At 39.8% G+C, this 576,716-nt stretch overlaps 2 protein-coding genes, 1 non-coding gene and 2 pseudogenes across 3 annotated transcripts; 3 read left to right on the forward strand and 2 right to left on the reverse strand.

Annotated features, from left to right (window-relative positions):
* The first annotated feature begins 680 nt into the window (after positions 1–680).
* Positions 681–1,940, forward strand: LOC133252141 (heterogeneous nuclear ribonucleoproteins A2/B1-like; annotated as a pseudogene).
* A 52,171-nt stretch (positions 1,941–54,111) lies between these two features.
* YIPF5 (Yip1 domain family member 5) lies at positions 54,112–70,020 on the reverse strand. Its single transcript, XM_061423852.1, has 6 exons — positions 69,887–70,020; positions 69,227–69,346; positions 59,660–59,832; positions 58,681–58,826; positions 56,399–56,580; positions 54,112–55,094 (listed from the first exon to the last, which is right to left on the reverse strand). The coding sequence occupies exons 2-6, from the start codon at positions 69,334–69,336 to the stop codon at positions 54,932–54,934; spliced, it is 774 nt and encodes a 257-aa protein (XP_061279836.1). The 5' UTR covers positions 69,337–69,346; positions 69,887–70,020; the 3' UTR covers positions 54,112–54,931.
* Positions 70,021–89,226: 19,206 nt separating this feature from the next.
* On the reverse strand, positions 89,227–96,030 carry LOC133252142 (large ribosomal subunit protein mL37-like; annotated as a pseudogene).
* A 9,368-nt stretch (positions 96,031–105,398) lies between these two features.
* KCTD16 (potassium channel tetramerization domain containing 16) lies at positions 105,399–426,856 on the forward strand. Its single transcript, XM_061423854.1, has 3 exons — positions 105,399–106,306; positions 106,671–107,826; positions 414,094–426,856. The coding sequence occupies exons 2-3, from the start codon at positions 106,995–106,997 to the stop codon at positions 414,546–414,548; spliced, it is 1,287 nt and encodes a 428-aa protein (XP_061279838.1). The 5' UTR covers positions 105,399–106,306; positions 106,671–106,994; the 3' UTR covers positions 414,549–426,856.
* On the forward strand, positions 157,938–158,044 carry LOC133252277 (U6 spliceosomal RNA). Its single transcript, XR_009737889.1, has one exon. It is a non-coding gene; the product is annotated as a U6 spliceosomal RNA (small nuclear RNA).
* Positions 426,857–576,716: the final 149,860 nt, after the last annotated feature.

The raw sequence follows: 576,716 nt of genomic DNA on the forward strand, positions 1-576,716 counted from the left end.
ACCCACAATCAGGAGTGAACAGAAAACCCAGAGCTTCTCCCTGAGGAGCAGAGTTTGATCCCCACACACGGTACCCTAACTTTCAAAACCTGTACCTGAGAGTCGGTTCCTCAAAACATCTAGTTTTGAAAACCAGCAGGGCTTGTGTCCATAGACCACAGGCTACACTAACCTTGGAGACGCCTCTTAAAGGGCTCACAGTTGAACTCACCCAGATAAAGTTTAGTGAGGCGGTAGCCTCTGGAAAGAAGCCCAGACTGTACGTGGTGGTGGTTTAATTGCTAAGTCGTGTCTGACTCTAGGGGCCTCATGGACTGTAGCCTGCCAGGCTCCTCTTTCCATGGGATTCTCCAGGCAAGAATACTGGAGTAGGTTGCCATTTGTTCACCTGAAAGGTGTATGTCTGACAGGAATCTAATTTGGCACACAACCAGGGGCCTACTGGTTGACAGGCACCATCTCCAAGCTCCAGCCAGTGGAGGCATCTTTTCTTTTTAAAAAAATGTTATACTGAGTAGCAACAGCGCCAGACCCCACTTGAGGTGCTCCTAGCGGTTTTGTCAGTGTTGTTTCTCCAGTGGCCGCAGCTCTTGCCCGGGAATCAGAATGAGTCCGGTTAGTGTTCCTCCGCGGAATTCTCTCTCCGGCGGCGAATGCAGCCTAAATCGTCTGAGTCCGCGATGAACAGAGAAATGGAAGTAGTCCATAAACTCTATCGGTGGCTTGCGCTTTGAAACTATAGAAGAAAGTTTGAGGAACAAGCAATGAGGAAAACTTACAGATGTAGTAATGAGGAATCCTGCAAGTAAAAGATAAGAAAGGTTTGTTTTGTAACTTTTTCATCCATGGCTGAGGTTAAGGCTGCCATGGCCACAGAACCTCATTCAGTTGATGGGACAGTGGTTGAGCCAAAATGTGCTATTGCAAGAAGGGAATCTAGAAAGCCAGGGGCTCATGTAACTATGGGGCTTCCCACGTGGTGCTCATGGTATAGAACCCCCCTGCCAAAGCAGGGGACATGAGAGACCCAAGTTCGATCCCTGGGTCGGGAAGATCCTCTGAAGGAGAGCATGGCAACCCACTACAGTATTCTTGGTTGAAGAATCCAATGGACAGAGGAGCCTGGCGGGCTACAGTCCATGGGGTCACAAAGACTTGAACACTGACTAAAGCAACTTAGTATACACACCCACGCATATGTAACTGTGAAGAAGCTGTTTGTTGGTGGAATAAAGAAGATGCTGAGGAACATCATCTTAGAGCTTACTTTGAGGAACATGGAAAAATTGATACCATTGAGATAATTACTGATAGGCAGTCTGGAAAGAAAAGAGGGTTTGAATTTGTTACTTTTGATAACCATGATCCTGTGGATAAGATTGTGTTGCAGAAATAACATGCTATCTTGGTCATAATGCAGTAGTTAGAAAGGTTTTGTCTAGACAAGAAATGTAGGAAGTACAAAGGTCTAGAAATGGGAAAGAAGGTGACTTTGGTTTCAGAGATTCTCATGGTGGTGGTGGAGGGGGTGTGAAAATTTTGGACTAGAGCCTAGAAGTAACTTTAGAGGAGGGTCTGGTGGATATGGAAGTCGTGGTGAATTTGGGGATGGATAATGGGTATGGAGGAGGACCTGGAGGTGGCAGTTTTGGAGATAGCCCTGGTTATGGAGGAAAAGGAGGATATGGTGGTGAAAGTCCTGGATATGGCAACCAGGGTGAGGGCTACAGAGGTGGTGATGACAACTGTGGAGGAGGAAATTATGGAAGTTATGAAAATTATGATTTTGGAAATTATAACCAGTAGCCTTCTAACTATGATCCAGTGAAGAGTGGAAACTTTGGTGGTAGCAGGAACATGGGGAACCATACGATGGAAGAGACTCTGGTCCAGAAGTCTTCAGAAGAAGTGGGAGTTATGGAAGTAGAAGCCAATATTGAGCTTCTTCCTGTTTGCCACAGGAAGAGGTCTCACTGCAGGTAACTAATAAAGAAATGGCCAACCAGAATCCTCAAGAAATAAGAAATTCTGTACCATCTGAAAGTAGTTCTTGTTGGTGCCTTGATTTTAAAAAGCACTCTAAGAATAAAGGGACATGCTTTCTGATAAAAATAATAGACTTCATTTAGGACATATTCTTAATATAAAACAATTACAAAGTGAGGATAATCACTCACCTAGAGCCAGACATCCTGGAATGTGAAGTCAAGTGGGCCTTAGAAAGCATCACTACGAACAAAGCTAGTGGAGGTGATAGAATTTTGGTTGAGCTGTTTCAAATCCTGAATGATGATGCTGTGAAAATGCTGCACTCAATATGCCAGCAAATTTGGAATACTCAGCAGTGGCCACAGGACTGGAAATGTCAGCCTGGCATGCTGCAATTCATGGGGTTGCAAAGAGTTGGACACGACTGAGCAATTGAACTGAACTGAACATCAAATCAGCTAGAAAGATAAGTGTATCATGTTTTGAATTAGGTTTTGTGAGTAGACAGATTAAAAATCTATTTTAAATATAAACTTTATTAAAATAAATAGTCATATTCAAATACTTGGTGTAATGTTTACACATAGAATGTGAATCTTGTTATATGAATATTAAGTTGTCTAAAAGATTGTCATCCCCTCGATTTATAAAGCAATTTCACAAAGCAATGCATATTCCCATTTCCCTTTCAGTTCAGTTATTCAGTCATGTCTGACTCTTTGTAACCCCATGGATTGCAGCACACCAGTCTTCCCTGTCCATTACCAACTCCCGGAGCTTACTTAAACTCATGTCCATTGAGTCCATGATGCCATCCAACCATCTCATCTTCTGTCATTCCCTTCTCCTCCTGCCTTCAAACTTTCCCAGCTTCAGGGTTTTTTCCAATGAGTCAGTTCTTCACATCAGGTACCCAAAGTATTGGAGTTTCCACTTCAGCGTCAGTCCTTCCAGTGAATATTCAGGACTGATTTCCTGTAAGATGAACTGGTTGGATATCCTTGCAGTCCAAGGGACTCTCAAGACTGCAAGGATATCCAAGGGACTCTAAAGAGTCTTCTCCAACACCACAGTTCAAAAGCATCAATTCTTCAGCGCTCAGCTTTCCTTATAGTCCAACTCTCGTATCCATACTAGATGGACTTTTGTTGGCAAAGTAATGCCTCTGCTTTTTAATATGCTGTGTAGGTTGGTCATAGCTTTTCTTCCAAGGAGCAAGCGTCTTTTAATTTCATGGCTGCAATCACAATCTGCAGTGATTTTGGGACCCCCCAAAATGAAGTCTCTCACTGTTTCCATTGTTTCCCCATCTATATGCCATGAAGTGATGGGACCAGATGCCATGATCTTAGTTTTCTGAATGTTGAGCTTTAAGCCAGCTTTTTCACTCTCCTCTTTCACTTTCATCAAGAGGCTCTTTAGTTCTTCACTTTCTGCCATAAGGGTGATGTCATCTGCATATCTGAGGTTCCTTTCAATAGTGATAGATAAATGAGAAAAGCATTGTGGACATTATTGCCTCTCCCTAATAAAATGCCATTCTTTATACACTGTAAAAAAAAAAAAAAGCTTTATTATCTTTTTTATTTCCCCTGCCCCTGTGGGTACTATCTATATGCTTTCCTTCTGCTCATTCCAGTTGACAGTTGAGGAATTTTTTAGCTCTAGCTGATGGGATCCATTTTTTCTTTCTTTTTTGTTTTCTTTTTCTTCTCTATGTGTGCCTTTTCTTCTGTATATGTGAATGTTCTGAATATATGAAGCAAAATTTGTTTGCCTTCCCCATATTCATTCCTACTTCTTCTGAATATAGCCCCTAATTTAAACTAGGAATTTCCCTTGCCCCTACCTCATGGGACATGCACTTCTCCTTCAACTCAGTGGCTCTTATTTCCATGATAATTGTAATTGATTCAGGAATGAATACATGAATCTAATAGACCAATGAGATGCCATAAAATTTTGACTGGCAATCCTTGAGTAGAAACAGTCTCCTTTTTTCACTGTGAACTTGAAAATAAGCAGGAGCTGAAGCAAATGCAGCCATTTTGCTACTATGAGAAGCATGGGAATTGAATCACTACAATGAAGAAAGCCTATGGACATTGCTCAAACTCAGGATGAAGCCGTAACTGAAGCTAGCCTTACCCTTTGTATTATTTATATCTATGAAATAATAATTGCCCTTTTGCTTAAGTCCTTGGATATATGGGATACCACTTACAAGGAGATCCAACCAGTCCATTCTAAAAATCAGCCCTGGGTGTTCTTTGGAAGGAATGATGCTAAAGCTGAAACTCCAGTACTTTGGCCACCTCATGCAAAGAGTTGACTCACTGGAAAAGACTCTGATGCTGGGAGGGATTGGGGGCAGGAGGAGAAGGGGATGACAGAGGATGAGATGGATGGATGGCATCACCAACTCAATGGATGTGAGTTTGAGTGAACTCCAGGAGTTGGTGATGGACAGGGAGGCCTGGAGTGCTGCGATTCATGGGGTCACAAAGAGTTGGACATGACTGAGCGACTGAACTGACTGACTGAACTGACTTACAACAAAAAAATGTCCTCATCTCGACACCATCCTGTTCTACTTTCTGTTTTCAGCTCTAAAATGTTGAAAGATTGAATTTAAATTCTCAGAATTCAAAACTCAAAAGAAAAGATAATATGATCTAATAAATTTAATAATGTACTTACATTTGATTTCAAATATGATAAAAATTAATCTATATCTTCAAATATGCCTGAATTAGAATTTTAAATAAAAACATCCTTTATTACAAGGGATGTATGATAAGGTAATTAAGAATGATTGGGATGATTTCCTTTCTCTTTTAAGCTACTTTGATTAACCCTATTGTTAGTTTTCTCTTATTTACCTAATCTGACACTACAGATCTGGAGAGAAAATGTGTGAAGGGTAACAGAAGAGAAAAAAGTCAGCAATTATTCTGACACTTAAACATCTGTCAGAGACCTCTGATCTGATGGAGGAACTTTGATTTTAGATATAAATTTCCTTTTTTGCATTCTCGCCAGTTTTTTCCTTCAATAACACACTGGAACATATCATGTCATATACTCAACATCTGGAATGAAGAAAGATTTCCTAAAGGACCCTTGGCTGCCTTTTGCTCCCCTGGAGGAAATTCCCAAAGAGTTAGGTTGACAGCATGTTAAACAGGCATCATTCATCTGTGTGACAGTTCAGCATCTCACCACATTTAAGAGTAAAAGAATGAGAGCCCCTGATTTCTTCAGGCTAACTTTGGGGTTACATTACTAGATGCCAAAATGTCCACATTAAGATGAAAAATATTTAGTCAGCCATCTAGATATTCTCAAGTATACAGATGTTTGACATAAGCATAGCCTTTGGTGACACTATTTGGATATTCCCATTCCTTTTGATCATTAAGCATTTATCATCACTTAAGTGCCAGCCACATAGGAAGGATTGACACATGCCATTGTTCCTGCCCCTCATGAAGTTCACTGTCTTAGTGGCACACAAGTTACATAGTAAACCACAAGAAAGTATGAATGATTAATGTATCCAATTTGGATACTTTAATTGCACAGAGTATTAACATTTGACTCAAAGCAAGACTTCTAGTTTATTCTGTGTTTTTGTGCAAATGAGAACAAGATGCCTCATTCTCTAGGCAAACTCAATCTACATCAGAACACATAGCATGGGGAGCAGAGAGCAGGGTAACATCTGCACATCTATACACAGACTCATGTGGCATAAATAACATTTTATAGAATGAGAAGCCCAATGGTAGGAACATCTAGGGTTAATTAATTCTGTGCCTTGACAGCTCTGTCAAGGACCTAATGGGTGTTTTCCATTTTTCTGCACTGGCATCATTAGCATGCTATCTCTTATCTGCAGGCTTATCCCTTCAGGGCTTCAAAAGAGCTTTAAGCGTAACTTTTTCATGCAACTCCATCCAAAGTCAAGAAGGCATCTGTTTTAATCAAGGTGGCAAAACCTGTCCCAAAAGCACTTCAGAAAACGTCCCTTTGTTTTTCATGAGCCTTAACTGGGTCATCAGCTTATTTCTTAAGTCAATCTTTAATACTGTTACATAGGTGGAATGGGGGAAAGGAGTCCAAAATGGCGGTGGCTAAAAGACAAGGAAGGTCAAAGGAAGGTCCGAGGACCATAGTGAAGACTTCAGGCAGAACAAAGAGCACTCCTGGCTAAGCCCAATTTGCATAGGGCAGGCGCAGGTGGAGGAAAAAACATATTAGAGGAAGAGCCAAAGCACTTTCTTACAGACTCTTTCTCTCCCGCATGCGTGCACTCTCTCTCTCTCTCTCTCACTCTCTCTCTCTCCCTCTCTGTGCACTCCTCTACTCTCTTCTCTTTGAGTCTTTGGGTTGGCATGCCCTCACACTTCGAGAATGGATTCTCCTGCTATCTTCTAAATAAAATAGAGCTGTAACATTGATTTGCCTAAGAGCTATAACACGGTTTGTCCAAGACCTGAGAGCTGTGACGCGCCAAGGGCTTTAATGTCCGTCACTCCAAATCTTTGTTGTGATGAGACAAAGAACCAAGGAACATACATTCGCATGACAATACCAAGGGATGAAGTACCAAGTTTGGTTGGGGCCAGTCAAGATTTCCCACCTGGTGATAGGGACAGAAAATTCCCCAACCTCACAGAGTTATCCAAAGCTTTAACAGAAGTGGAGTTTTGTTAAGAAAAAGAATAATGGAATGGCTTGTGGGTTGACAATAAGTAGTGCTTGCCACAAATTCATAAAAGAGATAATCAAAGTGCCACAAAGAACAGGAAAAAAAAGACAATTTGACTTTTCCAATTTCCCAGAGATACTGATTTTGGAATTGTCACTTGATCAGTTCAGTTCAATCACTCAGTGGTGCCCAGCTCCTTGACAAGACCCCACAGACTGCAGCACGCCAGGCTTCCCTGTCCATTGCCAACTCCCAGAGTTTACTCAAACTCATGTCCATTGAGTTGGTGATGCAATCCAACCATCTCATCTTCTGCCATCCCATTCTCCTCCTGCATTCAATCTTGCCCAGCATCAGGGTCTTTTCAAATGAGTCAGTTCTTTGCATCAGGTGGCCAAAATATTGGAGTTTCAGCTTTAGCATCAGTCCTTCCAATGAATATTCAGGACTGATTTCCTTTAGGATGGACTAGTTGGATCTCCGTGCAGTCCAAGGGACTTTCAAGAGTCTACTCCAACACCACAGTTCAAAAGCATCAATTATTCGGTGCTCAGCTTTCTTTAGAGTCCAACTCTCACATCCATACATGACTACTGAAAAAACCATAGCCTTGACTAGATGGACCTTTGTTGGCAAAGTAATGTCTCTGGTTTTTAATATGCTATCTAGATTGGTCATAGCTTTTCTTCCAAGGAGCAAGCACCTTTTAATTTCATGGCTGCAATCGCCATCTGCAGTGATTTTGGAGCCCCAAAATATGAAGTCTTTCATGGTTTCCACTGTTTCCCCATCTATTTGCCATGAAGTGATGGGACCAGATGCCATGATCTTTGTTTTCTGAATGTTGAGCTTTAAGTCAACTTTTTCACTCTCCTCTTTCACTTTCATCAAGAAGCTCTTTAGTTCTTCTTCACTTTCTGCCATAAGGTGTCATTTGCATATATGAGGTTATTGCTATTTCTCCTGGCAATCTTGATTCCAGCTTGTGCTTCATCCAGCTCAGCATTTCTCATGATATACTCCACATGTAAGTTAAATATGCAGGGTATAATAAACATTATACAGCTTTGATGTACTCCTTTGCCTATTTGGAACCAGTCTGTTGTTCCATGTCCAGTTCTAACTGTTGCTTCCTGGCCTGCATACATATTTCTCAAGAGGCAGGTCAGATGGTCTGCTATTCCCATCTCTTTCAGAATTTTCCACAGTTTGTGTGGTCCACACAGTCAAAGGCTTTTTTTTTTTCTGGAACTCTCTTGCTTTTTTGATGATCCAGCGGATGTTGGCAATTTGATCTCTGGTTCCTCTGCCTTTTCTAAATCCAGCTTGAACATCTAGAAGTTCACAGTTCACGTCGTGTTGAAGCCTGGCTTGGGGAATTTTGAGCATTACTTCACTAGCGTGTGAAATGAGTGCAATTGTACGGTAGTTTGAGCATTCTTTGTCATTGCCTTTCTTTGGGATTGGAATGAAAACTGACCTTTTCCAGTCCTGTGGCCACTGCTGAGTTTTCCCAATTTGCTGGCATATTGAGTGCAGCACTTTCACAGTATCATCTTTCAACATCATCACATGTCACTTGTTACATGAGAATTATTCTCAGATGAAGAAGTGATGGAAATAAATTTCACAACAAAGAGTATGAAAAATTATGAATATGAAGTTTATGATAACATGATGAGACAAATTCTTTGTACATTTATACAGGTACCCCAGAGAGACACTGTATGAAAACACTAAAAGAGAACTTTTTTTTTTCAGAAGTAATATATATTTTTCATTAAAACACACACAAGCATGTTTTTTTTTAATCTACAAAAAATATATAACTAAATAAAAGGGGAAATTATTGTTTCTCATAGTTGGAAGTTCAGACCTAGAGGCTTAAACTATGCTGTGCCCCTCAGTTGTAGCTTGTATTGTTTTCTGTGCCAACAGGCTTCATCTACACAGTAGGGACAATGGTTTTCAACAACTGTAAATCCAGATCTGCAGGCTTAACACTCCCAAAGTCAAGTGCAGGTTTCTCTCCCTTTGGTGCATTTTAGATATAGAGAAAGACCCGGAATATTACCTGGATCAGTTACTCTTCAACCAGTCAGAGTTACCAGGAGGGTGGGAATTCCCATGTAGGTCACTGGTCCTCTTCTATAGCTACTATGGTGGGTAGCACCCTTTCTCCTAAAACACCCCAATGAAACAAACTCAGGAGGCCACATTTTACATGATACCATGTATGTGAATCCTTCAGTATAGGCAAATACAAAGGGATAGAAAGTAAAGTAGTAGTTGCCAGAGTCTGCTGCTGCTCCTGCTGCTAAGTCGCGTCAGTCGTGTCCAATTCTGTGCGACCCCATAGACGGCAACCCACCAGGCTCCCCCGTCCCTAGGATTCTCCAGGCAAGAACACTGGAGTGGGTTGCCATTTCCTTCTCCAATGCATCAAAGTGAAAAGTTAAAGTGAAGTTGCTCAGTCGTGTCCAACTCTTAGCGACTCCATGGACCGTAGCCTACCAGGCTCCTCCGTCCATGGGATTCTCCAGGCAAGAGAACTGGAGTGTGGTGCCATTGCCAGAGTCTAGGTTGGGTATATGGAGTCAAGAAAGAGGAATGACTACTAATAGAGATGGGGTTTTATTTTGGGTTGGTGAAAATTTTCTATAAGCAGACCATGGTGAGGCTTGCACAACTCTGAATATATTAAAGACCGCTGAAGTGAATACTTAAAGTAGATAAATTTTATGATATGTGAACTATATTTCAATAAATTAAAAAAAAAAGACCAGCTCTATATGTGTGACTTGTAATATTACCATCTAGAGATAATCATGTTAATATTTTTGTGTATATCCTGTAGACTCTTCTCGAGTCATGATACATAATATGTACTTTAATGTTAGTATTATTCTATCATACACACACAACATAATTGATTTAACTATTCTTTCCTTAAAGGAGAAAACTTTTCAAAGTGTGCTGACTCTGTTTCTGTTTGTTTTTATATTTTAAAGTTAGGATGACAGTCTGATTCATGCCCAAGACTTTATAAAACTCATTATAGGGAAAAAAGAAGAAAAACACAAACATTAATCTATTTATTTTTAAAACTACAGTTGTCATAACAATTTCATGTTGCCTTGTAAATGGAACTCTTTTGCGCGTCTTGCTATATTTAGAGCATTCGTTACCATAACAACAAGATGTAGTTCACCATATAGAAACTCAGCCCAGGGGGCATTCTCTATCAGAAGTCTTTCCATTATGTTACAACTATGAAAGACAGTTCTATAGATGATTAAGTCCAATCTTCTGCTCTGAGAAAGAGTGCTCTAACACTTCCAAGAAGATGGACTATAAGCTTACTTTATAAAAATGAAAAACAAGGTTTGGGGAATCATTTCAAAATTTGGTTCATGATTCTACAAGCAAGGTGGAAATGGCCTAACCTGCAGGCATTCTTTGTGTAATACCATAGTAAATAATTCCCTCTTTGATTTTATCTTTCCCTTGGTATGCCAAAAAATGGGACCCAAAAAGCCTTTCTCAACTCCAGCCCTTATTAAACATGGCTGGGCTTGATTCCTTAATCCCAAAACATACTAACAATATGCCTCTTTGGTCACAAAAAAAGATAATTTCCTTCTACAAATTAGCTTTGCCTCTTATAATTAATACCAGTGATATTTAACCTTCAAGCTCAACCCTATCTTTGAGACTCTGATGGAACTCAGACCCTCTTTCCAGAAAAATGCACATTAATACATGAATTTGTATTCAAAGTTCAGGGTTTCATGGGTTCTCTGAAGCCCATCTATATTCTTCTAAGGTTAAGATTCCTGATATTCCAAGATATTTTTTCTTTCCACTTCATTCATTCATGGATACATTCATTCATTCACTCACTCATTCATTCACCCAGCCAAATATGTGACTTGTGGCATACCATGCACAGCTCTCAGTCCATTACAGTCATGGTATCTTCTGTTGCACCCAGGCTGTGGGTACCTGCAGGCTCTAGAGGAGTGTTATTCTCTGTGCTGTGTCACAATGCCATTCTGTGACCTGGGAGAGAGATTCTTCTTGCTCTGCAGAAGAGTGAGTTACCTTGTTTAACACACTCCTGCAGCATCATTTCCCTCAGGATGGATAGCCCCTTGTAGCTCTGTGAAAGCCTTTTCCCTAGTAACACAAGGTTTTGGAGAAAACACCTGATTCTGGATCAGAAGGCTTGCACTTAGCCCCAGCAGTACCACTTTTCAACCACACATACCTTGGCAAGTCATGTAATGTCTCTAACTCAATTTCCTCCTCCATGAGATACAGCTAATAACTACTGCCTCACATCACCTTCCTCTTGGAGTGTGAGTAGAAAGTAACAAGACAATGTACATGAAAGCATTTTGTAAGCCACATAACACATGATTATTTGTATCACTGTTGTTGTTATGCAGCTGGTGTTGAAAATAAGAACTGCATCTTCACTTTGAATCTAAAGAGTTACAGAGAGGGTCAAGAGATCACTCCTAATCAGAGTTCTAGTTTTCTATTCTGAATTCAAACAGAGTTATTCAAATCAAGTTATTGAAACAGATCAAGTAGCACATTTCTAAAACTATGGGACCTCTCGAGGCGATTCTCAACCTCTTATTTGTAGTGCACTGCATTGGAGTGAATTACATGCACACACCAACATTCTCCCCACAGAAACTTAGATATATTGTAGGTGTTTTCACAATGAAAGTACACTTTATAATTGTTTTTCTTGAGAGTATCTTGAAAGACTTTTGCCAGTAGAATTAGGATTCTTTTGGTGGCAAGTAATAGAAACCAACTCTGTTTAACTTCCAGATGAGGAATTTATTTTCCAGATGCAACAGGGTCCTGTAGCTCGCTTGAGTTGGCCCGAGTGGTCAGGAGGGGCTGGGGCTGAGATCCAGAACCCTCAGAACTTCACCTGTCTGTGTGGTGTGCTCACATGGCTCCTGGCTCTTTCTCATCAGATCAGCTTCCTTGGAATCTCTGGTCCCATGGCAGGCAGATGTGAGTGTATGCAACTCTTCACTTGACATGTCTGCACCCAGCTCCTTAGACAGACCTAAGCTAGCTCTCTGTCTCAATTCCACATCCTCAGAAAAGGGGTTCTGATTGTATCCTCTAAACAGGAATTAGATGACAGTGATCTTACAAGCCTATAGCTTCACTTACCTCCAGGAGAAAATAACTTTATTACCTAGAACTGAAGCCCAAAATATCCAAGACTCTTCTGACTGGCCAGTGTAGGTTACATGTCTCCCCTGGACCAATCAAGTGTGAGAGGTGGAATAGTTTGAACAATATATAAGGATACAGTGTGGAAATGAGGGGCAGACAAAACAATGTACCTAGCCAATGTATACATGTACCCACCTCTTTCTACAGGTTTCTGCCATAGTACTTATCACCCTCACCCTTACTGACAAAGTAAAATGAGGAAAGTTAGACCCTACATATCTGCCAGAAGGTGTATCAAAGGTACGTCTGTGTGAAGCACCTAAATTCTGAGTTTCTTTCCCTGTGTGATTAAAGTTTTTTCATTGTATCAGATTTACAAAATTTGGAAAGCTCCAGCTGGTTCTTTCTTCTCCTCTCTCTTCTCTAAATCTCTGGAGGAAAAGATATTGCTAACTGTAAGGAAATGAGAAAAAGCCAAGTCTCTGCTGGAATCATGGACAGAGAAGAGCTGTATTTAAACAACTGCTGTTTTAGTTCTCACAAACATTTTCTTTGAGGGTATTTTCCATTAAAACAAACAAACAAACAAATAAAAACCTCAGAGAAAAAGTAAGGGCCTTAGGAAATCAGTCTCAAATGGTAGGATTTCAGGCATTATCAACAGGCAGGGTGGTGATGATCTGGATGAGCAAAAGGCAGAATCCTCCAGCAAAAGGCAGAACTTCTAAAATCATGGCAGGATGGGGGAAAGCAAAGGGATATTGTATCAGTACAGGAAGACAACAGACTATTTCACAGTAACTTTTTTCTTTTGACTTACCTGGTGTCTCAGATGGTAAAGATCTGCCTACAGTGCAGAAGACCCCAGTTTGATCCCTGGGTTGGGAAGATCTCCTGGAGAAGGAAATGGCAATCCACTCCAGTATTCTTGCCTGGAGAATTCCATGGACAGAGGAGCATGGCAAGCTACAGTTCATACAGTCCATGGTGTCGCAGAGACGGACACGACTGAGCAACTAACACTTTTGCTTTTCTTTTGATTTTTATCTCTTAAGTTTTTAAATTGAGGTAACATTGGTTTACAACATCATATAAGTTTTATGTGGACAACTTTGTACAGTTGACCCTTGAACGATACAGGTTTGAACTGTGCAGGTCCACTTATATGTGAGTATTTTTCAGAAAATAGGTAATATGATACTACATGATCCATGGTGGGTTGGCATCCCTAAGCCTCATGTTATTCAAGGGTGAACTGGAAGTAGACTTCTGCATACACCACAGTGTCAGTTCAGTTCAGTCGCTCAGTCGTGTCTGACTCTTTGCAACCCCATGAATCGCAGCACGCCAGGCTTCCCTGTCCATCACCATCTCCCGGAGTTCACTCAGACTCACGTCCATCGAGTCAGTGATGCCATCCAGCCATCTCATCCTCTGTCTTCCCCTTCTCCTCCTGCCCCCAATCCCTCCCAGCATCAGAGTCTTTTCCAATGAGTCAATTCTTTGCATGAGGTGGCCAAAGTACTGGAGTTTCAGCTTCAGCATCAGTCCTTCCAATGAACTCACCAACAAAAGTTTAGTTTCCATCTGTTACCATACTGAGAGAGTCGATTCCTAGGTAGGTTGATAAGATGTCTGGGGTACCCCAGGAGGAGATAGGGGTGTGGAATTCTCAAGGAGGAGGAAAGGACAAACACCTTTTTTTCTCTACATTCCTTAGTCTTAGTCACATAAAACGTTTTTTTCTTTAAACCCTGAACTGATGATTACCCAACAAAAAATTCAGTTTAAAGTCTGTACTAAGGATTATATAACAACAATGTGTCTTGCTTGAGGACAGTTTCTCCTTCTTGAAAACCTCTGGACTAATCCTATTATCTTAGAATGTATATTATGGGAGTGGGTCTGGTAAAATCTTTCTATTGCTAGCTCTAATCCTGTTATCGTATATTGTGGGAGTGGGTCTGGTAAGACCCTTTACTGTAATAAGGTATATAACTCCCTTGCTAAAACTAACGAGGGGGGCACTCTCTGCCCCACTTCTGATATCTGTATCAGAAGCTTTCTCATTAATTTTTCACATTAATAAAACTCTGCCACACAAAAGCTCTTGAGTATTCAAGCCTGGTCCCTGGTCCCGAAGCTAAATCTTCTTTGGAGATCACAAATCTGACACCATTCACTGTGAGCTATCAGTACAGTTGGGCCCAGTTACCCTTCTTGCCTTCCCCACATAGTAACTTTTTCAGAGGGCAGTGCAAGAATTGTTACTCCATTTCCTAGTGCTAAAATATGACATCACATACAAACTGTGGCTTGCATTTTATACCCGAGTATACGTAGGTACTTTAGATATTCAGGATCAGGGAAATCAATCAGGCTGATGTTCATTTTGCAGATGCAGTTAAGGGGTTCACAATGAGCTTTTACTTGAATCAATTTTTTTTTTTTTTTTAGTTTCTATTTACCATTAAGAACCAGACATTTTACAACTCTGTTAAGTTAGAAGCTAAATTACAGAAAAAAATTATCAAGTACAATGATTTTCTCTTCCATCTGGTAGGAAAAGATAATCCAGAAATTTATAGCTTTCTTATCCTAAAGGATGTTCACCAGTTGTGTAACCAATTGAGCATTCTTATTCTCAGCCTTAGTTTCCTTTTTCCATTCATTCCCTGTAAAATCCCGGTTTTTCATATCATCTGTGGAATTTGCTCTGTCATTCTTGTAGTGCTCTCATTAAATGTATTCTTGTATTCTTGCATGAATACATAAAACATTGACAAATGTTCACTGTTTGCATTAAAATAATGTTTTAATATGTTGACAATAATAACTTGGGTTTCCTTGTGGGCTCTAATTTCCTATTTCTTACTTCCTTTCCAAATCCCTTGCCAGCTTTTTCAAAAGGTAGATTCTGGGTCTCTTCCCAGAAATTCTGATTCAGTGAGATCTTGGGGATAAGTATTTAAAATGTTTTCCTTGTGATTCTAATATATTACTAAATTTAACTCAATACTTTGATTAATATTAACAGTAATAATACTAAAACTATTATTTATTGCATTAAATTATACTAACATCAACTATTGCACATTTACTGATTATATAGCCCCTGTGCTATTTGCACTTCATTCTCATTCTGCCATTTAATTTTACCTAATCTCTATCCAATCCCTGGAGATAAAGAACTCCTTTGGAAAGCTACATTTGATCATTTAGGCTACAAGGCTAGGGGGGTGTGTGTGTGTGTGTGTATGTGTGCTCAGTCATGTCTAACTCTTTGCAACCCCATGGACTGTAGCCCACCAAGTTCCTCCATCCATAGAATTTTCCAGGCAAGAAATACTGGAGTGGGTGGCCATTTCCTACTCCAGGGAATCTTCCCCACTCAGGGCTTAAACCCACGTCTCTTGTGTCTCCTGCACTGGCAGGCAGATTATTTATTGGGAAGCCGAGAGGCTAGATACTTGGTCTTATACAAAAAGAAAGCCTTATAAAGTAAAAATAATAGTATCTGACCTTAATCAACCCTTTCTCTTTGCCAAGGTCCCTACTAAGGAATCAACATTTGGGTGCCTATCTCTTTGTCGCTGATGGAAATGCAACGTTTTTGCATGATCCATCAGTTAATTAATTCATCCAAACAGCATTTGTCAACCATCAGCCATTTTCTAGTTACTGCCCTAGGGACGTCAAGGAAAAAGTATCTTACATTTAAGACACTTATCTGGCTTACAAGGTCAGGGAATTACCTTTTATCTAAAAATCAGCCCTTGGCCAATTGTGGTATTTTTGTCTATACTCCCAACACCTGCCTAGGATTGGGAGCTCCTAAATTTATGATCTTGGATGATAATGAATGTAGAGGGATCTGTCGAGACCTGACTACTTCTAAATCTCCTGGGCACTTGTTAAGAGGAAATTATTTTATCTAATATTATCTCTACCTCCACCCCCTAACCCTTGCAACCTTTTTCTCTCAAATAGAGTCTGGTGGAAGGTTCAAATTAAATCTTTGGTCAATAGTTAGATGGTACATAGGACTGAAAATCCCAAGAGTTAATGAGTAGAATTCAGGAGATCTTTGAACTTGGATGGGAAAAAGTATATCTTTATTTTCATTAACCTCTAACTAAAATGAATCTTTAATTATGCATGTTGATAATGTCGACTAAAAAAGATATACAACTTAAGAGTTGTGAGTTAAGTTTTATTTGGGGCAAAATGAGGACTGCAGCCCAGGAGGCAGCAACACAGATAGCTCTGAGAGACTGCTCCAAAGCAGCAGTGGGGGAAAGTCAATATATACGTTTTTGGTGAAGGGGGAGTTCAATACCATGAAGTACTCATTTTACAAAAGGGTTTTTGTTAGTCATGAGGATCTGATGTGACCATGAAGGGATTTAGTGCTTCTCTAGATATGGGGAGATGTAAGGATTGAGCATCTGGTCCCATCACATCATGGGAAATAGATGGGAAACAGTGGAAACACTGTCAGAATTTATTTTTTTGGGCTCCAAAATCACTGCAGATGGTGACTGCAGCCATGAAATTAAAAGATGCTTACTCCTTGGAAGAAAAGTTATGACCAATTTAGATAGCATATTCAAAAGCAGAGACATTACTTTGCCAACAAAGGTCCGTCTAGGCAAGGCTATGGTTTTTCCAGTGGTCATGTATGGATGTGAGAGCTGGACTGTGAAGAAAGCTGAGTGTCCAAGAATTGATGCTATTGAACTGTAGTGTTGGAGAAGACTCTTGAGAGTCCCTTGGACTGCAAGGAGATCCAACCAGTCCATTCTGAAGGAGATCAGCCCTGGGATTTCTTTGGAAGGAATGATGCTAAAGCTGAAACTCCAGTACTTTGGCCACCTCATGCGAAGAGTTGACTCATTGGAAAAGACTCTGATGCTGGGAGGGATTGGGGGCAGGAGGAGAAGGGGACGACAGAGGATGAGATGGCTGGATGGCATCACTGATTCGATGGACGTGAGTCTGAGTGAACTCCGGGAGTTGGTGATGGACAGGGATGCCTGGCATGCTGCGATTCATGGGGTCGCAAAGAGTTGGACACAACTGAGCGACTGAACTGAACTGAAAGATTGAGATCATAAAATCTGTTCCTAAAAACATCCAACTATCTAAATACCTGTCCCACCAGACTCCCTGGAGCACAGAGTGCCTCACTCCACCCTGAATTCCCTCAGGGGTTGTTGAAGGTCAATAGTTATAGGAGCATGGGGACAATCTCCAAAGAGGCAGATGGCAAATGCCTTTGTTGTTCAGTTGTTGGCAATGCTCTTGGTAAGCGCCAGTTTGCAGTTGACAATAGCAAGCCACAGTACTGTAAACAAGCCATGGCTTTGTCATCATTACAAAGTCATTTTTTTCATATTACTTGTAGGCATCTGTTAATACTGTTCATCACTTTGGTATTATATTTATTAGACTAGCTGTTAAGTAAGTAAGTAAATTCAGTCACTCAGTCGTGTCTGACTCTTTGTAACTCTACGGACTGCAACACGTCAGGCTTCCCTGTCCATCACCAGCTCCCGGAGCTTGCTGAAACTCCTGTCCGTTGAGTCAGTGATGCTATCCAACCATCTCATCCTCTGTTGTTCCCTTCTCCTCTTGCCTTCAATCTTTCCCAGCATCAAGGTCTTTTCCAATGAGTCGATTCTTCGTATCGGGTGGTCAAGATTAGCTGTTAGATCTTATTATTTAGTGCAAGAGTAAAGAATCACATAATTACTAAATTACATCAGAGATTTAAAAAATATATATTTTGCAAACTTTATTTCCATATAATCAGTTTTCTTTTTAAACCTGCATTTTACACATTAAAAAACATTATTCTAGGGCCTCCCTGATGGCTCAGTGGTAAAGAGTCTGCTTGCCAATGCAAGAGACATGGGTTTGATCCCTGATGCAGGAAGATCTCACATAGCTAGGAGCAACTAAGCCCACACACCACAACTACTGAGGCCCGCATGCCCTAGAGCCCATGCTCCACAACGAGAGAAGCCACTGCAATGAGGGCGGGCACACCACAACTAGAGACTAGCTCCTGCTCACCGCAACTAGAGAAAAGCCCACGTGCAGCAACTGAGACCCATCATGTGCCTGCATGCTAAGTCACGACAGTCGTGTCCGACTCTGTGCGACCCCATGGACTGTAGCCCACTAGGCTCCTCTGTCCATGGGATTCTCTAGGCAAGAATACTGGAGTGGGTTGCCGTGCCGTCCTCCAGGGGATCTTCCTGATCCAGGGATTGAACCAGCATATCTTATGTCTCCTACATTGGCAGGTGGATTCTCTACCACTAGCACCACCTGGGAAGCCCCAGGATACATCACAGCCAAAAATAAATAAATAAATAAGTTTAAAAAATCATTCTGAGAATCCAAGGCTGTACTCCCTCCAACAGCACACATTAAGAATCTTTACCTATCCCTTTCTCTGTGCTCAGTTCCATGATACTGCACATGCTATGTAATATAGAGAAATATCAGATACGTGACATGCACAGAAGATATCCCAAAGCTATCATCATTATCTAACTTCATAAATGTCACTGAGTACAGCAGGTAGGAATCTCCATACAAAAAGTTCAGTGTGCAAGCAGTTTAACTAACTTTTTCACAAGAGGCTGTGATGGAAACCAGCCTCAGTCAATTCAGTGTGCACCTCTCCTTTTGAGGTTGGCTATCTGTTTTCCTGGTGGAGGGGTAGTGTAGCTCCCACAGGGCTTTGTGGGACAGGTTTACCTGCTGGTGGTCTCCTCTGCTTTGATACCCTCATCCCCACCTGATCTCAGTACCCCAGGTGCCAGGGGGCTGCTGGATGGTGCTTGCTCCTAGTCTCAGTTCTGTCCAGTTCAGTCACTCAGTCGTGTCCAACTCTGTGACCCCATGGACTGCAGCAAGCCAGGCCTCCCTGTCCATCACCAACTCCCGGAATTTACTCAAACTTATGTCCATTGAGTCAGTGATGCCATCCAACCATCTCATCCTCTGTCATCCCCTTCTCTTCCTGCCTTCAATCTTTCCCAGCATCAGGGTCTTTTCAAATGAGTCAGTTCTTTGCATCAGGTGGCCAAAGTATTGGACTTTCAGCTTCAGCAGCAGTCCTTCCAATGAACAGTCAGGACTGATCTCCTTTAGGATGGACTGGTTTGGATCTCCTTGCAGTCCAAGGGATTCTCAAGAGTCTTCTCCAACACCACAGTCCAAAAGCATCAATTCTTCGGTGCTCAACTTTCTTTATAGTCCACTCTCACATCCATACATAACTACTGGATAAACCATAGCCTTGACTAGATGGACCTTTGTTGGCAAAGTAATGTCTCTGGTTTTTGATATGCTGTCTAGGTTGGTCATAACTTTTCTTCCAAGGAGTAAGTCTTTTAATTTCATGGCTGCAGTCACCATCTGCAGTGATTTTGGAGCCCCCCCAAAAGAAAGCCTATCATGTTTTCACTGTTTCTCCATCTATTTGCCATGAAGTGATGGGACCAGATGCCATGATCTTAGTTTTATGAATGTTGAGCTTTAAGCCAACTTTTTCACTTTCCTCTTCAACTTTCATCAAGAGGCTCTTTAGTTTTTCTTCACTTTCTGTCATAAGGATGGTGACATCTGCATATCTGAGGTTATTGATATTTCTCCCGCAATCTTGATTCCAGCTTGTGCTTCCTCCAGCCCAGCGTTTCTCATGATGTACTGTGCATATAAGTTAAATAAGCAGGGTAACAATATACAGCCTTGACATACTCCTTTTCCTATTTGGAACCAGTCTGTTGCTCCATGTCCAGTTCTAACTGTTGCTTCCTGACCTGCATACAGATTTCTCAAGAGGCAGATCAGGTGGTCTGCTGTTCCCATCTCTTTCAGAATTTTCCATAGTTTATTGTGATCCACACAGTCAAAAGCTTTGGCATAGTCAATAAAGCAGAAATAGATGTTTTTCTGGAACTCTCTTGCTTTTACAGTGATCCAGTGGATGTTGGCAATTTGATCTCTGGTTCCTCTGCCTTTTCTGAAACCAGCTTGAACATCTGGAAGTTCAAGGTTCACATCCTGCTGAAGCCTGGCTTGGAGAATTTTGAGCATTAGTTTGCTAGAGTGTGAGATGAGTGCAATTGTGAGGTAGTTTGATCATTCTTTGGCATTGCTTTTCTTGTTCCTGATTTAGGGTTGCTTTAATGCTGTCTCTGTCTGATTGCTGAGCCTAGACATGTGTGTGGGGAACATCCTGTTCTTCTCAAGCCATGCCTAGAAACTCTTCCATTTTTGTCCTGGGTCCATCTTCCCACAAGCACCACAGAGCTATTTCTTCTCAGGAGTCTCATCCTTTCCCAAAGCAAAACCAGAAGCAGGGCACAGCTCCTGTCTCCTCTCAATCTCCCTAAATCACAGGATTTTTGTCAGTCACTCCTAGAACTTCATCCAGCTGAGCATAGGTCAGCAGCATGGAAGTAAAAGAAAGAGTAAAGGGCCATTTTTTCCCAGATACACCCTTGAGTGTAAGCTTCCTTACTCTTTCCTCACCTACTCTTAATTAGAGAAACTTTCCAGTCTGGAAGTCTAGGAAGCTTTGCTCGTACCTTCTCTGTGCCCAGTTTCCTTCATCCTACAATCTGAGATGCAAAAGCAGTTTTAAAAACTCAAACCTTTACTCTGTCTCCTCCCCCCTGAGGCAGTCTCTCAGCTTGGTGGCCAAATTTAGGGAAGAGTCAAGGGGTTCACAGGAAATACCAGTGAAAACACAGCAGGAGGCTCCAAATGTTTTCCCACCACAAAAACATACAAATCACCTCTTAAAAGCATGAACTCCAGCTGACAAAATTAACCTATGCCTTCTCACCATCAATGCGAAATTCTATTAGTGAGCAGAAACTAACAACGATGTGATGAGACGTGGGTGCTGGCTGCTTGGAGAGGCTCACTCATTAACTGAAAGACTTACTTCTGTGCAATGTGCTGTCAAGTTATAGGAAGAGTCAAAATGGGTACTCTGTAAGATTAACCTTGTGCCCCATCATCTGGTACAAGAGGCTCTGTAAGCCCCAGCTTGCATAAGTTTGCCTCCCCTATACTCTGCGTAAACATCCATCTTAGCTCAAGGAAAATTACAGAGATGGAGCAGTGAGTAGGAAGATTTCCCTGCCTAGTCTAGGCTCTGAAGGGATGAGGTCTGAAGGAGGAAATAGGAGTGGGTCTTCTTCACAAAAAGACAACAAACCTTTGTCGGAGGCAGGAAAGCAGAGTCCCTGTGGTGCTGACTGGCTGCTTCTACCTGAGCTGTGGGCTGGTCCACACGGGGCTGGCTGCAGGTGGGGCAGTGTCTGTCTGAGGACCAGTGTCTGGCTGCCCCTCTGCAGACCTGCGGGGCCCGGTTGGGTTTATGGCTCCTGGTCAGGTCTGCATTTCCCTTGGTTAAGTGGCCAGGTCAAGATGTCACCACTTACCACATTACTATCTGGTAACCTTTTCACCTCATGTGGATGAGCTTTTGGAAGCCAGAAACCATGTGTTATTCATCCATGGCCCTTCACCCTGCACAGGCACTAGCCCACAGGACACACGCCACAGTACTCACTTCCCAAGGTTTGCTCAGCCCTCCCATTGTGTGAGGTTCTGGGCTTACACTTGAAATGCACTATTCTATTTCATCCTCATGAAGAGCCTCTGAGGTACAGACAGCACCTCAGAGAAAAGCAGCTCGTCACCTCGGGTCACACACCTGGTAAAGAACAAGGCCAAGATTTGAATCGGGAGTGGCTGACTTCCAAGGCCTGGCTCCAAAATACCTACAACGCTAAAGAGAAAGCCTGAGAAGCATTCCATGATTTCTCTGTGCATCTGGAGATGCTGTAAACTCAGAACCCTTGGGGACCTTCCCGGGACAGACCCCTCCTCGATGTCCTCTGCTTTAGCTCCTCTGAAGTACCTAGGTAACAGAATCTGATACACATTTCCTGAGTTGTAACCTGCAAGTACTGTTGGTGGGAGTATGGACCACGGCAACTTTTTGGGGAGGAATTTGGCTTAATTTAATTAACTTAGTTTTGCACAAACCACAAACCCAGTGACTCAGAAAAGCTGTTCTAGTGTATATGTGCCAGTGGGATTCTCTCTCAAAAGGACTTATTTTGGGTTTTCATAGAAATATTGTCTGCCATGGCAGAAAGTTGGAGGTACCCATTACCAGGAGAAGGAGGAAGGAAAAGGTGATCGGTCCACACCATAGGTTATTATGTAGCAGTCAGGGAAAGGTGGGGCTTTCCTGGAGGCTTAGCGGTAAAGAATCCACCTGCAATTCAGGAGCTGCAGGAGACGTGGGTTTGATCCCTGGTGGGGAAGATTCCCTGGAGGAGGGCATGGCAACCCCCTCTAGTATTCTTGCCTGGAGAATCCCATGGACAGAGGATCAGGGTAGGCTACAGTCCATAGGGTTGCAAAGAGTCAGACACAACTGAAGCAACTTAGCATGCATGGACACAGAGAAAGGTGGACAAGAGATATATCTAGCAAGCAAAGTGAGAAAAGGAAAAACAGTAAGAGCTATAATCAAGTACTATTTGCCTAAAATGCATGCACACCAAACAATACAGTTAAGTAAAAGTATATCTATGACACATATTAAGATGGGTGCTCAAAGAAGATCCCTGCTCCTATGGATGTTAAACAAAAGGGCAAACAAAAGAACACTGGATAATTTTGACCAGTGAAATAAAGGGAAAGTCAACAAACAAACTCAAATCCCTGAGAAGGAAGAATAACAAGAGGGATCTACTCTGCATGAGGTGGGCCAGGGAAGGTTCTGAGGCAGTGATAATTCATTTCTGCTGCCACGTGACCTAGGAATGGCATTTGGGAGAGCAGCCGCAGAGAAGAAAAGCTGTAGGAAAAGCCCTGAGGTGGGAAGGAGTTGAATGTTCCAGTAACTGAAAAAAGCCAAGAAGACCAAACCCCTTGTCTTGAGAGCTTCCACGCTGGGCATAGGGCACATGAAGGATGGGGAAAAAATCATAATAACCAGAGCACAGGTTAGGAGCCTTGCCTGCTGAGCAGGCAGGCAGCAGACTATTCCCTTAGCAGCACTGCCTTAATGCCAGGTAATTAGCTCAAGCTGTAAAAATCCATTCTTTTTAGTTCTCACAGTCGTTATGAGCAGAAAGGAAAACACTTTCCACGAAAACCTCCTTTCAGCTTTGCAATAACCAGAGTGCGTTTGGAAGAAAAGGGCTGCAATTTTAATGTGAGGCTCCACGTGGAATTTATACTGTAAACTGTTCCTGGGGTACAGCTTTAAGTGCTTCACAAATTAGTCTGAACAGATGGAGGCTCAGTGGGCAAATGGTGAGAGATCAAACCTAGGGATTCCATAAGTCTTGTCTTATTTACAAGCTTCCCTGATAGCTCAGTTGGTAAAGAATCTGCCTGCAGTGCAGGAGACCCTGGTTCGACTCCTGGTCAGGAAGATCCATTGCAGAAAGGATAGGCTACCCACTCCAGTATTCCTGGACTTCCCTTGTGGCTCAGCTGGTAAAGAATCCACCCGCAACGCGGGAGAACTGGGTTCAATCCCTGGGTTGGAAGATCCCCTGGAGAAGGGAAAGACTACCCACTCCAGTATTCTGGCCTAGAGAATTCCATGGACTCTGTAGTCCATGGGGTCGAAAAGAGTCGGACACAACTGAGTGACTTTCACTCACTCAGTCTGGTGCCTGTTGCCCAATAGGTACTCAACTGTAACGGTGGGACAGATAAATGAATAGGACATTTCCTTTAAAAACAGAGTTTTGAATGAAATGGGGCTGGTTATACCTCTGCTGTCTCTCCTTCACACAGATACATACACACACACACACACACACACACACACACACAAGCCAAAGCCACAGAGAAAAGTCAAATCTGGAAGTAAGCAGAGGAAATATACTAAAAGATTGAGGGTGATTATATATATTATGTGGTGGCTCTATGGGTAAATTTAAATTACTTTTCTAATTTTCCATATTTTCTAATATATATTTCTCTCATTTCTAATCCTCTATTTTTTCATGTCATTTTCTTTAATATAAACTTTTTTAAAATTGGAAGAAGTCATTCTTGAAGGGAAGAAAGAATGCTATTTAAAAAATGCCCTGACACCTCCTTTTAGGGAATGAATCACATTCATTCACTTTTGATGGCATACAAATATCCCCATACTCCTCAAAAGATCTTCTTCATTAAACAATGCAGGTCAGCTTCCTAAAAGGTGTTATCACACATTTGCATGGTATAAAGTGGTACAAAATTAACCAGGTTTTTCTGTGTTCCAAATCCATGCTCACACTACGTAATGCACTTTTGGAAAGCAAGAAAAGGGGCCTATTTCTAAAAGGGAAGCATGAATAGTAACATTGGTCATTCATAAATAGTTGTTGCTAAGTGGGAAATGATTCTAACATATTTTATTATTCAAAAGTAATCAGGATTAAATAGCTGGTGAGATGAAGCTTCAGCTGTTCAAATGAGAGCCATTCCAAATACTGCCTTGGACTCTACTGTGTGACTGCAAAAAAGGCTTTTGGTGGACCTGATGTGTTTGCAGATGCATTTCCCTTGCCACCATCCACCCTGCTTCTGAATGAGTCCCTAAACTCGGTGAGTTAAACCTGATGGAAGTTTTCTGCTTATCCTCTGCTGCTAGCGAGAAGGTATTCTTAGAGACCTCATTCCCTGAAGCCTCAAGTTTCCTTCTCCTTCATGCCTCTCCTCTCGCCCTTCCTTATCCCTTCCCTTTGAACATTCACAGCTCTTCAATGACTTGAATTAGATTATACCAAGGTGGCTATATGCTTTCAATTAAAATATTTTCTTGGATCTTTGCAATGATTCATTTGTATTGTCTCTTACAGCATCACAAATTATATTGAAACAGAGTGACTTGAAACAAATACTTATTACCTCACAGTGTCTTTGGCCTTGGGTCAGGAATTTAGGGGTGGCTTGCTTGAAAGGTCCCAGCTCAGGGTCTTTCATGAGGTCATGATGCTTGCAGGAGCTGCAGTCATCTGAAGGCTTAACTGTGCCTGAAGGATCCATATGCCTCATGACTCACTCCCGAGGCTGTTGGATAAAAGCCTCAGTTCCTCACTGACTGACAGGAGAGTTCAGTTCTTCATCACAGGGGCCTCTCCATAGGGCTGCTTGAGTGTCCCCAAGAGAACGTAGGGTAGAAGCTACGACGTCTTTTAGTGCCTAGCCTCAGAAGTCATATAGCATCATTTCCACAATATCTTAGTGGTCACACAATTCAGCCCTTTTCAACATGGGAGGGACTACCAAAGGGTTGTAGAATCATGGAGAGTATCTTGAAGGCCAACAACCACACCAGGGAAGAGGATGTTCTTAGAATCTGACTTAATGATAAGGAAGTATAGAGAAACCCAACTGTTCTACCTGAAATGAAAAGGAGATAGCACACTCATTTCTATATAATGGTATAATTCACTCACTCTTATTTACTTGCAGATTTTGAAAATCATCAAAGTGATTATCAAGATTATCAGGATTATTATAGGTAATAGTGTTTTTATTTATAATGGCATCTATTGTATTTTTACCATGTTTCAGACTTTGAGCTAGGACTTTACCTACATTTAATCCTCACAATAATCCTATGAAGTTGGTATTATTAGCCCTACTTTACAGATAAAGAAATAGACCTAGAAAGAGTCTCCAGCTTACAAATGATCTTAGAGATCATGGACTGTAAACATTTCACAGAAGGAAGCTGCAGCCTGGAGAGTTTAATAGACTCTTCTGAAGTCCACAGTGAACCACAGTGGCTGTGTTGGGACCAAAGACCCAGACTCCAGAGTCTGGATGAAGCTCTCTTTAAAGTACATAGAGAAGCTTTTTTGTGATCTCTTCTCCTAAACTACAGGTCAGAACTCCCACAAGACATTTAGCCTCTGAGAGACTATTAAAATAGGCATAACCATCAAACTTATCTCGCAGAGGGTTGCAAGGATTACATAAGCAAAGAATGTAAAGTACCAAATGCAATGCTTGACACACACAAGGACTGATCCTATGGTAGCTGCTACTATTGTTGTTGCTTGTCTTAGTCTATTTTCAGTTCAGTTCAGTTGCTCAGGCGTGTCTGACTTTTGCGACCCCATGGATGGTAGCACACCAGGCCTCTCTGTCCATCACCAACTCCCAGAATTTACTCAAACTTATGTCCATGGAGTCGATAATGCCATCCAACCATCTCATCCTCTGTTGCCCCCTTCTCCCACCTTCAATCTTCCCCAGCATCAGGGTCTTTTCAAATGAGTCAGTTCTTTGCATCAGGTGGCCAAAGTATTGCAGTTTCAGCTTCAGCATCAGTCCTTCCAATGAATATTCAGGACTGATTTCCTTTAGGATGGACTGGTTGGATCTCTTGGCAATCCAAGGGACTTTCAAAAGTCTTCTCCAACACCACAGTTCAAAAGCATCAATTCTTCGGTGCTCAGCTTTCTTTATAGTCCAACTCTCACATCCATTCATGACCACTGGAAAAACCATAGCTTTGATTAGATGGACCTTTGTTGGCAAAGTAATGTCTCTGTTTTTTAATGCTGTCTAGTTGGGTTACTTTTCTTCCAAGGAGCAAGCATCTTTTAATTTCATGGCTGCATTCACCATCTGCACTGATTTTGGAGCCTCCCAAAATAAAGTGTCTCACTGTTTCCATTGCTTCCCCATCTATTTGTCATGAAGTGATGCCAGATGCTATGATCTTAGTTTTCTGAATGTTGAGTTTCAAGCCAACATTTTCACTCTCCTCTTTCACTTTCATCAAGAGGCTCTTTAGTTCTTCTTCACTTTCTGCCATAAGGGTGGTATCATTTGCATATCTGAGGTTACTGATATTTCTCCCGGCAATCTTAATTCCAGCTTGTGCTTCTTCCAGTCTGGAATTTCTCATGTACTCTGCATATAAGTTAAATAAGCAGGGTGACAATATACAGCCTTGATGTACTCCTTTTCCTATTTGGAACCAGTCTGTTGTTCCCTGTCCAGTCCTAACTGTTGCTTCTTGACCTGGATACAGATTTCTCAGGAGGCAGGTCAGGTGGTCTGGTATTCGCATCTCTTTAAGAATTTTCCACAGTTTGTTATGATCCACACAGTCAAAGGTTTTGGCATAGTCAATAAAGCAGAAGTAGTCTATTTGGGCTGCTATAACAAAACACCACAGACTGGGTGGCTTAAAAACAACATTCATTTCTCATAGTCCTGAAGGCTGGAAGTCTGAGATCAGGGTGCCAGCATGGTTGGGTTTAGGCCCTCTTCTGGTTGCAGACTTCTTACTGTGTCCTCATATGGTAGAAGGTGCTAGTGAGCTCTTTTATGAAGTCACTAATCCCTTTCATGAGGGCTCCACCCTCATGTCCTAAGAAGCTCCCAAAGGCCCCATATCCTAATAACATTGCAATGGGCATTAGGATTTCAACATGTGAATTCTGAGGGAACACAAACATTCAGACCATGGTAATATAATTAGTTTATGAGCAGGAAAACTAAACCGAGCCGTCACTGAGCACCTGGATGGTAGGAATCATGTCTTAAATTTAGTATTGCGCTGAACTCCCTATTACTTCCCTAATCAAGTCAGTTCAGTGAGGGACTTCCCTGGTGGTCCACTGGCTAAGACTCCACACTCCCAATGCAGGGGGCCTGGGTTCGATTCCTTGTAAGGGAACTAGATCCCACGTGCTGCAATGAAGATTGAAGATCCCATATACCGCATAGGATGTGGCACAGACAAATAAATAATAATTTACAAAAATCCAATGAACTGGACTCATGGACTCTTCTTTAGTCCAGTTCCAATGTTTTAACCAAAGTGGGTGTGTGCCCCTGGTTGTATTTAAGATGATTCCAGAAGGCATACGTTTTACATTTTAATAGTTATATACTTCCCTTGTGGCTCAGCTGGTAAAGAATCTGCCTGCAATGCAGGAGTTCGATCCCTGGGTTGGGAAGATCCCATGGAGAAGGGAAAGGATACCCACTCCAGTATTCTGGCCTGGAGAATTTCATGGACTGGATAATCCATGGGGTCGCAAAGAGTCAGACATGACTAAGCAACTTTAACTTCATTCACTTATTTTAGTAAGTATTAGAAATATATAACTAAGATAAAATTACTGATTTAATGGACAGTCTTGCTTGGATGAAGCTACAATAGGTTGATTTTTAAAAGAATATTAAGTAAATAATAGCCATGGCAGCATGTAGTCAATTATAAGGAGAATTGTGAAGATGGGATACAAATCAATTTGTGGGTGGGGGGAGTGCAGCTCTAATTTAACAGACTGTGAAGATTACAGTGGCTTGACAGGAATAGCTTTGCTTATTATTGTTAGTTATTATTAGCTTCTTTATTCTACCAGTGTCTTCTCCTCTGAGACAGATCAGCCTGACTCCTTTACACACACCACTCCATGCTGCTCTTCTTGTTCTAACTCTGGCTTAGCAGTCCTTTTCCACCCTCTGCTCTGATTCAAGCACGAGTTACACATGGTCTCGTTTGAGATAAAGGAACCTCCGTTACCTTTCCTCCAGCCTCGGAAAGCAACCTTATTACACCTCTATTCCTGTACTTGGTACTTTGTGGGGATTAAGGATTGTGTGCCTCTCTCCCCTTCTTTTCAAGGGCTCCTCAAGGGCAGGAACCATGCCTTATTCATCTTTGCATCCCCAGCACTGACCACAGTGGTTGGCATAAGGAAGGCACTCAATTGTTTAAGCAATCAGCTCTTACTACAGGCTGCAAAATCAAACCAATTTTTCTTCTTATTGACCCATAACTGGCTACCCGTCTGATGCACAGGGGCAGTCATGAAGAACTTTGTAGCTATTGTAGCTATTCTGTTTTACTGAAGAAAGCCATGACTATTAACTATTTCTTAGACTGTCAAATGTGGGAAAGGAAAAAGGGACCATATTGAAGAAAGAGTAGCATGTCTTTAGGCTCTAGAATGTGGGGAAGCTTCTTTTTGTTGGAACTGGTTACCTGGTTTGAACTTGTAATTTTAATTGGGACAAAACCCTGGAAAAAAATATCTCCTGTATGCAAATGACTCCATCTGTGATCCTGTTAAACATTCGTTAGTTCAGCAGAGCCTTTGCCAAACTGCCACATTATCTCTTCTTCATGACAATTAACATTTGATCCAGCAACTGAGGAATGGGGACATAAACATAGACCATGGACTCGTTTTAAATGAACTGAATATTAAATAAAGCACAAACCCACAAGTTCATTAAGGTCCTGAAGCACTTGCCAGGAACTGCTATTCCCTTCAGTGTGATGAATCACTAGACTATGAGCTTCCCATCAGGACAGCGGGAAAAAAGTGCAGAGAAATTGAAGAGATGTGAGTTCTAGCTCTAATTTTGCTTTTGGGTCCAGCTTTGGGCTAGGCAGCAAATTTACTTAGATTTTAGTATCTTCTTCTGTAAATTAGAGTTTTGACTAGGCTCTCCAAAAGTCCTTCTAATAAACTGCCTTTAATTTATTCATCCACTTGATAAATAGTTATTGAGTGTCTATTGTGTGCTAGGCACTGTTTTGGGTCTTTGTGGACTTTTGAAGTGGCTCTTTGGTAAAGAATCCACCTGCAATGCATGAGATGAGGGTAGCCTCGGGTTCAGTCTCTAGGTTGGGAAGATCTCCTGGAAGAGGAAATGGCAGCCCACTTCAGTATTCTTGCCTGGGAAATCCCGTGGACAGAGGAGCCTTGCAAGTTAAAGTCCATGGGATCTCAAGAGTCAGACACGACTTAGTGACTAAACAACAACAGGTACTAGTTAACAAGATTCTTTGTTCCATTGAAACTTTTAGTCTGGCAATGGAGGTAAGCATTATACAACTGATTATGTATATAAGAATTCAAATGTGCTTATATTAAGTGTGATGAGGAAGGGCTGGGTAGTGTGAGTATATATACTTGGATCAGAGCAGGCTTCTCTGAGGAAGTGATATTTGATAACTGATATCTGAAGGATAAGTAGGGTGGCTCAGGGGAAGAACTGGAGGGAGACTGGTCCAAGTACAGGAAAGAAGCCGAATGCTGGAGGAAGTAAGAGTAACCATTGAGAGGCTGGGCAGTCATGTGAGCTGAGGCTGCAGAGGCTGGTTGTGGTCAGTTCACGTAGAGCATCACAGGCCATGGAAATGTTGGCCTCCTTCAGTGGTAATGGGAAGTCGTCCAGGAGGGCCATCTAAATAGAGGTAAAAGAGTCACAGTAATTCTGATTAAGGGAATTTTCTCTTCTTTGTCCTTACCCCCAAATTACAACAGGCCCTAGCTGGCAAGGTCTTAACTTGGATTCTTCTGGATTAACAATTACAAAAGCAATACTTCTACCTGAGGCTTCTCTAGGGTTCTTGACTACATGAGCTCCACATGGGCTCATGAACCTCTCACACTTACAAATGCTTTTTAGCACATTATTGTGATATTTCAGCAAAGAACATACTACAGGAAACTTTTGCAAACCCTCACTAATGGGGTTACCACTCCAGTGCTCTCAGGCAATATCATTTTTTATGAGAACAGCAGCAGACAATGTTTTGAAGGAAGTCAGCACCTAGCCTGTTATTTGGACTCCATAAAGCCCACCTTCCCTATTTCTCCTTTTTTCTTGAAAAGGATCTAATAGCTTCCATTTAAAAGCAGAGGTGAATTTAAATCATGTGCCCCTTTGCAGAAGCAAAGCATTCTAGATTTAACTCCTATTGTAGACCTAAAGGCTGTGTACTCTATTTTAAGACTCAAAAATCAGTCAGTAGATGGGGAAGAAACTGTGGATGTTTGCAGAGATGGGAGGCTGGGTTGGGTTGAAAATCTTTTCAAGTTGTGCTTATGTACACTTTGACCATGTGTCATGCTAACCATGAAGGATGTAGCAGCCACTTAGAACACGGCTATGGCTATGCTTCCCTAGCAATATTCCAGGAGTTTTTTTTTTTTTTTTATTCTACCCTTAACAAAAATATTATGTTATTTTTTTCTGTGTTAAGAAAAATGCAATCCTTTCACAGAGTATTGAACAATGCTGTGCATTGTTGGTATTCTTGATGACTGGTCATAATAAGCCAAAGCAATTTTGGGACCAGAACTTCTCTCTAGGAGAGATTCAGGATTCACAGTCAACATGATCTACCACTACACTGTTACCTTAACATCTGATTTATAGCCAACCAAACAGCTCACATAAAAGAGAACAGAAGAAAAATAGGTAATATGAAGTCTAGGCCCTTTATTTCAGAGAAGAGCTATCGAGCTACAGAACTGGGTTACTAACTGATACTGGAGCAAAAAGTCCAGTGTGTCTGATGATCTGATTTACTGTGGAGGTCACTGGATTAGGGATCAGGCAGGAAGGTATACTGAAGATGATGGTACCAAAAAGCTGCATATTCAGATACTGCAGTAAGTGGAGGTAACAGAATTACCAAATTCTGCTGTCTGGGGCCTTACTGAAATAGTCTAGTTCTTGGTATAAGGAAAAAATGGTGTAGTACAGTGTTAGTACAGAGATTTTTGGATTCTGACTTGACCACTTCATTGCTGCCTGGCCCTGTATTACCTGTCTACGCTTAAGTTCCCTTACCTATAAAGTACAGATAGTAACACTTATCTAGGGCCGTGGTGAGCAGTGCCAGGACTTGAGTGAGGTGAATGAGACACCTCCCTTGGGCAAAATGGAAGGGGAGGCCCCAGAAAACCCAGTAAGAGAGATAAATGATGTTTTAAATTGATATTTTCTTAAAAATTCAAATTTAATACAAAAAATGCACAATGAACAAAATAGCAAAAGGGCTATTTTTGTGACTGAATACTCTGACCTTTTTGTCTTTCTGCAGCTTTAATGAAAAGTACAGTCAAACATTCAGCCTTTCTTCTCTACACAATGGTTTGGGCAGTCGTTTCTGACTTTTAACATCTTTTGCCATTTAGAGCATCTGAGAATTTTCTAAATCATCCAGTCTTGATACTGACATACAATTTACTTATTGTATTTTACTTCTCCCACTAGATTTTAATGTCTGTGAGGGCATATATTTTTCTAAAAACTTTTATGTTGAAATAATTTTATATTTACAGAAAAACTGCTAAGCTAGTACAGAGAATTCACATATACCGTTCATTTAGCTTCTGCTAAACTTAACATCTTGCACAAAGCTGTGGTACATTTATCAAAACTAGGAAGTTAACATCAGCACCATACTATTAACTAAATTACAGGCATAGACATATTTATGTCATACAAAGTTTTTCTAAAGAAGATATTTGTGATGGTGATAGCTTACGGTGTCAGATTTGAAAGCTCTGGAGAAGATTTAGCTTCAGGACCAGGGATCAGGCTTGGTCACTCAAGAGCTTTCGTGTAGCAGAGTTTTACTAAAGTAAGTAAAGGGGCAGAGAAAGCTTCTGACATGGACATCAGAAGGGGCACAGAGAGTGACCCCCTCGCGAGTCTCAGCAAAGCCTTATATACTTTTACCAGACCCATCCCCACAACATACATCTTAAATTAACAGGATTAGAACTAACAATAGAATGATATTACAGACCCACTCCCACAATATAAGACAGCAAGATTAATTCTTGTGAAGGAGAAACATGTCTTTGAGCAAGATACATTGTTATATTGACCAAGACAAAGCAATGTAGAAAAAAAAGTTGGTCCTTTTCTCCTCCTTGAGAGCCTTGGACCCCTTTCTCCTTCTCGAGGGCCCAGGACCCCTTCCTCCTCAAGGGCCCTGGAACCCTTATCAACCTACCTAGGATGAGCTCTCCCAATGGCTTCTAAAGAAAATTAGCTTCCCTGTGAAACCCACTCAAGGCAAGGCAGAAAGCCCTGTTTTTAATTAATTCTATATCACTGACTGGCAGAAAACAGACAACCCCAAAATGTAAGAAAGCCAGCTTTAAGTGAAAGGCACAATATTTGTAAAATATTCACTAGCTTTCTCCCCCCACCCACCCCGCCCCAAATCATACAATGACTTACTCTTAACCAAGAATTTGTAGAAAGGAAGCAGTTGGGTCCTGTTTTTGCTCTGTTATCACTAGCATTCGGCATCTTACTCATTGAGTGAGTGCTTTATAAACATTTCCTTAAGCCCAGTCTACACAATCAACATACTGTACAAGGAGATGCATACTGGCCCTTGGCAGCTGCTCCCCCAAATGACATGGCAATAATTTCAGAAGTTAATTCTGACTCAGACAAATACGCTTTCAAATTCTGGCTCTACTATGGCAAATCTCTGGAGTTCTCTGAGTTCTGTTTTCTTCATGTAGAAGAATGGAAAGAGCCTTCTCACCTTTATTGTCAAGTCCTGAACAAAGTAACTATTTTTTCCCCAAAGCCTAACAGGAGTTCTGACACATAAGAGTCCTTCTTATCTTTTTCCTCCTGTATCTTATCAGCATGCCACCTACTCTCCTGGTGGTGACCAGAGGTTTCTATCACAATAGATCACTGCTCCCCAAAAGGCAGACATTGATGATGATAGAGCAGTAAAATATTCTTGTTAATGTGTCATTGAGAAGCTGCATCACCTTGGATAGGTTATTAACCAAACTGTGCCTTAGTCTTTTATTGTATGATTAAGATACCTCAAAGAGTTAGGGTGAGGATTAAGCAGGAACAGATACATAAAGTACTTAGGACTCTGCCTGAAGTATACAACTTGTAATAATTGTTATAATTGTTGTTGAATTTGGTGCACAGGACAGGTGATCATAAGTCAGACATGTGAGAGAGAGAAGAGGGAAAATAAAACCTGATTTATTATAAAGAAAATAAAATGCAATGAACAAATATATCAGCAGAGAAATTTTGCCTGGCTCAATAACTATTTTAGAGCTAACCCTAAAGCATCCATGATGTTACCTAAATATTTAGTTAAGCAATAAAGGGAGGGAAGAGGGCGCAATTATTAGAGCACATCCAAAAGTTTAGAACACGCTTGTTGGTCACACCTTTTCTGTACAAACTTATCAAGTAACTATTTTAGGTATTACAGAATTCATGCAGACTCTGTCCATGTTCTTTTGCTTTTGTTTTTTATAATTCTTTAAAAATGTGAAAACCATTCCTTGGCCCAATGGCCAATATTTGCTGACCCATGGTAAAATCAATACTATATTTTAGAAAGATTTGAAGAAAGATGTGATGAATATAGGGGCTTCCCAGGTGGTGTTAGTGGTAAAGAACTAGCCTGCCAATGCAGGAGACATAAGAGATGTGGATTCGATTCTTGGGTTGGGGAGATCTCCAAAAGAAGGACATGGCAACCCACTCCAGTATTCTTGCCTAGAGAGCCTCATGGACAGAGGAGCCTGGTGGGCTAGAGTTCAGGGGGTTGCACAGACTCAGACACAGCTTAGCGACTTAGCATGCATGCATGCATGTGATGAATATAATGGAAAGGCAGCTGCCAACAGATTCAGGCTTACATACTACCAGTTTCAAGACCAAGATAAAAGGAGATAAAGCTTGTTTCTCAGTAGCCCCAGCAAAACTCCCCAGGTTGCCTCCTCTCTTTGGATTAGGCAACTTGCTCATCCCTGAACCAATCAGTGTCAGCGCGGATGCAGTGCTCAGGTCAGGATGGAGTCATGTACCCTACCAGGAAGTAAGAGGTGAAGTCAGACACCCAAGACCATGGACTGAGAGAGGAAGGGAGGTGTTCCCCAGGGGAAAACTGAGATCCAAGAGAAGGGAAGATGGGTGCTGGGCAAGAAACTTCTTTTTGCTCCTATATGACTATTAAACTTGGAAGGACTATATACTCAGTATCTATCTTATGGACCCAGCAAGGTCCCCTGTATACAACAGACACCAGTAAGTTTGTATTAAATAAATGAATGCAGTAGATGTGGAGCCATCATGTAAAGGAAATTTCCATTCCTGCTGCAACTAGAACAGAGTGCTGGGGCGTCCCACACATCCTCAGTGTTAGAGCCAGAGGCTGGCCTGGTGGGGAAACAGTCTTCTTTCCTTCCCCAGCAGGGAACACAGAGTGGCCTCAGTGAGATTGTGCATACTGCACAATCTGATCCTTTGTGATCAGATTCTATCTGTATACAAAGGAGTGGGTGAAAATGAAGATGAAAACAAATGGGGAATGTGTGGGGACAGGATTCTGCCCTAACATTTTCTTTCACTTTGGCCAGCAAGTGGGAAATGCATCAGATAGGTTACAGAACCACCTAGTGGTCAGAGAGCAGCAGCATCAGCAGTGGAGACCTCAGATGCTGTATGGGGATCATAAGCACCGTCAACTGGGCCTGGTGGAGCAGGAACCCTGGTCACTGAAGGGTCCCCTGAGGTGCCCTTCCTGGCTTCCACCTTTCTCCAACTTTTAAGGATGCTGCTGAGAGCAGAAATTTGGAATATAATGAGTCAGTTATATTGGCTTTTCATTTCTATTTTTGTCTGGAGGTATTGGGAAAGGAGAGGTGTTGAAATGAGCAAGAAGACTGCAAAGTTGAGTGAAAATGCCAGTGCCGCAAGCTCTCCTCACTCCCGGTAATCTGTGGGGGTGGAGGTCACACGAGGAATTTTTCATGTCTACCTTATACACTTCTGTACTGTTCTAACTGATTTATAGTGTGTATTTGGGCTTCCTGGTGGCTCAGATGGTAAAGAATCTGCCTGCCAATGCAAGAGACACAGGTTCGATCCCTCAGTTGGGAAGATCCCCGGGAGTAGGAAATGGCAACCCACCACAGTATTCTTGCTTGAAAAATCCAATGGACAGAGGAGCCTGGTGGGTTACAGTGCATACTGTTGCAGAGTCAGACATGAGTGATAGACTGAGCACGTCAGTTCTTCAGGGAGGTTTTCCCTCGTGTTCTAAGAACAGAGTGTGGTCGACCTGCACTGATCTATTTATGAATCTCCATACGTGGCTTTTTTTTTTTTTTTTTTCCAGAAATACAGCTGTCATTACGGGCATTCACAGTGGCTTCGGCACTAACTGGAGCTAACTTATTCAACTGGGAAGTTAATGCTTGGGTGTCCTTAACCCGGGCACGCCAGTCTCCCCAGAGAGTCTTGCTTCTGGCAGTGTGAGGCTCTAAGCTCCTACTTCCTGTCCACTGAGGTGTCTGGACAAAGTAAGGCTGGCAGTTAAAGGGGAGATGATCTTGTATATTGCAGTCAAAATTAAAAATGCAGTTGGGTGAATTATGATGCTCCATCTGAAGAGTTCTCAAGGTTTAGGTCATAATGTATATAGAATTAGGGTTACTGATAGTTAAATCTATGATATTTAGGAAAATATCATCAAAGTAGTATTTGGGAAGGTTAACTTGAGGACACTGAAACATGTCGGTAGGTGTCCAACGTGCTACTGGAGATCAGTGGAGAAATAACTCCAGAAAGAATGAAGAGATGGAGCCAAAACAAAAACAACACCTAGTTGTGGATGTGACTGGTGATAGAAGTAAAGCCCGATGCTATAAAGAGCAATACTGCATAGGAACCTGGAATGTTAGGTCCATGAATCAAGGCAAACTGGAAATGGTCAAACAGGAGATAGCAAGAGTAAACATCGAATTTTAGGGATCAATGAACTAAAATGGACTGGAATGGGTGAATTTAACTCAGATGACCATTATATCTACTACTGTGGGCAGGGATCCCTTAGAAGAAACGGAGTAGCCATCATAGTCAACAAAAGAGTCCGAAATGCAGTACTTGGATGCAGTCTCAAAAATGACAGAATGATCTCTGTTTGTTTCCAAGGCAAACCATTCAATATCACAGTAATCCAAGTCTATGCCCAGACCGTAATGCTGAAGAAGCTGAAGTTGAAAGGTTCTGTGAAGATCTACAAGACTTTCTAGAACTAACACTCCAGAAAGATGTCCTTTTCATTATAGGGGACTGGAATGCAAAAGTAGGAAGTCAAGAGATACCTCGAGTAGCAGGCAAATTTGGCCTTGGAGTACAAAATAAAGCAGGTCAAAGGTTAACAGAGTTTTGCCAAGAGAATGCACTGGCCATAGCAAACACCCTCTTACAGCAACATAAGAGACAACTCTACAAAAGGACATCACTAGATGGTCAATATCGAAATCAGATTGATTATATTCTTTGCAGTCAAATATGGAGAAGCTCTATACAGTCAGCAAAGACAACACTGGGAAGTGACTGGCTCAGCTCATGAACTCCTTATTGCCAAATTCAGATTTAAAATGAAAACAGTAGGGAAACCACTAGACCATTCAGGTATGACCTAAATTAAATTCCTTATGATTATACAGTGGAAGTGACAAATAGATTCAAGGGATTAGATCTGATAGACAGAGTACCTGAAGAACTATAGATGGAGTTTCATGACATTGTACAGGAGGCAGTGATCAAGACCATCCCCAAGAAAAAGAAATGCGAAAAAGCAAAATGGTTGTTTGACAAGGCCTTACAAATAGCTGAGAAAAGTAGAGAAGCTAAAGACAAAGGAGAAAAGAAAAGATAAACCCATTTGAATGCAGAGTTCCAAAGAATAGCAAGGAGAGATAAGAAAGCCTGCCTCAGTGATCAGTGCAAAGCAATAGAGGAAAACAATAGAATGAGAAAGACAAGAGATTTATTTAAGAAAATTAGAGATACCAAGGGAACATTTCATGCAAAGATGGGCAAAATAAAGGACAAAAATGGTATGGACCTAACAGAAGCAGAAGATATTAAGAAGAGGTGGCAAGAATACACAGAACTATTCAAAAAAGATCTTGATGACCCAGATAACCATGATGGTGTGATCACTCACCCAGAGCCAGACACCTTGGAATGCGAAGTCAAGTGTGCCTTAGGAAGCATCACTATGAACAAAGCTAGTGGAGGTGATGGAATTCCAGTTGAGATATTTCAAACCCTAAAAGATGATGCTGTGAAAGTGCTGCACTCAATATGCCAGCAAATTTGGAAAACTCAGCAGTGGCCACAGGACTGGAAAAGGTCAGTTTCCATTTCAATGCCAAAGAAAGGCAATGCCAAGGAATGCTCAAACTACCGCACAATTGCACTCATCTCACATGCTAGTAAAGTAATGGTCAAAATTCTCCAAGCCAAACTTCAACAGTAAGTGAACTGTGAACTTCCAGATGTTCAACTGGATTTAGAATAGGCAGAGGAACCAGAGATCAAATTGCCAACATCTGTTGGATCATTGAAAAAGCAAGAGAGTTCCAGAAAAACATTTACTTCTGCTTTATTGACTATGCCAAAGCCTTTGACTGTGTGGATCACAACAAACTGTGGAGAATTCTTAAAGAAATGGGAATACCAGATCACCTGACCTGCCTCTTGAGAAATGTGTATGCAGGCCAAGAAGCAGCAGTTAGAACTGGACGTGAAACAACAGACTGGTTCCAAATAGGAAAAGGAGCACGTCAAGGCTGTATATTGTCATCCTGCTTATTTAACTTATATGCAGAGTACATCATGAGAAACACTGGGCTGGATGAAGCAGAAGCTGGAATCAAGATTGCCAGGAGAAATATCAATCACCTCAGATATGCAGATGACACCACCCTTATGGCAGAAAGCGAAGAAGAACTAAGGAGCCTCTTGATGAAAGTGAAAGAGGAGAGTGAAAAAGGTGCCTTAAAACTCAACATTCAGAAAACTAAGATTATGGCATCTGGTGCCATCACTTCATGGGAAATAGATGGGGAAACAATGGAAACAGTGAAAGACTTTATTTTGGGGAGCTCCAAAATCACTGCAGATGGTGACTGCAGCCATGAAATTAAAAGACGCTTTCTCCTTGGAAGAAAAGCTATGACTAACCTAGACAGCATATTAAAAAGCAGAGACGTTACTTTGCCAACAAAAGTCTGTCTAGTCAAAGCTATAGTACTCGTATGTGACCAGTAGTCATGGATGAGAGCTGGACTATAAAGAAAGCTGAGTGCCGAAGAATTGATACTTTTGAACTGTGGTGTTGGAGACTATACTTTAGAGTCCCCTGGAGAGCAAGGAGATCCAACCAGTTCATCCTAAAGGAAATCAGTCCTGAATATTCATTGGAAGGACTGATACTGAAGCTGAAACTTCAACACTTAGGCCACCTGATGCGAAGAACTGAAAAGGGTCATTTGAAAAGACCCTGATGCTGGGAAAAATTGAAGGCAGGAGGAGAAGGGAATGACAGAGGATGAGATGTTGGATGGCATCACCGACTTGATGGACATGAGTCTGAGTAAGCTCAGGAGTTGGTGATGGACAGGGAAGTCTGTCATACTGCCCCCCATGAGGTCACAAAGAGTTAGACACGACTGAGTGACTGAACTGAACTCAATTTAGGACAAGTGGATTGGAAAGGAAGAGACACTGTCTTCTAAGATGCCAACTAGGAAAATGCTGTAGTAATCTGGGAATAATTGCTCTGCTTATTGCCATGGCAGTTTCTTTCCTAACATCAAGTTCTCAGTGTGCTTGTTACAGTGCCTGGCAAGGCAGAGATGACTAATAAACCCTGGCTGAGTAAATGCCTGTGTAAACCTGGAAGATTAATTATAGTATTGTAAAGAAAGGGAACACAGAAGAGGCAAAAAAGAATGCAGAAGCCTTACCTAGTAGAGATGTGTAAGAAGCTGGGGAGAAAGGAGAGCAAATGATGACCGCAGTCTTGATCTTTACTGGTGTGACTGTGAGAGACAGAGAGAGAAAGAAGGAAGAGACCAACTGAGAGAGAGAGAACAAAAACTGTGGACTGTGGAGAGGTAGCCTGTCAAAGTAGAGGGAGGGAGAAGAGGAGTACTATTCAATGCATGTATGCTGAGTTTGCGTCGACAACGGGACATCTTAAAGAGATGTGGAGAAGAATGTGAGCATGGGTAAGAGGTTAGCATCTGGAATAAAGATCTGGGTTATCATGGAGGCAAGAGTTGAATCTATAAAAGCAAGTGAACTGCCGTGGAGGGCAGGATACAAAGAGAGAAAATTGAGTTCTGAGAATTAAGTTCTGAGGAATGTCCCTTCTTTCAGAAAGTGCTGGCAACGCTGGAGAAACTTGCAGATAAGCTTCTCCAACTGCCAATTGAATCCTTATTTACTAAAGGCCTGCTGAAATTACTTGACATTTTAAATGCAGACTACAGAGAGTGTCATTCAGAATCAGATATGCCGTGGAAAAATCCTCCTGAGATATATACGGAGGGAAAAAAAAAGATTCCCATTTCTCAGTTGTTCTCTGTTTTAAAATTGTCAAAAGCCACAAAAATCAAGGTGCTTCAGTTCAGCAGTTAGAGCTGAGGTTTGCTCTCATTCTAGCTCCTGGAGTGTACTTCCCCCCTTCTATTTTTGCTTTGTCTCTACTTTGTAAAGAGGTTGTTTAAGCCTGTGCATCAAACTCTCAGAGCAACCCAGCCACTGAGGGAAAATCAAAAAGGAAGTATAGTGCATTTATACCAGCTTTGCTGGGAGCCAGTGGGAGGAGAAACCAAAGGATGCTGTCCAGATCAGTGACCCCTGCGCACTGGAAAAGTTAACTGGCAAACAGCGCAGGAACATAATGGGAGGACCATGAGTGGCTCAGGCAGCTTTTTTAGGATGAAAGGAGCACACCTTTGGCAGTGACCATTTTTCACTTTCTTGCTTCCCAGAGGCCCTCTTCTTATACCTGAACAAAAACAGTTCCTTTCCAGATGTAATCAAACATGTAGCGACAAGCGGGAGACGGGCTGGGGAGCAACGGTGCAGTCTCTGCCTTGGGTAATGCTGAGGCACCAGATAGCTTGTTGGAGGACATGTTGAAATAAATATATGTAGCTTTTATTGAGGTAACCATTTTTCTATCAAGGACACGTGTTTGTGTGTGTGCAGGCAAGTGGGCATATATGTGTTGCTAGCATCAATTTGGGTAGGTAAATGGAAACACGTGATTATTCCACAGTACTGCAAGGATGATGGAAACAATATGCTTTTTAAATAAGCAGATATCGCATGGAAGCAGGACCCAGGTGCTTCCTTTCTGAAGGAAACTCCCAACAACACACCGAGATCCACTATTAACAATGAACACATATCGACAGAAAAGCCCAGAGATTCTCAAATCAAATTCTTTAAGGCTTATAATACTGTAGATTCAGCTTTAAGGGGGAGAAATTAAAAAGCAATCATTTTAATTATTATGTTTATGTCAAGTTAAGCTAACTGCTACAGTAATATCACTTGGCTTAGTCTACTGTAATTAATTCAGTGAATGTACAAAGAAAACAAATTAGAACTATTTATAGCACTGAAGCTGAGTGGAAATGAGATATTGCCCAAGTGCTATTACAATAAATATAGGTTGTTGACACTCCTTCAAACTATGCTTTAGGACTTTCAGCCATTTATGTTATTCTTCAATGGTATAAACCTCCATGAAATAAAGAAAATTCCAATAGTGGATCTCGTCAATCTTATTTTCAGATGTGCATGTCACGTTGAGTAACCAGGCACTTGTTTTATTTGAGCCAAATTAAATAAATCTCATTAAGGAAATGTTACTAGTATGCAAACACTGAATGCATTAAAAAAAAAAAAAAGCTGTCTCTGCAATTAGATACAAATATTACATGACTTTATGAGTTAGTCCCACAGAGTGAAAATCATGGTCAAGATTCCTCTCATTTAACTGGCATAGATTCTCCCCAGGTTTAGTTAATAGTGAATTATATGTAAATGAAAAGAAATACAGGCCTGGAACAAAAGGAGAACATATGTATTAGAGATGATTGTTTCTTCTTTTTGGACTGCAAGGAGATCAAACCTGTTAATCCTAAAGGAAATCAGTCCTGAATATTCATTGGAAGGACTGATGCTGAAGCTGAAACTCCAATACTTTGGCCACCTGATGCGAAGAACTGACTCATCTGAAAAGACCCTGTTGGTAGCAAAGATTGAAGGCAGGAGGAGAAGGGGACAACAGAGGATAAGATGGTGGGATGGCATCACTGACTCAGTGGACATGAGTTTGAGCAAGCTCCGGGAGTTGGTGATGAACAGGGAAGCCTGGTGTGCTGTAGTCCATGGGGTTGCAGACTCGGACATGACTGAGTGAACTGAACTGATGGATCCTTTTCAAATGTTACCATGTTTTCAAGTTCTCATAACTGCTTTTTAAGTCAAATCACAAATACAGCTATATTCAGCTGTATAAGAATTGGGCAAATACTTTGAATTTTTTAAATAATCTAAAATGATGATAGCGACACCTATCTCACTGGATTGTTGTAATCTTTAAATGAGATACGCATGTGACACATCTGTTGTGGCACTTGGCCAAGTACATTTTAGCTTATTTCACTATGCAAAGCATTTTAAAATTCATCTTTGAAGCCAAATACACAAACAGTGGCTATGCTTTTGTCAACTTGTTTTATCTTGAAGTTAATCAGATTTATCACCTAATAAAATGCATCATTTAACTGAGAATTCATATAATTAACGTGCATGTTTTTCTTAATAAAGTACATGAGGTGCCAGAGCTGTGATGCCAAGTCTCTCCCTTGCATGAGTTTACTTCCACTTTATCTTCTCAAGTTTGCCTTGACTTAGAATTTCACTAGCTTGTGAGCTCCCTGAAAGCAGAAGCAGATGCTTCCATCTGTATTCTCTCACAGAATCCACCATGTGGTAGCCACTCAATGAACACTGACTGAACACTTGACTTGTTGCCAGGAAACTAGAAGATTCATCAATTAAAATAATTTACGTTGGCTGTGAGATCCCCACTATGTTTGGTCAATAAAAGTACTCTGAGTTCTCTGGGATGTTAATTCTTTTTTCTTAATACTACTCTTGAGCATCTCTTAATTCCACTCTTGAGCATCTCTTAAACAAAAATGGGAAGGGAGATAAAAAGAGAAAAATAGAGAAAAATTAAAGGGAAACAAGGAGATAGCAAATAGGAGGAGAGGAGAAAAATGAATCAATGAACTTCACTTTTTACCTTTCACCAAATACCTTTCAGTACTACATGCTTTTTTTAAGTCAATTTATCTTTTTAGAATTGAAGTATAGTTTACTTACAGTGGTACATTGTCAATTTATCTTTTACAATTAGAAAGAAAAATGGATAGTTTTTTATCTCTATTTTAAACTATTTCAGTTAAAATGGTAACGTTAGGTAGTTAGAACAGGAAAAAGGAGTACAAAATGGTGGTACTAAAAGACAAAGGGAAAAGCCCACAAAAAGGGAACAAAGGAAAAATCCACAGATGGGAGTGAGAACCTCAGATGAAACAAACACGCCCCCTTCCTGGCTAGCCCTAATTTCAATAGGGCAGGCTGGGGGGAGGAGACAAAACATAAAAAGAGGGAGCCAAACAGTTGAGGCCTCTTTCGAAGGTTGGCCCGCCCTCATGCCTCAAGGGTGTACTATCCTTTGTTTGCCGAATGAATAAAAGTCTGAGCTGAAACACTAGTCCACAGTTTCAAATCTTTGTTGTGGTGAGACAGAATCGAGGAAATTACACACTCTCCCGACAGAAACATAAATTGAGACCTGATTTGCGAATTATAGCTATTATCCACGTTTTGGAGGTTCCTGGAAGTTTTGAAGTTGCAGAGTAGAAAGGAAGGAACATGTGTTTTAAATTAGACATATTTGGCCCTACATGTACCTTGTCTGACTTAATCCCTTTGAGCTTCCATTTTATCTTCTTTAAAGTAAGACTTCCCTCTCAAAATTATATCAGGGTCAAGAGTACAAATTCTGGAGTTAGGCTCAAATGATAACGCCAGCATCTGCTAACAAGGTAAACTTGTGTGAACGTCATTTTCCTCATAAATATAATATAGGTATGAATAATATCTACCTCATCAGGCTATGAGGAGGAATAAATGAGATAATCAGGAAGAATTTCACTCTGCATTATTAGTCGACTTGCATGATCAAAAATTATACTCAACATTATTATAATTTTGTCAATACAAATTTGGTAGAAATTTGTTTTCCCTGTTGGTATTTATACAGCTATACACACACACGCACACACACACACACACACATATATGTATATATGGGTGTGTGTATATATATATATATAAAATATCCTTGCTTTTTGACCCACAAAGCATATGTACGTGTATATACATATATATACACATATATGTAATATCCTTGCCTCGACCCATAAAACCTCAATATTTATTATCCAGTCCTTTACAGAATAAGTAGTTTACTGACCTCTGCTTAGAAGATAGGAAATCATACCATCCCAAGGTACTGCTTCTGCTAAGTCACATGTTTTCTATTAATGAAATCAATTTCATGTAGTTAAGAGCAGAGAGACATAAGGCTAGAGGAAATAGTGAAAGGTAGACAAATTTTAAAGAGTTTTTTTCCCTTAATGGGAAAAAAAGAGGTGCTTTCCCCACTTCTATTCTTTTTAGGTCTAAGTTAGAAGAATGCTTTACCGGTACCTTTCCTGGACACCTAGTAAATAAATGCTGATGGAACAACTGATGATACGTACGGGAAAAAACAAAGTCAGATCCCGACTTCATATACCAGGTGGATAAAAAACACTTTTATGTGAAAAGCAAAATGTAAAAATCCTTAACAGAAAATACTGAAGGTGCTTTCTGGCTTTGGGATAAGACAGACACAAACCATCAAGAAGATGGAGCACTTAAACCTTACGTAGTCCTAGGAAAACACTTGCACACATGTACGCAAGGAGACACACGAGATTGTTCACAGACCATTATAAAAGCAGGCAATTGGACACAAACTTAATGTCATAAGTAGTAAAGGTATCAATACATAGTGATATATTAATGGACTATTATATGCAAGTAAATAGAGCTTCACAAAGTATTCACATAACTGAAATCTCACAAACTTGCACGTGAAAAAAGCAAATTCTAGAAGAGTAACACAGCATGACGTCATTTATATAAGTCAAAAACACACAAAATAATACCATTATTTAAGAATAGATACACATGTAGTAAAAATATAAAGGAACGCTGAGAATAAGCTGAAAATACAGCATATCAGTAACTTCTGGAAAGACATAGGCTACAATTTAGAATATTCATAGAGCATTTTAACTATACTTCATGTTTTTACATTTCAATCTAGAGGCAGAATACAAAGCTATTTATTATATTTTTAAAATCTTACTGCATATATTATGGATCTTATATCTTACTGCATTACAGTAAGTATAAAAATCAAATTAAGAGAACCCCCAAAACCTCTTTTCCTTTATAGGCATTACCTTATTTGAGAGCCATGCTGGTTTTCCCTGTACTTCTCATGTTGCTTTCCTGAAGAGTAGCATAGCTTTTAGTTTGTCCAAGACATTTTAGTTATTGAACTAAGGAAATGGTTATAGGACTCTTTGAGAAGAGTCATGTAATACCCCGGAGACCACTGGTAGTACAGATGAAAGTCCTTGGTACCTTGGAGTGAATTAGGTTATTTTTGTAAGATTGAAAGGTGCACTGATGAACAAAGAAAAAAAAAAAAAAAGGAATAACTGTACTGATAAAATATCAAACTCTAGCCTACGGATGATGTGTCTGCTTAATATTTTTGATTGCAACTAAATTAGAAAGACAATATTTAACAGCCAAGGTTACATTAGTTATTGAGGCAAAATCGTATTTTCTTTTTAAGGTATAGTTAAAACTTTCAAGCAATTCAAGAGGTCTGGAAAAGAACAACTAGTCATCAATTCTATCACTTAGTGAAACATTTGTGCCAGGTGACAAATGTGTGTCTGAGGGGGTGTGTGTGTGTGTGCACACTGTATTTTTTTACAAAGAAGATATCATCCCATATATACTTTCACAAAGCCTGAGGAAATTAGAACATCGATAGGGAATACTTTCATATATATACATACATACATATGTAAATATATTCTTATGGAATATGATTGAAATTTTATTACTTCAAAATTATATGTACATTTATTGTTATATATAACATATATACAATACATATTACATGCTGTATATAAGTTAAATATCCAGAATTGAAATGTGTTAAAGAATCTAATAAAACTTTAAAGAGAGAAAACTAAAGTTCAAAAATGACTTAATCAAGGTCTAGTTATTAGCAAGGCTAGTGCTAATAAGATATATATTTTTCATTCTTAGTTCTCAGTTCAAAATTGTGCAAGAAACATGTCCTTCTTAGCTACAGGAAAAGAAGCAAATATGGGTCACTGTTATTTACTTGTCATCAGATATATGAAATATGAAGTGTCCCTATCTGGGCTACTCAATGAAAGAAAGATGTGAAGAATTTGGAAGGGACTTAGAGAAGAGTTGGAAGGGCAATCAGAAACTCAGTTGTGAGGAAAAGCATTAAGGCAGAGAATATTCAGCTTGTAAGGAGGAAGCCAAAGGATTTTGTTCATAATAGCAACTTGATATCTTGGAACTACACTCCACGGGATAAGCTCACTGAATAAGGGTGGGAAACATTCCCCAGTCATTGAACCAAGACTTCAAAGTAAGGGCCTATTCCTTTCCACAACCCTTGCAAAAATATATCCAAAATATTTTCCCCATCACTTCGAGATGAAATAATTGGTTCACTTACGTTTTGTTGTTGTTGTTAAAGAATTGAGAAAAGGCAACATAAAAATTCAATAAGCACAAAATGCTACAGATACATCTTATTTCTATATTAGAGTCAATTAAAGTTTGAACAGACATAAACTGAAGACTGGAAGGGATACCAACATAGAGACAGAATGGCAAGCATAGAAGCCATACCCTGGCATTAACTGTAATGTTCCTCTGTAAAATGCTGATACAATTGCCTACTTTCTATGGCTTTTTAACTGTTTAGATTCATAGGTTCTACTCTGAATCATAATATTATAATTGCCAATGCGGAAGAAAGGGTTTTTCAAGCAGGACTAGCAGCCAGAGCATGCTCAGTTTGGGGAGCAGGTAAGAAATTAAGCCAATTAGAGTGGTCTCTCTTCCACGGATACTCTTTCAGATCTTGACCAGGGACCACAGCTCCCCTGCTCTAGTCCTAGAGGGTGGTGGTATGGCAGGGCATGTGTGCTCATTCGTGTCCAACTCTTTGCAACCCCATAGACTGCAGCCCACCAGGCTCCTCTGTCCATGGGATTTCCTAGGCAAGAACACTGACCCAGGGATCAAACCCGCGTCTCTTGTGTTTCCTGCACTGGCAGATGGATTCTTTACCACTGGTGCCACCTTAAAGGGTGGTGACCTGATCCCATCTCCAATGAAGAAAGAAGACCCAAGCTCTAATTGCAGCATGAAAAGTTAAAGTGAAAGTCACGTCCACGGACTGTATCATCCACGGAATTCTCCAGGCCAGAATACTGGAGTGGGAAGCTTTTCACTTCTCCAGAGGGATCTTCCCAAATCAGGGATCAAACCCAGGCCTCCTGCATTGCAGGGGGATTCTTTACCAGCTGAGCCACAAATGAAGCCCAAGAATACTGGAGTCGGTGGCCTATCCGTTCTCCAGCAGATCTTCCTGACCCAGGAATGGAACTGGGGTCTCCTGCATTGCAGGTGGATTCTTTACCAACTGAGCTATGAGGGAAGCCCATAAATTTAAGTATGAAGTATGAGCAATTTAAATTAGTGGCTAGAAAAATTTCCCAGTCCTAGGGCTGAAACAGGTTTCCAAGAGGTTCTGTAAACAAGTTTGTATCAGTAGGGAATTACCTTGTATTATGTGAATATTTAAAAACTGCTTTAGTATTGAGTTTCATTATAAAACTGATTTAAAGAATTAACATACCTGTCCATTGTTTGTTTATCCTTTTTTGGTACTACTTCTTACATCATGTAAACAGGTTTTATTTTTATATACTAAAAATTCTTATCAATGTCTATAAATACTAAAATAAATTCTTTTGCATATCTTAGCACAAACTCTCCAATCTTTCCACTGCTGAGTCTCTTAAGGTTCCAGACTCCTCTCTATCACCTTCAATTCAATCCTGACTTTCTCAACTCCCATTCTGCCTTTAATTGGGTCTGGTTAAGACCCATGCTTTGTTCATAAATGATTCTGTTATTTTTATTATAAAATAAAAGCAGAAAATCAATGTGAATTTTATGTCAAATATTAAATTCTAATTTTGGTTCAAAGTAATAGATGATCAAAGATAGCCATGTGTAAATACCATTTACATCACTGGAGATGTAATTTAATCTTTTATTAAACTGTAGCAATGATTGAACCTTTTATAGAAAAAGCCAGAACCATGTTATCCCACTAGGAAGATTGTGACCTAGACCAGAGTCAGAATAGAATATGGTCTGAAGTGAAGAGATGGTAAAAATTGAACCTGGTTAAACATGACCTTGGAGAAGGCAATGGCAACCCACTCCAGTACTCTTGCCTGGAAAAATCCCATGGGCAGAGGAGCCTGGTAGGCTGCGATCCATGGGGTTGCAAAGAGTCGGACACGACTGAGCGACTTCACTTTCACTTTTCACTTTCCTGCATTGGAGAAGGAAGTGGCAACCCACTCCAGTGTTCTTCCCTGGAGAATCCCAGGGACGGACGGGGGAGCCTGGTGAGCTGCCGTCTATGGGGTCGCACAGAGTTGGACATGACTGAAGTGACTTAGTAGCAGCAAACATGACCTTGTGTCAGCCATAGACATCCAAGTAGTATCTGAATGGGCATTTAGGCTAGGAGATGTTGATCAATGAATGCTCATGTAGTGATTAAAATGCACCACATTTAAACAGTACAGAAATAGTGTTTTTTTAAAAGTACATTAAGAAAGTAAGCCTATTTATAGGTCTTATAACATAATAAATAGAATGCCAAAGCAAACAAATACCCTCAAAACAAATCCCATCCAAACACAAAGCAAGAAAATATAAGGCAGAAGGAAAGCATTTTAAATTACTTTATCAAAATTAAGAAACTTAACACTTAAAGTTCAATAAAAATTTATATAACTGATTTCAGTAGATGTCTGAATTGGAAATGTTGATTTTAGGCTTCTTTTTAGTTGCTACTATGGTAAAATTTAACTCTTGGGAATTTAAACAGAAGGACATTGGGTAACAAGGCCTAATTTGAGCCACTGTCAGATCATACTATATATCCTATCTCAAAGGATAAATACTGATGTTCGGGAATGTCCTAAAACAACCGAATTCTAAAGGCATACAGAACCACTCAAGGTGAAATTTTAAATGGGCACATTTCAAACTTTTTTAAAAAAATGACATTCTTGGAATGACTTTTCTAAATAAGTAAAAATTTAAAAAAGCTCACTTTAAATGAAGTCTTCCATTTTAATGTGGGAATAATTTGAGCTGTGGGTGTGACATCATATCATTAGCAGTATTTACATTCCACTGCTTAAGAGTAGAAAAAAAAGTTGATATAACTGTCAACCAAAGAGTAACGCTTTGTACAAACATGGATGTAGACATATGTTTCAACAAATCACAGGAAACAATATTCACACTAAACAAAACTATCAAGGAATAAAATTATTGAAATTCTCAGAATTTAAACTCTTTGAGTTTAAATAATAATCAACCTCAGCACTGTTAAAAGCAAACGTTACATTCCAATAATGAAAGATGCTAATACCAATGTAGCATTATTTGTAATTTTTAAAGGAAGGTACAAAGATCCCAGTTGTTCAACAGCAGGGAACTGGTGAAGTAAAAAATAAATTTCAGTGTTCAACATACATAATGATGCCCATAATAGACTGCTTGGTTAAAATATAAAAAGATGACTGAAAACAATATGCAAAGTGAAAGATGCCAGAAGCAAAAGGCCACATTTCATGCTCCTATTTATATGAAATGTCCAGAATAAGCAAAACCAGACACAGAAAATAAACAGTGGTTGAAAGGGCATGGGAGGTGGGAATTGAGAGGTAAAGGGTTTCTTTTTTGGGGTGATGGAAATATTCTGAAATTACATAGTGATGACAGTTGTAAAACACTTTGAATATACTAAAATGACTAAACTGGACACTTCAAATTCGTTAAAATAAATTTTATGTTAATAGGAATTTTAATTTAAAAAAAGGCGTGTGTGTGTATTCATGTGTATAGAAGTCACGGGTACAAAGTGGGAGAGGAAGAAGGTCCCTGTGTATGGCCTGATAACAAATACCAATCTATCTGAAGGGATCTATGTGGGGAGTGGAATCTGAGGGGAGGGCAAAATCACTTCAATTTGTTTTCTCTGGGCAAAAGTACTATGTTATTTTTTCCTCTATTAAAATCCTTCCTAATAGTCCTCATTTCAGACTCTAAAAATACAGATGTTCCAGCAGTTTGTTTTTCCTCCCATAGTCCCCCCATGCTTTAAAACAGAATTTCCTGACATAATTTACATATCATAAAATCTGATTTTAAGTGTACATCCTACTGATTTTAGTAAACATACAGTTGCACAACCATTATCACTCAAAAAGTTCCGTTCTGCTCATTCAGTCAATGCCCACTTCCACGCAACTATTAACTTCTCTAGTCTAGAGACTGCTCTTTCTCAGAAATTCATATAAATGAAATCATATGTGATCTTTCAGTTTTTCTTTTACTTAGCATATTTTCAACAGTCATTCATGTTGAAACACCTTATAAAGAATTATTTCTATTTATTGCTGTATAGAGCTATTACTTTTTATTATAATGATGCTGTGTAATCAGAAAAAGAAATAAAAAGACATTTTGCATTTTGCATATTAACTCATATAAAACATTAGGTCTTTGGGGATCACTGATGGTCAAGAGAAAAAAAGTCCTGCAATATTATAAAAAACTACAAAACTGAAACTGCAAGTAAATGTCATTAAATTTTATAAAGACATTTAAAATATATTTACCTAGGAAAAAATGAAATAACCATACTATTTTCTCTACTTTTATGAGAATCAGAGTAGGCTAGGTAGGTATAAATTTACAAGTATCTCAAATGTTTCTACTGAGTACTTCCTTTGTTTTCTCATATTTAAAATTTCTTTCGTGCTGTACATGTTGCAAAGCTATTTAAAAAACCTTAATATGTAATTAATTGATCTACAAGCAATCAGCAGACTTAGTAGCAGTTACGGAAGAACAAATTATATATGCAAAGTAAGCCTAAATAATTAATAATTAAACTCACACAAAAATGTAACATCCGAACCTAATAGAACCTAATGTGCTCAAGAAAGTAATTGTGCTTTTAAATTAGGAGAACAGCTTTGTGTTTAATTAGTTTTCATTTGAGTATGTAATCATTCAAATTTATTTGCATAAACATGGGACACTGTGCTCCATCAGCAGGTAATGTTCTTTATTAACTAGACTAGGAACTTAATGGACAAGAAGAAATATTCCTATCTGTGATGCAAAAATGAGAACTACATATTGTCTTGATTTCATTCTTCAGGTTTGAAGGTCCCTACTCTGAGATAATTATACAATAATAATATAAAGCACTTGGCAAGGTAATCTGTCAATCTCTAGAAATCAATAATTTAATATCTAATGCTTTATTTTTTACCTATTTCCCAGTAACAAAAAGAGTATTCATGAACAAAGTACCTTATTGAAATTCAAGTAATAATAATGTATTGAAATTCAGACTTCAATAATTTGGATGGTGGCCGAAGTTGATTAAAAGTCAATTATTTCTTCATTGGTGGTGTAAAGTAATAAGAGCCTTCATTGTGGAAAAAGTGGTGAGGACAGGCTTTATTTAAGATGTTAGAAAGGAAACACTATATGCTTGACAAGTGAATGACAGATCATATTTATCTATTCATTAAAGTATAGGAACCAATTTTTCCTTATGGTATTTCCAATCAACCTTGATATCTTGTTATTGCCATTCTTTTTCCCAAACCCTAAATACATCCTAAAAAGAAAAAAAGAAACTCATTATTAATTACTGTATTTGAAAAGGTACTTATGTTTTTACCTTGATACTAAATGTTTCATTCTGAAAGTTATTTTGAAATAAGCATATTATTAGATACAAATTGCTTGAGAAATAACTTTAAGCTTTTTTCCCAAATAAATTAAGATTTTTAATAAACGAGTTCATTTGGTGACCAGTAATTGGAATCTGACACTACCAAATGAATTAGCGGATACTTGGGAGGATAAATTTCACTTGGGGCCATGATTTGGGGAGGAAGCTTGCTCTAGCTAAAGTTTTGAAGGAAGGCCCAGTGCTATTCTATTCATGCTATGATCTGTGTACCAAGCTGTGTTTTTTGGAAAACCTTTGGCCCCACTTTATGAAAGGCCAAGCACTGTGTCACTTATATATTTTTCCTCCCACAGGGCAAGTTAAGCAAACTGTCTGAGTCATTACATTAGACCTGCTCTATATGAAAACAGCAGATCTCAAAATGTTATCGTGATGCCCATAATTCTCCATGATTACATAAGAGTACCCTGTAAGATAACATTATAGAGATAATTGTCCTTAGTTTTGATAATATTTAGTATATTTTATAAGTATATTTTGAGCAATGCCTATTAGAGTTGTGAAATGTCATATGCATAGTACTTAGATCCTATCCAATATCAGGTCATTAGATATATTTTAAACAATTCTCTTTGATTGGATGGGTAGCATCTGAGGATAGTTAGTATTTAAAGATTTACAGAATTTTTATTATCTGCATGACTATATCTGGTGAAAGAATGCCTATTTCTATAAGCTTTGTTATACAGCTCTTGAAACATCCATTGGTAAATGCAGTATTACAGCAAAGTTGTAAAATACACATTTACACTATATGTAAAATCAACTGCATGTCCTTGGCATACACGTGCTTGCATAAACGACACACTAGCTTGAGTGAGTGAACCTGCAAACTCCACTCCCAGACCGTTTTACTCAGAGACAGTGAACAGGCAAGCTTTTAGTAATGCTGTGAGCATCTCCAGTATTTAAAGGTACAAGCATGTTTTGGCATAAAATGGGTGTAAAAGCAAACCATATGCTCTTCCTGATACTTAACTGAACCAGTAGAAAAAAGTTACCACATAGCATTCTTGAGACACAGTATATCTGTTTTTTAAGTATGCACAAATATGGCTATATATACTGTATTTTTGATTTGAGTTTTACAAAGGGGAAATTTTGGCTACATATGACTCTTCATGAGCTCAACTCTTACTTACATCAAAGGCAACTCTACTGTATAGCTGTTTTGACAAAATAGCTAATAATAAAATAGTTTTGCAACTGATTATTTGGGGGTTAAATAAAAGACAGCTAACAACAAAAATCTCTACATCACTGATTTAAGGTAAAAGTTATTTTGTTGGAGGTGGTGGCAAAAAATAAGAAAACAATTTGATTCATTTGGGGAATCTGGCTGAAGATTAATGGTCTTAAGTTTAACCAACAGTGGAAGATTTTAACACCCAGCACATCATCTACCCTCTTCATTAGGAATAACTGGATACTAACAGAAGGCACCCATGACATTTATCTTAGGAAGAATTGTTTACATTTATAAAATGAATTGAAAAAGGCAAAAAAAAAAAAAATACTATCCAAGGACTGTAATAAAAATATTCTAAAACAATTTGATAAGCTTAAAAACCGAGCCAAAACCCACCCCTCCAGAAGATTAAATATTAATGAAAAACAAACTCATGTAATTGCAGAGATCAGAAATCATGATCTTCTTATAAGTAGTATGTTTTTATTATTTTAATCTTTTATGGTTGAAAACTAGCTCTAAAAAAGAACTGAGAACCTGTCAACTTGGCATTTCTTTTTAGTCTGAAAGTCTCCCCTTAAAAAAAAAAAAAAAAGGCAATACTTCCTCCCAATAGGGCACCTTTCTCATAACTGATCTTTGTCCAAAATCAGAAGCAGTTTCTCCAGAAAAAGCCAATCAGTACACAAGATATAGTATTTCCTTACAGATTTTTTAAACAAGAGCATGACAACATTAATGAAATAAGTTTAATACAAGAAAATAATGTTGTAACTCAAAACAAACTGCTTTTTGTTTAATCTCACTTTTTTTTTTTGATTCTACACTAGATGACCACTATTCTTAAAGCTTAGAATAAATTGGGAATACAAGTCAAAACCAGAGCCTAATTAAATAAAATGGTACACCGAAAATCTTGGTTTGACAAAAGTAAACTCAACAACACCATTTAAATTAATTGGGAAAATTTTAATCAATAAGCATCAAACGCACTTTACACTGGGAACTGCAATACTGAAATCGTGACATTTTAAATATTTTCCTCAAAAAAGGTTAGTGATTATCTTTTTCCTGGGAAACATGGAAATCCAACTATAACATTAAAGTGGCCGGTCTAGGTCACTGTGTTTTAGTTAATGCTAATATTTAAACAGATATTCACATTCCATGCCTACAATAAGGTAGACTGTGAACTACCTGTATTGCTGAATTTTAGCCAAAATTCCATGAGATAATTTAGAGGAACGTCAAATTTCTGAAGTGCAAACTCATAAAACTTTACATTAGGATTGCTTTTTTGCTTCAATTGCATCTGACTTGACAATACAGGCAAGTTTTCTTTCCTAATTCCTTGGAAAAATATTTCTCCAATAAGTCCTATGTCTTCTCTACTATGGATTGTTTTTAAGATATCAGCTCTGTGGTTAGTTTCCCACAGTTGATAAAAATCTATCAAAAACACCATAATATACAATTAGCAAGGGAAATAGTTGTTTTTCTAAGGCTGCAGGAACAGGAAAGAAATAGCACTTCTTATTTGCATAAGCACAAACACCTTTTAAATCTAGTCATACTGCATAAATCCAATATAGTATTCAAAAGTTCTATAAAAATGAACAAAAGATACTTCTTTACTTCCACTGCTCCAAGAGTCAAACATTAGGTCTGCATGAGAGTTGCACTGTAGCCATCTGCTGGTCCGGTTGAAGAGTTCAAAGTCCTTTTTGTTATTTGGCCCAATGACGTCCACATCCCAGATAAATTCAGTTCAAAAAACGGAAATTAGGGCGAAGACTCCATATAACAAAGCACAGGGATATGCTACTAGAAGTTGCTGTCCTTCCATGGCCAATGCAGAAATAAAAATTTTGGAAGCAGAAAAACTACACCATCCAATAATTCCAGCAGTAAGAATGATTCCTACCATTCCTCTGTAACAGACAAAGAAAAATGGAGAGTGGAGAGAAAAAGCAGAAAATGAGATTAGTTATGTAAGAGTACTACCATAACCAATTCTTAAGTACTTAAAAATTAAATCACATGTAGATGTCTACAGAAATAACCAAGATCTTTCTTGAAATGCTGATGTATCTCAGTTAATTCAGTTATTTCACGTGATAGAAAGCTTATCTGTAACATATTTTGCTTCTTAATATAGCACAATTTCTCAAACTTGGCAGCACTGACATTTGGCCTGTGTGTGCTGCTGCTGTGAGGGCTGTTCTGTTCATCATTAGGACATTTAGCAGCATCCCTGGCCTCTAGCCATAAAATACCCATTGTACCCCTGCTCCTCCAGAGTTCTGACAACTGAAAGTATCTCCAGACATTGCAAAGTATCCCCCTGTAGCAAAACTGCCCCTGGCTGGAAAACACTGTTTTAGTAGAAACACTGTCTTTAAAATTCAAATATAAACATATCAATTTTAACAAATGAGAAGAGTGAAGCAGTTTCTACACTGAAAATCTGAAGCATTTGCATCCAAAACAGGGACACTGTGAGGCCATCACCCTTCCAAATCTCTAGTATCAGTTGATACATACTCTTCTCCTATGCCTTCTTTTCCACTCTAGGTATAACAGCTCAATCTTTCCTCCAGCACTAGCCCGAAGGAGGGGACTGAACTACTGAGAGAGCATCTGTGCACTGGCCATGAGAAGCAACTTTATGAGCAGTAATATATACCTCTCTCTTTAATCCTTACTTAAAGTATTATTTTAAAATAACACAACTTTAAAGTTGTGTACAAGGATATTTGAGAACACAGTAGGCTAGAAACAGTCTCTTGACATAAAAAGTTCCAGTTTTAGTTAAGAAGCTTCTAAATAGAGAATATGCATTTATTATTCATTCACTTAGTATATGCCTGATATAGTTAAGAAACGAGATATTAAAAAAAAAATCAAAGAGAAGGTAAGTATAATTTTAACAACCTGATCTCTTCCATGCAATATTTAAGCTAACAATCACCTGTGTTCAGTTTGTTTATGGACACTGGTAAGTTTACCTAAAACTACTGAAATTCCTTATGATATGGAAAGCAGAGATGGTATAAATGATTTTTAAATTTATTCTCACTTCCATTTTCATCACTGAAAAGTATGTAACACAGTCTTCATTTATAACAGCCACTATTTGTTTACTGAATCAGTGATTTACCTCAAACTGATAGTGAACTAAATTCTATTACACAGAATTGGTCAATCAACTCCCAAAATAAAGATCAGTACTTACTGCAAAGAAAATATCACTGCGAAGCTGGAAAGCAGGATCATAGGAAGAAGACAATATCCAAGGACACTTGCCACACAACCAAATGAAACACCAGTCATACTCATTAAGTTCAATAAACAAAACATTCCTAGGCATCCAATTGCACTGATCCCATATACGTAGCCAAACTGGATTTTCCCAGCCTATGGGTAACAAAAAGATGACATGTTAGAGGGCAAAGAAAGTTACTTTGGGCTTCTTTCACCTAAAATGGTACTTGTAGAAGATATTTAATTTGTGAGGATTAAAATCCACAGAGGTGTCTATTCTTTATATAGGGAAGTAAAACAGTGAGCAGACTGCCTTTTCTCTTTCTTAAGAAATTTAAAGTACCCACCTCTCAACACACAGATACTCAGGATTTCATTTTCTAGCTACCATTTGACTTTGGCATAGAATTCAACAAATAAAGATATAAAACCATTGTAGAATCACCGCAAGTCATAGATTTCTAAAAAGAAATCTGGCTGATTTTAAGCAAATAAACTACCCAAACAAGATGGAAAGTCATTAAAATATTTGGATAGTAGCTAATATCACTTGAACACACCCAACTCCACCAAAATTGCCCTGAAACAACTTATTTTCATTGGCAGATATGGTCATAATCGTTTTAACAGCAGAAATAATTTCATCATTGACTTTGCTGCTGCTGCTGCTAAGTCGCTTCAGTCGTGTCCGATTTTGTGCGATCCCAGAAACAGCAGCCCACCAGGTTCCCCTGTCCCTGGGATTCTCCAGGCAAAAACAATGGAGTGGGTTGCCATTTCCTTCTCCAATGCGTGAAAGTGAAAAGCAAAAGTGAAGTCGCTCAGTTGTGTCCGACTCTTAACGACCCCATGGACTGCAGCCTATCGGGGTTTTTTCAGGCAAGAGTCCGTGGGATTTTTCAGGCAAGAGTACTGGAGTGGGTTGCCACTGCCTTCTCCTATCATTGACTTTATATGGGTGTTAAAGGAATTAGTAGAAAGGAAGCCAGGATAAGCAGGGAGCCAGGGTTCTGTGGGGAGGGGAGGAGAAAAGTAAAGTGATTAACTACTGGGCAAGAGGAATATAATGGAAGATATTTCTTCTTTCATTTTTTTCCAAATTGTTGGTTGCTTTATACAGTTCTCTGACAAACAAGCAAAAACTTTAAAAATTTTCTGCTCTTACAAAAGACATCACTAAACAATCTTAGGACAATAAACATGAGCTTAATTGGAGTTAGTACTCTTAGTCACACTAAGTGAACAAACACTGCATTTAGGTCATGCTATCACTAAAATCAGTCTGTGGAAAAGCCTTTAAAAAGTTCTGATTTGTCACACATCTGACATGAAACTCAATTATGAAAATACCTCTACAGATTACATTAATGGAAAACTCCCTGGGATTTTTATTAGAATCAATACTTGTTTGTAAATATTTGATTAAGAGTGTAAAAGTTTAAAAAGGTTTATTAATAATAATAAAATCTGACACCGGGTACAATGCATTAAAACTTTGAATCAGATCAGTCGCTCAGTCGTGTCCGACTCTTTGCGACCCCATGAATCACAGCACGCCAGGCCTCCCTGTCCATCACCAACTCCCGGTACTTTGAAAAGTATTCTCATATAACCTGTCTTAATCTCCAAAACAACCTTGTTAGGTGGGAGGCACATGATTATTTATCAGAGGGAAGTGAAGGGTGAAATCAAGGGCAGATTAGAAGCACTGAGTTCATGCCTAGCTTTTCTGACTAAAAGTTCCATCTTTAATTCATTATATTGTTTCTCTCTTCTAATTCAGAAGAGGACATAAGATAAAATAAAACAAACATTAACAATTATATTTACAATTTCTCATTTTCAATATGCTTCAATATTCTTAGAGAGATGAGAGACAGAGATTAAAGCTTCTTGTCTTTTATTTATTCATTAAATATTAAAATAATATATAGGAAAGACCAGCACTTATGCAACAAAACACTACTCAAGGACAACTTAAAAAAAAAAGGAATTCTGATGAGTGACTAAAGCTACATGTTATTTATTAACAATTCTCCCTGATAATTGGACCACTTATTAGAACAAGAAATGATTTCTAAATATACCATATTATCAATGGTGAAGTGACAAATATGTATAAACTTAAAAACTCAATACCTTTTAAGACACATCAAAACTTGATGTAAAAGAAGAGTCTTAATAAAGGCTCTTGGTGGAATATTTAAATTCCATTCTTTAATCTCACACTGAGAGTTCCAACTAGAATCTTACCAGTAACAATGTAGCTCCAAAAGCAAGGCAAAAAACCATTGGTCCTGCCAAATCAGTCTCATTCATGATGCTGCCATCTGCTACCTTCAAGGGGTGTAAAACTGTGAGTGTTTTTTGCCAGATGTGGTCAAAATTGATACCCAATTCTAAAGAAAAAGAAAATAAGAAAGTCAATTAGGATTTGTGATATACTTTCAGTTTACCAGAATTTATGTTGTAACAGGGTGAAAAAAGAAAATGAAATAACCAGTATCAAAACAGTGATCTAGCAACATCAGATGATATTATTTTAGTGAGTCCTCAATCCATCTTTACTGATTACAGTGCTTATTCCACAAATATCAAATCTCTGGTTTGGTGTTAGAAGAAGGTAAGGACATAATGAATCAGACACTCTGAGCTATGACTTTATAGCAAAGAATACACAGACAACATTCATAGTAAAGGGCTCTATATCCGGGGCTTCAGAAACACAGGAGGCCCTGCGAAAACGTATACAAAACTATGTCTTCTATGTATATATGTGCATTTTTCTGAGAAGAGTATGCATAGCTTTCACTGGACTTCCAAAGGTTATCTGATGTCCCCCAAAATTTTAGAACTATTGCTTTTTGGGTTTGCAGATACAATTTGAAAAACACCATACACTGATGTTACTGGCTCTATCAGTTTGTTTTCATTCAGAACAGTCAACACCACGCTATTTCCTCTCATTTCTTCCAATGACAGAATTTCATCAATAATCTAAAGTAAAAGTTACTTTGCTCACATATTGACATACTTTATTATCACTAATATAAAGATCTATTAAAAAAACCTGGTTCTTTCTGGCTCAGTGTTGTTTGAAATGAGTCACTTAGTAGAAACCTTTTTCCTACAACCTTATTCTTTTAAAGACAAGAGGAATTCCTCCAAACAAAGATTTACTTTCACCATCTGGATATTATAGAGTACTATCAAGAGTTGCAACCAACTGTACCTTCTAATAAAGGTGGTTCATCCTCAAAGTTGTTTCCATAGAATGGCTGAGGTGTAGTTGGAGTATATGCCTGAGTTGGCTGGAAAATCTGCCCGGTGTATGGCTGTTGTGGCTGCATCATGTCTGCGGGGACAAACCGGCCTTGGTGCGAGTAGTCATAGCCAGCATACTGTCTAAAAAGCCAAGTAAAGTAAACATGCCTCAGAATTATGTCAACACCCAAATTTGACATCCCTGACAGGCAGGAAATGTCATGCAATTTCCAGAATATCTACTTTGCCAGTTTTTATAAATGGTGGTTGAAATTAACTACTAAGATCAAGCTAATTATCTACAACAAGACAGATGGGTCATGGTAGAGAGTTCTGACAAAATGTGGTCCACTGGAGAAGGGAATGGCAAACCACTTCAGTACTCTTGCCTTGAGAATCCCATGAACAGTATGAAAAGGCAAAAAGATAGAACACTGAAAGATGAACTCCCCAGGCTGGTAGGTGCCCAACATGCTACTGGAGATCGGTGGAGAAATAACTCCAGAAAGAATGAAGAGACGGAGCCAAAGCAAAAACAATACCCAGCTGTGGATGTGACTGGTGATAGAAGCAAGGTCCGATGCTGTAAAGAGCAATATTGCATAGGAACCTGGAATGTCAGGTCCATGAATCAAGGCAAATTGGAAGTGGTCAAACAAGAGATGGCAAGAGTGAATGTCGACATTCTAGGAATCAGCGAACTGAAATGGACTGGAATGGGTGAATTTAACTCAGATGACCATTGTATCTACTACTGCAGGCAGGAATCCCTCAGAAGAAATGGAGTGGCCATCATGGTCAATAAAAGAGTCCAAAATGCAGTACTTGGATGCAGTCTCAAAAACGACAGAATGATCTCTGTTCGTTTCCAAGGCAAACCATTCAATATCAGGGTAATCCAAGTCTATGCCCCGACCAGTAACGCTGAAGAAGCTGAAGTTGAACGGTTCTATGAAGACCTACAAGACCTTTTAGAACTAACACCCAAAAAAGATGTCCTTTTCATTATAGGGGACTGGAATGCAAAAGTAGGAAGTCAAGAAACACCTGGAGGCAAATTTGGCCTTGGAGTACAGAATGAAGCAGGGAAAAGGCTCATACAGTTCTGCTAAGAGAATGCAATGATCATAGCAAACACCCTCTTCCAACACCACAAGAGAATGCTCTACACATGGACGTCACCAGATGGTCAACACCAAAATCAGATTGATGAGATTCTTTGTAGCCAAAGATGGAGAAGCTCTATACAGTTAACAAAAACAAGACTGGGAGCTGACTGTGGCTCAGACCATGAACTCCTTAATGCCAAATTCAGACTGAAATTGAAGAAAGTAGGGAAAACCACTAGACCATTCAGGTATGACCTAAATCAAATCCCTTATGATTATACAGTGGAAGTGGGAAATAGATTTAAAGGACTAGATCTGATAGAGTGCCTGATGAACTATGGATGGAGGTTCATGACATTGTACAGGATACAGGGACCAAGACCATCCCCAAGAAAAAGAAATGCAGAAAAGCAAAATGGCTCTCTGGGGAGGCCTTACAAATAGCTGAGAAAAGAAGCGAAGTGAAAAGCAAAGGAGAAAAGGAAAGATATACCCATTTGAAGGCAGAGCTCCAAAGAATAGCAAGGAGAGGTAAGAAAGCCTTCCTCAGCAGTCAATGCAAAGAAATAGAGAAAACAATAGAATAGGAAAGACTACAGATCTCTTCAAGAAAATTAGAGATATCAAGGGAACATTTCATGCAAAGATGGGCTCAATAAAGGACAGAAATGGTATGGACCTAACAGAAGCAGAAGATATTAAGGAGAGGTGGCAAGAATACACAGAAGAACTGTACAGAAAAGATCTTCATGACCCAGATGATCACAATGGTGTGATCACTGACCTAGAGCCAGACATCCTGGAATGTGAAGTCAAGTGTGCCTTCAGAAGCATCACTATGAACAAAGCTAGTGGAGGTGATGGAATTCCAGTTGAGCTATTTCAAATCCTACAAAGATGATGCTGTGAAAGTGCTGCACTCAATATGCCAGCAAATGGGGAAAACTCAGCAGTGGCCATAGGACTGGAAAAGGTCAGTTTTCATTCCAATGCCAAAGAAAGGCAATGCTAAAGAATATTCAAACTACCGCATAATTGCAGTAATCTCACATGCTAGTAAAGTAATGGTCAAAATTCTCCAAGCCAGGCTTCAACAGGATGTGAACTGTGAAATTCCAGATATTCAAGCTGGTTTTAGAAAAGGCAGAGGAACCAGAGATCAAGTTACCTACATCTGCTGGATCATCAAAAAAGCAAGAGAGTTCCAGAAAAACATCTACTTTTGCTTTATTGACTATGCCGAAGCCTTTGACTGTGTGGATTACAACCAACTGTGGAAAATTTGAGAGATGGGACTACCTGACCACCTAACCTGCCTCTTGAGAAATATGTATGCAAGTCAAGAAGCAACAGTTAGAACTGGACATGGAACAACAGACTGGTTCCAAATAGGGAAAGGAGTATGTCAAGGCTGTATATTATCACCCTGCTTATTTAACTTCTATGCAGAGTACATCATGAGAAACGCTGGGCGGGAAGAAGCACAAACTGGAATCAAGATTGCCAGGAGAAATATCAATCACCTCAGATATGCAGATGACACCACCTTTATGGCAGAAAGCAAAGAACTAAAGAGCCTCTTGATAAAAGTGAAAGAGGAGAGTGAAAAATGTGGCTTAAAACTCAACATTCAGAAAACTAAGATCATGGCATCCAGTCCCATCACTTCATGGCAAATAGATGGGGAAACAGCGGAAATAGTGGCAGATTTTATTTTTTTGGCTCCAAAATCACTGCAGATGGTGACTGCAGCCATAATATAAAAAGATGCTTACTCCCTGGAAGGAAAGTTATGACCAACCTAGAGGGCATATTAAAAAGCAGAGACATTACTTTGTCAACAAATGTCAAGGCTATGGTTTTTCCAGTAGTCATGTATGGGTGTGACTGTTGGACTATAAAGAAAGCTGAGTTCTGAAGAAGGAATGCTTTTGAGTATGTTATTTTTTGCAAGTGCATAAACGTCTTTAAGAAAAATCATCGATTTCAAACAGTGAAAAATAAGCATCTTTCTTGTGAAAGCTTTCTGAATATAACAGAACATAATTAACATAATTATGTTAATTAATTTAGTTCTTTTAATTTTTTAAAGTAAATGTACACTTATTATATCTGTTGCTATGTACTGTAATAAATCTTACACTTTAGAAGCAGACCTTGCTATGGCTTTTTTAGTGATGAAAACAACTGAAGAATATTGAAGTGGAACAGAAGAATATTGAAGCAATAGCTTTTAATGATCTGTTTCACCACGTTTGGAAAAATATGACCTATCTATCAGTGGGACTAATTCAATTACACAGTAAGAAATAAAGAAGGAATTATTTTAAAGGTAAGACATTTTAAAAATGAGAGCTGAGATGCCTTAGAGATCTTTTAGTCTCTAATTCTCTTTAAAAATTTATAGTCGCTTTTTCAAAAATATAAAAACCTAATGACCTCATTATTACTTGAGATTTTAAAGTTAAATCTAATTTTTAAATTAACTGAACATCTTGATTAAAATCAAATCAAAGGTGGAATTCCTTGGTGATACAGAGGATGGGAGGTTCACCTGCTGATGCAGGGGATACTGGGCTCGATCCCTGGTCTGGGAAGACTGAATGTGCTGAAGAGCAACTAGGCCCACAGGCCTCAACTACTGAGCCCAAGTGTGCCCAGAGCCTGTGTTCTGCAACCAGAGAAGCCACCGCAGTACGAAGTTCGTGCACTGCAACAAAGAGTAACTCCTGCTCGCTGCAACTAGTGAAAGCCTACCTGCAACAACGAAGATCCACTGCAACCAAAAATTGATTAATTTAAAAAACCAAGAATAAATTAAAATTTCAACTACACATAGCTCATATTCTGTCTTATCATGCTAGTCCAATACATGCTTAAAAATACGATTATTTTTCTGGCTATAAAATATACTGATAGAATGCACTGCAGCAATATTTTAATGGCAAAAAACAGAAACCAAAACAATATAAATATATATCTGTAACTACACTGTGACATGGGCATAGATTACTATGCATCTGTTAAACAGAATGAGGCAGTTTTGTAGGTACTCGAAAGAAATGATAATCAAAAACATTTAGTGGAGGAGAAAAAACACTAATATTCAGGAACTTCTCTGGTGGTCCAGGGGTTAAGACTCCAGTGCAGGTTCAAATCTCTCGTCCTCGTCAGAGAACTAAGAGCCTGCATGCCATTCAGTGTGGCCAAAAAACGCATAAATAAATAAATTAAAATTTTAAAACAGAAAAAAAACTAATAAGCAGAATAGTACACATTATATGCACCCACTGTGACTATGCTTTTTAGAATATATATGCACATCTAAGTATACGTGTGTTTTATATACATATACATTATATACATAATTATATAGGTAAAGGGACCCAAAAACAGGTGAAGTAAGACACTTAATTTTCAGACAAAAATCCTATATAGTTATTATTTGTTGAAATTCATTAACTCTAAAATGTTATATGTAATATATAGCTATGGAAATTTCCCAAAACATACATCATAACTTTTTGAATAGTACTGTGTAAAGTGTTTAATGTGAATTGCCTCACATTATTCTCACTAGTCTAGAAGGTTAATTTTATCATCCTCTTCATTACCAAAATGTGTAAACTGATATTTGGGTTATCCACAGTGGTGCAAGGATTCAAAACCAGACTTTATAATTCCAGTAGCTAACTCTTATAACAATTGTAATAAAAATCACCTTCAAATCCTGACATCAAAATGTTATTTTTTTTTCTGTATATGCATTTCCCCAGTCATTTTGGTATGCAAATACTTTGATTACTATTTATTTACTTACTTACTTATACACACACATATACACACACAACCCCCACTGGGCTAGCTGGCTGAATTAGGATAAGAGCACACATCTTCTAATTTAGTAGAATATGCTATAGTGCCATCTCTCTAAGGATGTATCATAAATTCACCTTAGAGTTCATGGAACAAGTAGAAAAGCTCCATATGGAGGTTTGTACAATCTGCATAAACAGATTGTATTTTATTCTTTTTCTTCAGGGAGAGAAAGAAAGAGAATATAAATGTGTATGCAAGAGAAAAAACAAAAAGAATGACATAAACCCATGGTTCTCAAACTCCTTGATCTTAGAACCCATTATACTCTTAAAATTTGTTATTGAGAACTCCTAAAATTTTTTATGTGGGTAACATCTATCAATATTTTTTCATTTTAGAAATTAAAACAGAAATGTTTAAAATACTTATTAACATGTTAAAGTAAGATTAAATCTATTATATGTTACCATAAACTTTTTTAAATGAAAAAGCTTTTTCAAGGCAGCTGAAAATTCTTATATTTGCCTCTGTAATCATTCTGTTGTGTGATGTACCATTTACTTGAAGTATCTGAAGAAAATCTATTGTTGCAGACATGTGGTTGGAAAATAGAGTGAAATCTTTTCAGATTATCATTAATATTCTTTCTGATACATCAAAGCACAGAGCAAAGTCATAGTTTTTTAAACTTAACTTGCAATGTGGCAACTGGAAAGAATGTTAATGAACTGTCTTGTACTTTGACTGGATCCTTTCTTTACTCATGTATATAATTTTGTAACATCATGCCTTGGCCATTTAGAAAATATTAATATGAGTTATGCAGATGTTCCAAATATAGACTCACTTAATATGAAATATATGTATATAAATTATATTTGTTAATATTATCACTGATCTCATCAGAAAATAATTACTGGGAAGCTGACAAGTTCACAGTGATGGATACAAGTTTTTCAAAATGCTTATTTTTGCCTGAAAATGTGAATCTTATCATTGGCCCCACATACTGTCAACTGCTTTCCTTGAAGTAACAGGTCACTTCATTCATTTTTGAGAAATTATTCAAGTCTGAATAACCATAGTTTGTCTGTCAGCTGTTCTTTCCAAAAAAAGGTTTCCATGAAAAAGTGGCTGATTCAGCTTGTGACTCAAAACTGCATAGGTGCTTTTCCTAGAGATAATTATTATACTTTAGTATGAAGTAGAAGTGCTTTAGAACTGTTTCCCATTTTGTCACATAGAACATTTTAAAAATGTATATGGGTCAGGGTCAAGGGTCAGGATTTAAAACAATAATTCTTACAGCTTCACCAAGGATATCTTTACATGAAATGGCTTCACTCACCCCCAACAAGTATGTGATAAAGAATACAATGATTACTAGAATAATTTGATGCCACTGTCTTGATTCACATTTAGGTACCAGCAGTTTTACCAATCATTGCTTTTGCAACATCAGTGCAAATGCCAACACACCTAAAAAGGTATAAAATGTCTCACTGTGTGTGTGTTAACCACTCAGTCATGTCCCACTTTGCGACCCCATGGACTGTAGTCCTCCAGACTCCTGTGTCCATGGGGATTCTCCAGGCAAGAGTACTAGAGTGGGTAGCCATGTCCTTCTCCAGAGGACCTTGCCGACCCAGGGATCGAACCTGGGTCTCTGGCGTTGCAGGCAGATTCTTCACCATCTGAGCCACCACGGAAGATCAAAATGTCTCACTACTATTACAAAAACAGTTTTGATCTTTCAAAACCTCCTGGAAGGATCTCAAGGACACTCTGGGATCTGTAGACAACACTTCAGAACCACTGATACAGACCCATAAATTTCATGTAAGGAAGAGAAATAATGCAAGCAAATAAGAGCTTTAAATGTGGCACTATTATTCCTTCATCAAATGAAAGACAATACCATGGAATTTTATACTTTCCCTTTTCCGGCAGGATCTGCTCAGGAAAATTCCTGACTCACTCCTACTCATTTTAAACTAAAACATAATATGGTAGACATGACCTTTACAGACTAAATCAACACTTCTACAGCAGGAAAAGTAGCAGATGAAACCAATGCTCTCATAAGCACTCAGTATCAACAACAAAGACAAAGCCTCTTAACATACTGGGTTGACAACTTAAGCTGATCAAAACCCATAGGTAGTCCATAAGGGTATTATCAGTTAAAGATGAAAAAATACTAGCTTTCAGTGCTTTAAAAAATACATAGCTGGTATTTCTATATATTTCATATACATATATATAATACAATGTCTAATAAGATGTTCATAAAACTCAGCAAATTGAGATCAAAGGTCCTTTTATTTTTGGGGTTTATTTTTTGTTACATGAATGTAAAGTACCCATAGTGGAAACTACGCAAAATGTTAAAATTGACTTCATAGGGCAAATGTAGAACTATGAACTAATAATAACCCAAGTCAAACTTGAAGACAATTCAAGTCAGATTATACCTGAACCTGCATTTTCATCCACAGAGAGAGAGAAAAGTTAGCTGACCTTTGTTACCTAGTTGACGTAACAAAGTATTATTTGATAAACTGAGATAAACATAAAAATGTCATTAAGGGGCAGATCCAATTGAAGGCTCAATAAAGAAGAGCTCAATTACTCTTAAAGTTCAGAAACTCAGTTATTACTGCTAACACACTGGTCTTATTTTTCTCAGCAATATCTATAAATTCGTATTTATTAATTGGCAGTAACATTTATATAAGCACCTGGAATAAAACTTCTTTACAAGCACTGAAGCAATGCTTACCAGTACATGATTTTTGTTGAGATGGAACTGTAAGGATAGTTAGCAACAGCATATCTAAAACAACTGCTCTATGGAGAACTGAAGTGAGATGCTAAGTGTACAGAGATGATAAGTTACACCTTTGAGAGATGCTAACAAGGACAGAAAGAAAGAAACATAAGAAAGGCAGAGATACATTTTCACTTGAAATCTAAGTGGAATAATTCTGTTGAGTTTAAACAATATCAATGGTTAAAAATACACCCAGGTCCACATACAGAGACAGGTTTTCCAAAGCCCTATTGCAGCACTCCAGCCATTCTTACATTAATCTGCCCTGTCATACACTGAACAATCACAAAAAAATACATATTTAGGTAAATGAATGGAGATTTCTCAACAGATTTTCTCCAATCCTGACCAATTAACTGATAAAAAGAGATAAACCGTCAATGGTATTATGTAATTTAGAATTAACAGAAAGAAGAAAAAGTGATTCAGAGATAGAGATTATTATTCACATGCTCACTTCCACTGTTTACTGTGTTAAGTTTTAGCGGAAAAAAGCTTTACAATGTACCAAAATAAGCAGATTCCAGGTTTCTTTTGTTTTTGCTTTTGTAAAAAGTATAGCCTATACAAGACAAACCACACTGTGTTAATTTCAAGACGACCTAATACTAATGCTTCTTTCAGACTAGATACACACCCTTTACATGCCCTCATCCTGGGACAGTCTTCATGGTTTTTAATTCAGGGTCCATATGCACATTAGTTAACACATGAACCGTCTGGACGTTATACACACATTAATACAGATGTCTGACTGCAAACGTGGATTTCTCAGAAACAGGCCCCTAGTTTGGTTCAGATTCTCTAAGGGATCCTGGACCATCTAAAAATGGTTAAGTAACCCTGGTATAAGAAACTCCTTCACTAAAAGGGAGGCTGAGAAGGTTAATCTTAATGACCGAAGAAACTAGGATGGAAATGGTAACTCACTTCAGTGTCCTTGCCGGGGAGGTCCCATGGACAGAAGTGCCTGGTGGGCTACAGTCCATGGGGCTGTAAAGAGTTGGACATGACTGAAAGAATGAACACACAAGAAACTAAGAATATGATGTCCTAGAAGAGACTGGTAAAAACCCTTCCTTTCCCCTCCCCCTCCACAAACACCAGAAACTATGGAAAAAATACATTTTTTGTTGTTGTTTTTGTTTTTTCAACAGTTCAGGACTGGAAGGTTTTGAGTCTCTGACCCTGCGCCTCCCTCCTTCAATCTGCAACTGGAAAGTTGCGAGTACTGACTGACCAAAAGTTTTGGTGTGAGAAGTAATAAAAGTGATTATCAGTTGCTATATGAAAACTACCTGATGAATCATAGTAGGGAGCTTACACTGTTCAACAGTGTCACTGGGTGCTTTCAGTTAACAATCGATACACTCTGAAAACTGGACTGATTTAACTACTAACGAAGCTGTCAAAAGATTTTAATTTTTAACTACTCTTGTGGTCTAAACAGCCTATCTCTAGCTACTTTACACTCCTACCCGTACCCTAAATGATGTTCAAATACTGTACTAGAAAAAGGTTCTTCAAACAATCTATTTTGCCACTCATGGCACATGTGAGTATTTTGCAGAAAACACCAAATTCTAAAGAGGACAATGTCGTCCGACCCAAACAAGTGTCAAGATCTCTCCGGAGGCAGGAGGATTATGTATGAAACGTCACATTCCTGATAAGCAACTTGTTCCCACATTCAGTATTAGGCAGAACCAAACATTCAGGGTACGTGCTTTCACTGCAATCTCGACAAAACAAATGGTCAAAGTTGAAATGTTACTTGCTATAGGGTCCTCCACTTCCTCCATAATCGTAGGACTGCTGTGACTGGTCATCGATGCTGTAACTTGTCTGGTAGAAATCCGTGTTTAAATTATCAAAGCCTGACATTGCAAATGACCTGCAACAGAAAAGAAATGGCAAAGACACTTTATGCCCAAGGACCTCCTGAATTCGATCCAGACACTTTACTTAAGCGAATACCCTCAGAAGGCGGCAAATAATTCTTCTAGAATTTAGGGTTGCAGCATTTGGAAGGTGGGTCGCGGGGTGGGGTGTGCTAAAGAAATGTCTCTAAGTCAAGGTCCAGGAAGACACCTCCACTTCGAGAGGCTGATTAAGCCCTGGATAGGGGTGGCGATGCGGGAGGCGGGGGGCGGGGGGGGGCGGTTCTGTGGGGTCTAAAATACCACCACCAACAAAGATGATTCGTCACCTCGGGATAGGGCTTTACAGCTTAAAACACGACAGCCTCTTTGCAAAATAAGGCCTGGGCCGGCCGGGAATGCACACAGTCTCGCAGGATCCGCGTCAGCAAGGCCCGAAAGGGAGGGAGGGTCGGAGAGAAAGGACCCGGGCGCGGCGCCAAGCGGCGGCCAGGAGCCGCCCTTCCCAGGTGCGGGGAGAAATCGAACATCATGCCACAGAACTGGGCACTCACCAAACGGGGAGGCAGCGGCGGCGGCGGTAGCTCTGGTAGCCCCCCAAACCCCCCAAACTCAGCTAAGGACCCTGTACCGGACCGGTTGCTACGTGTCAGAAGGGCAAAGAACTGCTTCCGGGGCACGCCCGCTCGCGCAGGCGTGTTGGCAGACTTTGGGCTCGGGTTGGAGGGCGGAGGGCGGAGGGCGGAGGGCGGGGGGCGGGGGGTGGGGGTTAGCGGGGCGGTAAATGCGCTGTGGAGCATGCGCAGTATCGGCCAACTAATTCCGTGGCGGACTTACGGAAAGAGGGGAAAACTTCTGGCAAGCTTGTTAGCGGTGGAGGCAGAAAGGCGCAGGCACAGCAATTGTTGCTTACTACTTCATTGGAAGGACTGATGTTGAAGCTGAAACTCCAACACTTTGGCCACCTGATGCGAAGAGCTGACTCATTTGAAAAGACCCTGATGCTGGGAAAGATTGAGGGCAGGAGGAGAAGGGGACAACAGAGGATGAGATGGTTGGATGGCATCACAGACTCAGTGGACATGGGTTTGGGTGGACTCCGGGAGTTTGTGATGTACAGGGGGCGCTGGCGTGCTGCAGTCCATGGGGTCGCAAAGAGTCGGACACGACTGAGCGACTGAACTGAACTTCAGAATGAGAATTGCTTTGTAGACCGTGGAAACACAGATACACACACTAACCCCAAATGAGACAAACAAAAATAAAGAAATAAAAAGAAACATATTTCCTGCAAACAAAATAACAAAAAGACATAAACTATTAAAAAAAAAAAAAAAGGAGTATACTTTAGAAAGAGAAGAGAAGCTACCCTTTGAGATTTTATGCTCCATAAAGAATTTCTGAAATTGCTCATGCAATTATGTAATTTATCACCTTCTACAAATAATTTGATAATTGATTGATGTATGTACCATCTGCTCAGTGGTAAAGAATCTGCCTGCCAATACAGGAGACATAGGAGACTTGGGGTTCCATCCCTGGGTTGGGAAGATCCCCTGGAGGAGGAAAAGGCAACTCGATCCAGTAATCTTGCCTGGAAATTTCCATGGACAGAGAACCCTGGTGGGCCTTAGTCCTGACTGAGTGAGCACACACACACACACATACACACACACCCCATCTGCAGAATTCTAGGTAGAATTACTATATCCCGATTTGCTAGAGACAACCTCAGTTGTCCCATTCTAACCCTGCTTTTTCCAGTATAATTATTAATTTTGTTCCCTTTTCATTTTCAAAAATATTAGTGTGGCTGATCAATTATATGTTGTACTCTCTTTAAGTTTCACTACCTAGGAAGCAGTTTCTAGTTACCAACAATGTGCATTAATGTATTACTTCATTTACTTAGTGATCTTACTGAAAAAAATTCTGGTCTGTTTATTCTGATGTTTCCACTTTTTTCCTGTCCAAAAGAGATATTACTCTCAAACTTGAACAAAATACAAGAATATGAGAGTTAAAAATTACTTGCTTATGAATGAATTGTTAGATAAAGATGTTACTCAACTTCTGCTTCTGTCCATGAGAGTAATTACTATATTTACTGATTTTCTTTCTGCTTCAATCCTGGCCCCAAATGAGAAGCCAAGCAAGAAAATTGTTATATGATTAAATTTTCCTTATTGTTTGTTCAGTAGCCTGCAGAAGCCCCTTGGGGATTCTGAGAATATCAATCAATTTCATAGCTAGTAATGAGGTCAGGGGCAGCGGCCCAGAGTACCGGACTGCGACGGCCCAGGAGCGGCCTAGAGGAGCTACCCCGCGTCCGAGGTCGGGGGGCCGGCGACGAGAGGAGTTACCCCGCATCCGTGGTCAGGGGCGGTGGCCGGGAGGAGATACCCCACGCCCCTAAGCCCAAGGCCAGGGGCGACGGGTGGGAGGAGCTACCCCACGCCCCCATGCCCGAGGCCAGGGCCGGCGGCCAGGAGGAGCAACCCCACGCTGGAGGCCAGGGGCGGTGGCCGGGAGGACCAACCCCACGTCCAAGGAGCTGTGGCTATGCGGGCGCAGAAGGGCCTAGAGGAGCTATCCCACGTTGAAGGTCAGGAAGGGCGGCGGTGAGGAGATACCCCTCGTCCAAGGTAAGGAGCAATGGCTGCGCTTTGCTGGAGCAGCTGTGCAGAGATACCCCACGGCCAAGGTAAGAGAAACCCAAGTAAGACGGTAGGTGTTGCAAGAGGGCATCAGAGGGCAACCACACTGAAATCATACTCACAGAAAACTAGTCAATCTAATCACACTAGGACCACAGCCTTGTCTAACTCAATGAAACTAAGCCATGCCCGTGGGGCAACCCAAGATGGGCGGGTCATGGTGGAGAGATCTGACAGAATGTGGTCCACTGGAGAAGGGAATGGCAAACCACTTTAGTATTCTTGCCTTGAGAACCCCATGAACAGTATTAAAAGGCAAAATGATAGGATACTGAAAGAGAAACTCCCCAGGTCAGTAGGTGCCCAATATGCTACTGGAGATCAGTGGAGAAATAACTCCAGAAAGAATGGAGGGATGGAGCCAAAGCAAAAACAATACCCAGCTGTGGATGTGACTGGTGATAGAAGCAAGGTCCGATGCTGTGAAGAGCAATATTGCATAGGAACCTGGAATGTCAGGTCCATGAATCAAGGCAAATTGGAAGTGGTCAAACAAGAGATGGCAAGAGTGAATGTCGACATTCTAGGAATCAGCGAACTGAAATGGACTGGAATGGGTGAATTTAACTCAGATGACCATTGTATCTACTACTGCAGGCAGGAATCCCTCAGAAGAAATGGAGTGGCCATCATGGTCAATAAAAGAGTCCAAAATGCAGTACTTGGATGCAGTCTCAAAAATGACAGAATGATCTCTGTTCGTTTCCAAGGCAAACCATTCAATATCACAGTAATCCAAGTCTATGCCCTGACCAGTAACGCTGAAGAAGCTGAAGTTGAACGGTTCTATGAAGACCTACAAGACCTTTTAGAACTAACACCCAAAAAAGATGTCCTTTTCATTATAGGGGACTGGAATGCAAAAGCAGGAAGTCAAGAAACACCTGGAGTAACAGGCAAATTTGGCCTTGGAATATGGAATGAAGCAGGGCAAAGACTGATAGAGTTTTGCCAAGAAAATGCACTGGTCATAACAAACACCCTCTTCCAACAACACAAGAGAAGACTCTATACATGGACATCACCAGATGGTCAACACCGAAATCAGATTGATTATATTCTTTGCAGCCAAAGATGGAGAAGCTCTATACAGTCAGCAAAAACAAGACCAGGAGCTGACTGTGGCTCAGACCATGAATTCCTTATTGCCAAATTCAGACTTAAATTGAAGAAAGTAGGGAAAACCACTAGACCATTCAGGTATGACCTAAATCAAATCCCTTATGATTATACAGTGGAAGTGAGATATAGATTTAAGGGCTTAGATCTGATAGATAGAGTGCCTGATGAACTATGGACTGAGGTTCATGACATTGTACAGGAGACAGGGATCAAGACCATTCCCATAGAAAAGAAATGCAAAAAAGCAAAATGGCTGTCTGAGGAGGCCTTACAAAATAGCTGTGAAAAGAAGAGAAGCGAAAAGCAAAGGAGAAAAGGAAAGATATAAACATCTGAATGCAGAGTTCCAAAGAATAGCAAGAACAGATAAGAAAGCCTTCTTCAGCGATCAATGCAAAGAAATAGAGGAAAACAACAGAATGGGAAAGACTAGGGATCTCTTCAAGAAAATCAGAGATACCAAAGGAACATTTCATGCAAAGATGAGCTCAATAAAGGACAGAAATGGTATGGACCTAACAGAAGCATAAGATATTAAGAAGAGATGGCAAGAATACACAGAAGAACTGTACAAAAAAAGATCTTCATGACCCAGATAATCAGGATGATGTGATCACTGACCTAGAGCCAGACATCCTGGAATGTGAAGTCAAATGGGCCTTAGAAAGCTTCACTACAAACAAAGCTAGTGGAGGTGATGGAATTCCAGTTGAGCTATTCCAAATCTTGAAAGATGATGCTGTGAAAGTGCTGCACTCAATATGTCAGCAAATTTGGAAAACTCAGCAGTGGCCACAGGACTGGAAAAGGTCAGTTTCCATTCCAATCCCAAAGAAAGGCAATGCCAAAGAATGCTCAAACTACCACACAATTGCACTCATCTCACATGCTAGTAAAGTAATGCTCAAAATTCTCCAAGCCAGGCTTCGGCAATATGTGAACTGTGAACTTCTTGATGTTCAAGCTGGTTTAGAAAAAGCAGAGGAACCAGAGATCAAATTGCCAACATCTGCTGGATCATCAAAAAAGCGAGATTTCCAGAAAAACATCTATTTTTGCTTTATTGATTATGCCAAAGCCTTTGACTGTGTGGATCACAATAAACTGTGGGGAATTCTGAAAGAGATGAGAATACCAGACCACCTGACCTGCCTCCTGAGAAATCTGTATGCAAGTCAAGAAGCAACAGTTAGAACTGGACATGGAAAAACAGACTGGTTCCAAATAGGAAAAGGAGTACGTCAAGGCTGTATATTGTCACCCTGCTTATTTAACTTCTATGCAGAGTACATCATGAGAAACGCTGGGCTGGAGGAAGCACAAGCTGGAATCAAGATTGCCAGGAGAAATATCAATAACCTCAGATCTGCAGATGACACCACTCTTATGGCAGAAAGTGAAGGAGAACTAAAGAGCCTCTTGATGAAAGTGAAAGTGGAGAGTGGAGAAGTTGGCTTAAAGCTCAACATTCAGAAAACTAAGATGATAGCATCTGGTTCCATCACTTCATGGCAAATAGATGGGGAAACAGTGGAAACAATGGCTGACTTTATTTTTCTGGGCTCTAAAGTCACTGCATGATTTGGGAGGATGGCACTGAAATATGTATAATATCATATAAGAAACGAATCTCCAGTCCAGGTTCGATGCAGGATACAGGATGCTTGGGGCTGGTGCACTGGGATGACTCAGAGGGAAGGTACGGGAGGGAGGTCGGAGGGGGTTCCAGGATGGGGAGCACGTGTACACCCGTGGCGGATTCATGTTGATGTATGGCAAAACCAATACAATATTGTAAAGTAATCAGCCTCCAATTAAAATAAATAAATTTAAATTAAAAAAAAAGAAAAAAAAATCACTGCAGATGGTGATTGCTGCAATGAAATTAAAAGACACTCCTTGGAAGGAAAGTTAGGACCAACCTAGATAGCATATTCAAAAGCAGAGACATTACTTTGCCAACAAAGGTCCGTCTAGTCAAGGCTATGGTTTTTCTAGTGGTCATGTATGAATGTGAGAGTTGGACTATAAAGAAAGCTGAGTGCTGAAGAACTGATGCTTTTGAACTGTGGTGTTGGAGAAGACTCTTGAGAGTCCTTTGGACTGCAAGGAGATCCAACCAGTCCATCCTAAGGAATATCAGTCCTGGGTGTTCATTGGAAGGACTGATGTTGAAGCTGCAACTCCAATACTTTGGTCACCTGATGGAAAGAGCTGACTCATTTGTAAAGACTCTGATGCTGGGAAAGATTGAGGGCAGGAGGAGAAGGGGACGACAGAGGATGAGACAGTTGGATGGCATCACCGACTTGATGGACATGGGTTTGGGTGGACTCCAGGAGTTGGTGATGGACAGGGAGGCCTGGCATGCTGCGGTTCATGGGGTCACAAAGAGTCAGATACGACTGACCGACTCAATTGAATATCATTTAAAAGAGTAGTTGATTTTAGGTTCATAAATATCTTTTCTCTCCTGGACTCTCCAAAAGTTTTTCCTGTCAATTCCAAAATTGGAATGTAATAATAGACCCCTCTTCCCATTCCCTGGTAATTAAATTTCTCAGTTTCACATGAAGTTTTTGAGAGGGCTGTAAGAGATTACCCTGAATTCACTGAGATATCTCTAAAGTTAAAAAAAAAAAAAAAATAGACTGGTCTTCAAAGACAATCAGGACAGCAAGTGTCTCAGAAAATGACCAAAACACTTCTCATTTGACTGGTTTCCCATATTGAAAATTAGTAGCTCATATGGTAAAGAATCTTCCTGTAATGCAGGAGACCCAGGTTTGATCCCAAGGTTGGGAAGATCCTCTGGAGAAGGGAATGACAACCCACTCCAGTATTCTTGCCTGGAGAATCTCATGGACAGAGGAGCCTGGTGGGCTACAGTCTGTGGGGTTGCAAAGAATTGGGCATCCCTGAGCGACTAACACTACTACTACTACTAAAACTGACAGGAACCTTGACATTATTCATTTCCTACCTTCTGACTTTACAAGTAAGAATCTGAGGCCAAGAAATGTATTGGAAGACCTAAACTTAAACTGCTGCCTTGACATTTCTGACCCTGATGGGCTCTAAAAGCCTAGTTTGTAAATTGTTGTCTCAATAATTTCATCAACTAGGGGGCATAACTGGCAAGGCCCTACCCAGCAGGGAAGGCTGCACACTCGGCTAGTTCTTCCACCAGCCACACCAGCTATACCCCGCCTGGTTGTCAACCTAATTGGTCTTACCTTCCTACAAGTTGGTAAAATTATTCAAAGAGACCAAGCGTGTCCCCCCACCATGGGAACCAGGGATCACCTCACTCTCCAAACACTGCAAAGTCTGTCTCCCACAGCCCCTGTGGGTTCATTCTATTCTGAATGCAATATCCACCATCCATGTGAACCTGAATGACTTGCAGTGTCCCCACAGGGACTGAGTATATGTGATTAATAAGCTGATGCCAATCTCATCTGTCTAGTGTTGAGTGTTGTATATTCAGCTAATCCCTCCTTCACCAACAAGGTGAATAGATGATCAGAACAAGGGATTTGATCAGGTATGTTAACATGACTTGTGTCAGATTCATCATTGTATCCTTATTGTGACTTGCAGATGGTAGTTAACAAATAAAGATGAGATGGTAAATGAGTAATTGCAACCATCTAATTACATCAGAAGCTTTGTTAGGTTAAAGGTCATATTAGATTGACTTTGTGTCCCAACTCTAGGGCATAAAGTAATGTCATCTTCTTGTTATGTTTGTATTTTATTTAACAACTATTTGTTGAGAATCTACCATGTGCCCGTTACTATATGCAACAAACAGACTCTGTGTCTGCGTCTTTGTGTATTAAGCTCGAAAGAGTCCTGTTCTTCCACCTCCCCTGCAGGGTGGCTGCACGCTAGCCCTCTTGAGTAGCCTGCTTAGAGAAACACTCCTGTTCCCCAGTATTTCCAACTTGATGAAGTCATCCTGAGATTCCATCAAGCCAAACTTGCCATTCCTTGTTTGTGATCTGGAATGTCCAGGCCAGGAAAAGTCTCTCATTTGCAGACCTGCTGCTTGGGAGAAAGTTTATAGTAACCTGCCAGTGAATGGCAGTGATAACTCCCTGCCTTAACTGAGAGGTCCTTATTGCTAAGACTGGCTAGTCCTGAGCTTCGTGCACATGAGGTCAGACACTGGGGTATCGCATATCTTGAGAACACTTTTCGTTTGTTTGTTTGTTTTCAAGTCAAGTGTGAGTGGATCCATGCCAATGGGAATCCACAAAAGCACTAATCTAATGCCTTGGCAATAACTTTTCTTAAATTCTCCTGTCATATTCCCAAAGACAATTGTTCTTGTTCTAGTTATCTATTGCTTTGTTTTTAAAAGACCTCAAAATTTGGTCACTTAAAACAAAAATACTAACATTAATTTCCCCCCCAAATCTGTAAATTTGGGCAGGGCATGGCAGGGATACCTCGTCTGTGTTTCTTATGGCTTCAGCTGGGGAGGTGGGGGAAGTGGTGCTCAAAGGCTGCTTACTGCAGTCATCTAAAAGTTCTCTTGTATTTATATATGTCTGATTATTGCTGGCTGCACGACAGGGCCTTAGCTGGAGCTCTCATCCAGAACATCTACATGAGGCCTCTCCATGTGGCACAGGCTTCCTCAAAATACGGTGACTGGACTAAAGAAGAGCATCCTGAGAAGGAGCACCAGTCAGAATCTGTATCAACCACCATTTCTACACGATCATCAGAAGTCACACAGCATCACTTCTGATGCATTCTTTTGGCTAGAAACAAGTCATGAAAGCTGATCCATATTCAAAGAAAAGGGAATTAGACTCCAACTTGTGGTAGAAAGCTATCAAAGATTTTTTTTACATGTTTTAAAACTACTGCTTCCAATGGCATACAAGTGGTAAAAAGAAAAACATGGTTTCTTTTGTAATCAGACAGATTGGTACATACTAGTAGCAATGAAGAAATGAAGTGAAAGAGAACAAAAGAATTCAGAATATGTATTAGATCCTGACATGTGTGTAAAGGGCTGCTTCAAGACTGGGTATGTTAGTTGATATTTTGTGGTTCTGTAGAGATGGTCTGATCATGTGCATTTGGCAGTGCTATTCAGTTACTATTCAAGTATTCTGTTTACTTATTATTATTACTTAGTTATTATTCCTCAGAAAAACATGGTCTCTAAACCAAACACTGTACTCATAGAATAAAGCAAGTTTGGATAACTGTTCTTTGGAACACTTTCTCTACCTACAATACACAGCATTTGCTGTTTAGTTTTCTCATGATGCAAAAAAGGATGACTCTTTTGTTTCTAGAATTTCATATCCGTAGTGTTTATGCTGTACTCATTTTGCCCCCTTGTGGCTTCTTATGTCCTCGTTCCGTATTTACATTTAATGTTCACATTTTTTGGAATGTAAGAAGGGAAAGTACCACTCTGTCCCTTCTGCCACATGCCTCATTTTGCATGAGAAGATTAAGACCCAGACAACTTGCGGGACTTGTCTGACGTCACACAACCAGATAGATTTAGAATTCAATATTGCTGTCTCATCCAAGTACAAAGAAGACCCACAAGAGTACAGCACTATTGTTCACTGATGAACAGGAAACAGTGTCAGGCAAGTGGGACGTCCTCCGTAAAAATAAAAATAATTAATCAATCAAGATTAGGATCAATATCTTTACATTCCATGCTTTAGGCTGTTTACTACGTGGTCTGTCTTTTTATCTTTATCATGTCTTTCTCATAGCACTTGACACTTGATTTATTTTACTTCACAACTATTTCAAATCCTTGAACTACTTTACCCATCACTCGTTTTGTCATTAGGATTATTACATTATTATTCACTTGTTCATTCAATTTCAGTGAGTACCAGCTGCCTTGGGCACTGTGCTACCTATAGGGCTACAACAAATTACTTACATTTTTTTTATTAAAAATTTTAAATTATAGTAAAATATATTACCATAAAATTTACTACCTCAACTATTTTTAAGTATACAGTTCAATAGTGTTAAATATATTCACATCGCTGTGCAACCGATCTCCAGAACTTTTTTACCTTGCAAAAATGAAACTCTGTATCCACTAAACAGCTTCCCATCGCCCCTTCCCCCAGCCACAGCTTCCACCCTTCTACTTTCTATTTCTATACATTTAACTACTTTAGATGCTTCATGTAAGTGGAATCATGCATTATCTTCGTGTGACTAGATTATTTCAGTTGGTCTAACGTCATCTACGAACAAAGCTAGTGGAGGTGATGGAATTCTAGTTGAGCTATTTCAAATCCTGAAAGATGATGCTGTGAAAGTGCTGCACTCAATATGCCAGCAAATTTGGAAAACTCAGCAGTGGCCACAGGACTGGAAAAGGTCAGTTTTCATTCCAATCCCAAAGAAAGGCAATGCCAAAGAATGCTCAACTGCTACTGCTGCTAAGTCGCTTTAGTGGTGTCCGACTCTGTGCGACCCCATAGACGGCAGCCCACCAGGCTCCCCCGTCCCTGGGATTCTCCAGGCAAGAACACTGGAGTGGGTTGCCATTTCCTTCTCCAAGTAATCTCAGCAAACATCCTCAAACATATCTTTTGTTTTGATTGAGCACCATGCTTGTCACTGAAATACTGGTGGTGGCAGGGAGTACAAAATGCTCTGATTGATCTGCCCAAGTGAGTCACATGCCCACACTTGAAACAAAGGTGGCATCAATCCCACTGAAACCACAGAAACTCGGAGTTGGGGTGGGGGTTGGGCTCGAGGCATCCGTTCATATTTTATTATTACTATTTTTTTTTTAAGGGAGATGGGAGGCTGTGTTTCTCCCTCTAAGAACAAATTTGTAAGAGAAATTATTTGTTAGATAGTCCAGGTGCAAGGTGCAGGTTGGAAAAGAATTTCCAGACACAGAATATTTCAGAAGGGAGTGAGTTTATTAGGAGCAAAAGGAAGAGATAATGTGGGCACTACAAGCATAGTAGATCCACCTCTTAACAGATCAAGAAGAGTCAACAGTTACCTGGGTTAGTAGCCAATTTTTATATCCTCAAGACAAAGAAAATTGCTGCTGGAAGGTTGGCATTAGATGATTGGTTAGGGCACTGTAAGGTGACTACTGGGGTGGGCATTTTTGCCCAATTTTGGGGCAGGAAGCTTGCTGGTGATGATCAGGGGGGCCTTTGGCAACAGTTACAAAGGGGTTCGGTCAGTTTCAGACGTGCTCTGGGTTCTCAGCTCCACTTCTTTAGCTGTGGTAGAAGGCCTCACACCTGGGGCCTCGGGGCAGGACTCAATATTATTATTTTTTAAAAGCTTTTGCTTATATGGTTTGAATAATTTAAAAAGCTAACATAATTTTTTTTTTATGTTAGAAAAGTCAGAGGAACCAGAGATCAAATTGCCAACATCCGCTGGATCATCAAAAAAGCAAGAGAGTTCCAGAAAAACATCTATTTCTGCTTTATTGACTATGCCAAAGCCTTTGACTGTGTGGATTACAATAAACTGTGGAAAATTCTGAAAGAGATGGGAATACCGGACCACCTGACCTGCCTCCTGAGAAAGCTATATGCAGGTCAGGAAACAACAGTTAGAACTGGTCATGGAACAACAGACAGGTTCCAAATAGGAAAAGGAGTATGTCAAGGCTGTATATTGTCACCCTGTTTATTTAACTTCTATGCAGGGTACATCATGAGAAATGCTGGGGCTGGAAGAAGCACAAGCTGGAATCAAGATTGCCAGGAGAAATATCAATCACCTCAGATATGCAGATGACACCACCCTTATGGCAGAAAGTGAAGAGGAACTAAAAAGTCTCTTGATGAAAGTCAAAGAGGAGAGTGAAAAAGTTGGCTTAAAGCTCAACATTCAGAAAATGAAGATCATGGCATCCGGTCCCATCACTTCATGGGAAATAGATGGGGAAACAGTGGAAACAGTGTCAGAGTTTATTTTTCTGGGCTCCAAAATCACTGCAGATGGTGACTGCAGCCATGAAATTAAAAGACGCTTACTCCTTGGAAGGAAAGTTATGACCAACCTAGATAGCATATTCAAAAGCAGAGACATTACTTTGCCAACAAAGGTCCATCCAGTCAAGGCTATGGCTTTTCCAGTAGTCATGTATGGATGTGAGAGTTGGACTGTGAAGAAAGCTGAGCGCTGAAGAATTGATGCTTTTGAAGTGTGGTGTTGGAGAAGACTCTTGAGAGTCCCTTGGACTGCAAGGAGATCCAACCAGTCCGTTCTGAAGGAGATCAGCCCTGGGATTTCTTTGGAGGGAATGATGTTGAAGCTGAAACTCCAGTACTTTGGGCACCTCATGTGAAGAGTTGACTCATTGGAAAAGACTCTGATGCTGGGAGGGATTGGGGGCAGGAGGAGAAGGGGACAACAGAGGATGAGATGGCTGGATGGCATCACTGATTCGATGGATGTGAGTCTGAATGAACTCCGGGAGTTGGTGATGGACAGGGAGGCCTGGTGTGCTGCGATTTATGGGGTCGCAAAGAGTCGGACATGACTGAGCGAGTGAACTGAACTGAACTGAACATAAATTTAATGATTGTACCAGACACTATGGTATGTATTACACATATGCACAATTAACCCTTAAAAGAGCACTGTGGTACAGATGATGTTATCACTTTTTTGATGAGAAAACTCAGGTGTACGTGGAACAGGAAGCAATAACTGGTCTTCAGTGACCCAGTTTATAAGTGGTGAAGGCAAGATTCTCACCCAGCCAGGCTGGCTTCAGAACCTCTTCTCCAACTCTATTGTAAAGGAGGGTGCTTGTCACATACAGACACTGAAGCTCAGGAAAGAAACAGAAGAATTTGTCACTTATGTCAATGCCTGGTGTTCACCATTAGGGAAGACATCAGGGACCCTCATCTGGCCAATTCAGCTTACATTTAACACTTAAGTCTTAACATTAGCAATTAAAGTTTATAGATAAATAGGGAAAATATAAATATGTAGTTTACTGTATCAAGTTATGTGATACACTGATTTAAAAATAAAAAAGAATGGTCAATGGTCCCTGTTCAGAGTCTAAGAGAGTATGATTAGCAGTTAAAAAATTTATACATGCTATTAGATCTATTCATTATCAAAAACATTGAATATTTTATTTGTAAAAACTTTAGTAACATTTCAATTTTGCAGTGAAAAAAAACATAACTGCTAAATCTCTCTGAAAATATTTTATCTTAAAAAAAAAAAAAAGAAAATTTTAACCAGTTGCTTAAGCAAGTGCCAAGATCTCTTCCATGTGCCCACATTTTCGTTTCAAGGCACACTGAATAAACAGCCAGAGCATCAAAGGTAAAATACCAAAGTTACATTAAATGTTTAGTATCTTGAAAGAGTGATTAAGGTAAGAGATTTTTCACATTTTCTTTTAGAATCACCATTCTTTAATGTAGTATTGGAAAAAAAAATGCACAAACATGGAGGAAGAATCATTCCAGAGTCAATTTTTTCACTAGATTTGTGATATTTGGGCTTCCCTTGTAGTTAAACTAGTAAAGAATCCGCCTGCAATGCAGGAGACCTGGGTTGGGAAGATCCCCTGGAGAAGGGAATGGCTACCCATTTCCAGTATTCTGACCTGGAGAATTCCATGGACAGAGGAGCCTGGCAGGCCACAGCCCATGGGGTCTCAAAGAGTTGGACACGACTGAGCAACTTTCACTCACTCATTCACTGTGATATTTAGTGGGTTCTTTTTTTTGGCTTCAATTGCATCAACTGAAAAATGCTGGAAGAAAAACTGGATGCATCGATTCATCCATTCATTCTATAAGTCTTTATTGACACCTCTCATGTGCTAGGCACGGTGCCAATGCTGTGGATACACTCTAGTGCTGAGCAAAGGCAGGTGTGAGTCCTGCCCTGACAGAGCATACAGTGTCAAACCTGGTTCAAATAATCACTTATCAAATAGTCACAGGACTCCTTAGGGCATTTCAGTGCCTAAGTTCCATGTACACATAAACACGAAGGAATAAAGCACAAATTATCATATGTGTTTATTGGAGAGATCTGATGAATCTTCCTTTGTTTCTTAGACTCATTTCCACCCCTCTCCCAGACTGTCAGCTAAGGATACTGCAAATCACTCATGGCAATTTTCTACCTGTCAATGACATAATGAATTGACCTCGCTTATTATTGTAAATAGTATTTACTGTGCATATTCAATGCTTAATTTCAGATAATATTCCACTCTTCATTTTCATCTCATTCTTGGAACTGCATTTTTTTCCAACAAGGAGAGGTTGAAAAATAATAGCTCTTAATCCTGAAGTTGGCTTCCCAGCTGGTGCTAGTGGGAAAGAACCAGCTTGCCATTGCAGGAGATATAAGAGACATGGTTTCTATCCCTGGGTTGGAAAGATCCTCTGGAGAAGGGAATGGAAACCCACTCCAGTATTCTTGCTTGGAGAATCCCATGGACAGAGGAACCTGGCAGGCTACAGTCCATAGGGTGGCAAAGAGTCAGACATGACTGAAGTGACTTAGCATACTCGCACACTCCTGAAGTCTGTTGTGATGTCATTTTGTTTCTTCAAAGAGTTTCAAAGGTAAGAACTAAAGAAAGAGACAGGTGGGTTTGTGCTTATAGCTGTAATAAAATATACCTAGGGTTCCTCCTTTCTTTCAGATCTCAGTTTTGTTGATACAACATGGATAAAAATGTGAAGTGAAGTGTCTTTACTGAATAATTAATGACCTGAGGCTAGCGAGAGGTAGACTTCTTAATTGCTTATTTATTACAATTCCTCTTTGGCAGTTCTTCTCTGAATTGCTTCATATACCTTAGGACAGGTTGTTAATTAAATCTTTTGTAAAGGTTTGGTTTTACCTGTAAAAACTACAGGTCCCTGATATCTCTAAGTTGGGCTGAACGTGTGAGAGGAAGAGGCTATTTGTTGAGTGCCAACCAATGGCTTTGTTTAGAATATTTTTGCCAGCAGCTCTTCCACCTCAGGCTGTTATTTCATGAAATGATACATGCACAAGTCACTGCTTCTGCAACCACCCCTCCAGCTCCACCGGAAGTGGATGTGGTTGGCTTAGTAGAGGGCACTCTTCCCTCTGAATCTAGCTTATGTGTACTGCTGGGAAGAAAGCTGGTATCTCTGGAGTTGTTTTTCTCTAGGGTAGGCAAGAGGCTCTGATAAACTGCAGTCATTATAAGTTTCTGGCTCTGTCACAACAGCAAGGCTGCTTTGATGTAGAAGAAGTTAGGCAAAAATTTTGATTGATAATGAACATATCCAAATCTTAAAATTTCACCCAGGTTTTACTGTTGATATGATCCTTCTTTGCAAACATTTGTACTTCCAGAAAAAAAGCTAATAAATATTTGCCTTGTGTCGCTTGTAGATTTACTGTTATCTACTGTTAGCTGTAGGGAATCATTGAGGCCAAATTCTCATGTTAGGTTTTCTTTTTTCTTGTGCCTCTGCACAGAAGGTCCATGAAAATATAAAGCTAGTTTTAATGATTCATTCTCTGGTAGAGTAATACATCTGGAGATGGGCTCTTTAACCTGAAACTTTCTTAACCCTTAAAGGATACTTAACTACAAGTGGCTTGGCTGATGGTGAAAAGTGAGACATTTCAACGTCTAGCAATTTTGCCACTGGGCAGCATCAATAAAGGACTGAATAAGGGTAGGGGTTGGAGAAGGGGCAGGTGGGAGAGTGTGTAGCTTGAGAAGACCAGATGGGTGATATCCTACTGTTCTTTTCAATCAAATACTCTTCTCTCCTTCTCCACTCCAACCCCTGTTACACACACAAAGGTTGAGAATCAATACTGAATTAAAACCTTGAAGAGCTAATCCTCCAACCCAGCAATGCCAAAAGGAAGATAAATGGTTAATTATTCATAACATCATCAAAGACAAGCCCTGAGGTCTTGTTAAGGCCTTGTACTCATGTATGATAACCTGATGGCACCACACACTTGTAACCATTTTTATAAACATGATGAATACTAATGGCATCAAAGAATTCACTTAGACTTTTTGGAATTTTCAGTGATGCCAGACACTGTTTTATACTTTATGTGAATAACAGTTCTGTAAGTATTTAATGAATAATTTTTAACCTACTTGGGGAATGCACACTGTTTGGAAATTTGCCTGAACTCTCTGGAATCCTAGAAAATGCACAACAGGTATATGGGGTTTCACACACAAATTTCATGGGATTTGTGAAGTCTCCTTATGGACCTGGGCTTCCCTAGTGGCTCAGACAATAAAGAATCCACTTGCAATGCAGGAGACCTGGGTTGGATCCCAGCGTTGGGACGATCCCCTGGAGAAGGAAATGGCAACCCACTCCAGTGTACTTGCCTGGGAAACCCCATGGGCAGAGATAATCCCATGGGAAATCCCATGGAAGAACTCAATATTTGAAAGCAAATTGGGCTAGGTAATGAGGACTTCACGGAATAGTTTTCCTGTCTGAATGACGATGCTGTCAGCCACCTGCACAATGCACAGTGATCTTGGGGGTTTTCTTATGATTACCAGCATTCCCTCCCCTTTTTCTTCCATTAGAACATGGCACTGGCTTATTCATTCACCTGCTTGTCACATTCCTTACTCTTTTTTGAGAGTAAATAGATTGCTATCTTATTTTTCTTCCTTCTCTAGAATGGTTCTAAAGACTTTACATGGCCCCATGTAAAGGTACTTATTGCATGCAGGATGAGGCTGACAAACCACAACCTGTTAAGAGAGAGAGGGGAAATCCACCGGAAAGTGGCTTTGGAAGGAACTTCAGGTTCGTTGTGGGTAACCAGGCCCACAGAGAGCAATGAATTACATAAACACAAATGAATATGTCTGTATTTTGTGACCCCCCTCCCACTCACCCAAAGTCAGGCACTTAGTCACTTCTTCCTCCGTGTCTCCTTTTCTCTGTTATACCTCGATTATAGCTGCTATCACTGCACTGGAATTATTTGTTTATGAGTCTGTCTCTCTTACTAGACTATGAGCAATTCCAAGACAGAGTCCCTGGCTTATTTATCTCTGTACCCCATCCAGTGTCTGGGTTAAGAGTGCAGGCTTTGGAGTCAGACTGTCTGCATTCAAATCCACGCTCTGTACATGGGAGGAGGGCCATTAGGGCAAGCTACTTGTCTGAGACTTGGTTCTCTTCCTTTCCTCCTTCCTTCCTCCCTCCTTCCCTCTTTCTTCTATCTTTTCTTCCTTTCATCCCTCAATTTCCTTTGCACCTAAAAATATCACATTAATAAGTTGTATCAGTTTATTGTGAAGAGTAAATGAAATGCTGTTTATCACAGTGACAGTCACTATAGACAATAATAATGGTATCTCAATTCCGTGTCCGACTCTGTGATCCCATGGACTGTAGTACGCCAGGCTTCCTTATCCATCACCAACTCCAGGAGCTTGCTCAAACTCAAGTCCATTGAGTCGGTGATGCCATCCAACCATTTCATCCTCTCTCATCCCCTCCTCCTTCTGCCTTATATCTTTCCCAGCATCAGGGTCTTTTCCAATGAGTCATTTCTTCACATCAGGTAGCCAAAGTATTGGAGCTTCTGTTTCAGCATCAGTCCTTCTGATGAATATTCAGGACTGATTTCCTTTAGGATTGACTAGTTTGATCTCCTTGATGTCCAAGGGACTCTCAAGAGTCTTCTCCAACACCCAAGTTCAAAAGTATCAATTTTTCAGCATTCAGCTTTTGTTATGGTCCAACTCTCACATCCATACATGACTACTGGAAAAACCATAGCTTTGACTAGGGACCTTTGTTAGCAAAATAATGTTTCCACTTTTTAATATGCTGTCTAGGTTTGTCAGAGCTTTTCTTCCAAGGAGCAGTATCTATTATTATATCTATTATTATATAAATTAGTATTACTATTGATTCAATAATCAACTGATTATTGAATTAATAATCATTTCCATGCAAAGAGCTATCTCTCAACTTGTCTGTTAAATTGTCTCAAGGGTTGGAACGCTTTCCTTTTTGGTTTTCTACGTGTACCAGGCATCCAGTGAAAGTTTTTGACTAAACCTCTGGATATGTAGCTGCATACACCTATTTTCTTTGGAGCCCATAGATGCTAACATGTTAAGTGTAGAGGGTTTTTCTCCTGAGGCCAATGCAGAAATGCAGATGAAGTTCTTTTAGCATCCATCCTGCAAAAGACAAAATCATTCATAAGCACTGTAAACATGAAGCTGGGCTTGTACTTCTTGATATCACAGACAAAAGGGGTCTTTTTATGCTAAGAAAGCTTGGCAGGAGGTAGTAGAGTGGTAGATCAAAGTGGAGGCCTCATTGCCGACTTGGTTTGAGAGTTTGAGACTTAGCAAGTGGAAAGAAACAAGCAATTGAAACTGCGACTCTTTGAGATTCTGGATATGAACAGGGTGACTCAGAGAAACTTGCATTTTCTCTTCAAAGCCTGGCATTGATGCAGGAGTCTGTGGTAACACTGCCCTCTTCTGTTTTTCTGTATTGTTAATATTAATAACGTACTTGCATGTGTGCTAAGTAGCTTCAGTCATATCCCACTCCCTGTGACCCTATGGACTGTATGTAGCCCACCAGGCTTCTCTGTCCATGGGGATCCTCCAGGCAATAACACTGGAATGGGTTGCCATGCCCTCTTCCAGGGAATATTAATACCACGACTTCTCAAATCTGGTTTGAAGATCCTGACATGAATTTTCATTTTCCAAGAAATGCTTACTTAAGGCAGAGAGGAAAATGAATCATATGTTTAATGTAAAGCATGATGACTTGACCATTAAAAAGCAGGTTTTGTTATGAGGTGTTCATTCAATTCCATCATAGCTGGGTATTATATTTCAGGGGAATGGATGAAGTAAAGGATCATAATCAAATCAATCAATTCATTTATTGATTTGTGATCTGAGGAGCTACTACATTACTCCTAGTTCTTAAAACTTCCATATTCTTCCCTTGGAAGTTAAAACATGACCACTGGTTGCCGCCCTGTGACTCTTGCGTTTCCCACATATCCTCTCAGAGTAAGAACAGTTAGAGAGTTGTGAATGCCAATTCTTCACACACCAACAGCCAGCACCACCTTCTGTCAATAGTATTGTGTGAACTGCTTTGTAACTGTTTTATCCTTTCCTTCTAAGTCCCTCTGTGTATCTCTCTAAAGTAGTTAAAGCATAAGACTTTGAATCTGTACCAAGGAATTTGGACTTTATGAACAGCAGGGAACCAATTGACATATTCAGGCAAAGGATGACATCTTTAGAAGGATGACACTGTCAGCTTTGTGTTGAATGAATTGAGATGAAAAACCTTGGAAGGAGGGAGAACATTAGCAGATCTGTGTAAAGTACCATCTCTAGTACCTCCATGATGCATCCAAAATCCTCACGTTTTCCCTCATTGTTGCTTCCTTAACCCTAGTCAAGTCACTGTCATCTATGGCCTGGATCCCTGCAACACTCTTTACTCTGCGCTATAGTCAATCTTGCTTCCCTACAATTCATTATCCCCAAGGCAGTCAATGTCAACGTTAAAAAACAAGTAGACGAGAACACGGAGCTTCCCAGGTGGCACAGTGCTAAAGATTCTGTCTGCCAGTGCAGGAGGCACAAGAGAGTGTGGGTCTGATTCCTTGGTCAGGAAGATCCCCTGTGTAAGGAAATGGAACCCCACTCCAGGATTCTTTTTTTGAAACTCAGAGAGATGAAGATTCTTATGTAAAGTCACAAGATGGGTCACAGATAAAGTTGGGACAGGTGAGGCTCTAGGGCTGGCCCTTGCACAGAGGCAAGCTCAGGGCAAGGGCTTGTGTGCAACTGTGGGTGTCCCACCTGACAGCACCCTCACAACAAACACGGGCTCCAGAGCACCCGAAGGGCTCTTTATTGTGGGCGAGACCCCCAGCCAAAGGAGTGCTGCAGCTCCGGACCAGCCCCAGGCACTGCCCAGACTCCAGGATCTTCAGGAAGAGAGGGGTCTGGGGCTCCAGGCCTCAAGACAGTCCTTGGGTCACACAACACCATGAAAATACAGAGCTAATAACTTCCTGAATGTCTCTGGCTGGGAACAAATTGGTCCAACAGGGTCCACAACCACCTTCTTTTTGATCACTGGAACACAACAAAAATGCCAATGCAGGAGTTGATTGGAGTTCACCCAGGCTAGATTCTTGAGGTCCTCCTCGGAGGCCAGATCTGTGGTGTTCAGCTGTAGCACCAGGAAGACACGCCCATGGGTGTTCACACTCTGCATGACTACTGGCTGCTCCAAAACCTTAGGGTCATTCCCATACAGGAACCAAGCCTGAGCCAGCACATTGCCAAAGGCAGACAGGATCATCTTGGCTCACAACCGATCTGGCTGAAAGCTGTGTAGTTATAAGTTGGCTGACTCCAGAAAATACTGGGTGTGAGGATAGGGGTAAAAATAGCCCTCCAGAAATCCTGTGTCATCATTCACATCATAAACATTGCACTCCTAAAGACTGATGGTGGGAGATATGGGATAGAAGGTCTCAAGACCATGATTCTCAGTAGCTTCTGCCTCCTCTTGGTGGGCAATGGGAGGCAGAAGATCCTTGGCATTCACTTGGGCTCTACCGGAACTGTGGACCTGAATCAGGGTAGACTCTTATTTCCGGGTGGTGGATCACATGTTGTTTTGGGCATAGATCTGCCTGGTCAGAGAAGGATGCTTGAGAATTTGGGATTTACACAGCTGTATCAGGCTGTCCACAATGACTGGGCAATAGGTCTCTCTTTTAGGGACGTCTTCAGTAGAGTGCCAGAAATGAGCATGAGAGATTGTATTCAGAACAGGTTCATCTTGATCTTCTGTGTGGTTTCTTGGATCTCCAGTAAGGCTAGGCACTTTCTCAGGAAGGCCTTCTATTAACTTGGTTTTGTTAAGCCAGAGAGCCTGCTTTACACCCTCGAGGAGGTGGCAACACTGGTGGAAGATGTAGCAGACCTGGTCCTTGTACAGCAGGTGCTCATGCAGCAGGGGCAAGAGGTGCATCCAGTCAGGGTCCCAGGATGGGAAGACTGGCTGTGCCAGCCTGGGCATAGAGTGCATCTTCCCTGTGAAGATGAAGGACTCTAGTCCAGGAACTCATATACCCTGTCTGGGGGAGGAGGCTCTGGCTTCCGCATGAATCACATGCCCCACTCATATGCCCGGCATCTCGGGGCCCTGCAGCACAGAAGGCCAAGCCACCTGGGGCGAACCTTTGTGGGCCTCCACACCAACACCTTGCAGATCTTATCTCAAGACCTCCATCTGGATGCTGCCATCTTCCCTCACACAAGGCCCACTCCAGTATTCTTGCCTGGTAAATCCCATGGACAGAGGAGCTGGCAGGCTGCAGTCCAGGAGTTTGCAAAGAGTCTGACATGACTGAGCATGCAAGCATACATACACACACACACACACACACACACAGATACACACACACACAGACTAGGCCATGCCTCTTCTAACTTTAAACCCATCAATGACTTCCTATAATACTTATTATGAAATCTACACTCTTACCCTGGTCCATGATCCTCTGCATGGCTTGACCTGCCCCTGTGTGTTTCTCAGACCTAAACTCTCACTTCTGCTCCAACTCTCTGGCTTTCTTGGTTTTTTGAACATGCCAAGCATAGTATGACTTCAGACATCTGAGCCTTTGTTCTTATCGTTTCATCTACCTAGAATATGCTATTTCCAGAATTTCACACGATTGGCTTCTTGCCCTAGCTCACATATCACTTACTCAGAGTCCCAACCTCTGCTCTTTGTCTCCCCAACCTCTGCCTAAGACATTTTTTCATATTACCAAGTTCTAATTTATCCATAACATGTCACTACTTGAAATGATTTTGCTTATTTAATTACCAGTTTAAAATCTGCATTGCTTGCCTAGAATGACAGTTCCATGAGGAAAAGAACCATGTCTACCTGTTCATCTCTAGGTCCCCAACACACAGAGCTTACAACAGAATGCTGTACCTAGTCAACGGTAGATCTCAGTAATTATTTGTGGAACAAACTGATTTGGGTAAAAGGTAAAGAAAAGGATAGGACAAATGGAGATGGAAAAGAAGAGATACCTGGAAGATTTATTGTAAAGTGGATAGACAAGACAACTGGGTTTAGAGAAAGGCCATGGATGCCATTAACTTAGAGAATACGATAAAATACAATGAATGAGAGTAGCAAACAGATATTTGGCTTTGGACTTGAATGTGACGTTCTGGCAGGTCTATGTTAAGATGCCCAGCAGGTATATATAAGTTGGAAACCAAACCTGAAGTCATTTGCATAGTGGTGACAGTCCACTGAGACTGAGTCAGGTCAACAGGGGGAGGGTATGGGGGGAAAACAGAACTTAAAAGATGTGCAGATTTTTGTCCAAACATCCTGTATGCAGGAAACCATGCTGGGACAAGTGACATGTGATAAACAAGGAGCAAGGCCTAGAGCTTCATGCGGCCAGGGATGGGGACTCTGACAACTCAGCCAGTGGACAGCGTGTTAGTCAGACAAATAGCATTATTACCTGCCATACGGTGCCCTTTGACCCCCCAAACAACTATCAGTAGGAGACTCTACACTCTCAAAGGGGATCTGTGTGACTGCCTTGATTTCTGCCTCCCAATCTGTAAGGGGACAAAGAACGAGGACTGGCCAACATTAATGATATTAACGATGTGCCTCTACTCTAGGGAGATGATAATCCAAAACCATTATGGAAAAAATACATAAAAAAACTCCAAAGCTACATTTGTTGAGTACTAACTATGAGAGGGTGATGCACTAAATATTTGATATGTATTCTCTTATTTGAGCCTATAAGGAACTACAATTATTACCTGTTTTATAGATGTGAGCATTGTGACTAGAAGAGTAATTCAACTTTCTCAACTGGTGAATGATGGAGCTGGGATTTGGTCCCAGAACTGCCTGATCCTAAAGCCGCCACTTTTCACCATGGTGCACGAACACTTCCCAGCATAGGAAGTCTTCATTTTTAGCTTAAGTGGTAGATTGCTTTGTAGGTTTCTTTCCCTTTCCATCCCCAAATTGTGAATGTTAGGTTAATAAACCATGCAAATTTTATTTGCAATAATGCAGGGTGACCAAAATGATAAGATTGTCCTTTTGCACCGAACAGAAGTTCCTCATGTTCTTTTATTCAGTCTCCTCTGTGTTATACAATTGCCTTGAAGAACTGCTATTGCTCGTTGTTGTTCAGTTGTCAAGTCATGTCTGACTCTTCATGACCCCATGGGCTGCAGTATGTCAGGTTTCCCTGTCCCTCACCATCTCCATCTCCAACACATCTCCAAGCGTTCTTGCCTGGAGAATCCCAGGGACCGGGGAGCCTGGTGGGCTGCCATCTATGGGGTTGCACAGAGTCGGACACAACTGAAGTGACTTAGCAGCAGCAGCACCATCTCCTGGAATTTGCCCAAATTCTTGTCCATTGAATCCGTGATCTCATCCATCTCATCCAACCATCTCATCCTCTGTAAGTCATTGCTTACAGAAAGTGAATCTCCCTCAGGATATCCTTAATTACAGGGTTCTTGGGGTATCTGAAATAGAAATAGTGTTTTATATCACCCTCTGCCTCCACTCCCCAACCTGAAATTATTGTGGGGATCTGTTCCTGGAAATAATCACAATATCTAAATGGGTGGTCTATGTGATTATTGAACATCCTTGGGGACGTGCTACTGATATACTTTGGCAATTGCTCTTCTTTCTCCTGAAGTCGCCTAAAGTTGTGATATGTCTCTGGCCATAGATTTCCTCTATTTATCCTTCATATTGTTGTTGGACAATCTTTCTCTGCTGCAATGAGGCTTATGCTGCCCTTCAAAATGTCAAAGGATTTCCACCAGACAATTGTTGATCTGGATTTCTTAGACTGTCTCCTTGAAGGCACTTGGAGCTGTTGTAGTGAAGCCTCCTTTCTGCCATCCAGTATCTTCCTTGATCTTTGGTAGAATCTTAACACCATTGCTTGCATTCCTTTTTTCAGCTGTCTTGAATGCACGTGTTCAGTGGCACACAAGTAATGGCAGAAAGAGGGATCTGGTGGAGTCAGTAAATGCCTGGGGAGGACCACTCAAATGGCTCTTAGTCCTCATTGGCTGAGAATCAAATACAAATTAGCTATGTGGACTAGAGCTGTAATGGGCTTACAGAAATATTTCTGAGAGCATCAAGACTAATGAATCAGCCTGGTTTGTGGCAGTTCTAAATGAATTCTAAATGGATGTCTCTGACTTCATGCCCAGTAAATATGTAGTGATGCAAGGAGGCACTTTCTTTAGCCCATCAATAATTTATTAATGGGTATTTTGTGCTAGACAAGATGTTCCTTAGAGTTTCAAAATGACTTCTTTTGGTTAGCTCTGTGACTTTCTCATAGAACTTTCTCCACTTCTCTTAAAAGCAGCCATCACTCTCCTTGGTGCACAAGTTACCTATCTCCAATTCAGACACAGAGTAAGCTGTGTTGCCCTACTGGATCATCAGCTTGTTGAGGGCAACTCTAGTCCCATTATCGTTGCAGCTTCTATAGTGTCTGACATAGTTCTTTGTACAAACAGACATGTAAATATTTGATTAAATATTTGATTAAATAAATGATTATAAGAGACATGGAACAGAACTACGATTTCAAAAGCTTTTTTTGTTGAACTCCAACAACCTTAGTTGTCATTAACTCATTGGGCTTCTGGGAAAGGACTCTCTCTGGACTCTGATTAGCTAGTGACAAAGCACTGATGTTCTCAAACTGGGCTCCAACCCCTTGGTCACTTTCATTGGAGTTACTTTCTCTTTCTTTCTTTAGACCTATATGTACAAATGTCCTTGGGCAAAATGGCAATAAGAGAAATGCATTTTCTTACTGTCTTTGGTGCAAATTAGAATTCCATCTCTGTTCCATCCATAGTTCTTTCTCTAATTTTCCATTTAAATTTATAATTTTATTTAATATCCTATCTAGGGGTAATCTTAGCCTCTGTGTTCAATAGGATGGTACTACAACAGAGTAGCAGTATGTAACAGCTCTCAAGATCTCATTTACATATATGAAAAATTCAAGGGGTTGGTCAAGAGGCATCAGGTTGAATCCAGTTTCTGTCAGATACATAAATCTTTTTCTTTTTTAATGTCATAGACATTGTTTTTCCTGATGGAATGGAAACCAGATTTATCATGAAGATACATGACACTGGTTGCATTTTCAAACAATTGCCTGATGTCCTCTGGCAGTCTTTGGAACCACATATTGCAAACCAGCCTGTCGTTTGGAGAGACCCTAGGGTAATTGGGAGATGTGCTTGAGGCTCAGATCATTGTCTATAAAGGTAACATGAGACTTCCTTGGCAGCAGCTAAGCACATCTGCATTATACAGCTTAAGAATGATGTCTCCCAACTCACGTTTGAATTGTGTGCTTTGGCTCCTTAAATCTCGTGCCCCATGTGTGTGTTTGTATAGGTCAATCATTACCAGGCTTTCCAACGCCACACACATTTTTGGAAAAGATGCAGAGTGACTGATGCATAAAATGACTGGACTAGAATTGCCTGGTACCTTGTCAAGATTTTTTTAAAGTGAATCATATATATATTTTTTACCATCTATGTACCTAAAAAACAACAACAACAAAAAAACCCCCCAAACTGGGATTTTTAGCTTTATCCCCAAAGCAGTTTATTTCTAAAAACTTTAAAAATCTAGAACATAAGCATATAAATCTACATTACTTAACCTTGTGGCTTCATGAAGGGCCAATTCTCTGATATTGTTATGGAAACCTTTTTATTTTACCTCTTTAGAACCCCTTTTCATCATTGGAATCAGTCTTCCATTGGGAACCAACATTTCAGGAGTAAAGAAAATTAGAGACACCACAGGAGATCAGATTCTTCTGTATCCAGCTAAAATCTCTGGATACCACTGTCCCAGGTGGTAGTTTCTAATAAACCTTTGACATCTACTTACTTACAGAGTGCTTTCCCTGTGCCCAGTACAGAACCAGGATTGGGGATATGGTGGTGATCTCTGCTAGGGATGTGTTGTTGCTCTGAGTGAGCAAATATCAGATAGAGGTTGAGGATATTTAACCAAAGGAACTATGTGTAAATAAGTTTGGTGTAATTAATAGGGCACTTTGGGATCAGACAAGCTTGGTGTGACCTCTTGGTGATTATTTAAACTCTCAGAGTTTCTTTTATTCTCCCCACAAGGCCAACAATTCTGGATTGTTGTAGGAATTAAATGTAAGTGAATATGTTTGGGAGTCATCGTTAGTTTTGTTAGTTTGGCTACAGACATCGACATGAATATTTAAGGAAACTGGTGTCAGTACAATTTTGAAACTAAAAACTTTGTGATCTCTTCCTCTTCCAGGGGTGTTCCTTCTAATAGTTTTTCTTTTTTTCACTCCATTTTGACTTGGCATTGGGTGCTTGAATGACCTCTTTGCAGTGATGAGTTAAGAAAGGCTATTTTTTGCAGTGAGTTGATTTCTCTGGGACTTGACCAAATGCAAAGGTCCCTAATAGCATTGTGAATGAAAAATGTTGCCTGGCAAATCAGTAAACAGAGGATGTTACAGCCATCAGGCACTACAGCTACCCCAGACTGTGAGCCCTTAAGGAACTCAGGATGGAGACAGGCTGGCAAGCCCTCAGCCACTGCAGCCACCCCCACACATGCACCATGAGGGGATTCAGGATTCTGGCCCCAGATAACTGAGGTACATATCAAAGGAGTGATTTCAATAAGCTGAGACTCTCGCATCTTCTCATACATAGAAAAGTGCTAAATTCATGAACTCGAGGTGTCTGGCTTTCTTTAATTATCAGTGATCTTTCCTTAAAAAATATATATATATATATATTTATTTACTTATTTATTTTTGGCTGTGCTGGGTATTTTTTGTTGCTGCCTAGGCTTCTCTCTCGGAGAAGGCAATGGCACCCCCTCCAGTACTCTTGCCTGGAAAATCCCATGGATGGAGGAGCCTGGTAGGCTGCAGTCCATGGGGTTGCTAGGAGTCGGACATGACTGAGCGACTTCACTTTCACTTTTCACTTTCATGCATTGGAGAAGGAAATGGCAACCCACTCAAGCGTTCTTGCCTGGAGAATCTCAGGGACGGGGAGCCTGGTGGGCTGCCGTCTCTGGGGTCGCACAGAGTTGGACACGACTGAAGCGACTTAGCAGCAGTAGCAGCAGCAGGCTTTTCTCTAGTTGCGACGAGCGGGGGCTACTCTTCATTGCAGTGCTTCGGCTTCTTATTGTGGTGACTTCTCTTGTTGCAGAGCACAGGCTCTAGGTGTGTGGGCTTCAGTAGTTGCAGAGCATGGGCTCAATAGTTGGGTTTCCCAGGCTCTAGAGCACAGGCTTAATAGTTGTGGTGCAGGGGCTTAGTTGCTCCGAGGCATGTAGAATCTTCCCCAGACCAGGGATTGAACCCTTGTCTCTGGCATTGGTAGGGGAATTCTTTACTACTGAGCTGCCAGGGATGCTCCAACAGTAATCTTATGAAGTTCCACTACCTAGTCTTTGTAGACTTCCCAGATGGTTCTTGTGGTAAAGAACCTGCCTGCTAATGCAAGAGACACAAGAGACACAAGTTCGATCCTTGGGTCGAGAAGATCCCCTGGAGGAAGGCATGGCAACCCACTCCAGTATTCTTGCCCAGAGAACCCACAGACAGAGGAGGCTGGTGTGCTACAGTTCAACTCTTTGGGCACAAAGAGTTGGACACAACTGAGCACTCACATACCTGGTCTTTGTAGCAAAAACTCCTCATATCATGGCTCTTCCATTACTTCATCAGAGCAGTCCCTCAGAGTTATCTGAGAAGCTGCATCCCAGGCTTAAGTTCTCAGTTTTGTCTGCCAAGCAAAACACAAGTCTCAACATTTAAGTTGTGCATTTTTTATTTTTTAGTTGACAGTATGGATAACTCAATGTTTTGAGAACTAAACTGAAATCAACCACCTTATATTTCCAACTAACACTCATTCTGACATAACTTTGTCAGTTTCTTTTTTGTAGTAATGTATGATTCCATTTGTATAAAATGTCCAGAATGGACAAATCATTTAAAAACTTTTTATGGGGTTATAGTGGAGTACAACTGATTTACAATGTTGTATTAGTTTCTGCTATACCACAAAGTGAATCAGTTTTACGTATACACACATAAAACTCTCTTGTTTTAGATTCTTTTCCCACATAGGCCATTACAGAGTATTGAGCAGGTGCCATAGAGAAGGTTCTTATTTGTTAATCTATTTTTTATATAGTAGTGTGTATATGGCAATCCCAATCTCCCAATTTCTCTCCTCCCCCTTTCTCCCCTGGTAATCATAAGTTTAACACGCCAATTTTGTGCCATTCTAAGCAAACACTCTCATTCTTGCAATTAAATTTAACAAACATTTATTGAGCACCCTCCAAATGCCATAGCCTGTGCTAGCTACTGAGGGTTACCAGGATGAATGAAAAATGATTCCCTCCTCCATGAATATCTTGCAGATAACTCAAAAGGCAAGGGGAAAAGTGCACTGGCAATGAAAGTGATATTTCAGAGCATTCCTGAATTTCCCGGCTTTGACGTGTCAAATCCTTGAGATAAACCTTTCCATTTGTTATTTGGTTTTTGCCCTTCTCTCTTCGTGCTTTCCCCACCTGCAGATGCCATCGGTAGAATTCATTTCAGTCTATGAGTATGACATGTTTGGATTTAGTTGTGAAAAATGCCTTCTACAAACAATGGCTACACCAAAGTGACTGCTGAATCACTGTAAAATGGTATGAGATGTTCTGAATGAGCTTTCCTCTATCATTCTTTGAAAACCACAGCCATTTCTAAGGCAGGTGAGTCTGTTTTTAAATGAACTAATTATCCATCTCCAAGGATAATTGTGCTTAGAAATCCCAGTATCCCTTGCCTTTATTCTATCCCCCTCCTCCCAGGAAGAAACAGACTTTTAAAAAAGGGTTCACTCACATCACCAGCATGAATAAGTAATGTGGTACCCTCCCATTCACTCATTCACACAGACCCATGGGGTACAGGCAGAAAGTGGTGGAAGAGGGACAGAGGAGGTGATGGAGCCAAGCATAACTATAACCACATTGCCACTTACCTATTGAATATTTGCTATGTGCCAGGCACTTTCAGAATTTTATCTCTAATCCTTACAACAATCCTGAAAGTGGATTTTTCTATCTCTAATATATATATGAAGTGAATATCCTCAGAGAACTAAAGTGATTATCTCATGAGCATGCAGCTGGTAGGCACCTCTTTCACACCTTGCTCTGCCTGATTCTAAAACCTGTTCCTTTTTATTATAACTAGGCTTTTCAAACTTTCCCCACAAGTTGCTTCAGGGAGTTCAATAAATTCCATGTATGCATATAGAAAACTATTTAGAAAAACATTAAAATGCACTCTAGAGACCACTGACATGTTAGAAATCTCTGACTGATTGCTTTTTAAATAATAAGTGTTTTTGAACTTAACACCTAAGTGTTTTTGGATTTGATATTGCTTGTATCTGTTGCATATTTTAGAAAGGCAACGGAGACATCGTTTGAAAAATGGGTTTCCTAGGTGGAAGATAAAAGGTTGACAATTACGGGCTTAGAAATTACACTATTCCTTTGCCAACAGATCTGTTGCATAATGCATAGCAAACATAGTAAGGATGGTGCCAGTATGCATAATACAACATACGCAATGAGCATCACACTGTGAATGATACAACATAGTTAAGCAGGTTGCTCGAAGTAGGACTGTAGGGGTAGGCAAGGGGAGACCTCTTTTGTTTTTTATGGCTATGCCTAAAATATTGCCTGTGTATTTGCTGGAACCAGTTGTTTCAAAGTCAGGCAGTTAGATTCTTTTCTCTCCCCTTATTCTCCAATCTGTTTTAAGGAAGAGTGTATTTCTGTTGGTTAGGTTTCATGCTGATGAGATCACAGTTTCAAAACACATATGTGGACTTGGCTTCACTCAACAATCATGATCAAATTATGCACTCCTAACTTGGACCATTTGTTCCAGAAAATTGTCATTATTTTGAAGAAAACCTGAAAAGGTGTTAACTTCGTATGTGAAGAGCAGCCGATACTTGCTTTTCAGATCAGCATAACATTAAAAAAACAAAAACACTTCAGATCTCAAAATGAGTTCACTTAGAATTTTATTCTGCAGACTTCCCTTCAGAGACTGTATGGTGGTACAAACAACTTTAGCTATTATTTGTATTTTGGGAGTCAAGTTCAACGGTATTTTCAGGAAGAAACTGAGAGAAGTGACTAAACTGAACATTTCCTATTACCTAAACGTTTAGGTGGAGCTGAGGCTGCAAAGAATGATCTCAAAGGGTCTCCCATTCCAACTTTAAAATTATACAAGTCGAATCCCAATTCTTTCTTGTGGAGGCTTTATTTTAACAAGACAGACTGCTGTCTGCTGCCTTCTTCCTCTGTTGCATCCTACTTTGCTTCTGAAGATTGGGCGGCAATATTTTATCTTTTGCCATCAGTTACGGTATCTTTATAACAGGAGACAGCTTCATTTTACAGATATGGAAGCAGAGGCCACCTGAGGTTAAGTGATTTGTCCAAACCATATGTGAACTATGTAGGATCCAAAGCTGAATACAGCACTAGACATTTTTCTGCAAATAAGAGGTAGTGATCAATAATCTAGAACCTTAATCTTTGCCTTCTTTTGTTATGACTTTGATTATGAGTGTGTGTTTGTATGTGAATGTTTGAGTTCAGAGATTGTATTGAATTCATCTTTGTATCTTAAATACCTAACAGCTATGATGGATACAGCATCAGTTCAGTTCAGTTCAGTCTCTCAGTCGTGTCTGACTCTTTGTGACCCCATGAATCCCAGAACGCCAGGCCTCCCTGTCCATCACCAACTCCCGGAGTTCACTCAGACTCACGTCCATCAAGTCGGTGATGCCATCCAGCTATCTCACCCTCTGTCGTCCCCTTCTCCTCTTGCCCCCAATCCCTCCCAGCATCAGAGTCTTTTCCAATGAGTCAACTCTTCACATGAGGTGGCCAAAGTACTGGAGTTTCAGCTTCAGCATCATTCCTTCCAAAGAAATCCCAGGGCTGATCTCCTTCAGAATGGACTGGTTGGATCTCCTTGCAGTCCAAGGGACTCTCAAGAGTCTTCTCCAACACCACAGTTCAAAAGCATCAATTCTTCAGCGCTCAGCTTTCCTCACAGTCCAACTCTCACATCCATACATGACCACAGGAAAAATCATAGCCTTGACTAGATGGACCTTTGTTGGCAAAGTAATGTCTCTGCTTTTGAATATGCTATCTAGATTGGTCATAACTTTCCTTCCAAGGAATAAGCGTCTTTTAATTTCATGGCTGCAATCACCATCTGCAGTGATTTTGGAGCCCCCCAAAATAAATTCTGACAGTGTTTCCATTGTTTCCTCATCTATTTCCCATGAAGTGATGGGACCAGATGCCATGATCTTAGTTTTCTGAATGTTGAGCTTGAAGCCAACTTTTTCACTCTCTTTCACTTTCATCAAGAGGCTTTTTCGTTCCTCTTCTCTTTGTGCCATAAGCATAGTACTTAGTAAATCTGTTTGGAATGGATGAAAGGGTACCAGGAATGCAACCCCATCTGGCAGAAGATAATGGCACTTCTATTTTTAACCATTGTGGTATCGATTATTCTCAGTTCCCTATTCTGCCACCCATCTCCCCCACCAAAGCCTGATTCCCCCATTACTGAGAAATATTTTTATACCAAGTAATAATCTTTACCTAAAACTACATAGTGGGAAGAGCAACAGATTTGCAAACAGAACTGAATTTCAATCTTTGGGCATCTTTGGTAACTTCCTTATGCCTCAACTTGAGCTGAACAACAACAAATATGGCTGCTTCTACCTCTTTAATGGATACTACTGACATTCACGGAGAAGGCGATGGCACCCCACTCCAGTACTCTTGCCTGGAAAATCCCACGGATGGAGGAGCCTGGTAGGCTGCAGTCCATAGGGTCGCAAAGAGTCGGACACGACCGAGCGACTTCACTTTCACTTTTCACTTTCATGCATTGGAGAAGGAAATGGCAACCCACTCCAGTGTTCTTGCCTGGGGAATCCCAGGGACGGGGGGGGCCTGATGGGCTGCCGTCTACAGGGTCGCACAGAGTCGGACACGACTGAAGCGACTTAGCAGCAGCAGCAGCAACTGACATTCATTAAGCACTCGCCTAGAGCTGGGGAATGTGCTAGGGGTTCAACATGCAGATCATTGTATTTTATCTGCACAGCACACCTGAGAGGCAGTCTTCTTATTATCTCTGTTTTACCCTGGCTCAGAGACATTCAGTCTTCTGTCCGATGTTACACCACCAGTCGGGGAGAGCTGAGACAGAGGTAATGGCTCTGACAGGCCCTCCATCAACAGTAGCTATTAAGATGAGGCTGATAATTCAGGAGTCCTTGGGGCATGTAACACAATGAATGCACAGCATCTTAGCATGAGTAAGTTGATGAGATCAATTCCCTCCCTGATAACACAGTCAGCATAAAAGCTATCTCCCTTTAAGGGAGAGGAAACTTAAGGATGTGTTAGGGGGCGAGGATGTGGGAGGTGATCACATTATTCCAAAATTAAAATTGTCCTTTTGAGAACACACTCTTCAACATTCAGCTCTGGGGGTGTGTGAAAGTGGGGAACAGGAAATAGAAGCTAAGACACGTTCCATCAACTCCACAAGTTACCCATGGTGTGTCTTCATGAGCTGTGGGCTTGAATATTACAAGGAACGGAATGCAACATTCTTCCTCACTCTTTGCTTAAGAGAAATCTGTTGCTGGATGTTCGGCCTTTGCACAGAGTGTGGCATCCCACGGTGCTTCAATGGAGAGCTGCCAGAAGAGAATAATAACACTAGCAGTGTTATCTGCTGACATGAAGGACAGGAATACACTTACAGCCTAGACTTGGCTTCTTGCCTCCTGTTCAGGCACCAAACAGCTGGGATTACTGACAACCTCCCTGAGACACCCTGGGACACACTCGCTTACTTTAGCACTACTTAAATCTCTCTAGATAGTGTATTGCTTTGTTTCCTCCAAGCCAATTATTGCTTTAATCTCACTTCTTATCCTTTGCCTCCCTGAGACTAAAGGAACAAGAAAGAGTACAGATCAGAGGCTATTAACCTGGGTTCTACAAACCCCAATGTGAATAGACTTAGGGCCAACCTCGAACAAAATCCCTGACCTCTCAAAGGGTAAGAGGTCCAGACCCTCTTAATTTCTTGAGGATCCAGGTAGATTAAAAAGCAAATATACCTCAAGAGGGCTGTAAAAACAGTTGTTTATTTTTAACTGTTTATTATACTAAATAAATTTTTTTAGCACAAAACAATATACAGCAATATATGTGTGCAAAGTCTGGGGTACTTAACAGTGTTTATTACAAAATATGAATTCAGAGTGCATTCAGGTGGTATGGTTATAAGGTTAAGGTTGTGTGGTGAATGTTTTATTTATTTATTTTTTTTCAGTCCTCAGAATGTGTCTCTGTGAGTGTGTGTGTAATCTCATTTTACAAAGAAGGTTCAGGGACTTCCCTGGCAGTCCAGTGGTTAAGACTTTGCCTTCCAGTGCTGGCGGTGCAGCTTGGATCAGGGAGCTAAGATTTCCTATGCCCCCTGGCCAAAACCCAAAACATAAGACAGAAACAATATTGCAACAATTTCAGTAAAGACTTTTAAATTGTCCACATTAAAAAAAAAAAGAAAAAAAAGAAAGAAGGTTCATAGTCCAAATGTGAGTATGGCTGGGAATGTGCGTCCCTGGCCACGTGATCTCCCTGCTGCCTTTTTATTCAGCTCTTCCTCAGAGGCTTTGTCCCTGACATTGAATGTGAACTTTTATGTTCATGTATTCATTGCCTGGATTTTCTCCAAGCAGTCCATTCTCCCCCAAATTAAGAACTACTTGTCTCAGAAATAGCCTAACCTGCAAAGAGTCGGACACGACTGAGTAACTGAACTGAACTGAACTGAACTGATGAAGCCCAGACCAATGAAAAGAGCTTCTCATTTCTGAGATACAGAATACTCTTCTTTTAAATTGTGAAAATATTTTAGCCTTGCAATTTAATTTCAAATTAAAAGCGCTTTTAAATGACTTGCTGCGTTTTCAAATGTGTAATAATCTTAAAATTCTTCTTGTTTTCTTTATTTGCCACCTCTCCATTCCTATTCCAGAATCCATAAGGTTAAAAACAGGACACTGACTGTTCTGAATAGGCAGGGGTCTAACCCTCACCTTGCTGTGTGACCCCGTGGAAGTGCTTTCCCTCTTGATACTCAGTTTCTACGTCCAAAGATGAGATGGTGATTCCATTTCACAAGCTCCTTTTAGTTTTAAAAACTATGATTTCTCTTCCCAAATACTTTAAGATCCAATCTCCAAAGCCACTGTCATGGTGTGCTGGCCGACTTGGTTAGACATAAAATAATTTGCTCTTTACTACAACCAAAGGCAGTACTCACTAGCTATGGATTCAGACTTACTTTTCCCCTTAACCCGATGGCAACTAGATGTTTACTTTGTCATCTTGGTGAACAGAGCATTTCTGATAATACTCAAGAACTTTAAAACAAAGATGAAAAAAATCCTGACCTTTGGCCCAAATGGTGCCGTGGTAGAGTCCGCCTGCCAATGCAGGAGACACGAGAGACGCGGTTCGATCCCTGGGTCCGGAAGATTCCCTGGAGTAGTAGGAAATGGCAACCCATTCCAGTATTTTTGCCTGGAAAATTCCATGGACAGAGGAGCCTGGCGGTCTTACAGTCCATGAGTTCCCAGAGAATCGGACACGACTGAACACGCACACGCGTGCGCACACACACACACACACTTACACACAAGTTGCTGGATATAGTCCTGCACTGATAGTTTGAGGACACTAGATGGCGATATGAGTGCATCAAATAACAAGCACATCCAGCATTAAAATCCCAAAGATTGAGGCCAGAGTAGGTTAATACATTAGTTAAAGAAACAAAGTTAAATATAATCAGGTGTTGGAGTGTTAGCTAATACTCTGAATGTGTTCAGTAACCTGATTCTTAGCGAAAGAAAAGAGTGTTAGATTAGAAATTATTTTATGCTACTGCTGAGTCTATCTTCACGCTAATTCTTGGGGCAAGAGCTGGCAATAAACCCATGTATCCCATAAAATGTATCTAATTCACACTTTTCTCTCCATTTTTGGTTTTCATCTTTTAAAAATAGCAGTTGTTTGGAATGGAGTGTGCCCTGTATATATTATTCATAGATGAAGTACTACATTCTCATTAGGAATGTGAGTCCTAAGACATTGGTGTTTGAAAGGGGAAATGGCTGACTTACTGTAAGCTGTTGCCTGGGCCATTATTGACTGGCAGGATCAACTGGAAGCACTTTGTTAGTGGATTAGGTTGCCCTGGAAATGCCTTCCTGAAACTCTAATGATGCACTTAAGGGAACCCTCTGGGACAGGAGTAAAATGTCTCTTTGCAGGCGTGTCTTCCACCAGAGTCCTCTTGGGATGAGATGGGAGGGGGCGGGGGCACATCCAGAGAGAAGCTTCGTAAGGAAACAGACCCAGAAAAAAGTTGCAGGTAACGATGTCTTACGTGGAAGCCAAGATAATGACTTACTGATAGAAACCCTGTTTTTTTCCGAGGGTACCAGTTCTTCCTATAGTCTTGGGAAGGAGCATCAGAAATTCCAGAGAGACTGAAGGTATGGATGTATATATTCATTATTTATTTATTTGCTGGGGTGAGGGTGGCAGAGGAATGGAGAAAAAGGAAAAACAAAAAAACAAAAACAGGAAAGGGCATCTGAGAGAACATGGCTTAGTCCTCTTTGAGGAGAGAAAAACCCACTTTATAGCTTGAACATTGGGGTCATTGAGTATGCTTTTTTTTCTTTTAAGCAAGCTTTAGAGGGGGCAATTTGCCCTTTAGCAGAAATTTAGTGCACATGCAAAGGAATCGTTTGTTGATTTTTAAAAATGAAAAACCGCCGTGTTCATCTGGGTTGAGGGGTTGTTTCTGGGGCATGGTGGTGGCTGTGGAGGTCTAGAGACAGCACGAAAGGGCAAAGCAAAGGCCCTTGGAAACTCCAGACTCCCGGACAGGACCGGGAGGGAAGCGGCTGCGCCGCGCTGCGTCCCCGCCCCGAGCCCGGAGCGCCCGGGGGACTCGCGTGCCCACGGCCGGAGCGCGGCGAACCCCGTGCAGTCCCGGCGACCTGTCACCGAGGCGGACGTGACTCGGAGCTGCCTCCGCTCTCTCCAAGCCATATTCCTTTAAGATGATGTAATAGTCATTTCCCTGGATGGTTTCTTGCCTGCACTGCTGAAACAACAGCATCCGAACTGCACTGGGAACTGTGGAACCACCCAGCTCCTCCACCGGAGAAGCCCGAGCCTGAGCCCCGCGCCGGCATCTCTGCGCCGCGGCGGCCGCCCGCTCCCACCTGGCTGGGAACATGGGAGCCCGCTTGTCCTTGCCGGCAGGTGGGGTGGCTACCTGGGACCCCAGCAGGGAGCATCTGTCTTGCTTCTGGGCTTTCTGAAAAGCTTCTAAGTCCCGGTACCTCTTGCAACTCTCTTTTGTTTTAAGGATTCTTTCCAAAGGTTTGATTTTTTTTTTTTCTTCCTGGAGAAGCTTTGAATATTTTTCTCTGCTTTGCTTCTTCAATCCAACCACCTCTAGTCACAGTTTAACTTTTTTGTGACTTGTTTTAACTTGAGATTGGGAGTGAATATATACATACATATACACAAATATACATTTATATAAATATTTATCTATATAATTATTATTTTCTAAGAGCACATCTCTCTGGCACTTTTCACTGATACCTCTGTATTTTACCTGTTTGGGATTTTGACAAGCTCCAGACTGTGTGTGTGGCTGGGGATTTGGACTGCTTTGCAAATGGGTATTTCTTCACAAGAACTGTTTCCAGCACTCACTGAGGTAAGTTCTAGGGCTTATTGCTTTTCCTCTCCAGCTGGGGAAAGAAAATAAATCTCTTTTTAGAAGTTGAAAATTGCATATTCATTTTTAATGCAGAAATCAAATAGAAATGTTTTTAATACTAAATGCTGGAGACAGAGGGATATAGATAAATATGTAGACACGAAATACCTTGAAAGAAGCTACGATTTAGTTGAAGAATGGCTGAAATCAGTAATTCCAGGGCTGCTTATGTAAAATAATCTCTCCCTCCCTCCCTTTCGGTTTCCCTCCCTCCTTCTACCTCCCTCTCCTCTCTCCAGCAGTCTCTTTTTTTCTGACTCATGCTGTGTTTGAGGAAATAATTTTCTCTCTTTTCCTGCAGACAGACCTCTCAGTAACTGGAGACCTGACCGGCCTTGCCTACTGAGCTTGGGGGAAAACTGGATGCAGATGAGTTGATTATATTCCATGAAGTCATAGCTCACCACCTGCCAGGGTTTAAACTACTTCTGTAGCATCACTTCACCTGTGGACTCTTTCAAATTTTGCTTTGTTGGGGGGAAAAAAAAACTGGGGTAAGAAGAGGTTGTTTTTAACAAGTTATCATCCTCTCCCTCCCTTATAAGTTGCTGCAAAGGATCAGGCTGTGACTCCATTGGGTCGCTCCTTCACATCAAAATAGGAGAAGAAAAAGAAGAAAGGGACCATGGCTCTGAGTGGCAACTGTAGTCGTTATTATTCTCGAGAACAAGGGGCTGCAGTTCCCAACTCCTTCCCCGAGGTCGTGGAGCTGAATGTTGGGGGTCAAGTTTATTTCACTCGCCATTCCACATTAATAAGCATCCCTCATTCCCTCCTGTGGAAAATGTTTTCCCCAAAGAGAGACACAGCTAACGACCTAGCCAAGGACTCCAAAGGAAGGTTTTTCATTGACAGAGATGGATTCTTGTTCCGTTATATTCTGGACTATCTCAGGGACAGGCAGGTGGTCCTGCCTGATCACTTTCCAGAAAGGGGAAGACTGAAAAGAGAAGCTGAGTACTTCCAGCTCCCAGACTTGGTCAAACTCCTGACCCCTGATGAAATCAAGCAAAGCCCAGATGAATTCTGCCACAGTGACTTTGAAGATGCCTCCCAAGGAAGTGACACGAGAATCTGCCCCCCTTCCTCGCTGCTCCCTGCTGACCGCAAGTGGGGCTTTATTACTGTGGGTTACAGGGGGTCCTGCACCATGGGCAGAGAGGGGCAGGCAGATGCCAAGTTTCGGAGAGTTCCCCGGATTTTGGTTTGTGGAAGGATTTCCTTGGCGAAGGAGGTCTTTGGAGAGACTTTGAATGAGAGCAGAGACCCTGACCGAGCCCCAGAAAGATACACATCCAGATTTTATCTCAAATTCAGGCATCTGGAAAGGGCTTTTGATATGTTGTCAGAATGTGGATTCCACATGGTGGCCTGTAACTCCTCAGTAACAGCATCTTTCGTCAACCAGTATACAGATGACAAGATCTGGTCAAGCTACACTGAGTACGTCTTCTACCGTAAGTACAGAGCGTTCTTGTTGTTTTTCATGTGTATGGATTTGTTTAACAGATATATATGTATATATGGTCTGCACGTTCAGTCTACGTCTAAGGAACGTGTTGTTGTTTAAATGCTGTTTGGGGATTTTTATTTTATTTTTTTAACTCTTGAGGTATAGCTAGGGGTTATAATCAGCTTTCATGTTTTACCTAAGGTAACTTTTGTTTTCCCAATCAACTCACAGAATATTTAAAGGCCTCAAAAATCACAGTATACAAATGATATTGGTATAGGTAATATGTGGAATGAAAATAGACATGTGTGTCTGTCGGATATTGAACTGTGAAGATAAGGCAATGATGAGAACTTGGCTGTTGGGTCATGGGAGTTCAGTAGACTCAGAGTGGCTGAAGTGCTGCTGACTGTTGTCTTATCTGAACTTTGGGGTCTATTAAGCTGGTTTCTGAAGACAGCTTTCATCAGGAATGTTGAAAGCAAAATGGATGTTGCACTGAATGACGTGATCTTGGCTAGATGGCAGTACAGACTGATGAAAGACCCCTTCCCCCCGACCCCAAGTCTGAAATTTGCCTGCCTAGGCTTTCACGAATTTGTGATTTGATTCCTTAGCAATTTGTACTGAGATTTGAGTTGCACTGCAGACTTAATTAAGCCGAGCTGCATTTAGGATTCACCCAAAAGGAATGAATCCTTGAGAATTGTCAATCACACACAGTCAGCTTCAGACAACTGAGGTGGTATAATCACTGGCATAAAAGGAAACCAGAAGAGAAAAAAAGAAAGGAAACAATTGCACTGAAGTCTTTATAGTAAGAGTTTCTTAGAGTCAGTCCAGTTGTTTAAATGACAATTTACTGTACAGAATGCCTTCTTTTAAGAATTACTCTAAATTAACCATAAGCCATTGATCTCTGGGAGGAAAGCAATTAGTCTGTAAAGTTCAGTGCTTGATGAACTGCTGATTTTCAACAGGTCTGGGAGCTGGGTGAAGTGAATTCCATGAGAAATATGTTTCCAGTTTTTCTCTATTCTTATTTTAAGGCAAATCCATAAATTTTGAGGATTAAAATATCTAAATGTCTCTGTACATTCAGGTGTGACTGAATCTGTTGGACTGAGTTTTGCCTACAGTTGTCTTTATTCCTTTGGAGATGATGTTGGGAGCCTTGGTGACAAGGCCTGTGGGAAGCCAAGTTGCTCTGTACTGGGTTATCACAGATTTGGTTTTTAGAAGTGAAAACACATAGATTGTATAGAAAGAACAGCCTGCGGAGAAAAGAATCAGCTAGCAGTTCAGTTGCATTCTGATGTTCTGTAACAAGCATTATTTGGTTCAATACCCCTATCTATGGCTTTTATCTATAATCTATACCTTCCTCTGTGTTGGGGCTTAGTGGCCAGATTCTGCTTTCTTTCTTCTGGTGAGTTTTCCATTAGCGTAGAGATAAAGCTTTAGCTTTTTAGCTTTCTATAAAGGAATATGACATTATCTGTGATTCTGTAGAACAGACATCTTCTAACTTGGAAAAAAAAATGCATCGTTGAATTTAAATCTGGTTTGTGATATTTACCTTGTTCCCCAATTTCTAATATTTGAAAATGGCCTCTTAGGAAACTTTAGTCAAACAGAAGAAAACATATCAGTCATACCCCCTCAAAAAGACCACACTTGATTCCAATCACTTGCTCATCTAAATGAGACTTAGAGCCTGAGTTGTCTGCTAGCTCAGTGACATTTCTGTGTTTATCAAGGCCTCATCTGTATAATAGTAAGCCCTCTGTAGATTGCTCCAGACAGACTCTGTTCTCTAATCATATGATCACTTCTTTTTTTTGTTGGATTGCTGAGAGGATGCCAAGGAGCAGGTGGCTCAGACTAGCACAAATATGCAACACCTTCATATTGCACAGCACATATACTGCATATGATATACTTGCTCTTTGTACCCAACAACCAGAGCTAAGTGTTAACTCTTCCTCAGTCTCAGGATCAATAAAGCTGACAGCTGGCTTTCTAGGGTGCATGACAGCTTCCGTGCAGCTGCTTAGCCATAATTATTTAATTAGAAGCTGCCAACTGTGCCTCTATAAGCATTAATTCATCAAGCTGTTGTGCTTGGGTTAATGGGCCAAAACTCTGGGAGGTGCTCTAAAGCAGGGAATTGCCTGTATGCAAAGATGCCCCAAGCCCTGCCAATTGACCAATCGCCAACCCTGAGCCACTGCATGCATTGCAGAGGGCATGGAGCCCAGAAACCACCACCTGCCTGCCATCCAGGTTTTGAAGGGCAGTGGTCTGAAGAGCAGTATGTGTCTCAGGGAGCACTTCCCCCATTTTTTAAAAAAAACAGCCAACCAACAGCAAAGTTGTTCCTTATAGGGGATCCCAACTTCCTCCTAGGTTATAAAAATATCTGTAGATAAAGATATAGACATGTGGTGACAAACTTCCTAGTTCCAAGGAATGAACTCCAAGAAATCAGACTCTTCTAATAACCAAGGGATAATGCAGAATCACTTTGCTTGGATCCATATCACAGTAAAAATGAACAGCAAGAAATTAATACATTGTATATGGTGGTTGACAGTCATGGGGAGAGACCCCTTCTTCCTCTGTGTGCTTAATTTTCTTCTAGATTTTCCAGGGAGATCTGTCAGTTATTAACAGGTTAGATTCTTGCCTCATTCAGTCTTCATGTAGACCTAGAATTGATGATCAATATCAAGTAGTTTTGACTGTTTAATATAAAACTAGAAAAAAAGTCAACAGGTGTTTGTGTGTGTTCAACAGGGTGGCAAGAAATGTGTTTGTTTACACTGCTTATACACCAAAATACAATATGTGAGATACTATGGATTGTGATTCACTTAGCAGCAAGCAAGAAAATGTGAGTGGTATAAGAACATAGAAATGTCTGTCCTAGGATTGCCTCACAAAGTATTTTAGTTGTTTTAATTTAAAACAACAAGAAGGTATTTTCCCCTCTTTCTCATCCAACTAGGTAAACAATTACCTCTGTTTTCTTTCCAAGTATTGTATGGAAGGCAATATCATAAACATCAGAGGATGACGTCTTGACTCACCTCCAGATGGAATGAGTTAAGTAATTTGGAAGACAAGTCCTGATATTGAATCAATAGCCATTCACACCACTTAGGAACAAAATCACAGGTGTATGGAAGTAAATGAACCTCTTATTTAGAGCCCTCTTCCAATGCCCTAGTGAGAGGGAAAGTTGTTCTTCATTGGAGAAGATTATGTACATTTCCTTAATCTTATTCCTATGAGTGAGTTACTTTAGACAAATTCCTGAAAGCATTCAGATTCAAAGGCATTTGCCTCTAATAGAATTGCATCCAAAAACATAAACCGAGTTCTGTGAATCATAGATAGAGACATCGATTCATTGCCTTTTCAATAGATTACTACTTGGAAGTGCATTTTAATCTTTTTTCTCTTTACTTGGTTTCCTTACATTCAAAAACTTGTTTCTACCAAAGTTTCTAAATTGCTTTGTATACATAGTATATATCTTCAGGGTGGTTGATTGAGATGGGGGTGTTTGAGAAAAGTAGATTAGGAAATGATTTCTTACTTAGAATTCTGCATGACCTTGTATTAGGAAGAAATGGTGGTTCTAGCCATTGTGAGTAACTTACCCAGTGTTGATTTTAAAACTTGTAAAAGGGTGAGTTTTTAAAGGAAAACAGGCAGTAAAGCATCTATCTTGAAATAATTCTAGCTTTCTTTTTCCTTGTTCCTTGAAAGTTACCAGTGATAGCTTCAATTTTTATTGTCCATAGAAATATGATGTTGGCACATTCAAAATGAAGACACAGAACAGCAAAGTCCAAACCATGAAGGTCTGGTGTTTACCTACCTGTCCTCTTTCTGTGATGTTTTTCTGTCTTTTCCATCTTAGATGCTCCTCTTTCCTCATTCTTTAGTCATTCCTGCTTTCAAGTTCTTTCTCTTTATGCCACAATCAAGATGTCAGTAAAGTTCTGTCCTGTCATGATATTTACAATATTTTCAAGGCATGGTGTACTTTTTTCAGAGGTTTTTGTCCATAAGAAACCTTTTAACAGCTGTTGATCAGGTGACTTTGTATCCCAAAGGGAGTGTTCTTAAGGCCTGTGCCTTCTTATTTTACAATTTATAATTTAAATATATAACATAATCTAAGTATAAGGCTTCATCATGAAGTCAGCCTAGACCTTGCTTGGGGAGATATTGGCTGGTGATGATAAAGGACAGGGGCAGTGGGTATCGTTTTTTTCTTGTCTCTTTAAGATGCTGTTCTCTGACTATTGGGCTCAATGTAATAGTACTGTAAACATGTTAGTTGTTGTTCAGTCACTAAGTCATGTCTGATTCTTTGAGACTCCATGGACTTCCCTGTCCTTCACTATCTCCTGAAGTTTTCTCAGACTCATGTCCGTTGAGTTGGTGATGCCATCCAATCATCTCATTCTCTGTCGACCCCTTCTTCTGCATAGTAAAATATGTCATTTGTCTTCACTTTCATGCTAAACGGGATATATTACCTGAGCCTGATTCCTTGTAAGAGATGATTTGAGTAGTTTCTTCCTAAGTCTCTGGCCTCCCTGAATGAATTTGGCAGCAAGAGAAATGTCAGTATGTGAGAAAAAAGGGGGAGAACTCTGTGATTGCCCCCAAGTCCCTTGATATGTTAAAACATATATATGTGTGTGTGTGTGTGTATGGTTAGAAAGAGAAGACCAAATGATTCTGACAGCCTGAAGAGATTTGGATCTTATCAGAGGAATTATAAACAGAGAAAATGCCACTGAGCTCCATTTGGAACACCTCCAAGCACAAACCATGGAGAGGGGTGACTGGACAGAGGAGAGAGTGCCGGTTCCATGCCGAGAAACAGTTCTTCTGAAAGCAGAGGTGATGTTCAATCTCTGCATCACAGCTGACTGTTGCTCTTTTCTTTGGTCTTTGCTCTAGCTTTCCTCAAATCCTGCATTTCTTGGCAAGTCAGCTAAAACATTTCAGTATGGAAATTTTCAAACACCCAAATGTAGAAACACCCAGCTCCAAAACTTACAGTGATTATTACCAGACTAATCTTGTTTCATATATATCCCTACCTACTTTCTCTTCTGTTTGCACTGGATTATTTTGAAACAAATTTCAGGTATTAATCATTTCACTCATCCATTAAAAACTATATGTTTCTAAACTAAAATTAATTTTAAAATGCATCACAGTAACATTATCACATACAAAACAAATAGTACTTTGATATCTTCTGATATCTAGTTGGTATACAAACTTTGATTCTCTCACAGTATTTTTTTTAAAGTTGTCTTGCTTGAATCAAGAGTCAAATGAGGTACGTCCATTATCTTTTAAAAATTTATTTATTCTTGGATATGCTGGGTCTCTGTGTCTGTGCATGGGCTTCTCTCTAGTTGTGGTGTTTGGGCTTCTCATTGCAATGGCTTCTCTTGTTGCAGAGCACGACTCTAGGCATGGGGACTTCAGTAATTGTGGCTCATGGGCTTAGTTGTTTCGAGGCATGTAGAGTCTTCCGAGAAGAGGGGATCGAACCTGTGTCCCCTGCACTGGCAGCTGGATTCTTATCCTCCATATTATCTTTTATTGCTATCTATAAAAGAAAAAGAATATTGCATATGACATTACCACAAAGTGGCAAAAATCTTAAATCTTTTTATTTCTCCCTTCCTTCCTCCTATCCCCCTTCACACTTTTTCTCTCTCTCCTTTCTTTCTTTCTTTTTTTCTTCCAGTTTATTTGTTTGAAGAAACCAAGCTATTTGTCATGTCAAATGTCTGGCACTCTGGGTTTTGCTCATCCATCTCTATGATCTCTGTGATGTCAGTAACACATTTTTTCTTACCCCTGCATTTTCTGTAATTTGTTAGAGCTAAACACCAGATTCTAAGGCGTGGCCAGATTCAAGTTCAGAATTTCTTGCAAGAAATCTTCACAAGTGTTGGAAAGCCCATTTTTATTTATTTAGGATCTTGATTTCTTTTTTAATTTATTTTTTAAAAATTAATTTATTTATTTCAATTGGAAGCTAATTACTTTACAACCTTTCGGTGGTTTTTGCCATACATTGACATGAATCAGCCATGTGTGCACATGTGTCCCCCTATTCTGAAACCCCTTGCCACCTCCCTCCCCACCCCATCTCTCTGGGTTGTCCCAGAGCACTGGCTTTGTGTGCCCTGCTTCATGCATCGAACTTGCACTGGTCTTCTTGTTTACATATGGTAATATATATGTTTCAGTGCTATTCTCTCAAATCATCCCACCCTCGCTGCTCCTACACAGTCCAAAATTCTGTTCTTTACATCTGTGTCTTTTTACTGTCTTGCATATAGGATCACTGCTACCATTTTTCTGAATTCCATGTATATGTGTCAATATGCTATATTGGTGTTTCTCTTTCTGACTTATTTCACTTTGTATAATAGCATCCATCTCATTAGAACTGACTCAAATGTGTTCTTTTTTATAGCTGAGTAATATTCTATTCTGTATATGTACCACAACTTCCTTATCCATTCGTCTGCCAACTGACGTCTAGGTTGCTTCCATGTCTTAGCTGTTGTAAACAGTGCTGCAGTGAACATCGGGGTACATGTGTCTCTTTCAATTCTGGTTTCCTTGGTGTGTATGCCCAGCAGTGGTTTGCTGAGTTGTATGGCAGTTCTGTTTCCAGTTTTTAAAGGAATCTCCACCCTGTACTAGTTTGCATTCCCACCAACAGTGTACAAGAGTTCCTTTTTCTCCAAAACCTCTCCAGCATTTATTGTTTGTAGACTTTTTGATGGCAGCCATTCTGACCGGCGTGAGATGGTACCTCATTGTGGTTTTGATTTCATTTTCTCTGATAATGAGTGATGTTGAGCATCTTTTCATGTGTTTTTTTAGCCATCTGTATATATTCTTTGGAGAAATGTCTGTTTAGTTCTTTGGCCCACTTTTTGATTGGATCGTTTGTTTTTCTGGTATTGAGCTGCATGAGCTGCTTGTATATTTTGGAGATTAATTCTTTGTTGGTTGTTTCGTTTGTTGGCAAGTCCATTTTTAATTTGCTTTGGCAGATTGAAATGCTATATGTTTTGGATGCAAGGAAAGGACACCTTCTTATTGTTAGTTTTTTCATAATTGTCATATAGGCAAATAACAATTGGAACCTATTCTCTCCATTGTTCAAGTTGATTCTGATGATATAGCAGGCCTGTGTTTTCCTTTCTAGTCATCCAAGAACTGCCTGTGCTGTGCTTAGTCGCTCAGTCACGTCAGACTCTTTGCAACCCCATAGACTGTAACCCACCAGGCTCCTCCATCCCTGGGGATTCTCAAGGCAAGAATACTGGAGTGGGTTGACATGACCTCTTCCAGGGGATCTTCCCAACCCAGGGATCAAACCCAGGTGTCTTGTATTACAGGTAGATTCTTTACCATCTGAGCCACTAGGGAAGCCCTAGAACTGCTTAGTATTCCATTGCTGTTCTTGTCACTAGGCTGAGTTACCATCAGGGATGCAGTGAACCTACCAAGAAGGCTCCTGTTGACTGGGAAAGAGAATCATTTTTAGAATAGCCAGGGAAAGTTTGCCTACTGGCTATTCTAATTTTGCATTCTTGGATTTGCTCAACTGTGTGGAAACTCCACTGAACTTATATACGTTTCCCAAACCTCTCCGTGTGTTCCTTATCTCAGTAAATTGTTTCATCAGTTGCCCAGTTCCCCAGGGAAGAATAAAGCCTGAGTGGCTCTTCTTTCTCCCTTACCAGTTCTCCAAACTCCAATTTCTATTGGTTCTTTTCTGTCATCCACCTCAAATCCATCCATTTCTACCCATTTCCACTGATGCTACGCTGGCCCAGGCCACCGGTACATGCCACTGCTTTTCTAGACTATTACAAAGAAAATGCAATTGTCCTTCCCATCCACGTCTGGTGTGATCCCCTTTGGGTCTCTTCTTCCTGCTGCAGATATGGTGAGATGTCTAACGTGTGAGTCTGACCATGTCACTCCCTAATATGAATCACAGCTGTTCGTGACATGACTTCTGCTTCTGTCCCTTGCCTTTTCTGTTGCCCTCCCATCCCTTGCATTTTTAACCTCAGATCCTGAATGCTGTTATACACTTGCTTCTTCAGTTTTGTACGTAATGTTCCCTTTGCCTGGAACTATGCCTCCACCTGCTTTGATTAAATACTTCAGGTCCCAAATCTATAGGTTCCTTTTATGGGAAGCTTTTCAAGCCCACCACATTTAGATTAGGTACCTCTTATATTTGCTCCAAAGGACCCTATTTTCTTTTACCATGACACAAATAATGCTGCATTATACCTGCTTATTTAACTGTTTCTGTAACATTGGATAGTAAGTTCTGTGAAGGTAGGAACTGTCAGTCACATTCCTTGTGATACATCTGGCCAAAAACCTCAAAAACTGTAGGCCCTTCATAAATATTTCTCAAAGAAGGAAACCAAACGCCCATTGCACATCCCTTGGAGGAGGGCACAGCAACCTACTCCAGTATTCATGCCTGGAGAATCCCATGGACAGAGGAGCCTGGTAGGCTACAGTCCACTTGGTCGCCAATTCAGATACTACTGAAGTGACTGAGCACACACTTATATATATATATATATATATATATATATATATATACAAATATAAATAGATTAGGTATGTATCTATTACGTAATAGATACATATAAATATAAATATATATATAATATGTATATTTTATTGCCTTTACAATGTTGTGTTAGTTTCTGCTGTACAACAGCATGAATCAGCCGTAAGTATACATATATCCCCTCCCTCTTGAGCCTCCCTCCCACCCACCCCTCCCTCATCCCACCCCTTCCCCAGCCCACCCCTTTAGGTCATCACAGAGCAGACTTTTATGGTCATACATGCCACTGTCTTGAATCTACCATTACATCATCTCTTAAAGAAGAACTGGAGAGCAGTGATGGTGTGCTTGTTCTGGTGTGATTAGTAGTAATGATGGCATTTCCTGACTTGCCCTGAGTCCTAAGGGCAGGGCATCTTGCAGGGAGAATTCCATTTTGTATGTAAAGTGCTTAGCCTAGCTCTTAGCACCTGCACAGACATTCTAGCTCCAGGAAACTGAGAAAAACACTTACCAGCAGCGAAGTCTCCTGTGGTTTCCTTTTAGTTGATGCACCCAAGCAGGAGCAAATTGAAGCTGGGGTGGAGCCAGGGTTTAAGGAACAACCCAAGGAGAGACTTGGGATTCAGAAAAGTGCTGCAAAATTGAGAGGCATCTGCTAGAATGCAAAGTGTGCTGTGAGGATGACTAGCTGGCCTTCTTAATCTTCTTACTGCCAAGGGATTCTACTTCCTCCCTTCCTCCATTCTTAGCTCCTTAGTGATCAGAGGCAGAGGCAACGTGAAATGGTGGTTGAGAGCCTTGGTGTGGGAGCCCAGACTGAGTTTGAATCCCTACTTGTTTGATCGCTGGCAAATCACTTGACTTTGTGCTTTCGTTTCCTCACCTGGAAAATGGAGATGGTAACAGTGGTACTTGCCTCAGTGTGGTTACAAGAATTGAATGGGTTGCTATATAGAAAGTGCTGATGACAGCTCCTGTCACCCAGGCAATGCTAAGGAAATGTTAGTAAGTAATTTCAAGGACCTCTGAGAATGACAAAATACAGGTCCTTCCTGTAAATAACTCACCTGATTCTTTTTAATAGTCTTCCTGGATACTCTGTCCAGTCTGTTGATTCTATGCATGTTAAAAAAAAAAAAGAAAGAAAAAACAAACAAAAGCATCTAGAAGTGACTTTTAAAGAGGAAATTCAAGCTACTGATTTTAATTGAACCTGAATAAACATAAAAATAAACTCTTCAAAAAGCTTCCAATTCCAGTAACTCTTTTCTTCCCTTTGCTATTCCATAATGCAAGTCATTAATAATGGCTTTTCTCCCCACCTTATTTTCAATGTGTGGTTTTTCAGAATCTAGGAGAATATATAGAATTTAAAATTAAGAATATAATTTAAATTATATATTCAATCATTGAAGGATTAGAATAACCTTTTAGGAATCTCAGCCTAGAGAGAATTTTCCTTCACGGTGATAGAAAATGGTTACTGAGTAATGTCCCTGACAATAAGATCATTTAAATTGCTCCAGAAGTGGAAACAAGACATTTGCTTCACACCGAGTAGCTGTGCTGTGTGACTTTGAAAGGAAATAAAGAGTGGGAGATCATGAAGGACAGAGGAACCTGGCGTGCTGCAGTCCACGGGTTGCAGAGTCAGACACGACTTAGGTACTGAACAATAACAAGAGTACTCTGGAGTCTGCTAGTGTGACCCATTCAAAAACTGCCCCATGTGAAGAAACTCATACTTTTCTGCTTGTATTCACCAATTCCATTCTGAAGCAGAAAGTTCTGATAATTTCCACACCCCCATTTGTGTGTGTGTGCCAAGCCACTTCAGTTGTGTCCGACTCTTTGAGACCCCATGGACTGTGGCCCTCCAGGCTCCTCTGTCCATGGGATTCTCCAGGCAAGAATACTGTAGTAGGTTGCCATTTCCTTCTCCAGGGGATCTTCCTGCCCCAGGAATTGAACCTGCATCTCTTACATCTCCTGCATTGGCAGATGGGTTCTTTTACCACTAGTGCCACCTAGGAAGCCCCAGTTACCCATCCCCATTTACAGCAACTTTTTATTCTGAGTGTATCTGATATAATGTGATTGTGAACTACTTACATGGGTGAAAATAGGAGGCAACCCATTCTTTATATATAACCTGGTGCACGTCTGGTAGCTCAGATCTGCCTGAGATGCAGGAGACCTGGGCTCATTCCCTGGGTTGGGAATATCCCCTGGAGAAGGGAATGGCAACCCACTCCAGTATTCTTGCCTGGAGAATTCCACGGACAAAGGAGCCTGGCAGGCTAGTTTTTTGTTCATGGGGTCACGAAAAGTTTTATACGACTGAGCGACTAACACTTTCACACTTACGAGACTTTTGGGCTGCTGAATATTGTGTTTTAGACAATATTGTGAACTGTGGATTGACACTGCTAGGCTGTTACATAGAGAAAAGGAGAGCCAGGTTCCAGTAATGGTGATTTTTCTGTAAAGGGAGCCATGGAACAGCAGATAAATTCTAGTGATGGGGATTGGGGAAATGGGGCATATGACTGTTAGAGTGTGGCAGAGGCATAAAATCAAAGCCAAGGGAATACTCTAGACTTGAGGAAATATTGCAGAGCCCTTGACGGAAAAAGAGCTGACCAACAATGAGAAGCACATCGAGCACTGGTCAGGCATTATGGCTCAATTTCTTACAGGGTTAAGCATTCAGTAATGTCAGGTGGAGAAATTTTCCTATGGGCCCGTACTTGCAAATGTACAGTGAAGTGCAAATGGAAAATAGGATTCCCTTTGCACTAGTTTGTTTTTTAGCCAACTAGGTGAAATATCTTTTTCTTTAAACAGAGGGATGCCTGTGTGAAGGTGTACATCTTGTCAAGCTGCAATGAAATGGCATGATGTTCATCCCTATTTGCATAAAAAAGCACTCCTTAGAAAACCACCAGTGTTGTTTGGCTTTTCTAAATACTTTTGTGGCCTGCAGTTCTAACGACTCTGTTCTAACGTGTGATACGTTCAGCATTTTAAAGGCCATTTTCAGGTCTTTGGATGCTCAGTAATGTAAAATATTTATTTGTTTGGAAAGATCTGATTGCTTCACACTTACTGAAGACCTGTCTCATATAAAGTACCTTTTTGTTTTTTGCAGGGCTGTCCAGATGAGAGGGGTAGCATATATCATATCTGTATGCAAAGAATTGAAATCCTGATTCACAAATTCCTCATGCTCACGATTTTCTAGTACTTCTCCACAATCTGCCAGGGAAGTGATTCACATTGTGCACAGGCTTCATGGATTGGAAACTGCAGGCCCTTGAAATCTTCCATCATCTGCACAAAGAACAAAGCATCATGTGAAGTACAATTTAGTTTTATACCAAGATCGTGTCATCCCTTCCTTAGAATGACCTCCTTTGTTTATTTTTTAAAATCTTTTTATTTTGTGTTGGGGTGTAGCCGATAAACGAACAATGTTGTGATAGTTTCAGGTGAGCAGCAAAGGGACTCAACCATACCTATGCATTCTCTCCCAAACTCCTCTCCCATCCAGGCTGCTACATAACATTAAGCGGTGTTCCCTATGCTACACAGTAGTCCTTGGTTATCCATTTTAAATACAGCAGTGTGTACATGTCCATCCAAACTCTCTAACTATCCCTTCCCCCCATCCTTCCCTCACCCCACAACCATAAGCTTACTCTCTAAATCTGTGTCTTTTTCTGTCTTTTAAGTAAGTTCATTTGTATCATTTCTTTTTAGATTCCACATATAAGGGATGTCATATGATATTTCTCCTTCTCAGTCTGACTTACTTCACTCAATATGACAGTCTCTAGGTCCATTCATGTTGCTGCAAATGGCATTTTAGAATGACCTCCTTTAATTGGTAGATTCTATATCTAGCCTCTGTTGCTTGTACAGAATTCTGTTTGCTACCTTCTGGTTGTGTGAGTATATGCCAGTCCCTGGGACCTTGCTGAGCCTTTGCTTTTGCGTGTGCTAGGTTCCTAAACGTCTTATGGTTGGCTTATACATTCCTTCTAGAATATATTTCAAACACCCACTATGCACATGAGGATGCACGCAGTTCCAGAGATTCACCTGTAAATGAGATGCATTTGGTCATCAGTGTTCTCATGGAGCATGTAGTTTAAGAAGAGATTGAACTAGTTAATGGGCAATTTCAATCTCATGCAATAAAGAAGTGTAAATTGATAAAAGGGTAGAGAGGAAACTTCTAATTTGAACTTGGGGTGTCAGGAAATTTAACCACATTTTATATTAATGCTTAGAGGAGAAAATGCTAAAATCCTAATGCATCTGTTGACTTTAAGATACTAGCTGACTGATAGAGTCATAGAAATTCTATCCTAGGATGACTTAGGAGTATCTGAAAATCATTAGCCATTGCTCCATTTCTCATTTAGTTAATTCCATCATTTCCAGTATGAATAATTTTGATTAGGAGCCAATATCTTCGTTTTTAAACTCTTCATTTCTCCCTTCCATCAAACCTTTGTCTTGTGAAAGTATATGTGCAAAATTAGAAGCCAAATGGTAGCCTTAGATGAACAGTAATCAATTCTAAACATACTTTATAATTATACCTATAGTCTCCTTTTATAATGATTTTATAATGATGTCATGATTATTATTTTAACTTTAAGGATTACTGATTTGCCTTGTCAGTCTCACACATAACTTTTCCAGTAACTACCCCAGTGCTGAACACACAGGAGGAGCTCAGTAAGAATTTGTGGGATCAATAAATTCATAACACCGCATTTTAATTTTTAATTTTTATTTTTGCAGGACTACACTGTTTGCGGGATCTGAGTTCCCCAAACAGAAATTGAACTTGGGCCTTGGTAATGCAACTGTGGGGTCCTAACCACTGGACCACCAGGGAATTCCCTAAAATACCACATTTTAAAGAAATAAAGTGTTGCTGCTAAGTCACTTCAGTCGTGTCTGACTCTGTGCGACCCCATGGACAGAAGCCCACCAGGCTCCCCCGTCCCTGGGATTCTCCAGGCAAGAACGCTGGAGTGGGTTGCCATTTCCTTCTCCAATGCATGAAAGTGAAAAGTGAAAGGGAAGTCGCTCAGTCGTGTCCAACTCTTAGCGACCCCATGGACTGCAGCCTATTAGGCTTCTCCGTCTATGGGATTTTCCAGGCAAGAGTACTGGAGTGGGGTGCCATCGCCTTCTCCAAATAAAGTGTTAATTTAAAGAAATTAAATGTAAAGTTTAAAAGAAAATTTCATGATATAAAATATGAAATATAAAATGAATGAAATGTGAGATGAATGATAATACCAGTTTTACTTGATACTTACTTTTAACCATGGATGTGCACCCTGTGAATGACAGTGAAAACATGATTTAGCACAGTAACGGCATCAGATGTATCTGGATGAAAATCTTAGTTTTGTTTCTTCCTACCAGGGCACCCTTGGGAGAGTATCTTAACCTCTTGACCCTTCAGAACATTCGTCTCATCTCTAAAAGGGGAACACAGAAGCCTCTCTCATGGTGGTGCTGTGAGGATTAAGCCAAGGTCATGCCATCTTGTTTGCTTGTCTCAGTTTGTTTCTAGGCTCTTTTGGTTCGTCTTATGAATAGGTATGCTTGGATTCAAAATAAACTGAGAAAATATGGATTTGATGGAGCTGATCTTGCGTGTTCTCAAATAAAAATCAGGCTGCTTCTCACTGGTTTCCCTCTGGACTAATGCTATCCATTTTCTTAACAAAGGGAAAAACACACCCATAACACATTCCTGAAGTTCCCTTGGTGTGCTCACCTCTCCTGCTGCTTCTGCAGGCCCTGGTCCACATACAGCACAGTCACGTGGCCTTTTGACAGCTTTTATAATAGGCAGGTCAGTCTCCCACCTTGAGACATTGCACTTGTGAACTCTTCCTTCTGCCTTTTGCCTTTCTGGGTCAGGCTTTAATAATTTTTCCTTGGAAAGGCCTTCTGTCACCATCCCAGCTGGAGGAGCCAGGGCTTCCTCTTCATTCTCTATTCAGCTCTGTGTTTCTGTCATAGCACCGTTCACATGAGTAAATATTTGCTTGCTTTACTTGTTAATTTTTTTCTCAGTAGACTGTAAACTTCATGGGGGCAGGAGCTAGGAACTCTATTTGTCCTGTTCTTGTGTATCCATAGCCCCTAGCACGGTGTCTGGTGTGTAGGAGGCATTAACTTATTTTTTCTCTGTCCTTCCTGCCCTATCATGTGAAATTATAATAGTAGGATTATCTCTCATGGTGAAAGCAACTGACGAGATAAGTCTAGGTATAGGTATGGGGCTTCCCTGGTAGCTCAGATTGTAAAGAATCCACTTGCAATGTGGGAAACCTGGGTTCGATCCCTGGGTTGGGAAGATTCCCCTGGAGGAGGACATGGCAACCTACTCCATTATTCTTTCCCAGAGAATCCCATGGACAGAGGAGCCTGGCGGGCTACAGTCCATGGGGCCACAAAGAGTCAAACATGACTGAGTGACTGAGCACAGCATCAAGGGGTCAGTGTAGCTGTTTGAAAACTCTAACTTGGACATTCTAAACATATGGTGAATTTTTATCTATTGAAAAATTAGCTTTTTACCTTTTTGGTCAGGTTTATTAGTTGTGTATTCTTTTCTGCTTTTTATTTGTTTTTTCCAAAAGTTTACTTATTTAATTTTGGCTGAGCCGGATCTTTGTTGCTGCACACGGGCTTTCTCTAGTTGTGGTGAGTGGGCTTTTCTTGTTGCGGAGCATGGGCTCTAAGGCTGCGTGGGCTTCAGTACTTGTGGTGCATGGGCTTAGTTGCCCCAAGGCATGTGGGATCTTAGTACCCCAACCAGGGATTGAACCTGCATCCCCTGCACTGGAAGGTGGATTGTCAATCACTGGGCCACGAGGGAAGTTCCTCCTTTCTACTTTTTAAATTTTCATTGACATGTTTAGTTCTCAGGGCAAGTCTAAATGAAGGATGGATTGGAGAAAGGCAGTTATTAAAAAAGGTAAAGAACAAAAGTAAATTAATTTTACCTCTTAATTTGTTACAGTACAGAGAAGGTTACCTTAATTATCCATTTTATTTTTTTGTACAACATAAGCAGTGGGAGTTATTACTATTGAAAGCATGGAAAATGGTCATTACAACTGGCTTTATATGCTTTCACCTAGTAGTCTGGAATTGTTTTATATATTGTGAATAAAACCTGAGGTTAGTATGTTATTTTATTAATGTATATATCCTCCAAAGAACTTAAGGGACCATGGTAAAATCTCTGGCTGAGATAGTGCTTTCCATCCTAACTTGAAAAATTAATTGTAAACAAAAAAAATCTATTTTGGGAGTGTTTGCAAACAATCCCTCATACCAGCGATATTCTTCCATATAAAAACAGCAGGAACACTTTCTTTTTATCATAGCTGTATTTTCATATTGTTTATGTAGTCTGTGATTTGCCTTGGTAATTTGCTTCCTTTTATGGGAAAACAAGTTTTCTTCCAAACAACCAGATGCAATGTAATCAAATAATTGCTGTCTTAATTTGCTGCTGAAGTCCTCCTGAGCAGAAAGAAATAAAATATAGGTATGCAGTGGCATATATTTAAATTCTGAGTTGCTAAGCATAATCATAGCTATCTTTTATACCTGAACTTGATGTCAGGTATCTTGTCAAGTGTTCCTCATGTGATCCTCATGAAACCTCTACAATAAAAAATTGAGGCTTAGAGAGGTTTGACTTGCTCCAGGTCACTGCTAGTGGCTGCTTCAAAATTTCTGTATGGGAAAAGCCTAGTAGTATGAATTCATTCATTCATATCAAGAATGAAGGTGAAGGTGGACCGATGGAGATCAAGGGTGGGTGATGGGACTTAACAATAATTCTCCCTACCCCACAGACCCAAATCACAGTGATCTCATAATTGCTGCGAGCAAGATTTCAAATCCCAGCTGCCCTGACCCCAATTCCTGCACTCTTAACTGTCATGCAATGCCACTGAAATACCAGATGGCAGTCCTATCTTTTTTGAACTGTCAAAAGCAACTCTTCAAGGGAACCGAATCTCAAGATTAAGTGAGAAGCCCACATACAGCCTCCACCAGAGGGTGGGGTGGCAGAAGGTGCTGGACAGGACTGATTTCCCTTCTTCTCTCTCCTTTAAATTTCAAGCCTTATGAACACGATTTTCCTATGATACAGCTTAAAAAAAATTAAACCAGATTGAGCTGAAATCTGCAAATCTGTCCTCAGTTACCCACACAAAACTCCTGGGATACGATCTCTTCTCCCAAGGACTCCTACACAGCATTATTTTTAAGATTTTGATTTCTTAGGTACCACAGATATGAAAAGGCACAAGATTTCATAGTACTAAAAAGAAGTCAAAAAACATTTGAAATGGAATAGGAGAGGTTTATCCTTGTCTTCCTCCATGCCACCAAATACCTAAGCTAAATAAATAAATAAGCATGTGTCTTTAAAAATTAAAGAAAATACAAAGACATATTGGCAAGTTCTGGTTCTTGAATCTGTAGCAAATCGAGATGAGTGAGTTAGTCCAATAGAAGGTGAATCCAGATGCTCTGACAGGCATTCTTCATCTCCAGATAAAAGGTAAATTTAAGCATGAACCTCTGACTAACCTGAAACTCTGTTTAAATCATGAAGTATACTGAAATTGAGCTCTTCTTTTACCAGCTCTACTAGTTTTGAATTTGAGGAGAGTTCTTTAAGACTATAATATTGGTATAGCCACTTTATGTTACTAGCAGTTTTCTATTACCTTAGAGGTCTAGACATATATAACAACAAAGTTAGAAACAAAAAGTAAAAAGAAAAACTGATTCTTGATGTTAAAACCAGTCGACCTCACAACCCCTTTTCCTTCTGAATCTTGGTGAAAATCCTGAAACCTTAGATATAGTGAAGTATAGCCTCTCGCTATCCTCCATTTCTTTTGGTTTTTGCTTTTCTTCATTTAACTGAGCTCTAAAATTATAGATGTCCCTGACTGAGCACAAATCATATGGCGGACACTATGATAAGTGCTTTAGAGATGTGACAGTGCTCTCTCTTTGGAATAACCGTAGGAGCTGAGGATTATTTTTTCTTACAGATAAGAAAACTGAGACCTTGGGAGCTCCTTACCCAAGTTCACAGCTAGTAAATAATAAAATTAAGATTCAGACTCTGGTCAAGTCTGTTTGACTCCTAAGATTGTAAATCCTTCTTAATTGCTAATATATACTGGTTTGTTGCTAGAGTAACAGATCTCTTCTATAAGATGAAATACAGAAATTAGATGGTAGAACAGAAAATGAGATAATTTTTTTTTTTAATATGGTAGAAGAAGAAGTATATTTGTATTGGGACTTCCCTGGTGGCTCAGGGGTAAAGAATCTGCCTGCAATGCAGGAGAAGCAGGAGATACGGGTTTGATTTCTGGATTGGGAAGATCTCCTGGAGGAGGGCATGGCTACCCACTCCAGTGTTCTTGCCTGGAGAATCCCATGGACAGGAGACAGTCCATAGGGTTGCAAAGAGTTGGACACAACTGAAGGGACTGAGCACACACACAGGAAGAATTCAGGGCTTCCCAGTGGTACTAGTGGTAAAGAACCACCTGCCAATGCAGAATATGTAAGAGACATGGGTTCGATCCCTGGGTTGGGAAGACCCCCTGGGGGAAGGCGTGGCTAACCCACTCCAGTATTCTTGCCTCTAGAATCACATGGACAGAGGAGCCTGGCGGGTTGTAGTCGATGGGGTTCAAAAAGTTGGACACTACTGAAGCAGCTTAGCATTCATGTAGGAAGGATTCAGGAGTTAGGGAAAATAAAACAATACAGGAGAGAGAGGAGAAACAGTTGGAGTGATATCCTTGGAAAAGTGAGACAGAATAAAATTGAGAGCATATAGAGTTTATTCTTTGTTTTGAGCTTGCAAGTGAAGTTGCTCAGTCATGTCCAACTCTTTGCAACCCCATGGACTGTAACCTACCAGGCTCCTCCATCCATGGAATTTTCCAGGCAAGAATACTGGAGTAGGTTGCCATTTCTAGTAACAAGATGTATGAATACAGACTAGATATATAATAGATATCAAAATAGTATAGGTACATACAATCACATTTATGTATGTGTGTATATATGTATATGTATATATGTATGTGTGTGTGTGAAAATATATATATATATATATAAAGCAAATAGTACTGGAGCATTTGGGTACAGACACAGTTGGAGTGCTTTGGTGGGAGCTTGTTGATTTCTCTCTGTATTGCTTCTGTCTGCTCAATAAAATAAACTGAATACTGATGATGGTGAAGGAAGTAAGTGAGGTTTAAAGAGTGAGGAGATGTTTTAAATAGTTCTTTAGTGCTGTGGTAAAGTGAATGAACTAGGGGGGAAGTATTGACTGGCAGCATTAAAGACTCACTTGAAGCAAGTGGCTGTGAATTCAAAGTGATATCATTCAGCATAGCTGTGCATTTTTCTCCAGCCACATCTACCTGTATAGGAGCAGGTGAAGAGCAGACCCAGATTTGATCCTAACCAGCAAGTGTGAGGTTTTGCAAGGTGCAGGCAAAAAGAGTTGAAAATGTAAGCAAGAAAGTTATTAAAATGATTGGCTATTGAATTTAAGTTGCTAAGAAGTGCAGCAAGGACATGAGAGAGATGAAGGACAATAAAAAGATGTAAGATCAATGCACCGATGGTCCCTGTGGAGTCAAAGTTGTTAGAATCTTGTATTGGAGAAAACGAGCTGGAAAGCTAGGAGAAGATGATAAGATGTTTGAAACTGAACAATTAATAATGACGTAATTCAGGGTTTGGCCCTGGAAGAGACTGGCTGAGGGAGGGTGGAAAATGTGACTATTGGAAGAGAGGACTTGAGAGAATTCAAAGATCATCTGTATTGGTACTGAAAGCAAGTTATTTCAACTTCGCAGCAACTCTGTGTCCTTCATTTTAGAAAGAAAAATTGAGGCCAAGAATTAGTAAATAAGTCAAAGATTCCAAACCTAGGAGGCATCAGTACTGTAATTTTAATCTGGCTTGCAAGACTCATCTCTCTTACCCACATCATATACATAATGGCTTATGTGTGATATGTTGCCCGACCTCTATCCCATGGTTAATTAAAAGGGGCTGAGGCATGTCAGATGCTTTGTGTCATTTGCCTATCAAATCATTCATTCACCAGCATAGATTTATTAAGCACCAACTTACTCCTTGGAAGGAAAGTTATGACCAACCTAGATAGCATATTCAAAAGCAGAGATATTACTTTGCAAACAAAGGTCCATCTAGTCAAGGCTGTGGTTTTTCCAGTGGTCATGTATGGGTGTGAGAATTGGATTGTGAAGAAAGCTGAGCACCGAAGAATTGATGCTTTTGAACTGTGGTGTTGGAGAAGACTCTTGAGAGTCCCTTGGACTGCAAGGAGATCCAACCAGTCCATTCTAAAGGAGATCAGTCCTGGGTGTTCATTGGAAGGAATGATGCTGAAGCTGAAACTCCAATACTTTGGCCACCTCATGTGAAGAGTTGACTCATTGGAAAAGACTCTGATGCTGGGAGGGATTGAGGGCAGGAGGAGAAGGGGACGACAGAGGATGAGATGGCTGGATGGCATCACTGACTCAATGGACATGAGTTTGAGTGAATTCCGGGCATTGGCGATGGACAGGGAGGCTTGCTGTGCTGTGATTCATGGGGTCACAAAGAGTCGTACACGACTGAGTGACTGAACTGAACTGAACTGAAACACCAGTATACTGCACTCTTCCATGTTTTGGGGCTGCAGGGGTGAAAGGTGTTGCAAGGAATTGCAGGATACAGTTTCAGCTGCATTATCATCTTTGTCAGTATGAAAGAGTTTGAATAACTGTTTGAATATGTTCTTGCATCTTGCCCTTATTATCTTATGAAGATGAGTAGAAAATAGCAAATGGGTGTGCTAATATAGGTGATAAGCATATACCTCATAATCTTAATATAGTTGAGAAAAAGATGGACATCTTTAGGCATGCTGACTGAGGCAAATCTTTACTCTCAAATGGATATCACTGGACTTAAGCCAGTTGAGTGAATTTTCAATTAATAAGGAAAAAATATCAAAGTTTAAAAAAAGGTATTAAATGTAGGAACTGTATTTCAAAGTTACTATCTTAAATTAGGAATTAGGAATGTGTTTTTTTTTTTTTTCTTATTTTGGAATGACTGTCATGTATAAATCTATGGCTTGATTTATGCCACCAGATCTTTATACATGACTTAAGTGGTGTGTTGTGTATGAATGTATGGACTGCTTTTATAATATAGAGGTGATACAAGTATTCAGAAAAATAGAAGAGGAGAGTTTAATTCTGTATGGAATATTGAGTGATCAGGGATGTTTTCCCCAGGGTGGAAGTTCTTAAGCAAAGACATAAAGAATGAGGAATTTATGAAGCAGACAATACAAGGAATAGCATTATAGGAAAAGCAGGTGCTGAGGCATGGAAATGAGATGGATCATGGCTTGTTCCCCTAACCTCATGGTCAGAATATAAGGGCAGAGGGCAGACAAAACCTCTGTATGGAGAGCTAAGTAGAAGTCAGATGTGAATGGCCTTATATGACATGCTAAGCTGCTGGATTTCATCCTATGTGGTGAGAAGACTTGTAAGCATCTTACAATAAATAATCACCATTTATTCTTACCAGTGTCTTCCTTCTGCTTTCGTTGCTAGTTTAGTGTTACCTAAATTCACTATTGTTTAATGCTTATGTGACACTTCATGATATCTGACTGTATTATGAATATTTGGGGTATATTTTAGTGGCCCATTCTCATATATTTCTTCTTTTTAGCTATACTCTTATTTATTAAGTCTTCGTTAGTTTATTTGATAAATATTTATTGAATGCCTATTATCTACCAGATATGTTCTAAGTTTAGAGATTCAGAGTGAACACAATTTCTGCTCTCATGAAGCTTATATTTAAGTGGAGGACATAGACTGATAAGCAAATTTGTATATAAATCACTTTCCATGAATGCTGCCTGTAAGGTGAGCATGAGGCTGAATTATGAGTTTGACAAAGTCCCTCCCATCCTCTGCTATACCTTTGCTCTTTACTGCTGTCAAGAATGTTCCAGAAATGAAAGTATCACAAAAAGAAAAGACAAAGGTTTTCAACCATGTCATTAAATCCTCATTAAGAAGAGTAAACTATTCTCAGATCTTGAATGTTCTTGATACCTGGTGGTCTCAAAAGAATGGATTATTATTCCATCCTTTGGCAAATTATTTTTTTGTGTATATTTGGCAAATATATTATTGTGTATGGTCCATGAGATCACAGTTTCTCTTAAATTCTTGTTTGGATTTCAGATAATCTCCTAATAATGTTCAAATAACAAAGCTTCTGCTAATAACAACAATAGTAATAGCTATATGTTTTGAGCACTTACTTGCTAAATATATTACATTCACTGTCTGAACACTCAAAGTGATGGGCAAAGTCATGTTGAGATGGGATCAAAGTGACTAAGCAAGTTGCCCAAGTCTCCTAGTAAGAAGGAGAGCTGGAGTTCAGACCTGAGTCATGGGTTTCTAGAACCTGGACTCTCATCCTTCATATGACACGTGACCATGCTGTCAGAAGACCAAGCTACCAGTCTTTCTCCTTCTGGCAAGTTAGCACCTTTTGATTGAATTTAAAGTATTGAGTTGACCAAAATGTTCTTTCGGTTTTAAGTAAAAATAAAATACATATTTTTCATTTTCAGCAAGAACTTTGTTGAACAGTGTATTCACTAACCAAACGAACTTTTTGGCCAACCCAAGAGATTCCGCCATTAGATCTATGGTGGATTCTATCCCTAAAGTAGATTCTTCAGTCTTCAGAGCAATGTATATCAATAGAAACATTATAGGAGCCATATATGTAATTTAAAATTTTCTAGTAGTCACATGACAAAAAGCAAAAAGAGTAAAATGAATTTGAATAAAATGTTTTAATGTAACCCAATATATCAAATATATCTTTTCAATATATTTCTGAATATTTTTTAGGACTTCAGTTTTTAAAATTTTTAAATCACTAAAACTAAATAAAATGTAAAAATTTAGTTCTTCAACTTTCTAACACCATACACAAAGATAAACTCAAAATGGATTAAAGATCTAAATGTAAGACCAGAAACTATAAAACTCCTAGAGGAAAACATAGGCAAAACACTCTCTGATATAAATCACAGCAGGATCCTCTATGACCCACCTCCCAGAATATTGGAAATAAAAGCAAAAATAAACAGACAGTACCTAAAAACTTAAAACCTTTTGCACAATGAAGGAAACTATCAGCAAGGTGAAAAGATAGCCTTCAGAATGGGAGAAAATAATAGCAAACAGAGCAACTGACAAAGAATTAATCTCCAAAATATACAAGCAGCTAATATAGCTCAATACCATAAAAACAAATGACCTAATCAAAAAATAAGCCAAAGAACTAAACAAACATTTCTCCAAAGAAGACATACAGATGGCTAACAAACACATGAAAAGATGCTCAACATCATTCATTATCAGATAAATGCAAATAATAACCACAATGAGGTACCTACCATCTCACGCCAGTCAGAATGGCTGCTATCAGAAAGTCTACAAACAATAAGTGCTGAAGAGTGTGTGGAGAAAAGAGAATCCTTTTACACTGTTGGTGGGAATGCAAACTAGCACAGCCGCTATGGAGAATAGTGTGGAGATTCCTTAAAAAATTGGAAATAGAACTGCCATCAGTTCAGTTCAGTTCAGTTGCTCAGTCATGTCCGATTCTTTGCAACCCCATGAACCTCAGCACGCCAGGCCTCCCTGTCCATCACCATCTCCTGGAGTTCACTCAAACTCATGTCCATTGAGTCAGTGATGCCATCCAGCCATCTCATCCTCTGTCGTCCCCTTTTCCTCCTACCTCCAATCCCTCCCAGCATCAGAGTCTTTTCCAGTGAGTCAACTCTTCGCATGACGTGGCCAAAGTACTGGAGTTTCAGTTTTAGCATCATTCCTTCCAAAGGACACCTACCTACCTGGCAATCCCACTGCTGGGCATTTATACCAAGGAAACCAGAATTGAAAGAGACAGATGTACCCCAATGTTCATTACAGCACTGTTTACAATAGTTAGGACATGGAAGCAACCTAGATGTCCATTGGCGGATGAATGGATAAGAAAGTTGTGGTACATATACACAATGAAATATTACTCAGCTATTAAAAAGAACACATTTGAGTCAGTTCTAACGAGATGCATGTAATTGGAGCCTATTATACAGAGTGAAATAAGCCAGAAAGAAAAACACCAATACAGTATATTAATGCATATATATGGAATTTAGAAAGATGGTAACAACAACCCTATATGTGAGACAGCAAAAGAGACACAGATATAAAGAACAGACTTTTGGACTCTTTGAGAGAAGGTGAGGATGGAATGATTTGAGAGAATAGTATTGAAACATGTATATTCAGTTCAGTTCAGTTGTTCAGTTGTGTCCGACTCTTTGTGACCCCATGAATCGCAGCATGCCAGGCCTCCCTGTCTATCACCAACTCCCGGAGTTTACCCAAACTCATGTTCATCGAGTCAGTGATACCATCCAGCCATCTCATCCTCTGTCGTCCCCTTCTCCTCCTGCCCCCAATCCCTCCCAGCATCAGAATCTTTTCCAGTGAGTCAACTCTTCACCTGAGGTGGCCAAAGTATTGGAGTTTCAGCTTCAGCATCAGTCCTTCCAATGAACACCCAGGACTGATCTCCTTTAGAATGGAGTGGTTGGATCTCCCTGCAGTCCAAGGGACTCTCAAGAGTCTTCTCCAACACCACAGTTCAAAAGCATCTGGTCCCATCACTTCATGGGTAATAGATGGGGAAACAGTGGAAACAGTGTCAGACTTTATTTTTTGGGGGCTCCAAAATCACTGCAAATGGTGACTGCAGCCATGAAATTAAAAGACACTTACTTCAAAGGAAAGTTATGACCAACCTAGATAGCATATTCAAAAGCAGAGACATTACTTTGCCAACAAAGGTCCATCTAGTCAAGGCTATGGTTTTTCCAGTGGTCATGTATGGATGTGAGAGTTGGACTGTGAAGAAGGCTGAGCACCAAAGAATTGATGCTTTTGAACATGTATATTACCATATGTGAAATAGATGACCAGTCCTAGTTCGATGAATGAAACAGCACTCAAAGCCAGTATACTGGGACAACTCAGAGGGATGGGATGAGGAGGGAGGTGGGAGGAAGGTTCAGGACAGGAGGACACATGTACACCCATGGCTGCTTCATGTCAGTGTATGGCAAAAACCACCACAATATTGTAAAGTAATTAGCCTCCAATTAAAATAAATAAATTAATTTTTAAAATTGAGTTCTTCAGTTTCACTTGCCATATTCACATGCTCAATAGTTGCAAATGACAAGTGGCTACTATCTTGGAAAGTGAAGCTTTAGCAGCCTCTGTTTAAAGGAACCGTGTGGACCCTGAGATTCTGTATCTTTTCATGCCCGACTGGAAGCGTGGAACCTTTGTTTCTGGCAGAACATTGTTTTTTAATCATTGTAGAGTAGTGTCTTCCTGATTTGGATACTTTGCAGGTACCCACTTGAATGGGTCTCCAGTTTCATAAAAAGCCATATCAACCATTAAATAAAAATAGTGATGTCAATTGTGAAAGTTAACTTTGCTGGTGTTGTTCTTGTAGGCACAAGTGGAGATGAAGATTGTGACCTTTGCCACTTTTCTTCAGTCCCAGGAGAAATACTGCCTCTTATTTTAAATTCATTATCTTAAGATATTGAAGTCTACATTGTGAGGGCGTGATTCCATCAAGGTCAACTCTGTTTTCCAGCCGAGTTTTATAGGAGTCTTATCTATCAGAGCTTTCTCCCTAAGCCTGGAAAAGCGAGAAAGATGAAAGCAAAGAGATGTGTGAAGCTTGCATGTCAGTCCTCCTCACAATTCTTTATTCTTTTCCCCATCCACCTCTCTTAATTTTTATTATAAAAATCCAAGAGTTTAGTGATAATGGCTTTAGGTTCTATCTTAGTCCCATCCCCAAAGGACTGCTGCATTATTTTCACTTTAAATGGAATCCATTGTTCCAGTTGGGGTTTTTTTTTGTTTGTTTGTTTTACACCTTTTTGATCTTCCATAAACAGGACAGATAATGAACATAAAAGAAACCCAGCTTACCTAGGAAGATAAGGCAAAATTGCCCAGGTGTTTGAATTGTGCTGACTGGTTTTATCTGGTTGTGATAAATCATTTCCTGTCCAGGCAGTCAATCCTAGGGAAGGGGAGGGAGACAAGGGAGTATTAAAAAAAAACCCTAATTAGTACTCATCATTTAATCTCTGCAGTATCTGCTTTGCATCCAGGAAGCTATAGTATTTGTTAGACAAAAGTCTTCAAGGATTAAAACAGAAGTGTAATATTTTCTGCTTAGGCAAAAACAAATTTAAATAAATGAGCAGGAGGAGATGATCTGTTGTAAAGAATATAATCTTCAATTAGTGTAGGTTGCTTTTGTACAGAAGCATTTGCACTCCTGGTTACCTGATGCAAAACAGGTGCCGTATTATAGCCACATCTCAGTAATGGGGAGGAAATGAATCATTTTTGCTTTTGATGTTTCCCTTGGATGTTCCAAATTCAAAAGTCAAGATGAATTGTTCAAACCTCTCTTTTTGGTAGAGACTGTGGCCATCTATCTCTTAAGCTGTTGCTCCTGAACCTCACTCCATTAGAAACAGTTCAGGATTTCACTCTGGAGAAGTGTGATATATAAAAGCCTCACACATTTTTTCCCCACTCAGTCTGTCTTGCTTGAATAATTACTATTTACATGAATACCTTCTCCATCCCAGGGATCACAAACTGTTTAGGTAACATGAGAGATGCTGAACCAATGAGGTAGTTTGTAAGAAGTTTCACTCAAATCACAAAGACAAATGACTGTTTCATGGAATCAGAAGGATCAGACTGAGTCTTATACCCTATTTGTGCTACTTATCAGCTTTGTGAGCCAAGGTGTACAGCTGAGTCAGGCTTTCCTGTGAAAAATGGGAACAAACTCACCTACCTTAGTAGGTTGTTGTATGGCTCAAATAAGATGATGACTACAGGAGAACATTTAGTAAACTATAAAGTATTGTATAAAGAAGTTGATACATATATAAACTGTATACCTCAGAATCCCTCTCTTTTCCAAAGATAAAAGTTATTGTGATAAAAAAAAAAAAAATGAGTTACTGAGATGGGCAAGAAATCAATCTCTCCCTAAAGGGACCTCAGTCTTTTCCTCTCTCTCCAAATGAAAATAGAAGTACATCACTAACTCTGTCTCTTCTGATGAAAGAATAAAGCTGTCCAATAAGCAATAAATAAATGATTGCCAGGAAATATACACACTAGCCTCACTAAAGTCCAGCTCAATTTCTATCCCATGAAAGTACACAAGCACACCCAGATGATGGAAAAAATGTTCTCAGTGTATGCTAGGAGGGATCATTTTGTGTGGATGATAATCTTGTTTTTATGCATAAAGCTTAGTCTACTGATTGAGTGATTTTAATAACAATCCATTCAATGTAACAATCCATTATTCCTCTGGGTTGATAGCAGTCTTATGATTCCTATTTCTTTGAAGGTTCTAGTGCCTCTCTCAAGTGAAGGGAGGAAAAATAATTTTCCTTTTATCTTTCTAGATTTTTGGCTCAGAACCCTCTGTAATAAAAGATAGATTAACTTGAGGAAAACAAACAAAACTGTAATAATATGTATGCCTTCTGTATACATGGGAGATACCCAGGAAGACTGAGTAACTCCTGAAATGGCCCAACCCATCATCTATAATACCATCTTCAGCTAAAGATAAAAGAAGATGAGGGTAGGGAGTGTGGGAAACCAATTAAAGGCAAAACCTGAATATTCATTGGGAGCACCGATGCTGAAGCTGAAGTCCCAATACATTGGCCACCTGATGCAAAGAGCCAACTTGATGAAAAAGACCGTGATGCTGGGAAGGATTGAGGGCAGGAGGAGAAGGGAGTGACTGAGGATGTGATGGTTGGATGGCATCACTGACTCAGTAGAGATGAGTTTGAGCAGACTCCAGGAAATAGTGAAGGACGGGGAAGCCTGGCGTGCTGCAGTCCATGGGGTTGCAAAGAGTTGGACACAATTGAGCAACTGAATAGCAACAACAACAATCGGGCAAAGCATAACATACAGTGGTAAGATTTCATGCAGATTTAAGTCCTTGCTTTCTCCATCGATAAGAATTTCAAGAGATTTGATAATCCTCTTCCTGATAAAGAGAGAGAGAGACACTCTTATAAACAGAGATTTCCTTTATAAATGTAAATGTATCTTTGAAAATGTTAACTTCTAAGTTTTTAGAGCTTTTCCTGTACCTGTTGTTTTTTGAAGATAATCAGCCTAAAATAATCATTTCACCAAACAGATATATTTGGGAGGAGGGCAAATTCTGCTCCCCTTCCTAAGGGTGTGGCTTCTCTGTCATAGCTAATGGAGGATAAAGTCCTCTGTCTCCTCATTAGCCCACGGATCTTCAGTAAATTTGCTGAGTTCTTTGTTTCCATGGTTATATTTAGAGCAGGAGCTGTAGAGTCAGTCAACTGGGTCAAACCCTCACTCTGTCACTTATTTCTTATTTGACATTGTGCACACAGTTCCTTAAACCCTTGATATCTCAGTTTCCTCATCTATAAAATGGAAATGATGATAGTATGTACCTTATAGAGTTGCTAAGAACGTTAAATGAAATTACAAATATAAAGTGCTTAGCAAAATACCTGGCTTATGGTAAGCCCTCAGTAAATATTAGCTTTATTATTGTTATTGTTGTTACAGAAGTGAGAGATTATTATTATTTAGTTTTTACATCGAGAATTATAGCATAATAGTCTCTCTTTCTTATCAAATTACAGACAGGTATTTTGAGATTCTCTTTTGAAATTATGCCTAAGGAAATGGCTTTCATGCTCTTCAAAAACACTTAAATGTCTGATTCTTATTTTAAAGGGCACAAAACCCACCATAAGAGTTTAAATAACTTGTTATTTTGAACATCCTTATTCTTTCTTTGTATCCCCAGTTTTATCACAGACCTGAAACTTACCATAGTAATTTTATATCAAAAGGTCATTGTCAGGGATTTCTCGGGGGCCCAATGTATAAGACTCTGCTCTTCCAATGCAGGGAGCCTGGGTTTGATCCTTGATTGGGGATTTAAGGTCCCACATACTACAACTAAGCCCATGCACTGCACCTACAGGCCCACTTGCTCTAGAGCCTACATATCACAACTGGAGAGCCTGTGTGCCACAGGGAGGACCCAGTACAGCAGAAATTAAAAAAAAAAAAAAGTCATTTTCAATGTATAGATTCTAGAAAAAGGAAAATGGCATAGATCTTGGCAATGACTCTGTTACAGGATTGACAGCATTAGACAACAAAACTTTTACCTAGGTCCTCCTGCATGCCAGGCACTGTTAGATGCTGAAGATACATAAAACCCTGAAACATGAAATGCTGATTAGTGAAGACACAAATACAGATACAACTAATTACCAGATGATGAATAAATACTGTATCTGAGGCACAAAAAAAATGCAAGGGAGAAATCAATTCTGCCTTTTGGATGAAATCAAGGATAGCTCCAAAGAAGAGGGGACATTTGAGTTGGGTCTTTTGAAATGAACAGGATTTGGGTTGGTGGATGGGGCTTCTGGAATGGGGGAGAAAGCTATTCAGGCAGAAGGAACAGCATGTGCAAAGTCATGAAACTTTGAAGGGAATTATATGAAATTGGAAGGTAGTCTGGTATGTCTAGAATAAAGCACAGTAGAGATCATGTAATTAATTATACTTAGCTAAAAATCATGGACATAGCTCTCTCATAGTGGTGTAGGGGTAATATAAAATATGAACAACTCATATTTCATGAAACAGAGCTAAAGAGTATGAAAGACACTATCTTAGAAAAGTTTGTTTATAAGATAGTACTATAGTAGGGAAATTTAGAAAAGCCATTAGGATGAATAGCTTGAAAAGCACATGACTTTTTTGGTATGTGTGTGAGGAAGGAAGGGAAGGTAAATACAGATGCTGTTAACTGCTGGAAGGCGTCACAGGATAAGCAATGATTTGGGAGGAAGGAGATTTGTTCTGCTACTAACTGGGTGTTGACCTGGGAAAGTTGCTTAACCCTGTGGGCCTCAGTTTCCTCATTTGTAAGGTAAGGACTTTAGGTGATCTTAAAAGTCTCAAAATTTAAGGATTTATCATATTGACAATGGCTATCTCACTACTTCACTATGTTTTAATGGCTTGCCTGTTCCCCACTGAAAAATGCCCCATGATTAGTAGATCAGGTGGCTAGATATCAATGACTAGCCCTAGATAGATGGAAATACTGTTGAATCTCTGCTTTGATTTTCCACTTTCAGTGTTCCTTCTCATCAATCCAAGGTCCTTGGGTGTTTTGGGCCCCTGCCCCAGATATTTCTTCTGCTATGGAAGTCTGCCTGCTTGACTTTGTCAGTCACATGCCTCTAATGGGTCTTAATTGGGGTGAACATAAAACACTAAAATAAGGTCTAACCAAGTTGGTGTGGCTCTGGTTTCTCATCCCATTCAAGAAGGTCATTATTTAGATCCTACTCCACGAGGCTGCTTTCCTTGCTGTCGTCATTGTGATGTGGCTTATTGACAGAGTACAAAATTTCAGTTGAGCAGATGGTGCCAGGATTTAGACGTATGCTTATCGGATACAGATGGTCCAAACAGTGAACTTATCTGTTGGTTATTTTTATTTAGAGCAGGTTAAACATAAATGACTTCATAGAATTTTTCTTTTGTGACTTTTGTTTTACTAGTGATTACAAATGTTTTCTCTTATTCTTTATCCTTTTCTAGACAAAGTCTTTGATTTTGATTGATACATATTTTCCCTCAATGTTGACCCAGGTTGTCTCCCCTAATCCTGTTCTATTTGTTTCCTAGTTTTTCTGGAACAGGAGAAAACAACAACAACAAACAAGCCATGCTGTTAATTAGTCTGGAAGAGAAAGCTCTGTGGTTGTCAAGAGTTCTTAATCATGAGCCTTCATCCCCCTCCACCCCCAGGGACAGTTGTAAGTAGCAGAGAAGAACTTAGCATATAGGGTCTGGAAGAGCCCATGCTTGCTTTAGAGGTGAAAAACAAGACAGAGCATCAGAGAACTGAGTGATTTATCTGAGGTCACATTGAAGTGTTTGAAAGCATCAGGCCATAAATGTGTCTTCAAATTCTTGTTTGGTGTTCTTTTCAGACACCAAAGTGCCTCTTGGAACCAGTCTCGTTGCTTAGCATCAGATACTGTTACTAGCAACTGGCATTTTTCCCACATGGGGAAATTGATACCATCACTATGGAGAACACATTCTCTGCCAACTTTCTGAAAAACCACAAGTTCTGCACATGTTTTGTGGTTCTGATTCTGAAGGTGGAGACTGTGCAACCAGATGGCTATGGACTGAAAAAAGATGTTGCAAGGAAGGAGGCAGGAGCAATAATATTGGTTAAGAGTATAGGGTAATGAGAGAAGTAGGTAGTAAGATGCTACAGCTGAGAAGAACTCAGGAGGGCAAATATTTAACATGGATTTCCATGGTCTTCTTGAAAATTTTCAGGGGGTGACTTCTCAATGTCCCTTGGGAGTCTGTTTCAGTAATTCTCCACCCCAGAGTCAATGAACTTCTCTTCTTTTCATTTAGGAGCTTTGGTTCCCTTTAGTTTGGTAACTTTAAGTCAGAGATTGTCACTTCTGTCCTTTTCTTTGGAGGAAGTTAGACTTGCCTAAGGAATGTGACATAGTCAGAATGGAAACTTGTGCAGGTGAACAGCTTTATTTGGAAAGTGGAACAATAAGCAGACTTTGTTTCATGCTTCTTCACAATCATCTAGTCCTGTTGACTGATCTCAGTGATAGGCTTTGCTCCTTTCTCAGGAGAGTAGTGTTTTAATCTCCCAACAGCCTTGCTGTCTGCTGAGAAGAATTGTGTTATAAGATGCTAAGATCTGGAAAAAGATGATATAATTTGCATTCACCCAAAACAATTAATTTGTCCCTTTTACCCATTCTTCCTCACCATTTTTTTATTTTGTCCCCATTCATCTATTCCATAAGTGTTTATTGAGTGCCTTTTTAAAAAATTTTATTTTATTTTTAAACTTTACAATATTGTGTTAGTTTTGCCAAATATCGAAATGGATCTGCCACAGGTATACATGTGTTCCCCATCCTGAACCCTCCTCCCTCCCCATACCATCCCTCTGGGTCGTCCCAGTGCACCAGCTCCAAGCATCCAGTATCGTGCATCGAATCTGGACTGGCAACTCGTTTCATACATGATATTATACATGTTTCAATGCCATTCTCCCAAATCTTTCCACCCTCTCCCTCTCCAACAGAGTCCATAAGACTGTTCTATACATCAGTGTCTCTTTTGCTGTCTCATACACAGGGTTATTGTTACCATCTTTCTAAATTCCATATATATGCGTTAGTATACTGTATTGGTGTTTTTCTTTCTGGCTTACTTCACTCTGTATAATAGGCTCCAGTTTCATCCACCTACTCAGCCATTAAAAAGAATACATTTGAATCAGTTCTATTGAGTGCCATTTGGTGGGGGGGCCTAGGTACTAGGCATATAACTAGGGCAGGGCAAATGCTTGCCTGCAAGGAGATTATGGTCCAGAGGTGGATTCAGATAAGCAGGTAGACTTCCCTGGTGGCACAGAGGGTAAAGTGTCTGCCTGCAATGCGGGAGACCCGGGTTCAATCCCTGGGTCGGGAAGATCCCCTGGAGAAGGAAATGGCAACCCACTCCAGTATTCTTGCCTGGAGAATCCCATGGACAGAGGAGCCTGGTGGGCTACAGTCCATGGGGTGGCAAAGAGTCGGACATGACTGAGCGACTTCACTTTCTTTCACTTTCTTTATGATAAGAGCAAGCATGTGTGGCTGAGGAGGAGTACACAGGGCAGAGAGAACCTATGGGGGATACTCAATAAGTGCTTGTTGAATGAAACAAGAGTCTTAAATTGTGGCTTACTGATTGTGTAATTTTTGGCTGAGCCTCAGTTGCCTTATCTGCAAACTGGGTATGATAACACTTTCTAGAAGGCCTCTAAGAGTTTTTATGAGAATCAATTAAAAGAATGCACTTAGAAGCACTTAGAAACCATGATGCTGTATAAGGGAACTGTTAAAAGCAATGACAGTGCTCTTTCTGATCTTGTGTTTGGTCATGGTATCCGAATGTGGAAGTTATTAAGAATTTTGGGTGAATTTCCTAAGAAAGAAGATTTCTGCCAAAGGAATGTATCTCTGGAAGCCCCTGAGAGATTTTAAAGTGTCTTCTTTACAAGACAAAAATGCATGACAGACCCCAGAGACAGTAATGAAAAATCTAATTTAGTTTGCATTTAGAGTAAAGAGAATTCTGAAAGACATTTATTTCTTCTTAGAAGAGGTTTTAAGGATATGTTTACTTTGGAAGGAAAGTTATGACCAACCTAGATAGCATATTCAAAAGCAGAGACATTACTTTGCCAACAAAGGTCTGTCTAGTCAAGGCTATGGTTTTTCCAGTGCTCATGTATGGATGTGAGAGTTGGACTGTGAAGAAAGCTGAGCACGGAAGAATTGATGCTTTTGAACTGTGGTGTTGGAGAAGACTCTTGAGAGTCCCCTGGACTGCAAGGAGATCCAATCAGTCCATTCTGAAGGAAATCAGCCCTGGGATTTCTTTGGAAGGAATGATGCTAAAGCTGAAACTCCAGTACTTTGGCCACCTCATGCGAAGAGTTGACTCATTGGAAAAGACTCGGATGCTGGGAGGGATTGAGGGCAGGAGGAGAAGGGGACGACAGAGGATGAGATGGCTGGATGGCATCACTGACTTGATGGACGTGAGTCTGAGTGAACTCTGGGAGTTGGTGATGGACAGGGAGGCCTGGCGTGCTGCGATTCATTGGGTCGCAAAGAGTCAGACACAACTGAGTGACTGGACTGAACTGAACTGAAGAACTTTAAGTTGGGGTCCTTGACCCCTGGGTCATGGACTGCTGCCAGTCCCTGGCCTCTTAGGAAACAGACCTCACAGCAGTGGGTAAGTAGCCATGAGCTAATGAAGTCTCATCTGCCGCTCCACAAAGTTCTCACTACCACATGAACCATCCTGCCCCATCCATGGAAAAATTGTCTTCCATAAAACCAGTCTTGGGTGCCAAAAATGTTGGGGACCACTGCTTTATGTATAGTAACCTTCACAACAATCCTGTGAAGTTGGTACTATTTATACCCCACTATTACATGTGAGAAAATTGAGTTTCAGAGACATTAGGTAATGTGACATAGCTAATCAGTGGTCAAATGAAGTTTTAAACTAAGATATAGCTGATCTTAAAGTCCATGTTATTAACCATCATATTATGCCATCTTCTGACTCTGTGCATCAGAATTATTCAAATGAATAATTCATATATACCAAGGAACTAGTCAGCAGTTTTGAAACTTCCCAAGTATCTCTTGAGATTAAAATCTCTTTCCTTCATCACAATGTATGATTTAAAAAATTTTTTTTAAACATCACAGTATATGATTTTTTTCTTTTTCTTTTTAATAGTTACTTTTAAAATTTTTGGGATAATTTAAGTCTGAAAGAAAAGTTGAAAAATAATACCATACCCTGTCTCCCTTCATTCAGCCTCTCCTTATGTTAGCATTTTATACAACTTTAAAACATTTACCCAAACTAAGACATTAACCTTAGTATAATATTATTAGCAGAACTGCAGACCTTATTTGGATTTAACCATTCTTTCCCCAAAATATCCTTTTTCTTTCAGAGGATCCCATCCAGAGTCCTATGCTGCATTTAGTAGTCATGTCTCTATGGTATCTTCCAATCTGTAATAGTACCTTGCTACTGCTGCTGCTAAGTCGCTTCAGTCGTGTCCAACTGTGTGCGACCCCATAGATGGCAGCCCACCAGGCTCCCTTGTCCCTGGGATTCTCCAGGCAAGAACACTGGAGTGGGTTGCCATTCCTTCTCCAATGCATGAAACTGAAAAATGAAAGTAAAGTCACTCAATTGTGTCCGACTCTTAGCGACCCCATGGAACTGCAGCCCACGAGGCTCCTCTATCCATGGGAGTTTCCAGGCAAGAGTACTGGAGTGGGTTGCCAGTGCCTTCTCCAGTGATAGTAACTTAGTCTTTCCTTAACTTTTAGGACCTTGACACTTTTGAGAGTATTGGTCAGTTACTTTGATTCATGCCTCTCAATGTCTGATGATAATTTGACTGAGATTACATATTATTGAGAAGGATTCCAGAGAGTTTAAGTGTCCTTCTCAGAGCCATTCATATCCAGGGATAGTGCTGCTGCTTAGTCACTTCAGCCATGTCTGACTCTGTGCAACCCTATGGACTGCAGCCTGCCAGGCTCCTCTGTCCACAGCATGCTCTAGGCAAGAGTACTAGAATCGGTCGTCATGCTCTCCTCCAGGGGATCTTCCCAACCCAGGGGTTGAACCTGGGTGTTCTGCATTACAGGCAGATTCTTTACAGATGAGCCACCAGGGAAGCCCGTATCAAAAGGTACTTGATAACAATACATGGGTTAAAAATGTCCCTCAGTGCTATTAGATTGTTTAGGTTATTGAGGAGATAAAGGAAGAAATATATCTTTGAGGATCAAGATTGTAGAGAGAAATATCAATAACCTCAGATATGCAGATGACACCACCCTTATGATAGAAAGTGAAGAGGAACTAAAGAGCCTCTTGATGAAAGTGAAAGAGGAGAGTGAAAAAGCTGGCTAAAAACTCAGCATTCAAAAGAACGAAGATCATGGCCTCTGGTCTCATCACTCATGGCAAATAGATGGGGAAACAATGGAAACAGTGACAGACTTTATTTTCTTGGACTCCAGAATCACTGAATATGGTGACTACAGCCATGAAATTAAAAGGTGCTTGCTCCTTGGAAGAAAAACTATGACCAACCTAGACAGCATATTAAAAAGCAAAGACATTATTTTGTCAACAATCTAGTCAAAGCTATGGTTTTTCCAGTAGTCATGTATGGCTGTGAGAGTTGAACCATAAAGAAAGCTGAGTGCTGAAGAATGGATATTTTTGAACTGTGGTGTTAGAGAAGATTCTTGAGAGTCCCTTGGACTACAAGGAAATCAAACCAGTCAATCCTAAAGGAAATCAGTCCTGAATACTCATTGGACAGACTGATGATGAAGCTGAAGCTCCAACTTTTGCCACCTGATGCAAAGAACTGACTCACTGAAAAGATCCTGATGCTGAGAATGATTAAAGGCAGGAGGAGAAGGAGATGACAGAGGCTGAGATAGTTGGACGGCATCACCAACCCAATGGACATGACCACCGACTCTGGACGTTGGTGAAGGACTGGGAGGCCTGGTGTGCTGCAGTCCATGGGTCGTAAAGAGTCGGATTCGTCTGAGGGACTGAACTGAATTGACTGATATCTCTGAGGAGAACTGCTGGGTTGGTGTGCACAGAGGCTGGCAGTGGGAGGGGATGAGCTCTCATCCTTGTATCTTACTCTTCACACTTTGAAATTACTACAGTGTAGAATGGGACAGATTCTTCCCTCAAGTTATGTATGGTGCCTACGTCCTCTTTTTAACTCTGAAATTCACTGTGAGAGGTCTTAAATTTTTGTCTGAACCTAATTTCCTGCTTTGATAGCCTGGGGGTAGTCAGAGTAGAAAGAAGGGAAATAAATGAGTAAAAAACATTCCAAATAATGTAATTCCTCTCTAACCTTACTCATGCTCTCTAAATGCTCTTCAGGAGCATTAAAGGGTGAGGTTGAAAACTCAGTGTATGATTTTCATTATGGTTGATTTGGTGACTTTATATTGAAGGACTCATGTCTGAGAATAACAGGCTATTACAGCAAACTCACTCTTCTTACAAGGGACTTTGAATTATTTTATATAATGTAGACTGGAAATTGCAATTACAGCAATTAAATGCATAGTATATTTTTATACTAATCCGTTCCTTAATCAATAACTTTGGTAGGTATTTTAATTTTTTTTGAGGAGGCAGATGAGGCTCATGTGTGAATAAAAATGAAAGGATTGTGAGTATAAAGAGTTTATTGCTAGTGCTCCCCTGCTGAATACAGTGATTTTCTGGTTACCTGATCTGAAATGAATCATAAGTCAGTGGCATAAGAGAGTACAATACAATAATTCAGGGCACCACGTTTTGCCTACGAAGCATAAATATTTGAACATTTGCATTACCGTCTCTGAATGAGTGGATTAAGTAGCTATGAAATATTAACTCATGTTCTTTTGGGTATGATTGAAATATTACATTCAATCTTTACCCCCTCCAGGGGGGGAAAACACACAATCCCTGTGTTCTATGAAATGTGAAAGGAATTTCATTTCAGTGTCTTGCTTCATTTAACTGTATCATGTCGATGATGCAACCTGGTAACCAAGTTGCAGTTGAGAATTTAAGGTTCCCATTCTGTTCTTTAGAGGAATAGTACATGAGTACACCACGCTTTAGGGGCTTCCCAGGTGGTGCTAGTGGTAAAGGATCTACCTGCCAATGCAGGAGACCTGAGAGATGCAGGTTTGATCCCTGGGTCGGGAAGATTCCCTGGAAGAGGGCATTGCAACCCACTCCAGTATTCTTGCCTGGAGAATCCCATGGACAGAGGAGCCTGATGGGCTACAATTCATGGGGTCACAAAGAGTCAGACATGACTGAAGTGATTGAGCACATATGCACAGCATACTTTACCCACTTTTTCTAAAACTTGTTTGTAAGTTGAAATTTATAAATTCAGAAGCAGAGCTGGCAATCAAAAGAACTTGTGGGTTTTTTGTTTTTTTTTTTTTTTTTGGAAAGGAAGGTGGCTTTTGAAATATGTTAGACTACTTATGAATATTAATAGATATTAAAGCAAGATCCCTTACTTCGACTTCCAAAACCAGGAAATCCTTATTTATCTAAAGACCATGTACTGGTATTCTAGTTTATAGATAGGAGTTTATGATACTATAATAAATATACAGTTCCTCGGTTCAGTTCAGTTCAGTTGCTCAGTCGTGTCCTACTCTTTGCGACCCCATGAACTGCAGCATGCCAGGCCTCCCTGTCTATCACCAACTGCCGGAGTCTACCCAAACCCATGTCCATTGAGTCCGTGATGCCATCCAACCGTCTCATCCTCTGTTGTCCCCTTTTCCTCCTGCCCTAAATCTTTCCCAGCATCAGGGCCTTTTCAAATGAGTCAGCTCTTCTCATCAGGTGGCCAAAGTATTGGAGTTTCAGCTTCAACATCAGTCCTTCCAATGAACACCCAGGACTGAGCTCCTTTAGGATGGACTGGTTGGATCTCCTTGCAGTCCAAGGGACTCTCAAGAGTCTTCTCCAACACCACAGTTCAAAAGATCCATTCTTTGGCCTCAGCTTTCTTCACAGTCCAACTCTCACATCCATACATGACCACTGGAAAAACCATAGCCTTGACTAGATGGACCTTTGTTGGCAAAGTAATGTCTCTGCTTTTTAATAGGCTGTCTAGGTTTGTCATAACTTTCCTTCCAAGGAGTAAGCATCTTTAAATTTCATGGCTGCAATCACCATCTGCAGTGATTTTGGAGCCCAGAAAAATAAAGTCTGACACTGTTTCCCCATTTATTTCCCATGAAGTGATGGGACTGGATGCCATGATCTTCGTTTTCTGAATGTTGAGCTTGAAGCCAACTTTTTCACTCTCCTCTTTCACTTTCATCAAGAGGCTCTTTAGTTCTTTTTCACTTTCTGCCATAAGGGTGGCGTCATCTGCATATCTGAGGTTATTGATATTTCTCCCAGTAATCTTGATTCCAGCTTGTGCTTCCTCCAGCCCAGCATTTCTCATGATGTACCCTGCATATAAGTTAAAAAACCAGGGTGACAATATACAGCCTTGATGTATTACTCCCTTTCCTATTTGCCACCAGTCTGTTGTTCCATGTCCAGTTCTAACTGTTGCTTCCTGACCTGCATACAGGTTTCTCAAGAGACAGGTCAGGTGGTCTGGTATTCCCATCTCTTTCAGAATTTTCCACAGTTTATTGTGATCCATACAGTCAAAGGCTATGGAATAGTCAATAAAGCAGAAATAGATGTTTTTCTGGAACTCTTGCTTTTTTGATGCAATGTTTCGATGTTGGCAATTTGATCTCTGGTTCCTCTGCCTTTTCTAAAACCAGCTTGAACATCTGGAAGTTCATGGTTCACTTATTGCTGAAGCCTGGCTTGGAGAATTTTGAGCATTGCTTTATTAGCATGTGAGATGAGTGCTATTGTGCAAAAGCTTGAGCTTTCTTTGGCATTGCCTTTCTTTGGGATTGGAATGAAAACTGACCTTTTCCAGTCCTGTGGCCACTGCTGAGTTTTCCAAATTTGCTGGCATATTGAGTGCAGCACTTTCACAGCATCATCTTTTTAAGATTTGAGATAGCTCAACTGGAATTCCATCACCTCCACTAGCTTTGTTTTTAGTGATACTTCCTAAGGCAGACTTGACTTCATATTCCAGGATGTCTGGCTCTAGGTGAGTGTGATTGATCACACCATCGTGATTATCTGGGTCATGAAGACCTTTTTTGTACAGTTCTTCTGTGTATTCTTGCCACCTCTTCTTAATATCTTTTGCTTCTGTTAGGTCCATACCATTTCTGTCCTTTATTGAGCTCATCTTTGCATGAAATGTTCCCTTGGTATCTCTAATTTTCTTGAAGAGATCTCTAGTCTTTCCCATTCTATTGTTTTCCTCTATTTCTTTGCATTGATCACTGAGGAAGGCTTTCTTATCTCTCCTTGCTATTCTTTGGAACTCTGCATTCAAATTGGTATATCTTTCTTTTTCTTCTTTGCTTTTCACTTCTCTTCTTTTCTCAGCTATTTGTAAGGCCTCCTCAGACAGCCATTTTACTTTTTTGGATTTCTTTTTCTTGGGGATGGTCTTGATTCCTATATTCTGTCACGGACCTCCATCTGTAGTTCATCAGGCACTCTGTATATCAGATCTTAAATCTATTTTTCACTTCCACTCTATAGTCATAAGGGATTTGATTTAGGTCATACCTGAATGGTCTAGTGTTTTTCCCCACTTTCTTCAATTTAAGTCTGAATTTGGCAATAAGGAGTTCATGATCTGAGCCACAGGTTGTTCCCAGTCTTGTTTTTGCTGACTGTATAAAGCTTCTCCATCTTTGGCTGCAAAGAATATAATCAATCTGATTTTGGTGTTGACCATCTGGTGATGTCCATGTGTAGAGTCTTCCCTTGTGTTGTTGGAAGAGAGCGTTTACTATGACCAGTGCGTTCTCTTGGCAGAAGTCTATTAGCCTTTGCCCTGCTTCATTCTGTACTCCAAGGCCAAATTTGCCTGTTACTCCAGGTGTTTCTTGACGTCTTACTTTTGCATTCCAGTCCCCTATAATGAAAAGGACAACTTTTTCAGGTGTTAGTTCTAGAAGGTCCTGTAGGTCTTCATAGAACCGTTCAACTTCAGCTTCTTCAGCTTTACTCGTCGAGGCATACACTTGGATTATAGTTCTTAGCAGGTGTCTTGTGTAGAAAGTAATGAGCATTTAACCACAATACAATTTTATTATAATTATCATTATTATTATTGAATAAATACAAACCATAGGCAATTATATCGTTCCCACATCTCAAAACACACTTGCCAACTTCCCAACTCATGTGCCACTCTTGTCACATCTTTTTAATTCTACATGGATCTTAAATCTCACCAGACATTATAGTAATTTTATACAGTCAATATTTATTAATAAACCAATGGTGGTAGTGGTGTAGTTGCTAAGTCATGTCCGACTCTTTGCGAGCTCAGGGACTGTAGCCAGCCAGGGTCCTCTGTCTGTAGGATTCTCCGGGCAAGAACACTGGAGTGGTTAGCCATTCCCCTCTCCAGGGGTCATCCTGACCCAGAGATCAAGCCTAGGTCTCCTGCACTGCAGACAGATTCTTTACCAACTTAGCTACCAGGGAAGCCCTAATAAACCAATATTGACACATTATCATTAACTGAAGTTCATAATTTATTCAGATTCCTTTAGTTTTTACCTAATGTCTTTTTTCTGTTCTAGGATTCCATCCAAGATACCATGTTATATATAGTTTTCTTATTTCCTGAGATTCGTCTTGGCTGATGTTTTTGTAATAATTAGACTGGGGTTGGGGGCTTTTGGGAGGAAAACCACAGAGGTAAAATGCTATTTTTATCATGTCATATCACAGGTTCATACTATCTTGTTGACATCACTTTTACTGTTGACCTTAATCCTTTGAATTAGTGGTTGTCAAGTTTCTTTACCATAAGTTTACTCTCTACTCTCTCTTTTTTAATCTTTCTACACTATAGTCCTTGGAGAGAAGTCCTATGTCCACTCACACTTAAGGAGTGGAGTTATATTCCTCCTCAAGGGAACAATATATACTTAAATTATTTGGAATTCTTCCGCATGGGGGCTTTTTCTCTTTTTTCCCATTTATTTCTTTATTCAGTTATTTATTTATGTTGTGGACATCTATTTTGAGTTATAATGCAACTTTGTATTAAAACGTTAAGTTGTTTTGGCTTTGGTCCGTTGGAACTCTTTCAGTGACTCCCATATTCCTTTGATATAAGTCCGTCTTTGTCAGTATTTTGTTTTTGTGGGGTTTTTTTTGGAGCACTTCATTATTTCTGTTACTATAAGATCCTCCAAGTTTATTTTGTTTTTTTGTTTTTTTTAATTTTTTTTAAATTTTATTTCTTTTTTAAACTTTACGTAATTGTATTAGTTTTGCCAAACATCAAAATGAATCCATCACAAGTATACATGTGCTCCCCCTCCTGAACCCTCCTCCCTCCTCCCTCCCCATACCATCCCTCCAGGTTGTCCCAGTGCACCAGCCCCAAGCATCCAGTATCGTGCATTGAACCTGGACTGGCATCTCGTTTCATACGTGATATTTTACATGTTTCAATGCCATTCTCCCAAATCTTCCCACCCTCTCCCTCTCCCACAGAGTCCATAAGACTGTTCCATACATCAGCAAGTTTATTTTGAATATTTCCTACCCTAGTCCTGGGATCAACCATTTCCCTGAGAAACCCTGGTTTCTTTTATTGAATAATGGTATTAGAAATCAAATTCAGGTTGCTGGTGAACTCATTGCTTCTGAAGTGACATTGCTTCTAGTTTCTCTTATCTGACATAGCAAGGGCATAAATGTATGTTTACCAATCATGTAAATGTGTGTGTGTATTCAGTTTCTCAATCATGTCTGATTCTTTGCGACCCAATGGACTGTAGCCTGTCAGGCTCCTCTGTCCATGGAATTTTCCAAGCAAGAATACTGCGGTGGGTTGCCATTTCCTCTTCCAGGGGATCTTCCCAACCCAGGGATGGAACACACATCTGCTTCTCCTGCATTGCGGGCAGATTCTTTACCACTGAGCCACACCAGGGAAGCCCAGCCATGTATATATACATAGGTATATCTATCTACCTACCTATCTACCTACCTGTCTATCTACCTATTATACAAGGAGATCCAACCAGTCCATTCTAAAGGAGATCAGTCCTGGGATTTCTTTGGAAGGAATGATGCTAAAGCTGAAACTCCAGTACTTTGGCCACCTCATGCAAAGAGTTGACTCATTAGAAAAGACTCTGATGCTGGGAGGGATTGGGGGCAGGAGGAGAAGGAGACGACAGAGGATGAGATGGCTGGATGGCATCACCGACTTGAAGAACGTGAGTTTGAGTGAACTCTGGGAGTTGGTGATGGACAGGGAGGCCTGGCGTGCTGCAGTTCGTGGGGTCACAAAGAGTCGGACACGACTGAGTGACTGAACCAAACCTATTATACAGATAGTACAACTATCTGCATCTGTATTAAGCTATATAGGAGTTCTCGCTTCCTCCCCTTGTTTTTCTGTGAACACCCCCACCCCGCAACAGGAAGAAACTTGTTCCTGCTTTTTGCTATCCATTTACCTAGTTGTTCAATTCCAATGTGCATGCATAGCAATTTCAGAGTTGGTAGCCTGTACCCTGTGGGGCACAACTTTACCAACCAGAAGACAGTGCTTATGTACAATTTCTTTCACATTTAGTTTTATGGACTCCATATATTTCCAGCATTACTTAGGTCAGCAACTTTTCCCTGCATCCTCTTCAGCGAGATTATTTCATACATTTGCAATGTCATCAGATTGATTTGGTTTCCACCTCTCCTTTAATGCATTTATTTTTCACATGTTTATTCTGGATGTTTTCTTTTGACCTATGTTCTAGTTTACTAACTTGCTCTTCAACTGAATTTATTGTACTATTAAAAACCTTCATTGGGTTCTTAATTTTGATTATTATAATTTTCAATTACATGTTTTTCCATTGATTCTTTTTAATAGTTTCCAGTCCCCTGTCAAAATTCCTAATTATGTCTATCAATTCTTTGAACATATAGTCTGTATCTCATAACTTTATTACTTGGATCTCATGTGAGTTTCTTTATATTGTCTGTTTTTTTCCTCTTGGTTTGTTATCATTTTTTCTTATTTCTTCTTCTGCCTGGTTGATTTTTTTTTTTTTTATTAATTCCTGCTTAATTTCAGTACTGTGCTGAATACTGGGAATTTCAGAGCAAATATGCATATTAATACAATCTTTGTCCCTGAGGCACTTACAACCTCATAAGGGAGATACAAATTAATTAAAGAATCAAACCAATCAGTGTGAAGTCATAACTGTGATAGATACTTTCACGGAGAGGACTGTGTTTCTATAGGAATGTAAAATAAGAGGATAGAAGATTTGATCTCATCATAGAGGTTAGGGAAAACATCCTCAAGAAGTGACAGTTGCTATGAGACTTAAGTATAGGAGTTGGCGAGATACATGAGGAAATAAGAGTATTCCAGGCCAAAGGACTACCATCTGCAAAAGTTCTGAGGTGACAGGGAGAATCACATGTTCAAAGACCTTAAAGAAATCCAGACGGTCTAGAAGGCAGAGGCAAGGAGGAAGTGGACCATCATATGGGGTTGAGAGATATGCAAGGTTCAGACCTTGCAGTGCTTTGTGGCAATGTTGAGGATTCTGGTCTTCATGCCAAGGACAGTGAGGGGGCCATTGAAGTGTTCAGAGAAATGATGTGATGATGAGGATGGTGTATCCCAGAGATCAAACGATGTTTGGGCAGACAGATGGCCCTCATTGGGCTTCATATCAGCTAGTTGGGATTTCCCAGGTGGCGCTAGTGGTAAAGAACTTGCCTGCCAAAGCAGGAGACATAAAAGACACAAGTTCAGTTCCTGGGTAAGGAAGATCCCCTGGAGGAGGGCATGGACACCCATTCCTGTATTCTTGCCTGGAGAATCCCATGGACAGAGGAGACTGGTGGGCTACAGTCCATGGGGTCACAAAGAGTTGGACACGACTGAAGCTACTTAACATGTTAATTGGTCTTATCAAACATTCTGACCATGCAAATCAGATTAAGTTGCTCTCCTAATTAAAACTATCCAATGGCTTCTCACTGCCTTTAGACTAAAATCTAAATTGCTTTTTTAAAACTGAATCTCCAAGACGCATCCTATATGTATTGCTTGACCAACCTACCTCATGATACCCTCCTCTTCACTCATTATGTTCCTTCTGTAGGGGACTTATTTCTATCTCTTGAATTTGCCAAAATTACTTCATTTTTAGGGACTTGCATTTGCTATTCTCTTTTTTCTGGAGTTTTCTTTCCACTTTTTCTTTTATACTACAGACTCAGTGATTTTTCCAGTTGTTGACCATGTGTTATTGCCTCAGGAAGTTCTTTTGTAATCATTATCATTTTATTTATAATACTTCTCATCCTCTGAAAGTATTCATGTATTTATTTACACATTCACTATTGTCATCCCACCCCCTACCCTACAAGGTATCTTATCTGACTAGTTTGTCACTATATTCCCAGCACCTAATACAACATCTGGCACATATTATGCAGTCAAGTGAGAAGAAAAGGAGGAGGTAGGGAGAAAAAAAAACCAATCCTCTCTTTTAATCAAATAAAAAACGTTTATTACATATTATCTTCACAGTGTGGCTACAGTTTTTCCCCCGTTGATTAATATATATCATGTAATAGACCTTACAAATGGTAAAGTATTTTTTGTGGGTTTTTGTACTAAGAATACAAATTCAATAAGTCAGGCCATATCTATTGTACATATGAAAATAAGGCTCGTAGGGACTAGATAACTTCCTGGAGTTCACTCTGCTTTAAATGACAGTCTGACCTGACCTTGAATCCTTGTCTCTTGACTTTGAGTCTGCTGTTCTTCCCATGCTAGTTCTCTATAATACCGTAGGGACTGATATTGTCACAAGAAGGAGAATATAACTGAATGGGTCAGATAAAATTAGAAGTGGTTTTAAATTTTGCTGACTCGAGTCTTTGCCCATTTTTAGAATCACACTCAAATTTATTAATATCTTCTGGCTCTGGTATGTTTAAATAACTTTCTTTAATTTACATACCTATTTCTTAGACTGACCACTGGCAGTGTAACTGAGGATGTACCCAATCTCACTTAAAACCTACTCCTTAAAAAATTTTAAACTGATTATACAGTCTCTGGGGCTTTAGAATCTCTGAGAAGCCTGAATTAACAATGGGTTCCAATATGTTTACAAACTACAGTGCTTTTCACAGCATTCAGAGAAAGTGAGGGAGTTGTGAGCCATTTCCACCTGGGGATGTTTCCGGCACAGCCTTCTTTCTACTGAACTGTTTACTTCTTGGAACTAAGGTTAGATTTACATCTAGGGGATAGTTCTGGCACAGCTGTACAGAAGAGGAGTGCACGGGCTCTTTCTGCAATAATCTACTGCCATGTCAGCCTAGCCATGACAAGAGTGATGCACATTTAGCAGAGGCGGTGCTTCAAAGGGCAGGGAAAGTGCACTCCTCTCAGGGATTCTGTATCACTGAAGTCACACAATTGACATTTTGCTCTGAAATTCTCTGCCTTTACTCCCTTCACTTTTTTACTTTGCCTCTCGTTTGCTTTTCTTACTTCATTGTACTTGGAACTGTGTGTGTATTGGAGGGTAGGGCAGAAATGCAAAATCTTGCTTTAGTTCTAAGAAGTATATGGTTTAGTAGGAAGATATAGAGGGCCTCCCAGGTGGCTCGGTGGTGAAGAATCTGTCTGCCAGTGTAGGAGACTCAGGAGATGTGGGTTCGATCCCTGGATCAGGAAGATCCCCTGGAGAAGGAAATGGCAACCCACTTCAGTATTCTTGCCTAAGAAATCTCATGGGCAGAGGAGCCTGGCAAGCTACAGTCCATAGGGTCACAAAGAGTCAGATACAAATGAGTGACTGAGCATGCATGCAGAAAGATATAGAACTTAGTTTTAAACAACTATAATGGAAATTAAAATTTGGGATAGATGTAACCTAGAATGTATGGTTAAAAACTTGCTTCCTAGAGTTAGGCTGACTTGGAGTTCAGTTTGAGACTGTATTATTGGGTTGTCCAAAAAGTTTGTTCAGGTTTTTCTGTACCATCTTAGGAAAAAAAAAATAACTTCTTGGCCAATACAATACTTATAAGTTAGGTTGTTTTAGACAAAATACTTAGCCTTCCTAAGATTTGATTTTCTCATCTGGAAAATTGGGGTAACAATAACTATATGTGTCATTTCACACAATTTCATTCATGATACTTTTATGTAAATGGACTAATACAGTTCTTGGCATGTAGTAACTGCTTGATAAATGTTACCCTTTATCATTATTATATATCTGTATATAAATTTTAAATTGGTTTCAATTCCTTCTGCTCTTAGTGCATGACTGCATTTTGCATTAAGGAAATATCATTAGTACCGTTGGAAAAGGAAAAAGTACAGGGTGTGTGGGGAAGTGGCCAGTCTCAGTTTGGTCAGATTCTGTGATCTGTATAGTGAAGTCTTGAGATATAAGTGATGAATCAATGAGGGTCACTTAAGGTGAAGCTTGAAGAGTGTTGAGTGACAAATCTATATTTAAATCAACGTGTATGGGTAGGTAGTGAAGGACAGCATACTGTTTAAAAGGGAGTTCTGGAGTCAAAGTACTCAGGTTCACCCCCCTCCACTGTTCACTGCTGCATGATGTTGGGCTAATTAATATATAATTTCTATCTGCCTCAGTTTCCTCATGTTTAAAAATATTACTAATATCAAAGGCTTCTTGTGAACATGGTGAGATATTGCAAGTTCATTATTAGCTGAGAGCCTGGCAAAACACTAAATAAATAGTAGCTATTATTATTAGTGTTATTTTGACTGAACTGAGTAGTTGATTTGCAAGTAGCAGAAACAAAAGCCAGCCCTTTTAGTGTTATGTTCTAACTAAAATGGGCATGGTGATAAATTTTGAGTAAGACAGCCATTAAAAGTGGCATTTTAAAACCTCTTTTCCAATCCCCAAAGTTTTGGGTTTTCTCCAATAGTTTCCTGACCATTTATGCAGTCAATTTCTATGCATATGTGCATAGAAAAATTGCATATGTGCATATGCAATTTACATATACCAACATGTCATTGGCAGCTTATAATGTGTGAACTATCAATATAGTGTAGGTAGTAAATCTATTTCTGAAAGTTGTGTGTATATTAGCTTTTGTAAGTTGAAAATTTTAAGGAAAAAGAAGTCTTTATTCAGAAAAATGCTGTCATTAATCTATTTTTAAAATGTAAGAGACCAGTGCCCACCCCACTTATCATCTTTCTAAATCCAAGTATCCATATGCCGATTTATTTGGGTGGGCAAAGGCTGCATAAATACTTTCTAGTAAATAGCATTATGGAGAGAGCTACCTAAAGCCAAATCAGAGTTAATCTTGATTTTTTTCTTTTCTGTTTTCAGAAAATCTGCAAGTATTGCAACCTGCTATTATTAATTTTCAGTGTGTCAGTTTTCCTTAGGTGTCAACATTGGACAGGTGGCCTAATGCTTTCTGTGAAAACTTAAAGTAGATGAATAATAAATGGGAATGTCACTTCCTTAGAAAAACTAAAAGAGCCAAGAATTTTCACCTTTGATTAGTACAGGCTAGGGTGATAATTGGCACCTGCAGTCTCACAGGTGAATTTTTTTCACAGTGGGGTTCAACCTGATCACAAAGAATCATTCTACTGAGTTTCTTGGATTTCGGTGTGATTATGAGGCTCATGTCAGAAACCTTAATGGAACATTTTGCTGGAAAAGACATGCAAATAGATCATATTACAGTAGGCAAGTTTCAGGGCAAAGACTGAGTGTCAGAGAAGTTTCATCCATCTGGAACTGTCTCTGCTGCTGCTGCTGCTAAGTTGCTTCAGTCATGTCCGACTCTGTGCGACCCCATAGACGGCAGCCCACCAGGCTCCCCTATCCCTGGGATTTTCCAGGCAAGAATACTGGAGTGGGTTGCCATTTCCTTCTCCAATGCATCAAAGTGAAAATTGAAAGTGTAGTCGCTCAGTCGTGTCTGACTCTTCGCGATCCCATGGACTGCAGCCTACCAGGCTCCTCCATCCATGGGGTTTTCCAGGCAAGAGTACTGGAGTGGGGTGCCATTGCCTTCTCCCCGGAACTGTCTCTAACTCAGTGATTACAGCATGGAGACTGCAACCGAAGGCAGGTTCTTTTTTCTCGTCTCCTTCTATCTTGTTTTTCTCCTCCCCCTTGCTCTTCCTCTTTTCCATCCTCACTAGGAGTTGATATCTCTACTATCAGGAATTCATTTGGTCAATGACACAGGGAACTCAGTAGGTAATTTCTATGACCTGTTGTTTAAAGCCAGCCATGTCCAGAGCTATATCTAAGTCTCTTAATAGAGTAGATTTAATAGTATTGTAATTTAGATGTATCAATTTGGGAAGGGATCCCAGTTTCATCCAGGATACTGTACGCTTGAAGATTCATGGTCATCTTGCTGTGTCTCGCACCAAACCCCCTTTCATTGTCATCCTTATCCCCAAGCCAGCATATTTTCTTCTCCTACCTTGCCATTTACAATTATTACATATTTACATACTATGTGATTATATATTACAGAAAGATATCCTATACATCACTTCTAGTTATGGAATATTGGAAGCTGGATATCAGTAAACATTTTTTATTATGATAATCCTCAAATAGCTATAAAAATCGCGAGAGTAGTGTAATGCTCCCATTTCAGGGACTAGGATACTTTATGTGTTTGTGTATCCTCAGGAGCACCAGAATTGTGACTGGCACAGAGCACGTACTGTATACAAGTTTCCTCATCAAGGTGATTGTATATTCATCAAATTTATTTCTTTTTTAAAAAATAGGGAAGAAGTATATAATTTCAGTACTTGGAACCCTTCTTCCCTTTTTGAGGTGTTCAAAAATGAACTTCTTGCCTCCATGTGGCTATAGAAAATAACAGAATCTTTGTGTGTGTGTGTTTTTTTTAAGAGGATCATGTGGTCATATTTTTGTAGTTTTCTCAAGACCTTATAGTTGATTGGAGAGAAACTTATAACAGGCTTTCTACTATCCTAAAAAAGTTTCCCTTATTACAAGTTGAGATGGTGGCTCTTTGAAGGTACTTAACCTTGAGAGAGTAAATGCTTTTAAAAGAGAAGAAAATATACATCTACTGATACCAAATTAAATGCAAATGGAATCTGGAAGCTTGTTTTATACTTAGACCTTTAAAAACAGTTGTTTCATATAACAGTCCCTGTTTTAGTTTATCAGGGATTTAAAAAAGGATTGTTGTCAGATATGTTTTTTACTAAATCACCATTGATCCCACCTGGGACTTTGGAAAGAAGCAGGCAGTTGATTGTGGGCATCTCTAGGGTAACACCTGTTGTCTATGGATCTGTGTATCTAAGGCCTGGGTAGGTCTCTGGACAAAACCAATCTGGTTTGTAAATGCACATGCTAGCACTCAAAACATTATCTGGAGAGTGCTTTCCTTAAGATAAAGTGGGCAACTCAACCAGAACTCCTTCTTCCTTTTTGAATGTGTTGCTTCTTGCTCCAACTAATTTCTGACGTTGAAGGAAGAAACCAAATCACCTTTGACTCTGGAAAAAATGTAGTTCCTGGAGCTCAGAGTGAGTTCATTTCTCGAAGCATTTCATCTTGCTTCAGACAATCGAGGGACATATAAAATTATCAACATTTAGCAAAGAGGACAGCCTCAATCAATTAAGTGCTCTCTTTGGCAACACATACACTCAAACTTGAACTATATAGAGAAGGTTATCATGGCCCCTGCACAAGGATGACATGCAAATTTGTGAAGTGTTCCATATTTTGGGGGCTTCCATGGTGGCTCAGATGGTAAAAAAAAATCTCTGCAATATAGGAGACCCAGGTTTGATCCCTAGGTTGGGAAAGACCCCTTGAGAAGGGAATGGCTGTCCACCACAGTATTCTTGCCTGGAGAATTTCATGGACAGAGAAGCCTAGCAGGCTACAGTCCATGGGGTCACAAAGAGTCAGATATAACTGAGGACTAACGCTTTCACTTTTCAAACCAATCATAGAATTTTGAGCAAATAAAAACCTTTGAGAATGTCTGACTCTCTTACAAATGGTAAAGTGGAGATTTGGAGAAATTAAGTGATTTAACTGAAGTCATACAGATAATTACTGGCAGAAGTATATTTCTAGAAGTAGGTTCCTGGCTCATTTATAATCACCCAGGGAGATAATAATACTGTATATTCCAGGCCTGTACTTCTTCCATCGTTTGCTTCCACAAATTGTACTGGGATGGTTTCAAACCTCCACTGGATAAAATGAGATTATGTTGCTATTGTCTGGGCTTGAATCCAGGCATATCACATCTAGATGCCCCCTTTCTCAAACTGTGTTCTTCACTGACCAAGAGTTACCTGTGAGGATAGGTACAGCATCATATGTACAGAAGAAAAAAGTGCAGTGGTGATTCTTTGAAAGGATACAAACATCATATTTTCCATTCTCTTCCTACTGTTTGGAATCTAAAGACAAATAAAGTCTTTGATTACTCTAAGTGCTGTAGTCTTGATCAAAACAGTTGACTTCTATGGACCTCTTTTATCTCATTAAAAAAAAGTGATCAGGGAGATTGCAAAGTATTGTGCTAAGAGACAGATTGTCAGATTATCTGTTCGAGGTCAGTCTCCCTGGGGTTCTGCAAACAGGATCATCTATAAGTTAGTTTTTAGGAACAGAATGTAAATTTACATCCATATGTTCATTATTACTTGTGTTGCATTAGGAAGGACAGTATCAGGGAAGACAAGCAACTGTGATCTCCAAAAATTTCCCAAGAGACCTTTTACTAGTGACACTCTGTCTACCTGACTTTCCCTTGGGATAGACAAAAAGTAACACCTTCTTAGCAACACTGCAAAAGCAACAAGAAGTCCTAAGAGGTTTAGTGGCCAAACTGGAAAGTTTTTGGTCTAAAGGAAAATCATAGTTTACTAGAATTTTAGGACTTTAAAACTACTGTCTGTGAAGAATATGAACCATTAATGGGATTATATATATTAGGTGAAACAGAAGCTCAGATAGTGTGATCAACCTTGTCCATAAAGAACTTGAGAAAGTGTTTATTGATAACTTAAAATCTCTAAGCAATTAACAATCTTTCTGAGTGGGGAGTAGTGAAAGATCAGAATATACAAGGTGAACACTGTGGCAAAAATTTTGCCTTTTTAAGCATTATGTGCATTATGCGAAATGCTGGGCTTGATGAAGCCCAAGCTGGAATCAAGATGGCCAGGAGAAATATCAATAACCTCAGATATGCAGATGACACCACCCTTTTGGCAGAAAGTGAAGAAGAACTAAAGAGCCTCTTGATGAAATTGAAAGAGGAGAGTGAAAAAGTTGGCTTAAAGCTCAACATTCAGAAAACTAAGATCATGGCATCTGGTCCCATCACTTCATGGCAAATAGATGGGGAAACAATGGAAACAGTAAGACTTTATTTTCTTGGTCTCCAAAATCACTGCAGATGGTGACTGCAACCATGAAATTAAAAGATGCTTGCTCCTTGGAAGAAGCAAGCAATATGTAGACCATAATCACTAAGATTTTTTATATTATTTAATTCTACTTTATATTTCAGATATATATATATATATATATCTGCATCCCTCCCAAATATGTTTTAGAGGGCAGAGGTGTCTGCATTACTTACCCCAATGTCCTCCAAAGCGCGCTATTGAAATACTGAATTCAAGGAATTGTTTTTATTCTAAAACACGCCTGCCACCACCACCACAGTAGAGTAGCCTCGGTTTCAGATAATTGTAGGAGAAAGTTTTTATAAATGTTTACGAATCATAAAACTAATCATTTTTAATCTGCAAACTAGGACCCGTTCAACTGAAGGCTTCCATGGTTAGTGAATCACTAAGACAAAATATTTGTTTCAAGTTTGAAAATCCTAAAATTGTTTCAAGCAACCATTTCCCTTTTCTTCATCTCTTGGAGTAATTAACAGAAGTTTAGGCATAGCTTCTTGTTAGACTCTTGGAGGTCAGATTATCATGGTGCAGTATTTGAGACCACCAACTTCACCTAGGATGCCCCAATATCGTGTTACCAGCCCCAGAAAGCTGGAAGACCTAGATAGCTAGGAGGTATTTAGATCATCTGTAACCACATTTTCCCTTGGACTCTGTGTACATCTCTCTTAATTCATTGGGCTATACTCCAGTGCTTCAATTTCACCAACATTTATGCTATTTGAGACTATTTATTTTTTTATGTATCAAACATAGGATATTTGCTGTGTGTCAGAAGACTCAATCTTATTTCCTAGATATAATAAAATATGTTAAATCAAGACACAGTGGCCAATGACATGGGAAGAACAGCTGTATGAATACAGTGTTCTAAGTATTTACACTTGCTAAGTCACTTCAGTCGTGTCCGACTCTGTGCGACCCCATAGACGGCAGCCCACCAGGCTCCCCCGTCCCTGGGATTCTCCAGGCAAGAACACTGGAGTGGGTTGCCATTTCCTTCTCCAATGCATGAAAGTGAAAAGTGAAAGTGAAGTCGCTCAGTCGAGTCCGACCCTCAGTGACCCCATGGACTGCAGCCTACCAGGCTCCTCTGTCCATGGGATTTTCTAGGCAAGAGTACTGGAGTGGGGTGCCATTGCCTTCTCCGTATTTATACTTAGACCTTTATAAAGTACCTACATACTGTAGTTCCTGCCCTCCCCCCCAAAAAAACTTATAAATGAGTAGATAGGTGTTGTGATGGTTTGATCATAGGTATTTATCATGTTATTCAAGTGTTTGATGTATTTTTAAATAACTAACTTGAATAACATGATAAATACCTATGATCAAACCATGACAACATTTAAATGTACCATAAAAATTCATTTTATGGCAGAAAGTGAAGAACTAAAGAGCCTCTTGATGAAAGTGAAAGAGGAGAGTGAAAAAGTTGGCTTAAAGCTCAAAATTCAGAAAACTAAGATCATGGCATCCGGTCCCATCATTTCATGGCAAATAGATGGAGAAACAGTGGAAACAGTGGCTGACTTTATTTTTCTGGGCTCCAAAATCACTGTAGTTGGTGACTGTAGCCATGAAATTAAAAGACATTCCTCGGAAGGAAATTTATGACAAAGCTAGACAGCCTATTAAAAGCAGAGACATTACTTTGCCAACAAGGGTCTGTCTAGTCAAAGCTATGGTTTTTCCAGTGGTCATGTATAGATGTGAGAGTTGGACTGTTAAGAAACTGAGCACTGAAGAATTGATGCTTTTGAACTATGGTGTTGGAGAAGACTCTTGAGAGTCCCTTGGACTGTAAAGAGATCCCACCAGTCCATCGTAAAGGAGATCAGTCCTGGGTGCTCCTTGGAAGGACTGATGTTGAAGCTGAAACTCCAGTACTTTGGCCACCTCATGCAAAGAGCTGACTCATTGGAAAAGACCCTGATGCTGGGAAAGATTAAAGGCGGGAGGAGAAGGGGATGACAGAGGATGAGATGGCTGGATGGCATCACTGACTCAATGGACATGAGTTTGAGTAAACTCTGGGAGTTGGTGATGGACAGGGAGGCCTGGCGTGCTGCAGTTCATGGGGTCTCAAAGAGTCAGACACGACTGAGCGACTGAACTGAACTGAACTGAAAAGTGCATTTGTGAACAGAGGCTAACAGCCCTTGTACTCAAGAACCTTTCATTCAGCTGGGAGCTTACAATATCTAGTGTGTTTAAAAGTATAACCAATGTATGCTGTGATTGAAATATTAGATAACACAAGAGATAATGCATAATTGTATACAGTTGCCATACAATTAAAATAGATCTTAAGTGCATTTGCACAAGTTCATAGGGGAAATAAATCACAATTATTAAAAGTCCTAGTGTCCTTCAGTCACTGACATATATTTTTCTTTTAGCTGTGCCATGCTGCATGCAGGATCTTAGTTCCCCAACCAGGCACTGAACCCATGACCCTGAAGTTGAAACATGGACACTTATCCACTGTACTGCCAGGGAAGTCCCCTGACACAATTAAGTCCCCTTTAATTCAAAGTGAGGGAAATAAGGAAACTACTCCTGTTTCTTGGATACTTATTATTTCCCAACTTTCTACTACTATACTGTACTTTTTTATACTTGGTCTCATTTCCTCTGTACAGCTCTATGAATTCAATGCTATTTTACCTATTTTAGAGATGAAGGAGTAGAAGCAAGATTAGTCACTTAACTACAGAGAGAGATGACTCTAAGTAAGCAGGGAAGCTGGACTCAAATCCAAGGCTGTCTCAAAGTTCCACTCTTTACCACCCCACACTTCTAACTGAAGACTTTTGGTGAGCTGTAGCAGGAGAAGGCAATGGCACCCCACTCCAGTACTCTTGCCTGGAAAATCCCATGGACAGAGGAACCTGGTAGGCTGCAGTCCATGGGGTCACTAGGAGTTGAACACGACTGAGCGACTTCACTTTCACTTTTCACTTTCCTGCCTTGGAGAAGGAAATGGCAACCCACTCCAGTATCCTTGCCTAGAGAATCCCAGGGACGGGGGAGCCTGGTGGGCTGCCGTCTATGGGGTTGCACAGAGTCGGACATGACTGAAGCAACTTAGCAGCAGGTTCTATGTATATCCTTTTGGGAACCGTCAATGGGTTAGTAGGCTAGACATGAACACAGATGCTGCCTGATCAATCTCAAATTGAGATGATCTTCTAAACAAATGGTATGTCATTTCCTTTCTTATAGTCACTGCAGGATTTTGATGCTGTTTCTAAATGTAGGGGATTCTGAGACAATTTACAGAACCAATAGCTGGAGGCAAAAATTCACCCATTTGCAGGCTGCTCTATATACCCTAAACCTGGCTGTTGGCATTGTGCTCAGTTAAGTGACTGAAAAATGGGTGTTTTAATGTCTTTGAATTCATCCTCTAAAGATTGCCTTCTTTTACAAAGAGAGAAAATATGTTTTCTTAGCATGTATGTTATAACATGCTTTGTACTCAGTGGCTGCTCTTTGATGTTGTCTGAGTAGATGATGATGATGACACCCTGAGTTCCTTTCTTTCAGGTCAAGATGATCAGGCTCTTTGCCAACCAAACAGGACAAATAGGTGTCCTACCAAAAGCTAGAGAAAAACCTGCAGTCATTACTTATTTTGAAATAACATTCACTTATAATATCTTACTCTTTGGGCTTTCCTGGTTGCTCAGTGGTAAAGAATCTGCCTGTCAATGCAGGAGACATACATTTGATCCCTGGCTCAGGAAATTCCCCTGGAGAAGGAAATGACAACCCACTCCAGTATTCTTGCCTAGGATATCCCAAGGACAGAGAAACCTGGGGGGCTACAGTCCATGGGGTCACAAAGAGTCAGACATGACTGAGCAACTAAACAAGATCTTATTGTTTGTTTAGGATGCCTTGACCACAGGAATTTAGTGGTTCAACCATTTTCTGTCATGTCAACATATTCAATACTCTCTTGTCAAGGTGATGAATCTTAAGGTGGAGCAGGAGTTTACAATTCAGTCCCTGGGGACTTTGCACTCCATCTTTCCAGTCCATATGAAGTGATTGGCATCTATTCAGATAAATAGTTCAAAGGCTAAGTAAACTTTGGTACACAAGGGGAAATATCAGCGCCTAGTGGCCAGGAAGTATATTTGGCTCCATTCCATATACATAATTCATGTATCAGGAGATAAGAAATCCTGACTACTAAGGTTGGATGGGGGCAACCCCTGTGGCTCCACGTACAATATTCACACAACTGGAATCATAGATATGGTCCAGGATGCACCAGTGATCAGCTGGAGTGTGCTCTTGGATAGCATGCAGGGTTTGACCTGGAAAAATCTCATCTGTGCATTGCCTCTGAGCGTTTAGAAGGTAAGTTAAAAAAAAAAAAAATCTCAGAGATATGACATGTAGAGAAGGAACATCATTATCTGTAGCCTTATGAGGGAAGAGTTTCCCCAGGACAAGTACCTAGATCCATTAAAAGGGGCAAGGAACTCAGTCCTCTTCCAGGGAGGGCAAGGTATAGAAGGCAGATAAGCCCTTCCTATTCCTGAGAGCAAGTAATACAATTGCTTATTGCCCACCTCCCACCCAAAGAAAACAAAGCTGTGAGATAAAAAAAAAAATGTAAGAAAGCTATATACTTTCATGGGCTCAACACAAGTATGTATTTGGTGTGGCATGTTGAAAAAGTGGTTGCCCTATTTTTTTTTTTTTTAAGGCTTAGCTTTTGCCTTGACAGTTTCACAATTAAAGCCTTATCTTTGAGTCTGTATTTACCTTGCTGAAAGAGATCATTATCCTCAGAAAATGTTCTATCCTATTAGTATTATTTCTTAAGTAACTATTAATACCATTTTTATGAACGGATATAATTAACTCAGAGATTGACAACTTTCTTTGAAATTCTCTTTTCTATTTCCTAAGCGTACTCTCATCTCTGACTGTACCTTGTAAACATCTGTCAGGAACTGATGAAATGACCTCATTTGGGTCCCAATCAGCTCAGCCACAAAGACTGTCACACTTGAGACCTGATATCACTGATGTAGGGTAAAAATGAACAAACTAAAAAAGCATTGTAAAGGTTAAACCTCCCAGGCAAATCAGCCCCCACCCAAAGATTCCCTTTACACAAAGCTGGGATTTTAGGAGAGAAATGTTGAAGGAAAATAATTATTAGAATAATAACTTATACGTGTGGTTGAAACACTTGATGTCTTGAAAGCAGGGAGTTTTCTTAGAAGAAGATTAACTTGAAAAATGAATGTGCCAGAGGCTCCCTTTAAGTGTCCTCAAGCCTGCTTTCTCCCTCTCTGCTTCTGAGAAAGGGTCAAATTTGACCCAACATATTACCTTATTCTTTGTACCTCTTTGCAGAAATTCTTTCATCCAGAGGTTTCAAAGTGTTTTACAAATGTAAATTAACAAGCCTCATCACTTCTCTCTATAGAGATGGTTCATTTTAAGTAACACAGAAACTTACCTAAATGACTTACTCAAGGTCACCTGAGAAGTCCTTCGTGTAATCTGAAAATGGATATTCAAAGTGTAAAAAATACCTCCCAGCCTCGCTGCAGATATAGATGCATTGCATCCCTTGGCAAGTACCATTGAAGGGATGAATAACCTTCTTCTTTAATCTTTACAGGGAGGCTTCTTCTAGTCGGCCTTTTCTCAGCCTCACAAAGAACCCACATACCTGGAAACGCAGACTTTAGCTCTCTTCTTTCCTAGCTCACTCAAAGCTGAGTGAGGACAGAACATGACTATTCTTTACAATCTTAATGAATTATTTTGATTCAGTAATTGACCATGTTTTCTTTCATGCCCCCAAACTTGTGTTAATCCAGACAACAAATATTTATTAGTTATTTTTTTTGCCACTCACTGTGCCAGACCCAAAAACACACTACAGTCATGCTCCTCCCTTCATGAGAAAGATAGTAAACAGGAAACAGATACACCGAGTCAGTCCTGTAGATCAGGGAAGACTTCTGTAAGTGAATGACATGTGACCTGAGGCCTGGAGCATGAGAATGAGTTAGATTTTCAAAGAACAGGAGGAAGAGCACTCCAGGCAGAGGGAACAGCCAAAGTAAAGCCCAGAGCTCAAGTGGGAAAAAAATTGGCATATGGTAAGATGGCCAAAGCTTAGTGAGCTAGATTGAGACTAGCAGGAAATGTGGTTGTAGAGGAAGGGCAGAGCTTGTGGGTCCTGGGGAGCAGTGTGGATTTTATTCTGAGAACCATGATCAAACCATGAAAGGTTTTAAGCATGGTGTTAACATGATCTGATTCATGTTTTAGAACTAGTGAATTTTGGAGAATATCCTTCCTCAGCAAACATTTTTATCTGTCTTTACATAAGATTCACCAGGCAGGACAGGTTTTTCTCATGCCTTACACCCACTGAAAGAATATGAGTAGGAAATTGTGTGTGTTCTTCTTTAATTCTTACCACACCAGTTCCGTAAATACTCAGGAATTCAATGTAAAACATTGTTTTATAAAGCAAAGACCTACCTCCTACTGTGGAGCTGATTCATCCAGTTTTTTCATCCCTGATTAGCTAGTCTTCTTGCCCTTCACACGGAGGAAACTGCAGTGTTCCTTTGATTTATCTGTCATCCTTCCCTGTGACCCCTAACAGCACATGGCACAGACCACATCACTTTGTATCGACATTAAGTGGTCCTTTGCTCGGATTTTCTGTTTGTGAGCTCTTTGAGGGCTGTGAACTATCTTACTCACATTTATATCCTCAGTTGTTATCACAGAGGAAGGTCCAGAGTAGGTGCTCAGAAAATGATGAGCAGATGAATAAGCACCCATGGATTGTCACAAATCCGGACACCGGAGTATAAAAGGCAATGTGATTGATGACTATGCTGGGGCAACAGTGGACTGGACCCCCACGGAACTGGAATGTGTGGCCATCTTGATGATCATTGTAATGAATTATGAGAAAAATTGTAAATTCTCTGATTCTGGAGGTCTTTTAGAAGGTACTATTCATTTGCCCAAGCTGGTTTAGACCAGTGGTTCTTAAAGCATAGAGGACATAATAGTGCAGGAAATGCCTATAGGTGGCAAGGGAATCAAGATTAATAATATTGATTCACACTGTCATAATTCCATTTTCAAATCAAATTAATTTCAATTTCATGGGTTTTGTTAAAATTCATGTATGACCTTTAGCATATATGCTACTGCTGCTAAGTCACTTCAGTCGTGTCCGACTCTGTGCGACCCCATAGACGGCAGCCCACCAGGCTCCCCCGTCCCTGGGATTCTCCAGGCAAGAACACTGGAGTGGGTTGCCATTTCCTTCTCCAATGCATGAAAGTGAAAAGTGAAAGCGAAGTCGCTCAGTCGTGTCCGACTCTTAGCGACCCCATGGACTTCAGCCTACCGGGCTCCTCCATCCATGGGATTTTCCAGGCAAGAGTACTGGAGTGGGGTGCCATTGCCTTCCCTGGTAGCTCAGGTGGTAAAGCGTCTGCCTACAATGCAGGAGACCCAGTTCAATCCCTGGGTCGGGCAGATCCCCTGGAGAAGGAAATGGCAACCCAGTGCAGTATTCTTGCCTGGAGAATTCTATGGACTGAGGAGCCTGGTGGGCTATAGTCCATGGAGTCACAAAGAGTTGGACACGGCTGAGCAACTTCACCCACTCACTCACTCATATATATATATGTGTGTATATATATATGTGTATATATATATATATATATATATAATTAAATCTTATATATTTTACTTCAAAAGATTTGTTAAAAAAGTTTTATATCCCAATCCTACCTGGTGAATGATCATAATTTGTGATGAAGGAAGGCATAGAAATAAATATAACTAACATAATATTAAATTCCAGCCAAATATTTTCTTTTCAAAGGTTCTGATCCTGAGATTTGTTCACTTTTCATTAAAAAGACAAAAACAAAAAGAAAGATCAGCAGAGGTTTGAAGGAACCAAAGCTAAGCTAATGCTTAATGGAGAATTTCTCTTTTAAATAATTAGAAATGGTAAAGTTCCTATATATTCTATTACTATTTGTTATGCAGACATTCTAAAGTAAAATTGAAAGGTCATACATATATACATAAATGAAAGCAATTTAAAAATTAATAAGTATTAATATAAATATTAATTATTAAATATTAATATTAATAAATATGTACATATACTATTTATTTTTATACTCTTCTTCTCATTATAAGAATTGTGCATGCTTATTGTTGGAATATGATTCTGGAAAATACTTATAGCATAAAGCTGAAAATTAAAAACAGATGATCGCCATTTAAGAACAAATGCATTTAATACATGAGTTTTTTTTCTTTTATAAATATGGTGATTTTGACTCTCAAAATGTTCATACATGTGTAAATCTAAATTTACATATGAAAAAAGGGTTATGGTTTCATTTATTAAAAACAATTAACAATAGAATGACTTTAAATATGACACCTTTCCTTTTAATTTGCTCAGGAATTCTCTAGCAGTCCAGGAGTTAGGCGCTTTCACTGCTGTGAACCTGGGTTCAATTGCTGTGGCCCGAGAACCAAGATCCCATAAGCCATGAGGCATGGCCAAAAAAAAGTTTAATTTGCTCAAAATTTATATACATTTAATATTGAGGACCATACTTATGAAGTAACTTTAGACACATTTTTACTAAATACAATTTCATAGTATTTTGGTCAGTTACAATGAGATGAATGAAGTTTCCTTTTGGAAATCGTGTATTTAAAACCCCACTTTTCTTACTTGTCAGAGATGTACAATTTCTGGCTCTTTACAGACTTACCTTCCTACTGTGGAGGAATAAAAGCATAGCAGATTGAATTGTGCTCTAATTTTCAGTGAGAGGATACAACTTTAAATCTATTGCCATAGCAAACCAAGAGGTGTAGAGAGATAATAATCTACTTGTAAGAATGATATAGGTGTGGGAAATGTCTGTTTATATTTTTTTCCAAAGCAGAATATCAGCACTGTGCAATGTTATTACCTTAACCGCAGGCAGGCTAGATGGTTTAAAAAAACAGCAACAACAGCAAGTAGAACAATAACCATCCACACCGATGTGATAACCTGCTGTTCCACTGATAACAGCTACTGTTCCCCTCCCTCCCTAAAGAGTTCTCTATTCAGACAGAGAATGGCTCTGCCACCATTTGATTTCAGTGTTATGGTGTGAAATTGGGATTACATGATCTTGTTATGGCCCTTGGTCAGGAGATAATGCAATTAAGAAGATAACCCTTGGTCTTGGAACAACTCCTGTCCATTCCCACCAGCTCCACTCAACTTTAGTATAAATACTAATACATTTTAAGGACTGTAGTCTCCATGAAGACTAGGAATCCATGAAGTTGTCTTCCTGTGCTGAAAACACTTGTTGGTTCCTAGAAGGCGCTTGTTGGTTCCTAGAAGGCTCTTCAACAGTGTTGAATGAGCTATCATCATAATAGCTGCTGCTGCTGCTGCTGCTACTGCTGCTGCTGCTAAATTGCTTCAGTTGTGTCCGACTCTGTGCGACCGCACAGACGGCAGCCCACTAGGCTCCCCGTCCCTGGGATTCTCCAGGCAAGAACACTGGAGTGGGTTGCCATTTCCTTCTCCAGTGCATAAAAGTGAAAAGTGAAAGTGAAGTTGCTCAGTCATGTCCGACTCTTTGTGACTCCATGGACTGAAGCTTCCCTGTCTTTCATTATCTCCCAGAGTTTGCTCAAACTCTTGTCCATTGAGGCAGTGATGCTAGCCAACTAACTATCTCATCCTCTGTTGCCTCCTTCTCTTCCTTCCCTCGATCTTTCCCAACATCAGGTTCTTTTCCAATGAATTGGCTCTTTGCATCAGGTAGCCAAGATGTATCAGGTGCTGTGATTTATTGTAATAATTCCAGTTCTCACAGACTCTAAATTGTAGTTGTTATTATCTGTATCGTCACATTGAAGAAACAAGTTCAGGAGTGTTAAGTTCATACAGGGATGGGAGTAGAAATTAAAGTTATCATAGATTTGTCTGATGCCAATATTTCAAGTGCTTCTCTGACAGAATGAAGAAGAGTTATATGGCCTCAAGAAGGACTTCATATATGAAAAAGAAAACTCCAGTGGTACAGATTCAGACTTTTTTGTATGGCCTGATAATAGTGACATAAAAAAATCCATATATTAATATGTTTCTGAGACTGTGAAACAGATTTTTTTAATGAGTTGTCTCTAAAGGGTTGGGAGGAACTTTGGTGACTCATAGACATTATTAACACATTTAGGCTCTATTTATAAAACAACTATATATGTATATGCGTCCATTGTCTTAATCTTCTTTTTCCCACTGTCTAATGATGCTTCAGGCTTCTCTGGTGGCTCAGCTGGTAAAGAATCTGCCTGCCAATGCACGAGACTTTGGTTCAGTCCCTAGGTCAGGAAGATCCCGTGGACAAGGAAATGGCAACTCATTCCAATATTCTTGACTGGAAATTTTCATGGACAGAAGAGCCTGGTGGGTTACAGTTCATGGGGTCACAAAAGAGTTGGACATGACTTAGCAACTAAATAACAACAGCAATCTCTCTTCAGCAGTCTCTCAGACTGAGTGAGGTGGCAGAAGGGACACGGGCTCAGAGGGACACCCTGACTGGATGCCTTTTTCCTATCTTTTGCTTTTCTTTGGTGGCTGGGCTGCCTTTTGAGGCAAATGGGCAGCCATAGCCAAAGAATATCTGCAGAAGGGGACAGAGGGTGGCACCAAAACAGGCCTGCAGGAGATGAGGACATCAAAAAGATTTGTTCACCAGAGTTTGCAGTTTCCTGCAGCTTTATAAATAATTCACTTGGGTAATGTTTTATCAAAAACTGTACAATCGCCTCAAAACCCTGAGACTCTAATGGGGCTTTAAAAAAATCTTAATAAAAGAACATCAAGGCTTTGACCTGACACCCTTCCCCATCTCAGTATTTTTTTTTCTTCTTGGGGAAAAAAATCTGTAACACAAAAATGAATTTATTATAATTGCCCACCTAATGTGTAAAATTTCAGCTTCAGTGTCATGCTTAATAGGCATTGTGCACAAAGCTCAAGCCCAGCTGAGCACTCAAGATTTCTAGTTGCCATGTCTTTTAATAGCCAGCAGTTGGATGCTCTGCTCATCTTTGGGAAGAAGTCATTGAATCAACTCTTTATTTAACCTCTTTGCTGACTTATATTCCCTGTCCTACAACAAAGATATTTTAGTCCATCTGCTCCTTATTAAGTATGAATTTCCCCCCTTGCATTTTCACCCACTGATTTATGTTTCTTGGCATACATGCTTTGTGTATACTCATTGTAAAATCTATTTTTCTGGTCACAAGGTGAGCCACGCAAGAAAATAAGGATGATTCATGAAACTCCTCATCACTCCCAAGGAGAGATTCTAAGCATTTGCCAAAGATGGTGGGTTCTCCAAGAAGGATAAGGTTGACTTAGTGGTAAAAGTTGTGAGCTCTGGTCAGATGGCCTGGTTTGAATTTAAGCTACAGCACGTATGGGCTGTGTGACACTGAATACCTTCTTTAGGTCTTCTGTATCCCAATGTCCTTGCTTTTTAGTTGTAGATAATTGTTCCTGCCTAAGAAGGCAGGTGGTGGTTTTAGTCACTAAGTCATATCTGATTCTTGCAACCTGAGGAGTATAGTCCTCCAGGCTCCTCTGTCCATGGGATTTCCCAGGCAAGAATACTGGAGTGGGTTGCCATTTCCTTCTCCAGGGAATCTTCCTGATAGGAATTGAACCCAGGACTCCTGCACTTCCGGCAGATTCTCTACTGACTGAGCTAAGACAGCAGAGAGGTAAGAAACTGTGGATTGTTTGTTGCAATAGAATTCTGTGGATTGGCAAATTTATAAACACATTTTATAATTTCTGGAAGTACATTCTTCTTCATATTAAGTTTTCCAATATTTCACAAGTCATGTTTAATAATATACCCAAAGTCCTTCTGTAAAGGGAAGATAAAGGAGGTTAAATCATGTTCAATAGTTAATATTTCAGGATTTTATCTTAAAATGATCTAGATACTCAGTGAATATCAATGATTTTATTTATCTCAACATAACTTTAAGTTTTTAAATTATCAAAAAGACTTTGGAAACTACTTAGACACACCATAAAGCATAATCATTATTGAAAAGTTTATAAACTTTCATTTATATCTGTTTAGTTCATTTGTTCTTAACAGTTATGTTTAGATTAGTCATGAAAATCTCACAAGACATTAAACAGCTAATTATCATCTTAAGTTATCTTTCTTGATGACAAATTCTCTATCAGAAGTAGCATGAGATTTTTTTTACTTTTAGTAAACTTAGGTATAATAAAAACATTATATTTAATGCTGGTAACTCTAAAGATAAGCCTGTTTTAATTAAAACAATAAATAGCCTTTTATTTACCAAAGATTATCCTAGATCATATGAACTTGGAAAAAACTTCTATATTTCTGTGGGTAAACTTGATTTATACGATGCTTGTTTGTCTTTAAGCCAATTAAATAGAACTCTTTGCAAACTAATTTTGGTAATAGCATGTGAAGGTAGTAAAACATCAGATGTCTAGAACATATATACTTAGATATACATAAACAGATATATAGACAAAAAAAGATATATAGACACAAACAGAGGTTATTATCACTCTCATTTTAAGATTTTAGCCATGAGATGAGTATGATAGTGCAAAGTTCACTAGTTTTTAATAGAACAGTTGAACAAGAATTTTAAGATGTTTTATGGGCCTAGTTTTCAAAATAGCCTTTCCTTTTTTTTACCCTGGATAAAAATAACCTTGGTTCCTAGAGAAGACCAGGTAGAACACTTACATCTCAAAAGACCAGAGAAAGAATATAAGTTTCACCAAGAATAATTTTGTTTCATAATTCTAGATTTTTACAATTTCTACAAGCCTTCAGACATCCTGGAATGTGAAGTCAAGTGGGCCTTAGAAAGCATCACTACAAACAAAGCTAGTGGAGGTGATGGAATTCCAGTTGAGCTATTCCAAATCCTGAAAGATGATGCTGTGAAAGTGCTGCACTCAATATGTCAGCAAATTTGGAAAACTCAGCAGTGGCCACAGGACTGGAAAAGGTCAGTTTTCATTCCAATCCCAAAGAAAGGCAATGCCAAAGAGTGCTCAAACTACCACACAATTGCACTCATCTCACATGCTAGTAAAGTAATGCTCAAAATTCTCCAAGCCAGGCTTCAGCAATATGTGAACCGTGAACTTCCTGATGTTCAAGCTGGTTTTAGAAAAGGCAGAGGAACCAGAGATCAAATTGCCAACATCCGCTGGATCATGGAAAAAGCAAGAGAGTTCCAGAAAAGCATCTATTTCTGCTTTCTTGACTATGCCAAAGCCTTTGACTGTGTGGATCACAAGAAACTGTGGAAAATTCTGAAAGAGATGGGAATACCAGACCACCTGATCTGCCTCTTGAGAAATTTGTATGCAGGTCAGGAAGCAAGAGTTAGAACTGACATGGAACAACAGACTGGTTCCAAATAGGAAAAGGAGTTCGTCAAGGCTGTATATTGTCACCCTGCTTATTTAACTTTTATGCAGAGGACATCATGAGAAACGCTGGACTGGAAAAAGCACAAGCTGGAATCAAGATTGCCGGGAGAAATATCAATAACCTCAGATATGCAGATGACACCACCCTTATGGCAGAAAGTGAAGAGGAACTCAAAAGCCTCTTGATGAAAGTGAAACAGGAGAGTGAAAAAGTTGGCTTAAAGCTCAACATTCAGAAAACGAATATCATGGCATCCGGTCCCACCACTTCATGGGAAATAGATGGGGAAACAGTGTCAGACTTTATTTTTCTGGGCTCCAAAATCACTGCAGATGGTGACTGCAGCCAGGAAATTAAAAGATGCTTACTCCTTGGAAGCAAAGTTATGACCAACCTAGATGGCATATTCAAAAGCAGAGACATTACTTTGCCAACAAAGGTTCGTCTAGTCAAGGCTATGGTTTTTCCAGTGGTCATGTATGGATGTGAGAGTTGGACTGTGAAGAAAGCTGAGCACCGAAGAATTGATGCTTTTGAACTGTGGTGTTGGAGAAGACTCTTGAGAGTCCCTTGGACTACAAGGAGATCCAACCAGTCCATTCTGAAGGAGATCAGCCCTGGGATTTCTTTGGAAGGAATGATGCTGAAGCTGAAACTGCAGTACTTTGGCCACCTCATGCGAAGAGTTGACTCATTAGAAAAGACTCTGATGCTTGGAGGTATTGGGGGCAGGAGGAGAAGGGGACGACAGAGGAGGAGATGGCTGGATGGCATCACTGACTCGAAGGACATGAGTCTCAGTGAACTCTGGGAGTGGTGATGGACAGGGAGGCCTGGCGTGCTGCGATTCATGGGGTCGCAAAGAGTCGGACACGACTGAGGACTGATCTGATCTGATCTTTGAGATGAATGGGAGGTGTGAGTGCATACCTGCTAAAGTCACGTCAGTCCTGTCCAGCTCTTTGTTCCCCCATGGACTGTAGCCCACCAGGCTCCTCTGTCTATGAGATTCTCCAGGCAAGAATACTGCAATGGGTTGCCATGCCCTTTTCCAGGGGATCTTCCCAACCCAGGGGTTGAACCCATGTCTCTTACATATCCTGCAGTGGCAGGTGGGTTCTTTGCTGGTAGCACAAAATGATAGGTGGGTCTTGGATTGTTTCTAGAGCCACAGTTCTGGTGTTGTAAAAACTCAATTTGTAGGAAAAGTTCAGTTGCTTTAAATTTTTCAAAGAACAGGGTTACAGCCTGAATGCTGTGGACACTGACCCACCCATCCCACTACATGGTCCTCAATTTGGTTTTTAGTATCAGAAAGAAGAGCTTTAAAAGATGGACATTAAGAAATACCTAGAGTCTAGATTTAGAGTTCTTTGTCTTTAGAATGTTTTAGTAAATGTTTTCTGAATGTCTTCCAACCATTTTTTCTTTCTCTGGATACAGCGTTTCATTTTAGGAGCATCAGATCAGTTCAGTTCAGTTCAGTCACTCAGTCATGTCCGACTCTTTGCGACCCCATGAATCACAGCACACCAGGCCTCCCTGTCCAACACCAGCTCCCGGAGTTCACCCAAACTCATGTCCATCAAGTCGGTAATGCCATCCAGCCATCTCCTCCTCTGTCGTCCCCTTCTCCTCCTGCCCCCAATCCCTCCCAGCATCAGAGTCTTTTCCAATGAGTCAACTCTTCACATGGGACAGCCAAAGTATTGGAGTTTCAGCTTTAGCATCATTCCTTCCAATGAACACCCAGGACTGATCTCCTTTAGAATGGACTGGTTGGATCTCCTTGCAGTCCAAGGGACTCTCAAGAGTCTTCTCCAACACCACAGTTCAAAAGCATCAATTCTTCGGTGCTCAGCTTTCTTCACAGTCCAACTCTCACATCCATACATGACCACTGGAAAAACCACAGCCTTGACTAGACGAACCTTTGTTGGCAAAGTAATGTCTCTGCTTTTGAATATGCCATCTAGGTTGGTCATAACTTTGCTTCCAAGGAGTAAGCATCTTTTAATTTCCTGGCTGCAGTCACCATCTGTAGTGATTTTGGAGCCCAGAAAAATAAAGTCTGACACTGTTTCCACTGTTTCCCCATCTATTTCCCATGAAGTGGTGGGACCGGATGCCATGATATTCGTTTTCTGAATGTTGAGCTTTAAGCCAACTTTTTCACTCTCCTCTTTCACTTTCATCAAGAGGCTTTTGAGTTCCTCTTCACTTTCTGCCGTAAGGGTGGTGTCATCTGCATATCTGAGGTTATTGATATTTCTCCCGGCAATCTTGATTCCAGCTTGTGCTTCTTCCAGTCCAGCGTTTCTCATGATGTCCTCTGCATAAAAGTTAAATAAGCAGGGTGACAATATACAGCCTTGACGAACTCCTTTTCCTATTTGGAACCAGTCTGTTGTTCCATGTCAGTTCTAACTCTTGCTTCCTGACCTGCATACAGGTTTCTCAAGAGGCAGGTCAGGTGGTCTGCTGTTATCATCTCTTTCAGAATTTTCCACAGTTTACTGTGATCCACACAGAGGCTTTGGCATATTCAGTAAAGCAGAAATAGATGGTTTTCTGGAACTCTCTTGCTTTTTCAATGATCTAGTGGATGTTGGCAATTTGATCTCTGGTTCCTCTGCCTTTTCTAAAACCAGCTTGAACATGTGGAAGTTCACAGTTCACATATTGCTGAAGCCTGACTTGGAGAATTTTGAGCATTACTTTACTAGCGTGTGAGATGAGTACAATTGTGTGGTAGTTTGAGCATTCTTTGGCATTGCCTTTCTTTGGGATTGGAATGAAAACTGACCTTTTCCAGTCCTGTGGCCACTGCTGAGTTTTCCAAATTTGCTGACATATTGAGTGCACACTTTCACAGCATCATCTTTTAAGATTTGAAATAACTCAACTGGAATTCCATCACCTCCACTAGCTTTGTTCTTAGTGATACTTCCTAAGGCCCACTTGACTTCACATTCCAGAATGTCTGGCTCTAGGTGAATGATCACACCATTGTCATTATCTGGGTCATGAAGATCTTTTTTTGTACAGTTCTTCTGTGTATTCTTGCCACCTCTTCTTAATATCTTCTGCTTCTGTTAGGTCCATACCATTTCTGTCCTTTATTGAGCCCATCTTTGCATGAAATGTTCCCTTGGTATGTCTAATTTTCTTGAAGAGATCTCGTCTTTCACATTCTATTGTTTTCCTCTATTTCTTTGCATTGATTGCTAAGGAAGGCTTTCTTATCTCTTCTTGCTATTCTTTGGAACTCTGCATTCAAATGCTTTTATCTTTCCTTTTCTCCTTTGCTTTTTGCTTCTCTTCTTTTCTCAGCTATTTGTAAGGCCTCCTCAGACAGCTGTTTTGCTCTTTTTCATTTCTTTTTCTTGGGGATGGTGTTGAACCCTGTCTCCTCTACAATGTCACGAACTTCTGTCCATAGTTCATCAAGCACTCTGTCTATCACATCTAGTCCCTTAAGTATATTTCTCACTTCCACTGTATAATCATGATAGTGGATAGATTCAACCAAGACTTAAAATGCCACGCTAAGACATGGTAACCCAGAGTTATTTGATGAGGCAGTGGAAATGGGATGTATAATACTTTTTATACTTCTGAACTTGAGGTTGTGACCTCTTCAGTATTTCTCCAGAATCCACGAAAACTTGAAATGTCTATTCAGAATCATGATTACTCTTATGAAATATTGTATGAGCATGGTGGGCAGCAGAAATAGTCACTCTACGTGTTGTCAGTACTTGCCTGAATTCAGTCTATGGAACTCAGCAGAGAGGAGAGGGTTGGTTGATGCACTGATGAGGGACAGCATGAAACATCTTATCTCCCTATTTCCTCTTTCTGATAATCTTCCTTTCTTTTAACTAACCCCAACCTCAGCCCTTGTGTACTCACTTCTCGCCTTGGATTTCTATACCTTTGAAGGTATCAATTCAACCTTCAAAGTCTCACGAATCAGAAGGTTTCTTTTTTCCTTTCAGGCTCTCTGTTTTACAAGGAACTTTTAACAAAGTCCAACAAAGCCACAGTGCTTCTGAAAGCCAGCTCTGTTTAAATTGTACCCAGGTAATTATAATTTCTTTAACTGTGGCCATTCCTCTGGTAATATGTATTCACACTAAAAAAAGATATTTTGAAATTCTTTAACAGCATATTAAAATGCAAATCGGTCTTCCTATTAAAGATTTCTGGAAGTTCTCTGACAACACATTTAAATGCAAATTGCCAAAGTGTAGATGCTAAAATTAAAATTGGGAAACATAATACACCTCCATGGAGGGGCTGGTGCTCTTAACAGCAGAGAGGAAAGCAGTGCTCTGGGCTCCCTGTATTGTAATTACACAGTTGGTCAGCGACCAGGTCTGGACACCTGTGGAGAATAACAATCCTACCACCCACTTGCTCTTCCTCCATCTGTGTGTAATTCTGCAAAATGGATCTGAGCAGAGTGGACTCATTGCAGTCTGACAGCCGGATGCTCCGCCTTCCTTTTTCACGTGTCTTGTTGCCTAGACAGACAGGGGAAGGCCAAGCTTCTGACCCACTGGTATTTTGTACCCTGTGACTCTGCCTTGCCCTATTTACAGACCTTCTGAGATTGCTCCCCTTTCTCTGGTTATCTCCAGAGCTAGGTGGTTATAGGAGGCAGATTCCCATGGCAACGATACAAGCCAATGCTTTCCCAGTTCTGCTTTTGTGATACCACAGGGTCCTTCCAGTTATCCCAAAGGGTGTCACAGGATTCTCAAATAAAATTAGTTTTAATTTACCCTAAATTTAAAAATAAATAGGTGTCATTCTGTGCTTTGGGGCCATTGGGTTATGAAAGATGTAGGTTTCTGGTAAGGTGTATTGTGGGAGTGAAATTAAATAATGATCTGCTCAAAAGACTTGAAAATGTAATGTTGGATATCCTTTCAGGACTGTGGTTGAATGGTATAGAATGGAATCCTAATTCCTAAAATGCAGCTCCGAGATTAACATTCTAAGATAGCCTGGGTTGTGAGCAAAGCCTTTTTTGCAAGGATGAGCATTCTATTCTCTGACATTGTTTCTCCAGGTGATGTGTTTTTAGGACTTTTTAAGTCAAAATCTGGGAAAGTTTCCAGATGAAATCTCTCTTTGGTTGATATATATAGTTCGTTGCATTCTTTGTTTAAAAGTAATTTTTAATTACATAAAAAAATACATGAACACATTTTTTTCTTAAAGACTCTTTTTTTTTATACCCAGTACCAGCCTCTTTTCCTGAGAGTTAACTTTGTTACAGATTTGATGTGTAGTCTTCAGAAAATTCTAATATGTATTTATAGATGATGTATGGAACTATTGTATGTATCTTTAAAAAAGGAAATGACATTATTCTACAATATGATTTCTGTCTAATATTTCTTAGGGGATTATAAGTTTTGATGTGTATATTTTAAATTCATTTTTTTGCTTTTAGAATTATATCATATGAGTATGCTTGCTCATGCATGCTCAGTCTATAAGTCATGTCTGACTGCAACCCCTGTCTGTAGCCTATCAGGCTACATGGAATTAATCTCTTAATGGTAGACGTTTAGATTACTAATAATTTTCTACTATTATAAATAATGCTGCAGGAAATTTTTTTGCATGTGGTTTATTTAGGATGGATACTTAGAAGTGAAATTACTATGATTCTTATTTTTCAAGGATTTTGTGCCTTTATCTTAGCCCCTTTGTATCTGGCAAACACCTGGAAATGTTCCTTATTAATTAATAGGTTCTTGTTTCCAGGAAGGAGAGCTTTGGTTTCCTATTGCTACTTTATTCTGTAATCTGTGTAATTGTAAGAACAATATTGCAAGAAATCACATCATTATGACAGTCACATCCTGGTTAATCCACAGTGCAAATGACAGAGTTGTGAAGCAGAGCTCTGAGTGATGGAGTTAATATCATTTATTCAGTGTTGTTATATATCCATGGATTCTGTATTCTTCCCTGAGGGTGAAAAACTCACTATATATTTTCCCCCTAAATGTTTTATTTCTCTTTGGAAAGTTTGCTGCAGGGCAGAAATAATAATCTGCAATAATAAATAATTGTGTTATTTGGTGGGCTTCAAAGTCTGGAAGTATTGAATTATCTTGTGAATTCGGGCAGAATAGATGGCTCAAAGTTAATGATGATAATTGCTATAAGGCTCCTTTCAGCTAGGGGCTTCCCTCCTGGCTCAGAGGGTAAAGCGTCTGCCTGCAATGCAGGAGACCTGGGTTCGATCCCTGGGTCAGGAATATCCCCTGAAGAAGGAAATGGCACCCCACTCCAGTACTCTTGTCTGGAAAATCCCATGAACAGAGAAGTCTGGTAGACTACAGTCCATGGGATCGCAAAGAGTCGGACATGACTGAGTGACTTCACTTTCACTTTCAGCTAAGTGGAATCCTTGCTAAAAAAAAAAAAAAAATCCTCATAGACTGCAGAATGACTTCCCTTTGTAGAGTACACACTAAGCTTAGAGAGTAGAAGGGCATTTGCATTGTATAATTTCAATCACAGATGGTTAAACTTGGAAAAGAACTTAGACCAATACCCTCCTATTCCATCTAAGACACTTTCATCTCAAAGAGATGATATAAGTATCCGAGATCACTTAGCAAGATAAAGTAGGGCTAACATTATAAACCAGATTTTTAAAAATTTTACTTTTCAAAGTTTACATACAGTAAAATTCACTTTCCCCCACTTTTTAGTATATTTTCCTGTGAATTTTGACAAATACACCAACATAATGAGGATATAGAATGGTTTTATCCCTCCAGAAAATTACGTGCTGCCCTCTTTGTAGTCAAATCCTACTTCCACCACTAACCTCTAGCAACATCTGACTTCTGAAATGGTTGTGCTATTTCCAGAATATCATATAAATGAAAGTATATAGTATTTCATCTTTTAAGCCTGGCTACTTTCATTTACTTAATATGTTTACGATTTCATTATGTTGTTGACTGTATTAGAAGTCCATAGCTTTTCATTTCCGAATATCATTGTTTGACTACACCCCTGTTTATGTATCCATCTACTCCCTGAAGAATTAGGTTGTTTCTAACTTTTGGTAATTAAAAATATGTTGCTATAAATATTTGTGTACAAATTTTTGTGTGAACATAAGATGATGTTTCTCTAGGGTAGATAACTAAATGTGGAAGATTAAACAAGCAAAAGTAGGAATTTCTGGGCATATATATATATATATAAAACATTATAAGTAAGGGCTTCCCTGGTGGCTCAGCAGTTAAGAATCCGCCTGCAATGCAGGAGACTTGGTAGGAGCCATGTGCTGGATCCCTGGGTTGGGAAGAGCCCCTGGAAAAGGAAATGGCAACCCACTCCAGTGTTCTTGCCTGGGAAATACTATGGACAGAGGAGCCAGGTAGGCTGCAGTCCATTGGGTTGCAAAAGAGTCAGACTCAGCGACTAAACAACAGTGATATCTCATTGTGTTCTTAATTTGTATTTACCTAATGAAGAAAGTGAAAGAGGAGAGTGAAAAAGTTGGCTTCAAGCTCAACATTCAGAAAACGAAGATAATGGCATCTGGTCCCATCACTTCATGGCAGATAGATGGGGAAACAGTGGAAACAGTGGCTGACTTTATTTTTTGGGCTCCAAAATCACTGCAGGTGGTGACTGCAGCCATGAAATTAAAAGACACTTACTCCTTGGAAGGAAAGTTATGACCAACCTAGACAGCATATTAAAAAGCAGAGACATTACTTTGCCAACTAAGGTCTGTCTAGTCAAGGCTATGGTTTTTCCAGTGGTCATGTATGGATGTGAGAGTTGGACTATAAAGAAAGCTGAGTGCAGAAGAATTGATGCTTTTGAACTGTGGTGTTGGAGAAGACTCTTGAGAGTCCCTTGGACTGCAAGGAGATCCAACTAGTCCATCCTAAAGGAGATCAGTCCTGAATATTCATTGGAAGGACTGATGTTGAAGCTGCAGCTCCAATACTTTAGCCACCTGATGCAAAGAGCTGACTCATTTGAAAAGACCCTGATGCTGGGAAAGATTGAGGGCAGGAAGAGAAAAGGATGACAGAGGATGAGATGGTTGGATGGCATCATCAACTTGATGGACATGGGTTTCGGTGGACTCCAGGAGTTGGTAATGGACAGGGAGGCCTGGCGTGCTGCAATTCATGGGGTAGCAAAGAGCTGGACACGACTGAGCGACTGAACTGAAGACTGAAGAATGACTAAAGAAGGCTGAAAGCCTATAATTGATGCTTTTGAACTGTGGTGCCTGAGAAGACTCTTGAGAGTCCCTTGGATTGCAAGAGGATCAAACCAGTCAATCCTAAAGGAAATCAACCTTGAGTATTGGAAGGACTGGTGCTGAAGCTGAAGCTCCAATACTTTGGTCACCTGATGCAAACAGACGACTCATTGGAAAAGACACTGATGCTGGGAAACACTGAAGGCAAAAGGAGAAGGGGGCAGCAGAGGATGAGATGGCTAGATAACATCATTGACTCAATGGATATGAATTTGAGCAAACTCCGGGAGATAGTGGAGGACAGTGGAGTCTTCTGTGCTGTAGTCCATGGGGTCACAAAGAGTCAGATGTGACTTAGCAACTGAACAGCAAAACAACAACTAAAGAGGTTGAGTGTGTTTTCATGTGCTCATTTGCCATTCGCAAGTCTTCTTTGAGGAATTATTTGTTAAAATCTTTTATCTAGTTTTTAATTGAGCTATCTGTTGCCTTTCTGTTGAGTTGTGAGTTATATGCGTATGCATGTATATATATATATGTGTATATATGTGTGTGTGTGTGTGTGTATATATTTATATATTCAGGATATAAATACTCTACTGGATATGTGATTTGTGGCTATTTTTTCCCAGTGTGTAGTTAGTCTTTTCATATGCTATTGTTTTTGGCAAAAATTTTGAATTTTGGTAAAGTTAATCAATTTTCAATATTATGGATTGTGATTTAATATATCTAAAAACTCTTTGCCTTACCCAAGCTTTCAAAGATCTCCTATATTATCTTCTAAGTTTAATAGTTTATATTTTCTCTTTAAATGTAGAATCCATTTTGAGTTAATTTTTATTTAATGTATGAGGTATAAGTAGAGATTACCTTTATATATATATATATATATTTTTTTAACATATGGATGTTTTGTTGTCTAGCGCCATTTGTTGAAAAGTCTATTCTTTCTCCATTGACGTATTTTTACACTGTTGTCAAAATCAATTTCTATTATCTGTTTCTAAAGTCTCTATTCTGTTCCATTGATCTATTTAAGTGTTCTTTCATCAATACTGAACTGCCTTGTTTACTGTAGCATTATGATAAGTGTTTAAAAAAGTAAAATGAGTCCTCCAATTTTGTTCTTATTTTTCAAAATTGTTCTGGCCCCTTTAGTTCCTTTGCTTTTCATTAAAATTTAGAACTACATTGTGAGTATCTCTAACAGCAACAACAAAAATCTTGCTAGAATTTGTATTGCAATTGTGTTATATTTATAGATCCGTTTTGGGGAAATTTGAGGAAAATTAAACTCTTAAAATATTGAAGTTTCCAATCAACACACATGGTGTATTCCTCACTTATTTGTATTCTTCTTTACTTTCTTACATCTGTGTTTTGGAATTTTCAGCAACAGTTGTAGCATATATTTTGTTAGGTTTTGGGGGGCATTTTACAAGATTTTTCTTTTTCTCTTTTTTTCTTTTTTTTGAATTATCTGGTATTCTTGCCCACCCACTTGCTTGCTTTCCTTTTTTTCTGTCCTTCCTTTCTCCTTCTTTCCTTTTTCCAAAGCATGTCCAGTTTGTGTGCATGACAGGACCTTATGTTTATTACAATGTCAATAGATAGTGTTTAAATTCTAATTTCCTATGAGCATTTGTGAACATCATTTTTTAAAACCTTTGGATCCATTTCTGCTACCCCTCACCCCCTGCCTATAGCAACCACCAATTTATCCTCTGTATCTACGATCTTTTTGAAAGACAGAGTCCAGTATAAGAGAGATCGTAAGGTATTTGTCTTTCTCTATCTGACTTATTTCACTTGGTATAATTTCTTCAAGGTCTGTTCATGTGTTGCAAATAGCACTATTTTATTCTTTTGTTTTTAAATAACTGAGTAATATTTCATTGCATATAGATTCCACATCTGCTTTATTCAGTCATGTCAATGGATATTTAGGTTGCTTTCTTATCTTGTCTATTATAAATAATTCTGCAGTGAATATGAGGGTGCATATATCTTTTCATGTTAGTATTTTTGTTTTCTTAGAAAAATGCCCAGAAGTGGAATTGCTGAATCTTATTACAATTTCTATTTTTGATTTTTTGAGGATCTCCCATACCTCTTTCCAGAGTGGCTATACCAGTTTACATCACCACCAACAGTGCACAAGGATTTTTTTTCTTCACATCCTTGCTAACATTTGTTATTTGTTGCCTTTTTGATAATAGCCATCCTGACAGGTATGAGGTGATCTCGTATTGTGGTTTTGATTTCCACTTCTGTGAAAATGACTGATTATTACTGATGCATCTTTCCATGTACTTGTTGACCATCTGTGTGTCTTTGAAAAATGTCTATTTGAAATTTTAAAATGTCTGTTCAAATTTTGACTTTCCATTGTTTACTGCTTACTGTAAAGAAATGTGATTTATTTTAATGTATTGACCATGAATCCTGCAACCATGTTAAGCTCACTTATTAGGTGTAGGAGATTTTTGTAGATACCTTGACATTTTCTATATAGACAGTGATGTTGCCTGTGAGTAGAGACAAGTTTACTTTTTTTTTTTTTTCAATCTGTATGTTTTTTTCTTTTATTGTGCCTTATTTCAATGACTAGGGCTTTTATAGTGCTAGATAGGAATGATGAAAGTGGATATTCTTATCTTGGCCTCTGGTTTACGGGGAAAGCATTAATTCTTTAAACATTAATTATGATGTTAGCTGCATGTTTTTATAGAGATTCTTAATCAAGTTAAAGATCACTTGTATTTCTAGTTTGCTAAAAGTTTTTACTGTGAATTAATATTGAATTCCATCAAAAATCTTTCTGTATCTATTGATATGATTGATGTCATTTTCTTCCTTAGTCTGTTAATATGATGGATTACATTGATTTATTTTCTTGTAATAAATCAGCCTTGCATTCTGAGATAAACCATACTTTGTCTAGTCTATGCTTCTTTTTATATGTTGCTGGATTTGACTCCTAATATTTCATTGAGTTTTTTTATATCTATATTTATGAACAGTATTGGTGTGTAGTTTTCATTTCTTATATTGCCTTGTTTGATTTTGTTGCCAGAGTACTGCTGGCATCATAAAACAAGTTGAGTAGTATTCCCTCCTTTTCTGTCTTTTAGAAGAGATTGTGAGGAATTGGCATTATTATTATTTTCTTCTCTGCTTTGTAAAATTTACCCGTGAAACCACTTGGGTCTGGAATTTTCCTTGTTAGAAGTTTAAAATTATGAGGGCCAGACGGTAAAGAATCTGCCTACAATGCAGGAAACCTGGGTTCGATTCCTGAGTCAGGAAGATCCCCTAGAGAAGGGAATTGCTACCCACTCCAGTGTTCTTGCCTTAAGAATCCCATGGACAGAGAAGCCTGTGGGCTACAGTCCATGGAGTCATAAACAGTCAGACACGACTGAATGACTGACCCTTAAAATTATGAATTAAAGTCTTTAAATAGATATCACATGTGTGCTCAGTCATGTCCGACTCTTTGTGACCCCATGGACTGTAGCCCTCAGGCTCCTCTGCCCATGGAATTTTCCAGGGAAGAATACTGGAGTGGGTTGCCATTTCCTACTCCAGGGTTAAATAGATATAGAGCTATTCAAATTATTTTTTTCTTCTTGAGTAAGTTTGGCAGTATGGTCCACATCATCTAAGTTGTTGAATTTATGACTATAAAGTCATTCTTAGCATTCCCCTATAATTATTTAGTATCTGTGGAATCTGTAGTGATATGTTCTGATATTGATAGTTTGTGCTTTCCTGCTTTTTTCTTTGTCAATATGAACAGAAGTCTATCAATTTTGTTGACTTTTTGAAAGAAGCTGCTTTTGGTTTATTGATTTTTTTTCTGTTTTCTATTTTCCCTTTTTCTATTTTATTTTTCTTACTTCCTTCTACTTGGTTAAGTTCCAGATATTCTTCTTTTTCTCATGTCTTAGACTAGAAACTTCAGTTATCCATTTGAGTGTTGAAGAGTGTTCTTCATTTCTAAAAGAAGCATTGAATGATATAAATTTTCTTCTAGCACCATTTTAGAAGCATCCCATAATTTTTAATGGAACTGAATTCTATTCAGTTCCAAATATTTTCTGGTAGCTTCCAATCTTTTTCATTGATGGTTGTACTGAAGATAATTGTGATTTTGGTGTGCTTCTGAGAGGAAGTCAGTTCAGGGTCTTTCTACACTGTCATCTTGGTAGCCAACAAAAAGAAATCCAATTCAGAATATTTTCTACCTTCCTTGAGACTTTCTGTTTGACTCATAAATTATTTGGAACTGCATTTTACGCTTTCAAATATTTGGAAATTTTTTAAAGAGTTTTTCTGTTATTGATTTTATGGTCAGTTTTATTATGATCAGAGAATAATACTTTGCATTATTTTAATCAAAAGTTATTAAAGATAGTTTTTTATGACCCAGTATATGGTCTGTCTCATTGGCTATTCCACGTGGACTTGAAAAGAACATGTATTATGCTATTGTTAAGTGGGGTGCCTTATGAATGTTAATTAGGTCAAGTTGATTGATAGTGTTGCTCAGGACTTGTATATCCTTATTGATTTTCTTTCTTGATTGTTTGATTACTGAGAGATGAGTGTTAAAAGTCTCCAAGTATAATTATGAATTTGCCTTCTTCTCTTTTTAATTGCACTCATTTTTGTTTCACATATTTTGGATATGTTAGTAGGTGCAGATACACTTAGGATTTTGATATTTTTATGAGTTGACTTTTTTTTTTTAATCTTTTGTAAAGTCCCTCTTTATCTTTGATAATTATTTTTATCCAGAACACTGCTTTATCTTTATGTAGCCAATCTTGTGACTAACTTAGTGACAGAATATGAGAGGGAATGAAGAATGACCCTTGAGACCCCATTTTCCAGTTCCTCTGGTCATAGAGAAGCATATCCTTTCCAGTTATCTAAACATCTGCAGAGGAGGGGCCTCGCTGGTGGTTCAGTGGTAAAGAATCCCCCTTGCCAATGCGAGAGACATGGGTTCAATTCCTTATCTGGGAAGATCCCACGTGCCCTGGAGCAGTTGAGCCCGTGTGCCACACTATGGCCTGTGCTCTAGAGCCCAGACATGGAACGACTGAAGGCCCTGCAACTGCTGAAGGTGGTGTGCTCCAGAGCCTGTGCTCCCCAACAAGAGAAGCCACTGCAGTGAGAAGCCCCTGCACCACAACTGGAGAGAAGCCCCAACTCGTCGAAACTAGAGAAAAGCCTGCACAGCAACAAAGACCTCGCACAGCCAAAAAAATAAATGTATAAATAAATAATGAAACAAATCTGCATGGGAGTATGGCCTCATGCCTGGGGCCAGCACAGGAGAGTAAAAAATATTAAATTATATCAGTCTTCCCCTAGCAGATCCATCCCACATGGGGGCCTCTTCCTAGTATTCTGGCCACTAGAGAAGAAAATTCCTTTTTGTTTGTTTGTTTGTGCTGCTCCCTTAGGCATGTGGGATCTTCTTAGAATTCAAGATTTTGTGGAGTTCAAGCTGGGAGATATGCGAGGGAAAAACACAGAATGTCTGTACCATGTGGGTCACGCTCCTAGTTCCATTATTTACTTTTACTGTTATTAGATAAGGGCCTTATGCATGCTATCCAGTATTTTTAGTTGTAGTTAGAGAAAGTGTGGAATGGGCTTACTCCATCAGAGATGGAATCATCACTTTGTAAATCAGGTTTTACTCCATATTGGACAACTCAGAATATTCCTCCCCTCACCCTTGTCTGTCATTTTGGTCAAAAGTAACTGTCTTAATCAGTTTTATTATTATGCCTAAAGTTCCATATTACATACTATTAATACTTTTAATACATGTAACTGATACTAGGGCAACAGCCAACTACTTTGAGCAAATTATACCTTAATTTTGATCAGTTTAGTAAGATTAGCATAAATCATAACTAGGAGACAAGAAAAAAGTGGAGAACTATATTTCTTTCAAAGAAATGGAAAAGTGACTGGTTTTATGAATACTGTTTTTATAGGGCATGAAAATATATACCCTTCAATAAATGAAAAATAAATAAGAACTTTGTTTATCTAGGAGATATAAATCAGTAGGTATTAATTATATTTTATCAGAAAGTACTCGTTTAGTTGTGATTTCAGAGATGCAACAGTCTTTGGCTTAAACTAAGAAAGAAAGGTGTTTAAAAATTCAGGCTACATTCATAAATGGCTTCATAAATGGTTAATTCACTACATAAATGGCTGTATTCATTTACTCAAATTATGTAGCCAGGAAAATCCCTATTCCTCATTTCACGGCTTGTATAGTTTCTTTTCTTTTCTTTTTTTTGACTGGCTGCATGACATGTGGGATCTTAGTTTCCCAACCAGGGATCGAATCTGTGTTCCCTGAAGTGCAAGCGTGGCGTCTTAGATACTGGACTGCCCAGCCAGGGAAGTCCTGGTTTCTGTCAGCTTTGTTCTCAAAGCATATACTTCCCATGATGTGGCTAGTTATTAGTAACTAAGTCACTAGTATCTTCAGACTTACTATTTTTCCTCAAAGTAACTACATCAAATAGAGTATCTTCTTCAAAATTGTAATTGGAAGTTGGAGATTCTCATTGATTGGTCTGGATTGGGCTTTATTTCCATCTCTGAACCATTGACTGTTATTCTGGTTGTCCAAACCTAGGAAGTAGGCTTAGCCTTTGATAAAATAAGTCCCCCAGGAAATTTGAGGTAAGAAGGCATTGATTCTAAAAAGGCAAAACAAAGAGCTAGCGACTCTGTAGGTGATGTTGTTGAAAGAAGGGTGGAAAGCTATGAAAAGAAACGTTTCCTACTTCACAATGTGGCTTAGAAGCCTATTTTGTATAAGAAGAAAAGTTTAAAGGCTGGTTTTCTAAAACTCTAACAGTAACAATTCTCTTGAATCCAGGGGAGTAAGTGAATTATGCTGAGTTTTTATAGTCCCTGATTTTAACTCTGACATGTATAGTAAATGCAATTCTTCAGTAATATTCAATGGCATATACAAAAGACAGACCATGTTTCTTTCTTTCTTATTTTTTTTTTTTTACTAATTGGTACCTGCTATATTTTGTTGCCTATTAAAAAAATAAGGAACAGATTTCCAGTTAAAAAAGATTGCTTTTCAAGTTAAAAAGTGTATCAGATATTTTTTAATGTCAACATCTGCATAGATAAGGAAAAAAATCACAGAATTAAAAACAGATCATTGCTTGAAGAAAAGAATTTAGGAAAACAGGGTAGGCACTTCTGAAGTGTGAACGCTCATTTTCAATCTTCCATAGCTCTCACCATAAACTGAGTTGTTGAGGATTAAGGGTTGAGTGTCACGGCCAGAATACCCAAGGGATCATCTGAGACATGCCATCACAGAAGCGCCTCGCATAAACCTCCACTGTTCAGCTGTCACCAGAGGCATGGAGATGAGACAGTGCTTAGACACAAAATTGCATCACAAAAGATTGAGTCTCTACCCACCAGAGAGGAGTTTGTTTGCAGTATGGTGTGAAGAAGTTCTTCACAAGGAATCATGTGTGATTGCTGCTGTAGCTGTATCACAAAAGAAAATTTTCCCTGAGAACCAAGAAAGAGATCAGAGATTTAGACAAGTCTCTCAGCCTATTGCAAATGGCAGGATGACTGTTCAGCACTTGAGAAAATCTGAGAGCCTAAAATTATTCCTCAACATTTTGGGATTCCCAGGTGGTGCAGTGGTAAAGTATCCACCTTCCAATTCAGGAGTCATAGGAAACTTGGGTTCAGTCTCTGCATTGGGAAGATCCCCTGCAGGAGGAAATGGCAACCCACTCCAGTATTCTTGCCAGGATAATCCCATGGACAGAGGAGCTGGTGGGCTAGTCTATGGAGTTGCAAAGAATCAGGCACGACTAAGCACACACACATATGAATCTAAATACAGTCGATTATCTGGACTAAGTTTTCTTCATTGGGAACCAGAATGTGGCAGAAACCACATCTTACTGCATTTCACCCTAGAATATCTAATGTTCCTACAACTCATGAAAACAAATCTCAGGGATCAGATCCATTGCCTGCCTGCTAAAAATTTAAGAGGACTGAGTTTTAAGGCTATGAAGTGGCTGTCATTAATATTTTTTTATCTGCTGTAGAGATCTCACATCACCCTTCTCTTGCCTGCCTGGGAAGCACTGTCTTATAGGCGAGGGATGCCTGTTGCCCAGGACTGGGACAATGCCACACACATTCCCTATATGGAGTCTGTCTTCGTGCTTTTCTACTTTACATTTTGTTCTTGAGCCAAAGATCTTAGGAAAGAAAAAATCCACTTAGCTACCTGGAGTGTCAGTCTCTTTATTTGGAACTTGAGGGTAATATTATGTGTTTCAATGAGAGTCAGATAAGATAGAGGCAACCCCTTTATTAAGACCTAGTTGGTTATCAGATTTTGGTAATACATTAAGATATCTTTAATACTGGACATTCATTCCAATTGGCAAAAAAAACATTATAAATTGTACTTTTGTTTCTGAAAATGGATTTTATACTATTAAATTTAGAGAACTATCAAAAATAAGTGAAATGAAATGAAAATCCAAATTGAAACTTAATGAACATTTATTAAGCATGTAAAACCAAACAATGAAAACCTTTACCATAAATTTTCCTTCTCAAAACATTTTCTCCATAAACTGTATGAATAAAATATACTAAAATATATATACTAAAATGATTAATTTTTGTACTGAAATTTTCCTTTTATAATCACAAGTATCCTTTATCCATCTTAAACATGTTTATCATTGAATTAGTATCCCTGAATGCCTCTCAGTTACTGGAATAGTAAATATCCATGGAAAAGAAGTTCTCGTAACTTCTTCTTTTTCAAGGATCTTTTGCTCTTTTATATTAATAAGATCTTTCCTTCTGAGCATCCATTAATGTTGTGCTTTTATAGACAGATGTGAAATCATCTCTTTTGGTAATATAACATTACCAAGACATTTGCTTGCAGAAAGTTCTGTTTTTATTTTCTCTCGATGCCTGTTAAGAAGAGCAGTTTTCGCCTTCAGTAATTTCAGATAGGGTGCCTAGAAATCATTTTTGAAGTGTTTGAATTATTGCATGCAGCTTCCCTTGAACTCTGACCTCATGCCAACCAGTTGTCTAACTGTTCAGACATAACCACATGCTTTTAAAGGGCTTTTATTAATTTATAACCATGTTGGTTCAAAAGTATTTTTAATGTGGATTATAAGGATATAACCGTATAGGACACTAAAATAATTCAGAACATCAACAGCTAGGGTGTTCAGTGAAGACATTTTAAAGAAGAAAGGTGTTGGGTCTGAAACCAGGAAGTAGTATATATGTTAACAAAGTGGAGGAGAAATAATGCCCAGAGCTAAGGAAGTGGCAGGAGCGAAGAAATGAAATTAAGCATGCACTGTCTGGAAGAATCCTCTGATGGCTCCTGTTCTTAAATTTACAGTATCTGGCTGAGACCAAGATCTTATCTTGATCTCCCATCATTCCTTTATTAAAAAAAATAGTACAGGCTAAAGGAATAAAGTTGTAGTTTTAAACTACAATCTAGACTATTTCTAATTTTATAATCTAGACTATTAACAGCCTTTAAGAATTTTTTATTTTATTTATTGTGATATAATTCACATGCAACTTTGTGTAAGTTTGAGATGTATAACATGTTTGTTTGATATACTCGTATATTGCATTATGCTTACTACAAATAATGTAAGCTAACCCCTTTATCACGTCACATAATTATCTTTTGTTTTTGTTTTGAGACCAATTAAGTTCTAGTGTCTTAGCAATGTTGAAGTTTATAATACAATATTGTTGACTGTATTTGCTATGTTGTGCCTTAAATCTCGAGATTTGATTGATCTACTAGTTGCAAACTGTTGTTCCTTTCTAACACACTAAAGTCCCAGTGCACTCAACTCCATGACTGCACATACTCTGATCTTTTTCTCAGATCATTTGTCCTCTGTGTTATCTTCCTTGGCTCTCCTGTACTTAATTCATGGCTCTTCTCTTATACTTCCTTAGAACTTAGCATATACTACTAATAAGATTTGATGTTTTTGAACTGTGGTGTTGGAGAGGACTCTTGAGAGTCCCTTGGACTGCAAGGAGATCAAACCAGTCAATCCTAAAGAAAATCAGTTCTGAATATTCATTGGAAGGACTGATGCTGAAGCTGAAGCTCCAATACTTTGGCCATCTGATGTGAAGAACTGACTCATTGGAAAAGACCCTGATGCTGGGAAAGATTGAGGGCAGGAGGAGAAGGGGACAACAGAGGATGAGATGGTTGGATGGCATCACTGACTCAATGGACATGAGTTTGAGCATGCTCCAGAAGTTGGTGATGGACAGGGGAGCCTGGCGTGATGCAGTCCACAGGGTTGCAAAATGCGGGACATGACTGAGCAACTGAACTGAACTAGTAAGATGCCCAGCATACAGTTCTGTGATTTGTTTAAAGATTTACTATCCTCAGTAGGCTGTGTGACCTTTAAAGGCAGGTTTTATGTATTTAATATCATACTTTATATATGGTGAGTAGTTGCTTGCTGAATGTTTCAGTTGAAATGCACTGAACATGACATGTTTGAAAAATAAGTTATGCTTTTTTTTAAAGAGGAAAGTTTTTCTGTTTGTAGGGATTTCTAAAAAGCATTAGACCAGGAACTGTTAAAATGAGATAACACTCACAGGGTCTTGAAACTTGGTTGGGGAAAAAAAAAAAATTGTATTTTTATTATCTTAAATTTAACATTTACTTTAATTGTGAATGACTGTTACCATGCAGTATAATATTAGGAATATCACTAACTTTGGCATTGGTAGATATAACAGATATATTTGTATCATATCAGTTATTTCAAATTATTGAAATATTGCTTAAGATCACTTCTTCAAAATTGGGATAATTATTAGGCTGCTGCTAAATCTAGCTGTTTCATCTATCAATGAAGGAACTCCTATATTTCCATATAGATTTAAAGGAATATCTTTATTACTTTTAAAATAATTGGTTTCCTTTGTAATCTTATATATTTTATTTTATGAATTTTAAATCTTATGAGAAAGAGTTCATAGGCTCTTTGTTAGATTCCTGATGGAATATTTGACAGAACAATGGTTAGGAGCATTTGGATTGCAAGCTCAGTGAGAACAGGGTTTATGATGGAGGCTGGCAGTGTTCTTGAAAGCCCAGATCAAGGAGTGCTATTTGAGGATATGGTGAGGATATCCTTCCTGTAGTAATGTATTTAGAATTGGAAGCCTGAATAATACAGAATACTACTGCAGAGCTTGATTTGATGAAGTCATTCTTTTAGTAGACTGGGTCTGGTTGTTCTACGCAGGATGGGTTAGAGGGCCAAACTCATTTAGAAGTCTATTCCAGTCCAACTATGAGATGAGGAGGCCTGATCAAAGATGGTTGGTTGGTAGAATTTAAGATGAAGACTCGACCTGGACCACATAGGTGTTAAATAGAAGAAATAGATCAAAATGAGCCCTGGAAGTGATGTTTTGGGTGGAAAAGAGCACGAGTTCAATTTTTATGATACTGTGTTGAGCTTATGTAAAAATCTTGTTAGATTTAGATGCTGGTTTGGTGTTTCAGTGTGAAGCTGGGGATTTAAAAGCTCCTATTACAGAGTGCAGAAGTAAAATAAAAAGAACAAAGTAGTTCATCAATGGGAAGAGCAGAACAAGAGAAGAGGCTGAGAGTTAGGCAGGAAGTTTCAAGTTCAATGGAAAGTTCTTAGTTTTCCACCTCTCAGGAGTTACCAGTGGTTTCTCCCCAGCTTTTACTCTCTGTGGAGTCAGGATCCAAAGGGCAAGCTGGACTTCTGGATGGCACATATTTTAGAAGAGAGCTATGCTGCTCAGGAGGCTTCCCTGGTGGCTCAGACACTAAAGCGTCTGCCTACAATGCGGGAGACCTGGGTTCGATCCCTGAGTCGGGAAGATCCTCTGGAGAAGGAAATGGCAACCCACTCCAGTACTCTTGCCTGGAAAATCCCATGGATGAAGGAGCCTGGTAGGCTACAGTCTATGGGGTTGCCAAGAGTCGGACACGACTGAGTGACTTCACACATATGCTGCTCAGGAAGGGCCAGTGTTCAGCAGTGACCAAGGTGCCAGGTTGGCTTCAAACTGTGAAACTCAAGGCATAAAATCCTCTTACCCTTTATGCAGAAGCTCGACGACATTTAAGGCCAAGTCCCATGCACATCGTTACCGAACTCATTAGGAGCATGGCTATTTCTCTTTACTGGCCTCACTTCCTACAGCTCTCACAGCATCCAAACCCTACTCTTGTTCCTGCTAAGGCTACTACTCTCTTATCACTTGAGTTCCTTTTTATTCCTTCCATTGCATGCCCTTTTTCCTAAGCTTAGCCTCTCTCTGTTACATAGTTTGTGGCTCTTTTCCAGAGTGTCTAATTTTATAGTCTCACACTCATTCTTTCAAGTTTTTAAAAATTGTTACCATGATACAGAGATTTTGCTAACCTCCACAATTAGCTCTTCCTCCAAATTGTTCCTTTTATGAACATTTAAGGGACCATACTGATGCTTGCTCTTCAACATTTCTCCAGTGGTCCATATTTATTGTTTTCACAGTTTTTTACTGTGGCTTTTCTAGACATTTAAATCATTGTTTATAAAAGTCTGCTCTTCTAAAAATGCATTGAAGTTTTAGTCTTATGTCATGACTGTGTCTGACCCCATCCACTGCTGAAATTTTATTTTGAAGTATCTTATAATTTTGACTGAAACTTGATCCATCTATTTTAAAGACCTTCAAAAGCATTCAAATGAAGCAGGAAAGATGGTAACCTACTTAGTAGACTGCATCTGGAATACCAATTTCCCTTAGGTCCATGCCAATTTCAATGATGAACTAACCACAAAAGCGTAGTTTAATAAAACAAAATATCCATTCCATTTCATTAGTCAGCTTTTATGTAATTAAACAGGAAGCCAATTACATTTTGCATATAATGTTGAGTGTTTCTTAGAAGATTATCTAGTGATTTAACTGGACTATAAGCCCTGTATCCTCTTAAATTAAAATTGCTGTTTTTTGAATGAATATCAATACGTCATATCTTATTTTTCTTTTGCTGACACTAAAATGAAAATATGACAGAATAACCTGAAACAGATTATCATGAATTTTTAAATAGCCGTAGACTTATTTTCAATTGACAACCATCAAAGATATGCTGATAATGCTACGATTCAGTGCAACTTGCTGTTTTAAGACTTTTATTATTTTAGAGCAGTTTAAGGTTTGTAGCAGAATTGAGTAGAAGTACAGAGATTTCTCATATATCTCCTGTCCTCACATGTGTGTAAGCTTCCTATTATCAACACCCCCCCATCAACTGTTACATTGTTACAACTGATGAATCTATATCAGTAATAATCACCCAAGTCCCTAGATTATCTCAGGGTTTCTCTTGGTGTTTTACATTCTGTGGACTGGACAAACAAATAATGAGATGTGTCCATCATTACGGTACAACGCAAAGTATTTTCACTGCCCTAAAATCCTCTGTGTTCTACCTGTTTATCCCTTCCCCAAACCCCTGACAGCTAGTGATCTTTTTACTATCTCCATAATTTTGCCTTTTCCAGAATGTTGTATAGCTGGGATCCTACAATAGGTAGCTTTTTCAAATTGACTTCTTACATTTAGAAATATGTATTGAATTTTCTTCCTTTTTGTGTGTGTGTGACTTGATAGCTCAATATTTGTTAGTGCTGAAAAATATTCCATTGCCTGGTGTACCACAGTTTATCTCTTCACCTACTGAAGAACATGTTGGTTATTTCCAAGTTTTGTCAATTGTGAATAAAGCTTCTCTGAACATTCGTGTGGAGGTTTTTTGTGTTTTCTCTGGGTAAGCGTGAAGGAGCACAATTACTGGCAAATATGATTAAGAATATGTTTAGTTTTGTAAGAAACCACCAAGCTGTTTTCCAAAGTGACTGTACCCCTTTGCATTCCAACCAGCCATGAATGAGAGTTTCTGTTTTTCCATAGACCTGCCAGTGTACAGAATTGTCAGTGCTCTGGATTTTAGCCATTCTATTAATAATAGGTATGTAGTGATATCTCATTGTGGTTTTAATTTGCATATCCTTGATGATACATGCTTTAGAGCATCTTTTCATATGCTTATTTGCTGTCTGTTTGTGTTCTTTTGTGAAGTGTCTATTAAGATCTTTGGCCCATTTTAAAAATTTGTTTGTTTTCTTATTGATGCGTTTTAAGAGTTATTTGTTTTGGATAACAGTACTTTATCAGATGTGTCTTTTGCAAATATTTTCCTCCAGCCTGTGGCTTGTCTTCTCATTCTTTCACATTGCCTTTTGCAAAAGTTCTTTTTTTTTTTTTTAATTATAATGAAGTCCAATTTATCAATTGGATACTGCTTGCTTTTTAATTAGATGCCTAAGATGCATACAGATGTTTAATGACACATTCCCAGATATCTAATTTTCTGGGTATATGTGAGCATGTTTGCATGTGAATGTTATTTTTTCTTATGAAGTTTTTTTTTTTACTTACTATGTTATTATATTTATTGTTATTTTTGTTGTTTAGTCACTAAGCCATGTCCAACTCTATTTGACCCCATGGACTGTAGTCTGCAAGAGTCCTCTGTCTGTGGGATTTCCCAGGCAAGAATATTGAAGTGGATTTCCACTTCCTTCTCCAGAGGATCTTTGACCCAGGGATAGAATCTGCATATTCTGTACTGGCAGGTGGATTCGGTAGGTTCTTTACTGCTGAATCACCAGGGAAGCCCCACATTATCAGATTATCTGATTTAAATTTTGCACATCCATTCACAATTGATAAACTTTCTCATAAATATTCTTGTTCCTCATCAGAGTGTTAAGGGACTTCAGTTGGGGAGGAATCCTTTTATAGATACTTTCACTTCAGGGTAGGGACTTGGAGAGAAGGAAGGAAACCTTTCCTAATTTGTTCTACCTAGTGTTTCCAGCCCTGTATTCTTTTTAGATTAAACAGGTAGATTTAGGTGGCAAAATAGCACAGCAAGAGTGTGGATTTTGAAGTTGGCGGAGCTGAGTTCTAATCACTGTTTATTTACAGTGTACATATGCTAACTTATGCACGAGAGGACGAGATGGTTGGATGGCATCACCGACTCAATGGACATGCAGGCTCCGGGAGATGGTGAGGGACAGTGAGGCCTCTCATGCTGCTGTCTGTGGGGTTGTGAAGAATTGGACACAACTGAGTGACTGAATAACAAATGCTAACTTAACGTCTCCACACCTCAGTTTCTTTGTCTGTACTGTTCAGTTCTTCATTCGACTACCATTTGTTGAACATTTAGTATATGGAAAGCACTGTCTAAACTCTTAGGAATAGGCATGGTACTTGACTTGATGGAGATTACATATAAATGGAGAATAGCACCTATCATATAAATTTATGCAAATGAACTGATATTATCCAAGAAAGTGATGAAATGACAGATGTAAAGTAAGAGTTCAACAAACGACAGATTTTAACATACTATTGTTATTATTAGTTTATAAGTCTTCTGACCAGCCACTGTAGTCTTGTTCCAGTGTCTAGCATACTTCTTAGCACCTATCAGGCTCTCGTCCTAGGTAAAATTCTTTAGAAGAAACTCCAAGATGATAACTAGCATGCAAATAATTAATTAGGGAAGTTTTAGGAAAAACTGGTAAAGTATTGGGGGAAGCAGCAAGAAAGTAGGAGAAGCCAAGGAAGGGTGAGATTCAGGCAAGCTCCAGTAGAGGAGACCTGATGCTTCAGGAGACTCTGGAGAGTAAATTATCCCTCAGAGCATTTCCAGTCCAAGAGAGGAGCTATGTCAGTCATTGTACCTATCAGTCACTGACCAAGTGAATCATGGGAACTATGATGGGCAGAATAATGGTCCCCAATAATTTTCATGCCCTAATCCCTGGGACCTATGATTATATTACCTTCCATGGCAAAAGGAATTTTGCAGATGTAATTAGAGATACGGATTTTCAGATAGGGAGATTATCCTGAGTTATCCAAAGGAGCCCAGTCTAATTAGGAATCCTTAAAAATCCTTTCCCAGCTAAGGACACAGAGAGATGTGATGACAGAACATGGGACAGAGAAAAATGATATTATTGACTTTGAAAGTGGAGGAAGAGGGGCTATGAGCCAATTGAGGTGGGAGGCTTCAAGAAGCTGGAAAAGGCAAGGAAATGGATTTCCCCCCAGAGCCTCTAGAAGGAAATACAACCCAGAAACAACCAGTGAGAACTGTGTCCTGACTACTCACTCACAAAGCTGTAAGGTAATAAATTTGCGTTGCTTTTGTAGTAATTTGTTACAGTGGCAATAGAAAACTAATATGGCTACATAAAATCATAGACACTTAAATCTCTCTCCTCTTTTGTGGAAGGCAACTCCAGTGGTCTATATGGGAAATTCTCCAAAGAATCTTTGTAGGTTAGGACTTGGAGGCAAAAGTACACCAGAGTAGAATGAACCCAGAAATGACCAAAGGGACCCGAGGAGATAGGGGGAGCCACCACCAGTTTTTGCTATACTGCTCAGTAAGTATTTGTTACCTGAATGAATGAATGAATAATTGAACAAACAAATTTATGTAAACTACTGTGACAGAGAGATTGTGTAAGAAATGGCTTCTTGTCGCAAGTAGACAAGGTAGTGCTGGCAGTTCCCATGCAAAGAGAGTATTTGGCAATCAAAACATTTTTCTACATGTAGTGCCTTTCGCTTGTTTTCAGATTCTCCAAGGGGCCTGTGGATTAGAAAAATAAAAGTGTTCTTTAGACATAATAAAAATGAGCAAACTTTAAAGGTATGTCTTTGCTGTAGAAATCTTTCAGAAAAATTCAACAATTCTCTGGAGAATTTCATTGTACTTTAAGTGCCTGACTTGTAAACTGCTGTAACTAACCAGCTGGAGAATTCATCATCCTCTGGAGCATTTGGCTTGCTTGGCAGAAAAACAAAACAAATCTACCTAGAAATGGAAAAGGAATGGCCTTTAAAGGGAAATGTTTTGAGAAGTCAATGGCAAGATAAATAAACTAATGAAATATTTTCCATTTTTTTGTAGTTATCCTCCTTCTCTACTCTCCCACCTTTTGTGCCTGGGTAAGAACTCTAAACGAATTGTCTTACAGTTACATTATAATAAACTCTATATATGTGAATGATTAATTCTATTGATATATCCATGTATTCAAGAGTTAGAGAAAGACAGTTGATTGGAACATCAGACATAAGAAGAATTAGTTTGCTAATGTCCTGTATATGGGACAGGGTTTCTATAATTTTATGTGGTTTCAGATTACCTAAAGAGATGCTTTAAATCTGATAAGAATAGAGATGAGGTTATGGGAGTTGTCTGAGAGATGCTCGTAGAAGTGTCAGATCCGTATATTTCCTTTCATTCTAGCTCCCTCCTGTATCGCTTTTAAGTGACATTTTCAACTCTTATCTCTCTTCTAATAAAACATTTTAGTAATACTCATATTGATGCAAAGTGTAGGACTATACCACCATGAGCATGCACCTTTTAGATTTAAATGCTACATCAGTAAGATGCTTTTGGCTGCATGTAAAAGAAAAATGCAACCAAAAGAGGCTTAAACTATAAAAGGAAGTTGAGAGATAGGGCAGGTACAGGACTGGTTTAGCAATGAAATTGAAGACCCTGGTGCTTTCTGTATTTCAAGTGATCATATCAAATATGACTCTGGTCATGGTCCCAACTTGGCTGCAGAGATTCAGATATATCCAGTTATACCACATACACTAAAGAAGAATTTTACTCTAGTGAGTCTCCTTTAATATGAAGTGAAAACCTTTCAAGATGTCTCCATTCCACCCTAGCTCACTCTTCTTGGGACCACATTGGCCAGGATTAGATCACTTACCATGTCCAAAAAAGCAAAGAAGGCTTGGGAATTGTGTGTCTGTGAAAGCTATGTTCAGCCTCTATAGAGTGGGAGGTTGGTTCTGCCAGTAAGGAAGAAGGGATGGTGAAGACTATTGATCATACAGCCCTGGGTATAGATATGCATTTGTTGTGACGGTGAAATGAGATCATGTTAAGTGCTTAGCATGGTGCCTGCAAGTGCATCTAGTCTTAAGATGCCTTCTGTGACATCCTTGAAAGCCTGTTTGCTACTGTGTTAGCAGTTGTAATGCCCAGCTGCAACACCAGTCAAATATCCAAACAGGCATAAAAAATTTATATTTAATTAAATTTATATGTGTCTGAAATACACATTTAATGTGTCTGAAAGCAGACACAGGGCAATTGTTTTGTATGACACTGAAAAATATCTCAAACTTCTTCCCTCATTCATCTTCCCTTTTCTAATACTCTCTCATAGTCACATATGTTCCCCATTGTACTTGGGTCTCTCCCCATCTCTGGCCCTTCTCTTAAGTTATTTTTCCTGAATTCCTTCTTTATTATGTAGATCAATTTAGTCACTCTAGTGTTCTTTTAGTTTTCCTTTTCACCCAATATTTTGATCAGCACAGTGAAGTCTCAGGAAGAGAACAGGTTAAGGTAAACTTCTCTTAAGAAGCAAGACATAAAGGAGAATGTCATGAATACATAAAATGGAGTAATGTATTTTTCTTTCCCTTGTTGTTGAGCTATTTGATGTTGCCTAGAGATCAGCCCTGGGATTTCTTTGGAAGGAATGATGCTAAAGCTGAAACTCCAATATTTTGGCCACCTCATGCGAAGAGTTGACTCATTGGAAAAGACTCTGATGCTGGGAGGGATTGGGGGCAGGAGGAGAAGGGGACGACAGAGGATGAGATGGCTGGATGGCATCACAGACTCGATGGATGTGAGTCTGAGTGAACTCTGGGAGTTGGTGATGGACAGGGAGGCCTGGTGTGCTGTGATTCACGGGGTCGCAAAAAGTTGGACATGACTAAGCGACTGAACTGAACTGAACTGACTGAGAGATCCTAGACAATGGACCACTAATACTTTGGCAGAAACCTTCAACCTTTTTCAGTCCCTTCCCCAAAGAGCGCCAAGAATGGAAGCTAGACCAATTTGCTATTCATTAGGAGGCTCCACTGCTGATTTGCTGACAGCCATGTTCGATTAGAATAACGCCTTATGATCTACATAAAAACGGTTTGACAAAACTTTAGATAAGAAAGAGATTCCACTGAACTTAAATGTACTGTTTGTTTTCTCTCTTTCTCACCCTATTTTTAATTTTCTCTGCCCATGGGTTATTGGGGACCATTGCAGACCTAAATTCATCTTTGCATTCAAAATCATATGCTCTGTTTTAATGTTGCATATATAAATGGGCCCTCCACTTGGATTTCATTTTTCTTTGTCCATTTGCCTAACTACCAACTGCCCTCTAGGTTTGAAAGGAGAATTAGTTATATCCACCATTAGTTTTATCACCTTATTTTTTTGGTGTTTTGTCTGAAAGAAATTGCTCAGACAGACATTTAATTGCGGAGACAAGTCAGCTAGTGGCCTGTACGTTGGCGACAGTATTGCTGATTATGTCTTTGAGGGACGTCCCAACCAGCGAAACTAGACCTTGGGTAGAAAATCCAGTTCCATTTATGTCAGGTATATTATATTACCTTTTCCTGAAGATGCGAAAACTTCTTCACTCAGATATTTTACTGCTTTAGGACAGTTAGACCTTAAACAGAGAGAAAAGTACCTGAATGAGTCTCCTTGGGATCTCTCCTGGCTTCCTTTGAAAGCCAAGGTTCTGTCCTTTAAAGCTAGATCTTGGTTAATTGGAAAGCAGTGGTCATATGAGGGTAAGGTGAGTAGCTTTTATTTGCTTCCTGTATAACAGGTAGAAGGAGGATCCTGATATGCCTGTTGTTTAGCAAGAAGATTACCTGGAGGAGTATCTGGACCCATTTCTCTTGATGTTATTTATGAGACCAAGGACTCCAGAGTACAGGAGACAGAAGGGAGGTGTGGGGAAGAAGGAGTACCAGGCAAGCAGAGGAGAGGTTTCATATTTTTTCATATTTTTATTCACCAAGACTGCCTGTTTGAAAGTATTTTTTTAATGGAGGGATGGGGCAGTTCTCTCCATGTATAGGAATAAAAAAGGTTTATTTTGTTTTATATTGAGTCCATGAAAAGGTGATAAAAATAATAGCAAAAATTTTGGTATGGTGAGCATTTCAGTTCAATTATAAAATGCAATTCTTATATAAATCTCTGACACCGATGTATTATTACACCATTATTCTCATTTCATTGATTAGGTAGGAGTTTTAGAGCAGTTAGTGGCTTATGTAAAGTCACATAGCTGGTTCTAACCACTGAATTATATGGCCTCCCTGATAGGCTCTTAGGATATATCTATACCTTTATGGAAAGTAACATTGTAATCAGATATGAAAGTCCTCATTCCAGCAAATTCATTTTCTAAGACCAAAGCCTTCACATGTCAGTAGTGGGTTGTCTGATTCACTAGAATCCTCGACTGAAAAATAAAAGTGCCCCATTTGTTTTTCAGCCTTACAAATACTAAGTGGTAAACTTATGTTGTTTTATAGCTATATCCCTTGGCCTACTATTTTGGATCATGTGCATTTGCTGTGATTAGAATAATAGAAAGAGACAGAGGCTTTGGGGAAAAGAAATTACATGGAATGGGAGGTTATTTACCACTAAGCATAATATAAAAATTAGAATTTGATTTTTAACCAGCAACAAAAAATACAATGGCAAGTATTTATCTGTCTCACAAGAAAAATAAGAAACCTATAATGCTGGTATTGTCAGCACAAAATTAAGTTTCATTGAATAAGGATAAATAAAGGGATTGCAGCTCAGAAAAACTTATGGGTAATCATTTATGGATGGCTATCCTAGAGATCAGTGTAGGTTGTTCCATGATCAGTATACCTGCAGTGTTCTAAACCAGTCAAGCCTATTGGCTGTGGTTGACTGTAATGGAGCATCTTGGCCACACTCAGATATGATCTGGGCGTGTGCTTGTATTACTGGCAGAACAGTTTGTTAGCCCCACAATTTGAAGAGCACTGAATCAGGAGATATGGACCAACTTGGAAAGTGTAGGGAAGTAAATCTCTTGGGCTCCTGACATAGCTAGTTACTCCTTTACCAAATGGATCTCAGTTTTTTATGTCTGGCATCACAGACATCTCTGCTTTAGTCTTACCCTTCCCATCCTGACTTTGTATCTCTTTTCCCAAATCCTTACAACCTTTTGTGAATGTTGCTGCTAATTTTGAACACCCATTTCTGCAACTTACCAGTTGTACTGTTACATAGGGCACAAATAGCTTTGCACTGTTTCACTCAGATAATACAGCAGGAAGCATCTTGTAATCCACAAGGTATTTTGCAATGTAATATATATGTAAGTAATAATTGACTTTCTATATTAAGTCCTGTAATAAATACTTATTGATCTTTTAATCCATGGCAGACATCATGGTAATTATAGGGCATGTGAGATGAAGGAGATATATCCCACTAGTGAGGACCCAACACTGGTGAAAGGTACTGTCACTAAGCTCATTATTAATATGCTGTGTGGCTCATTATTAATATGCCAAAACAGGAGAATTCTCCCAAAGGATTTCATACTGTTAGATACTCTGTCCTAAGCTCTAAGCAGAAGCTTGCTGGGAAACAGAAGAAAGATATGAAATAGATATGGAAGAAAGATGTACCAAGTGGAACACCCAACAGCTACAGAGTAAGGACAAATTATAGTCAGGAAATGGTGGAAAGTTTCACCAGAGTACATGGCAAGGAGAGTGAGGCAATAAGATTGAATCACTTAGATGGGGAAGGACCTGGAGAGGGATGTAGAGGAGGTAGATTTTTTTCTGAAGGAAGAATTTTAGACAGACAGTTCCATCAGAGCCCTATAGATATTGAACTGAAAGGGATTAAGGCCAGAGGTAAGATCAATTGTGGGCTCTTTAAGTAGGTAAGAAGACAGATGATGAATTCCTAACCTAGACAAGAATATGTTTTGACTCCTCAGCAAAACACTAAGTTTCTTGGTGAGACACTAAGCCTAAGTTTTATTTTTATTGTATCTTTCTTTGTTTCTAGAATAATTCTGTGCATATAGTAGATGAGTGAAATATATTCACCTTATAAGTAGATTAGGAATCCATCTGTACTTAGGAAAATGTACTTACATAATGTAGTCCTGATCCAGTGAAGAGGGTGTTTTTGGAAAAGCTCTGTCATTTTTAACAACATGAAAATTACCGCTTTATGAATTACTCCATGAATAGAAAAGTTTCTTGAAGCTTTCCTTGATAGCCAAATGCCCAGAAATTTGCCCATCAAAAACTTCTTTTTGGTCCTCAACATCATAGCTTTTGAATTTTAAATATTTTTAGGATTCATGGAGATTAAAAAATAAACCTCAAAATCATTATTTTATTTCATCTTTCATTTTATTATTGTTGTCTCTAATAATAATGGTAGGTTTCATTTATTGAATATTTATTCTGTGGTTGTCATTCTTCTAAGTAGTCTGGGGACATTTTCTCATTTAATTTTTACACATTCACTATGAGGTAGGTTTTATTACTATCCCACATTAAAAAATGAGGAAATTGGAACACAGCTTAAGTAGCTTATCCAAGATCAAGTAGCTGGAGACAGAAGAGCTTCTGAATCAGGTTTTCTGACCCCAAAGTACATTCATCACTATAAAAATGAAGAGATAGGCAGATTTAGGGTAGCACAGTGATCAAGTGCTGGGACCCTAAATAGTATCATTGTGGTGGCATGATTTTGAGGGACTCTGGGCAGGATTCAGAGAGAAAAAAGATAAAGAGGGGAAAAAAAGAATAAAAGAAAGACAGAGAAATGAGTTCAAAAACAGGAGTATATTAATATGCTGTCACAGTGAGTATGTAATAAATATTTTCAGTGAAATGAAAGATGAAAGACAAAGGAGGATTTCATGGCGCAGAGTGAAAGAGGCCCTCAACCACGGCTTTGGGTTCTGTCCTTGGTTCGAAAGAACTGTCTTTATAAATATTTTTGTGTGGATTGCAGCTTCAGTCACTCCCAGGCTATTTCTGGATCTGTTAACAAATTCATAAATCTTCACTCACTATTTTTCTTTCTAGTTAGGATCAGCCCAAATGATTCTAGCCTTTGGAGTACTTATTACCCATACTTCAAATACAGTATCAAGGAAAGAATAAATTGTAAAGCAGTCTGTTTTTCTGTTTCTGGATCTGAGATTCTCATATTCAGTGAAAGCAATTGCTCTGGTGCATAAAATACATTCTCAACTAACACGAGAGATTACACCACAGTTGTATATGAAGGTCATAATGCTTTTCATAATTTGATACAGGCAGAATGATTAAAAAGCCCACTCACCTCTTCCTTCTTTATTGTTCTGTCTCTTTTAATTTGTATCCCTTTGGGTTGGCTATAACCAGTGGAAAGGAGTGCAGTCTGTAGAGCAAGCAGCGGGATATTGTGGAATATGGAAATCATTTCTATATATGCAGAGGGGAAGCCTAATTACCTCTATTGATCATTCACCAATCTTTCCTCTTCCCTGTTTTGTTTAGTGTTCAGTTATATAATTGGAGTATTAGTGCCTTCTTTCACAGGGCATGTGGTTGCTGGTCATTAGCAAACTTGAAAGACATGTCAAGAACAGACCCAAGAAGGGAAGCAAACTTTCTCTCCACAGCAGGGTAGCTGGCTTTCTCTAGTTAACTCAATTATTTTTTTTTCTTCCTGCAAATGACATTGGAATTATATTTCAAGTGCAAGTCCTCTAAGCTTCAACTGATTGTTAGTTACCTGTCTTGGAGGTGATTCTTCCTCCAGTAGGGTAACAAAGCATTACTTTATAGGCTCCTGAGATGTCTGTTAAATCCATTATGATTTGTTAAAAACCCAGTTAGACTTTTTAAAACCTCTTCCCTGGTGGCTTAGACCATAGAGTCCACCTGCAATGAGGGAGACCTGGGTTCAATCTCTGGGTCAGGAAGATCCTCTGGAGAAGGAAATGGCAACCCACTTCAGTATTCTTGCCTGGCCGATCCCATGGAGAGGAGCCTGGTGGGCTATAGACCATGGGGTCGCAAGGAGTCAGACATAACTGAGAGACTAACACACATGGACTTTTTAAGATTCTCTAGGCCTCCAGGTGGGGAGGGGTTATTTAGAGATGGAAAGAAAAGTCTGGGCCTTTGTGTGGCAAGGGTAACAGGAATGCTCTGAAGTTCAGCCTCTTGTCAAAAATAAGTTTCAAATGGGGATCGAGCTTTTATGCTCATTATTTCAGACTGATCTGAAACTGTTTGGTTGGCATCAAAAATATCAGTTGAAATACCTAAAACTTTTCATTACTTAAAAATTTTCCCCTGGCTGTTATAATGAGCCAAAAAAGATATGCTGATGGAAAGACTAGGCTGAGTGATAAAAATGAAGCTCCAGGTTGCAATTCAGGCTTTCTACTCAATAGCTCTGTGACAAGTGGAAGTAATTTCTTCAGTCCATTTTCTTTGCATATGAGTTCGTTGGTTTTGGGAGTTTAAACTCAAATACCATTGAGGTCTGGGCAAAGAATATAAGGTCTGTGGCAATTGGAGAGAGCATGTCCACCTGGCCTAAAAGTATTACAGCCTTAAACACACTTAAAAATATTCTCTCAAATAAATACATCTATGGGAAGTATTTGGCCAATAGTTGTCAGTTTACTACTTCTAGGCTATATTATCTATCCCACACCCCCTTTTTTTTTTTTTTGGTCTACATTTTCTGTTTCCACAAAAGAAAAATAAAAGATCAAATGAAAGACATGAATAAATGTTTTACAGTAAATTTTTTGAAGTAATAAGGCAAATTATGTAATGATAAAAACTGACTTAGTTTAGATAGAAAAAAAGGCCAGCGGGTCATAGTTTAATATATATACAAGTTGACTGTGAATAGCTAGTTTATTATTATTGTGGGGGAAGGAAAAGGACTGCATAATCCTATAATGAAACATGGAAAACCTGTCATATGGTGTTTGGAGGGGTCCTTTTTAAATTTTTTTTACTGTCCTCAGCGCTTTGGTCTGACTCTCATTATAGGGGTGTCTAGATGTGGTCATCGTTGTTGTTCAGTTTTAAAGTTGTGTCAGACTATTTAAGACCCCAAGGACTGTAGCCGGCCAGGCTCCTCTGTCCTTGAGATTTTTTTGCAGGCAAGAATACTGGAGTGGGTTGCCATTTCCTTCTCCAGGGGATCTTTCTGATCCAGGGATGGAACCCAGGTCTCCTGCAGTGGCAGGCAGATTCTTTAACATGAGCCACCAGGGAAGGCCCCAGATGTTGTCAGGGACTCTTGAAAGGGGTATGAAAAGGCCAAGGAGCAACCAGAATTTCAAAGAACAGACATTGTTTCTTTTGAGGAGAGGCTAAGGGAGTTTGATTTGGGATCATGGAGAAGAGAAGGGAAGAATTTGGGTTAATTATTCTTCAAGGATGGGATATATTTTTATGTTGAGAATGTAAAGCAGTTTCCTCTGTATCTGTGAGTAAAGACAAGCTGGAATTAGTGAGCTTAAATAAAAGCAATGGAGATGTGATTGACAATTAGGGAAGATAGAAGAGTGGCAAAATGCTGGAGAGATCTATTGAGAGATATTTTGATATCTTTGCCTCAGGGGATCATCATACAGAAAAAGGTGAGTGATTAATCTGGTTATCCTGATGTTAAGGAGTAACTGGTCAGCACTCTAATCTGGAATGGTCTTGTTTGACATCACCATCATCCCCCTCCCCCACCATCTTATAGTCATCTACTTTAACCGTAATGAATGCATCTCAAATAAAGATAGCCAAAGGTCCTCCTAAGGTACTGGAATAGAACTTCAAAGCCACTGAGAATATCAAAATCTATTTTTTTTCCCCTGGGATAGTAGAAGTCATTTTTAATTCCTGGCCACCTGCCCTGTCTAGTTCATCCAGCGTTGGGGCAACTCTGTATTTAGAGCTCTGTAGAACAAGAGATCAAATTGACCATCTCTTAACCCCAATCCCAAATTCTTAGGACAAAGATTCTGTTGTGTCCAGTTTGGGAAAAGTGTTATCCTGGTTTCAATAAATTATACCTTGAGGTAAGGGTGAGAGTTATTTGGTAGGAGGACCTACCAGCATTAGGGTTAAATGGTATTGTTGCAGGAGACAAGGGAGTGAGGGTAAGTTCCTGGGAGGGGCCACTGAGTGAGGGTCCTTGACTTTATGCAGGAAAGAATCCAGGAGCAAGCCAAATAAAAGTGAAAGCAGGTTTATTCTGAGGAACACACTCCATAGGCAGAATTTGGTCTGTCTCAGAAAGTGAGAGCAGACTTGGGGTGTCGGGGTGGTTGGTTTTTATGGGCTGGATAACGTCACATGCTAACAAGTAGGAGGAATATTCTAACTATTTGGGGAAGGAGTGGGGGCTTCCAGGAATTAGGCCACTGCCCACGTGTTGGCCTTTCATGACTGTCCCTGGAACTGTCACGGCGCCTAAGGTGGTGGGTGTGTCGCTTAGCTAACGTATTACAGTGAACACATAATGAGGCTTACAGTCTACTGGCAAATTTCCCACCGTCTTGGGCCTAGTTTGTTCTGTCGCATCCTGTTTTTCTCAGTGGCTCTGTCCTCCTCTTAATTTCGTTAGTCATTGTGCCCTGCTCCCTTCTTCCTTCTCAGTGTCCTCTCCAAAATCCATATATTGAAGCCTCAATCCCCAAACCTCATACTTTGCTTGGCGGTAGTGTCTTTAAAGAGGTAAATAAGGTAAAAGGAAGTTGGCAGGGTGTGCCTTCACTGGATCCATCTGTGTCCATACAGGAAAAGGAGATTTGCTCATATAGAGAGAAGCCAGGTGCACATGAACATCAAGGAAAGACCATGTGAGGACATAGTGAGAAAGTGACCATCTGCAAGCCAAGGGATGAGGCCTCAGGAGAAACTAAATTAAGTGAAATGTTAATCTTGGACTTCTAGCCTCCAGAATTGTGAGACAATAAGAGTCTGTTGTTTAAGCCATCTAGTCTGTGGTGATATTTGCTTGTGGTAATCCTAACAAATGAATAAAGTGGTCTGTGTAAGTTCTTTGAGAAATAGATCTGAGCAAATATTCCAAGAAATCTGATATCACCACTATAATCATAATTACCTGTATCCACCGTTATGTGATGATTCTACAGAGATTTATGTAACTATAACTGCCCCCTTATTAGGAATTTATAACTGGATCTAAGTATTTCACTTTTCTAGGGCTGGAACAGAGAATGCAGCACGTCAGGTCATCACTTCTAAATTGTTCTGAATAATCTCTAGCCTGTACTTTGTTGGAGCAGAAATTGTAGGGAAGGGAGAAGTCATAGTAATTTGTGTTTCTGCAGCTGTGGCTGCTGTGATAGGAGATCCAACTAGAACCATCCTGATGGCCCCTAACAGCTCCACCACGGCGAGATTTATGCTACCCTCTCTGCTTCCCCACCATTGACGACCACTGCTGGAGCTCTATTCAAGGTAGAGTCACTTCACAGCCTACTCTATGCCACTGACTGCTACTGGGACTGGCTTTACCAAGTACTGGCCTTTACAAACTGCTTCGCAGATGTAAACCTGTTAGGACTAAGTGACTTTCCTTTCGATCAAACTGCTCACATTGCACCCTCAATTTTCTGCTTGACTTGAGCTTCAGGGACATGCCTCGGGATTGCCTGGTGGTGCAGGGACAACTGTTAGCATTAATGAAGCTCACCAGCAACTTCTTTCCCTCAGGATCTCACCTATTTGCTAACAACCCTTTTTAAAGGCCCCCAAATATCACTGGATACTTGAGCTGTTATTTATGGAGGTCAGAGTTCCTCCCTCCTGGGAATTTCCTCATGGTGTTGCAAGCAAACATTTTCAATTGAATGGTTATTCTTAACATATACCAGAGCCGAAGACAAATTCTGTCCACTCTAATGTCATCTACAGAGATCATTCCTTTACCCTGAAATGGGTGATGGCTTTCTACTGCTTACAAAATATTTCTTTCTTTTTTTTTTCCCTTTTTGCATTTCCTTAGCATGCTTTCTGGAGGTTTCTAACTAGACAACATCCCACCTCTCTGGCCTTATCCATAACCCCACACCAGCCTCACAAGTCTACTTGCTGTAGCTCAGTCTTTACTTCTCATGTTTTGCTTGGGCAATTTTCTCTGTTTAAGGTGACTTTTCCTCTCATCACCGTGTCTTTAAATTTTATCCATTTTTGAAATCTTAGATCAAGTGTGATCTTCTCCATAGAAACCTGCCCCCCAAATGTAATGAATCCTTTCTCCTTGTTACCATCACCCAGTCTTCATAATTCCATTAGGGCCTGGCCTTGCTCATAGCTGCATTATTATAGTTTTAAGGATTTATTTCAGTATCCTCTACTAAATTCCTTAGGATTAAGACAGTATCTTGTCTTCCTGTAGATCTGCCCCCAGTATCTATTCAGCAATGTTAGAATAATAATTGTCATTTATTGAACATTTACTATGTGCCAAGCTGTGTGCTCAGTATACGTTATTTCATTTAATAAGCAACAGTTTTAAAATAAAGGTTTGACAGCTTAGAAAGTTTGAGTAGCTTCCCCAAAATTTCACTGTTTGCAAATGGTGGAGGCAGCATTTCCCTGTGATGTCTCAGCACTAATGTATAATGCTGTTTTCAGTAGTCGGTATATGCAGGCTGAACTGATTTGGATGAAACAGCCTTTCCGTTTTAAGAATTAGATGATGTTAAGGTATATGTATGGAATCTAGAAAGCTGGTACCGATGAACCTGTCTGCAGGGCAGCAGTTGGAGACGCAGACATAGAGAACAGACTTGTGGACACAGTGGGGGAAGGAGAGGGCGGGGCAAATGGAGAGAGCAGCATGGAAACATATAAATGGCCACATATAAAATAGAGAGCCAGTGGGATTTGCTGTATGACTCAGGGAACTCAAACTGGTGCTCTGTGACAACCTAGAGGGGTGGGATGTGGTGGGAGGTGGGAGGGAGCTTCAAGAGGGAGGGGACATATGTATGCTGCTGCTGCTGCTAAGTTGCTTCAGTCGTGTCCGACTCTGTGTGACCCCATAGATGGCAGCCCACCAGGCTCTCCCGTCCCTGGGATTCTCCAGGCAAGAACACTGGAGTGGGTTGCCATTTCCTTCTCCAATGCATGAAAGTGAAAAGTGAAAGTGAAGTCGCTCAGTAAGTGTCCAACTCTTCGTGATCCCATGGACTGCAGCCTACCAGGCTCCTCTGTCCATGGGCTTTTCCAGACAAGAGTACTGGAGTGGGTTGCCATTGCCTTCTCCGGGACACATGTATACCTATGGCTAATTCAGGCTGACGTGTGGCAGAAACCAACACAATATTGTAAAGCAATTATCTCTCAATTAAAAAGAAATAAATTAAAAAAAAAAGATGAGCCCATGGAATGGCCCGCAGTCATGATTGCTGTTGCTACTGCTCCCTTGGCTGCTACCAACTTCTTTCTTTAATCCCCAGCCCAGAAGGTTCCCTAATAGGGGTTCAGGGAGTTTGCAGATCCCCAAGTGTTGTTAGGGATGGAGGTGCATTGCTAATCTTGGCCCAGCCACGTGGTAGCTGAACAAAGGTGATCTGGTGGATGCAATTGCCATACTATGGAAAGAACAGCAGGATGTTAACCAGCACATTCATCATGCTGACAGATGGTCTGCCTGGCTCAGGCTCTTCAACAGACTCTCCCTATCTTTCAAGCTCATGGCTGTATACCTATTAGTCTGAAGGGAATAATATAAGATGCAGGTTTAGATGGAAAGGCAAGGCAGCATTAGTAATAGCTACAAGAATATATTACGCTCTGTGAAATTTTAATTTGTCTTTATTCTGCTTGCCCAGGACACTGACCTTTATCTTTCTATCATAGCAACCCACCCCCATATCAGTACGTTTAAAATACACGCTCACATTCTGATCCCACACCCAAGATGGTCCCCAGTGACAGCTTCACACATATCTCTGAAAATGGCTACCGCCAACCAAGTCAGGTAAGCGTATATTCTGAGGAAATTTGCTATCCCTTGCCTTTATTTCTGTTGGCTCAGTGGGCAGATTCTAATTTGAACAAGCAAAATTTAGCCTGCCTGAGGCTGGTGGGCAGGTGTTGCTTTTTATGAGTGAGATGCTTCAGTTGCTAGGGTGTACAGATATTTCAGGCTGACATCACCTCTACAAGAAACCCAAGTTCCATTTGGTGGGGGTCTAGGGTCTTGGCAAATCCAAGTTTCTGCTATTCTCACTGACAATGCCTAGGCCTGTCATTTATGGAGATATATATCTAAATGTTGATATCCGTATGTTGTCATCGTTCAGTCATAAGTTGTATCCAACTCTCTGTGACCCCATGGACTGCAGCATGGCAGGGTCCTCTGTCCTACACTGTCTTCCTGAGTTAACTCAAATTCACGTCCATTGAGCCAGTGATGCTGGATCTCATCCTCTGTCATCCCCTTCTCCTCCTGCCTTTAATATTACCCAACATCAGAGTCTTTTCCAATAACTCGGCACTTTGCATCAGGTGGCCAAAGTATTGGAACTTCAGTTTCAGCATCAGTGCTTCCAATGAATGTATTCAGGGTTGATTTCCTTTAGGACTGACTGGTTTGATCTCTTTGCTGTCCAGGGGACTCTCAACAGTCTTCTCCAACACCACAATTCAAAAGCATCAATTCTTCGGCGCTCAGCCTTTTTAATGGTCCAACTCTGTGTGTCACTACTGGAAAAGCTATAGCCTTGACTAAATGGATATTTTTCAGCAAAGTGATGTCTCTGCTTTTTAATATGCTGTCTATATTTGTCATAGCTTTCCTTCCAAGGAACAAGTGTCATTTAATTTCACAGCTGCAGTCACCATCTACAGTGATTTTGGAGCCCAAGAAAATAAAATCTGTCACTGCTTCCACTTTTTGCCCTCCTGCTGCTGCTGCTGCTAAGTCACTTCAGTTGTGTCTGATTCTGTGTGACCCCATAGACGGCAGCCCACCAGGCTCCCCCGTCCCTGGGATTCTCCAGGCAAGAACACTGGAGTGGGTTGACATTTCCTTCTCCAATGCATGAAAATGAAAAGTGAAAGTCAAGTCACTCAGTCTTGTCCAACTCCTAGCGACCTCATGGACTGCAGCCTACCAGGCTCCTCTGTCCATGGGAGTTTCCAGGCAAGAGTATTAGAGTGGGGTGCCATTGCCTTCTCCATTTGCCCTCCTATTTGCCATGAAGTGATGGGACTGAATGCTGTGGTTTTAGTTTTCTAAATGTTGAGTTTCAACTGCTTTTTAATTATCCTCTTTCACCCTCATCAATAGGCTCTAGTTTGTCTTCCCTTTCTGCCATTAGAATGGTAACATCTGCATTACAGAGGCTGTTGATATTTCTCCCGGCAATCTTGATTCCATCTTGTGATTCATCCAACTCAGCATTTCACTGACTCCTTGAAGAAGACCCTGATGCTGGGGAAGATTGAAGGCAGGAGGAGAAGGGTATGACAGAGGACGAGTTGGTTGGATGCCATCACCAACTCAACGGACATGAGTTTGAGCAAACTCTGGGAGATGGTGAAGTACAGGGAAGACCGGCATGCTGCAGTCCATGGGGTCACAAAGAATTGGACATGATTGAGTGATTGAACAACAACTCTGCACATAAGTTAAACAAGTAGAGTGACAATATACAGACTTTCCTAGTTTCAAGTGAGTTGTTCTATGATATTCATATATGTGTACCCTATCTGTCTATGTGCTATGTATGTATGTATCTATTTACATGTCTATGTTATTGAGTTCCACTCAAATCAATGGATAAACATAATAGGGTACAAAGAGAGATAAACTTGCCTCCTCTTTCAAATTGTGAGATGGAGTTGGGTGGGAGAAAGAAACTTTTGATAAATAAAAAAGGTCATGAAAACTAAAGAGGATAAAGTATGACAACTCCTCCTCTCCTTGCCACTCTTATTTTTTCACAAGGAAGAGAACTGGTCAGTACCGAGAACTGCTTAGTGGTGGGCAGTTTTCACGTGGGGTCTTGTTGAATTCTTATTCTAGACCTTTGAGGTAGGTTTCATTGTCCCTTTTGCACAGAAGAGAAGACTAGGAACCAGAGGGAGTAATAGGACTACAATCACAGGGATTATAAATGCTGGAGCTGGGTTTATCTAATCCTGATGCTTACCTCTGACTGCTGAGATGAGGTATCACATTTCTCAACACATTTCTTGCTGCTGCTTCTCCGAAACAAATCAATTATTTGTGAGAGGAGGTAAAACATTAGGAGGATTCAAGGCCTTCTCCTTCACTGGTGTGTTTAATGGACAGTCCTGTGCCAAACTTCCCAAAGCACTTTATGTGCTCTTCGGATACCTACATTTGAAAGTCTTGATCAATGCATCCTGTAACTACAGTTGCAAAGGTACCCACTCAGGGTAACATCCTTTTGACTGGACACCTAAAACATTCATAATCTCTCCAGATTCATCCAGAAAAGATAATAATGGTTCAAAGTCAAGCCAATTGCTTGTAAAACTCAGGAGGTGTGACATGAGTTGACACATTTTTGGCAAAATTTGAATGAAGCCTTCATGCTAATCTTTGAGTCTTCCAAGCCTTTTTAGATTGGGAAATGGGCCAAATCAACTTGTAATCCTGAAGACAGAGTCCTGAGACCAGATAAACTTGTGTTATTGTTGAGCCAAAACATTATTACTCAGTCCACTGAAGGTCTGGATCCAGATGGCAAAAGAGACCTCAGAGGCATGCCCTGGAGGTGACACATATTCTCAGCCAGTCCACAAAGCGTGGCTTCTGCAAGACCTCACACACTGGCCCCAAGTTTGAGAAACTCCTAAGGAAGTCCTAAAAGAAATGGACCATTCTGCGGAGTGGCGAGTGGGAAAATGCTGCTACCAAGTTATTTGGGAGAATTTATTTCCTTGGGAACTTACTGAGTAGCATGGAAACAGAAGAAGGGTAGGAGGAGAGAGGAGGATGGGAAAATTTGTATACAGTGCAGTTTAATTTACTTTGAGTTCTGCATGGTGTCATCATGTGTATTTAAGAAATAATTTGTGAAATCTTTTTTTGGTCTCTTATGAATTTTTTTCTTCTTTCCCAAATGTGCTTTGTTTGAAGCCAGCAGAAATACAAGGTTTGTTCTTTAAAAATATGTCATCCTAAAGGTTAAAACTGGACATTAAGGTCTGATCATAGGGCTGACCACTCTAATGTACAGAACAGTTCCAGAAATGTAGTGCTGTAGAGTTAGAGTTGGCTTTATTCTTTTCTGTTTCCCACCTTATGTGACTGTGAGGGTAAATACTTAATTGGTTGGTGAAAATTGCAAATTACCAAAACTTAAATGCACTAAAAGAATGCAAGTTTTTTTTTTTTTTCTCCTAGTCTTTCTCCTGCTTCCACTTAATGCTTATTCCTATGAGGCAGCTCTGGAAAGTGGGAGAGGACATACCCCAGTGCCATGGCACACTCTTCCCCACAAGGCTGCAGTAGTGTCATCTTGGTCTTTCTAAATAGTAGTGCAGGATCCACTGTGATTGATTTCCCAATGTCCGGTGGAGGGTGATCTTTCCCACCCCTAGTCGGTTACGGTAATTCTGCCTCCATTGGCACTGAATGGTTTAGATGTGGGCAGGTCAGGTCTTCTGAGATTTGCCAGAGGCTCTTGAAATGCCAGTCTTCCCATCTGTAAAGTGGAGGCAATAGTAGCTTCTGACTCATTGGTTGTCATAAAACTTACATGAGTGACTACTTAGGCAATACATGGCATATAATAAACACTCAGAAAAAGAGTTTGGGATTAATAGATATACACTACTGTATACTTTGGCTACCTCATGCGAAGAGTTGACTCATTAGAAAAGACTCTGATGCTGGGAGGGATTTGGGGGCAGGAGGAGAAGGGGACAACAAAGGATGAGATGGCTGGATGGCATCACTGACTTGATGGACGTGAGTCTGAGTGAACTCTGGGAATTGGTGATGGACAGGGAGGCCTGGCATGCTGTGATTCATGGGGTCGCAAAGAGTGGGACACGACTGAGTGACTGAACTGAACTGGAACTGTATATAAAATTGATAAACAACAAAGGACCTACTGAATAGCACAGGGAACTATATTTAATCTGGGTCAGGAAGATCACCTGGAGAAGGAAATGGCAACCCACTCCAGTATTCTTGCCTAGGAAATTCCATGAACAGTGGAGCTTGGTGGGCTATATAGTCCATGGAGTTGCAGAAGAGTCAGACATGACTTAGCTACTAAATAGCAACATATATATATATATATAATATATATATACATATATATATATTATATATATAATATATATATATATATACACATATATATAAAATTCTGCTATATACCTGAAACTAACATAACATTGTAAATCAACTATACTTCAGTTAAAAGTCATTTGTTTTGGGAAAAAAAAGGAATTATTATTTTTCTTTAAAAGTTTCCTGCTCTTTGATCTAGACATTCTCCTTTTAGGAAGTATGCTGGAAACATAATTAGAGTTGCATGCAAAGATAGATACATACAGATGTACTTATTACTCTATCTATCCATATATTTATAGTTGTTCATCACAGTATTATTTATAATTGGGACACTAATTATTCAAGAATTGTCCAGTAATAATTAACAATGAAATGTCCACTGCGAGGAATACTCTGAAGGCATTAAAATTATGTAATAGAATTTTATTTAGTGATATGAAAAGCAGTTTATGGTATATTATTTCATAAAGAGCAGCTTATTTTCCAAAAATGGATAATGATAGATACAACTATAAATACAAATATAAATAAATGGAGACAGGCAGGATATATACCACAAGTAGCAGAAATAGGTTTTAAAAAACTATAGACTTTATAAAACTATATATATAATACATATTTGGGGCTTCCCAGGTGGTGTTAGTGGTAAAGAACTTGCCTGCCAATACAAAAGATGTAGGAGACATGGGTTCGATACTTGGGTCGGGAAGATCCTCTGGAGGAGGCTGTGGCAACCTACTCCATTATTCTTGCCTGGGAAATCCCGTGGACAGAGGAGCCTGGCAGGCTACAATCCATAGAATCGCACAGAATCAGATATGGCTGAAGCAACACTGCAAGCACAATGAATATTTAGCTATTTTTAAGACCAGAAATGGAGAAGGCAATGGCACCCCACTCCAGTACTCTTGCCTGGAAAATCCCATGGACGGAGGAGCCTGGTAGGCTGCAGTCCATGGGGTCGCTGAGGGTCGGACACGACTGAGCGACTTCACTTTCACTTTTCACTTTCATGCATTGGAGAAGGAAATGGCAACCCACTCCAGTGTTATTGCCTGGAGAGTCCCAGGGACGGGGAGCCTGGTGGGCTGCCGTCTATGGGGTCACACAGTCAGACACGACTGAAGTGACTTAGTAGTAGTAGTGTTAAGACCAGAAAATATGTCTAATCTTACTCAAAATGTTAATAAAATCTGGGAGAAATGACTTTCAAATCTCAAAAGGTAGCTTCTATTTTCTTTTTTCAATTAAGCATTTTCAATTCTTCTATGAAAATGTGTGGCTTACATACCTTTTAAAGCTACTAAACATACATACTGTTAGAGCGACTTGCCACAGATTTCTGCCAGGACTCTCTGGTTCAACTCCATTCAACAAATATTTATGAAGAGTTTATTAGATGCCAAGCACTTTGCTAGATGGTTCACAAAAACATATGCAATCTGTTCTCTTAGAGTTAAGACTGTACCACATCATCCCAAAGCACAGGAGAGGGAAATGCATTAGACTTGGTTGTTTCTAGTAACAGGGGTGGGAACCGGGTCTTCTGCTGCCCTATGTCTTTCTGCGGTATGCACAGGGACTGAGCAAAGGCTGCTGGACCAAGTCAGCCCCTTCAGTAATGTCTGTCAGCCTTCGTTCTTAGCTGTCTTAGCTGTCTTAGCTGTCATCACCCCGATTAAACACTCACTTGAAGTAGAAATGAAAGTAACCTCCATTGTAGCTTCAAGACAAGTCTCCTAACCCTTTCCATCAGATCGGTGTCCTAAGCCCTTTTCATGAAGAAATCCTGGAGCTGCTTCTACCTGAGAAGGCAGTCAAGGCTATTTTAGGTGCTTGGTTCAGTTTTTCACTGTACTGATATGTCCTCAGAATGGAGTGCCACTTGTAGACTAAGTTTTTAGAATGAATACAGAGACAAGAAGAAGAAAAAATTCCGTCTTGATCTTTTCTCCTTCAAATGAGAAGGTGTCTTCCACCAAGGTAGAGTATAAGACAGTGCTTGTGGGCAAAGAGCTAGAGGAAACTCCATTGCAAAGGGAAGTGACAGCTTCCTGTTAATTCCTTTCTCTAGGACTTCTCATGGAGTTCGACATGGTGTTGAAACTCGCTGTAAAATATGATGGCAAAACTCTGTGAGAGAAAGCGACAAGGCAGAAGAAACTTGTTTGGATTCTTAAGAAAAGCTGTCACATTTGTTTCCTCTAAACAGCCTTAAAGGAAGTTTTTAATAACTATACTTCCACCTAGAGCCTTAAGTCAGAAACTGTAGGTAGCAAAGGTAAGAGTGATAATGATAGTGGAAGTTTGGGGAAATGAAGCAGGAGTGAAGGAAAAAAGGTGGTGAAGGTAGGTGGGAATGTTTACAGTTTTGTTTTTATATCTCTGTGATGAAATGAAAGATTAATAGAAAACAAGCGGAGATATCAAGTATACTGAAATTAAACAGAACATGAGCTTAATGGGTCAGATTCATATAGCATCCATTCATAAAATCTCAACTTTCGCCAGCATAGACTTTCTGCCAAAACACAGCCTATTTGCAATATCTTAAGCTGTAGATGAGCAGATTTCCTGTGATGGTTTTGGGGCCCCATTGTATGAATGAGCCTTAGATTAACACCTGTGATGGGAGATGAAAAATACCAAATTCACCATAAGGTTTTGTTGTCAAAGTTTAGATCAGAATTTAGATACTGCAGCTCCTTTTTATTTAATGACACCCAAGTGAAAGTGAAAGTGGAAGTCACTCAGTCATGTCCGACTCTTTTCGATCCCATGGGCTATTTAATTCATGAATTCTCTTAAGCCAGGATACTGGAGAGAGTGGCCTTTCCCTTCTCTAGGAGATCTTCCCAACCCAGGGATTGAACCCAGGTCTCCCTCATTGCAGGCAGATTCTTTAGCAGCAGAGCCATAAGGGAAGTCCAATGACACCCAAGATGTAGTTAAATTTTATAAACAGTACTACCCTCCCCTGTTTGGGAACAAGGGAGTGATGGCTGCCTTCTTTACGATTATGATATCCTCCTAGTGGCAGGCTGAAAATTTATGTGATAAAACTGATCCATGAGGGTAGTCAGTCTGAAAACTTCTAAGCTTCCAAGAAGTATTTTTGTTTCTCAGTAGTGATTGTCGTAGTAGTAGTAATAGTAGTAATAAACATTGATTTAGTCCACACTATGCCAGGCACTGTCAATTATGTTCAAACTGAAAGGGCTCTGGAATTAGTATTTGGTATATAGTATCTTATTTTGTCATTACAGTAACCCATTGAGATATATGCTTTTACAATTTCTGTATTTTGCAGACCAGAAACAGGTTTAAAGAGATCAGTTAATTTGCTTAAGATTATACAGATTACATAGGATTTTGACTTAGAAAGTCTAATATCAGGTACCATATAGTTAAATACCCATTTACAAGAATCACATGAGAGACGGGAATTGTCTCAATAATTTCCATATCAGTTTTATTTCCCTGGGAACAAAAGAGATTTGGCATTTAGCAGATTTATTAATCAATGCAAGTGGTTCATACAAATATTATAGACAGATGCCAAATTATTTGGGTAGTAATGGAAGTGCTTTGTTGTTCTTCTTTTTTTGTGACTGGGGGATGTGAATTCTTTGGAATATTGGGGAGCATTCAACCACAGCACGTTAAGACGAAGCGTAACTGTCTTGAGAGTAATGACAGCGCCGGCACAGGACATTTCTTGCACGTTTTTAATCTGTGTCATCTGCTGTTCTCAGAGTGCACATGCTTGGTGATGAACTACAAAGTGTACCTTCTATTCTGGTTTAGGGAAGTTAGGTCAGGCAGCCCCAGTAACAAAACTGTTTTTAAAGATTGGACCAGGTAGTTCAAGGGTAAAGAACCTGCCTGCCAATGCAGGAGATGTGGGTTCGATCCCTGGGTCAGGAAAATCCCCTGGAGAAGGAAATGGTAACCCACTCCAGTATTCTTGCCTGGGAAATCCCATGGACAGAAGAACCTGGCAGGCTATAGTCCATGGGGTCACAAGAGTCAGACACTACTTAGCAACTAAATGACAACAGAATGAGAGAGTACCCTGTGCCCAGATCTTGGTTTATCATCCAGCCAGTGGCTTAGACACTTAGGGCTTGTTCTGTGGGGGTAGAGACAGGAGAGACCAGAAGATGGAATTATGATGAAAGGAATCTGGCTATATTCATTGCTTAGTTGCCCTTCTCTTAAAAATAGAGAACCTGTTTTTGAAGGCCACATAGCTTTTTTGTTATATTTATTTGCCAAGGTGTTCTTAACACATATGCATGAATTCCCAGACACACACACACACACACACACACAGACACACACACACACACGCGCGCGCACTGAAAAATAGAGCATTTAAACATTGGAAACTTCATGCTGAAATGCTGGTGGGCTAATTAAAAGAACCAAACTACACCTCTTTTTCTGTATCCATGCAGCCTCACCTTCCTGTCCTGACTTCTGTGCAATTAAAGCATAAGCAAATCTGTGATAAGTAGCAGAGGTATGCCAGCATGGGTGTGTCCTAAAAATTGTGGTGGTCTTTGTGGCTAATGAAGTGAACTGAAGTGAAAGTTACTCAGTTGTGTCTGAGACCATGGGGACTCTGCGACCCCATGGACTATACAGTCCATGAAATTCTCCAGGCCAGAATACTGGAGTGGGTAGCCTTTCCCTTCTCCAGGGGATCTTCCCAACCCAGGGATCAAACCCAGGTCTCCAGCATGGCAGGAAGATTCTTTACCAGCTGAGCCACCAGGGAAGCTCTTGTGGCTGATGGAAAGGTCTGATTATTATCATTCATTGGATTAGTTGTTCTGCATTTTGCATGGTCCTTCTGGGTTTCTAATATTAACAAGTATTTTAAAGACACAAGCACTCTCACACTATGCAATTCCATGATGGCCTGACCCATGTTTCTTGAAGGCCAGGGAGCTGCCCCTAACATCCTGTGGTTGATTTGGGGACATTATAGACTCATCTACACATCCTCACCTGGACCTTTCCTCCAGTAAGTCCTGCTGTGGACCATTATTCTAGAATATAATCCAACTGTGTGAAAACAAGAAATCTGCTATATTTCCCTATTGTTCCTTCTTTTTAAACAATTTTCCTGATGGATTTTGAACATTTTCACTTATCTATGTTAAAAGACTTTTTTCCTCTGTCTTATTTCCAAAATTTAAATATCTTTATTTTTACCAACTATAAATTATATATTACTCTTGTAAAAAAAATGTAACAATGGAGAAGTATATAAAGTAGAAATGGAAGTTCTTTGCAGCCTCATCCCAAAGATAATGATGATATAATAAAAACCAAAATAATGCATTTATTAAGGACCATGTTCTAAGCTAAGCTTTTAGGCTTATTAACAGGTATAGCCCTTAGAATAGTTCTGTAAGGTAGGTACTGTTATTTCTCAGTTTAGTACATAGGATACTGAGGAATAAAATGTTAATAGTGTGTACAGCACCACACAGGTAGTCAGTAGCAAGGCCAGAACCTAATTACTGAAAGTATGAATCTGCAACCCAATTACTGTATTAAACCTGATGGATCAGGGCTGATCATTTATTTAACTTCAACTTTAAAAAGTTAAATCATAAAAGATGGACTAAGCACACCTTAATATTTTATTTTAACTTAAAATGTACCTCATTTATATGTTAATTCCCTAACCATTGATCTAACACCAAGACCATTTCTTAAGGATGGCTACACCGTTTGCTTGTCTTAAATAAACCACACCTATAATTGCTGTAACTTTTTAATGGGTGATAAATTCTTCAGAGGTTGTTTTTGTTTTGTTTTGTTTTGTTTTATAGACAGTCTCCTTTATAGAGTCTTCACAAAGCAATTTAGTTTTCATAGAAGCAATTCTTTTTAGTCTTACATCTTTCTAAATTCTGTATTTTAAAAGAAACTAGATCATTACAGCAAATATAAAAGCTTTAAGCAGTTTTGAGGACAAAAGCCACTGATTCTTGGTAAGCAAACAATACATGTGAGGCCAGAAGTGCCTGGGGCTTATAGTGCTCAGCACTCAGCACTGCCCTGGGCATCAGCCTGAACCTTTTGCAGAGGAAAGTTAGCGCTTATAGGTGTATTGGGAAAGTCAAGTTCAGTTAGGAGAACTTTATGATGGAGTTAACTTAATATCAAGCATACTGAGAGGCATCTGCAGAAGTTGCTCATTGAGGGGACTGTTTCTTTTTTTCCCGTGCTCCATACCTGTCAAGGTGTACGCTTACCAGAGCTTGTTGTTCAACTTGTTTTTCATTTTTTACATTTTTTGTATGTAATTTCACATTTTTAAAATTTATTTTTAATTGAAGGATAATTGCTTTACAATATTGTAAATTTATGAACATCCCTGGTGGCTCAGCAGTAAAGAATCCACCTGCAATGCAGAAGCTGCAGGAGACCCGGGTTGGACACCTGGGTCAGGAAGATCCCCTGGAGGAGGGCATTAGCAATTCACTCCAGTATTCTTGCCTGAAGAATCCCATGAACAGAGGAGCCTGGTGGGCTACAGTCCATGAGGTCACAAAGAGTCGCACACTACTGAAGCGATTTAGCACGCACACATTGTAAGTTTATATGTTACGGAGATCAAGCTCACTTTGCTTGCCACAGGACAAGTCGATTAGAGGCAAGGAATATGACTTTATTCAGAAAATAGAGAAGATGGCAGACTAATGTCTCAAAATAACCATTTATCAGGGTCTGGATGCCAGGTTTTTTTTATAGAACAGAGATGGGGGAGGTGAAGAAGTAAAGTGAAAAGGTCACTAATCTTGCAAATATGTCCTGGAATGGCCAGCCTCAGGGAGGGGCTGTGTTAATTTCTTCCTTCCTGTAGTCATTCACAGGTGGACAGGATCCTGAACACAGGCATTTTGGTTTAACATTCTGGCAGAGGGCCAGCGTTCCCCAACCAGGCCATTATATATGAAGAGTATCCTTTCAGTGAACAAAAGCAGTGGAAAGTAAATGTTAAGTAAAAAACAGATTCAACATGGAGTAAGTTCTTCCCTATAACACATATCTCTCCAATTTCAACTGGTCTTGATAACCAAATCTTTAAAACATGCACAATAAGGAATACAATGAATTCCCCAGGAAGGAAACCTTCTAGAGCCTCTCCCATGAGACTGAGCCAGCACTAGAGAAATGAAACAGAACTGAAGAAATTAATTGTATAAATCTAGCATTAAGAATTGCGCCCCCCCTTTTTTTTCTTTCCAGAGAAAGCCCAAATTTATTAGCACGGCCTATGAGGCCTTACATGATCCAGCCCATGCCCTTCCACTTAGCCAAGTAATCCATCATGCTTGATCCTGCCATGCTGTTTCTGGGGTTGGTCCCCCTGCCTTTGTTACTTCTTGGAATGTATCCCCTCATCTTTCCCTTCTCTTTTCCTCTAAGGCAATCCCTTCAAGTCCCCAGTTGTGCCTTTTTCTCTCTAATCCTGGACTTATCTCCTAGAGCAGAGCCGAGGGGTTCCTTCACATGACTTCATTGCTCTGTCCCCACTGTACATGGAGTTTCTATTTTAGCATCACCCAGATTCACAAGCATGTTTTGGCTTGTGTGTTGCTACAGTATGAAATCCAGGAGGGCAGCGGTAGGGTTTTATTCATCTCTGTTTCCCCAGAGTCTGTCCCCCACTTGAAAAATATTAATACTCCACAAATACTTGCTGAATGAGTGAACCCATAGTCTGGGGCACGTGTGTTTGCTCTTGGTCTCATAGCATGCTGAGATGGGAAGGCATGGGTGCTCTTTGACACATACTCCTGACTGCAGTGCTTTCCTTCAACCCTGAGTTGGGGAGATTGAAGAAAGAGGCTGTTTGTAGTGGCCATTCCTGCAAATTTATTTCCAGCTTTAAAAGAGAGATAAAAGGCACAGCCTTGAGTTGTCTGCTCAAGCTTTTGTTCATACTTTCCCTTTGCAGTGAGGGACTAAGAGGAGGATTTTCTGTATATATTACTGCAGACTTTGATCTCACTTGGTTGATGTGGATGGTACCCTTGTTCACAGTACACTGCGATGAGACTATCATATAATGCAATAAGGGGAAGTCTGTGTGACAGCCAGGTGATGCTCAAGGAATGTATGGGTTTATTTCATTAGGCGTAATGTATTCTCAGCAGAGCCTGGTCTGCGTGCATAATGTGATTCTCAGGGTGCCACAGCAGAAACTCTCTGTTAGAGGAAGGTAATTGCATTACCCTGACACTTTCAGATTCATTAAGGGGAATCTTGGGCTTGCCCATCAGTTTTCAGTCCCGCTCACATTCAGAACCATTTCCCCGCGGTCACCTTTTCGTCAGGCCATGTATCTCATTGGCTCTGCCTGACAGCCAGCTCCTAAATGCTTCCTAGCAAGTGCCTATGCCTGTCCTGTATGTGATTGCAGATTTGCTTGGCAGAGGAAGAAAAGCTCTTAGATGACGGAGACCCTATCTTGATCATCTCCAAGGTGAGGTATGCCCAGTACTGATGATTTTAGGTGGTTCATGGATAAACATTTATGCAAGTTTAATTGTTACATGTTTATGTTAATATTGACCAGAAAAACAACTAGCATATAAAACCTGTGATTTCACAGATTTGGTGTTAAGAGGGAGGCAAAGTGGGTATTGCAGTAAGTCAACTTAAAAGAAAATCTAGGGCTTCCCTGGTGGTCCAGTGGTTAAGAATTCATCTGCCAATGCAGGGGACATGGGTTTGATAGCTGAACTGAGCCCATGGGCCACAGCTACTGAGCCTCCATTCTAGAACCTGTGTGCTACAACTACTGAAGCCCACTTGCGTAGAGCCCATGCTCTGCAACGAGAGAAGCCACCAGAATGAGAAGCCTGTGTACTGCAACCAGAAAGTAGCCTCCACTTACCACAACTAGAAACAGCCTGCAGGCAGCAACCAAGACCCAGCACAGCCAAAAATGAATAAATAGAGCCTTTAAAAAAGAAACTCTAAGATAATAGCTTTAAAAGTTATTTGAAGCAATGACTAAAATAATTAGGATGATATTCCAATAATTAAAGTCTGGAAATGTGATATAGGACAATTCTTGATATGTAGTAGATAATCAATATTTATTGGAATGAATGGATGAATGAATATTAAAAACTGTGATAGTAACTACTCTTTATTACATGCTTGTTTTGTGCCCAGTCACTGGGCTATAAATGTTATACCCTTTGATTCTGACTTACAAGTTGACAATTTATCTTCATTTTATAGATGAAGGAACCAAGCCATAGAAAATAACGTATGCACTATCACAGCTGGTGGTTGTAGGTCTATTCTCTGCCACCAAACCCCAAGTGTTTGACTTGTATACATTTCTGGGTCATAGATACTGCAAGTTAAGATGAAATTTTTATTTCCAGTTCCACCCAACTTCCCTAAGGTGGTAAAACTATTCCAACTCATTAAAGGTTAGCTCAGATATCTCTGTTGTGACAAGTGTGCTGCCAGGACTATGCATTTGATACGTTTCACCAGAGCTGACCTGCTTAAACAGCTTGCACTTTGGGAAGTCTTATAAGTTCCCGAATAAGTCTGACTTCTATTTCTTCTACGTTCTTGTCTGGAACTCCTGTTCAGCTTCTCTGTCAGTGTTATGGGAATGTCATGTCACAGCTTAAGCAAAGACTTCCAGGGGCTTCACGATAGGCTGACACAAATAGAACTCTATCTCAAACAGCTTATATGGCTCTGATGTTACTGCTTTGGACAACTTGACTCAAAAAGTGACTCTGATGGTAACCAAGATATCAGAGGTACATGTGTGACTTGATAAGAGTGAAATAGAGCTTTTCAAAATCACTATACTATTTTTGTTTGTGATTTTACATACGGATGTATAAGTAAATTTATAAATGTTCTAAGTTGATATTTGTCTATGTCACTCATGTAACTAAACAATTATACCTTTAAATGCACGAAGAGCTTCTCTCCCCATCCTTCACTTTATATTTTTATTGTGTCTGTATGGTGCCAAGGACAATGACTTATTAGTCTGGGTAGTATGGACAAGCCAAATATCGATTAAGTCTCACAATCTGATAAAACCTGGCTGCATTCTTAAAAGCCATTTGCAGATCTTCAGTAAGTCTTGGGATACCAGTAGCTTCTAATTTAGTGCAAATGTAAACTCTTACAAAAATGGGGCATAGTTGCTTTACAATGTTGTGTTGTTTCTGCTCTACAACAAAGTGAATCAGCTGTGTGTAAACACGTACTCTCTCCCTCTCTGACCTCCCTCCCATTCCCCCCACCCACCCCCAGGTCACCACAGAGCACCGAGCTGAGCTCCCCGTACTACACAGCAGGTTCCCATTAGCTATATATTTTACACATAATAGTGTATATATGTAAATCCTAGTCTCCCAATTCATCCCACTCTGCACCATATCCACACATCTGTTTTCCACATCTGTGTCTCTGTTCCTGCCCTGCAAATAGGTTTACTGTACCATTTTTCTAGATTCCACATATATGCACTGACATACAGTGTTTGTTTTTTCTTTTTTTGACTTTCTTTAGTCTGTATGACAGACTCTATACGTATCTCTACAAATGGCCCTATTTCATTCCTTTTTATGGCTGAGGAATACTCCATTGTGTATATGTACCACATCTTTTTTTGAAACTTTTTATTTTGTATTGGAGTACAGCCAATCAACAATGTTGTGGTATTAATAATTTCAGGTGAACAGCAGAAGGGACTCAGCCATATATATACATGTATCCACTCTCCTTCAAACCCTCTTTCCATCCAGGCTGGCATGTAACACTGAGTAGAGTTCCATGTGCTATATACAATAGTCCTTTTTGGTCATCCATTTTGAATATAGCAGTGTGTACATGATCTTCCCAAACTTCCTAACTATTCCTTTCCCCAGCAACTATAAGTTCATTTTGAAAGTCTGTGAGTCTCTTTCTGTTTTGTAAGTTCATTTGTATCATTTCTTTTTAGATTCTACATACAAGGAATGTCAAATTATATTTCTCTTTCTCTGTCTGACTTACTGCACTCAGTATGACATTCTCTAGACCCATCCATGTTGCTGAAAATGGTATTATTTCATTCTTTTTAATGGCTGAGTAAAATTCCATTCTATGTATGTACCACATCTTCATTCATTCATCTGTCAATGAACATTTAAGTTGTTACAATGAGATATTGCCTCACACTGGTCAGAATAGCCATCATAAAAAAATTTACAAATAATAAATGCTAGAGAGGGTGTGGAGAAAAAGGAACCTTCCTACACTGTTGGTGGTAATGTAAATTGATACAGCCACTATGAGAAGCTGTATGAGTTTCCTTAAGAAAAAGATAAAACTACCCTATGACCCGGAAATTCTGCTACTGGACATATACCCCAAGAAAACCATGAAAAGATACATACATTCCAATGTTCATTGCAGTACTATTTACAATAGGCAGGATGTGGAAGCCACCCAAAGGTAAACTTTTAAAGTTTAAGACTATGTGCATTCTCTCCAAAAGTCCACAACCTGCAAGCAGAGGGCTAAAGGGAAAAGACGTTTGGAAGAAGAATACATTATGGAGTTTTCTTAGTTTCATTAAAATTATAAACTGTTTCTCACATTTGTGATTTCTTCTGTGCAGCTCATTTACTATCTATGATAGGATATAAGTATTATGGCTTAGAATAATTTCAGAGCTGACTGACAATTCTTAAAAATTGAAAATGGTTATTTTTCTCTTCATAAGCTTTTTTTTTTCCGCTCTAGTTTCAGGGGAAGAAAAGGGTCAACCATAGGCAGATGATGGAGATCACGGGCATTCCATATGTTAAAAAAAATGCCGATTCCTGACAAAACCTCCGTACTGTATCTGGGAAAGCCAGTGATCTCATTTCTGCTCAATTATGATTGGAAGGGACTTTTGAAAATCTTTTTTTCTAGAAATCCTCAAAATGTGACTCATGGTACAACAACTTTAAAATCACCTGAGGGTGTTAAAAGTGTATACATTCTGGGTCTCCACTCTAGACCATGTGGATTAATGTTTTCAATGGAGACTGTGAAGATGGATTTTTCAGAAACTCCCTAAGTAATTAATATGAACACTAGAGTCTAGTAATGACTTTATTCTAATTTCCTCATGGTACATAGAAATTAAGGCATGACATGGTTAAACTAGACAATAAATAAGAAATCACCATGCTTAGCTATTCAAAACCACCTAGGTAAGCTGCAGTTTTTAAATTCATTTAACATGCATCTTTCTGCCTCAGCTGTGTAGTTATGTAACTTAATTACTTCTTAGTTTGATTTGACGGCCTTATTCTATTAGATAAGATGTGTTAATTACTCTGATGGCAATATGTGGTAATAATGGCTCAGTGTTACATTAATAATTTCAAGATCATGAATAATATGCAACACCTCTGTGTCTGAGCCATCATTAATTTGTTTCACCAGTGCTGAAGTGTTTAAAATTCAGTTTCAAGTATGTCTTCTCAGAGGAGAAAAGAACAATACATGTATTGAAAAACCTCCTCTTTATTCTGCTCTTAACTCTGTCCTTGCTACACAATTAGCTGCATATTGTATCTAATTAGTGGGATAAAAATCCAAGTTCCTTTTATTTTTTAAAAATACAAGTAAATCAAAACAAAGTCCTTGCTGATAAAGAAGGAGGAAGAGTAAATACAATATATTAATAAATCTTGTGCAATTGCATCACTTACAGTGAATCTCAAGGCATAAGAGTAATTATGTAAGTAAAATTTTTTTATTAGCCTGAAGTTTTGAGTAAACTTAAAGTCATGTTTCCTTAGCTTAAAAAAGAAAGAAAACCTGCTACTCACATTGATTATGATTAAGCAGCTGATACCTAGGCAGAAAAGAAGGTAGTAAGTAGACACCTGTTCTGTTTCCCGCCCAGCATCTGTTTATCTTTGATATAGGTATCATCATAATATCCTATATTGTGATATCCTATATCTGTATTATGATGCAGAATAACCATTTCCCTTAGTCTATGTGGGAATAACTGTCAATAGCTATAGCTGGACAGTCAACCTAGGAGTTACTAGTTAGCATATTTCATTCTCCCTGGAATTGTGACTGGCTTAATGATGGCATGTGATATAAGTTGGTCCAATCAGAACTCATCCTAAGATTTCTTGAGCAATTGAGCAATGTGTGTACTTAGACCATGTACATGATGGGGCATCAACTGGGAGAGACTGACATTCATTCTTGTCACCATGAAAGGCAAGTCTACTATCATAGAAAAAAGAGAAGGGGGTTGGGGAATGAAACCAATTTCTGATGACAGAATTTAAGTTCCTGAATTCACCCAAGCTTAAAGTTAACTGCTATTTTTTTTTAACATTATTCAGTCAAAATATTCTGGTTTTGCTTAAGCCATTGAGTTGTATTTCCATCACTTGCAGCAACAAAAAGACAAGAAAATGTTTAAAACCTTCCAAACTTCTAAGTTTCCAAGAAAGGAAATGATTTTGCACTTAGTCTTGTTGTGTTCTTGAGTCTTCATTGTGACCAGAGGAACAGATCAGTAACTGGCCAGTATTAGATCTAAGTTGACAATATAATGTATTATACAAGGCAGAATAGTTTTCCCCCTTAGCTTTTAATTATGGAAAATTTTGAACCTACATAAACATAAGCAGAATAATATAATAAACTCCATTGGAACCATCAGCAAGCTCCAACATAATCAATCCACTGGCTAATTCTGCCTCATTCACATCCCATCAACTTCTCTCACCTTTACTATTAATATTATTTTTGAAGTGAATCCCAGACATCATCATTTCATTGGATAACATTTTGAGAATGAAAAGAAGGGACGATTGTGCCAGGATAGCAGGTGCAAACTAAGGCTGTTCTAGCAATCAATCCTATTGATCAGACTGTCCTATCAATCAGAGATTGATAGAACAGAATAGATTGAAAATAAATGGAATAAAATCTGTAGCTTTGTCCTGTGCCCTAACCAACTGAAATAGTGAACCAATAGACATGCTGAAAAACCTTGAGAACTGTTCCTTTCTAGTAGTGCTTTCTGGTTGTAAACATATTTTACTGAATACCATTTTAGTCCGGGTCTCCCAAGTAATGGACACCACAAAAGGGTAAAATGTGCAAGACTTTATTAGGGAACATCCCTGTGAAAGGAAGTGAGAAGGCAGAAAAGGATAGGAGAACAATTAGAGGAAGTAAGAATACATTAGAAGTGTCCTAGGTTTTGCAAGGCTGTCATTTCACGTGCTAGCATGGTTATGCTCAAAATCCTTCAAGCTAGGCTTCAGGAGTACACAAACCAAGAACTTTCAGATGTATAAGCTGGGTTTCAAAAAGGCAGAGGAACCAGAGATCAAATTACCAACATCCATTGGATCATAGAACAAGCAAGAGGATTCCAGAAAAACATCTACTTCTGCTTTACTGACTACACCAAAGCCTTTGACCGTGTGGATCACAGCAAACTATGGAAAATTCTTAAAGTGTTGAAAATGCCAGACCATGTTTCCTGTCTCTGAGAAACTTGGATACAGGTCAAGAAGCAACAGTTAGAGTCAGACATGGAATAACAAACTGGTTCCAAATTGGGAAAGGAGTACAAGGCTGTATATTGTAACCCTGCTTATTTAACTTACATACAGAGTACGTCATGAGAAATGCTGGGCTGAATTAAGCAGAAGTTGGAATCAAGGTTGCTGGGAGAAATATCAACAACCTCAGATACGCAGATAATGCCAGTCTAATGGCAGAAAGTGAAGAGGAACTAAAGAACCTCTTGATGAAGGTGAATTCACAGAGGAGAATGAAAAAGTTGGCTTAAAACTCAAACATTCAAAAAACTTTAGATCATGGCATCTAGTCCCATCACTTCATGGCAAATAGATGGGGAAAAAGCGGAAGCAGTGACAGATTTTATTTTCCTGGGCTGCAAAATTACTGAGGATGGTGACTGCAGCTACAAAATTAAAAGACACTTTGCTCCTTGGAAGGAAAGCTATGACAAATCTAAACAGCATATTGAAAAGCAGAGATATTACCTTGCAGACAAAGTTCCGTATAATCAAAGGTTTTCCAGTGGTTGTGCAAGGAGATCAAAGCAGTCAACCCTAAAGGAAATCAACCCTGAATATTCATTGGAAGGACTGTTGCTGAAGTTGAAGCTCCAATATTTTGGCCACCTGATACGAAGAGCTGACTCATTGGAGAAGAGCTGACACAATGGAAAAGACCCTGACGCTGGGACAGGTTGAAGGAAAAAGGAGAAAGGCAAAAGGACAAAGGATGAGCTATTTAGATAGCATCACTGACTCAATGGACATGAATTTGAACAAACTTTGGGAGATAGTGAAAGACAGGGAAGCTTGGCATGCTGCAGCCTATGGGGTTGCAAAGAATTGGATACAACTTAGCAACTGAAGAACAACAACCACAGGGAGTTTTCACACCCAAGTCCCATGTCCCCTAGGAACTGGCTTGCCCTAAAAGACTCTGATGCTTAGAGGAATTGGGGGCAGGAGGAGAATGGGACGACAGAGGATGAGATGGCTGGATGGCATCACCGACTCGATGGACGTGAGTTTGACTGAAGTCCGGGAGTTGGTGATGGACAGGGAGGCCTGGCGTGCTGCCATTCATGGGGTCACAAAGAGTTGGACACGACTGAGCGACTGAGCTGAACTGAACTGACTGAATGAATATGCTTGCTACTCTCAGACCTGGGCTGGGAACAGCCTATGAAGGTTTTGACTCAGTGCACAAACATAGCAGCTTGGTATGTTCAGGCTGCTATAACAAATTACCATAGACTGGACGGGCTTATTTATTTCTTACAGTTCTGGAGGCTAGAAGTCCAGGATCAAGGTGCTGACAGATTTTGTGTTGGTTAAGGACCAGCTTCCTGGCCCATAGATGGCCATCTTCACCTGATGGAAGAGGTGAGAGAGATCTCTGGGGTCTCTCTTATAAAAGCACTAATCCCATTCATGAGAGCTCCACCTCCTGATCTGATTATCTCCCAAAGGCCCCACGCTGCACTCCATATACCATCAAATTGGTGATTAGGTTTCTAAATATGGATTTTGGGGGCACAGAAGCTTTCAGTCTATAGTGCACAGTGATGGATTTCAGAGTACAGCCGCTGAGGCCCTTGTTCAATTTTGTTCCTTGTAGTTGGAACTCTATGAGATGCATTTTCATGGCCACCACACATATGATAAAGCATGGACTTGGAAATCAATTATGAGCAATGCTATTAAAATCTTAGCTCTATTGCTTAGTAATTATGTGGATGTGGGCCAATCACTTAACTCCAATGTACCTTATACATGAAATGAGGGTAACAGTAGCCCTTACCTCATGGGTCATTGTGAAGGTTAAATGAGATAAACTATAGATAGTGCTTATGTGTTGGTAGTTCAGTCTTGTCTGACTCTTGGTGACCCCATGGACTATAGCCTGCCAGGCTACTCTGTCCATGGAATTCTCCAGGCAAGAATACTAGAGTGGGTAGCCATCCCCTTTTCCAGGAAATCTTCTCGACCTGGGGATTGAACTCTGGTCTCCTGAATTGCAGGCAGATAGTGCTTAGCAGTAGTATAACCTATAGCAAATGCTCAAAAATTATTAGTGATGGTGATGATGATGACAATTATGATGATGGTAACAAACATGAAGGCTTTATGAATAGGCTTATTTATAGGCCTTCGGCCATTGGTTCATATTTTTAGACTGTATCTGAACAGTAGATTTGCAATGACTAATGTATTTCACTTAGGAGTTCTGGACCAGTCTTTTAGGTCTGTCTCATCTTCTTTTGGTACATCAACCAGTCCTTTTCTTTGTTATTCCTGAGCCTTTGGACTCAGCATTCTATCTGGATATTACTTTCCCCACTTTTCTACTTTATCCTCTTGCTTTTTGCTCATCCTTCTGGTCAGTTTAAGCATAAATGAATCAGGTAGGACTACTCTGACTCTACAGTCTAGTAAAGCTTCTTCTTTTTTAAATATAGCCTCTAAGAATTGTGCTCCTAAAATTATATTCCTTTTTTATCTAGAACTTCTGTTAGCGTGTAATAATACATTTATTCCTATGGTTGTCTTCCCAATGTAAGATCAAGGGTGATGTTTGATTTTCCTTATAATTTAAATCCAAAACCTAGCAAAGTGTTAGTTTACAACACACCCAATAACATTAACTAACTGAATAAAGTATATCTAAGTTGGCTTAAAGCTCAACATTTGGAAAACTAAGATCATGGCATCCAGTCCCATCACTTCATGGCAAATAGATGGGGAAACAGTGGGAACAGTGTCAGACTTTATTTTTGGGGGCTCCAAGATCACTACAGATGTTGACTGCAGCCATGAAATTAAAAGACGCTTACTCCTTGGAAGGAAAGTTATGACCAACCTAGACAGCATATTAAAAATCAGAGACATTACTTTGTCCACAAAGGTCTGTCTAGTCAAGGTTATGGTTTTTCCATTAGTCATGTATGGATGTGAGAGTTGGACTATAAAGAAAGCTGAGCATTGAAGAATTGATATTTTTGAACTGTGGTGTTGGAGAAGACTCTTGAGAGTCCCTTGGACTGCAAGGAGATCCAACCAGTCCATCCTAAAGGAGATCAGTCCTATGTGTTCATTGGAAGGACTGATGTTGAAGCTGCAACTCCAGTACTTTGGCCACCTGATGCGAAGAGCTGACTCATTTGAAAAGACCCTGAGGCTGGGAAAGATTGAGGGCAGGAGGAGAAGGGGATAACAGAGAATGAGATGGTTGGATGGGATCACCGACTCAATGGACATGGGTTTGGGTAGACTCTGGCAGTTGGCAATGGACAGGGAGGCCTGGCGTATTGCGGTTCATGGGGTCGCAAAGAGTCGGACATGACTGAGCAGCTGAACTGAACTGAACTCAGAAATAACCAGGTCCCTGTCAGTTATAGTCTTGGTGGCACATTCTTAGGATGCTGAGACATAAAACCAGCTTAGACAAAAAGGAGGAGGTATTTGGCTAGTTCTCTGGGCAAAGCACCCTGTGTCCTACTTTTATTTTTGTTATTACAATATATTTAATTTTTATTAATTATGATAAGAACACAACACGAGATTGAGCCTCTTAAAATTTTCAAGTGCACAATGCAATACTGTTGACTACAGGCACGATGCTGTACAGCAAACCTCCAGAACTTACTCATTTTATGTACCTGAACCTATATATCCATTGAACCTGCATTTCCCTTGAGCCCCAGCCCCTACTTTGTATTTCTATGAGTTTGACTTATTTTAGATACCTCAGATAAGTAGAATCATGTAGCATTTGTCCTTTTGTGACTTGTTTATTGTGACTTGTGAGCATAGTATCTTCCAGGTTCATCCATGATGTCACATATAGCAGGCTTTCCTTCTCAAGGCCAAATAATATTTCATTGTGTGTACATTTTCTTTGTCCATTGAGGGACATTTAGATTGTTTCCATATCTTGGCTTATTGAAAATAACATTGCAGTAAATGTGAGAGGGCAGGTATCTCTTCAAGACCCTGATTTCAATTCTTTTGAATACATACTCAACAGTGGGATTTTGGGATCATATGACAGTTATTTAAAAAGATTTTTTTGAGTAACCTTCATACTACTCTCCACAGTAGGTACACCAGTTTACATTCCTACCAACCGTGTACAAAAGTTCTTCTTTCTCCACATTCTTGCCAACACTTGTTGTTTTCTTTTGGATAACAGCCACTCAGATAGGTGTGAGGAGATATCTTATTGTGGTTTTGGCTTGTATTTTCCTTATAATGAAAAATGTGGAACATCCTTTCATGTACCTACTGTCTATTTGTATGCCTTCTTTGAGGAAATTCATATTCAAATCCTTTGCCCACTTTCAAAATCATATTATTTGTTTTTATTTTATTGCTAGAGTTGTAGGAGTTTCTTATATATTTGAATATTGACCTTTTATCAAATACACGGTTTGGAAATATTTTTGCCGTTCTGTAGGTTACCTGTGTATTGTGTTGTTTCTTTTGCTGTGCAGAAGCTTTTTAGCTTGATGCAGTTCCATGTCTATTCTCATTTTTGTTGTCATATCCAAGGAATCATTGCTGAGACAAAAATTCATATTTTCCCCCCTATGTTTTCTTCTAGAAGTTTTGCACTTTCAAATTCTGTATTTAAGTCTTCAATATAATTGAGTTGATTTTTCTGTGTGGTATAAGGTAACGGAACAATTTCTTTCTTTCCGTGTGAATATCCACTTTCCCCGATAGTATCATATGTAGAAAACCCTTAAGACTTCACACACACACACATACACACACACACACACACACACACACACCTGCTAGAACTAACAAAGGACTTTAATGAATTTGCAGGATGCAAAAAATCAACATACAAAAATCAGATGTGTTTTGCATAATAACAATGAGCCAAAAGGAAATTAAGGAAACAGTCTCATTTAGAATAGCATCAAAGCCTCAGAAAGAATAAAATACTTAAGAATAAACTTAAAAAGATGAAAGACTTGTATACTGAAAATTATAACATTGATTAAAAAAGTTAAATAAGACAAAGACATGGAAAGACATCCCATGTTCATAGATTGGAAGACTGAAGACTTAAAATGTTTATATTACCCCAAACAAGTTACAGATTCAGTGCATTCCTCATCAAAAATCCCAGTACCATTTTTTTTTTTTAACAGAAACAGAAAAACCTCTAAAGTTCTTAAAGATCATGTGGAACCACAAAAGACCCTAAATAGCCAGAACAATCTTGAGTAAGAACATAGCTGGAGACATTACATTTCCTGACTTCAAACTATGTTATAAAGCTAAAGTAATTAATATCGAACTGGTGTAAGAACAGAGAAATAGACCAATGGAACAGAATAGAGAGCCCAGAAATAAATCATGCATATTCAATCATAATGTTCAACAAATGTGCCTAGTAGAGAAAGTATAATTTCTTCATTTAGTATTATTGAAAAAATTGGATATCTACAAGCAAAAGAATCAAATATATCCTTGTTTTACATCATACATAAAAATTAACTCACATGGATTAGAGGGTTAAGACCTGAAACTATGGAACTTTTAGAATATGAATATGACACAAAAAGCACAAGCAACAAAAGCAGAAAGTAGGACTCTGTGTCTATTTTGGCATGACTAAAGAACTAAGTTTGGTATCAGAGCAATCTTGCATCAGCATCGTGAGAGAAGATGAGAGACTGGTGAGAAAAACATTATTGTTAGATACACTTAGGGATTGAAATTACTCATATATTTTCTCTAACCATGGTGAGTTTTCTCCCACTGCTTCTCAAAATTTAATGTTGAGAAGTACTTGAGTAGTTAGTTAAATATAGGTATTCCCAGGCTCCTCTGCAGAGAGATTCAGGCTTACTAGGTCTATGGCAGGGCCCCTGAATTTGAGTTATAATGTGGCTTATGAATTCTGATGATCAGTTTTAGGAATCACTGCCCTGAGTTCCACTAATGGCTCAGAACCACAGAACATGACACATCTATGGCCAGAACCTGTCATGATCAACTTAAGACAACGCCGATGAACTCTCCTAATGGAGCTTATATTCTATGAAGGCAGAGCCTATGCCATTCTTGCTTACCATTGAATCACCTACGCTAAGCATGGTGGTTGGCACATAGTAAGCACTCAGTAAATATTTTAGCATACTGACAGCACAGTGCTCCACTTTACAACTGTGGCTGTTCCAGCTCTCTGTAGGTACATGTGCAGAAAAGGAGCTCTACAGTTTGCAATGTAGTTTGTAACCCTCAGCCCCGAAATACTGATAGTGGGTTAATTTTATTCAGTTCAGTTCAGTTCAGTTGCTCAGTCATGTCCGACTCTTTGCGACCCCATGAATCGCGGCATGCCAGGCCTCCCTGTCCATCACCAACTCCCGGAGTTCACTCAAACTCATGTCCATCGAGTCGGTGATGCCATCCAGCCATCTCATCCTCTGTCGTCCCCTTCTCCTCCTGCCCCCAATCCCTCCCAGCATCAGAGTCTTTTCCAATGAGTCAACTCTTCCCATGAGGTGGCCAAAGTACTAGAGTTTCAGCTTCAGCATCATTCCTTCCAAAGAAATGCCAGGGCTGATCTCCTTCAGAATGGACTGGTTGGATCTCCTTGCAGTCCAAGGGACTCTCAAGAGTCTTCTCCAACACCACAGTTCAAAAGCATCAATTCTTTGGTGCTCAGCCTTCTTCACAGTCCAAGTCTCACATCCATACATGACTACTGGAAAAATCATAGCCTTGACTAGACAGACCTTTGTTGACAAAGTAATGTCTCTGCTTTTGAATATGCCATCTAGGTTGGTCATAACTTTCCTTCCAAGGAGTAAGCGTCTTTTAATTTCATGGCTGCAATCACCATCTGCAGTGATTTTGGAGCCCCCAAAACTAAAGTCTGACACTGTTTCCACTGTTTCCCCATCTGTTTACCATAAAGTGATGGGACGAGATGCCATGATCTTCATTTTCTGAATGTTGAGCGTTAAGCCAACTTTTTCACTCTCCTCTTTCACTTTCTTTTTTTTTTTTTTTAGAGAAATTTTCTCAGTTATTTTATTATTTCTTCGGTTATTCATTTATACATTTTGCTCAACTCAAAATACTACACTTTGGAGCTCTAGTTTTCTTTTTCTTCTCTGAAATAAGTCTGCCCATTCCTGGTTTATTTATTTATTTTTTTAATTTTTTTAAATTTTTAAATTTTTTTTTTTAATTTCAGGTATACACGTGCTCCCCATCCTGAACCCTCCTCCCTCCCCCTCCCCATACCATCCCCCTGGGCTGTCCCAGCGCACCAGCCCCAAGCATCCAGCATCGTGCACTGAACCTGGACTGGCATCTCGTTTCATACATGACATTTCACATGTTTCAATGCCATTCTCCCAAATCTTCCCACCCTCTCCCTCTCCCACAGAGTCCATAAGACTGTTCTATACATCAGGCTTTTGAGTTCCTCTTCACTTTCTGCCATAAGGGTGGTGTCATCTACATTAATCCATAATTATTTTCCACAGTGGATTATTAGTAGGTCATCATTGCTTTTGCTGCTGCTAAGTCACTTCAGTCATGTCCAATTCTGTGCAACCCCACAGATGTCAGCCCACCAGACTCCCCCATCCCTGGAATTCTCCAGGAAAGAACACTGGAGTGGGTTGCCATTTCCTTCTCCAATGCATGAAGGTGAATTGTGAAAGTGAAGTAGCTCAGTTGTGTCCGACTCTTAGCAACCCCATGGATCGCAGCCTACCAGACTCCTCCATCCATGGGATTTTCCAGGCAAGAGTACTGGAGTAGGGTGCCATTGCCTTCTCCGAGGTCATCGTTAGTTATACATAAAAATAAAAGTACTTGGAAGAATGTGCCATTTGCTGATGAAATGAAAGGATTCACATTTTAGAGTACTCTGAGCACTTTTCTAGGACTCTATTTGAGAACCACTAGTCTAGTCTATGGATCAGTGTGATAAATTGAGTCTCAACCATGAAACTGATTATCATCCACCATAATCACTGTGGTGACCAAGAACCTTTCTGTCACCTCCTCCCACTCTCCCGCCTCCGCCTGGCTTAGTTGTGGGCAAAATAGCCATTTTTACTAACTTCTCACTTAATGATGAATTCTTCTTTAGTTTCTGAGCTTATGTCCATTTAGTTTATTTTTGGGGCTTTGTATGATTGCCATTTTGACAATTTTTTAAGTAACTGAAATCCTCTTTATTTGACATTTCTTATCTCCCAGATGACCAATGCCTCAGCATGTCGAAATTTTGCCTTATTCTTTACTTTCTGTCGCTGATAGACTTTATTTTCTCCTAGACAGATCATGAATTAAGTTTTGAACAATGAGAATTGTCATCTATCTAGGCCTCACAAAGTGTGTAAGGCCTCACTAGTGTTTAAATAAAAGTGCTATGTTTGGGGATTTGCGATACTAGGTTAATTCACTTATTTGCTTTTCCAAATTAGCGACAAACAAGTTCTGTGTGGCTTTTGTTTTTTGCCTGTTTCCAAAGTCAGTCTCTCCTCATGGGTTGAAATGTGGGATTGCTTTAAAGAGAATGGTCCTAGGAGCCTCTGTCCATACATTTGCCATCCTCAGTAACCAAACAGGACTTCAGACTCCAGCTGGCATTTCCTGAGCAGGCTGAGAGTCAATGTGTTTGTTTAATTTCCACCTATGAAGCTATCTGATGATTACATTTCCCAGCAGTGACCAGTCAATTGGGCACTCTCTCAAAAGACTGCTTTTGTGTGCTATCTGTGGGTCTAATTGCAGCGTTTATAGACCAGATCTCTTCCCTTTGACTACTTGGGTGAAAAATGATGGTGATTATACTAGACTCACACACCCGCATGCACACACACACACTCTCACACACGTGCAGTTCTTTTCAACCCTCCCATTGCTGTGGTCCAGACCTCTACCGCCTCCTGTTGAGATGCCTCTGGTGGACTCCTCCAGCCTCTGTAGTTCCAGCTGAACCTCCGAACCGTGGGAGATCTTGGCCCTGCACTGACTCCTCATCACCCTCAAAACATGGCCTCAGCCCTTCACCAGCATTCAAAGGCCTTTCATGTCCTCGGTTTCCATCTCCTCGTGTTCCTTCCCCACGTCATCTTCCTCTCATCTTAGACTGCATGCTACAGCCCTACTGAATTACCTGTCACGTGCTCTCCCACTTATGGGCCCTCGAATAAATGCTTCTCTTTGACAGGAACACTCTTCTCTTCCTTCTTTTCTTATTCTCTCTTCCCTTTCAGCCTACTTTTTTATTGTTCGCCTTCGAGTCTCAACTTGAACTTGACAACCTTCAGGAGGCATTCACAGGCAACGCATCCTGAGGAAGCTCCTTGTCTGGGAGTTCCCATAGCATCAAGTCCCTTCCCTGTGAAACCCTTGGGGCGCTGTGTTGTAGCTGCCTCTTGACTTGCCTGTTTCCCATTGCCCTCCACTGAGAAGACAATCAACTTAGCAACCACATCTTGTTCATCGACAAAGCTCCAATGTCTAGAACAGGTTTGGCGTATAGTAGACATTCAATAAATGCTTATTTTTTTAAGATTTTTTTGTTGTTGTTGATGTGGACCATTTTTTATAAAGTCTTTATTGAATTTGTTACAGTATTGTTTCTGTTTTATGTTTTGTCTTTTTGACCACATTACAATACATGTGGGATCTTAGTTCCATGACCAGGGATCGAACTCACACTTTCTGCATTGGAAGGGTAAGTCTTAACCACTGGACCACCAGGGAATTCTGTAAATGCTTGTTTAATAACAGAAGAATTCATGTAGTTCTATAGCATGTGAATGATTTTATGTGTATTCTATTTCATTTTTTATAACAAGACCTATGAGAAAGGTATTTAATAAAAATAAAGGGCTTTCCTGGTAGCTCAGTGGTAAAGAATCCATTTGCCAATGCAGGAGACATGGGTTTTAGTATCTGGTACTGGAAGATCCCACATGCCACAGGCAACTAAGTCCATGTACCACAGCTACTAAGCCTGTGCTCTAGAGCCCGGGAGCTGCAAGTGCTGAGCCCATATGGCACAACTACTGAAGCCTCCATGGTCTAGGGCCCATGCTGCACGATAAAAAAAAAGCCAGTGTAATGAGAAGCCCGCGTGCTGCAACCGGAGAGTGGCCCCCTCTCACTGCAACTAGAGAAAAGTCCACAGAGCAACAGAGACCCAGCACAGCCAAAAATAAAAATTAATTAATCCGTTCATTAATAAAAATTTAATAATAGTAATGAGACAACAAAATTTGTTTTTAATTTGGTTATTTTAATGATAGGCTTAAATGTACTAAAGCCATCCACAAAGGCAATTCTATTTTATAAAATTGTTTGCAGTTGTTAAAAGAAAGACACCAAATGGTATAAATATGTGACTATTTTATCCCATCAGTTACCATGGGATACCTTCCTTCAAAAATATACTTTCTAAGATGAATCTCCACATTTATGATAATAAAGTCTCTAAAGTGAACTGACTTAAATATAGAATACCAGTGTGATCAAAGATGATGGGTGTCAGAGACCGGCAGGAGAAAATAAAAAATAATTATTTACTAGAAGAGCAAATACATGAATCCATACTGTCACTTTTTAATACTTATTGTTTCTCCTACTAAATATACTAGTTTGTAATGAGTTGAGATATTTTGTTATCTAGTTTATCAAGCTCCACTAATATATGTGACTCAAAATATTAAAGTTGAAATGGAAACACTTGTATCACAGATCAAATTAGACCTTATAGTGAATTGCGCTTACCTTCCACTGTTCTCTTCTTTACTATAAATAATGGCAAAGAGATTTTTATGGGTGTTTCTAAGCCAAACTTTTACCTGCTTTGACGATCAGTTTGGATTCACTCAAATAAAGAAAGAAAATCCAGTTCTGTTCATCTGCCTTCAGAGCCTAATTCTTTGTGTTTTGGAGAATACATTATCCTGAGAAAGAATTTCAGAAAACAAGATTTAATACAATGTTTTAAAATTTTTTAACTTGTGGCGGATTCATTTTGATATTTGGCAAAACTAATACAATTATGTAAAGTTTAAAAATAAAATAAAATTGGAAGAATAAAAAAAAAAAATAAAAATTTTTAACTTCAAAAAATGGTGCAAATGAACTTATTTACAAAACAGAGTCACAGATATTAAAAAACAAACTTATGGTTACTAGGGAGAAAAGGGGAGGGTGAGAGATAAGTTGAGAGGTTGGGACTGACATACACACACTTCTCCATATAAAGTAGATAACTAATAAGGGCCTACAGTGCAGCACCAGGAACTGTATTCAGTGCTCTGTAATGACTAATGTAGGGAAAGAATTTAAAAGAGTGGATATATGTATACATATGGGCTTCCCAAGTGACTCAGTGGTAAAGGATTTGCCTACCAATGCAGGAGACACCAGTTCAATCCATGGGTCGGAAAATCCCCCAGAGGAGGAAATGGCAATCCACTCCAGTATTCTTACCTGGGAAATCCCATGGACAGAAGAGCCTGGTGGGCTATAATTCCATGGGGTCACAAAGAATTGGATGCGACTGAGCACACACACACATACACACACACACAACTGATTCACTTTGCTGTACAGCAGAAATTAATACAACATTTTAAATCAACTATATGCCGATAATTTAAAAAAATCTTTAACTTAAGTAATGGATTCTATGGAACAGATAAACCGTACTCACAATCAAAAGCTTTCCTGTTTCTATATTATATTGTCATAGTCAGCCCTGACATTTTTGAAGTGTTTAGGGTATGGTTAAATCCAATATTATTTAGGAGTTCAGAGGAAGTTTTGAGGAAGTGAGGGGTTTTGAGGGAAACAGAGCATAATAGAGTAAGGGAATTAAACCATCCATTCTGAGCTCATTCTTGGAAGGGCAAGTGTTCAGAGCAAGAAGCTTGATGACAGTTTTGGCAATGGTAGAGATTTGCCTCTGGGTCCATGCATGATAGTGTTTGCTCAGACACAAGTATGTCATAGTTTCTAAACTGTAACATTGGTGACCTACCCTAAGAGTACATGTTGCAGTGATTTATGGAATCTGGAAGTTGTTTCTGATTGAGCTCTTCTTGCTCTGAGAGACGTACATCTACTTGCTTCAAGAATTGGATGTTTCTCCAAAGACACTCTTCTATTCGCCCTTTGAGCCTTTCTGCCTGCTCCTCCAGGTGTATCACTGGCTCTCTTTCACTGTTACCTTTTGTGGATAGCTTTGTTGGGCTTCCCTGTTTCTTTCCCATTAGAATTCAAGAACCCTTCCTTGTGTTTGCATGGCATTCACTATAGAGTTGTGTACAGTCCTGGTGGCAGAGCTCAGCTGGTAAAGAATCCGCCTGCCGATGCAGGATACATAAGAGATGCGGGTTTGATCCCTGGGTGGAGAAGATCCCCTGGAGGAGAAAATGGCAAACCACTCTGGTATTCTTGCCTATAAAGTTCCATGGACAGAGCAGCCTGGTGGGCTACAGTCCATGGGGTTGTAGAGTCAGACACGACTGAGCACACATGCATGCACGGTTGCCACAATATATTTTGAATTTTTTTTTTTTTGTATTTTAAATACATACCTCAAACCCTCTTTCTAAAGGTAATCAGTTAACAGTTTCTTGGGTTTCTTTCCCTAAAACATAAATTTTGCATATTGCTGATGCATATCAAGCTAAACATAAAAGATCATATTTTAGGCAATCATTTCCCCCCTGCTTTTTATTTACTCTCTTTTGGATATATTTCTATGAACATATGCAGGCATGCCTTATTCTTTTAAACAGCTGCCGAGTAATTCTGTTTTATGGATGTTTTATAAATTATAATTACCCAGGCTCCCAATTATGAACACTTTGATTGTTTGTAGCTTCCTGTCTTTATAAACACAGCAGTGAAAATCCTGAGTGAACTCTGAGTATGTCTTCAGGATACATTCCAAATTGTGAGATTTCAGGGTCAGAGGGCATGTGCCTGTTTAATATTAGTGGATTAACTCTATAGAAAATGTCTCACACTTTATCAGCATAGCACTCTCTGTAAAAATTAGTTTACTTTTCTCTCTCTCCACCTAGAAGGTGAGAAAGTTGAGTGTAGGATGGTGTTTTTTATCTCTTGATCCCTGAAGCACTTAGCCCAGTGCTCAGTAAATATTTGCAGAAGGAAGAAATGACAAATGCAAAGTTCTATTCATATTTTAGCCTGTGTTAATACCATCAGAGTTATGCCAGTGGTAATATTAAAGTCACACGTTAATGTGACAGCCAGACAAGTTTGATAATTCATGGAAAGGTGTGCATGTGGTTATGAATTCATCAGGCAATTACACACCATCTCCACATTCATCTTATTTAGAGGTTCAGGAAGAGGAAGAAAGGATAGTTCCAGGATCCATCTATGTCCTGTCTCTTTAAGGGTACACCATCCCCTGGGGCCAGCAGACCTGCTGACTGGTGATCTGAGTATCTGCATAGGTTCTAGAGGGGACAAGAAAATCCTCTGTTCTTTGCCCCCAACAGGGAGTGTGCAATCCTGCCAGACTGAATGCTGACACATCAATTTCTTTCTGTCATTTCTCGTGTGCATCCCATGATGCATGTAAAAACTGTTTGTGGTTCCAAAGGGCCTAATGGGTAGATTCTAAACTCCCCAGCCTGACCAGCAAGGCTACTCCCGTCCATACAGCCTTGAGTGGGTATCCAGCTCCTCTGGTTAGCTGGAAACCTATGGTGGGCTTTGCCAGCCAGTTTTTCAGGATCATTCTGTCTTGTTTCATTGTGAAAAGAATTTTCATCTTCCTGAGTCTTATGTCTGGGAGAACTTGCTGTTGTCACCGTTTTTCCTTTTCTTTTTAAATCATCATCAGATTTCTTGTTGTCTGATTCATAGATGCCAGTCATTTTTGATTCAGGTTGGTTGTCATAGTGATTTTAATCTGCACCCACTTATTTTAGTGAATGAGCTGTAAACGTGCCACTCTTCTATATTCCATACTGGAGATTCCAGAAAGTTTTTAAAGACCTCCACTGCCTTCCAAGGCACCTTTACTTGAAGTAGTGTGTGTATCCCATAATGCTGACACTCCTAGGGAGAGGTGATGTGACTCTAAGAGGTATTTACTTTCTTCTGACTGTTCATCAGGCTAATGCCCATTTGGCTGATCAGCCCTGACTGGTTCAGTGCAGGTGTAATGAACGTCTTAGGTTACCCAGTGACTTTGAACTTTAATTTTTATTAGCTTGGTTCACTTAAAGAGCACCTCTGTGCCACTGTAATCTTTAGTATGCCTCCTCTCTACAGGCTGATAGGATTTATGACCCCAGGGTTGGAAAAGCATAAAGATGAAACGGTCCTCCTGAGAGGTTTGTCTCTTCAGGTTAGTGTTAATGCAGAAGCCGTATTTACCCACTAGATCCCAGGACCATAAAAAGTAAATCCACAGCAGAGTGCTAAAAGATGACTCTTGTTCAGAACCATTGCAGCATCTAAAACTGACACTGCAATCAATGAAAACATTTTATTGGCCCTCTTGGGTTTTACTACAGAAAATCGCAAAGCTCTCTTATGCACCAAAAGCAGGAACAGATTTTGTTGGTGGCCTTGAATCAATCTGTTAGATATATTTGGAGGAATGTGGATATTAGTGAAGTTGGATAGGAATTTTCAGGTGGTGCCAAGAAAGAAGCTTCTACAAGTAAACAATCAATCAAATAAACAAATGCACAGACAGAAGTATTTGCATAGAGTTGGCAAAATACTTTTGCATATATCATATGTTCAATCCACCAACCTAAGAAGGGCTAGGTGTAGTTCACAGTCAGAGAATTTGGAGTCCAGAGAAGCTGAATGATGTGAGTTGAAATTTTCATGAGTGGCTGTAGTGTCTCTCCTGTGTGTTATACTCCAGGCTTTAAAACTACCAGCAAAGCTATCATTACTTCTATTATAAATCCCCCAAGTCCACAGAAGTAAGTGAAAAAGTCATGATTTGTAGACTATTCAGCTTATTAGAATAATATAAACAATCCATACAGATAGTTCAATCACTTAAAAAAGACATCTACAGCTTTATTTACTTGAATTAAAAAGCATTCTGATTCCTACAGGATTGTTTATTTATCCCTTCATTTCCTCATTCAAAATTTACTTGGAATCTCTACCACCAGGCTATAATAGCTACACCAACAGAATGGCATATCATCCCTGCTTTTAAGAACAAAATAGCAATATTAGATTATGTTTACTGATGCTAGTTTATGATATTTTGAACAATGTGCTATTCACTTAAACTACTTTGTCATGCTTATTTCTAACAGCACTTAATAGATATTATTGAACTTCCCCAGTGGCTCAGTGGTAAAGAATCTACCTGCCATGCAGGAGCCAGAGGAGGCTCAGGTTCCATCCTTGGGTCAGGAAGATCCTCTGGAGAAGGGTATGGCAACACACTTCAGTATTCTTGCCTGGAGAATCCCATGGATAGAGGAGCCTAGTGGGCTATAATCTACAGGGACAAAGAGTCGGACATGACTGAAGTGACTTAGCATGCACCTATAGTTCTTATTATCCCTATTTTTCAGATGAGGTAATCGAGGCTCATATCCCCAGTAAGCAGTAAGAAGCAGACTCCATTCAAGGGCTGGTATGATCCAGAAGCCCATACTTAACTCTCTGTCTCTTCCTTTCCATGTTCTGCTCCTTGGCTCATGATCTGGGATAGGCAGACACAGGAACAGAAAATATAGCAATAAACTGGGGGAAGTTCAATAACAAGGGAATGGATTAAGTGTTGTTGGAATATAAAATGAAGAAAATTAGAGAGGATTTGCCTTGGTAGATGAAACAACTGGGGTATTAAAATAGCCAGAGAACTTTCCTATGCAAGGCTGAATGAAAGGCCTTCTAGGAAGAAAGGAAAACATAGGCAAAAGCATGGAATCACATCTAAGGGTTTCCTCTTTGGATAGTGCGTGGAGAAGATTCATTGTTTGTACAATGAATAATGCATAGAACATCTTCACTGGTTACCAAAAGTTTATTGACTCCTCATGGAGTTCATGGGACTGTTTCACTTGTTGAGGTGTTGATTATAACACTGGCATGGTCCTGCCATTACTCTTGCTTAAAACTAGAAAGAGCATCTCTAACTTTTACAGTAATCAGACCATGGAGAGCAGCCCCATTACTGGACTAGTTGTTTTAGTAACACACAGCAGTGTCCAGAATTGGTGAATTTCTATGTATTGGTCGTTATCAGCCCTCTACAATGTGAAGATTGCTACTTAAATATGCAAAAAGAATTCAAGTTGAACATCTAATTCATATAGAAGACTGTAACAGACGTTGGAAAGCAGGGAGCATATAATTAGGCAGGAGCAGGATGAAAGAGAGTTGTCAGTTGTCAAACAATGTATTACCCTAGATGGAATATATCCTTCCAGGTAGGGAGAGGTGTGGAGGGTCTGTCCTTTTCTCTAAAGTTGTGAAGACTTTTGAGGTCTCTTGATTGAAAGTATGATGTTCCTGTCACTCATCAATAATGATATCATATCATTAGGAGTCTGAGAATCCTATATCATTAAGAGTCTGAGAAAATCCTAATAACATCCTAGGGGTACTCTCTATCCTGAAGGAGCAGTAGGCGAGTCCCAGAGCTTACTGGAAAAAAGGAGAATGCTTTGAGTGTGCTTATTTGTAAGAATGCTTTGGTGTAGTTGAAGTCAACTCTCATTTTCAAACTGAAATTCTCCTGCCTCTTATGTTCTAGTAATAAAGCTCCTATATGTCTTTTGGGGGTTAAAGAATAATTCCTATATTCAGAGCATATGCAGTTGTGACCTGACCACCAAGAAGATGCCAATAATTCTTAGAGGAAGCCCATGTATATTAAATAAAGGATAAGACTTTTTGATAAAAGACAGCAAACTGAATATGCAGTTTTCCCCCTCTCTGATCCCTGTTAAATATCCCTAACATGGCAAAAGAGGAACAAAATGTCATAAAATGACAAGGACAAAGAGAATGGTCCAGAAGATGCACCAGATGAGAAATGTCAACAGCATGTTGGTTAGAAGGTGAATGGACAAGAGATAACTGACCTAGTAGCGAGGAGGAAGCTGAAGCTATGTGGAGGGAAAGACATGAAGAGGATCAGTCTGTGACCCTGGCAAGGTCCAGGGAGCCTGAGGATTCCGGGTCACTAAGGATACCCCAAGGGAAAGGTCTGGAAACAGAGGAATCCTGTGAAAGCTTGCATCGTGTTAGGCTACGCAATAAATCATCCACCCTGTGCAGCCAAGTAACCCACCCTCCTCACTCTGGTAGGAACAGGGAGGGTTTTCTTCAGATAAATGGACCAAAGAGGCTTTGGACTCAGACAACACATCCATTGGAGGGCAATGCTGAAAAACTATGCTGAAAATAGGGAAAGGGAAAGTGAAAGTCACTCAGTCGTGTCCGACTCTTTGTGACCCCATGGACTATACAGTCCATGGAAAATAGGGAGTGAAGCTAAAATCTCATTGACTCATAAGACTCTTAACTTCTGTCCTATGCATATCTTTCAGAATTTTAAATAGTTGGGCAAGAAATTGGAGGATTCCTTTTTAGAGAAACTTATATGCCCAACAAGCAGTGGGGGACACTAAAATACAAACTTTTGAGATTTCTCAAAGAAAGGGCCAAATCTCGGATTGATTGTGTTATTGTAAAACCTATAAGCAAATGTGTTATAATGTTAATTGCCCTTTTCTTTCTAACCAACACAATTTTTAAGTAATTGTCTTATGTACTTTAAGACGTCCAGGGTAAGTTCTTTAATATTAAAACATTTCAGTGATCTATTCCATAATAATGCTGCAAAAGAAGCTACTATAAATCTGAATGTCTTTAAAATATAAGACTTTATTTAGTGTAAGAGTGTGTAGGTTGGCAGTTTTTCTGTTGGCCAGCTCACTCATCTTATGTGTGTATGGTCAGCTGCGGTGACCTGACGGCTTTGCATTTCATGCCTGCATTCTCTCTGTGAATCTCTGAGTGTCTGTGGGGTCAGCAGGATGTTGGCTTGTCTCCTGTTGTTGAGGCTGGGATGACTGAGGGCGACTCAGTTCTGCGTTAGTTTCTCACACTTCTGAAGTCTTACCTGGAGGTGTTTGTAGCAGAGGAGCAAGAGGGAAATGCCTCAGTGTTCACATGATTGTCATACCCCTGCTCACATCATGTTTGCCAATGTCCCACCTGCGCAAGCATGTCCTATGGCTGAGTCCAGACTCAAGGCATGTGAAGACTTGGGCCCATCAGTGCCATCAGCCTGGCACGTCTGGCTCCACCTTATTCCTCCATATCTCCTTAGCCTGGCACCTCTGGCTCCACCTTATTCCTCCATATCTCCTTTTTATATGGACTTCACCCCACAATTTAGAGAGGATCAGTGCGGGGGTTATCTTTATCCAACAACTTGCTCTTGGCTTAAGAGACCTCAAGCGGTACACTTCTTATCAGTTTACTGAAATATACAATTCAACATGGAACCAGAATTTATTTGTCTTAGAAAGCCACTGGCATAAAAAGGATATTGAGGTTAGAGGCTGAAGGAAACTAGTTTAAACACCAACTTCCTATACTTTGAAGTGTGGTTATAAAGAGTTTATTCAAAATGAGACTGGATTTACAAATCTCCTTTCAGAATTGAAGATAGAGTTACTTTGGAGCTTCCTCATCCCTCTTCAAAGTCCAAACTCTTGAACCACATTTAGGGTGGTGTAAAGTGAAAGAGGAGAGTGAAAAAGTTGATTTAAAGCTCAACATTCAGAAAACTAAGATCATGGCATCTGGTCCCATCACTTCATGGGAAATAGATGGGGAAACAGTGGAAACAGTGTCAGACTTTATTTTTTGGAGCTCCAAAATCACTGCAGATGACGATTGCAGCCATGAAATTAAAAGATGCTTACTCCTTGGAAGGAAAGTTATGACCAACCTAGATAGCATATTCAAAAGCAGAGACATTACTTTGCCAACAAAGGTCCGTCTAGTCAAGGCTATAGTTTTTCCAGTGGTCATGTATGGATGTGAGAGTTGGACTGTGAAGAAAGCTGAGCACCAAAGAATTGGTGCTTTTGAACTGTGGTGTTGAAGAAGACTCTTGAGAGTCCCTTGGACTGCAAGGAGATCCAGCCAGTCCATTCTAAAGGAGATCAGCCCTGGAATTTCTTTGGAAGGAATGATGCTAAAGCTGAAACTCCAGTACTTTGGCCACCTCATGCGAAGAGTTGACTCACTGGAAAAGACTCTGATGCTTGGAGGGATTGGGGGCAGGAGGAGAAGGGGACGACAGAGGAGGAGATGGCTGGATGGCATCACTGACTCGATGGACGTGAGTTTGAGTGAAGTCCGGGAGTTGGTGATGGACAGAGAGGCCTGGCGTGCTGCGATTCATGGGGTTGCAAGGAGTTGGACATGACTGAGTGACTGAACTGAACTCAACTGAACTGATGGTGGAGGAAATATCTCAGCATTTGGTTTCAGTGCTCACGCTGGGTGACCTTGAAAAATCACTTGACTATTTCCTATTCTGAGGTGATGATCCTTTTAAAGAAAATCTATCTTATAGACTTAATGATTAAATGAGAAATGGTTGATAATACCTAAATATTGGAATATCCAAAAGGTTTGTTTGGGTCTTTCTGTAAGATGTTACAGAAAAACCCTAACTTTTTGGCCAAACCAGTGTATATAACTATAGATCAATTAAAAATTTTAGTATTATAACAAAAACTATTTTATTATGAACTTCCACTGTGACAGCATTAACAACAATAATGACTTTTGTTTGCTGAGTGTGTATCATGTGCCAAGCACAATGATAAGCATTTTACCTTCTTAATTTTATTTAATCTTAATGAGAATGCTATGGAAGTTAATATTATCCCTGTTTTATAGAAGGCTGAGTTTTAGAAATGTCAGATAATTTACCCAATCTCATACGGTATTGAAGGGAATATAATGAAAGAGATCTGACAAATTTCAGAACCTGTCTTCTTAATTATTCTTCTCATGCTGTACATTTTGGTAATCTTGTATAATTGTGAATCTTTTGCACTGTCCAGGGTCTTTACTCCATAACTAATTCCCATGATGAAGTAGATCACATTCAACAGAAGTTATGATACTATTACTAATCTTTATTATGCACTTAGTGTGTACATCATGCTGCTAAAGATTTTGAAAAAATGTGATCCATACCTAAAGAAAATAAATAGTTTATAGACAGCATGGGTAGAGGGTAGAGGAATGATGCCATTGAGAGGACACTGGAGGCCTCTGAATATGAAAATTGCTTTTATTTGTTTGTCCAACAATCATTTATTGGAAAACTACTGCAAGAGACGCCTAGAGGTTAGAGAAATGAGTGAGGCAGGTCTGGCCCTGAAGGAGCTCATGTTCTAGTCAAGAAGACACATACACACTCACACACACACACTCACAACATGCAGCATGGCAAAGTGTTGAAACAAAGATGTGACTGTGACATGACTGATTTTGGTTTGGATGTGAGGATGCGAAACAAGGGCCAAGTCCAGGGAACACTCCTTGGAAGAGGTGGCAAGTTAGCAAAATCATGAGAGAAGAATCTCCTCAAAAAGAAAACTAATAAATGAATACAAAAGTAGGGAAGGCTAGTGGATATGAGCAGACCATAGCAGGTACAGGGCAGAACGCGAGGGTGAGGGCACGGGAAGGAGGTGGGAACAGATGTGCAGAGGCATCAAGGTCCAGATCATGAAGGGTCATGCAGGGAAGATGGAGATGTGTCTTGGGAAGTGGGAGCCATCAACTTTTAAGAACCTGAAAATCCATCATGAAGTAAAAGTGGAAATGGTAAGATGCTTCAGTACTCACATCGGGTAGGGTTTGCCCCTCTTTTCCGATAGGAACAGCAGAGGCACAGAGTGGGGTGCCTCTTGTCCAATGCCATCCGTAGCTGAAAGGACCTTCCTATGAGACCATGTGGCATCTCCACACTGATGGAATTGAGGTAGACAGGCTATCTTGTGTGCTGGCTCTTAAAAAAGCAAAGCTGCTACAAAACCTGTTTCTGAGAAGTTCTAATTCTTCTTCCCTTTTGCCGGTACTGGAGAAACTGGGATGCTGATGGAGCAGGCTCCTAGCAAGCCACTGACCTCATTCTCTGGCACCTGTAATGGCAGTGTGGGCAGTGAGCAAAGCATGAAGGTGTGTGCAAGCCTGCACCTCAGTCCACAATTGTGCACAAAGTCTGCTCTTCCCCAGCTGGGACAGGTTGTGAAAGATGAGGCAACTGGGAAGCCAAGAAGAGCATCTGCATTTTCATGCTGTGAATTAGTAAGCAAGCTGTCACTGTGGATTCCCCTAATGCCATCTTTTGCTTCTATCAGCCTAAAAATACTTCAGCAGTCTCTTTGCCCCTGGAGCCATTGACTGGTGACCTAGAGGTTATCACTGCTAGGCTCTGCTTACATCCTGGGCACCAATTTAAAGCACTTGGAATTTCCCACCCTTTAAAAAATTGCCAGGGTTCAACAGTAGGCACTTAGTAAGCTTTTTTCTATGATTTCTTCTAGATGAAAAAGACAAGCTGTTCTGCAGGAGTTATGAAAAAGAAAGTGCTTGTTTATATGCTGTGAATCTACTTTCACTCATATGTTCCCTTCTTCCCTTTGAAACTTTCCTCGCTTATCCCAATACACACATCGACCTACACATGAACCCACATACACTCTTGCATGTTCCTTATATTCAGAAAACTATGTGGAAGGTTGTTGAGATCTGGGGAATTCAAAGTTATGTGAAAATCAAGAAAGGAAAATAGTCTGTGTGAATGGGTATCCATATTCATATTAATACATGATAGTAACCATGATTGTGTATATCACTTTCATTTTGCTTTATTCAGGTACTCTTCATCACCATTTCCTAAGTTTCTTCATTATCTTAGTGACTACTACATAGTATTGCATTGGTTAATGTATTATAATTTAGTTACTTGTACTCTAGTCTTGGACATTTCAATTTCAAGTATTTATGATTATAACCAAACCTATTATGAACATCTCTGCATGGTTTACTGCAAACAGACTTTTCCAGGATAAGGGTCATAGAGTGGAATTATTAGGGCAATGGCTATAAAGAAAGTTTAGAGCTTCTAGTTATTTTCATGTTGCTGTCTAAAATAAGTAGTGCAAGCTTTTTATGTCATGAGGGTTGTGACCATGCCATTTTCACCAGAATTTTCCCAGTAGTATGCTATGATTTTAAGATTTTTTGTTGGTTTATTAATATTAACCTAGAAGAAGTGAAATGGTGCAGCAAAGATGCCTTAATTTGAAATTCCATGGGTGGGAGGGAGGTTCAAGAGAGAGGAGACGTACATATACCTATGGCTAATTCATACTGATGTATGACAGAAACCAACACAGTATTGTAAAGCAGTTATCCTCCAGTTAAAAATATGATAAAAAAGGAAAAAAAATGAATTCCATGATTAGTAGGAAGAAGCATGAACTTCCTCCCCCAGCACTTAATATTTAGTTTCTTTTATGTGCATTGTTATTTTATGTCTTTTATGTATTTGATATCTATTTTATTTTCCCTGATATCTCAGTTGGTAAAGAATCTACCTGCAATGCAGGAGACCCCAGTTTGATTCCTGGGTCAAGAAGGTCCACTGGAGAAGGGATAGGTTATGCACTTCAGTGTTCTTGGGCTTCCCTTATGGCTCAGCTGGTAAAGAAGCTGCCTCCAATGCCAGAGACCTGGGTTCTATCCCTCGGTTGGAAAGATCCCCTGGAGAAGGGAAAGGCTACCCACTCCAGTATTCTGGCCTGGAGAATTCCAAGGAATGTATAGTCCATGGGGTCACAAAGAGTCAGACATGACTGAGCAACTTTCACTTTCACTTTGTTTTTCTCATGAAGTTTTTAGTCACTTCTATGAAATATTAGACATTTGTAGATATGAACAATCTGTTTCCTAGAAATGTCCTTCCCCCAAATCATGGCAAGACTTGCTCCTTCTAATCGTCATTCAGCACTCTGCTCAAATGGCATCTTCTTAGAGTAATCATGACCTCCCAATGTAAAGTGAAGGCAGTTGGGGTAGCATGGCATTAACTCAGACTTCTTCATAGGAATGTGCAGGCATACTGGGGAACACAGGCTGAAAACTATCTACTTCGAAGTGAAGTTGATGACTCAAGTATAGGAGTGATGGAAAATTAGCTGAAAAGGCAGGCTTGGTTTCCTGATGGTAGAAGACTCAAGGCTTACTGTCTGAGATGCATTGAGATGAGTTTTCGTTCTCCTTACATTTCCTATGGGCTCTGGAGTCAGGACAAAAGGCACTTAAAAAGTGTAGACATTTGGTGGTTAATGGTGGTTAACAAAAGAGATGTAGCACTGTGCTCTGCACTGAAGAGAGATCATCTCCATGTATCTGTCTCCTGGGTCTCAAGGTGAGCATTGTTCCAGAGGAAGGCTTTGACACATCAACAGAATAAGGGTGAGCCGCCTAGATTAGCACCATGTAAGATGCATACCATTATCTACCATTTATGGAGCACTTCCGCAGGACGAGGTTCTCTACCTAGTACATTAAGTGCCTGACCTCACTCATTGCTCTCAAGAACAATAGAAACATGTGCTTATTTTGTTCTCATTTTACTAAAGAGGAAACTGAGGCTTGAAGAGTTTATATAGTTAATAAACATAGAGGTCAAAGTCAAATCCAGTACTGCCTATCTCCAAAACCACTGCTCTTTGCAGTCTCTGACAGTAGCTTTATAACATCTCCTTGCACAATTGTTGCTCAGTTGCTACCTTCCGCCTTTCCCTCACTACCACTTCCCCAAGGCACTACAATTCCTTCCTGTCTACCTCTCCCCTCCTATTCTTGCTCTCATCCAAGCTCTTGTTTACACACTCAGTCCCTCAGCATCTATGGAACACATGTAGTGTGCCAAGCTTTCTGTAAAGTGATTCTATTTCTCTGTGTTTTTATTTCTCGATAATGCCTGTTATGGTACTGGCAGAAAGCACCATAAATATATGGTGTTAGGTGTGGTCAAATGCCCACGAGAACTTCAATAAATGACTTATTTCAGCTGAAATCCCAAAGGTGGGAAGCACTTTTGCCTCCCTTCCTTTCTCTCCCCCAACTTCCTCCTTCCCTTCCACAAATATTTATCATGTGAATGTTCTATACTGAATACTGTGATAGGTGCTTGAGGTACAAATAAAATGCAGAGTGGAATGAATATAATTAAAACATGTTTCAGATCCACTGTGAGGATGCAATGCATGTCTCCTGGGCCTCTAGTCAACAGTTATCCCCCTAGTCAACACTGGTGATTTAGGTCATACCTGAATGAATTAGTGGTTTTACCTACTTTCTTCAATTTAAGTCTGAATTTGGTAATAAGGAGTTCATGATCTGAGCCACAGTCAGCTTGTTATTGCTGACTGTATAGAGCTTCTCCATCTTTGGCTGCAAAGAATATAACCAATTTGATTTTGGTATTGAACATCTGGTGATGTCCATGTATAGAATCTTCTCCTTTGTTGTTGGAAGAGGGTGTTTGCTATGACCAGTGCGTTCTCTTGGCAAAACTCTGTTAGCCTTTGCCCTGCTTCATTTTATACTCCAAGGCCAAATTTGCTTGTTACTCCAGGTATCTCTTGACTTCTTACTTTTGCATTCCAGTCCCCTATAATGAAGAGGACATCTTTTTTAGGTGTTAGTTCTAGAAGGTCTTGTAGGTCTTCAAAGCACTGTCCAACTTCAGCTTCTTCAGCATTATTGGTTGGGACATAGACTTGGATTACTCTGATATTGAATGATTTGCCATGGAAACAAATAAAGACGGTTCTGTCATTTTTGAGACTGCATCCAAGTACTGCATTTTGTACTCTCTCCATTTCTTCTAAGGGATTCTTGCGCACAGTAGTAGATATAATGGTTATCTGAGTTAAATTTATCCATTCCAGTCCATTTTAGTTCACTGATTGCTAAAAGGTCGATGTTTACTCTTGCCATCTCCTCTTTGACCACTTCCAATTTACCTTGATTCATGGACCTAACATTCCAGGTTCCTATGCAATATTGTTCTTTACAGCATCACACTTTACTTCCATCACCAATCACATCCACAACTGGGTGTTGTTTTTGCTTTGGCTCTGTCTCTTCATTCTTCTGGAGTTATTTCTCCACTCTCTTCCAGTGGCATATTGGGCACCTACCAACCTGGGGAGATCATCTTTCAGTGTCATACGTTTTTGCCTTTTCATACTGTTCATGGGGTTCTCAAGGCAAGAATATTGAAGTAGTTTGCCGTTCCCTTCTTCAGTGGACCACGTTTTGTCACATGGCAAAATGGTTGTCTGATGAGGCCTTACAAATAGATAAGAAAAGAAAAGAAGCTAAAGGCAAAGGATTTCTGGAAAGGTGTAGCCATTTGAATGCAGAGTTCCAAGAATAGCAAGGAGAGACAAGAAAGCCTTCCTCAGTGATCAATGCAAACAAATAGAGGAAAACAATTGAATGGGAAAGATTAGAGATTTCTTTAAGAAAATTAGAGATACCAAGGGAACATGTCATGCAAAGACGGTCACAATAAAGGACAGAACTGGTATGAATCTAACAGAAGCAGAAGATATTAAGAACAGGTAGCAAGAATGCATAGAAGAACTATACAAAAAAGATCTTCATGACCCAGATAACCACAATGGTGTGATCACCTAGAGCCATACATCCTGGAATGCAAAGTCAAGCGGGCCTTCGGAAGCATCACTATGAACACAGCTAATGGAGGTGATGGAATTCCAGTTGAGCTATTTAAAATCCTAAAAGATGATGCTGTGAAAGTGTTGCAGTCAATATGCCGCAAATCTGGAAAACTCAGCAGTGGCCACAGGACTGGAAACAGTCAGTTTTTATTCCAATCCCAAAGAAAGGCAATGCCAAAGAATGTTCAAACTACCATACTATTACTCATCTCACATGCTAGCAAAGTAATGCTCAAAATTCTCCAAGTCAGGCTTCAACAGTACATGAACCATGAACTTCCAGATATTCTAGCTAGATTTAGAAAAGCAGAGGGACCAGAGATCAAATTGCCAGCATCTGCTGGATCATTAAAAAAGAAAGAGAGTTCCATAAAAGCATCTACTTTTGCTTTATTGACACGCCAAAGCCTTTGGGTGGATCACAACAAACTGTGGAAAATTCTTAAAGAGATGGGAATACCAAACCACCTGACCTGCCTCTTGAGAAACCTGTATGCAGGTCAAGAAGCAACAGTTAGAACTGGACATAGAACAACAGACAGGTTTCAAATCGGGAAAGGAGTACATCAAGGCTGTATATTGTCACCCTGCTAATTTAACTTATATGCATTGTACATCATGCAACAAGCTGGAATCAAGATTTCTGGGAGACACATCAATAACCCCAGATATGCAGATGACACCACCCTTATGGCAGAAAGTGAAGAAGAACTACAGAGCGTCTTGATGAAAGTCAAAGAGGAGAGTGAAAAGGTTGGTTTAAAACTCAACATTCAGAAAACTAAGGTCATGGCATCTGGTCCCATTACTTCATGGCAAATAGATGGCAAAACAATGGAAACAGTGACAGACTTTATTTTTGGGGGCTCCAAAATCACTGTAGATGGGGGCTGCAGCCGTGAAATTAAAAGACGTTTAGTCCTTGGAAGAAAAGCTATGAGCAACCTAGAGAACATATTAGAAAGCAGAGACATTACTTTGCTAACAAAGGTCCATCTAGTCAAAGCTATGTTTTTTCCAGTAGTCATGTATTGATGTGAGAGTTGGAATATAAAGAAAGCTGAGTGCCAAAGAATTGATGCTTTTGAACTGTGGTGTTAGAGAAGACTCTTGAGAGTCCCTTGAACTGCAAGGAGATGCAACCTGTAAGGAGATCAATCCTAAAGGAAATCAATCCTGAATATTCATAGGAAGGACTGATGCTGAAGCTGAAACTTCAACACTTTGGCCACCTGATACAAAGAACCAACTCACTGGAAACGACCCTGATGCTGGGAAAGATTGAAGGTGGAAGGAGAAGGTGACAACAGAGGATGAGAGGGTTGGATGGCATGACTGACACGATGGACATGAGTTTGAGTAGGCTCCAGGAGTTGGTGATGAACAGGGAAGTCTGGTGTGCTGCAGTCCATGGAGTCACAGAGAGTCAGACACAACTGAGTGACTGAATTGAAGAGTTGGTGGCACTAGTCGTAAAGAACCCACCTACCAATGCAGGAGATGTAAGAGACACAGGTTTGCTCCTTGGGTTGAGAATATCCTCTGGAGAAGGATATGGCAACTTACTCCAGGATTCTTGCCTGGAAAATTTCATGGACAGAGAAGCCTGGCAGGCTACAGCCATGCGATTGCATAGAACCAGACTGAGCATGAGCAACAGTTAGTAACATAATGCTTTCACTTGATGCCATTTATAAAAATCGCAAACAGAACCAAAGTATTGGACAGGAAGGCCTGCACCAAAGATTAAATGAAGGAGGAGGGGCCTTTGGATAATTTTCATCCATTCTGTTCATCCTCTAGAAGCAAGACTGGTGGGAGCCTATGGTCATGCTTACAAATCAGGATCTGTATGGTGGAAATAGAGGAGCTTGACAAGAACCCTGGGAGATGGACAGGGCTGCTCTGGGGCATGAAGCACCTGGCCTGAATATGTCCAAATTTCTCTAGCTATGTGACCAGCTGGCTTCATGAATGGCTAACAGGAACACAGAGTGCTCTTTTTTTCCTCTGGTTGGGGAATGTAGGTGGAGATAGAGTGATTATAGGACATTATCCCACCTTGCTTGCTTGGGGAGAGATTGTATTTTCACAAATCAGACACATACAATTCAAGGAACATTCTGTTAGGGACTGAAGCAGATCTGGCCTCTGTACCCTGGCACCATCTTAATTCTCAGAGATATATGGCATAAAGCAAAGAGGAACTAAAGAGCCTCTTGATGAAAGTGAAAGAGGAGAGTAAAAAAGGTGGCTTAAAAGTCAACATTCAAAAAACGAAGATCATGGCATCCAGTCCCATCACTTTATAGCAAATAGATGGGAAAACAATGGAAACAGTGAGAGAATTTATTTTCTTGGGCTCCAAAATCAGTGCAGTTGGTGACTGCAGCCATGAAATTAAAAGATGCTTGCTCCTTGGAAGAAAAGCTATGACCAACCTAGACAGCATATTAAAAAGCAGAGACAATACTTTGCTGACAAAGGTCCATCTAGTCAAAGCTATGGTTTTTCCAGTAATCATGTATAGGTGTGAGAGTTGGACTATAAAGAAAGCTAAGCGCTGAAGAATTGATGCTTTTAAACTGTGGTATTGGAGAAGACTCTTGAGAGTCCCTTGGACTGCAAGGAAATCAATTCAGTCAATCCAAAAGGAAATCAGTCCTAAATATTGATAGGAAGGACTGATGGTGAAGCTGAAGCTCCAATATTTTGGCCACCTGATGCAAAGAACTGACTCATTGGAAAAGACCCTGATGCTGGGAAAAATTGAAGGCAGGAGGAGAAGGGGATGGCAGAAGATGAAGTGGTTTGATGGCATCACTGACTCAATGGACATGAGTTTGAGCAAGCTCCGAAAGTTGGTGATGGACAGGGAAGCCTGGCATGGTACGAGTCAGACACAATTGAGTGACTGAACTAACTGATCAAGTTTTGGATGAAGGAAAAAAAAAAAAAAAACTTTATTTCTTTGCCAGGCAAAGGGGGACACAGTGGGCTAATGCCCTCAACACTATGTCACTATGTGTCCTGCTCATGGACATTCTTCTGATTGGTTGGTGGTGAGGTCAGTGGAAGTCAACACCATCAATTTTCTGGTTTCAACTGGTCTGTGCTCTATGTACTTGTGAGCAGCACACAGTTAATTTCTTCCACCTGGTGGGAGTTTCAGTATCTGCAAAAGAGCTCATACATTATTATCTATATTTCTTGAGGGGGAACCAGGACCCTGTTCCAAGGCTGCATTGGTTCACCCACTAGTAACTGGTTGACTCAGTGCATTGTGAAAAGGCACCCCTGCAACTCTGAGCTTGCATTTGTCAGCCATAGTGGGATATAGAGTTTGGATTTTAGGGAACAGGGTAGTCTCATTTTCCTGTAGCATATACTCCTATATTAGTTAAAGGAACAAGCTGAGCGTGCTTAGCCCCTTAGGAAATGTAAATGCCTTTCTCTCATTTTTTGTCACCCATTAACAGCCCACATTTGTTTAACAATAGGATGTATGAATTGGTTTCATGCCGTTTCTTATGTTAAGTAATTTCTTAGAAGGTTTCCAATATATATTATTACCTCCCCTTCCTTTCAGAGAGCTCCTGTGAGTATGTGAAATATGGGATTGACCACAAAGTTATATTATGTTAAGAAGTTTTAATTAGCATAAAATGTAATATAACCTACATGTCACACATTAATTTTTATAGGCTGTATGCATTTTAGATATTGAGAATTCCTGGGTAATTTTAGCCTGCAAACTCATTTTCCTCAAGCATATTATTTACGTTTTATTCTTACTCGGGATGAGTATAAGATTTTGGGGCTATCCTTCTCTTATTATTTTATTCATTTGTTCAGAAAATATTTCCTGAGCCTCTGTATATGCTGGGCACTGTCTTAGACAAGGAGAATACAGCCATGAACAGGATAGGTAAGGGCGCTGCTCCTGTGAAACTATCCTGGATCAGCACTATCCAGCAGAAGTTTCTGTCTTGGTGGGCCTGTAACATGATTAGATTACACTGGGGACAGATTTTCTGTACAGGAGAGTAGTCAGTAACCCCATGTGGCTATTGAGCACTTAAAACATGGATAATGCAACTGAGAAGTTGGACTTTTAGAATTATTTACTTTTTTATATTTATTTATTTATTTATTTTTAATGTATTTTTTTTTAAATTTTATTTTATTTTTAAACTTTACATAATTGTATTAGTTTTGCCAAATATCAAAATGAATCCTCCACAGGTATACATGTGTTCCCCATCCTGAAATGTAAATAGCCACACAGGGCTCATGGCTGTTGTTTTAGACGGCACAGTTCTACTGCAAGAGACTGATTGTAAACAAGTAAATGCAAAATCAGTGTCTGTTTGTTACTAAATCTAAGCTCTCTAAACTCACTCTGCTCACCACACAAAAGGCCAGTAGATCAGAGTGGAGGTGGTAAGGCAAGGATTAATGATTTTATTTGGAAAGCTGACAGACAGATGACAGACTAATGTCTCAAAATAACCATCGTATCCGGGTCAGGATATCGGTATCTTATAGAACAGAGAAAGGGAGGAGGTGAGGAAGTAAAATAAAAAAGGTCATAAGTCTTGCAATATCTCCTGGAACGGGCCAGTCTCAGAGGGTGTGTTAATTTCTTCTTTTCTGCAGCCATTCACTGGTGAGCAGGGTCAGATCGTCACTTTGTGAGCTGAACAAAGGCACTTTAGTTTAATATTCAGGCAGAGGGCTGGGTTTCCATGAGACAGACCATTATGTATGATTATAATAGTAAAAGTAATAAAAACCAAAGATTAAAATCAAAGAAACAGGTTCAATGTGGAGTCCGATTTTAGTTCTCCTTTGTTACATATTCAGATTGTGAAAAGTGCTGGCAGGGGTGGTGAGGATGGGGGATACACAGGTAATGTGAGGGGGGTAGTGGAGGAGGCTGACTTCAGAGAGAAAGACTAGAGAGGGATGGGTGAGGAGGAGCTAGGCTTGTAGGAGCTGAAGGAAGAGGATTGCAGGCAGAGGGAACAGCAAGCATATAGTGTGAGTTTTCTCAGGAGCATGCTAAATGTGCTGTCTCTTCCCTATGAACGTCTGCCCCTTCCCAGACCCATGGCAGGGCTGGAGGTAATCTACTTTGTTTGTTTCATCAATTTTTATTGGAGTATAGTTGCTTTACAATGTTGTGTTAGTTTCTGCTCTACAACAAAGTGAAGCAGTTATACGTATACATATATCCTCTCTTTTTAGACCTCCTTCCTATTTAGGTCACCATGGAGCATTGAGTAGAGTTCCCAGTGTGATACAGTAGGTTTTCATTAGTTATCCATTTTAGTCACTATGGAGAACAGTAGGGCAGCATCTTCTTTGGATGAGACTTTCCTCTGGAAGGACTGGTTCTGCGTGGGAGTGTGACTAGGCTTTGGAGTAGCCAGGAAGGCCCAATTCCATTCTTTTCCAGTGGAGCGGCCATCTCTTCCCTTAGTGCAGCTGATTCATAGAGCTGATTCATTTTCCAATGCTTCTGGACGTGCCCTTTCAGCATCTCACATGCCAAGTGTGTACAGGTAGCACAAGACATATTTGCTGCCAAACCTACTTTCCACGTCTAAATCTTTTCTGATTTATCTGGGAAGAGAAGAGCTTAATTCCTTTCTCCAATTCATTTCTTTATCCAATAGTGTAACTCTTTGTCTCTCCACCTGTATTTGTCCTCTCCCATCCCACCCTTGTTAATGTGTTCACTGACTCTTTTCCCCATGGCATCCCCCACTGCCCTAGCTACGTTTCTGTTTCTAGTGTTCTTTTTTCATACATTTCCAAGCACTTGCACATGTGTGAACACATTTGATACTTGAGGTGTGGCTGATACTATCAGTATTACCATGGCTATCATAGTCTTTATCATTACCATCCGCACTTCCATTTTTATAAATGAGAACAAGATATGATGCTAGGGAGCTGCATTGCCATGGCCCAAATCACCAAGATGCTAAATGGCCCAACCCAGATATCTGACTTACAACTCAGTGTTTTTTCCAAATCTGTATCCATCTTCATCTTGTTACTTCAACCTACTGTCCTTCACTGAACTGCCTCTCAAATCTGAGACCTCAAGGAAGCCAAATGAATTGCCCTTTTTTTCCTGGTGTGAGAAGTTCTGTGGTGTCTGCTTTTTCTATGGTCATTCACATGGCCCAGCATAGTTATGAAGAGTTGGTATTCTAAATGATTTAGAACATGCTTTATTATTTTTTAAAATTCAGTCAGTTCAGTTCAGTCGCTCAGTCGTGTCCAACTCTTTGCGACCCCATGAATCGCAGCACGCCAGGCCTCCCTGTCCATCACCAACTCCCAGAGTTCACCCAGACTCACGTCCATCAAGTCAGTGATGCCATCCAGCCATCTCATCCTCTGTTGTCCCCTTCTCCTCCTGCCCCCAATCCCTCCCAGCATCAGAGTCTTTTCCAATGAGTCAACTCTTTGCATGAGGTGGCCAAAGTACTGGAGTTTCAGCTTCAACATCATTCCCTCCAAAGAAATCCCAGGGCTGATCTCCTTCAGAATAGACTGGTTGGATCTCCTTGCAGTCCAAGGGACTCTCAAGAGTCTTCTCCGACACCACAGTTCAAAAGCATCAATTCTTTGGTGCTCAGCTTTCTTCACAGTCCAACTCTCACATCCATACATGACCACTGGAGTTAAAATTAGCTGATATTAAAAAATAAAAATTTTTCCTAGAGAATTCTTGGATCTCAAAGTAAATTTTTTTTGTAGATTCCTAGTATTGATTTGTGGTTTTGTTTTTGTTGTTGTTTATTTTGGCTGATAATCTTATTCAGAGAAGGCAGACCCTTCCTCTATCAACCCTGACCAATATCTACCAGGCCCACTCTGTCCTTTTATAAGTTCCATATCCGGAGGATAGAAGAATGAGTAGCCTAGATAAAGGGGGCAGATAGAAATCCCAAGGAAGAGGTGAAAACAGGGATCTGCAGGTGAAGGGTTATCAGTTTTATACCATACTGACATACTATTTTTTACAAAAGTCTGAGTTATGCGGAGTCAGTGACTTTCCCCAAACCAAATTCCTTGCTAAGTGGTACAATTTTTAGTCCCATGTTGCCCCTCACTGTTACAGTAAACCCCCAGTAAATGAGGACTTCTGAATTGTAGCCACTTGTTGGGGATTGTTGAATCTTAGTTCTCAGAGCTCTGGGCATACCTGTACAGAAAAGAAAACATTACTTGCAGCCTTAAGTAATTGACATCTTAGTGAGATTGTGTTATTTGTCTTTTGAGACAAGCCAGCATGAATGGTTCAGTTTTATTCTCCTTTTTTTTTTTTTTTTAGCCCTCTTGATATTTCCACAGACAGTAGTTATTATTGGTCCCCTTTGTTACATGTTGTGCTGAGCCCCTCAGATATTTTGTTTGCCTATTAGAGTGGCATGAAACTTGTATAAATATTCCATATTAAATCCAACTACCCCTAGATCCAGATATGTTAAAAAAAGAAAAAAAAAAAAAAACAACTTACTGGCAAGAAGCACGGCAATGTATTTCAATTAAAAATTAGAGTGTAGATACCACTGAAGTAAAATATATTTTGAAAATAGATGACAGGGGCTTTCCTGGTAGCTCAGTGGTAAAGAATCCACCTGCCAATGCAGGAGACACGGGTTTGATCCCTGGGCCAGGAAGATCTCATATGCTGTGGAGCAGCTAAGCTCACAACTGCTGAACCTGTGCTCTAGAGCCTGGGAGCCACAACTACTGAGCCCACTTACTATAACTACTGAAGCCCACACACCCTAGAGACTGTGCTTTGCAACAAGAGGAGCCACAGCAATGAGAAGTCCGTGTACTGCAACCAGAGAGTAGCCCTCACTCACTGCACCTAGAGAAAAGCCTGCACAGCAGTGAAGATGTAGCACAGACAAAAATAAAATAAATAAGAGATAGGTGACAAAGTGGAATAGAGAATGTGTGTCTAATGGATCATGGGTAAAAGTGCTTATGATCAGCAACTCGGCCATTCCACATGTTTTATGGAGATTTATGATCCTTGTGTTTGTTCTGTGTCCTTTGTCCTTGTCTCTTCCCCCTTTCACTCATTTGTAAGAATGTCTTAATCATCCTGTGCAAGGTGGAGTACTGTATAGGGTTGGGTCAGACATGGGAACATGCTTTCAGGGGTCCACATCCACTCTTTAGTGAACAGAGAGGCACTGATCAGCTTGATTGACAAATAGTTCAATATGATATAGCAAACACAGTAGCTGTGATATGATTAATGTGCTATTTGGATAAACAAAGGGACCAGGAAGCTTTCCAAGGTGGCTCAGTGGTAAAGAATCCATCTGCCAATGCAGGAGACTCAGGTTCAATCCTTGGGTCTGGAAGATCCCCTGGAGTAGGAAATGGCAACCCATTCCAGTATTCTTGCCTGGGAAATCCCAGAACAAGAGGTGTTTGGTGAGCTACAATCCATTGGGTCGCAAGAAATTGGACACGACTGAGTGAGCATGCATGCACACACATATCAAGGAGAGGAGGAAGGTAATCAGGATAAAAATGTGAAGGAACTGCAGATGATAGCAAACTTGCACATTCACATTGGGTACCAAGATGAGAAATACAGTTGAAGGATGACAGCTAAACAAATATAAGGGAATCAGTAGTGTCAGGTGATACCTTCACCCCAGAAACACCTGTGACACACATATACTCTCCTATTCTCGCCTCTGAATCTGGGCTACTTGCTTTTGATTGTCCTTTCTGTCCCTAAGGGTTTCATTCCAGGTTTTCTGTCCAATGGCTAATTGCTCTTCATTTTCTGTGGTGGCAAAACCTAACAAATTGAGCATAGTCCCCACCAAGCACTGACTTGTGGGTATTAAAATTTATGATAGAGCAATTTGGTTGTGCTCTCTTCTGAAGAAATGGAGAACCTTAATTTTTCATCTGCTTCAGTGGCAGTGCTTGCTATGATTTCAGATCAAAAGGTGGTGCAAAATTATTTTTGAATTATCTTAATACATGAAATCTGAACATTGGAATGATTTATGGAAATAAATCATCTGACTCGGCACTAACAGATTTTTGAGTCTCATCTTCCAACCATTTATTTTTAACCTCTCTGAATATCCTCTACTCTGCTGAAACCAACAACTCACTTCTGAAGCCAGTGAGCTGTCTACTTATAAATACTGAATCAACCAGCAAATCACACTTAATTAGACTTTGTTCATTCCACTTAGCTTTTAAGATGGTAACATGCCTTTTAAACTACACAAACCATGGTAATCTAAATAGGACGAGAGCTGATAAAATCTTAATTAAATGTAGTCCAGGGCTAATGTTTGCCGCCTGCTTCTGCCAAACCAGAAGGAACCCTTGAAAATAATGTCTGCCCCAGGGGGTTGTGTTCAGACCCTGGTACATTTTGGGGGAAATAGAGCCCAATAAGCACAGTTGCTTTTGAGAAATTTTTGAATTTCTCAAATTCAGGGCAGGTCTGACAGTGGCCTGCCTTGTGTTATTACTCATTACCCCCCTGTCTGGGGAACACTCTGGCTTAATCACAGTTGAACGCAAACAATAATTTCCAGGTACATTAATACTATTGGTATTTCTTTGGTCAAGAGAGTGGATCTAGAAGAAGTGCATATGGAGCAGTGCAATTGTTAAAAATGAAGCTTTAGAAATAGGTATAGATTGGTAGGATTTCTGTCCCTGCTTCATACTAGCTATGGGACTTAGTATAGTTTGCAGTCGCTAAGCCTTGGTTTCTTTAATTGTAAACTGGGTTTAATATACTGAACTTATTTTATGTCATTATTATGAAAATTCAATATCGTGCATATAAAGGGTACAGACCTGTGCCTAACATATGGTAAAAACTCTATTATTATCTACATATTATTATATACTATATATTCATATCCATGCAAAGTTGAGAAAGGGTAGAGAAAGAATTCCTCTAGTGGCAACATTGCTTAGTAGTGCTATTTTACCACTGGAGAATTTTCCTAGGTTTAAGTAACTAACATTTAATGATACTGAGCAATATGCAGACGTATGTAAATACTGAATGTCTATAGGCAGATACACATTCCTGTGACCTAGTTTATTTGAGTTCAGTTCAGTCACTCAGTCGTGTCCAACTCTTTGCGACCACATGAATTGCAGCTCACCAGGCCTCCCTGTCCATCACCAACTCCCGGAGTTCACTCAGACTCACGTCCATCGAGTCAGTGATGCCATCCAGCCATCTCATCCTCTGCCGTCCCCTTCTCCTCCTGCCCCCAATCCCTTCCAGCATCAGAGTCTTTTAATAAAGGGTTTAAAGCTTATGCACTCTGGTAGTTTATTTTATTTTATTTTTTGGAGCAGAGAAGGGTTTATTGCAGGGCCAAGCAAAGAGAATGAGTGGTTGTGCTCAAAAAACCTGACCCTAACCCTAACCCTAAGGATTTTAGAGACAAAGTCATAAAATGGGTATTTGCCTCTTGAAAATAATTTAATTAGGATATATAAACATTTTCTTGACTTGAACTCACCCCCCAATTACAAAATTTATATTAATAAGAGGTTTCCTTTTCTTGGTAAGAGGAAGCAAAGAGATACTTAATTAGATACATATTTTGATTATATAGTGAATTCTGATCTCATAAATATTAAAATACAGAGAAAAACTTACAATTGAGAAAATATGGTAAAGATATTATTTTTATTATTATATATGTATATTATTTTTACTATGTAAAGATAACCATTATTAACCATTGAAATACAGTTTCTAAATGCTTTAAAATATGTGTATGTAGTACATATACATTTGCATGCATGTGTGCTCAAGTCATGTCCGACTCTTTGTGACCCCATGGACTGTAGCCTGCCAGGCTCCTCTGTCCATGGAATTTTCCAGGCAAGGATACTGGAGTGGGTTGTCATTTCTTACATATACACATGCACACATGTATATGCACAACTTAGTTTTATTTTATAAAAACTTGGACTTCTCTGGTGGTTCAGATCATAAAGAATCTGCCTGTAATGTGGGAGACCTGGGTTCATTCCGTGGATTGGGGAGATCCCGTGGAGAAGGGAATGGCTACCCACTCCAGTATTCTTGCCTGGAGAAGTCTATGGGCAGAGGAGCCTGGTGGGCTACAGTCCCTGGGCTTGCAAAGAGTCAGACATGACTCAGCGACTAACACACACACACACACACACACACACACACACACACACACAGGATGTCTGCTTAGAAATAATAAATGTGTTTAGTATATTTAAATATGTGTCATAAATATCATTCTGCAACTAAGAGAAAATAATCCTGTAACTTGCTTTTACCACAAAATATTGCAGACTTTTTAAAATTTGTTTTTATTGATGTTTAGTTGATTTACAATGTTGTATTAGTTTCTGCTGTATGGCAAAGTGAATCAGTTATACATATATCCACTCTTTTTAGATTCTATTTCCATATAAGTCACTTCAGAGTATGGAGTAAAGTTCCTTGTTGTATACAATAGATTCTTGTTAGTTACCTATTTCATATATAGCAGTGTGTATATGTCAATCCCAATCTCCCAATTTATTCTTCACCCCACTTTCCCCTTGGTAACCATAAGCTTCTTTTCTTTTACATCTGTGACTCTTTTTCTGTCTTGTAAATAGGTTCATCTGTACCATTATTTTAGGTTCCACATGTAAGTGATAACATATGTTAGTTGTCTTTCTCTGACTTAGCTCACTCAGTATGATAATCTTTAGGTCCATCCATGTTGCAAATTGCATCATTTTGTTCTTTTTTATGGCTTAGATTCCATTGGATGTATGTACCACATCTTCTTTATCCATTCTTCTGTCAATGGACATTTAGGTTGTTCCCATGTCCTGGCTATTGTAAACAGTGTTGCAGTAAATATTAGGCTACATGGATCTTTTCCAAGTATGGTTGTCTCCATATATATGCCCAGAAATGCGATTTCTGGATCATATGGTAGCTCTGTTTTTGTTTTTCTGGGAACTTCCATACTATTCTCCATAGTGGCTGTACCAATTTACATTCATACCAGCAGCATAGGAGTGTTCCTTTTTCTCCACACTGTGTCTAGCTTTTATTGTTTGTAGATTCTTTGATGATGGCTATTCTGATTGGAGTGAGGTGATACCTCATTGCATTTTGATTTACATTTATGTAGTAATGAATGATGTTAAGCATCTTTTCACGTGTCTCTTGGCCATCTGTATGTCTTCTTTGGAGAAATGTCAATTTAGATCTTCTGCTCGTTTTTTGATTGGGTTTTTTGCCTTTTTTTTATATTGAGCTGCATAAGCTATTTGTATATTTTGGAGATTAATCCCTTGTCAGTTGCTTTGTTTGTGAATATATTTTCCCATTCATAATAGACTTTTTTATTCATCATAGACTTATCAATGACTTTTACAATGAAAAACAGAAGCTAATCAATACTTGAAGCCTTCACAACAGTCTAGAAAGCTATGTCGTGGCTCCTTGGAATCCAAACTAAAAAGAGGAAGTTTTCAGTTAGCATCACTAACTACTGCAGTGTTCCGCTCAGTTCAGTTCAGTCCAGTCACTTAGTTGTGTCCAGCTCTTTGTGACCCCATGGACTGCAGCATGTCAGACTTCCCTGTCCATCACCAACTCCTGGAGCCTACTCAAACTCATGTCCATCTCATTGGTGATGCCATCCAACCATCTCATCTTCTGTCGTCCCCTTCTTCTCCTGCCTTCAATCTTTCCCAGTATCGGGGTCTTCTCCAATGAGTAAGTTCTTTGCATCAGGTTGCCAAAGTATTGGAGTTTCAGCTTCAGCATCAGTCCTTCCAATGAATATTCAGGATTGATTTCCTTTAGGATGGACTTGTTGGATCTCCTTGCAGTCCAAGGGACTCTCAAGAGTCTTCTCCAACACCACAGTTCAAAAGCATCAATTCTTTGGTGCTCAGCTTTCTTTATAATCCAACTTTCTATCCAGAGATGACTACTAGAAAAACCATAACTTTGACTAGCTGGACCTTTGTTGAACTAATGACTCTGCTTTTAATATTCTGTCTATGTTGGTTATCACTTTTCTTCCAGGGAACAAGCGTCTTTTAATTTCATGGCTACAGTCACCATCTACAGTGATTTTGGAGCCCCTCTCCCAAAAAAGTCTGGCACTATTTTCATTGTTTCCCCATCTATTTGCCATGAGGTATTGGGACTAGATGCCATGATCATAGTTTTCTGAATCTTGAGCTTTAAGCCAACTTTTTCACTCTCTTCTTTCACTTTCATCAAGAGGCTCTTTAGTTCCTCTTTGTTTTCTGCCATAAGGGTGGTGTCATCTGCATATCTGAGGTTATTAATAATTCTCCCGGAAATCTTGATTCCAGCTTGTGCTTCATCCAGCCTGGCATGTCACATGATGTATTCTGCATATAAGTTAAATAAACAAGGTGACAATATACAGCCTTGACATACTCCTTTCTGAATTTAGAACCAGTTTGTTGTTCCATGTCCAGTTGTAACTGTTGCTTCTTGGCCTGCATACAGATTTCTCAGGAGGCAGGTCAGGTGGTCTGGTATTCCCATCTCTTTAAGAATTTTATACAGTTTGCTGTTATCCACACAGTCAAAGGCTTTGGCATATTCAATAAAGCAAAAGTAGATGTTTTTCTGGAACTCTCTTGCTTTTTTGATGACCCAGTGGATGTTTGCAAATTGATCTCTGGTTTCTCCGCCTTTCTAAATCCAGCTTGAACATCTGGAAGTTCATGGTTCATGACCTGTTAAAGCCTCACTTGGAGAATTTTGAGCATTAATTTGCTAGTGTGTAAGATTAGTGCAATTGTATGGTAGTTTAAACATTATTTGGCATTGCCTTTCTTTGTGATTGGAATGAAAACTGACCTTTTCCAATCCTATTTCCAATCCTATGCTGAGTTTTCCAAATTTGCTGGTATCTTGAGTACAACACTTTCACAGCATCATCTTTTAGGATTTGAAATAGCTCAACTGGAATTCCATCACCTCCATTAGCTTTGTTCATAGTGATGCTTCCTAAGGCAAACTTGACTTTGCATTCCAGGATGTCTGGCTCTAGGTGAGTGGTCACACCATCGTGGTTATCTGGGTCATGAAGATCTTTTTTTGTATAGTTCTGTGTATTCTTGCCACCTCTTCTCAATATCTTCTGTTTTTGTTAGGTCCATACCATTTCTGTCCTTTATTTTGCCCATCTTTGCATGAAATTTTCCCTTGGTATCTCTAATTTTCTTGGGGAGATCTCTAGTCTTTCCCATACTGTTGTTTTCCTCTATTTCTTTGTATTGATCACTGAGGAAGGCGTTGATTTTTTTTTTTTTTGAATTTGTTTTTATTTTTATTGGGCTTTTTGGGCTCTAAAATCACTGCAGATGGTGATTGCAGCCATGAAATTAAAAGATGCTTACTTCTTGGAAGGAAACCTATGACCAACCTAGACAGCATATTAAAAAGCAGAGACATTACTTTGTCCACAAAGGTCCATCTCATCAAGGCTATGGTTTTTCTGGTAGTCATGTATGGATATGAGAGTTGGACTATAAAGAAAGCTGAGCACCGAAGAATTGATGCCTTTGAACTGTGGTGTTGGAGAAGACTCTTGAGAGTCCCTTGGACAACAAGGAGATCCAACTGGTCCATCCTAAAGCAGATCAGTCCTGGGTGTTCACTGGAAGGACCGATGTTGTAGCTGAAACTTTAGTACTTTGGCCACATGATGCAAACAGCTGACTCATTTGAAAAGTCCCTTATGCTGGGAAAGATTGAGGGCAGGAGAAGGGGACAACAGAGGATGAGATGGTTAGATGGCATCACCAACTCAATGGACATGGGTTTGGGTAGACTCCAGCAGTTGGTGATAGACAGGGAGGCCTGGCGTGCTGTGGTTCATGGGGTCGCAGAGTCAGACGCAACTGAGTGACTGAACTGAACTGAGGGGATGGGATGGGGAATACCTCTGTAAGTTATGTCCCACTAGGAAGATGTACATTCTAACTCCTGGGATAGCTTTCTGAGCTGCTGAGGAAGGCTTTCTGATCTCTCCTGGCTATTCTTTGGAACTCTGCATTCAGACGGGTATATCTTTCCTTTTCTCCTTTGTCTTTAGCTTCTGTTCTTTTCTTAGCTATTTGTAAGGCCTCCTCAGACATCCATTTTGCCTTTTTGCATTTCTTTTTCTTGGGGATGGTCTTGATCATGGCCTCCTATACAAGGTCATGAACCTCTACCTGTAGTTCTTCATGCACTCTATCAGTTCTAATCCCTTGAATCTATTTGTCACTTCCAATGTATAATTGTAAGGGATTTATTTAAGTCCTACCTGAATGGTCTAGTGGTTTTCCTTACTTTCTTCAATTTAAGTCTGAATTTCACAATAAGGTATTCATGATCTGAGCCACAGTCAGCTACCAGTCTTATTGTTGCTGACTGTATAGAGCTTCTCCATCTTTGGCTGCAAAGAATATAATCAATCTGATTTTGGTATTGAACATCTGGTGACGTCCATGTGTAGAGTCATCTCTTGTGTTGTTAGACGACGGTGTTTGCTATGACCAGTGCATTCTCTTGGCAAAACTCTGTTAGCCTTTGCCCTGCTTAATTCTAGGCCAAATTTGCCTATTACTCCAGGTATCTCTTGACTTCCTACTTTTGCATTCCAATCTCCTATAATGAAGAGGACATCTGTTTTGGGGTGTTAGTTCTAGAAGGTCTTGTAAGTCTTCATAGAACTGTCCAACTTCAGCTTCTTCAGCATTACTGGATGGGGCATAGACTTGGATTATTGTGATATTGAGTGGTTTGCCTTGAAAACAGAGATCTTTCTGTCATTTTTGAGATTGCATCCATGTACTGCATTTTGGATTCTTTTGTTGACTCTAAGGGTTACTCCATTTCTTCTAAGGGATTCTTGCTCACAGTAGTAGATATAATGGTCATCAGAGTTAAATTCACCCATTCTAGTCCATTTTAGTTCACCAATTCCTAAAATGTCAATGTTCACTCTTGCTATCTCCTATTTCACCACTTCCAATTTACCTTGATTCATGGACCTAACATTCCAGGTTCCTATGCAGTATTGTTCTTTACAGCATCGGACTTTACTTCCAACTGGTGTTGATTTTGCTTTGACTCTGTCTTCATTCTTTCTGGAGTTATTTCTCTGTTGTCTTCTAGTAGCATATTGGGCACCTACCGACCTGTGGAGTTCATCTTTCCATTTCCTATCTTTTTGCCTTTTTATACTGTTCATGGGATCCTCAAGGCAAGAATACTGAAGTAGTTTGCCATTCTGTTCTCCAGTGGACCACGTTTTGTCTGACTGCACACTGTAACAACCCAGTTGTAAAAGTTGCTGCTGATTGGTCTACTATATATGTATACAATAATTGATTCTACCATTCTCCTACTGATATTGTTCAGTGGTTTGAAATCTTTATTATCATGAAGTCTTTTGAGAATATGATAATATTAATAGTTCTGGACCCTTTTAAGCTTCCAAAGTGTGCATACACCTTCTGGGACTTTATGATCTTCCTAGAGTTCACCTTTTTAACCCCATTTCCTATTATTTGTTGTTGTTGTTGTTCAGTCACTCAGTCATGTCCAACTCTTTGAGACTCTATGGACTGCAGCATTCTAGGCATCCCTGTCTTTCACTCTCTCCCAGAATTTGCTCAAACTCGTGTCCACTGAGTCAATAATTCCATCCAACCATCTCATCTTCTGTTGCCCCTTTCTCCTCCTGTCCTCTATCTCTTGGCATCAGGGTCTTTTCCTAGAACCATGACCAGTTAAAATCCTTGGAGCCCCCAAACTCTGCAAAAATTGCTTGCTATATTTAATCACACATAAAACAATAAAACTGTAAAACACAATTCTTTAATATACATTGAAATTAAAATGTCTTTGTTCTAGATAATATGATTGCAAAATTTTGAATGCACTCATTGAAATAGAATGAAGTTATTTTATGAGGATTCCTTCTCTGCTAAGTCTAAAATATGTGCTTCGTCTATCTGTTCATTCATATAAAAGTAAACTTCACCTGTGAACTAGAAAGTGAGCTGCTAAGTAAATTTAATATCAGGCTTACAAATCAGTATATACTCTGCTACTATGGGGTATAACTTCCAAATTTTCTTGTAATACAACATGTATTTGATATATAATACAACATGTATTATAGTCAATAATACCTAACATTTATGAGGACTCAGTGTGTTCTAGGATCTTTATTAAGCACTTTGCCTGTCTTATTCTATTTGGTCCCCACAATATTCCCAAGCTGGAATCAAGATTGCCAAGAGAAATATCAACAACCTCAGATATGCAGATGATACCACCCTAATGGCAGAAAGTGAAGAGGAACCAAAGAGCCTCTTGATGAAGGTGAAAGAGGTGCATGAAAAAGCTGGTTAAAGCTCAACATTCAAAAAATGAAAATCCTGGCATCTGGTCTTATCACTTCATGGCAAGTAGATGGGGAAACAATGGAGACAGTGACAGACTTTATTTTCTTGGGCTCCAAAATCACTGTGGATGGTGATTGCAACCGTGAAATTAAGAGACACTTGCTCCTTGGGAGAAAAGCTGTGGGAAATCTAGACAATGTATTAAAAAGCAGAGAAATCAGTTTACATAAAAAGGTCCCTATAGTCAAAGCTATGGTTTTTCCAGTAGTCATGTAGGGATATGAGGGCTGAACCATAAAAAAGGCTGAGTGCTGAATAATTGGTGCTTTGGAATTGTGGTGCTGGAGAAGACTCTTGAAACCACTTGAACAGCAAAGACATCAAACCAGTCAATCCTAAAGGAAATCAATCCTGAATATTCACTGGAAGAACTGGTGCTGAAGCTGAAGCTCCAAATAGTTTGGCCACCTGATGCGAAGAGCTGACTCATTGGAACAAACCCTGATGCTGGGAAAGATTGAGGGCAGGAGGAGATGGAGGTGACAGAGGATGAGATGATTGGATCACTGAATCAATGAGCATGAGTTTGAACACGCTCTGCATGACGGTGAAGGACAGGGAAGCCTAGAGTGCCGTGCTCCATAGGTATGGAAAGATTTGGACGTGAATAATGATATTCCCAGGAGATGAATGGTTTTATCAACCCAGTTTTATAGATAAGGGAAGTTAATTTTATAAAGTGAATTGGCTAATGTTACACATCCATAAAGGCTTCCCATTGGTGCTAGTGGTAATGCAGCCTGCCCATGCAGGAGGCATGAAGTGACGTGGGTTTGATTCCTGAGCTGGGAAGATCTCCTGGAAGAGGGAATGTCAACCCACTCCAATATTTTTGCCTGGAGAATCCCATGGACAGAGGAGCCTGGTGGGCTATAGTCCATAGGGTCACAAAGAGTTGGACATGACTGAGGTGACTGAGGACTCATGCATGCACACATCCATAAAGTTCTGGAGTCCGAAAACAAACCTACTACTGCCATGTTTATGGCCTGCCTTCTACCCATTCTATAGACTGGCAGTTGCAGATGATAGCAATATTGAATGTCTTATCTGAGATTTAGTTGTCCTGTTAGCTTCTGTCCATATGACCTTAACTTTATAGATCAAAACAAATACATAAACAACATCGAAATAGAAAAATAAGTGCCCAAATTTGTATTCTTGCTGTTTAGTTCAGAGGTGTAAAAAGGCAGTTTTCAGAAGATATCTATTTATACTTAAGGAATATCAAATCTCCAAAGTAACTTTCTTACTCAATTTTTATATTAGGAAATGTGAAGTTTCTGGAGGAATGTTACCCACTGGGTAGCCTGGTGGGCCAGCCAGAGAACCCACCTCATATGGTATTTCTTGCACCCTCTTTGTGGGTTTCTTTCCGTGGAATGGTGAGTGGTGATACACTCCAGTATCTGCTTGCACTTCTCATATTAATGTGTCTTCCTATGCATCATTTCTTTTTCTTTTTTTAACCTATCATTTTTTCTGTAGTTTCTCTTGTAAAAATACTTACTCATTTAGTTTTGGCTGCGCCAGGTCTTCGTTGCTTTGTGCAGGCTCTCTCTGGTTGTGACCAGCTGGGGCTACTCTCAAGTTGTGGTGCGACGGCATCTCACTGTGGTGGCTTCTCTTGTTGTAAAGCACTGGCTCCAGGTGCAGGGGCTTCAGTAGTTGTGGGGTGGACTCAATAGTTGTGGTGCACAGGCTTGGTTGTCCCATGACATGTGGGATCTTCCCAGGCCAGGGACTGAACCAGTGTCCTTTGCATACAAGGCGAATTCTTAACACTAGACCATCAGGGAAGCCCTTTCTGAGTTTCTGACATTGGTTCTTTACAATCATGCTCTATTCTGCTTCTTCTTTTCTTTCACCCCAATGTGTTCAGACCAGTCTCAGGCATCTATTAGAAACACACCATGCTGATTTCTGCCTTTCCCTGCCCTGCCCTTCTATCTATTCCCTTTGCCCAGAATGCCCTTCCTGTACTATTCTATTATAATCCGTCTATTTTTCTAAGTCAGCTAAAGTCTAGTAAGGTCATTTCATTTGGGAGAAGCCTCAGTGTAGCTTCTGAGACACTGAATGGAGACCTTTTAGCCTTTGTTGACCTTCTTCTCAGGAGCCTGTGGAACACAATTAAATTCTCAGTTCCTCTGAGTTTATTGCTCTCTTATTTCATATGCGAATGTGCCTTTCCTGAGAAGATGGCAAAAAATTTAAGGCAGGAACTATGTCTTAGATTCCCACTTAACATGGTTAGAATCTCTCACAGTTTTACTCAGCGAAGGGTTTATGTGCTATGGTCTGAATGTTTATATTCCCAGAGTTTGTATGTTGAATTCCTAACCACCAAGAGATGGTAGGTGAGGACTTTGGGAGTGGTCAGGTTATGATGGTAGACCCTGAGGAATGGGATCAGTCCTCCATCTTCAGAGAGACTTCTAGTTCCTTCTGCCACATGAAGATGCAAAAGAAGTCTGCATCCTGGAAGAAGGCCCTCGCATGACCATGCTCGCAATTCCCTCTCTCAGGTGTTGCTCCAGAATGCAATGTAGGTCCACTGTAGGACCAGAAGCCATGGCCTTTTCTTGAAATTTGGAATCTTCTGGGACAAACTGTAATAAGGAGAAAATGATAAAATAAAACACTATAACCATCAAATTTATTAAACATGTCTGGTGCCAGGCACTGTATAAATAAGATATGACCAAAGTGTTCTTGGGCTTTCCTGATAGCTCAGTTGGTAAGGAATCCACCTGCAATGCAGGAGACCCCAGTTCAATTCCTGGGTTGGGAAGATTCACTGGAGAAGGGATAGGCTACCCACTCCAGTATTGTTGGGCTTTCCTGTGGCTCAGCTGGTAAAGAATCCATCAGCAATGTGGCAGACCTGGGTTCAATCCCTGGGTTTGAAAGATCCCCTGGAGAAGGGAAAGATTATGCACTCTAGTTTTCTGGCCTGGAGAAATCCATGGACTGTATACTCCATGGGGTTATCGTAAAAAATGCTGAGAAAATAAGAGAGGCTAAAGGAAAAGGAAAGATATACCCATCTGAATGCAGAGTTCCAAAGAATAGCAAGGAGAGATGAGAAATCCTTTCTCAGTGATCAATGCAAAAAAAATAGAGGAAAACAATAGAATGGCAAAAATTGAGATCTCTTCAAGAAAATTAGAGATACCTAGGGAACATTTCTGGAGACAGCGATGGCACCCTATTCCAGTACTCTTGCCTAGAAAATCTCATGGACGGAGGAGCCTGGTAGGCTACAGTCCATGAGGTCGTGAAGAGTCGGACACGACTGAGTGACTTCACTTTCACGCATTGGAGAAGGAAATGGCAATCCACTCCAGTACTCTTGCCTGGAGAATCCCAGGGATGGGGGAGCCTGGTGGGCTGCCGTCTATGGGATCACACAGAGTCGGACACGACTGAAGCGACGTAGTAGCAGCAGCAGCAGCAGGGAACATTTCATGCAAAGATGGGCTCACTAAAGGACAAAAATGGTATGGGCCTAACAGAAGCAGAAGATATTAAGAAGAGGTGGCAAGAATACACAGAAGAAATATAAAAAAAGATCTTCATGACCCAGATAACCATGATGGTGTGATCACTCACCTAGAGCTAGACATCCTGGGGTCTGAAGTCAGGTGTGCCTTAGGAAGCATTCCTACATACCAAGTTAGGGATGATGATGGAATTCCAGCCGAGCTATTTCAAGTCCTAAAAGATGATGCTGTGAAAGTGCTGCACTCAATATGCCAGCAAATTTGGAAAACTCATCAGTGGCCACAGAACTGGAAAAGGTCAGTTTTCATTCCAATCCCAGAGAAAGGAAATGCCAAAGAACGTTCAAACTACTGCACAATTGCACTCATCTCACACACTAGCAAAGTAATGCTGGAAATTCTCCAAGCGAGGCTTCAACAGTATGTGAACCAAGAACTTCCAGATGTTCAAGCTGGATTTAGCAATGGCAGAGGAACCAGAGATCAAGTTGCCATCACCTATTGCATCATCGAGAAAGCAAGAGAGTTCCAGAAAAACATCTCCTTCTGCTTTATTGACTACATTAAAGCCTTTGACTGTGTGGATCACAACAAATGTGGAAAATTCTTAAAGAGATGGGAATACCAGACCACCTTCCTTGCCTCCTGAGAAATCTGTATGCATGTCAAGAAGCAGCAGTTAGAACTGGACATGGAACAACAGACTGGTTCCAAATTGGGAGAGGAGTATGTCAAGGCTGTATATTGTCACCCTGCTTATTTATCTTATATACAGAGTACATCATGCAACATGCCAGGCTGGATGAAGCACAAGCTGGAATCAAGATTTCTGGGAGAAATATCAATAACCTCAGATATTCAGATGACACCACCCTTATGGCAGAAAGCAAAGAGGAACTGAAGAGCCTCTTGATGAAAGTGAAAGAAGAGAGTGAAAAAGCTGGCTTAAAACTCAACAGTCGCCAGTCCAGGTTTGATGCACGATACTGGATGCTTGGGGCTGGTGCACTGGGACGAACCAGAGGGATGGTATGGGGAGGGAGGAGGGAGGAGGGTTCAGGATGGGGAACACATGTATACCTGTGGTGGATTCATTTCGATATATGGCAAAACCAATACAATAATGTAAAGTTAAAAAAAAATAAAATTAAAAAAAAAAACAAAAAAATGCAACATTCAAAAAACAAAGATCATGGCATCTGGTCCCATCACTTCATGGCAAATAGATGGGGAAACAATGGAAATGATGAGAGAATTTAGTTTTGGGGGCTCCAAAATCACTGCAGATGGTGATGAAATTAAAAGATGCTTGCTCCTTGGAAGAAAGCTGTGACCAACCTAGACAGCATATTAAAAAGTAGAGAGATTACTTTGCCGACAAAGACCTGTCTAGTCAAAGCTATGGTTTTTCAAGTATTCATGTGTGGATATGAGATTTGGACCATAAAGAAGGCTAAGCAGTGAAGAATTGATGCTTTTGACCTGTGGTGTTGGAGAAGACTATTGAGATTCCCTTGGATTACAAGGAGATCCAGCCATTTAATCCTAAAGGAAATCAATCCTGAGTATTCATTGGAAGGACTGATACTGAAGCTGAAGCTCCAATACCTTGGCCACCTGATGTGAAGAGCTGACTCATTGGAACAGACCCTGATGCTGGGAAAGATTGAGGGCAGGAGGAGAAGGGGACAACAGAGGATGAAATGATTGGATGGCATCACTGAATCAATGGATATGAGTTTGAGCAATCTCTGGGAGATGGTGAAGGACAGGGAAGCCTAGAGTGCTGCCGTCCACGGGGTCATGAAGAGTCGGACACGACTGAGTGACTGAATTGAACTGAAGGTCTCCTCTGTTTCTTTGGAAGCTTACAATTTAATGGATGTTCCAATAACTTATGGAACAGGATTTGTCTTAAATATTTCAGAGAGAAGATGGTATTTGAGCTGGGCCTAGAAGAATCAGCAGGCAGTGGTTGACAATAAGAACCAGAAGAAAGCAAAGGGAAATGTTTTAGCTTTAACTTTTCAGTTCACCCATAATTCTGTCCATTTCTGTTTGTCTAATATCCTAGGTAAAACACCTCTTTCCTTTTTCTCTCTTTAGCTAAATCCTCATTTGTTAAATCTGCTTTAACCCAGGAGCTCAGAGTCACCCAGGGTGCTAGTTAAGATGCAGACTCCCAGGCTTCACCATAGAGCTACTGAGATAGAACCTGTCTGTAGGGGTGGGACCCAGGCATTGATTTTCATAACAAGCAGAGACTCATAGGTAGTGAGAGGTTTAAGCTGCTTCTACTTTTGGAAGCTCCTGGCATATTCAAATGGAAGAAATGCCACAACAGAGGAGGCCAAATATGTGACTTTTAATGTTTCTATTAGGCAAATTAATTTAAACACATTTTCAAAATAGCATGACTATATGTATGTGCTCAGTTGGTGGTAGCACAAAATGTTAAAAATTTTGTAAATGTGGTGCTTTGAGGCAGATGAAAATCCAAGCCCCCACCCCCTCCCCATTTGTCCTATTAACAGATTCCTCAGGGGCACCAGGGGATGATGGAGAGGCTCTATACAGTTAATGAAAACAAAACCTGGATGAAATGTGGCTCAGATCATGAGCCCCTTACTGGAAAATTCAAACAAATTGAAGAAAGTAGGAAAAACCACTAGGCCATTCAGGTATGACCTAAAACAAATTCCTTATGATCATACAGTGGAGGTGACCAATAGATTCAAGGGATTAGATCTGGTAGACGCAGTGCCTGAAGAACTATGAATGGAGGTTCTTAACATTGTACAGGAGGCAATGACAAAAACTATCCCAAAGAAAAGGAATGCAAGAAGGCAAAGTGGTTGTCGGAGGAGGAGGCTTTTATAAATACCTGAGGAAAGAAGAGAAGTGAAAGCAAGGAAGAAAGAGAAAGAGGTACCCAACCAAATGCAGAGTTCCAGAGAATAGCAAGGAGAGACAAGATGGTCTTCTTAAATGAACAATCCAAAGAAATAGAGGAAAACAACGGAATGGGAAAGACTAGAGATCTCTTCAAGAAAATTGAAAACACCAAGGGAACATTTCATGCTAGGGTGGGCATGAAAAAGGACAGAAATGGTAAGGACCTGACAGAAGCAGAAGAGATTAAGAAGAGGTGGCAAGAGCACACAGAAGAACTATACAAAAAAAAGTCTTAATGACCCAGATAGCCATGATGGTGTGGATGCTGTGGTCACTCAGCTACAGCAAGACATCCTGGAGTGTGAAGTCAAGTGGGCCTGGAAAATGTCCGTTTTCATCCCAGTACCAAAGAAGGGCAATACCAAAGAATGTTCAAACTACCACACAATTGCGTTCATTTCGCATGCTAGTAAGGTAATGCTCAAAATCCTTCAAGCTAGGCTTCAATAGTATGTGAACTAAGAACTTCAAGATGAACAAGCTGAATTTACAAAAGGCAGATGAACTACAGATCAAATTGCCTACATTGTTGGATTAAAGAAAAAGCAAGGGAATTACAGAAAGACATCTACTTCTGCTTCATTGACTACACTAAAGCCTTTCACTATGTGGATCACAACAACTCGTGAATACACAGGTTGTAAAATTCTTAAAGAGATAGGAATACCAGACCACCTTACCTGCCTCCTGAGAAATCTGTATGCAGGTCAAGAAGCAACAGTTAGAACCAGAAATGGAATGGACTGGATCAAAATTGGGAAAGTAGTACATCAAGGCTGTATATCATCACCCTGCTTTTTAAATTTATATGCAGAGTACATCATGTGACATGCTGGGCTGGATGAAGCACAAGCTGGAATCAAGATTGCTGGGAGAAGTATCAACAATTTTAGACATGCAGATAACACCACCCTTATGGCAGAAAGCAAAGAGGAACCAAAGAGCCTTTTGATTAAGGTGAAAGAGGAGAGTGAAAATTTTGACTTAAAAATCAACATTCAGAAAACGAAGATCATGGCATCCGGTCCCATCACTTCATGGCAAATAGATGGGGAAACAATGGAAACAGTGACAGAGTTTATTTCCTTGGGCTCCAAAATCACTGTGGATGATGACTGCAGACATGAAATTAAAAGATGCTTGCTCCTTGGAAGAAAAGCTATGACAAACCTACACAACATATTGAAAAGCAGAGACATCACTTTGCCAACAAAGGTCTGTATGGTCAAAGCTATGGTTTTCCCAGTAGTCATGTATGGATGTGAGAGTTGGACCATAAAGAAGGCTGAGCACCAAAGAATTGCTGCTTTCAAGCTATGGTGCTGGAGAAGACTCTTGAGAGTCCCTTAGACAGCAAGGAAATCAAACCAGTCAATCCCAAAGGAAATCAACCTTGACTATTCATTGGAATTACTGATGCTGAAGCTGAAGCTCCAGTACTTTGGCCACCTGATGAAAAGAGCTGACTCATTGGAAAAGACTCTGATGCTGGGAAAGATTGAAGAGAAGAAGAATATGACAGAAGATGAGATGGTTGGATGGCATCACTGACTCAATGGACATGAGTTTGAGAAAACTCCAGGAGATGGTGAAGGACAGGGAAGCCTGCCTGCTGCTGTCCATGGGGTTGAAAAGGTTGGACACGACTTAACAACTCAACAACAGCAACATATACATATATAACCTCTCTTTCTTTCTCACACACAAACATAGTAATAGAATCACAAAACTTTATGACAGGATTTTTTCAGGGTATATGTCTGGTAGTGGGACTCCTGGGTCATATGGTCGTTCTATTTTTAGTTTTTAAGGAACCTCCATACTGTTCTCCACAGTGGCTGTATTATTTTACATGCCCACCAACAATGGAAGAGGGTTGCCTTTTCTCTACTCCCACTCCAGCATTTATTGTTTGTGGATTCACATGCACCCCAATGTTCATTGCAGCACTCTTTACAATAGCCAGGACATGGAAGAAACCTAAATGTTCGTCAACAGGTGAATGGATAAAAAAGATGTAGTACATATATATGACAGAATATTACTCAGCCATAAAAAATAATGAAATTGGGTGATTTCTAGAGATGTAGATGGACTAGAGACTGTCATACAGATGAAGTCAGAAGAGTAAAAAAAATATTGTATATTAACACATATATGTGGAATCTAGAAAAATAGTACATATTAACCTATTTGTAGCATAGAAATAGAGATGCAGTCATAGAGAACAGACATTTGGACATGGTGAGAGGAAGAAGAGTGGGATGAGTTTGGAGACTGGGGTTGACATATATACACTACTATGTGTAAAATTGATAGCTTGTAAAATAGAACCTGGGGCTTCCCTGTTTGCTCAGATGGTAAAGAATCTGCCTGCAACACAGAAGACCTGGGTTCCATCCCTGGGTTGGGAAAAGCCCCTGGAGAAGGGAATGGCAACCCACTCTGGTATTCCTGCCTAGAGAATTGCGTGAACAGAGGAGCCTGGCAGGCTATAATCCATGGGGGTCAACAGAGTCAGACGTGACTGAGTGACTAACACACACACACACACACACACACACACAGACTAGAACCTGCAGTATAGCACAGGGAAATCATTTCAGTGATCTGTGGTGACCTAGATGGGTGGGATGGCGTGGGAGGGAGGTTGAAGAGGGAGGGGAAACGTGTATACGTATAGCTGATTCACTTTGCTGTACAGTAGAAGCTAATACACGGAGAAGGCAATGGCACCCCACTCCAGTACTCTTGCCTGGAAAATCCCATGGATGGAGGAGGCTGGTAGGCTGCAGTCCATGGGGTCGCTAGAGTTGGACACGACTGAGCGACTTCACTTTCACTTTTCACTTTCATGCATTGGAGAAGGAAATGGCAACCTACTCCAGTGTTCTTGCCTGGAGAATCCCAGGGATGGGGGAGCCTGGTGGGCTGCCATCTATGGGGTCGCACAGAGTCGGACACGACTGAAGCGACTTAGCAGCAGCAGCAGCAGCAGAAGCTAATACAAAATTGTGAAGCAACTATACCTACATTAAAAAAAAAACAAATTTTGTGGCTAAATGGATTTTTGAGATCATGTGTCTCCAAATGAGAAGATGCTGAGGATGCATGTGTGCCTAATAAATAGACTTACTGAATTGGAAACTACACTTCTCCAGGTGCTTAATATGCCCTGTCTCTGTAGGATTGATTATAAATGGAACAGCCTCCCAGAATGTTTCTCACAGTTTAGGTTACAAGTTCTCCTCATTACAAACACTTCAGAATGTTTTCTGCAGAATCATTTCCGCTAGACACCTGTCAGGCGGTGGTGAGAGGTGGTGGGGCCCAGGAGTTCTTCAATGGATCAAGATTTTCCTAAGTGGGTGTCATTACTCTCCTTTGTGAAGAGAATGGTTATCTCTGTCATGAATTAAGAGCATAGGCAGATTCATAGGGAGAGTTTGGCAATTTTTGTACAGCACTGCTTCACATTATATTAAACTCTCATTTGCTATGGTTTGTATACTAGTATATCCATGAGTGCTCAGTTGCTAAGTCCTGTCCGACTCTTTGTGACCCCATGGAGTATAGCCCACCAGGCTCCTCCATCCATGGGATTTCCCAGGCAAGAATACTAGTGAGTTGCCATTTCCTTCTCCAGGGGATCATCCTGACCCAGGGATCGAACCCAGGTCTCCTGCATTACAGGAACATTTTTTACCACTAAGCCACATGAAAAGCCCTGTATACTAACAGTTATGTCTAATTTTTATCCTTTATGTGATCTTTCTGTGCTCATATCTCTAGAATAGTGAGCTCAACTAAGAGGCAACAGTATTGCCTCCCATGGGACTTCTTTACCACTAGGGACATGTGGGACAGCCCCCAATGACAAAGCATTCTTCAGCACAAAATGTCAATAATGCCAAGTTTTAGAAATCTCATTCTGAAATGATGATTCTTAATCTGAGGGTCTTATTCAATAGTCTACTCCATAAATTGAAATGAACTTCAGCTTATGGGAGTTCCAAAATTTGGGCAAAATTTTATGTGTACATATGTTGTCTGGGGGAGACAGTCTTGGATTTCTATCAGATTCTCAAATCTCTCAAAGGTGACAGATTGCAAAACTTCTGTCTCTATCATTTCTCATACCAATAATGTCTTCACTATTGCCTGTTTTCCAGCCATGCTTCTCACCTTCATTTAAAACTTATTTAGCATTGCTCCGTGTGTTCAGATGGTGACAGGGTGACTAGCTGTCCTAAGATGCTTGGGACCTAACAGGCCTAATTATTTTTTTTTTTAATTGAAGTAAAGTTGATTGATAATATTGTGCTAGTTTCAGGTATACAGCAAAGTGATTCAGTTATATGTGTATATTTTTTCAGATTATTTTCCATTATAGTTCATGTTGATAAAGTTCCCTGTGCTATATAATGAATCCATGTTGTTTATTTATTTTACATATAATAGTTTGCATCTGTTTATCCTATATGCCTAATTTATCCCTCCCCCCTTCCTCTGCCCTTTGCTAATCATAAATTTATTTTCTATGTCTGTGCACCTGTTTCTGTTTTGAATATGGGTTCATTTGTATTATTTTTTAGATTCCATGTATAATGATATCATGTAATATTTGTCTTTTTTCTGACTTCACTAAGTATAATATGATCTAAGTCCATCCATGTTGCTGCAAATGGAAATATTTCATTCTTTTTTATGGCTGAGTACTATTACATTATATATATGTTCCACATCTTTATCTATTCATCTATTGATGGACATTTATGTTACTTCCATGTCTTGGCTATTGTAAATAGTGCTGTTGTGAAGATTGGGATGAAAATAACTTTATAAATTAAAAATTTTCTCCAGATACTATGTCCAGGAGTAGGATTACTGGATCATAAGGTAACTCTGTTTTTAGTTTTTTAAGAAACCTGTATACTATTCTCCATAGTGGCTATATTAATTTGCATTCCCATCAACAGTGTAGGAGCGTTCTCTATTCTCCATACCCTGTCCAGAATTCATTATTTGTAGACTTTTTTTTATGATGGCCATTCTGGTCTGGGTGAGGTGCTACCTCATTGTGGTTTTGATTTGCATTTCTCTAATAATTAGTTATGTTGAACATCTTCTCATGTGCTTGTTGGCTATCTGTATCAGACCTAACTACTAATGACATCCACATTCATTCTCACATGTGTCTGGACCTGGTTTGGATGGTGAGTTACCAGGTCAGTCAGACATATTGTATCCATGATTTTAGGAATTCCTCACTGCTGAGGCATAAACTGTATGTTTAAAAAATGCATACAGGAAAAATACACAAATATACAGAATCTCTTCCCTGCTGACTTCCACCTCAGGCTATCTAATCCTTTGGGACATACAAGAAGGAAAGTATACAACAAGTGACACAATTGCATTAAATATTTTACTTAGGATATTTTTATAAACTAAAAACAGATAACATTTAGAAATCTCATTATGGATACAAAACACTTGCCACATTAGGGTGTGTTCTTATCACAGTCTGTGGACTATATAGCTAAAAATTCTGTAAGAAATTCAAAATATGCATAAAGATTGGTCCTGAGAGAGCCAAAATTTATATACTTTACTCTTGATATGAGCTGGTTATCATTAGTGTGTGTGTGTGTGTGTGAATATGTTCTCATGTAAGTTACTCTTGGTCAAGTCTGAATTTTTTCTGAATTCAAGAAAGTACTTCTGTAAAATATGTTAATCAGAATAAATTATTTCCAAGGCCCTTCCAGTCTTGAATTCTATATGTGTTCATCCATCCATCCATCCATTCATTCAGTCACTCTTTCATTCATCACTTCAAAGCAGCTGAGCACCTGCTCTCAGCTAGGCCCTGAAGGTGCAGAAATAAAGATTACTCTTTCAGATCTCAAAAACATCAGGGCCCAGTAGGGAAAGAGGACAAGCCCATACCAAGGCTGCTATGGGAGTGTGGAAGTGAATCCCTAACACAGATGGGGAAAAAGAAAGATGATTCAGGCAAGAAAAGGAAAATGTGCTCATTTACCACTTGCATATAATTCAGTAATGAATCTGTGGTATGATGATTCCTGTGGGATGGCCAAAGCTAGGCTACATTGTAAACCTCCTTGGGACAGAGAACCACCTCTTTTATGGACCTCTGGAATAAGAGTGGTAGAGGTGGTGATTAAGGGCACAGGCTTTGCTATTTGATCTGAGTTTGATCATGGCTTTAGGACTTACTATATCATCTTGGGCAAGAGACTTCACTTCATTAAAGAACAAGTTTCCTTATCTGTGGATTGGGAATGAAAATTGAATTATCACTAATTCTTTTACAGACCTACTTCACAGACCTAATAAAATGATGTGTGTAAGGCACTAGTAAGTACTTATTAAAAATCCTTAGTACTAGTAAGCACTTTTTAAAAGTCCTTAGTATTCTTAGGAGTTGTTAGGTGTATGTAGGTCTCAGGGTTGAATGAGCATGACTTTTAAAAAAAAATATAAATTTATTTATTTTAATTGAACATTAATTACTTTACAATATTGTATTGGTTTTGACAGAATCTGCCATGGGTGTACACGTGTTCCCTATCCAGAACCCCCCTCCCACCTTCCTCCCCATCCCATCCCTCTGGGTCATCCCAGTGAACCAGCCCTGAGCATCCAATATCATGCATTGAACCTGGACTGGTGATTCGTTTCACATATGATAATGTACATGTTTCACTGCCATTCTCCCAAATCATCCCACCCTAACCCTCTCCAACAGAGGCCATAAGACTGTTCTATACATCTGTGTCTCTTGCTGTCTCGCATACAGGGTTATCATTACCATCTTTCTAAATTCCATATATATGCATTAGTATACTGTATTGGGGAGAAGGCAATGGCAACCCATTCCAGTACTCTTGCCTGGAAAATCCCATGAATGGAGGAGCCTGGTGGGCTGCAGTTCACAGTGTCACGAAGAGTTGGACACAACTGAGTGACTTCACTTTCACTTTTCACTTTCATGCATTGGAGAAGGAAATGGCAACCCACTCCAGTGTTCTTGCCTGGAGAATCCTGGGGACAACGGAGCCTGGTGGGCTGCCATCTCTGGGGTCCCATAGAGTCGGACACGACTGAAGTGACTTAGCAGCAGCAGCATACTGTATTGGTGTTTTTCTTTCTGGCTTACTTCACTCTGTATAACAGGCTTCAATTTCATCCACCTCATTAGAACTGATTCAAATGTATTCTTTTTAATGACTGAGTAATACTCCATTGTGTATATGTACCACAGCTTTCTTAGCCATTCATCTGCTGATGGACATGTAGGTTGCTTCCATGTCCTGGCTATTATAAACAGTGCTGTGATAAACATTGGGGTACACGTGTCTCTTTCAATGCTGGTTTCCTCGGTGTGTATGCCCAGCAGTGGGATTGCTGGGTCATATGGCAGTTCTATTTCTAGTTTTTTAAGGAATCTCCACACTGTTCTCCATAGTGGCTGTACTAGTTTTCATCCCCACCAACAGTGTAAGAGGGTTCCCTTTTCTCCATACCCTTTCCAGCATTTATTGCTTGTAGACTTGGATAGCAGCCATTCTGACTGGTGTGAAACGGTACCTCATTGTGGCTTTGATTTACATTTCTCTGATAATGAGTGATATTGAGCATCTTTTCATGTGTTTGTTTGCCATCTATATGTCTTCTTTGGAGAAATGTCTGTTTAGTTCTTTGGCCCATTTTTTGATTGGGTCGTTTACTTTTCTGGAATTGAGCTATAGGAGTTGCTTGTATATTTTTGAGATTAATTGTCAGTTGCTTCATTTGCTATTATTTTCTCCCACTCTGAAGGCTGTCTTTTCACCTTGCTTATAGTCTCCTTTGTTGTGCAAACGCTTTTAATTTTAATTAGGTCCCATTTGTTTGTTTTTGCTTTTATTTCCAATATTCTGGGAGGTGGGTCATAGAGAATCCTGCTGTGATTTATGTCAGAGAGTGTCTCGCCTATGTTCTCCTCTAGGAGTTTTATAGTTTCTGGTCTTACATTTAGATCTTTAATCCATTTTGAGTTTATTTTTGTGTATGGTGTTAGAAGGTGTTCTAGTTTCATTCTTTTACAAGTAGTTGACCAGTTTTCCCAGCAGCACTTGATAAAGAGATAGTCTTTTCTCCATTGTATATTCTTGCCTCCTTTGTCAAAGATAAGGTGTCCATAGGTGCGTGGATTTATATCTGGGCTTTCTATTTTGTTCCACTGATCTATATTTCTGTCTTTGTGCCAGTACCATATTGTCTTGATGACTGTGGCTTTGTAGTAGAGCCTGAAGTCAGGCAGGTTGATTCCTCCAGTTCCATTCTTCTTTCTCAAGAGTGCTTTGGCTATTTGAGGTTTTATGTATTTCCATACAAATTGTTAAATTATTTGTTCTAGCTCTGTGAAAAATACTGTTGGTAGCTTGATAGGGACTGCATTGAATCTATAGATTGCTTTGGGTAGTATGCTCGTTTTCACTATATTGATTCTTCCTATCCAGGAACATGGTATATTTCTCCATCTATTAGTGTCCTCTTTGATTTCCTTCATCAGTGTTTTATAGTTTCTATATATAGGTCTTTTTTTTCTTTAGGTAGATATATTCCTAAATAATTTATTCTTTTCGTTGCAATGATGAATGGAATTGTTTCCTTAATTTCTCTTTCTATTTTCTCATTATTAGTGTATAGGAATGCAAGGAATGTCTGTGTGTTGATTTTATATCATGCCAATTTACTATATTCATTGATTAGCTCTAGTAATTTTCTGGTGCAGTCTTTAGGGTTTTCTCTGTAGAGGATCATGTCATCTGCAAACAGTGAGAGTTTTACTTCTTCTTTTCCAGTTTGGATTCCTTTTATTTCTTTTTATGTTCTGATTGCTGTGGCCAAAACTTCCAAAACTATGTTGAATAGTAGTGGTGAGAGTGGGCACCCTTGTCTTGTTCCTGATTTTAGGGGAAATGCTTTCAACTTTTCACCGTTGAGGATAATGTTTGCTGTGGGTTTGTCATATATAGCTTTTATTATGTTGATGTATGTTTCTTCTGTTCCTGCTTTCTGGAGGGTTTTTATCATAAATGGATGTTGAATCTTGTCAAAGGCTTTCTCTGCATCTATAAGATAATCATATGGCTTTTATTTTCCAATTTGTTAAGGTGGTGTATTATGTTGATTGATTTTCAGATATTGAAGATTCCTTGCATCCCTGGGATAAAGCCCACTTGGTCATGATGTATGATCTTTTTAATGTGTTGTTGGATTCTGATTGCTAGAATTTTGTTAAGGATTTTTGCATCTATGTTCATCAGTGGTATTGGCCTGTAGTTTTCTTTTTTTGTGGCATCTTTGTTAGGTTTTGGTATTAGGGTGATGTGGCCTCATAGAATGAGTTTGGAAGTTTACCTTCCTCTGCAATTTTCTGGAAGAGTTTGAGTAGGATAGGTGTTAGCTCTTCTCTAAAGTTTTGGTAGAATTCAGCTGTGAAGCCGTCTGGACCTGGTTTTTGTTGGCTGGAAGATTTCTGATTACTGTTTCAATTTCTGTGCTTGTGATGGGTCTGTTAAGATTTTCTATTTTTTCCTGGTTCAGTTTTGGAAAGTTGTACTTTTATAAGAATGTGTCCATTTCTTCCAAGTTGTCCATTTTATTGGCATATAGTTGCTGATGGTACTCTCTTATCATCCTTTGTGTTTCTGTGTTGTCTGTTGTGATCTGTCCATTTTCATTTCTAATTTTATTGATTTGATTTTTCTCCCTTTGTTTCTTGATGATTCTGGCTAATGGTTTGTCAATTTTATTTATCCGCTCAAAGAACCAGCTTTTGGCTTTGTTGATTTTTGCTATGGTCTCTTTTGTTTCTTTTGCATTTATTTCTGCCCTAATTTTAAAGATTTCTTTCCTTCTACTAACCCTGGGGTTCTTCATTTCTTCCTTTTCTAGTTGCTTTAGGTGTAGAGTTAGGTTATTTATCTGATTTTTTTCTTGTTTCTTGAGGTATGCCTGTATTGCTATGAACCTTCCCCTTAGCACTGCTTTTACAGTGTCCCACAGGTTTTGGGTTGTTGTGTTTTCATTTTCATTCATTTCTATGCATATTTTGATTTCTTTTGTGATTTCTTCTGTGATTTGTTGGTTATTCAGCAGTGTGTTGTTCAGCCTCCATATGTTGGCATTTTTAATAGTTTTTCTCCTGTAATTGAGACCTAATCTTACTGCATTGTGGTCAGAAAAGATGCTTGGAATGGTTTCAATTTTTTTTTAATTTACCAAGGCTAGATTTATGGCCCAGGATGTGGTCTATCCTGGAGAAGATTCCATGTGCGCTTAAGAAAAAGGTGAAATTCATTGTTTTGGGGTGAAACGTCCTATAGGTATCAATTAGGTCTAACTGGTCTATTGTATCATTTAAAGTTTGTGTTTCCTTGTTAATTTTCTGTTTAGTTGATCTATCTATAGGTGTGAGTGGGGTATTAAAGTCTCCCACTATTATTGTGTTATTGTTAATTTCCCCTTTCATACTTGTTAGCATTTGCCTTACATATTGCAGTACTCCTATGTTGGGTGCATATATATTTATAATTGTTATATCGTCTTCTTGGATTGATCCTTTGATCATTATGTTGTGTCTTTCTTTGTCTATTTCACAGCCTTTATTTTAAAGTCTGTTTTATCTGATATAAGTATTGCTACTCCTGCTTTCTTTTGGTCCCTATTTGTATGGAATATCTTTTTCCAGCCCTTCACTTTCAGTCTGTATGTGTCCCTTGTTTTGAGGTGGGTCTCTTGTAGACAACATATATAGGGGTCTTGTTTTTATATCCATTCAGCCAGTCTTTGTCTTTTGGTTGGGGGCATTCAACCCATTTACATTTAAGGTAATTATTGATAAGTATAATCCAATTGTCATTTACTTTATTGTTTTGGGTTTGAGTTTATAAACCCTTTCTGTGTTTCCTGTCCAGAGAAGATCCTTTAGCATTGGTTGGAGAGCTGGTTTGGTTGTGCTGAATTCTCTCAGCTTTTGCTTGTCCGTAAAGCTTTTGATTTCTTCTTCATATTTGAATGAGATCCTTGCTGGGTACAGTAATATGAGCTGTAGGTTATTTTCTTTCATCACTTTAAGTATGTCCTGCCATTCCCTCCTGGCCTGAAGAGTTTCTATTGAAAGATCAGCTGTTATCCTTATGGAAATCCCCTTGTGTGTTATTTGTTGTTTTTCCCTTGCTGCTTTTAATATTTGTTCTTTGTTTTTGATCTTTGTTAATTTGATTAATGTGTGTCTTGGGGTGTTTCGCCTTGGGTTTATCCTGTTTGGGACTCTCTGGGTTTCTTGGACTTGGGTGATTATTTCCTTCCCCATTTTAGGGAAGTTTTCAACTATTCAAAATACTCCTCAAGTATTTTCTCATGGTGTTTCTTTTTGTCTTCTTCTTCTGGGACTCCTATGATTCGAATGTTGGGGCGTTTAACATTGTCCCAGAGGTCTCTGAGATTGTCCTCATTTCTTTTAATTCATTTTTATTTTTTCCTCTCTGTTTCATTTATTTCTACCATTCTATCTTCTACCTCACTTATCCTGTCTTCTGCCTCCATTATTCTACTGTTGGTTCTGTCCAGAGTGTTTTTGATCTCATTTATTGCATTATTAATTATATATTGATCCTATTTCATTTCTTCTAGGTCCTTGTTAAACCTTTCTTCCATCTTCTCAATCCTTGTCTCCAGGCTATTTATCTGTAACTCCATTTTGTTTTCAAGATTTTGGATCACTTTCACTATCATTATTCAGAATTCTTCATCAGGTAGATTCACTATCTCTTCCTCTTTGTTTGGATTGGTGGGCATTTATCCTGTTCCTTTACCTGCTGGGTATTCCTCTGCCTCTTTATATTGTTTATTTTGCTGTTTGTTTGCTTTATATTGTTTATTTATATTGTTTATTTATGTTGTTTGGGGTGGCCTTTCTGTATTCTGGCAGTTTGTGGAGTTCTCTTTATTGTGGAGTTTCCTTGCTGTGGGTGGGGTTGGACAGGTGGCTTGTCAAGGTTTCCTGGTTAGGGAAGCTTGTGTAGGTGTTCTGGTGGGTGGAGTTGGATTTCTTCTCTCTGGAGTGCAATAAAGTGTCCAGTAATGAGTTATGAGATGTCAGTGGGTTTGGATTGATTTTGGGCAGCCTGCATATTGAAGCTCAGGGCTATGTTCATGTGTTGCTGGAGAATTTGCGTGGTATGTCTTGCTCTGGAACTTGTTGGCCCTTGGGTCATGCTTGGTTTCAGTGTAGGTATGGAGGCGTTTGATGAGCTCCTGTCAATTAATGTTCCCTGGAGTCAGGAGTTCTCTGGTGTTCTCAGGATTTGGGCTTAGGCCTCCTGCCTCTGGTTTTCAGTTTTACTTTTACAGTAGCCTCAAGACTTCTCCATCTATACAGCACTGTTGATAAAACATCTAGGTTAAAGATGAAAAGTTTCTCCACAATGAGGGACACCCAGAGAGGTTCACAGAGTTACATGGAGAAGAGAAGAGGGAGGAGGGAGATAGAGGTGACCAGGATGAGATGAAGGAGAATCAAAAGAGGCAAGAGCAAGGTAGCCAGTAATCACTTCCTTATGTGGTCTGGACCATTCAGAGATGTTCACAGAGTTATACAGAGAAGAGAAGAAGGAGGAAGGAGACAGAGGTGGCCAGGAGGATAAAGGGGGAATCAAAAGGAGCGAGACAGATCCAGCCACTAATCAGTTCCCTAAGTGTTCTCCATAGTCCGGAACACACAAAGAGATTCACAGAGTTGGGTAGAGAATAGAAGGGGGAGGGGGAGATAGAGGCGACCTGATGGAGAAAAAGGAGAGTCCAAAGGGGGAGAGAGTAAGCTTACTTGACTAAGCGAGTAATCTTGCTCCCAAGTAAAAATGGGTACTGAAGACTGGGTTCTTAAAGGTACAAAATTGTTAACTAATACCAGAAAGCAAAGATTAAATATCTAGAGTAGAGGTTGGATTTTCAAAAATACAATATTAAAGAAAAAAAACAAAGTCACAAAAATTATTATATATATATATATATGAAGTTTGCTTTAAAAAATAGGGTCTTTTTTATGCAAAGTAATAATAGGTTATAAAAATGAAAATTAAAGGAATAATAGAGGACTTAAAAATAAAAAAAATTAAAAATTAAAGAGTGATAATAGTAAAAATATATCTAGGACTTTCTGTGGTGGTGTTGTGGGCAGTGTGGGGTCAGTTCATTTTTGGCTAGTTCCTTGGTCCGGCTTATATTTCTCAAGATCTATAGGCCTCTTCCTATGTAGTCGGTACTAACTATAGGGTTTTAATCTCTTGCACTTGTCACTTCCAAGGTGGTTCCCTCTGTTTTAGCTTCTTCTGTTTGCTGGTCTCTTCAGTGTCTAATTCTTGCCCTGACTGATGTGGGCAGTTGTGAATACTTTTTAAGGCTCACTTGTTCAGTTGTGCTGTGGGGAGGGAGCAACACTGCAAACAAGTATCACTGGCGTGTGTGGGGAGTGCTCGCAGTGTCTTGGCCACACTGGGTTTGCCCCCACTCACGGCGTGTGTGCTTTCCCTGTCCACACTGCTTAGGCTCTAGGTTGCTCTTCCAGGGCTGTCTGAGGCTGGCCCTGGGCTGTATGCACTTCCCAGGTCTAAGCCGCTCAGGTTCAGTTACTCGGGTAGTCCTCAGAGGCGTAGACTCGGTTGGGCCTGCGTTTCGTGCCCTTCCCAGGTCCGAGCAGCTCAGGTGACCAGGTGTTTGGCAAGCATGGTCGCTGATCCCTGCTGCTCGGTTTTCTGGGTGTACTACCTGCGCACCTTCTCAGGGGATGTTGACCACCCAGAATCCCAAGAAGTCTTGGTTGGCAACGAAGCCTGCTTACAGTTTGGTAGATAATGCCTCTCCAGGCCAGGATTGCCCCTTTATGGCTCTGGCTGCCCTCGCCGGCCTGTCTCTGCAAGGGGATGGGCAGGTCCGCAGCCAGCTAGCTCTGCTCAGTCCTTTGTTCTGGCCTGGTGGTGTCTTAGGTTAGGGCTTTCCTTGGGGTAGCTATCCCACAGTCTGGTTTGCTCTCTGAAGTTAGTTCCTTCAGATTGCCCTCAGGGCATTCAGGCCTGGTCCTTACTGTAAGCAATGCAGCCCGCGCTTACCTGCCCAGCCCCCACTCGCTAGTGGCGTATGCAGGCATCTGTGCTGCTTCTCCACTGGAAGTTCCCATTGGGCATGTAATCTGTGGATTTTAATTATTTATTTATTTTTCCTCCCGGTTAGGTTGCCCTCTGAGGTTCCAAGGCTCACCACAGACTCGCCAGTGAAAGTGTTTCTTGATGTTTGGAAACTTCTCTCTTTTTTAAGACTCCCTTCCTGGGACAGATCTCCATCCCTTCCTCTTTTGTCTCTCTTTTTATCTTTTATATTTTTTCCTACCTCCTTTCGAAGACAATAGGCTGCTTTTCTGGGTGCCTGATGTCCTCTGCCAGCATTCAGAAGTTGTTTTGTGGAATTTACTGAGCGTTCAAATGTTCTTTTGATGAATTTGTAGGGGAGAAAGTGGTCTCCCGTCCTATTCCTCCACCATCTTGGGACTGTGCCCGAGGTTTTTGAGTCTGGCAGACTTAGGTACAAACCCAAGCCCTGACATTCACTTAGTGTGTAATATTGGGGCTTCATCAGTCCTAGCCTCAGCTTCCTTATCAGTTAAACAAGAACAATAATACCCAGTACACAGAGTCCTTGGAAAGATTGAAGAGGATGTATGATTTGCAGCAACATGAATGGACCTAGAGATTATATATAAGTAAAATAAGTCAGGAAGAAAAAGACAAATACTGTATGATATCACTTATATGTGGAATCTAAAATATAACACAAATTAATGTATTTGATACAAAACAGAAACAGACTCACAGACATAGAGAATAGAATTGTGATTGCCTAAAGGGAGGGGGTTGGGAAAGGGACAGAATGGGAATTTGGGATTAGCAGGTGCAAACTGTTATACAAAGAATGGATAAACAACAAGGTCTTACTTTGTAACACAAGGGAGTACATTCAATATCCTGTGACAAATCATAATGGAAAAGAATATTAAAAATGAATATATATATACACACTCATATAACTGAATCACTTTGCTGTACAGCAGAAACAAACACAACATTGTAAATCAGTTATGCTTCACTAAAATAATTAAAAAAAAAAAAGGTGTATGTTGAGTGATGGGTACTTGGTAATAGTTTCTTTAGAAGTGTTCTCTCTCTCCTTAATTCCTTTCCATTTCTTTGATTTACATTGCTCCCTGACTGAAAACTTCTATAGACCTCCTTATTCACTCATTTACTTATTATTTATTTAAAAGCTGCTTATTGCAGACTAACCTGAATCCAGACCTCAAGGCCAGTATTCACGGAAGATAGGTCTAATACTTTTCACTGTCTTTCTTCTTTGGTGACCCCAGTAGTCGTGGCCTGGGCTGTCTATTCAGGGATGCGTGTTCTCTGCCCTTGTCTCTTACAGCTCTTCCCTGTGAGAGGAATAATTGACAAGTCAGCATGATCTCTGCTGCAGGAACACCAGGGGCACAATGGAAAGGAGCACTTTTTCAGAGAGTGATGGCCACAGGAGAGGGAATGTAGCCAAGGGCAGGGGGCGTGTTGCTAAGTTGTCTCCCCTCATTTCATTTGCACCTCACCTGTGTGTGTCAGGTTCCATCCCTCAATGTGACACCGCTCAGAGATCATCAGTTAAAGCTGAGAGAGCCGTTTCTTGTCTTTTTCTTCTGCCTCCATGAAGCTCTTTCTTGCCATCCATTCTCTTCCATTATTTGTGTTATAGTTGAATTTTGTGTTGTAGCCCAGGTGTAATGCTGTCTGATGAGTTTTGTTTAGCTTGATGGTGACATGCTTATTTCACAAACTTAGTTTTTGTGAAATTTGGTTTTGTAATTAAAGAGAAAAAAATAAATGTCCTTTAGAGGATTGCACTTCTAACTCCTTGAATTTCAGATACTTGATTCCCTGTGGTCACTTTAGGAACCAACACTATAGACTAAGAACCAAAATAATATCCTAAGAACATAAACAATGGATTTATGGTTGAAAATCACATTTTCCAGCCTCTTTCCTGCTTTTGAATCCGGGCATTTTGGGTGCCTTCATTATGTGTAGGTAAGGCTGCAGTGACACTTTCAAGCTTCTGCACCTGCAATTTTTGAATCTAAGCCATAGCTGCTGAGTTTCCATCAAAGAGGACATATCCTAAAAAGGAGGGTTAGCAACAAATTTTTACTTCTCATTTTTAAAATTTTCTCTCTGTCCTAGTGGGTGTACTTGGATGAGACTGAGAACTGGTGGCAAGTGCTAAATGCACACTGTAGCCCATTGGCTTCCAGAAATAGAAACAGAACAATGTGCCTGACTCCAGAGGTTACCCCATGGAAAGAGATCAAATGGTCTTTTATTTTACTAGACTCTGAAAAATAAAGAGGGACTTATTAATATGTAACTACAGAGTCATTACATATTTATGCAGTATAGAATACATAATTAGAGCTATGCTGACTGTATAATTTATTGTTGGTAGGCACAGTTAAGACTGTTAAGATAACCATATACTGTAATTATGTAGTAACTGCTATTCTTTAAGTAAAAGTAGTAGCCAATAAAGTGAAAACCAGAGAATAATTGCTTTATAATTATTTTGGGAAAGGAATTGTTCCAAGTAAAACCATGAGAGGTAAACAGATGAATCTTTCCTTTGATAGGCAAAACTGTCTAGCTATGAGAAACCATGCAGTCATACCAAGACAAATTCCATGCTATCTTTATTCATTCATTTTTTTTTTTAACTTGAAGCAATATGGACAGTAGAATGATTTCCGTAGAACAAATCCTACTTATGACTCATTTAGTGGTTATCATTAGTGGTTGCTTTTAAAATGGGTGCAAGTTAATTCAAAACAGATAACTTTTTTTTTTTTTACATCTCCCTTATTTGTTTCATTGATATGTTGTCATGACCACAAATTCAGCGATGAGCTTGTCAGTCCTAGGAGCATTTCTGCTTGTTATTTTTAACAATTGCTAGGACAACTCTTTTTATACCCAAACTTTCTTACTGGGAGATGTTCTCTCTAGAAGAGAAAATCTTTAAAAGATTCCCCTTGGAGATTATTCTGATTTGCTATCGCCACTAATTTATTTGCTACTGAAGGTGGTGAGTTAGAGAAAGATAGTATATTTACAAAAGCAAAGCTTCTAAACTGTCTTGTATTCTATAACTATGCAATTTATTTATTTAATATTTTATGTATTTAATCACTACTTATCATTAGATCAGTAATGAGGTTTTTTATTTTCAAGTTAGTTTAAAAAAAAGTTAGTTGTAAACCAATTAAGCCCGCAATGCCAGAACATTTATTTTTTTTACTTGTTTCCTATTCCCATTTGAAATTCAGGCAACATAATTGCATGCATCTTTAGTCACAAAACCAAAAAAGGATCAATACTCTTTATTAGTTGCTTGAGGTTACACTAGTCTGTTATTTTCCTGAAAAATCCTCCTGTTACAGGTAGTATGAAAGGCAGTGGGATATGAATAGCAATGAGAATAGTGGAGTTTTTCAGTGTACCAAGAAACTGGTTAACACTTTCTCTTTGGGAAGGGTTCATGGCATTAGGGTGAGAACACTTTTTACTGCTTAATTAATGTATTTACTTTTATGTATGCATGTTTTACCTACTTGGAATATATACATATAAACACATATACCTGATACTACTGAAGATAAGCTATTATTACTGTTGTGCTCAGTCATGGAAAGCTGGTGCATGACTGGAATACTGCTGACACCTACAATTCCAAGTACCCTGTCAAGATTTGCCTGCTTAAAATCACTGATGCTCAGAAAACTCACCTTTGGAGTCTTGTTGACCTGCAGATCCCAAGGAGTGTAAGGACATTAAATGGCCAGACCACTAGTTTTTTTGCCAGACATTACTTAAGCAATATAAGTATGTCCCCTGACATCCTTTACTATCATTATTTGCTTTAAATGGAGGATGTGGTTGTGAGATGTTTCCATGAATTCCTTAGCTTTTCTAGAGGGTGAATTGGAGGAATAAGGAATTTGGAGTCCTAACATCTGGGATAAGGACCCAGCTCTGTTTGTGGGCAAATGATGGAGCTTCAGGATGCAGCTGTGCTTGTGGACCTCTTCTGAGGAAAGAGCCAGAGGCTATCTCTTTAGTAAAGTCTCAAGGGTCTACACTGTGTGTCTAGAAGGAAATCAGTCCTGCTGTCTTGCTCAGAAGGGACTGAGCAGAGGTACAAACCAGCCATACATGGCCATATGTGGACTGGCTACAGAGGAGGCCCATCACCCAAAGCTACCAGTACAAGTTTCTAGCCTGATCGTGTGGATGGTGGCAGTCAGATCCATTCAGATCCTCATGGTAGAAAGTGTAATTTCTCAGAAAATACATAGAACAAGTAGATCCTTTGAATTCTGGCTATATTGAGAGGAAGGCTGAGAAGCGCTCTTTGGCATTATATACCCAGCTCTTGGTCTCCTCCTGTCTGAGAGTTATCCTCTGCTTCATGCATTCACACACACATTGGGCCCGGCAGGCATTTCTGTCCTGTACGACTGCCCTCTGGTTGTAGCTGATTAGAACAGAGATGAACAAGTGGCTTAAACTATCCTCCATGAATATAGAATTAGAACTTAGATTCCCTCATCATGTTGGTTACTTGAATAGCAGACAGGGAAACTCTGGACCTGGGGGAAGGGTAGGTGTGGGACTATGCAAGGAGGTGCCTTTGGCAAAGGTGAAGAATGAAGCAAGTGTGCAAAGACGAGTGACCATGCAGGAGTAGCTGCCACATTTCTGAGGCTTTCCTGGGCCTGGCTCCCATCTTTGGTTATGGGTTATGTGAGAGTCCTTTGTACACAAACCTTTAAAAATATTTTTTGTTTATGTTTTCTCAAGGGGATTCTCATTACTTACAACCAAAAGAGCTGGCTTTCTGTGATAGTCACTGCCATGCTTCTCAGTCTCAGAAGGTTACTCTGAGACCCAGAATAATCTTGTATGCCTACAGGGAGGCCACAACTTATCTCCCCAATGTTCCTTGCCATAAATCCCCATTGAGGAATGTCATCTCTCTCTCTCTCTCTCTCGCTCTCTCTCTTTATTTTTTTTGCCATACCCCTGGAATCTTTTCAAATCTCCAAATATTAAACCTTTCAAACACATTCTAGCATCTGTAGAATGGGAGTAACAATGTACCTCTCCCACTCAGGAGCTATTGCAAAGATTAAAGTAAGGGATTATTACTGTGGTTTTTAATCTCTATGCATTGTAGGCAGTCACGGTAAATAACGGTGTTCCTTTGTAGAGCTGGCCTGTGAACCGTAATTAATATATAATGATGATGGTAAGCAGATTTTTGGTCCCCATGACTTTTGCCTCTGGTGTTACATTCACAAATATCAATACGTTAGTTACACAGAGAAGGGAAATTGCAGGCGGTGATAAAGTTATTCAGTTAACTTAAAGTAGGGAGATTATTCTGGATCATCCAGGAGAGCCCAATTACATGAGTCCTTAAAAATAGAGGAGAAAGGCAGATGTGGGGGACTGGGCAGGACTGATTTCTAGATGGCTTTTAGGAGCAGAGGGGGCCCCAGCTAATGGAGACCTCAGACCTACAGTCACAAAAGGACCTGAATTCTTCCAATCCCCTGAATGGGCCTGGGAGTGAATTCTGTCCCAAGGCCTCCAGGTGCAGCCAACACTTTGCTTTTGGCTTTGTGAGATCCTCAGGAGAGAACCCATGGAGCCTGACTGTGCCTGGACTTATGACTTGTGCAAGCTGTGAGATGATACATGGCTATTGTTTTCAGTCACCATGTTTCTGGTAAGTAGTTACAGCAGTGATAGGAAACCAGGTTGCTATGCACTAGGCATAGTGCTTTATAGTTACTCCACCAGAATGATCAAGGGGCCCTAGAAGTAGAGACTCGTGCATCTCTGTTATAAATGGGGAAATTAAAGCACAGAAAGGTTAAGGAAGTGGTTCAAAATAATAGTTTCAATAAACAGCATAGCCAGGATTTGAACCCAGATCTGTCTGTAAGAGGCCTGTACTGAAGTTGTTCACCAAATGAGATGTGACACTTCAGCCAGCTGTAACCGAGAACTGCCCTATCATCCTGGGAGACACAGTGAGTCCCAGGGACCATTGTGCTGGGTACGTAGCTCATATTACCCGCACTCTGCTTGCCTGGCTGAGAGACAAGAGGAGCCCGGCAGCAGCTCTGCACCTGTAGGAAGCGACTGCACAGCCCACAGGGCTCATTTAGCCACAGTCAGTCCATGGCAGGAGCTCATCTGGGGCCTGGCTCCCACCCTGCCTGGCAACCTGAACGCCGTGTCATCGTCGAGCCTCCGAAGCATGAAATGGGGTTTTGCGCTGAAGTCTGAGAGACACGGTGCATTGAGCTTGGTTTGGCTATTTTCCCCCCTGCTGTTTGTTTTTAAAGATGAAATAAGGACAGGCATGAAAAAGGTCTCCTAGGTCCTCTGTACGATATGACAGCCAGCAGTGCAGGCAGGAATACAAACAGAGGGAAGACAGGGCAGCTCTCTGAAGCCCGCAACAGTCAATGCACAGTATGTGGCAGTCATTCCTTTTATTATTACCTCACTATTATTATACGATTATTTCTGGGGCATGGAGAAACACTCCTGGCCTCCAAAATGTATGGAGTCACAATTAAGGGATCTCCCATTCCTCTGGTTTAAGATTAATGTCCTGTGAAATGTTTTCTTACCTTTGTCATCCGTTCCCTGACACTTAATGAAAGGCACATCATTATAAGAAAATAGCAGATAGCTTAAAAGATGTTAGGGATTTTCATTCAATCCAAACCTAATACCCCTGGTGAAAGACATTTGTCATTCAGACTCTATAAAGCATTTTTCAGGTTTCAAATGCATGCTACTGGAGGTACGTGAAATGATTTTAGTGAATCACAGATGAACATATGACTTTAATAGTGATATATTTTAAACATAACATAGCGTATTAAGGGTGTGATTTCTAACATGACTAAAGTTGGTAGTAGGTAAAAATAGTATGCCTTTTGGAAGGAAAATATTATAATTATTTATAGGGAGTACAAACAGGGGGTCAATATGAAGGCAGTTTGTGGGTGATGGATATTTGGGAATCTCTGCTTTAGTGTGACTTCTCTTCAGTTCATCAGATTAGTTTCAAGGCGGATGTGAAGAGAAGAGAAGAGAGAAAGAACAGAAAAAGATCCTGGTCTCCCAAAGAATAAAATGAGGATGGAGGAGAAGTGAGTGCCAAGTCTGCTAGGAGCCACAGCAGACGGGATAGAGAGCCCTTGACAGTGAAGTCTGAGATCATTCATGTCAAGTGTGACTGTGTTCAAATTTTTTTCTTCTAGTTCTACCCAGACTGAAGGAAAAATGAATGTGATTCCCATTGGCCTAAGAGAGTAACTGTGGCTTTCAAATTGCTTAACCTGCCAGCAGGCTGTGCACCGAGAGATTCTTTTATGCTAGCAGAATTTACTTTGGCGTCATTTGATAGAATAGTAGCCCTCGCAGAATGCTGGAGCTGGAAGGGCCCTGTTCATCCTCCTCATTTTACAGACAAGAAACCGCAGACACAGGGATGGTAAATGATTTCTCCAAGGTCTCGCAGACTCCAGTCCATGACTGGTGACTCCCTCTCGAACATACTCATCCTGATATAGACATTGTCAGAGTCAGACAAGGAATTTTAAACCCCAGGCCTTGTGTGGATATTTGATAGAGAACAGAGAGAAGCGTTCCAATCCTGGTCTTCTTTTCTGTCAGTCTTATGCTTTTGCTTTTACACTTCTCCCTCTTCTGCTTCATCCCCATGATTTTAAAAGCCATTATAACCTTACATATTTAAATTTTTAAAAGTGGAAAAGCTGCTTGTGGGGAATGTGCTCAGAGTAGACAGCTGCTCTTCCTGTAACCCCCTTAATTACAATTCTGCATGTCCTCCCTAGTAAAGGTTTGTTTAAACAGTGTTTGATAGGTTTGGTAGGAGGTTTTAAAAATTCTCTAAGCCTGGCAACCTGTGTGCTGGAGTGTGCTGGAGTCCTGTTAGAAACAGTACTCTTTCTGCTGCCTTTGCTCCCTAGTTGCCTTTCTCATAATTCAGACTTGGAATTCTGTAGCTTGTAGGAACAGTTGTTTATATAGAAAAGAATCTGCTGCTAATCCTTAGGGATCTATTTGGAGACAAGGTATTACACAGATTCTTATTCATGGGAATATAAATGGTATTTATTAGGCAATAAAGATGGAAGATGAATTGGCTAATGTCTTGGAACGGCTCTCTTGCTTACTGGCATTACCTCTATTATACTTCAGAAACAAACATGTTTTCAAGAAAATACAAATGTTGCTGAAAAGGTATAGAGGATTCTATTAGTCCATCAGCCATCCATCATAGCCCTAACCATGGAGCTGGTCTGTTTCCTTATGGATGCTATCATTTGAGAAATGAAGATGCAAAGATTCTGCTGGAGTTGGGTCTCTGGTTCTGACTAACCCTGTCTCTCTTTTTGTTTAGTGATAGGAACTTCAGAGATCCCCCTTTGGAGTCTAAGACAGTTTGGGGTGGTTTTTACCAACTGCAACTGAAAATTTCTGCCTGTGTTTCTTGACAAGATGGGCTTGCTAACCTCTTATGTACTCTTCTCTTTACTTGAATTCTTTATTTGTACAATGGTTTTAGGCTTTTGAGATATTTCTGGAGATAATTTTTTATTCAACCATCAGTCTGAAATAATGATTTCAGTGATATGGCATAATGGAAATTGTCCCTGCTTGGTCATTTCTACTGTGACTGAGAGGCATGTAGTTCGGGAGTGTTAAGGGATTTGAGAGTCCAGCACTAAATTGCTGTGTAACTTTGCCCACATGACAGCCTCTCAAGCCTTTTGTTTCTCTCTCTCTCTCAGAAGATGAAGCTCTATTATCTGCTTCTTCTGCATATCTGCCAGGAAGGGCTCTGAATGTTCCCCATTCCTAGACACAAGCACAGCAACCAGAAGCTGCTGACTCTATATATATCACCAAGTTGAAATGGTTAGTGAACTCAGCTGGAATTAAAAACATTCTCTTTAGTTTAAGTTCCATAGCATTGACGTTCATGGAAAAACTCCAGGGAAGTTAAGAATGTGGTGAGGAATTAAATTCACCTTGGAGGCTGTCTACTTAATTTAGACCTAAGAAATATTTGATCAAAACCATTGCTATTTTTTTTCTCTGTCATGCCATTTATGGGGTAGCTACTGGGCAAGAGCCCTGACTTACTATTAATGAATAATTAACACTCTACTTAATAACTCAAAACCTCCCCTTCCCTTCCTCCCACAAGTTGTCATGGGTTCTCACCGATGTTCTCTTTAATAATACCTCTCCTCACTTTCTCACCATCTTATCAAAGCAAGAGGGAATGAAGGACGATGGATTGGACATGTCTATCTCACAGATAAAGATTAGACTGTATACTTACATATTAAATCTTAATAGGAAAGGTCAGGAGGTTGTTAGCTCTCTCACTTATCCATTCATTCTTTAATTCATCCATTCATTCTGGCATAGAAGCTAATGTCCCAGAGTCAGATTGCCTCAGTCTCTATGCAATTTCTTTTTGTTTTCTTCTTCTTCTTCTTTTTTATTTTTGGTTGTTCCACATGACTTGCTTATCTTAGTTCTCCAACCAGGAATTAAACCTGTGCCCCCAGCAGTGGAAGCATGGAGTCCTAACAACTGGATCACTAGCAAATTTAGGACATTTATTTAACCCCTCTGTGCCATAGTTTTCTAATCTAAATGCAAATAATAGTGTGACCTATAGGATTTTTGTTAGGATCCAATTCGAAAATGTTCACACTATGCCTACTACAGAGTAAGCCTCCAATAAAAGTTAATCATTCATTTATTTATGAAACCATTTGGTGATCATGTATTAATTCTGTTTATGCCGGTAACTGCCATGAGCTGGGGGATACAGAAATAAATAAAAAAACAGTGTTTTTTAAGAGTTCATAGATTGGGTAGGGAGGGGTGGGGCTGTAGATTCCATAGTGGTTAATTATACTCTAATGGCAAATGCTCTAGCCTACAACTGTATCCTTGGTATGTTACGAGATACCATGGGAATTTAGGTACTAAGACATCTAACTCAGGTGACCCAGGAGGCAACATCTGTGCCAAATCCTGAAGGGTGAAGAGGTATAAACAGGTAGATGTGCCAGGCAGAGGAATTGCATCTGTAATAGCTTCGCAGTGGGGATGGGAAGAGAAGTTCTGGGTTACTGTAATAATAATTGGATCCAAGGTGTCTAGGTGGAGAATAGTAAGAAAAAGAAGACATAAAAATTGGAAGTACCAGATCATAAAAACCTGTGTCAGTCCCTTTGAAGGGCTCTTGGCCCAGAATGCAGAGCCTTTGAAGATTTATAAGAAGGAGGGTGATGACTTTGTTTTCTATTTTTAATTTTTTAATTTTTTTGCCTCTGACAAGGGGAGTTGGGTGAACACAGTTTAAAGTTAGTGAACCCAGCTAAAGAAGGATGTTACATTAGTCTTGGGAAGAAATGATCAAGCAACATGATCTAAATTTATCACTAATAATGGGGATGGAGAATTAAGAATGGATTTAAGATAAATCGAGGGGATAGAATGGGAGAATTTGGTGAATCATGGGATGTGGGTTGTAAAAAGGAATCGAAACAGCCCTGACACTCTAGCTATGCAGCTGGGTAGGTGGTGGTGTCATTAACCAAAACAGGGAAAAACAGGAGACAGAACTGGGTTAGGGAGAAAATGGAGGCTCCTATATTAAATTTGGTGGTATTTCTGACTCTTGAGCTTGCCTTCATTTCTCCCATAAAATAGACTGGTGATATTGTTGGTAGTCAGAGAATAGAAACAGAAGGACATTGATGTGGAGGTAGAAGAGACCAAGACAGGGGTGGGAGCTATAGCAGTCACAGAAAATCACTAAGTTGAATCTTTATCTGTAAATAAAACCTTCCTTTTGTCCAAGATGGAAAAATTCTCATGGATTTTTAGACTGATAAAATAATGAATGTTCATTGCTAAAAGAACAGTACCAAATTAAAGAAAGTCATCTTGTGGTCCTACCATCTGGAGATAGCCACCCTCATCAATTGCATGCATATCTTTGAGAGATATACTCAATTCCTACATGTATGCTGTTACTTATTATTTTTTACATGATACATCATCTACATCCAGTATGTAGGTCAACATTTGTAGATCTTTCTCATTCTTTTTAATGGATGCTTGAAATCCTATCGTATAACCATCCTTATGAAATATTTCTAGACATGGAGCTGCTCGCTTAGGCATTTACATATGGCAAATCACATCTTCCTATTTACATCTGATAATTGGTAAAATAAGATTAGTTAGCCCATGGGATTACACTGAAACTGGGAAATTGGGAGGATATGTGTGTTAGTTTTCTGTTGCTGCTGTAACGAATTACAACAAACTCAGTGGCTTAAAACAGCACAAATTTATTTTTTCTACAGTTCTGTAGGTCAGAAGTACAAACTGAATCTTAAAAAGCCAAAATCCTACATCAGCAGGGTTGGCCTCTTACAGCTTCTGGAGCTCCCAGTGGTCTTTGACTCCTAGCTGCATCACTCCAGTTTCTATTTTAGCCATCACATCATGTTCTCCCTCTTTCTTCCTTCATATATGGACCTTTATGATTACATTTAGGGCCCATGGATAATCTGGGAGAATCTCCCCACCTCAGAATCTTTAACTTAATCATGTGGATGAAGTCTCTTTTGCCACATAAACTAATATATTCAGAGGTTTCAGATATTGGGATGTGAACATCTTTGGGAAGCCATTATTCAGCCTGTGCACGCATGTGTGCTAAGTTACTTTAGTTGTGTCTGACTCTTTGAGAGCCCTCCAGGCTCCTGTGTCTATGAGATTTCCCAGGCAAGAATACTGGATTTGGGTCAAGGGATCTTCCTGACCCAGGGATCGAACTTGCGTCTCTTAGGTCTGCATTGGTAGGACGGTTCTTTACCTACCACTAACACCACCTGGGAAGCCTGTTATTCAGCCAATAACACGATGGATATTTCAAAACCAAAATGCTAGAATTCCCATAAAAAATATGATTGGAAGTGTCATCTCAGTTAAGACCTGTAGCATCCTCATCCTTTGGAAGAGACAGCAATGAATGATATCTGATGCCTTCTGCTAAGTACTGAGGAATATAGTAGAGATTATGAGATACCTTCAACATCTGAAGACATTAAATTCTAACATTTTAAGCAGTTATGGGAGAGCAAGGGTAAAATTTGAAACAGTAGGAAGAGTCACAAGATAAAATAGCATCACCTCATAATGTGCTTGCATGTGGATGCTCAGTCTTTTCGGTCATGTCCGACTCTTTGTGACCCCATGGACTGTGGCCCACCAGGCTCCTCTGTCCATGGGATTCTCCAGGCAAGAATACTGCAGTGGGTTGTCATGCCCTCCTCCAGGGGATCTTCCCCACCCAGGGATCAAACCCATGTCTCTTATGACTCCAGCATTGGTAGGCAGGTTCTTTACCACTAGCGCCACCTGGGGGAAACGTAATGTTGTGGTGGTTTAGTAGCGACGTCATGTCCAACTTTTGTGACCCCCATGGACTGTAGCCTGCCAGGCTCCTCTGTCCATGGGATTTCCCAGGCAATAATACTGGAGTGGGTTACCATTTCCTTTTCCAGGGGATCCTCCTGACCCAGAAATCAAACCCAGGTCTCCTGAATTGCCGCAGATTCTTTACCAAATGAGCTACGAGGGAAGCCCCATAATGTTGTGGTATAGACTAAATAGAAAAGTGAAGGGAAAAGAATTCAGATTTCTTTACAGATCTAACTTCTTTTGTTAAAATGAGATTTCACACTAGAACTTTTAGTTTCTAGTGTCTTTCTAATGGAAATGAAATGTACCTATGTGTGGTAGAAAGGAAAGTAGAAGAGTCTGGGATGACAATCCCCTTGACTCTTTATTTCTTTTGATAGCCTATAGTCAGTCTTGTGGTCTTTATGCTCTCCCAAGAAACAAAAATAGCTGTTTTTTTCCTTATAAAGTTCTGCTCAGCTAATGTGAATAATATGCCTGTAGCCCTTGTCAACACAGTCTGTTTTCTGCTCTATGCTTTTCCTGGAGACAGGTTTAATTTGAATCTACTTTCTTAGTTTCTACCCAATGCAAACTAGAGGTTTTCACTTTGGGACTGCTCTTGTCCTCTGGTCTACACTGCTTTCTGTGATGCTCCCCAGCAATAATGCATTTAACTGCAAAATCTCTGAAGTCAGCAAAGTTCAGTGCTGCTTTGTTCTAGGCAAGAACTTTGGCTGCATTCAGAAGGGCCTGCCATTCAGGGATGGCCTTCATTTGCAGCTTCTTCTTCTACTTCCCGAAGTTTCATTTTTTCCCAGTTCGTGGAATTCTTTGCCTTGCTGTTCAAGTGAGCTGCCATAGAAAAGAGTGCCATCACCCTTGGCTTGGACCCTAGAACAGTTAGAACAGCATGTGACCTCTGGCAAGTATCCTGCCTTCTTGATATCTACACCAGTTGGCTCACAGTCCCTCCAAAAGTATACTACTTAGTCAGCTCACAGTCCCTGCAAAAGCATACTTCCTTCCATTAGAATAGAATTTCAGCTAAATGGATGGGGCTTTCAATAGCACATCTCTCTCTGCAGGTATGATAGGAATATGTCCTATTTCTCACCCATGAAATGTAAGCACATGTAATAAAAGTTGCTTAAAAGGAAAACGCTTGACCTGAACTTCCTGTCTTTCTCCTCTTCCATGATCAAGGATGTATAAATGATATGTCATGCCATGCTGATTGTTCAGAAGAGAACAACTTCCTAAGTGATGTGGAACCACCAGGTGGGTGAAACCAGGGCATCAGAAAGGTATATGGGGTGTGAGAGAAAGAAAATTCTCATTTCAACAGTTGTGTTTGTGTATTTTGCTACAGAGAACTCTGCCCTAGTGTTCCCATCTGGAAATGGAAAAGTGGATCTCCAAGAGGCACTTTCTAGGGCCAGTACTCTAAGACAGTTATATTAAGCCTTTTTTCTTACATAAACGTTCTTCATTCTGATGCATTTTGACTTCCTTCTTCTGTTATTATAAATTCTTTTTCCTTCTCTTGGGACATCTGGACCCCAATACTTTTCTTTTCATTTATGATTTAGCTTTCTGCTGGTTGATAGCTAACTCATTATATATACATGTTTTCAAGTGCATTTGCTTTATACTGTATGTATAGAAGGCACACACTTTATCAAAAAGAAATATACTGAATACATGTGCAATGATATGGATAAAATGTTATAATCTTGGTAGTTGATCTAGTGATTCTTTTATAGTGAGAGATTGGTTTTACTGAGAAAATGATTTGATAAGACCTTCACAGAGAAGAAATGAACCTCTGGGTTCTAGGCATGAAACTGGCACCCAAGTTTCATGAAGAAGAGAGTTATTCTGTGTAATAAAGTAGTGAGAGGAGAAAGGAAAGGGTTCTGATTTACACAAGGAAAAGGATGGGACCAGATGGTAAAGCGTCTGCCTGCAATGTGGGAGACCTGGGTTCGATCCCTGGGTTGGGAAGATCTCCTGGAGAAGGAAACGGCAACCCACTCCAGTACTCTTGCCTGGAGAATCCCACGGACGGAGGAGCCTGGTAGGCTACAGTCCATGGGGTCACAAAGAGTCGGACACGACTGAGCAACTTCACTTTCACTTTCAAGGATGGGACAGATGAGTTAAGGACCCTGATTTACAGAGGAGCAAGGGATTCATGAAAGAAGACTCATGTATCCTAGGTATATTTTTAAGTGAAATGTGTTATAAGCTAGAATGGAAACCCCTCTGGAAGCCCTACTTTTTCAGCTAAAAGAATCCTACAATATTCTTGGTCTGTTTAGCTTTTCAGTAGAAGCTTTGGGCTACTACAGGAAAAGCACAAGCAGATAACCTACTGATGATGGAAAAAGTATGGAAAGACTTGTAAAAAAAAAAAAAAGGCTGAGTTGTGTTTTAAGATGAGACGTTGAATGTTATAAACTAGATATCATCATCTCATTGGCTGTTGTCACTAACAAAGTGATGATGAGGTGAGCTTTGCTTTGGTGTGACCACAGTGCTTACTCCTTATGCCCTCCGTAACTGAGCAGTATTTCTGTTAGCCACATGAGCTCACAGAATAATTCCAAAAGAATATCCTTTACGGGAGGCTTAGATGCGTGTACCTGCCCATTCAGATTTGGAATAACATCAAATGAGGTGGTGGAATTTGGGCAGCGGTTTATCTACTATATTCAGCTCATTTCCTACCCCATATTCCCAATAGGCCTGTCATCTTAGCTCTGCCATGTTGAATATCCTTCACAGAGCCTCTCTGTGTTAAAGGAGAAAGATCCCCTATTGAACTCTACCTCATTTTACTTTCTCCTGGGGTTCCTTGATTTTGCTAACAATAACATGCTCAGGTCAAGTGTTATTAGAGATCCTGGATATACTGCACATAACTGAAGTGGTTGGTTGTCAAACTATATGGAATGGCGAGGCCTGTGGTAAACTGGTGAGTTTATATCCTGGCCAAAGGGAACACTTATGCTCAACTCTAGATGAGTGCTGCCAGACAGTCTTTATATATATATATATATATATATAGATAGATAGATAGATATATAATTTGTTAGTCACTCAGTCATGTCCAACTCTTTGCAATCCCATGGACTGTAGCCTACCAGGCTCCTCTGTCCATGGAATTCTCCAGGCAAGGATACTGGAGTGGACAGCCATTTCCTTCTCCGGGGAATCTTCATGACCCAGGGATCGAATCCAGGTCTACTGCATTGCAAGCAGATTCTTTACCATCTGAGCCAGCAGGGAAGCCCATATATATTTTAACGATACTATATATATATACATACACACACATATACCGATCCAATTTAGCCAGACCTGATTTTCAACAGAATATGGAAATTAGGAACTGTATATAATATTTACTAATTTTACAGCATTGGGGCCTGAGCCAATCCACATTTCATCAATTTATGATGCTTAGTTTAATATGTTCTTCTATAAATTTACCCAATTTTCTGCACACATTTAAATTTCTGCAAGTTGAAGAGGGAGAGAAGAAACTGCCTGCTAGGTTCAGGCCTCTCAAAGCTTATCCAAAAATCTGTCAGCCCTTTCACAGAACTCATAAAACATTCTGCTGACAAGTCTTCTGCAGGCTATTGTGCTAAGAGTGTTGTCTCAGGTTGACTAAGTCCCCAGACTCAGGAATGAGTAGGGACATGTGGGTGAGAACTATAATTACACAATCTGCAGTGTATCTCTTTCTAAAATGCCAGGGTTTTTTGCAGCTCACTGGGTAACTGTCTTTCCCATCTCTTTCTATATGGACTTTTTGTCTTTCTCACTTACTTCTATTACATCTAGGCGAGAAGTGTGTTTGTGTGTATGTGTTGTGTTTGTTGTGTATGTGTGTGGTGTGTATGCTCTGTGTTATGTCTGGTGTGTTTGTGTAGTGTGTATGGTGTATGTGTCTGGTGTGTATGGTATGTGTGGTGTGTATGGTATGTGTGGTGTGTATTGTATGTGTGATGTGTATGTGTGGAGTGTATATGTGTGTGGTATGTATATGTATGGTGTGTGTGATGTTTGTGTAGGGTGTGCATGTGTGTATTGTGTATATGTGTGGTGTGTGATGTGTATATGGGGTATGTGTTATGTGTGTATGGGGTGTGTGTATGTGTGGGGTGTGTGTATGTGTGTGGTATGTGTGATGTTTCTGTAGAGTGTGTATGTGTGGTGTGTTCAATGTGTGTGGGGTGTATGTGTTGTGTATATGTGTGGTATTTATGTGATGTGTGTGAAGATTATGTGTGTGTTGTGTGTATGTGTGGTGTGTGTGTGTGTGGTGTGTGTGTGGTGTGTGAGGTGCATGTAAAGTGTGTGGTGTGTGTATGTGATGTATGTGGTTTGTGTTTGTGTGGTGTGTATCTTCACATACATACATATCATTAATAAGAATCTGTTGGGGGGCATTAATATTGACAGAAATAAAAGAGCTTGAACATTCAGCATCTGTCCAAGCATAGTTTGGACTTTTAAACGTGTTTTCATGAATTTCAAAGAATATAGTTTTCCCTCCTGTTTGCCCTCCCTTTTCTTCTCCAGAGGGGGCACTACTAGCCATGAGGTTGGGGTTGGGTGGGGAGAGAGATGTTAGAGCTGGAGGAAAAACCTGTAGTGAAAAGTTATAACTTATAGCTAAGGAATTCCAGACACAGGAGTGAAATGAGCCTGTTGTGTATATGGATAAGTCAATATACCATCAAGTAAAAAATATACCAAATCTAGTTCTCTGCTTTGTCAGATCATTAAGTGGTTTATAGGATTTAAGTCAATCTTTTTCAATTTCTTTGATAACACATCTGAGCCATTATAAGCTCTTATCATGCTGAAAATTTATATCTAGCTCATCACAAAGTGGTTTTAATTTCTGCAGTCAAGTTAGAGAAATAGTTATTTTGTTTCAGATGTGTACAGACAAGCTATAGTTGATCTGCAGTGTTCTTTGTTCTTTTTTTTTTTTTTTGAAACAGCTTTGGAAACTGACTTTATTGGCTATGTCATTTCTATGCCTTTGTAATTTTCATGTATAATTTAAATAAGATGTTTTAAGTGCATTAGAAAGAATCATCTCACATGTGTCATCGAAGGCAGCTTAACATCATGAAGTTTAGCTCTGGTCAAGGCCACAGAATAGATACATGTTTTTAAATTATTCAAGTAAAAGCCAACATCCCAGGCATAGATTGAGCTGGACCAATGTATTATTTGGCCTATTCTCTCTGCTTCACTGAGTATAAACACATGATTGCTTTGTCTTAGATGACTTTTTGCAATGCATTGATCCTAAAATAATATTCATCATAGGAAAAGATGAAAGTGTTCATGAAATGGGATTTTGCTGTATTAATTGCAGGCTTTCTCTTAGGTGCCTGGCTTCAGAGTGAATATTCATTTACCACTGAGGGAGAAAGGGTATTACCAGAACTTTCTGCCCTTAGTATGTTTTGTGCTCTAAAGCAGATTCAGTTGATCATGAAATGTTCAAGGCGCCCTCATGATTTTCACAATTACCTACCCATTCTTTCTCTCTTGCCCATTAGTTTTTCCCATTTTTATGACTACTCTGTGGCTGCATTCCTCAAGCATTTGACTGATGATAAGACAGTCATGGGAAGGAGGTTCTTTAGTTTTTTAGGTTGTGTTTACATGTTGGGTGGCTACCTCAGTGACTCAGCAGTAAAGAATCCACCTGCAATGCAGGAGACACGGGTTCAATCCCTAGGTTGGGAGGATGCCCTGGAGGAGTGCATGGCAACCCACTGCAGTATTCTTGCCTGGAGAATCCCATGGACAGTGGAGCCTGGTGGGCTACAGTCCATGAGGTTGCAAAGAATTGGACATGACTTAGTGACTGAGCATTCATGCATGCATTCAATCTAGAAATCAATGAACAATCTACATGTTGGGTTGGACTTTGGATAAGAATTGGGGAATTAACAAATAAAGAGATCTTTTATGTCCTGGAAGAAGAGGGGCTTACTTGAGATGGGCTTAGAATTGTAATGAGAGGAATTTAGGAGTTCTGTAAATAAACTCTGTGACCATAAGGGCTGTGAGAGACCAGAGGCCATTGCTGAGGTATCTTTGGAGGATACTCTAGGAGGGTATCTTTAAGGACATCATCATGCAAGATTAGAGACCAGGAGTTCATCAGAGGGACTTAGGACATGCTGCAGTCCTAAATATAGTTATTTTCAAAGATAATATTGTTGGCAATTTTTCAGATAGATTTCTTTGTACAGGCATGACAGAAAATACCAATGTGGGACTATTCACTCTTCCTTTTAAAGTTCCACATAAATGGCTCCTACAAAATGCACCAAATAAGATTACATGTGCTTTCCCCCCATGATTTTATTGTTTGACATTGAGAAGTTTTGCTCGAGTCTATCAGTGGTGGTAGCTTCAAATTCTCCTCACAGTATCACTGCCTTCAGAAATATGCCAAGGAAACTGTATTCAAACCTAACAAAGTATAGATGAAAGAATAAGCCAACTATCTAAGTATTTCCAACACTTATATGTACTATATCATATAAGTTGTCTATATATTTAATCTTTCTCATTTTCCTCACATACAAATTCTGTGCACCAGCAGTGTGCCAGTTTTGTGCATACATGCATTTGTGAATGTGATTTCCTCTGCCTAGAATACAGCTCACCATAATAAAGCATTCATCATTAGAACCCAGAGCAGACACCGGCAACTCCAAGAAGGCTCCCTGGATCTCTTGCTCCTCTGACATCACACTTCGGCTCCTCTTACTGAGCTTACGGTATGTAGCTGCTCAGTAAAACATGTATTGAATGAGTAAATATTGAATAGATATGTAGCCTTTCTCCCATATTAGACTATGAGCTCCAGGAAAACTGGAAATTTATTTTATTCATGTCCATATATTCGGCTAACACCATGCTCGGTGTATAATAGATACATGATAGGCATGTGGTGAATGATGAACATTTTTATGGGGAGACAAAGGATCTCTGTATCTACAGCAAGACCCTCCATGTTCATGTTCAAGAAAATGAGACTGTGATAATAAAGTCACCACTAAATCCTCACACTGCTCGGTCTTACTCAGGTATATCTTGCACGCCATTCCTTTCTGTTATGAGCACCCCAGATGCCCTGGTAAGCAGCATCAGGTTGCTTTCCCACTCTACTCTGATGGCACTACTCTTTGGCACTTTGCTGTTACCCTCACCCTTCCTTACTACTACCTCTGCAGAGAAGCGGAAACCTTCAGATTCATTTTCTGTACATCACTGGAGCCGTTTCACCTTCCCTGGTGTCTCACAGATAAGTTGCAAAAAGCAGAAGAAATCACAGTTGATGAGAACCTGGGGACTCTCTGAAATGATAAATGAGAATTTAGAAAATTGCCCACCTTAGCTGTAAACTGCATTTGCTGGGCAAGTTGAGGAATTAAACTGCCATCCTTCATCTCCTGGAGCTGAGATTTCTCTGCAGTCAGAGCTGCCATTTTGACCTGTCTTCTCACATTTTGTTGAGTTATTCACTCCCCAGCTCAGCTTCTTTTATTTGAAATATTCAGATCTACCTTTTTTCATGGGATGGATTACTTGTTTTCTCCCTAGCTTTTTCTCATGCCATTGAACTGCATCATGTGTTAATAAGCTTTTTACTGTGCTAAATTGCTTTGTTTCTGTAGCTGATTTGAAGGCAAAAAGGCCCCAGAGGGTGAAGGGAAAAAAAAGAAACATTCTAAAGTAATTAGAATGATTACAGCAGCTGAAAACACTGCTTTCCTAAAACTGCAATATTTTCTCAGGAGATTTTGTTTTTATTTTTGTTTTACAATAGCCCATGAGGCTCCAGGATCATGGAGCCTTGCAAAACGAATGGTGGCTAGTAGGTTTTCATCATAGAGCTGAATGAGAGTCATATATTAAAAAATTTTCAAATGCATTACTGTGACTACCCTAGGGTTGTCTTACTCATCTTATGTGTGGTTCCAGTCACGTCATCTGCCTTCAGGACCACCGACCGAGCCTAAAGCTTAGCAGCAGCTCTGAAAGGTGTGAAACACAGGGTTAAAAACCAGTGTTATGATGCATATGTAAAAATCTATTCATTGAAAATGGTGAGTTGTTGACATCTCTATGGTCAGAAAAGCGAAAGTAGTAAATGTGGCAGCTATGAATTAACAGATAGGAAAAGGTGACTTCTTGTAGTGAAGTATTAGTCCTTCTGCAATGGAAGAAATCAAACACTGGGTTTGATTTTCAAGCTGAATAGAAGCCAGTGAAATGGGAGAGGGCTTAGGATGGAGAGTTTTTATGTTCACAGGATTCTCTCATGATGCCCCATGATCAGAGAGCATCCAATGGCCCACTTTAAACCTTTGCACAATGGCTGTCAGTCATTTCCTTGTAATGAATGTATGATATAAACTTTAGGCTATTTGCAACATCCTTGCAGGTGTGAAAAGCTGGTTAGGAGGCAAAGATAAGACTTCAAAACTGAAGGCTGAGGGAGAGGGTGGGAAAGGTGATGGGCCACCCCATGCTTGAAATTCCATCCTGTCTTGTCTCCATCAAACATCGACTGGAAACAGCAGCACAGTATGCATTACTGCTGAGTCTAATTCCTCACAATAACATTTTCAACATAAATCTACTTTCCATGTAACTTTAAAATACACATCTTCCAGTGTATATTTCCCACTTTGCTATCATCTCAAGACAAAATATATTGAAAATAATTTATCCTTTTTCAATGACTGAAGATGGGTTTTACAAACATCCAGTAATTTTGTAGCATTACTATTATTTGAAGTGTTATTTATTTAGTGTAGAGACTGAATGCTACTAACTAATGGATTTTTTATGGTAATTGTGGCTGATTTTTAAGATTGTGTTTCTGGCTTTCATCTTTTGCATTATAAGGATGGTCGCTTGAATACTCTTTAAATCTGGATAAATAATCAGGTATGTAAAATAAGATGATATTTAAGTGACAGCCAATACAATTGTAGGATAAACTCTTTCATAGTGCAAACTACAGACGTTTTGTGGTGTCTGTGTCAGCTGTTGAGAAGCTCATTCCCTTTTGGATTCATTGCTGGAAGTCTGACATTCTGATAAGTGAGGCATTATAGTTTGTGTTTTGGCTAAAGGGGATGTTGTCTGCAGCTGGGAACAAACAATCAGCAAGTTATGAATCATGACTCCTTTCACAGTTCATTGTGAAATACTAATATATGAGCTTAAAACCATTTGCCTTGATTATAGCTGTCACTAAAGGGAAATGTTGACTGAGGCCATAACCTTTCAATAAAATATAAGACACACAAATTCAGAAAAATATCTCTATTTACTCATAGGTACTGATGACTTCGGTGAAGACAATATGTTGCATAATATCAACAAATCATCGAAACATAAGTGTATTCAGGTATATGACCTATGCGTTTGTTACTTACTTTTCCATATTTAGTTTTAAATAGTCTTCAGTAATAGGCTTGGGGTTAAGCCTTACAGAGTTTTTATTTCTTGCACATCCACTTCTGCTTCTTCTGAGTGCAGCTCCCTGTTCTTTTCTGGGATGTTATTCCACCTTCACTGACAATGGATGGAATGGACCCAATATAATATTCTTTTTCTTTCCCATACTAAATCTCTATTCATTCTCACAATAGAAAATATGGATGTGGCCTCCATAAGCTCTCAAGTTCATGTATTAATTGTCCAGCCACTCAGAAAAGACTAAATCAACTCTTGACCCAATCCTAAATTTGCAAGTATGTAAGTCTCTGGACCATTCAGCTATTCCATGAGTAATGCTCATATTGTATGGAAATGTTGCTCCCATTCAAATCATGTAAGTGTATGTGTGGTGGGTTTGTAGAGGGTAGAGTGGGATTGGGGGTAGGTTCTCTCAAAGAAAAAGTTTTTCTCTAAGAGTGGGATGTCCACTGCTTACTATGTGGTCCTAATAGGGCCTTATAGTGACATTTATTTTAAAGGGGCATGCAGGTTACCTTTTAAAATTTTTACATGCCATCTGCTCTTCATTAAACATATTATTGCTAAAGAGTGAGGCTGAGGTATCTAGAAACCATTGTTTGGGATTCTAAAGATTGTTCTTATAAGGTTTCACATCATCTAGCTGCCACTGAGAGATAGTACTCTGGAAATGTGCACAGGCAGAAAATGATAAAATGGATATGTCTACTGGACTGGCAGAAAGACTAAGTTAAGAGCAAGGCAAATAATTTTTAATCTCTTCTGTTCTGCAGAGCTGAATAACTGTTGACCTTCCCTCTCAGTTGATTATAAAAGGCTCTCTGAATTGACTGTGTCTAGGATGGGTACCGCACATATTCTGAATGGCAGTTTCACCATGTAAACACTCCAGCTGCATTGTAACCAATACCAGTAAACCCCAATACCTTCAGGAAGTTAGTGAAGAGAGGAGTTTCTTGAGCATGTATTACAGATCTCTAGGCACTGTAAAAAGACTAGCGATTGGTGATTTGAGATTGACACATTTAAAAATTTTTTGGTATCTATTGACCCCTCTGTGGTAAGGCTGTGGTACTGTGGTCACTTCGTTCTCCTTCATTTACATGACTTCTCACTATGATGCTGTATTTGCTCATATGCCTTTGCAGTCTGTTGGAAATACTCAATACATATTCATTAAGTGAATGAATGTGTGTGTTTACAAATGGAACATATATTCATTTTTAATATCCCCTAGATTTATTAGCTTAATACAGTGCTTATGTTGTTGTTATTGTTGCTCAATCACTAAGTCATGTGTGATTCTTTGTGACCCCATGTACTGCAGCACACCAAACTCCTCTGTCCTCCACTATCTCCTGGAGTTTGCTCAAATTCATGTCCATGTTATCCCTGATGCTATCTAACCATCTAATCCTCTGCCACCTCTTTCTCCTCTTGCCTTCAATCTTGCTCAGCATCAGGGTCTCTTCCAATGAGTCAGCACTTTGCATCATCTGGCCAAAGTACTGGAGCTTCAACTTCAGCATCAGTCCTTCCAATGAATATTCAGAGTTGATTTCCTTTAGGATTGACTGGTTTGATCTCCTTGATGTATCAGTTACTCTCAAGAGTCTTCGCTAGCTCCACAATTTGAAAGCACCAGTTCTTCGATACTCAGTCATCTTTATGGTCCAACTCTCACATCCATACATGACTACTGGAAAACATAGCCTTGACTATACAGACCTTTGTCAGCAAAGTGACGTCTCTGCTTTTTAATATGCTGTCTAGATTTGTCATAGCCTTTCTTTCAAGGAGCAAGTGTCTTTTAATTTAATGCCTGCAGTCACTGTCCACAGTGATTTTGAAGCCCAAGAAGATAAAGTCTGTCACTGCTTCTACTTTTTCCTCTTCTATTTGCCACGAAGTAATGGGGCCAGATTCTATGATCTTAGTTTTCTGAATGTTCAGTTTAAGCCAGCTTTTTCACTGCCTTCTTTCACTTTCATCAGGAGGCTCTTTAGTTAGTCTTCATTTTCTGTTATTAGGGTGGTATCATCTGCATATCTGAGATTATTGATATTTCTCCCAGCAATCTTGATTCCAGCTTATGAGCCCAGCATTTCACATGATGTAGTCAGCATATAAGTTAAATAATCAGAGTGACAATATACAATCTTGTTGTACTCCTTTCCCAAATTTGAACAAGTCTGTTGTTCCATGTCTGGTTTTAACTGTTGCTTCTTGACCTGCATACAGGTTTCTCAGGAGACAGGTAAGGTGGTCTGGTATTCTCATATCTTTAAGAATTTTCCCAGTTTGTTGTGATCCACACAGTTAAAGGCTTTAGCGTAGTCAATGAAGCAGAAATAGATGTTTTTCCGGGGCTCCCTTGCTTTCTCCATGATTCAACGAATGTTGGCAATTTGAACTCTGGTTCCTCTGCCTCTTCGAAATCCAGCTTGTACATCTGGAAGTTCATGTACTACTAAAGTCTGCTTTAAAGGATTTTTAGCATAATGTTGCTAGCATGTGAAATGAGCACAATTGTACAGTAGTTTGAACGTTCTTTTCATTGGCCTTTTTTGGGATTGGAATAAAAACTGACATTTTCCAATCCTGTGCTCACTGTGGAGTTTTTCAATTTGCTGACATTTTGAGTGCAACCCTTTAACAGCATCATCTTTTAGGATTTTAAATCCCTCAGCTGGAATTCCACATCCTCCTCTAGCTTTGTTCCTCATCTTGCTTCCTAAGGCCACTTGATTTCATACTCCAGGATGTCTGACTCTAGGTGAGTGATCACATTATCATGACTAAATCCAGTCATTAAGACCTTTTTTGTGTAGTTCTTCTGTGTATTCTTGTACTTAATACACCTCTTCTTAATCTCTTCTGTTTCTGTTAGGTCCTTGCCATTTCTGTCCTTTATTGTGCTCATCCTTGCATGAAACATTCCCTTGATATCTCCAATTTTCTTGAGATCTCTAGTCTTTCTCATTCTGTTGTTTTTCTCAATTTCTTTTCATTGTTCATTAAGAAGGCCTTCTTATCTCTCCTTGCTATTTTCTGGAACTCTGCATTCATTTCCCTTTTCCATTGCCTTTTGCTTCTCTTCTTTTCTCAGCTATTTGTAAAGCCTTCTCAGACAATCACTTTACCTTTTTATATTTGTTTCTCTTGGGGATGGTTTTGTTCACTGCCTCCTATACAATGTTATGAACCTCCGTCCAAAGTTACCAGGCATTCTGTCTACTAGGTCTAATTCCTTGAATCTATTCATCACCTCCACTGTATAAAGGATTTGATTTAGGTCACGCCTGAATGACCTAGTGGTTTTCCCTACTTTCTTCAATTTAAGCCTGAATTTTACAATAAGCATCTCATCATCTGAGTCACAGTCAGCTCTAGGTCTTTTTTTCTTTTCTTTTCTTTCTGACTGTATAGAACTTCTCCATCTTTGGCTGCAAAGAACATAATCAATTTGATTTGGGTATTGACCATCTGGTGATGTCCGTGTGTAGAGTTGGGTCTTGGGTTAATGGAATACTTACAACAATGTTCAGTTATTACATAGTGGATGAAGGAAGTGAGGAATGAAAGTAGGCACTTTATAAAGTACTTTTGAAACTTTATTTGGGGGAAAAACTGCCTTTCCTCAAAGAATTAGAATTAATTTGGGAACTCAGACTACATTGATTTGAATGAATTAATGCACATGAGAATACTTTTGTTTTGTTACAAAAGACAACACCAGGCTCACCTCAACTAAAACAGTTTACTTCCAGTAGCACCCTTTCCTGACTGCAAAGTGCTTTCGTCTCTAGTTTACCTCCCAGTTTTCTCAGCAACCTCATGAGGGCACTAGGTTGTAATCTCTGTGTTACAGATGAAGCAACATTCATTGAGAGACAGTCACCGGTTTGAGGTCATATACTTTAATAGTGAAGTCAAGGTTCAAGCTCTGTTTTTCTGAATCTAAGTCTGAACTCCTTCCTCTACAGTAGAACAAATATTGCAGGGCAATAATCCATTGTTTTAATGAGAAATGATGTTTCTTATTCCAAGTTTAAAGAAGAATTGGCTTACCCCTTTGCTTTATCAGAAGGGAAGTCATCCAACTCACAGGCTTTGGAATTACGTCTGAGCCCAGCGCTAGGCATGGAGGTTTCTGGTGAGAGCTGAGGCATGAAAGAGTTTAGGAGTGTGACAATCTCTGTCAGTCACATGAATGACTAGGTAGGTGTAGCTTAAAAGGAAATTTCTTTCCTTAAAACATGACCCAGCAACAACTTTGTCACCAAGTGGACATAACTCTTCAGCTTAGGCTATAAACGATAGGTACTTAAGCAAGTACTTATACATTAGGAATTCATTAGTGACCTCTCTCCCTTGTTTAATTAATCAGCAATTCTCGTGTCAGAGTGGTTTAATAACTCTCCTGAGGACACAACGCTACTAAGCAGCAAAGCCAGCATTCTAGTCTCCATTAATTATTCTCACTTTTTTTTGGGTGAAATATTACATAGAACACATTATTTATTATTAATCAAGAAAAGAAAACAAGGCTAATTTCAGTTCTAGTGTAAGCCTTTAAAATAAATGAACTTCTTATGTATCATCACTTTGTTTTCATTACTAATCTCTCACTTTTCCTTTAATGATTTACTCTGAATATTATCTTGGGTTTAATACACTTTCTTGAGATTGCTCTCATCAGCTTTCAACTTATTAGAGTTGGATATCATACAATATCCACCATTTAGTGCAGAAGAAAACTTCCATTTTAACCCTAGAATTAATATATACAGTCTCAGCTACATGCAAACCTTGGGGAGGTCTTCATTTATATTTTAAGTCTTCATGACTTGGAGTAGAATGGAATTGTCCCTCAGTCATTTATTTAACCTGTTACTCCATTTCTTCTTCCCATCCATTCTGAGAGGCAGAAACATGGGGGAAATATTTATTCATTCAACAAATAATTATTGAATATCTACAGTATTTGAGGGTGCACTATTAAAGACACAGTGAACTAAACAAAGACCTTGTTCTCATGAAATTTTCATTCTGGTAAATAAAACAGATAAGGGTATGTGCATGTATGTGTGTGTGAGTAGGTGTGTTTACATATGAATATTTGAGGGATTGCAGGTGTTCTAGGATTAAAAAACCTAGGTAAGAGTGATGTATAATGATAGATGTAAGTAGGTATTCTGTACAGGTGGGCATGGAGCTCTTTGAGAGCTACGGGATGTTAGCCTCTGAGGGTAGCTTCCTTCCTACCTTCCCAACAGGCACGCTACCTCTGGAGCTGCCTATTGCAGCAGACTAAGTGCTTCTCAGAGTAAATGGACATATCTGCTCTGCAAGCAAGTCATTAGAAATAAATGATTGCCGAAGGCAGAAATCATCAAGTAAGGAACAGCCAGTACATAAGAAATATATACAGAGTGTGATGTATGAGTGAAATAAGTGAAAGTGTTAGTCACTCAGTCAAGTCCAACTCTTTGCAAACCCATGGACTGTAGCCTGCCAGGCTCCTCTGTCCATGGGATTCTCCAGGCAAGAATACTGGAGTGGGTTGCCATTTCCTTCTCCAGGGGATCTTCCTGATCCAGGGATTGAACCTGGGCTTCCTGCATTACAGATGGATTCTTTACTCCCTGAGCCACCAGGGAAGCCCCTGTGATGTATCAGTCACTCACAGAAAGTCACTCAGTCGTGTCTGATTCTTTGTGACCCCACGGACCGTATAGTCCATGGAATTCTCCAGGCCAGAATACTGGAGTAGGTAGCCTTTCCCTTCTCCAGGCGATCTTCCAACCCAGGGATTGAACCCAGGTCCCCTGCATTGCAGGAGTATTCTTTACCAGCTGAGGCACAAGGGAAGCCCAGGAATACTGGAGTGGGTAGCCTATCCCTTCTCGAGGGGATCTTCTCGATCCAGGAATCGAACCAGGGTCTCCTGCATTGCAGGCAGATTCTTTACCAACTGAGCTATCAGGGAAGCCCTCTGTGATGTATAGACATGCTTATAAAAATTCTCTTGATTGTATCAAGCTTCCCTTTCTGCTGGTTTTAAAAGTTTTAAGTTCAGAAGTGCTTTGCTCCTTTCCCTGCTTGGGAGAAAGAAAAGTTAGTTTCTGTGTCTTCCAAAGCTCTTCGTTATTGATGGAGTAATGACCTCATTAAAATTGGATTCCAGCACGTAGAGTATCTGTGAATATGAACCATCTTCCATAGAACCTCTTAAGGATATTCATTGCCTAATCTCATATTTTAAAAATTCTTTTGTCATGACTAGACTAATGAGTCTTACCATTTATCTCTGAAGCAAGTGGCTACACACATTTAATATTTTATAGAGCTCTTTTATATGGATGTGAATGGAATTATAGCCAGTCTAACTATTTAGTCCCTCCTCCTGTGTGTGATTAGTTATTGTGGGTATCTTCCCAGTCAGATGGATTTCCTCATTTCTAATGCAGCACTATCTGATACTGATTATTAAACCTGCTTTTGGGGAACAAGGAGAAGGATGTACAGGGGACACCATGTGGCAGGAAATGGAACTGGTGACATGTTCAAAAGAAAAGGGAAAAGTTAAAGATGGAACCTTTGAGGAGACAGAGAGGAAAAGAGAGCCTAGCTCCAACTAGTGTTGGGAGGGTCTGTACACTGGGGTTGGAAGTGGAGCTCATCCTACAGCGGCTAAAAATTCTGTCATTAAATTATTAAATAAACTCATCAGTTAAGCTCAAACAGCTCGTAAGAGCGTTCTTCTCAAACCAGAATTTACTCGGTTAGTGACATCTAGGACATAATTGTGACATTTGTCTTCTGTGTTCTAGTTCTCTGTTCCCTCTCTGCTCTCCTTGCTCTCCTTTTGTTCCTGTATGGCTGGTTCCTTCACGAGCTTCCTCTTAGCCCCTACCCTCAAAAATTACTGCTCATTTTCTTCTTCCATCTTCCCCCATGAGATTCCACCCAGACGCAACCTGCTCTTCTGCTGCTGCTGCTGCTAAGTCACTTCAGTCGTGTCTGACTCTGTGTGACCCCATAGACGGCAGCCCACCAGGCTCCCCCATCCCTGGGATTCTCCAGGCAAGAACACTGGAGTGGGTTGCCATTTCCTTCTCCAATGCATGAAAGTGAAAAGTGAAAGTGAAGTCACTCAGTCGTGTCTGACTCTTAGCGACCCCATGGACTGCAGCCTACTAGGCTCCTCTGTCTGTGGGGTTTTCCAGGCAAGAGTACTAGAGTGGGGTGCCATTGCCTTCTCCCTGCTCTTCTACTATAATCCTTTTGTTTTTAGTCACTCAGTCATGTCCGACTCTTTGCGACCCCATGGACTGCAGCACACCAGGCTTCCCTGTACTTCACCATCTGACAGAGTTTGCTCAAAATCATGTCCATTGAGTTGGTGATGTCATGCAGCCACCCAGTCCTCTGTCATCCCCTTCTCCTCCTGCCTTCATTTTTTTCCCCAGCATCAAGGTCTTTTCTAATGAGTGGGCTCCTCACATCAGGTGGCCAAAGTACTGGTGCTTCAACTTCAGAATCAGTCCTTCCAATGAATATTCAGGATTGGTTTCCTTTAGGATAGACTGGTTTGATCTCTTTGCAGTCCAAGTATCCTTACTCTCATTAGAACATAAGCCTCCTGATTCCATTCCCAGCTAACCTGGTGTATTGTGTAATATACAACCTTTGGGATACAGTAGGTGCTCAAAATACAACTGGTGAATAAATGTGGTCATAGCTTAATAGATAAACCCTACCAAATACCACAGACATTTTTAAAAAAACATCTTAGAAACATTCCTTGGCATGATCTAAAGGTGGAGCTTTCAGGGTCCTTAGAGATATCAGGAGGAAATGTATTTATAAAGCTGAACCCTTGATGAAGTTCTTCATTTGCTCAAGCAATTCCTTTGGGCAGAGATTCTGAAATGCATAGTGAGACTGAAGGTCATCCTCTGCATATCTATTCAGAAACCGACCCAGGTGTTATATTAATAATTTTCCTTTCATTAACACTGTCCCCACATGAATACTCCCAAGGTTGAACTTCTTGAATTGAGAGACAGGATGGTGTCTGGAAAATGAGGCAGATGTACGGTCAGAAGTCTCTTATTCACCTTCTCACTCTGCAGCTTACTAGCAGTAGGATACTTGGCAAGTCTCTTCATTTCTCCCATCTTCTATGTCCTTAGTGTAAAACGGTGACTCTATGTAATGTGGATCTGAAGGACTGTTTGTCATAGTGGATAAGCATCTCCTTCACAAACTCTGAATTGTAGACAAAGACATAAAGGCACGTTTAATTCTGATATTTGGCTCTTCACGTTTAATCACAGCTACATTTTCAACTAGGCTTTCGGCTACATTTCAACTGATTTGTTGATCTTTATTAGTCATTAGAGGCTGAACTGTGTGGAATTTACTTATTCACGTGGTCGTCGAGCACCTAGCGAACAGCAGGTAGTGTACTGAGTGCTGTTTATAGATGGTGAAAACAAAATGACATCTTTTCCTTTAAGGAATTTATAGACAGAAGAAGACATTAAATTAACACAGACATAACTGCTGCCGCCGCCGCCAAGTCGCTTCAGTCGTGTCCGACTCTCTGCGACCCCATAGACGGCAGCCAACCAGGCTCCGCCATCCCTGGGATTTTCCAGGCAAGAGTACTGGAGTGGGGTGCCATCGCCTCTCCAACCTACTTAACTATATAATCATAAATTTTAATTAAAATAAGGTGAGTTGCTACAAAGTGAAAATTACAAGGTCTGTGAGAGAGAGGGGATGAAGAGTAAAGCTTGATGCTGAAGGAGAAATGAACAGGAGTAAAGCCAAGCCAGGAATGGAAGAAGGATGCAAAGGGAATAGCACATAGACCAAACTTCATAACCTGAGAAAACTTGAAGAAAACCAAGGTAGCTATGAGTGAGGTGGGTGGTGAAAGTGCTTGACTGGGTCAAATAGTGGATGAAAGGGTGAGCTCATGTATGTGGGTAGGAGTTAGACCGTGCGAAACCTTGCAACCCAAGGTTGAGATGCTCAATCTTATAAAAGTTCACTGCAAGCCACTAAAGGGTATTGAAGCATGAGACTGATAGGGCTACTAGATTTATGTTTGTTTGTTTTTAAATGCTTCACTCTCTGGATGCAGTGTGAATAGATTAGAGGTGAATCTATGCGGAAACAGGTAGCCTGGGGAAGAGTTTATTGCAGTATCTGGGCAGGCAGGAAATGGAGATGATTGTGGTTGCTCTTGGTGCTGTTTACAATGTTTTTCTGGCTCTACTTTTCTGAGAACCCAGTAAGATTTCATTCCTCAACTCCTTTCAAAGTTAGGTTATGAACTTCTTAAAGCTTACTTTGGTCAGTGAGACTGAGAAGTGACTTGTCACTTCTGGACAGAAAATTTAAGAACAAATGTGTGATTTTTGATGTTCATTTCCTCCTTGTGTTCCTGTAAACACATGTCCATGAAGAGCTTCTATCCATCTGGGTCCCTGATTGATTAACCAAGGGCTAACTGAGTGCCCTGTTGAGGAACATCGGGTATGGCATGAGAAAAGAGTGCACCTTTGTGGGGTGAACCCCCTGAGATTTGGGGGATTGTTTGTTACTGCAGCAGAAAGTGTCCTGACTGGTCCTATCCTTGCACATAAACATACTAATTTGTGTTCAAATAAACTTTGCATTTTTACAAATACTTTGATACTGTAAGGAATGACCATTTTGAATGCTGTTCTCAGAGTTATAGCTCATTTTTTAGTATTTGCTTCATATTCTGATTTAGAGCAATATTCTTATAATATTAATTAGTGAACTATATCAATATCCTAGCCTTTGAAGAAGTACATTTTCAAGACTTTTGTAATTGCTTTAGCTACCTTCTTTTATGCATCATTATTTATATATCATTCAAAACAGAGGGTTGAACAGCGAAGCATACAGGAGATTTGAGTTATTATATTCCCTAATTTGTTTTTAAAGTGGTGAATCTGTATATTTCTTTAGGTGAATATTATTAAAACTCTTGTGAGATGCTTTTCTACTCCTGTATCATTCCTACTGGAGAAGGCAATGGCACCCCACTCAAGTACTCTTGCCTGGAAAATCCCATGGACGGAGGAGCCTGGTAGGCTGCAGTCCATGGGGTCGCTAGGAGTCAGACACGACTGAACGACTTCACTTTCACTTTTCACTTTAATGCATTGGAGGAGGAAATGGCAACCCACTCCAGTGTTCTTGCCTGGAGAATCCCGGGGATGGCGGGGCCTGGTGGGCTGCCATCTATGGGGTCACACAGAGTTGGACACGACTGAAGCAACTTAGCAGCAGCAGCAGCAGCAGTATCAGTCCTACTAGACCTAGGAAACACATATAATTTTGGGGATTCACGTATCTGTTCTTAGTCTCATGTGATTATTTAATGTGTGTATACACATGTATATGCATGCATGTACATATATACATACACTTATGTATTTGTGTGTATATATAAAATGTAACTATAAAATGTATCTATATATAAAATATATAGATATTTTTAGGTATGTATATATAAAAGCCAACTTGATTCTTCCTTGCCACCTGCATGCCTATTTCTCACCCACATACCCACCCATGCTATTGGATAGAGTAGGCTGTATATTTAAAGCATCACCCCATTCCCTAGCAACCTTCATTCTGCAGTGTAAATGGCTTGGAGGCTGCAGCAGGAACAGGAAGGGTTAACTGCCTGCTTTATTTTGCTGGGAGAGGCAGCTTTCATTTCACATTGATTTTCTGCATTCTCTGTGCCAATTTGCAACAGCTTGTTTCACAGTCCCACATTTGTTTAAAGCTCTCTAACAGACTGATTCTATTTTTTTCCCTCATGATTTTTTTTTTAAACCTAGGAGAACATGGCTGTGCACGTGATTGGGAACCCAGATAAGCCTCTCTCTCTCTGGAGACTGTGATTGGCAGCTCCCCCTGTCGTGCAGATGTGAAATGAGGAAAGCTAATTTTCCCATAGACTTTCTAGTTTCTATTACTATCAGTCATTTCACATTGGTGCGCATTACAGCCATCTACTTGCCAGATGGAAATCTGCCTACTCACTGGGTGTCTATTTTCTGCCACTCATGGATCATGACAATGTCAGGCAATATGTCAGTAAACTCCCTTCAATATCCTTTTTTGCACTGGATAGATTGGTGACATTATGTAAAATGTTTGCTGTTGGTAGGTAACTACCTTCATGTTATATGTGAGCAAAGAAGAGGCAAGGCCAGAAAATCCAAGTTCCTTGAGAAAAGTTACCCATGGTAACAGAAGAGATGGATGGTGTTGGTGACGTAAGCGAATCACTTGTAGCTATAGCTGTTCTCTGAACACTGAACGGGAGTGACTAATGACCCATGTGAACAAGTAAAGTGTGCCAACGCTGGAACCTCCTATCTTGATGACATGACAACTCACAGCTGGAAACAAGGCTTGGCTTGAACCACTGGTCCTCGAAGTGTGGTCCTGGATCAGAAACATCAGCATCACCTGGGGATTTTTTAGAAATACACCTTCTCAGGCCCACCCCAGACTTACTGAGCCAGATTATCTGGGGGTTGGGCCTAGAAATCTGTGTTTTTAAGAAGCCCCCCACCCCCGCCAGGTGATTCTGATGTCTATAAAAGTTTGAGAACCACTGATTTAAACTGAAGTGGGTATGGGAACATTATTTGAGTTGAAAACCCTAATTTTTGCTTCAATTATCTATTGTTTTCATCCATGGGATGGGGAGAGGATATTTCTGGAGCTGATATATTGGATCAAATAACGTGATCAAAATGCAAGTTGATTTTCATTTTTAAAGCTTCCTTTAAATTTTGTTCAGTTAAAGAGGGTCTTCCCTGCCCTGAACAGAAAGCTCCTGGAGGCCCTCTACAGGCATCTGAGGCAGTCAAAGTCTTATGGACACTCTAAGGGGAAATAAGCCTTAATGCGGTCTTCCTTTTACCCCGGCTGGGCTGGCTGCAGGAGGAACCCCTCGCAGGCTTCTTTGCTCTTCCTCACTCACACCTTCCTCCTTACTCAATCCTTCTATTCCCTGGAATGTAAGTCCATCCTCGCTTTCTGACATCACCCTTCACGGTATTCTCCCTGGTAGAGTCTTAGTGCCCTTCTGGGTAGACTATCTGGACAGAAATCAAACAGTTCTAGGATGGCTTTCTCTTCCCAACACGGTCCTAATCTGGACCGTGGGAAATCCTCAAGCGTCTTTGCCCAACAGCTGTGGTCAAGTAGACTGACCAAAATGCAGCAGCCACTCTCCAGGCTCTGCTCCCCAAGATGTCTGTTAGCATCTAGACCAGGTGCCCGAAAACTCTGGTCCGTGAGCCAGTTCTGGCCTGCTGCCCCCTTTTTTTCCTTAAGTAAAGTTTTATTGAAACACAGCCGTATCCAATTGTTTTCTGTACAGTCTATGGTTGCTTTGCACTATAGCATGATACAGGTTACATGAATCTCAAAGCCTAAAACATTTGCAGTCTCTTTGCAAAAACTATTTGCCAACCCTTGTTCTAGATTTCTGAGGGTGGAGGAGGGGAGAAGAAGGGGAAGGAAACAGGAGGAGGTAATGGAAAGTTGCACCCCAGCTCCCTTTGCCTCTCAAACTCCAGGAGTTTATTAAGATCTCTAGGTGATCTCCTTGAAGCAGCCCTGTTCCTCCCTTACCTTTCAGGGAAGGAGGTAGCCACATGGCAGCTGCTCAATCCAATAAATCTCTGTATAAGTCCCCTCTTTATTTTTCAGCTCTCAACCCTTTTGTTCCCCTGATGGAAGTCAGTAGTCCAAGAGTTATAAGGCAGCTCTTAGCCATACCTTTTGAAAACACACAATTTAATTCAGTTCCTTATTTTGGCCTGATACTTATCACCTGGGGCTTCTCTGGTGGCTCAGTGGTAAAGAATCCACCTGCCAATGCAGGAGACGTGGTTCAATCCCTGAGGCAGGAAGATACCCTGGAGAAGGAAATGGCAACCTACTCCAGTATTCTTGCCTAGGAAATCCCATGGACAGAGGAGCCTGGCAGGCTACAGTCCATGGTGCCACAAAAAAGTCTGACACAACTTAGCAACCAAACAAAGATAACTTATCACCTGACAGCCTTGCCCAAAATTCATGATTTACATCCAATCACATTTGTGTTTAGACAGTTGAATAAAATTCAGGTGACACACCTAGATCTTGATTTAGAAGAAATGCAGTGAAGCTATTTGTGGGCTAAATTAAAAGTTAACTGATATTTTCTTGCATAATTGATAGTTGAGGGCCACAGGCACCATTAAAGAGATACAAGTTTTCTGAGATTGTTTATTGATGACTTGCCCAAGTAATATATTTTAATCACCTCTCAGATCCACATCAGGTCTTCTGATCAGACCTGACATTGCAAAGCAAAAAACCCAACCATTGCTCTGTTTCTTTCAAACAAGCACAAGGCAGGTTTCATGCTGGTAGATGATCCTATGTGTCAGAGAAAATCAGCCTACTTTCCAATTTTTGAGATGGAAACTGACTTCTAACATCTTTCAGTCAAGTACCTTGTTTATTATTTATGTACTTTTATTTATAGCATTGTTGGATTCACTTTATAGAAGTATTTGTCTTATGTTATTTTGGAAATGATGAAAGGAGAAACACAGACAAAATAATCTATGAGAAAGAATCTTCATGATAGTAGGGAGAATATGTTTTGAATTCCCTGTGAGATGATTCAAAAGAGTAAAATGATCATGTGGACAGAACATGTTACATAAGACCTTAATGCCCAGCGCTCACTCTAGCAACTGCTTACAAAGCTGTGTAGGTGAGCTCGTTTGATGAAAAAGTAATCAAAATAGCTGAACCATGAAACCATGGTTTTGATTATTTTGTACTCTTAATATCCAAATCCAAAGAACTGTGTGGTGAACTTACTGACTGGTTGTCTTGCTTGGAATGGAAAACCCACAGCAAAACCCATCAACTGTATTTTGCTCAGCTTTTCATTTTCCAGCAATGACTAGCTATTTGGCTAATTGATAGTTTTACAAAGTATTAGGTAATGTATTTACTATTATATTTCATATATAGATTGAAATAGAGATAACAGTAAAGAAAAGAGCTTTACCCATAATTATTATATGCACTTTAACATTTTTATTAAATCCTGTTTTTCCTCAATCTTCTCATGTTTATGTCAAATATGATTTATTTTAGCCCAACATGATTTTGAGCTCATGTTAATTTACATAGCCAGCGTACCAGACAGATTGTTAAGAGAAAAGTGAGAATTTTCTTTACGTCATGGCTGATTCTCCATTAAGTCCTTTCAGGATGAGCTCTAAAAAATATTAGTTATCTTATATCTTCAAGTTGTTTTTAAAATGTGTTCACAAGTTTTCAAGTTTGATTAGATGTGAAAATGCCTTCTTCTATAAAAAGATTTAGAGTAGCTAATACAAATAATCTTCTGATATAAATACTTTTGAATACATCACACACACACACACACACACAAAACTACACACATTATGCACATGTTTATATAGATTCACCCCAGAATGAGACTCTAATACAGATTTCCTTGTTTTAGCTGTGTGCTTGTACTATTTTTTCAAAACATTTTTATTTCTTCAAGATTTTAAGCAAAGCCTGCAATAAAAGAAAACACTGTTTTTGTTGTTGTATTTCAGTAATTCCTTGAATTTATGTCCTATGTACTGTACCTCTTTAAAAAAACCTTTGCTGGAAGAGTGAAATATGAGATTCTCCATTGATTCCTGTGGTTTAAAGTATTCAACGTGTATCTCTACTGTAGGTATGAGGGAGAAATGGCAGCAGGTCTGCTAATGAAGAGGAGCAGGTACTGATTTGTATTCTCTTGAAGCAGCGTTGACTGAACTCCTACTATGTGTGCAGCGTGATGCCTGGTGCTAGGGGAATCTGAAGATTAAAGCGATACCGGTGCTGTGCATACTGAGCCTTAGGGACACTCACGACCTAGATGTACTGTTTTATCAGAGTTATCTAACTTAGAAGATGATTCACATAAAATTATGTTGTGCCCTCAAGTTATCTAAGTCATTGCTATTTTCTCCATTCCCTCAGTTATAAGCAGCTCACTATTAACTGGGAATTTTTTTCTCCTATACTTTTTTCTTTTTGGCAGAATCTAGTATTAGTGCAAAAGCAGGACATTACTTTTTTCTTTTTTTTAAAAGGCAGTAACTAGGCTTCTCTGACTTGTAATGTGTTCTTTCTGATCCTTTTCTAAATAGAATCAGTTTTCAGTGAGCAAAGTCGTCATGTTTTATTTTTCAGGGGCTGCCATGTCAATTACTAGGGTACTTCTGTTGAAGTGCAATCATTTGAATAGATAATGAGAACGTATGGAAATTTTCTTCATACTAGAAATTTTATCAAAGATATATTTCATTGATAACCAGTCCAGCCCATGAAATGCATTCATTGTAATCTTTACTAGTCTGATTGATAAATCAGATGAGCAAGCAGCACTTCATATATAGAAATGAGTTTCTCATGAATATAGCAACAATTATTATGACATTCTTATACTCATTTTGCTTTCTCATCCTCTGCCTGTATTCTAGTACCAAGAGTGTACTACAGTACTATATTTTCTAAATCTCCACTTGAGAAAAGATCTAAGATAGAGCCTACCTCTAGTAGCAGACAGGAACTAAGGAATGTGGGATGCTGGCACATGTCCTCTGAGGGTCTGTACATGTGAGTCCATATCCTTTGCCTTTCACGTGTACTGCTCCCATTTTTCCCATTCATAAGGTCATAAACTAGATCTAGCTATGACCTCAGTGTCTCTTCTTTTTCATCGTCTTGACTTTTTAAATGCTGCGACTGTTTTCTGTGCATGATGCAATTTCACCCTCGGCTTTTGCAGGAAGAATTTCTCTCAGCTCTGCTTCAAGCAGGGGAAGGTAGGTTAGCTAAATTAGAATAGAATTCTTGCGGGGTAGGTGCCTATTGGATGGGGCAAGGGCCTTGCAGTGAAGAAAGAAGAGCAGTGGGGAGGGAATGAGAGGTGCTCACACAGTTGACTCATGTAGTGCGATGTCCCTGCTGGCAAGTAAGTGATCTAAAACCTGAGAGGGAGGAAGGAGGTGGCCAGCTAGAACTCTCTAGCAGCCAGTCAGGTGGACTTCCAAAGCACAGTGCTTGTGTCAGAACCCTTGTCTGAGGCACAGCTGCAGGGAGACTGCCATCACATGAACCCTCATGTAACACATCAGCACACTTGTCTCCTTTTACTACTTGGACTAGCAATGTGAGATGAATAGCAGTAGATTATAATATGATCTGGAACATTACACCTGAAGGGAACCTTGGAAATCATTCATTCAACACCCTGTATGTGGCAAGGCATTGTTTTGAGTGCTGGGTGTTCAGTGCAGGACAAGGCAGATAAGGCCCCTACCTAGGTGGATCTTACTATCTGAAGAAAGAAAGTGAACAATAAAAAGGACAAATAAGTATGAAGAAAATATTCGCTATTCATAAAAACAATAAAGAAAATGAAACAAGATCATATGATGGTAGTTGGATGACAACTTTAGATTGGACGATTGGAAGAGACTTATCTAGGTGGAGGCATTTGAGCTGAGACCTGTGGAAGAAAAGGAGCCAGAAGTATGAAGATTTGTGGGGTGAGTTTTTCCAGGTGGAAGGAACAACCAGACAAAGGCTGTGAGCTGTGGAAAAAACTCTGTGTCTGAGATCAGAGAAAAGGCCAGTGTGATTAGGGCAAAGGAAGAGAAGAGTGGCTGGCCAAAGTTTGGAAAGGTAGCAGGAACCACATCATGAGACCTAGTTCAGTTCAGTTCAGTCACTCAGTCATGTCTGACTTGCTCAGTTGTGTCCGATGAACCGCACGATGCCAGGCCTCCTTGCCCATCACCAACTGCCGAAGCTTGCTCAAACTCACGTCCATTGAGTCGGTGATGCCATCCGACCATCTTATCCTCTGTCGTCTCCTTCTCTTCCTGCCTTCAATCATTCCCAGCATCAGGGTCTTTTCAAATGAGCAGTTTTTCACATCAGGTGGCCAAAGTATTGGAGTTTCAGCTTCAGCATCAATCCTTCCAATGAACATTCAGGACTGGTTTCCTTTAGGATGGACTTGTTGGATCTCCTTGCTGTCCAAGGGACCCTCAAGAATCCTCTCCAACACCACAGTTCAAGAGACCTGGTAGGCCAAAGTAAACATTAAGTGTGAATCTCTCTTTCTAAAGGTGGAGGAACTCAAGCTCAGAGAGGCAGAATGCCAGGATGGTAAATAGCAGCCTGGGCTCTGACTGCTGCTCTGACCTGTACATCACACTCACACTTCTGCCAAGGGTGGGGTTAACTTAAGCTCTTATATCATACATTGATTTTCATGTCATAATGGGGGTGATAGCAGCAATCATATGGTATTCTTAACAGCAATATTGATAAGAAGCAAAAGAACTGAGAGAATGCCCCGAGCAGAGGCAAATACTACAAACTAACATTGTCACCTTAATTCTTCGTGGTGTGGGATTATGTTTCTTTATGTTCCACTGAAACACATGTAGAATGCATGGACGCAACAGCAGACACACAAAGCAATGCTTGTGAAAAGGAGGTAAAATCATGCCAGTTGTACTTCTAATATTTTACCACAGAACTCTGACCTAGCTGGTGTCCCCTGGGGAATCTGTAGCCCTCTTGAGTCTACTGCCAGCATTGGAAAGGGGCTTTCTGGGCAGTTGCAGACAGATGGTTGCTTGTAATAGTAGTATCACTCTTGGGCAACAAAGATGTGTTTAGTGTATTTTTACCATCCATCCAACCATTTGTCCATGGCCACTTATTAAGAAATAACTTCTGTGCAGCCCACCTTGCTGAGTTCTAGAAGGCTCCATAAAACAATCATTTTACATCTGTATCTCACAGATGTGGACACAAGCTCAGAGAAGTAAAGTAACTTGAATCACTCAGGTTAACACAGCTGATAGATGATAGAACTGGTGTCTGGACCCAAGCATATCTGACTCCTCTGTTCTTCCTTTACCAAATATTTGCAAAGTACCTCTATCTGGGGGACTGTGTTAGGTCCAGAGAGCAGCATTGAGACATCAGACATGGATCTTACAGTCTGTCCTGGACAACCTTCCAGCATCTCAGACATAACTCACAGAAATAAAGAGGAACAGATGATTTGTCTCATATGCAGTTTTTGGAAGAACAGGACAGGTTGCTTGTGTACAAGCCAGAGTCTCCTGGCACATGCAGTGCACAAGGCTGTTCTTCTTCTTCTGCCAGTTGGACACTGGCACCATTAACTGTTCATTGGTTTCAGAAGAGGCTTTTGCTGCAGTGATTGATTATCTCAAAATAGCATTTGTGGCAGGAAGAGGTTTACTTGGCCTCTCTTTCTCTACCTCCCCTTTGCTGGCCAGGTAAACAGTGGCTGTTATTCCTGCATGAAGACAAATGACAAGTGTGGTGTTTTTGCCACATTTATAGGCTAGATTATATGCCCTCTATCCAATTAGGTCATCTATATGACTACAAATGGATGGGAGAAGAGTATGGCTTAGCGATAGAGACAAATATAAGCTTAGAGAACTCAGTCTTTGATCTGGGTTTAATTCTGACTCCACTACTTATAAGTTATTATATAAGTTACTTAATGTTCCTTCTGCACAATTGCACTCATCTCACACGCTAGTAAAGTGAAGCTCAAATTCTCCAAGCCAGGCTTCAGCAATACGTGAACCGTGAACTTCCAGATGTTCAAGCTGGTTTTACAAAGGCAGAGGAACCAGAGATCAAATTGCCAACATTCGCTGGATCATCGAAAAAGCAAGAGAGTTCCAGAAAAACATATATTTCTGCTTTATTGACTATGCCAAAGCCTTTGACTGTGTGGATCACAATAAACTGTGGAAAATTCTGAAAGAGATGGGCATACCAGACCACCTGACCTGCCTCTTGAGAAACCTGTATGCAGGTCAGGAAGCAACAGTTAGAACTGGGCATGGAACAACAGACTGGTTCCAAATAGGAAAAGGAGTACATCAAGGCTGTATATTGTCACCCTGCTTATTTAACTTATATGCAGAGTACATCATGAGAAATGCTGGGCTGGATGAAGCACAAGCTAGAATCAAGATTACCGGAAGAAATATCAATAACCTCAGATATGCAGATGATATCAGCCTTATGGCAGAAAGTGAAGAAGAACTAAAGAGCCTCTTGATAAAAGTGGAAGAGGAGAGTGGAAAAGTTGGCTTAAAGCTCAACATTCAGAAAACTAAGATCATGGCACCTGGTCACATCACTTCATGGCAAATAGATGGGGAAACAGTGGAAACAGTGGCAGACTTTATTTCAGGCTCCAAAATCACTGCAAATGGTGATTGCAGCCATGAAATTAAAAGATGCTTACTCCTGGAAAGGAAAGTTATGACCAACCTAGATAGCATATTAAAAAACAGAGACATTACTTTGTCCACAAACATCCATCTAGTCAAGGCTATGGTTTTTCCAGTAGTCATGTATGGATGTGAGAGTTGGACTATAAGGAAAGCTGAGCACCAAAGAATTGATGATTTTGAACTGTGGTGTTAGAGAAGACTCTTGAGAGTCCCTTAGACTGCAAGGAGATCCAACCCATCCATTCTAAAGGAGTTCAGTCCTGGGTATTCATTGGAAGGACTGATGCTAAAGCTGAAACTCCAATACTTTGGCCTGATGTGAAGAGCTGACTCATTTGAAAAGACCCTGATGTTGGGAAAGATTGAAGGCAGGAGGAGAAAGGGATGATAGAGAATGAGATGGTTGGATGGCATCACTGACTCAATGGACATGAGTTTGGGTAAACTTTGGGAGTTGGTGATGGACAGGGAGGCCTGGCGTGCTGTGGTTCATGGGGTCGCAAAGAGTCAGACACGACTGATCGACTGAACTGAACTGAATGTTCTTTCAATTTTCTTGACTTTTTATTGGGAATTATAATAGTACCTACTGCAAAAGGTTGTTTTGAAGAATTCATAGGATAATCCCTCCAGAAGGTTTAGCTGAGTGGGGTAACCAAGTTGTTACAGGTTGATGGCATAATTTTGGTGTTCAGATTCTACCAAAGACTTATTTTTGCTTTGTGCAGGCAACTATGGCCCGAAGTATTAGTGGAAAACAAAATATAAATTTCTAATTTTTAAAATCACCTAATATATTTATTACCTATTTTTACTGTGATAAATTACCACCAATGTAATGGCTTAAAACAGAACAAATTTATTCTATTTCAGTTCTGGAGGTCAGAGTCTGAAAATAGTCTTAATGGGTTAAAATCAAGGTATCCTTAGAGCTAATATCTTTCTGTAGACTCCAGGGGAGAATACTTTCCTTGCCTCGTCTGGCTTTGGGGCTGCCAGAATTCCTTGGGTTATGGCTATATCACTCTAATATCTGCCTTTGTGGTCAAATAGCCTTCTCCTCTCTGACCTCAACCCTCCTGTCTTCCTTTTTTATGAACTCCTGAGATTACATCGGACACACCTGGACACTCTAGAATAATCTGCCCATTTCAGTATCCTTAATCAGATCTGCAAAGTCTTTCTTTACCGTGTACTGTAGGTCAAACTGTGCCTCTTAAAAAGATAGGTTGACATTCTAATCCTTGGTGCAACCAAATTTGACCTTATTTGGAAATAGCGACTTTGCAAGTTAAAATGAGGTCATGCTGGATGAGGGTGGACCCTAATCCAATAACCGTTGTCTTTATGTGACAAGGGGAATTTGGACAGAGACACACAGAACAGAACACCATGTGAAAACATAGAGCCTGAGATGACATACAGGGAGAACACTGCATGGCAACAGAGGCAGAGATTGATGTGTCTACAAGCCAAGGAAAGCCAAGGACTATATTGTCAGCAATTGCTGGAAGCTAAGACGGAGGCATAGAACAAATTCTCCCTCTGAGCCTCCAAGAATGAACACTGTGCTGATACCTTGATTTTATACTTCTGGCCTCCAGACTGTGAGACAGTAAATTACCAGTTGGTGGTAACTTGTTATAGTAGCTCTAGGACAGATACTGTGTAAGATAACACATCCTTAAATTCTGGGAATTAAGGCATAGGCATCTTTGGTGTGGGATGGTGTGTGCATGCTCAGTCGTGTCTGACTCTTTGTGACCCCATGGACTGTAGCCTGCCAGACTTCTCTGTCCGTGGAATTCTCCAGGCAAGAATACTCCTTTTCCATGGGATCTCCCTGATTCAAAGATTGAACCCACATCTCTTCCAGCTCCTGCATTGGCAGGCAGATTCTTTATCACTTGTGCCACCTGAAAAGTCCATTATTCAGCCCACTTCCCACACGTATTGCTCAAATCTCCTTCCCCAATCAATGCCAGATGCTCTGGTAAGTAGTTCCAAGGTATAAGTTGTAGTTCTGACACTGTGGGTAAATGAGGCTCCTAAAATCCTACGCTGGACTTCCCTCGTGGCTCAGTGGTTAAGAATCTGCCTGCCAATGCAGGGGGCACAGATCTGATCCTTGGTCTGGGAAGGTCCCACATGCCATGGGACAACTAAGCCTGTGCGCCACAACTACCGAGCCTGGCCACAACTAGAGAGTGTGTGTGCCGCAGCGAAAGATTCCACATGACACAACAGGTAGCAGTCCCTACTCACCACAACCAGAGAAAGCCCACATGCAGCAACGAAGACGGAGCACCGCCAATGAATAAAATACTTTTTAAAATTTAAAAATTAAAAAAAAAAATCCCATACTAATCCTGAGCTGGTAGAGAAAACTCATGGCCCGCTGACTCCACCATGTGCATATGCAGTGAGCTTGGAGTGTGAGAAGCAGGAAACCAGGCCTGGGAGGCAGCCCTTGTGTGCCCCCAGGGCCTCCCTGCATGGGCTGCACCCTGGAAGGACAGAGAATGGAACCCAATCTTTAACACACAGCACTCTCACTAACCACTAACGGACAGAACCCGAAAAATGTCTCTGACTCTACTGGATCCCTTTAGTAACACTGCTTTCTGGGGAAAGATAGAGGATGGAAAAAAGAATTTAGAAAATTTCAATGTAACAATGCCCCACCCACTGGAAGAAGGGGAAAATGCTATTCCTTATGGACTGATATGGAAATGTAGAACAAAATGGGTAGATGCCCCCATGCCCATCAGTAATTATAAGCATTCAATAAATATCAATGAATATTGATATTATTGTCATCATGTTCAGAACTGTGTTCTGCCTTTTCCCACAGAAAAGGCAGCCTGGATGGTCAACTATCTGACTGTCCTTCATAATCAATGAATATTTCTCCCCATCAATCTGGAGAAGATGTGTATCACTTGGTTGGTTGACATTCTGATCACGGGACTATCCCTTAACCATCATTTGTGCATGGTCTCTTGTTTTTTGTGTGTGTCACAAGAACATTAAGATTGTGATCCATCTGAGTTGGCAGATGTGGACATGCTTTGGAAAGAGAAAAGGAGAAACGTGTAATTATGGAGGAAAATTGAGTAGGCAAGACCACTGGACCTTATTCTTTATTGAGAAGCCAGAACAGGGAACTTGGGATCATGACATATTGGGAATGTTCTATTATGAATCTTGCTGTGGTCGAGAGGTGACAGGTTTACTTGGTTGGTATTATGTTGGTGGGGAAATAGCCAACGGAGAGAGAGGGAGGGGTATCATTCCAGACCCGGCATCCACCACACAGCTGGATGCACTGCAGACAGAATGCAGAGCATATCAGGAAATCCAGGCATTTAGCTCCCATTCTATGATAGGAACACATTAAACCAGATATTTCCCATATCATGAGTAGAGTTCAGAAATGGATAGTAATGTAATACTTAGTTGATATTGATTAAATACTTTACACTGATGCTCTCTTAAGTACTTTACACTATGATTCTCCTCCTTCCAGGGAAACTGAGGTTAAGTCTTGTCCATGATCATAGCTATAAAATACCCAAATAAGGTTTTGAACCTAGGACTTTCTAACTTCAAAGGTCAAGCTTTAAAACAAATTTTACTATAATCACCTCTGGAAATTCATATTCCACATTAAATAAAGCCCACCTGATTTTAGTACTTTTTTCTATAGCATGCAGTATGGAAATTATGGTAAATCAACAGAAAGTTTAAATATGCTTTCTTACAGACCCCATTTTGCTGGAAATTGGGGTGAATTCAGGCCAGTGAGAATGTCATGAGCTGAAAAGACTTTGCTGGGACCCTGTGATGTTTAGGAAATTACTTTCCAGGATGCCTTAATCCCCACGTCACAGCGTGAATCTCATTCCTCTCGTCTGTCTTAAGCAGAGATGGAGACCTGCCAGTAACTGTTTCCTCAAAGAAACTTTCATTGTGCTTGAAGGTTCTTCTTTGGACTCCTGTCTTAGTTTTCTTTCTGTGTAACACACACAAATCCTCGTTGTGCTAAGGTGGAGACTTAGACTCTCTGCCTTTCACAGCTCACCAGCTAGCTCTGAGCTTGAAGCTCCAGGGCTAAGCCTTCTAGCAAGCATCTCATCTGCAGGGAGCCGCTTCCCTGATGATGGTGGTTTCACTGGGCTTTTGTTGGCAAACAGCTCTGTGTTTTTTTTTTTTTTTGCACCATTGATTGGGATGGCAGGAGGACCAGTGGGGATCTCCTGCAAAATGACTGGAAAGACCCAAGACAATAGGGCTATCTGTGAGCTTTCTGTCTCCTCACTAGCTACCTGGAAAGCATTGGAGGCACTAAGCACCATTGGCAACCCCAGTTCATTTTGAGTTTCTAAGGGAGTGGATGAAAAATAAAGCTGATCTCGATTCTATTTATAGGACAGATTTGCAGAAAAGTAGGAAAATGGTTGACACCCCATTTCATTCTGGTGACATATTGGAGCTGCTTGCTCATAACAGTGTTGTAAGTGTCCTACAAACAAGGCGATTTGCACTAGCAAATGATATGAATGTCGTAGCCCTTGTGCCTGACTACAGTGGGAATTCCGAGGAACTATCTTGAGAATTCCCAAAGCTATTTTAGGCTAATAATAGAAAACCCACACCAAGCACAGTGTTTTAGTTTGGACAAAGGTTATTCTACCTTAAGCAGTGGCTGAAAGGCAGTGATTGATGTTTCCCCATCATGAAGCACAGCATGTTAGTTCCTTACTTCGTCTCAAATTTATTGTCACGGGAGGACATTTGTTTGTTACAGTATGCCAAAAAGGGAAAACAAGTCGTTAAAGGTCAGATAGTTATTAATGATTTTAACTGAAGAAAGGATTTAAAAATCAACTCCATGGTATGGACTCTTGAATGCCTTACCAATGATCCATTCTAAAAAAAAATCTTCATTTATAAGTGACAGTTTTCTCCCCTAGTTGTCAAGAGGCAAGATTTTTTTCTCCTCCTTATTATCCTGTGGTCCAGATGCACTAGTTATGGTTCATCTCATTTCATAATAACACATACATCACATTGGTGCAAATAATCAAGCAGGCACCTGTTTCACAAAGCCTAGCCAACAACATTCATTTGGCAGCAACCAATAGAGGGCAAGTACAGTCTGATGGGGATGGAGAGTGAAAGCTATTAGAAATAGAAAAAGACAGAGGATTTAGACACGGGAGATTTCAGCTAAGCCAGTAATGTGACAATCAATGCAAGCATCTCCTGGGATCTTTTCTTTATCTGCCACCTACCTCTCTCTGCAATTATATGACAGGCCAACTTGTTGGTCATTCTGCAGTTTGATACTTCCTAGAATTTGCAGGCTGATATGATCTTTTTTCAGATCTACTTCCAAGTGACCAATCACTCTTTATCATCAAACATTATTTAACTATCTCATAGAGGGCACAAAAAATAGGATTTTTAGCTAATCTTTAAAGGCAGAACTTGGTTCCCTTGGCCCTGAAGTTAGGTGAGTAAACAGAAGGAAGGCTTTTGGCAAAGTCAATGAAGAGCTCTCCAGTAGGCATTTCATTGTAAAGTTTATGCCTTTGATGGGAGTGGGTGAGAGGAAGAGAGGCAGCTGGAAAAATGCTATACATAGGACTATCAAGATTCTCCAAGTGAAAAAGCTTGTTGTTATTCTTTTTTTTTTTTTTCTATTCCACCACCAAAGTTTGAGGTGAAAACCTTAAAATAGGTAAGGTAGAAAACATTTCATTTAGAGCTTCTTTAGAAATTCATCACAAACTCATTAAATTCATGTTTAATGTAAAGCAGAAGTTTGGGGCCTTGGGTAATCAGGTGTATTTAAGGGAATATATTCAGATCTCAGCTACATTTTTTCCCCATTGCTCTTCTGCACAGTGACTAGCTGGAATGAAGCACAAAGCCAGGAGCAGAAGGGCTAGAATTTGGATAATCTTTGTAAACAATCATTGCTCTGCACACGGCTTGCTGAGAGAATCCTCACGGGAACACCATCTTGGATACTATAACCGGGTGGAATTTGCAAGGCCTATCCCACTGCATGGTGTCAGCACCCTTTCTCTGGTCAGATCGCTCCCAGAGTGAATATACATGAGTATATTTACGTACAACTATACAATCTTCCTTGTGTTTGTAAAAAATACATTAGAGATGAATCCTTGGCTCTTTTTGTACATTACTTCTCAAATATTTCACCCTGGTTCACTTATCAGTTCAACAGTGATGCCTGGGTAAAGGAAATCAACCCTGAATGTTCATTGGAAAGACTGATGCTCAAGCTGAATGAAGCTCAAGTACTTTGGCCATCTGATGTGAAGGGCCAACTCATTGGAAAAGACCCTGATTCTGGGAAAGATTGAGGGCAGGAGGAGAAGGGGATGACAGAGGATGGCATGGTTAGATTTCATCATTGACTCAATGGACTTGAGTTTGAGCAAATTTCAGGAGATAGTGAAAGACAAGGAAGCCTGGCATGCTGCAGTCCATTGGGTCGCAAAGAGTTGGACACAACTGAGCAACTGAACAACAAAAGCAGAGATGCTGTACTTTGATGAAAAAGACCTTGGGGTGGAACCATATCAACTACATCACTCCCTCTCAGCACTTTCCATGCACTCATAATTTATCCACTGGGCTTTCCCTGGTGTCCCAGGCCTGCATGATGAATCCCCTGCCTGTGGCTCCCACTTTATCTTCCTTGCTTATCCTCAAGCTCCTTCTGCTCCCACCATTCCAACTTCCTTTTTCCTTTTTCACTTCCAGTGTTCCAGCCTTCATCCCATTTTATTGCAGCTCCAGATCTTCAGATGGCCGACACTTAAAAAATGTATATTTATTTATTTATTTTGGCTGTGCCAGGTCATCGTTGCTCTGCACAGGCTTTGTCTAGTTGTGGTGAGTGGGGCTACTCTCTAGTTGCGGTGTGCAGGCTTCTTATGGTGACTTTTCTCGTTGCAGAACATGGACTCTGTAGAGCACTCAGGCTTCAGTAGTTGCAGCACATGGGCTTCGTTGCCTCACAGCCTGTGGGATCATCCTGGTCCAGGGATCGAAACCAATCGCCTTGCACTGCAAGGTGGATTCTTAACCAATGGGCCACCAGGGAAGTCCTTTATTGAACTTCAAGTCAAATGCCACCACTTCAGAGAGACCTTTCCTAACCATTTAATATATCATCAAGCAATTATGTCCTTTTTCTGTAAGTTCTTTTTTAACCCTGTTGTCTGTCTTCCTTCACCAAAATATATGCTTTATGAGCGTAAGGTCCTTCTCTCATTCACCTCTATATCTTCAGTGAATGGCACATATATATGCTTAATCAGTACTCTGAGTAGTTGAATGTGTTGGAAGTCAAAAGATCTATGTCCTGTTCCACCTTTCCCATTATTAAGCTGTTTTATTTCCTAGAACTCTGTTGGTCTCAACTTCACCTTTTGTGTAATAAAAACATTTGAACCAGATTTCCAAGGTTAGTTTCACACATGATTTTTAAGCTTTTACATTGACTGTGCTTCATTGAATCCTGTTTCACCTTAGGGGCATAAAAGACTATTTCCACAAGAGCATTTCACATTTACATCTGTGGTCAGTTCCTACTAACTAAGCCTCTGACCTAGTTTTTGGGACAATGGTGTTATCTGTCATTCATTCAATTAGCATTCTTTGAGAAACAGGCACACATGGCTTTGGGAATATAGCAGTGAGCCAGACCTCTGCTCTAAGGCTGTTACACTCACAAGAAGACAATTACTAGAAGCAGTATCAGTACAGTGATAAGTACCATGATGGGAGAATGTTCTATGGTGGCCCATTGGCAGAACACCTAACAGAATTGGGAGGCATCAGGGAGACACCCCTGATGCTGATGCTGTAACTGTTCAAATATGACCAGAAGGGTAATATTTGAAGTGAGGTGAGATGAGGGGAACAGGTTTCTGTGAAGAGGCAGCAACATGCATGAAGGGAGGGAGAGCATGACATGCGTCCATTGAGCTTTGCAGCTAGACTGGGTGGAACAGAAGCTGCAAGGTGATGACAGAAATGTAGCTGAGCCTGGCTGTGCACAAGGCTCTGGCAAAGCCAAAGTCATCGTATGTTGTTTGTTCTCTGATTTCTAAAGGAAGGGCCTTCATAAACGTCTTCTGAGATATAAGATCTAGAAGGGGACAAATTGCTTGGTTTGGGTGGCTGTTAAATTATGTATTCTCCACAACACTAGCATAATAAATCTAATTGTATAGAAGATAGAAGATTGGTACCGCCTTACAATTTCATTTGCCTTTCATGATAATACTGTACACAATCTCATATTTAATGGGATAATTTCGGAGGACTATTTGCAGAGAAGTTGCATTTTTTTCCCTTATGGGATGTAGAAAATAATACTAGATAAAACAGTGGATTTTTAAACTTTGCCAGTTCCCACTTATTGGCAAATGATGTGTTTATCCATTAGCTTTGTGACACTTAGTTTTAATCCTGGTTGATCTGATGTGTCAAGTTCTCCAGGTTCTCAGCCCATGTCGTCATGGTACTTGGGGTTGTATACTAGGCAATATACTGTTGCGGGAAAAATAAAACACATTTCTGAGATTGTTTTTTTCCTTCCAAAACCTTGGTCATGCCTACGAACATCAAATATGTTATCTTGTGCTTATTTGTCAAAGTCTGATAATTTGAAACTTTGTTCTTTTTTTTATATAAATTTATTTTAATTGCAGGCTAATTACTTTACAATATTGTATTGGTTTTGCCATACATCAACATGAATCCTCCACAGGTGTACACGTGTTCCCCATCCTGAACTCCCACCTTCCTCCCCATACCATCCCTCTGGGTCATCCCAGTGCACCAGCCCCAAGTATCCTGTATCCCGCATTGAACCTGGACTGGTGATTCGTTTCATATATGGTATTATACATGTTTCAATGCCATTCTACCAAATCATCCCACCCTCTCCCTCTCCCACAGAGTCCAAACAACTGTTCTATACATCTGTGTCTGTTTTGCTGTCTCACATACAGGGTTATTGTTATCATCTTTCTAAATTCCATGTATATGTGTTAGTGTACTGTATTGGTGTTTTTCTTTCTGGCTTACTTCACTCTGTATAATAGGCTCTAGTTTCATCCACCTCATTAGAACTGATTCAAATGTATTCTTTTTAATGGCTGAGTAATACTCCATTGTTCTAAGAACACGTGAATAAAATTCTGCTCTGGACGAGTATCTGGGGGCCATTCCATCCCCCATCAAATTCATATTTTTGTTTGTTTATTTGGCCATGCAATCTTCTCCAGTTGCAGCACATGGGCTTAGTTGCCCCATAGCATGTGGGATCTTAATTCCCCGACCAGGAATCGAACCCACATGCTGTGCATTGGAAGGTGAATTCTCAACCACTGGACCACCAGGGAATGCCCCAAATGTTTTTGGAGATAGACTTTAAAGAAGTGATTAAGGTTAAATGAGGTCATAGGAGTGAGCTTTTGTCCAGTTTAACTAGTGTCCTTACAGGAAGAAGAGATTAGGATACAGACATGTAAAGAAGAAAGCTTATGAAAAGATGGATGGGCAGTCCAACCACTGACAAGCCACCGAGAGAGGCCTCAGAAGAAACAATCCTGTGACATCTTAATTTGGGCTCTAACCTCTTGAACTGTGAGGGAATAGGTTTCTGTTAATTAAGACACACAGTTTGTGGTACTTTGTTCTGATGTTATAATGGTCTTTGAAAACTAATACAACCTCTGACTCCCTTTTTATATTAATACATTGAAGATTACACATCATTCATTCATTTATGAACTAGCCTAGTATGTCTTTTATTGATTTTGGGGGAAATATTCACATGTATTTTTTCAGGAATGTTTTATCCATATTTGCTGTAAAGAGTGTTATCAGCTTGCCCTGACAAGTCTACAAGACCTCCTTGAAGGGGAGAATTAAGGAACTATAAGAATAATTCAAACAATTGAATCAGTTATAAGGAATTGTGCTTATGGCAGAAACTGAAGAAGAACTAAAGAGCCTCTTGATGAAGGTGAAAGAGGAGAGTGAAAAAGCTGACTTAAAATTCAACATTCAAAAAACAAAGATCATAGCATCCAGTCTCATCACTTCAGGCAAATAGATGAGGAAACAATGGATACAGTGGCAGAGTTTATTATCTTGGGCTCCAAAATCACTGTGGATGATGACCGGAGCCATGAAATTAAAAGATGCTTGCTCCTTGGAGTTCATGATCTGAGCCACAGTCAGCTCCCAGTCTTGTTTTGCTGACTGTATAGAGCTGCTCCATCATTGGCAGCAAAGAATATAATCAATCTGATTTTGGTATTGACCCTCTGGTGATGTCCATGTGTAGAGTCTTCTCTTGTGTTGTTAGAAGAGGGTGTTTGCTATGACCAGTGCATTCTCTTGGCAAAACTCTACTAGCTTTGTCCTGCTTCATTCTGTACTCCAAGGCCAAATTTGCCTATTACTCCAGGTGTTTCTTGACTTCCTACTTTTGCATTCCAGTCCCTTATAATGAAAAGGATATTTGAAGTAAGCCAGAAAGAAAAACACCAATACAGTATACTAAAGCATATATATGGAATTTAGAAAGATGGTAACAAAAACCCTGTATGCAAGACAGCAAAAGAGACACAGATATGTAGAACAGTCTTTTGGACTCCGTGGGAGAGGACGAGGGTAGGGTGATTTGGGAGAATGGCATTGAAACATGTATAATATCATATGTGAAACAAATCGCCAGTCCAGGTTCAATGCATGATATAGGATGCTTGGGGGTGGTGCACTGGGATGGCCCAGAGGGATGGGATGGGGAGGGAGGTGGGAGGGGGGTTCAGGATGGGGAACATGTGTACACCTGTGGCGGATTCATGTTGATGTATGGCAAAACCAATACAATATTGTAAAGTAATTAGCCTCCAATTAAAATAAATAAATTTATATCAAAAAAGAGAAAAGGATATATATTTTTGGGTGTTAGTTCTAGAAGGTCTTGTAGGTCTTCATAGAACCATTCAACTTAAACTTTTTCAGCATTACTGGTCAGGGCATAGACTTGGATTACTGTGATATTAAATAGTTTGTCTTGAAAATGAACAGAGATCATTCTGCCATTTTTGAGATCGCATCCAAGTACTGCATTTCAGACTCTTTTGTTGACTATTATGACTACTCCATTTCTTCTAAGGGATTCATGCCCACAGTAGTAGATATAATGGTTATCTGTGTTAAATTCACTCATTCCAGTCCATTTTAGTTTGCTGATTCCTACAATGTCAATGTTTACTCTTGCTATCTCCTATTTGACCACTTCCAATTTGCCTTGGTTCATGGACCTTACATTCCAGGTTCCTATGCAATATTGCTCTTTACAGCATCAGACTTTACTTCCATCACCAGTCACATCCATAACTAGATGCTGTTTTTGCTTTGGCTCCATCTCTTCATTCTTTCTGGAGTTAATTCTCCACTGATCTCCAGTAGCATATTGGGCACCTATCAACCTGGGGAGTTCATCTTTAAGTGTCCTATCTTTTTGCCTTTTCATACTGATCATGGGGTTTTCAAGGCAAGAATACTGAAGTAGTTTTCCATTCCCTTCTCCAGTGAACCACGTTTTGTCAGAACTCTCCACCATGACCCATCAGTCCTAGGTGGCCCTACATGACATGGCTCATGGTTTCATTGAGTTAGACAAGGCTGTGGTCCATGTAATTGGATTGGTTAGTTTTCTGTGATTGTGGTTTTCATTGTGTTTGCTCTCTGATGGAGGGCAGCCATGAAATTAAAAAACACTTGCTCCTTGGAAGAAAAGTCATTAACAACCTAGATAGCATATTAAAAAGCAGAGATATTATTTGGCCAACAAAGGTTCATCTATTCAAAGCTTTGGTTTTTCCAGTAGTCATGTATGGATGTGAGAGTTGGACTATAAAGAAAGCTAAGCACCAAAGAATTGATGCTTTTGAATTGTGGTGTTGGAGAAGACTCTTGAGAGTCCCTTGAACTATAAGGAGATCCAACCAGTCCATCCTAAAGGAAATCAGTCCTGAATATTCATTGGAAGGATTGATGCTGCAGCTGAAACTCTAATACTTTGGCTGCCTGATGCGAAGAACTAATGCATTTGAAAAGACCCTGATGCTGGGAAAGATTGAAGGCAGGAGGAGAAGGGGTTGACAGAGGATGAAATGGTTGAATGGCTGACTCAATGACTCAATGGACATGAGTTTGAGTAAGCTCTAGGAGATGGTGATGGACAGTGAAGCCTGAGTACTCCAGTCCATGGGGTTGCAAAAAGTAGGAAATGACTGAGTGACTGAACTGAACTGCTCCTTGGAAGATAAGCTATGACAAACCTAGGCAGCATATTAAAAAGCAAAGACATTTCTTTGCTGACAGAGGTCCATCTAGTCAAAGCTATGGTTTTTCCAGTATTCATGTGTGGATGTGCGAGTAGGACCATAAAGAAAGCTGAGCCTCCCAAAATTAATGTTTCTGAACTGTGGTGTTGGAGCAGGCTCTTGAGAGTCCCTTGAACTGCAAGGATATCCAATGAGTCAATCCTAAAGGAAATTAGTCCTGAAAATTCACTGGAAGGACTGATACTGAAGCTGAAGCTCCAATACTTTGGCCACCTGATGAGAAAAACTGACTCATTTGAAAAGACCCTGATGCTGGGAAAGATTGAAGGCAGCAGGAGAAGGGGATGATAGAGGATGAGATGGTTGGATGGCATCACTGAGTCAATGGACATGAGTTTGAGCAAGCTCTGGAAGTTGGTGATGGACAGGGAAGCCTGACATGCTGCTGTCCATGGGATCACAAAGAGTCAGACATGACAGAGTGACTGAACTGACTGATTGACTGATTGTGGTATTTATGACAATAATACTGGCAAGTCATCCCATCTTTAGTGCATGGTCAAGATAGAGAGCTGTGAGCTACAGTTATGTCATAGGCTTTGGAATCAATATACAGTTTATAATTTACAAAATTAGTAAATGTTTTTTTTGAATGAACAAATCTTTAGTGGTTTCACTACTCCATGTTGTAGAATAAGTGTGTGTGCATGCTTGGTTGTGTCCAACTCCTTGCGACCCCATGGACTGTAGCTCACCAGGCTCCTCTGTTCATGGGATTTCCCACGGAGGATTACTGGAGTGGGTTGCTGATTCCTCCTCCAGAGGATCTTCCCAACTCAGGGATTGAACCTGCTTCTTCTGCATCTCCTGCATTGACAGGAGGATTCTTTACCATTGGGCAGGTAGAATAAGTATTGATATATAAATATGCAGAGCTGGATTTGAGATCTGTCAGTAGGTCTGTGGAAACTCTGTGTATCTCACAATTGTCATCTGTGAGCTAAAGGGATTGTCCTAGATGACTTTGTAGGTCCATTCTATCCTTAACATTTAATATGTGTCCCCAGTGGGTAAATGTGTGTGAAAAACATTTCACACCTCTTGGACTTTTTGGTGAGTTTAAAAGCAATCCATCCATTTACTAGTTATAGAAGTCAATCTGTAGAAAACTAGTAGAAATTTTATACTAGTAGAAATTTATACTAGTAGAAATTTATACTAGTAGAAATTTAATGTCCTTCTAGTTATTTCATCTGTATTTCCTTCTCTGTGGGGTCAGTGCTGTATAGTATGGTAAAATAAATCTATCTTCTGATTGATAGTATGAAAATTGCTACATAGCCTCAGAACCCAAATGGGTTGTCATGACGACTGATGACATTTCTTTCCTGCAGACTGTACTGGGAGTCCATGGCCTGTGTGTCCCTGCAAACTGTTCCATGTTATTTGTGCAGTGGGAAAGCTGGAGCCAGTAATGGTGTGAAGGTAGGACATTATCCAACTCAAGTCTCATTATGGACTGAACTTGGGAAGAGATGATGTCCTATAATCATTTCATTTCTAGGCATTATATTAAAATAAGCACTTTAGCGCATGATTTTTACATAAACAAATGAATAAATATCAGAATCTTGCTGGTACATTACCTCCAACATACAAGACTTAGCCAGTTTAACTTTGGAAAGTTTTATTTATCACAGTGCAGTTGATATTTATGGGTTTTGCTGACCCATTTACACCCAAACTTTCTTCTGCCATATCACTCCCTCTGCAACTCTTTGTCAGTAGGTTTTGGGTTGAAGTCACTTTTCTACCAGCCACGAGAGTGGAAAAATCAAAGCATTATCTTCTTGTGGCTGCAGATTCAGGGATAGACACGTGGGCTGGTTACACTGAGACACACTGCTGAGAGATAGACACACACATTCCTATTAGGCTGGTCTTACCTGATTGTTGATTGTGTCTCAAGCTCTTGGCCACTGTATTGCCATCAGTGGGGATCTGGAGGTTGAAGTCACCTGGAGCAAAGCAGAGCCAAAAATGGGGAGAGACTTGGACCTGTAGCATTGTGTAAGCCACTCCTAAAGTTAGACCTTCCTCTGTACATGTCAATTTTATAAGCCAATGAATTTCCTTGTTGTTTAAGATACTTGGGAGTTGCGTGTTCTGTCACTTGCAACAGAAAACTTGCCTACAGAAATAGACCCAGAGTAAGCTTTGAGGAACAGTGGAGAGAATCCTGGTTCACAGACAAGCTCTTGACTGTTTAACTTTGGGCAAGTACCTCTTTGAAAATGGGACCATTCTAGACTGTCCTATTCCTCATGGTTATTAAGGGGATCAAACTTAAAAACATATTTTGAAATATCTTGTAAATGTCAAACTTCTTTACTGCTATCAGCAATTAAATTTTTGACAGTGGGGACTGTAAGTGATGCTGTGCAACATTTTGACAGAAAGCCATTCTGTCCATGATATCTGAATACACATCTCTTTCATCCCTTAGGCCTAAAGGAAACCATGTGATACAAAATATGTTTCGTTCAGATAAACCTTTGTTGTGACAGGCTGTCCTATATATTTTGGGATGACTGGCAGCATCCCTGGCCTCTACTCACTAGATGCCAGTATACCCCCTGCTCCAGTTGTGACTATTGACAATATTTGTATATATTACTGAACATTCTCTGTGGGAGTGAAATTATACACCTCCCCCAAAAGAATCACTAATTTAGTAGATGAGTGAAAGTGAAAGTATTAGTTGCTTAGTCGTGTCCGACTCTTTGTGACCCCATGGACTGTAGCCCGCCAGGCTCCTCTGTCTATGGGATTCTCCAGGCAAGAATACTAAAATGGGTTCCCAGGTCCTCCTCTAGGGGATCTTCCCAACCCGGGGATCAATTCCAGGTGTCTTGCATCTCCTGCACTTGCATATGGGTTCTTTACCGCTAACGCCATCACCAGTCTTTGCCTTAGAAATTCACAGTCTAATGGGGAAGACATATACATATATGTCAACATAAACTTGAAGCAGAGTCTGCCTAATGCTACGGTTAGTACGTTCCCACCCCAGGGTGAGAAAGTGGGGAAGCAGTTGGAGAATGGACTGACTTCAAGCTGAGTTATAAGTAGGACTAAGGGAAGTGAAACAGGTGACAGGGGCACTGCAGTCAGAAGGCACCATATATGCACAGAGTAGGTGGTGGCAGAGAACAGGGTGTTTCTGGGAATTATAGTACCTGGTGTGGCTGAGCATCAGGAGATGGGAAGTGGTCAAAAATGTACCAAGGGGGGAGGACATAGGCCGCGTCATGATCTGGTGTACTATTCTAAGCAGCACAGACCCTATCCTGTAGGCTTTGAAGAGCCTCTGAAGGGTATTAAATGGAACTATTGAAGAGCCTCTGAAGGGTATTAAATGGAACTATATCTTGATTAGATTTGTTCTTTAATACTGTATGTGAAGTGGGGGATGGGCTAGAGAGGGCATTGTTGGTTAAGAGACCCTGCATTAATTTAGTGAAAGATAGCATGGCTTGAACTAAGGCAATAGTTATGGAGATAGAGAGGAAACAGGCAGATTATGGTGATATTTAGGAAGGGGCCCTTGACAAGACTTGATTGATGACTGATTGGATCTAGGGGTAAGGGAGAAGGGAGGGCTTCTCCCCGCTTCTCAGTAATAAGGAATCTGTCTATAATGCAAGAGACTCAGGAGACTCTGGTTAGATACCTGGGTTGGGAAGATCCCTTGGAGGAGGAAATTCAACCCATTTGAGTATTCCTGCCTAGAAAATTCTGTAGACAGAGGAGTTGGGTGGGCTACAGTCCATAGGGTCACAAGGAGTTGGACGTAACTGAGTGACTGAGCATGCACACATGCACACACGCTGAAGATCTTCTTGTATGTGTCTGTCTGTCTGTCTAGTTCTTTGTGTGTTCTCTGTCTCTTTTCCAGATTAAAACCAGGCAGCTGTAGTTTTCTCATAGGAACCAAGAACTGAATCTATAGTTGGGTGTTCTCAGGCAGGGGAATAAACTTTAATTTCCATCTTGGGAAGGGACTGCACTTTAAGGGCTTGATATATCCCATAAAGGGGCTTCCCAGGTGGCGCTAGTGGTAAAGAATCTGCCTATTAATGCAGGAGATATAAGAGACGTGGGTTCGATCCCTGGGTCAGGAAGATACCCTGGAAGAGAGCAAGGTAACTCACTCCAGTATTCTTGCTTGGAGAATCTCATGGACAGAGGAGCCTGGTGGGCTACAGTCACAAAGAGTCAGACACAACTGAAGAGACTCAGCACTCATGCATGTACACTATAAAGGTGTGTACATGTGGCTGATCTCTCTGCCTCAAGGCTGATAAAAATCCAAAGAGAAAACACCTTGCTTATAGCAGCCTTAGTATATTGTGAAGGATGATGTTCTTGGGGACCCTATCAAAGGAGAGAGACTAGGGGAAAAATAGCTGTCTTGTGCTCACTGATAACTCTCACAATAACTCCACTCATGATGTTGCATGGGATTGCCCTCTGAATGTGAATTTCATGCTTGATGTAAGTCATCTCAAAACCCATGGAAAGAATATGGGCAGAAGAAATGAGATTTTTGTAATCTGCTTTGGCCTCTGTTCAATTCTAGCATCTCAAGCACCTCTCCTCAGTCCTTCTTTTCCTTGGTGGTTTTAAGCTCCACTATGGTATTCTGATTTCTCAGACCTTTACCCAGCTGTGGTGTGGCAGGCCACAAGGGCAAGTCTAAGCTTGTCTTCAGTTCAGTTCAGTTCAGTCACTCAATCATGTCTGACTTTTGCGACTCGTGCAACTCCATGAATTGCAGCACACCAGGCCTCCCTGTCCATCACCAACTCCCAGAGTTCACTCAAACTCACGTCCATCAAGTTGGTGATGCCATTGCATCCTCTGTCGTCCCCTTCTCCTCCTGCCCTCAATCCCTCCCAGCATCAGAGTCTTTTCCAATGAGTCAACTCTTCGCATGAGGTGGCCAAAGTACTGGAGTTTCAGCTTTAGCATCATTCCTTCCAAAGAAATCCCAGGGCTGATCTCCTTCAGAATGGACTGGTTGGATCTCCTTGCAGTCCAAGGGACTCTCAAGAGTCTTCTCCAACACCACAGTTCAAAAGCATCAATTCTTCAGTGTTCAGCTTTCTTCATTGTCCAACTCTCACATCCATACATGACCACTGGACAAACCATAGCCTTGAGTAGACGGACCTTTGGTGACAAAGTAATGTCTCTGCTTTTGAATATGCTATCTAGGTTGGTCATGACTTTCCTTCCAAGGAGTAAGCATCTTTTAATTTCATGGCTGCAATCACCATATACAGTGATTTTGGAGCCCCCCAAAATAAAGTCTGATGCTGTTTCCACTGTTTCCCCATCTATTTCCCATGAAGTGATGGGACCAGATGCCATGATCTTAGTTTTCTGAATGTTGAGCTATAAGCCAACTTTTTCACTCTCCTCTTTCACTTTCATCAAGAGGCTTTTTAGTTCCTCTTCACTTTCTGCCATAAGGGTGGTGTCATCTGCATATCTTATTGGTATTGCTTATTGATAAGCTTATTGATTCAGCTTATCTTATTGATAAGCTTATCTGCATGGGCTTATTGATATTTCTCCTGGCAATCTTGATTCCAGCTTGTGCTTCTTCCAGACCAGCATTTCTCATGATTTACACTGCATACAAGTTAAATAAGCAGGGTGACAATATACAGCCTTGACGTACTCCTTTTCCTCTTTGGAACCAGTCTGTTGTTCCATGTCCAGTTCTAATTGTTGCTTCCTGACCTGCATATAGGTTTCTCAAGAGGCAGGTCAGGTGGTCTGGTATGCCCGTCTCTTTCAGAATTTTCCACAGTTTATTGTGATCCACACAGTCAAAGGCTTTGGCATAGTCATTTTAAGGCCGAAGTAGATGTTTTTCTGGAATTCTCTTCCTTTTTCCATGATCCAGCGGATGTTGGCAATTTGATCTCTGGTTTCTCTGCCTTTTGTAAAACCAGCTTGAACATGTGGAAGTTCATGGTTCACATATTGCTGAAGCCTGGCTTGGAGAATTTTGAGCACTACTTTACTAGCATGTGAGATGAATGCAGTTGTGCGGTAGTTTGAGCATTCTTTGGCATTGCCTTTCTTTGGGATTGGAATGAAAACTGACCTTTTCCAGTCCTGTGGCCACTGCTGAGTCTTCCAAATTTGCTGGCATATTGAGTGCAGCACTTTCACAGCATCATCTTTCAGGATTTGAAATAGCTCAACTGGAATTCCATCCCTTCCACTAGCTTTGTTCGTAGTGATGCTTTCTAAGGCCCACTTGACTTCACATTCCAGGATGTCTGGCTCTAGGTCAGTGATCACACCATCGTGATTATCTGGGTCGTGAAGATCTTTTTTGTACAGTTCTTCTGTGTATTCTTGCCACTTCTTCTTAATATCTTCTGCTTCTGTTAGGTCCATACCATTTCTGTCCTTTATTTTGCCCATCTTTGCATGGAATGTTCCCTTGGCATCTCTAATTTTCTTGAAGAGATCTCTAGCCTTTCCCATTGTTGTTTTCCTCTATTTCTTTGCATTGATCACTGAGGAAGGCTTTCTTATCTCTCCTTGCTATTCTTTGGAACTCTGCATTCAGATTGTTTTAGTAACTTATTTTTAGTTGGGAAATCTTGTTCAGAATATACAGAAGAAATTTCTGTCCTTTAACTCCGAATGACTTAATGTGGATATTTCCTGACTTAGGTTCTTAAAAATCAGACAAATCATTTGATCTCAAAGTGAAATGAAATGATTCTCCCAAGACTTGCTTCTCCCTGCAAGGAGGTGATTTATGACATGTTTGAAGAGGGTGCTCCTTAGAGCCCAAATTTGTATTTATAGTTGGGCTGTGTGCGAGTCTGTGGGCCTGGGGAGTCAGGCAGCATCTATTTGCATGGCTGGACTTGTAAGGGGGCCTCTGTACATTGGCTGAAGCAGTAGGTAGTACTTTTGTATGTGCACCTAGGATCTGGAACATGATGAAATGACGTGTCATGAGCATTCTACCTGACTCCGTGGACTGGGTTTGAATGCTAGTGGAATAAAAGAGTGAACCAGAGCTGAAGGAATTTGTTTTCAAAGCCTTAAGTGAGAGGATGTGACAGAGAGACAGAGAGAAGGTCACTGTCATTGTGTAGACCTTACCCTTACTCTCGCAGTGCTAGGACTGGTGACTGTGGGAGCATCTATACTGAGCATGGACATTGGTTGCAGAATGATAAACAGAAATAGAAGTAGACTTGAGCACATCTGAGTCAACACTGGGGAACCTCAGAAGAAACTGAGGGAGACTCTGATGAGGAGGGCCGGAAGCCCTCCAAAGAATTGGACAAAACCTGAACAGAGTCTGAGTCATCTTGCCTCATATATACTTAAAGGTATGTGGCACCTGAGATGTTAGGTTTGCCATAAAAGCCCTGGACAGGAAAACATTTATATGTGCTGTAAAACTTTAATCAAAAACCTGGAGTGGGTCCCCTGGTAGAATTTCAATCAGTGTCCCTCGTCTACTTATCACATTCTCTGACTCTTAAATGTCATCTAAAATCTCTGCCTTCTGAGTGACAAAGCAGAGAATGTGAGATTAGAAACAAATTGCCTGGCTAAACTCTGGGCTGCTTGGTATGTAAAATCTGAAAGTGCCATTAACTTTGCCGAGCTGATCATCATCAAGGCTGTGGTCTAGCGTTTGTGTCAGAGAAGGCAGGGTCAGGCTTTCTGAGCTGTTGATTTCCATCTAAGTGTTCTGTTTGATTGTGTGTGGATTTGGGAATCTGACTGGGGTGCCATGTACTCATCTTCCCACTTAGGAAGCTTGAAAGTTAGAACATCCACATTTTAAAGATTTTAAGCAGATCCACAAATGGATGTATTTATGCTCTCCTATTTTTGTGAAAAATACAACAGGCTGTACCGAAAATTTTCAGCAAGTGCTATTTATGCTTATTGCTTGGCATAGGTCCATCTCAGCTCTGTCTCCAAATAGTACAGCCCTATGTGTTTGATTTGGATGTCTGGTTGGAGAAATGAATGATACTATTGAACAACATCTAAAGTCAAATTCACCCATCATCTTTAATCTATTGAATGGATGATAAAGAACTTATATAATGGGGGGAGAAAGGAAACAAACTTTGGTATTCTATAGAGGAATATGTTGCTATTTAAAATGATTGCATGTTTAAAAAGATACCTAATAACATGGGAAGATACCGATAGTGTAATGCTAAGCCAAAAAAGTAGGTTACAAAGATGAATATATATCTCCATGTGGGATTGGGATGTTCCTAGCTCTTGATATGTGGAGGCATTAAGGCTGTGTTTGCTCCATTTAGAGACATAATAAATCTTTTCTTTTCCATAGACTACCTGGAAGGATGCTGACTTAATTGGCAGTATCTTCCCAAGCTCATTAGTCCATGTACGACTTCCTCAGTAAGAGCTTGCATTTCTACTGGGTCTGACTCAGGACCATTTGAAATAGACAAAATGATGGTCAGCTGTCCTTTGCTATCGCTAATCTGTTACTCAGAATTTTGAAAACAGTTGTTGGCACCACTATTTTGCCTATCGTCTGCATGCTAGCACTTGTATAAAAGCCAATTACAAGACATTTGTCATTGTTTTTATACCATAACTTGATAATTTTATTTAGACAGGGGCATTTTGTGTTGATAAATCTAGGTAGATTACCAAATCATAATACATTTATTAAAACACCAATTAGATCTTGCTCCCTCATCCATCACAAGACCTTTAATTCTGTGTGGTTTTGACAGGATGTTCCAGAAATCATGTTCACCTAGTAAATGACTTAAATCAAATTGGCATTTCACAAGAATTCTTGAAATTTCAAGGTGAGCCATTCTTTATGGATTCTATAAATAATAAACAATATTATTCTGTAGCCTTACTACTTCATTGTTGGAATACACCATGGGAAGTAGCAAGTTTAGAAATAATCTGTTTGGAAGAAAAAACAATTTAGTAAATATTTATTGAGCACTTATTTGGGGCAAGGCACTATGAGTGCATTTGGTTATAAAGTGTCAATAATTCAACTTGAACAAGCTCAAGCAAGAGATAGAGTTTATTGGAACAATATTGGTGTAGCTTACAGAATACAGAGACAAGAGGAAAACTAGGTTCCGTATGGCTTATGTTTTTCTGGGCTCCAAAATTACTTCAGATGGTGATTGCAGCCATGAAATTAAAAGATGCTTACTCCTTAGAAGGAAAGTTATAACCAAGCTAGACAGCATATCAAAAAGCAGAGACATTACTTTGCTAGCAAAGGTCCATCTAGTCAAGGCTATGGTTTTTCCAGTGGTCATGTATGGATGTGAGAGTTGGATTATAAAGAAAGCTGAGCGCCAAAGAATTGATGCTTTTGAACTGTGATGTTGGAGAAGACTCTTGAGAGTCCCTTGGACTGCAAGGAGATCCAACCAGTCCATCCTAAGGAAGATTAGTGCTGGGTGTTCATTGGAAGGACTGATGTTGAAGCTGAAACTCCAATACTTTGGCCACCTGATGCAGAGAGCTGACTCATTTGAAAAGACCGTGATGCTGGGAAAGATTGAGGGCAGGAGGAAAAGGGGACGACAGAGGATGAGATACTTGGATGGCATCACTGACTCGATGGACATGGGTTTGGATGGACTCTGAGAATTGGTGATGGACAGGGAGGCCTGGCGTACTGCAGTTCATGGGGTGGCAAAAAGTCGGACACGACTGAGCAACTGAACTAAACTGATGGCTTATGTTTTCCTCTACAAGTTGATTTTATTCTCTTTAGGAACTGGAGCTTCCTCCCTGAGCACAGGGGAACATGGCCTCAGACAGTAAAACATCACTTTATTTGTGTCACCCAAGATTTGACAGCTCAGTTTAAACAATCTTGTGATGAACTGTGGCCCAGCATGGGTCTTATACCTCCCTTTAACCAATCGTGTTGGCCTGGGCGGATGGTACGCTATGATTGGCCAGATGTGAGTCACGCACTCACATTTGGTTGGTTGCAGGGTACCATGATGGACAGTTGCCACAAGAACCATGTTTTCAGTTGGAGAGAAAGGAAAGTAATATTACAAGGAAAGATGAGAGTAGGGGGTGGGAAGTGATAGCAAACTTTCCCTGAACAACAACTGAAGGAAACTAAAATAAGGAATATGAAGATGAATAAAGTAGAGATACAGTGAATGGCAAAACCCATACAATATTGTAAAGCAATTAGCCTCTAATTAAAATGAATAAATTTAAATTAAAAAAATAAAGTAACTCTGCATAAACTAAAAAAAAAAAAAAGAAGTATATGTCCTGTCATGAAACTAAAACATGTTCACAGATACCTTTAACATCCAGAAATCAAAGCAAAAAGTGAAAAGAGAGAGAAATGAAAAATGAGGAGGAATAGAAAAGATAAAAGAAGGAAATGTGTTGAGGAGAGAGCAGATAGGCCTCCTTTTTATAGAATAACAAATACATAATGTTGTAAGAAGACTAAAATTATAGCGGTGGGAGAAAACAAACAAACAAACAAAACAGTAAATCCAGTGTGAAATGTACGAGCTCAGCTAGTCTATACAGAATCTCAGAAAACGTAGTCCCTGTGCAAGTTCTTTGTGTGGTCATTTTTTTTTTTTTTTCTTAACAAAGCAATGCAGCAACACCAGAGACCTCATTTTCCCTTCTTTGCAGATATGCATCCAGTTATAGTTAGCTTTATTTTATATTATATAGACATAACTCACTGTTTCTTTAAAATAAAAAGACGAAACATTTGGAATGGGAATTGCTGACAAGCCAAGATGGTGGACAACACCCAGGATGGAAGTGCCTAGGGAAGGGGTGGGCCAAGGGCACGCAGAGCGAGAGGAAATGATGTCTCGTGTTTGTCAGCTTGGCTGTGGCAGATGCATTTTATCTGGAGCCAAAGGACCAGCTACTATGCCAGGCTATGGCACCTATCTGCTGTGTGGCCTCAGGCAAGTTATTTCACTTCTCTGGATCTCAAACTGCTCATCTCTAAAATGAGAGAGATTTAATTAAATCAGGGATGGCAAACTATTTCATCTTAAGTTCCAATTCTGATCAATTTACTATGAGAAGGATTATGTCTGGATTCAGTGAGGAAGATTTCAAGCAATGAGACAGGTATCACATTAAGCCATCAGCTGTCATTAGTGCTTCAGTGGAATTGGTTTGCTAGGAGTTTTCCATGTGAAGATGAGACATTTCCCCCGACCAGAGAAGGGTATGAGGAAGCTGGTCCAGACTCCCATCCATGCAGCCAAACCCAGGATCTCTCCATCTTTACTGGCAGCATCTGTGGAATGAGTTTTCTGCATATTGCTTTCCCAGTTAACATGTTATAGTGGTTTGTGCTGTTTTCTGATACATACATAGCTCCTTGAGAATCTAATTATAGTCATGGACCAGGAGGACCTACCAAAATACAAAAATATCCCATGTTTTTTGCATAAAATTTCAGGGGTTTCATAATCTTCCTAAAAATGCATATAGCACCAAGGATGCCCTCCAGGATTGATGATATTAGGTGCAGTGTTACTTTAAAATCATGTCAAAAAATTGTAATTACAAGTTGTGAAATTAGAAAAAAATCTCATTATGTATTTAAATCAAGTTACTTCTGTCAAACTAAGTAGCATCCTATCCACCTATACATACTATATATTTAGTTCCTTCAATAGGAAAAATTCAAAGATTTCTTTTTTTTTTAATGACTAGTTGTTTCATGTAGGTAGGTTAGCAAGTGAGTTAAGTAGTCAAGTCACTTTAGAGGTGAAGGGACTTGCTTTAGGTTTTCCACAAGTCAAAGGAGGTGGTTGGATGAATGGCTCCTTAAGGTTGGTGTCAGTTCTAATGTGCTTAGTTCAGCTCAGTCACAGTCGTGTCTGACTCTTTGTGACCCCATGAACCACAGCATGCCAGGACTCCCTGTCCATCACCAACTCCCAGAGTCCACCCAAACCCATGTCCATTGAGTTGGTGATGCCATCCAAGCATCTCATCCTCTGTCATCCCCTTCTCTTCCTGCCCTCAATCTTTCCCAGCATCAGGGTCTTTTCCAATGAGTCAGCTCTCTGCATCAGGTGGTCAAAGTATTGGAGTTTCAGCTTCAACATCCGTCCCTCCAATGAATACCCAGAGCTGATCTCCTTTAGGATTGACTGATTGGATCTCCTTGCAGTCCAAGGGACTCTCAAGAGTCTTCTCCAACACCACAGTTCAAAAGCATACATTCTTTGGTGCTCAGCTTTCTTTATAGTCCAACTCTCACATCCATACATGACTACTGGGAACACCATAGCCTTGACTAGATGGACCTTTGTTGACAAAGTAATGTCTCTGCTTTTGAATATGGTATCTAGGTTGGTCATAACTTTCCTTCCAAGGAGCAAGCATCTTTTAATTTCATGGCTGCAATCACCATCTGCAGTGATTTTGGAGCCCAAAAATAAAGTCAGCCACTGTTTCCCCATCTATTTGCCATGAAGTGATGGGACCGGATGCCAGGATCTTAGTTTTCTGAATGTTGAGCTTTAAGCCAACTTTTTCACTGTCTTAATAATGTTCTAGTATATTGTTAAATGAGTTTCCCAGGTGGTGCTAGTGGTAAAGAACCTGCCTGCCAATGCAGGAGACATAAGAGATGTGGGTTCAATCCCTGGGTTGGGATTCCCTGGAGGAGGACATGGCAGCCCATCCAGTATTCTTGCCTGGAGAATACCATGGACAGAGGAGCCTGGTGGGCTACAGTCCATGGGGATGCAAAGAGTAGTACATGACTGAGTGACTAACACACACACACACAGTTAAATGATTCACTAGCACACCATTTACTAATGGAATCGAGTTTGGCTTAACTCAGTTGGTGTTAGTAGTTGAGTGGCTTTTCAATCTAGTGGGCATATCAATCAGCTGGTGGGTTAAAATGTGTATTATCAGGTCTAGAGCTCCAAATTTTGGATTTCTGAGTCTGTAAGAGGGCTTCCCTGGTGGCTCAGAGGTTAAAGCGTCTGCCTGCAATGCGGGAGACTAGGGTTCGATCCCTGGGTTGGGAAGATCCCCTAGAGAAGGAAATGGCAACCCACTCCAGTATTCTTGCCTGGAGAATCCCATGGAGGGAGGAGCCTGGTAGGCTACAGTTCACGGGGTCGTAAAGAGTTGGACACGACTGAGAGTCTGTGAGAAGAGCCAAGAAATATGCATTCTAAAAATATTCTCCTGGTGATTCTCATGCAAGTGATCCTGGGTTCCTGCTTTGAGAAACACTGGGTACTAGTGTGAGGCAAAGATCGTATCTTGTTTTTATTCTGATAAAATACCTTGTATAAAATAGATCATAAGTGCTCATTAACTTGAATTATTCCTGTTTTAGTCAATCATGGGAAAATTGCCTGGGCTCAGAAATGTTTTGCAGAGCATTGCATAGTATAATATACGCAGCAATGGAAAATGTTAGCACCAAACCATATGTCTTAGGAATCACAACTCAATTTCCTATACGATGTTTTTTCAATATGTTGATCATTTTAAGCTGCTCATTTTCTAATCCTGAAAAAGGAGCCATGAACATTCTGTAATTCAGTAAAAATGGAATAGATGGCATGGTGACTTCTTTCTTTTCCTATTATTCTAATGCACCTTGCGAATAGATGCTTTTTGATGGTATGGACATTTAGATCACCGTAGTGCCATTTCATCAGTGTTTGAAATTGCTCTGGTTTGGTTTTCATTAAAAATAAAACCAAAATCATCTCTTTTTTTCTTTTTTAAACTGTGACTAGGATGCTTTTTGAATGAATCACTAGAAAAAATGTAAACGGAATCTGGGACTTCCCTGATGGCCCAGTGGTTAAGAATCTGCCTTCCAATGCAGGGGACATGGGTTCAATGCTGAACTAAGATCCCACGTGCCACAGAGGGTCTAAACCTGTATACCACAACTGGAGTCCATGTGCTGCAATGAAAGATCCCACACGCTGTGACTAAGACCCGAGACAGCCAAATAAATACATAAATTAATTTTTAAGAATGTAAATGAAGTCATGTGTTCACTCCTTTTATGTGTTAGTAGCATATATGTTAGTATTTTATAGCTGTCTCAGCCTCACCACAACCCCTTTAAGAAGCAATTGTTATACCCATTTTATGGATGAAGTTACAGATTCAGAGAAATAAATAGCTCAAAGTCACGCAGCCAGTAGCCAGTAGATTTGGAAATTGTTTTTGTCTAACATTTTAATGGCCATTTCCCAGTGTACATGTGTTATCAGGTTTACTGAAGTGATCCTTTGTAATAAGCTTCATGTATTTGAATATAATTTGTCAAATATGACTATAACTTGCCAGTGGTCTACCTGGGCCAGAGAGAATGTTTTCTATTGGATCAGAGTCATACTCCAGTGGCAAAGACTAAAACAAAGCCTGAGTGTGTGTGTGTGTGTGTGTGTGTGTGGTGTATGTGTATATGTATAATTCTCCTAGATATTGGGAAAAATAGGTTACTGGTAAAACTTCAGTTTACCCAAATTACTCTCATCAGCTAATCTAATTTTATTATTATATCATTTTCTGTCAAGCCCAATTTTTCTTGAATTACCTCAGTTTTCTTATCACTTTTTATGTTCTCATGTGCTAGCTACCAATTGATGTATATGGATACACACATACATACATGTAGTTAATATTTATAGTTCATATAGAATATAGACGCTATTGCTATAATATTCCCCTCTTACTCCTGGAAAAACAGATTTATTGCAAGAACAAATGGTTTGTTCAAGGTCAAACATAACTAAGTGATGGAACCAGGGTTTGTTCTTAAGTCTGCCTGACTTTGAAAGCCTGCTCTCATAGCTTCTTCCCAGCTGCAGCAGGTATCACAAACTCAAATGCCAGACTAACCATGAAAATGACTGTAGATGGTCAGGAGTTAAAAAAGAAATTACTTGGCTCTCTTGGTCACTCGGCTATATTTCCAGTTTATATAGGGAACCGGGAACAGAGAAATATTTCTCTGCTATTAGAAAATAATAGATCAAGTTTAATGATAAAGGACAAACAATGACCATCCCTGGGGTCAAGAAGCAACCGGGACCAATGTGCAGCCTGCAGTGAACTGGGACATTTAGAGGAACAGCCATTACTCCCCCCAAGCCAACTGCTGCATGAGAACATAATGATCTAGGGGGATCAGATTTTCTAAGTTTTAAAGAAAATCTGGGACTCTAGATTTTTATGTAACATCTCTTTAATTTTTAAAAAATTGTCTTAGAATATTTTTTTTAAGTGTCAGCTAAAGAAAACAAGTATGCCAGCCAAATCAAATTTCTAGGCCACTTATTTTCTACCTCTGTAATTATTACTTACTTGACATTTAAAAATAAATAGAAAACCAGCATATGACATAGCAGTCAGCTTTTCTGGCTTCCCAAGTAGACTGTGTTAAGTTCCTCCTCCTTATGCTTTATTAAATTCCCCTATTCTTCTTTATGTGCCTGGAGGGGTTATGTCTGCAATAATGATGGTGCTAGAAGTCCTTAAAATTTTGTCTTTCCTGTTCTCAATACTGTGTCACACCCTTTTATTATGAAAAAAAATGTGGCGGCATGTATTATTTCTTTGTCATTGTAGTTACTGTCGTCAGGTGCTTCAGAGGATGCCTTCTCTTGGTTAAGAGCCTGTCAGTGGGAGCAGCTGTCCCTGTGTGTTGCGTTGTCATCTGCTCATTATGCTGGCCCAGAAAGGATGTGGGAAGTGGTTCTTGCCACACACTGACATCACCAGCAGACAGAGCCCTCAGCTCTACTAATCTGTGAAATTGTTTCCCACTTTCTAGCGCACTAAAAGCTAATTGCTTTCTTCAATGAAACAAAGCTATCCATTGAGCCAGTTTGTTGAACTGGGAAATTACTCACCTGTGACAGTCAGCTTATCTCTGTTTTTTTTTTTTTTTTAAAGTATTAGCCATTGGGACATAATTAACCTTAAAGAGTGACCATGTCAACTTTCCCTTTCTGGGCGATCTTTGTCTCTTATTTTAAAACCCCAAATTCACTCTCCATCTGAGAAGTGATTTCCCTTTACTTGATACTAGAAGTAGTCACATTTTTTATGGTGGATGCAGGAATTAACAGTTAAATTAATTGTATTTTTAGAGGGCATATCTATTCATAAACATAATATTCAGTACATAGATGTTACATGAGGGAGGGATGTACCGCTCATGAAATACTATTGCTGATGTAAATTACAGTAATCCTCTTAAAAGGCCAGAGGGAGAGAAGTTTATGCTTCCTTGGCCTCATGCTTCATCTCATTTACCTACACCTCTGTTTTTCAATCAGTGTTGATGAAATGCTCTACATGACACCCTTTTGGATTTGGTACAAGAAATTGATTGCAACTGGACAAACCTGATAATGTTTGTTTGCTTGTAATTTTTATTGGAGTATAGTTGCTTGACAGTGTTGTCTTAGTTTCTGCTGTTCAGCAAAGTGAATCAGCTATGTGTATACATGCATCTCCCTTTATTGGATTTCCCTCTCATTTTGATCACTGCAGAGTATTAAGTAGAGTTCCCTGTGCTATATGGTAGGTTCTCATTACTTGTCTATTTTATGGATGGTGGTGGATATCTGTTGATGCCAGTCTCTCAATTCATCCCCTTCTTCTCTTTCCGCTTACTGTCTGTATGTTTGTTCTCTATGTGTGAGTCTCTATTTCCACTTTGCAAATAAGATCACCTATACTGTTTTTCTAGATTCCACATATATGCATCAATATACGATATTTGTTTTTCTCTTTCTGATTTGCTTCTTTCTGTATGACAGTTCTAGATCCCTCCGTATCTCTGCAAACAGCATAATTTTGTTCCTTTTTTTTGGCTGAATAATATTCCATTGTGTACATGTGCCACATATTTATCCATTCCTCTGTTCTTGGACGTTTAGGTTGCTTCCATGTCCTGGCTCTGGTAAATAGTGCTGCATTAAACAGTTCATGCAGCTCAACATAAAACAACCCACAACAACCCAATCAAAAATTGGGCAGAAGACCTGAATAGACATTTCTCTAAAGAAGACATACAGATGGTCAAGAGGCACATGAAAAGATGCTCAATAACCACTCATTGCTGCTGCTGCTGCTAAGTCGCTTCAGTCGTGTCTGACTCTGTGCGACCCCATAGACGCCAGCCCACCAGGCTCCCCCGTCCCTGGGATTCTCCAGGCAAGAACACTGGAGTGGGTTGCCATTTCCTTCTCCAATGCATAAAAGTAAAAAGTGAAAGGGAAATCGCTCAGTCGTGTCCGACTCTTAGCGACCCCATGGACTGCAGCCTACCAGGCCCCTCCGTCCATGGGATTTTCCAGGCAAGAGTACTGGAGTGAGGTGCCATTGCCTTCTCTGACCACTCATTAGAGAAATGCAAATCAAATTTATAATGAGGTATCACCTCATACCAGTCAGAATGGCCATCATAAAAAAAAATCAACAAATAATAAATGCTGGAGAGGGTATGGGGAAGAAGAAACGTTTTTGCACTGTTGGTGGGAGTGTGGAATGGTGCAGCCTGATTATGTTTTGAAGGCACTGCCTGAAGCTGATCCTTTTATTCTAGTTGAAGTGATTAGACTATTGGCCTAATTAGTATCTAAAATGCATGTCATAGCACAGTTGGATTTAGTGGTAGTTACCATTTAATAGGTCACATAAAATACTTGTTCTGCATTTTTAATGTGGCATGTGTGGGAGGTGACAGAGTGAAGGTGCCTTTAGTCTGAATATCAACACGTATTTCCTAAAGATGAAGGCTATTAGCTGGATGGACCATCTCTGGGAAAATAAGAGGAGCAGAGTTCTTTGTATCATTTCAAAGTGAAAAAGGGAAGCACAGGAGAAGGGGAGCTGAGAAATGCGCTGTGGGGTTTAGGTGGGGAGGGCGCCAAAGATAAGCAACAGAAAATCTGTGGGTTCACAGTTTTTTGGTCTCTTAAAAAGATGTACATGCTACTGTTTTTTTCTTTCTTACTTTTTTTTAGCTTCACAAAATGGTAGTTAATTGAAGAAAAATAATACCATGTGGAACTGTATAAAGGAGAAACTCATAGTTAGTCCCTTTCCCTCTTCATTCTACCAAACAGATAAGACCCTGGTTAAAGTATTTTACCTCTCTGTAACTTGCTATGTTTCCTTGTCTATAAATCAAATATAACAGTAGTATCACCTTTGTAGGTTTGTTGTGAGATTTAAATGAATTAATATATGGAAACAACTTATAGCAATGTCTTTTCAGATCAGCGAATCTCTCTGTGGATCTAATCTATCCACTGTATTATTCCTCCACTTGCTTCTCACCAGACCAATGTATTAGCAGTGTTGTTTCATGTTCTCACAAAAAGAACTTTTTCTTTGTTTTAACACTTGCTTTGTATTTCAAAGTGTGAATATACTATAAATATAAGTCCTCTTTTAAAGAATATTTACATTGTTGCCATTTGTATTGCCTAATGGCTATTATCTGGAGAAGGCAATGGCACCCTACTCCAGTACTCTTGCCTGGAAAATCCCATGGACAGAGGAGCCTGGAAGGCTGCAGTCTATGGGGTCTTTGAGATTTGGACACAACTGAGCGACTTCACTTTCACTTTTCACTTTCATGCATTGGAGAAGGAAATGGCAACCCACTCCAGTGTTCTTACCTGGAGAATCCCAGGGACAGGGGAGCCTGGTGGGCTGCCGTCTATGAGGTTGCACAGAGTCAGACACGACTGAAGTGACTTAGTAGTAGTAGTAGTAGTAGTAGTAGTAATGGCTATTATAAACAAAATTCTGCAAAAAATATCCTACATATGTGCCCATTCCATATTACCAGAAATGGGGTGGCTAGAACACAGGATCTATGTATTTAAGTTTGATGAATATTACCAATTGTCTTTCAAACTAGTTGAGCTGATTGACACTTCTGTTAATATTATCTGAGCCTTCCCTTTGCTCTGCACTTTTGCTGGCATCAGTGGAGGTGACTTTGCTGTATGGTGATGGTTGTTTCTGTGTAACTGTGTGTCCATGAGTACCTTGTCATGTATGTATGTATATATGTGTGTGTGTGCACATGTGTGTGTAGTTTTATTTTGATTCCACTCTCTGGTACACTGCTTTCTGCCATCCACACATGAAAAGGGCAAAGAGCAGCTGTGTTTTTAGGAGCATCTTTATAGAGTGTCTGTATTTAGCTCCCCAGGGAAACAACTTTGGTTTTAACTGAGTGACCTATTGTCCAGATGTGACTCCAAAGTAAAGGCAGTCCAAGTCCTGACTCTTCTCTTCCTCTCTGTTGTTCTAAAGTCCTGTGGGACTTTAATGAGTGTTTACGGTTTAGAAGAGGCTGACCTAGTGTAGTGAGAAATGGAGTTGACTGCCAAATACCAATTATAATTATCTGGTTCCTTAAATATCTCCTGCACTGCTGTATCATAGAGTTAAACCTTCTTCTCACAGAATTTAATTTTTAGGCACCATATGATAAACTATGCACTTTATTTATCTCTTTGTCCTCCCTCTAAAAGGCTATTGCTTATGGCCTAGGGAATTGGTATCATGGAAAGAAAACTGACCTTGGGGTCAGGACACCTAGATTCTAGTCCCAGGATAGCAGGTAGTTAAGAGACTAGAGGTCTGGGTCCAAATTCCATCCTGTCAACTACTTCCTAGGCAACACTGGAGAAAATGTTTAACTTTTTTGTAGATTTAGTTTCTTCCTGCATCATATGGTTATAATAATATTTCCCACTGCCGTCTATCAACATTCTTGATTATAGATAATAAAAATGAACTCGCAATGTTTTAAGCAGAAGGACTTTTTTTGTAAATGTATCAGAACTTCTTAGATTAGCAGGAGGCTGTAGATTCAGTTCTAGAAAACAGGCAATAAATGAGGTTCTTGGAAGGCTGGTCACAGGTACAATCTGGCTAGGATGCGCTTGGTCTCCACTGTGAATATATACTTATGCATTTTTCATATGTACACCATTTCCCCAAGGTTTGAATTTCTGAGGATAGTAATCAGTTGGCCCAGCCTGAATTAAGAACCAATACACAGGGTGCTGGGGACAAGAGAAGGAGTAATTATGTCACTTGTCCTCTAGGATGGGAAACATGTTGCTGCCTCCAACAAGACCATGAAGGAAGGAAAATGGAGTGATGAATAGCATGGATTTGGGGTCCAGAAACCCTGGGTTCAAGTCCTAGAGCCACTCCTCAATCCACTTTTGCTTCGTGGTAAAATGAGGATGGTTAAGATACTTACTTTATTAGAATTACCCTGATAATTGAATGCAGTTGGTGTAAAATGCTTAGAATGATATCTGACATACAATAAGCTCATCAGACGTTGTCTCTTATTAATTTTCTCAGATAAGGAGGTAATACTGGATAGCTAAACACAAAAATTAACAAACAAATCTATCCTCCAATATCAGCACTTACACATAATACATGTTCCATGCCAATGATTGTTTTTCTTATTACAATTTATGAAACTGGAATTCCACTTTCAACAGACTGGGCTATTATTACTCTCTTCATCTGTAAAATTAGAAGGTGGCACATGACATTTCAAGTATCTGACAATCCTAAAATACTATGAATAGGATTCAGGAAAAGGCAAGGATGCTTGGAAAATAAGAGATGGCTTACAGCTTTGTTGCCAGACAAGGTCTTCGCCAGCCACATGTGGCTGTTGTGCACTTGAAATGAGGCTGATCTCAACTGAGATGTGATATAAGAGTAGAAGACACAGTAGACTTCAAAGACTTTGTACAAAAAGAAAGATTATAAGTTATTATATTAGGAATTTTTAAAGTATTTGTTACATGTAGAAATTATATTATATATATATATATATATATGAAAAAGTGAAAATGTTGGTCGCTCAGTCATGTCCAACTCTTTGCAATCCCTTGGAATGTAGTGTGCTAGGCTCCTCTGTCCTTGGAATTCTCCTGGTAAGAATACTGGAGTGGGTTACCAATCCATTCTCTAAGGGATCTTCCCAACCTAGGGATGGAACCTGGGTCTCCTGCATTGCAGGCAGATTCTTTACTGTCTGAGCCAAGTGAAGCCCATAAATAAAACATACTCATAAAATTAAATCTTCCCATTTCTTTTTACCTTTTTTAAAAGGTGGCTACTGGAAACTTTTGAATGACTTAATGTGACTCACATTATATATCTCTTGGCCATTGCTGGGCTAGAGCAGTTACATAGTTGAGTACTCTGGAAACAGTTTAATGTTTGATCTTTGTTTAGTCAAGATATTTTCATTTTCAATGGACAGAAATCCAACTCAACTTGCTCTAATATAATAGAAATAATTGGAATGCAGTAGCTCATGAGAGGTACAGAAATAGCCTATCTTCAGACTTGGCTAAAATCCAAGAACTGAATCTAAGTCATTACTCAGTGTGAGCATATAGGTGAACTCTGTCCATCTCTTAGCTGTTTTCCACTGTGCTGGCCTCACTCCTAGTCATGTCTTCACTTCCTGGTAGCCACAGCACTAATACATCTAAAGCTTTATGTATCCTAGTCTGGACAAGAGGTAGTCTCATTCCCTTAATCCCAACAAATCTAGCTTGGATCATGTGCCCATACTTGCACATAATAAGCATGGCATATTATGCTTTAATTAGCCAGACCTAGGTAACCAGGTATTCACTGGAGCAAAGTTGGAGATATCATTTGAACCTCATGGACTAAGAATGAGGATCACCAAGAAAATATGGTTTCTGTTTCTAGAACTAGTCTGAATGGCCGCTTGGCAGAGAAAATCAATCATCATAGGCTGTAGGAGGAGAAAGAGGGTTCCTCTTCCTGTGTTCTTTATCTCATGCTTACCTGAGCCATAAACCTCTAAGTCATCATCTTGCACTCTTCCTCATACACTTCATGCCATCACTCACCAGATCCTATTAATTTGCCTCCTAGACAGCTTCAGCAGAGAAGGCAATGGCAACCCACTCCAGTGTTCTTGCCTGGAGAATCCCATGGACGGGGAGCCTGGTAGGCTGCAGTCCATGGGGTCGCTAGAATCAGACACGACTGAGCGATTTCACTTTTACTTTTCACTTTCATGCATTGGAGAAGGAAATGGCAACCCACTCCAGTGTTCTTGCCTGGAGAATCCCAGGGACAGGGGAGCCTAGTGGGCTGCCGTCTATGGGGTTGCACAGAGTCGGACATGACTGACGCGACTTGGCAGCAGCAGCCGCAGCAGACAGCTTCAGACATACCCAAACATCCCCTACCACTTGCACTAGCTTCCTAGCTGTTCTCCTTAGTTTTAATCTCATTTTGCTGAAATCCAAAATCTATTGTCCACACTACTTAGAGTAAATAATTAATGAAACATTTTTTTACAAAACACATGTATGTAGAAAACAAAACAAAGCAAAATGTTTGATAATGAACTATTCAAAAGTAAACATTTTTGTAACCACAAGATACTCTACAAGTCCCTTCTGTGAGTCCCAATCCAAACACAGTCCCTTTGTTCCCCCTTGTAACTTTTAAAGTTAAAACCACTCTAATTTTTATACTAAATATTTCTTTGGCATTTTCTTAGTTATTTCTTCATCCCTTTCTTTGCATTACAACTAAACTCTTGAAAACTCAAACTCTTTGAACTGTGGAGTTTCTTAGAGTTTGGATGTGGCTGAAGGCAAACAACAAATAATTAAATATGTTCCTCTAATCTCTGTATTTTCTGCAAAATAACAGCTGAGTCTGGAGACTGGAACTAACTCAGAGTAGATTCCTTGGCTACATTATGATAACATATATCTGGTCGCCTTTTATTTTGTGGTTAATAGCCCTTGATATTTAATGCCTATATCTGTTAATTCATTGTGATTGTAAAATGGTGACATGCTGATTCTACTACTTATTTTTTTTTTCATTTTAAACCATTTATTGATGTAAAACATGTCATAAAAGTCATCCATTAAAAATGTATAATACAAAGATTTAAAAATATTTCATATGGCTGTGAAAGATCACCACAACGTAATTTTAGAATATTTTGTCTCCTCTCAAAACAGACTCTGTATCTATTAGGAGTTATTTCGTATCCCACCCCAGCCCACCCTCAAGGCTCAGTTCAGTTCAGTTCAGTGATTAAGTCGTGTCTGACTCTTTGAGATCCCATGGACTGCAGCACACCAGGCCTCCCTGTCCATCATCAACTCCCAGAGTTTACTCAAACTCTCCATTGAGTCGGTGATGCCATTCAACTATCTCATCCTCTGGCATCCCCTTCTCCTCCCACCTTCAATCTTTCCCAGCATCAGGGACTTTTCAAATGAGTCAGGTCTTTGCATTAGGTGGCCAAAGTGTTGGAGTTTCAGCTTCAGCATCAGTCCTTCCAACGAATATTCAGGACCAATTTCCTTTAGGATGGACTAGTTGGATCTCCTTGATGTCCAAGGGACTTTCAAGAGTCTTCTCCAACACCACAGTTCAAAAGCATCCATTCTTCAGCACTCAGCTTTCTTTATAGTCCAACTCTCATATCCATACATGGCTACTGGAAAAAACATAGCTTTGACTAGATGGATCTTTGTGGGCAAAGTAATGTCTCTGTTTTTAATATGCTGTCTAGGTTGGTTATAATTTTTCTTCCAAGGAGCAATCGTCTTTTAATATCATGGCTGCAGTCACCATCTGCAGTGATTTTGGAGCCCCCAAAATATAAAGTCTGTCACTGTTTCCATTTCTTCCCCATCTATTTGCCATGAAGTGATGAGATCACATGCCATGATCTTAGTTTTATGAGTGTTGAGTTTTAAGCCACCTTTTTTACTCTCCTCTTTGACTTTCATCAAGAGGCTCTTTAGTTCTTATTTGCTTTCTGCCATAAGGGTGGTATCACCTGCATATCTGAGGTTATTTATATTTCTCCCAGTAATCTTGATTTCAGCTTGTGCTTCATCCAGGCCAGCATGTCTCATGATGTACTCAGCATATAAGTTAAATAAGCAGGGTGACAATATACAGCCTTGACATACTCCTTTTCCGATTTGGAACCAGTCTGTTGTTCCATGTCCAGTTCTAACTGTTGCTTCTTGACCTGCATACAGATTTCTCAAGCCTTAAGCAACCATTAATTATAGATGTGCCTATTCTGAACATTTCATATAAATGGGAATCTTACAATATATGCTATCTCATACTTGATTTATTTTATTTAGCATAATGTTTTTTAAGGTTCATTCATGTTGGAGAATATATGAATACTTCATTTCTTTTTTAATAGCTAATAACATTTCATTGTGTAAATATACTGTATTTTGTTTGTTCATGTACTAGTTAATGGATATTTGAGTTGTTTTCACCCCTAGAGAAGTAAATGGCAGTCCACTCCAGTACTCTTGCCTTGAAAATCCCATGGTCAGAGGAGCCTGCTGCTACTGCTGCTGCTGCTGCTGCTAAGTCGTTTCAGTCGTGTCTGACTCTGTGAGACCCCATAGACGGCAGCCAACCAGGCTCCTCCATCCCTGGGATTCTCCAGGCAAGAACACTGGAGTGGGTTGACATTTCCTCCAATGCATGAAAGTGAAAAATGAAAGTGAAGTCGCTCAGTCTAGTGAGTCTAGATTTTGGAGGAATGTCTATTTTTGTCCTTTTTTTTAAAATAAATTGTTTTATTTACCTTTCCATTGAGTTGTGAGAGTTTTTATATCCTAGATACAAGAACCTTATCAGATACATGAATTACAAATATTTTATCTCATTCTATGGATTATCTGTTTTTATTTCTCAGTTGTTGTTCAGTCACTCAGTCGTGTCCAATTCTTTGTGGCCCCATGGACTGCAGCATGCCTGTCCACCCTGTCCTTCACTATCTCCTGGAGTTTGCTCAAATTCATGTCCATTGAATTGATGATGCCATCCAACCATCTTATCCTCTGTCACCCCTTTCTCCTCCTGCCCTCAATCTTTTCCAGCATCAGGGTGTTTTCCAATGAGTAGGCTCTTTACAGCAGGTGGCCAAAGTATTGGAACTTCAGCTTAAGTATCAGTCCTTCCAATAAATTTTCAGAGATGATTTCCTTTAAGATTGACTAGTTTGATCTCCTTGCTGTCCAAGTGACTCTCAAGAGTCTTCTTCAGCACCACAGTTTGAAAGCATCAGTTCTTCAGCGCTCTGACTTCTTTATGATCCAACTGTCATATCTGTACATTACTACTGGAAGAACTGTAGCTTTGACTATACGGACCTTTGTTAGAAAAATGATGTCTTTTCTTTTTATTATGTTCTCTAGGTTTGTCATAGCTTTTCTTTCAAGGAGCAATCATCTTTTAATTTCATGGTTATAGTCACCATCCACAGTGATTTTGGAGCCCAAGAAAATAAAGTCTGTCACTGTTTCCAATTTTTCCCCATCTATTTGCCATGGAGTGATGGGACCAGATGCCATGATCTTTGTTTTTTGAATGTTGAATTTTAAGCCAGTTTTTTTTTTTTTTTTCACTATCCTCTATCACCTTCATCAAGAGGCTCTTTGGTTCCTCTTCATTTTCTGTCATTAGGGTAGAGTCATCTGCAGATTTATGGTATAAAGTTGATAATTTGATGTAGCTCACTTTTATTGTTGTTTATTATTTTATTATTCATATAAAAGAAATCATTTGCTAATGCAAGGGTAAAAAAATGTATCAGTATATATTTTCTAAGAGTTTTATATTTTTAGCTTACATTTAGGTCTGTTAACTTTTTGAGTTACTTTTTGTATATTGTGTGAGATAGGAGTTGAGCTTCATTATTTTGCATGTGAATATCCAATTGTCCCCATATCATTTGCTGAAAAGACTGTTCTTTTCACAATGGTTGTCTTGGTACTCATTGAAAACCCAGTAAATATAAATGTAAAGTTTTATTTATGGACCCTCAATTTCTTCTATTAATTTATATATCTATCCTTATATAGTATCACACTCTTTTGACTATGGTAGCTTTCCACTAATCTTTGAAATCAGGAGTCATGTGTCCTTTGACTTTGCTCTTCTTTTTCAAGGTTGTTTTTATTATTCTGAATCCCATCCATTTTCATATGAATTTTAAGATCAGCCTGCCAATTTCTGGGGGGAAAAAACACATTTGGGATTTTAATATGGATAGATTTGAATTTACAGACTTATTTGTGGATTATTGCCATTTTAATAATACTAAGTCTTTCATCAATAAACATTAGGATAATATTATATTCTGCTGTTGTTCAATGAAGTGTTATATATATATTTTAATATTTAAAAGCTATTGAATTGTTAAAGTTTTCTGTTTATTCTTCCCAGTTTGTTTTAACCATTATTGAAAGTGAATATTGAAGTCTCCAACTAATATTTTTGAGTTTGCTTTATCCCCTTTTAATCTGTCAGATTTTGCTTCATGTGTTTTGGGGACGTGCTGTTCATTGCATATACAGCCTTCCATTGGTATCCATAAGGGTTGGCTCCAGAACCCTCATGTGGATACCAAAATCTGAGGATGCTCATGTCCCTCATTTTATAAAGTGATGTTTATTTGCAAACAACCTGTGTGCTGCTGTTGCTGCTAAGTCGCTTCAGTCGTGTCCAACTCCTCCTAAATACTTTAAATCATTTCTAGATTACTTATGATACCTAATACAAAGTTAATACTATGTAAATAATTTTAAAACAATGTAAATGCCATGTAAATAGTTACCAATATGTTACAAATTCAGGTCTTCCTTTTTGGATCTTCCTGGATACTATTGTTTAAAAATATTTTTGTTCTGCAGTTGGTTGAATTAGTGGATACAGAATCATGAATATGGAGTCGACTGTGTATTTATAATTGTTTTATTTTCCTGATGGACCATTTCTTATCATGACATCTCACTCTTCATTTCTAGTATTTTTTGTTTGTTTTAAAGTTATTTTTCATAGTATTATTTGATAATAATATTTTTAGAATTCTCATATATTATGTACAACTAATATATAATTAATCTCATTATATGTTATATGTAAGAATAATAACCTCTATTGTTATAAAATATATTTTCTTCTATTAGTCTAGCCAGCTCAGCTCTTTTATGGTTGTTGTTTACTTGGCATATGTTTTTATATACTTTTACTATTTATATCCTTGCATCTAAAGCATGTTTCCTACACAAAGCATATAGTTGTATCTTATTTTGTATCCCATTTCATAATCCTTGCCTTTTGATGGCATTGTTTAAACCATTCACATGTAACATTTTTGATATATTTGAATTTATAGCTACCATTTTGCTTTTTGTTTCCAATATGTCTGAGTATTTTTTTAAAATGTATTTCTCCTTTATTACCTTCTTTTGTAGTGACTGTAATTTTTAGTGTAGCATTTTAATTCCTTTTTGAATTTTTTATTTCTTTTCATAGTGGTTGCTCTAAGCCTTATAATAAACATTGTAACTCATCATAATCTATTTCAGATTTATTCATAGCTTCAGGGAAATATAGAACTGTTACTTTTATATGGCTCCATTTCATCCCATCTTTCCAACATTTTTGTGCATTTACTGTTATACATTTTGTGTTTATGTCGCAAACCAAAAATACATTATAATTGTATTTTTCACTTTGCATAATTTTATATCTTTTAAAGAAGCTAAGGAAAGAAACGAATGTGAGTATATGTTTATTGGGGGCTTTCCAGGTGGCTCAGATAGTAAAGAATCTGCCTGCAATATAGGAGACCCAGGTTCAATCCCTGGGTTGGGAAGATCCCCTGGAGTGAGTTTGCTATGTTAACTTGCCTGTTTACCCTTTCTAGGTCTCTTCATTATTTCTTTGGATTTGAGTTGCCATCTGGTTTCATTTTCTTACTCCAAAGCAGTTTTTTTCTGACCAATCTCCTTTGTGTGTTATTGTCAAATTTATTACTTTTTGGTGTGATATAGGTGCCATGTTATAATTGTATCATATTGTTTTATGTAATTGCTTTGCATATCAGTCAAGAGAACAAACAAAATGAAATATGCAATTATACTATCTTTTGAAATTGTCTATATAATTACCTTTAATGGTATTCTTTGTTTTATAATGTGGATTCTAGTTACATCTGCTATCACTTGTTTCTTAGCGTGAAGAATTTTCTTTAGTTTTTTCTGGTAAGGAAGATCTATTTGCAACAAATATTCTCAGCTTTTTCTTGCCTGGGAATGTCTTTATTTTGACTTTATTTTTAAAAGATAACTTTGCTGGATATGGTATTCTTAGTTGACAGTTTTTATTTTCCATACTTTGTGCCATCCCACTACATTCTGATCTCCATTGTTTCCTGATGAGAAGTTAGTTGTTAACCGTATTGGAGTTTTTGTACATGGTGAGTTATTTTTCTCATGCTGCTTATAACATTCTGTCATTGTCTTTCAACAGTTTTATTATGATGTGCCTTAATTCAAGTCTCTGTATTTATTCTATTTGGAGTTTATTGAAGTTCCTAGATGTGTAAATTAATGTTTTAAATCAAATTTGGAAAGATTTTAGACATTACTTCTTCAAGTAGTTTTTCTGTCTTCTTTCCTGCCGGTACACCTATTACACATGTTTTTGTGTCAAAATAATGAATTTGTTCCTCTCCATCCTCCATATGTGATTGAGTTACTTTATTTTTAGTATCATCATCAGTCAGGTTATATGATCAATTTAAATCTATTGCATTTATTATCCTTATGAAGCTCAAATTGTTCTATTTTTGTCCTGTGGGAGTTTCTTCAGTTTGGCTTTTGAGTTTTTTGAAAATGACTTTAGTAGTCATTGATGACTTCCTTGCTATCAAGCATGATGAGGTATTCCAGGCTCATCTGGTATATTTCCTACCTCTGACCTGTAATTAGTTTTCTCCAAGAAGGTCTGGTTTATTTTAGTAAGAAATGATATTTCAAAATCAGTTTCTGGTTACCAGAGGGAGGGGGATTGGTAAATTGGGAGATTAGGATTGACATATATACACTGCGCTGCTGCTGTTGCTGCTTAGTCACTTCAGCCTTGTCTGGCTCTGTGCAACCCTGTGGACTGCAGCCCGCCAGGCTTCTCTGTCCATGGAAATCTGCAGGCAAGAATACTGGAGTGGGTTGCCATGCCCTCCTCCAGGGGATCTTCCTGACCCAGGGATTGAACCCAAGTCTCTTGCATTGCAGGCAGATTCTTTACCACTGAGCTACCAGGGAAGCCCCATATATACACTACTATAATAAAATAGATAACTAATAGAAACCTGCTGTGTAGCACCGGGAACTCTACTCAGTACTCTGTAATGGCCTATATAGGAAAAGAATCTTAAAAAAAGAATAATATATGTATTGTATATTTATAACCCATTCACTTATCTGTATACCTGAAATCAACAAAACGCTGTACTTTAACTATATTCCAATAAAATTTTTTGAAAAGACACAAGACAGATTAACAGGAGAAAAAAAAGCAACAGTAATTCAAGACACAGAAGTCTCATAGAAATGGGACAAAAGAAATGGCCAAAGCAGGCAGCTTTTATAACTTTTTAGACAAAGCAGCAATAAATATGAGAGGAATTGACAGGACAAAGAAAAAGATCATAATCTCTATGTGAAAAGTTCTCATTGGTACTGGAATAGTCAATACATATGTCTTCTAAATTCATAGTGATACTTATAATTCAGATTAAAAACTTCAGGACTTTTACTTAAACTCTGTTTTCTTTTTCTCCACATCAAAAATCAAACACACTATACTCTCTTCTTCTTTGACTTCATTTAATTTAGTTCCACAAGTATATCTATTAGAGTTTGATCAGGGAAGCAGACCATTTTGAATAATATGGACTAAGGGATGGGTCTTAAGGCTTAGGTTTTACATGATAGTGAGAGCTAGTGAAGAAGTCTGTTGAAGGCTGTTTTCTCTAAGTCTGATACTAGGTCTGAAGCTGATGTCGGTAAGGAGGGAAGAAACACCATACATGAAGTAGAAAAAAGGCAAGCAAAAAGTGGAGCCCACAAGAAGAACCTGTGTCTCATGTCTCACCACCTATAGCCCTAACACTGTAGTTATATGCAGAAGAAACTGGTGACCTTTGCTATAGAATTGTACACGTGCTTGACTGAGGACTCAGAAAAACTGAAGAAAGATATTTGATAGGGATTGAAGTGGCTTACTCCTTGGAAGAAAAGTTATGACCAACCTACATAGCATATTGAAAAGCAGAGACATTACTTTGCCAACAAAGATCCATCCAGTCAAGGCTATGGTTTTTCCAGTGGTCATGTGTGGATGTGAGAGTTGGACTGTGAAGAAAGCTGAGCGCTGAAGAATTGATGGTTTTGAACTATGGTGTTGGAGAAGACTCTTGAGAGTCTCTTGGACTGCAAGGAGATCCAACCAGTCCATTCTAAAGGAGATCAGTCCTGGGTGTTCTTTGGAAGGACTGATGCTAAAACTGAAACTTCAGTACTTTGGCCACCTCACGCGAAGAGTTGACTCATTGGAAAAGACTCTGATGCTGGGAGGGATTGGGGGCAGGAGGAGAAGGGGACGATAGAGGATGAGATGGCTGGATGGCATCACCGACTCGATGGACGTGAGTTTGAGTGAGCTCCGGGTGATGGTAATGGACAGGGAGGCCTGGCGTGCTGCAATTCATGGGGTTGCAAAGAGTTGGACACGACTGAGTGACTGAACTGAACGGAATAATAATTCTGAAATACCTTGATCCAGCCATACCTGAAACTAGGCCTTTCAATGAGGTTTCACTTATATGACCCACTACATTATATTTAAGCCAGTGTGAATTCCTATCTCCCTGTTTCCCTGAGTCTTGATTCACAGAAGTATATTCAGCTATTTGGAGCAGAGCCATTTTTCAGATACTTAGTTGGTGGCTCCCTAAACTAGGAAATCCAGAGTCACTGCGCAAAGGAGGAGAAGGGGATGACAGAGGATGAGATGGCTGGATGGCATCACTGACTCAATGGACGTGAGTCTGAGTGAACTCTGGGAGTTGGTGATGGGCAGGGAGGCCTGGCGTGCTGGGATTCATGGGGTCACAAGACTCGGACACGACTGAGTGACTGAACTGAACTGAACTGAACTGAAGTGGATTAGGACCTGACTGATGCCAGTTACCAACAAAGTGAGCTAGCAGATAGCAACTACATGGGCAAGTTGTAGCAGTACATGGAGTCCCATACTAACATTCACAGAATACTGCCTGGAATTCTACCTCTGCTTTCCAAAATTTATGCAAATTTCTGTTATAGACAACTGTTATCTACAAATACACATGGAAAGAAATGCTGGGAAATGTAACTGCAGTTTGGATAAATTAACATAGTAGTAAACTACCACTTCCGATAGGTATTTAATGTTAACTGCAAGTCCTTATCTTGGCACCTCTCTAGTCATTTTGGATCGCTAAATCTTGTTATATATATTTCCAGAAAGTTCTCAAGAGGCTATTAGTTTAATAGTTACAATTTTTTGATAACAGTTTGTGCCATTTATACCTGTAAGATAGTGTTGCTAGATGTAAAGTCTTGGCTTGACCTTCTTTCTTTGAAGACCCTAAATATGATCTTCCATTTTCTTCTGGCATAAATCATTTCTATCAAAAAACTGATAATAATTTAACATTCTTTCCCTAGTAAATCACGTTTCTTTTATTTTTCTTAAAGTCATGTAATAATTGAATTTTCTTGATTTATAATTCTTAACATATTCTCTGTTCCCTTGCTTCAGTTTTCTTCCTTAGCTTGTTACTCTGCCACCTTCTCTCACTTTTCTCATTTTGTTGTATAAAATTTGAGCTCGACAGTTTTATGTTGCTTATATTTATGGGAAATTATATTTCCTGAGTTTTTAGAATGAGGTGAGGTTTAGAGGTGTTCTAATTTTACAGAGCTCCCTCTTCTTTTGTTTAAAAGTGAGTGAAAGTCGCTCAGTCATGTCTGACTCTTTGTGACCCCATGGACTATAGAGTCCATGCATTTCTCTAGGCCATAATACTGAAATGGGTAGCCTTTCCCTTCTCCAGGGGATCTTCCCAATCCAGAGATTGAACCCAGGTATCCCGCATTGTGGGCAGATTCTTTACCAGCTGAGCCACAAGGGAAGCCCAAGAATACTGGAATGGGTAGCCTATCCCTTCTCGAGGGGATCTTCCCAACCCAGGAATCGAACTGGGGTCTCCTGCGTTGCAGGCAGATTCTTTACCAATTATTATTGATTTTTCTCTTGTTTGAATATAATGTTAAAACTATGTTTGCTGCTTTCTTGAATTTCTTGTCTACATTCTTCTCATTTTGGCCTACACTTTATTTTTCTTTTATTTCTTTTCTGTCTTGTTCAATTTTTATGCTACTCCCAGCAATTTCTTTTTAGTATAGGACCTATCTTAGAAAGGAATCCTGGTAGGTCAGTAATTAGGTTTACTGGACTAGCTTGCTCCAGTCAATTAAGTCCATATTATGGACCTTTCTTCAGTACTGGAGGACAAAACCTCCCAATTTATGCTTCTGCTCTCACATTTGGAGAAGGTGATGGCACCCCACTCCAGTACTCTTGCCTGGAGGGTCCCATGGCATGGATGGAGGAGCCTGGTAGGCTGCGGTCCATGGGGTCACTAAGAGTCGGACAGGACTGAGTGACTTCACTTCCACTCTTCACTTTCCTGCATTGGAGAGGGAAATGGCAACCCACTCCAGCATTCTTGCCTGGAGAATCCCAGGGACGGGGGAGCCTGGTGGGCTGACGTCTACGGCGTCACACAGAGTCGGACATGACTGAAGCGACTTAGCAGCAGCAGCAGCAGCAGCTCTCGCATTGGCTTTCCATTCTTTCCAGTGCATGGCGATTTTGCGGTTCTCCTGTTTTCAGATCCTTTCAATCCCACCTTATTTCTTCTTTCCACACAGATGCTATTATCCTAAGCAATAGGTAACTTTCCTGCTTGTGTTTGCTAGTTGTGGAGTTACCTTGTCAGTTAGTTCATTACAAACATTGTCCATGGGTTTTGCTTTTGCTACTTCCCCCCCACCACCCTTTCTCTTGCATTCCATTTTATTTCTAATCTTCTTTAGGTATAACTGAAAAAAATTCATAAGATAAAGTATGTCATGATGATTTGACTGTGAAATAATTTCCCCCATGTAGTTAATTAATACATCATCACCTTATTTATTTACTTATTGTGAAAACATTAATTTCTACCCTATTAACAAATGTGAATTATACAATACAGTGTTATTAATCATAGTTACCATGTTATGTTCGATCTTCAGACCTTATTCATCTTATAGCTGAAAATATGCACCCTTTTACCAATCACTCCCTACTAACCTCACCCCCAACCCCTAGCAACCATTTTTCTACTGTTTCTTAAGTTTGACTTTTTTCAGGTTCCACATGTAAGTGATGCTGTCTTTGGCTGTGTGACTCATCACTAAGCAAAATGTTTTCAAGGTCCATCCATGTTGCTGCAGTGGGCAAAATTTCCTTATTTTTCATGGCTATATATTGTATGTAACATTTTCTTTATACATTCGTCTATTGGTGGACACTTAGGTTGTTTCCATATCTTAACTATTGTGAATGTTACAGTGAACATGGGAGTGTAGATATCTATTTGAGATCCTTATTTTATTTCTTTTGTGTATATATCCCAAAGTGGGATTGCTCAATCATATGATAGTTGTGATTTTAATGTTCTTTGTAAAGTCCATAATCTTTTTCTATAGTAGCTGTTCCAATTTACATTCCCATCAACAGTGCACAAATGTTCCCTTTTCTCCACATCTTTACCAACACTTATCTCTTGTCTTTTATCTCTTGACAGCCCTCGTAGTGAGTATAAAGTAATAATATCTCACTGTGGTTTTGATTTGCACTTCCCTGATTATTAGTGATGTTGAATATATTATCATGTAACTGTTGACTATTTATATATCTTCTCTGGAAAAATGTCTAATCAGATCATCTGTCCCTTTTTAAATTAGTTTTTTTGCTATTAGTTTATATGAGGTCTATATATTTTGGATAGTAACTCCTTATCAAATATATGATTGGTAAATATTTTCTCCTATTACAAGGTTGTCTTCATTTTGTCGATTGTTTCTTTTGCTACTCTGAGGCTTTTTAGTTTGGTGTGGGCCCACTTATATACTTTTGCTTTTGGTGTCAAATCCGAAATATCATTGCCAAAACTGATGTGAAGAAGGCTATCCCCTGTGTTTTATCCTAGGAGTTTTATGATTTCTGATCTCAAATTTGTCTTTAATCCATTTTGAGTTGAATTTTGTATATGGTGTAAGATAGACATCCAGTTTCATTCTTTACACGTGGTGGTCAGTTTTCTTATCACCATTTATTAAACACACTATCTTTTCCCCATTGTTTATTCTTTGTGTCTTTGTTATAAATTAATTCCTATAGCATATATGCTGATTTTTCAATTCCTCTTTTTCTTTGGATATTCAAAGTGTTTTAAAACAATGCTGCTAATTCTTCCACTTTCCCCAAATCCTGCAGAACAATCTTTTCAAACATAAATCTGAATATAATACTTCTTTATAATAATGATTTTATAAATCTTTACTTAGATGAGGTTCAACCTTGTAAATCTTCCTTAGATGAGGTCCATGCTTCTTATAATGGCTTAGAAGAAGGGTTCCCACATTTTGCTTTGTATTAGAATTACATATGGTATTTTTAATAATCCTGAGGCCCAGATTGTACTCAAGACCAATCTGCAGATGGGACTAGGCATTTATAGCTTTTAAAGTTTCCCCAGATGATGCCAGTGTTTGAGAACCATTGACTAGAAGACCCTTGATAGTCTTATCCAGCACTCGTCTATTTCTGTTCTCTACATGTTGATGTTGCCCAACAAGCCCTCATATAATTCACTCATCAGTCATATCAAATTACTTAGAGCACTAAAATTCATTACCCTGGCTCCTTGCCTCAGAATACCCTTTCCCTCTAAAATGACTGTGCACCTGATGATCACCATATAACTTGATGATAGAATATCTAAGGATTATTATAGGTACCTGATTTTAACAAAGGTAAGGGAGATGGCTGATTCTTTGTAAAGTTAGGTTTTCTTTCTTCATACTATGCCCATTGTTGGACCAAACCTCACGATATCATGAACCGTTTCTTGCTTGGAGGTGAGCCTTTAGCTCTCTCTGGTTATCTCTGTAACTAAGTTTTGGTTTTGGGGAAGTATATTGAGAAGGATAAGTTGCTGACCAGGAGCTCTATAGGGTATGTACTTCTCTGAGTGATTTATATTTATATTTTCAACTGGGGCTGAAGTTGGAAATTAGACCTGCCACTTTAAAATATGCTTGGTCTGACTTTGGTATTGTGAAGGGTGGATTCTTATCAGTGGTTGCATTAAAACAGCATCAGAGACAAGAACAAGCATATTTTTAAAATGACAGTTCTAAGGAGCCTTCCTGATTTAAATTAAATCATGATTCCAAAACGCTAAGCCCTGGATTAAAGATTTTGATTTGTCTCTATATTCTCTTAATCAAAGCTCTTTTTCTTAATGTTTATACCCGAACAACTTCTTCCTTCCTTTTATTGTACCACATTAGGTCCCAGGAGATACCAAATAACTCATCTTGGTTTGGAATAAGATGAACTTTTGGTACAAGCAGAGAACCATTTTGAAGCAGTTAAAAATAATGTCATAGATTGATCTTTCCAGTTCTGGGAAAATGATATAAAGTCTGAGAGGATTCATGTTGTTTAATCACTCAGTCATATCTGCCTCTTTGCAACCACATGGACTATAGCATAGCATGGCAGGCTCCTCTGTCCAGGGGATTTCCCAGGCAAGAATACTGGAGTGGGTTGCCATTTCCTCCTCCAGGGAATCTTCCTCACCTAGGGATTGAACCTGCATCTCCACCTCTTCTGCATTACAGGTGGATTCTTTAATGCTGAGGCACTGAGGAAGTAAAAATAGTTACCTCTTTGTGATAAATTGCACACAGGTAGTTTTATGTTTTTTCAGGTTCTCATCTGATCTTTCCAATTTTCTAACAATGAATATCTTCATACGTATACATTTATAGAGGTTAAGTGTAGCTAGAAAGTTTTCTTCTAAGCAAGGAGGCATTGGCTTTTTTAGGACTTTATTGAGGGATTTGTAGAATCTATCACTTTTCATAGTTTTTGTACTTTTCATATATTTTTCATCTAAATAGCATAAGCTAAAGAGTCTCCCAAAGCAACTTAACCTGCTTCTTTTCGGTGCTACAGAGGTCTCAAGTTATGACTCACAATTAAAGGAGAGGATGATTTTTTTTTTTTTTTTGAGTAGGATGATTAATTCGTTAAAATTATTTTTACTCTCCAAACATACACTTGGAATAAATAGCACATGAGGACACAGGAAAGGCCATCTGGTGACTCTGTGTCTGTTTGTGTGCCCTTTGGATTGGTTGTCCCATAGGGCTCAGCTTTGTCTATGCTGATACTGCCCCACCAGGACATACTGTCTAGGAGGGAGGCATTACTTACATGTTAGAAAGGACAAACCAGTGCAATAGCAAGGCCTTGCAACACGAATCTCACTTTTTTTTGGAAGCTCTATTAAAATCAAACTTTAATCATGAATTGTGGAATAGAACATAGGCAGTTAGGAACTGCTAAAATATTAACACATCAATTGAAACAGAAACCCAGGCACTTTATTATCCTCATGACCAGCTCTGGGATTTAATAATTAAGTCTTTCAGTTTGATTTATTTAGACTCTAAGCAAACTTTCAAAGTGAGTTTGAGGGGCTTTGTACTTGGAACATGAATGCATTGCATTTCCCAAGGCAGTTTGGAACTGGGGTTTCATCACTTCAACACCCTGCTCAGAAGCGGGTATTCTGAGAAACTTCTCCTGAGCACAGTTACTCATTAATTGTGAGAAGGACTTCAGACATCTCCCTTAAGAAATTAATCTTCAGGAAGGAGGGAGTAAGGGAAAGATATAATACTGAGGAGGGAAACTTGTATTAGTCACAGCATATTAATTTCTCTTGGTACTACAAAGTAGACACCTCTCTCATCTAAGCCTTTAGCTGGTTCTAAATAGTTCCTCATTGGCCAGAGTGAGTGGAAAGATGCACCCCTTTAGCATTTAGAAACATTAGTCCTTTTACTTGATAGTGTGGAACATTGAAACTAACATAATCCTGAGATTAATCATGTGGCAAATTCTGAGATAAACTGAGCCTGAACATACAATGTAACATCAACCCATCTCAAGGAACAGGATTGGTAAATCAAAGAAAAGAATGAGACCTAAATACAGTACAGATTTAAGGGTAGCATTTTATTCAGTGGCACATAATAATCTTTGTTTGAGAGAAATCAAGGAAGGGAGAAAGGGAGTGAATCACACAGAAGATGTCTGCAACTAGTTTTAATACAAGAGAGTGAGAACAACAGAGAGGAGGGAAGGAGAAAAGGAGAGAGAAGAAGAGAATACAGAGAAAACAGAAAGAGAAAGAAGAGAGCACTGCTACAGCAAAGCATAGTATCCAAGCTTCAAAATATGCTTTGGGATATTTGAGCATTGGAAAATGACCAGTTGACTTAGTCATTTGCCAAATCAGGCGACAAACAGGATCTAAATGAAAAATTGTGTCTCATCACTGTGATGATAGGGACATTGTAAAAGCTGAATGGGGGAAAACCAAAAAAAAAAAAACAAAAAACCAAGCAGCACCCCAAAAGAAGAGATGAGAAAACTGGACCTTCTTTAAGTGCTTACATTAGTGGAGAATCTGGCTGCTTTTCTCTAAAGTTCCAAGCTTCAGAGTTTATTTTTTGAGAAATAGTACAGGCTTACCCTCAGCATAACTCACTAATTATACCTGAGATGGAGGAATTGGCTGGTAAAAATCATTGTCTGGTGTTGCCACAGAGGTGTACCGATGGAAGGGTTCCTGGGAGGAGGTGGTGGAGGATCTAAATGTATGAGTTTGGTCCTGTTGGCCCTTCCTTCCCTGAAGATAGAGCTATCTGCAACTTCTTGTGTCATTGGGAAGATGATCCATAATTAGAACTCATCCTAGACAGATCATTCAGGGACTACTGTTTCTGTCTCTCTGCACTCTCTGCCCTGCAGGGCTAATTCCTCCTCTAAGCTGACGTTCAGGCTACAGGTGCCCTGGGCAGCCTAAAGTGCTTCCGAGTCTCTCACTGAAGTCACCCAGCCAGCATGATTTGATTTCCTTGTCTGACCACCTTTCCCCCCAACAATTAGAAGGAACCTGAAATATATCCTGCTCCTCTAATTTTCCTCTCATCTTGATGTTGGAAAGAAGCTGTTTCACCCTAAGTTGTCAGTCTCTCCCCATGTCTTTACTGTCTGTGTGGATTTCATAGGAGACTCTTAAAGCGAAAATGCCCTAAGAGAAACAATGATAGAATTTAGTATCAGAAGCACCCAATTTGAGGCCACACTAATTGTGGAACCTTGGGAAAGGTCCCTAGTTAATAGGAATCACTATTTATTAATTTGGCAAATGCAAGAAAGAATCATTTATTTCACAGATTAAAAATTAAAGTGTGATTGTAGCTGTATAAAGCCCCCCAATAAACTGTTGAACCTTGAGTAACTGCTGTTAGTGTTATCATTTTCATCATGGCAAAATTCTTGATAGGCCTGTGAAAGAAGTATTTGGGGAGGAAGGGAAGGGGTGCTTCTATCAAGACTCTAGTATCATACCCTGTAGTAGCCAACTACTCAACTGGTTTTAGGCTGGCCTTAAACTAGGACTGAGATTTTAAAATGTATGACAGAAAGAGAAGAACTAAAGAGCCTCTTGATGAAAGTGAAAGAGGAAAGTTAAAAATTTGGCTTAAATCTCAACATTCAGAAAACTAAGATCATTGCATCTGGTTCCATCACTTCATGGCAAATAGATGGGGAAGCAATGGAAACAGTAAGACTTTATTTTGGGGGGCTTCAAAATCACTGCAGATGGTGACTGCAGCCATGAAATTGAAATACGCTTGCCCCTTGGAAGAAAAGTTATGACCAACCTAGACAGCATATTAAAAAGCAGAGATGTTACTTTGCCAATAAAAGTCGATCTAGTCAAAGCTATGGTTTTTCCAGTAGTCATGTATGGATGTGAGAGTTGGACTATAAAGAAAGATGAGTGCTGAAGAATTGATGCTTTTGAACTGTGGCATTGGAGAAGACTCTTAAGAGTCCCTTGGACTGCAAGAAGATCAAACAAATCCATCCTAAAAGAAATCAGTCCTGAATATTCATTGGGAGGACTGATACTGAAGCTGAAACTCCAATACTTCGGCTACCTGATGCGAAGAACTGACTCATTTGAAAAGACCCTGATGCTGGGAAAGATTGAAGGTGGGGGAAGCAGATGGCAGAGGATGAGATGGTTGGATGGTGTCACTGACTCAAAGGACATGAGTTTGAGTAGGGTCTGGGAGTTGGTGATGGACAGAGAGGCGTGTTGCAGTCCATAAGGTCACAGAATTGGACACAACTGAGCGACTGAACTGAACCCTTTGCAACAGTTAATTTCTCTATGGTCTCAGAGGTATCCCTCTATGAATTCAGTGTGACTTCATAGAAAAGCTATTCAGGGTAACACTGACCTCAGTCAGACTCATTAAATTTAGCAAATGGGGGTGAGACATGAAGAACTGAACTCTTAGATTTCTTCTGATAAGAAATTAGCCTACCATTGTTCTAAGTGGTATTCTAACCATGCTGAGGAAATCAGTGGTGGATCAGTAGACCCTAAACACATACATGTGTATGTCAGCTCTGTGCTTGTCTTCAGTTCTTATGCTATGCATTATTTTGCTGCATAAGTTAGAATTTAGGAAATTACCCATCCAACGAGTCTCTTACCTATTTTCTTTCAGTAAAAATTATCTTTAAAAAAGTAAAAAAAATCATCCTTATCTTCCATGAAATCAAAGCATTCATAAAGTCAGGAGTACCCACTTTATACTTTTCATTTTTGTCACGTGGACTTGTTGGAGATCGACTTTGTGTTTTCTAAGAGAGTATGTGCTTGTTATTAACAATAGTTATTATTGATACCACTCTATCTTCTACCCTGATAATATCCAGGGAATGTTGATTCTTCTTTCAGCCACCTTTTTCAGGGGTTCCCAAATTATGAATGGGCCACATTTCTGCAATTATATAAACATTAACTTTATAAGATATTTTCTCATAGACATAATAGTAAAGTTTGTGGTTGGGGCCCTAATTAGATGTCAGAAACTTTTTAAAGTCATTACGATTTCTATCAGAAGTCTTGGGATTTCTTATGTAAAGATGCCTTATTGATAGCATTAACTTTGAGAAGGAAGCTCCTCTCAAAGTTTATTCTCTTTTCCCAAACCTGGTGATGTGAGTGCCTTTTCCTCCTTACCAGGGTGTCTTTGCCTGGGTCATACCTTTCTTCTGGGTTGGGTCATGATTTAACTTGTTTTAAGACATCATTGGGCTTGGTGTTTAAGGTCTTGATGGAGAGATGTTCATAGTGACAAATAAATTAATAAACATACAGAAACCAATAGACCTGAAGTCTCAAGCCACCAAAAATGTTTCCATCTAGGAAGTGACTATGCTACCATTTTGTTATAGACCCCAACATCATAACACCATGTTTTGAAGTAACCACATTTTGGAGGTATTGCAGCAGTTTCCACATTCTGCTTGAGATTTCCTCTTGTTTGTTTTCAAATATCTGCGATGAAGGGGATCCTGCACCTCAATATCTGAGGAATTTTGTTCACAATCAGGCATCTACATTCAAACTGGGGGCAAAGGCTTCCCATCCCCATTATCTCATTTGAGGTATTCTTGGTGCTAAGAATCACTGTCTGTTCTTCAGGAGCACCAGTACCGGGCAGGCAGGCAGAAAGAATGTTTGAACATACGTCTCATGCACACTTAAAAGTGTATATTTCTTTGGTGCGGTAATATGGAATCTGTCATTCAGACAAAGGTGCACACAGATCTTTGTTTGTCTTCACTAAGGACTCTAGGTGAAAGTTATTACTTTTATTGACATTTTTTTTCCCAATAAATAAGAAAATATAAAATATCTAGTAAAATGTTTGCGGAAATTTAGAGTCGTAAAAGGCTACTCCACCTATGCTCTCCTGGAATAGGAATATGTAATATAAATATAATGGCCAAAGTCAGTGCAATACATTGATTCACTCACCTAAAATCTTGGGGGTTCATATCTACATGTGCAAATATTCTTGTAGAAATTGGAGATACAGCAGTAGATAAAAGGGACAATAATGCCTTAGTCTCAGGAAGCTTACAATTCTAGAGAATATCAGGAATCTTAAATTTTGAGACAATTGCTACAAGCATTGATCCTATGAGGTCACAGACTGCCTACTGTCTGAGTGGCCCCACCTGCCTTCAACAGGCAGCCCTTCCCCCTTTCCTTCAACATGGCGGCACTGAGGAGTGTGCACACACCTGGGTCTCGAGAAGATGGGATAGATGCAAGTGAGAGAGTCTGTCTCACCTTTCTTTTACTTCTGCGTGGCCCCTTTCCTTCCAGAATGGGAGACTCCTTTCCTTTAGCCAGTATCCACCTCCATACCTCATGGGTTAATGAGTGTGAAGCCCCAGCAACACATGAGAAGAGAGAGGCACATTCAACTTCTGCAATGGAACCTATTTTTATTAGATTAGAGTAGTCTTCTGCTGTGGTAGAGATCAGGTAATTTGGAGACCAAAGCAATGTAGAGAGGATGAGGAAGTTCAATGCGGACTCTAGTGATGAGGTTTGGTGTAGGGCTGTGAGGCAGTGCCTAGCTGCTGGGATCCCTCTAAGCAGTGGGGTGAGGGCAAGATCAGCTGAGCCAGGAGTGGGATGAAGAGAGTTGAGTGTGGAGGGTGGGGTAACCTTGAGGGTTGAAGGAGGGAGTCAGGGATTGTTGCAGTCTAAAAGGGTTAGTAGTGAAGTGAAGAAAGAGGAAGGGATGTTTCTAGGTCAGACTGGCAATGTTTAGAGAGTGTTCAAGTGCTGAAGTAGAATCTTTGATACCCTTTGATTTTTAATAAAGGGACTTCCATAAATTGGGGGTGCATCAGTCTGAGGCTGTCTGAACACAGGTGCAGTTCTAAAGTCGTCATTGTCTTGGTACCCTGCATCAATGCCTCGTTCTCCTGCTGCAACATCAAACAAGGGAAATTTGTGAACAGCATTAAGAATGCCATAAGTACAAACTTGATTCACAGATAATCTGCAAGCCATTGCCATGTCTCATATTATGCCATTTTAATGTTCTACCAAACTGCCACCCTCCTCTACTCATAGAAATAAGTATTTGGTATACACATATTATCTTCAAATAATAGGAATAAGAGGAGTCTTGGAATTTAACCCTTTTCTTTAGGTGTATCTAAAAAGGTATGTATTATTCTTTACATGCATATACTGTTTTTTATATTCTTTATGTAGTTTCACTATTTTTAATTCTCTATTTCTCTACTACACACAAACAAAAAAAGCATAATTGTGTTGGGGTTTTGAACAATAGAGATACCATCAGAGTAGTGTATGAGTTTTTGACCTTTAATGCTTACATTTTGACTTAAAATAAATGTATTCTTCTAACTAAAATTAACTATGACTGAAAATACAATCTGTTTCTCAACTCAGTATATACTTCTTTTTTTGTCTCTGATTTGCTGTATCACTTTTTGTACTGTCTATTCATTCCTTCCCCCTGCCTCTCTGCCCCGCCCACACACCCCAGACCCACCCCCCATCCCCACCCCTGACACACACACAGATACAGTATATCCCACTAGACTCATTAGGGACATGTTACAACAATACAATTTGAGTATCAAAGTTCTCTTGCCAGTTTCTCATTCAGCTGAGGAAGATACACTGCTATGGTCTCAGGTTACTCTTCATTTTCCTTTATGCATGATTCAGTGACTTCATTTAACTGGTGAAATTATTTTTGATGGATAAGTTGAGAGTTGGGTAGATCTAGGCTTTTGAATTCATTTTGGCAACACTTTCTTTGATACTATACCACATCGCTTCTTTCCTCATGAATGGAAAAATAAATAACCTCTTGTAATGACTGTAAAGATGAGTATTTGAAAAGATAGACACTTTGAAATTGTCTTTCCCTCAATATTTTTTACACCATATGCTTTACAGACTGCTTTTATTCAGAGTGGTATTTGAAGATCTGAGAGGTGGGGAAATGCAGAAATTTTCTAATAAAATATCTATATAGACATAGATGGGAAGTAGTTTAAGCTTCAAGTGAGTTAGTTAAGGAAATAATGAATCTGTGCTCAGATGAAGTGCAAACTTGTGATGGAAAGGCAGTAATCACTGGACTATGTGTGTTTAAATGTAACTTAATGAACCTGCCATCAGATGGCCTGGTTGATTGAAAGATGATTCATCTATTTGTTGGCTCAAATGACTGGAGTAGAGTGGCCCTTATATAACAAATACTTTGCTCTTCCGTAATCTGTCGGGTTACAGGATGAGGAAGTGTGGTCCCTCCTGGTGAGGGACCCAGAGTCTGACATGGGAGCCACTCACAGAGTACAACACAGCACTGTGAGTGCAGGAGCGAGGTGTCCCAGGTGAAAGGGCAGGAGAAGGGTCAGTTACTTGACCTCCAGGGGCATTGGGTTGGGCTTGGAAGAAATTAGGAGATTTTCCGGAGAAAGTACAGCTAAGCTGACTCTTCACTGATGAGTCACTCAAAGCAAAGAGGAGACAGGAAAGGTATTTAGGAAAAAGGGACAATCTGAGCAAAGTCAATGAGGCAAGAGGCCTCATGTACAAACAGTAAGGAATGAATAAAGAGCATGGAAGGAGACCAGATTAAGGAGAGAATTAAATACCAGATCAACTTTCTTTTGTCTGCAAAGAAGAGTAATCCAGGGTCAGTGAGACCAAACTGAAGCCTGACAATAGGAATAATACCAAAAATACAAATTCTACCTCAGAGTCATATGCAGTGAAATTATCATTATTTTTCAAAGTATTTTAATGAATATTCTTATTTGACAGATAGAACCTAGCAAGATTTAAGTAGGGTAATAATACTATCAAATTAAGAATAAGAAAAAAATAGGGATTTTAAGAATTTGACCACAGCCTTATAATTTGTTGGTACCATGTCAGGGCTGGGACATGAGTCTCATACCATGAGTGGTGCAATATATCACCTGCCTCTGCAACCAAGGCATCTTAGCTCAGTCTTTACCATACCTTGAAATCTAGGCCAGCCATCTTCTCATGTGAGGGATCAGTAAGATAGACTTCTATTTGGTAGAGTAGGGTGGGGCCAACCCCACTGATGGGGTAAAAATCATATTGTACGTACAATTCATTCTCTTTACATAAAAGAAAAAGAAAGAATAGTCCATAGTGATCACTAATAATATGTTAGTAATTATTAATTAATTAATAATAATATATAGTGTTATTGGGCTTCCCCTGTGGTTCAGTGGTAAAGAATTTGCCTGACAATGCAGGAGCCACAGGAGATGTAGGTTCAATCCCTGGGTTGGGAAGATCTTCTAGAGAAGGACATGGCAACCCACTCCAGTATTCTTGCCTGGAAAATCCCATGGACAGAGGAGTGTGGCCGGCTACAGTCCATGGGGTTGCAAAGAATCAGAAATGACTGAAGCAATTAAGCACACAGTGTTATTCATAACATATTATTAAATGGCAGTCCACTCCAGTACTCTTGCCTGGAAAATCCCATGGATGGAGGAGCTTGGTAGGCTATAGTCCATGGGGTCACAAAGAGTTGGACATGACTGAGTGACTTCACTTTTACTAATATGTCTTTATACTACTAATAATAACTTATGACAACAGTGACATATATTTCAGGGCCAGGCACCAAGCAGAGCACTTTGCATTTACCTCTCAAACAACCCCATGGGGGTGGGTACTGCTATTGTCCCCATTTTGCAGGTGAGCAAAATAAGGTTCAACAACTTGCTAAAGTAATAAATAGAAGTTCAGTGACATTGAGATTTGTTGACATCACAGCCCAAGCTCATTGCCACTTTGTGAAACTGCCTGTCTCATGTACTGTTCCTTGATTTATACAACACCTGTACTGTACCATATGTGAATTGTTGGTATTTAATAAAACATATGGAGACTTCTTTCTCTGTTCCAAGAATTCTGTGGCAGAAGCTGCTACTCTGTAGCTAAAGAAACCCCATTCTAGAATGTTTACTAACTATTCTTTGGCCCTGCTATTTTTTAAAAAATAAAGAATGATTTAAAAATGCTGAATGTCGTAAACCCTAATGGAACTTGGCTTCCTATTTAACTCAGCTTCAAGGGTGGGCTTGTCATGGAAATCTATTAGTTAAAACCTAATATACAAACCAATGGGCTGATAAGAAACTGAACATACTGAAAACCTGTTAATTCTCAATAGTGTTTGAACTTCAGGTTTGGCTTCTGTTCCCAAGAAACCGATAGGATGCAGGGCTGTCTTCTTGCATGTCAATGTGTTTGCAGCTCTTTTCTGTCTCCCTGTTGTAGAGGATGCACAATCAGGTATTAAGATGTGACAGGATGATGGAAACGAGAAAGTGAAGAAGGCACATGGGAAGGCAGTAATTAACCAGAATGCATATTTATCATAGTCTGTCATTGTTTACAAACAATATAATGATTCCTGATGGTGAAATTAAACTCCAGGCTTCTAGTTTGTGAAGTCAATCAAACAACCCCAGCAGGTGCAGATCAGCAGAAGGACTAACCAAATAAATGTTCTGATATACAAGATAAAGCTAGAGACATCTGTCAAAAACAGATTGATTGTTGAAAATTTGCATAATCTGTATATTGAGATGTCTTAACCATTGATAAGTCATGGCATAATGAGGGAAGAACTGGACTTATAAACAAAAATTCTTGACTCATATTCAGCATAGACACATCATTTGCTTTCCTGAGCCTCACTTTCCTCATCTGTAAAATGGGAATAAGAGCATCTATCTCATAGAGTTCCTTCTCTCCATCTCCACTCTTACAAGTCATCCTTAGGAGCAGCGTGGAAACCATCAGCTGCTTCCCTACCTCCATTCTTACTCACCTATAATCTGTTCTCTAGAGAGCAGAGTAAGTAAGCTTGTTACAGAGATGAATTGTGTAATTCCTCATTAAAACCATCCTTCTTATTGTCCTGCATAAATGCTGATTGTAGGCTTTGAAGTTCTTTACAATTTGACCCCTGTCTCTCTTCCTACAATTCCTTCTGTCTCACTGCATATTCTATCTTATTCCTACCTCAGGACCTTTGCATATGATGTTCCTTTTGCTTATAATGACTTCTACATGATCCTCATAGGCTAGCTTGTTTTGGACAATAGGTCCTTGCTCAAATATCAGCTTCTCTGGAGATCCCTTCTCATCATTATATCTGTCAATTACAACTCTCTCACCCAACTCACCCCACCATATTATCCTGTTTTATTTTCTTCACAGTCCTCATCACTACCTGAAATTTTCTCTTTTACTCATTTAGTGTTTATCTTCCTTACTAGAATGTAAAATACCTGTGAGCAACTGTGTACCCATTGCCTAAAAGTGCAATCAAATATTAATTGAGTGCTGAGTTAATAAATATGAGGATCAAATGAGGTGTAGTAAATGAAAGTGTGTCTCTAATCTATCAAATGTTATACAAGTACTGGGTTTTATAATTTCTTCTCTCCTGTTAAGTCATGGCTCTTAAGTCTCTGTCAAAAATGGAACAAGCATAATATTCAGCCAGGAACTTTTCAAATGGGAGCTTACTTTCCAGAAACTTACAATGTAATGAAATACTAGATTAGCACAAAGAGTAAAATAAAATATTTTTATCAAAAATTGAAGTACCTTATATTCATTTTACTAAGGTCATTTTTTTTTCTTTTTACCACACCACTCTATGTAACTATATAGATGCCTGTATGTCAGATAGAATTATTGTATAGAATTAGAGAAACATGGGAAAGGGGAATTAGAAATAGTGTTGATGTGGAGAGAGAGCAGGATTTATCAATTTGGCATTTCTACAGGCCCATGAGAATTCCCGTATTTAACTAGTCACCTTCATCCCACTCCCTTATACCTTTAGTCTCTTTCTTTTCCTTGCATATTTTCATATATTTGTTGGCCATTTGTATACCTTTTTGGGGAAAAATAATATATATTCAGTTTCTCTGCCCATTTAAAAATGTTTGGTTGTTTTTAGTTTGTTTTTGCCTATTGAATTAAATGAGTTGTTGGTGTTTTTTGGATTCATACCCAGGGATCAAATCTGAATCTCCTTCATCTCCTCCATTGACAGGCAGATTCCTTACCACTGTGCTACCTGGGAAGCTCTATTTTTTTTTGGATATTAACACCTTATTAGATATAGGATTTGCAAATATTTTCTCCCACTCAATAGGTTGGCTTTTCATCTTAATGGTTGGTTGTTTTGCCATGTAAGTTTTTTTGTTTTATGTAATCTCAATTAGTTTTTTGCTTTTGTTGCTTGTACTTTTGGTTATACACCCAAAATAGTCATTGCCAAGACAAATTGTCAAGGTACTTTTATCCTATGTTTTATTCCAAGAGATTTATGGTTTCATATTTTATGTGTAATAATTTAGTCCATTTTTATTTAGTGTAACCTCTATCAAAATCCCAATGGAATTTTTTACAGAAATAGAAAAAAAAATCTTAAAGTTTATATGGAACCACAAAAGACTGTGAATAACCAAAGCAATCCTAATTAGAAAAAAAAAGAAAAGCAAAAGCCAAAAAAAAACCCAAAACACCAAGCTAGAAACTACAAGTTTCATCACACTTCCTGAACTCAAATTATATTAAAGAGTGATAGTAATCAAATCAGTATGATAGTATGGCACTTGCATAAAAATAGAGAGAAACCAGTGGAACAGAATCAAGAGCCCCAAAACAAGGCTTCATATATGATCAATTATGGCACCCCACTCCAGTACTCCTGCCTGGAAAATCCCATGGAAGGAGGAGCCTGGAAGGCTGCAGTCCATGGGGTCGCTGAGGGTCGGATACCACTGAGCAACTTCACTTTCACTTTTCACTTTCATGCATTGGAGAAGGAAATGGCAACCCACTCCAGTGTTCTTGCCTGGAGAATACCAGGGACTGGGGAGCCTGGTGGGCTGCCGTCTTTGGGGTCGCACAGAGTTGGACACGACTGAAGTGACTTAGCAGCAGCAACATTTGACAAGGGAGCAAAAAAAATAAGGAAAGGATAGTTTTGTCAATAAATGATGTTGAGAAAACTTTATAACCACTTTTAGAAGAATGAAATTGGACCTTTATCTTATATCACTCTTTTGATTGTCTCTTTAAAAAGCTCTTTCCTATCTATTTCCCAAATGTCAGCACTTAAGAGTGTGTTACTAAGGGTATAGTTATTAATAATATATTTAATAACCAGGTACTTAGCAATGTAGAACTCAAGTATCTCTCAATCTAATTTCCCCATAGTTATCACAGGGATCATAAAAATTTCCATCCCCTTTGACCTGAAAATCATCGCCATTGTTGTTCAGTCACTAAGTTGTGTCCTACTCTTTGCGACACCATGGACTACAGCATACTAGGATTCCCTGTTCCTCACTGTCTACCAGTTCATTTCAGTTCAGTCGTTCAGTCACGTCTGACTCCTTGCAACCACATGGACTGCAGCACGCCAGGTTCCCTTGTCCATCACCAGCTCCCAGAGCGTACTCAATTCATGTCCATCACATCAGTGATGCCATCCAACCATCTCACCCTCTGTTGTCTCCTTCTCCTTCTGCCTTCAATCTTTCTCAGCATCAGGGTCTTTTCCACTGAGTTAGTTCTTCCCATCAGGTGGCCAAATAATTGGAGTTTCAGCTTCAGCATCAGTCCTTCCAATGAATATTCAGGACTGATCTCCTTTAGGATGGACTGGTTGGATCTCCTTGCAGTCCAAGGGACTCTCAAGAGTCTTCTCCAACACCACAGTTCAAAAGCATCAATTCTTCAGCACTCAGCTTTCTTTATAGTACAACTCTTACATCCATACATGACTACTGGAAAAAAAATAGGTTTGACTAGATGGACTTTTGCTGGCAAAGTAATGTCTCTGTTTTTAATATGCTGTCTAGGTTGATCATAGCTTTTCTTCCAAGAAGCAAGCGTCTTTTAATTTCATGGCTGCAGTCACCATCTGCAGTGATTTTGGAGCCTAAAAAGATAAAATCTCTCACTGTTTCTATTGTTTCCCCATCTATTTGCCATATAGTGATGGAACCGCATGCCATAATCTTAGTTTTCTGAATGTTGAGTTTTAAGCCAGCTTTTTCACTCTCCTCTTTCACTTTCATCAAGAGGCTCTTTAGTTCTTTACTTTCTGCCATAAGAGTGGTGTCATCTGTGTATCTGAGGTTATTGATATTTCTGTGAGCAATCTTGATTCCAGCCCAGCCTTTCTCCTGATATACTCTGCATATAAGTTAAATAAGCAGGGTGACAATATACAGCGTTGACGTTCTCCTTTCCTGATTTGAAACTAGTCTGTTGTTCCATGTCGAGTTCTAACTGTTGCTTCTTGACCTGCATACAGCTTTCATAGAAGGCATGTCAGATGGTCTGGTATTCCCATCTCTTTCAGAATTATCCACAATTTGTTGTGATCCACACAGCCAAAGGCTTTGGCATAGTCAATAAAGCAAAAGTAGATGTTTTTCTGGAACTCTCTTGCCTTTTTGATGATCCAGTGGATGTTGGTGATTTGATCTCTGGTTCCTCTACCTTTTCTAAAACCAGCTTGAACATCTGGAAGTTCATGGTTCACATACTGTTGGAGCCTTGCTTGGAGAATTTTGAGCATTACTTTGCTAGTGTGTGAGATGACTGCAGTTGTGTGGTAGTCTGAACATTCTTTGGCATTGCCTTTCTCTGGGATTGGAATGAAAACTGACCTTTTCCAGTCCTGTGGCCACTGCTGAGTTTTCCAAATTTGTTGGCATATTGAATGAAGCATCTTCACAGCATCATCTTTTAGGATTTGAAATAGCTCAAATAAAATTAAAAAAAAAAAAAAGAAATAGCTCAACTGGAATTCCATCATCTCCACTAGCTTTGTTCATAGAGATGCTTCCAAAGGCACACTAGACTTCGCATTCTAGGATGTCTGGCTCTAGGTGAGTAATCACACCATCATAGTTATTGGGGTCATGAAGATCATTTTTGTATTGTTCTTCTGTGTATTTTGCCACCTCTTCTTAATATCTTCTGCTTCTGTTAGTTCTGTACCATTTCTGTCCTTTATTGTGTTCATCTTTGCATGAAATGTTTCCTTGAACATTAGAAATGTATTTTTATTTTTCTTGAAGAGATCTCTAGTCTTTGCCATTCTATTGTTTTCCTCTATTTCTTTGCATTGATCCCTGAGGAAGGCTTTCTTATCTCTCCTTGCTATTTTTTGGAACTCTGCTTCTTTCCTTTTCTCCTTTGTCTTTAGCTTCTCTTCTTTTCATAGTTTTTTGTAAGGCCTCCCCAGACAACCATTTTGCCTTTTTGAATTTCTTTTTCTTGGGGATGGTCTTGATCACTGCCTCCTGTACAATGTCACAAACCTCCATCCCTAGTTCTTCAGGCACTCTGTCTATCAGATCTAATCCTTGAATCTATCTATCACTTCCACTGTATAATCGTAAGGGATTTGATTTAGGTCATACTTGAGTGGTCTAGTGGTTTTCCTTACTTTCTTCAATTTAAGTCTGAATTTGGCAATAAGGAGTTCATGATCTGAGCCACAGTCAGCTCCCGGTCTTGTTTTTGCTGACTGTATAGAACTTCTCCATCTTTGGCTGCAAAGAATATAAGCAGTCTGATTTTGGTGTTGACCATCTGGTGACGTGCACGTGTAGAATCTTCTCTTGTGTTGTTGGAAGAGGGTGTTTGCTGTGACCAGTGTATAGCACTGCTGTTGGAAGAGGGTGTTTTGTATGACCAGTGTCTCCCAGAGTTTGCTCAAATTGATTTCCATTGAGTCGGTGTTGCTGTCTAACCATCTCATTCTCTGCTGCCCTCTTTTCCTTTTGCCGTCATCTTTCCCAGCATCAGGGTCTTTTCCGATGAGTCAGCTCTCACGTCAGGTGGCCCAAGTATTGGAGCTTTCGCATCCGTCCTTCTAATGAATATTCAGGGTTGATTTCCTTTAGGATTGACTGGTTTGATTTCCTTGCAGTCCAAGGGACTCTCAAGTGTTTTCTCCAGCACCACAATTCAAAAGCATCAGTTCTTCAGTGCTCAGCCTTCTATATGGTCCAATTCTCACATCTGTACATGACTACTGGAAAAACCATAGCTCTGACTATCAGACCATTGTTGGCAAAGTGATGTCACTACTTTTTAATACACCATCTAGATTTGTGATGGTTTCCTTCCAAGGAACAAACATCTTTTAATCCATCTGCAGTGATTTTGGTTCCCAAGAAAATAAAATGTTACACCTTCCACTTTTCCCCCTTCTATTTGCCATGAAGTGATGGGACTGGGTGCCATGATCTTAGTTTTTTGAATGTTGACTTTCAAGCTAGCTTTTTCACTCTTGTCTCTCACCTTCATCAAGAGGCTCTTTAGTTCCTCTTCACTTTCTGCCTTTAGAGTGGTATCATCTGCATATCTGAGGTTGTTGATATTTCTCCCAGCAATCTGATTCCAGCTTGTGATTCATTCAGCCCAGCATTTCACATGATGTACTCTGCAGAGAAATTAAATAAACAGGGTGACAATGTACAAGGTGACAATAAAGTCACCCTGGAAATCATTAGTGCTAATTTATGTTGGTAGCACTCCATTGTGTTCATTGCTTATTGGATGCATCTGTCAAACCACTTGACTATCTAGTGAATTAACCGTAAAAGTAATGGTGGGCTCCACAATGAAAGATTTTTCTCCCTAAAAGAAGGGTGAGAAATCTTTTGAAGTTGTGTATTTATGTGTAATGAAAATGATTTAACAAACAGGCAAATCATATATAAAGGAGTAATAGTGAACTATCATCACAGTGCACAGTTTACCCCTTCTTTTAGGAATTTTTTTTGCCTTTAGAATCACTGCAGGCAATGGCACCCCACTCCAGTACTCCTGCCTGGAAAATCCCATGGACGGAGGAGCCTGGAAGGCTGCAGTCCATGGGGTCGCTGAGGGTCGGACACGACTGAGCGACTTCACTTTCACTTTTCACTTTCATGCATTGGAGAAGGAAATGGCAACCCACTCCAGTGTTCTTGCCTGGAGAATCCCAGGGATGGGGGAGCCTGGTGGGCTGCCATCTATGGGGTCGCACAGAGTCGGACACGAGTGAAGCGACTTAGAAGCAGTAGCAGCAGCAGAATCACTGCAGGTCACCTATGACAATCCTAGCTTCAGAGCAAAGAGGAGGAAAAGCTCTCTATGAATTGATATGTTCATCAGCAGTGCTTTCCTAAGTATTATCAATTATGCAAATAAGTCAATACTTTGTTTGATAGCCCATGAGAATAGAAAATAGAAATATTGGTAAAGTAATATGGAGATGGGCTTTGGGTAGACTGTCTATTGAAAGAAAAGCATGAAAAAAAAACACATAGATTACCTATGAAAGTATCTTTATTGAAATTGCCTTTTAAATATGTTACAACTGTGATTGATATGAACATTATCAATTTGGGTATCAAAGTATTTATCTTAAAAATTTTTTTTTCAATGGGTATTAAATATGTTCTAGGCACTGTGATTATGCTGGAGACAAATACCATTTAATTCTCATCCTCCTGTCAGGGCAGTATTGGTATTTCCAACATTTTCAGATGAAAAAACTTACAGACAACAGCAGAGATGTGCCCTATTCCTGTTTCTTTGACTCTAAATCCCAGTTTCTAAACCACTATGCTTTCCTACCTACCTCATTATGGAAATTCTGGGATCAGATTGTGTTAATCTGCATCACACCTCTTCTCTTAAAGACTTTATTTTAGTTGCTTGACCTCTCTGTTTCTCAGTTCACTTTTCTGTAAAATGTGAATGACAGTAGAGCTCACTTCATAGGAATGCTGTGAATCTATAATGAGATTCTGCAGGCAAAGTGCAAAACAGCACCTGGTGTATGGTAAACATTCAATTTAATGTTGCCTATTTTTATTACATGATAGGAACATAGGCTGTGGCTATATGGGAAAATCCCAGGCTAAAGCCACCTTTGTCTCATTTTGAATTCCTACTTAAAAGAAGAGTAATTAATTAGTGGCCAATTGGCAGAGATATGTGTTCAGGCAGAGCCTCTAAACTCTAAATCTTTCTTTTCCATTATCATCTGAAGATAGCCTGGTGAGAATAAGGTGCTCTTTTCATGTTATAATAAGTGAAAGGGCAACTCCATTTGCTTTCATTGGTCTTTTGAAACTTGGAGTGAATGGAATGGTTGGATCTCTGCCCAAGAAGCTCCTTTTTCAAAAAATACATCATTTCACTGAAGCACCATGATATACTGATGGACTAGGCCTTGGCCTTGGAGTCAGATCTGCCAAAAATCAATCTGGTTTCATCTTTTATTAGCTTTGGGACTCATGGGCAAATTAGTCAACAGTTATGAAATCTAGTGTCCTCATCAACCAAATAGGAACCATACTGACTGTAGAGCAATGGTTCTCAGCTGGAGGTGATTTTAGTTGTGTTGAGTGAGGAGCAGAGGTGCTACTGATAACTAGTAGGGAGAGGCCAGGGATGCTTCTGCACATCATACAGTGTAAGAGACAGCGCCTGCAACAGAGAATTATCCAGCCCAAATGTCCGTAGTACTGAGTTGGAGAAACTCTTCCTTGGTGGTGTTGCTAACATAAAATACAAATGTTTGTAAAGCACTTGGCACCACACCTGACATGTGGTCAGAGCTCACAATTCATTAATGTCATTTTCCGAAAGTGACTCACTATTGTGAGTTCCCAGGCTTCCTCTGTCAGGTCCAAGCATTGTGATAAACTAATTCACAGGGAGGTGTCAGACTCAGTCTTCCATCAAGGGTGTATGCAGTTTAAAAGCAGACCTTTTAGATGCTGATTCTGAGTAAACCTGTATGATGAATCTCAGCCTCCCTGGAACTGGGGCAGTTTGGTCCCCACTCATCTCCTCTTACCCCCAGGAAGGTGGGAATTCGGCATTATGATTCCCTAACTCTCCTCACTGGTAGTGAGGGCTCAAAGAGATGATCTGAGTAAAGTGCCCAGCCCTGTGTACAGCATAGGTAGGTGCCAGCAGAGGTCAGTGTCATCATCACTTAAGGTCTGTCTGTCTGTCTGTCTCTGTCTCTCTTAGACATGTGGTCATGTTAGAGGAATCTGCTTTCTTCAAACTGCTCTGTTGTGTTAGTCTTTACTATACTCAGTAATGGACTCTTCTTGAGAGCTTTTCTTTCCCGGATAATGGACTGTTCAGAAATGAAAACCTCTCCACTTGGGTCTGACTTTGCCTCCTTAACTCCACACCCTTCCAGCTGTTTCCCTGGCAGGGTCCCAAACAGGGCTCAGGAGCTGGGTCCTGACACCATAGTTAGGCATCTTTCTCTCTCCTCATTGTAAAACAAGGGTGCTCAGTGGCCTCTAAGCAGGTCCCTTCTAGGTCTTGTGCTCTATGAGTCTGTCCAGGCCTGTCCATAGTGAGTTTTGAACCACATCCTAATTGACCTTTTCATGGCTGTGTTTCTCACCATACAAAGTTTTCTGGTTAACTCCAACTTCAAAGCAGTTTATGACTTATAAATGTTCTAAGACAGCAGTCCCCAACCTTTTTGGCACCAGGGATCAATTTCATGGAAGACAATTTTTCCATGGACCAGGGGTGAGGGAGTAATGGTTTGGGGATGACTCAAGAGCATTACAGTTATTGCACACTGTTTCTATTATTATTACATCAGCTCCACCTCAGATCATCAGGCATTAGATCCCAGAGGCTGGTGACCCCTGTTCTAAGACAGTTCTTTTATTTTATCAGTGATTCTCGAAAAATTCCCAGGACACTCTGGCTCTTGAAAAACTGCTCTGGGTTAATTTGGCTATTTTTTCTTTTACCAGGAGAATCAACAGAAATTTATAACTGCATTTACCAATAAGCCATAGATTGTTGTGTTTTGATTTCCACACTTTGAGGAAGTATTATACATTGGTTGGTTGTCGAAAATATATTAAGCAGTATTAGTAAATATGAAGGCAATGGCACCCCAATCCCAGGGATGGCAGAGCCTGGTGGGCTGCAGTCCATGGGGTCGCTAAGAGTCGGACACAACTGAGCGACTTCACTTTCACTTTTCACTTTCATGCACTGGAGAAGGCAATGGCAACCCTCTCCAGCACTCTTGCCTGGAAAATCCCAGGGATGGGGGAGCCTGGTGGGCTGCCGTCTATGGGGCCACACAGAGTTGGCTACAACTGAAGCAACTTAGCAGCAGCAGCAGCAGCAGTAAATATGAAATCTTTAACTGGCAAAGGGGTTTTTTCCTGTGCTAATTAAATGCATACTTCAAACACTGTTGACTGCTACCAGGGCAACCGGGTAGAATAGAAGACTTATGGAGGGGGGGTGACATACCCCACATATCAGAAAGAGACCAGAACTCTTCATCCTTCATTTAGTTATTTTCAGTTTTCTCCAGTGAACTTGAGAAAGGGAGCTGAGATTTCTTATATAGATAAAATGATAAAAAACCTACAAAAACCTGGACTTTCAAGTTGTTTAGTCAGTTGATTACTTTTTAAAGTTACTGAAGAGTTGGAGTCATTGGGATTATTATGTCCTAAAGTCCACACTTTAATCTTTTTTGTCTGTTGGTATTTTCAAATATCTTTAGTAGATATTGAATAATGTATCCACCAAAAAGAGCAGAGACTTTGTACTAAACGAGATCTGTATTTGAATTCTTAATCTGCCACTTGTAAACTCTAACTTTGGATGGGATAATTAACCACTTTGAGCTGTAGTTTCCACTTCCATAAAAAGAAAAGAGAATCACATCCACCTAGTAGAGCTATTGTGAAGATTAGATTATGTGAAGTGCTAAGCACAATACTAGGCTCATGGGGGTCCTCAGTAAATGATATCTATTATTATGTTAAGTTTCTGGTTTTGGAGGGACAGATATTGTCATTCACTTTGGGAATAATTATGTACAACAGGAGGCAGCATTGTCTTAGTATGTTTCTTGACAGTGTTAGTCAAATTTGTTGGGACTAGTGTAGCAAAAGGGCTGTGAGTCTAGAGAAGAAATAGGTAACTTACAAAGTAGCTTAGAAAGTAGTTGTACTTGCACCGTAGAGTAATATTAGCGCTAGAATGGTACAAGTGCTCAGTCAGTTCAATCGCTTGGTCATGTCTGACTCTGTGACCCCATGGACTACAGCACACCAGGCTTCCCTGTCCATCACCAACTCCTGGAGCCTACACAAACTCGTGTCCATTGCGTCAGTGATGCCATCCAACCATCTCATCCTCTGTCGTCTCCTTCTCCTCCCACCTTCAATCTTTCCCAGCATCAGGGACTTTTCCAATGAGTCAGTTTTTCACATCAGGTGGCCAAAGTATTGGGGTTTCAGCTTCAGCATCAGTCCTTCCAATGAATGTTCAGGACTGATATCCTTTAGGATGGACTGGTTGGATCTCCTTGCAGTCCAAGGGACTCTCAAGAGTCTTCTCCAACACCACAGTTCAAAAGCATCAATTCTTTGGCTCTCAGCTTTCTTTATAGTCCAACTCTCACATCAATACATGACTACTGGAAAAACCATAGTCTTGAATAGACAGACTCAGAGGATGACAAAAGTAAACTAGACAGATATTGAGTGTGATTACATGAGTTTGATCAAGTGTTCAAGATTCTTATTGTTAAGTAATGCAAAGTTAACTCTACTAGATTAAGCCAAAAGAGAATTTCTTGGCTTATAAAATTATAGGAATGAGGCCAGTGTGTGATACTGCTAGATGTTGGGCTCTGTCCCTTGACCGTTTCTTTGCTTTGCCTGTCTGCTTGGCTTCTTCATGCATGAACTCCCCTCCAGCTGGTAAGGAAAATGGCCAGTGAACTCACATCTTCCTACTTTGGCACATCCCTAATCATAAGGGATAGTACTTGTAAGTTCCCGCAGAACAGTCCCAGTGTGGACTCTGATTCACTCAGCTTGCCTCACATGACCATGCCTGAATCACCCACTACAGTCGGGAGATGGCTGTTTCACAGATAGTCCATTTGTCCTCCCCTTGTGGCTAGACATGGCAGCATGGTTGACAGTTCCTTCAGGATGGAATAGAGAAGGGAAGTTCCCCAAAGGAAATGATGGATGTTTTTACTAGAAAGGGGGAGCATACAAATCCTGTAATAATTTCATGTATGTTTCATTCTAAGAGATAAAATACTCTGAGATACTGATTGAGAGGATTTGTAGTGAAACTTATCATTCAGGGGAAATGTTCAAGTTTATGAAAACTGGTGAAGAAAAATATAAAAGCAAGTAGCCAGGATGAAGAAGACACAGTGGGAAAAGAGATCAGATGGGCCACCGAACTCTGTAGGAAATGGGCAAATAAGGACTTTGGGGACAGGAGTAATTCAGTAGAGTCTTAGCTGAAAAATGCTGAGACTAAGAGGAAGAAATACAATAAAAGGAAAGAAAACAAGAACCTGGAAAAATGTGAAATAAGTGTGTCATCAAGGAACACTTGAAAGAGCAAGGCAGTCAGCCAGAAAGTTAAAGTTCAGGACTAAAGCTTATACACATCACTGCATTGCTTTATTCAGAGAGAAATCTCACAGGTGAAAAACCTGAGCTAGGCGGGTGTTTCGGCATCACCAAAGTGGAAAATTATGTGAGTAGAGACCATAGTCGAGCAGTTAAGAAAGTTTTTACTGAAGTTGTTTAATGCCTTTAGGGATTTTTTTGGATATTAATAAATGAGTATGAGTGATGATCAATTAGAAAATATATGTTCTGGATGGATTTTGCCATTAATCTCTGTTGATCAGCCCATTTTATGCTTGTGTTACATGTGTATAAATGTCTAGTTAAATGACTAAATTTTTCCATCTTGCGTGTCATATTTTTCTATGTTTTTTTTGTGTGTGGTGGAAGGTTTACTGCCTCTCACAAATACTCTAAACCAACATCATCCATTTCCTCTCCTGTTCATTTTCATGCAGGTATTTTCTGAGCATCTACTGCCCCGAAAGCCCAGTGTGTATGTGCCCTGGAGTGTGCATTAGAATTCAGAAGGGGACAAAGCCAGGCTTTAAAACACAGGAAAATTGACATTAATCCAACCTAAAAACACATCCATAGTTATACATCGTGGTGGAGATGAAAGAAACAGGCTGGAAGTTGGCACTGGCTTAAATTGGGCTGGAGGATGGATAGGTAAGGTACTCTGAGAAAGGGATGGTCAAAAAAGAGCTTAACAGGTGAATATCAGGAAAAGAAGTTGTGATGGATGAGCACATGCAAAACCCTTAGTAGTGCATAACAAGGGCAGCTGGGTGGCTGAATGGCAATGATGGTTCTTCACTTCCATTCCCTAACTCCTTCATCTGCATTCATGGTCCAGCAGGTTGAGAGCTGTGTCTGTCTTTTCTGTTGAATCCCTGGAGGGCTCGGTGTGCTGTTATTTAGCTGTTATCTCTGGGCTTCAAAACCACCCCTCTCTGCTGGGCTGAGGTTGTGATTCAGCTAACCACTCTTTTCACGGGCTCAGCTGGCTTCCTGTTAGGTTCTGTCCGTAGGGGATGTAGAGGAAGACTGTAAAACAGCAGGAGAAGAAGGACTCCTTGCCTGCTTTCTGCTCATCAGAATCAATCCAGCTTGTATTTCCCCCAGAAGGAGTTGGTTCTAGTTCTCAACTTTTTTTTTTTTTTTTTTTTCTTCAATCCCGGAGCCCCTTCAGATACCATGTTCAGCAGCAGGGAGGGTGCCCTCCTCACATGCCTGGGTCTCACCTCGCACGGGATGCCTGTTGCCAACATCTCAGTTCTAGTGACCCTATCTCTTTTATTTGTCTCCTTGGTTCTAAGGGTGGTAGCTGCCTCTTGCAGGCACTATCTTTGACCCTTCCAACATCTGTTTAACCACTTCCTTATATTAAATTCTCCCTCTTAAGATAACAGGTGGAACAGCTGTTTTCCTGATTGGCCCTGACAGATGCATGGATGGTTTCACTGTCTGCTCTTTCCCAGACTTACCTCGTCCTAATGAGGATCCCCAGCTGGGTCCCTCCAAGGCCAAATGTCCATGTGCAGAAAAGGTCAACCACAAGCAAGAAATAAGGATTGTCAAGATGGAAGATGTATTTTTTCTCAGGTGCTTGCACAGTCTGTCTATTCCCAATCTCCACTGTGCAATATCTTTTCCAAGGTTAGCAGAATTATAAAAACATCAGTTTGGGCATTATTGACTTTTCAACCGGAATACCGAGAAAGTGTTTCAGCAGCCTCGATAAATTAAATCTGGCCACCTAGCTCCCAGACTGGCAGGCTCCTACATCATTGACAGAGAAGACAGGGAGAAGCAGTTTTCCCAGCTGTTGCTGTAAATGATGTGCATTGTGTTCACAACCATTAGCAGGTGGAGGACTTGAAGTGTGGGTAGATTGCAGAGCTGCCTCTTTTAAAAATGCATAAGCACTTTGTGAGTTTGCTAAGTTGTGATTCACTCAGCTCGGTTTGAATTTTTCATAGAGGAGAAAGATTCTGTAGTCTTTCCTCTTTTATTCCTTCTTTGTCAGTAAGGACTCAGGGCTATAGTGGAGAGGGACCAAGTCCACTCATTTAATTTTCTTGATTGGTCCTCAATTTGTCCAAGTTGTAAACTGCTGAAAGATTTAGTGTTTAAGGACTCGAGGCTATTGAGTTTCCTGCCCCTCCCATTTAATCCCAACTACAAACGCCTCTGGGCTCTGGGTTTAAATTTATTTGATGTGTCCTAGAGTAAATTTTTATCCTGGAAGTTCCATCCATTTGTGAAATTCTAAGCACTGCACTGTAAAGGAAACTTCTTTCCAAAATTAACCCCTGGTCTCATAGTATGTGCTAATGGTTACTCTCCACTCCCAAACAAAATCAGACACTACGAAATGCTCAGTGTACATTTTCCTGAAAAGTCCAGTTATAGCATTAGTGTTCTTCCTAACATGATGCTCCAGCCAGACTGAAGAATTGGTTGTATAGCATGTTAGTAGAAATATAATCATCATATCTAACAAGCTCCTGATGTTGTTTTGTTTATGTGGATCAGTTTCTGGCTTCTAGCAGAATGAATGTGTACACTGGTCAAAGTGTGGATTGGATGCCACAAACCATGAAACGCTTTTACCTTAATTATCTCATTTAATTTTCCTAAACTCCTTATGAGGAAGATACTATTACTAACCTTATTTTTCAGAAGAGGAAACTAAGGCTCAGAGAGGTAAAGTAATTGATCCATGCTGACATATTGCAGAGCCTGACTCTGGAGCCTGCAATCTATCTACTGTGTTATCAACGTGTTATAATTCAACACATGTGTTTGACTCATTCATTAATCATCAAACATTTATCAAGCCTCTATTATGTGCCTGGTAGCAAAAATGATGTCCAACAAGTTCAGCAGTGGTTTATTTAAAGATAAGGAAGAGCTATTAGGTTCTTTGACCAGAAACTAGTTAATATACCCCCAAAAGGCTGCAGATATTTTGTTGTTTTAATATCAACAAATGAGACTTTTCCTGGAATGAAATGATTTTCTCCCTATATCTGACTAATCAATTGTAACCTATTTTCTCCTCAAATGGAGAGAATTATTCCAGCCAGTATTGAAACCTCAGCAAATTGGGAGCAAAAGTATGTTGTAATTTGAAGTACCAAGGTATTTAGGAGATCATAATTTACTATAATGGGGAGGATTCTAGAATACCTTGAGTTACAGAATTGACCTTTCACAGATCCTTTTACTCTTTCCAGAACAGGTAAGCTTATGTCAGTGGAACTGCAAGGGTGAAAGGGCAAGGGTGAAAGGGTTTCCTGTGTTCTGGTTTATATCCTCTGTCTGCTGTGGTTAAATTCTTGGGAAGGGGGTAAGCAAAAGAGAAAAGAAACAATTGGTTCTCTTCTCACATCTGATTATTTTTCAGATTTTATAATGACCCTTCAGACTGCACTTCTAACTGAACTGTATTAATACCATCTTCTTCCTTGATTTCCACCTAATATATAGACTTCAGAAGCTATCTTATGAATTACCTTTCCAAAGTAGTAAGACATTCAGATGTGCTCATAAAATATTGAAACATGTGGAAGTGTAATGGGCTCCACTAAAATTAATCTGTTTAATTTCCCTTTAATAGTGATAGTGCCTAGAATTAGTGGAAAGTAATACTTCTCTTTGCCTGGAAGCTGGTGGATCCCAACTGACATTTAAATCCATGATGATCCCAGCAGTTCAGGGCAGAAATAATGCATCTGTGCCAGGGTCTTGGCTTGGACAGGTTGTGGAGGGCTGCATGCAGTTTTCCACGTGAGCACACAGGACTCACTCACATGTTGGTGTTCGTGTTGTTAAACTGCCTTTCAGAAAAGCCTCAGGTTCCCCTCCAAGTCCATTGAATAGAAAGACTTTCAGGGGAAGGTAACTCTTGGACAGAGAAATACAGGCCTGTTCTTTTTTTGTTTTTTGTTGATGTGGACCATTTTCAAAATATTTATTGAATTTGTTACAATAGTATTTCTGTTTTATGTTTTAGTTTTTTGGCCACAAGGCACATGGGAGCTTAGCTCCCCAACCAGGGATCAAAACTGCACCCCCTGCATCGGATGGTCAAGTCTTAATCACTGGGCCACCAGCATGTCCCCCCAGGCTTGTATTTCTACTGATTCAGGAGGGTTTATGGCCAAAATATTTTGTTATCTTGTTTTAAATTTATAGGCATGTGTATTCCAGCACATCTTTTTCTTCTATTTTCTGTCTTTCTCCTATTCCTTTTCTTTTTTTTAATATAAAATTATATATTTTAATTGGAGGTTAATTACTTTACAATATTGTATTGGTTTTGTCATACATCAATTTTCTTCTTTTAAGGCTTTGTTCAGTTTCTGAACTTTCCTCAAGAAAGATCCAACTAGATCAGCCCTGGGATGGGGTGATTACTTTTCCTTGACCCAACTCATTGGAGCCATTTCTCCATGGAATCATATTAGCATAGGGATGGACAGGTTCGGAGCGGCAGAGGCAAATTCTACCTTCTGAAGGAGAAAAAAACATCCTTTTCAGAATCTGGGCTGGCAGACAGAAACCATTTTCTATTGCTGATACTTTCAGTCACCAGCTGGCACATATTGAACAGTTTCTCTGTTGTGTGGAAGATATTTATTTGTAATAGCCTGTGATAACTAGGACATTACTGCTGTGGTGATTCCTTCTGGCTAATTGGATTGTTGCATTTTATTTAATGGGTATATAAATACAATGAATATTCGGTCACATTTGAAAAGGAGTGCAGAAGAACGAATATATATTAGAGATCCTTTTGTCATTGTGATTTATAGGGACTTTCTTTTTTACTATCTCTGAAGAAAAATGTATAACTTGTTATAAATATTTAAATTGTTTAGATATGTAGAAGGCAGACATTATAAGAGATGACAGGATATAATCTTCCTAATAGTTTCCATCCTAAGGTTCCTCTACTTTGACCACATTAGAAGTGATAACAAAGTGGGATATTATTATCATGTGACTCATTATTTATGAGAATACGTTATAGTGCAAATCGAATCTGGATCCCTTTTAAAACATATAAATGTACCACATTATCTTTGCCCTTAATATTAACATCATAAAGGGGATCGATTTCCCTTTAATTTTTTCATGGCCTTAGTGCAATGAACTATATGAAGTGCCCAGTGTATAACATCTGATCAGTAAACAGTATTAGGTTTATGACTCCAAGAAGACTGTGGCTATGTAGAGAGTGGAAGGCTTGGAGCAGTGACTTATACTCAGGAAATTGCTTTGCGCAGTGACTCTGGATTTCCTAGTTTAGGGAGCCACCAACTGAGTATCTGAAAAATGGCTCTGCTCCAAATAGCTGAATGTACTCCTGTGAATCAAGATTCAGGGAAACAGGGAGAGAGGAATTCGCACTGGCTTAAATATAATGTAGTGGATCATATAAGTGAAACCTCATTGAAAGGCCTAGTTTCAGGTATGGCTGGATCAAGGTATTTCAGAATTATTATTCCGTTCAGTTCAGTCACTCAGTCGTGTCCAACTCTTTGCAACCCCATGAATTGCAGCACGCCAGGCCTCCCTGTCCATCACCATCTCCCAGAGCTCACTCAAACTCATGTCCATGGAGTCAGTGATGCCATCCAGCCATCTCATCCCCTGTCATCCCCTTTTTCTCCTGCCCCCAATCCTTCCCAGCATCAGGGTCTTTTCCAATGAGTCAACTCTTTGCATGAGGTGGCCAAATACTGGAGTTTCAGCTTTAGCATCATTCCTTCCAAAGAACACCCAGGGCTGATCTCCTTTAGAATGGACTGGTTGGATCTCCTTGCAGTCCAAGGGACTCTCAAGAGTCTTCTCCAACACCACAGTTCAAAAGCATCAATTCTTCGGCGCTCAGCTGTCTTCACAGTCCAACTTTCACATCCATACATGACCACAGGAAAAACCATAGCTTAGGATACTAGTAATTATTGAATTGTTGAATTTCTACACTCTTACTTGAGCCTTTTCTGGGATGACAACAATGAACTCTTCATTGCGTCTACCTCAGGGTGCTCCTGGTATAATAGCTGAGATGCCTAAGATAGAAAAGAACTATAACAAAATGTGACATGTGTAATAATAGAGGCACTTACAAGGGAAGATCATAACTCAGAGGAAAAATTGGCAACTATTTCTGAGGAAAGGTGAACAAAGACTTCAGAGAGAAGTGATACTTTGAAAATTGTTTTGAAAGAGAAGCATGAATTTTACGGACAGATTAGTTATAGTATTTGGGAGGCCTGTTTTCAAATCCCAGTCTGCCATTTACAAATTGTACAGCTTTGTACAAACTATGGCAATTCCTTTTTGGGGAGCTGCAGCTAGGTCCTTGCTGCTGTGCAAGGGCTTCTTCTAGTTGCCAAGAGCAGGGGCTACTCTCTAGTTATGGCTTGTGGGCTTCTCACTGCAGTGGCTCCTCTGGTTGCAGAGCACAGGCTGTAGGGGGCATGGGCTTCAGTAATTGTGACACGTGGCTTAGTTACCCCACCACATGTGGAATCTTCTTAGAGTAGGGGTTGAACCTGTGTCCCCTGCATTGGCAGGCAGGTACTTAACCACTGGACCACTGGGGAAGTCCTACAGCAACTTTCTAAAATTCTAAAGTCTTTAGTTTCTTTACATGGAAACTGGGGATGGAGATACTGATGTCTTAGAATTGTCATGAGGGTCTAGTATGTTAATGGGTGCGAAGAACTTACATGTGGGTTTGTACAAAGTAAGCCCTCCCTGACTGGTAGCTGCCATTCCACTCGTCTAGAATCTCCCTGTTTACCTGACTGCAATAACATGGGGCATAGGATTAGGGCTTAACATCAGCCACAGTAAAGTCACTTAGCATTTACTGAGTGCTTATTGTGTGCCACACATTGCATTAAGAATTTCATTTTTGTTGTTTGTTGTTCAGTCACTCAATCACGTCCAGCTGTTTGCAACCCTGTGAACTGCTGCATGCCAGGCTTTCCTGTCCTTCACTATCTCCTGGAGAATTTCACTTGCCTTATCTACTTCCACCCTCAACTCTTGAAAGTAGGCAAATTATTATCCTCCTCTCACAGATGAGGAAACTGAAGCTTTGAGAATTAAATGGTCTGCCAAGGTAACAAAGTTAGTGATGACACTGTGTAGCTGAGTAACTATCGACTCCATGGACTGATGCATTAGAATGTATTTCCTCTTATGCAGCTCACCCTTATTAATTTCCTTCCCTCAGTGAACTTGGCTGCTGGGTACTCCTGTTGCAACCCATCCTGTGTGCCATCCTGTTTCTTCTAAAGACATGGTTGTGGATGCTTGTGTGTGTGTTGATATGCAGTGCTGCTACTCCAAGCTGAGCTGCCTGGCATTCACTCCTTGGGTCCTGTGCTTCTTTGCAGGTGAGCCTTCCAGGTGGTCATCTTCGCACTGTGATTGCTGCTGCAAGAACGGCAAGGGTGACAAGGAAGGAGAGAGTGGCACCTCCTGCAACGACCTCTCCACCTCCAGCTGCGACAGCCAGTCTGAGGCCAGCTCTCCCCAGGAGACAGTCATCTGTGGGCCCGTGACACGCCAGACCAACATCCAGACTCTGGACCGTCCCATCAAGAAGGGGCCCGTCCAGCTGATCCAGCAGTCAGAGATGCGACGGAAAAGTGACCTGCTCCGGACTCTGACTTCCGGCTCCAGGGAGTCGAACATGAGTAGCAAAAAAAAAGCTGTTAAGGAAAAGCTGTCAATTGAGGAAGAGCTGGAGAAATGTATCCAGGATTTCCTAAAGATCAAAATTCCAGATAGGTTCCCAGAGAGAAAACACCCTTGGCAATCTGAACTTTTACGGAAGTATCATCTATAGGGGTGGGTGAGGGGGTGGGGGTGGGAGAAGAAACAGAGCGTGTCACCGTTTTGAAATCAACCTGAGAGAAATCCATATTTGAAAAGAGAAAACAACAACTAACAATACACATTTGTTAGAACACAATAGCCCATTGATCTACTACTGCCTGATTACCTAGTTCACCTTAACATGTCAATCCACAGGGTAGATTTCTTTCCAGATGTGGAAGTATAAGAAATTCTCTCTCTTTCTCTTTTTTTTTTTTTGGTTCTTTGTTTGTTTGTTAACTTGGTCCCGTGTGCTGAGTATCTTATCTATAAATGAGAGCCAGCTACATAAGAATAGCTGAGAGGCCTTGGGAATCATTTATCCCAAACTGGGTTTTTCCTCTCCTCTTCTACCTCCCTCCTTTGAATGAGAATTATGGTAGCGATCTGGCCCAGTGCTATAGGTTTGGATTTTTAAATTTTCCTTTTTCCTTTTGTTTATGGGGTAATGGGGGGAAAGTGGCAGATTTTTATGACTTTTCACTCAAATTGATTATGTGCCAGTTTATATTGACTCCGTATGCATGAGTATTTGTGCAACAGAAGCACAACCTAGTATGTATACACACAGAGCACGTGAGCCCAGGGCCCGGGCGTCCTGAGGGGTTGCTCCTGCCCCCGCCAGCGCCCTCTTAGTGTCCTTCAGCCACAGGAGCCTCTGCTGTTTTCTTAAAACCCTTCTGGGAAGATTTCTGAGCCTCTCTTGGCAACATTTCCTTACATCTAATAACCCCCATCATCAGCAAATTGTCATCCTTATTTGGAAAGGAGCACCCTCAGGCTCCCTTTTACTGCACAGCTCTTTCTCAGCACTAGGAGAAGGTGAGAAGAGCTAGTCACACATTCTTTGTATTTTAAAAAATCCAAACATCCGTATCCACAAAAATGACTGCAAAATGACCCCAATTCAGCCTTCTCTACCCTGAGCTGAATTACCTTCCTCCTCTCGATGTTTCTGCCCGTGTTTTAACGGTGTGACCTTTCCACGTGCTCCACGTTAAGTCCTCTGCACCCTGTGTAGTTGTGGCAGGAAGAACAACACACAGTACTTGAATAAGGGTCCAGCCTTTTGTTTTCAGGGGAAATTGTATTTCACGCATGCCCTAATCATTTCTCATAACTTTTTAAAACTACAGTGCTTCCCTGTTACTTCCTGTAGCCAGTTTTGTTTGCCTTTGGCATCTGGGATTTGGCTGTGTCCATACTAGCATTTGGCTCTCACTTCTCTGATGTCTTTGAACAACCCAACTAGATAACTGAAGCTCCGAAATTAAGAGTTGGGCTTTCTAAACAGTCTTTCTTGTTTACATCCTTGACCTGTATGGACACAACCAAAAAGAAACCGTTAATAGCCATCCATCCATGTGACTCTGTATTCTATTAATGTACTCATAGTTTTTTCATTGATTTGTGGTAAATGAAGATTAAAGGGCAAGATTTGACTTTCAGCATTCCTCAAGCATTTCAGTAGGAACTGAAAAAATATTTTTTTTCCATCCTTAATTGTGTGCCAAGAACTAATTTCTTTTTTTTAATTTTGTGTGTGTGGGTATGTGTATTATGTACCACAGGTAATAAAGGCAACTGGATGATGTCTTTGGGAGGGAGACATAGTGACCCATTGCTTCTTTTTGAAATCTTTCATTGATGCACATTATTATGTAAGAGGTATGTCTTGATACTTGTTATTAGTCCCCATTAACATATGGATAGCTTTCTGAATTTTTGTTAATTCTTACCTTCACACCTGGGCAACAGACTCAGCCAATGTGTTCTTGTCCTGATGGTTCAAATGGACTTAACAATTTTGCTAAAGTGAAAAAAGAAAGATCATTTTGGGAGTTATGTTGTAAGACAATTATATTTATGAATTTAAGTGCTGTTTTTTCATACATTAGTATATCAGCAGACATTTGATCTTAACTACAACATAGCTTTGTACAGCCTACCAGTATGTCTTTACTGTTTTCAATGTTTCTTTATACCATTTCATATTGGTCGTATTGGCAATAGAAGATTCTGCAAAGGATCATAGAACTTAATGGGTCAAGAAGTTGAATTTGGTGAAAATATCCCCAAACTCACTTTCCCCAGATGATTCTTATGGTCCTACTGGAAGTTCTGTCAAAGAGTTGGGGGTCTAAATAAAATGGCCAGAGTCCCAACTTTCTTAAATTTCAGACTTGATTGTAATGGCTGCAAGATAGAAAACACACTAGTAAGAATTGGAGAACTAGTAAGATGGCCATCCACTCATTAATCCTAGTACAAACGTACTTTAAATAGGAAATGAAACATTGTAAAAAAATGTTCATGGCATTTCTCTTTTCTTTGACCTGTCTTTTTTTTTCTGTTTAGGCTGTCTTTATACCCCCAGGGCGGGGGGAAAAAAATAAACAGTGGTGGCAAGTCTGTTTAAAGTAATAATAATATTTTAAATCGGGGTCAGCTCAAACCAAATGGTTCATATAGCTGAAACAGCAACAGAGTGTTCATTTGTGTGGTTGTTGGTATGGAAATAACAGTGAAAGTTAGTCATTTAGTCATATCTAACTCTTTGTGACCCCATGGACTGTAGCCTTCCAGGCTCCTTTGTCCACGGAATTTTCCAGGCAAGAATACTGGAGTCAGTGACCATTCCTTTCTCCCGGGGATCTTCCCAACCCAGGGACTGAACCCGGGTCTCCTGCATTGCAGGCAGATTTGTAAACCTGGTCAGTAAAAGTCTCTGCAGAGGCACCAGGTTCATGCACATCTTCAGTCTTATTTTAAGTGGAATTGAAGTGAGGGCTATGTGGCCTGCAACACTGGAAATGAATTCTGGGTAAGTGAACTAGAAGACTAAATGCTATTGTGGCCCTGCACCATGTATCATATTCATTTCCTCAAACTTAAAATAGTTTCAAGAAATTTTAATTCATTTCTGGACAGAACAATATGTAGGGTTTGCTTCTCGAATACTGGTGAGGACTAAGGCTGATTTGAAGAGACTAGAAGCATCAAATGGGTCAAATGAATGAGGAATCATATGCACAGAGACCTTGGAAAATTCTGCCATGTTAAAATCCAGTGAGTCTGTGGAGGTCATTCTCTAAGGTATGTGGGTCTTCTGAAGTCAGAACTATATTTATAAAGTCCTCTGACCCACTATCAAAAAGGGAGTGATCTGTGTTCAGCATGAAAGGGGGAAGACAGGAAAATAAAACTGTTGGATCATGGTGGTAGTGAGCTCTCTCTCCCTCTGCTAAGAAAAAAATTGCATTGAGATGTGGCCGTAAAACAACCAAGTGGCTTCCAAAATATGCACTGATATTATCCTTTGTGCTTGTAGGCACAGTTATCTTCCTGGAAATGCATGCATGGTGAATTACAGTAAAAGGGGAACAATGCACAGATCGTTAGTGTTCCCTTTGTTCTTTATTCCTCCATAGCTATAATATGTCTACTCCCAGCTGATTCATGTGAGGCAGGGGCACATGTATAAAAGGGGAGCCAACAAGGAATTTTTCATGTTTTTTCATTGGTCTTGCTTGATTCATGGGCACCTTGCTTGCTTGATTCACAGACACCTTGATCCACAGCACAAATGTGTACTGTTCACTCTGGGTCCTCTTAGTTGCCATTGCTTGAGCTTTGGGATTAACTTTGCTTCTTAGGGTTAGATTCCTCTCTGCTTATTGCTTTGTTGGTACCTAGCAAAACAGGCTAAAGTGAGACAAAGAAAAGGCATACATGGTGTTTTATAAAACTACTTGACACCAACTCCAAAAATGGGAGACAAACTTTGATTCTCATATATTTTTCTCTGTTACAATTTCAACTTTTCAACTTTGTATTTATCATAGTGGTTTAACCCAGAGCACTTAAACGCTGGTATTTTCTGGCACTTTCTATCATGCAGCGGGACTTGATTAGTCTTGGTCATCTGGATTATCTTTCCTAGAGTTAAGACTCTACATACTTTTAGGAAGAATCCTTTGTCAACCTACACGTGACATAGCAATTTTCGGAGGAAAAATGATGAGAGTTATTTTCCCCCATGACCATGACAGATAAATGTTTTTGCCAACTTGCATGCTGGGTTATAGGGTCAGCATGGGCCGTTTCTCTCTTAATGTCTTGGTATTGTTGGCATCTTGCAATCTTGATGACCCAATTTATTTATTTTCTTTTATATTGTCAAAATAATACACGAGACACAGCATTAGAGTGAGCATTCTGTATTCTGAGTTAAAATGGAGTTAGATGTCATTTGTACAGGACTGTACAATGATTAATATCTGCAGAGAAATTAGACCAAATGAAACCTGCTGAAATGGGTTTGATTTATATTGCCTTCATCATTCTGATTTTAGATGAAATGGTTATTGCTCTCCACCCCTGCTGAAAGAAAAAGAGTGTTAAGCTTTAATAATCACAGCTTTGTGATGCAAGCACAAAGCTACTTTGAAATGTTTTTCTCATCTTGCCATATACACTGGAATGGAGATTCATCCCTCAGTGACCTCCATTGCAGAAGTGTTGGTGGTGTTTTCAGTACTCAGCATGCGGAAAGTCATTTGTAGCGCTTGTAAAAATGCAGATCCCTGACCCTAATCCTGGAAAGTCTAATCCAGAAACGTCAAAGGGGCCAAGGAACCTGCATTTGGGGGTTTTCATCCTTAATGGTTTCTATGGGATGGTCTGTGGACCTTCCTTTGAGAAACTCTGGTGTTTAGGGACTATGCAGAGGTCACCATTACTCTTACTTCCTAGTGGCATTCCCTCTCACTTTTCACAACAGATGAGTCAGAGCATGCATAATTCATTATCTTGAGGGGAAAAAAAAAACACAAAACAAAACGAACCCAAAGAAGAACGTCCTAGGACTAGGGCCGGGCAGATTTCCATAGTTGGTTTGCCCTTTCATCTGTTTGTCACTCATGACCTCCTCTCCATTTTGTGTATGTTTGATGTTTGTACCTTTTTGACTCCAAACTGAAAACCTGCATCACTGTAGTGGTGTGACTGGGTAGATGGGAGCATATCTCTGACTGAGATGTGTCCTAATGATACCCGACAAGGAAAAAAGATAATGCCCTTTTCCAAAGAGAGTTGTTCATCTCTAGGCCCATTTATAGTTTGCATCAGAGGAACCTCAGAGTGATCCATAATTAAATGGAGTGTGTGGTCCCAAAAGGGGTTCCAATAACTGCACATACAAACCACCAAAATGAGTATGGAATGCTGAGTGAATTTAGCCGTATATCATGAAGAAAATCCTGAGTCATTGTACTGCTTACTTTGTCCAATTTGATTCTAGCAATATTAAGAAACCCTCAGAGAGCTGATGACCCTGAACCTCAACATTAACCAAAAATGTAAAGCAAAATCCATAAAGAAGAACACATTTTAAAAAAGAAATAAGGAGTGGATTGAAAAATTTCATTTGTAATTATACGAAGTTCTCAAATTTTTCAGTCAACTCCGACTAGGAGAGATGACTGTACTATAATTATTCAGAAGAAAAAAAACAAATTTGGAGGTTTTCAGGGATCCAGTTGATCCTATCCATATAACAGAGTAACTGGAGAGGTACCAAATTCCCCCCCCGCCCCACTACAATAAATAGAGAATAAATGACTTAAATTCATGCTTGTCATAATCATTAATTAATATTTAAGTAAAAACTACTATCAAAGAAAAGTGAAGAATGGTCAGTGAAACTAATACACTTGAACCATGAATTATTTTGGCCAAGAATTTTTTTTTTAAATCTTAAATTGGATTTAGTTTTCTTTCCCTCCTTTATTTCCCAATGGATCTCTTTATTCCTCAGCTTCCTAAACTTTAAACAATGTTCTTCTTGTTTGTGAAAAAGTTGTATTGTTTATTGAGTAAAGAATTTTTAGTTCCTAGACTATCTTCTTTGCTTTATTTAGGGAATTTACTTTTAAAAGTCTTAAGAAAAATGTGTCCCAGTCCAATGACTATCAAGGGGTTTGTCCTGGAGGAAGGAGGAGGTGATTTTCCTGTTAATCAGCCTTTTAAAAGCACTTAACTGCCAAGTGGAGGATTTAGTAAGTCTCCTCTCTCCAGCGACCTCTTCCATCTTGTCAGTTTATTCTTAGAATTGACCTTTAGCTAATTTACCTGCGTTTGCACAATGAAAATCAACATAACTTCAGACTCTCACTGCTGATGTTGGCTTCATCCATCACAAGTGAAAGAGGATTGATGCATAACTAAGTAGTGGAGGAGAACGGCTTTATAATTGTGTCAGTGTGTGTGTGTGTGTGTGTGTGTGTGTAGGTATACACGTGTACAACTTTTACGTCAGTGTTGGGTTGGTGACTAGTGACCACGGGAACGCTATTCAAGTGCAGGAATATTCAATGCTATTCAAGTCTCTGGTCACAAAGTTTAACAGCTTTTAATTCAGCCCAGTTGTTTGTCTTTACTGTGGGTATGAGTACTTGAGAAGGTTGAGTAAAGCTGGTCTCCTGATACAAAATTCAAACATTACAGATTTCTGGATGAAAATCAAAACTGGTTTTCATTTATATAGTCACTAGAGGCATCATACTCAACTTAAGTATTAATTGCTCAGTCATGTTCAACACTTTGCGATCCCACAGACTGCAGCACACCAGGTTCTTCTGTCATTGGAATTCTCTAGGCAAGAACACTGGAGTGGGTTGCCATTTCCTTCTCCAGGGGATCTTCCCAACCCAGGGATCAAACCCACATCTCCTGCATGGCAGGTGGATTCTTTATCATCTGAGCCACGAGGGAGGAAAGAAAAAGCCTTGACAGCTGAAATATGCATGGAATTCACATTGATCACTAGTAGTTTTTCTCAACTGCAGCCAGTGGTCAGTGGTTTAATTTGTGCGTGAGAGACAGGAACATTTTCAGGAAAGCTTCTGATTTGTGTGGGCTATGTGCATTTAAGGCAGTGACTCTCACCCAGGGGTGATTTTGCACTCTAGGGGACTTTGGGTAGTGCCTGAGGACGTTTTTGATTGTCCTCGCTTGAGAGGTGCTACTAGCACCCAATGAGTAAAAACCAGGGATGCTGCTAAACATCCCACAATGTACAGAACAACCCCCACAACAAAGAATTATCTAACCCTAATGTCAATATGTCCAGAGAAGGTGATGGCACCCCACTCCAGTACTCTTGCCTGCAAAATCCCATGGATGGAGGAGCCCCTAGGCTGCAGTCCATGGGGTCGCTCAGAGTCGGACAGGACTGAGTGACTTCACTTTCACTTTTCACCTTCATGCATTGGAGACGGAAATGGCAACCCACTCCAGTGTTCTTGCCTGGAGAATCCCAGGGACAGGGGAGCCTGGTGGGCTGCTGTCTATGGGGTTGCACAGAGTTGGACATGACTGAAACGACTTAGCAGCAGCAGCAGCAGCAATGTCAATATGTCAGTAGTGCTGAGGCTGAGAAACCCTGAGTACGGGTTGGCTCCAATTTTCCAAGCCATTTTAAACCATGTAGAGAAAGACTTCTGGATCAAGAAATAAGATAAAATGAACAATAATAATTTGTACCACTTGTAATCTGTATAGGCTCTATTTATTATCCTTTTATACAGAAGTGAATACTGAGATTTGAATAGAAATATGTCATTTTTTTTTTCCAGGGTTCCAGTAGTGATGAGACAGGTCTAGGGTCTAAATCTGTCTTCTATTTAAGTCTTTCTCTGCCTCAGAAAAATGATACTTCAGTGAAGTTATCAACCTTAGAACAGGTAAATATGTTTGTTGTGAAGCACTTTGGGAGCATATTCAGTTCATGTGACCCTATTAAGAATGTTTTCCAAGCTGATCAACAATATACAGTAAGGTGGTCTCAGAAATGAAACAAAAGTCAGGGCAAGAGTGCTTAGAACAGGCCAACAGTTTTATCATCTTTTAACTGCTCACTGTGTACTTTGGGTTGAATATCTTCACTAAAGATGATATTTATATCTTAGAAAATATGATCATCAGACTCACACAGATGGCCCCCATGCTCTTGTTTTCAGAGAAACGACAAGTCTAAGCACAGGTCCTGGCTACTGAATCTTATTTTTCCATTTGTATTTACTGACTATGTGAGAGCACAAAACAGGTTTGTATCTTAAGTCATTTGACATTTTTCTTTTAATTTATCAAGCTCACACCCCAGTGACTGAATAAAGGTCCAGTCATTCTACCTCCATTTTATGCAAGGGAAACCGAAGACCAGAGGACTGAAGTCAGACATTCATTTATTCGTGCATTCACTCACTTGTATTTGTTTAATGCATACCATGTTCTGGTCACCACAAGGAGCATTGTAATCTACTAGGGAGTGGACTTGGGATACAGAACTTGAATTCGGATCAAGTTCAAATCCTGGACTAACATTATTTCTGTATGTAGCTCTGATCAACATTTGAGATTTATGGTTTAAATATTAAGTTATGAATAATGTAGACTATAAATTTGTTAGTATGCACCAGAAACTGTACTAGGTGTTCTCTATGCCTTATCTTCTTTAATCCTAGAATAACTTAAAGAGGCAGATGTTGTTACTGTCCTCTTTTTACAGGTGAGGTCATTGAGACTTGGAAAGATAGAGTGGCGCATAGCTTGACAATGCGGAGACAGATTCTCATCTAGGTTTATTAGACTCTGAAGGCTCGCAACCACCTCTGATATGAACTCTTCTCTGTTCTGGATTTCACCTTTGTGTAGCTTCTTCTGGTCTAAGCAAAAGGTAGCCAGGATGATTCTAGCCTGACATTTTTTCTGCAGGTTGTCAGCTATTTTGTGTTTTAAGTTCCACTAGACATGCAAGTCCCTAGGAGATCAAGGAGAAGCAAGTCTGGGGAGAGGGGTACCACGGACTGTACCTGATGGTAAAAATGCTATCAAGGGCTTTGTTTTAGAACAAGTATCTAGTGAGTACTGAGCCCCATCACACCCACAGGAGTCAGATAGCTTCCACGTCAGGAGGTTGGCACCCACGCTGCTGGCTGTGCTGTTTTCAGGAGATCAGAGCAAGTTTCAGGAGAGATAAAATGACTGTCTGCATATGAGTGTGTGTGTGTACATGCATGTGAATGCCATTTTTACCTTTGGGCTTTTTAGACAGTCTCAGTTTTTATTCATGGCAGGTCAGAAATCCAAATATGATTTGACTGCCCCTAGCATCTTATCATTATTGTTCTGAGTTGGAAAAAAGAGGCAGCTAGAGAAAAGAAACTGCACTGAAATATATGACTGTGTACGTGTGTTGAGGAGTGTGTATGTACTTGTATGTTGCGTATGTGTGTTTATGTATAAATTTTGTGTATATATGTATATGTGTACATCTATCTAAATGTATATATATATATCTATACATTTATATATACACATAAACAAATCTTAGTTTGAAACTGTTTGGAATTTTGAGTTTGAAAGACTGATAATTTATTTTTGATTTCCTAGAGAGTCTATAATACTTCTAATTTTCAAAATTCTTTTCCACTATGAGTATATGTATATATCTATGGTATAGAAAATATGATTAGAATACCTAGGTTTAACATTTATGGATGCAAAACCAAACAAAATTATATTTATGGAAATGTCAAGCTTGGAAAAACTGGCTTTCTTATTTGAACCATTTTTGGAATTTCAACCTATGTGTTTTCAGACTTGTTCATTAAACAATAGCACACATACAACCCACCAAATGAACATGATGATGTTTAGGAAGAAACAAATAAGAAAATGTGGGTCTATGATGGAACAAATCCAATGGTTATCATGCCAGTGGTTCTTCACCTACCTATCTATTGGTTAATTTACTATCTTATTGATTTTTCTTTCATCATTCATGGAGGGCCTCTGTGGCATTATATATTTATAGGTAAAGTTAATTATCTGTTTAATTTTTTTAAAAACTATAGTAAATAATTTATAATATGCATATTGTAAATATATACTAAAGCTCAAGGGCACATTGTAATAATAACCAAACATTTTTCTAGACTTCTACAAGTAACCCTTTCAGCCTGATTATACAGATACCAAAATAGTTGCTCAAATAAAGAACAACATAAAGTTAAATGAAATAAAATGTTATTTATTTGTTTTGGCATGGTACATGCATACAACCAAATGACTGAAACTTGAGCTCTTTTAAGGATACAGTAAGTTGCGTTTTCATTCACTGCCATGTGCTTTGCATATTTTGGAGAATATGAAAAGTGTTTTAAGCTGACCTATGCAAAAGAGCTTCCCTGGTGCTCCTTGGGATCAGTTTGTATGCACACAAGACCATACCTTTAGAAACTCAGCCTGGCTCCCAGCCCAGGGCTCAGCTGATGGTCCAAGTACAGAATCCTCCTCCCAGGGACCTGTCAGGCTTGCTCATACAGTCAGAAACATTTGCAAAGCTATCGAGTATGGTCATTCATTTATTTTTCCCCCAGAGGATCCCTGAAGATGTGGTCTTAAAAGCACCAGAAAGAAAATCAATCTTGTAGCAATTACATGTCTTAATTAGGTTTAAGGACACTTGAAGAAGTAATGGTTGTTTCCCCCCCCAAATTTTAGAGCAGAGGAGGAGGTTTAACATCAACCTTGGCTCCAAGTTCTCCTATCATTTTCCTTTCATTCATTTTTATTCTAAAGGAGATTGTTGAATCAAGAGAATTTTGCTTAGAATATTCCGCTTAGTTTAGAAAAGGACAGATTAATTTTTTTTTTATTCTGTAAAACATGAGGGGTGGAAAAGTGGGGGTGCCAAAAACCCCTCATTACCCTGTTTCTGATGTAAGAAAATGGATTCGCTAATTACTGGAGTGGTATCCTACTTAAAACCCAGAAACAGAAACTTAGGGGAGCCCCATTTCAGAGTCCTGTTGAAAGCTGTTAATGGGATATGTTGTAAGTGGGTCACCACTTAGATAAACAATGGCATCTTGCTTCTTTCTCTGATAGGAACTTAGTCTGTAAAATCAAGAATCTTTGTGTTGACTGAAGGAATTGAACTAATGATCTCAGTTGATTTCCTGTTCCCCCTGTCTTTCAGGACTAACAGAGCACTGGATAGAACCTAACAAACATATCATTTGTCCAAATTAAATCGACATGTTTCAATAGTATCAGGACCACTCTCAACATTTATAAAGACTGTTGATTAGGATAGCTGGGTATCTCCGAGTACAGTTTGCCAGGGATTATTAAGCTCCTCTGACATCCATCTTGGGTGCTTGTAAGACAATGTCACCATAGATAGAGGAGTCTGAATTTTGCTGGAACTAATCCTGAGTGGTCATCTACTGGGGCCTTGCTCATGTTACTTTTTCCTGACCTCATTCAAGTGCTTGATGAGTTGGGTTAGTTTGTTGCACATTGATGTATACCAAGTGACACCCACTGAAATTACCTCTTCTCCTTTCCAATGCAGTTCACTTGTACATAAGTATAATGTCAAATTGTTTACAGGTTATTTTTGTGTGTAATTGTGGTAGCAGATTTAGCTCAGACTTTAAAGGAATCTGTTTACTGAATGGTGTTAAAATGAATGTGCTTATTACAGTATAAACATCATTAATTATGGACTCACATGAATGCATGTTTTCATGTCGTCAATTCCCAGCAGCTCGGTTATCCAGCAAAATGTCTGCGGTCTGTGAATAGCAAATATACATAAACTACTGTGATTAATAACTCAGTAACTGTTTCTACCTTGGTATGTAACACTAGATTTCAGCCTGCTGTATTTCTTTCTTACCTATTTGTTTTGCAAGAGAAACATGGTAAAAGATAGCACTACTAGTTGTCCCAATGGAATTGCACATCATTTTGGCAATCGTTGCTCCACCCAAAAGGTAACTGCCTGTGATGGAACAATGGCCCTGAGCAACATATAAATATATACATACATATTTATGTATGCAATATCTACAATGCTAATTACTACCATCTATTCTCACTGCCAATGGAAACAAACTATTTTCTTTGGAATCATTGATGGATATAAAAAGTTTAATTTGCTATTAACTGCTTTCATATTCTGTTTAGTTCTTATAGTATGGTAAATGATACAGGTGCAGTATCAGTATTGTAACATTGTGTGGTGAAAACTACAAAAGTCATTCTGTGGATATATTTTACAAGGCAGACCAGAAACTATATTTCAGATTCTTGTGTGAATATAATTACAGAAATAGGTAACTATTTTTTATGTGTTTGCATAAATGACTCCATTTCATATACATTGTAATTTAGCACCAATCATAATAAATCATTTGGTAACATTTAGTTGTTAGAGATATCTATTTTCAGTATACATGAGAGACTGATGATTCAACATTATTTCACACTAACTCAAGAATTTTAGATGGAAGGTAATTACCATTGCAATTAGTTTATTTCTGGTTTGTTGTGGCAGCTTGCTGGCTTGGGGTACAAAATAAGGAGACTTAATAAGTTGGTTATTTACAATTCTTAGAAAGAGACTGCAGTAAGTTGAGGCCTTGCCACTGCCTCTTCATAATTGGGTGGCCTTATGCTATTTATCAAGCCTCTTTGAACCACCGTTTCCTCATCTGAAAATAGGGAGTAAAAATGATAGACACCTCATAAGGTTCCTGTGAGAATTAAATTAGATAATCCAATCAAAGCATTTTAGCACAGTATCTAGTACATTAAATAGATGCTTAATAAATCCCTATTCATTCTCATTACTGCTATCTAAAATACAGATCTCAAAGAGGAGCTTGGATTTAACAGTCTGAATATATTTCTTTCTTTTTTGTTCCTGTTTAGCCTTTATGGCATTGCCTATAGAGCTAAACATTCAGTATGTTTTCTAATCAAGAGGGAAAATTATACAGGGAGAAAAAGGGAACTCTACAGATTGGGTGCAGGGCTTGAGAAACAATTTAGCCTTCTGCTGCTGTGAAGTATATTCAGCAGAACACTTGTCCCATGATATGTGCCAAAAAAACAAAGGGAATTGGATGATATACAGTTTGGGAAATATAACTTTTTACATATCTTTCTTTTTAATTTTTAAATGCTTTTTATTGAAAATTGAAGCCCTGGGAGTTAGACAGTAAAGGGAGTTTCAAACTTTATTTAACCCAGAATTTCCTAGACTTCTCTCACTGAGGATGCTTCCGAAAATATGAGTCCATATTTTTTGAAAAGCTAATTTAGCCCAGTCCCTCCTTGGGGAGAAAACTGAGACCCAGACAGGGGGAGGGATAAGCTGAAGGTGAGATGATCCTAGGTCTAAACTCCATCTATGGACCCAGGCTAGGATACTTGCACCTAAATCACTCTTAGCTAAATGACTGACAATAGTGATGGCATTGGTCTGAAAAACCCTTCTTAATTCTCATCCTTCCAGTGCAGACCCCAAGTAAAGGGCCACATGAGATACTGAAGGCCGAGCAGGAAAAGCAGGGACACAGCAACCAGGCGTCCTTCCTTAGATGGCGCAGGGACAGACACTCGTCCTGCCTGGGCATTCCAAAGCTTTACTTAGAGATGGTCCCTGCCATGACACAGATGCTGGGCTGGGCCGTCCCTCCACCTACTACTAGGTTAAGAATTTAAATGGACCAAAATGATGGGATGGCTTGGAGGGGAGTTTTCCTATGAATTGGTTTTTTAAGGGTTTTACTTATTTATTTCATTTTTGGCTACAGCGTGCAGCATGCAGGATCTTAGTTCCCCAACCGGGATTGAACCCGCCCATGCCCCTTTCAGTAGAAGTGCAGAGTCCTAACCACTTGACTGCCAGGGAGTTCTCCTCCTATGAATTCTTTAGTGGAAAGCTGGGGGCTTTCCTCCAGAAAACTTGGCGAGAAGACCCCTATGTTGAGAAATTGTGAAGTCGCTGACCCCCACAGCCCCTAACACTGCTTTCATAGAACCCAGGTTTCATCAGGGCAGTCACAAGGATAGAGGCTGCCCCAGTTCTGGAGACATGTGGACAGTGAAGGAGCCACATCACGAGGGAAATCCGGCTGCAGCTGTGATGGACGAGAGACAGCCAAGGGTTTATCACCACTGCCCTGCCCCAGACAACAGGTGAGTTTTCTCTGAAGATCAAGGGCCTGGAGAACACTGCCAGGAGCCTCTGTGAGTGCACGGTGAGGGCTGTGAGTACATGGGTCTGCTCTCTCTGCCGAGTTTGGAGCCCGGGTGGAAAGGAAGGTGTGCCGGGGTGCCCAGTCGGAGCATAGTGATGGTGGATTATGAGAAAGACACCCTCTTGGGCTCTCTGGGGAGACTTGAGGAGTCTGTAGGAGACTTCATCCATCTCAGCACTGAAGTTATGAAGAGTCAGTGAAGGCATACAGCTGCTATCCAAAAGCTTGTCCATCTGACAAATTGAGTTGAGCAGGACTTGATCAGAAGGATCATAGCTTTTGGAATGAGGGCAGTGAAGCAAGGAAAAACATTACCTTCTCAGACAATAGCCATCCTCCCCTCTAATTTCAACCCAAAAGCAGCGTTCCCAGGCCTGCAAAACACCCAGAGCCACGTCAATCTCAGCCCCAATGGCAGCAGCCACTGAGACAAATCACGACAGGTGTTTATCCCAGTAGGGAGGCTGGTAATAGCCCCCAGCCAGGCAGAATACCATCAGCTTCAAATAAGCCAGGCTCACCTTGCAAGGCTCACAAATAACTATGTGTCAGCAGCAAGGGCTCAGGAGGGGCAATGCTCAGAATCCCAGAGAGCTCCCCATGTTACTTAGTCTCAGTAAGCATGTCATGAAAGCACGGGGAAGAAAGTCTGGGCATGAAAACTCCAGCTTCAGCTTGTGTTCCCCTTCCTCCTAACTGTATACACTCCCCCCAGTAGGGTACCAAGAAACGAAACACCCTACATGCTTAAGAAGAAACATTGAGAAGGGTTTCTCTGTGGCTAGATCTGGGCTCAAATCTGTTGTCCCAGACTATGAAATCCCTGGGATGTAAAACAAGTCAATCTGCTGCCTCCGAAACAGAAAATCACAAACCACGTGCATCCTTCACACATATAAAGCTTTTCTCCTCTCCATCTCTCCTGGCCTCTCCACTTCTGCGTCTCTGCATTCTATTCTGTTTGCCCTTTGGATGCCTGATATAGAGAACAAGCATTTTGAATAAAGCACAGCACCTCTTATTTTGCACCCTTACTCCCACTCCCACACTTCTCTCCAGGCCTCAGTTTCCTCATCTGAGCAATAAATGAGGAACCTGGAGGAAACACTTCCATGTACTATTTTCCATCCCTCCTTTCTATGTATTTTTACCTAGGCCTTAGCTGGTCTCCATGAAGGTATGGTTAGGAGGGGAGAAAGAGGACTTTGGTGACTCCCACAGTTGACCATTTGAGATTGTCTTTGAATGAAAGCAGCTGGTTTCCCTAAAAGAGAACAAAGGACAAGGCAATAAATTGGATGCTGGTTTGTACTTTCAAATTTTGTTTTTCCAACATCATTGTGAATGGGTCAACTCTCCTCACCTTTCCCTGACACTGGGGCTCCCAGGAGGTAAAGTGGACACTCTGTGACTCACTTCTTGCATTACCCAGGGCTGTAGCTTTTGTTTCAGCAAGCCCAGTGTCAATTTCTACTTTTCCTTCAGTGTGGATAGAAGGGAAGGGATTGGCAAGCGGGACAAAGACTCAATTAACTGGAGATGGAGACAGGAGTGCCACAGTTGACAGCAAATTGTTCTTTCTCCCTTTGCCCCTGGAAAAGTGTGTCCCTCAATACCTAGAAATAATATACTGTCAGATGTTCTTAAAAATAAGGAGATAGATGCTCTACTCTCTCTGTCATCTGACATTAACAAATGTGACAGCATACGAGCAGGGAAACAGACGTCAGTAACTACCAGGTCTGTGTACCCGAGGGATGTGCGTATGCGCTAAGTTGCTTCAGTTGTGTTGGACTCTTTGTGACCCTATGGACTGTATCCCACCAGCCTCCTCTGTCCATGGGATTCTCCAGGCAAGAATACTAGAGTAGGTTGCCATGCCCTCCTCCAGGGGCTCTTCTTGACCCAGGGCTTGAACCTGTGTCTCTTATGATTCCTGCATTGGCAGGCAGGTTCTTTACTGCTCGTGCCACCTGGGAAGCTGTGAAAGTCAATGAGTAGCATGGTAATTATCCTGATCTACTCTTTAGGAAGCTGATACCTGCAGGTGCCTTTCCAAAGCCCAGTTTCTATGTTCATAATGGGGATTGAGTGCATACTGTCTGTCATTTGGCACCTTGAAGTTTGCAGTGAATATGCATGTTCATCTGAAGTTTTCAAAAGCAGGAGCGAAAGGTTAGGATTTTCTTCTTAAATCTACCCTTTATCACATGGCTCTGTGTAGCTGTTGAGTGCCTTGCATTGATATTTATGAGGTTTTGAGGAAATGCTGGAAATATAACAGAATATAAAAGTTAACAAGGTAACATAGAAAACATCTTCAGTGTAGTTATTTACCATATTTTGTAGTACTCTTTTATTAATAAGTAAATCTCAACCAAAGACAAAAATATACAAGGGATGTCTTCTTGTTTGAATGGGGAAAATGATTGTTTTCTGGTTTATGATGTGCAGGCAATATAGATCCCTATCTTCTTAGTTCCAGGATGGTGAAACCACACAAACAAAAGAGGCCTCTGAAACAGATAAGACCCAGATCCAAGGAAGACAAAGGGCAGTGCTGGAAGCCATCAATATAAAAGTGCTCAGTTCTGAGGATGTTTCTGCAGAAACCATGGGAAATATTATAGAACAGAATGACAGGAGGTCAGACAATTATATCTCCCAGATAAAAGACCTCAGGATGTTTCTCATGGACAAACTTCCCTAACCTAACCTCATGAGCTTTTCCTTCCTCAAGATCTTTCCCTTCCCCTGACACTATAGCTGTTTCTGCTCTGATTGTCTTATTGGAATTTCTCAGAGTAACCTAGAAAAGAGGCAGAAAATAGGCACCAAGGGGTTGGAATGAAATAGCATCCGGGAGGGGAAAGGGAGGGAGGTCTGGAGGCTTGCTTCTCAAAGTATGCCAGGGGTCAAGCAGGACTGGCATCACTGGTGACATGTTAGAACTAAAGACTCTCAGGACTACCCACCCCCACTCCAGCCACACACACCCCTCCTGGATTAGAATCTGAGTTTCAGCAGAACCTGTTTCAAACAGGTACATTACAGTTTGAGAAACACTCGTCTATAAGTTATGGTTGAATGCATAGGGATAGCCTCAGAGGTAAGATACTGAGGGTAAAGGGGTATCAAAGAGGTGGATTGTTCCATGTGTGGCCATGGAATTAGATGATATGGAGACTGTCATGTGGGCAATAAAAATACCACTAGTAAGTGGAATAACACTCTGTGCTTAAATAAAGAAATATTTATTAAGTTTTAAAAATTTATGTTATATAAAAGTTTTCAATATAATAAAAGTTTAGCATCTAAATATAAACAAAAAGAGCAATTAAAGTTAACCATAATTGCAACTATAGCTACAATCATAGTTAACATATTACCCTGTCTGCCACTTTCTTTGTATATGGGCTCGATAAAGGACAGAAATGGTGTGGACCTAACAGAAGCAGAAGATATTAAGAAGAGATGGCAAGAATACACAGAAGAACTGTACAAAAAGATCTTCACGACCCAGATAATCATGATGGTGTGATCACTGACCTAGAGCCAGACATCCTGGAATGTGAAGTCAAGTGGGCCTTAGAAAGCATCACTACAAACAAAGCTAGTGGAGGTGATGGAATTCCAGTTGAGCTATTCCAAATCCTGAAAGATGATGCCGTGAAAGTGTTGCACTCAATATGCCAGCAAATTTGGAAAACTCAGCAGTGGCCACAGGCCTGGAAAAGGTCAGTTTTCATTCCAATCCCAAAGAAAGGCAATGCCAAAGAATGCTCAAACTACCGCACAATTGCACTCATCTCACACGCTAGTAAGTAATGCTCAAAATTCTCCAAGCCAGGCTTCAGCAATATGTGAACCGTGAACTTCCTGATGTTCAAGCTGGTTTTAGAAAAGGCAGAGGAACCAGAGATCAAATTGCCAACATCCACTGGATCATGGAAAAAGCAAGAGAGTTCCAGAAAAGCATCTGTTTCTGCTTTCTTGACTATGCCAAAGCCTTTGACTGTGTGGATCACAATAAACTGTGGAAAATTCTGAAAGAGATGGGAATACCAGACCACCTGATCTGCCTCTTGAGAAATTTGTATGCAGGTCAGGAAGCAACAGTTAGAACCGGACATGGAACAACAGACTGGTTCCAAATAGGGAAAGGTGTTCGTCAGGGCTGTATATTGTCACCCGGTTTATTTAACTTATATGCAGAGTACATCATGAGAAACGCTGGGCTGGAAGAAACACAAGCTGGAATCAAGATTGCCGGGAGAAATACCAATAACCTCAGATATGCAGATGACACCAGCCTTATGGCATAAAGTGAGGAGAAACTAAAAAGCATCTTGATGAAAGTGAAAGTGGAGAGTGAAAAAGTTGGCTTAAAGCTCAACATTCAGAAAACGAAGATCATGGCATCTGGTCCCATCACCTCATGGGAAATAGATGGGGAAACAGTGGAAACAGTGTCAGAGTTTATTTTTCTGGGCTCCAAAATCACTGCAGTTGGTGACTGCAGCCATGAAATTAAAAGACACTTACTCCTTGGAAGGAAAGTTATGACCAACCTAGATAGCATATTCAAAAGCAAAGACATTACTTTGCCAACAAAGGTTCGTCTAGTCAAGGCTATGGTTTTTCCTGTGGTCATGTATGGATGTGAGAGTTGGACTGTGAAGAAGGCTGAGTGCCAAAGAATTGATGCTTTTGAACTGTGGTGTTGGAGAAGACTCTTGAGAGTCCCTTGGACTGCAAGGAGATCCAACCAGTCCATTCTGAAGGAGATCAGCCCTGGGATTTCTTCGGAAGGACTGATGCTAAAGCTGAAATTCCAGTACTTTGGCCACCTCATGCGAAGAGTTGACTCATTGGAAAAGACTCTGATGCTGGGAGGGATTGGGGGCAAGAGGAGAAGGGGACGATAGAGGATGAGATGGCTGGATGGCATCACTGACTTGATGGACGTGAGTCTGAGTGAACTCTGGGAGTCGGTGTTGGACAGGGAGGCCTGGCATGCTGCGATTCATGGGGTTGCAAAGAGTCAGACACGACTGAGCGACTGATCTGATCTGATCTGATCTGATCTGATTTACCGTATGTATATGTATATATACATAATATATATAGTTATATTGTTGTTGCCATTGCTCAGTCATACAGTCATGTCCAAGTCTTTGTGACCCCATGGACTGCAGCATGCCAGGCCTCACTGTCCCTCATCATCTCCCAAAGTTTGCCCAACTTCATGTCTATTGCATCAGTGATGCCATACAGCCATTTCATCCTCTGAAGCCCTCTTCTCCTTCTGCCCTCAATCTTTCCCAGTATCAGAGACTTTTCCAATGAGTCAGCTGTTCACATCAGATGACCAAAATACTGGTGCTTCAGCATCAGTCCTTCCAGTGAGTATTCAGGACTGATTTTCCTTGAGATTGACTGGTTTGATCTTTCTGTCCAAGGGACTTTCAGGAGTCTTCTCTAGCAACACAGTTCAAAGACATCAATTCTTGGCTCTCTGCCTTCTTTGCAGCACATCTGTCAAAACCATACATGACCACTGGGAAGAAAATAGCCTTGACTATACAGATCTTTGTCAGCAGAGTGTCTCTGCTTTTCAACACACTGTCTAGGTTTGTCATAGCTTTCCTGCCAAGAAGCAATCATCTTCTGATTTCATGGCTGCAGTCACCATGCACAGTGATTTTAGAGCCCAAGAAGAGGAAATCTGTCACTACTTCCACTTTCCCTTCTATTTGCCATGAAGTAATAGGGCTGGATGCCATGATCTTATTTTTTTTTTTTTTTTTCTTTTTTTAATGTTTAGTTTTAAGCCGACTCTTTCACTCTCCCCCTTTACCCTCATCAAGAAGCTCTTTAGTTCCTCTTGACATTAGAGTGGTGTCATCAGCATATCTGAGGTTGTTGATGTTTCTCCAGCCTATCTTGATTCCAGCTTGTAAATCACCCAGCCTGGCATTTCTCATGATGTGCTCAGCATTTAGGTTAGACAAACAGGTGGACAGCAGACAACCCTGCCATACTCCTTTCTCAATCTTGAACTAATCAGTTGCTTCATACAGGGTTCTAACTGTTGCTTCTTGACCCACATACAGTTTTCTCAGCAAACAGGTAAAATGGCCTGGTAGTCCCATGTCTTTAAGAGCTTTCCACAGTTTCTTATGATCCACACAGTCAAAGGCTTTAGTGTGGTCAAAGAAACAGGAGTAGATGTTTTTCCGGAATTCCCTTGCTTTCTCTATGATCCAGCGAATGTTGGCAATTTGAACCAGAGGAACTCTAGTTTCTCTGTCTTTTCTAAACCCAGCTTGGACATCTGGAAGTTCTTGGTTCACATAATGCTCAAGCCTAGCATGCAAGATTTTAAGCATGACCTTACTAGCACAGGAGATGAGTGCTATTGTCCAATGGTTCGCACATTCTTTAGTACTACCCTTCTTGGAATTGGGTTGAGGATTGACCACTGCTGGGTCTTCCAGATTTACTGACATATTAAGTGCAACACCTTGGTGGCATCATCTTTTAGGGTGTTGAATAGTTCTACTGGAATTCCATCACATCCACTAGCTTTATTAACAGCAGTGCTTCCTAAGGCCCACTTGACTTCGCTGTTCAGAATGTCTGGTTCTGGGTGATGGACCACACCATCATAGTAATCTGGTTCACTAATATCTTTTTTGTACAGTCCTTCAGTGTATTCTTTCCATCTCTTCAGCATCTATTAGGTTTCTAACATTTCTTTCCTTTAGTGTGCCCATCTTTGGGTGAAATGTTCCCTTGATATTTCCAATTTTCCTGAGGAGATCACTAGTCTTTCCCCTTTTATTGTTTTCTTCTAGATTTATGCACTGTTTGTTGAAGAAGGCCTTCTTGCCTCTCCTTTTTATTCTTTAGAACTCTGCATTTAGTTGGATGTACCTTTTCCTTTCTCCCTTGCTTTTCCCTTCTCTTCTTTCTTCAGCTATTTGTAAAGCCTCCTCAGATAACCACTTTGCCTTCTTGCTTTTCTTTGGGATGGTTTTGTTCACTGCCTCCTGTACAACATTATGGACCTCCATCTGCAGTTCTTTTTTTTTTTTCTTTTCTGTCATTACATTTTTTAATTGTTATGAAAATTATATTGTCAAAGGATTCAAATATATACCGTGGACTGGAAGAAAATATTTGCAAAAGACATATTTGATAAAAGAGCTGTTATCTAGAATATACACATAACTCTCAAAACTTAATCATAAGAAAATAATTGTTTTTAAATGAGCAAAATATCTGAATCTCACCATAAAAGATACACACATGACAAATAGACATATGAAAAGATGCTCAACATTATATGTAATTAGAGAATTTCAAAGTAAAAGACAAACTAAATACTACTACACACATACTATGTTGCTAAAATTAAAAACATTGACAGGACTAAATGCTGACAAGGATGTGGAACAACATGAATTCTCATTCATTGCTGGTTGTAATACAAATGGCACAGCCACTTGGGAAGAGAGTTGGTAGTTCTTGGAGAACTAAATATCTTATCACAGTATTCAGCAGTCACATCCCTCAAACTTTGACAAATGAATTGAAAAGTATATCCACACAAAATATGTACATAGATTTTTTTATTGTAAGTAGGAATGTGTTAGTTATGTTTGCATCTTATAAACTTTTATTTTTTCTTTTTATTTTAATTGGAGGCTAATTACTTAACAATCCATGGGTGTACATGTGTTCCCCATCCTGACACTCCCTCCCACCTCCCTCCCCATCCCATCTCTCCAGGGTCATCCCAGTGCACCAGCCCTGAGCACCCTGCCTCATGCATCGAACCTGGACTGGTGATCTATTTCACATATGTTAATACACATGTTTCAATGCTATTCTCTCAAATCATCCTACCCTCGCCTTCTCCCATAGAGTCCAACAGTGTTCTTTACATCTGTGTTTCTTTTGCTCTCTCACATATAGGGTCATCGTTACCATCTTTCTAAATTCCATATATATGCATTAATATACTGTGTGTTTTTCTTTCTGACTTACTTTGCTTTCTATAAGGGCTCCAGTTTCATCCACCTTGTTAGAACTGATTCAAATGTATTCTTTTCAATAGCTGAGTAATATTCCATTGTGCATATGTACCACAGCTTTCTTACCCATTCATCTGCCAATGGACATCTAGGTTGCTTCCATGTCCTGGCTATTATAAACAGTGCTGCGATGAACATTGGGGTACATGTGTCTCTTTCACTTCTGTTTTCATTGGTGTGTATGCCCAGCAGTGGGATTTCTGGGTCATATGGCAGTTCTATTTCCAGCTTTTGAAGGAATCCACACTGTTCTCCATAGTGGCTGTACTAGTTTGCATTCCCACCAACAGTGTAAGAGGGTTCCTTTTTCTCTACAACCTCTCTAGCACTTATTGTTTGTAGATTTTTGATAGCACCCATTCTCACTGGCGTGAAATGGTACCTCATTGTGGTTTTGATTTGCATTTATCTGATAATGAGTAATGTTGAGCATCTTTTCATGTGTTAGTTAGCCATCTGTATGTCTTCTTTGGAGAAATGTCTGTTTAGTTCTTTGGCCCATTTTTTGATTGGGTCACTTATTTTTCTGGAATTGAGCTGCAGGAGTTGCTTGTATATTTTTGAGATTAATTCTTTGTCAGTTGCTTCATTTGTTATTATTTTCTCCCAATCTGAAGGCTGTCTTTTCACCGTGCTTATAGCTGTCCACAGTTATTCATGCACACTATTTACTAGGTCTAATCCCTTGAATCTATCATACAGGTAAATAGAAATATAATTATATACATATATAATTCCTATAGATAAAGCATTCATTATATATAATTTATATAGGTAAATATTATTAAGAATATAAATTAGGTATAAGCATGTGACTAGATGCAAAACTATATAACATTATTTTATTGACACAATTATTTAGGTGTAGTATTTTAATAACCTAATTAACCTTAGGTTGTTATTATTGTTCAGTTGCTCAGTCTTGTCGGACTCTTTGCAACCACATGAACTGCAGCACGCCAGGCTTCCCTGTCCTTCACCATCTCCCAGAGCTTGCTGAAACTCACGTCTATGGAGTTGGTAATGCTATCCAACCATCTCATCCTCTGTCATCTCCTTCTTCTCCTGCATTCAATCTTTCCAAGCATCTGGGCCTTTTCCTGTGAGTCAGCTCTTCCTATCAGGTGGCCAAAGTATTGGAGCTTCAGCTTCAGAATCATTCTTCCAATGAATATTTGGGATTGATTTCCTTTCAGATTGACTGGTTTGATATCCTTGCAGTCCAAGGGACTCTCAAGAGTCTTCTCCAATACCACAGCTGAAAAGCATCAGTTCTTTAACATTCAGCCTTCTTTATGGTCAAACTCTCACACCCATACAAGACTACTGGAAAAATCATTAACTTTGACTGTATGGACCTTTGTCAGCAAAATCATGTCTCTGCTTTTTAATATGCTGTCTAGCTTTGTCAGAACTTTTCTTTCAAGGAACAAGTGTCTTTTAATTTCATGACTGCAGTCACCGTCTGCAGTGATTTTGGAGCCCAAGAAAATAAAGGCTGTCACAGTTTCCATTGTTTCCCCTTCTATTTGCCATGAACTGATGCCATGATCTTCACTTTTTGAATGTTGAGTTTTAAGCCAGCTTTTTCACTCTTCTATTTCATTTAAATCAAGAGGCTCTTTAATTCCTCTTCCCTTCCTGCCATAAGCATGGTGTCATCTGCATATCTGACGTTATTAGTATTCTCCCAGCAATCCTGATTCCAGCTTGTGCTTCATCCAGCCCAGCATTTCTCAGGATATATTCTGCATATAAGTTAGGAAAGCAGGGTGACAATATACAGCCTTGATGTACTCCTTTCCCAATTTTGAACCTGTCCATTTTTTCATGTCTGGTTCTAACTGTCGCTTCTTGACCTGCATACAGGTTTCTCAGGAGGCATGTTTAATTAGGATTTACCTAATTAATCTTGGGTTACTCTGAGAAATTCAATAAGATATCAAAAATTCCAATTAGATAACTAGAGTAGAAACAGCAGTAGTGTCAGGGGGAGGGAGAGAGCTTAAGGATAGGGATAGGTGTATATGTGTCCATTGTAACTTTTTATTTCTGGCTTATAACCTATTCTGGTATTTTATGCAAGTGAATTTTAGGAAAGATTGTTTTTCATTAATGATGTTAGTTTTTTTTTTTTTAATATTAATACCAAGAAGACTGACTATAGTAAATGTTGCAAGAATACAGAGCAGTGTAACTCTCATACTTCACTGGTAAGAGAATAGGCAGTATAGCTACTTTGGGAATCTTTTTAGCATTGTTTCCAAGCAAGGGTTTGCTGCTCTACACACCTAGACGTCAGTACCCTGGATTTTGAGAAAAGAGAGAGCTTTATTGTGAGTTTAACCAGCAGGGAGATAGAAGGCACAACTCAAATCTGTGTCTTAGTCCAGGGCTGTGGTAAAATTTAAGAGGTTAGAGAAATTTCAAAGTTGGAAGCTGATTGGCTAGTCTCAAATCAGTCCCTAATAACCTACAGGTGCTACTAGAAGCCAGCTTTTCCTTGAAGGACTTCTTGCTTCATTTGTAATGCTCTCCAGGGGCAACACTTTTATGGTCTAAGTTCTACAGGCTGAAGATTGTTTGTTCCAGCATCATCTGTGGACCGGGGCTGTGATCCTACACAGGAGCGGTGGCAGTGCTAGCTCCATCAAAGAATTCCAGGTTTGATTAATCAACAACCTATCTAAGGAGGCTAACCCAGTTTAAGCGGGTCAATGTGCTATGTGCTGTTTCAGCATTATCTATTAAACATCAGTAGAATTCCACACTGGAAACAGCATAAATGCCCTTCCATAACAGATTGGCTACAAACAAGAACATGCACTGGATAAGTTCATTTAGCAATATTCCAAACAAAACTATGCTCTGCTGTTAGAAATCGCAGTAGTAGTCCCCATTCAGGAGGAGAAAGTGGATAGTGACTAGCAATGGAGGATGAGGGCTTCTGGGAGACCTCATTATTGTTCTATTTCTTGACCTGAATAAATAAGAAATATTCTTCAATAAAACAGTTTAATAAACATTATAAAGTAGTGGCATATATTTTATAACATTTGGAAAATAGATAAAGTGTCAGTTGCTATTATCATTTCGATATACAGTCCCCTGATATGTTTGCTTGTTTTAAAATGTCTCTTTTCCCTCCTAAAACCCTATAATGCACACTTACTAAAATTAACTGCCCCCCCAGAAGATCAAAATTGTATAAACTAAAAAAAGAAAGCCCACCACAATTCCATTCCATACAGGTAAGTTCTGTTAAAATGTAGTGCTTATTTGGGAGGGGTTTGTTTTTAAAGTGGATCTCATATTTTAGTTAAATAAATGGGCTTTTGCTAACTTCAGATTTCTCTGGGGGCCAAGGTGGTTGGTGTCATACTTTTCCCTTCCAGCCTTCCCATATACTAAACTCTACTCAGTAAATGAAAGGGAGTCACTTTCACTTAAGCTCACAGTCCTCACCAGCTCTCTTCCTTTGTTACATGTTTGAGAAAAGTGATAAATGAAAAGGGAGCTAAGCTAAGCTTAGACTGGGACCCACAGGTCATCCTATAAGGAAGCTGTCTTTGGAAGTATCACACCCCCGGCCCCCCATGACTTGTTAATCTCCTACAAAAGCCAAGAGTCATCTTTTGAACACTCAGAGCCATCCCACGTCTCAGGCCAGCCTGCTGCAGAAATTTGGGAAAGAAAAAACGATTGGTGACACTGCCTTATCTGTCTTCTGTTCTATGTATCCCTCTGGTCTGGGTGATAATGGGGAGATGGACTTGGAGAAAAAATGGTGCTCAGAAGGCACTTAAAACTGTATGAGCCAACAGTTCTCACTTGAGGCCAATTTTTGTGCCCTCCCACCCCCCCCAACCCCCACTGCCCTGCACATACCCCAGGGGAATTTGTAATGTCTAGAGACAATTGTGGTTGTTGGTGGGGGAGGAGTTGCCACAGGCATCTAATGGATAGAGACAGAGGAAACTGCTTAACTCCTACAATGCATGAGACAGCCCACGTGGAAAAGAATTAACCAGTCCGAAATGTCAGTAGCGCTGAGGTTGATACTGATATGAGTGGATAGGTGTGTGTGTGTCTGTGTGTGTGTTTGGGGAGGGTGTGTGTGTTCAGCTCAGGCCTCCCACCAGGTATGTAGATAAATAGTCCTTGACAAATTTTCTTCATCTCTAGGGAAGTTTTCTTGATGAAGGTCAGATAATGGTTTAGTTCATTCCATAATGATTCGAGGCACAAAACTCACATTATTCAAATGGACAGGTTCTATGTTGTGGAGTAAGAACGCACACATACAGTTAATGTACACCAAAATTAGTGGAATAAATATCAACCAAGGCTGTCTTGTGGGAAATCAGTAAGTTGATTATTCTAAAGGATAATCAACTTACTGGATGACAGCTAACACCCAAACTCCTTGTGAAACCAGACAGAAAAATCTAGAGAAAGATTCACTTAGGTGAAACCACGCTCAACAGGAACAGACAGTGAGAAGCCTCACAAAGGGAACAGTGTTAATGCTCAGGGAACCTAAATTCTCTTTGAGACACAAAGGACTTTCTGGGGGTCCTTGGGCAAATTATTTAATAGCCTTAGAACTCTTTCTCCCTTATTTGTAAAACAAAAGAAAGGGAAGGAAAATCAACATTTATTGTGAATCTGTTATTTATTTTTAACTTTCTTGCATTTATTCCTCATCATAGCTCAATGAAGTGAACATTGGTGTTTCCATATTCCTTAAGAGACTCGGAAGTTAAGTTACCTGTCCAGTGCTACACAGCAGAAAGTAGCAGGGCCAGGACTTCAACGTAAGTGTCCTGATCACTTTCATTTTTTACCTTTCATAGATCCTGTTTCCTCGATCTATGAAACAGAGATGACGCACGGGTTTTTTTGTGTGATCATTTATTGATTCAAGGCACACAGCTCCAGAAGAGCAGTAGACATTTAATAAATGCTGTCTTATTTTTAATCATTATTATTTTGATATGCCCATGTTCAAAAACTGCCCCTTTATTTGTAAGAAGCAGCTGCTTAGAAATGAAATTCACTCATCATTATTAGTTACCAATTATGAGGCAAATGCACAGAGTTCCTTTGGAATAAAAACTCCCCTGATTTTTTTTTTTCCCTGGCTGAATCAAGTGAAGCTCAAGACCTGAAATTTTGACCTGGAGACAGAAATCAGGCTTACCCTGGCTTGAGTGCTCCATTTACCAAGCAGGGGGCTCTCCTTGTCCTCAGGCAGGCAAGGGGGAAGTAAATGGTGCCACTAATAACACCACTGAGCTAAATGCCTCCCGCAAGAGTTCCAGAGTTGCCTTTCTCTTTGGTTATCAGTCTCTCAAATACTCTCCAGGGATTCTCAACTTTTAGAGTAAATGATCCCAGTCTGGGAGGATGAATAATTCAGTGTTAGCAGTAAAATTTTGAAGAAACACTAGTGTGGGAGACACTTTGGGACTTGGGGATGTTAGTTGTGGTTAGAGGCAGCCCCTTGCAACAAAGGGTTTTAGACCTTGTAACCCACTAGCTCTCCATCCTGCCATTATTCCCGCCTTCCACTAACACCTGTCAGGACTGAATCACACCTCCTGTGAAGGCATTTGTTAAAACTCAAGTATTACTTGGGAGCAATAAATGCATGAATATATTAGCACATATTAACACTGTGTTTGTTGATCAGATTAGCTGTCCCTCAGAGAGCAGATCCCTGGAGGGAATGTGTGCTAATTTGCATTTGTATCAGTGTAGTAAAAGACCTCTCAGGGAGGTTTGGTCTGGATTTATATAGAATTTAAGAGGGATGTATGATCACATCCTTTGATTTTGAAAAACTTGTTCCAGGCTTCATCGGAAACCTGGCCCCTAGAGCTTAGGAAGTGGTCCCAGGAAGGAGCAGGGCCTCCACTGAAAGCTTTAAGTTCTTAATCTAAACCTGGTTAGCAACTCACAGGTTGTTACTAGAAAGACAGGAGGTCCAGAGACAACAGTGAAGAAAAGAGTGGACTTGAGTTTGAAGATTTGGGTTTGACAAGGTTTGAATTTGAGAGAACAAGTGATACTTTTTAAATTTTTAAAATGTTTATTTACTAAAAAAATGTAATTGGCTGCTCTGCATGGCATATGGGATCTTAGTTCCCCAACCAGAGATTAAACCTGTGCCCCTGCATTGGAAGTGCAGAGTCTTAACCACTGGACTTCTAGGGAAGTCCTGACATTACTTTGTTTCAAAAGAAGACAGAGTATACTATGGAAACAGATAATTTAGAGGGCAAGGTGCGTGTATGAGTATGTGTGTGTGTGTAGTTGGGGCGGGGGGTGGTCCTTTTGCCAGAACCTTCGGTGCCTTTAGTTATTGCCCATGAACTAAGCAACATGCCCTGGGTCTGGGCTCTTGGTCCTTTATTAAAGGGGAGCCCCTTGCCATTGCTCCTGCAGGGAGGAGGATGAGGAGACTGGCCTTAGGAGAAATCTGTCACTCCCTGAATTCTTGCCTAGACTCTAAAATGGTTGTAACTTTTTTATGGGCAGTAATGTAAAAAGCCCCTAGCATAGGGGACTTAGCACTCTGTAGATACATACATACCCCACTCCAGTACTCTTACCTGGAAAATCCCAAGGATGGAGGAGCCTGGTAGCCTGCAGTCCATGGGGTCGCTAAGAGTCAAACATGACTGAGCGACTTCACTTTCACTTTTCCCTTTCATGCATTGGAGAAGGAAATGGCAACCCACTCCAGTGTTCTTGCCTGGAGAATCCCAGGGACGGGGGAGCCTGGTGGGCTGTCGTCTATGGGGTTGCACAGAGTCGGACATGACTGAAGCGACTTAGCAGCAGCAGCAGCTAGAAATGTGTGCTGACTTGGTATGAGGGGCTTGAGCCCTCATTCAGGTAGTTAGTAACTGTGCTCTCAGGACCTAGGGCAAGAGTACACTTGAACAGTACCACACCATACGTCTAAATTTCAAAGACAATAAACCAAGCTTAAAAGCTGTTCAGATACTGCCTTAACGTGTCTTAAGATGATGTTTGAGATGCTGTCTCCCAGGCTTGGAATCCTAAAAATTCCCACCAAATAAAACATAACTCTCAACTTTTAGGTTATGAATATTTTTAAAGTACACAACATAACTAGTAAATTATTAATACTCATTTTCTCAAAATTTTTTCTTGATTTATTACAGCTAAAGCACTAAAAAGTCTGGTAAAACAAAAATCTTTTCAGATAGTTTGTAATAGTGTTTGTATTTTTAATACAAATAGTAACTATTTAAAGGTTTATAATAGTAATATTAAAATAGTATTTGTAATAGTAACTATTTAAAGGTTAAAAATATAATTGTATTTAAAATGTTCAAAATTTGACTATATTTTACTCAAAAAAGGAAACCACAGTAAATGTAATGTCACAAAATATGAGAAATATTTTCCATGTGTTTTTGAAATTCTATAAATTTGTGACAAGTAAAAGAGAAAACTCAAATTACTAATAATGATCATCAACACTTTAAAATATAGTTTTTTTAAATTTAAAAACTTGTAATTTAGTTTTAATTGCATTTCAAAAACATAATTACCTCATTAAAGTTTTATGTTAATTAGACTATAATTCTAACATTTGGAAAAATTTCCACTCTCCTTCTTTCCTTGTTCTTTTGGCTGGTCAAATAGCTAAAATGACATACAATAGATTTATAGGAGAAAATAAAACTTAATTGCATACATACTGGAAATCCACATTAACATGAGAAATTGCAAAGACAGGTAAAAGGAGGTATATATATATGTCATTCTGCACTCAGGAGAAAGTATTAGAGGCCTGTACTTCAAAGGAAAGGAAGGCAGTTCAGAGGAAGAATGAGAGTGAATACTTGATAAACAAATGTTTTTCTGGGCCACCCCTAAACAGCACAGAGAGGACTTTGATCAAACAGGCCCTGCTAGTTCTTCCCTGTCTACCACACCTAGTTTGTATTATACTCTAGCTTTCTGTGGTGAGAGTCCCCTTCCTGTACTGAGTCCTCCATTTAGATTCTTCTGGCATTTAAGGGAAAGGTCAAAGGTTCTACCTGCATGGCACATCACGTGGAGACGCCTTAACTCTTATACATTCAATCACCTGATTACATGGGAGGAATTGATAGCCTGCTACGGGAATTTCCCTTGTGGCTCCATTGGTAAAGAATTGGCCTGCTATGCGGGAGACCTTGGTTCTATCCCTGGGTTGGGAAGATTCCCTGGGGAAGGGAAAGGCTACCCACTCCAGTATTCTTGTCTGGAGAATTCCATGGACTTTATAGTATATAGCATTGTTGAGTTCAGTTCAGTTCAGTCCCTCAGTCGTGTCTGAGTCTTTGCGACCCCATGGACTGCAGCACACCAGGCCTCCCTGTCCATCACCAACTCCCAGAGTTTACTCAAACTCATGTCCATTGCATCAGTGATACTGCCAACCATCTCATCCTCTGTCATCCCCTTCTCCTGCCTTCAATCTTTCCCAGCATCAGGGTCTTTTCAAATGAGTCAGCTCTTTGCATCAGGTGGCAAAGTATTGGAGTTTCAGCTTCAGCATCAGTCCTTCCAATGAATATTCAAGACTGATTTCCTTTAGGATGGACTGGTTGGTTCTCCTTGCAGTCCAAGGGACTCTCAAGTGTCTTCTCCAACACCACAGTTCAAAAGCATCAATTCTTCAATGCTAAGCTTTGTTTATAGTCCAACTCTCACATCCACACATGACTACTGGAAAAACCATAGCTTTGACTAGATGGACCTTTGTTGGCAAAGTAATGTCTCTGCTTTTTAATATGCTATCTAGGTTGGTCATAACTTTTCTTCCAAGGAGCAAGCATCTTTTAATTTCATGTCTGCAGTCACCATCTGCAGTGATTTTGGAGCCCAAGAAAATAAAGTATGTCACTGTTTCCTCTGTTCCCCCATCTATTTGCCATGAAGTGATGAGACCAGATGCCATGATCTCAGTTTTATTGTTCATGGGGTTGCAAAGAGTCGAACATGACTGAGTGACTTTCACTTTCACTTCTACACATGGGAATTTCAGAGTAATATGTATTGTTTAGGAAAAGGACTGATGCTGAAGATGAAGCGCCAATACTTTGGCCACCTGATACAAAGAACTGACTCACTGGAAAGGACCCTGATGCTGGGAAAGATGGAAGGCAGGAGGAGAAGTGGACAACAGAGAATGAGATAGCTGGATGGCATCACCGACTGGATGGACATGAGTTTGAGTAAACTCCAGGAGTTGGTGATGGACAGGGAAGCCTGGCTGCAGTCCATGGGGTCGCAAAGAGTTGGACACAACTGAGCAACTGAACTGATGTTTTGTTTAATATTGCAAATACTCCCGGCCACCATGATGAGCCTGCTGCATGCCTATGTGCTTAGTCACTCAGTCATCTTTGACTCTTTGCGAACCCATTGGACTGTAGCCTGCCAGGCTCCTCTTGTCCATGGGATTCTCCAGCCAAGAATACTGGAGTGAGTTGCCACTTCCTTCTCTGGGGATCTTATCTATGCAAGGATCAGATCCACTTATCTTGCATTGGCAGGCAGGTTCCCACAAGTTCCACCTGGGAAGCCTGTTGCACTAATTCCTAAATGCTTCTGCACTTCTAATTGTGAAACAAATAGAGGTGTGAAAACAGAGGCACTCTGGGGGAGAGGCTACTTTGTTGTGCAGGAATCTATTGCTTTCATACTGTCTGAGAGAAAGGATTTGACAAATTAATTAATTTGCCTTTCTTTTTACCTGAACACTTTTGCAGCTTATACCCTCCACCATTCTCCCTGAAGTTAAAGCCGTGTCTGTCTCGAACACCAGTGGCAACCACAGCCATTCACTGCTTCTCAGCATCATTGCCTTTCTTAGAGGGTATTGGGCAAGAGAGGTGGAGAAATGTTTCTTTGGCCTGAACAATATTAATCAGGAAAGTGGATATTTAGGAATTAGGGTGCTGGTCTGTGTGTTGGACTCAGACCAGGTATCTGTGCTTCCTTAAATTTATCTTGTGTGTGTTGTTTTTGTTATGTAGGTCCCTCCAAGGCTTGGAACTTGGAACAGTGTCTGCTCTTTCTTGGGTGTTAGGACCGTATTATGCATATGATTTTGCCCAAGTTGCTTTTTTAAGAACTGCTACTCTTGCCTGAGAAATAGAAACATTACCCCCTGATCTACTTATCTCATAGTGTTCTTGAAAAATGTAAAACTGCATTTGCACGCCTTTTAACTTTTTTCTATTTTCTTTTTTTCTTTCCTCTCAGTATAGACTGCTGCTTTTTATAATTTTTAATTGGAGGATAATTGCTTTATAATATTGTGTTGGTTTCTGCCATATAGCAATATGAATCAGCCACAGGTATACATATGTGGTATATATACATAACTTTCCTCCCACCTCCCACCCCATCACACCTCTCTAGGTTTTCATAGAGCACCGGGCTCGTGAGCCCTGTGTTGTACAGCAAATTCCCACTGGCTGTCTATTTTACATAATGTAATGTATATGTTTCAGTGTTACTCTTTCAACTTGTCCCTCTCTCTCCTGGAGAAGGGAATGGCAACCCACTCCAGAATTCTTGACTGAAGAATTCCTTGGACAGAGGAGTCGGGCAGACTATGGTTCATGGGGTCACAAAGAGTCGGACATGACTAAACAGCTCCAGCAGCAGCAGCTCCTTCCCCCACTGTGTCCATAAACCTACTTACTATGTTTGCGTCTCCACTGCTGCTCTGCAAATAGGGTTCATAGTGCATGCCTTTTTAGAAAGCATTTATTGGCTTCACTTTCACTTTTCACTTTCATGCATTGGAGAAGGAAATGGCAACCCGCTCCAGTGTTCTTGCCTGGAGAATCCCAGGTACGGGGGAGCCTGGTGGGCTGCTGTCTATGGGGTCGCACAGAGTCTGACGCGACTGAAGCGACTTAGCAGCAGCAGCAGCAGCAACATAGTTATGTTAAAAGTGTAGGATTGAAGAAACATAAACCTTTGTGAGAAATAGTTTATTGTTTGGTTGTATTTCTTGTATGTGTATGTGTGTTAACAAAAAAATCAGAGTGAAATAAGAAGACATTATTATCACCTTATATCAAGTGTCACTCAGCTAGGAATTTCTACTAAGACAAGCTTTCACATACAGGACTCTAGAAGGGTTTTATTCTTTGTCTTACCCTAAAGCTCATTAAAAATTCTAACATCTGTATAAAGTAAAATGGGGGTGACATTCATATAAATGTTAGCTGTTCATTTATCGTCAGTTTCATCTTGCAATTAGACCATTCATTAAAATGTTGCCCTCTTGCTTCTTTATCTTGCTCATTTTTATAACAATAAGTTTCAGGTTTTGAGAATATATTTAGTTCTAGGCCCTAGGCTAAGTTGTACATGTAGTATCTCATTAAGCTCTCTTAATAATCAAGTTATATTATTACGATTCCCACTCTAAACTAAGGAAGAAAAGAAAGAAAGAAAGTTTAGTCACTCAGTCGTGTCTGACTCTTTGCTACCGCATGGACTGTACCCCACCAGGCTCCTCTGTCTATGGGATTTTCCAGGCAAGAGTACTGGAGTGGGTTGTTATTTCCTTCTCCAGAGGATCTTGCTGACTCAGGGACTGAACCCAGGTCTCCCACATTGTAGGCAGACGCTTTACCATTTGAGCCACCAGGGAAGTCAGATCCTAAGGAAACTAAAGTCAAACTAAGGAAACAGAGCCTAGGTGATTTTCTCAAAGCCATAAATAGGAAATGAAAGGACCAGAAACAAGGTTAGTCTAACGGCAAATTTCAATGCTCTCCAATATAGAAATTGGTGAAGACGTCAATCCAGGTTCCAGGGTGCACTTACCTGCTGCTGACAGCCCTGTTTGGACTACTGATGCTGTTCTCATAGCTCTGGGATCAGGAACCCTTTAGAGAAAATCTGTTTGACCCAGAAGTCTGAGCCGGGAGCAGTCTGGCCTGATTCACACGTTAACCAGTGTGGGGGTATATACAGACTGCTGGTTCAGAGGGCTGTGGTTCAGGACACTGCATGACTTTGCTGTGAACAAAAACATCAGTGTATTGTTTTGGGCACAGCTGTGTAATCAAACCACGGAATGTAAATGGATTTCTGCTAATTGGCTCAATGGAAACTTACAGCTGGAATGGGATGGACCGGAGCCGTCTGCTGTGGTGCATACAGACCGGCTCGTGTCATATTCCCTGGCCGTCACTGAAACAAATGCCCTACTTTGTAAAGAGGCACTGAGCGTGGCACACAAATAGCTAAGCTGTTTCACATTTGCAGACATTCAGGGTAATATATCTGCTGTCAATACACCGCACTCACATTAGGGGGGACTGTGACAGCATCGCTGACACGCTATTGATTCATGGCAGAAGCTGTTTATCTGTGACAAGAAAACATCAGTTGATATTGATAAATCATCTGAAAATACTCACCTACTTGCACTCTATCAAGCTGAGTGAAATATACAGTAAACTGGCTGCTGGGAGTCAAAATGAATCCACAGAGAGAAAGTGTCCATGAGACATTAATATTCTGTATAAATGTGCAGGCCAGGTTTATTGATGATAAAGGAATGGTTTTCTCCCTGTAAGGCCAAAGACTGAAAACCAGTTATACTTGTAGTGGGAAAGAACAAGAAGCGAATTTGGAGTGTGGCTTGTTTATATAATTCTGTCCTGCTTATTGACCTTAAAAAATGAATATGAAAAACTGCCTGGTGTGCAGTGCTAGATGGGCAGAAAAATCTAACATACTACAGAGATGAAAGCATGCCCTTACCTTTCAAGAGCCAGGATCAAGGAGGAGGGTTTTTACTAACACTGGTATTTTACAGGCAGGTTACAGCCTTTCCTCCTTTCCTTTCTTGGTGGTGGAGGAAGTCAACAAAGCTGTTTAAATTAGAGGTGTGCATTCTGTCAAGCTAGAACATTGCATACTTGTTACCTGGAAAAAACATGGCCATTGGTGTATAAATACTGTTTCAAAAATGCTTTCACTCATTCAACTGAGAGTTAGTAAGCACCTACTGTGTGTCATGTGGGCTTCCCAGGTAATGCTAGTGGCAAAGAATCTGCCTACCTATCAATGCAGGAAACGAAAGAGACAGGGTTTGATCCCTGAGTTGGGAAGATTCCTTGGAGGAGGGCCTGGCAATCCACTCCAGTATTCTTGCCTGGAGAATCCCATGAACAGAGGACCCTGGCGGGCTACAGTCCATAAGGCCACAAAGAGATGGACATGACTGAAGCAACAGAGCACGCACACATGCCCGTGTCATGTACTGGGCTAGGTGGTGAGCACTCGGATGAGAGCAAGAGACAAGTCTCTGCCCTCATGGAGCTTATATTTTCCTTTGGGAGGAAGATTAAAAAAAAAAAGTAAATATAAAATAAAATAAGTAAATATAAATTTAACAAAGTTTTAAGAAGTAACATGTTGGAGACACATGTAGTTTGAAATATTTCTACCACAATGCAGCAAGAAAGTCCTAACAGTGGCAGTGAGCTGGCTGGATCCATCTGGATATTCCCCAAGTCCTCCATGAGGCTGCATAGTGATGGCAACGTGGAGTTAGAGAAGAGAGATTGTATTTATTTAGTAACTTCTTAGAGCAAGCTCTATACGTAGGCACTCTTATGGACCTTAAGGATTATGAGTAGCAGCTTGATGGGAAGGGTTTTGGGTTTGAAGTCAAATTACCTATCATATCCGAGTACTGTACCCCTGGGAAAACCACTTAGCCTCTTTGACCCTCCTTGCTGAATCATAGTAAGAATTAAATTCGATAATACATTTAAAATATGTGGCATATAATAGGTAATCAACAGATTGGTTGAGGAAGTTCCCTGGTGCTGCAGTGGTTAAGAATCAGTGCTTTCACTGTTGGCTCCTGGGTTTAGTCCCTGATCAGGGAAGTAAGATCCCACAAGCCACGTGGTACAGCCAGAAAAATAAAAATAGGTTAATTTTCTAAGAGGAGTATTAAGTAAGGACCACTGTGCTAAGTCTGAGGCTATTGAAGGTTTAGAATGCTTAATGTTTTTTGTTTGTTTGCTTTTTTGGAGGGGATTGGTGTGTTGTTGTTTTCATTTTTTACCACAGCGTAGCAAGGGGGATCTTAGTTCCCCTACCAGAGATAGGACCTGCGCCCCCTGGAGTAGAAGGACAGAGTCTTAACTAAGTCTCATGACACAAGGAAGTTAGTATTTTTAAAAGTCTTGTGACACAACGCTTAGCGTTTTTAAAAGGTGGAATGAGTGGGGCTTTGGATCCTTACCCAACTGACTAGATGGATGCTTTTTTCATTGCAGTTAATAATACACCATAATACTTCATAATGTATTCCTATAAACTATTCCCGCCATTATCACCTCCAGTGCTGCCATGACTTCCACCATGGCCACAATTCCCACTACCATCACCAGTACCATCACCACCAGACACAACTGCTTCTATAAACATCTCACCTTTGTTGAACACTTACGGTGTACCAGGCACTAAGCCATGGAAAATATCACCTCATCTAATTCTCACAACAGCCCTTGTGATAGTGTTATAACCTCTTATTTTATAGATGAGGAAATGGAGGCATTCTCTAAGTTAAAAAACTAATCCAACTTCAAGTAGCTAGTGAGGAGTAGGATTGGGATCTAAACCCAAGAAACCTAACTCTAGAAAGTCCTCACATGAGCTGTGTACACAATGTATACCCATATGAACTTTTCTAAGGGACTCTGTAGTTCTGACTGAGTTGTTGAGGCAGCCACAGGAATCCTAGGCTGTCTGGTTACTGTGATCATCAATAGCCTGGAATCAGCTGGACCACCTAGCTGCTTGCTTGGCAGCATCCCAGGCTGTCCTCTTCTCTTTGGGGAGTAGCTTAGGCCCAAGGATAATCTGACTTAATAAGGGCTAATTGATAGTTTTATGAGAAGGAAAAGACAGAAGGAAAATCTGTCAGTAAGGCAAAGACTTGGAAGTAATATGTAATATGTTCTGTTAGGGGCTTCCCAGGAGGTGCTAGTGGTAAAGAAGCTGCCTGCCAATGCAGGAGATGCAAGAGATGTGGATCAGATCCCTGGGTTGGGAAGATCCCCTGGAGTAGAAAGTGGCAACCCACTCCAGTATTTTTGCCCGGAAAATTCCATGGACTAAGGAGCCTGGTGAGCTACAGTCCAAGTGGCTGCAAAGAGTCAGACTCAACTGAACAACTGAGCACACAGACGTGTTCTATTTAAAAGCCTTTCTGTGAGTTACTAATGAAAGGCAAGAGACTGATATTTCCTTATTTGATTGGGTTCCCTGTTAAGGATTGATGGAACTCACACATTTGCCAATTTACTGAAAATAACTTGAAGCATCATTAAATGAATTTCCATGGAGTCCAATTTCAACCTAACCCATCTCTTTGTTTATAGCCACTATTTTCTGGGATACTGCAGGGAACACAGTCTTTCCAATAGATTGAATAGAAGCAAGCAGATATTTTGCTAAATTTATAGAAATCCTTTCCCTAGATTGTCTAAATGTCCTTAGACTTTTAGCTAAGTTGTCTAGTGTTTCTGGTAATTATTTTGTTTATGATGTTAGTGGTGTGGCTGTACGCCTTGGGAATCAATTCTATTTTTAGTAATAAGCCTATAATATCTCAAAAATCTTATATTTAATCAGTGATGGTGCTAGTACTTGAATCCAGGTCTTTAAGACTCTGTGTCTGCTGTCTCTGTGATGGGACTATTTTATAGGTGGGGGGAAAAGTTACTATATAATTAGTTCCTTCTAGAAGTTTCACAATAAAATTATACTGCTTAAGGTCTAAGACCTAGGTCATGCCAAATTTCAGGTTAAATGGGATCTGCTTTAATGAGACATTGTTGTATTGGAGATGGTTGTGATGAAAAATAAATTGAGATGACCTATAAACTAGTACTCAGTAGAACTAGGAAAAGTAAGTTTTTTAAATCATTTATATCATTTATACTTTCAAAGCCAAGTGGCTCTTCCTTGGTATGATAGTCACAGACTGATATAATATGATTTGCCTATTTCTGGTTTTAAATTTTTTATTTAATTTTTTAAAGATTTTTTTTTATGTGGACCATTTTAAAGCTTTTATTGAATTTGTTATAATATTGCTTCTTTTTTATGTTTTGATTTTTGGCCACAAGACATGTGGGATCTTAGCTCTCTTGACCAAGGATTGAACCTACATCCTCTGCATTGGAAGTCAAAAGTCTTAACCACTGGACTGCCAGGGAAGTCCTGCTTTGCCTACTTTTAATAAAAGTTTAATTTCCAGGAATAATAAGGTAGTCCTGTGTAATTATTTTTGCAAAAAAATCAAGTTGGTAGGTTTCCAAAGGCAGTGAACACAGTTCTTAGATATTGAGGAGGCCGGTGTTGGGTGGTCATATTTTCTCACTTACATACGATGAAGTAAAGGCTTAGTAAGTTGTCTACAATCTTACATTAGCCAGTGGTGGTGCTAGGAGTTGAATCCAGGTCTTTACAACTCCAAAGTTTTAATCTCTTTATACCCATGATGGTATTCTACCTTCTGATGACCCGAATAAGGAACTGAAATATTTCTAATGCTCTACTTTATTTATATGATGAAATGTAGTTTTTGAACCTTAAATGTCTCCTTATCTCCCAGATGTTACAACTTCTTTATCTTTGTAAATCCCATTTATTTTATTTTTCAAATATTTATGAACTACTTACCATATATATAGGGATACAGAGATAAGATATAGTAGTTACAGTAAAAATATCTCATCGCTTACTGATCTATGCCCTGTTATAAATTCTATATGTCAAAGCTTCTCATCATTTTTTTTTTTGCAGAATACTGTTATGTTTATTCTCTGCTTTTCATTTTACTGTTGGTATATGACTAATAACATCTATGGTACACCTTTGCAAGTCCCTGATCAGGTTTTTAAATGATAGAAAATATTGCTTTATCAAACTGAAGTTAAATGATCTTCATTTTCTTCATATTATGTTTTATAAAAATTCTATCTTAAATATTCATGATAATTTTATTATTTGTCTGAAAGTGAAGTCGAAAGTGAAAGTGAAGTTGCTCAGTCATGTCCGACTCTTTGCAACCCCATGGACTGCAGCCTACCAGGCTCCTCTGTCCATGGGATTTTCCAGACAAAGATACTGGAGTGGGTTGCCATTTCCTTCTCCAGGAGATCTCCCCAACTCAGGAATTGAACCCGGGTCTCCCGCATTGCAGGCAGACGCTTTACCGTCTGAGCCACCAGTATTGCCATGATTTTCACTGGAGCATCTAGTCTAAACAGGATGGTTGGGACTTCCCTGGTGATCCAGTGGTTAAGAAACTGCTCTTCAATGCAGGGAACTTGGGTTCAATCCCTGGTCTAGGAACTAATATCCCACATGTTGTGGGGCAACTAAGCCTGCACGCTGTGGAGCGAGTGCCGCAATTAAAGAGAAGCCCGAATGCCCCAGTGAAGATCCTGGGTGCTGCAACTGAGACCCGACACAGCCAAATAAATAATTAAATTTTAAAAAGCTAACTTACTATATCATGGTTTGAAAATGAAAAATGTGAGTAAATAGGATGGTTAACCATAGGGTACCACACCAGGCAATTAAGCAAGGGAGTTTTGAAAAGCAAGGAAAACATGATATTGTTTGCGCAAATAATTCCTTAATAAGTTTATTATCATTGTAGCATTTGTGTGTTTAAACTTGTGTCTAAATATTTTGTTTTAAAAGTTTCTTAAGCTAAAAAGCTATTTTTTTCTCTGTATCTTAGAACGTTAGAATTTTCAACAGGACATAGGATATTCAGTTCAGTTCAGTTGCTCAGTCATGTCCAGCTCTTTGCGACTCCATGAATCGCAGCACGCCAGGCCTCCCTGTCCATCACCAACTCCCGGAGTTCACCCAGACTCACGTCCATCATGTCAGTGATGCCATCCAGCCATCTCATCCTCTGTCGTCCCCTTCTCCTCCTGCCCCCAATCCCTCCCAGCATCAGAGTCTTTTCCAATGAGTCAACTCTTCACACGAGGTGGCCAAAGTACTGGAGTTTCAGCTTTAGCATCATTCCTTCCAAAGAAATGCCAGGGCAGATCTCCTTCAGAGTGGACTGGTTGGACCTCCTTGCAGTCCAAGGGACTCTCAAGAGTCTTCTCCAACACCACAGTTCAAAATCATCAATTCTTCGGCGCTCGGCCTTCTTCACAGTCCAACTCTCACATCCATACATGACCACAGGAAAAACAATAGCCTTGACCAGATGGACCTTTGTTGGCAAAGTAATGTCTCTGCTTTTGAATATGCTATCTAGGTTGGTCATAACTTTCCTTCCAAGGAGTAAGCGTCTTTTAATTTCATGGCTGTAATTGCCATCTGCAGTGATTTTGGAGCCCCACAAAATAAAGTCTGACACTGTTTCCACTGTTTCCCCATCTATTTTCCACGAAGTGGTGGGACTGGATCCCATGATCTTCGTTTTCTGAATGTTGAGCTTTAAGCCAACATTTTCACTCTCCACTTTCACTTTCATCAAGAGGCTTTATAGTTCCTCTTCACTTTCTGCCATAAGGGTGGTGTCATCTGCATATCTGAGGTTATTGATATTTCTCCCGGCAATCTTGATTCCAGCTTGTGTTTCATCCAGCCCAGTGTTTCTCATGATGTACTCTGCATGTAAGTTAAATAAGCAGGGTGACAATATACAGCCTTGACATACTCCTTTTCCTATTTGGAACCAGTCTGTTGTTCCACGTCCAGTTCTAACTGTTGCTTCCTGACCTGCATACAGATTTCTCAAGAGGCAGGTCAGGTGGTCTGGTATTCCCATCTCTTTCAGAATTTTCCACAGTTGATTGTGATCCACACAGTCAAAGGCTTTGGCATAGTCAAGAAAGCAGAAATAGATGTTTTTCTGGAACTCTCTTGCTTTTTCCATGATCCAGCGGATGTTGGCAATTTGATCTCTGGTTCCTCTGCCCTTTCTAAAACCAGCTTGAACATCAGGAAGTTCACGGTCACATAGGATATGAATTGAAGCTAAAAACAGCTTGCAAATTTTATTTTTAAATAATTTGTCTTATCTGATGCCTAAGTCTTTGAGAACTCAAATTAGTAAGAGCATTTCTAACTACACAGTGGAGAAGTATGGAAAGAGTGTAGAGTATGTAGTCAGAGAGGCAGGCACTGAGACAAATCTCTGTTCCTGAGCTTTGGTACCCTGACAATTAGCCAGGTAAATGTCTCTGAGCCTCAGTTTCAGTTTCCTCACCCATAAGTGAAGTAGCTCAGTCATGTCTGACTCTTTGCGACCCCGTGGACTGTAGCCTACTAGGCTCCTCCATCCACAGGATTCTCCAGGCAAGAATACCAGAGTGGGTGGTCATTTCCTTCTCCAGGGCATCTTCCTGACCCAGGGATCAAACCCAGGTCTCCCACATTGTAGGCAGACACTTTACCATCTAAGCCACCAGGGAAGTCACTCTCACCTGTAAAGTGGAGAAAATAACCATGGCAATGTCTATCTTTTGGGATGGTCACATCCTTGGAAAGAGATGAAGGGAAAATATTCTTACAGGTATTTTGTTAAGCTGAGCACATACCCATTTTTCAATACTCAAGCTGTATACAGTTGTAATTTCTAGCCCAAACTGAGTATCTTGAAAATGACTGGGAAACTCCATAAGTGATAGCTGTTGTTACCATTAAAAATGTGAAAGTTTCAGTGATGGACCTTAAAGGTTTCAAAACTCAGAACAGCCAGCTTTATACTAATTGCTCTTGTCTGGGTACCTCAGATAGGCTCTATGTTATGGATGCAAAAATTCTATCTCCATCAGTTGTTCACTTTTCTCCATCAGTTGTTCACTTGGATGATTCTGACTATGAATATAGCTGGCCAGGCATCTTCAACAAAAGAATTCAGACACTAGGAAGATAAGTGAGGGTCTAATATTTCTCAAATCAAAATATTCTTAAGTGTTTGACTGAATGCTATCTTGCACCATATCCCCAGGGCTTTTTCTTGTTTTTTATATTTCCTCTAGTAACACCTATGCTTAAGTGAAGAAGTAGTACAGTTGGCTATTTCTGTCTTTTTTTTTAAAATAATGTTTATGGCTTTGATATTTTTAGGGATGAAGAAAATTACCAAAAATGTGTGCTTAAGAACACAATTGTCAGGCAGGATATATTCCTAGAACACAGGAGGCCTTACAGGTCTTTATGTTTCAGACCCAGGAAAGAGGGCAATGGATGTGAAAAATGAAGTGTCTTCAGAAAAATAAGCTTTGACGGTCATAAAAATGATTGTGAATGGGAGAGAATGTAGGCCTTCTGCAAATGATGAGCAAATCTTATATCCCTTCCGTCTACCAGAATCTACCAGGTTTCAGTACTCTAAGGAGTTCAAAATGCACTGTAGAATTCTCTGTGTACAGCAGCACTAGACATTATAACTAGAGGAATGAAACCTTTATGAATCCTTTGGGGCCAAAGAAGCTTGATTTACATGAGTAGAATCATATATTCTAACTCTTCTATAGGCACAACATTTCCATTTAGGAGGGTTTAATCATAAGATGCAGTTCACCAATGGCCTCTCATCTGTACATTTTATGTCTTTACTTACCAATATGCACATGGAGAAGGAAATGGCAACCCATGCCAGTATTCTTGTCCAGAGAATCCCATGGACAGAGGAGCCTGGTGGGCTACAGCGCATGGGGTCGCAAAGGAGTCAGACATGACTGAGCGACTAACACACATACACCAACATGCACATACCCTTTGGTTTATAGGAAACATCAGGAAGCTTCATATATAATGAGCTATTCCTGGGAGAAAATTGCTGAAAATTCTGTTTTTTTCCTTCTTAGTAAAATGACAAAGAATTCTAGCAAAGTAGTCTAATATTGCCTTAGATAGCTGCATGGTAACTACCAGTGGGTGGTTCTGGAGCCCAATCACGTGGCTCCATATTAGAATCCTGGCTCCATCACTTGATAACTTTGTGTAATTGCTTCTTAATTATAGACATAGAGCCACCATAAATATTAGGTAATAGGAATGTATCTTATCCAGTGGTGAGTGGATCTGAGAAATAAAGGTCCAAAAGGATCAGAGTCACTGGTAGAGGTGAACCAGTGTGGGGCAGGTGGGTCAGTTGGGACCCATGAGAAGCTAGGCATGTCCAGCTGCTTGGAGGAGCCTGTGAAAGGGTTGGTGTGGAAGACTAGGAAGATTCTTGACTCTGTGAGAAATGCTTCTGTGAGATTTCAGTGAAAGCATCTGGTGATAGGCCTGGAGTTGCTGCTGGACACCAGTCAGGAGAAAGACGTGGATTCAGACAGGACAAACAGGAACACTCTGCATCTCTCTCTAAACAAAGTAAAGTGGCTGGTGATTCACTCTGTTACCAAAATTGTGGTTAATGTTTCTTATGGACAGCCTTAACCTGAAGCCATATGTGGAAAGGAATTCTGGGAAATGTAAGCCCAGGATAACTAAGCTGACGCAATACAAAATCAATATTCTGTGTGACTTTAGGTAAATTACTTAAAGTCTCTGAGCATGCCTTTCTTTCTCAGTACAAGGAGGATAATAATATCACTTACTCTGCAGAATTATTTTAGAGTTGAATGATGTGCTTTATGTAATACATTTTGCACAGTGCCTTGCACTTGCTAACAGCTCAAAAATTAGTTATTTTATTTTCACATCTATATTCTTTTTCAGGTGTTGTATTTGCCCTCTCATGACTGCTTTGTCAATCTATGTTTACCTTTGCTCATGAATATTTTGGTTTTACTTGAACTCGTGTTAGCATTTATTAAGCAAACTTTCAGGGATAGGAACTTCTGTTCTCTCGGGCTGTCTTAGAGAGGGTTGCTCTTGGGTTTGAAAGGGGATTATTCACATCAAAAGATAATTCCCTATTCTTCACTCTAGTGGGTTCTTAGAAGATGAGACCTGTTTGCTAACTGGCATCTGTAGTCACCAGGGAAGAGCCATCTTCTGATCTTTGAACTTTATCTGTACCTTGCCGGAAAGCATGATTGTTTGAATGGTTTGATCTGCCCAGTGTACTACAATGTCATGATCACTCTATACCTAAGTTGATTGCTTCCTTGCTCTTATGATGCATGCTCATGCTGCTTGTAATCTGTCTTTCTTACCTGCTCATTAGTGGGGGAGGGGTGTTAGCTCACTGTTATGTACAGCTGCTCTTCATTTTGCTGGTTTGGCTAGACCAGGAGGCCCAGCTCACCAGTGATGGACTAGTCTAATGTTCATTTCAGATGTTCCTGCTTCTGTAGGTGGACTTTATTATCACTCCAGGTAGTATCCTAATAGGGATAAGTCTAATGCTAGCACTAATGTTTCCACAAGTCAGAACACTGGGGCAGGTGATAGTTCTGACATTCTTAGACCTTCCAGTGCAAGGGCTCTTAAAGTTTTCCCATCCAGGCTAGACTGTCTCAGGCAGTTACAGCAGTAGATGTCTGAAAAGGGAGCAGATTTTGATTGGTCAAAACTAGTTTCAAATGACAGAAATAAAGAAACTGGAATCTAGGGACACAAGAGCAACAGTGGAATAAAAGTATGAAGGGGTCACAGGCTATTGATCAGACCCAGTGGTCTTTGATTAACCAGGAAAGATGCAACAAACCATGAACCAGGGCAGCATAGACTTGGTTCTTTTTACATTAATTTCATTCCTAGTTTTCAGTTACACAGAACAGCAGAGCCAGAAGAAGCAGATGAAGCCCTCTCTTAAGATTTAAGTAGAAATTTACCTTCTCTTAGGAATCTTGACCCTGATACCTTGCCAAATTTCCAAGCTCCATTCCTTCCTCCTCTTCCCCAATATGAGTTGATAGAATTCTAATTTATTTTCTATGATAGTTAAATTTATCTGTCCGCTTGGCTGAGCTAAGAGATACTCAGATAGCTGGAAAATATTTCTGGGTGTGTCTGAGGGTGTTTTTAGAAGAGTTCAGCATTTGAATTTTTGAGCTAAGTCAGATGATGTTCCCAACGTGAGGGTGTGTCATCCAATCCACTGAGGGTTCAAACAGAACAAAAAGGGGGAGAAAGAGTGAATTATGTTTCTCCACTTAAACTCAGTTATCCATCTTCTGTCTTTGAACATGGTTGCTCCTGGTTCTTGGGCTTTGGATTGAGATTGGGACTGAACCATTATTCCTCTGATTCTCATGCCCTTAGACACAGACTGAATTGGTTGTCCAGCTGGCAGATGGCGGACCATAGGACTTTTTGGCTTCTATGTCTGCATGACCTAATTCCCATAATAAATCTTCTCATATATCCTATTGGTTCTGTCTCTCCAGAGAACCCTGAGTAATATGCTTTGAATTTTTTCAGTCCTTATACATGGATCCCACTATCTCATAGGCCTGCTTATATTTTGTCACATAATGTCCAATTCTTTCATATTTGTTGTAAGGTCCAGTGCAAAGATTCTAGCTTTATAGATCCAATATTTTGTAGACTGGTATCAGGATCTCCACTCTATGTATCAACTGTGTTCTAATCTATCTCACTGTAAGGTCTATAGCTTCATAGGTCATTGGTTGTCATTCAGTCACTCAGTCATGTCCGACTCTGCAACCCCATGGACTGCAGCATGCCAGGACTCCCTGTCCTTCACTATCTCCCAGAGGATGCCATCTAACCATTTCATCCTCTGCTGCTCCTTCTCCAACCCTCAATCTTTCCCAGCATCAGGGTCTTTTCCAATGAGTCAGCTCTTCACAGCAGGTGGACAAAGTATTGGAGCTTCAACTTTATCATCAGTCCTTCTAATGAATATTCAGGACTGATTTCCTTTAGGATTGATTGGTTTGATCTCCTTGCTGCCCAAAGACTCTCAAGAATCTTCTCCAGCACCACAGTTCAAAAGCATCAATGCTTCAGTGCTCAGCCTTCTTTATGGTCCAACTCTCACATCTGTACATGACTACTGGAAAAGCCATAACTTTGACAATATGGATTTTTGTCGGTTTTTTAATAATCTATCTAAGTTTGTCATAGCTTTCCTTTCAAGGAGCAAGTGCCTTTTAATTTCATGGCTGCAGTCATTGTCCATAGTGATTTTGGAGCCCAAGAAAATAAAGTCTGTCACTGTTTCCATTTTTTCCCCATCTATTGACCATGAAGTGATGGGAACAGATGCCATGATGATAGCTCAGCTGTACTATAACTGACTTTGCTATATGAAACAAAGCAGTGTTCCTGTAATAGGAACATAGGTCAGCTGTGTTATAATCTACTTCAGTAGGAGAACTAGATCCTCATTCTCTATCTGCATTATTGTTTATTCCAGTGCAACAACTGTATGTCTATTATATGGACAAATTTAGGCTCCAAGAACCTGGAGCCTAAAATTGTTAATGAAATTGTTACTATCATTTGAAATGCCAAGAGACACTTCATAAATAAAAGATTCAAAATTTAAATGCAGACTTGTAGAAGATAACACTATAATGACAACAATATATTTTTAAAAATGCAGCTGATAATTAGATCCCTTATTTCCTTTTCTATAGAAGAATCTGTTCTTTCACTAGATCTTTTAGTTAATGGGCTTAAAGTAGCATCTCTGATTACTTACAGTTCAGATCAGATCAGATCAGTCGCTCAGTCGTGTCCGACTCTTTGCAACCCCATGAATCACAGCACGCCAGGCCTCCCTGTCCATCACCAACTCCCGGAGTTCACTGAGACTCACGTCCATCGAGTCAGCGATACCATCCAGCCATCTCATCCTCTGTTGTCCCCTTCTCCTCCTGCCCCCAATCCCTCCCAGCATCAGAGTCTTTTCCAATGAGTCAACTCATCGCATGAGGTGGCCAAAGGATTGGAGTTTCAGCTTTAGCATCATTCCTTCCAAAGAAATCCCAGGGCTGATCTCCTTCAGAATGGACTGGTTGGATCTCCTTGCAGTCCAAGGGACTCTCAAGAGTCTTCTCCAACACCACAGTTCAAAAGCATCAATTCTTCAGCACTCAGCCTTCTTCACGGTCCAACTCTCACATCCATACATGACCACAGGAAAAACCATAGCCTTGACTAGATGAACCTTTGTTGCCAAAGTAATGTCTCTGCTTTTGAATATGCTATCTAGGTTGGTCATAACTTTCCTTCCAAGGAGTAAGCATCTTTTAATTTCATGGTTGCAGTCACCATCTGTAGTGATTTTGGAGCCCAGAAAAATAAAGTCTGACGCTGTTTCCACTGTTTCCCCATCTATTTGCCATGAAGTGATGGGACCGGATGCCATGATCTTCGTTTTCTGAATGTTGAGCTTTAAGCCAACTTTTTACTCTCCACTTTCACTTTCATCAAGAAGCTTTTGAGTTCCTCTTCACTTTCTGCCATAAGGGTGGTGTCATCTGCATCTCTGAGGTTATTGATATTTCTACCAGCCATCTTGATTCCAGCTTGTGTTTCTTCCAGTCCAGCGTTTCTCATGATGTACTCTGCATATAAGTTAAATAAACTGGGTGACAATATACAGCCTTGACGAACTCCTTTTCCTATTTGGAACCAGTCTGTTTCATGTCCAGTTCTAACTGTTGCTTCCTCACCTGCATACAAATTTCTCAAGAGGCAGATCAGGAGGTCTGGTATTCCCATCTCTTCCAAAATTTTCCACAGTTGATTGTGATCCACACAGTCAAAGGCTTTGGCATAGTCAAGAAAGCAGAAATAGATGTTCTTCTGGAACTCTCTTGCTTTTTCCATGATCCAGTGGATGTTGGCCCTGCATTATTTAATCTGAACCTTTAATTCTCATTTGCTGGATTATATACATAAGAGTCAGAAAAGGCAATGGCAACCCACTTCAGTACTCTTGCCTGGAAAATCCCATGGGCAGAGGAGCCTGGTAGGCTGCAGTCCATGGGGTTGCTTAGAGTCAGACACGACTGAACAATTTCACTTTTACTTTTCACCTTCATGCTTTGGAGAAGGAAATGGCAACCCACTCCAGTATTCCTGCCTGGAGAATCCCAGGGACAGGGGAGCCTGGTGGGCTGCTGTCTATGGGGTCGCACAGAGTCAGACACGACTGAAGCGACTTAGCAGCAGTAGCAGCAGCAGCGTACATAAGAGTAAAGATGCTGGGGAGACAGTTGCAGCCTGGGAAGAGTCCTCTCCTCTAAGACCCTGTCTGTGCACCCTTCCCAGGTGTTGTTCCTGAGTTATATCTTTCGTAATGAGCCAGCGATCTAATGGAGAAGTCTTGAGGCTACTGTAAGAATAAGACTGAAAACCAGAGGCAGGAGGCTTAAGTCCAAAACCTGAGAACACCAGAGAACTCCTGACTCCAGGGAACGTTAATCAATATGAGCTCATCAAAAGCCTCCATACCTTCACTGAAACCAAGCACCACCCAAGAGCCAACAAGTTCCAGAGCAAAACATACTAGGCAAATTCTCCAGCAACACAGGAACATGGCCCTGAGCTTCAATATACAGGCTTCCCAAAGTCACACCAAGCCCACTGATATCTCAAAACTCACTACTGGACACTTCATTGCACTCCAGAGAGAAGAAATCCAGCTCCACCCACCAGAACACAGAAACAAGCTTCCCTAACCAGGATACCTTGACAAGTCACCCATCCAACCCTACCCATAGCAATGAACCTCCACAATAAAGAGGAACCACAAACTGCCAGGACACAGAAAAGCCACCCCAAACACAGCAATATAAACAAGATGAAAAGGGAGAGAAATACTCACCAGGTAAAGGAACAGGAAAAATGCCCACCAAACCAAACAAAAGAGGAAGAGTAGGGAATCTACCTGATAAAGAATTCAGAATAATGATAGTGAAAATGATCCAAAATCTTGAAAAAAAAAAAAATGAAGTTACAGATAAATATCCTGAAGACAAGGATTGAGAAGATGCAAGAAAGGTTTGACAAGGACCTAAAAGAAATAAAGAAGAGTCAATATATATAATGAATAATGCAATAAATGAGATCAAAAACACTCTGGAAGGAACCAACAATAGAATAACGGAGGCAGAAGATAGGATAAGTAAAGTAGAAGATAGGATAAGTGAATTAGAAGATAGAATGGTAGAAATAAATGAAGCAGAAAGGAAAAAAGAAAAAAGAATTAAAAGAAATGAGGACAACCTCAGAGACCTCGAGGATAATGTTAAACTCCCCAACATTTGAATCATAGGAGCCCCAGAAGAAGACAAAAAGAAAGACCATGAGAAAATACTTGAGGAGATAATAGTTGAAAACTTCCCTAAAATGGGGAAGGAAATAGTCACCCAAGTCCAAGAAACCCAGAGAGTCCCAAACAGGATACACCCAAGGTGAAACACCCCAAGACACATATTAATCAAATTAACAAAGATCAAACAAAAAGAACAAATATTAAAAACAGCAAGGGAAAAACAACAAATAACACACAAAGGGATTTCCATAAGGATAGCAGCTGATCTTTCAATAGAAACTCTTCAGGCCAGAAGGGAATGGCAGGACATACTTAAAGTGATGAAAGAGAAAAACCTACAATCCAGATTACTGACCCAGCAAGGATCTCATTCAAATATGAAGGAGAAATCAAAAGCTTTACAGACAAGCAAAAGCTGAGAGAATTCAGCACCACCAAACCAGCTCTCCAACATATGCTAAAGGATCTTCTCTAGACAGGAAACATATAAATGGTGTATAAATTCAAACCCAAAACAACAAAGTAAATAGCAACGGGATCATACTTATCAATAATTACCTTAAATGTAAATGGGTTGAATGCCCCAACCAAAAGACAAACACTGGCTGAATAGATATAAAAACAAGACCCTTATATATGTTGTCTACAAGAGACCCACCTCAAAACAAGGGATACATACAGACTGAAAGTAGGGCTGGAAAAAGATATTCCATGCAAATAGAGACCAAAAGAAACTAAGAGTAGAAATACTCATATCAGATAAAATAGACTTTAAAATAAAGGCTGTGAAATAGACAAAGATGGTCACTACATAATGATCAAAGGATCAATCCAAGAAGAAGATATAACAAGTATAAATACATATGCACCCAACATAGGAGCACTGTAATATGTAAGGCAAATGCTAACAAGTATGAAAGGGGAAATTAACAATAACACAATAATAGTGGGAGACTTTAATACCCCACTCATACCTATGGATAGATCAACCAAACAGAAAATTAACAAAGAAACACAAATTTTAAATGATACAATAGACTAGTTAGACCTAATTGATATCTATGGGACATTTCATCCCAATACAATGAATTTCACCTTTTTCTCAAGTGCACATGAAACCTTCTCCAGGATAGATCACATGCTGGGCCATAAATCTAGCCTTGATAAATTCAAAAAAATTGAAATCATTCCAAGCATCTTTTCTGACTACAGTGCAGTAAGATTAGATGTCAATTACTAGAGAAAAACTATTAAAAATTCCAACATATGGAGGCTGAACAACACGCTGCTGAATAACCAACAAATCACAGAAGAAATCAAAAATGAAATCAAAATATGCATAGAAAGGAATGAAAATGAAAACACAACAACCCAAAACCTATGGGACACTGTAAAAGCAGTGCTACAGGGAAGGCTCTACAGGCATACCTCAAGAAACAAGAAAAAAGTCAAATAAATAACCTGACTCTACACCTAAAGCAACTAGAAAAGGAAGAAATGAAGAACCCCAGGGTTAATAGAAGGAAAGAAATCTTAAAAATTAGGGCAGAAATAAATGCAAAAGAAACAAAAGAGACCATAGCAAAAGTCAACAAAGCTAAAAGCTGTTTCTTTGAGAAGATAAATAAAATTGACAAGCCATTAGCCTGACTCATCAAGAAACAAAGGGAGAAGAATCAAATCAACAAAATTAGAAATGAAAATGGAGAGATTACAACAGACAACACAGAAATACAAAGGATCATAAGCGACTACTATCAGCAACTATATGCCAGTAACATGGACAACTTGGAAGAAATGGACAAATTCTTAGAAATGTACAACTTTTCAAAACTGAACCAGGAAGAAATAGAAAATCTTAACAGACCCATCACAAGCACAGAAATTGAAACTGTAATCAGAAATCTTCTAGCAAACAAAAGCCTAGGAGCAGACGGCTTCACAACGGAATTCTACCAAAAACTTAGAGAAGAGCTAACACCTATCCTACTCAAACTCTTCCAGAAAATTGCAGAGGAAGGTAAACTTTCAAACTCATTCTATGAAGCCACCATCACCCTAATACCAAAACCAGGCAAAGATGCCACAAAAAAAGAAAACTACAGTCCAATATCATTGATGAACATAGATGCAAAAATCCTTAACAAAATTCTAGCAAACAGAATCCAACAACATATTAAAAAGATCATACATCATGACCAAGCGGGCTTTATTCCAGGGATGCAAGGATTCTTCAATATCTGCAAATCAATCAGTGTAATACACCACATTAACAAATTGAAAGATAAAACACATATGATTATCTCAATAGATGCAGAGAAGGCCTTTGACAAAATTCAACATCCATTTATGATAAAAACCCTCCAAAAAGCAGAGATAGAAGAAACATACCTCAACATAATAAAAGCTATATATGACAAACCCACAGCAAATATTATCATCAATGGTGAAAAATTGAAAGCATTTCCCCTAAAGTCAGGAACAAGACAAGGGTGCCACTCTCACCACTACTATTCAACATAGTTTTAGAAGTTTTGGCCACAGCAATCAGAGCAGAAAAAGAAATAAAAGGAATCCAAATTGGAAAAGAAGAAGTAAAACTCTCACTGTTTGCAGATGACATGATCCTCTATGTAAAAAACCCTAAAGACTGCACCAGAAAATTACTAGAGCTAATCAATGAATATAGTAAAGTTGCAGGATATAAAATCAACACACAGAAATCCCTTGCATTCCTATACACTAATAATGAGAAAACAGAGAAATTAAGGAAACAATTCCATTCACCATTGCAACGAAAAGACTTAAATACTTAGGAATATATATATCGAAAGAAACAAAAGACCTATATATAGAAAACTAGAAAACACTGATGAAAGAAATCAGAGACGACACAAATAGATGGAGAAATATACCATGTTCATGAATTGGAAGAATCAATATAGTGAAAATGAGTATACTACCCAAAGCAATCTATAGATTCAATGCAATCCCTATCAAACTACCAACGGTATTTTTCACAGAGCTAGAACAAATAATTTCACAATTTGTATGGAAATACAAAAAACCTCGAATAGCCAAAGCAATCTTGAGAAAGAAGAATGGAACTGGAGGAATCAGCCTGCCTGACTTCAGGCTCTACTACAAAGCCACAGTCATCAAGACAGTATGGTATTGGCACAAAGACAGAAATATAGATCAATGGAACAAAATAAAAAGCCCAGAGATAAACCCACGCACTTATGGACACCTTATCTTTGACAAAAGAGGCAAGAATATTCAATGGAGAAAAGACAATCTCTTTAACAAATGATGCTGGGAAAACTGGTCAACCACTTGTAAAAGAATGAAACTAGAGCACTTTCTAACACTATACACAAAAATAAACTCAAAATGGATTAAAGATCTAAATGTAAGACCAGAAACTATAAAGCTCCTAGAGGAGAACATAGGCAAAACACTGACATAAATCACAGCAGGATCCTCTATGACCCACCTCCCAGAATTTTGGAAATAAAAGCAAAAATAAACAAATGGGACCTAATTAAAATTAAAATCTTCTGCACAACAAAGGAAACTATAAGCAAAGTGAAAAAGCCTTCAGAGTGGGAAAAAATAATAGCAAATGAAGCAACTGACAAACAACTAATCTCAAAAATATACAAGCAACTCCTGCAGCTCAATTCCAGAAAAATAAACGACCCAATTAAAAAATGGGCCAAAGAACTAAACAGACATTTCTCCAAAGAAGACATACAGATGGCTAACATATACATGAAAAGATGCTCAACATCACTCATTATCAGAGAAATGCAAATCAAAGCCACAATGAGGTACCGTTTCACACCAGTCATAAAGGCTGCTATCCAAAAGTCTACAAGCAATAAATGCTGGAAAGGGTATGGAGAAAAGGGAACCCTCTTACACTGTTGGTGGGAATGCAAACTAGTACAGCCACTATGGAGAACAGTGTGGAGATTCCTTAAAAAACTGGAAATAGAACTGCCATACGACCCAGCAATCCCACTGCTGGGCATACACACCAAGGAATCCAGCATTGAAAGAGACACATGTACCCCAATGTTCATCGCAGCACTGTTTATAATAGCCAGGATATGGAAGCAACCTAGATATCCATCAGCAGATGAATGGCTAAGAAAGCTGTGGTACATATACACAATGGAGTATTACTCAGCCATTAAAAAGAATACATTTGAATCAGTTCTAATGAAGTGGATGAAACTGGAGCCTATTATACAGAGTGAAGTAAGCCAGAAAGAAAAACACCAATACAGTATACTAATGCATATATATGGAATTTAGAAAGATGGTAACGATAAGCCTGTGTGCGAGACAGCAAAAGAGTCACAGATGTATAGAACAGTCTTCTGGACTCTGTGGGAGAGGGAAAAGGTATGATGATTTGGGAGAATGGCATTGAAACATGTATATCAATATATGTGAAACAAATCGCTAGTCCAGGTTCAATGCATGATATAGGATGCTTGGGACTGGTGCACTGGGATGACCCAGAGGGATGGGATGGGGACGGAGGTGGGGGTGGGCGGGTTCAGGATGGGGAACACATGTACACCCATGGTGGATTCATGTCAATGTATGGCAAAACCAATACAATATTTTAAAGTAACTGACCTCCAATTAAAATAAATAAATTTATATTAAAAAATAAAATAAAAAAATAAAAAAGAGATTACAGATATTTCTATTAAATGCTAGTTTAGGTGATATAGAATTATATAATTTTTCTATTGACCAATCATGATATAATCGTAAGTGAGTAATAGTTACATAATCACAATAGGAAAAGATGTTCACAATCCGTAAAGTTTTCACAATCAGTAGCCAGAGAAAAAATAAAAGATGATTACGATTGCAAGCCATAATGGGTGTGTGCGAGGTTTTGTTTGTGCCCTTAAAGACTGGAGTCTCTGTTTCCCCCTATGGAAGTCTTGTAATCAAATCCTGCTGGGCTTCAAGGTCAGATTCCCTGGGGGGTCCCAGTCCCTTTGTCGGGTCCCCAGGCTGGGAAGCCTGACATGGGGTTCTGAACCTTCAGGACAGTAGAAGAACTTCTTTAGTATTATTGTTCTCCAGTCTGTGGGTCACCCACCTGGCGGGTACAGGATTTGATTTTATTTTGATTGTGCCCCTCCTACCATATAGCTGTAACTTCTTCTTTGTCTTTGGACATGCAGCATCTATTTTGGGTAGGTTCCAGGATCCTCCTGTTGGTGGTTGTTCAACTGTTGGTTGTGATTTTGGTGCTCTCGTAGGAGGAAATGAGCACATGTCCTTCTACTCCACCATCTTGAACTGGAAGGGGCAAAAGACATAAAGGACCAGAATCCAAAATAAATGGATGAACTCCTAAAATTTCACAGTAAGAAAATAACCTGTTTAAGCAAGCTTCAACAAGTTCTGAATAGACACCTCACCAAAGAGGATATACATATAGCAAAATAATAAATGAAATGGTTTTCAACATCATATGCCATTAGAGAATTACAAATTAAAACAATGAGGTACTACTACATGCATATTACAATGGCCAAATCTAGGATGCTGACATCACTAAAAGCTGGTGAAGATTGAAAAAGAAAAGAGAAGCTAACCTTAGAAACTTTCCCCCGTCTAATTTGGGTTCCTCATCAGTTAAGGAGTGAAAATCCTGCTGGGAGAACTTTTCACAAAGAGAATAAATGGCTATGTAATTGTTACATAACTATCAATTAATAAAGTACAAAAAGGATGTGCCTTTGCTTTCAAACTCTTCCTTCTCCCCTGCTGTTAGGAAGCAGTGCTGTTCTTTCAGGCATCAGGGCTCCAAGCATCTGTGTCATCTTTAATTTCTTCCTCTTCTTTGCCTTTGGTTTCCATTCAGTGTGTAAGTGCTTTCTCGAGTCAATTTAGAGATATTCCTTATGTATCCTTTTGTCTCCCACTGAAGTTCAAACTCAGATCACATAATCATTTTCTTTTAAGAAAATATTCAACTTCAGTTTAATTATAAGAATAATATATACTTTTCTGGTAACAAAGTCAAATAAAAGTGAATAAAGTAAAAATAAAAAATTTCCTCTTCTCTAATATTATTGCCCAGGTGTTAACAATGGTTATTTTCTGATTTTATTATGCCCATAAAATATAATTATATATATATCTTTATCAAAATAATATATTACAATTAGCTAATGTTTATTAAGGAATTACTGTGAGTCAGTGGTGTGTCATGCACTTTATATACATTTTCTCATACAACTCCTGTTGTATTATCTGATAACTGATTGAACCAAAATTCTAAACTTGCCTGGCTAACTCCAAAGCCTCACTGTTTATTCTTATTACATTCTTTGTTGCTTTTTAAAAATATAGTTGTGATGACTTTATACATATTGTTTTGCAACTACCTTCTTTTCATTTGACATATTAGAGACATTTGCACTTATATGAAAGTAGCCCATTATTTTCTCTCCATTATAGAAATGCAGTAATTTTTTTTTGTACACTTGAGTTTGTCTCTGTTGAATAAGTTCCTTAGATGTAAATTGGCAGTAAGTTAACTTATTTGCCCATCTCTACTCTGCCCTCTCAAATCTTTCTCATTCCTTCCAGATTTATCACCATGGAACTGATCCCACCACTTCCTGGTTTGTGGTTCCCTGGACTTTTGGGTAAGGTATAAAACCTTGCCTCTCCTGACATTCAAAATTTCAGATACTTTCAATGCAAACTCATTTTACCCAGTTGTCTTTTACTCACTCAGTGCCCCAGCATTAACTATTCTAGTATTGCCTTCGCTTAGAATCTCTCTCTTCTTCACCTTTTCTAGTATGATTCCTGCTTACCTTTGAGAACCAGATCAATTACTAATTCCTTCACAAATTCTCCCCAGCTGGAAATTATAGCTCCATAACCACAGTGTCCCAAAGCATCAGATTCATCTGTCTCTGTTTTCAGAGCTATCAGGTCCTATTTTGTTTCAGCACTCATCTCCCATACAGGCTTCATTATTCTCTGAAAATTCTGAAAATGAAAAGAAAAGAAAAGAATAAAAAAGAAATTCATTTTGGGCCCGTTCAATGTCTAGTAGATCCTATATCTCCCATGGCATATATCAATAGTATTGGTTTGCTAATTAAGTAGTTATTTCAGAAAGGATTCTGCTGATAAATGTGAAGACCATTTTACTATTTCCCTGAGCTTCTTTCTCTTCATAGATGCCAACAGCATGGAGCCACTGAACATGATGATTTGAACTGTTTGTCTTTCTATGAAATAAACATTCATTTACCTTTCAGATCAGATCAGTCGCTCAGTCGTGTCCGACTCTTTGCGACCCCATGAATCGCAGCACGCCAGGCCTCCCTGTCCATCACCAACTCCTGGAGTTCACCCAGACTCACGTCCATCGAGTCAGTGATGCCATCCAGCCATCTCATCCTCTGTCGTCCCCTTCTCCTCCTGCCCCCAGTCCCTCCCAGCATCAGAGTCTTTCCCAATGAGTCAACTCTTCACATGAGGTGGCCAAAGTACTGGAGTTTCAGCCTTAGCATCATTCCTTCCAAAGAAATGCCAGGGCTGATCTCCTTCAGAATGGACTGGTTGGATCTCCTTGCAGTCCAAGGGACTCTCAAGAGTCTTCTCCAACACCACAGTTCAAAAGCATCAATCCTTTGGCACTCAGCCTTCTTCACAGTCCAACTCTCACATCCATACATGACCACAGGAAAAACCATAGCCTTGACTTACCTTTAGAGGTGGTCATATTGACATTTTATTGGGGAGGTTTACTACAAACTTCTAGAAATGAAAATATCTTGGCTGATGATCTCATATGTTCCTTGCATACAGATTTTTACAGAAAATTGTTCTGTCTAAAATTCCTGATATTAGGCAGCCATATCCATGCAGCTGTCCTTCTGCCCTGAGAAATCAGACTGGAAACAAACACGTGATTTATGCACAAACAATCATGATGCTGGTCGGAAAAAAAATGATTGACGTTCTGGAACAAAAAATGAAATTATCCAATCAGTTTCTCCTTCAGAGTTTGGAAATTAGAACTTGAGGCTGAGATATTACTTGTAAGGCAAAAATACCTGTGGCAGTACATCAGGGCCCAGAGTTATAAGGATGCATTAAAAAAGTACAGAGCAGTCATGGATTGGAGCCTGGTACCCAAAGGCAGCTGGTGCTACAGGCAGTCAAATTCACCCTTGAAATCCCTTACAAAGGTGCCACTTTGGGACCAGCATACAGTTTCTCATTAAGCTCAATAACATAATTTTCCTCTAGTTTTGGAACAGACTATTGCTCCTTCAGTAGAGCACCAGATGAAGCAGTTGGCGTGCATTTAGAGTCCATGTTTTACTGAAAATAGTATCTCTAAATACTAGTATTATACTTGGTGCTGTGAGATGATCACGGTACAGGAGGCACCGGGAAATGGAAAGTGATGATGGGAACAGCAGTTTTAGGACACCCATCTTATGCTCACTTCTGTGTGTATGTGGGAAGCACTGAGAAATGCATATGTATCAGATAGATCCACTTGTAATTTGATTCCAGGGTAGAGGACAGAGGAGGGATCCAGCAGAGGGGGAAGACGGGTGCATCATGCTGAGAGGAGGCTTCTGGTGAGACAGAGGCTGTGAAGCCCCAGAGGAGGAAACGGGTGAGGAGATAGCCTTTCGAGCTGACCTGGACTTGGGACAGTCCTCTCTTCAGCTCCAGGCTGTGCCTATCCTCCACTTCTTCAAGATAACCTATAGTCATGCTTGTTCATTTCAACTGAAATTATCCAAACCAGCTAGTGAAATGGAAAAGATTCTACTTCTTGAATTCTTCTGAAGTTTGTCTTGTCCATGGAAATGCTTCTGGGTGGGAATTTGGAGAACGCCTATTGAAAATATTCACCACTGTACACCTTCCATAGAAATTATACATTGGCATTTCTGTAATTAGTATATCAGCAAAGACATCAGAAGGCGACACACAAAAGGAACACACAATTAGTATTTGGGAAAAGCAGTGCCACCTGCCGCTTTGGGGGTCTTTTTGTGTGTAGTATACCTAGTATGTTTTACAGGCACTCAAAGTCACCTTTAAATGCAGTTCTGACAAATTTCAGTGTTTTCAGCCATAAACAAATCATATTTTGTTCCCCTTCTTGTATATCATAGCATATCAAGGCAGAACAACTTTCAGTGTGAAATAAAATGCCTTTCCTATTTCTTTCCATGGAAAGCAAATGCATGATTTAAAATTGTCAGATGATAGCCAGCTTTGAATAAGTTCTGTTCCCTCCTCTTGGTGAGGACCCTCTACAGAGAACATTTTGGGATTTAATCAGCAAACAGTAGTGGAGAATTAGCTTAGAAAAATAGCCATCTCTATCACATCTGCTGTGCAGACAGACACTGTGTACTGCAAGGAAGCATCAGGCCTCAGAAGAGCAAACAGGAGCTCTGCCAGGGAAAGGATGGCAAATCTGGACTGCCTTCTGCAACATCTGTTGGGAGTCGACACGCTGCTGGTGATGTGCAGCCTGTATTACACTGATCAGCTTCAGCGCCAGATCCTTGCCACAGGGGAACTGGTTTCCAGGTCTACTGGGCTGGTGCCGAGAAGAACACAGAAAATTCTTGGAGCGGGAGCAGGCAAATAGTTTTGGATGTGCTTGGCAATACAAAAGAGTTTCGTGGAAGCCTTACCTTTCGTTTCCCTCCTTGGAGACCATTGGTCTTGTGATTTGTGCTGAAATTGTTTTTCTTTATTTGCCAAAATCTTGAACTGGATGTACACACATACTCACATTTCTATGGAGAATTCCAACTAATGCTGCTTCATTTTCAAGGAATGAAAAAAATAGAGCCTAATCTCTGTGGTACTTTATAGAAGAAATGTGTCATCAACCATAAAGGCCTTTTTTGTTGCAATATCTTTTTCCTCCAAATGAGAAACTTCTGTTTCTCATGAATGCTGCTTCTCCTCTTGCCTAAAATGAAGGCTGACCCATCTTTGCTCTTTACTGATCAGTGATCACACTAGCTTATCATCTATACTCGACAGATTCTGTTGATGATCCTGGTGAGGCTATTTTTGTTTTTGAAAGTAGAATTCAAATGTGTCTGTCGAATATTCACAGAAGAGATTTGACCAATGAATGATGAAGCCAGATTAATCATGAGACTAATTTGGATTTATTTACATGATTTCCAATAAGAAAACTAGTCAAAAGACAGAAGCAGTCAATGAAATGAAATTTCTGTTGACAGGTAGCTATAGTGAAACTCATAATGTGCCAGCTTTGTGGGGTTTTGTGTAGGTTTTCTCATTAGTTCTCAAGAGTTGCCTATGAGGAAAGAATTACTGTTTGTTTTCTTAAGTCAGAGATATCTTGTAATCTGCCTAAAATCAATTTATTTGGTAAGGATGAAAGTTTGTGTGATAAAAATTTTGAAACTCCCAAGTTTCAAGATTTTCCAATATGTTTTACTGGTTCCATGAAGTGTTATTAATTTTTCACTCCATAAAAAGTTGTTGAGGGACCTCCCTGGTGGTCCAGGCTTGAGAATCTGCCTTCCAATGCAGGGGACTCAGATTTGATTCCTAGCAAGGGAACTGGGGTCCCATATGCTGCAGAACAACTAATCCTGTTGGCCACAGCGACTGAGCCTCATGCCACCACTAGAGAGTCTGTGTGCCAGAGTGAAAGTTCCCCCATGAGGCAATGAAGATCCACATGCCACAACTATGACCCCATGCAGCCAAATATATAATTTTTTTTCAAAGTTCCTGAATGTCCATTCTGTGCCACATATTTGTCCAGCTCTGGGGACACAGCAGTGAAAAAGAAGAGAAAAAAAAAAAAAGAAGTAAAAATCTGCCCTCCTGGAGCTTACATTCTGTTGTCAAAGTTAGAACCTGAGAGAGATTAAATCCAGCCTAATGCAGTGAGGAGCAGAATACACCAGTTTTCTCCTAAACTCTGAAGGCACATTAAGCAAGCGGTTGGAGCAAACCCTATGAAGCTGCGTTTGAATCAGCATCCTGTATTTCCTAGTAATATCCTTGTTTACTTCCTCTGCAAAAAAAAAATGGGGTTAATAATAGGAATACTTGCCCCATAGGGACTTTTTTTAAGACTGAAGGAAATAATGCACATAGACTGACTAGCATAGCACCTCATACAGAACAGAAACTTGGTAAAATATTGCTGTGATTGATTGTGGCGGTAGTGATGAATGATGATGTTAATAGATTCTAGACAAATATTACAACAAAAAAGAGGGTAACATTTTAACTTAGGAGAAGAAGACTCGAGGCAGAACAGTCAGTGTTTAATTTTAGAACCCAGGGCTTTTTCATTTGGGAAGCGTGCCTGGTCTCAAAAGAGATTTTTAAAAATAGATTAAACTGGAGTGCCAGCTGACCTGAAGAGTTTGCAAGGCTGGTGACCACAATTGCATGAGCCCTTTTTCCTAGTATCTCTGCAAGTCCTTGCCAAGCAGGTGCCTGGTTTGTGGAGCAGCAGAATTGATATTCACCACATCAGAGGGAGCTCTCCTGCCACCTGTGCACTGCCCATCTCCCTCTTCCCACAGAGGTGTAGCACTCTTGTGAGAGATCCCAACAGCCTACCACTGAGCTGCTTGCTAGGAAAGAAGACAGTAACATTAGCGCCTGAGTCTGAGTTGTGATCTGGAGAAGGTTTAGAAACTTTGGCTCAGTGGTTGGTTGTAAATCTGAGCATTCAGATTGTCTTGTTAGGTAATTCTATCCACATTATTCAGTTTGTTTAAGAATTTCCAAACTTCACACAAAAAATAAACAAATGGGACCTAATTAAGCTTAAAAGCTTTTGCACAATGAAGGAAACTATAAGCAAGGTGAAAAGGCAGCCTTCAGAATTGGAGAAAATAATAGCAAATGAAGCAACTGACAAATAATTAATCTCTAAAATATAGAAGCAGCTCATGTAGCTTAATACTAGAAAAATAAATGACCCAATTGAAAAGTGGGGCAAAGAACTAAACAGACATTTCTCTAAAGACATACAGGAGGCTAGCAAACACATGAAAAGATGCTCAACATCACTCATTATCAGAGAAATGCAAATCAAAACCACTATGAAGTACCATCTCACACCAGTCAGAATGGCTCTCATCAAAAAGTCTACAAACAATAAATGCTGGAGAGGGTGTGGAGAAAAGGGAATCCTCTTACATTGTTGATGGGAATGTGAACTAGTACAGCCACTATGGAGAGCAGTGTGGAGATTCTATAAAAAAACTGGAAATAGAACTGCCATGCTGCTAAGTTGCTTCAGTCGTGTCTGACTCTGTGCGACCCCATAGACGGCAGCCCACCAGGCTCCGCCGTCCCTGGGATTCTCCAGGCGAGAACACTGGAGTGGGTTACCATTTCCTCCTCTAATGCGTGAAAGTGAAAAAATAAAGTGAAGTCACTCAGTTGTGTCCGACTCCTAGCGTCCCCATGGACTGCAGCCCACCAGGCCCTTCTGTCCATGGGATTTTCCAGGCAAGAATACTGGAGTGGGGTGCCATTGCCTTCTCCAGAACTGCCATATGACCCAGAAATCCCACTGCTGGGCATACACAATGAGAAAACCAGAATCCAAAGAGACACATGTACCCCAGTGTTCATCACAGCACTGTTTATAATAGCGAGGACATGGAAGCAACCTAGATGTCCATCAGCAGATGAACGGATAAGAAAGCTGTGGTACATATACACAATAGAATATTCAGTTCAGTTCAGTTCAGTTGCTCAGTCGTGTCCGACTCTTTGCAACCCCATGAATCGCAGCACGCCAGGCCTTCCTGTCCATCATCAACTCCTGGAGTTCACTCAGACTCATGTCCATCGAGTCAGGGATGCCATCCAGCCATCTCATCCTCTGTCGTCCCCTTCTCCTCCTGCCCCCAGTCCCTCCCAGAATCAGAGTCTTTTCCAATGAGCCAACTCTTCGCATGAGGTGGCCAAAGTACTGGAGTTTCAGCCTTAGCATTATTCCTTCCAAAGAAATCCCAGGGCTGATCTCCTTCAGAATGGACTGGTTGGATCTCCTTGCAGTCCAAGGGACTCTCAAGAGTCTTCTCCAACACCACAGTTCAAAAGCATCAATTCTTTGGCACTCAGCCTTCTTCACAGTCCAACTCTCACATCCATACATGACCACAGGAAAAACCATAGCCTTGACTAGACGAACCTTTGTTGGCAAAGTAATGTCTCTGCTTTTGAATATGCTATCCAAGTTGGTCATAACTTTCCTTCCAAGGAGTAAGCGTCTTTTAATTTCATGGCTGCAGTCACCATCTGCAGTGATTTTGGAGCCCCCAAAAATAAAGTCTGACACTGTTTCCACTGTTTCCCCATCTATTTCCCATGAAGTGATGGGACCGGATGCCATGATCTTCGTTTTCTGAATGTTGAGCTTTAAGCCAACTTTTTCACTCTCCACCTTCACTTTCATCAAGAGGCTTTTGAGTTCCTCTTCACTTTCTGCCATAAGGGTGGTGTCATCTGCATATCTGAGGTTATTGATATTTCTCCTGCAATCTTGATTCCAGCTTGTGCTTCTTCCAGCCCAGCATGGAATATTACTCAGCTCTAAAAATAATATATATGTTATTCCTATATATATATATAATATATATATATTATTCCAATAATAATAATGGAATATTACTCAGCTATAAAAAATAGTGTATTTGAGTCACTTCTAATGAAGTGGATGAAATTGGAGCCTAATATACACATTGAAGTAAGTCAGATAGAGAGAAACACTAATATAGTATATTAATGCATATATATGTAATTTAGAAAGAAAGTAATGATGACCCTATACCCAAGACAGCAAAAGAGACACAGATGTAAAAAACAGACTTTTGGACTATGTGGGAGAAGGCGAGGGTGGGATGATATGAGAGAATAGCATAGAAACATGTATATTGCTAAGTTGCTTCAGTCATGTCTGACTCTGTGCCACCCCATAGACGGCAACCCACCAGGCTCCCCTATCCCTGGGATTCTCCAGGCAAGAACACTGGAGTGGGTTGCCATTTCCTTCTCCAATGCATGAAAGTGAAAAGTGAAAAGTGAAAGTGAAGACGCTCAGTCGTGTCCGACTCTTCGCGACCCCATGGATTGCAGCCCACCAGGCTCCTCTGTCCATGGGATTTTCCAGGCAAGAGTACTGGAGTGGGGTGCCATTGCCTTCTCCAAACGTGTGTATTACCATACGTAAAATAGAAGACTGGTGCAAGTTGGACGTATGAAGCAGGGCATTCAAAGCTAGTGCTCTGAGACAATCCAGAGGAATGGTGGGAAGGGATATGGCCGGAGGGGGGGGGGTGGGGCGGTTCATAATGGTCCGACACAGGTATACCTGTGGTTGATTCATGTTGATGTATGGCAAAAACCACCTGAATATTGTAATTAGTCTCCAATTAAAATAAATAAATAAATTTTAAACATTTCCAAACTTCAAAAGCCTGGATTGGTTTAACAGTCTCTGCTGGCTTACGTCATAGATCCTCTGCATTGTCATTTAGAGCACCACAATCTGGCAGCTTCTACACTTGCTAATTAATAAATCCTTAGGTGTTAAAGATGGGAAAGTGTATGTCATTTACGTTTCATCAGTGAGTTGTGGACCTAGGACGAATTCACCTTCACTGCAGTCTGCTAACATCTTTCTTCAAGGACACAGGAAGACCTCCAGTAAAGCATTTAACCTTCCTGTGTCTGAGCCTCCTCAACTATGAAATAGAAGTACTCACATCTGTCCAGACACTCTTGTGAGACTCTATTAAGATAATAGATCTGAACTCTCCAGTAAGAATAAATGTCTCTCAATTTTCACAGAGAACTGATGGCACAGATTATTTTCTCTATGGTATGATTTTTTATCCTTCCATCTTATCTTCTCAGTGACATCAGCCTAAGACTGTCTATTCCATCTCCACACGTTCTTTCCACAGTTCTTTGCATGATCTCTAATTCTGTTTTTTTTTTCTTTAATATACTTTGAGCTACTTCTTTGTATCAGACTCTGCGTAGCTGTAAAACTTTTTCTCTTTTTGGGTGCATATCCTTGCATATTTCTTAGCTGCTTCAGGGTCAGAGTCCAGATGGAGAGAAGGCTAATTAAGGTGAAGAGTGTTGTCTCTTACATGGATGGTATTTTTTTAAAGAAATAAGTTAATTTTAAAATTGTTTTAGATTTAAATGAAAGTTGCAAAGATGGTATATAGTTCTCATACACCCTTCACCCAATTTTCCCTCATGTTAACACCTTACATTATCATATAGGACACCTGTCACAGCTAAGAGAGCAACATGGTTACCTTGCTATTAACCAAACTCACACTTTATTCAGATTTCACGTTTTCCCACTAATGTCCAATTTCTGTTCTCGGTTCCCATTCAATGTATCAGTTACATTTAGTTGTCATGTATCCCTAATCTCCTCCGGTCTGTGAAGGTTTCTCAGTCTTTGCTTGTTACTGATGACCTTCACAGATTTAAGGACAACCCGTCAAGTATTTTGCACAACGTCCTTCAGTTTTGGTTTGTCAGATATTTTTCTCCTAATTAGACTGAAATCATGAGTTTTTGAGAAAACCACAGGGATGACCACATTATCTCAGGGTAAGTGCTTTGAACATGACTTATTGTTACTGAACCAAATTGGGTCCATTCATCTGCATGCAGTAAAGCCAGTCTACTGAGATTGGATTGTGGTAAAGTGCAATGTTGGTGCAGAGCACCAACGCAAGGAGTCCAGGTAGCTAGTGCTTAAAAGGCCTGAACTCACCAAAGGCTTTCAGGGAAAGGTTTTAAAAGACAAAGTGAGGGAAAGTGGTAGGGTATGCGATCAGCTCATGAACATTTTCCTGATTGGTTGGTGGTGAGGTAATGGGGAGTCAATATTGTCAGACTTTTAGTTCCAACCAGTCTGGGGTCTAAGTGTTTGTGGGCATCAGGAAGTTAACTTCTTCCACCTGGTAGAGGTTTTAGTATCTGCCAAACAGCTCAAAGGATATGCCTGAACATTAGAGAACATTAATGTTGTCTAATATAGAGAACATATCAGTTCATTTCAGATCAGTCACTCAGTCGTGTCCAACTCTTTGCGACCCCATGAATCGCAACACTCCAGGCCTCTCTGTCCATCACCAACTCCCCGAGTTCACTCAGACTCATGTCCATCGAGTCAGTGATGCCATCCAGCCATCTCATCCTCTGTCGTCCCCTTCTCCTCCTGCCCCCAGTCCCTCCCAGCATCAGAGTCTTTTCCAATGAGTCAACTCTTCGCATGAGGTGGCCAAAGTACTGGAGTTTCAGCCTTAGCATCATTCCTTCCGAAGAAATCCCAGGGCTGATCTCCTTCAGAATGGACTGGTTGGATCTCCTTGCAATCCAAGGGACTCTCAAGAGTCTTCTCCAACACCACAGTTCAAAAGCATCAATCCTTTGGCACTCAGCCTTCTTCACAGTCCAACTCTCACATCCATACATGACCACAGGAAAAACCATAGCCTTGACTAGACGAACCTTTGTTGGCAAAGTAATGTCTCTGCTTTTGAATATGCTATCTAGGTTGGTCATAACGTTCCTTCCAAGGAGTAAGCGTCTTTTAATTTCATGGTTGCAGTCACCATCTGCAGTGATTTTGGAGCCCCCCAAAATAAAGTCTGACACTGTTTCCACTGTTTCCCCATCTATTTCCCATGAAGTGATGGGACTGGATGCCATGATCTTCGTTTTCTGAATGTTGAGCTTTAAGCCAACTTTTTCACTCTCCACTTTCACTTTCATCAAGAGGCTTTTGAGTTCCTCTTCACTTTCTGCCATAAGGGTGGTGTCATCTGCATCTCTGAGGTTATTGATATTTCTCCTGGCAATCTTGATTCCAGCTTGTGTTTCTTCCAGTCCAGCGTTTTTCTTGATGTACTCTGCATATAAGTTAAATAAACCGGGTGACAATATACAGCCTTGACGAACTCCTTTTCCTATTTGGAACCAGTCTGTTGTTCCATGTCCAGTTCTAACTGTTGCTTCCTGACCTGCATACAAATTTCTCAAGAGGCAGATCAGGTGGTCTGGTATTCCCATCTCTTTCAGAATTTTCCACAGTTTATTGTGATCCACATAGTCAAAGGCTTTGGCATAGTCAAGAAAGCAGAAATAGATGCTTTTCTGGAACTGTCTTGCTTTTTCCATGATCCAGCGGATGTTGGCTATTTGATCTCTGGTTCCTCCACCTTTTCTAAAACCAGCTTTAACTTCAGGAATTTCACGGTTCACAATTGCTGAAGCCTGGCTTGGAGAATTTTGAGCATTACTTTACTAGTGTGTGAGATGAGTGCAATTGTGCGGTAGTTTGAGCATTCTTTGGCATTGCCTTTCTTTGGGATTGGAATGAAAACTGACCTTTTCCAGTCCTGTGGCCACTCCTGAGTTTTCCAAATTTGCTGGCATATTGAGTGCAGCACTTTCACGGCATCATCTTTCAGGATTTGGAATAGCTCAACTGGAATTCCATCACCTCCACTAGCTTTGTTTGTAGTGATGCTTTCTAAGGCCCACTTGACTTCCCATTCCAGGATGTCTTGCTCTAGGTCAGTGATCACACCATCGTGATTATCTGGGTCATGAAGATCTTTTTTGTACAGTTCTGTGTATTCTTGCCACCTCTTCTTAATATCTTCTGCTTCTGTTAGGTCCATACAATATCTGTCCTTTATCGAGCTCATCTTTGCATGAAATGTTCCTTTGGTATTTCTGATTTTTTTGAAGAGATCCCTAGTCTTTCCCATTCTGTTGTTTTCCTCTATTTCTTTGCATTGATCACTGAAGAAGGCTTTCTTATCTCTTCTTGCTATTCTTTGGAACTCTGCATTCAGATAGAGAACATTATCTATAGCCCATGCTGCTGCTGCTGCTGCTGCTAAGTCGCCTCAGTCGTGTCTGACTCTGTGCGACCCCATAGATGGCAGCCTGCCAGGCTCCGCCGTCCCTGGGGTTCTCCAGGCAAGAATACTGAACTGGGTTGCCATTTCCTTCTCCAACGCATGAAAGTGAAAAGTGAAAGTGAAGTCGCTCAGTTGTGTCCAACTCTTTGAGACCCCATGGACTGCAGCCCACCAGGCTCCTCTGTCCATGGGATTCTCCAGGCAAGAGTACTGGAGTGGGGTGCCATTGCCTTGTCCACTATAGCCCATGAGGAGGAACTAAATGTCCTTGATTTTGTTTAATGGCTAAATTATTATTACTTTGTCTTGCACAACTGTTTTCCTTTCTTCTACATTTGCTCACTTCTCAGATTAAATTTATTCTTTAACTAAAGATTTGCTACAGACAAAAGGTAGGCAGAAGACATGTGGGAGATTTGTTCTGGGAAGGGCTCGTAGGGTCCTGCTCAGTTACATTATTCCTGGTGGTGTTAATCTTGATTCTCTGACCCAGGTCATGTTCACCAGGTTCCGCACTGTGAAACTGCTTTTTTCCCCCCTGTTATATAGTCTGTTCTTCAGAAGTAAGTCACTAAGGTCTGAGTATGTGCGTGCTCAGTTGCTTAGTCATGTCCGCCTCTTTGTAACCCTATATACTGTGGCCTGCCAGGCTCCTCTGTCCATGGGATTATCCCAGTCAGCCATACTCAAAGAGGTGGGGAAGAGACGATGAGCTTTACTTCCTGGTATATATATATATATATATATATATATATATATATATATATAAATTATTTTGAACTCTTCCGTAAGGAAGATTTTCTTCTTCTCCACTTTAATCTTCCTATCTATCTATCCATCTATTCATTGATTTATATCAGCATGAACTCATGTGTATTTATTGTATATTTTGTGTTGTAATACAATACTCTACTCATGATTTATTTTGTTGCTCAATTGTTCCACCTCCAGCCATTGGCAGCTTTTTTAGATTGGCTCTTGTGTCCCTTTGACAAGCCCCATCCTTTGATTTTTGAGTATTTCTTTACTTTTACACACTAAGACACTAAGAGATGCTCTGGGCTCACCATGCATTCTTCTTGCTCTGTCTTGAGAATTAGCCATTCCTTAGGAGCCCTGATTTATTTTACTGGAGAAAGTTATTAGAAACCAGGGTCTGGGTGCTTGCTGCACTTGTTGTTACTCCAAGCTTGAGATCTCTGTGCCTTGGAAGTTTAGTAGCTGGTCACCCTCTTAAAACATACTTGTGGGTTTCTCAGAGGTTTCTCCACTGGAGCCATTCAACAATGGTTACTTTAGTGGCAGTGAGGACCATTGATAATTTCTAAATACAGCATGATAACGAAAACTGCCTTCTAGTAACTATCTGCATAGACATTTGGGGGATGATATGGAGTAGAGAGGAGAATGGAATAGGCAGGACAGTCAGGAAATTAATGGAGTAGTTAGGATTATGAAAAAAAAAAACTGAATAAGGATGATTACTGTGAAAATAAAAAGAGGGAGACAGTTATAAGAAGTATCTACTAAGAGTATTGGCAATATGGATATTCCCAGCTACTTCCTGCCATGATTGTGCAATTTAAGGATTTTTTTGATACCCAATTCTGCTGTTACTACAATATCTGAGCCAAGACAGTTTTTAACCTCTGTCAGACTCTCAGGTCATTTACAATGGGAGACTAACAGGGTGATTCCTATAGTCTGCAGATCTTGAGGCTCAAGTCTCAAGACTGAGTTTCTCATCGCTTCCATATTTTAGTAACAAAGAACATTTTGCTCTTTTCCTCTAGGGAAATAGTAGATGAATTCAGGCAGGATGTATGACTGGACCCCAAACGATGACTTTAAATTGCTCTTGTAGTACTTATCTTTTATTTACCCATTTTCTGTATCTTCTAAGAGAAAAGATGAATTAATAAAAAAGTACACGAGGATGTGCCATATAAGAGCTTTTGGTCTTAGATAACTCTTCATGAGATATAGATCTGGGTCCTCTCTAGCCCAAACGTACAATTTGTTTTTCTGATGAATACAGGGCTATGTAGGAGAAGGCAATGGCGACCCACTCCAGTACTCTTGCCTGGAAAATCCCATGGGTGGAGGAGCCTGGTAGGCTGCAGTCCATGAGGTCGCGAAGAGTCGACACGACTGAGTGACTTCACTTTCACTTTTCACTTTCTTGCATTGGAGAAGGAAATGGCAACCCACTCCAGTATTCTTGCCTAGAGAATCCCAGGGATGGAGGAGCCTGGCAGGCTGCCATCTATGGCGTCGCACAGAGTTGGACACGACTGATGTGAGTTAGCAGCAGCAGCAAAATGGCTATGTAAGTAGTTTTCCTTTGTTCCTTTAGGACCTTTCTTGCTACCCAAAATGCCATAGATGCAACAGAAGTTTCACTTAGGAGCTTTCTAGAAGTTCTGCTTCCATGTACTGTATAGAATCTACATAAAGATAAGATCCCTGAATCATCCAGATGCATATTAAAGTTTGAGATGCAGTGGTCTAGACCATTGGTTCACTAATTTGACTGTACGTGGGAATCATTTGAGGAGCTTTACAAAACACTATGCTTGAGTTTATCTCCACAGCTTGTGATGTAATAGGTATTGAATGTGACCTGAGTATTTGACTTTTTAAAACTTTCCAGTACTTCAGGGTTGGCATAGTAGATATCACCACTTCAGGGTGAAGATTAGAAGGCTATAAAATAGTATACTTGGCCATCTAATGGGAAGAATCAACTCATTGGAAAAGATCCTGATGCTGGGAAGGATTGAAGGCAAAAGGAGAAGGGAGAGGTAGAGGGTGAGATGGTTGGATGGCATCACCAACTCCATGGACATGAGTTTGAACAAACTCTGAGAGATAGTGAAGGACAGGGAAGCCTGGCCTGCTTTAATTCATGGGGTTGCAAAGAGTTGGACACTACTGAGCGACTGAACAACAACAAAAGGAAAAACAAAAAAAGAGCTTAAGACTTGAGTAAGACTAGTACTCAGTTGCAGAGAAGGCAATGGCACCCCACTCCAGTACTCTTGCCTGGAAAAATCCCATGGGTGGAGGAGCCTGGTAGGCTGCAGTCCATGAGGTCGCGAAGAGTCGACACGACTGAGTGACTTCACTTTCACTTTTCACTTTCTTGCATTGGAGAAGGAAATGGCAACCCACTACAGTGTCCTTGCCTGGAGAATCCCAGGATTGGAGGAGCCTGGTGGGCTGGCTTCTATGGGGTCACACAGGGTCGGACACAACAGAAGCGACTTAGCAGCAGCAGCAGCAGCAGCAGTACTCAATTGAATAAGACTAGTACTCAGTTCATATGATATTACCACCATTGATCCAAAAACCTGGCTTGTGGCACACAATATCAGTAACACTGGGCATAGTTGTTTTTCTGTTAATGAAATTATATATGCAGACCATCAATTGCTGACCAGAAGGGCCCTAAAAATATTACCTTCAGAGGCACAGGTAGTTGTATGCAGATTTGAGATGGGTTCATGTGGCTCATCCCTTGTTGTGGACATTTGAGCATCTGACACCCCTAAATTGAGAACAGAAAACTTACTTTAAACAGAACCAACCCAGTTGCACCAGGGATATGAGGTCATGGATGTCACTGAAACTGTGTAGTCATTCTGTCACACTGAAGGCTAGTGACTGGCTGGTTGTGCCATCTGGATGGCAAAACACGGGACCTACACTGGACCCAGTGGTTGTGTGGTAAGATCTTTGATCCTTGCTTCTACCTGAGTGGCTGAACATCTTGCATTCTAAATTTCTCTGGTCACGGGAGAGAATCTACCCTATCTTAAAAATTGCCAGCCTCCCTCTCCTCAAGGCTAGGTGAGCACCTTCCTTTTTTCTCTCTCCTTTTTGCATTTATGGAAAGATTCTATTTTTAATTAATTTTACTGGAGTATAGTTTGTTTTATTTTCTACTGTCAAGGAAAATTAACCCACTATACACATACATATATCCTCTCCCTTTTGGACTTCCTTCCCACTCAGGTTACCACAGTGCATTGAGTAGAGTTCTCTGTGCTATACTGTAGGTTCTCATTAGTTATCTATTTTATACATAGTATCAATAGTATGTATGTGTCAATTCCAATCTCCTAGTTCTTCCTGCACTCCCTTTTCTCCTTGGTATCCATACACTTGTTCTCTACATCTGTGTCTCTATTTCTGCTTTGTACATAGGATCATATATACCCAAGGATCTCACTGAGCATGTTCTCTTTTTGACTGGTGTGATCATCTGACTGCTTTGTCCTCTATAGTGTCCTGCAGAACAATGTAACACACACAGAAGCCCTTAATAAATTCACCCAAGGAGCCTTAAATGATAGCCAGCAAACAGTGAAATGTCTCTAATAAGAAAATCTGTCATTCGAAATAGGATAACCCAACATGAGAGGGGGACTTCTAACACCAATAAACAATTCTGGGATACCAGCTGGTTCAATTCATTTGCTAGAGCATCTGACAGAACTCAGGAAAACACCTTACTTACAAGATTTACCGGTTTATTAATAAAGGTTATAATCCAGAAACAGCTAGGTAGAAGAGATGCACAGGGCAGGGAGTGTGGGAAGGGCACAGAGATTCCATGCCCTCTCCATTCCCATCACGTTCCCCAAATCTCCACGTAGTCATTAACCTTTCTGAATCCCATTCTTTGGGGCTTCTATAGAGGTATCATTACACAGGCATGATTGATGAAAACATTGGCCACCGAAACTGAATCGACCTCAAGTCCCTCTTTTCCTCCCTGGAGGTGAAGGGGGTGGGACTGCAACTTCCAAACCTCCAAGCTGGTAGTAGTTCTCCTGGCAACCAGCTCCCTTTCCTGAAAGAGGAGCCAATAGTCATCTTATTAATATAATGACAGACACCTTCCTTCTCTGCTTTCTCTGATCACTTAGGAAATTCCAAGAAGTTTAGGAGTTCTGTGCCAAAAACTGGGACAGAGATTCAACATATGTTTCTTACTATAAACTACAGTATTGTCAGTGGCCTTAGACATTATTAGTGCCTTGCAGGGATGCACCTGTGCCATTATCCAAACAGAGTGTTGTGTGTTTATACTTGATGAGTCTCCTAATACTTGATGAGTCTCTGTTAAATCACACGAGGACACACTGAATACCCTAAATGATCAGACTACCAGCCTCCTAAGTCAATGATTCCAATCACAGGGCTATTGGTGGTGGAGGGCGGGGGGAAGGGGGCAGTTATTTATCTTGGGAATTATTATTATAATCTGGATTTTCTCTTATTTGTGCCTACACAATTGCTGTGGCCTCCACCTCCAATGCAGCCAGGTAGTGGCCACAGGAGCCACCTCCAAGCTAATGAAAGCCCATGCTGACCACTCAGAGGGGTGAAAAATTATGAGAGCTGGTTGCAAGGAGTAAAATGTTGGGGGAGATCCTAGAGAGGTTGGACCTGCCTGTTGCCCCTGAGGCTGACCCACAGAAGCTCCCCAGACCTGCTCCATCCTTGGAATGTAAGCTCCGCCCACCACTCCCGAGTCCCTTTACAAGGAAGCAGCCTGTAGGGAGCACTAGGCTATTGAAATCACCTGGGGCATCCAGGCCTGAAACCCCTTAAGCAATCAGTATAAACTTGGAAGATTGGGGGTAGGTGTGGAGATCTCGTGTCTTGTGGCGTCGCAGATGGGCCTTGTTTGTTAAGTTCCCTTGTTTCTCAGAACTGCCGTCTCGCAGTCTGGATTGACTACCTCTTTATTAGGTCTGTCCTTGTTCTCTGTGTATGGGGGCTGGTTTGCGAGCCGCACACCACTTGACGGCATTATTTAGATAGCTTTGGGTGCGGTTTAGTATTTCTTTTTTTAAAAGCTTCCCAAGTAATTTTAATATGCTGCCAGTACTGAGAAGCTTTGTTTTTAGGCTCCTGGAGGCCAGGCCAGAAAACGGTTGCTGCCAAACGTGGAGTAGAGGCCTTAAGGGAATGAGAGGACTTGCGGAGAGGAAACGCGGAGTGAGCTCTAGGACGTCCAGGTTGCTTCTCTCAATGTGAAGAGAGTTTCCCGCCCCTTTTTCGAGATAAATAGAACCATATTGTGTAAGTACTAAATATTATCAAACCTCGTGTGAGGCTTTTATTACTTGTTTGACTCCTGGGTAATCTGAATTCTCTGACATTTGCAAGTTTGAAAAGCCCGGAATTATCGATGCATTTCCTGTGTCTTGTTGGAAGCCAAGTGTTAATCATTGTATTGTGTAACTCCTTCAACTCTGCACTTTACAAGTTTTAAGAAGGCTCCAGAAGGGTTCTTCCGGCTGCTTAAGAGCACTCCCAGTGTATCTCGGCAAGCTTACCTTCTGTTGCCTGCAGTGATGTGGCCACTAAACAGGCATTTCTCAAGTTTTTGCAATCAGCCGGTGTTCTCCTTATAAAACTCGCTTCAGCTTTTATTTTTAGCGTCTTCTAATACACGCTGATAAATGTTCTTCTCCTAAGGGCTTGTCAGAAGCAAGGGTGATTGATAAACTGTTGCAAAGGAAAGAGAAAAATGTTCTTTCTAATATCTGCCATTGTGACATATTACATAAATAATGTTCTAAGGCTAATCGGTACTAAATGGATTTTGTATTTTAAATGTTCTCTGCAGCCATCCAGGTATGAATCACATTGTTTTATCAAAACCATTATGAGGGCCGCCTTGACTTGTAAAATCTAGCAAATAAATATGGGAAGGCAAACGGTGCTAGGCAAATGCGGTGGCATCATTAGGACTTTGTTTATTCTGCATGTTCATAAATCATCACTGCATGTGAAAAGACTTGCCAGGGAAGAATAAAAGCTTTGTCCTTGGCCTTCAGCATTGGCTGCTGGGAGAGATGGTGCTTTCTCAGTGTCAGCCGACTAGGGCTTCAGCTGTTCACCTTGTTTGTGTTTGCTTTTTTTTTTCCCCTTTATTTCAGGACAGAATTCTTTGTGGCAGAGGTTTCTGAAATGTGTCAGGCAGAGTAATTTTAGGTGGTATGTGAGCAAATATTTTGATTTCAGAAGTTGCAACATTTGTCTGTCTTTGCATTAAGCCTCCTGAGTAAGCCTGCTTCCTACCTTCCTTGCCCTCAGAGGTTCAGGAGAAGAAAAAGCTAAAGAGGAATGAAAGAGGGAGTAAAAAAGAGAAGCACTAAGGGAAGTAAAAAGAGAAAGGGATCCAGTGCTAAGAAAGGTCTTGGAACCTGGGATCCTGCCAGAGATATAAGGATTTATAGATGTAATGGTATGTGTGTGTGTGTGTATATGTATGTGTGTTTCAGAAATGGGAAGCCAGAGAGACATAATGATTTGTAGATGTAGTGGTGTATGTGTGTGTGTTTTGGAGACAGGAAACTAGGTAGTGAGACTGCAGTTAAAAAGATTTTTAACATCATTGGCGGCTCAAGGCTACACAGCTTTGTGGGTGTGTATATTAGAGGCATGTGGTAGGGCAACCATATATATATAATAGAGAAACCTCTGCATTTATTAATGAACATAAATTCCCAGCTCTGTATTTAAGTCACCCTATGACTTCAGGACAAATCTTTCCCCTTCAGAGCCTCACTTTTGTCTTCTATAAGATACGACAGTTATATTTTAAAAATAGGTTTTATGGTCATTTTATAAAATAATAAATCCTGTATGATTGTTTGCTGTTGTATTTATTTTTAAAATTACTTTATGTTCATGGTAGCAAAATTTAGTTTTCTATTTATTTTACTTAAGTTTAAGTTACACTGATTCTACTTGAAAAAAAAAATTGTCGATGATAATAATAAGAGTTGATGATTTCCTGGCATTTTTTCCTGTGTCTGACTTTTCATATATTTGTCATTTGGTCACAGTTTGCATAAAGTGGTATTATACTGCGACTTCACACCCTCAGACACATAGAGGCTGAATATTGTGTTCATTGTCACACAGTTCATGAATAAAGGGAGCATAAGGATGAATCCAGGCGCTCTGGCTCCATAGTCAAAGTGACTCTACTCCATAGTCAGTCTGTTACCTCTAAAGTATCAGTACAGAAGGAATTAGTTGGCAAAAACAGGGAGGTTGCTACTCAGGAGGCACTGCTCTTTGTTTTGGTATCCTGTGTGTGTGTGTTTTTTTAATCTAAAGCTTTGTCTAGTATGTAAGATGGCTGTTCAACAATCCAGTCAAAGGTGAATGAACGAATGGATATGTTTTCTGTATCACACTCAGTAGTATTTTCCCAAAGTTCGAATTACATCCTCTCATTTCCCTGGTTAGACTTCTTTAGTGGCTGCCTGTTAAGTTTGCCACAGTACACAAATAAAAATGTAGGACACCCAGTTATAGTTGGATTTCAAATAAATAATGATTTTTTAAATTTTTATTTAAATTGATTATTTTAAATTCAAATAAATGTAATGGGCTTCTTGTTTACAGCTTGATTCTCTAACCTCTTCTTATACCATTTCCCGTGTAGACTTCGTGTTTACCCATGTCTGGATATTGGCAGTTCCCTGAATATCTATTTTCTGTAATCTCCTGAGCTTTTCACATACTGTACTCCTTAACAGACCATCCGTCTCCTAAGTCTTTCATCAGATCAGATAAGATGCTATACCCCCCAGTCTAGGTTAGAGGCCACCATGCTTGCTTCTTCAGCCAGACACCCTGTTACACTGTGCGCGTGCTCAGTTGTGTCTCTTTGCGGTCCTGTGGACTATAGCTAGCCAGGCTCCTCTATCCATGGGATTTCCCAGGCAAGAATACTGGAGTGGGTTGTCATTTCCTTCTCCAGGGGATCTTCCCTACTTAGGGATTGAACCTGTGTCTCCTGCATCTCCTACATTGGCAAGTGGATTCTCACTGAGCCACCTGGGAAGCCCATTATACTCTGTAGTAATTGCCTATTTACCTGTTTTTCTCTCTCTAGACTTCATTCTCTTTGAAGGCAGGGGGCATATGCATCTTGCATCCTTGTTGTATGCGCAGGGTATGACCTAAAACAATATTTATGGAAGAAAATGTACTTGAAAGTTTACCTATGGAGCCAGTTCAGATCTGGACCATTTTGTTGATTCGGAAAACAAGTGGCTGACAATATATGCAGGAGAAAATGAGTATTGATGCATGTCTCTATTCTGCATGTTTTGCTCATCTAAGATCTATTTTTCACATGAATATATTTAACATTAGACACAAAGCTCTGATTGTTTTTTTCAAGCAGAATGCATATTATGGGCTCCTTTTAGAAGCAGAATCTATTTTGCTCAAACCAATGATGCGTAAAATTATATTTTAATCATCCCAATAAGTCATCACAACTTCATAGCTTATTTATCAATTTCTACAGAATTTAACATCAAGCTGTCATTGACCCCGTTGATTCTATGTCTGTATATTGTATGAGAATGATAAACCCTATGAAAGAACTAGGCTGGATAGTACATAGTGCTGAGCTACTTATGCATCTCATGCACATTCTTGGCAAATATCTACCCAGAACTTAGATTGTCAGTGGGTGATCATTAAAGTAGCCATTGTCTCATAGAGGTCTATTCTGGGAATTGGTTGTGATTGTCCCATACTGCTGTGGCTCTGGTACTTTCATCACACTGAATGTGGTTGTTATTGTTTGGTCACTGAGTCCTGTCCAATTCTTTGCCACCCCATGGACTGTAGCTCATCAGGCTCTTCTGTCCATGGGATTTCCCAGGCAAGAATATTGGAGTGGATTGCCATTTCCTTCTCCAGTGGATCTTCCCTACCCACGGATTGAACCTGCATTTCCTGCCTGGCAATCAGATTCTTTGCCACTGAGCCACCTGGGAAGCCCCTGGAGGTTAGTGCTGGCTGAAAAAAAGAAACAAGATTTTGAGTCAATGATTGCTCTGAAAACTTTCAGGTTTTGTTATTCTGTGAGCCTCATTTATCTTTTGTTGTAAAGTTGGGCTCCTAAAACCTACTTTTGGAAGACTGCTACTCTAGGTTTCTAATTTAATTTTTTAAACTTTAGCCAAATTCATTAGAAAATATTGCTTCTCAGAATTTTTTGTCTGCTTCCCTTTTTTTTTTTTCTCTTCTTGCATATGTACATTCAAACACACAAACAGCAGTGGGAAATTTAAATGAAACCCCTTCTGGAGGTGGTGGTAGTTTAGACCCTAAATTCTATCTGACTTGAAATCCCATGGACTGTAGGCTCCTCTATCCATGAGGTTTCCATGAAAGAATACTGGAGTGGGTTGCCATTTTTTCCTCCAAGGGATCTTCCCAACCCAGGGATTGAACCCCAGTCTCCTGCATTGAAGGTGGATTCTCTACCAACTGAACTCCCTGTACCTTGGATCAAATACTGGCTCAAAGCAACCGTATGCAAACTTAATATTAGCCTTTTTCTTAGTTTCACAGTAACTATTTTATTATTTTAGGAAGTATAAATACCAATGAACCTAGTTAAATAGGTCACTTATATTCTAATTGTTATCCCAAGTGGTGTCAAATGACAAAATCACTATTCTTTGTGATGCTTGCTGCATTGAGAATTTCATAGGCCTAGGAAGGAAGACAATGGAGCTGATGGAGATATAATCACTATTTCTCTATATTTCCACATATCTCTGTAATAAAATTCTACACATGTCTTTTTCTTGCAGCCTTTATAAACCTGCTGAAAATACAAGGGTCTAAATTTCTATTATCAGATCCCTCAGCTGAGAAAGTATATGGCTAATATTGTTTATAATGATTTGCTTCTAATAATGAAAGTTTGGAAAGAGCATAACTATCCAAAAATAGTGCCTATGTTTCACAAAACTTATGACTTAGGAGGGCCATCAGAAAATAGGGCTAATGCAGATGAATTTTGAGAGTCCCTGGTTCTTCCTATAATACCTGCTCTTAGGACCTCAGTTCAGTTTAGTTCAGTCGCTCAGTCGTGTCCAACTCTTCGCGACCCCATGAATCGCAGCACGCCAGGCCTCCCTGTCCATCACCAACTCCCGGACTTCACTCAGACTCACGTCCATGAAATCGGTGATGCCATCCAGCCATCTCATCCTCTGTCATCCCCTTCTCCTCCTGCCCCCAATCCCTCCCAGCATCAGAGTCTTTTCCAATGAGTCAACTCTTCTCATGAGGTGGCCAAAGTACTGGAGTTTCAGCTTCAGCATCATTCCCTCCAAAAAGTCTGCTCTTAGGACCTAGCAGACCAAAATCTGAAGGTATGTCTGAAGCCCAGGCATAGTACACTGATTAGAAAGGTCTGAATTACATATATATATGTGTATATATATATATATATATGGAATGGAATATTTATAGCTGGCCAAAAATGATTATATTGACTTAAATGTGTTAGCATTAAAAATGTCTACAGCAGATTGTATAGGAGAAAAAAGGGTTAAAGTTGAGTGTGTTATCACAATAAACTGGAAATTTCTGAAAAAGATGGGAATACCAGACCACCTGACCTGCCTCTTGAGAAACCTATATGCAGATCAGGAAGCAACAGTTAGAACTGAACAAGGAACAACAGACTGGTTCCAAATAGGAAAAGGAGTTCGTCAAGGCTGTATATTGTCACCCTGCTTATTTAACTTCTATGCAGAGTACATCATGAGAAACACTGAGCTGGAAGAAGCACAAGCTGGAATCAAGATTGCCGGGAGAAATATCAATAACCTCAGGTATGCAGATGACACCATTCTTATGGCAGAAAGTGAAGAGGAACTCAAAGCCTCTTGATGAAAGTGAAAGAGGAGAGTGGAAAAGTTGGCTTAAAGTTCAACATTCAGAAAACTAAGATCATGGCATCTGGTCCCATCACTTCATGGCAAATAGATGGGGAAACAGTGGAAACAGTGGCTGACTTTATATTTTTGGGCTCCAAAATCACTGCAGATGGTGACTGCAGCCATGAAATTAAAAGACGCTTACTCCTTGGAAGGAAAGTTATGACCAAACTAGATAACATCTTGAAAAGCAGAGATATTACTTTGCCAACAAAGGTCCGTCTAGTCAAGGCTGTGGTTTTTGCAGTGGTTATGTATGGATGTGAGAGTTGGACTGTGAAGAAAGCTGAGTGCAGAAGAATTGATGCTTTTGAACTGTGGTTTTGGAGAAGACTCTTGAGAGTCCCTTGAACTGCAAGGAGATCCAACCAGTCCATTCTAAAGGAGATCAGTCCTGGGTGTTCTTTGGAAGGACTGATGCTGAAGCTGAAACTCCAGTACTTTGGCTACTTCATGAGAAGAGTTGACTCATTGGAAAATACCCTGATGCTGGGAGGGATTGGGGGCAGGAGGAGAAGGGGACGACAGAGGATGAGATGGCTGGATGGCATCACTGACTCGATGGACAGAGTGACTGAACTGAACTGAACTGATGCCTAAAGAAATGTCTAGAGGAAAAGTCACCAGTATTTTACTACTAAGTGAATTCTGAGTGCTATTTTAAACTTTTTTCATGTATTTGGGGGATTTAAAAACATTCACCCCTCTCAGGTGTAATTTTCCCCAAATAATAATCCTCTATGTAGGGACTTCCCTGGTGGTCCAGTGGTTAAGAATCTGCCTTCCAGTGCAGGGGGTGCAGGTTTGATCCCCGACTGGGAAACTAAGATAGCACATGCCATGGGGCAAAATAAGCCCTCGAGCACCACAACTAGAGAAGCCCATGAACTGCAACGAAGACCCAGTGTAGCCAAAACAAACCAACAAACAAAAAAAAAGAAGTCCTCTACGCCTTAAGTCAGGAGTGGGGTTCCACATTCCTTGGTTGGCAATGAGTTCTTCCTCCTCCATCCTACTTCTTGACCTGTGAAGGGTCGACTTCACTTTCCTGGGGGTGGGCCAGGATTTGTTCAAACCATTGCTCTTACCAGTGATTTGGGGCATTGTGTCTATTGTAATGAGAATATGTCAGTTTTTAGGCTGCAGAGATTAGTTTAGAATTGGGAGTCTGACTTAGTTTGGAATGTGGAAATGAGAGTAAATTTCTGGAAAAGTTTCCTTAAAATAGAGACTTCAGGAGGTGATCATCTCTTCTTTCTCTGGATTTTTTTTTTTTTTCAGTTGTTAGTGGGTCATTTTGACTGAACATTGAACCAGAGCTAAGAGAATTGAAATGAAGTTAGAATCTCTAAACGAAGCACTCCAGAATCTAATCTTATTTTACTCATTTCCCTTAGTGTGATAAATAGTTTGATTCCTTATAGTTGAAAACATTTTAATAGATTCATCACTTGTTTCGAGGCGATAATAGAGTTATTTCCCATTCACAAAGGCAAGTAAAGAGATTCTTTATCAGGTGTGGCAAGATATATGTGTATTCCATATATATAGATTCTTGTCATTTCTATCTAATGTGTGTGTATATGTGTATATATACATATATTTGTACATACACGTGCACTTTGGCCATCTTAGTATGTTGAAAAATAGAGATTTTTTTTTTTGCTGTACATCACATATGTAATTTTAAAATTTATAGCTGTCTCAGTTAAAAAAGAAAAACGTGAAATTCATTTTGATAAGGTTTTATTTAATTCATTATATCTAAAATATCTTTTCAGTGTTTAATTTTTGATGTTTTATTTAACTTAATAGATCTAAAATTTCCAGTATTTAATCAATACAAAATTTTTAATGACCTGTTTAACTTTTTTTAGGGCTTCCCTGATAGCTCAGTTGGTAAAGAATCTGCCTGCAATGCAGGAGACCCCAGTTCAATTCCTGGGTTGGGAAGATCCACTGGAGAATGGATCAGATCAGATCAGTCGCTCAGTTGTGTCCGACTCTTTGCGACCCCATGAATCCCAGCACGCCAGGCCTCCCTGTCCATCACCAACTCCCGGAGTTCACTGAGACTCACGTCCATTGAGTCAGCGATGCCATCCAGCCATCTCATCCTCTGTCGTCCTCTTCTCCTCCTGCCCCCAATCCCTCCCAGCATAGGCACACACTATTCTCTTGGGTTTCCCTTGTGGCTCAGCTGGTAAGGAGTCTGCCTGCAATGCGGGAGACCTGGGTTCGATACCTGGGTTGGGAAGATCCCCGGAGAAGGGAAAGATAACCTACTCCAGTATTCTGGCCTGGAGAATTGCATGGGGTCCCAAAGAGTTGGACACAACTGAGCGACTTACACTTTCACTAACTTTTTCATGGTAAATCTTTTAAATCTGATGTGTATTTTGTACTCATAGCACATCTCTTTTGGGGGGCTTCATTTGAATGCCCAATAGCCACAGGTGGCTTCTATTATTAAACATCATAATTCTGCCTCTATGCTGGTATCTTCCAAGAGCCAGCAGCAAGTACAAATTTGGGATCTTACTGTAAATGTGTTCTTAGGCCCCACTCTAGACCTACTGAATCAGAATCTTCATTTAAACAAGATTCTCAGGTGATTTGATTGTGTACATTAAAGTCTGAGTAGTTTTATTTTTTTTAAATTGTTATGGCTGTTGCTATTTTGTTTGTTTTTGGCAGAGGTGAACCTGTTCATACATATCTAGCCCCTCAGCTTCACTAAGCTATATAGCTGGATTATGGCAAATGGGAGGTATAGTCAAGTTATACTGCCAAAAAGTGCACGAACATTGGCCTGGGAGAGCTAGTTCAGGAGTGGTAGGAGCTCTTCACACTGCAGAGACCTGATGCTAGTCTCAACATGGATGGATCCCACAAGCCTAATAGTCATAGAATAGATTGGTTGTAAACCCCATGTGACTGGCACATCTGTTACATGTTAATGTCTTCATCAACAGCAGGTTTATTTATACAGTCTTGTTTTGTATGAGAAATATCTGATATGGGATTGTTGGGAAAATATTTACAGATCTTCAAATTATCTTTTAGAAGGATGGGCTGGAAATTGAATTGAACAATATAAGGTCTTCATTAGGCTCTTGTCACATGCCAGGTTTGTATGCATTTGCTTTGGTTTGATTCCTGTCTGCTTTGCATTCTTCCCCCCATGGGAAATTGCACCAACTCATTAGGTAATAATTCCCCATTCACTGGAGTGGGGAGATCTATGGATTTTCAAAGAAAGCGAGGCTAGTCTTGCATTTCACAATGGGCATAAATCTGGGTGCATTTGTCTCCTCTGTAGTTATTTTTCTATTCATCTCAAACCTTATCAGAACAAATAATAAACTACTTCATGAGCAGATGTGCCACTTATTCATCAAGTTCTATAATGATAATGAAGAAAATTGAATCTGGAGTGTCTATGGAAGGTGGACTAAAGCCAGATTGGTATGAATAATAAAGACTGTTGAAATGTTGCACCCCCACATGCAAAGCCAGTCCTTAGGTACTTGGCAGTGCTATCTTTTATATAGTGCAACAGTGTGTAGAAGCAACCACCACTTGGATGCTGGACTCTACATGAAGCAACTCTTGCAACAGATGTAAGCATTCTAAGTTGCTTAGAGCATAAAGGAGCATAAAGAATATATTTTCTTGCAGCTGGAAGCAACATCTGACATTGCAAAATGTTGTACATATGTTGGAGGGGTTGTATTTATTCAGAGAAATTTAAGACAAATTCAAAAACTTGTGCAGCTTCACATTTTTGTTTAAAAAATTAACAAATTGAGACCAGTTTTGCTCTAAAAGCTGTGCAAAATGATCTCAGCTTGGGAAATGATGATTAGTTTGGATCTTTTGCACATTTGACCTTACTTTTATGCATGATGCCTAGCTGCTCTTGTGATTGTGTGTTCAGTGAACTACAAACAAAGCTTTATCTTACGAGTTGTGTATCTTTCTCATTTCTTACTAAATTCAGTGCATCAAACTACAGTAACAATACCTTATAATTTCTGAGAATGTGGGTTTTGTTCCACATTCTCAACAGTCCCATGGTTTTACAACAATTATTTTTCCACTGTGTGCTTTTGTGTTTTGGGGAAATGTAGACATGAGTATCAGTGAAGGCAATGGCAAGCCACTCCAGTACTCTTGCCTAGAAAATCCCATGGATGGAGGAGCCTGGTGGGCTGCATTCCATGGGGTCGCTACGAGTCGGTCTCGACTGAGCGACTTCACTTTCACTTTTCACTTTCATGCAATGGAGAAGGAAATGGCAACCCACTCCAGTGTTCTTGCCTGGAGAATCCCAGGGATGGCAGAGCCTGGTGGGCTGCTGTCTATGGGGTCGGACACGACTGAAGCGACTTAGCAGCAGCAGCAGCAGCAGACATGAGTATTAGTTTCCCATGTGGATCTGCTGGCCTGAATGATTATTTTTTATTTAAAGGTTTTAAATAATCTCCTTGGTAGGTTCCTGTTGTAGTAATAGACACCTAAATAATTCTGTCCTGTTCAAGAAATGGAAATGAGTGTATACCATGCATAGAAAATTCTGCTTTTGACCTTTGCATGCAGCACCACTCAATAATTCAGTTAACAAACCCCATGAGGAATAGTTCATAATTATTTCTTAAAAGTCAACATGGTTGTGAAACAGCTTGCCAATATGAGTAGAATAGGAGATTTAGAATAACAGGCCCATGCTGTGCTTATCCTTTTCAGTGAATTTAATACTTCTAAGATGTCCAAACCAATAGCCTGAAGGAAATTAAAAAGTTATTTCTTTATAGAACAGATGGAATACTAAGTGTTGCCTCAGGAAAGATGTTTTATATTCAAATAATGTTGCTAAATGATGTCTATTGATACTGAACTCTTCACATTCCCTATGCTGCCCGTCTTCCTCCCAACTTGTTCCTTCTTTCATACTCCCTCCTTCCATGAATGGTCATTGCCCACCAGGCTTTTTGTCTCCCAGCCCTCTCCTTGCAGTTACAATTTTGGCTCCCAGAACTCCCGAATCTTCCTAAATGCAGGAGGTTCTCCATTGCCACCTGCACTTTCACATGCTGTTTCTTCTGTCCAATTTAGTTCCTCCTCCCTCTTCTTTGATTCTTTCTTTGGCTACCTTACCTGCAGTAAGGCTCTGCAAGGCTCACCTCAGATAGCACTTCCTTTTCCAAGTCGTCGCTGTTTCACACTTTCCTCCTGCTCTGACTTGCCTGTGCTCTCACATCACCTGCTGAAACTAAGACTGTTATTGCTCTGCTTCCCAGCCCAGTGCTGACTTATGTGTCTGCTATGCTCTGTTTGAAGACAGACACTGAGATCAACCAGTTTTTGTATCTGAAAGCTATGAAGAGTTCTAGGGATATGAAATCCCCAGCAGTGTTCTTACTGTTTAGGAAGGGCTTAGGAGGGGCTCCTTCAGGATACATGAGTTAACCTGTGTTGAGGTGATAGAGGCTTTTTGATAACAAACAATGACGAAAACCACATAGGTAAGCTAAAGCCTTATAGAATTTTCTCCCAGCTTCCCCTTGTCTTGAGGTGTTTGAAAACTAAGGGCTAATAAAGTGAATGCCCAGACATATGCTAATAAGCCTTTTGTTTATTTCATTAGTGCTGCAAATTTTTTTAAGACCTTCTCACTGATCCTTCTTATCTTTGCTGCCGAAAGCCTTTCAGGGCCCTGAAGGGAAACTGGACTCTGATGTGCCATAAAAGTTAGACAGTTTGGAGTCTTCAAAGGTAGGAAGTTCAGTATTCTCTCACCAAAAATCTGAGTGTAAGAAAAGGGCTAAAGATGTTTTCCATGAATATCATACAGAATGCACAACTCTGGAAAAGTTTGACACCAAAAGCCACCCTTCTTGATGTGTGTGGGAGGATGAAGCAGCTGGTGCAGGTGCTCAGTCGCTTCAGGCGTGTCTGACACTTTGAGATCCCATAGACTGTAGCCTGCCAAGCTCCTCTGTTTATGGAATTCTCCAGGCAAGACTACCAGAGAGGGTTGTCATTTCCTTCTCTAGGGAATCTTCTCAACCCAGGGATTGAACCCATGTCTCTTGTGTCTCTTGCATGGGCAGGCAGATTCTTTACAACTGTGCCACCTGGGAAGCCCAGAGGTAGTTGGTGATTTGCCGTGATATATATCCCTTTGTAAGGAGCTTGAGATGATACATAGCATTTCCCCCTGCAGTCTTTGGACTTCATTAAAAGAATAATATTACTTATATTACTGTAGATCAGCTTTATCTGTTTATTCTAGGTAATCCCCAGGACATATAAGATGTAAGGACTGTAGTTCATGAATTATTTTTAAGGCTCAATTTTATGGGTGCCTCTTCTCTGAGTGAGAATTCTGAGGCTAATTCTAATACCCAGAATGAAGGGATTGGCTATGGGGAAAGGACCAGGAGTGGCCTCCCAGCCTACCTGTAGTTATATTCTAACCATGGAGGATGGAGTCCTGACAGCTAATGTGTCCTACTCAAGGCTAGCTTGAGACCTCTCCTGTTGTGTAAGTGAAGAGAGTTTAAGATGCTATTGTACCCTGACCATGCAATGCCAGTTCTCCAGTGGGTATTGGTTTACAATGTTCCTTTGTCTTCTTCCTTTCTACTTACATATTTAAAGAGTATGAGTTCTTCAAGGCCAGCTTGAATCCCACTTGCACTAGACAAGCATTTCTGGTCTAACTCAAATTGCTGCATTAAAAAAGAAAAAAAAATATATATATATACACACATATATTTGGAGAAGGCAGTGGCACCCCACTCCAGTACTCTTGCCTGGAAAATCCCATGGAAGGAGGAGCCTGGAAGGCTGCAGTCCATGGGGTCGCTGAGGGTTGGACACGACTGAACGACTTCACTTTCACTTTTCACTTTCATGCATTGGAGAAGGAAATGGCAACACTCCAGTGTTCTTGTCTGGAGAATCCCAGGGACGGGGGAGCCTGGTGGGCTGCCATGTATGGGGTCACACAGAGTCGGACACGACTGAAGCGACTTGGCAGCATACACATATATATGTCATATATTTGTATTTATGTCTGATATCATTGGCATATATATACATTTATAATATAGGTTTTTACATATATATACACACATTTATGTACATGGCTTATCTCATTGACTGGACTTAATTCCATTCATTAAACATTTGATGAGTGCTGACTGTACTGGATAATTTTGTGTGCATTTGCTATCTATTTCTAACTCTACCCTACTTCCAGTTTCCACAACTTTTACAGTCATTGTAGCATGAATGTTGATTTAATTAGCACCTGGTTTTTACTAATGATGATAGCATAAGTCCCCATAGTTCTGTACTATGCAGTTTTGTAAAAATATTGTACAATCGACATTCCTATGATGCCAGATGTTATTCAGAGTTGCTCTTGCTCACCTGGCCATTGTCTATGAATAGTACCAACAACTTCACTGACAAAATAGTTGAATAAATTGGCTAAATGTTTTGAGGTTGCAAAAAACATGTTTTCTTTTATAATTTTGCAATAAATCCTTTATAATTCATGTCACTATTTTTCAAAAGATGAATATATTTTTCTTAAGAGTACATGATTTTGACCTACTCCAGTTTAGCTGAAAATGGGTTTTTGAGTAGTACAATGAATATTCTTAGTTTTCCTTTATTAACTTTTTGGTATGTTAAGAGCATTTTTTTCCACTATTTATGCATCTTTAATCAGAGAAGACAATGGCACCCTACTCCAGTATTCTTGCTGGAAAATCCCATGGACAGAGAAGCCTGGTGGGCTGCAGACCCTGGGGTTGCTAAGAGCCAGGCATGACTGAGCGAATTCACTTTCACTTTTCACTTCCATGCATTGGAAAAGGAAATGGCAACCCACTCCAGTGTTCTTGCCTGGAGAATCTCAGGGACGAGGGAGCCTGGTGGGCGGCCGTCTCTGGGGTGGCACAAAGTCGGACACGACTGAAGCGACTTAGCAGCAGCAGCAGCATGCATCTTTAATAATTTTCCCTCACTCTTTTCAGAATATTTTTTTTTCTTTATTGTTAACTCTCTAGTTGTATCTGACTCTTTTGCGAGGCCATGGAATGTAGCCCACTATGTGTCGTTTGTCTAGTTAAGGCTATGGTTTTTCCTGTGGTCATGTATGGATGTGAGAGTTGGACTGTGAAGAAGGCTAAGCACTGAAGAATTGATGGTTTTGAACTATGGTGTTGGAGAAGACTCTTGAGAGTCCCCTGGACTGCAAGGAGATCCAACCAGTCCATTCTGAAGGAGATCAGCCCTGGGATTTCTTTGGAAGAAATGATGCTAAAGCTGAAACTCCAGTACTTTGGCCACCTCATGTGAAGAGTTGACTCATTGGAAAAGACTCTGATGCTGGGAGGGACTGGGGGCAGGAGGAGAAGGGGATGACAGAGGATTGGATGGCTGGATGGCATCACTGACTCGATGGATGTGAGTCTGGGTGAACTCTGGGAGTGGTGATGGACAGGGAGGCCTGGAGTGCTGCGATTCATGGGGTCGCATAAGAGTCCGACACGACTGAGCGACTGATCTGATCTGATCTGATGTGTCTCTGTCCATGGGATTTCCCAGGCAAGAATACTGGAGTGGGTTGCCATTTCCTTCTCCAAGGGATCTTCCCAACCCAGAGATCAAATCCATGTTTCCTGCATTGGCAAGTGGATTCTTTACTGCTGAGCCAGGAGGGAAGCCCTAAATATAGACTCTTAGGTTTAAATATTTGAGTAAATATAAATATATTTTCTCTGCTGTTTTTAAAAATCAGTTTTATGTAGGTATAATTTATAAACACAAAAGTTATTACATATGAGACTTGATAATTTAATATAGATATGTAATTAACACCACATAAAATTCAGAACAATTTTTAATCTTAAAAAATTCTCCTGGACCTTTTGAAAGGCATTCTTTACTGCTGTGTCAGGGCCTCTTGCAACACCCGGTCTTTCTGTCACTATACTTTCGCCTTCTCTAGAGTTTCATATTAATAGAATCCTACAATATTGAGTCTTTTGTCTGGCATATTTTGCTCAGCATAATACTGTGAGAATTACCTATGTTGTTGCGTGTTTTGGTAGTGTTTCCTTGTGTTGTTTAATAGTATTCCCCAGTATCTGTGGACCACAGTTTCTTCAGTTTATAGACACCTTGCTGGTTTCTCATTTTGAGTCATTATTACTCAAATGTCTACGAACATCTATATGTTCTATGACACTTCTGCTTTCTTAGGATAATGTTGAAGGTCAATGTGTCTTAGATATATAGAAGTTTCTTACTTTTGAGTTACAAGTAGAAAGACATTCTATCTTCTTTGAACAATAAGACATTATTTGAAGAATAAGATACCATTTTACTCTCCAATTTTGTATCTCATACAAGTGGAATCACACAGTGTCTGTCCTGTTACTGGCTTATTTCACTTAACATAATATCCTCAAGCTTCCTCTGTATTGTTCCATATGGCATGATTTCTTTCATTTTAAGGCTGAATAATATGTCATGGTTTGCATATATCACATTTTGTTTTTTAAAAATGTTTATTTTATTTAAAAATATCTACATCATCATTTTTAATACGCTGTTTTTAATTTGCAGGGAGTTATACAAGTTTGTTTTTATTTTCAGTTGCTCAGTCGTGTCCAACTCTTTGCGACCTCATGGGCTGCTGCACACCAGGCTCTCCTGTCCTTCACTATCTCCTGGAGTTTGCTCTAATTCATGTCCATTGAGTCAGTCTCACCCTCTGTCTCATCTGTCTCTCAACTGTCTCATCCTCTGTGCCCCCTTCTCCTCCTGCCCTCAATATTTCCCAGCATCAGGGTCTTTTCCAATGATTTGGCTCTTCGTATCAGATGGCCAAAGTATTGGAGCTTCAGAATCAGCTGTTCCAATAAACATTAAGGGTTGGTTTCTTTTAGGATTGTCTGGTTTGATCTTGCTGCCATCCAAGGGACTCTCTCAAGAGTCTTCTCCAGCACCACAATTCAAAAGCATCAATTCTTTGGTGCTCAGCCTTCTTTATGGTCCAAATCTCACATCAATACATGACTATTGGAAAAACCATAGCTTTTACAATAAGGACCTTTTGTTGGCAAAGTGATGTCTCTGCTTTTTAATACACTGTTTAGGTTTGTTATACCTTTCCTTCCAAGAAACATGTGTCTTTTAATTTCATGGCTACAGTCAGTATCTGCAGTGATTTTGGAGCCCAAGAGAATAAAATCTGTCACTGTTTCCACTTTTTCTCTTTGTATTTGCCATAAAGTGATGAGACCTGGTGACATGATCTTAGTTTTTTGAATCTTGAGTTTCAAGTCACCTTTTCCACTCTATTCTTTTACCTTCATCAAGGGACTCTTTAGTTCCTCTTTGCTTTCTGCCATTAGAGTGGAATCATTTGCACATCTGAGATTGTTGACATTTCTCCCAGGAACCTTGATTCCAGCTTGTGATTCACCCAACCAGGTATTTTGCATGATGTATTAATACTCTGCATATAAGTTAAATAAGCAGGGTGACAATATACAGCCTTTCCCAATTTGGAACCAGTCAGTTCTTCTATGTCTGGTTCTGTTGCTTCTTGACCTGCATACAGGTTTCTCAGGAGACAGGTAAGGAGGTGGTCTGGTATTCCCACGTCTTTAAGAATTTTCCACAGTTGGTTGTGATCCACACAGTTATAGGGTTTAGCACAGGCAGTGAAGCAGAAGTAAATGTTTTTCCAGAACTCCCTTGCTTTCTCCATGATCCAATAAATGTTGGCAATTTGATTTCTGGTTCCTCTGCCTCTTTGAAAGCCAGCTTGGTCATCTGGAATTTTTAAGTTCATGTACTAGTGAAGCCTACCTTGAAGGATTTTGTGCATAACCTTGCTAGCATATGAAATGAGTGCAATTGTGTGGTAGTTTGAACATTCTTTGACATTGCCGTTCTTTGGGATTGGAATGAAAACTGACTTTTTCCAGTCCTGTGACCACTGCTGAGTTTCCCAAATTTGTTGGCATATTGAGTGCAACACTTTAACAACATCATCTTTTAGGATTTTAAATAGCTTAGCTAGAATTCTTTCATCTCCAATATCTTTGTTCATAGTAATCTTCCTAAGGGCCACTTGACTTCACACTCCAGGATGTCTGGCTCTAGGTGAGTGGCCACACCATTGTGGTTATCTGGGTCATTAAGAACTTTTTTGTATATTTATTCTATGTATTCTTGATACCTCTTCCTAATCTTTTCTATTTCTGTTAGATCCTTACCATTTCCCAGTTAAGATCTATTAATTATCAAGGATATATAAATATTAAGGTGAAGAAAAAATAATCTCATTGTGTTTCTTGAAAGTTTACTAATTTGACTCTCTTCATCAAAAATCTTTTAAAAATGGTAAAAATATATGTTTAAGTCAGGGCCAGTTTTTTTTACCCATTCATCAATCAATGCAGCCAATATTTATTTGGCTTTCGTGTTTTGGCTGTCTTGAAGAGATACATGAATGCGTTACCTTGTACATTGCAACATTATTCACAGTAGCCAAGATGTCTCTTTCTTCCTTTCTTTCCCTTCCTCCTTTCTTTCCTGTTTTTCCTTTATTGAAGTATTGATTTATAATATTAGTTTCAGATATAGCACTGTACAACATAGTAATTAAATATTTTTATGATTGTACTCGATTTATAGTTGTTAAAAATTACTGTCTATATTTCCCTGAGCTGTGCAATATATCCTTGTTGCTTATCTTTTTGTACATAATAGGTTGTATCTTTTAATCTCCCACCCTATCTTGCCCTTTCCCCCTCCCCATTGATAACCTCTAGTTTTTACACTTTATGAATTTTTTTGATGTGTTAAATACATTTTATTTTTAAAGTGATTAATCACACATATAAGTGATTAAGTAAGAGAAATATATATGCTCTATTATTTCAATAAGCATAATACTCTTGGTCCATCCATGTATTAGCAAATGGCAAAATTTCATTCTTTTTTTATGGCTGAGTATGCCCATCTAGTCAAGGCTATGGTTTTTCCTGTGGTCATGTATGGATGTGAGAGTTGGACTGTGAAGAAGGCTAAGCACTGAAGAATTGATGGTTTTGAACTATGGTGTTGGAGAAGACTCTTGAGAGTCCCCTGGACTGCAAGGAGATCCAACCAGTCCATTCTGAAGGAGATCAGCCCTGGGATTTCTTTGGAAGGAATGATGCGAAAGCTGAAACTCCAGTACTTTGGCCACCTCATGTGAAGAGTTGACTCATTGGAAAAGACTCTGATTCTGGGAGGGATTGGGGGCAGGAGGAGAAGGGGACGACAGAGAATGAGATGGCTGGATGGCATCACTGACTCGATGGACGTGAGTCTGAGTGAACTCTGGGAGTTGGTGATGGACAGGGAGGCCTGGCGTGCTGGGATTCATGGGGTCGCAAAGAGTCGGACACGACTGAGTGACTGAACTGAACTGATGTATATTCCATATTGTCTTCAATTTCCTTCATCAGTGTTTTATAGTTTAAGAATATAAGTCTTTTACTTCTGGCTTAATTTTATTCCTAGGTATTTTATTCTTTTTGATATAATTTTAAACAGGATTGTTTTCTTGCTTTCTCTTCCTGATAGTTTATTATTAGTGTATAAAAAAGCAACAGATTTCTGCATATTAATATTGTATTTTACTCTATTTACTATTTTTAGGTGTTTGGTTTTTTTTTTTTTTTTGGTGGAAACTTTAGGGTTTTCTATATAGTGTCACATGGAGATGTCACTTTTTCAATGAGTTTTTTTTACAGCTATAAATGTCTCTCTGAGGATTGCTTTTTTTGATCATTTAATTTTTTAAGATATATTTATTTATTCATGGGTGCCTTGCGTTTTGGTTGCTGCTTGTCAGCTTTCTCATTTCAGAGCACAGGGGCTACTCTTTGTTGCCTTACATGGGCTTCTCATTGCAGTGGTTTCTCTTGTTGTGGAGCATGGGCTCTAGGCATGCAGGCTGCAATAGCTGCAGTGAGAGGGCTCGGTAGTTATGGCTTAGAGGCCTCGTTGTCTCATGGCATCTGGGATCTTCTTGGACCAGGGATTGAACCTGCGTCTTCCTGCATTGGCAGGCAGATTCTTTGCCACTCAGTCACCAGAGAAGCCCGAATCATTAAAGTTTTCATTAGCATTCCTATGAAAGTACTTTCTAATTTCCCTTTTAAATTTCTTTTTTGATACACTGGTTATTTAGGTATATGTTATTTATTTACCATATGGTTGTGAATTTTCAAAAATTTCTTCTGTTATTGACGGCCAATTTTTATTGTATTTTGCTTTTGTTGAGTGGAGTTGCTCTATAGATGATTAGTTACTAATAGTAGTGTTGTCCAAGTCTTCTATTTTCTTGCTGGTCTGTCTAGTGGTTTTATGTATAATTGAAAATGGGATATTGAAATCTCTAGGAATTATTGTTAAACCGTCTAGTTTTTGGACTGCAAGGAGATCAAACCAGTCCATCCTAAAGGAAATCAGTCCTAAATATTCATTGGAAGGACTGATGCTGAAGCTGAAACTCCAATTATTTGGCCACCTGATGCGAAGAACTGACTCTTTGGAAAAGACCCTGATGCTGGGAAAGATTGGAGGCAGGAGGAGAAGGGGATGACAGAGGATGAGATGGTTGGGTGGTATCACCGACACAATTGACATGAGTTTAAATAGGCTCTGGGAGTTGGTGATGGACTGGGAGACCTGGCGTGTTGCAGTCCGTGGGGTCGCAGAGTCAAACATGACTGAGCAACTAAACTGAACTATTTTTTCTAGAACCCCTATTTTAAAAGGCCATTATTTATGCTTGAGCCAAATAACAGCTAACATTAGTTTGTAAACATCATATCATTCACAAAGCATCTGCATACAATTTATCATTGAATTTTTTCCCCCACAAGTTTAAGAACTAGTATTTTTTACATTCAGTAGTTGAAGAAAATGCTTTTAAGGGAAATAAAATACGCTGACCAAGTTGAAGCTGGTAAAGCTGATGCTTGAACTCAGGTTCATTAATGTCCTGTATGCTTCCCACTGTGCCATGATGTGATCTTCCCATTTCCCCACTCATCAAAATAGTATTCCATAAATGTAGTCATGAGTGGAGTTCTGCCCATCTTTCTTTTCTTTCAGAGCAAGTGGACTCCTTCTCAGACTATTGACTTCAGTGGAGTCCATGTCTGGCTCCCACTCAAGAATCTGTGTCTTTAGTTCATATCTTGGATTGGTATTTTCTGGTATTAAGATTCCACCCAGTTTTTTGACCAAGAGCCAACAAGCTCTGGTGATGACAGCCAGACCTACCCACCTCTCCATTCAAACAGCTGGGTAGCATCCCTTTCTGCCAACCACCTGCCTACATTTATCTTATCCTGCCAAAGCAGCTCTTTCTGAATCCCAGCTCCAGCTTTGGTTCAGCCCTTCTCCTGGCACACCTGAGAGGAACATGCAGGCCAGAATTAAATAGCAAGGCATTTTTCAAAATCATTTCATAGCAAATAAACGATCAAAAGCTGGGTCTACCTACTTAGGGAGAAACCAGCTGAATGGAAAGTGAAGACAGTCAGCTGTTTGTTTATAACCTGCATTAAGCCAACAAAAGAAAAAGAGATTTGGGCTGATGTTCTCAATGAATTATCCAGAGGTGAGTATGTCATGCAAAAATGTGATTCAGTGAGGTGGGCACAGGTGGAAAGATGATGTTTGATCTGCAGTGGAATCCCCCAAAAATTGTTCCTGATGCAGTCTGAAGTTTAAATTTGGTAATTTGGAAATCTCTGGTGTTTGACTCTATGGATATAGCAAGAGGAAGACAAGGACTTCAGTCAGGCAGCACAGTTAGTGCCAGAGGTAAGTTGAAGAATATATTGGAAAGAGGTGTACACATTTTGTCAGGGCATAGTCCTCATTTTTGTGTAGATCTCTTTAGTAAGCAATCTTTTTGACAGGTAGCCAAATCTTCAGGTTATGTAGGCCAGTATATGTGACAGAATATACACCCTGAACCGGACATATTGATTGGGGAACAAGAAATAGATTCAAATTCCTAAAATAAGGCCCAAGGACATGATAACTGGAAAGTCAGGGTAGATTATTGAAATCAGACAAGATATGTTTGGAGTGTATGTGTTTTTACGTCTGGGTGTCTTTTTCTGGTGGGGAGATATTTTTCAAGAACTTTTGGAATTTACAACAAAAGCTACTTCAGGATTCAGTAGTTTAGTGCCTTTATCTTTCTTTATTTAGAAAAATATTTATTTACTTATTTATTTAGGCTGTGCTGGGTCTTGGTTGCTCCTGGGCTTTTCTCTAGGTTTTGGGTGTGGGAGCTACTCTCTAGCGGTGGTGTGCTGGCTTCTCACTGCAGTGGCTTCTCTTGCTGTGAAGCACAGGTTCTGGGGCTCATTGACTTCAGTAGCTGTGGCCCCCAGGCTCTACAGCACATGCTCAGTAGTTGTGTATAGCATGTGGGATCTTCCTGGATCAGGGATTGAACCCTTGTCTCCTGCACTGATAGGTGAATTCCTTACCACCGAGGCACCTTTGTCTTTCAAAGTTGGATTATCTTCTTTCTAACTTTATAGCTGATAGAAGGGGAAAGGAACCCATTTGTCACATACTTTATGATTAAACTGTGGAAAGGGAATTTGACACTTGCGTATGAGTACACTGTGCTCTAATCCATTCCTGGGGGAGTGTAAAATGGTATAGTCATTTGGGTGGTATGTTTTTATGATGTCAGATATTTAGTTATTCTTGATAATAATCCTTGATAATCACTGAGAGAAGATTCCAAGAAAGTCTTAAGGTTGCAAGAAATTAGAGTTAATCTCAATTGTCATTATTAGAAGAATGGATAAAGCATGGTAAATGCATACAATAATACTGTGAATTTACAAAAGGAAGAAAGTGGCTCTAACAGCTACTACCACTAGTAGTATTACTAGTAGTATTGATCTACTAGTAATTTATCTACTAGTAATTGATCTACTCAGATCAATTCTCAAAACATCATCTCTCAAAAATCAGATAGAATAACACTAATTAATAAACATATAAAGCTTAATATACCATACAATTTTTAAAGATATAATTACACACACATTTTCACAAATCTTTAAAATGAAAAAGGATTATACCAAACTCATAGTAAAGGTTGGGTAAGTTCAAAGGAGGAAGACTTGAGTTTTACTTTTAATGAATTAAGTTTTCTTTAATGAGACTTTGTTTTTATATATTATGTATATTTATGGAATTATGTGTAACTTAAAAGTTTTAAATTATGACTTGGAGTTTTGGGTATCTTGTTTTTTCTTGTATATTTTTCTAAAAGTGATTTGGAAGTTTATGTAAAATAAAGAAGAAAAAATACATTTAAAAAATTCTATTAAAAAGAATACGTTTGAATCAGTTCTAATGAGGTGGATGAAACTGGAGCCTATTATACAGAGTGAAGTAAGCCAGAAAGAAAAACACCAATACAGTATACTAATGCATATATATGGAATTTAGAAAGATGGTAACGATAAGCCTGTATGCAAGACAGCAAAAGAGACACTGATGTATAGAACAGTCTTTTGGACTCTGTGGGACAGGGCGAGGGTGGGATGATTTGGGAGAATGGCATTGAAATTTGTATAATATCATATGTGAAACGAATCACCAGTCCAGGTTCGATGCATGATACAGGATGCTTGGGGCTGGTGCACTGGGATGACCCAGAGGGATGGTATGGGGAAGGTAGGTGGGTGGGGGGTTCAGGATGGGGAACACATGTACACCTGTGGTGGATTCATGCTGATGTATGGCAAAACCAATACAATATTGTAAAGTAATTAGCCTCAAATTAAAATAAATAAATTTATATTAAAAAATTAACGAGACTATCTTATAAGCAAATGAAGATGAATTTGATTTGTGATGTTTAGGATGACTTACAGTTATGCTCATTTGGATGTTTAATATAGAAAGCAGTTCTAATCTGCCCTTTGATTTTATCCCCACATTAAAAAAAAAACAATGGAGTGTAGTTCATTTACAGTATTGTACCAATCTCCACTGTACAGCAAAGTGACTCATTTATACATATATATATTGGTGTGTATATATATATACACACGCACATACACACACATTCTCTTGTAGCTTTCTTTTCTATTATTGTTCATCATAAGATATTGAATAAAAAAAAAAAAAGATATTGAATATAGCTCCCTGTGCTACATAGAAGGACCTTGCAGTTTATCCACTGTAAATGTAATAGTTTACATCTGCTAATCCAAAACTTCTAATGCATCCCTTCTCCCACCCTCCTCCTCCTTGGCAACCACAAGTTTGTTCTGTATGTCTGTGAGTCTGTTTCTAACCTGCCCTTTGGATTGGTGTGAGAGAATGGGTGAGTTTGGACTGTGAAGTTACACACTTTGTTTGGTAAAGGTTGCCCCTTCTTTAACAAACTGTTCGTAAATTATTTGATTTTAATGAGAAACAATGGAAATATTAATCATATCTAACCATGGACAACTGAGGATAGTATTGCAAGAGTAAATCTATTATTCATCTTTTATATAATTGCAGACATTTAGATACTGAGTCAGCACCAACAATGCATCAAAAATTATATTAGCAGTTCTAGTGCACTGTTCATCCCCTCAGGAGGTCCAACAATAATGAAATGAGCAGAAAGTAAAACAACAATCATTAATGTGATAAATACTGTAATAAAGACAGCAGTAAAATATTTCAGGAGGGTCCTGCTTCTGGCAATGATTAACTAAGTGGTATATTGCCACTTTCACCATAAATAGCTGGAACACTGGATCAAGTATATTAAATAGCTGATGGGAAGGAGTGCTACAAAGGAAACTTTTGATGCAATGGACATGTTCTTTATCTTGATTGTGATAATGTTTAAATCAGCATAAGATAATAAAAACTCATCAATCTGTATTCTTAAAAATGGGTATATATTTTTATTATAAACTATATCTCATACTGATTAAATACTGATTAAATTAAATTAAATACTGATTAAAATAAGTGAAACCAAAATTTTACTCCATAATTGGAAAATATATATTAAGAAATAAAGCTGATATGGATCAGAGGCCTAAATGTCAAAGCTAAAACTTTAAAATTTCTAGAACACAACATGTGTGTAACCTTGAGTGGGGAAAGCGTTTTTCCAAAAATAAAACACATTTTTTTAAAAAGTATAGTTGGTTTACAATGTTGTGCCAATCTCTGTTGTACAGCAAAGGGACTCAGTTATACACGTGTATTTTTTTTATATTCTTTTCACTGTGGTTTCTAATAGGATACTAAATATATTTCTTGGTGCTATATAGTAGGACCTTGTTGTTTATCCAGCCTAGAGATCAATGCAAAGAAATAGAGAAAAACAATAGAATTGGAAAGACTAGAGATCTCTTCAAGAAAATTAGAGATACCAAGGGAACATTTAATGCAAAGATGGGCTCAATAAAGGACAGAAATGGTATGGACCTAACAGAAGCAGAAGATATTAAGAAGAGGTGATAAGAATACACAGAAGAACTGTACAAAAAAGATCTTTACAACCCAAATAATCACGATGGTATGATCACTAACACTCGCCTAGAGCCAGACATCCTGAAATGTGAAGTCAAGTGGGCCTTAGAAGGCATCACTATAAACAAAGCTAGTGGAGGTGATGGAATTCCAGTTGAGCTATTTCAAATCCTGAAAGATGATGCCATGAAAGTGCTGTACTCAGTATACCAGCAAATTTGGAAAACTCAGCAGTGGCCACAGGACTGGAAAAGGTCAGTTTTCATTCCAATCCCAAAGAAAGGCAATGCCAAAGAGTGCTCAAACTACCACACAATTGCACTCATCTCACACACTAGTAAAGTAATGCTCAAAATTCTCCAAGCCAGGCTTCACAATACATGAACCATGAACTTCCAAATATCCAAGCTGGTTTTAGAAAAGTCAGAGGAACCAGAGATCAAATTGCCAACATCTGCTGGATCATGGAAAAAGCAAGAGAACTCCAGAAAAACATCTATTTCTGCTTTATTGACTATGCCAAAGTCTTTGACTGTGTGGATCACAATAAACTGTGGAAAATTCTGAAAGAGATGGGAATGCCAGACCACCTGACCTGCCTCTTGAGAAACCTGTATGCAGGTCAGGAAGCAACAGTTAGAACTGGACATGGAACAACAGACTGGTTCCAAATAGGAAAAGGACTGGTTCCAAATAGGTCAAGGCTGTATACTGTCACCCTGCTTATTTAGCTTATATGGGAAGTACATCATGAGAAATGCTGGGCTGGATGAAGCACAAGCTGGAATCAAGATTGCCAGGAGAAACATCAATAACCTCAGATATGCAGATGACACCACCCTTATGGCAGAGAGTGAAGAGGAACTAAAGAGCCTCTTGATGAAAGTGAAAGAGGAGAGTGAAAAAGTTGGCTTAAAGCTCAACATTCAGAAAACTAAGATCATGACATCCAGTCCCATCACTTCATGGGAAATGGATGGGGAAACAGTGGAAACAGTGGCTGACTTTATTTTTGGGGGCTCCAAAATCACTGCAGATGGTGATTGCAGCCATGAAATTAAAAGACTCTTACTCCTTGGAAGAAATGTTATGACCAACCTAGACAGCATATTAAAAAGCAGAGACATTACTTTGTCAACAAAGCTCTGTCTAGTCAAGGCTATGGTTTTTCCAGTGGTCATTAATGGATGTGAGAGTTGGACTATAAAGAAAGCTGAGCGTTGAAGAATTGATGCTTTTGAACTGTGGTGTTGGAGAAGACTCTTGAGAGTCCCTTGGACTGCAAAGAGATCCAACCAGTCCATCCTAAACGAGATCAGTCCTGGGTGTTCATTGGAAGGACTGATGCTGAAGCTGAAACTCCAGTACTTTGGCCACCTCATGCGAAGAGCTGACTCATTTGGAAAAGACCCTGATGCTGGGAAGGATTGGGGGCAGGAGGAGAAGGGGACGACACAGGATGAGATGGTTGGATGGCATCACCGTCTCAATGGACATTGGTTTTTGTGGAATCCTGGAGTTGCTGATGGAGAAGGAGGCCTGGAGTGCTGTGGTTTATGGGGTTGCAAAGAGTCAGACATGACTGAGTTGCTGAACTGAACTGAATCCCAAACTCCCAGTCCTTCCCCACTCCACTCGTGGCAGACACAGTTTGTTCTCTATGTCTGTGAGTCTGTTTCTATTTTGTAGATAGACATTTGTCTTTCTCTTTCTGACTTTCTTCACATAGTGTGGTAATCTCTAGTTGTATCCTTGTTATTGCAAATGGAATTATTTCATTCTTTTTTATGGCAGAGTAGTAGTCCATTTTATATATGTACCACATCGTCTTTAGTCATTCAACTGTTGTTGGACATTTAGGTTGTTATCATGTTTTGGGTATTGTGAATAGTGCCACTATAAACATAATGGTGCATGTTTGTTTGTTTGTTTCTTTTTGGCCATACCTATGGCATGCAGAAATTGCCCCACCAAGAACTGAACCCATGCCCCCTGATGCGGAAGCAGATTCTTAAACACTGGGTCACTGAGGAAGGCCACATGTATATTTTTGAATTATGTTTTTTCCTGGTGTATGCCCAGGAGTGAGATTGCTGGATCATAGGGTAATGCTATTTTTAGTTTTCTGAGGAACTAACACACTGTTTTTTTGTTTAGTGGCTGCACATACTTAAATCCCACCAGCAGTATAGGAGGGTTCCTTTTTCTCCATACCCTTTCCACCTTTTATTTGTTGTAGGTTTTTTGATGATGGCTATTCTGACTGGTGTGGTTTTGATTTGCATTTCTCTAGTAATTAATGATGTTGAGCATCTTTGCATGTGCCTGCTGGCCATCTGTATGTCTTCTGTGGAGAAATGTCTATCAAGATCTTTTGCCCATTTTTCAGTTGTGTTGTTTGTTCTTTTGTTGTTGCCTTGTCTGAAATGTGTATTTTGTAAACTAAACTTTTGTAGGTCACTTTGTTTGCAAATGGTTTCTCCTATTCCATAGATTGTCTTTTCCTTTTTTAAAAAAATGATTTCCTTTGCTTTGCAAAAACTTGTAAGTTTGATTAGGTCCTATTGGTTTATTTTTGTTTTTATTTCTATTGCTGTGGGAGACCAAACTAAGAAAATAGTGGTGTGATTTATGTCAGAGAATGTTGTACCTATGCTCTCTTTTAGGAATTTTATGGTATCATGTCTTATTTTAAGTCTTTAAGCCATTTTGACTTTCTTTTTGTGCATGGTATGAGAGTGTGTTCCATCTTCACTGATTTACTTGCAACTGTCCAGTGTTCCCTGCACCACTTGCTGAAGAGATTGTCTTTTCCCCATTTTATATTCTTGCCTCCTTTGAGGCAAGAATTGACTGTAGGGTTGTGCCTTTATTTCTGGGCTCTGTATTTTGTTCCACATATCCGTTTTTGTACCTCTGACACTGTTTGGATTATGGTAGCTTTTTAGTATTGTCCTAAGTCTGAGAGAGTTATGCCTCCTGCTTTGTTCTTTTCCCCTCAGGATTGCTTTGACAGTTCTGGATCTTTTATTGTTCCATATAAATTTTTGGGTTATTTGTTCTAGTTCTGTGAAGTGTCATAGGTATTTTGATATGGATCACATTAAAAATGTAGATTGCTTTGGGTGGTATTTCCATTTTAATAATATTACTCCAATCCCAGAGCATGGGATATCTTTCCATTCCTTTTGAATCCTCAATTTCCTTTTTAAATGTTTTATAGTTCTTAACATATTGTTTCACCTCCTTGGTCGGGTTTATTTCTTTGTATTTTATTTATTTATTTATTTTTGGTGTTATTTTAAAATGTCAAAAGCATTTTTAAAGTTTCAGGAACACAAAGAAACAATCCCATTTCCTTGGAGAAGGCTTTACAGAAGAGGTGAGTCTTGATGGAAGTGTATAGTAACAGAATTCTGGTGGCTATGTGAAGAATATGTAGAATGGAGAAACTTCTGAAGATAGGGGATTGTTTGGAGATAATGTGACAATGAGGAAGAAACAGAAGAAAATCAATGCATTTATAATAGGGGCCTCAAACGCTTACACTGTCCAGGTAGACAATTTAATGTATGAAGCAGTTAGGTATGAGATCATGAGGAGAGGAAAGAGCTGTGAAAAATGGCACATTCTTGTCCTGTCTAAAGAGGGGACCCATGGTCACTTCTAGCTAATTATATAAGGGATTATTATAGGTGGGAGTGCAGACCCAGTACTGTCAAATTGGACTTTTATTCAAAAGAAGTTGGACACCCAAATTTTATGCAAAATCTTTTGAATTTTAAGGTGTGAAAGACTGTGTGGGTTAACACCCTCTGGGTCAAAAAAAAAAAAAAAAAAAAAAATTTCCAGGCAACATGTGGATCATGGATTGACAGATCATGGCCCTGAATTTAAATCTGTGTGGCTTAGTCCATATTTGAATGTGAATGGTGAAAGATGATGCAGTGTTCTGGCTGAGATAAGCATTCAGGATTGTGATTTCGATATGAAATTAAGAATCAGAAATATATGCATGTGATTATAGTTATGCTGAGTTTATTGGGGTGTTTGACAATTGAAGGTCCTTATACGAGTAAACAAACCTTATTATTCCAGAAGATATTGAAATATGGGTCCCAGAGCTCTTGTCAGAGGATAAGAGCTAGGAAAATTATATGTGGTAACTGTGATTGTGGTACTTCCATTTTTCGCTTGTAGCATCTGTGCAAACCAGATCAAATCTAATTTCCTTATGCCACCACTTATACTAATTGTCTTAACAACCACCTAATAATACTTTCAATATCTTTACTTAACAGCACAATATTTGGTTTATATTAACATACTCATTATTTTATCCCATAGTTCTTGACTTAATTTTAGTTTTTTCCTTGATTCCAAAATGAGAGAAAGCAACTGAATGCATCATATGGTATTTTGTTGACAAGTGTGTGAAAAATCAGTGTGTATATATGCTAATAGAGATATTTTGAGCTACCCTTGTGGCTCAGACAGTAAACAATCTGCATGCAGTGGAGGAGACCCAGGTTCGATCCCTGGGTCAGAAAGATCTCCTGAAAGAGGGAATGGCAATCCTCTCCAGTATTCTTGTCTGGGGAATCCCTTGGACAGAGAAGCCTAGTAGACTATAGTCCATGGGGTTGCAAAGAGTTGGACATGACTGAGCATGCACATACTTCAACTCCTTAGCCTACAGAAATATTTTAAAGCATTTCCCCCCATAGATTATTGAAAAAAAAGTTACTTAAACTTATTTTGCCTTTTTTGGGAAAAAATAAGGAAAAATACTAATTTTCCTGCCAACAGATAATCTGTTTCCATTTTAGTAGTCTTTCTTTTAACCACCTTAAGATAAAGGGTTTTAGAAATATAAACAATATATTGACCTTTAGCTCTTTCTGCCTTTAAGAGAAACCTCTTAATGCTATTTTAGAAAAGGTGAGGCATTTAATAAGTATGCTTTTTGATAACAGAAATGGTTTGGCCAAACATTTCCATGACCTCAGTTGTTCAGCAAGACTTTTTATTGACTGGGCTGAAACAAAGTTGATCTTCTTAATATTGCTGTTTTGAAGATACTCATCTTGATGTAGTAATGACAGTTTCATTCTTCTAGAGTTTGCGGAAATCAAAAAGCATCTTATTATAGATAATAGATAAACAATACAATATACAAAAGTAATTAAAGCCTCAAGATAGTGAAGTTGTCAATTCTCCCCAAATTTATGTATTGGTTTAATGCAATTCCCATCAAAATTCGGAATTTATAAAAATGGTACTGAAGAATGTATTTACAGGGGAACAGTGGAGAAACAGGCATAAAGAATAGACTTATGGACATGGGGAGAGTGGAGGAGAGGGTGAAATTTATGGAAAGAGTAACATGGAAACTTCCATTACCATATGTAAAATAGATAGCCAATGGGAATTTGCTGTATGATCAGGAAACTCAAACAGGGGCTCTGTATCAACTTAGAGAGGTGGGATGGGGAGGGAGATGGGAAGGAGTTTGAAAATGGAGGGGATATATGTATACCTATGGCAGATTCATTGGAGAAGGCAATGGCACCCCACTCCAGTACTCTTGCCTGGAAGATCCCATGGACAGAGGAGTCTGTTGTGCTGCAGTCCATGGGGTCGCTAAGAGTCGCACACAACTGAGCAACTTCACTTTCACTTTTCACTTTCATGCATTGGAGAAGGAAATGGCAACCCACTCCAGTGTTCTTGCCTGGAGAATCCCAGGGATGGGGGAGCCTGGTGGGCTGCTATCTATGGGGTTGCACAGAGTCGGACACGACTGAAGCAACTTAGCAGCAGCAGTAGCATGGCTGATTCATGTTGAGGTTTGACATAAAACAGCAAAATTCTGTAAAGCAATATTCCTTCAATAAAAAATAAATAAAAAAAACTCAAACTTTTCTGTAGAAATTGTCAATATTATTACAAATGTACATGAAAAGAAATAGGACCTAAACAGAATAGCTAAAGCAATTATGATAAAGAATAAAGTTGGGGAACCACTGTACCCAATGATAAGTCTTGCTGCATAACTAGAGTAATCAAGACAGTGTGGCACTGGCTGAAGTGTAGACCCATAGGTCAATAGAGTGACCCAGAAATAGCCCTACACCAATATGCCAAATTGAGTTGTGACAAAGGTGCAAAATCAGTTCAGTGGAGGAAGGACAATCTTTTCAACAAATGGTGCTGAAGCAACTAGACACCACAGAAAGAGGAGAAAAAAAGAAGAAAAAAAGGACTTCTGACTAAAACTCAAAACTCACACAAAACCCGAAAATGGACTGTAAACATAAATGTGAAACTAAAACTTTTAGAAGAGAAATTCAAAAAGATACATGCATCCCAATATTCATATCAGCATTATTTACAAAGCCAAGGTACAGAGGTAATCTGTGTTAATTAGCAGATGAATGGTTAAAGAAGATATGGTGTGTGTGTATGTCTGTGAGTATGTATGTGACACACACACACCTGCACACAAGGGAATACTAGATAGATAGATATGTGCTTCAGTCGTGTCCGACTCTGCGACCCCATAGACGGCAGCTCAATAGGCTCCCCTGTCCCTGGGATTCTCCAGGCAAGAACACTGGAGTGGGTTGCCATTTCCTTCTCCAATGCATGAAAGTGAAAAGTGAAAGTGAAGTCACTCAGTCGTGTCCGATTCTTAGCGACCCCATGGACTGCATGCAGCCCACCAGGCTCCTCCATCCATGGGATCTTCCAGGCAAGAGTACTGGAGTGGGGTGCCATTGCCTTCTTCTACTCAGCCACAAAAGAGGATTAAATTTTGTCATTTGCAACAACATGGGTGGACCTGGAGTATATAATACTAAGTGAAATAAGTCAGAGGAAGACAAATACTGTATGATATAACTTATATATGAAATCTACAAAATACAACAAACTAGTAAACATAACAAAGAAGCAGCAGACTCACAGACACAGAGAACAGACTCGTGGCAGTGGGAAGAGGAAATGGAGCAGGGACAATACAAAGATGGTGGATTAAGAGGTGCAAATTATATAAAAATAAACTCCAAGGATATATCGTACAACATGGGAATATAGCCAATATTTTATAATTATAAATGGAGTATAACCTTTAAAAACTGAATGAGTATATTGTACACTTATAACTCATAATAATCTACAGCAACTGTACTTTAATAAAAAAAACTATCTTTGAAAAGCTGAAACTAACAACTAGTGGATCTTTGAGTATGTTTTAAAATTTCTGAAATTGACAAGGAAAGCAAGTGGCACAAACTGTCTCTTAATGGCTATTTCAGAGAAAGAATGAGTTGGCTGGACAGCTCATGGGCATCATTAGTGTGATACCACTTGGTCTTCTTTTTCCCCGTATATATGTGAGTGCCTACTCTGTGCCAGCTACTGTCATAGCCACTGTTACAATGGTGAATATTATCTACGCTGTCAGGAACAACAGTATCTAGCAATAGAGTGTCTATATTGTAAAGAAAGGACATTTCATAGTGAGAACAATGATATCAGAGTTCTTAATTGTCATAAAGTATTTGAGGATATTTTGCCAGATTTATATAGCACATTTATTTTATCTTCTAAGCTGTTGTGACTGAAGTAGGAGATTAAAAAAAAAAAACAGAAAAAAAAAATAGGAGTTGCTGAACTAGACGAACAGTTGTAGGTATTCTTTCAGATTCATGATACAGGATGAGTCAGCAATTATGAGAATTCTGATCTTAGAGTTGTGTGTTTAAAGTTCTAATTTTTCTAGCACCACCAACAAAACACAATTCATTAAACTGCCAGTGGTCAGACTAACTGGGATGATTGGACTCAAAAGATGCCCATGTTGCCTTTTCTTTTTTTCCTTTTCATATTCCTCTATTTCTTCAAATAGAGATTTTTAAAGCAGTCATATCACTCATAAAGGATTGATTAAAATGATTAAAGGCAAGAGGCAATGTTATCTTTTTTTTTTTTTTAAATTAAAGGGGCTCTTGGTGTCATCTAATTGCTTAGAAAGAAAAAGATTAAAGGCAGTGGATATTTCTGCTTCTGCAATAGACACAGAAAAATTGCAGAGAAATTTGAATATATTGCCTGGGTTCGTAGCCAGGCTCTGCTGCTGCTGCTAAGTCGCGTCAGTCGTGTCCAACTCTGTGCGACCTCATAGACGGCAGCCCAACAGGCTCCTCTGTCCCTGGGATTCTCCAGGCAAGAATACTGGAGTGGGTTGCCATTTCCTTCTCCAGTGCATGAAAGTGAAAAGTGAAAGTGAAGTCTGTCAGTCGTGTCCGACTCTTAACGACCCCATGGACTGCAGCCCACCAGGCTCCTCCGTCCATGGGATTCTCCAGGCAAGAGTACTGGAGTGGGGTGCCATTGCCTTCTCCAAGCCAGGTTCTAGCACTTACTATCTCTGTATGCTTTGGCAAGTTACTCAGTTTCTGAGCCTCAGATTTGCCACTTGGAAAGTTGGGGCAACCCTGATACTATACAGGGTTACATAACAGTGATATAAGGTGCTTAACTTGATGTCTGGCATATAATGTGAGATCAAAAAGTATTAGTTGCTTTTATTACTTTTTTTCTTAATTGCAAATAGGCTAAGGTTTGGGTGTTCATGCTTAGGAAAGCCTGTGCTTTTCAAATTGTTTTCATCTCAAAGTCCAAATTCGAGTCAATAGAGGTTAATGTATCAGTTAGGAATCTTTTGGGAGGGCATTATGGTGCAAGATAATGAAAAACTGCTAGACAGTGATTTAGAAAATGTTTTTACATGGGTAGGAGAAACTGTTTGTTTTAAGCTGGAGAAATTGGATATGTACTTGAGGGAGATTAATTTGGTCAGAAGTTTTCAGATAAATTGGAGGAAGGAGGCATTTGTGGCACAGATTCTAATTTCAAACTCTTGCTAGCCTCAAGGTAGGAAGTAATGGACAGATTTATAGCTTTCACTTGTTCTTAATAATGATTACAAAACAAAAGTAGTGAACGATTCAATAACCATTTATATTTGGTTTTATAATTTGTAGAGTCATTCTTTCAGCTTTTGTTTCTGTCTTGTTTGTGTGTGTACCTTTTTGGGGGGGAGGCGGGGAGGGAATGTCAGCACTTCTTACACATTAGTTTTTACTTTAAATCAACTTAAGAATTACTTTTTTCAGCTTTATTGAGGTATAATTGAGAAGTAAAAAACTAAGATATGTAAAATATACATTATGATGATTTGATGTATCTTCACATTGTGAAAGCATTCCCCTCCCATCTAGTCAGATACAACTGGGCACTCACCCATGCAAGCTTTACTTTCTTAGCAGTTTTCAATTATAAATTACAGCATTGTTAACTGTAGTCACCCTATTATATATTAGATCCTTGTACTTTATTCAACTTGGAGCTGAAAGTTTGTATCTTTTTAGCTGCTGCTAAGCTACTAAGTCACTTCAGTCATGTCCAACTCTGTGTGACCCCATAGACGGCAGCCCACCAGGCTCCCCTGTCCCTGGGATTCTCCAGGCAAGAATACTGGAGTGGGTTGCCATTTCCTTCTCCAATGCATGAAAGTGAAAAGTGAAAGTGAAGTCGCTCAGTCGTGTCTAACTCTTAGTGACCCCATGGACTGCAGCCTACCAGGCTTCTCTGCCCATGGGAGTTTCCAGGCAAGAGTACTGGAGTGGGGTGCCATTGCCTTCTCTGTCTTTTTAGCTACCTCTAACTATTTCTACCATCCTCCTAGAAGGATCCCTTAATTCTTGTGTAATGAATGATGCCCTGTGTTTTCTGGGATTAAAAAAATTAAGTATAGCACCCTTTCTCAGAAAGCTTTACGTATTTTTGAGATAAAACAGAATTGCTGAATAATAAGAGAAAAATACAAGAGGGACTTTGTGTTGTTTGCTCACTTTCAGGTGTAGACTAGTACTGGGGACATGGCAGGTGATCCAAAAGTATGTGAATGAAGGTGGCGAGAGTGCCACTGTGTTTCACGTGGAAATTATCCATTTGCAGCTGCACTTGGAAGATTAATGAGGAAATGGATGTACACCAAAAACATCTAAATGACTATATTTTTACACTTGGACACTACTGGTAACTCAGGCCCACACCATCTGTTGGCTTGGCAACTGTGACAGTTGACAATATTGCTCAATGGAAAAGCCAGGATTCACTTCTGGGAGGGTAAATGAACAATTAAGCATGGCTGTGAGAGCTTGGGAACCATGAAGCCTAGAATCCACTTCCTGGAGTTTTATACCTATTCAAGACTTGGAACTCTGAAAGTCCCCACCCGGCACAGTCTTATTTCTCTTCCTCCCTGATTAACTTAGTCTCAACATTAAGGTCATCAAGTCTTTCTTATCAAGAGTCTCATACCTCCCTACTCAGCTTTGTTTCCTTTATCACATGGTGTATTTTTCACTTCCAAGTTTTACCTATCTACTTGCCAACTTCCAATTCTGAAATAAATTCTATTTCCAGTTTTCTTGAAGCATGTAGGTCTCTAGCTAGATAAATTTATGTAAAAATGCTGAGTTCTAATTTCACATAGACAAGACAGTGAGATTATGTTTCATTTGCTTATCTGCAATTCTGATACCAAAAAAAAGTTCTGAAAATCAAATAGTTTTGTAATTTACTTGGTGGCAAAACCTGAGGTGACTTGAACTAGTTTGTTAATAACATGTTAACCTGAACTGAGCTGGGGCTATCTACATACTTTATCTCTTAGTGAGAAGATTAATATTTTTATGGAAGAAAAATGTAATTTCAAGATGGTTCTCTCGATCCTAGTTGGGATTGCATGTAACATATTCTTCTACACTATTATGTCTTTTTATTTATTATTTAAAATTTAAAAAATTTTTAATTGAAGTATAATTACTTTAAATAATTTTGTTGATTTCTGCTAAACATCAACATGAATCGGCCATAGGTACACGAATGTCCCTTCCCTCTTGAACCTCCCTCCCATCTCCCTCCCCATCCCACCCCTCTAGATTGTCACAGAGCCCCTGTTTGAGTTCCCTGAGTCATACAGCAAATTCCCATTAGCTTTCTATTTTACATATGGTAATATAAATTTCCATGTTACTCTCTCCATACATCTCACCTTCTCCTTCCTCCCCCACTCCATGTCCAAAAGTCTGTTCTTTATGTCTATTTCTCCATTGCTGCCCTGATAATAATTTCATCGGTACCATCCTTCTAGATTCCATATATATGTGTTAGTAAACGGTATTTTTCTCTTTTTGACTTACCTCACTCTGTATCATAGGCTCTACATTCACCCACCTTATTAGAACTCACTCAATACATTCCTTTTTATGGCTAAGTAATATTCCATTGTATATATGTACCACAGCTTCTTAATCCATTCATCTGTCAATGGGTATCTAGTTTTCTTCCATGTTCTAGCTATTGTAAACAGTGCTGCAATGAACATTGGGGTACCTGTGTCTTTTTCAGTTTTGGTTTCCTCAGGGTATATGCCTGGAAGTAGGATTGCTGGGTCTTAATGGTGGTTTTATTCCTAGTTTTTTTTTTAAGGAATCTCCATACCATCTTCCACAGTGGCTGTGTCAGTCCACATTCCCACTAACAGTGCAAGGGCATTCATTTTTCTCTACACTCTCTCCATATTTATTATTTGTTGACTTTTTGATGATGGTCATTCTGACAGGTATGAGGTGATATCTCATTGTAGTTTTGATTTGCATCTCTAATAATGTGCCATGTTGAGCATCTTTTCATGTGTTGGTTAACCATCTATATGTCATCTTTGGAAACATGTCTGTGTAGGTCTCTTTCCCACTTTTTGATTGGATTGTTTGTTTTTCTGGTATTGAGCTGGTTGTATATTTTGGAAATTAATCCTTTGTCAGTTGTTTCATTTGCTAATATTTTCTCCCACTCTGAGGGTTGTCTTTTCACCTTGCTTATGGTTTCCTTTGCTGTGCAAAAGCTTCCACTTGTTTATTTTTGTTTTAATTTCCCTACTCTTGGAAATAGGTCATAGAGGATCTTGCTTTGATTTATGTCATTGGGTGTTGTACCTATGATTTCCTTTAAGAGTTTTATAATTTCTGGTCTTACATTTAGGTCTTTAATCCATTTTGAGTTTACTTTTGTGTATGGTGTTAAGAAGTGTTCTAATTTCATTCTTTTACATGTAGCTGTCCAGTTTTCCCAGCACCACTTACTGAAGAGGCTATCTTTGCTCCATTGTATATTCTTGCCTCCTTTGTTAAAAATAAGGTACTCATAGGTGCGTGGGTTTGTCTCTGGGCTTTCTGTCTTGTCCCATTGGTCTATATTTCTGTTTTTGTGCCAGTAGCATACTCTCTTGATGACTGTGGCTCTGTAGTATAGCTTGAATTCAGGAAGGTTGATTCCTCCAGTTCCATTCTTCTTTTTCAAGATTGCTTTGGTTACTCAAAGTCTTTTGTGTTTCCTTATGAATTGTGAAATTTTTTTGTTCTAGTTCTGTGAAAAATGCCATTGGTAATTTTTTAGGGATTGCATTGAATTTTCAGATTGCCTTTGTGTTACAGTCATTTTCACAATATTGATTCTTCTGACCAGGAACATGGAATATCTCTCCATCTGTTCATGTCATCTTTGATTTCTTTCATCAGTTCTTTGTAATTTTATGTATACAGTTCTTTTGTCTCCTTAGGTAGGTTTATTCCTAGATATTTTATTCTTTTTGTTGAAGTGGTGAATGGGATTCATTCCTTAATTTCTCTTTCTGATTTTTCATTGTTAGTATATAGGAATTCAAGTGATTTCTGAGTATTGATTTTGTATCCTGCAACTTTGTTATATTTACTGATTAGCACTAGTAATATTCTGGTAGTATCTTTAGGGTTTTCTATGTATAGTATCACGTCATCTGCAAATAGTGAGAATTTTACTTTTTTTATTGATCTGGATTCCTTTTGTTTCTTTATCTCTCTGATTTCTATAGTTAGGACTTAAAAAACTATGTGGAATAATAGCAGTGACAGTGGGCACCCTTGTCTTGTTCCTGAACTTAGAGAGGATGCTTTCAGTGTTTCCCCATTGAGAATAATGTTCTCTTGGGTTTATCATATGTGGCCTTTACTATGTTGAGGTCAGTTACAACAGACAGTGAAGAAATACAAAGGATTATAAGAGACTATTATGAGCAACTGTATGGCAATAAAATGGACAGCCTGGAAGAAATGGACAGATTCTTATAAAAGTTCAATCTTCCAAAACTGAACCAGGAAGAAATAAAAATTATGAACAGCCTAATTAAAATGCTGAAATCAAAACTGATCAATAATCTTCCAGAAAACAAAAACCCAGGGCCAGATGGCTTCACTGGTGAATTTTATCAAACATTTAGAGAAGAGCTAGTGACTATCCTTCTAAAACTCTTTCCAAAAATTGCAGAGGAAGGAACACTTGCAAATTCATTCTACAAGGCCACAATCACTGTGATACCAAAACCAAGCAAATTCAATGCACACAAAAAATTACAGGCCAATATCACTGATGAACATAGACGCAAAAATCCTCAACAAAATTCTAGCAAGCAGAATTCAACAACACATTAAAAAGTTCATACACCGTGCTCAAGTCAGGTTTATCCCAGGGATGCAAGGATTCTTCAATATATACAAATCAATCAACATAATATACCATATTAACAAATTGAAAGATCAAATCCATATGATGATCTCAATAGATGCAGAAAAAGCCTTTGACTATTATGTCTTTAAAACAGAAAAAAATCTGAATTCTGATGAATAGCCAATCCCAGATGTTTCAGATAAAGAATTGTGGACTCACATACCCTTAAATTTATGGATTATAAATAATTCCACTTGTGCTACCTTGAATAGTCCCTAAAACAATCCTGAGGTGTAATGAATGCATTGCTGCACCCATTTTTCAGACACGAAGAGTGTAGTTTAAAAATGTAGGTCCCTGATTGCCAAGCTGGTAGACTAGAGACTAGAGAACTAGGATTTGAAACTAGATGTTCTTTTCTAATCCCTTTGTGCTGTTTCACAGTTTTTTTCTTGAAGTTACTCTTCCTATTTATTATCAGATCAGATCAGTCGCTCAGTCGTGTCTGACTCTTTGCAATCCCATGAATCGCAGCACGCCAGGCCTCCCTGTCCATCACCAACGCCCAGAGTTCACTCAGACTCACATCCATCGAGTCAGTGATGCCATCCAGCCATCTCATCCTCTGTCGTCCCCTTCTCCTCCTGCCCCCAATCCCTCCCAGCATCAGAGTCTTTTCCAATGAGTCAACTCTTTGCATGAGGTGGCCAAAGTACTGGAGTTTCAGCTTTAGCATCATTCCTTCCAAAGAAATCCCAGGGCTGATCTCCTTCAGAATGGACTGGTTGGATCTCCTTGCAGTCCAAGGGACTCTCAAGAGTCTTCTCCAACATCACAGTTCAAAAGCATCAATTCTTCGGTGCTCAGCCTTCTTCACAGTCCAACTCTTACATCCATACATGACCACAGGAAAAATCATAGCCTTGACTAGACGAACCTTTGTTGGCAAAGTAATGTTTCTGCTTTTGAATATGCTATCTAGGTTGGTCATAACTTTCCTTCCAAGAAGTAAGCGTCTTTTAATTTCATGGCTGCAGTCACCATCTGCAGTGATTTTGGAGCCCCCCAAAATAAAGTCTGACACTGTTTCCACTGTTTCCCCATCTATTTCCCATGAAGTGATGGGACCGGATGCCATGATCTTCGTTTTCTGAATGTTGAGCTTTAAGCCAACTTTTTCACTCTCCACTTTCATCAAGAGGCTTTTGAGTTCCTCTTCACTTTCTGCCATAAGGGTGGTGTCATCTGCATCTCTGAGGTTATTGATATTTCTCCCGGCAATCTTGATTCTAGCTTGTGTTTCTTCCAGTCCAGCGTTTCTCATGATGTACTCTGCATATAAGTTAAATAAACAGGGTGACATTATACAGCCTTGACGAACTCCTTTTCCTATATGGAACCAGTCTTTTGGTCCATGTCCAGTTCTAACTGTTGCTTCCTGACCTGCATACAAATTTCTCAAGAGGCAGATCAGGTGGTCTGGTATTCCCATCTCTTTCAGAATTTTCCACAGTTTATTGTGACCCACAGAGTCAAAGGCTTTGGCATGGTCAATAAAGCAGAAATAGGTGCTTTTCTGGAACTCTCTTGCTTTTTCCATGATCCAGCAGATGTTGGCAATATGGTCTCTGGTTCCTCTGCCTTTTCTAAAACCAGCTTGAACATCAGGAAGTTCACAGTTCACATATTGCTAAAGCCTGGCTTGGAGAATTTTAAGCATTACTTTACTAGCGTGTGAGATGAGTGCAATTGTGTGGTAGTTTGAGCATTCTTTGGCATTGCCTTTCTTTGGGATTGGAATGAAACTGACCTTTTCCAGTCCTGTGGCCACTGCTGAGTTTTCCAAATTTGCTGGCATATTGAGTGCAGCACTTTCACAGCATCATCTTTCAGGATTTGGAATAGCTGTACTGGAATTCCATCACCTCCACTAGCTTTGTTCGTAGTGATGCTTTCTAAGGCCCACTTGACTTCACATTCCAGGATGTCTGGCTCTAGGTCAGTGATCACACCATCGTGATTATCTGGGTCGTGAAGATCTTTTTTGTACAGTTCTTCTGTGTATTCTTGCCATCTCTTCTTAATATCTTCGGCTTCTGTTAGGTCCATACCATTTCTGTCCTTTATCGAGCCCATCTTTGCAAGAAATGTTCCTTTGGTATCTCTGATTTTCTTGAAGAGATCTCTAGTCTTTCCCATTCTGTTGTTTTTCTCTATTTCTTTTCATTGATCACTTAAGAAGGCTTTCTTGTCTCTTCTTGCTATTCTTTGGAACTCTGCATTCAGATGTTTATATCTTTCCTTTTCTCCTTTGCTTTTCACTTTTCTTTTCACAGCTATTTGTAAGGGCTCCCCAGACAGCCATTTTGCTTTTTGCATTTCTTTTCCATGGGGATGGTCTTGATCCCTATCTCCTGTACAAGGTCATGAACCTCATTCCATAGTTCATCAGGCACTCTATCTATCAGATCTAGGCCCTTAAATATATTTCTCACTTCCACTGTATAATCATAAGGGATTTGATTTAGGTCATACCTGAATGGTCTAGTGGTTTTCCCTACTTTCTTCAATTTTAAGTCTGAATTTGGCAGCTGTGACGGGTGCGCTAAAGCACAGGCGGCACAGCTGAGAGGAGCCACCCCACGGCCGAGGTCAGGGGCAGTGGCCAAGAGTACCAGACTGCGACAGTGCAGGAATACCGAGAGGAGCTACCCCGCGTCCAAGGTCAGGGGGGGCTGCCGAGAGGAGTTACCCCATGTCCGGGGTCAGGGGCGGCGGGTGGGAGGAGATACCCACGTCCAAGGAGCCGTGGCTGCGCGGGCGCAGGAGGGCCTAGAGGAGCTATCCCACGTTGAAGCTCAGGAAGGGCGGCGGTGAGGAGATACCCCTCGTCCTATTTATTATAAAAACAATCAAATATTTTAAGCAAAAAGTGAAAAATTTGCAAAGTGGAAAGAAGAAAGAATGAAAAATACCCAGAGAGAGTATTGTTGTGACCATTCTGTTACTCTTTTGTTCTGTTCATTCATAATGTATTTTAAACAAATTTGAAGTAATCTATGTATAGTGTATTGTATCTTGATTTTTAAAATTATTTAGATTATATATATGGTCTATTGGCATTAAATCATCTTCAGCATCATGCTTTTTCCAATTTTGCTTAAGTCTGTGGTGCAGAGAATTCAGAGCACGTCATCATTTTCAGAATTTGCACACCCTCTCATTACTGATCTACATTTACATTCCAACCCACTCCTCCCTCAATTCATGTAGACACCTTCTCTTTAGGTATCTGAAGTAGGGCCCTAGACATGCAAATAGTCTTATAAATGTTACAAAATAAAATTTTCATATGTTTTCCAAGTTATTGAAATTATAATTTCCTAGGATCAGGGTCATTTCTAGTTTTTTGTTTTGTTTTTTTTAATCCAGTATACTCATGGCAAATAGATGGAGAAACAGTGGAAACAGTGGCTGATTTTATTTTGGGGGGCTGCAAAATCATTGCAGATGGTGACTGCAGCCATGAAATTAAAAGACGCTTAATCCTTGGAAGGAATTTTATGACCAACCTAGACAGCATATTAAAAAGCAGAGACATTACTTTGTCAACAAATGTCTGTCTAGTTGAGGCTTTGGTTTTTCCAGTGGTCATGTATGGATGTGAGAGTTGGACTATAAAGAAAGCTGAGCACCGAAGAATTGATGCTTTTGAACTGTGGTGTTGGAGAAGACTCTTGAGAGTCCCTTGAACTGCAAGGAGATCCAATCAGTCAGTTCTAAAGGAAATGAGTCCTGACTATTCATTGGAAGGACTGATGCTGAAGCTGAAACTCCAATACTTTGACCACCTGATGCGAAGAGCTGACTCATTTGAAAAGACCCTGATGCTGGGAAAGATTGAGGGCAGGAGGAGAAGGGGACAACAGAGGATGAGATGGTTGGATGGCACCACCAACTCAATGGACATGAGTTTGGGTAGGCTCCGGGAGTTGGTGTTGGACAGGGAGGCCTGGCGTGTTGCAGTTCATGAGGTCTCAAAGAGTCAGATATGCTGAGGAACTGAACTGACTGACAGACTGATACTTTAAGATTTATCTATCTCTGTATGTATTTATTTCTAACTGCCTTTAGCTGCTTTATATTATCCATAATGATTACCCATCACCCTTTACTTTTTCTTTCCTCAGTTGGTAGACCCTTTACAGTTATAAACAATGCCATGAGGTTTTAATAGTTATAAATAATGCTGTGAGGAATATCCTTGTACAGCTTCCTTATGGATTTGAGCATAAATATCTCTGGACTCTATCCCTGGAGTGTTATTTCTTAGTCAAAAGGCAAATGGAGATTGAATTTCTAAAGTGATATCAGATAATGTTTTTGAACACCTGTATCTGTTAAGCCTCCTGTGAGCAGTGCTTGAGGATCTATCTCATTTTCATATGTTAAATCTAGAGGTAATCCAATTTTTAAAACTTTTTGAAATTTGATGGATGTAATCTGACATATTCTAAAGCCAATGAATGAGTTTAAGAAAGTCTTTATGTTTTTGTTATCCATCTGTGTTTTCCTGTCTACAAATTTCTTGTTCATTTCTTTGCCTATTTTCCACTGAATTTCTTTTTATTATTCATATCAGTAGCTTAATTATAAAATAGTCTATTTTATGTATTAGAATTTATTTTACCTGTTTTCTATTGTTGAATATTTTGATTGGATCAGTCTGTTTCCACTTTAAATAATGGTGTGATGAGTATTTTAGTACATTTGTATACATCTCTATTTAGTACTTAAACACTATTAAAGAAACAGAAATACAAGAGATTCAACGTATAAATTTATTTATAGTGTCAGATAGGTAATAAGGAATCCATTTATTTCAATTTTGCACAGTGTATGAGATTGCCTATTTCTATTGCTCTGAACTCTTGACAGCCTTGAGCATTATCTTTATCTGACTAATTACTTATTGTTCAGATAGTATCTGGGAATTTCAGTGAACAGTTTTTCAGTAACTAATACATTGTGTACATGTGCTATAAAACTTCCTCTCTCTAGTCATTTACCAGTACTATAGTGCTTTACTTATTTTACTTTTAAGATTTGCTTTTGTATACTATAGAGGTGATCTCCCTTATTACTTTTTTTTTCAAAATTTCCCTGTATATTCTTGCCTCTTTATTTTTCCATTTGAACTTTAGAATTATTTTTTCTAGTCTCCTCTCACAAAATTTAGTGAGTTTTGCTTTGTTTTTGGGTTCAGTTGAATTTATAGATTACTTTATAAAGGATTGTATCTTTATGGTTTGAGTTTTCCTATCCAATACAATGATACCCCTTTAAACTAGTTGAAGTCCACTTTTACATCTTTTAAGACTGTTTCAGTTTGCTTCATATAGATCCTGCATACTTCTTACATAGTTCATTCCTGGGTACAGTGTTTTGTTTGTTTTTAAGGGAAGAAGGAGTTGCAGTATTAAATGGGATTTATTTCTCCACTTTAACTTCTAACCTGTTGGCATAGTGTATGAAGACTATTGATTCCTTGTATTACTTGTACAATCTGCCTCTTTATTTAATTCTCTTACTGTTTGTAATTGTTTTCCAGTTTATTTACTTATAATCTCATTGTTTGCATGATGTCCTCTGTAATTTTAACTCCTTTCCATTTTTTTTGTATCTCTAGTTTTTGTACTTCCTAATTGCAATTTTCATCCTCCAGAGCAATGTCGAATAATAATAAAATAATAATGTGGCTGTGGACGCCTTTGTCTTATTCTTGATTTTAAGTGAGGATGCATCAAGTGCTTTCTCATTATATGAGATGTTGTCTTTGGGGTTGAGAGGCACATATTTTATGATATTAAGAAATAGCAGTTTGTTCCTATCCTTTTGTGTCTTAAAATTTTTTCTATTAAGACATAATTTTGAATTATATTAAATGAATATTTCAGCATATATGAAGATGAAACATAAGTTTTCTTTTTAGATATGTTGTGTATTTTAATAAACATCTTGAGGTTCAACTCCATGTGCATTTCTGGGGGAAAGTCCACTTAGCTTTGGTGCATAATTATTTTAATGTATTTCAGAATTCTGTCAGCTAATATATTTCTTAAGATTTTAGAATGGCATCTAGGTTGGTTTTTAGACTGACTTTGTCTATTTTTGAACTCTTGGTATCAAAGTTATGCTCATTTAATTAAAATTAGAGATGTCTTATTTTCTATGTTCCATAAAATTTTAAATATATTCATATATATATATATATATTCTTTTTTTTTTAATTCTTTTCTGTTATTGTTTATCCCAGGACATTGGGAATGCTCACTTAATGACTATTTTTAAACAAAAGAGAGTTAAGCATTTTTCCTTTTTCTATTTCATGAGTAAATTTTCAGTTTATAAAATGCCTCTTGTACATCTCTCATTTTGGGGACCCAGTATTTTATGAAGAACATGTTAAATTTTATCAGTGCTGTTTTAGAATATATCAAGATGTCCACACAATTTTATCTTTTGACTTATTACTGTGGTGAAATGTATTAGCAGACATTTAGTACTAAATCTTTTTTGCATACCTTAAATAAATTTGTTTGAAAAGCTCACAGTAAGAAAAGATTTTATTTGAGTGTTTACCCATATGTACTCAATAAAATTATCCATATATATATATTATTAAAATCCTCACCATAATTCTGTTCAGTACTATTACCATTTTACATTTGAGGAAATGGAGACTCACTAAGGTTAAGTCATAAGCTGACAAATCTAGTATTAATGGTGAACTCAAGCTTTCATCAGACTGACTCAGCTTATATCTTACTGTTTTATTATTTTAATGTCTTAGTAATTTTAATTTGCTAACATTTTATTAAATATTTTAAATCTAGTTCAATATATCAGATTTTGTTGTAATGTGTTTTATGAATGAAATAAAAAAGTGAAATGAAAAGTTTTATATTCCCCCCCATGGTGTAGTGGAGAGGTGATGGAGAGTAGGAGTTAATCCCTGTCTTAAATATTGTTGTCACTTATAAAGCCATTTAAGCAAGTGACTACTTTTACAAGCAATTATTCAGCATCTTTTTCTGTTATTCCCAATGTTGTCATTCTTTTCAGTTTATTTTTCTTTCTTTTTAGGCGTATTTTGGCACTTTTGTTTTAGGACTTGTCCTATTTTATTCAAAGTTTTTGTTATTTTATCCTATGTGCTTTATATGTATATTCCACTACACAGAAAAGTATCTACTATGTAATATATATATATCCAGATAAATAGAAAAAGGTCAGTTTTATGGCTTTTTGAATTTATTTTTTCTGATGAATTTTTAATTAACAATTTCCATATTGTTTTCCTCAAAGGAATTTTAGTGTTCCTTTTTTAAATTTTGAGGTTAAAAGTTCACTTCATTTCCTTTCACTTATTTTAAAATATTGATCTGATTCAACAATATAGCTTGCTTTCGTTTAGCCATTTTCTATATTATAGTAGTCATCATTATTTTATAAATAGCTCATAATTATAGTTTTTATTTTCCTATTTAAAAAAGTTTTCTGTGTGTTGATTTTATATCCTGCAACTTTACTATAGTCATTGATTAGTTCTAGTAATTTTCTGGTGGAGTCTTTAGGGTTTTCTCTGTAGAGGATCATGTCATCTGCAAATAGTGAGAGTTTTACTTCTTTTCCAATTTGGATTCCTTTTATTTCTTTTTCTGCTCTGATTGCTGTGGCCAAAACTTCCAAAACTATGTTGAATAGTAATGGTGAAAGTGGGCACCCTTGCCTTGTTCCTGACTTTAGAGGAAATGCTTTCAATTTTTCACCATTGAGGATAATGTTTGCTGTGGGTTTGTCATATATAGCTTTTATTATGTTGAGGTATGTTCCTTCTATTCCTGCTTTCTGGAGAATTTTTATCATAAATGGGTGTTGAATTTTGTCAAAGGCTTTCTCTGCATCTACTGAGATAATCATATAGTTTTTATTTTTCAATTTGTTAATGTGGTGTATTACATTGATTGATTTGCAGATATTGAAGAATCCTTGCATCCCTGGGATAAAGCCCACTTGGTCATGGTGTATGATCTTTTTAATGTGTTGTTGGATTCTGATTGCTAGAATTTTGTTAAGGATTTTTGCATCTATGTTCATCAGTGATATTGGCCTGTAGTTTTCTTTTTTTGTGGCATCTTTGTCAGGTTTTGGTATTAGGGTGATGGTGGCCTCATAGAATGAGTTTGGAAGTGTACCTTCCTCTGCAATTTTCTGGAAGAGTTTGAGCAGGATAGGTGTTAGCTCTTCTCTAAATTTTGGTAGAATTCAGCTGTGAAGCCGTCTGGACCTGGGCTTTTGTTTGCTGGAAGATTTTTGATTACAGTTTCAATTTCCATGCTTGTGATGGGTCTGTTAAGATTTTCTATTTCTTCCTGGTCGTGTTTTGGAAAGTTGTACATTTCTAAGAATTTGTCCATTTCTTCCACATTGTCCATTTTATTGGCATATAATTGTTGATAGTAGTCTCTTATGATCCTTTGTATTTGTGTGTTGTCTGTTGTGATCTCTCCATTTTCATTTCTAATTTTGTTGATTTGATTTTTCTCCCTTTGTTTCTTGATGAGTCTGGCTAATGGTTTGTCAGTTTTATTTATCCTTTCAAGGAACCAGCTTTTGGCTTTGTTGATTTTTGCTATGGTCTCCTTTGTTTCTTTTGCATTTATTTCTGCACTAATTTTTAAGATTTCTTTCCTTCTATTAACCCTGGGGTTCTTCATTTCTTCCTTTTCTAGTTGCTTTAGGTGTAGAGTTAGGTTATTTATTTGACTTTTTTCTTGTTTCTTGAGGTGTGCCTGTATTGCTGTGAACTTTCCCCTTAGGACTGCTTTTATCGTGCCCCACAGGTTTTGGGTTGTTGTGTTTTCATTTTCATTCGTTTCTATGCAAATTTTGATTTCTTTTTTGATTTCTTCTGTGATTTGTTGGTTATTCAGCAGCGTGTTGTTCAGCCTCCATATGTTGGAATTTTTAATAGTTTTTCTCCTGTAATTGAGATCTAATCTTACTGCATTGTGGTCAGAAAAGATGCTTGGAATGATTTCTATTTTTTTGAATTTACCAAGGCTAGCTTTATGGCCCAGGATGTGACCTATCCTGGAGAATGTTCCATGTGCGCTTGAGAAAAAGGTGAAATTCATTGTTTTGGGATGAAATGTCCTATAGATATCAATTAGGTCTAACTGGTCTATTGTATCATTTAAAGTTTGTGTTTCCTTGTTAATTTTCTGTTTAGTTGATCTATCCATAGGTGTGAGTGGGGTATTAAAGTCTCCCACTATTATTGTTAATTTCTCCTTTCATACTTGTTAGCATTTGTCTTACATACTGTGGTGCTCCCGTGTTGGGTGCATATATATTTATAATTGTTATATCTTCTTCTTGGATTGAGAAAACAGAAAGAGAAATTAAGGAAACAATTCCATTCACCATTGCAACGGAAAGAATAAAATACTTAGGAATATATCTACCTAAAGAAACTAAAGACCTATATATAGAAAACTATAAAACACTGGTGAAAGAAATCAAAGAGGACACTAATAGATGGAGAAATATACCATGTTCATGGATTGGAAGAATCAATATAGTGAAAATGAGTATACTACCCAAAGCAATTTATAGATTCAATGCAATCCCTATCAAGCTACCAACAGTATTCTTCACAGAGCTAGAACAAATAATTTCACAATTTGTATGGAAATACAAAAAACCTCGAATAGCCAAAGTCATCTTGAGAAAGAAGAATGGAACTGGAGGAATCAACCTACCTGACTTCAGGCTCTACTACAAAGCCACAGTTATCAAGACAGTATGGTACTGGCACAAAGACAGAAATATAGATCAATGGAACAAAACAGAAAGCCCAGAGATAAATCCACGCACATATGGACACCTTATCTTTGACAAAGGAGGCAAGAATATACCATGGATTAAAGACAATCTCTTTAACAAGTGATGCTGGGAAATCTGGTCAACCACTTGTAAAAGAATGAAACTGGACCACTTTCTAACACCATACACAAAAATAAACTCAAAATGGATTAAAGATCTAAACGTAAGACCAGAAACTATAAAACTCCTAGAGGAGAACATAGGCAAAACACTCTCTGACATACATCACAGCAGGATCCTCTATGACCCACCTCCCAGAATATTGGAAATAAAAGCAAAAATAAACAAATGGGACCTACTTAACCTTAAAAGCTTCTGCACATCAAAGGAAACTATTAGCAAGGTGAAAGAAAAGACAGCCTTCAGAATGGGAGAAAATAATAGTAAATGAAGCAACTGACAAACAACTAATCTCAAAAATATACAAGCAACTCCTACAGCTCAACTCCAGAAAAATAAATGACCCAATCAAAAAATGGGCCAAAGAACTAAACAGACATTTCTCCAAAGAAGACATACAGATGGCTAACAAACACATGAAAAGATGCTCAACATCACTCATTATCAGAAATGCAAATCAAAACCACTATGAGGTACCATTTCACACCAGTCAGAATGGCTGCGATCCAAAAGTCTACAAGTAATAAATGCTGGAGAGGGTGTGGAGAAAAGGGAACCCTCTTACACTGTTGGTGGGAATGCAAACTAGTACAGCCACTATGGAGAACAGTGTGGAGATTCCTTAAAAAACTGGAAATAGAACTGCCTTATGATCCAGCAATCCCACTGCTGGGCATACACACTGAGGAAACCAGAAGGGAAAGAGACACGTGTACCCCAATGTTCATCGCAGCACTGTTTATAATAGCCAGGACATGGAAGCAACCTAGATGTCCATCAGCAGATGAATGGATAAGAAAGCAGTGGTACATATACACAATGGAGTATTACTCAGCCATTAAAAAGAATACATTTGAATCAGTTCTAATGAGGTGGATGAAACTGGAGCCTATTATACAGAGTGAAGTAAGCCAGAAGGAAAAACACCAATACAGTATACTAACGCATATATATGGAATTTAGAAAGATGGTAACGATAACCCTGTATACGAGACAGCAAAAGAGACACTGATGTATAGAACAGTCTTATGGACTCTGTGGGAGAGGGAGAGGGTGGGAAGATTTGGGAGGATGGCATTGAAACATGTAAAATATCATGTATGAAACGAGATGCCAGTCCAGGTTCAATGCACGATACTGGATGCTTGGGGCTAGTGCACTGGGACGACCCAGAGGGATGGTATGGGGAGGGAGGAGGGAGGAGGGTTCAGGATGGGGAACACATGTATACCTGTGGCGGATTCATTTTGATATTTGGCAAAACTAATACAATTATGTAAAGTTTAAAAATAAAATAAAACTTAAAAAAAATAAATAAAGTTTTCTTTGATACATTTCAAAGTATACTTCATTGTTAAATTCTACCTTTATTGGATTGTTATTAAAGTGGTATATAATTTCTGCATTGGAGAATTATACAGTTCTTATTTTGCTACAGAATGTAGCCAATTTTGGTAAATGTCCCATAATCTTTGGAAAATAAGGTGGATTCTTGGTGTGTAAAAAGCTGTTCTATACATAATCAAGTATTATATTTGAAACTTCTATATATTGTTTATATATATTATTTTTTTCTGCTTGTTCTGTCAAAAGCTAATGATGGTGTTTTAAATTTTCCCACTTTATTTGTGTTCTGCCAATTTCTTTCTGTAATTCTGACAGTTTTGATTGCTGTTTCAATTCTATATTATTTTCTACTTGAAGGTTCATGACTCACATCTTTAATTTCTTTGTTCTATACTTAACTTTTGTCAATATAAATGACTTCTTATAAAAATTTTTACCTTGATTTAAATCATACTTTATTTTGCCAACCCATGTTTTTTCCCTTAATATTTCTTTGTAAGTTCTTTTATTGGGATCCTAGTCCTCCTACCTGTAAGACCTTTACTTTTTGGGGATTTAATGCATTTATATTCATTCAGATAGGAGATACGTTTAGTTTTATTACAATCATCTTAACTTTAAGATTTTTCTTTTTTTTTAAATTTGATGCCTTTTCTCCTGCCATATCTTTTGTCATGTGACACTCATATGTACATACACACATTTTCTTTTTATTATGTTTATTGGAGAGGCATATACATCTAAAGTAAGTGAAAGTGAACATTGCTCAGTCGTGTCCGACTCTTTGAGACCCCATGGACTATATAGTTCATGGAATTCTCCAAGCCAGAACACTGGAGTGGGTAGCCTTTCCTTTCTCCAGGGGATCTTCCCAACTCAGGGATCCAACCCGGGTCTCCCACACTGCAGGCAGATTCTTTACCAGTGGAACCACAAGGGAAGCCCTAAGTAGGACTATATCAAATGTACATATGTGTTTCTTTTAAGGGTGGAACAAAGAATCATCTCAGGTCACTTGGGGAGTCACCTTGGAAGTACACCCACATTGAGTCTTTCCAGGTGTGCTCCCCCAGGATTGTAAGGCTCCTTGGAGTTCCTGAAGGGGTCTTCCGTAAGAGTTTACATGAGAAGCTCATGTGTCTAGGGAAACTACATGTTAAAAGAACCTCTGAAACAGTTAAAATAATTTTCTCCAGGAAGAGGGATATGTTTGAGTTCAGGAGGGAGTGGCCTGGAATCTGTCTGTATCATCACTCCCAAGGAGGATGGGGATGGCTTCGTGGGAGGTGATTATAAAAATCCAGAGAGCAGAGTGCTATGAGCTGTAACCTTAGGAACCCAAGCCAGGACTCTCCCTGCCCAAATCTGCACTGATCATATTTATTGATGAATCAGGCCAGCTGGTGCAGTGATCTGAATCCATGAATAATTCTCCCAGGGATTGGCCAGAGTGCTTTCCAGGTTGTGAATAACTGCTCCTTGTGGAAGTGAGAAGGAATAGCTGTGGTCTACACATCTCACCCCATGGCGTTCTCTACTAGGTACATCCTTCAGACAAGTCTTGGGTGTAAATCCCTAGGCTCTGTAGATACTGAGGGGACAGGAGAGTCTTGAAAGGGAGCTACCAAACCTGCCAATGGGCCATTTGTTGGTAAGAGCAGTTAACTGGAAAAATAAGGCATGTGACCATAGTTAAACCCCAAGTTTGTGGAACGGGTTGTATCATATTTTATTCTAGCTGTGCTGTGCCGTGCCATGCTAAGTCACTTCAGTCACGTCCAACTCTTTGTGACCCTATGGACTTAGCCCAGTGGGCTCCTCTGTTTGTGGGATTCTCCAGGCAAAATACTGGAGTGGGTTGCCATGCCCTCCTCCAGGGGATCTTCCAGACTGAGGGATTGAACCTGCGTTTCTTATGTCTCCTGCATTGGCAGGTGAGTTATTCACCATTAGTGGTGGTTATTGCTAAATTAAAAAAAATATATATATATATATGTATGTATTTGAGATTTTTATTTACAAAAGTCTATAATGAAATTTAAAAACTGTTGAATGTGTAAGATAAAATTTTAGTCCAATTTTTACTTCTCCCTTCCACTTGCCGTCTTCTAAGTATTTGTTCATATGCCCACATGCTTGTTTGGATTTTAACCCTATATTATTATTGGTTAGTCATAAGGTGTTGAATGATGTGCCAAGACTTAAAATTATTTTTGATTGTTACATAAACTTTAAAACCATATTGACAAAAATTAGTTCAGTGTTATCTTGTTTAATTTAGTTTTATTGCACACAGTTCAGCCTCATATAATAACCATTTCCTTTAGGAGATATTTATTTTGATTTATCTCTGTAAGGCTGCTATACATCTTTAAGTATTTATTCTTCAAGAAGAGTGCTTTGGATGCTATACAACTAGCAGGCATTTTCTTCTTGGCTAGTTATGTGATTTTTTTTAATCCTTTAAATTAAATGAACACAAAAGATTTTTTCATCTATATGCATTTTATATAATACTCATAATACTTTATACTTACAGTTTTTTATGGTACATAAAGAGCCTGTTCATTTTGCACATTTGTGTTGTTTGAGTTAGAAATATTTGTTATGTCTTTCATTTATTATTTTTATCTTATTCTTCTATTCTCTATCTCTTTTTGGGATTCTTATACCTTTTCTCTCATCTCTCCCATCATATTAATATTTTGTGGCATCATGTATCATCATCTATCATGTACATTGTTACTTTATGGAAAGTATCTAACCTGCTGTTATCTATGTCAATATTTTTAAAAATCTTTATATAATATTTATTCTTTTTAGAAGATTTCTTTCAAAATAAATGCTTAGCTTCACTTTCATAGATGAAGTGTCTTCTTGTATCTTTTTGGGAATATACATCAGAATTCTTTAAAATGTTCTTCCGTTTGCTAAACAAAGAGGAATCCCTGTGATTTCTATTTTCAAGGTGATTCTCTTTTTCTAACCTGCAGTTTATGTTTAGGAGTATTTCCTCTATTTGCTTCATTGGGAGAAACTCAGCTGATTTTATTTATTTCTTTTTTTGGGGGGTCCTATTGAAATCCTGCTCCCTGGTGGGAAATTCTGTGTCTTAACTATCTCTTCACTGTTGTGCAGTCCTACCTTTCCTCATTTCTCATTTAGAAGGTGTAAGTGGAATTTAGTGTAGAAGTCCTTCACTTCTCCAGAAAGCCCTCTCTCTCATGAGAGTCGGACACGACCGAGGGACTTCCCTTTCACTTTTCACTTTCATGCATGGGAGAAGGCAATGGCACCCCACTCCAGTGTTCTTGCCTGGAGAATCCCAGGGATGGGGGAGCCTGGTGGGCTGCCCTCTATGGGGTCGCACAGAGTCGGACACGACTGAAGCGATTTAGCAGCAGCAGCAGTCCTTTGTTAATGTCTGACTGTGATAGTACACGTAGCATGTGTTCCAGACCTTTCCTAATCTCTCTAGAAGCTCAGAATACTTTACTGAGACGATCAAGACAATTCACTGTGGATTTCCCCAGAGCCCCTTCCTCTGCATCCCAAATTATAGTATGTTTACTCTATTCTTACTTTGTTTTGCATTAACGGATCTCTGTCAATCCTCATTTCTGTTTCTTTCTTTGATTCATTGGTTATGTTTGCCTTCCCTTGAAATTTCACTTATCTCTACTCATTCCTTTTCCTTAGATGAAACATTTGCCCACATCTCTTTTTTGAGAAGATGGTCTACACATGAATGATACATCCTCTTTATTACTGTGAACATATGCCCCAGCTTTGATGATTTTCCTAATAAAATAATTCTTTTGAAAAGTAACACATCTGTGGGTCTTTAATTATTTCCTTAGCCCCTTTCACTTCCTTGTCACCTAGGATATTATTAGTCATTCCTCCCATACACTATAAATTATTTCCACTATTGAGACCAAAGTTTACTCTGCGTCTTCTTCAAACTCTGTGATTAATTCTTCTCCAGGTTTCAGTAGCTTTTCTGCTTTTTATCTTCTCTGTAAGATCTCTGGTACTTCTGTGAACTCTTTCTTTGCAAATTGTCCTCCTTGGTGAACTAATCCATTCTTTCCTTTTTATAATTTTTAATTGGGACATAATTGCTTTACAATCTTGTGTTAGTTTCTGCTGTATAATGTGAATCAGCACATATATCCCCTCGTTCTTGGACTTCCCTCCCTCCCCCACTCCCATCCCACCCATCAAGGTCATCGCAGAGCACCAGGCTGAGCTCCCTGTGTTATATACCAGGTTCCAGTAGCTATCTGTTTTACACATGTAACATATATATATGTCAATGCACTCTCAGCTCATCCCACCCCTTCCTACCCCTCTGTGTCCATAACTCTGTTCTCTGTGTCTCTTCCTCTCTTGGAAATAAGTTCATCTGTATAATTTTTCCACATATAATCCATCCATTCTTAAATATTCAGTCCTCATCACTGGGATGATGATAATTTAATCTACAACTTTCATTCTTAGCACTTTTTCCTGAGATCCCAACATTTCATTCAACCACCTGATAGACACTATCTCCAAGACTCTTAGGTTTAGATGCTCAGAATCTGGGACTCTTCCCCCTCTTTCTTCTATATCCATCAGTAACCAAATGCCATCATTTTAAGAGTGTTGTTTTTGTTATCCTCTTAATCTTCTTGTCATCTACACCTTGAACCTCTTCCCTCCCTGCTAAAAGTCATCCCATGTAGTACTCTTGTACCATATAAAGTAAGGAGTTGAACTTACTGCCATTGCCTTCTCATAGTAGACATGTGACTACTACTACTACTACTAAGTCACTTTAGTTGTGTCCGACTGTGTGACCCCATAAACGGCAGCCCACCAGGCTCCCCCATCCCTGGGATTCTCCAGGCAAGAACACTGGAGTGAGTTGCCATTTCCTTCTCCAATGCAGGAAAGTGAAAAGTGAAAGTGAAGTCGCTCAGTAGTGTCTGACTCTTAGCGACCCCATGGACTGCAGCCCACCAGGCTCCTCCATCCATGGGATTTTCCAGGCAAGAGTACTGGAGTGGGGTGCCATTGCCTTCTCCAAGACATATGAATAAGCCCATCCAATACCGATTCCTACTTTGAGCACACATTCTGAAGACTCTATTCATAGTCACATTTCACAAAAACGTTCCATAATGCAAAATGCTTGCTTGTATAATAACAATATATATATTTTTAAATATAAATTTATTTTAATTGGAGGCTAATTACTTTACAATACTGTATTGGTTTTGCCATTCATCATCATGAATCTGCCATGGGTGTACACGTGTTCCCCATCCTGAATCCCCCTCCCACCTCCCTCCTCATACCATCTCTCTGGGTCATCCCAGTGCACCAGCCCCAAGCATCCTGTATTATGCATCGAACCTGGTCTGGTTCAAGTCCCATTCCTTTCCTCCCCAGGAGAGTAATGTTGCAAGTATTTAAACAATGCAATACATGAATTAGAGCAAACTCAGGGAGATAGTGAGGTCGGGGAAGCCTGGCATGCTGTAGTCCATGGGGTCGCAAAGAGTCAGACAGGACCATGCAACTGAACAGCAACAAAAAACAGTACAAAGATATAAGCTTAAAATATTTTTTTTTCAGCTCTCAGGGAAGCATATTGAGGGATTTGCTTACCTCTTATGATTGATCACTCACAAAGAAATGAGACTTGCTGTCTCTCAAGTGACTCACGCATTAGTTTCTTATAACACCCCCTTCTATCAATACATAGCAAGTGGTCCAACTTGGAACTTCGATTAAATCTCAGATCTGTGACACAAGAGAGACACATAGTTTGTAAATATTTAACTGAAAAGTATTTTTAGCCAATAGACATACTGAACTGTGGGATTTTAAATGTGTTGATGTAGATCCTCTTGTGTGAAATTAGTTTGAGGACAGGACCTGGTAGCCCCTCTGCAGAATAGATCCTTTGGTGATTAAATCCCAGCTTGTAGGGTTCAGCATCTATTGACTGATCAATGATGGTGGCTTATATCAGAGTTTGTGAAGCACTTTTATAATTCTACTTCACTAATCCTTACGATCCCCTATGAGATGGGTAGAAATTGCTGTACTATTATCACTTAATAAGCAAAGGTAGAGGTTGAAGCGGAGAAGACAATGGCACCCCACTCCAGTACTCTTGCCTGGAAAATCCCATGGACAGAGGAGCCTGGTGGGCTACAGTCCATAGGGTTGCTAAGAGTCAGACATGACTGAGCGACTTCACTTTCACTTTCCACTTTCCTGCATTGGAGAAGGAAATGGCAACCCACTCCAGTATTCTTGCCTGGGGAATCCCAGGGACGGGGGAGCCTGGTGGGCTGCTGTATATGGGATTGCACAGAGTCGGACACAACTGAAATGACTTAGCAGTAGTAGAGGTTGAAGAAATTGAGTGGGTTAAGGTGACTCAACTAGAAAGTGTCAGATTCTAGTCAAGAATTCTAGTCTCTGACTCCAAACTCAGTGTTTCCCCCTTATACAATATTATCTTGGCTGTGTGCATATCAGATGTTCCTTTTTTTAATGAGTCCCCTGTCTAATTTGAGTATGACCTCATGAGTATGAGGAATCTGTTATTCATGTCTGTATCCCTAGAGACTGTCACAGCCACAGTGGGAAGAGTTGTCCACCATGTGGATATTTGATAAATGCATCAATTCATAATAACTAACATTTATTGAGAGTTTCTTTGTTTTAGATGCTGATACTGATACTGCTTTCAGATGATAATAACTTAATTGACTCATTTGATCCTTACAACCATCTCATGAATTAGGTATGGCAATTGTTACCTCTACTTTATAGAGCAAGAAACTGGGACAGAGAAAGGTGAAATAATGCACCCACAGTCAAGAAGGATAAGAGTTGATATTTGAACCCAGCGCTCATTTAGCCTCTGTGTTCTGCTGTCTTTCAGTGTTTTGAGTCCATTTTATAAAAATCGGATAATAATAATAATGGGTGTAGTGGCTTTAAAAACATGGCTACAAGTTCTTCGTCCTCCTGTGGAAAGGTGTGGGTTTATATCTTCTCCCATTGAATCTGGGGAATTAGGTGAAAGTGGTATTATGTGGCTTCCAAGACTGAGCCATGAGTGGCCCTGTGGCCTGAACTGAGAGGAAAGTCATCTAACTAACTTGACAATGTCAAACTGGGAGGAAACCCAAGCCATTTAGAGCAGTGGTCCCCAGTCTTTTGGGCACCAGGGGCCAGTTTTGTGGAAGACAATTTTTCCACGGGCAAGGGGGGTGGGTTTTGGATGATCAAGCACATTACATTTATCGCGTACTCTATCTGTATTGTTATTACATTCAGTTCCACCTCAGATCAGCAGGCATTAGATCTTGGAATCTGGGGACTCATTGGAAAAGACTCTGATGCTGGGAGGGATTGGGCGCAGGAGGAGAAGGGGACGACAGAGGATGAGATGGCTGGATGGCATCACCGACTCGATGGACATGAGTCTGGGTGAACTCCAGGAGTTGGTGATGGACAGGGAGGCCTGGCGTGCTGTGATTCATGGGGTCGCAAAGAGTCGGACACGACTGAGTGACTGAAGTGAACTGAATTTAGAGAAGCCATGTGAAGGCATCTGTGCTTAATCATCCCGCTGATCTAGTTTTATAGAATGTCTCAGCTCCATTGTCAAACATGTAAATCATGCTTGTCCTGAGTATTTGTGTCACTCCCAGCATTCCAGTGTCCACAGTGGAGGACCCAGACCTTGTGGAGCAGAGATAAGGCAACCACTGTGTCTCATCTGTATCCTTGACTCACAGAGCCTCTGACCATAACAAATGGTTGTTGTTGTTGTATGTACGCCACAAAAATAACCATAATACAATTCAATCATAGTTAAATAAACACTCCCGTATCCCAGGGCCACTTGCTTTCTGATACACCACCCCAGGACTGTTTAGTTGAAACAATTAAGTGTGTCTTGTGTTATATACCCCACACCGGACAGTGCTGTGTGTTAAACTGATGGAGTATTTAAAGAGACTGGCCTGTTGGACAGCTCCTTGCTCCCAGGGAAGCTGCAGAAATATGGAATCTCTGGTTTATATTCTGCTGAGCTCAGTGGGTTGCATGTTTATTCTTGGCTTCTTGCCCAACAAGTCTTGGCAAGCATGTCATTCCTTCTCTGATTATTTTGCAACTGGGTATGAATTACTGCTGCTGATGTCACTGAGGTTTTGTTCTTCACATAACTGGGTAGACTGGCTAGCTTTCTTGACTATGTAAGTTTACGCTTAGATTTGTTGAGGAGTGGCCAGACCTTCAGAAAGTGAAGAGTGATTAGTGTTAGCTCAGACTTTCCTCCTGAGTCAGGATAGATTTACTTGGTTGTGCTCTTTGTGTACCATGTTACGGACTAGGAATCACAAAAAACTTAACAGATTTACAAACTTTGGACACATAAAAATCACAAAGGACCCCATTCCTCATGCATATGGGTCACTACAGTTGTGATACATTCTCTGAACCAAAATTGTTATTTGAACCATTCATTACTTGAAAAATTGAGGACTGTGTTCAAAGCATTTTGCTGGATATTAATGAATCTGCACCTAAAGCAGAAACATACTGCATTCATTTCCATTTCTTTTATAGTACCCATGCCCTGGAATGCTGTATCCTCCATCTGCAAAGTACTTGACACAATTTAGGGGATCAATGCATATTTGTTGATTTAATGTAAAACAAAAGTGATTTTTCCTTTCCTGGGGGAGTATTTATTCATGTAGCCTTTCCTTATTCTTTCATCCTATATTTAATCCCTCTTTCCTCTAGACTCCTAGGAGGACCTAATTTGTACTTAATGTATCATGGAATTTGAATTTTCTCTTATACGTTCATGGCTTCTGGGTTCATAAGGACCTTGCTGCTAAGTCGCTTCAGTCTTGTCCGACTCTGTGTGATCCCATAGACGGCAGCCCACTAGGCTCCTCTGTCCCTGGGATTCTCCAGGCAAGAACACTGGAGTGGGTTGCCATTTTCTTCCCCAATGCATTAAAGTGAAAAGTGAAAGTGAAGTCGCTCAGTCGTGCCCGACTCTTAGCGACCCCATGGACTGCAGCCTACCAGGCTTATCCGTCCATGGGATTTTCAAGGCAAGAGTACTGGAGTGGGGCGCCATTGCCTTCTCTGCATAAGGACCTTAGCACCCACTAAATAATTGGTTGATGAACCGCTAAACATTTGATGTTGGACAAGTCTTTTTGTCTCTCTAGGGCTCAGTTTCCTCTGTTGTAAACTTAGGCATTTGAATTAGTTAAGTGGATTTCAGTCTTTGTGCCAAGGACCTCCTGGGCAGGATAGGAGAGCAGCTAAAATTTCTCAGACCTTCACCATTATATTTAAAGTATAAGATGTAACTTTTATGAAACATGATCTAAAACACGTTATTTTGTAGCCGCATGACTTTTAAAAATAATTTTTTAACAGAACAGTTCCACCCCTTTTTTATAATTTATTTATTATTATTTCTGGTTACGCTTGGTCTTCGTTGTTCAAGTGTGTGGGCTTTCTCATTGTTCAAGTGTGAGTGGCGGCTACCCTTTGTTACAGTGTGCAGGCTTCTCATTGCATAGCCTTTCTTGTTATAGAGCATGGGCTCTAGGTGTGCACACATGCACACACACACACAACTAACAAAGAACAGTGTGTGACAAAAACTGTGTGTGTCACCTGTAACACCCAAAATATTTACCTAAGTGTTACTCTGATCCCTTACAGAAAAAGTTCCCTGACTCCTAATGTAGATGAAGGATAGAACATGCATGGCATATGTACTGATATTCAATTCTACCTTGCCCATGGCAGGCATCTTGAATGGGTTATAGTATCCTCCTCCATCTGCCTTTCGATCCCCCTCCACTTAGTACTCCTGGAATTTATTACCAATTCAGTGGAGCTGGCATTTTATCCTCCCAGTTTTCATTGTACGGAATATCCATTCTGAAAAAAGAACGTGGCGGTGACTCCCGTTGGTGCCCCCAGCGCTCTGCTTCTGAGCTTCTGGTGCATTCTAGCTGACTTCCACTGTGTGTCTTTAGTCCATGTGCTTTCTCCAAAGTCATGGAAGCTGGCACCCTCTATACATAGAGGCCAGAAATTCCATGGAATAAACACTCCTGGGAGCAGCCTCAAGAGTTGTTGTATAAATACCCCAGCTCCCTTGCCTTGTGGGTAGGATAATTATGAAGCATCTTTAATGAAACCTCCCAGAGTTTTCCCATGGGGTGAAACTCCATTTGCTCATTGTGGCAACTGCTGAATGCTGCGCCTTTATTCACTGTCTTCTCTTCCCTTTGACACCATTGTCTTTCCTGCTGGTGTTCTCTGTGTCTCCCAAATAAACTATGTGTACTCAAATTCTTATCTCAGAGTGTGCTTCTGGGGAAATTCAAACCAAGACTGATTTCACACCTACTCCTTTGTAGAATTCATGCTTTTACCAAGACCTCTGACTTAAAGCATCATGACCTTTGCTTGCAATTTCTGGGATTTGCTGCCTGCAGTTACTCACTTAGAGGACAGCCCAATTTTGTGTGATCTGATGTCTCTATTGTGGACTTTTGACATTATTGATGGATTAAACAATTAATTTTCTGATTGGATACTGGGAGCTTTCCAGCCCATTTTTCCAGACCCCTGTTAGTGAAGAAACTTCCTAGGTGCCCTTACAATGGAAAATTCACAACCAATAAACAACTGAATCTTAAGATTTACATTGGCCAGGCAGGTTGCTATACCAAGCTCTAATAATAACTCCATATTTTTCTCAAACCTTGACAAAGTGCAGGCAGCTGTGTCCAATTATGCTGAGAACAGCAAACTCAAACTTATTAAAGTTAGGAAATAGGCTCTTTCAGGATGTGAAAAACTCAACATAATGTGAAGATAATTTCTCAAGTGTATGGTTTAGTGCTGGTTTTGTTTTATTTTATTTCTTACTCCAGCACTAAGTTTTTAGTTCTCAGTGTAAGGCAGGGAACATGATCTTTGTTAGCACCTAAAAGTCAGAGTTCAGATTGCTGTTGTTTAGTCACTAAGTCGTATCCGACTCTTTGTGACCCCATGGACTATAGCATGCCAGGCTTCCCTGTCTTTCGCTATCTCCTGGAATTCAGATAAGTAAGCTCTATTTCTGGGCCAGCCAACAACTATAGTGAATGACCCACACAGTCATTTATTGTTTAAAAAGTGCAGTTAATAATGCCCCCTCATAAGAAAAAATTTTGTTAGAGTTTATTTGGGGCTTTGAGATCTAAAACCAAGATACAGAAAAAAAGCAAGAGGGCAGGGAAATTTAATTAATTGGTTTATGAGTCTGTCTGACATTTAGGGGCAGTATTTCAGGAAAGGACTTCCATGTTCCTGAGAAAAAGTTAATTTTTAATAATGTGAGGAAAAACACATTTCTTCCACTAACTTTTTCTCCTTTCACCACATCTGGCTGGCCCAGAGAAGTTGCTTCCATCCACAATTTGTTCCATTGCCAAATGATGCTGATGATGTTTTCCAAGTGTTTAAGTAGAGATTTCCATGTTGCTACAGAGACCTGCTATAACTTTTCTCCTTTCTAATAGAAATAATTGATCCCTCAGCTTGCTTTTTCTAATGAGAGCCAGTCAATGTGCAATCTCTCTTCTTGCTTGTCTACTAATTGAATATCTTTTTCTGCACCATGAGATATTTTACAGTTGTTTTCAAAACAGTGTGCACAATGGTTTTCCATGCTGTCAAAGCTGGTACCTCATTTTTCTAAACAACTTTCCTATCCCCCCATCTAAATTAGATCCCTTGTCAAACTCTTGTTACTGTGTGTTTTCACTTCATTGAACTTTGAGCTGTTTGTAGTTATGTATTCATTTCATTGGTTATGTGACTAATGTCTTTGTTTCCCCACCAGACTATATACTCCAAGTGGACAGGGATTATATTTGTTCATTAATTACCATATTTCAGTGCCAAGTTTTTTTGTGGAAACATGGTATTGTTGAATGCCACAAATTGCACATTAAATGTACTTATTAACCCATTCATTTTTATTAATATATGATTATGTGATTATTATTATTCAATGATACTTTGTTTTGTGAACACATTTAGCCCTGGGGATATGTACAATATGTGTGTGTATGCTAAGTCACTTCAGTTGTGTCTAACTCTTTGCAACCCTATGGACTGTAGCCTGCCAGGCTCCTCTGTCCATGGGATTTTCCAGGCAAGAATACTGGAGTGGGTTGCCATGCCCTCCTCCAGGGGATCTTCCCAACCTTGGATTTGAATCCACATCCCCTATGTTTCTTGCATTGGCAAGCCGGTTCTTTACCACTAGTGCCATCTGGAAAGCCCGTGTACAATATATATATGTATGTGTGTGTGTATATATATAATATGGTGGTGGTGGTTTAGTTGCTAAGTTGTGTCCAACTCTTGTGACCCCGTGGACTATAGCCCACCAGGCTCGTCCGTCCATGGGACTCTCCAGGCAAGAGTACTGGAGTGGGGTGCCATTGCCTTCTCCGTTATCTGTATATGTGTGTTATATATACACATATGTATATGTGTATATATATATATATATGTATATGTATGTGTGTATATGTATGTACAGACCAAATCTAAACAGATCTTTCTTTCAAAATGCATATTTTGAAAAATTATCATCAGAGGAATAAGTTTGTTGAAGTCTGTTGTCAAAGTTACATTTATTTTTAACTTTTTTAAAAAACAGATTTTGTTTTTTATTATTGCAGACTGAGAATGCACAATGCACTGGCTACATTTATATTAGTTACCATGGTTTCCAATACTTCATAAATTGTCCAAGAAAGGAGTGGAATTTTTCTCACCATGCAGAGATGTTTTTCCCTAACTTGTTTGTGCCCACGTAATGTACCAGTTTGAATCGTCTGCTTCTCTTTTCCCCATCTGTGCTGTTTGCAAGGGGTGGGGAGAAAGGGAGAAAAAAAGCAGGTGAAAGAGTTAGACACAGTCTTCATTACAGCATCCATTAGCTAAAATTTAGATTCTCTTTCCTGTCTACTGGATCAGGAAGATCCCCTGGAGGAGAAATGGCAACTCGCTCCTATATTCTTACAGGGAAAGTTTCATGGACAGAGCAGCCTGGTGGGCTACAGTCCAGGGGGTCGCCAAGAGTTGGATAAGACTGACTGAGTGACTGAGCACATTCCTGTGTACTAAAGGTCTCTGACTTGCACAATAGAAATGCGGCATCCAGAGTGTGTTTCTTTCCCTCCAAATACTCCTCCATGAACATGTAACCATTTTTGTGATGAAGGCAGGGCAGAGACCACTGATTCTCCAGAGGTGGCACTATTAGAAGGGATTTTTATGCTAACGGTGTTATTGCTGCTCTTGGTACTATTGCTTTTTGTTAATTTTTTCTGACCTTTTGGAAGGATCTACTTTTTCAGGGATGACTGCCTTTGTTTCTGCAGTAATTACTTGTCTGTACTATTGTCTCAGTTCACCAAAAAATGAAAATGCATTTTTCCCTCAGAAAGCTTTATTTACTCTGCATTCTGTGATCTGTTTTCATTGTAGAAGCTATTGCCAAATAAATGTTCTTCATTTCAGTGGCTATTATTGTGTCCTGGCTTGACTCTCTTTTAATAATAGCTCTCAGTTACTGAACTTGCTGTGTTCTTGGAGCTGTGGTCTACATGATAGCATCAACATTTTATTCACCTTCAAAATAACCCTATAAAATAGGCATTATTATCACCATTTCATAGATGAGAAAACTGAGTCAGAATTCAATGCATGGACCTAAGATAGTAAAACAGATTTTCCTAACATCAGTTGTTTCTTAATTTGTTCATTTAAAGCATTTACTGACAACTTACTATGACCTAAGTGGTTTTATATGTGCTGGAAATACATTCCTGAACAAAAATTCCTTCTCTCAGGAAGCTTCCATTCTACTGGTCTTTACAATACTCTGCCACCTCTCATATGTCTTGTTTAAGCCAGAGGCACATTTGCTAGAAAATATTGGGATATTTCTTTCTAAGTTATGCTAATTGTTATGTCAGTGAGCTAGCCAGTTTATTTCTAGAGAAAGAAGCTCCCATAGAAAATTTGGAGTGTTTGCTTAACCCATCATTCTCTTCTCTAGGTAAGTTTCTTCTTCCTGAAAGTCAGGTGCAAGAAGTGTGTCTTTACTAGGTCATGTGACCCTCTCAGCCTCCCAAGGCCATAGCTGATTGGCTATTACCATGGCTGAGTAAATCAGATTTTTTCCTCAATCTAGAATTATTAGAAATTAGAGATAGTTAAAAGACCACTTGTTATTTGACGAGAAGACGTTTAAACTGCTTTTGAAAAGATTGTCATTCTTGGCTATATGCACAAAGGGATAAAGTTTGCCTTGAGATTGAGTTTGAGAGAATAAGGAGAGAATGGTGGAGAAGGGGACAATTAGATAAATATAGAGAAGCAGCACATAAAGTGATGTGATCTCAGAAAGAAGGAAACCCAGGGCTTACTCCCTTAATACGGCTCCTGAATTCCTGTCTCAGTTTCTGCTCTGGGGAGCCTACCTCTGAGAGTTGATAGTAGGAGTTGTCCTAGGAAGTAGCTCAGCAGGAGTGAGTTGTGGAGTTGTTGGCTCAGTCACCACCAGTTATCGGTGAGGACGCTGTCACTGACGGCAGGTGGAATAGCATCAACCCCTACATGAAGCTGCAGTGCAGTTAAGACTTTAGGAAGGAGTGCAACGATGCCTTAAGAGGGAAAAAGATAAGCCCAGGAGAATCAGTACCCAACTTCAAGCAAAGCTTGAGGATTCAAAGGGCCTCCTTGGAGACATTAGGAGACCTTACCTTTATTATTTGCAGCTGGAGGGTGGAAAAGCTGAGGACTGTGTTGATCTGGGAGATCAGCAGACCTTTGGAGAAGATGAAGTTCTCAATTTGGGCAGATCTCCTCTGCCAACTCAGGGCCCATAAAGGAGTGTGATCCTGGGGTTGGGATAAAGATACTGGGTAAACATTCTTGAGCAATTTGAAATTCCAGGAGCCCTTGATCCCTCTATGTCTGCAGAAGTGTCCCACTTCCCCTTGTTGGAAGATAGAACCCACCCTGCACACCAACCTCTACATTTAGCTTGAGGCTGTAGAGAAATCTCAAATGAGACAAGTGTTTTATAAGATAATGCTGGTCTTTAGGCTCTGCCTTGTCATCCTCCTCTCCTGGTTCCCAGACTAGTACCCAGGGGCAGGTGGCAACAGGTGCTGAATATGCTCAGGTGTGGGAGTAATTATATGTCAAAGGGGCCACGTGATTTGTCTATCATGTACCAACAAAGTACAGAGTAGGCCTTGTTGATTCTAAGGGTGCAGAATTAAGGTGGGGGAACTTTAAACTGATTGAGAGAGCTTATGCAGGAGCTGTCAGGACTTAACACCCTACTAGGACTCTCAGAGGTGATTCTAATACATTTCCAGGTTAAGCCTTAGAAGCTTGGATAAGGCAGCATCCCACAATAAGAGGCAATGAGATGCAGAACTGCCATGGCAGACAGTGGAGGAATATGTCAGAAAAGATGAGAGAAGAGTGTGCCAAAATGAGTCTTCTGCACAAGAACAGAAAACCCACCAGCCAGTAGTGTCCTGGGGAGAGCCCTGAACACACTCCATTTACCAGAGTGATGTGAACACACTGTGGAGGAAAGTGCCTCCATCACGTGGTCCTTGAGAAACTCAGTGGGGGCTGTCGGTGTAGGCAGGGACTGAGAGTACAAGATTCTGGTACAGAACTGAGATTCTTAGTAGTGGTGGAGATATCAGGATACCAGATTACCAGAGGCCAATGCTTAGTCATGAGGAGCAAGGTGGACTTAATGGTATCTAAGGGTCCTGAGCTATGGGACCTGATGAGGTCTCTAATAAAGCCCTCTCTTCATAAATCAGGACCTTCCAAATCCTTATTTCAGGCTTGCATCTAAGGGATCTAGCATAAGATAACACCTTCCCCAACCCTCAGCCACAGCTCTGTCCTGTCTAGGCTTTCAGTTCAGTTCAGTTGCTCAGTCGCGTCCGACTCTTTAAGACCCCATGAATTGCAGCACGCCAGGCCTCCCTGTCCATCACCAACTCCCAGAGCTCACTCAAACTCACGTCCATCAAGTCAGTGATGCCATCCAGCCATCTCATCCTCTGTCATCCCCTTCTCCTCTTTCCCCTAATCCCTCCCAACATCAGTCTTTTCCAATGAGCCAACTCTTCACATGAGGTGGCCAAAGTACTGGAGTTGCAGCTTTAGCATCAGTCTTTCCAAAGAACACCCAGGACTGATCTCCTTTAGAATGGACTGGTTGGATCTCCTTGCAGTCCAAGGGACTCTCAAGAGTCTTCTCCAACACCACAGTTCAAAAGCATCAATTCTTTGGCGCTCAGCTTTCTTTACACTCCAGCTCTCACATCCATACATGACTACTGGAAAAACCATAGCCTTGACTAGATGGACCTTTGTTGGCAAAGTAATGTCTCTGCTTTTGAATATGCTATCTAGGTTGGTCATAACTTCCCTTCCAAGGAGTAAGCGTCTTTTAATTTCCTGGCTGCAGTCACCATCTGCAGTGATTTTGGAGCCCCAAGAAATAAAGTCTGACACTGTTTCCACTGTTTCCCCATCTATCTGCCATGAAGTGATGGGGCCAAATGCTAATGATTTTTGTTTTCTGAATGTTGAGCTTTAAGCCAACTTTTTCACTCACCTCTTTCACTTTCATCAAGAGGCTTTTTAGTTCCTCTTTACTTTCTGCCATAAGGGTGGTGTCATCTGCATATGTGAGGTTATTGATATTTCTCCTGGCAATCTTGATTCCAGATTGTGCTTCTTCCAGCCCAGTGTTTCTCATGATGTACTCTGCATAAAAGTTAAATAAGCAGGGTAACAATATACAGCCTTGACATACTCCTTTTCCTATTTGGAACGAGTCTGTTGTTCCACGTCCAGTTCTAACTGTTGCTTCCTGACCTGCATATAGGTTTCTCAAGAGGCAGGTCAGGTGGTCTGGTATTCCCATCTCTTTCAGAATTTTCCACAGTTTATTGTGATCCATACAGTCAAAGGCTTTAGTAGTACTGAAAGGATAGGAGAGAAACCTTCTTGTCCCAAAGTTAGTCTCTGGACTTCCTAGGAAGTTGCCGTGCAGGAAAAGCAGCAGTTGTTATGTATCTTGTCATCACAGAGCTAAAGCATATACTTCCTCAACCCAAAATGATGGCCCCGAGAAAGCAGGTTGGTGAGGGAGCGGGAACCAGATGGTGTCTAAGGACACAAACGAGGCATGTGGCCTCCACTGAATGGACAGGCAGAGACCAGGCAAGTCAGATAGCAAGTGTGGGTCCAATGTGGTTACAAAGATGAGTCCTAATAAAATGAATACATACTTCAGTAAAGGACTTGGTGCTTTTGGGTCTGTTTTCTCATTGAATATTGTATTGGGTTATTTTTGGTGATGCATGAGAGGAATGAGGTTTGAATTAAATTCAGTCCAAGAAGGAAATTTATTAATTCACAGAATTCGAGAAAGGGTTGAATAAACACATGACATAAAAGGGAGATAGACAACTGAACTACCAGAACAAATGGATCCTGAAACTCCAGTGCTGCCAAGTCTTGCCCCCTGACTCCCAACACTGCTTCTTGCCAAAGTCAGTTTCAGTCTCTCACTGCAGCTAGCCTGTCTCCTCAAGGAGCAAAGAATGGTATCGATAACTTCTGAGTTTTGTTTCAGTATGTCTTCAACCTCCAGAAAGAAGAGAGTCTGACTTTGTCTGTTCAAAGTGAAGATTTTGCAGGAAATGGAAATGGTTAGTTTGACTTGAGTTAGTTGCTTACCCACAAACAAATCAACTGTAACCAGAATGGCATGCTCAAACATGACACTTCCTAAGGATAAGGATGGATACTTGGTCATCACTTCCGTGGGCTTCCAGAATGAAGTCTCAGGGCAATCCTGAATGAAATGCAAAGCAAGGTTACAGAGCTGTCACTTTAGGAGACATGAACATAGAGTCTAGACTCTGGGATTCAATTGGAGCATGTTGGTGTAGAGGAAAAGCTCTAAACTTAGAATCAAAGGAACAAAAGTTGACGTAATAGCTGCCCATGTTGTTGTTGTTTAGTTGCTCAGTTGTGTACAATTCTTTTGTGATTCCATGTACTGTATCTCACCAGGTTCCTCTCTCCATGGGATTTCTCAGACAAGAATACTAGAGTGGGTTGCCATTTCCTACTCCAGGGGATCTTCCTGACCCAGGTATAGAACCCAGGTCTCCTGCATTGGTGGGCAGATTCTTTACCACTGAACCCCCAGGGAAGCAATAGCTAACCCATAAACCTTATGAACAGGGCTGTATCACTTATCTTCTCGGAGCCTTTGTTTATTCACTATAAAATGGGAGGAATCACTGTCCTATTGGGATTATGTTTTTTGTATGTGTTTTTTCAAACATTCAGATCAGATCAGATCAGTCGCTCAGTCGTGTCCGACTCTTTGCGACCGCATGAATCGCAGCACACCAGGCCTCCCTGTCCATCACCAACTCCTGGAGTTCACTCAGACTCACCTCCATCGAGTCAGTGATGCCATCCAGCCATCCAATCCTCTGTCATCCCCTTCTCCTCCTGCCCCCAATCCCTCCCAGCATCAGAGTCTTTTCCAATGAGTCAACTCTTCACATGAGGTGGCCAAAGTACTGGAGTTTCAGCCTTAGCATCATTCCCTCCAAAGAAATCCCAGGGCTGATCTCCTTCAGAATGGACTGGTTGGATCTCCTTGCAGTCCAAGGGACTCTCAAGAGTCTTCTCCAACACCACAGTTCCAAAGCATCAATTCTTCGGTGCTCAGCCTTCTTCACAGTCCAACTCTCACATCCATACATGACCACAGGAAAAACCATAGCCTTGACTAGATGGACCTTTGTTGGCAAAGTAATGTCTCTGCTTTTGAATATGCTGTCTAGGTTGGTCATAACTTTCCTTCCAAGGAGTAAGCGTCTTTTAATTTCATGGCTGCAGTCACCATCTGTAGTGATTTTGGAGCCCCAAGAAATAAAGTCTGACACTGTTTCCACTGTTTCCCCATTGATTTCCCATGAAGTGGTGGGACCGGATGCCATGATCTTCGTTTTCTGAATGTTGAGCTTTAAGCCAACTTTTTCACTCTCCACTTTCACTTTCATCAAGAGGCTTTTGAGTTCCTCTTCATTTTCTGTCATAAGGGTGATGTCATCTGCATATCTGAGGTTATTGATATTTCTCCCGGCAATCTTGATTCCAGCTTGTGTTTCTTCCAGTCCAGCGTTTCTCATGATGTACTCTGCATATAAGTTAAATAAACACGGTGATAATATACAGCCTTGACGAACTCCTTTTCCTATTTGGAACCAGTCTGTTGTTCCATGTCCAGTTCTAACTGTTGCTTCCTGACCTGCATACAAATTTCTCAAGAAGCAGGTCAGGTGGTGTCGTATTCCCATCTCTTTCAGAATTTTCCACAGTTTATTGTGATCCACACAGTCAAAGGCTTTGGCATAGTCAAGAAAGCAGAAATAGATGTATTTCTGGAACTGTCTTGCTTTTTCCATGATCCAGCGGATGTTGGCTATTTGACCTCTGGTTCCTCTGCCTTTTCTACAACCAGCTTGAACATCAGGAAGTTCACGGTTCACATATTGCTGAAGCCTGGCTTGGAGAATTTTGAGCATTACTTTACTAGCGTGTAAGATGAGTGCAATTGTGTGGTAGTTTGAGCATTCTTTGGCATTGCCTTTCTTTGGGATTGGAATGAAAACTGACCTTTTCCAGTCCTGTGGCCACTGCTGAGTTTTCCAAATTTGCTGGCATATTGAGCGTAGCACTTTCACAGCATCATCTTTCAGGATTTGGAATAGCTCAACTGGAATTCCATCACCTCCACTAGCTTTGTTCGTAGTGATGCTTTCTAAGGCCCACTTGACTTCCCATTCCAGGATGTTTGGCTCTAGGTCAGTGATCACACCATCATGATTTTCTGCATCTTGAAGATCTTTTTTGTACAGTTCTTCTGTGTATTCTTGCCACCTCTTCTTAATATCTTCTGCTTCTGTTAGGTCCATACCATTTCTGTCCTTTATCAAGCTCATCTTTGCATGAAATGTTCCTTTGGTATCTCTGATTTTCTTGAAGAGATCCCTAGTCTTTCTAATCCCAGCATTTATCATGCCATATTATCTAAACTTAGTATCTATTTTCTGCATTGTAACATTGTAAGAGTTCAGCATGCACTTTTAAACCCATCACACATTCATCTATAGATAAAAATTTAGTTTGGATACACACACACCCAGACACATAAAGGTTTGCATTATTTTTCTACCCCTGGCATTACCATATTAGAAATGTTCATTTATCTGATCTATAGCTCAGCACTAAGATCACTGTGATTATAAAGAACACTGAGTTTGCATATGTTATCAAATGCAGTAAATGTAGGAACATGCAATAGAGACCACAAATATCTAGTGCATTCATATCTTAAAACTTATTCCAGGCCCATATTTTTGAAGCTCATATTATTTAGATAATGTTTCAGCTCTACATTTCACTCATCATATATAGATACAAGCTTTCTAAGGATTTCTGAAATAACTGTTTTCCTTTATCTGTTCTATTTTTTTCTGGGTCTGTTGGACAGATTTTCCTAGAAGAGAGAAGACAGGAAACACATGTTAATTTTGTTTGCCTGGAGAAGGTTCTGGGAACCTGTCTCTTGTGGCACACCTGCTCATTTCTAGCTCTGGAACTGAGCCACAGCTTCCCCAGACTGCTTCATTTCTGGGGAAAGAGCCATGGTTTTTCAATTCCACCTGAGTGAGGCCTGAAAGGGTCATTTTAGTTTCTGAGGTTGGTTTCAGGAGGCTCATGTCTCTCCTTTCATTGGGAGGGCCTATACAAGGCACAGGCTCTGTAGACTGGATTCTCAGGACAGCAAGTTGTATTTAGACCTGGAGGCAGTCCAAGAGGGAAAACTTCCTTATAGGGAAAAAACAGGCCATTCAGTATTTGTCTCTCCACCTGTGCCCCTCTTTGTTTACAAAGCTGTGGTGATATTTATTTTGAATGGCTTAGAGCACAGGAGTGCTTTTTCTGGAGATAGTTGTAAATAGACCAAAAAAAAAAAAAAATCCTCTAGTTATTCCATTTCTGAGCTGCTTCTTCCTCTTTTGCCCCACCCACTACAGGAGCTAAAAGTAGCACTGCCTTTGTATGTGTCAATACCTTGGAGCTAGGAAGTTCCATATGGTCTTAAAAAAAAAAAAAAAAAAACAAAACAGTATAGTTGCTTTACAATGTTGTGTTAGTTTCTGTTGTGAAATGAAGTGAATCAGCTATGCATATACAGATATCCCCTTTCTCTGAGACCTTCCTCCCACTATTGCCCCCCATCCCACCCCTCTAGGTCATCACAGAGCATCAAGGTGAGCTCCCCAAGATATACAACAGGTTCCCACTAACTCTCTATTTTAAACCTGGTAGTGTACGTACATGACTCTGCCAGTTCATTCCGCCCACCCTCATGTCCAGACGTGTGTTCTCTGTCTCTATTCCTGCCCTGACAACAGGTTCATCTGTAGCATTTTTTGAGATTCCATGTATACACAGTAATATATAATATTTAGTTTTCTTTGTTGACTTCAGTCTTTCTGACAGAATTTAGGTCTATCCACATCTCTGCAAATGACCCAATTTCATTCCTTTTTTATGACTGAGCAATATTTCAGTGTATATATGTGCCACATCTCTTTTATGTATTCATCTGTCAATGGACATTGAGAGGTTCCTTAAAAAATGAAAAATAAAGCTACCTTATGACCAAGCAGTCCCACTATTGGGCATATACCCTGAGAAAAACATAATCCATATGGTTTTAGCCTGAATCTTCAGCAGGCAGAGCCTGAGCAAAGGCTTTTGTCATCCTGTTTTACGAAGGAATGCTCTCCATGGAGCCTGGCTGAAGGAGAAGGGATGTGAAGCAGGGAAGGTGTGAGAACCAATGAGGCAATATAAAAAATGTAACCAAGTTAGCAACCACTTGGTTGAAGTGGAACTGAGTGCCGTTTTGTAGGGCTGTCTTCAGAGAAGTTCACAGACTGCTCCTCAGGACCGTTCATACAAGGGAAGAAGGAAGTCATTGATATGTTGTTCCCAGGCTGCCAGTAGCCCACTCCCGCCAGGCTGCCATTGGTTCAGTGTTCTCCTCATGGGCATTGAATCCTTCATGACTCCCAGCATCATCTATCACCTCATCATCTAAGGGAAAGACCCTACTAAAAAGGTGAGCAGAGCACAGAGCACATCTGAGGTGTGACGTGGTGGGGCTGTGTCTACAGGAAGTTAGGGCTAGATAAAGACACTTCCTAAAAGAGGATTTCAGCTCTGGGGCAGAGGAGAAGGAATCTGTATTTTATTTAGGTTCTCAGGTTATTCTGGTTCAGCCTATCTATAAGCTAATGTTCAGAAATTACTTTTATTGACTATAACTACCTCTAAGCACAAACACTGACATGCCTATTAACAATGGATTTGTGAGCTTTCAGGAAGTATTTTTCTTTTATGATATCCTTAAGGCAAAACTGTAGACATATACACTCACACAGGGGTGTGTGTGTGTAGGTGTTGATCACAGCGTAAAAGGGAAATACTTTGAATTCCATAAGCTACAGAGTTTAGTATGTATAGAAAGAGGAAGTGATGAGTTTCCCCCAAATCTTCCCAACTTTCATGCATATTTTTAGGAACTACAATTTTTTAATATGTCTTACATGGACTCAGCTCTCAGTTAGCCTTTGTCTGCTTTGTGAATTATGAGTGCCAGGTTTGTCTTCACAGCTATCATGCCAGGCTCTCTGGCTTCCCTTCCTCACTTGGAAAACATGTGTTTTTACCCAGGAAGCAGTCACTCAGTTTTAACATTGGCCTCAGCAAAAAACCTATTTGCTAAGGCAAAACCAGTGCTCCTGCAAAATTAAAATCCGACTTGAACACCTTCCAAAATCAAGCTGAAATGGCTTTTGGATTATCCATGGTGGTGGATTATTCACACCACTGCTCTCCTATTAACACTTATTTAGAATTCACCATCCAAAATGTCTCAAAACTGTGAACAGCCTCTGCCGCAATTCAGTTGCATGTAACTCACAACATGTTATCACATAAGCTAAGTGAGGAATTGTGGTGAGACCCCCCTAGTTCGGTGGTTCTCAAAGTATGGTCCCTGAGCAGCAACATCAGCATCATTTGGGAATTTGTTAGAAATTAAAAAGATCATTAGCTTTTTGTATAGATATGCATATTGCAAAAAACTGTAACGCATAAAATAAACTGCCTTTGCTGTTGTTTAGTTGCTAAGTCATGTCCGACTCTTTTCGACCCCATGAACTTCAGCATGCCAGGCTTCCTTGCCCTTCGCTACCTCCAGGAGTTTGCTCAAACTTATGTCCATTGAGTCAGTGATGCCATCCAGCCATCTCATCCTCTGTCATGCCCCTTTCCTCCTGCCTTCAATCTTTCCCAGGATCAGAGTCTTTTCTAATGAGTTGGCTCTTCTCATTAGGTGACCAAAGTATTGGAGCTTCAGCTTCAGTATTAGTCCTTCGAATGAATATAGAGTGGATTTTCTTTAGGATTAAGTAGTTTGATCTCCTTGCAGTCCAAAGAACTCTTCAGGAGTCTTCTCCCAGCACCACAGTTCGAAAACATCTATTCTTTGGTGCTCAGCCTTCTTTATGGTCCAACTGTCACATCCATACATACTGGAAAAAACATAACTTTGACTATACACTGTATTCAGTGATATATCTCCAACTGCTAGAAGTATTTAAGTAGAGACTGGATAAATTGTCATAGGTTTTTAGAGGAGATTCTTGCTTTAGATGAGATGTTGGAAAAAGAGCTGCTAATGTTGCTTCAGACACTAATGTTCTTTGACCATATCAGCAAGAAGTAAGTGATCTGAGTATCTTGTCTTTGTGTTTGGGTTTGGATCTCATAGATGGTTCATGCAGCCACAGGAGTGCTTGTTACTTTCAGATCACTGTGAGATGTTTCCTGAGTTTTCCTGCAATATCCACATATATTCCAAAATAATTATTTAGGAACCAGTTTTCCAAATTGGTCTTATCTTTAATAAGAATTTCTGAGGTTTCTAAAAACTTTAAAAAATAATGGAAACCAATCAAATGAACCTGTGCTATAGAGATAAATATGTTTTGCATTATGATTTATCTGTACCATATTTTTATTTTTAACACAGAAAGGTAATTATTATTAACATGATTCATCATATTTTAGTACAAACTGTTACTGTCATGAATAATGATAAGGAAATAACCTTTGTATAGTGCTTTGGAGGGTACAAAGTGCCTCCGCATATACGAGTGTACTTTATTCTTATAGTGACCCTATCAACATTTATGATTATTATAACTCATGTTATGCAATAAGAACCTGGTGTTGAAGAGCTCACTTACTTATCTAAGAGAACTCTGCTAATTAGTGATGCAGGATGAAGGGAGTCTTGGTCGTTGATTTTTATCAAGTCCATCTTTTTTCCTGTGTATCATTGGTTCTAAAATGTTTTTGTCTTAGAATCCCAATTATTGAGGACCCCAAAGATCTTTTTTTCATGAGGTTTATATCTATGGTTTATTATATTAGAATTGAAGACTGAGGACATTTTAAAATACTGTTTACTATTTCATTTAAAATAACATTAATTAAACCAGTTACATAGTAATATCAATAATATTTTAATTTAAAAATAAACGTTTTCAAAATAAAAAAATGAATGAGAACAGTTGTGTTCTTAAACATTTTAAAATATCTCTTTTATGTTGGATTAATAGAAGACAAATGGATTCTCATATTTTCTTTTGCATTTAATTTTTTGCAAGATGACATTTTGGTTGAAGAGTGTGAAAAAATTTTGACCACCCAGAGATACTTGTTTGGAAAATAAGGCATATTTTAATAAAATTTGTAGATAATTGTTGATATTTTCCTTTGATTTGTACCAGATCAAGCAAGCTCAACAAGTGATAGGTTCTCAGAGATCAATTGTGATACAGAACATAAACACTTTTCAATGAAATTTTGTACTCCATTATGTTGTAATACAATGGGTTTCTTGCATTCTGGTAAAAATGAATATTTTACCAATGTATATGACTCCCTGCCCTGGTTAACTGAAAATTATTGATTCACTGAATTTGAAGATTTTTTCAAATATTGTCACATTTTATTGTGTAGTACCAAGAAATCACATCTGTTAATAGTATAATAATGTCATAGGAAAAGTTCTTAAGTATTGGGAAGCTGTCAAGTTTATAGTTACAGACACAAGATTTTCAGAACTCTCATTTTTCCATTTAAATCTTTTCTTTAGCAACAGATATCAGTTGTTTTCCTTAATGTGACAGACTGACTTCATTTTTTTCTCACGAAAACATTTTTATGTCAAATTTCCAAGTCTGAACAACCAGAGTTTTACATTTCGTGGAGAAAAAGAGCATAACTATTTCATCTTGCAGCCAAACACTGACACAAGTATTATTCATCAAGACAAACATCATACATTGGTATGCAGAAGTAATGTCTCATTCATACTTGTAATTTTGTCATTTAATCACTTATAATATTCACAAGATGCATACTCAAGTTTAAAATATAAAAACTTAATAATTTATACTGCTTCTATTCTTTGCTGAAAATGGACTTTTGTTTTGAATGTGTAATGGTGAAGGGGAGTGAAAAAGTTGGCTTAAAGCTCAACATTCAGAAAACAAAGATCATGGCATCCGGTCCCATCACTTCATGGGAAATAGATGGGGAAACAGTGTCAGACTTTATATTTTTGGGCTCCAGAATCACTGCAGATGGTGACTGCAGCCATGAAATTAAAAGACGCTTACTCCTTGGAAGGAAAGTTATGACCAACCTGGATAGCATATTGAAAAGCAAAGACATTACTTTGCCAACAAAGGTCCGGCTAGTCAAGGCTATGGTTTTTCCAGTGGTCATGTATGGATGTGAGAGTTGGACTGTGAAGAAGGCTGAGTGCTGAAGAATTGATGCTTTTGAACTGTGGTGTTGGAGAAGACTCTTGAGAGTCCCTTGGACTGCAAGGAGATCCAACCAGTCCATTCTGAAGGAGATCAGCCCTGGGATTTCTTTGGAGGGAATGATGCTGAAGCTGAAACTCCAGTACTTTGGCCACCTCATGCGAAGAGTTGACTTATTGGAAAAGACTGATGCTGGGAGGGATTGGGGGCAGGAGGGGGAGGGATTGGGGGCAGGAAGAGAAGGGGATGACAGAGGATGAGATGGCTGGATGGCATCACTGACTTGATGGACGTGGGTCTGGGTGAACTCTGGGAGTTGGTGATGGACAGGGAGGCCTGGTGTGTTGCGATTCATGGGGTCGCAAAGAGTTGGACACGACTGAGCGACTGAACTGAACTGAACTGAATGATGAAGGATACAAAAGTTACCTACTAGGACAGTCTGGTGTCAATGATTTGTACAAAGGCACTGGTAATTTTCTCACCACTGCTTTTGTGCCTTCAGTACAAATGTCAATCCAGTGAAAAACAATATCTTAATATTACTATGAACACAGTTTTTTTTTTAATTTTCAAAAATTTTAATGGGGTATAATTGATTTAGTGTTTTAATTTCAAGTATACAGTAAAGTGAATCTGTTATGCATGTATCCACTCTTTTTTAGATTCTTTTCCAATATAGACCATTGAGTATGGAGTTCCCTGGGCTATGAAGTAGATACTTAGTTATCTATTTTGTGTTTCGTAATGTGTATATGTCAATACCAATCTTCATACTATCTCCCCCCTGCCCTCACTCCCTGGAAACCATAAGTTTATTTTCTACATCTGTAACTGTTTTGGTTTTATAGATAAGTCCATTCATAGCCTCTTTTTAGATTCCTCATATAAGCAATGTCATATGATATTTGTCTTTGTCTGATTAGCTTCACTCAGTATGATAATCTCTAGGTCCGTCCTTATTGCTGCAGATGGCATCAGTTCATTCATTTTGATGGCTGAGTAATTTTTCATTGTATATGTGTACCCCATTTTCTTTATCTACTCTGTTGGTGGATATTTAGGTTGCCTCCATGTCTTGGTTATTGTGAACAGAGATGCAATAAACAGTGTGGTGCATGTATTTTTTCCAGTTTTGTTTTTCTCCAGATAATGCCATGGAGTGGGATTGCTGGATCATATAGTAGCTGTATTTTCAGTTTTTTGAGGAACCTCCATGCTATTCTCCATAGTGGCTGAACTAGTCTGCATTTCCACCAGCTGTGTAGGAGTTGTGTTCTCTTTTCTCCATACCCTCTCCGGCATTTATTGTTTGTAGATTTTTTGATGATAGCCATTCTGACTGGTGAGAGGTGATATCTCGTTGTAGTTTTGGTTTGCATTACTCTAATAGTGATATTGAGCATCTTTTTATGTGCTTTTTAACCAGGTGTATGTTTTCTTGGAAAGAGGTCTATTTAGATCTTTCACCCATATTTTGATTGTTTTTTTTTTTTTTTTTTGATACTGAGCTGCATGAGCTGCTTGTGTATTTTGAAGATTAATCCCTTGCCAGTTGCTTCATTTGCTAAGTATTTTCTCCCATTCTAAGAGTTTTCTTTTTGTTTATGGATTTTTTTGCTACACAAAATCTTTTACGTTTATTTAGGTCCCTTTTGTTTATTTTTGTTTTTGTTTTCATGAATGCAGTTTTGAGCTTATACCCGTAAGTCCAAGAAGGGTCTTGAGGATTTTGGTGTTCATGGAAGGATTGCTACTCTACATCAAGCTGCCCTTCTCTTTAGTAGCTGGATTTTGAAGAAGTTGCCATTTCACTCCATTATAAGACAAATTGCTTAATGTTGCTGACACTGACACTTTTGATGTTTTTGCTGATTATGGCCCATTTTGAACTGTTCTCCTTGCATACTACACTGAGGTCCCACCAGACTTTCCATCCTTTTAACTCACTTTGCTCTCCCTAGTTTCTGGTCTTCACAAACATTGGTCCTTCTGCTGGGAATACCACTTCCTTCTAAATTGTGAGGCTAGCCCTTCCTCAGGTATGAGCTTGAATATAATTTTCTCAAGGACGTGTTCACTGACACCTATAATCAAACTTCTTTCTAAACATCTTTCTTATGGCAGGGCATATACTAGGTATTAGGCATGCATTTGTTCATATTGGGTGTCCATCTTTAATACCTGTCAGAAGAAAAAAAATGATTCTGATGAAACTTAGAATTTCACTACTTTTATATTTATAGGTAAAGTTAGTCAGGCTCAGGGTCTCTCTCCCCCATTCTTCTCCCTCATGTAGATTGTATCATCTCATATTTATTAAAGATTATGTTATTAATAGGGGTGGGTGTTCTACAGCTTGGTCTGAATCCATCAAGCCAGGTTCTTATCAAGACAAACACTAATACCGTGGTATGCTCTGATGTCAGCCTCCATCCAGTTTGGCATCTGCAGATGAGGGGGTGCACTTCTAACACAAAACCTGCTAGAAATGGCTACAGTATACAGTCTATCCCATAGCTTCCATATTTGTGAATTTGCCTACTTGTTTTTAATTTTTTTTTTGCACTCCTAAAAATCAATTCATTTATTTTGGCATCTGCAGCTGAGATGGGTGCCCTCCTGCATGAAACCTACTGGGACTGACTGCAATAAATAGTCCTCGTTATTGGCAGGTTCCATATTTGTAAATTTTCCTATTTGTTGTAATTTACTAATTGTCAAAAATCAATAGCCAGGGTGCTTTCACAGTATATTGTTGTGACCTACGAAGAGCAGCAAAAGATTTAAGTTGCTTGACGTAGACATTCCCAATCGAGGTTGAACATGGTAATACTCTTTCTTGTTTCACTCTCACACTGTAAGTCCAATCTCCTTTGGAGTCTATTGACTTCTGTGTTTTTCATTTTTTTTTAGCTTTTTCCTGATGATTTTGGTATTTAAAATGAAATCCAAGCCTAGTTCTATATAGTGTGCCTAAGTATAAGAAGGCTGTGATATGACTTATGGAGAAAATGTGTGTTTGAAAAGCTTTGTTCAGATATGAGGTAAAGTGCTATTGACTGTGAGTTCAAGGTTAACGAATTAACATTACGCATGAAGTAACAGACACACACACAAAACACAAGGTTCTGTATTGATCAGTTGACAAAAATGTTGCGTCAGAAGCTCGTAGTAACCTAACCTTTTATTTCTTCTAGGAGTAGTGATTTAATATTTGCAAATTCTGTGTTTGTGACTACTTTATAGAACTTAAGGGCTTCCCTTATAGATCAATTGGTAAAGAATCCACCTGCAATGCAATAGACCCTGGTTTGATTCCTGGATTGAGAAGATTCCCTGGAGAAGGAATAGGCTACCCACTCCAGTATTCTTGGTTTCCCTTGTGGCTCAGCTGGTAAGGAATTCACCTGCCATGCAAGAGACCTGGGTTCGATCCCTGGGTTGTTAATTCTGCAATGTGGGAGACCTGGGTTGGGAAGATCCCCTGGAAAAGGGAAAGGCTACCCACTCCAGTATTCTGGTTTGGAGAATTTCGTGGACTGTATAGTCCATGGGATCACAAAGAGTCAGACATAACTGAGTGACTTTCACTTTCACTATAGAACTTAACTATCATGAATAATGAAAATTGACTGTACCATTTTTCTATGACTTTCTCTGGTCACCAAGTGAATAGCATAACTCTGATTTCTAGTTCTAGTGCCACCATATACTCACTGAAAGACCAGGAAACTTTTCAAAGAAACTTCCTTAAGTATGAAATAGAATTCTAGCTATTCTTTCATCCTCTCTGTTGTGGGTTGAATGGTGTTCCTCAGGTGGCTCAGACGGTAAAGGCATCTGCTTGCAATGTGGAAGACCTAGGTTCGATCCCTGGGTAGGGAAGATCCCCTGGAGAAGGAAATGACAACCCACTCCAGTACTCTTGCCTGGAAAATTCCATGGATGGAGGAGCCTTGTAGGCTACAGACCATGGGGTTGCAAAGAGTCGGACATGACTGAGCGACTTCACTTTCTTTCTTTCTAACCCTGGTACCTGTGGAAATATGACTTTATTTGGAAATATCCTTTGCAGATGGAAGGTGAGGTCATACTTGATTAGAGTGTGCCCTCATTCCAATAACGGGTACCCTCATAAGGAGAGAAAGAAACATGGAGACATTGAGACAAAGTGGAGATACAAAGAGAAGTCCCTGTAAAGATGGAGGCAGAGATTAGACTTAATGATTCCACAAGTCAAATAACACCAGAGATTGCTGGAAACTTTCAGAAGCTAGGTCAGAGTCATGAAACATGTTCTCCCCACAGCCCCCAGAAGATACCCGCCCTGTAGATACCTTGATTTTGGACTTCTGTCTTCCAGGTCTGTGAAGAATTGCATTTCCATTGCTTTAGGCCCCTAGTTTGTGGTTCTTTGTTACAGCAGTCCTGGGACACTAATATACACCCTTTAACACTTTCAAGTAGTATCCTTGATGAGATCCAGCAGAAAATAGCTCCATATAGACCTATGAGAAACGGGCATTTCATCAGTCTCACTGTGGTGGTTCAGACGGGCAAGTCCTACACTAATTAACTGGAAATTCTAGCCTCCAGTTTTCAGGTGGTGCAAGTCCTGGAGAAAACACTAGGACACTGCAGACCTGGCTCATGGGAAAGTTTTGTGTGTGGCATTTCACACTCTCAGATCAAATGCTGTTTAACGGAGGAATGATAAATATTAATGTAGCACCTGCTTCAATTACTTTCAACTAGCGGGTGCTGACAGAGTGCAGTGCATGCAACGAGACCCTGTGGAAGTAGCCTCTGACACTCTTGCAGGATTACCTCAGCAATCCTTCCCAAACCACACCCAGTGGCTTTGCTAATTGGCCCTCTGAGGTGGCCTGTTACACACCAGCACAAGGGCCCTTGATAACCAGAGAGCTGGCTGCCAGCACTAGGGCAGCATGGGGGTTCCATCTACTGCCTCATAAATAGGCTGGTGGCAGAGGGCACTGCTGACAGACTCCTGTTTTCCATCTAGATTCCTGGAGATGGGCTAGAGGAAGGTTAGTGGGTTCCTCCAGAAGCAGAACAGCCATGTTTTCTTATCAGGTTTCCCTGAGGGGGAATTTGACTCACTTGGTACCACTTCCAGCTGCTGAGAGACCCTGACCCTCATTAAGCTGGTGGGGGCATTTGAGGGCAAGTACATTTCCCATGTGTTGTGTCATGTACGGGGGAACCAGGGCCTGAGAATCCTGCATACGAATGAACTGAAATCAAGCAGGCTGCAGTTAAGTACCTGTGCCTGTGTCTGGGCTGCCTCTAGCCATGTGAATTATTTAGACAGTGCTGAGTAGCCCTCAGTGACAAGCCTTATCTAGAAACCTGGGAGAAGTGATCATCTGTCCTCCAGCAGCTGCATGGCAAAAACAGCATCTCCAAGTGAAAATTCTAAGCCATAATTTATAGAGGATTCTAGGTGTGCCTGCTGCTACATGCTGCTGCTGCTGCTAAGTTACTTTAGTCGTGTCTGACTCTGTGTGACCCCATAGACGGCAGCCCACCAGGCTCCCCCATCCCTGGGATTCTCCAGGCAAGAACACTGGAGTGGGTTGCCATTTCCTCCTCCAATGCATGAAAGTGAAAAGTGAAAGTGAAGTCGCTCAGTCATATCCGACTCTTAGCGACCCCCTGGACTACAGCCTACCAGGCTCCTCCATCCATGGGATTTTCCAGGCAAGAGTACTGGAAAGGGGTGCCATTGCCTTCTCTGCAGCTGCTACATAGAGTATTTTAATTCATTAAATGCTAGCAACCCTAAGATGGAACAACTATTATTATCCTCATTGTACATATTGAGACTTCCTAAATATAGTAGTTACTGAGTGTAAATTTTCCAGGAGGAAGCTAGTAAGTGTTGGAGCCTGCTTACAAACATAGGTCTGCTTGGCTCCAATTCTAATTCTACCACTTCCCAAATGAACAACACCTGAGAAGAGCTTGAAATACATATATGTGTGAATCTTGAATTCAATAATACATATATGTGAATTCAATACACACTTTCATATGTAATATGTGCTGTGTTCAGTCACTCACTCGTTTCCAACTCTTTGTGACCCCATGGTCTGTAACCTTCAGGGCACCTCTGTCCGTGGATTATCCAGGCAAGAATACTGGAGTGGGTTGCCATTTCCTACTTCAGGGCATCTTCCCGACCCAGGGATCAAACCCAGGTATCTTGCATCTCCTGCATTGGCAGGCAGATTCTTTACCACTATGCCATGTGGGGAGTTAAAAAATACATGTGTGTGGATTCAAGTACATACTTACATATGTTTTACATGTATACACGTATATATATATTAGAGTCAGAGCTTGAAATGCATATATATGTATTGTGTGGGTGCATTTGGACTTGGGTTAGAATATAGCCTATGCATGTTGTAGTACTAATATCTCACATAGATACAATGCTAGATAGTAAGAAAAATCCGTAAGAGCAGACAGTTTCTGTTTTTCCTAGCGATGTATACTTAGGCAGTAGTGCAGTATGTAGCATGAATGTATATTCAGTAAATATTTGTTGATGGAACAAATAAGAATGAATGAGTGGATGAAATTATTTTTTTACTGAAAAGTTCTGCATTCATTATAACCTTTTTAGTCTCAGGCAGTAGGCACAGCAAAAACTCTCTTAATTCTCCCCTTACAGCATGGAACTGGAACTTGCATTTTCTGATGTCTGGTTTTTGTTCTCTCCACTTCATTTTCCTGGTACAACAAAGTAAGCTAGGGGTCTGTCCACCTTAGGTGTTCCACTGTTACTCTTTACGTCCTTGTTTATATAGGCATAAGTTGAGACACTGGACAAACGTTGCTGAATGCCAAAGGACAGGAAAATTTCCAAAGTTTCTACTTACATCCTTCAACTAAACTGTAAGCTGGCTGAAATCTTTTCTTAACTTGGTGGAGGATAGCTGTTTCTATCTGAACATTTAAGCTTTGAGCTGAGAACCCAGCACCACAAGTACCATTTTATTTCTGGAACTAGAAATCCTGAGGTGAATCCTAAAATATGATCTAGAAATGTTTATTTTATTCTGTCCTTGGTGATGCAGAAACTGTTCTATGGTTTGATGCTTTCAAATGACTCAAGCATTCTAAGGAATAAATTCTTGTTCAGTATTTTGGGAAACGGATAACAGGTATAGATATAAACATATCTATAGCTCTAGATATAAATATAGGTTGATAATTGACTCTTATTTCACATTTTCCACAGGCAGGATGGGCCATTCTCAGCCTGTCTTATAAGGAGCATCTCCTGTAGCCACATGTAAAAAAAGGCCAAGGCAATGAGATACCAAGAAGTCAAACATGGCCTTTGTTTATCTGCCAAACATTGTAATGAAGAGCACAGAAATTGAAAAGACCCATCAGGAACCACAAAGATTAGTTTGGCTCTATTACCACCTAAAAACCTTCTGGGGAAGGAGAGAACTTAATTAACTGATTTCTTCATTTTCTGGAATAGAGTTATATCTTGTGAAAGATGCTGTTTGGAACCATTACAGATTTGTGAACTCACCCTCTTGGCATGGACTCCTTGGGATTCTGTGGTGGTTTGGTCCCTAAGTCATGTCTCACTCTTGTGACTCATGGACTATAGCCCACCAAGTCTCCTTTGTCCATGGGATTTCCCAGTCAAGAATACTGGAGTGGGTTGCCATTCCTGACCCAGGGAGTGAACCCATGTCTCTTATGTTTCAGGCTAATTCTTCACCATCTTATCCACCAGGGAAGTCCTAAGGTTCTAGCTAGTCCTTTTACTTATGCATCTGATCCTCCGGACTCTTTTCATATTCCCTCTAGCTTCTGTCCCAAAGCATCACCAAACTCCTGTTTCCCTTAATGGTAGTAACATTTCCTTTGTGTTCATTATATAAATTTGGAGCTTTTCAATCATTATATTAGTAGTCCATTCATCTTCCACTTTATCCATAGTGTCTGATCAGCTACCAAGTTGATGGATTTGGCTTTGTATTTTCTCTTGATTCTCTTCTCTTCATTCTAACTCCATCTCTACTCTTACGTTGTCTTAGAATGTTCTTACTTCCCATCCATAGCCATTGAAATTAAAGACATCTTTTCAGAAAAATCTGAGAAGCCTTCATGTTTATTAATCTTTTCTGAAAGTGTATCTTGCCCAGTAAATTTGATAGTGCCTTATCCTGAAATTCTATAGCACATATAGTTCTCATTGCACATGTATTCTCCAGTATACCACAGTTGTCTGTATCCTGTGTCATTCTTCTCATTGAAATACAAGAAATGTCAGGCTCAGTTCTATCCCTTGAGGACGGGCAGTAAACTGCACCTATTAGCTTTGCACCTAATACAGTCTAATAGAGAAAGTTGAGTGTTCTGAGTCCGACTGCCTAGATTTGAAACCCAGCTTAGACGCTTTGAACCTCAGTTGTTTTATCTAACAAAGAATAATAACTATCTTTGAGGTGTGTATTTTGATACAAAACTTGTATTCATGTTGCCTAGAACACAGTAAATGTTTAGTTATGTAATTCATTCAACTGATAGTTACTGAGCAAGTACTCTGTGTCAGATATCGTTTTGGGCTTTTAGAATCCGTAATGGTAGACAAGACAGACGAGTGCCTTGCTTCTGTATGGTGTAGATTCTAGTGAGAAGAGGCAGGGAGGGATGATGTTAATCTGTTGTAAAATAGTATGGCTGTACCAGTTGTTTTCTGATTTGTAGCTTCTCATGCCATATTTGTTTTCAAAGATCATGAGTGTGATCCTGGACACAGATACTAAAGATATTGAAATGGAATGTTTGGATGAAGCACCATGACAGTAAATGCCATATTCCAAAGTGAAATGCAAATCATAAATATACATACGCGCACACACGCACACACATACACATATTTCAAAATTGATGTTGGAATCCACATCCATATCTATTAAAATCCTCACCTGCAATGAGCATAACTAAAATTAACAGTTGAAGTTATGAGGATTTTTGTCAAGAGCACTTGGGCTTCACTGAGTGTATCTCATTTCCTAGGGATGGAAAGGACAGGCTTACTTCCCTCTTCATCCTGAGAGAGAGATACTTTAAGGAAACCAGTCAGAGTTTAATATGATATTTCTTTAGTTTGGAAAGCACAGCATACTTGAGTCTGATTCTTTCTAGAAAATTGAACAAGTGAAAAGTTGGCTGAGTGGCCTGTAGTCCTTGAATTTATTGAGTAACATAGTATTTAAACATATTTCATAGATAAAATGTGCATGAAAACACAGGGCAGGGGCCCTGGATTTAACTTCTGTCACGAGGGGATGCAGGGAACATTGAACAGACCTCAGAAGAAAGAACTTGACGTACCAATGGATGCTTATGTTCAAAGAAGGAGTAAATGGCCAGCTGCAATAGAGATGAAGTCATGCTCCTCAGTAATCAAGATTGACTGGGCAGTTAGGTCCTTATGAGCATATCCATTTATACTTACATACATAAACAAGATATCTTGAGAGAGTGGTAACAGCCATGGAGAAAATAAATTAGGATAATTTAATGGAGATTGACTAGGGTGAGGCAGACATAACTTGAGAGTGGATATCCAGGAATGATCTCTCAGAACAGGCAATACTAGTCCGGCAGGCTTCTGCATATCAAGAAGAAGGTTATTCAGGTAAGGCAAGAGCTAGCTCCAGGGCCACTGGGTGGGAATGAGGTTGACATATTTTAGGAATTCAAACATAAACAGTGTGCAAGTGACCAGTCAGTGGGAATGATGAACAGAGAGGACTGTAGAGGCAGTTCAAACAGAGCCTTGCAGGGCATGGGGAGGAGTTTGGGTTTAATTTAGTAGAAAAGGAAGCTACTAGAGAGTTTTAAGCAGAAAGTAACATGAAATGATGTACTTCTGAGTGAGGTAACAGAAAACTGTGCCAAGTACAGGATAATGCAATGATTAGATATCGCCTGGAGAAGATGTGACTTGAGCTAGATCCATTTGGGTTCAATTTGGAGAAGCTAGGAAGAAATGGCAGAAGGTGAGTGGAAGAGCGTATATAGGTACAGGGCAGGGAATTACATGACCCAAGGCATAGACAAAACCCAGGGATTGCAATTTTAAGCTATAAATTGATTGCTGGGATGGATTAATCCTTAAGGAAATAACTAGATATCAGGGCCAGCCAAACCAAGCTGTGTCCAGTTGTGGTATCTGTCTAAAAGGGACCAAATGAGGTAGATTCCAGGAGTGAGGGAGCGTGACAAGTTAGGAAGGCTGCCCAAAGGTGCTGGGCCGTAGGGTCTGAAAAGAGGGTCTCACTAGCTGAGACATGGTAATAGGTTCTATATTGCCCATGGCCACAGACAGAGGGGACATTCTTAAGGGCGAATGACAACCATCCTTGCCTAACTGGTCAGTTGTCCTCATTTTTCTCTTGGCAATCCCTGGTTTCAAGCTCCTAACATCTAAATGAATCTCTATACAGTAACTTCATCACATTTGTCTGAGTTTGTTTTTCCATTTTGTGCTATTATTTTTCTGGCATCTGGATCCACAATCAGAAATTCAGCTTGCTGCTGCTGCTGCTGCTAAGTCGCTTCAGTCATGTCCGACTCTGTGCGACCCCGTAGACAGCAGCCCACCAGGCTCCCCTGTCCCTGGGATTCTCCAGGCAAGAACATTGGAGTGGGTTGCCATTTCCTCCTCCAATGCATGAAAATGAAAAGTGAAAGTGAAGTCACTCAGTCGTGTCCGATTCTTAGCGACCCCATGGACTGCAGCCTACCAGGCTCCTCCGTCCATGGGATTTTCCAGGCAAGAGTACTGGAGTGGGGTGCCATTGCCTTCTCCCGAAATTCAGCTTAGGAAAGCCAAATACTTTTCCTGGTTTTACTCAATAATGTAGCCCCAGCATAATGCCAAACATATAATGGTTCTTCACATACTTGCTGAATGAGTAAATGCTGCCTCACCTCTTAACCATTTCATGAGTTTGTGTCTTGTCTCTCCCCACTCCAAATAGACTAGTACCTTTCTAGATTGTGAATATACTTTAATGAATTTCTTTCTGATATATACAAGAAGATAACATATTAAAAAGCAGAAACATTACTTTGCTGACAGAGGTCAGTCTAGTCAAAGTTATGGTTTTTCCAGTAGTCATGTATGGATATGAGAGTTAGACCATAAATAAGACTGAGTGCCAAAGAATTGGTGCTTTTGAACTGTGGTGCTGGAGAAGACTCTTGAGATTCCCTTGGACTGCAAGATCAAGCTAGTCAATCCTAAAGGAAATTAATCCTACATTTGAATCAGTTCTAATGAGGTGGATGAAACTGGAGCCTATTATACAGAGTGAAGTAAGCCAGAAAGAAAAACACCAATACAGTATACTAACACATATATATGGAATTTAGAAAGATGGTATTAATAACCCTGGTTACGAGACAGCAAAAGAGACACTGATGTATAGAACAGTCTTATGGACTCTGTGGGAGAGGGAGAGGGTGGGGAGATTTGGGAGAATGGCATTGAAACATGTATAATATCATGTATGAAATGAGTCGCCAGTCCAGGTTCGATGCACGATACTGGATGCTTGGGGCTGGCGAACTGGGACGACCCAGAGGGAGGGTATGGGGAGGGAGGAGGGAGGAGGGTTCAGGATGGGGAACACAGGTATACCTGTGGTGGATTCATTTCGATATTTGGCAAAACTAATACAATATTGTAAAGTTTAAAAATAAAATAAAATTAAAAAAAAAAAAAAAAGAATCATTGGAAGGACTGATGCTGAGGCTAAAGTTCCAATACTTTGGTCACCTGATGCAAAAAACTGACTCATTGGAAAAGACCCTGATGCTGCTTAAGTGTCTAAATTTTCTTTTTTTCCCCTTGAATTTCTTTAGCGCTTTTATGTAGATGACCATCTGGCACAACTTAAGAACTCTAAGGAGATTCTAATCTTTTAATAATCACCAGAGACAGTCTCTGTAAACATTTAATTCCAGTACTTCTATACTGATCAATCTGATTTCTGACACAGGCAAACAGCCAACATCTCTGTGTGCATAGATAGGTGGGAACGATTGAGGCAGGAGGAGAAGGGGACGACAGGATGAGATGGTTGGATGGCATCACCGACTCAATGGACATGGGTTTGAGCAAGCTCTGGAAGTTGGTGATGGATAGGGAAACCTGGCATGCTGCAGTCCATGGGGTTGCAAGGAATCAGACATGACTGAGTGGCTGAACTGACTGATATACAAGATTTGATTGGCTCCTTTATGTATTACCCACTGTGAAAGATGCTTAATAAAGTGACGAGCAGGGCAAACCTGCCAGGTATTTCCTGCAGAAATTAACTTTCAGTGAAGAATCTTAAATAATTATGCACAAGGATATTATATTACCATTAACATATATGATAAAGAGGAAAAATATAGGTTGCTATGAATAGCTCTGAAGTCCGTTCTCTACCCTCAGAGAAGAAAAGTGTTATCATCTTAGAGGAAAACAGCAACCATGATTTTAGTTTTGATCCATAAATCTGTGTGGTACCTAGAAAAGGCCCATGCATAGTAGTTGTATGCCTGCCAGAGTAAAGAATCAAAGCTGACGTACTGACAGTACACACTAACCATGCCAATCAGTGTGTCCTGTCAACACAGCACCGAAACCATGCAGTTCTTATTTTTTTTGTCCCATGGGTGTGGTGGTCAGGGAATTACTGGAGAGACTCTCCATAGGGTAAGATATTAGACATTTCTTTTCCATCTATCTGTGCACACAGAGATGTTGGCTGTTTGCCTGTGTCAGAAATCAGATTGATCAGTATAGAAGTACTGGAATTAAATGTTTACAGAGACTGTCTCTGGTGATTATTAAAAGATTAGAATCTCCTTAGAGTTCTTAAGTTGTGCCAGATGGTCATCTACGTAAAAGCACT

The sequence above is a fragment of the Bos javanicus genome, chromosome 7 (assembly GCF_032452875.1).
Source record: "Bos javanicus breed banteng chromosome 7, ARS-OSU_banteng_1.0, whole genome shotgun sequence".
NCBI classification, from domain to species: Eukaryota; Metazoa; Chordata; class Mammalia; order Artiodactyla; family Bovidae; genus Bos; species Bos javanicus.

Bases quoted from the DNA above. Each gene is read 5' to 3' on its own strand.
- KCTD16 (XM_061423854.1), top strand. From the start codon at position 106,995: ATGGCTCTGAGTGGCAACTGTAGTCGTTATTATTCTCGAGAACAAGGG. The intron at 107,827-414,093 runs GTAAGTACAGAG...GCTTCTTTGCAG, and splicing joins CACTGAGTACGTCTTCTACC to GTGAGCCTTCCAGGTGGTCA.
- YIPF5 (XM_061423852.1), bottom strand. From the start codon at position 69,336: ATGTCAGGCTTTGATAATTTAAACACGGATTTCTACCAGACAAGTTAC. The intron at 56,581-58,680 runs GTAAGATTCTAG...TGTTACCCATAG, and splicing joins TTGGAGCTACATTGTTACTG to GCTGGGAAAATCCAGTTTGG. The intron at 55,095-56,398 runs GTAAGTACTGAT...TGTCTGTTACAG, and splicing joins GCAGTGATATTTTCTTTGCA to AGGAATGGTAGGAATCATTC.